We start from the raw sequence: 484,503 nt of genomic DNA, 5'->3' as shown, positions 1-484,503 counted from the left end.
TGAGAAGCCCTGGTCTGTGCCTTTCTCCTCCCCACCCTACCTTCCAGCTATACCCAATTACACCTTGATGGCCCATCCCCGGAAGCAGCTTCTGGTGCCTCCTGAACTATTTACCGAAAGGCTTACCTTCCCATGCTCCTTCCCGCCAGATTTCATTCTGTTTATAAATATGGAAGCTGAAATGTAAACCACGTTGAAATCCTTCTCCCAAAGGCCTGCCGTCCCGGTAAGACTTTTTTACATTTGCCGCTATCTCTTGACCTATCTTAGGCAAACAGTTTTAAATGTTTTCTCTCGTGTCTTGGGTTTAGTTTTTCCTTTCATCTTGCCTGGTAAGCAGATCGAGGCTAGCGTGTGTTTTTAAAGCATGAAGCTTTCGCCGTGTTTCTTAAACGCGGGTTGAAGTCGCATACCGCCCCCGCCACGGAATTCGGACGGGATCCCGGCGGCCTCGTCGCAAAGCCTGGGCTGTTAACCTCTGCAGCAGGGGTGTCCACAGAGTGTGCTTTACCAAAGTGCTCTTTGTCCAGGCTTTTCTCTGGTCGTTCCTTCTTTTGAAAGGCACGTGAGGATGTTGGAGCCTTTTGGCCCTTCAGAAGAGAACGTGAAATGAATACACAAGTAACCCCACAAGGGTGAGCCCTGTAAAAGGTGTAACACGTGCTTTGAGTGCATTGGAGACTTTGGGAAGGAGGCAGAGGTCCTTGAAGAGCAGAACACCCAGGAAGTCTGGGTCCGAGGGCCGTCCCTGAACCCTTCCGTCCGACTTTGTTCAGCATCTTGGCTGTGTTCCACACCGTCACTGAACTTCTGTCTTTTAGGATATAGTAAGAGCCCAGGGATCATACAGGACCTCGGGTCAAAGAGTGTTCACCTCCACTCAACATTTTCCTAAGCATTTGCTAAACGCAGCACAGGGCCCGAGGAGGGAAAGCACCATAGGAAATTAACATCACAATACCACTCTTGGGCTTACCTTCTAATGGGAGATAAAAGAGGTAAATAACGTCTAAAGTGCTTGATGGCTTGGGGGTACAGAAAAGACTACTGTGACGTGTATCTTGGTTTTAGAAATTAACAATTCATCTGGGTAGCCTGCGTGGCCCAGTTGGTTAAGCATCCAACTTTTGATTTCTGCTCAGGTCATGATTTCACGGTTCTTGAGTTCAAGCCCCGAATCAGGGTCTGCCCTGACAGCATGGAATCTGCTTGGGATTCTCTCTCTCTCTCTCTCTCTCTCTCTCTCTCTCTGCCCCCACCCCCCCGCTCATACATGTGCACGCTCTCTCTCTTTCTCTCTCAAAAATAAATTAAATGAACATTAAAAAAAGGGAAATTAACAATTTAAAAAAATTGTTAAAAAAGCAAGGGTTTAAGCTCAGCTTATACATTTACTTTTAAGCCTGAAACACGTGAGCCATCATTTCTAAAGGCCATTTGGAAAACGCCTGATTGCATTTGCAAACTTAATTAAGCTGCATTTATAAATTTTGTGTATTCAGTTTCATTTTTTTAGTAGCTCATTTGTGTTATTGACAAATCTTCCTAGGTGCTTAAGTAATTTTTATAAAGCTATTAAATTAAGCTAATAAATATAGTGATCCTTAAAGCATCTTAATGTTCTGACGTTATATGTAAACTTCATAAGATTTCAAATTAAAATCCCAAGTCAGGATCCATTATTACTCAATTACATATTTTAAATGGTTGCTACTAGGCTGATCTGTTCATTCTAATAGATCAAATTACTGTAAACAAAATAAGCACATAAAGGGCGCCTGGGTTGCCCAGTCGGTTAAGGTCCGACTTCGGCTCAGGTCATGATACCGCGGTTCCTGAGTTCAAGCTCTGCGTCAGGCTCTGTGCTGACAGCTCAGAGCCTGGAGCCTGCTTCAGATTCTGTGTCTCCTTCTCTCTCTTCCCCTCCCTTGCTCATGCTCTGTCTCTCTCTATCTCAAAAATAAATCATTAAAAAAAAATTTTTTTAAAGCATATAAAATTTACATTTTGATATTGAAATATTTAAAATACAGGGGCGCCTGGGTGGCTCAGTCGGTTGAGCGTCCGACTTCGGCTCAGGTCATGATCTCACGGTTTGTGGGTTTGAGCCCCGCATCGGGCTCTGTGCTGACAGCTCAGAGCCTGGAGCCTGCTTCAGATTCTGTGTCTCCCTCTCTCTCCACCCCTCCCCCATTCACACTCTGTCTCTGTCTCTATCTCAAGAATAAATTAACATAAAAAAAAGAATTTAAAAATAAAATAAAATATTAATCTATGGATTTAATTATCTTAAACCATTTTATAATTAATTGTACTTTTCCTAAGGGTAGTAATATGCTTAACCTTTAAGGAACAATGATGTCAACCCCTCCAGGTTGGGGGGGGGGGTGCCTTCCAGGTTCATTGAGTATCATGAGGATATTGCTAGGTAATTGAAGTGTCATGTGATACCTCAACCCCTTTTTAAGCACTGTCTAAAGAAGAAAGTGGTGGCTTCACTCCTCTTAGAGTCCCATGTAATTCATGACTCTTCACCCAGATGGCCACATTGTTGGTGTTATATTTCATTTACTTTACAGATAAGTACATCTATTCCTAGATCTAAAAGGCTTGTGAACCTGACCAGAATATTTTTTTTTTCTTCTCCCTTCATAGTCCTAAGGCCACACAACATTTACAGCTTTCTAATTATGTTGTGAATATCTCTCAGAGGGATGTGGAATTCTTTTGGAAGTTTATTTATTTTGAGAGAAAGAGAGCACGAGCAAGCAGGGGAGGGGCAGAGAGAGGGAGAGAGAAAGAATCCCAGCAAGCTCTGTATTGTCAACACAGTGCCTGATGCGGGGCTCGAACCCACAAACCACGAGATCATGACCTGAGCTGAAGTCGGAGGCTGAACCAACTGAGCCACCCAGGAGCCCTGAAGGGTGAGGAATTTTTAAGCACAGTGTCCAAGGTCATTCTTTTGACATGGAGTGCACTCTGAAGGGAAGAAAAGTAAGGCAGGGGTTAGAAAAAGGAGAGTTAGAAAGTAAGGACTGAGTGCTGTTTTATAGGGTGGTTTGAGATGGTCTCTGGGAGGAGGTGACACAGGATCAGAGACTGAATGATGGAAGGGACAAGGCCACGAAGGTATCTGGCAGGGTAGTGTTTCAGGTAGAGAAAAGAGTAGAGGCAAAGGCCCTGAGGTAGGCGTGTGCTTGGCATTTTAAAAGAACAGCAGTGGAGCCCTTGGGTTAGCTCCAGCGGTTAAGCAGGCGACTCTTGATTTCGGCTCAGGTCATGATCTCTCAGTTCCTGAGTTCAAGCCCCATATTGGGCTCCACACTGACAGTGCAGACCTGCTTGGGATTCTCTCTCTCTCTCTCTCTCTCTCTCTCTCTCTCATTCTCTCTCTCAATGAATAAACTTTAAAAATATTAAATAAATAAACAAATAAATAAATGAGCAGCAGGGAATCCAGGTTTGGGCTATATACTTGGGGCAGGAGGAGTGGGACGAGATGAAATCGGAGAAGGGCCAGGATGATAGGGGGACAGTCTATACATTATCCACAGAGTAAGGCTCCTCAATTCTGTTTCCAGTCAGCGAGGAAGTCATTTGACCTAGCTTAAGGTCTCCAAAACTTTCTCTGGCTGCTACCAGTTGGAAAACACAATGTAGTCCGACAGGGATTAAAGCAAATAAACCAGTTAGGAAGAAGCTCTTAAAACCGTCCCGCCCAGGGCTGGCTTCAGCCACACTGACTACTGAAATCTGGTGCCCTACGAAGATGAGCGCGACCCCCGCGCGGGGGAGACACGCAAAATAGTCCCATCCAGAAAGCATGGCGGCCTGTAGTACCAATGGACATTGGGCCAAGTGACTGGATTCCATTTTCGAGGCAGGGCCCACACGATTGGCCGAGGGCTGGGAGAGCAGCGGAGGAACGGGAAGAATGAAGTGGCTGGTTTCAGAGACGGGCCAAGTAGCAGGCGGAGTGACAGCGGTCAGCTCAGCGGAGGGCAAGTCAAGGCCCAACTGGGCGCATGAACCCGGAGCGCAAGGCGGCGGCTGGTTTCCTCCCGGCTGTCACCTCTGATCTCCGCCCCCAACCTCCAGACTGAATGTCCCCCTGCTCTTTGGTTCCTCCCGGGATGTCTAAGGGGCATCTCTGCCTCTCAGCAAAAAATGGTTATTGTCTGTAAGCACTGGCTGTCCTGGGTGTCTGGCCGATGGAGGGAAGAGGAGATACATGGTGTATATTCTCCTAGGAAAAGGAAGTAATCTGGGTGCCTTTTCAGAATTTCTTGTCCCGTTTGCAGTGCAACTTCAGAGGCTAATGTTCTCCCGCCAAAATTCCAGCTCCGGGCTGATCCAACCTGGGTAAAATGTTTGGATGTATGTAGAGTTAGACGCCAAAACACGGGTCACTGTCCCTTGACTACGTCTTCCAGGGCTTCCTGATGCCTCCCGCACGCAGGCCTGTTAGTTCCCTAGAGTTTCCGTGACAGATGGCCACACACTGGGTGGCTTAAAATAGCAGAAATCCAGGGGCTCCTGGGTGGCTTGGTCAGTTAAGTCTTGGTTCAGGTCCTGATCTTGCAGTTGGTGAGTTCGAGCCCCGCGTCGGGCCCTGTGCTGTCAGCAAAAGAGCCTGCTTCAGATCCTCTGTCCCCCTCTCTCTCTGTCCCTTTCCTGCTCATGCTTTCTCTCTCTCAAAAATAAGTAAATATTAAAACACACACACAAACACACACACACACACACACACACACACACACACACACACACCAGAAATCTATTCTCTCATGGTTCTGCAGGCCAGAAGTCGGAAATCCAGCTGAGAGCAGGGCCATGCTCCCTCTGGATACTCTAGGGGACAACTATTCCTTTTTAATTCTAGCTTCCGGTAGCTGCTGGCCTTCCTTTGGCTCTTACCAGCCCAGTCTCTGTGCCTGTGTCTTCACATGACCTCCTCTGTTTCTGTGACTTCTTTTCTGTGCCTCATATGGACCCTTGTTACTGGATTTAGGTATGCTACGGACTGAGGGCTCATGTCCCCCCCGAAACTCCTGTTGGAACCTAATCCCCAACATGACAGTATTAGGAGGTGGGGCCCTTGAGGGGTGATGAGGCCACGAGAGCGCATGGGATGAGTGCCTTTATAAAAGGGACCACAGACAGATCCCTTATCCCCTCCACCATGTGAGGACAGACACAGTGATGAGATGGCTGTCTGTGAATCAGGAAGCAGGCTCTCACCAGACATCAAATCTGCTGCACCTTGATCTGGGACTTCCCAGACCCCAGAACTGACAGAAGCAAATATTTGTTGTTTATAAGTCACCCAATTTTTGGTGTTTTGTGATTTTTTTAAAGGTTTTATTTTTAAGTAATCTCTATACCCAATGCCGGGCTCGAACCCACAATGTCTATGATCGAGTCACATGTTCTACAGACTGAGCCAGCCGGGTGCCCTTTATGCTGTTTTTGCTGTAGTAACTCGAATAGATTAAAACAGGGTTCCATCCAGATAATCCAGGAAGATCTCATCTGGGCGTCCTGAAATTAGTTCCATCTGCCAAGACCCTTTTTCCAAATAAGTTCCTGGGGATGGGGATGCGGACATAACTTTGGTCAGGGTATCAGTCAATCCACTAGATTCCTCTAGTATTGCGGATAAAGGAAAAGATGTAACCTCTTCACACACTCAAACACCGATTAATAAATTCAACAAATATTTACTGAGCAGATTATAAGACAAGACCCTGTGCATATCGTAAGACCAGTCTTTGCAGACACGGAGGTCAAGATAATAGGCCAAGACCTTACAGAGACCTCACGGCCTTGTAGGAGACCCAGGATACAAAAAATAAACGAAAAGAAAACAGCAAAAAAAAAACAAAAAACTCAGCTCCACTAAGACAATTCATGGTATGCTCACGTACATTATATCATTTCATCCAACCGATTCTGGGAAATAACTATTAGTGTTTCCATTTGCATTTCCATTACACTGGGTTTCCTTAAGGTCTGGTCATCTCGGAACCCTCAGACCTGTTAAAGAGCACGAGAATGACAAAATACATCTGAGCCTCGGCAACCCAGGCTCTGTGTCCGGATAGAGAGTGATAACCCTCCACACGTGGGCATCTGAAAAACAACAGTCCCAGTAATTGATTATAATTAAATGCAATACAGAGTTAGGGAGTGGTACTCTGAACGTAGTAAGCAATGTGGCTTTCCTTTATACTTACTACTTGGTGAGACAGGGGGAATTCTTTTCTTTTTCTACTGTGGCTTATGGAGGCAGTCGTGTGGCCGACAGGAGACGGGGGTACCCTCTCGCCACGCGACCCCTGAGCCGAGTGATCCCGGGCACGTTGCTTCTAACCACTTGCTTCTAAGCCCCCGGTGAGAATGTTTGTACTGAGGTGATCTTTGGGGTTTGTTCTGCCTCTGAAAGGTTGTAACGGCAAGGCTAAATATTTAGTGCTAATTATACTTGTTAGGATACGTGTTCTGTATGGCCAGGCTTAGTTTACATCTTTTATGAGACAGATGAATGAGGTTAATAAGAATAGATAATTAAAAAAAAAAAATACTGGATTCCCAGAAGGCATTTTACTGTGAATTTAATTATGGAAAGTGCTAATTGTATCACTCCAAGACTTGAAAGTTGTCCAACTGCTTCATGCACAAAGTAAGGGACAGCTTTTCCTAAGTCAGCCTCACTTCCAAACGCGTACCAGAGATATAGAATAGCTTACTTTCTAGCCATGGAAGGAAAGAGAGTTCCGGTCATTTCGCAGAGTTGGTCTCTTTCTTGGCCTTTGGCAAATTAATGCCTGTGCAACAGACAAGAAATACGCATTTTTATATACAGCTCCACTATTATCTACCTACAGTATGCTCTCACTGTAGGGCTGTCACTGTGCATGGCATCTTCATTACAAATTAGCCAAAGGCACCCTCTTTCAGAGAGCACATTTCCACCGACAGCCTGGTGACCAGGTAGCTCTGCATCAGGGTATGGTTGGGCAACTGCAGCTTGGGACGAACTGCAGTCTCTACTCATGGCCTTGGCTATTGTGCAGTGCACACACTGCCCCACTGAACAAGGCAGTCCTTCTTGGCTCAATCACTTAAACTCTTTCCACTCCTCTGAAAAAGTGGCCTATCTTTGTTTTTAAAAAGCCCATGATCACTGCTTTGGAGATACTTCCGTTTGGGACTGCCGGCAGAGGGCCTAGAATATTTGAGGGCCTTGGATTAGGAGAGAGAATGACATTTTTGAGGAACAGAGAGAAAAACCGTTGCAGCTGACATTAGCAAACAAGGGAGACAAAATTGGGAGACCAGATTCTAGAGATAGATACGGGTCATTCTTTAATTTCTAGGCCATTGGCGAGGGGCTTATTCCCCCCTCACCTGTTTTCAGCATTGAATGATTTAAACAGATCCAGCTGCTCTGTAGAGACTACATTGTAGGAAGCCTTAATCAGGGTCAAGGGATGCTGGTGGCTTGGGCAAGGCTGGTGTTGGAGAAAGAGGAATGGATTTTAGAGATATTTATTTATTTCTTTATTAAAAAAATTTTTTTTAATGTTTATTTATTTTTGAAGGAGGGAGAGACAGAGCATGAGTGGGGAAGGGCAGAGAGAGAGGGAGACACAGAATCCGAAGCAGGCTCCAGGCTCTGAACTGTCAGCACAGAGCCCGACGCGGGGCTCGAACTCACCCCTCGTGAGATCATGACCTGAGCCGAAGTCGGAAGTGTAACCGACTGAGCCACGCAGGCGCCCCAGATTTTAGAGATATTTATAAAGTAAAATTGCCCAGAAATGGTAATGGATTGGGTTGAGGAAGGCGGGGTAATTTCAAAGGTAAGAATCATAGCTGACATAACACTTTGATATGTTGATTTAATCTGTGGAGGAGGCACTATTCTTTGTCTCCTTTTAGAGAAGAGGAACTTGAAGTGTGGAAAGATTAAATAACTTGCCCCACGTCCCACAGCAGAGTTGGGATTTCAAGCCTGAGAGTCTGAGTTTTCTGTCCTTGCTATAAGCCAGTGGTCCTTACCTGGGGATGATTTTGCCCCAGGGGCCGTTTGGCAATATCTGGGGGCATTTATGGCTGTCGCCACCAGGGTAGGGGGATGCTATTGTCATCTAAAGAACAGAAGGAAGCCACGGTTGCCGCTAATGGATTGCTGCTACCCCCAGGACAGCAGCCAGGGTCAGAAGCTCCAGCCCTGACCACTGTGTTCCTCCACCTCTTGTGGGTACTGCCTGGGTTACACCTTAGACAACTCATTTACCAAGACCAGGAGAAGACCAGTTTGAGGGGAACTGTGGGTTGCTTTCTGGATGCATCCAGTTGAAGTCCCTACAGACGCCCAAAATGGGACCCTGTGAGGTACACAGCAGGAGGATGACTGTGTATGAACCAGAAGGAAGGCTTTCGCTACATAGTAAATCTGCTGGCACCTTGAACTTGAACTTCTCAGCCCCCAGAACGGTGAGAAATAAGTGTTTCTTGTTAAAAAAACAAAAAACAGGGGCGCCTGGGTGGCGCAGTCGGTTAAGCGCCTGACTTCAGCCAGGTCACGATCTCGCGGTCCGGGAGTTCGAGCCCCGCGTCGGGCTCTGGGCTGATGGCTCAGAGCCTGGAGCCTGTTTCCGATTCTGTGTCTCCCTCTCTCTCTGCCCCGCCCCCGTTCATGCTCTGTCTCTCTCTGTCCCAAAAATAAATAAACGTTAAACAAACAAACAAACAAACAAAAAACAACAAAACACCCAGGAGCAGATGACGAATAAATGACTGGCTGCCTGCTGGCATCTGGCATTGGTTGAAGGAAGTTTCTCTTCCTGGCAACTGGACATACCTAGATACCTGATACATTGTATCTTGTGTGTTTCTACCCCACCCTCTTCCAGAATGGATGTAAAGCTTCTTAAGAGGATAAAGAATGAACAATAAGGCCACACAAGTGAAAAGTGGGACCGAGAAGGCTTGAACACCAGGGTGGAGACGGAGGGTGGAGCCAGAAACAAAGTCTGAGAGGCACCGAGCCGTCCTTCTGGCCACTGCAGGGTCATGGTCGGGATTTGACCAGACTGGTGCATCCTGTCTCTGCTGACCTCCCTGGCTGAATATTGCCTCTCTCCAGCGGAGAGACCCTTCGTCTCATCTCTTGGCCTCTCTGTGGTTCAGAAGAAAACTGGATATTCTTACCGTCTTTTGAGTTCCTGGTACATAGTGGGAAAGCAAAAATAGTTGCTCAGAGCATCTCTGGGGATCCAGTTGTGAACGAGATACAGACCTTCCCCTCAGGAGGCTGCCTTTCTAAGGGAGACATAATACATGCCGACTGTACTTTCCTCCTTTCTCCCCTCCCGATCCCCAAGTTCACCAGTGTGGGCAGAAGGAAGAGACCAGGAATGCCCCAGCCCAACCCTATGCCCCCAGCACCTGTTGAAGATTTTACCTGGCCTTCCACAGAAGGAAAAAGTCCCCTCACACAAGGGACAGGAGAGGAAGAGGCAACTCTTTAGGTATTTACCTCGGAAGGGCCCTTCAGGGTCATCGAATCCCCACTTTACAGAAGGAGAAACTGATGCCCAGAAAGGGCAGAGACTTGCCCATGGCCACATAGTGTGTCAGTAGGACAGGATTCTTAAAAAGTAGAAGCTGGAAGAGGGTGTAAAAACCATGTAGCCCTCCCCCCTCATTTAAAGAAGGGGAAACCAAGGCCCAGAGAGGGGAGGTAGTGACAGCTGGGACGAGAACGCAGGACAGAGTCGCCGCTGTACCTGGCCTTAGGACTTAATGCTCTGCTCCCGTGTCTGAAATTCTCGTTTTATCCGAAATCTGTGTTTGTTAAGTGTTGTCTGCGGGTCAGCAGAGCAAGCACTGGGGGCCGGGAGCCTGGGTTTGTGTGAAGTCCTGCCTCTCTCTCTCTCTCTCTCTCTGCCTCCCCAGGGGGGTTCTCAGCCCCCCAGTGGCCCATGCCTGGCTCCCTCGGCCCCTCCCTACTCTCCCAGCCCCATCCCTACCTCGGCCACCCTCAGGGGCCTGCGGATGAGGAGGGCTGGCCCACACGCCCTACAGCGTCTCAGGGAAGGGCATAACCGCAGCGATTTCTGCCTGAGGTTGGCAGGTGCCTTCGGTGGGCAGCCCAGCAGGGCTGAGCCTCTCCCCTCGCCCTGATTCGGGAAGCCAGCGCATCCTGAGATGGAGGATGCAAGTTTTGGGGTCACCTGTGCATTGTGGGTTGGGGTAAAGGGCCCATGGGAAAGGAGGACGCCTCGTGCTACTTCCCTGTCACCCCATGCGCTTGGTGGTTGTCGAGGGAGTCTGCAAAAGAACCAAAGGCTTCTATTTTAGCACCGTTAACAACACGTCTTTCCCACTTTCTGAACAAGGGCTCCGCGTTTCGCTTTGCTCTGGAACCTGACATGAGGTGACAGGTCCTGGCTCGGGACCCCTGCTCCCGTCTGCCTCCAGCTCTGACTGGGCAGCGCCAGCTTTTTAATAGTCAAGATACTATGCTGCAGGCCCCGTGCTCAGCGCTTTTTGTGTATTATCTGTCTGACGGCTTGCGAGAACCCAGTGAGGAATGTCCTCTTAGCACACGTCGGACCCGATAATACACGGTAGGCTCATTTTAAAGGTGGGGAAGGGGAGGTGCGAATAGGAAATGTAAGCTTAGTTCCTAAATCCGGCAGGTGAGGCGAGCTCTCCCCGCCCCCCCCCCCCCCCCCCCCCCCCCAGGCAGCTCGTCCACCTGTCCTGCCCTGGCCTGCAGGTGGTGGGGCGGGAGGAGGAAGGCCCAGTGGCTAGGAGCTGGCTTAGCTGCCTCTGCCCCCCTCCTGTGCAGGGACACGTGTTCCTCCCCTCCTCGGTTCACCCTGGGCCCTCTGAGGGGAGGAGACCACGTGGTCCAGATCACCACGTAACTAGGCAACCGTTCCAAGATGCTCCTTTTCCTCCACGCTCTTTCTGCCTTGTTCAATACCTGCCAGGCAGGCATGGCTCCTGGGAGCATCCAGAAAGTCATCCTTAAGAAATAAGGCTGACTGGGGAGGCCTGCGGGGATATTTCGTATTCATCTCTTCGAACCCCGTACTCCAAAGTCTTGAACTTGCCTGTCGAGGATTCTGAGAGAATGGTGGGAATCCAGATTCCCTGGGATTGGTTGTTGATGGACAGGGCATGGGGTATGGGGAAGACAGGGCAGGGCAACACTTGGTGTAACGTTACACTCGACCCCCAGCTGCTCTGCAGAACGCCCTGTTTCCCCCCCACTGGATGGAAATTCAAATACTGTGCTCTCGGAAGCAGCTCAACGCTTAGAAGTCTGCCTCCTGTTCACACAGTTCCTGCCCTCTGCAGTCAGGTGCGAGATGAAGGGGATGGCCAGGATTTATTGAGCTCCTATTATATTCCCTGTGCCACACACCAGGGAAAGAAAAATTCGCAAGTCAGACCCCATTCCGATGTCACAGATGGGAAAACAAAGTCTCAGACTGGCGGGAAGAGCCCGTACCTAGCCGTGACAGCCTCTGTGCCTGCCCCTAGCACTGGTGCTGTTACTGGAACAAGGAAATTTAGGAATCCTCTAGGCCAGGGGAAACTGACAAACAGGGAGGCAAAACGCCTTCCCCCAGGACACATAGCTCGCTTGGCCTCAAGGCCCTCAGGAGCTACTTGAGCTCAGTTTTGACTGGTTCTTGGATCTGGTAACTGTTGAGAACTCAAAACCTTCTGTTCTCGGGAGGCTGCTGCCTGGTGCTGGTGCTTATGTCCGTGTGTTTCCAGAACAGTAATGCAGCAGTAGCAAGAGCATAACGGAGTAACGACTCATTCCTGCCTCTTAAGAGGAGGGGATTGGGGATAATGGTTTCATCTCTTTGGGTCTCAGTTTCTTCCTCTTTAAAATGGGGATAATAATACTGACCTTATAGGATTATTACGTCTTTATAGATATAATCTGTATTTAATCTTTACAGATTCAATGAGACCCTTTGTGTCATGTGTCGAATACAATGTTGAATACTATTTGTGTCCAACTTTATAAAAAGTTTGTTTAATTATTTTGAGACAGGGAGAGAGAGAGTGCAAGCAGGGGAGAGGCAGGAAGAGACGGGGAAAGAGAGAGAATCCCAGGCGGACTCCACACTGTCAGCAGAGCCTGATGCGGGGCTCAAACTCACAAACCGTGAGGTCATAACCTGAGTGGAAATCAAGAGTCGGACGCTCAACCGACTGAGCCCCCCAGGAGCCCGTGTCCAACTTTTGTGACAGACGTTATCAAATCCTCAACCAGATGAAGAATAGGGTTTATATCATATTCTTTATTTTTTTATTGGTATCCCCAAAGCTTAGGACTGTGTTTGCAAAATGGTAGATACTCAATAAATGCTTTTTCCATTAGTAAAATTTTGAAAAATGTTGAAATGAAGTCAAGGTAGACACGAAAATGGACAAAGTTGTAGTCCTCTCTTAGGTAAGATTGAATGTAAGTGTTTGGGCATCCAGCCTCACCTTCCTTCCCTTCTCTCTCCCCAAACCTCCAGCCTTCTCTCACGGGAACACTGGAGACCTACCATTTCCTCTGTGATGTGAATTTAATATCAAGGTGGCCCTCTTCCCAGGGGTGGTCGTATTCACAGTCTGCGATTATGGAAACTCTCTCGTCAGAAAGAGGAGGCGGGCCTGGGCAGAGAGCTCCTCACAGAGCTCAGGGAATGAGGGAGAGACCGGCTGGCTAGTCCCTAACCTCCACATCTAGGCTCTATTTCCCAGCTTCCCTTGCAGCCGAGCGTGACCACTTATGACTGAGTTCTGGCCAGTGCTGTGCCCCACTTCCAGCCCTGGCCCATCAGACTTCGCATGTACTGTCCTCTTCCCCAGTCATGAGGGGAGCCCCCATGGGCACCCCCTCATCAAGAGCATTGATTTTGGACTTTACCGAAGAGATGAATTTCTATTATGTTCAGCCATGGAGTTTGGGGAGGGAGGTGGTTCTCTGTTACAGCATCTAGTATTACCTTAAGTAATACGGTCACGAGGCAGATGGTCACAAAAGGAAGTTGATCAGCTGCCCCCCCCCTTATTGTGTATGCAGGAAGTGGGGCAGGGTTCAGATTCTGCCTTTCCCACATCCTACCTATGCTTTTCTTCCAAAAGCTCTGAGCAAGCTACAAAAAATAAAAAACAAAAACAAAAAAAACAAAAACAAAACTTTCAAGTTGAGATCTCCATCATTGCTTGATCATTCTCTTCTAAAGAGATTCTAGGAGAAACAGAGAGCTGGAAAGTAGGGCAAGGGTTCTTTGATTTCAGCTCAGTTTTTTATTTTTGCCTTGGCTGGGAGTTTGGAGTTAAAAATTCCCAGAGGGAAGAGTTCTTCAAGCTCTCCCTTTGCTGCCTGCCCCTCCTTCCCTCCCTCCCTCTCTCTGTCTCCTGTAGGGGGACTGTGGAAGGAGGCAGCCTGGGATCCCAGCTGGCTCCACCCTTTAGCCCTAGGACCTCAGCCCAGTTTCTCTAACCTCCCCGGGGGTTTTCCATCTCCACATCTGTAAATTGAAGATAATACCACCACCTTGCTGGGTCCTTGGGTGGATTAGCGATAACAATGTTAAAAGACCAGCCTCAGGGGGGAAAATGGCTCCTGCTTGTATTATGACTACTACTTCTAAACCTTACATTCTCTAAATCTGTGTTTCTCTTCAATCCTTGACTCAGTGACCATTTATGGAGCACCTGCTATGTAACAGGTAGTGAACAAAATGACCGAGTCTGCTCACATACATTGCATCCTGGCAGAGAGGTAGATCTAATAGAAGTGAGCAGACACATGGGATAATTGCAAATTGTAACAAGAGCTGTAAAGGACATGAACAGGTCGCTGAGAAAGACAATAAGAAGGAAGGAAGAAGGCGGTGGGGGGGGGGGGGGCGCTTGGATGGCTCGGTCGGTTGAGCGTCCGACCTCGGCTCAGGTCATGATCTCCTGGTTCATGGGTTCGAGTGCCATGTTGGGCTCTGTGCTGACAGCTCAGAGCCTGGAGCCCGCTTCGGATTCTGTGTCTCCCTCGCTGTCTGCCCCTCTCCCGCTCACGTGCCTGTGCTCTTTCTTTCTCTCTCTCTCTCAAAAATAAATCAACATTTAAAAAAATTAATAAAAGAAAAAAGGAAGGAAAAGGTGAGGTCCATGTTGAATGGGGCAGTGAGGGAAGGCTACTGTGAGAAGGTGGCATTTCTATTAACCTCAAAGACTAAGAGGCAACCAGATAAGATGAAATAAAGGAGGAACCCTCTGGGCAGAGAGAACAGCTGGTATAAAGGTCTGTAAGTGTTCAAGAGGCGGACAGGAGGCCAGTGTGAGCAGATGGGGTGGGGGTCCCTGAGAGCGGAGGGCCACATCCTGCCTGGCAGGCCATGGTATGGAAGGGGAATTTTGAAACATGTATGTAAGTGTAATGAGAAGCCATTTGAATAAGGAGCTTGTGCTCCAAGTTATATTTTTACAGTACTGGTTCTCTAAGTGTGGTCCCCAGGCCAGCAGTCTCTGCATCACCTTGGAACTTGGGAGAAATGGAAATTCTCAGGGCCCCCCCAGACCTATCGGACAGAAACTCCAGGGTGGGGCCCAACAGTCTGTGTTCCAACAAACCCTCCAGGTGATGCCGATACTTCCTGTCTGGACTGGACACTCAGTGGTTCTCAGTCCTGGCTTCACAAAAGAATCATCCAGGAGCTGGGGCCCCCAGGTGGCTCAATGGGTTATGTGTCCGACTGTTGACTTCGGCTAAGGTCGTGATCTCACAGCTCGTGAGTTCGAGCCCCGCATCTGGCTCTGTGCTGACAGCCAGGAGTCTGCTTGGGATTCTGTGTCTCCTCTCCCTCTTCCTCTCCCCCACTCATGCTCTCTATCAAAAAATAAATAACTTAAAAAAAATGATCATCATCATCCAGGAGCTTTAATGACCTATGAATGTTGAGAGACCCCCAGCTCCAAGATTTTGACTTATTAGTCTGGGGTTGGCTCCTATGCAGGGGTAGTTCATTAAAGCCCCCAGGATATGCCGGTAAGAGAGAAGGAGGAGGATTTTAATATTTGTAAGAGACAAAGCCAAAAAGACTTTCAGACAGGTAGGATGCGGAGACAGAGGGTGGGAATTAATTCAGCATCAGAGTCCAGGTGACACCAGTATGATAGTGAAAACCCTGTGCTGGTAGGTGGCCTGCAGCTAGAAGAGCCTGGGAACACGGGCTGGACATTGAGAACAGGCACCTGAAGAGGGACACCTTCTCTATCTGCTTGGCAGTTAAGGCGGCAAAGATCACAGCCAAGTTAGCAAGCCCTGAGTTTCTCCCGAATGATAGATAAGAGGAGCTGCAACGTGTGCACTGTGAAAGAACCTTCGCCTTTTTTCCTGAATGTTCTGGTGGGACGTTTCTGTTTTATAACCAAGTTGCTGCAGAACACGTGAATGGGCAGCTGCAGGGAACGCCCGGCTGAGTGACGTAGTCAGGAGTGACCAGCAGGGGGCGCGCCAGACTCGGAAATGTGCTTTGCGGGGTGTGAGCTGAAATCTCGGTTTCCAACTTAACTGGGAGAAAGGGATCCACTCTGGAAATAACAATCATATCTACATTTCTAAACAGCTAGTATGCACCCAATACTGTGCAAATGCTTTACGTGTACGGTCTCACTTATTCCTTGTAGCTCTGCAAGATGGATGCTGTAAACATCCCCACTTTATGTACATTCAGTGAATATGTGACTTGGCCGGTCTCACACAGCTAGACGATGGCGAACCTGGGCTTCGTCTTCTAGCCTGTCTGACCCCAAAGACACATCAACACTTCTCTGTCAGAAGGGCCAGAATCCCCAGCAGCTTTCTTAGTTCTGGTGGTGCTTTTACCGAGAGTCTTGGGGAAATGCTCTTGGAAGAAGGTGACATCACCTGAATGAGCAAAGCCTTTGAAATCAGACTTCCATGGTTCTGAAACTCACTTGCTATGTGATGGTGGGAAACTTACTCAGCCTCTCGGTGCTGGACCTTCTTCATCTTTAAAATAGGGTGAGGTGATGTTATCTAGCAGACTCAGACCTTGATGCCCAGAGGAGATGGTCAGTTAATGACAGCTCTGGAAGGTCCGAGAGCTGCGCTGTCCAGCAATATTTTCTGTTACGATGGAAACACTCTCTGCACTGTGCAGTATAGGGTAGTCTCTAGCCACGTGTGCTCCTGAGCGATTAATAGGGCTGCCTACTTAAAATTCAAGAACTGACTTTTAAATGTTACTTAATTATAGGGGCGCCTGGGTGGCGCAGTCGGTTGAGCGTCCGACTTCAGCCAGGTCACGATCTCGCGGTCCTTGGGTTCGAGCCCCGCGTCAGGCTCTGGGCTGATGGCTTGGAGCCTGGAGCCTGTTTCCGATTCTGTGTCTCCCTCTCTCTCTGCCCCTCCCCCGTTCATGCTCTGTCTCTCTCTGTCCCCAAAATAAATAAACGTTGAAAAAAATAAAAATAAAAAAAATAAATGTTACTTAATTATAATACATCTGAACAAACGCTTGTGGTTGGTGGCCACTGTATTCGGTAGTGCGGGTCTAACACATATCTAAGTTCAAGGTCTGTGTATCCCCTTGGGCGTTAGGTAAAATAAGCCACGTTCGACATTTAGAACCTGGCAAAGAGCAAGTGCTCCATGAATTTGAGTTTGTCAGAATGAAAGAAGAGGGAAAGGGACATCAGCAAGCAAAGCCGTGTTCTGCATTGAACAAATTTTGTTCAACTGGGGGACTGAACTCTCAGACTTCCTCAGGGAAAATCTCCCAGTCAAGCCAGAACTCTTGAAACATTTCTTCGAGACGTATTTAGTGGGGATAAAGGAAAACACCTAGGTTCTGGTTAATACTGTGTACATTCAAAACAAACTGCCTTCTTTCGTTCCCTGACGAAAGAAAAATACTTTTTCCTTTTCTGGGCCCCTCTCTTCAATTTTCCTTTGCAATATTACAAACCAGACCACTTCTTAGAAAGTTTTTTTTTTTTAAGCATGAAATGTAACTAAAATACCTGGTCCTCGGGAAACTGTACTGTGTCACGCATTTCTCAGCTCTGAAATTTCATCTGTGTGGTCTGTGCCTTTAAGCAGCAGTTAATTGGCAAATGCCAAGATTCAGTCGTGGTGACTCGCAGCCCATCCAGGCTAGTTCCTTCCAGCGATAGGTCCCGTCGGTGGACACTGTCCTTTATTTCCGCCCAAGGGTGACTTCTACTCTGACAGTATTAGGACCAATCTGCATCGTAGCCAGTCAACCAGAGTTCATGGGCACCCTGTTGTCAGCTTGTTTCTGAGATACGTAGTGTTTCCGCGTGGACCGGCGCTCTGGGCTGCTGGCTGTGACCTCATAGAATATGAAGCCCCTGTCATCCAGGGTACCCTATCTGCTCCCAGGGCTGGTCTTGCCGTACTCGGCTGCCTGGCAGGTCCTGTCCTCCTTTCTTAGCATCCTGACAGGTACTCTCTGGGCGCTCTAACTTGATAACCCAGCCCCTAGAGAACCTGTGGTTCTAGCAGCAAGTGGCCCGTGTGAAGAGGTTTCTTTCCTACCATTTCCTTTCGCAACACATCAAAGCTCCCAAGGGACAGAGAGGATTCTTTGCCAACATGACATATTCCTCCTTTTTTAAACTTTTAAAAAAATTGAGTGACATATACATATAACATATTCGTTTAAGGTGTACAAATAAAATGATTTGATATTTGTATACACTGCGAAATGATCACTATGATAAGTGTCCCAATTACAATGGTTTCTTTCCTTGTATCTATTTTCTTCTGTCTTTACTTTTTATTTCTGAATATAGCTTGTTCCGGCTCCGTCACCAAAGCCCCTTGGTCCCCTGGGAATGCGGTCTAGAATGAATAAAGAGGCAGGGCATCTGGGTGGCTCAGTTGGTTAAGCATCTGACTCTTGGTCAGATCACGGCTCAGGTCATGACCTCGCGGTCTGTGAGCTCATGCCCTGTGTGGGGCTCTGTGCTGACAGCCTGGAGCCTGCTTGGGATTCTTTCTCTCTCTCCCTCTCTCCCTCTCTGCCCCTCCCCTATACACTCTCTTTCTCTCACTCTCCCTCTCTCTCAAAAGTAAAGAAACATTAAAAAAGAGAGAGAGACTTCCTCCTTGATTGTGCCTTTGAGTGAAGGGAGGTGGGGTCTGTGGGTGTGCCTCCTTACCCACCACTTATCACCTCTGTGTGTCCTTGTAGGTCCCCAAATGGCTGGGTGTCCTTTACTGAAATAGCTATCTTCAACATTCCAGCAACCCAAGTGACTATTCACAAACCCAAAGTGAGATGTGGTGCTAGATTATATCAATTAGGTTAAACATCCGCAGGGCTCAAACAACCTACAGCAGCCACGAAGGGCTTCACCGAGGTCTTACCCAATCCCCTGTGGGGATGGCAGTTCTTAGCAGCGGCCAAGTGTGGGTTTTCATGCTCCATTAATGCTCCTTCACCCCAGAGCCAATCTGCAACCTTGGCTCTCTCCTACCCCTCCTTCAGCCCTTAGCTGCTCACTTCTCTGCACCTGTCTCTAGGTAAAAGTGCTGCGTCCATCTTCTGGGCTTGGCATCTGGGTTCCCCGTTAGACCCACTTCTCTGTGCCTGGTGGCTGACCATCTGTCACACAGTGTCTTTGCCTTTTGGCATTCAGTGGGGGTCTGCCAATGCAGAGCCCTGCAGGACATTGGAGAGAGGGGGGAAGAGAAAGAGGGAGAGGGATTTCCCGGGTCCTTCCTTTCAAGGTCACCTCAGCCAGGCTGTGTCCCTTCCCTCATCCCTTCCGATCTAGGGATGTGACCCTTAGCTTCTCCTGGCTCTAGGTTATTGCACTAGTCCTTCCGTTCCTCTGCACCTGCCCCGGTCGAAATGGCCCTTCTTCTACTTGTCCTTACTTGAGTGTGTTGAGTCCCTGTTGGCATACCGTCCTTTGGCCTGTGTAGGCATTCTGGCTTTGCCGTATTTATATTTCTGGTTGCTCCATGAAACTCACTACTGATATTTACCACCTCCTCCAAACATTGCTTGGGTTCAAGACGTTTGCTAATTGTTCCCAAACCACAATTTCTCAATTCTAGTCTCTTTGAGACTGACCATCCGTCTGTTCTCCTTCTATTTCTTCCTTCCTTCCTTCCTTCCTTCCTTCCTTCCTTCCTTCCTTCCTTCCTTCCTTCCCTCCTTTCTGTGATTGTAAACACTAGAAGTCAAACTGCCTTGATTAAAATCACACCTCCTGTACTTACCAATTATGTGACTTTACCTTTCTAACCCTCCCTTTTCTCCTCTGTATAATGAGGATAATGGTTGAGTTGTCATAGAATTAAGCAAGATCTTAAGAACAAGATCTGTGCAGTCTGAGTCTCCTCTGTATCTACTGACCGTGACTATCATAATGCCCAGGCCCCCCTATAACCTCCAGTTTCTCAGGTTTCTAAAGACCCTCTTCCTTGCCCTTCCAGATGGCAGATAAGTCAGTCCCCGCTCCCCCATCACTACCCATGATCCTGAGGTGACCTTTTGATTCCTGGTCTTTATAGAAATCCTTCCTTTCCACAGGCCCAGTTTGGTCTGAGAACAGATTGTTACCTAATTCTTATCTATAGTTTGCTTCTTCCCCACGGTTACTGGCAAAGAATAGCAAAAAGGTGCCTGAAATTGTATTATTATTTTTAGTAGCTTCTGTGAAGTCTTGGATATTCAGAGTGCCTCAGAGGGAGGCAGAGAGGCCGGGAATCTTTTCTCACAGAGGAGATGGGCCCAGCAGGAGGGAGAATTTGATACAAGTTCTAAGAGGCTGGCAGAACAGAAAAGGACAAAGCGCTTTACAGGGAAGGCTCTGTAAGTATCTGTGGTTTTGCAGTGGATTTGATCAGGGTTGTAGAGAAAGCAGCGGAGACCAGCGGTTAGCTCCGAGACTTAGGCTATACATTCTCCATGACATTTCTGATCCATTGACAATTTTTAAGTGTTGATTATGTGATTTTTCACCTCTACTCTCCTGAGAATTGGAGGCAAGAGATTAGCTAAGAGGGGTGTGTGTGTGTGTGTGTGTGTGTGTGTGTGTGTAATTCACAGAGAAAGAGTCGAGGATGCAGTTATGGCACCTCCACTGCCGAACGCATTTTCTTGATGCTCTGTTTATTTCATACTTTTATTTTCTCAAGAGTCCCCCAGAATAGCAGTTATGCACATGTGTCTTCCCGTCGAATTTTGCTTTAACAATACTGGGGAAAACACAACCAGAAGCTTTCTTTTAAAAAAAAAAAAAAAGAAAGAAAGAAAGAAAGAAAAGAAATCTACATATTGACATCAATGTCAAAATCAGTAGTCAGTCTCCAGAAAATTACCTTTTCAGTTCAGTTACTAATTAAATTGACCCAGCCACCTCTTAAATTCTGGGATCACGGGGTGGGGATAGGGGCAAAGTGGCCGGTAGCGCTGAACCCTGACCTGGTCCCAGGGAAATCAGCCTGCAAACCTGTTCTTTCTTGCAGTTCCCTGGAGAAACAGGCTCTAAGGCAGGTTCCCTATTTAAACAATTAAACTTTAATTACCTAAATCAGATATGAATAGAATCTCCTTTAAAAAACTTCCCGTGTCACAGACAAAGCTACGGTTCCCTTGGACCATTACTCCTCATCGTGATCCTGACCCTCCTTACTGGAGGTTACAAGTTTGGGGTGTATCTGTCTAGAACTTTCCCTTTTGTGTTTTTCTGCGTACGTAGGTACACATGAAAAAGAGGTAGCATTGTTGAGTGTTTTTCTCCTTGGTTCCTCGCAGTTCTGTTTTTCCGGGCCCCCTGCTCTTGATGACAAAGACTAACTGAATAGCTCAATGGACATAGTTCATCTTTCATTCCTACTGGGGAGTAGGAAATTAACTGATGTCCTTATAGGATAAATGATTGAAAATTACTTCTCAATATAGTAGAGGCTAATTTATTTCATTTCAACTTACGGACTGTAAGTTCTCATTGTAATTTGTTGATCTTGAGAAAATTAAGGGAAAACAATTTCCCTAGGATGCTATGTTCATAGAATTCATGCTAGAAAGATCTTAGATTGCATCCATTTTATACATCCAAGCTCAAGAGGGGACATGAGGCCTAGGGAAAGGACTGGACCCCTGTCTTCTGCGTGCTGGTCAATACGCTCTTCCCTACCCCACGCTCACATAGTCCTAGAACTTGGTTGGTGGGGAGCATGTCACAAATACCCAAGGAAAAAGCTCCTCGAAGGAATAATGCAGTGTATTGAATATTCAGTGAACACAAGACTCACCTTTTGTCTTTTAAAGTAAGCAGCAGAAGATAAAAGGTATCTGACCCTACCCTGTATTCACCTGCAGATAATACTGACAAATGATTTCCCATGCTCATTCCCTGTCTCTATACTGCCCTGCTCTTGTCGGGCACCCGTCTAAGTTGCGCTCTCTTTCCTGATTCCATCTCGGTACTCAGTAACTTTCCGCCATGAATTTCTTAATAGCAAAGCTAATTGCCAATGTTGATTATGCTTATTCAAGGGATCGAATGGAGAGCTTACCATATGTTTTCTAATTTTTCCTCTCCGAACACTATACGAAGTTGGTACTGTTATTGCTCCATTTTACAGATGAGAAAAACTAAGGCTCAGAGAGCATAGGAACCCCAGCCCAAGTCTCTCAGCAGTAAGTGCCAGGACTAGGATCCAACTTTACTTGCTCCTTAACTCTGAAGCTCACACTCTCAATCCAACCCTAGACATGTTCAGTTACTTTTTGAAACAAGCAAGAAGAAACATTTAGGGTAGAATGGGCAGAACATGTAGGTGGCTCTTGACAAGTTCTAGCAAACTGCCTCGTAAGTGGTAGGAGCTCAATGTTTGAAGCTCAAATGAAATGGTCTGAAGACGATTCATATGTGGAAGGACCTAGAAGTTTATCTGGAACCTACCAAGTTCAAGATGAGTATTAGATGTTATTGTTAATTTCTGGGGCTGTGTCTGTGTTCATGCCTCTGCGGATGCCTCAAAGGCCAGGCATCTCTTGTCTGGAGCCCAGTGTCGTGGGGGCCGATGATGCTACGGAGACGATCTAAAGCAACTGCCCTGAGGGGCACCTGGGTGGCTCAGTTGCTTAAGTGTCCAATCTCGCGGTTCATGAGTTTGAGCCCCGCGTCAGGCTCTGTGCGGGCGGCTCAGAGCCTGGAACCTGCTTCGGATTCTGTGTCTCCCTCTCTCTCTGCCTCTCCCCTGCTCTCACTCACACACACACACACACACTCTCTCTCTCAAAATTAAATAAACATTAAATAACAAAATTGAAGCAAATTCTCTGAAATACCACCTCCAAGAAGCTGGAGGGCTTGGGCTTGCTAACAAAACCATCTGGGACATTCTGGCAGTGGGAACAAGCAGAGCCTTGGCTCTTTGAAGAGAAGGTTTGGAATCCTTTAGTATTACTAAGGTTTAGAGTTCGGGACCTTCCCCCCTATTTTGTTTCCTTTTCTACAGAGCACAGCCACCATTATTACTTTCTTCCTGGACTTCTATGCCTTCTGCTGCTTGTCCTTTGCTCTGTTACCCTTTTGTGTATGTGGATCCCTTTAACCTGGATTTGAAAGGTCAGTCATTGCCACACCTTCTTGGGCAACCTGCATGTAACCCAAGTAGGCATCAAATCATGTGATCTATCCTTTACCTTCCCCAGACATGATGAATCAGTTAGGATAGGATAGGTCATCATGTCACGTTGAGACTGGCCACCAGCTTGGGTCACGTGCAAGATAAGGAAGCAGATGAAAAAGCCTAAGTGGGACAGTGTGGTGGCCTCTGTTCCTGTGTCTCCAGTTCTGTGCCCATGACACCTCACTAAACTCTGTCTCCCATTCTTCATTCCACAACCTATTTTCCTTTTGTTTCTTTTCTTTTCTTTTCTTTTCTTTTCTTTTCTTTTCTTTTCTTTTCTTTTCTTTTCTTTTCTTTCTTCCTTCCTTCTTTCTTTTCTTTTCTTTCTTTCTTTCTTTCTTTCTTTCTTTCTTTCTTTCTTTCTTTCTTTTTCTTACTTGAGTTAAATTGAGTGAGGTTTTTGTTATGCAGGTCGAGACGAGCTTTTACTAGGATACTTCCTAATCGGGTAATTAAGCTCTTTGAGGCCATTGTCCCTATGTCCCTCTCCAAGTGTGAGATGCCGTCTAGTATTGTAAGTACTCAACAAGTATTTGTTTCGTGATCATGGAGATTTCATGGAGTGGAAATTTTCTCGATTGGCGGATTTGGATGGTACTTCGTTTTCTTGAGGGAGAGAGGCCACATGGCAATAATGGACATCATGCGTTTGTTCATCCAAAGACATTTGTTCTATGTAACAGAAATGGAAAGGTGAAATAAGGTTCAGGTTCTGACATTAGAAGCCTCTCTGTCGAGCTGGGGAGATGCCATGGCCAGCAGATGAATTGCTGTTTGATTGGTTAGTGAAAACTAACTGAAATGTTCTCTGTAACTGCTGTGGTCTTTGGTCACTCGTGCAAACTCAGATGTGAACCCCGGCTCTCCCGCTAGCCACGGCCTACCCAAGGACCTGTGACTGAGTGTGCAATCTCAGGGTGATGGATAAGTGTCCCTTACCCCCTCTAATTCTAACGTAGAATTCCTTCCATTCTGCATCTTCATTGTTCATTCCAGCCTGCTAGTCACGCCTAAAATCAAGACTGGTTCCTACAGCCTCTCTTAGCATGTGGAGGACCACCTGTCCCAGGTTTCACAACGAGTTGGAATATTCTCAAAGTCAAAGGGTGTGTCCTTCGTCTCAGTGTCCCCTCATCTGGTGGACTAGGTTTGCATCATGGCTGTGATCCCTTTATGCCCCCCCATTTGAAACTCATAGTATTTCCCATGGCAAAGGTCCAAGCCTCTGTCACTAATTCATAAAGGTATTCAATTGAGTATTATGAATTATTGAATGATCAATTCTTTTTTTTTTTTGCTCAATCATTTAATTTCATTTAAGTATATGAAATTTATTGTCAAATTGGTTTCCATACGAGTGATCAATTCTTAATTTAACATGTATTTTTCATTACCAGCCACTTGCCCTCCCTCAGGCTAGGTCTTGGGAATAGTGGAACTAAAGTAGATCCAGTCAGTACCTGTTACCTTGATCTTGGAATCCAATGGGGAAGACAGTGTTCAACAGAGAGTTACACAGATGACAGGACAAGTGACATTGCCATATGTGGTGTGAAAGAAAAGTGCCAAGTCATCTGAGGTCACACAATAGAACGGGTGATGGATTTGGGTGTCTAAAAGATGTCACAAGGTCACACTGAGGCTGAGAGCTCTGTAGGAGTAAATCAGGTAGGGAAGGAGGTGAGAGCGTTTGGATTCAGGAAAGAACGCATCCCGAAGCTCCAGGCAGGGAGGAATAGACTGAATAAGTTGGTGGCATCAATTTGTCACCTTTCAGAGAACAAATGCTCTGTTTTAACCAAAATAACTGGCTGATGGGTGGAGAAACCATGATCTATACAAATGCCTCGGTTGAATTAGAAACTGTTTTACTGACGTCAAGATGTTTAAAAATACGAGCAGCAATTCTGGGACTGTCACACCCTGCGTCCCTCCCCTCCTCTCCCTCTCTGGAGAGCAGAACTTTGTACAACCTGGGACCCCAGAGGAGTTTTTCAACACAGAGGAGCCACTGAGGCCTGAAGATTCCTGGTTTACTTTTGTGAACCATTGGCCTCCCTGAGTTGGCGGAGACAAAAGCAGCCAAGACCCCAACGTATAAGATTTAGGGGGAAATAAGCAGAAATGTCAGTCAAGCCTGAAAACTGCTGCTCTTTCTATTCCCTTTGATTTGTGACTGTTTCTTCACCATTCCCATGACCACCATCATTATCATCATCACTATCCTCATCATCACTACCACCACCTTCTTCATCACCACCACCATCACCATCTTAATCCCACCACCATCAGCACCACCATCACCATCTTCATCACCACCACCACCATCAGCACTATCACCATCTTCGTCACCACCACCCTCAGCATCACCACCATCTCATCACCACCTCCATCAGCACCACCATCACCATCTTCATCATGAGCACCACCATCTTCCTCACCACCACTATCATCACCACCACCACCACCATCTTCATCACCACCTCCATAAGCACCACCATCACCATCTCCATCAGCACCACCATCACCATCTTCATCACGACCACCACCATCTTCCTCACCACCACCATCAGCAACATCACCATCACTGTCTTAATCACCACCACCACCATCATCACCACCACCACCACCATCTTCATTACCACCTCCATTAGCACCACCATCACCATCTCCATCAACACCACCATCACCACCTTCATCACCACCACCACCACCATCATCACCACCATCTTCATCACCACTTCCAACAGCACCACCATCACCATCTTCATCACTACCACCACTATCATCTCCATCAACCATCTCCATCACCACCACCATCACCATCTTCACCACCACCATCATCACCACCATCTTCATCACCACTTCCAACAGCACCACCATCACCATCTTCATCACCACCACCATCACCATCTTCATCACCACCATCATCACCTTCATCACCACCACCCTCAGCACCACCATCACCATCTTCATCACCACCACCACCATCAGCATCACCACCATCTTCATCACCACTTCCAACAGCACCACCATCACCATCTTCATCACTTCCACCACCATCATAGTAGTAGCAGCAGTTGACAGCCATTATCTTGGTGCCAGGCATTATGATAAGGTGTGCACGTGCATCACCTCAATTAATCCTAACCATACCCCATAAGGTGGGAACTGTTAGTTTGAACAATGTGAAATTGTTAATATTCAACCATTTGTTGACCTATAAAAGTGGTCATTTCATACGGTTGAATCAGTGGGTTTACAAAAATTGTGTGTGTTTTTATAACTGGGGAATGGCTAAGCTGAGATTCCCACCCAGAATGTATAGTTCCAAAGTGGCTGTGCTCTTTCGCTGAGGAGGGAGGAAGGAAATAAATAGCATAAAACTTGCTTTTCTCTTCCCCTGTCCTAGTTATCTCCTCTGGGTGGCTTGCGTGTTAAGAGAGGAGAGAAAAGTCAGAAGATGCTTAAGTCTGAAGATACTCCAACAATTCTTATCCTCCTCACTCTGCCTGCCCCATCCCCCCTTCTGACTCCATCTAAACCTGATTTTTCCCATGAAAGGTAATCATTGGCACACACTACTGAAAAGTCCGGGGAAGGGGTAACTACAGGCACAGCCAGACTCGGGTTCTCAAACAATGCTTATAAAAACCTGTCTATGGACCACTCAGATCAGATATGGGCCCATATCCCACAGCCTAACACCCCCACCAGAGAGAGAAGAAAGGATTAAGTGAAGAGAGAGAGAAAAGAGGAAGGTACTGCTTTTTTTAGTACTTCCAACAAAATCCTAGGAAAGATGCCCATTGGTTCGCATATGTCACACACCCAAGCCTTGGTTGGTGATGGTCACGGCTGAATCGGTGTTCTTTATATGCATTGCTTTAACTCTTTCTCATCACAGCCTTTTAGAGTTGGGGCTATTGTTATCATTCCATTTTATAGAAGGGAAGACTGAGGCACAGAAATGATAAGGTAAGTGGCTTAAGGTCAAACCCTAGTAGTCTCTGGCCCCACCACCCTAAGTGGCTCTCTGACTAAGGTCACGGACTATAGGGATTGGCAACCAAGACTCTCGAGTGGGAAGAAAGCATGCAGGGCCAGTTCCACCTCAGCTGCCTGGAATGAGGGCATCTCATTCCCCAAAGGAAGCTGATTCCTCAAAGGAACCCTGGGTGCTCTTACCCAGGAGAAGGGAGATTGGGTGCCAGTCAGGGGAAACAACTGACCTCGACAACGAGACTGTAGAAAAGTTTTTACAGAGAGGATATTTTTCTCTCCAATCTGATGTTGGGCCCCAATTTCAAAGAACAGGAGGCTATAAAAAGGGGAAAGGAAGGAAGTACTAATTAAAAGGTCCTTGTGGGCTCCGGGGTCAGAAAGAACAAAGAATTCTAGTTAGGGAGGCTCGCAGCTGTTGTTAACCACCAGGGCTCTGGGGCAGGGCAGATGTTCAGCCCAAGGACCCTAGATGGGGGATGGAAACTCTCTAACGTCTTTCTCATTTGTAAAATGGTGATAAAATACTGACCTCCCAGGTTTCCTGATAAGATTACATGTTCTAACATACGGTGATTCCCTACCCTGGTGCTTGGCGTGTGGTTCGTTCTCAATAAATGGTAATGGCTATAGTTAATGTTGTTGCTAAGGCTCTTCAAATATTAGCGTCCTTGGGACCCTCTCAGGCCAAAATTCTCCTTTCCCCCTGTGAGATCTTTGGTTTCTTTTTTAGGATCACAAGATCAAGGACTTTTTATACTACCTAAGATCCCAGAAGCCCTGTGGCACTTTTCCAGAACTTACATTGTTCTAACATCGGAGGGGGCCATTGTGGCTAACATCAGCATGGCCCGCTCTGGTATCCTTTGTCTGTTTCTGTCAGTACTGGAGAAACAAGAGCCCTTATATTTCTTTGGTCCAGAGTAGTGCAATGGCAGTGTCCTTCAATACTCCCTTTATACTGATTGGCTTTTTAAGGGCACCTTGAAAAAGGCTCCATAACTCAGGTGCGATGGCCTCTGGCAGCCAATCGAGGCTCAGCCTCCAGAACTCACTCACTCTATCGTGTTTGCTCTTTGAATCTTGCCACTTCTCATTTAGACTTGACTCTGTAGACTTTGCGAGTTTCCTGACTGATACCGTAGGTCAGGAGTCTTTGTTGCAAAGGACAGAAACCCAATTGAAACAGCCTTAAACAATTATATAATTGAAAAGTCAGGACACAGCAGGATTCAGGGGCTTCCACAATGTTATCATGTGTCAGTCTTCCTCTCTTGCCTTTGCTCTCCTTTTTGTTGGCTTTAATCGGGAAGACTTGTCCCATCAGGTGGCAAAGGCGGCTTGTACCACGTGATTGACTACATGAATGTCTCCATTTCTTTACCTCTCTTATATGCATGCGTGCATACTCGTTTCCAGTAATGGGGTAGTTTTTCCCACCAGAGGGGGAATACGTTTGCCACCCCATTGATGTCGGGCATGGCCGTGAGGCCTATTTTGGCCAGAGGAATGTGTTTGGAAATGACAGTATGTCCGTTCTAAGCCTAGCCCTTCGGATTTACCTGTTTCATTTGCCTTTCTGTAGTGCTTCGGGAATCTCCATGAGAATACGCTACAGGTAGTCTGCCGGTCCCAGAGAAGCAAAAGACTTTTAGAACAGAACTGCCCACTGAACACAGATGCTAACATGCAGACCCATCGGTATGATCAATGCTTACTATTGTGCGCCACTGAGGTGAAGGGCGGATCCGCTGTGTAGACTTATTGTGGCCATAATTGAGTGATACACAAACCATTTCCCCAATAACCTGCACAAAGAGAGAGCTTTTCCTTCCTTACCATTGCAACAAAAATTTTAAGACTGGTTTCAAGTGGCCAGGCTTAGGTCTACTCCCAGTACTGGGATGCAGGGGAAAGGGGGGGCATCTGGAACCAAGGTGTTAGGTGCTGAAAAACAGGTCATTCTCTACAGGAAGATCGTGGTGCTTTTACCAGAAGAAAGTGGAAGGGATGCCAACCATGCAGAATGAATGATTCCCATTACATCTGTGTCCCATGGCTCCATAAGAGTCAGGAACCAACCTTGCTCATGTCTGCACCTGACAGTGTAGGTAGGGTGGAACTCAGTGGGAGCTAAGACCAGTCACCAGGGAGGCCCAGTGCACAGTGTTTTCCACACTCCTGACACTGAGAAGCCCTAGCCCCTAGCCTCTCTCTTTCTAGGCCACAATGGGTGAGGTGGCTTCAGCCAACTGGCAACTTGCCCTCCCTTACCCCCACAGTGCCAGCTCAACACGGAAGTAAAAACGAGTGACTGGAATTATTGCTGGGTCCCCACCTGCCCCTGATTTATAATAGTCCTTTCTCACCAGCTCCCATCCTCAATTGTGCTCATGGGGCTTTAATCCCCAGTGGGGTTCGTGCCCCGCTGCCTCTCTGTCTTCGAGACAGAGTTGACCTGAACTGGAAGCGTGGTATGTAATACGTGTAACACCTCTGCCCTGTTTCATGGGGTCATTAAACTTCCTGCTGAACGCAATTTAAAATTAAGTTGAATTAGAGGCTGTGATGGCTGTATTTTGCTTTCTTCTGCCAAATCCAACCTTTCTACCTTGACCTTTTCCATGCTCTGTTTAGCAGCTGCAATCTTTCAGGAATGCCATTTGGCTCCGAGATATCGACGGAACGGTTTCGATGGACAGTGCCCTGGAAAAGGGCACATTTCTCTCTCAGTTTGACAGTATCGTGTCCCGACACCGCATGGCAACCTGTGCTTTCTCCAGGGCTCCTATTTTCTAGAAGCATTTAGAGATGTAAAGAGCAGGCTGTATTTCCTCTATTCCAGGGGCGACCCCTCCCTCTTGCCACACTCCACCCCCAACCCTCTTTTATACGCCAGCCCTCCTTACGGAACTGGGAGAAAAGGTAGGAGAAGGCCCAGGTCAGGAAAGCAAATACCATTCAATGTATTCGCTCTGATTACACCGTTACGGGCGAGACAATAGCTACTGTGAACACAAGCAGGCAAGGTTCAATGCAGCTTTCTTCCCTTCCTCAATGCAGCTTTGATCCAGCCAGGGCTACCCAGGAGGAATTTCAGTCTAACTGGGGCAGCCCAATCTGGGAACCATGCCTCCCTCTGTGGGGGTGGCTCCTTTGATGATTTGGGAAGGCTATCAGGACCCAGCTTAGAACATTCCATGAATGTGGATCACTAGCACCCCACCAGCGCCTCCACACACCAGCATAATTAAATACTTACATTTTCAGCACATATCCCTGGTATAGGCATGACTGCAGGTGCCGTGTATTAAGCTGTTGTCTTTCAGCCTCCCGAAGCCGCCCCTATTTTGTGATGCTGCGACTGGGACTGCCATTTCTCCCAGCCAGCCGGTGCCATGTTAGGTTCTGCCACTAGGAGGCACCAGAGGGAAGTTGCAAAGCTGGAGGACAGAGAAGGGACTTTTTCTTTCCAGCTTCTTCCAGCATCTTTCTGGCATAGCAGTGTGTTTAAGTCTCTAGCTTTTTTTCAACAATTTTAGGGCTGGCCTCTTAATCATTTCTGTGTTGCATGATTTACAAGATTCTCCTGCCTAAAAAACAACCACTTCTGGGTTTCTAAAACAATCCCAGCACTCTGCACAGTTTCTGCTCACGAGGAAGGACAGAAGCATGAACAGCTGGTACCATAGGGAGAGGGGTCTCTGCCTGCATAAAGATCCAATTTCTTCCCGGGTGGTGGATAAAGCTAAGAAGATAAAAAATGACCTTTAACCTTTGGGAACAGTAATGTAAGATTAATTTGAGGCTTTGAAACTAATGAGTTGGCTCACCCTGGTGCGGCACCCCTTGAATAACATGGTATTTGCAGTCAGCCATCTTTCCTCCTCAGATGGGGCTGGGGGGAGGGATGAGGGAGGAGAAAGAAACTCACTTTTTAAAATAATCCTCAGAGGAGAGAAATCTGCTAGGTCTCCATAAAGCTGGTTTTAGAGGAAAGAAAAAAAAAGAGAGAGAATTATGTGCCTTTAATCTGCTTAGCTTTTCACTGTCGAATAGCTGAAGGGCTCAGACAGGCAAGAGTATTGTGAGGTGGTTAAATCCATGAACTTGGAGTTAGACCCCTTGGGGTCTAGCCTGATCTGTGACTTTCTCGCTGTGTGATCTTGGGCGTGTTTTTTAACTTGTGCTTCAGGGAGGTTTGGATTAGATAGTGCCTGGAAAACACTTCTGTTCAGGCTGAGAATCTGGTTATTTTTGCATTTTTGATGATGATTGAGGGGGTGGGCAACTTGAGGGTGATTTATCCACAGAAGGGGAAGTCTGAGACTTCTGCTCTGACAAGAGGAAACGTCTCGCAGCAGAAGACAAAAGTAGAACCAGACTGATGTGAATCAGGGAAACTGGTTTCAGCACCAACCAAGAAAGAGCTGTCGTGGGGGGTGACTGACCGACAGTGGGCATGGCTGCCTGGAGAGGCAGTGAGTGCCCCATTCCTGGGAGAGAGCAAGCAGAAGCGCTTTCCATTCTATGAAAGGATAGGTTAGATTATTTCTAGCCATCTTTCTCCCTCTATGTATCTGGCTCTTCCATTTGCTAAGTGGGTTGCCTCAGCTCACTCTACCTCTGTCGGAGCCTGGGTTGCCTCATCCATCAGGCATTGGTGTTCATGGCTTCCCTCATGGGGTCTCTCTCCCTTTCCCCTCTACTCCTTCTCGCCAAAAAAGTGACGCTCACGAGGGGCCAGGCACTGTGCTAGGCTCTGGGGACACCTCAAGGAAGGAGATGGATGTAGATGCTGCCTTGGAAAAGACTCAGACATGTAGCGAGGGAGACAGATGAACAGAACATTATAAAGCAATTCCACAGATGCACTGAGAGCACCCTGGGAGCCTCGAGGAGGTGATGCATCAATCGGATGGTGGGAATATATGCTGTGGGAGCAGGGTAAGCGGTACAATCAAAGACCCAGGGCAAGAAACAGCACGTGTGCAGGGAACCCCACCAGGGGCGGTGCTGCGGGTGGGGGTGCAGAATGTGAGGGGGCAGTGAGGGGGATGAGACGGAGAAGGCAGAGGCCAGGTGATGGAGATCCTCGTCTTCCGGGCTAAGGAACGTGAACGTGCGTCCTGTGAATCAGGAAATGCGGTGGCTGATGTAAACATTTGCCTGGCACGCTCAGGTCTCGATGTGAAAGCGAACTCTCTGGAGCCTGTGTGGAGGATGAATTAGGAAGAGGCAAAGCTGGACCACCACCATCTGGAAGACTGTGGAAGTCAGGAATTCATGCGGGCCAGAAGCAATGGGTGATACCACAGACCAGGCCTCTTGGGAAGTTGTACTGAGGGGGCGCCTGGGTGGCTCAGTCGGTTAAGCGTCTGACTTCAGCTCAGGTCACGATCTCGCTGTCTGAGAGTTCGAGCCCCGCGTCGGGCTCTGGGCTGATGGCTCAGAGCCTGGAGCCTGCTTCTGATTCTGTGTCTCCCTCTCTCTCTGCCCCTCCCCCGTTCATGCTCTGTCTCTCTCTGTCTCAAAAATAAATAAAAGGTTAAAAAAAAAAAAAAAAGGAAGTTGTACTGAGAATCCGATGGTGAGATGCTCAGGGCAGGTCCTAGTAAAACAGGAACTGCTCCCGAAATGTGATGGGTCATGATAATTATGATCACTCTATAAAACTCTGGTTTGGGGGACCATCGTATAAATTGGGTTTCCTCATCGCTTACCCAGGCGGTGGCAATAAAATTTGTGCATGTGGTCCAAACCAGTATAAATGGTACTTGTGCTTAACGAGAGCGTTTAAAGAGGTAATGATGCTACCGGCCTGAGAAATAATTTTGCAGATGCTTCTGGGATATAGAGTTTTCCATTCAAAGACTGGATTTTGGTGCTGCTGGGAAGGCTTGGGAAGGAGAAGCACAAGATTAGATTTCGTGCCGGCAAACTAAGAGGACAGATGATGCTCTTTGAATACAACTTCTAATGGATTTGGCACAAGAGGGCACTGGAGATGGGCCCAAATGTCTCACATTTGCTCAACTGTTTTGCAGACAGCTGGGAATTTACACCAGCATTATCTTTTTTTTTTTTTTTTTTCTTAACCAGGTTATTTTAGACCTTGTAGATGTGCCCTGAAATGCCTCATCTCAGGGAGGGTGAGAAGAGCCTCTCTTGAGCAAGTGTGGTGTCTGCTTCTAGTGCTGTTTATGGCAGAACTGGAAACTGTCTTCGAAATTAACAATAGATGTGCATAAATCTTCTTCAGTTACCTAGCAACTAATACAAGACAACGCAGAGGTTCACAGGCTGGGTGGAGGTAAGCCTGTTTTAGGAATACCTGGGATCATTTCCACGATACCTGGGGGATTGTGGGGCGGCAAAGAAAGAAAATTAATGGCACTAATGAAATGTGAGTTTCTTTCTTTCTTTGTGTTTCCTGATAAAAATTGAATCAGAACCTAAAAACCTTTCCTCAATCTCGGAGGTTCCCGGCAACAGTGAGGACTTAGAAAGACTCGATAATTTCGAGGGCCCCTTCCGAAGCTATATTTTTGGCTGTAAACCAGCTGCTTGACCACATGTGTAAAATAAGGGGTTAGATTAGGGGAATTGTGAAGTTTCATCCACATTGCTAGGATGTATGTGGTGATAGGCTTTTTAGAGTCCTGTTTTATTCAATCAAAGGTGCGCTTCAGAGTCAAAGCAGATTTTTAAAAAGAAAAAGATGTTGCAATAATGACGCCAAGAGGCATGTGACTTAAGGGACACCCACACATATACATACATATACATATATATGTGTATTTCTGTATGTGTATATATATAAGTGTGTGTGTAATTTTTTACATTTTATTTTAGAGAGAGACAGAGCACAGAAGCTAGGGACAGGGGAAGAGGGAGAGGAAGGGAGAGACTCTTAAGCAGGCTCCAGGCTCAGCACCGACCCCGACGTGGGGCCCGACCCCATGACCCCGGGATCACGACCTGAGCCAAAATCAGGAGTCCGATGGTCAAGTGACTGAGTCACCCAAGCACCCCTGTGTGTGCATTTCTCGTTTATAAAAATTAGTTATGCATTGAGGCTTGGGTTACAAATTCAATGCTACAGGGCCTGGCAGGCAACATGGATGAGTTCTGTGCCCAGAAGCCATGTGAGCCAGAAGGCTGGGCAGCTGCTGGGCGGATCCAGCTGAGTACAGCTATAGGAGTGTGGGGTCTAGTGATGCCAGATCTTCTGGTTTTTCAAAAAGCCAGAAACTCAGCATCTGTGTGCAGAATCTCCTATTTTTAAAATATTGACGGCTAATTCCAAGTTTTAGAAGATATTGTGTGGGCTACACAAAAGCAAGTCTGCCTTAAGGCAGAAGTTCTGAACATGTGGTCGTCTTTTTAAAAACGACATGGCTTCTCACAAGTCACTTTATCTGAAGGGAGGTCGATGAGCTTGGACAGGCCAGCAGCTAAAAGGGTTCATCCAGTGCTTCCTCCATACTGTGCTGGGGGCTCCTCCCATCTGCTGTGCCTCAGAATCCTCCCAAGGGGTGAGACTTATTTGTCACAGGAATCACGATCCCTGTTTCAAAGACGAGGCTACTGACGTTCACACGCATCAAAGTCTGAGCCCTAGAGCCCGAGTTCCAGTCCCGTCTCTCTGATACTAAACCTTGCTCCGAGGGGCTGGACTCCCCTGGAATAAAAGGGGAAAGGGCTTTTTTTTAATTTTGGGGTATCTTTTTTGTTTTTGTTTTTTGTTTAGGAAAAAATAGCTGTCTTCGAACAGAATTCCTCTGTAGAAGTGTTAGGAAGCTGTATTTCTTTGCTAGAACTGCCCTAAGAAAGTACCCCTAACTGGGTGGCTTCAAAGACCAGAAATTTATTCTCTCCTGATTCTGGAAGCTAGAAGTCCAAAATCAGAGCGTCAGCAGGCTCAGTTTGTTCTGAAGTCTTTCTTCCTGGCTTGTAGATGACCGTCTTCTCCCCCCATCTTCATATGGTCTTCGTGTGCGTCCTATATAACTGTGTCCTCGTAAGAAAAGGAGATGAGGACACAGACACATTGGATTAGCGTGCCCCCCCCCCCAACGACCTCATTTTACCTTCCTCGCTTCTTTAAAGATTCTGTCTCCAAATACAGCCACATTCTGAAGTACTGGGGGTTAGAGCTTTAATATATGGATTTGGGGCAGATACAATTCAGCCCATCACAGAAGCCATCCATTATATTTTCTTCTGCCTCTTTAGTATTATTAATATTGGAGGGACAAAGAGGTTTCCTGAGCCTAGGAACCAGAGCACAGGGTAGGGCACTGGGACACCTGAGGGGATACGCTTCACTTACAACCTGAGACACCTGACACAGCGGTTCATCAGCCGCCGTCCAGACGTGGGAGGAATAGCTTCGTACACTTGAACCAGTTAACCCATTCCCAAGACACGTCTTCAGTGTCTGAGAATAAATAAAACATGAGGTGTTTACCAATGTCACTGTTTTCCCTGACATTGCTGCTTGTATCTTCGTGTCTTGATTTAAAATAATATTGATTTGGACAAATAGCATCACTCATCATCACATCAAAGACTGGAAACAACCTCAGTGGCCAACAGTAAAGTTCTAGTAGGATCCTTTGCAGCCTTTGGAAAGTATTTCGTGCAAAAATGTTTGCAATGTAGAAGGTTCTCATGATAGATGAAGTGAAAAAAAAATGGTTACCAGGACTATGCACAGTTCGATTCCAATTTTTTGGAAACAGATTATTGTATGTACATATATGTTCATATGTGTATATATGAGAGTGTGTGTGTGTGTGCGTGCGTGTGTGTGTTCATCTGGAAAGGTATGCTCCAAAATACTTAAAATAGCTCTCTCTCAGTGATAGAATTATACATATTTAAATTTTTTCTTCTGTTTTTCTAAATGTTTCATGTCTTCTGCGATAATAAATATTATTTTTGCAAGCAAGGGAAAACTTTATATAATCCCTTTAAAAATATACACACTCAGTTTACAGAAAAACCATCCTAACTTAGCCTTTTTCCTAAGGATCTCCCGTACAGCTTTTCACATGGGATTGTGTTTATAAAAAAAGTACTTTATTTGCTATTTTCCAGATATATCTTTCAGCCACAATTATCTGGATTCTAGAAGAATTTTTGTGACAGGGCTGAGAACCTCTTCTCTCTTTTTTGTCTGACTCTGTTTTCCTGTGAAAAATATTTTTGGGGGGTGCCTGGGTGGTTCAATCAGTTGAGCATCTGACTTCGGCTCAGGTCATGATCTTGTGGTTCGTGAGTTTGAGCCCCGCACTGGGCTCTGGGCTGACAGCTCAGATCCTGGAGCCTGCTTCAGATTCTGTGTCTCTCTCTCTGCCCTTCCCCCACTAGTGCACACTCTCTCTCTCTCTCTTAAAAATAAATAAATATTGGGAATTCAAGCTGGTGCAGCTATGGAAAACAGTACGGAGGTTCCTCAAAAAACTAAAAATAGAACTACCCTACAACCCAGCAATTGTACTACTAGGCATTTATCCAGAGGATACAGGTGTGCTGTTTCGAAGGGACACATGCACCCCCATGTTTATAGCAGCGCTATCAACAAAAGCCAAAGTATGGAAAGAGCCCAAATGTCCGTCGATGGATGAATCAATAAAGAAAATGTGGTATATATATACAATGGAGTATTACTCGGCAATCAAAAAGAATGAAATCTTGCCATTTGCAACTACGTGGATGGAACTGAAGGGTATGATGCTAAGTGAAATTAGTCAGAGAAAGACAAAAATCGTATGACTTGACTTGTATGAGGACTTCAAGAGACAAAACAGATGAACATAAGGGAAAGGAAACAAAAATAATATAAAAACAGGGAGGGGGACAAAACAGAAGAGATTCATAAATATGGAGAACAAACTGAGGGTTACTGGAGGGGTTGTGGGAAGGGGATGGGCTACATGGGTAAGAGGCATTAAGGAAGCTCCTCCTGAAATCATTGTTTCACTATATGCTAACTAATTTGGATAGAAATTTTAAAAAATGAAAAATAAAATTAAAAAAATAAGTAAAAAACTAAAAACAAATATTTTTAAAAATTAAAAAAAATCCTTTTGTCATAAATTCAGAGAAAGGGTGGTTCCCCATAGGCACTAAAAAGGATAAAAGGCACTAAAATAAGTAAGTGGGCTAGCTTAATGTGTCTGAAGTATCATCTGAGCAGACCCAAAAAGAAGCAGGATATAACTTCATGGTGACTTTGTTCATTCTATTTCTCTTTATTTATTTGAGAGATGCTTTGGACACTTCCTTTTCAATAGAGTGTGCTCTCATTGGCTAAGTATCCCTAAGGGTGTTCTTTTATGAAAGAGAGGTCTGTGGGGATATTGCTCTCATGTCATACTTAGAAGTCAGTTATTGGTCACCATGCTCAATTCTTGACATTATTGGTTCCCAGACCTTTCAATCCCCTGGAGAGATTTTGTAAAGGGTCAGGTCCCCACACCATTACAGGAATGGAAGTAGTGTGGGACTTTGGATTGGGCGAGCTCCATGTTGGAGATGTTCAGCCAAGTTAGAGAACCCTTTCTCTACATGGCTCATCAGTTTCTTCCTGCAACATCACTATAAATGGCTACAGGAACACTTCCAGAGTAGAATTTTCTATCTTGTGAGCTATGCCTACTATAATTCTCTTCTGCATAGAACTTGGATTCCTCTGACCAGTTCAGAGGTTAAAAATGGAGTCACTTTGCTCATGTAACCCAATAAAAATCCCAAGGTCCCATGTGGCCCAATCTTTGTGTAGAGTCTTATCTTCAAAAGCAGGAATAATTATAGTGGTAACAAGGCTTTCACTACTCACTCAAAGAATATTCTAAGGGGTCCAGTTTATAACTCATGGTAGCATTTCTCAAAACCCTAGCATTTTGGGGCACCTGGGTAGCTCAGTTGGTTAAGCGTCTGACTTCCGCTCAGGTCATGATCTTGCAGTGTGTGAGTTCCAGCCCCACTTCGGGCTCTGTGCTGACAGCTCAGAGCCTGGAGCCTGCTATGGATTCTGCGTCTCCCTCTCTCTCTGCCCCTCCCCTGCTCAGGCTCTGTCTCTGTCTCTTAAAAATAAACATTAAACAATTTTTAGGGGTGCCTGGGCGGCTCCGTCACTTGAGCGTCCAGCTTCAGCTCAGGTCATGATCTCACAGTTCATAGGTTTGAGCCCCGCGTTGGGCTCTGTGCTGACAGCTCAGATCCTGGATTCTGCTTCGGATTCTGTCTCTCTCTCTCTCTCTCTCTCTCTCTCTCTCTGCTCCTCACCTGCTCACACTCTGTCTCTTTCTCTCTCAAAAATAAAAAAATAAACATAAAATTAAAAAAAAAATTAAAGCCCTAGTATTTCCCTTTCCTTATTAAAAAAATATTTAAGTTTTTTTTAAATTTATTTATTTTGAGACAGAGAACACAAATGGGGGAGAAGCAAAGCGGGGGAGGGGCGGGTAGAGAAGATACCAAGTAGGCTTTATGCCATCAGCAAAGAGCTCCAGGCAGGGTTCGAACCCACGAACCACGAGATCATGACCTAAGCCAAAATCCACAGTCAAACGCTTAACCAGCTGAGCTATCTAGGTGTCTCCCCATCCCTTCTTACCTCTTAAACCTCTCTGTTATATCAGAGCTTCTCATTCGCCACCCCAAACCCAAGTCTCTGTGCGAGCAGACCACATGCGCTTTCGGGGAGCTTTTCTACCTCTGTTCTTTCTAAGCAATATACTGTATAGTTTACCTCTCTGGCTGTTTTCCTCTCTAGCTGCCCTTTCTCTATTTTGTTCACTACCCAGCCTTCCCACAACAAAGGAGAGCACAGGAAATGCCTAACAAAAATCTATCTCCCTTTTTTTTTTTTCCACCTGGGTCTGTTTCTGTATTTCTCAATGTCCTGATTTTGCATTAAAAAAAAAAAAAAAAAAAAAGCTAGGAACTGGAAAAAGGAGAAGCTGATAACAAAGACAAAAATCCCTGTTTCCGATATGGTGGGGGAGGGCTAAAACTGGGCACATTAATAAGCCTTTGCTCATCACAATAGTGATTTCCCCATCTGCCACCGCAAGACTATAGACCCCTACATAGTTTATACAGTTCTTTCTTACCCCACTGCCCCCTTCCTCCAGATGTTCGCAAACAAACCCCGTCAACTACCAGTTGGTGTCTGTAAGTTCTTTTTCCACCTCCTGTTCTAATTCCCTCTGTCTGGCGACGCCTATGGATAAATACTTCCCTGATTACCACCTTGGAGGATATTAAACAGTATGTGCTGAGCCCCAGTGATTGGGAGTGAAGCATACACCATGCACTTAGAGTCTCAGCCTCTGCATCGGCCAAAACGGGCTTTGATCCCAGCTCCGCCCTTTGCCTGTCCTGTGCCTCTGTGGCACGGAGCATGTCACCTAACCTCCCTGGACCTCAGCTTCCCCATCTGCAAAATGGGGGCGATCGTAAAAATCTAACTTAAAGGGTTGTAAGAATGAAATGAAATGTAATTAACGCCAGTGAAATGCTTCACGCGGAACGTTGGTTGTATGGATGCAACGGTGTTTTCATTTTTCTTTTCAGCAACCCTTTTTTGGAGGATATAGGCAGAAGAAAAGGGTGATTTTGCTGGAAAATGAAGAGTACCTGGTGCAAGACCAGAGATCAGCGAACGAAGCCCACAGGCCAAATTTGACCACGCCGTTTTGTAAACAGTTTTGCCAACACGGAGTCACTCATTTCTCTATGACCCTTGTTGCACTCCTGTTGGCAAAGTTGAGTCATTGTGATAAAGACTGCATGACCCTCACAACCTGTAATACTTATCATTTGGCTCTTCACAGAAAAAGTCCACCAACCTTGGTTTAGAGCATTAAAACACAGTAACTTTTCCACATGGCCTGCCACGGGGGAGATCAATGTCATAAGGCTTTCTTTACGAAGTGGTTAACTGTAGTCAAAGATTTTTTGTGCCTAAGAGTCAACCCTCATCAACACCTTAATTACCGTTCTGTTTTGTTCTCACCAAGAATTTACATCTGCCACAATCAAGAGGAAGGCAGTCTTTCTTAGAAGCTTGGCTCATCCTTCTAGAATTACAAGGAATAGAATACTGCACATCTGATAAGGCCTTTGGGACAAGGCTGCCGAGGGCTCACCCATATCTGTGCTTGTTTCTAGGCATAAGGCTAGAAGGCATGTCCCAGTTTCCTTGCAGTAAGAGGGGGCCAAATCTTGAGTTTTTGCTGACGGATTTAAGGGAAAATATGTCAGCATCCCCACACCCTAGTTAATCACTCCTCATTAGCCCTGCGTGCACTCTCCTCTTCCTTGCCTGGAGGATACAAACAACCCAGTGGGGGGCTCTGAAGTTTAGAGCAAGCTGTCCAAAAGAACTTTCTGGAACATTGGGAAACTTCTATTGGCTCTGTTCAGTAGAGTAGCATCTAGCCACATGTGGCAATTATGCACTGGAAATGTGGCTAGCGCAACTGAGGAGGTGAGTTTTTACTTTTGATGAGTTTAAATGGTGGGTAAAACTAGTTAGTGCCCCCATTGGACACTGCAGTTCTGCAAGATCGGACCGAAGCCTGAGGTCTGGGTGGAGCAGAGCACCTTCTTCCTTCCCCTTTCTCCACCCCTTCCCCTTCCATCTCCTGTTCCACTTGCATTGGATTGGGATGTGAGCAAGAAATCACAGCTCTTTGGATAGAGAATTGCTTTTTGGCAGCCCTGACTAATACAGACACACGTCCTGGAAACCACTTTTATGAAGAGAGGACGATTCAGCCCGCTACTCATCCGTTTTACAAGCTCAAGGAAGGCCTCTACCGCGATCGAGTTTTTAACCTCGTCTGTGGTGTTAATTATCCTGTTCAAAAGATGAAAAAAGTGGCTTCGTGGGCCAGAGAGCAAGTGGCTTCCTTAGTGGTTTGGCCATACCGATCCCAGCGATAAGCTAGGTAGGAAAGTTCGGTTCTGTTCGACACTCAGTGACAATTTCTTTTTCTTTTTCTTTTTTTTTTTTTTTACACAATGATTTTTAAAGTGGGCATGTCCTTTCCATGACAGAGAAAGAGCCATCTGGTTTGGTGATTTTTGGCTTCGAAGAGGAGAACATAAACGAAAAGTGTAAGTTTTAATACTCAGGAGATCGGATTCTGTGCTAAAGAGGAAATGACTCCACGCCCACGAGGATTCGGCCAAGAAAGGGGCCAGACTGTGCTGTGGGGGGAGAGGCGGGGAGGTAGTTCTCAACGGGGCTGTGCACGTCACTCACCGTTCCTTTCATTCATTGCTAATAATGGACTGGAGCAGGACAACTGGTCTCTCTTTCTTTGGTATCATCAGGGAGAGGGTTTTGCCAATGTCAGTCCAAAGCTGGAAGGGCTAGGATGACACACACTGTCTCACCTCCTTTGTGTTGCCCACTAGTTTCCAGGCAAAGCATCATCACGACACCTCTTTCATTGTAAAGAGGACCCACCTGGTAATCAAACAGACCTCTACCCAAAATTTCAAGTCTATCACGAACTTGGACAGGTCACTTCACTTCTCCGAGCCTTGTTTTCTTTGTCTTTAGGGATAATAACACATCCACCGCACAGAGCTATTATAGCAAGAATAAAATGAGCTTTGCCTACGAAAGCAGTTAGGACAGGGCTTCATACAGAGTCATACCTGTGGGGACACTGAGGGTTTGGAACATGTAATTCCAAGCCTGGCCCCTCAAGGAGGGGCATCAAGGCGGTCCTGCCGTGAACATGTCGGTGTATCTGCTTATCACTACAGTGCTTCTCAAACTCCAATATGCATTCAGATTGGCTGCGGATTGTATTTAAATGCAGATTCTGAGTGAGTAGGAGCATGTAATTTAAATGAGTTTCCAGGTAATTTCAAAGCTGCTGGTCACTGGTACCACCTTTGAAGAACGGGAAGGTCGAGTCTTGTCCCGCTCTGTGTTTCCCACTCCTGGCACCTCCATAGGTGAGCTGATCTGCCTACTTTGAGTAGGTGGGGGAAGTCATAAAATGAAGGTAGTGAAGAGTTAGAGGCCGGAAGGAGAACCTAGGCAGATGAGTACAGACATGGCGGAAAAAGAGATGGGTTAGAGGTTTCCAACCCTGACTAGACTTTAAGCTCACCTGGAGAGCTTTAAAAACTCTCCGTTGTCAAGTCTCACCCCAGGAATACAGATTTAATTGATTGAGATGGGGCCAGACGTGACATATTAAAGGAAATAACTCCCCAGGTTATTCTCATACGCAGTCAGGGTTGAGAACTGCTGGGCTAGACAAAAGAGGCCACTTTCCCAGCTGGAAAGAATCTGGAAGGGGTCTTATCAAGATATTAAATCAGGGTTGATTTTGAGGGGCTGCTAGTTGGAAAAAAACATCATGGAAATTTAAGTAAGAGAAGCCATTTGATTGAAGCCTTGAAAAATCAGATCCATTTGATGAAGCTGTTAATGAAAACACTAAATCTGCCTTGCCTAAAATGGTATCTTTGCTCTGGGCCTCTGAAGCAATTTGTCTGTTGAGAAGCCAAGGGTAAATGGGAAACGTGAAATCCATGCCATTTTTTGGAATCCGAGGCTCTTTTTCTTTCATTAACGTTGTGGATTTGATTGTCCTCTGTGCTCACAGAGGCTATTGAAGGATTCTTACTGGAGCACAGAAGCCAGCTTTGGCTGGTAGCATTAACTAGGTCTTGGTCTAGTAGGCCTCTATGGGTGGGCAGGGGGTAAGGGACGGGAGAAATGAGCCTAGCACAGATAGTCCAACAAATTCAGACCGATGAGCATAGTTTTGCTGTGATCGAGTTTATACTTCTGAAGCCCAGGTGTAGACTGCCTCTTTGTCACCAGAAGCCAGCTCAGAATTGGCCCCTTGCCAGCTCTGACACAAAGCTCAGCCCCATTCCAGAATCCAGGCGTGCCAAGCATCTGCAAATATTGTGGTTTCACCTAAGATTCCTGTGTCTTGGGTTGGGGGCACATCAGCCACTGAACAACATCTTGGGCAATCCCCGTTAGACATCCTCTCCCCCAGAATGCCTGTGCAGGCAGCCAATCAGGAGATTCTCCCCCATGACCATGCCCCATACCCTTTGTTAAGTCCTTTGGAGCAGAGTTTGGCTCTGTCCTAGCTGCTCCACACGAGGCTGCCCGTACTCAGGCATAGATAGCAAACACAAGTCTTTCTAGAAGCCTTCCCCCCCTCCTTAGGTAAACACGTTTCCCCTGCTATCTCAGAGTGGAGTCTTCCCGTGAAACCTTTCGTAAGCCAAGAGGGTGTGAAGCAAGGAAGCAATCACCGTTTCATAAATGCAAACCTCATCTTCAGATTTCTTGCGCTTAGTGCAAACGGGTACTAGTGCAGGTCTTTTGTAATAGTAAAGGGACATAAAGGGAGTTTTTTGGAAAGCGGGGAGCCCTGTATGTTCGAAACTGTTACCTGGATGCTGAAGAATGTATTCTGATGAATGCAGAGAGGGGTACAGCTTCTGGAAGGAAGACAAAGGTACGGCCAATGCAAACACCATAGCTGAAGCAGCTGGCCCTACGAAGCCCTCGCCTAAAGAGCCACACAGGCCATAGCTCTGCTTTGTGACTGAACATTGGAATCACACAGGGATTTCTTAGAATGCTCATATCTGGGTCATGCCCCTGGAGATTCTGATTTAATTGGCCTAGGGTGTGGCCTGGGCATTAGGATTCTTAAAAGTTCTCACAGGTCATTGTTAATGTCCAGCCAAGTCCGAGCTGTTTTTTTTCTACAGTGCTTAGTGCTAAAGAGCAAGATGAAAGGCTTCTTGTAAGCCAGGCTTCCCACATTGCAGTTGGTATTCCTGTGTCCTTCTTGCTGACCCATCTAGTCTTGTCTTGAGTGTTTAAATCCCACCAAGTGAGCCTTCTCAGATTCTAACATCATAAAGTACAAGCAGAGAAAGAAAGGTTGAGAACCGCTGGATAATTCTGTGTCTTTGTGAGAAAAAGAGGCCATTAAATAGCAGAGAGATTGAGAAGGTCAGGGGAGAGAACTATTTTTGAGTTAGGATTGAGGAGAAGTATCCGCTCCCTGTGTCAGATCTTGTTGGCACAGTGTTTCTCAGGCATAGACTAGGTCAAGTGGGGGAAATCGGTGCCAGGAGGCTCTCTTTTCTTTTCATAGTTTCTATTTATTTCACAGAAGGCCCTGCAAGAAAATGAAACAACACCAAGTTGAGAGCTGAAGGGAAGGGGCATCCTTGAAGGGCAAGCTGGGGGGAAGAGAGGCTGGGAAATCTGGGGAAACAAAGGCAGTCAAGGGAGAAGGATGTTCACTCACCTTCCCAAACACGCTGTTCCCTCAGACCCATGGTGGTCCTTCAAACATACTTTCAGGTAAATTAAAAGGTGCCCCTTGGATGCAACCAGCTCCCACCCCAGGGTACATGAAGAATCCGAACACTTGTGTGTGTGTGTGTGTGTGTGTGTGTGTGTGTGTGAAAGGCGGGGGAGGGAGGGAGAGGGGGGAGAGAAAGAGAAAGCATTGAATAGAAAGCTATCCACCAAAGGCAATAAACGATCATGAAAACCTGGCACAAGGAAGCTGGGCTTCATTTCTTCTGGAACCACCTCTCAACAACAGCACAAGGTACCAGGCAATCACATCACCTCAGTGAATATTTGTTTCTTCCTCTGACCTTCCTGTGAGTCTCAGGGTTCCAGCATGTTACTTAAGAATGTATTTTGGAAACAGTAGGCTGCAACATTAGTATAAGGAATTATTAAAAAGTCAATTTTCCATCTTTGTGTTTTTATAGCCGTACTGGGACGACCAGGAGCACAGTATTATAAAGCCCTCAAGTGCATGGTTGAAGGCAGTAACAGAAGAGAAAACATATTTTTCTGTTACAACAGACATATATGTCATAGGGGAAAACAGCATAGAAAATTGGAAAGAAATAAAACCTGAAATTTCTCCTTCCAAAAGAATAGTAGTATTTGTCATATATGACAACTATTTATGCCTATTTAAAGCCCATTATGTTTTCAAGTTTGGAAGCATTTCTTTTTTTTTTTTTTTTTTATTTAAAAATTTTTTTTTTCAACGTTTATTTATTTTTGGGACAGAGAGAGACAGAGCATGAACGGGGGAGGGGCAGAGAGAGAGGGAGACACAGAATTGGAAACAGGCTCCAGGCTCCGAGCCATCAGCCCAGAGCCCGACGCGGGGCTCGAACTCACGGAGCGCGAGATCGTGACCTGGCTGAAGTCGGTCGCTTAACCGACTGCGCCACCCAGGCGCCCCTGGAAGCATTTCTTAATGCAAAACAATACATGCTTCTTGCAGAAATGGAGAAAAGATAGGTAACAAAAATCATCTATTTCTACCACTTAGGACTACCTACCGTTCCAGAACTTTAAAAAGTCAAATAATTATTTATATATTTTATATATGTTTACCTTTTTTACACAACAAATCTGTTTATTTTATAAAAATTAGATGAGCAAAAGCTAAACTATTAAACCACTTGAAATCCAACCCCCCAAATAATTGATTACAGTCTGTAATATTTTTTGTTGTAGCCTCTGGACTTTTTTTTTTTTTTTTAAGTTTATTTATTTTGAGAGAGACAGAGAGTGAGTGCACACACAAATAGGGGAGGGGCAGAGAGGGATGGGGACAGAGAATCCCAAGCAGGCTCTGCACCCTCCAACAGGGATCCTGATGCGGGGTTTGAACTCACAAACCGTGAGATTATGACCTGAGCCAAAGTCAAGAGTCAGATGCATAACTGACTGAGCCACCCAGGCGGCCCATCTCTAGACTTTGCAGTTTTCAAAGGTGAGTGTAGTTTTGAACGCATAAGAGGTACCAAAAATCTTTTGCAACTACGAACGCATATTGCTGTTTTGTAGCCAGCTTTCCAAATGGAACAATATTCATACAAATTGCCCTATATTCTACATCACTTTTTAATGTCTGAATAAAATTCTATTAGAAGATGCACCATTGATTATTTAACAGACCCTTTAATGTTAAGTATTTAGATCATTTGTGACTTTTCATTTTCCTCTTAGAAAGACCACTGTCACGACTATCCTTTAATGTCATGTTCGTGGTTTCTTTGCAATTTAACTTTTGGGATGAGTTGGACCAATGGCTCTGCAGAATTCTAAGGATTTTCAAAGAGAACGATGTATGGTTCTTAGCGTAGTACATTTTATCATTTCAAATATTTTTTTGCTTTACATATATTAGAATCTATTTATAAATTTAGGATGACTTAATGCCCTATGAAATACTTAGCCCACCAACACTCTTTATTCCAGTTCTGTCCTGAAAGATTTAATTTTTTTCTGCTTATGTATGTCGGCATCATGCTCATACAAGAAAATTTGTAGACTATAGAAGAGTTGGTTGGGAGGAAAGAGAAAACCCTTTACAATCCCCCTGCTGAGAGAGACTCATCTCTCTGGTCACCCCTGCCAACTCCCTCACCACCCATGGCTTTGTACACTTTTTCAAAATACTCTCTGTAGACTTCAGAGTAGGGGGATGCTATCATGGAGACTCTAAGTGGTGGCTGATCTTCCAGGAGATTTTTACCCCTTTGCAACACTCGGCATGATTTCCAGTAGCTAACAGACAGAACTGTGCACCTGGGCGAGGCTCTGCTGAGATACTGTGTTCTTATTCCCTATTTTAAAAAGCACTGTGCAGACACATCCGTAAGGTTTCCTGCAGGTGTGTGGGAACAGGGAGTCAGAGGCTTAACAGTCACAGATTTCATATAAGAAAAAACAGAAAAGCCGAAATATAGACGACAGGCATGTTTATACCAAGAGACAAACAGCTTCTTGCCACGCCTGCTCCAGATTTGATGTTAGAAGACCTCAGGCAACAATTTTCCATTCAGATAAATAATTTTTACATTTCTGGTTATCAAATGAACACATGTTCATTATAGGAAATACATTTAAAAGGCAAAAAGAAAGACGTATTGTGTGTGTTTCTTTCCAGTTTCTTGATGCATATTTAAAAACAGATTAAAGCCAAACAGCCTATACTGGTTTTGTGTTCCCACTTCGTATAATAGGAAGGGTGTCTTCCCATGTCAATGATCATGTATGAAGATTCTTCCAAGTTCCATCAGTACCTGCACTGCCTTGAGAGATGACGAAAGAACACACATCAAAGAGGTCTATGAAGAGTAAATGCAGCAATATAAAGTAAAATAAAATTGTCTACTGTTCACCTACAGCTGACAGTGAGAATGAGTTTTCCTTCCCGGGTTACTAAGCTTTATCTTCCTAACCAAGATAAAGTGGTTGTTGACTAGAGCTGTAAAATACTGCTTCCCAAACAGGAGCCTTAGGTGTAAAAAAGCCCATGGAAAACAAGCTCCTGTTCTGAGATGATAAACAGGGGGACTCATTCCAGGAGGGGGGTGATTTGGGGGGGGTGTCTGGGTGGCTCAGTCGGTCAAAGCATCTGACTCTTGGTTTCGGTTCAGGTCATGATCTCATGGCTCGTGGGTTCGAGCCCTGCATCAGGCTCTGCACTGGCAGCACAGAGCCTGCTTGGGGATTCTCTCTCTCCCCTCTCTCTGCCCCTCCCCCACTTGAACTGTCTCTGTCTCTATCAAAATAAATAAATATAAAAAAATGTTTTTAGTTTTACTGCCTTTCTTAAATTGAAGTATAATTAACATGCAATGTTACATTAGTTTCAGGGGTGTTTTTTATGGCAGGTGTTGGGGCAACACTCGTTGCTCTATTTGGGACGTGGAAGGGGGCCTCATGCACGTGGCTTGATCGGACATTACGTGGAGACCACTTACGTCTTCTTGGCATCTCTTCTTTAAACGAGAAACAAAAGCTAAATGCCCAGATCACTCCAACGATTTTCCCCAAGAGCATTATTATTGTCACATCCTTCACCAGCCGCGTCTATCCAGAAGTAAGACACGGGGCAGGACTATCGCCCCTTGCCCCTCGTACTGCCTTCCAGGGAATTTGAAGATGGTGCTGCTTCCTCAGGATACATTTCTTCCATCTGTGAGACACGTGTAATGCACTGGTTTCGTTTCTGACCTTTGCTAGAAATTTTCATAATTAAAATATAAGTAGGCACTCTCCACAGTGAGAACATGGTCCTCCCCACCCACATGTGCCAATTATAAGGCCATGTGCAGTGCGGGGCAGGGCAGGGTCTGCAGTAGCCCTGCTGAGAAGGCCAGCTGAGCCTTCTGCACCGGTTTGATTATAACCTGCCACCACCCCTGCCCCCCACCTCTACCAAAGCGACTGCCTTCTATCTAGTCATGTAACAAACATTTGTCAAGCATCTGAAATGAGCCGGAGCCTATGCTAGGCCTGAGCAAATAAAGAGAGGAATGAGCCATGGCATTTACTCTCTGCAAGTATACCAGCTACTGGTGTTGGAGGGTGTTGGGTAAATAGATGAAAGCAATATAAAAGAGTCTACCTTTTCGGTCGCTAAACATTGGAGCATTTTTCTCAGAGCTAGGATTATGGTGAGGTGAGTGAGGCAGGGACGTATGAGGGCGGGGTAGGATCTGGTCTTTATTTATAATGTTGACGTTCTGTTCATCATGGACTTTTTTTTTTTTTTTTTTTGGCATCAATTCGGATTCTTTAAAATATTGCCTAGGGGCGCCTGGGTGGCTCAGTCGGTTCAGTGTCCGACTTCAGCTCAGGTCATGATCTCATGGTTCGTGGGTTCAAGCCCGGCATCAGGCTCTGTGCTGACAGCTCAGAGCCTGGAGCAAGCTTTGGATTTTGTCTCCCTCTCTGCCCCTCCCTCTCCCTCAAAAATAAACATTAAAACAAAAATTAAGAAGTAAAATATTGCCTAAAAATATTGTCCATCTCAATTGCTGAGTTTGTTACCCCACCCCACCCCCCGTGAATTTCGGTCCTCATGGCCCTCACCTCACCCTTGTTCTTGCCTGGAATTCAACTCAAGCCTTACTCTCTGGGCTTTGAGGATCATTAGCCAACACTGATGCGCAGCGAGTATCCAAGCTGGGTCACCCTATTCTTTTGAGTTTGGGGGATGAGTACTGAGGTGAACAAGTGTGGGTCCCAGCAAATAAATAAACAAGACCCTTTCGGCCTATGCTACACGTGGTATGAGGGAGTGCGTGCCAGAGGTTACAATAGGGGTGGCGGAAGTTCCCTCAAGGGAGGCCGTATTTATGCTGAAACATCAGTGGTAAGCGGACACCATGGCCTGTACCTCTCAGACTTGCAACCTTTTTTTTTTTTTGACAGCTAATCTTTAATGAGCCCATAGTTGGTGCAGTTATAATGTATGTAACAACGGCATCTGCCCCCGCCCCTCATCTCCCTCAACAACACCGTGAGACTAGGACTCCTGTTACATCTATTTGTTTCTTTTTATTGATGAGAGAGACAGAATCCCAGTCAATTTGGGAAGATCACCAGCTAAGTTGGTGGGAAAAGAATGGGCACGTGGTGGGGCGAGGGGGAGGAGCGTCAAAGCTCGCCTGCCATGATTCAACAGTTACTTAATAAGCATCTGGTATACTCCAGGCGCTGTGCAATTAGTTAGGGGCATATGTCCTCCTCCCCCTCCTCCTCCTCCACCTACCCAGCACTTAGCGTCTAGATTCCATGCATGTCACAAACTTTTAAAATAGTCCATTTGCGAGGATGATGGGACTGCTCTATGACTCGATTGTGCTGGCCGTTACAGGTCCGTGTGGATTTGTCAACACTGAAAAGGGCGAATTACACCTTCATTTAAAAAACCTACCCCCCCCCCCAACTCCACCCGCTATCCCCAGCCAAAGCAACAGGGGCGGGGGAGGGGGGGGGGCTTCAGGTGGTCCCTGCCCTAACTAAGGCTTGGGCGACGGAAGAGCTTTTGTGGGCGGGCCCAGGTGCGGGACCAGAGTTAGCCACCGCGGGCAGGCGGGGAAGCAGGGGAAGGGAGAAAGTAGGCGCAGCCGGTGCGGGGGAGGGATGGGAAGAGCCCGTGGACCGCGGGGCGAACCCGGGGAGGCGGGGGGATGCCGGGAGAGAGGGAGGGACCTGCGGGCGGGTGCGCGAGAGGCACAGGCGAGGGAGGAGGGGGAGGCGTGCGCTCCGGAGCGAGCCGGGGGCTGCGAGGCGGAGACAGCCAGGCCACGGGCCGCGGAGCGTGCCCGCCCAGGCGACCCGCCCTCCCGGCCGCGGTGCGGACGGACCGACGGACGGCGCTGCGTGCAGGAGGCGCCCGGCCATGTTCAGCCGGAGCTCCCGGAAAAGACTCTCCAGCCGCTCGGTGAGTGTCCCCCACCTGAGCGGGGCCGATCTCCGGGTCCCCCCGGGCCTCCGCCAGCGCCCCTGCCCAGCCTCCCTCCGCCCGGCGGCCGCGCACCTGTGGCCCCAGGTAAGCCGGCCCCAAGCGCGGGGGCGCGTCCGGGGCGCGCGGGAGCGCTCGAAGGCGCGGAAAGGGTTAAGTCCGGACCCCCAGTCTGGGCGAGCGCGAGACCGGGAGCCGTGGCCCTGTGTGTCACAGTGTAGGGGTGCCCCGGAAAGCCCCCTCCCTCGCCTCTTAAGGCAGATCGGAATCCCAGTTGCAGAGCTCCACCGTCTAGCCTCTTGGAGCTGTAGCCACGGACTTGACTTTGGGCTGTCTTTTGGGGTGTCCTGTGCTGCCCCCTTCCCAGGACCAGCAGCCTCGCCCTAGGCGAAAGCGCGATGGTAGCTTCTCCGGGACTCTGGGGAACAGAAAGGTCTTGCTTTTGTTTCTTAGAAACCCATGACCATGGTGTCTGGGGGAGACAAAGCTCCAGCCATGGCCATTTCTCGGTGGCTTGGTGGCCACACAAGAGGTAGCCCGCCTGGGTCCTCACACCCTTCCCCACACGAGAGACCACCCTTGGGGCACCGGCAGCGCCCCGCCCCAAGTCCCCCACAACGGAGAGGGACTTTGGAGTCAAATCTGATAAGGTGGGGTGGGAGGGGCAGGTCATTCTGCCTGGGTTGCCAGTGGGGCTTTGGAGAGAGCCCCCGTGGTGGAAATATGGTTGTGTTGTCTTTTTGTTTTGAAGTTGACTGGACTGGGGCGGATAGAGAGAGGCCAGCCATGTAACGCCTGTGGTGACCAGTGCCCCGGGTTCGCCTTGCATAAATGGAGGTAGGATGCCTTTTATCCGATTCCTAAAGACTTAACACTTCGGGGGAGGAAACATGCATATATGCGTATGTACATACATACATATATTTATCTCCTTTTGTAAATCTCACTTGTAAGTCACATGGAAAGAATGCAAAGCCTGTTCCTTTAAGAGTGGGGCTACATCTGCTCCAAATATCCAAGGTGGAAGTGGTGGCCAGACACTGGGGGATGCGGGAGAGCTGGGCTCAGGCTGCATTTCCCTGATGGGAGAGTTTTCTGTCCCTCCTACCCATACTCTGTGTATCTAAGTGGCTGAGCCCCAAACAGTGCAACTTGGCAATGTCTCCAAGGGCCACAGTGCATCGTGTCGAGGACAGCTGGTGTTTGCCAGTTGTGTTTTTAATTCGGCCCCTGTAACTCTGGGTCCCACCCACAAATCCACTACTGCCCGCCTGCGCTGTGTCAACCCTCTTCGGTGGCCAGATGTTTCTTATTAATGTACCGTGAATGTTGACTTCCAGGCAGCCCCAGCCTGGATTGGAATGATTATGTTTGGGAGATGCGGGATCTGGGTGCCCTCCCAGTGCATCTGGCTGCTCGGGCTCTGGTTGGGAAAAGTTGGGGTGCAGGCTTGCAGGCTCCCAGTTTGATGATGTCAAGAGAAGAGGTGGATCCTTCTTGGCAACTTCATGAGAAAGGAAAACGCGTGACAGGAGACTATTCTCTGACATCCTCACACGTTCTCCCTTTGATGAGTACATCTTTCCCCTTTCTCCACCACTCATAGGGCCCTCTGATGAAGGCCGTCTCTGGACACAGGGGAGGAAAGGTCTGCTTTGATTTTATGTTACCCCTCTGTGCAGGCTTCTCTACTGTCTCCCAAACGGTAACGCGTGCTGGGCACCCAGTTAGGAGGAAACTCCCAGCCGGCTCCTTCAGAAATTAAATGCTTTTGTTCCTGCCTCAGATGGGTCTGGCAGCCTCTTTGCCTTTGTTTCAGGGCACTGAGCGCAGCCCTTATGGCTCCCAAGCATTTAATAACTTCTGTGTCAGAGGCACGGCTAGGCGACCTTATAAATATGTAATGGGCAGCCCTAGGCATCCATCAGTGCCAGTGCTGTGGCCCAAATAGTTGGCCCCTTGTGTGTCCCAAATGTGAATATGGGTGATATGTGGAATAGGTGTAGGAACCTTCTTTGGTAAACCATATCCATTATGGCAGGACTAAGGGCCTCTTCCTGTCTGATCTATCTTGTGCTCTAACTGGTGGTGGGTGGGGGGCGAGGCAGAGTGGTGAACAGGAGAGTGCTTCCCAGCTCCTCCCCTACTCTGGAGCCTTTGGGTCACCTGACCAGGGGCCTGTTGGGTAGTAGGTCAGTGTGGGGGTGTGGCCTAGCGTGCCTCCTTTCTGTATGACCTCTGACCTCCAGTAAGCCTCTCACCCTCCTTAGGTCTTGGTTTCCCTAACCATCAGCTGGGAATCAATGTACTTAACTCACGGCGTTTTTGTAGGGATGAAGTGAGATACTGAAAATACATTGCCCGGTATCAGGCACACAGTAACTGTTAGCTATGTTTGTTAATTATTTTGAACTTCCTCAGGGAAGGAAGCGTAGCTTGCCCATTTGAGTCTGCTGGGTGTCCGGGTCACTTTAGACTCTGACGACCACAGCTTCTTGGAGAACCTTCAGCCCTTTGAATCCAGCTGATTTTGTGACGGGGGAACAAGGTATTTTCAGCCCATTGTGGAGCCTTTCTTTTGGAAAGAGACCCTTTCATTAGGCTGAGATGGATTTTCATGAGTGAAGAAGTCGTTCCCCGCCCCCCTCGGCAGCAGAAAGGCTTCACTTTGGCTCCATGAATGGGGTTTTTTATGGTATTTCCAACCATTGCTGGAAAGGAAGCAGCTCCTTGCTTTCGCCCCCTCCTTTTCCCCCATGGGCATACTTTCGGGTGACCTTTTGGAGAAGAGGGACAGCCATTTCTGGGTTACAGCACAGTGTTCTTTTTTGGCAGTTGGGAACCCACAGCGTGCTCACTTTCTGCTCCTCTGACCGGGGGGGGGGGGGGGGGGGGGGGGGGGGAGGCTGTGAGGCGCTGGGAGAGAGAGTTGTGCCTGGGAAGGAGCCGAAGGCTGGCCTGACAGAGGCCGAAAGGCTCCCTGTGGTCTAACCCCAGGAGAGAGGATTTCCTTTACCCCAGAGGACCAAGGCACCCTGAGTATTACTACTCGGCCTCTTTGCTGGCATCTCTGCTTCTACACAGGTCCCCTCCAATCCACTGTCCCCCAGCAGGCATTCCCCCAGAAGTGGAACAGAATCGCGTCGCTGCCTCCAGCACAAAGGCACAAACGTTCTAGGGAGGAAGCCTGTTGTCAACAAGGTTTGCTTCCTCCTCTGGTGTGGTGGAGGGCGCTAAGGCTTTGAAGTCCAGACGGAGCTGGCCTGCTGTCCTGCTCTGGCTCGGACCAGCTGTGTGACCTTGGGCAAATGACTTGGGCTCCCTGAGTTTCATTTCCGTCCACTGTCAACATGGGCTCTCTCTGCTGAGCCAATATTTGAGTTCCTGCTTTGTGTCCCGCACTCTGGTCATGCTGGGGATACAGCAGAGAACACAGCAGACTGGATTCCTGCCCTCATTCAGCAAATAATTACATTTTAGAGAAGGTGGTGGGGAAGGCACTTTGTGAGGTGACATTTGAGCAGAGACCTAAATGAAACAAGGGAAGGAGGACGACGACGACGACCCTGTTGATTCAGACCTGGGGCAGGAGCCAGCTGTATCTCCATCTCCTGGGAGCTTGTTAGAAATGCAAAATCCCAGGCCCTGTCCTAGACTTAGCTAATCTCAGTGGGAACTTCAATAGGATCCCCAGCTGATTCATGTGCAGGTTAAGGATAGAGAAATGCTGAGTTAAAACCCTTAGCCCTGGGGGAGTGCTTAGGTGGCTCAGTTGGTTAAGTGTCCCACCTAGCCTCAGGTTATGATCTTTTGAACCCCGGGTGGGGCTTTGTGCTGACAGCCTGGAACCTGTTTTGGATTTTGTGTCTCTCTCTCTTCCCCTTCCCCACTCGTTCTCTGTCTCTCTGTCTCTCTCTCTCTCTCAAAAATAAACATTAAAAAATAGAATAAAATAAAATATAAAAAAAAACACTTAGTGCTGCGTATGCCACATCTCTGTACTTCAGGGCTCTCTCTGTGTGAATAAAGATGCCTAAGGTCCTCTGGAAGTCTCTTCTAGTTCATGGAGATTTTCCTGAGTTACTATACTCTCTCCCCATTTGTATCATCACCCATACCTGCAGGGGGCGACTGTGGGGATTTGTAGAATTTCTCAAGAAGAAAACCCTAAGGCTCACAATTGGCAAGCAGAGTGCTCTCCTCCACCTGATCTGGGGCAGCTGGGGAGAGGTAGGCACCCTTCCCTGCAGGTGACCTTGCCACAAAGAAGCAGCACGTCAAGGCAGTCGAGGGCAAGCCCCACGGCGGCTGGGGTCAGAGGAAATTTTCATTAAGAGGAAGATTAAGGCATCTTCATGGACTGTGAGCAGAACAAAATCATTAATAACTAAGCTCTTCGTGCACTATGAGACAGCGTTCTCAGTGGGGGTTAATTGGGCTTGCTTGTTTGCAACCACTTTGAGCAGGGAGAGAAAAATAGCCGTTTTTACAGTGAAGATTTGCCCTGTGAATGCCCAGGCACTGATGAATAAAAATAGTAATGATAATGCCAGAGCCGTCAGCAATAACAAGGATGTCCAGACCTCCACGTACCACATCCGTTTCTGGTTCGTCCTCACCAGACCCTGCGAGGTAGATTGAGAAACTGAGGCTCAGAGTTGTTACATAATCCGTCCCAGGTCTCCTGGCTATGGAGAATGAGTTGGGATTTAGCTTGAAAACCCAGATTCATTTTCTTGTGACTCACCGCCTCTTGTCACCTCTCTTTTGAAAGGCAGAGGGCTCTCCGGTCACATCCAGCCTGCAGGTGGATTTTCTTTGGTTTGCACAGTGTGTTAAGAGGCCTTTTTATAACATTAGAATCCAGGTTTCCAGCTTCTCTTTGAAAATGCAAAGATGTGATAGCAAGGAGCCTACTTTGCTCCCTGGTAGCATATGAGTGCTCTCTCTTTAGATGGACGTGACCTTGGCTTGCCGTGATCTCTGACGTTCTTGTTGCCGTCAAGGATCTCTTCAAGTATTTAGGTGACCTGTCAGGTACTGGAAGTGATTGGAGTTTGTAAATCCTGAATGAGCATTCTCGTCTCTCAAAACAAAAAAGGTTATTTAAAAAAACCAGTAAGCGTCTATAATAGTAGCTATGGTTTTAAAAGCATGGACAGCGCCAGGCCAGTGTTTTTACATCCTTCTTGTCTCGGACTTATAGCAATCCTAGGAGACGGTGCAAATATTTATACCTGTTTTAATCGATAAGGAAACTTGAGTTTCAGGGTTAAACAGTTTGCCCGAGGTCCTACAGCCAGCAAGTCGATGGTATTCCAACCTTGTTTGACTGCAGAATTCTATGTCGTGACCAGGACTTTTTAGACTTGGCTTGCATGTGAATTCCCAAGGCATCTTATTCAAATGCAGATTCTGATTGAACAGGCTGGAGGCCCGGGCCTAAGGTTCTGCATTTCTCACAAGCTCCCAGGTGATGCTGACACTGTTGGTCCAAGGACCACACTTTGAAGAGCAGTGGTCTCGACCAGGGGTTGGAAAGTAAGTCCTGCCGGCCGATCTGACCCTTCACCTGTTTTGTATGGCTCGTAAGACATACGTGGTTTTAACATTTTTTAATGGTTGGAAAAAAAATGAAGGCTATTTCATGACATAGGAAAAATGATACGCAAGTCAGACTTGAGTGCCCATAAATAAAGAGCTCTCTGAACAAACTTACACACATCTATCTGTTCACGGACTGTCTATGGCTGTTTTCTTGATACAGTGGTAGAGTTCAATATTTGTAACAGATCGTATGGCCTTCAAAGCCAAAAAGCATTAACTGTCTGGCCCTTGATGGAAAATGTTTGCCAATCACTGGCCTCTACCCCTGTCTAGGGCAATATGCAAGTAGCTTCTCTGGGTTTTAGAAGAAAGGCATCTGAGAACCTTTCCGAATCAGGGCTAGAGGAAACTTCCCCTCCACCCCGGATGAGATTGGTGCAGAAATCAAAGACAACCAAAGAACCAGGGAATAGACCAAAGCCATTTCTAAAGGGCACGTGGAGATGAGGCTTGCAAGACCAGATCAATGAACCGCCAGTGGATTCTAAGCTCCTTGTAATCCCTTTAACGTTTCAGCTTTGCTGATAAATGTAGATTCGACCTGAGCATTAAAAGGCGGGCTTTCGGAACAAGCCTCCTGGAGCTGCACTTTCATGAGCAGCTGATGTGGAAAGCCCAGAGCCTTGGTAGCGTTGTGAGGTGGTTTTAATTATGCAGAGCAGTTTGTCTCTGGACAACCGGCGGCCTCTCCGCCAAAGGATACTTTGGCCCCATGCAGCCGCCCCAGAGGCAGTGCTCACTGGGTCAGCCAAGACTGCCTTGAAAAGCATCTTAGTTACCCTGGCAATTGTGTTGATTGATGATTAGGGTGGTGATCTGGGGAGACGCCGGCCTGGTTTCCTTTAGTGGATTGTAATTTGGCTAAGAAATGGGTTCCCACTGATTATTTTGCTTGGGGAGGAAAAATATGCTGTCTCGGTCAGTTGACGTGCCAAGAAAAGGGGGGAAAAAAGGCGATCGTGTGTGTGTTTGTATGTGTGTTTGCACCCAAGACTTTTGCCTGGAGTCTTCAAAGCAGGGAAGGATACTTAGCCCAGAACCTTGCTGTTTGGCTCACCTTATGTTATTGGCATTTGATGGCATGCTTGTTGGAAACTGAAACACCTTAGTAGGATTTTTCTCTTGAGGAAACCTATTAGTTTATCCCGAGATATTATTATTGTCTCTCATTTCAAAATAAGGCATGGCTGTTATAAAGTATTTTTTTTGTTTAAATCACACGCTCGCACACATGTACACATATAAAACTTACATAGCACAGAGAAGAAGACCTTTAATTGACTTTTGAGATCAGGGGTCAGCGAACTACAGCCAGTGGGACAAAATCAGGCTGCTGCCTGTTTTTTTGTATAGCCTGCTCTCTAAGAATAGTTTTCATAGTTTCAAGTGGTTGGGGGAAAAAAAGAATAACATTTTGTGGCACATAAAAATTATATGAAATTACAATTTTACGTCCATAAATAGAGTTTCAGTGGAACACAGCCATGCCCATTCGTTTAGTATCCTCTCTGGTGGCCTTTGCAATAGCAGAATTGAGTAGTTGAGATGGTCCTCGTGGTCCAGGAAACCGAAAGTGTTTGCTACCTGGCCCTGTTCAGAAAGTTTGCTGACCCCACAGCTAGACATCTATTGCTTATGGCTTGCTTTTTATTTTCTCAGATTCGTTCAAATTATTATGTGTTAATAAGATTTTACAGAGAATATACATTCTCTATGGCCTTTTATAGCATACCTTTTGTTCATAAGAAATATTTTTGGGGACATCTTTGCGTGTCATTATATAAAGAGCGCAAAGATCGAATACATTTCTTTTTTTTATTTTATTTTTTATTTTTTTTTTTAAAGATGTTTTTTTTTCAACGTTTATTTATTTTTGGGACAGAGAGAGGCAGAGCATGAACGGGGGAGGGGCAGAGAGAGAGGGAGACACAGAATCAGAAACAGGCTCCAGGCTCTGAGCCATCAGCCCAGAGCCTGACGCGGGGCTCGAACTCACGGACCGCGAGATCGTGACCTGGCTGAAGTCAGGCGCTTAACCGACTGCGCCACCCAGGCGCCCCGATCGAATACATTTCTTAGCTCTTAGAGTCCAGGGTATGGGTTATCACTGAATTAAAACTTTTCTGTTCAAGGCTGCTTTGGTTGTTTTTCCATCGTTCCTGATTATATACTATATGATAATAGCTTTTCTTCTGCTTCAACATAGTTATGTGGAGCTCTTATCAAACTGTCCTCCAAATGGCTGGTGCCAAGTTCCACCCCTGCCGTTGAAAAAACTTGCGTATATTTATGTGTTCTTTGGGCTGAAACTTTGAAACATCTCAGCTTGCACAGAAACCTGGTAATTAATCCTTGTTTAATCACCCTGAGTGACAGTTTGTACCCGATGGATAGTGAGGAAACACAGAGCGTTGGTGTCAGTCATTTGGTTTTTCAAAATAAATCTCATTTGTCTTTAATCCTGAAGGTGGTACTCATGTTCTGTTGAAAGGTTGTCATTCATCCTGAAGCTTGTGTTGGTTAAGGTCAGTGGGATGAAGGGGAGGGAGGTGGGGACCTCATAAATGTGTTATTTTGTGGTCTGTCGGTTCAAAAACCTGGAAGGTTATTCTTTATCTCTGCCATTAATGACTACCCCAGAGGGAGTTCCCTATGGACAGAGAGAGCATTCCCTCAAGGGAATGAGTCCCACATCATTGAGCATTTTGAGATCAAAGGGATTCTACCCGCCTTGTGTATGGGAGGGCCGTAGGGGGTGATCTCTGGGGAGAAACGTGTACTCTGAGATAGTGTCATAAAAACTTCTGCGAAGCTTATAAGGGCTTTGGGAGCACTATAGCTGAGTGGTTAAAGGGATAGGCTTTGATGACATTTGGCTGGAATTATAATCTTGGTTCCGCCTTTTACTAGCTAAGAATCCTTGAAAATGTGACTTAACCTTTCTGGAGCCTTTCTTGGTTTTCTCGTCTGAAAGATGGGATAATATCACGTACTCTTACAAGGTTGTCTTAATGAAATTGTCATGAGGATTGCATGGGGTAAAGCACGTAGCGTGCCTCATTGTGTGTGGTATTTAACATGAGCTCCACATGTTTGTGGTTGAAAGAAAGAGGAGCAGAAACAGGATTGGATAAGGAGCAAGAAGGTGTGGATTCATGGCCCTGGAAATTGGAGATTCGGTGACCGAGAATAAGTCACTTCCCCCACCATGAACCGCGTGCTTCGTTTGTTAAATGTGACGCGTGATCATTAAATATCATGCGTGATGATTCCCGTTTTAAGAACTTCTGTCACAAGAGGTGGAGTCCCCTTCACACACACAGACACACACACCCCACCGCCACCGACCGCGTGGGAGTTCAGGTTCAAAAGGAATGAGAATTCCGGAAGGAATAGCAGATTCACATTGCTCATCGCACACTTAGCTGGAGACATACACACTTCAGATGAAATGGAGTTGAGTAAAATGGGGTCCTATACCCTCACCATCTATTTGCTTAAATGAGGTGTTCATAGGATGTTTGTTAAAACAACTTGCAAACCGTCACACGAAGATAACATTTAAATTTTGCTCCCGGGGTCAGTATGTAGAGAGGGGCCTTTTTTGTGCCTCGTGCCCACCAACTGCACCATGAAAATTCATGTCCAAGATGAAAACCATTCATCGTCAAGGAAATGCTTAATCCTTGTAACTCAAGCCTGCTTAAGAAGTGTCCGTTTTTGTGGCCTCTGGTGTGCCACAGGAGACACTTTGACCTGTATGATCATTATGCAGAAGCTCCCTTTTGTAAGGCATGAGAAACAAGGATATTTATACAATGTTTGAACCCAGGATCCTACCCTGGAAACTCCTGAGATACGATCTGGCCTGTACCTGTATTTTGTTGACATGGTGCCAGCTTTAAAATTTGCGAGAGTTGCCAACTTTTGACATTTTGTGTCAGAAATCAGATTTGGGTTTTTCGCTGGAACAGTGAGAATTTCTGACAATTCTGGGCTCATATTCCTCCCTTCCTTTCTCATAGGAACACGTGTGTTTCACTTTTCTGCAGTCCCCACCAGTCTCTCTTGTGTTACACCTGGCCTGCCTCACTCATTGACATCGCTGGCTGGTTGCTTTAGATCTCTCATTTTGTGCTACTAATTTCGAGAAGCAAGTGGGCCGTTATGCACGACTGGAAGGCTGGTAAGAATGGCAGAATGGAATAAAGTCGCCCCTTGGCAGGGGTAAATGCGCTGAGCAGGTTGCCTAAGTAGCGAAATTTTCTCTGTCTGGGAGATGCTCTTTGGAAGGAGCCCACACTGTTGAGGGTCTGCTCTGTGCTTGGCTTCTTTCGTGCAGTGGCCCATGGCCCCCTTAGAACAATTTTCTGAGGCACGTATTTTATCTGCCACTTGGTAAATAGGTGAGACCGAAGGAGGTTAGGTAACATGCCCCAGGCCACCTGGGCAGTAAGTAGTGGGGTCAAGATCGCAAGGTCTACAACTGAGAGAGGGTGTTCAGCTCGGGCATTTTGACTCTTGTCTAAATATCAAACTATACCCTGGGGAAAGCACTCCTATTCTCAGTGGTCTGGGGAGGAGGTCAGACTGTTGTCTACCCTGAACAAAATGTCTGAAGAGCGCTGGGCTCGTTGGTTTATTTGTGGATCCAGTCTTAAAGGTGAAACTCTTATAAAATCAAGGGGTGTGCTCTTGAACTTACTCGGGTGTCTGAAGGGTGAGAGATTGGCTTCTTGGAGTTTCCCCATCAGATCTGCATACACTGAAGGGGGCTCCACTCAGCTTGTTGGCAGCTTTGCTGTTCAGTTGGGCGGTCTGGGGCGCTTGTGAAAGGCAGGGGTCTGCAGAATGTCATTTGCATGTTTCCCAGAGGAGACCTCCACAGGAGAGGTGGAGAGAGAGATTACAGAGCATCCCCTCTGCAGCCAGCTTGAAGTCCACAAGCTAAAAATAAACACAATCTCCAGAGTTTGGACCTGTGCTTTGGAGCTTACCGTCCCCAGCGTTTTACAGATCATGACACCACGATGCAAAACAGATAGCAAGCACATTTGACGGCTGGGAGGCATTTAATGAGAGCCTTATTTGATTTTATGTTTGGTAAATTACTTGGGGATGCAGAAATTGCTTTCACAATTCTTAAAAACTGGCTCATTATGAATACGGGTAACATCCAGACCGGGTCCTCCAAGTTGAGTGCTGAGGAATTAGGCCTCCCGGGGGCTTATTATAAGAATGCAGGTGCTTTCTTTCTTCAACGACACTATGAAATTACTCTGGTAATATAATTTCTCAAAGTCTTTCCTTCCACAGTCAGGCACCCAGGAGCACGCTCCTGTCATTTGCATCCTCGATAACTTCAGAGCTTCTCCAGTGACTTACTGAGTTGCTTGCAAGTTACAGTGGCAGTTTCCTTTCATCTTTGTGAAGCCCCAGATTTGGAGGCAATAGAGGACAGGAATGTCTCCGTCCTCTTGGGTCTGGGATTATCCGAATTCAAAGGGAAGGACACGTAAATGGGTTTCCCTGGGTTCTGGGAGGTGGGACGGCTTACTAGATGTATCCACCTGCGAGGGAGTTTGGAAAATTTTTTCTTTAACTTTCAAAATCCAGGTGACATCAGCATTTTAAGGCAGGTTTATTTCCTATTTTTCAAGTAATTCCGATCAAACCGTTGGATGATACGGGTAGCATTAGGGTGTGATTTCCTTGTAGTGGGTTTTTTATGTAGAGTTTCACATAATGGTATTAGTTTGCTCCAGCTGCCAAAACAAATTAATACAAACTAGGTGGCTTCAAGGAACAGAACATATTCTTTTACAGTTCTGAAGGCTAGAAGTTCAAGAACAAGATGTCAGGACTGTTGCTTCTCTCTGAAGGGAAAATCCACTCCATGCATCTGTCTTAGCTTCCTGTGGCTCTTGGCAGTCCGTGGCATTTTTGGCTTAGAGATGTCCCTGCCATCTCTGCTTCTATCATCAGGTGGCGTTTCCGTTTATGTCTGTGTCCCTTTCCCTTCTTATAAGGCCTTGTCATTGGATTTGGGACCACCCTCATCCCGGATGATCGCATCTCAGGGTCCTTAACATAGTTACATCTGCAAAGACCCCTTTCCAAAATAAAATCAAATTTAGAGATGTTAAGTGGATGTATCTATTGGGGAACCACTGTTCAACCCATTATGATAATAATAATCATGGTAGTAAAGCAGATACTATTTTGTATTCTTCAGCAGTGCACCCGGCTAGGGCTTTCTAAGTGTGTTATCTGGAAAAGTACAGCAGTGCTGGAGGGCTGGGTGTTGACTTTGGGGCACCTTTGTAGGGAATACCCCTTTTGAGTACCCCTTTTGTCTTTTCCGGGCGCGGTTAAATGCTTGCAACAGGCAGGGATTGTACAAACAGCTATCAGTGAATGGAATTTGCTGCCCATATTGATTAATTTAGCAGTCTGAATCAGTTGACCCCCAGGTCACCCTATGAAGTTCATCCATCTTGTTGTAGCTTTTGTTGGGCTTTGCCAGGGAGATGTACAAGAAATGAACTGATCGTGTGTGGATGGGTTATTTGTGGGAAGAACTCTTGGCCCCGGGGCTTTCAATTAATGTCTAGGTTATTTAATTGATTCTCTTTCAAAGGGGGAAAAGATGGGCTCCCTTAGCAAAGAAAAATCTTTATAATCCCGGAAATAGATCCCATCTCCACAAAGTCCTGCCAGGAGTAAGTTACTCCACTCCCCAGCTCCTCCCACTCCTCTGTAAACACAACCAGAAAAAGTAGAACATTAATTGCATGTCCCCACTCCCTTATTTCTCTTCTGTTAAATTCGGCGTGAATGGATCTAGGCTTTTCAGAATAAATGAGCTGAAATAAAATGAAAGCAAATTCTGATTTTTCCAATTATCAGTATCACATGAGCCATCAATTGACCATTTACACAGTGCGATGGATATCCTGTTCTAAGCACGTCTTGTATCCTTACATATAATTCTTTAAACCCTTTATGAGATAGACACCGTGATCCACAGTAGTTTCGTGAGAAGACCCGGGTGCTGCGTGTTGAAGTTACTTCCCCGAGGTCCCACAGCTAGTTAGTATTGAAACCAAGGTTAGATCTTATGACTCTGACTGTGGAATGGGCTTTGAGCACCATATTCTTTGCCTGGCTCCAGAGTGATCTTAGAGATTCTAAGCAGTGGTGGGGGTGTCCCGTTCCCGCCCAGAGTTTCCCATTGATTAGCTCTCCGTCGGTGCTTAGAACTTACATCTAGTAAATTAGGTGCTACTTACTACTGCTGCTGGTCCAGAGAACATAGTTGGCGAACCACTACAGCCCAGCCCTCCAGGACTTACTATCGCATTGGGGAAGAACAGGTAAACATAATTTAAATAACTTGTCCACATTAGCAGTCTCTGAGCTTTCTTCACACGAAGTAGTTTAGATTACTGCTAAGTGATGGGTGTTGATGTTGAGGGTCAGGAGTTTAGATTGGAAAAAGAGTCCCTACCCCCCACTTAAGCGATAATATATTCTTGGCCTCCTCCTCCTCCTCCCTGTCACGTAGAGGCCATGGAATGTAATAAAGTACTTTTCAAGCTCTTTCATCAGCTGCAAAGTAGAACCGGCCAAGGTCTGTGTCTGTGAAGATGACTAAAGATGAATGAGGTTCTAGCCCTGTGAGGTGGTGAAATAGATTGTAAGGCTACAGAAATGAAATAGTGTGTTGCTGGAATAGGGAATGGGTCCTTGAGGCCAGCCAGGACACCTCCAAAACCAGACCCAAGCCTTTGTGCACCGTGGTGTGCAATAGAGGTGACCTGTAAAAGTAGTGGGGGAAAGATTTAATAAACTGTGCTAGGACAGGCAGCTTTCCATCTAGAATTAAAAGAGATCCAAAACCTAAATGGAAAACAAAATTGAATTTTCTTGTGGATGAAAGCTTTTACAGATTTGGAAAGTAAAAGGCATACCTGAATTCAAATAATTCCTCTTTTTCTGTCCCCCACTCCATACCCTGTCGCCACACTGGCCACCTTTCTGGTCCCCTAACACAGTAGGCATATCTCCACCCCAAGACGTTTGCCCATGCTGGGACCTCCCCCAGATGTCCACACGATTTGTTTCTTGGCTTCCCTCTGGGCCACTCTTCCAGCATTTCCTTGGAGCAGCGTTCCCTGGCCATCCCGAATATTGTGTCATCCCTTCCCTTTTCCAGGCTGCTCTTAGGTTTTCACAGAGCACTTGCCACTACCTGCCATTGTGTTACGTTTTCATTGGATTGTCTGGATTTTGATCTGCTCTAGAATTAATTATTATAGTCTACACAAGATTTCAACGCCACGAGGATCTTTTTTCCCATGTCTTTCCATTCCCCAGCACCCAGAAGAATACCTGGTTATGTGTGGCAAAAATCCCGTTAGAATTTATTGACTAAATGAATGGGTGACAGGGAACCCAGAAGTCATAAAGGAAGATGACTTTCACATGAATAACTTAAAAATCATCAAAAGACGAATTGAGAAAATTATTTGTAGTGCGTGATATACAGAGATCTAACTTTTCAAAATACAAAACCACTCTAAGTAGAAAAACATGACATGACTCCATAGAAAGTTGGACAGAGGATGTCATTAGGCAGACGTGTGAGAAAGTATTTTGTTTCTTAATGGCGTTAGCGTTTCTCATGTCTCTGTTTATTTGTGAGTCCAGTATAAATAGGTGTTAGAAAATAGATTTGTGTAGAATGGCGAAGTTTGTGTTCCATGAACTACAGCATCTGTTTTCCTAGGAATTATTAAAATAGTATGCATACGCCTGTGTTTTGAGCTAAGCTTTGTTCACGTCTGTCGAGAAGATAAAAAGACCTCTTAAGATTCCTTAGGATTTGGCATTGTCCATGGGTGTAAGCAAGATCCGTAGCTGTGATCGTGGGCTCCAAGAGATGCCAGGAAAACAATGACTATAAAACTACAGCAAAAATTCACATCTACGTCTAGGAAATGTGGACATCTGGCCACCCAGGGCTGCCTTTCTGTTTTCTTGTCGCAGTACCTTGGAACGGCTGCCACTGGCACTTAGTGGTTTGGACACGGGGATGTTCAACATTGTGCAGCCTGAGAGACTGGGCCGTCGCAGTGAGGGTCTCCCTGCCCCAAAGCCAGTGGCATTCTCACCCAGTGAGAAGTAATGCAAAGTGTTGCAAGCAGCAGGTGCCTTGGGGAAGTGCCACGTATACCTCTGATACTTGGAAACTCGCTGACATTCTCTGGATCTCAGTTTCCCTCACGTTGAGATTGAGGCACATAGATGATAGAATCAGGAAGGGCCCCGCCACCATTAACCCACGGTGACAGCGTTACTAGGCTTTCCTGCTGAAATGGCCAACTGAGGAGATTTTGGCAAGAAGAAATTGAAGAGGAGTTCTTCGCTCAGTCCCCTTGCTGGATAAACCAAACCAAACTCTGATCCCTGTAGATATGGTGTAGAGTTGTATATTACCAGGAGTGAATGTGTTTGTTCTTAAATCTATTCATGTGTGTTACACTTGGGACTGTAGATACATATGCTAACTTCATAAGTCTATGAAATATGGATGTAAACAGAAGTGAGTTGTTATTTCTATGAAAATGAAGCTGAATGCTTGGAAATGACCCAATGATGAATACTAAAAACAACCCAGTTGAATTAAGTTTTGGGAAAAATGATTCTGAAAGACGGAATGAGGCAGAAATGGTAAAAGGACATGGATTTTTTTTTTTGGACATCTATAAGTTGTGCCATGGCTCTAAAAATAACCAAACGGGAATTTGAAGAAGATGCATTATAGGTTTGTTTGATATGTAACTCTGGTAAACCCATATTCAAAATCTCCTTTCTCCCTATAAATTGAATGTATGGCTATGTATTTCAAGAAAAAAAATTAAGATATGTATATATCATTATTTTGCGATTTCTCAACGTGATAGATGCTGCTGGTTGTCCCTACATCCATCACCTTCTTCCTTAGAGATATAAACTTTTAAAAAATTTTTCTTTACGTGTGTTTATTTTTGAGAAAGAGTGCGTGAGCAGGGGAGGAGCAGAGAGAGAGGGAGATACACGATCCAAAGCAGGCTCCAGGCTCTAAGCTCTGTCAGCACAGAGCCCAATGGGGGGCTTGAACTCATGAACCGTGAGATCGTGACCCAAGCTGAAGTCACATGCTTAACCGACTGAGCCACTCAGGTGACCCCTGGAGATGAAACCTTTAAGATATTGTCTGACATAGAGCCTGAGTGTTAAGACAGTATTTCCCAGCCCTCCTCCCTCCTAGGGGTTGCCATTTGACTAAGTTCTATTCAAAGGCTTAGAAGTTAAATAGTAAGTGCAACTTGTGGGAGGTATACCTTTCGAGGGAAGGCATGTATCCCTGCTTCCTGCCCGCTGGAATGTGGATGTGACCGTTAGAGCTCAAGCAGTTAAATTGGACCATGACGTGGAAGCCCGTGTTGAGGGAAACAGAACAAGACAGGCATTACCTGGGTTCCTGGTGCCCATAGAGGCACCATCATAGCCTTGGATCACATAACTCCATGCCGTATTTACGTGCCAGAGAAATTAGTTTTTATCTTGTTTAGGCCATTACTGTTGTCGATTTCAGTCAACCACAGCCTAATTTCATGCCACCTGGTTGGACTACAGATGTTGGTCATGTTGGATAAAAGGTTCTAATATCTTAGCTACTTCCCAAGGGTCAAAAATTAGTTTAGACTACTTTTGAAGGATTTAGAGCTGTCATTTCTAGCAATAGGATATGCACTGTGTTCTCAATGATGGAGGATCCAAAATCGTGGTTTTAATTTTGGGAGTGCTTGCTAAGGGCAGGTGTGCTATTCCAGAATACATTGTTCTGAGGTAGAGATGACTTCATCTGAAACCTTCAGGTTTCATAAGTTACTAGAGTAAATTCAATTACACATGGTTATAATAAGTACTAAAGCGAGAGTATTTCCTTCCCCTATAGTTCACCTTCTCTGTGAATCTGCGCCACTATCTATCGAGGAATAGCCTGGAACATTTCAGGAATGTCCTCATATAGCACTGATTTCACCCTCTGAAAAAGTGCATATTCCATCTTGGTATGCATTTAGAACTGCTTATTTTAGGATTAAAGGGTATAGAATGAAGGGATACCATTAATCCCTTTGATAGCCCCTATCATTTTACCAGCAGACTAGGCAGAGAGCCTGGGTTCACATTACATACGTGGAGAAGTATGCCACAGTGCTACTGTGAAACCTTACCGCCTTTGTGTGAACAGAAAACGGCATGTGCCTTTTTAACCTCTTAATTCAATAATCACCATTCAAAAACTTTGCTTGCTGGAAAGTCTGCCTTGTTGCCTATATTGCAGGATCGTTTCGTGTGAAAGGCTTTAAGCTGGAATTGCCTTTTTGATGGACATTCCTGACCAGCTTCTCCAAATTATCTGGGAAGAGTGTTAAATTGGTAATAAAAACATGAGAAAAAAATGGGATGACATTTTGGGGTCAAGTTTGATTTATAAAACACATTGGGAAGTAAAAGCATACAGGGAATTTACTCACTCTAGAAAATTGGTTTGGGTGCCTGGGTGGCTCAGTTGGTTAAGCCTCGGACTTTTGATTTAGGCTCAGGTCATGATCTTGCGGTTCGTGGGACTGAGCCCCGTGTTGGGCTCTGTGTTGACAGTGTAGAACCTTATGTGGAATTCTCTCCCTCCCTCTCTCTCTGCCCTTCCCCTACTTGTGTGCGCATGTATGCTCTCTCTCTCTCGCTCTCTCTCTCTCTCTCTCAAAATAACTTAAAAAAAAAAGAATTTATTATGTGCCTACTGTGGCCTCACATGCCATGAAATACAGTAATAATTGTATCAAAATTATATATTTTGAATTAGTTGGATGTCCTTCCTTGATGCATATATATATATATGTATGCATATATTTTATGGATATGTCCTTATGAATATACATGTGTGTATGTGTACATAACTTTTGCTTTTTAACACAGATGGTGGCATACCATAACTACTTCCTCTTTGTCATTCAACAATAGATCTTGGAGAGCTTTTAGTATCAGTATACATAAATAATGTTTAAAAAGAAAAAAAGACTTAAAAAGCCCCGTTGTATAGATGTACCATGATTTATTTTTATCAGTTCTCCACTGATGATCATTAAGGGTGTTTAAAAATGTCTGGTTATTGTGAACGTTCCTTTAGCAGACATTCTTATCTGTGGATCATCGTTGCCTTTAGACATGAAAATACCTATTGGATACATTTATAGAAGTGGAATCACTGAATCAAAGGGTATACACATTTCATTTAGATACATATTGCCAGAAGGGAAAAAAGTTGGCTTTTGAAGATGTGTCTATCTGTGTGTGTGAGGGTAAAAGACTGATTTCCAATGGCTAAGCATTTAAGTTCAACAAACTTTTTGGAATGCCAATTAAAAACTTCTTTTTTATGGTGCTAAAGCATACTCAACTGGAATGCCATTTGTATTCATTACTTTGATTTGCCAACCTCAAGGTTTTGCAAAACCACTACACGGGATTTAACGTCACTGGACTGAGATAGGAGCTACTGAGTATTTTCCTCCTCTTAGAGTCTCTGCAGTAAGACAAGGGCGGATATACTGGCAGCAGTCAGCCACTGATCATGCCCACCGGACAGTACTGAATGTTCGGTTCATCGTAATGGAAGTTCACACTCTGCCCCAAGGTTGGGTGGGAGGAGGCAGTGGGCTGGGAAATCATGATTTCGCCGCTTCTCTGTTCTGCCTCTAATTTTACTTCATCTCATCTCTGGGTCTCGGTTGACACATTTGTAAACATCAAGGGATTGAGCAAATACGCGAAGGAAGCCCCTTTGGCTCCTGCTCCCCATCACACCCTCCAGAAATGTTTTATAAATTCAACCTTGAACCCAGTTTGAAAATCGCAGGTTAAATGTACCTGGAAGCCTTGTCTTCTGTCTCCGCCGTATCCCCACTCCCCTGCCGACCACTGTTCTTGTCTCAGCGGCTGCCCTTGCCCCCAGCAGCTCTCCCCCACATCCACCTTTTCACCCCACTAATCGATTTTCCACACAGCACTCAGATACGAAGCAGTAGTTCTTATGAAATATTGAGCAGATACAAACATACTGATAAAATATGTATAAGGCTTAAACAATAGCAGCCCAGCGGGTGCCCGTGAATGTGCCACCTGGCTTTAGGAAAAAGAACCTTGTCACTATCTTTTCTGATTCCATCCTCTCCCCTCACCCCTTCCACCGAGAGACAACCGTTCTTCTGAATTAGGAGTTTATCATCTCTTTGCTTTGCTTAGGAGTTTTGCCCCACGTCTGTCTCCCTGATACTATTTTGCCTCCATCTGCAGTTGTTCTTTGGGATAAATGTGCAAGAGCTTCCCCTGAAGCAGGTACCCAGGAGTGGCCTTGCCGGGTCACGGGTGTGCTCCCCGGGGGACTTTGGTAGATAAGGACGATGTTGTTTTCCTGAAGATGTTTCTTTCAGTTGACGCTCCCATTGGTGGGTAAGGCGCTCGTTTTCCTCCTCGCCCACACTTGACTTTGTCCGGTCTCTTCTTAGTCCTTGTTTGCTCTGCCTGGATTGTTCCTTCTCGTCTCTCCTGGCACTGGGTGCTCCTCCTCTCGACTCTAGCTCTCAGTTTAAATGTCACCTTTTCCAAACACTCCTCCCACCACACGCCCCTTTGTCCCAAGTCTGTAAGCTCTAGGAGGGTGGGACCCACATTGGCCGGTTTGTCACTGTGTTCTCCCAGGGCCCAGCACAGTGCCGGGCACATCGTGGGTGCTCAGTACATAGTCGGAATGATGAATAAGTGGCTGAGTGAGTCAGGTCCTTTCCTGGCCCCTTGGTCCAGTGACAGGAAATAAGGATACGAGAAAGTTAAAGGGAACCTACTTTATGTTTGCATCTGCTTTAAGGCAGTTTTGTGATGGAGATGATATCTGAAGACCTTCTTGGCAGGCGTGTAGACGGTATGTGACTCTGGTAGAGCAGAACATTTCTAACACCGGCTAGCGAAAATGATGTCTAAAATAATTGGGTACACAGAGCATAAGTAAGTGGGAGTTTTATGCTTGCCTTCAAAGGAAGAGAGGTGAGTGGAGGTGCTCTTGGTGTGCGGAATTAACCTATATTGCAGCTAGCGTTATGTGCACCCGAAAAAGAGTAAGTGATCCCAGATGACAGGCCTGGGCATGTTTTACTCAAGCGCCCAGATTCCCATTGCGGACATCCAAATGTACTGGTGGGCGTTTATTTTCTTTCTTTATCTTTAAATTGTTTTCTTGTTAACATTTATTTATTTTTGAGAGAGAGAGAGAGAGAGAGAGAGAGACAGACAGACAGACAGACAGACAGACAGTGAGAGCGGGGGAGGAGCAGAGAGAGAGGGAGACACAGAATCCCAAGCAGGCTCCGGGCTCTGAGCCGTCAGCGCAGAGCCCGACATGGGGCTCGTACCTGTGAGCTCTGGCATCATGACCTGAGCCGAAGTTGGACGCTTCACTGACAGAGCCACCCAGGCGACCCGGCATTTGCTTTTCTGCCTTCACTCATGGAACTGGATTCTTTCAGTTCTTCGTAGTAGCACAAGGCCTCTGAAATGAGCGTGTTGGAAGCTGGGCGGTGTAGCTGCAGTCCTAGGCACGCTGCGGAGGGGGTGGCGGCCTGCCATTGTTGAAAATTAAGGTAAGGAAGTGCCCAGAGTGATGACCATAAAGAATGAAATCCATGACACGGAGTTACTCGGCTGGCAAAGCCCTTTCTCACGCAGAGTCTTATCAAGTTGAAATGGGAGGAAGGAAACATGTGCCCAGCATTCCTGAGAAATCCCAGCAACAGGGATGCTGCACAGGGGTGTTGATAATAGGCTCCAGCGGGAATCTCAGTTGGCTCTTTGACCGGCTCTGTAAACTTGGGCATGTGACCTAGCTTCTCTATGCCTCAGTTTTCTCATCTGTAACATGGGAATAGCAATACTCTGTCTCATAACAGGTTTCCTTCCAGTACAGAATAAGTGATATAAGGAAGGTAAACCATTTGGCTTAGTGACTAACACATAGGAAGTTTTTGATTTTTTTTTTCTTTTAAAGAATTATCTTTCTTTTATACATAAGCGGGCAGGGGCTGTATAAGAGAGGTTGACTTACTGGAGTATGTATTTGGAAGGGGCTCAGAACCCAGATCTGGGAGTGTTGACCACTGTTCTCTGGACTCCCTACTCTCGAGATTAGCTAAGATACCTTAAGCCTTTCTTAATTAAACTGTTGGTGGGAAGGGACTACTCTTCTTCTTTTTTTTTTTTTTTTTTTTTAATTTTTTTTTTCAACGTTTATTTATTTTTGGGACAGAGAGAGACAGAGCATGAACGGGGGAGGGGCAGAGAGAGAGGGAGACACAGAATCGGAAACAGGCTCCAGGCTCTGAGCCATCAGCCCAGAGCCCGACGCGGGGCTCGAACTCACGGACCGCGAGATCGTGACCTGAGCTGAAGTCGGACGCTCAACCGACTGCGCCACCCAGGCGCCCCCTACTCTTCTTTTTAAGAAGATTTTCTAAGTCCTTTTTTGCTTTAATACATTTTTTTTTTTTTTGCTTCAATATATTTCTTAATCAGTTACGACTTAAACCGCGAGGATTAAAACTAAGGAATTGGCAGTAGGCTACAGGTACAAATGACTTTGAAGATTTGTTAAAAATGGAGTAAGAAGAAAAGAGAGGCTAAGGAGAACTGTCAGCATCGGCCGCCAGACCACCTCCTTGTCGGGGAAGGAGGCTTTGAGGGCTTCTCTGTGGCCCTGGCTTGCTCGCTGACTGGGGAGGCCCTCTCTACCTCTGTGGCCAAGAGGATGTGCCTTTTTTTTGGGGAAAAGTCAGCTCAGTGTGAAAAGGACAGGCAGGCTGACTTGTGATAATCAGTGACCCAGTGAGGTAGAAAAATCTTCCTCTAAAGCTGCTTACTTCCCATCAGCTCTTGGATCCCCCTGCTTCAGCCCTGGCCTGTGGCTGACATCCTTCTAGAACAGCGTTTCTTAACCTGGCCACCCCTGGATAAAATTCAGAGTGCCTCTGAACTTGGGTAGAGATAATTTTGCATCTTTTTTTTTTCTAGTAACCCTTAGTTGAACGTCAGCATTTCCCTCAATTATGAAGATAACAAACCCCTGTAATTGCAATACCCGTGACTCTGGCCCCAATACAAATTCCAGATGTCTTCATGTCACATGGTAATCGTGGAAGTCATCTTGAAATATCATTGACTTAGAAATGAGGCTGCTGAGAAATTAAGGTAGTTATCAGACTTGCCGTTAGATTTTCACGTATCATATGTTAATAAGTATGTTATCACCATTTTTACCAAACTTACATAGCATAGATAACTTATATACTCTATGACGTATACTGTATCCTCAGTTTTATAGTATATAGACCGTATATACTAACATACAAGGATATAAAGTGTGGCCTCAAGTTTAAAAGCTTTAATAACTAGATACTTTAATGTAAGCTAGTTTCCCTTACTGTCTGTTATATTTTATTTTACATTATTCATGGGCTTTACCAGATGCCCCAGAGGATAGTAAGGCACAGAGAGATGACGAATTCTGACACTTGTCTGGAGAGAGGAGATGGGGTCCGGGGACACTGCCTCACATACTTCGTTGTTTCTCTTTAGGAGTCTGTGAACACGGTAGAACTACCGGTTTGGGGAGAAAGTTTGGCTTTTTGTAACCATACCCTGTTTTTATTTATTTATTGTATGTTTGTATATTTTGAGACAGAGCACAAGTGCGTGAGCGGGGGAGGGGCAGAGAGAGAGGGGAGGGAGAGAAGCCCAAGCAGGCTCCGTGCTGTCAGCACGGAGCCCAGTGCGGGGCTCGAGCCCACGAACCGTGAGATCACTCCTGAGCCAAAACCAGGAGCCGGATGCTCAACCGACTGAGCCACCCAGGCGCCCCAGAGTAGTGTTTATTTTTAAATCAGACATTGCTTTTCACAATTGAGAGGCGTGTTACTCTTCTGAGACTTGTCCCCTCCCTTAAGTGTCCTGTGAAGCGTCTTTTTGTCTGATTGGCTCAGGACCGGCTCAAAAGCAGAACCTCCAGAGGTGAATAAGAGCTTCGGTGTTTCTGCCTTTCCTCCTGCTCACTGAAGATCCCACTGCACGCACACGGTGTGCCCTTTGGCCCTTGTCTCCAGCCCTCATCCTGATCAGAATTTGAAGAGGTGAGAAGGCAAAACCAGGGCATCCCCACGCGTCACCAAAAACAGCTCCGGCAACCGCCACGTGCTGCGATCCATTGGCTTGCAAGAGGCCAGGCCTGGCGGTTCTCTGTTTTTCACCCGGGAAGCACCGCTTCAGACATAGCTTCCCAAAGCCAGCCCCTCCCGGGCCCCCTCCGTGCCTTCAGCCCAATCTGTCGCCCTTGCTTGGCGTCAGCTCTAGGTGGAGGTTCCGTTGAGGAAGCCTGGCTCTGGTCTCAGACTGCCCCAGTTCCCATTCTGGCGTCTGTCCTGGGCAGCTGTGTGTCTTTGGGCAAGTTAGGTAGCCTCTCTAGGCTAGTGAAGCCCGCATCTGTGACCTTTCTGGGCTTCACTTTCCGTTCCCGCATCTATGAACTCAGGATGGGAATAGTACTTCCCTTGTAGGGTTGTGAGAAAAATGAACTAAGTTAACGAGCAGTGTGTGCCTCGTGAGAAGTCCTTGGTTATGAGTTGGCTGTCGAAATTAGTGATTGTTGACTTATACCTTTGTTATCATTGGCTTATAAAAGTCTGAATATAATGGAGATAGGGAATTAGTATGGGGCAGCTGGGTGGCTCAGTGGGTTAAGCTTCCGACTCTGGATTTTGGCTCAGGTCATGATCTAGCCCCACGCTGGGTACTGTGCTGACCGTGCATCGTCTGCTTGGGGTTCTCTCTCTGTCTCAAAATAAGTAAACAAACATTGAAAACAAAAAAAGGGGGGGGGATTGGTAAATACCAGGGAGGGGGAAAAGACAAGTGTCAAAATAGGACGATGGTCTCGGAAAGAGCTGAACTAGTGATTCCCATGGCAGATGGAGGTTGAGAGCTGGCAGGACCACCGTGTCCGACTGTCCATGGGATCCACATCTAAGGCTGGGGAAGGTGAAGCTGCGTGAGGAACACGAGAGGGGAGGCCGACAAGGTGGACGACACAGGGTCTGGGGGTGCTGGGCTGAGAGGTGGTGGGAGGAGCTAAGCTGTCACAGGGAGAAGCAACAGGTGACCTGAGGAGGAGCCTGAAGGAGGATGGACGCCGAGGCTGGAGGAGGCACAGGGGCTGGGGCTGAGGAGAAGGTCGGGGTTCTCGGTTGAAGGCACGGAACGTGGACTGGGATATGGCTACCCAAAGGGATGTAATGATTTCCCCAAGGGCTGTGCTTGCATGAAAATGGGTGTTTGGTAACTTTTTATTGAGGTACTACATGTATAGATAAAAGTGCACAAATCACACCTACGACTTGAACAGTTTCCCCAAACGGAACACTCAAGACCTAGATCAAGCAACAGCATCCCCCGCCTTTCCACCCTCAGGCTCCCGCAGTGGCGTGTCCGCCATGCATCGGGAGACATGTAGAAGAATAGGTAGGGAAGGGTTGATCGCCCCAGTGGGGACTTCCTCTCTTCACGCTGGAGTCCTGATGTGGGCACACATTCTGGCAGCAAGGAGGGTTTCATGGATTTGTGCCTCCCCCTCACTTATGGTTGGCAACAGGTGAGAACACGACCAGTTACATGCCCAACATTTCCCCATGCGGCAAAGATACAAATGCAAGTAAGCAACCAAGTAGAAAGGGCAAGAAGCCGTGGGGCTCTTGTGAGCCGGGGCTCTGTTTTGTGGCAGCTGCACTGTTCCTTCAGTCCTCCCAACAGCCTCACAAGGTAGGCGTCCATTTTACAGAGGGTATACCTGAGCCTCAGAGGTCAGCATTTGGCCGATCTCGTGCTGCTGGTCAATGTCAGAACTGGCATTCCAGTCCAGGTCTGTCCAAGCTCAAAAGCCAGTCCACATTGCTTAACTTGGCTCATCTCTACTGCTTCGCCTGTATGAGAGAACAAGAATATTTATTATTAAAAAAAAAAAAAAAAGATATTGTTAAGGGATTTAACCCAGAAGAATTCTTGGAGGCTAATGTAGTTTTGTGAGGATCAATGATAATATCCCGATAAGCTTAGCAAAGTGCTTGGCACATATTGTCCCATAAATGCTAATTACCACACCTGACAAAGAGGTATTTAATAAATGTTACCTCTTGTTGTTGTTGTTAAGCCCCTAGGCTGCGAACCATTTGTTCAGACTTTGTTATTGAGAGTGTGTTTTTAATGTTATCTGGTAATGGCTACTCCTTGAAGGTAAAACATCTAATTGCACAGGCAAAGCTTTTTGACGATGATGCTTAATAAAAATACAACCTCTTTTTTATCCACTGACTCATTGCGCAGTTAATTCACTTGATTTTTGTTTTCTGCCTCTGTAAGATAGTCTGTGAATAGAGACCTGCATATTTTGTGCCTTAAAGATTGTGAATTTTTTTTTTTTCTTGGTCTGGTATTCACACTTGTCCTTGCTACTTAAAATTAAAAGGTGGGGGGGGGGGAGTGATATTTGAGAAAGTCATTTTAACATCATCCACTTAAAAAGAAAAGGCAAAACTCGCTGTAAGACATCTAATTTAGAATATTATGAAAGATTATCTCTGGAAAATGGTATGTGTTCATCCAAAAAAATTTAAAGCCTTATTACTTTCACTTGAACTGAAATATCAGTAGTGATTTTTAATTAGATTTTTTTTTTTTAACTTGCGAAGTTCCCAGGCTAGAATGAAAAAGGTCAGGATAGCTTCTGAAGAAAAAAAGATCTTTTTTATTCTTTGCATTGTATAATCATACTCTTTTTTCCTCCCCTTCTCAATAGCTGCCATTCTAAAAATAATCTTGTGTTGGTTTGTAAGCTTCCTCAGTTTGGCCTAGGATGATGGTTTTTTTTTTTTTTTTTTTTTTTTTTTTTTGAGATGTTATCACCGCATTAGGTTTCCAGTGATAGTCTACATGAACTTGGGAGAATTCTCCTAGCAAAATCTCGTGAGGTCAGCCAGGGTAGATGTTTAACATTTCGGCAACTTATCTCCCTGTTTGTTTAGCATTTCTTAGCCTTTGAAGCTTCCCATAAATAGTCATGAAGTTATCACAGAGGAAATCCGCTAAGATGAATTGATGTTATTCCCAAACGCAGATCGAGTGCCAGATCCTGGCTGGTATTTCAGAAAGGTGGCGATGGGAACATCGTTGTCTGCCTTGTGGAAAGACCCCTTCGCGGCATAATAAACTGCCCCATTAGCGGTTTTCCTCTGGCTAACCCTGTTGGACCTTCGATAAGCCTTTTGAATTTTGATGTCATCCTGTCACAGGGGAGTATGAATTAAGCAACAAACAAACAAAACTGTATCTCCAAACTATAGAGTTAACTTACCAGTGGCACGAATGCTTCTGCAAGGATGGGGGGAGGAAGTACCTCCAAAATAGGGCCACTAACACATGCACACACCTCACTGCCACCATCAGGTACCTAAGGAATTCAGAACAAATACCTCAGACTCAGTGGACTGGATACGTGTCCTAATCACCTGCTTTGCTTTGACCGTAGAGGCTGCATGTTGGGTTGGTCTTCACTGAAACTCCTCTGACGCCACCACATCAGCTCTAGGAAATGATGATACTGGAGCTCTTGGTGGATGAAAAAGCACTAAAAAGGCCTTGGTGAGGGTCTGCCCTTTTCCTCTGATCCCTTGCCCCCTCTTGTAGCAGGGCTGAGGACAGTGTGGGCCTGCGTCTGTGAGCCACTTCAGAATTAGAATCCCCGACTCAGTGACAGACTTGAAGTTGAGGGGTTGAAAGGAAAGAAAGGTTTCTGCATTCTGGGCGGTGTGGACTATCCCAAACAGGGAAGGCAGCATTCCCCAAACTGGGAAGAGGAGAACACATCTGGGCAGAAAAGGAAGAGGTTCAGGTTGGATTAGGATGGGGTTGAGTGGCCTGTAGGACATTCTTATGGAGAAGTTCTAGAGGCTTTATCTTAGACAGAGTCTTGTGAATAAATATGCTTAGGGCTTGAGATAAAGATACTAGTCACGAGTATTTAGGTACTTGATGGTGGTTAGTTGAAGCCATGGGAACAGCTTGACCAGGGGAAGGTATAGACACCGTACTGTAAGATAAAAAGAGCGTAACTATTGGTGAAGTAAACTTGAAGAGTATAATTATTGTGTGTGGCTGCCATAACCCAGACCCCCCCTTCCTCCCCAAGACAAAAGTTGGCTTAAATGAATTAGGAGTTTTATTTTTATTATGTAATGAGGAATAGTGACTTTGGGTCTTCGGGGTGGTAGGGCATCTTGGATGCTGTCATCTGAGACCCATGCTTCTCTCTCTCTGCTCATCCATTGTTAGCGTGTACTCTTGTCCTCAAGAGAACAAGATGGCTTTTCTTGCTCGCCTCCCCATTCCGTCACCCTGTACAATCACTATGTTTGAGGTAGGAAGAAAGGGGAAAGGAGAGGAAAAGGCCCTGTTTCAACTGAATCACTGAATCATCTTTTTTCTCAGAAGATTCATCCATGACTCCAAAGCACATCTCATATGGTCACAGGGCCATCCCTACCTGCATGGGAAGGTAGGAAATGTAGTTACTAAGTTTGTTTTATTGCCATCTTGAGTATAACATTACAGTGCTATTGGCAAGGTACTATGGCCAAAGGGATGAATAAACAAATGAAGTAAACATTTGGCAGATATTTACTGAATGCCGACTGTGTGCAGAATACGTAAGCATTCTTCCTCAAGTGGCTTTCCTGTCTTTATTTTAGAGTCTTCTTCGAACTGGATCATGGCCTCCCCTGAGTAAACTGTGGAGTACTTACTGTGGGTCAAGGACTGGTCTAAGAACTTGACTTCCATTTTTGCATTGGTCTTCACCTACAGCCCTCTGGGACTGGCACTGTTACGTCCATTTTGTAGGCAGAAAAATTGAGGCATAGAGAGGTGAAGTCACTTATGTGGTGTCACATAGCGGGTGATACTGTTTTCAGTATTTTGGGCCCTATATATACAATCCAAAGTCCTACCTTCTGCAAAGTCCCTTACTTTTTGGTGTGCATTTCTTTTATACCAGTTCATTTCCTGAGGTAACATAGATTGCTGCTTGAAGGCAAAGTGCTACTTATCTTTAAAAAAATTTTTTTTAATCTTTATTTTTATTTTTGAGAGAGAGAGAGAGAGAGAGAGAGAGAGAGAGAGAGAGAACGAGTGCGAGCAGGGGAGGGGCAGAGAGAGGGAAACACGGGATCCAAATCAGGCTCCAGGCTCTGAGCCGTCAGCACAGAGCCTGACGTGGGGCTCAAACTCAGGAACCGTGAGATCATGACCTGAGCTGAAGTCAGACGCTTAACCGACTGAGCCACCCAGGTACCCCAGAGTGCTACTTATCTTTTTAAAATCTCACCTAGGATTTACATTTTCTAAGACAGTTTACATTTTAAGCGGCCCATTTTGTATGACAAATGGTGGATTCAAAGGAATATATCCACCAAGAGTGGAATTTTCACCTGCACCAAAGTGGGAAGCACTTACGGAGACGTGGGCGGAGGGATTCCAGTGGAGAGAAGCCTGACCCTATTGGCGAGATGGCGGCAGGTGAGTTCCTCCTGGACCAACTAGTCCTTGTGAAAAAGAGTGAGAGAGATGGAAATACTTGAGATAAGTGTAGACATTTTACCTTCCGTTCTACTCATGTTGCTTAGGTCCAGTGTGAACAGGAGCGGGAGGACACAAGTCTCTTGTTGCTTGTAGGTTTCAGCTTCTGAATCCCTCTGGTAGTGTGGGCTACTTGCCAGGCTGGGTGAGATGCTAGTGTTTAAAGATAAATCTATTTTTTAACGCGTTGGTGCAAGCTGGTGACTTTGTCTAGTGTTCACCTAGAAGCAGCAGTGTCTGTTTGAACACTGGCAGAAAACTGCCTAGAGTAGAACAGGAGAGGTGGAGATCATTCTCCAAGACGGCACCTTTCTCAAACGTGTTGTGAAGAGTGATTTCCCTCTACCTCAAGGTTTGTCATCATTGACAGTATTGACATTTGGACTGGATAATTCTCCATTGTGTGTGTGTGTGTGGGGGGGGTCTTGTTTATTGTAGGATGTTTAGCAGCATCCCTGTTCTGTATCCACTAGATGCCAGTTGTGGCGATCAAAAATGGCTTTGGCGATCACCACATGTTCCCTGAGGGGGTAAATCATCCCTAGTCCAGAACTCCTGCTCTCCTTGAGTTGACCTTGTGTGCTAACTTCAAAACCTAAGCTTATCTATGATGTAACTCCACTCCATTTTTTTTTCTAGTTTTGGTGAGATAAATTTGGTATGGGACCTTTCCAGCCCGTATTTGTACGACTCCTGTAATGCCGCCATGGATGAGGTGTTTGGGGCTTAGAGAAATACCATGCCATGACATTGGACTGAGACAAAAATCTAGCCGTAACACACCATGGAATTATCTATCCATTACATATTTATTGAGAGCCAGTCATGTGCAAGTCACTGAGCTATAACACCCGTGCACAGCAGGATGAAGCATAGATGTCGTTCCTGCCCTCCCTAGAGCTTCTGTTCTACCTCTTTGTGCTCATGAAGCACGAAATATCAAATTAGAGATTTAGTGAAACTGGAGCATGTGCTCTACAGGGAAGGATAGGATGGCCTGAACCAGAAGTGATGTTTAATCATTTAATCTGAAAGATTAACAGGTGATAATGCCAGTATGGGAGAAAGAGGCTCTTAGGCACAGGAAACGGTATGTGTAAAGGCCCTGAGGCAGGGAGGAGTATAACATATTTGATGTACTGAAAGCCAGGGTGGTTGATAAGCAGAAAATAAGGCAGAGAGTGAGAAAGATGAGGTGGAAGAGTGCCTGGGCAATACCCTCTTGGGGATTTAAGATTTTATCTTAAAAACAGGAGGAGGCCATTAATTTTACACAGGCGAGTGATACGTTTCCATTGGTACTTTAAAAGATAAATCCGCTGCTATCCAGAAGGCACAGGTTTCCCTCCAGACCTTGAGGGATTGATCTTGTCCCATGCCGCTAGACCCTGATGGAGTCTTTTGAGGTCATCGTTGCCATCCGTGCCTGCGCCCATCCTCCGATCACCCCAGTTTGTGGAACCTTTTAAAACTTTAAATAAAAGAAGCAATTTCTGTCCATGTTCTCCCTTTGTTCTCCTTCTTTAAACAGTGATTGAAGCTGGGCTCAGCTCTCTGAAAACCCCAGAGAGGAAAATGATTTCCATAGCAGCCGTAACCATGGGAAACCTTCAAAATAGCTCCCATGCCTATTTTCCGCTCTGCTCTGTTGGTTGGCTAGAAAGGAGGGCTTCCATTTTGGTGTTCTTTTTGTCACAATCCATGTAGATGAGAGTCATCTTTTCCTTTCCACATCTGTCTATCACAGGATGGCATATTTGGGGTGAGGGAGCCACTGGGATACCTTCATTTGTTCATGAGCTAGAGAAACGCGAGTGGAATGTTGATTTAAAAGATGGGACCTCAGTTTGCTTTTCCTCCCGCTTGTTTCCTCCCAGGTTGCGTGGTGGGACCAAGTACATTTTCTTTGAGAGGAATCAGGAGAAAACTTTTTTTTTTTTTTTTTTCTTTTGGAGAAAGTGGTTTTCATCAGTTTCCCTACCGTTTTGCTCTTACGGTCTCTTGGTAATGAGCCCTCTCTTGGTCACTCCAGAGGTGCTCGCAATTCTTCCAGAAACACGTGATTCCCCTTTGGAGAGTTTCTGGCATAAAAATCAGGACACTTTTGGTGGGGGGATTGAATCTCTGAGGGTCCGATGCCCCTCTCTGGGGTGGGTGCAGGGCAAAGACGAGCTGGTCAGTGTTTCCCTTGATGAACGGATGGTAATGAAGCGAAGGTCTGATCGTGAATCAGAAGTTACTGCTGCAGAAGTTAATGAGACTAGAACATATGAGTATAGTGTGTGCTTTTGGAATTTAGCCAGGCCCCTGGGAGAGGCTCAGGAGGAGAGCTGAGAAAGGAAATAAAAGTTCAGGCGAGTCCGTTATGTGCGTTCTCCTTTCCAAAATGTTTGAAAACCATGTCGAGAAATGCATTGCATAAGTTAAACCAGCTGCCGGCAGCTTTAATGTTCATAGCTTTCTTGGGTCACCAGATAACAGGGTAACTTCTCCAAGATCTCTGTGTGTACAATAGAAAACTGGGGGGGATTTCCTTTATGCAACATCCTTATCCTAGCAGGGCGGCATCCTTTTACCTCCGGAACTCACTGTATAAAAAGAAATGACGACTGTTCTCGAGTTGGGCTAACTCCCTGTTGTTGTACTTTGAGGTCTATATTCTCAAACAAGGCACCGAGGACTGGGCGGGTAGTCATCAGGATCATGGTTCAGGAATGTGAGAGATTTACCCTGGTTCAAGAGTTTGGCCTGGCCTTCCAGAGTTTTCCCATTGACATTCATGTGCCCGATTAGAGAGTATGCTTGTAAAAATTAAATAAGATGACCTACGCAGCCTGCCTAGCATATGCTCTATAAATGTCAGTTACCGTCTCTTGTTAAACTTTTACAAGGGCGCTCTTAAGAGATGACAATCGAGTGTGTCTGACTGAACCATGTTGGGGTGGGCGTGTTGAGATTTCTTCGACAGCTTCAGTTTTCTGTGAGACGTGTGGCGTAAAATCCAATCACGAGGTCTGGAGTGGTAATAACAGTTACGTGAGTCTGTCTCTTGCTTGCACTGGAGACTGGCTAGTCTGAGAGCAGTCCTTTCAGTATCCAGAAGAAGGCACCGAACAGCATGTCTTGCTGGCACCTGGTGGCCTCAAAGAGATTGGCTGGTCACCACCTAAGATGCTGGTTCCATGCTGAAAAAACTCGCTTGCCCACAATCTGCCTATTAACATGTTATTCCTGTTAAGTCATTAATTCTTTTTAATATGTATTTTGAAAGACAGCAAGCAGGTGAGGAGAAGAGAGAGAGGGGGAGAGAGAATCCCAAGCAGGCTCCGCATTGTCAGTGCCTGGAGCCTGATGTGGGGCTTGAACTCACCGACCGTGAGATGATGACCTCGTGAGATCATGACCTGAGCCAAAATCAGGAGTCGGTTGCTTAACCAACTGAGCCACCCAGGCCCCCCTAAGTCATTAGTTGTTAAGTAACAAACATCTCTATGTCCTGTAGAGTGTGATTTGTCTCCCTGAGAATTTTTTCAGTATGCGTTTGTCTTTGAGGGGTACCTTGGGAAATTTCTAGATAGAGGTTTCCTTTGTTCACCAACTCTGTTGTTCAATTCCTGATGAGAAAATTTTGCTTATGTAATCTCAGAGTAAACTACCTTTCTTTTCTATGTCTTGCAGAATTTCAGACCTGGGAAGGCTCTCAGAGAGTTCCTGGTCTATCCAGTTGAGAAAACAGATTTAAAGGGCCAGAAGTAACTTGGCTTGTGAGAACATACTGGGTGGCATAACCCAGGACACAATCTGGGTGTATGGGGTGATTTACAAACTAAGATCTATAAATTCTGTATGCATTTTTTAGAATGTTTTTTGAATACTTAACAAAATTATTGCACTAGTTATAAATGTGAAATTCATCTCTCACAACAAATCCTTTATTACCGATACCCATTTTAATTGCCTGAGATTTTGGTGGCTGAAATTCTCCTCCAACTAAATCCTAATCCATGGAGATGGACAGATGGGGGCGGATATGAGAGATGGTGGGGAGGGGACTGTGTGAGACCTTCCTCCTTTTAAATCTTTCCTTGAACAAAGATGCATTTTGCATTGAAGACAACCTGATTTTAGGAGATTGGAAGATTGAGGTTTCCTGTCCCTTCGTGGATGTTATGTGGGGAAGGTTTTGAATTTAGACATGCCTAGATGCAATCCCAGCATTCCTGACACCTAAGCTTGTGGCGAGTGGCTGAAACTCGCTAAGTTCCTGTTCCCCCCTCCGCACGATCAAGACCCCAATACTGCTATGATGACGTTATTGTAAAGCCTTTAGCTCAGTGCTTGGGGACAGCGACAAACTATTATTAGCTCCAAGATCAGCAACTGATTTCCACTCTGAAACTTGAGTCCATGCTAACTAACAAAGAAGGCCCCCTCAACATCCCTTGTAATGTGAACAAGTTATTGAACACGCTCGCTTAATTTTTTTTTTTTCCTAATCTCTTAGCCTGACTGAATCAGACATTCTTACCCATAGGAAAAGATGTTTGTTCGTTGCCTAACCCGTTTTTCCCTAAAGTCTTCTGTGTCCATATTCAGATGAATCCTCAGATTTTTAGGCTCTTTATTACCAGGGTCCTGATAGAACCACCCTATCTCCATATTTTGTTTCCAGTCCTCTCAGTTATCCGTGGGAATCTGAGTCCCCCAGCAGGGATACAAAAGTTGTGTGTAAGAGTACGTGACGAGGAAAAGAACAAGAACTCTTACAGGAACAATGCAGAGATGTAGACAAGCTGCCCTTTCTCACACATGGAATTGATTGAACCTCTCATCCTGGGGCCCAGTTTCTGCACAAGGATCCCAGCCCCTGTCCGGTAAAGATGCTGTGGAATCACACTTCTGTCGGTACCCAGTTGGAGAGGCTGTGCCCTCGGCTTGGAGCTCTGCGATAATAACAAAGTCGAACATGTTTGGGGAAGGACGACCCATATGTTCAATATATTTCAGTATGTGAACCAAAGTCAGATTTCATTATAAGCCACATAAAAGTGGCTGGGTGACTCAGTCGGTTGAGCGTCTGACTTCAGCGCAGGTCGTGGTCTCATGGTTCATGAGTTCGAGCCCCACATCAGGCTTTGCCCCGATCACATGGAGCCTGCTTGGGAATTCTGTCTCCCTTCTCTCTCCGCCCTTCCCCCACTCATGCACGCTCTCCTTCTCTCAAAAATAAAACATTAGAAAAAAACGAAAAAAAAATAGGCCACATAAAAGCTTCACTTAAGTGGTAGTTCTCTTTTTTTCGAAACGTGGATTTACCGATTTCGATTCTTTGCACCTCCTCTCTCTGCCACTGTTCACCCATTCTGTGATCCTATGAAAGGAGGAAACTCTGAATCCCACATTCATGCGTTTAAGGTTCTGAGATAGGGTTTCATGAGCTTCACCTTCTCTGATCACAGGGAACATAAATCCTAACACTGGAGCTAACAGAACTCCTTGTGGTTTTCTACCCTCTTTGAAAGCCCCTTAAATTACATTTCCATTTTAGATTGGCTGGTTCTCAGTAAATGGGTCTTATTTAAGTTCCTATGGTTTTTCCCAAGCCGACTTCAATAGTATTAAGTATTCATTGCAAAGTACCACCAGTTCTGCTTCTTAAGTACCATTAAAACAGGAGTGCTCCCTGAAGGTGTCGCTGTGCTTCTGTCCAAGAATAACTTCTCTTTGCGTGGCTCTCTTCAGTTGTCGAAACTCTTTTGCATAGATTATCTCGTGATACCAGCTTGCTGGCATATTCTTTTGCTTTTGTTTTTTTTATGATCACCATTTTCCAGATGCTGAAGCCAGGGTCTCAGAAGAAGTAGGTTGTTAAACACGGGTGGGATGTGACAAAACCAGGACAGGAACCCAGTTCTGACTCTAAAACCTGAGTGCTTGCGTCTGACCCGGGTGGCCTCTCCATACTGCACTCCAGCTAAAGTTCATACTGACTGAGGGGTCAGCAGAGGGGTCGGAGAACCACAAATTTTTTGAGCACCTTCCATAGCCAAGTAGCTTATACATCATTTAGTTAAACCTCTCTACAGCTCTCTGAAGTAAGTTAGGAGTCCCATTTTACACAGACGAGAAAACAGGTTCAGAGAGGTCATTTTGTAGCGTTTAGATTTATTTCTACAGCCTATGCTTCATCCTGCCTCCCTCCATGGTAGTTAAAGCCGTAGGCTGTATGCTCTGCTTGCTAAGGTGGGCAAGTCTATAAAAGATTTGGAACAGTTACAAGTGCATTTGCTAAAGTTGGGGCTTTTAAAAAGCTAATCTGCCAATATTTGAAAAATGCATACGCCCGTTAAAGTTAAGCGGCCCAAATAGCACAATATGGTGACCCGTATTCTTGGTGCCAGCCCATTTATTTTCCTTCGCTTGAGCAGAAGAAGACTTAACTTTCTGTGAGAGCCAGGGATTGGGAAAGCGGTCAAGGACTTTTATAGAAGGTTGGTAGGAGCGAGATTAAGAAGCTGCACTCTGTCTCTTACTACTCAGCCCTAATGGCACCAGGTGATTATCCTTCACTCTAGGAAAATTCCACAGTCGAGATCCTGTATTAGCTATCGCCACAGTAATGATGTAACAAATGACCTCAGAGTCTCAGGGGGGTGCAACACTAAGCATTTTTTTTCTGAGTCATGAGTTTGTGGGTTGACTGAATTGGCTCTGCTTCTCATGTGTTTCATCCTGTTCTTGGGATCAGTGGCTAACCTGGGTACCCTCTGCTCAAGGCAGGGGCAGACGTACAAAAGAACAAGCTGGAAAATATGTGCTCATAAGGCTTCAGTTTGGAGCTGTCGCGTTGTTTCCGCTCATTTGCTGTTGGCCAAAGCAAGTCATGTGGTCAAGTCCACGGTGAGAGGTGGGGAAAGAAACTCCAAGATGAGCACAAGTGTGGATGCAGGAAGAGGTGAAAATTGGGGCTGATATTTGACCTGCTTGCTATACATTCCAGTAGGACCTATTTTGGAAGTGTCAAAAGTGTCAAGTCGTCTGACTCTTGATTTCGCCTCAGGTCACGATCCCATGACCTGGGATTGTGGGATTGAGCTCCGTGTGGGGCTCCATGCTGAGTGTGGTACCTGCTTGGGATCTTTAGATTTGTTTTTATGATTCTTTCTTTGAAGAAACCATGGTGATATTAACTAGTTTTTGTAAATGTCCTTAAGCCCCCAAATAATTTGGGGGACAAAATTATTGTGGACATCGTTGTGGGTCTGTGAAATCTCAAACCCTGAGGATTAATGATTTAGACCAACTGCCCATCTGAATCTAAAATCTTGAGGTTTCTCCTCATCCCTAAGGCATCATCCAGACTCTGTTGGATTGCCTCCAGAGATGGACAGTTGCCAGGCATCCCTGGTCGCCTGTGACCGCTGGATCCTACTCCCTGATGTAGTGCGTGGTCTTCCCCCCTTGATGGTACCTGAGGAGACGGCTGATGAGCGCCGTTGACCTCTCAGAGTTTGCCCAGCATTTTAACTGTGGAAGAGGAGTCGAGTTACCTTTCGCCTGCCTGTTGCTTTTGTTTCCTTCAGCTCATCACTTGGGAATTTTGTTGTCCATCTGAAACTTGGGGATGCTTCAGAAATAAAGCTAGCCTTTATTCTGCCTGTGGGCCCTTCCCTGCAGGTAAGGTTGACCAGGCAGGGATGCGAGTGTATCATTTCGTGGCCACACACCCCTGCCCCTGTCCCAGCCTCTCCTCTAGAATTCATTTGGGTGAGAACCCTGGAGGGTTGTTCTTTCCATTTTTGGAGGACAAAACTCAAAGAAGTCCGTGTCCTCCAGTCCCACAGGCCCTTCAGAATCCCTGGACTTTGGTCCCCTGCCTGGCCCTGCAGCTTGCATACCAGCCCTTAAGTGCACTAATGAAAACCCACAGCAGAGGGCGGTCTCTCATGCTTAGCGAGGCTTCCTTTGCATGATGGCTATTTAATTGAACAGCCCCTAAAAAAGTTTCTTTAATTAGGTTGGCTTCCTAAAGGGGAAAAAGTCCCTATCTCTCCAAGAGGCCATGTTTTCTCTGTAGGAAGGGCCCTTTCATTCTTTGGGGAGCAATTTCCCACTTCTTCTGACCCCATCCCCCTCACATCGTTGGAGTTATTTGTGAAGTTCAAAGAGAGAAGGGGGGTAATTTTAGAGAACCCTTTTCGGTTTTGTGTTTGTTTTGTTACTGTTTTTATTTTACCAAATACACAAAGTGATAGGGGCACTGAACACATGGCGGCCAGCCTTGCTGATTTATCAGGCTGTCTTAACAGCCCCTGTCTCAAAGGATTAGCCTTGAGAAGATTATTGACGCCAAACATCCTTTTTTCTTTTTTTTCCCCTTGTGCCAGGCACTTTGCTGAGTCTGTTTTACACAGTATTTCAGTTAATAGTTAAAAAATCTCGTAAGGCAGATCTGCTTGTTAACTGCCGTTTGACAGACAGGGCGGTGGAGTGCTGAGATTAAGGAATGTGCAGTGTGGCCTTGAGCAAGTCACTGGGATTCTCTGGGCTTTGCCTGCTTGCTGTTTTGTACAACACAGGTGTTAGATTTCATAGCTTCCAGAATCCCCATTTCCTCTAGGTTCCAGACAAGATCAAAATAAAAGCGCTGAAGCCAAAGTTCCTGTGGAAATGAGAAATCCTCATTGTGTGAGGGATGGGGGTGTTAGTGTCAATGAGGAGGAACCCTGCCCGTGCTTGTGTCATCGGTTTAAAATTCCCTGAGATGAACCGATGGCAAGTCAGGAACCCAGCAGCCCAAGCATGAAGGAGTAACACCCACAAATGATAAAATGCCAAGGCTGGTCCCGTCTTAGCAATAACCTGCCTCAGTTCCCAGGTAATGTTAAAATGGGAACCACATTAGTGTTTCTGAAAGCTTGGCCTCCTTCGCGTACTCGGCTGCTCTCCCAGGAAATGCAGAGCACGCTGTGAGCACGCTGAATTATACAGAAGAGATGACTCTCATTTTGTTTTTCCCGATAAACATTTAGCAGAAAGCCTGACTTGCCCCTCTTGCTGAAAAATAAAAGCCTCAGAAGAGAAACCAAGAGAGCTTTTGGTGGCCAGTCTTCTCAGACAGAAGTGTGATTCTCGGAAGTATCAACCAAGACTTCCCGTGAGCCTGTTCTCACGGTTTTAGATCTTTCCTATTCCTCTAAGCAGGCCCTGGCTGCTGGGCGTTCCTTAGCAGGCATGAGGCAGAGGCACGAGAGAAAAAGCCCCACTAAGTGGTTCTGAAGTAACAGTGGCTTTATTTTGGTCTGTCTGAAATAGGCCAGGCACGTTATAAGACACAGGGGTCATTATTTAATGGTTTGGGGGGGGGGTGGTTACAAATTGGATGGATGATGAGAAGGAATCATTTTAGAGACAGAACTAAGGTATGAGTGAGAGGCTTCTTACCACCGGTGGATATATTAAGCTGTACCGCATGAAATCGCCGTCTGGTGGGGCAGGTCTGGGCTGGGAAGAATAAATTCTGAAGTCACCAGCATGTTGATGCTATTTAAATCTGTGACTGAGATGATGTCCGGAGAGAATGGATATAGGGCGGAGGGCCCGTGCAAGCCCGGAGGCCTTGCAATGTTCAGAGGATTCAGAGAGGAGGAGGAGGAATGCGCAAAGGATTTAAAGAAAGGGGAAAACAATGTGTCCTTGGATAAATTTTCTACCAGCTAAGTTTAACACTCACATACACATGCGACGCGCACGCGCACATAAGCAGCGTTAGACGTCCTGGTTCCAGCCTCGCCGCTTACAAGTGAATTCTCCCCTCCCGGATAACCTTCCCAGGCGAACGTGCTATTTTGTCAGAGGAAGCAGCAGGAGCTGCTAAGCTGAGATGATGATTCATTATCTGTTAATGGTTTCCCCCTGTGGTTTTTCTGTATTCCTCGCAACCCCCCACCCTCTTTTAGTGGAGATTTCCATGTGCTAGAAAAATCCATCTGTGTAAAATCTCCAGAATTCCCTAGGCTTCTGGACTTTTCATGACACATGGAACCTGGGAAGGTCGATGCCGAGCCAGTGTTCATGGCTGTCAAACTGTGCCTGAAATGTGGTTAACTTCTCTAGGTACCTGCCCGTGATGGTTGATTTTATGTCAAGCGGGCCAGGCACCGGGGTACCAGGAGAGTGGTCAGACATTATTCTGGGTGTTTTGTGAGGGTGTTTTGGGGTGAGATTTGTATTTAAGTGGGTGGAATTGGGGCATCTGGGTGGCTCATTCAGTTGAGCGACCTACTCTTGGTTTCGGCTCAGGTCATGGTCTCACAGTTTGTGGGTTCAAGCCCCGTGTCAGGCTCTGCAATGACAATGCGGAGTCCACTTAGGATTCTCTCTCTTTCCCTTTCTCTCTGCCCTTCCCCACTGTGCATGTGTGCACGCTCTCAAAATAAATACATAAACATTAAAAAGTAAATAAATGGGTGGACTTGAGTAAAGCGGGTCACCTTCCGTTACGTGGTTGGGCCTTGTGCAATTGGTTGAAGGCCTGGGTAGAAAAAAAGAAAACCTACTTTCCCCTGAGTAAGAGAGAATTCTCCAGCTGCCTACCTTTGGATTTCATCTACACTATTAGCTCTTACTGCCCCCTGATCTTCAAACTGGAACATTGGTTCTTCCTGGGTCTCCCACACCACTGGCTCACTCTGCACATTGTAGATTTCTCATCCTCCCATCGTTGTGGGAGCCAATTCCTTATGATGAACAACCCCTCACCTCTCTCTAGAGAGTGAGGATGTCCACGATTGCTTCTGGTTTCATGCTTTTTACCACTATTCTATACCATCGGCCTGTTTATTCACCTGCGCTTCAAAGGCCTGGTTGTGTACCCTCTGACTCTTGTACAGTGGAGATCTCCATTTGTTCTGGGACAGCATCAACAAGGGCGGAGGCCTTAGTATTGCATAAACTTCCAGTGTGGATTTATTACCGAGCCCCATGCTAGGAGTGCTGCCATTATTACATGGTTATGAGCTGCATGTTGGCCAGGAAGGACTGTTTTTACCCCATTCTGCTAACTCTCTGAACTCTGCCCAGCACAGCAGTGTGCTGACAGACAGCCCTCTTGGTTTCTTTCACGTGCCTTGCAGATTGCTTCCTGGAATTAGTGAACAGAAAGCAACAGAAGAATGAAGGAGTAACACTGGATTTCCTTTGCTTGATCAAGTATACATTCGGGATCTGAAAAGGTGCCCCAAAACATTTCCTAGGCAGTATTTACTATTTGTTTTGGAAGACATCTCCTGCATTAGCTCATTGAAACATCACAGGAATCCACAGCGGGCGCAAAAACAAGTATTTCTCAGGACTGAAATTTAGTCAACGGGTACCAGAATAGCCGCACTGTGGTTACACTGTTGATTGGCATTGCTACCAAGCCAGCATGGAGGAGACCTGGGCTGGCTCCAGGGCTGGGGCACCTGGGTCCCGGGGCAGCCAATGGACCAAGGCAGGCCTTTGCAGCACCTGCCCCTGCGCTGGCTGGGACCTCAGAGAAGGAAGCTGGGGTGGGTGGTGGTGTGTGGTCAAGAGGCCAACTTCAAGGGCTCTAGGTCCAGATTACGTAGAAGGACTGACACGCATTCGCTGGCCACGATGCACCGGCAGCATCTGGCCTCCCTCTGGCTACAAGATGCTGGGGTTTGGGGTCTTAGCGACTACTATAATGTCATAGGAACGTCCTTGAAAGACCTTAATGTCGTTCTCTGTGTCAACCGTGATTGAGACGGCAGCATCCTTCACTAGCGATGAATGCATCGAACAAAAAAGAGTGTGCCAACGAGCATCACGATCAACAAATGACTTGGAAAATTTTAGAACTGGCTGAAACTCAGTATATGGTACAGCTTCTATCACTTGGCAATTTCTGACAAGCAGTTCACTTTTATGCACACGTATATGTTATATAGAGAATAAAAGGGAATCCGTTTTAAAATGTCAGCGTGTATTTTTGCATCAACTTATATTAAGTATAGTATCTTGAATATAATCACTGAATAGTCTGAATTTGCCGAAAAGGAACTGAGGATATCTGAAGCCAACGGATGTTTTTTTTTTCCCTTCCACTCTGCTCCTTGGATCTTTATTGATTTCCTCCCTGCATGGTTTTTACTCAGAGACGGGCAGTAGCCAGTCAGACCTTGCATCTTGAGGCTTATCCTGTATTCTCCCTAGAAACTGCCTTAGTTAATATACAAATGGAAGAAACACTAAATTAGACTAGCCAGGCATTGAGTAAAATGTAGGCGTTTTTAGACAGAATAGTCTTTCTGTCAGGAACAGAAGATTCAGAAGCTCTCAGTATTTATAAATAAAGAGAGCAGTATGACAAGGCCATTGAGACTTGTGTGAATGAAGACAGGGATGGTACAGGGTAGTGGTAAGAAACATCTGTAGGACCACATGGACCTGGGTTCAAGTTCTGGCTCTTCCTTTAACCATTGTGGGTTCTTGACCACTTGTTCAGTTCCTCGCCTCAGTTTCCACATCTGCAAAACTGGCATCTTCATCATAGTGTCTACTGCACTTGTTTGTCATAAAACTTCAGAGGAACCACTCCTAGAAAGTGCTTAGCACAAAGCCCAAACATCGTAAGTGCCGAGTACATTTTTCCAGTTGTTGCAATTATTGTTATGCGGTTCTAGGCAGTAAATGAGAGTCTATTCCAGCGTTGCCAGAAATGTTCAACCACTCTTCGGAGGTGCTTTGATACCCCTATTTGTTGGTGACTGGTTTTCAGAATAGCGTATAATTATTCTTCCAGATGATCCGTGTATTACTCGGAATTCACCATCACAGTATCTCAGAAATGACCACCTCTTGCCATATAGAGCACTCTTGCCAGGATGTGTTTCTCTCTTGGGAGGGCATAAAAATCCTCCTCAAGCCGGATTTTGGGTTCGGAAAAAATCACTACTGGCTCTAGAGTGACCGGGGCCAGTGTAGTCGCTGCTGACATCAGTGGCCCTAAGTCTTCCCTTTTCTTGATGTTATTCATAGTGCCCTCCTGCTCCGACAGGGCTCTCAGCCACGGGGCTGCTGTGAATAGTGGGATGGTGGCAAACCTGATGTAAGCAGAGGCTGGAAAAAAGTGCAGATGTGTTTTTGCTTCTGTTCCTCCAGTCTGCCGCCATCCTGAGAATGATGTGCCTGCTTAGTCTGTGGTCCAGGAAAAAGAACGAGGGACACGTCAAGTACAGCAGAGTAGACCCGCTGAACTCCATCTAAATCAGCCAACCCCCAGCTGCATGAGGGAGCCCCACCTGGATTGGCCCCTTAGACACCTGGGAAAGAAATGCCACTTAGGGTCTTATGTTCAGCATTGTCGATGCAGCAGAAAACTGATAAAACCAGGCAGGGAGGAAACTCTGCTTTCTGGCAGTTCATTTTCCTATGAAGAAAACGCTAGAATCTTTGTCTTTTTAAATTTTTATGTTCAATAAAAAAAAATTTTTTTTTGATGCCTTAAAGGGAATGAAGCTGCGAGCTGATATGTCCTCAGGAGTGCCAACCAGATTTCCAGCTCGTGGCAGGATGTCATTATTGAAAGTCTTTTGGGAAATAAAACACGTGTACTCATTTGAAGCTGCTTGTAAGTGCCATAAACAGTCATCTGTAAGAAGGAGGAAGGGGCTGGGTAGGGGGCTTTGACTGCCTGCCACACGCTGCTGATAAGTACTCAGAGCAGTGAAAACCCAGGTCCTCAGATGAGTTCCGTGTAAGACCTCTGGGGTAATCATGGCTGGTAGGAACTTATGTAGCTCAGGAGGCAGGATGGTACCCAGGGGCAAGCAAGCAAGTCACACTCACTGGAGAACTCCAATCCCGGTGTCTTTGACAGGGACAGACAGTTTTGATCACCTGGGCCCATCTCCTTTTGGCTGCCTGTTTTTCGGACCTGTTTAGGAACATGAGCATTCACCACCATTGTGCTTCCTGCAATGCATCCCGTGGGCCTATTTGAGAGGGAAAGGGGCATCTCCTCCTAGCCTATGACTTTTCTGAGGGCAAAAGTGGGGCCTAGTTCTTTTTTGCTTATGAACTGTCCAGCATGTAGTTGGATTCCGAGAGTGGCTGGACGGCTGGACGGACGGCTGGACGAACGAACCAACCAATGAATGAATGAATGCATGTTATAACATTAAGTGTTGACATAGTGCTGAATTTTTTCCTGTTGGCATATACAGTTTGGAAACTCCAGAAAGAGAAAGAAGGCATGCAGGATACCAGAGAAGTTATGTCATCTTTTGAAGCCTCAGTCTGTACATGGGGGAAGGGCTGTAATTAAAAAGAAACTCCATTGGGGCGCCTGGGTGGCTCGGTCGGTTAAGCGTCCGACTTCGGCTCAGGTCATGATCTCACGGTCCGTGAGTTCCAGCCCCGCGTCGGGCTCTGTGCTGACAGCTCAGAGCCTGGAGCCTGTTTCAGATTCTGTGTCTGCCTCTCTCTCTGCCCCTCCCCTGTTCATGCTGTGTCTCTCTCTGTCTCAAAAATAAATAAACGTTTAAAAAACAAAAAAACTCTACATCATGGAGTTGGGGTGAGAATTATGTGATCAGGCCTCAAGGACTTGACGTTGCCCTTTGCGTACTCTAGGTGGCTAACAGTACTTTAGTGGTGGAACTGGTGCTGATGGTGGAATTTATATTTTAAAAGTCTAAGTTATGCTTGCAGACTTAAGACCCCCCACAAGAATCCCTATGCAAGTGCTAGAATGGAGACAGTATGACTCGGGCCCAGTAACAGTGGGAGTCCCAGCAAGGACACAGCTACCTGAGGGTCCTGCTACAGTTGGGAATGGCTGTGAGGGCCACTGTGGGGCACCGAGTGGTCAGAGGAGAGGCTCTGAAGAGTGGGTGACATTTGAAGGATGGCTGAGATTTTGACAGTGGGACTTGATATGACGCAGACTTTAGGTCTTCATGGAATTCTGAGGAGGTACATGTCTGTCTCGGTTTGTGAATTTGGGAGACCTTGGTGAGGAAATGGGACCTTCCATCAGGCTTTGCAGGAAAAAATAGAAGGACCGAATTAATTGAGGAGAAAGCTTTACTTTATTTCTTGGACCCCTTTAAATTTTACTCCTATATTCCGGATAGATAGAATACATTACAGAGTACATCCTGTTTTTTTTCTCCTTCCTATTTCTTTCTGTTTCTTCCATTTCTTTTCACTCTTCATAAAAGTTCACGGGCTGTGGGTTTGAACAGACCTAGGTTCTAATTTCAAATACCACTGCTTCTTTCTAGTGTGGCTTCAGGAGAGAGATTTTGCTTTCTGGGTCTTGATTCTCTCATCTGTAAAATGGGAGAATAATTCCTACTTTGGAAGGTTCACGGGAGGGTCAGTTCGAGGGCTTTTAGTAAATGATGGTCACCACCATCATTCCATTTTTATTCCTCCTGCTATCCAAGTACAAGGCACCCTTTTCAATTTGCCTCAGGCCCTGGAAATGAACCATTGTGGAGTCAAAGGTTGTTGAGTGATTCCGCATTATCATTTGGCCCAGCCACGTCACTCAGGCTGTGTGGTCTTCCTGTGGGACAGTAAGTAGCTTACTGTCACATACCACATGAAAATCTCAGCGGTATCTCCTTCGAGTAGATTTCCCTGGCAGGTAGCTTCACAGTTCATGTCGAGAGCTGATAGCCAGCACTCGAGAAAGACTTAGTCCCTTAATTTACACCCATCCCCAGTCATTGCTGGTGACTAAGTATTTTCATTATCACTCCTGGCTGCCACCTTTCCAGGCATTGATTTGCAGGACAAATGATTAGGAGGTGACTTATCAATGCCTGTCTTGAAGACTGTAATTTAGAGGGTGGCAAGATCTGGACTATGACCGCACAGCTCACATGTGCAGATACAGGTAACAGAGATGTAGGGAATTGGGGATGATTTCCATCAAAAAACTGACTTTCTAGAAAAATTAAGTTCCTCAGTGGTTCTGGGTTTCTCAATACAGGAGATAAAGGCTTTGGGGTTGGGTCAGTTCTTCATGATAAAAGGACTAAATCCTGTATACTTCCTTGTCCTTCGTGCATTAAATGCACAGTGCCAAAAACTGCCCCTGACCATTTCCAGATGTTTCTGGTCAGAGGTTGGTGGTGGAGAGGTGTAGTAATAAGGCCTTTGGTGGAGAACCACTGTGTGGTCAGTCAAACCGAAATAGTGAACCATGTTTTACGAATACTTTGCAGAGCAAAATTCAAAGTAGAAAAACCCACATAAAAAAAAAAAAAAGAGGTAGATTTAACCTGCTGTTTAATTTAATTCTTGACTTGAAGACTGACAGATAGTAGCCCGGAACTGTTTCATTTAATTTACACGTAGCAATTACACTGTACTGGGGCCTAGACTAGGTATTGGAAGCACAGGAATAAGATGTAGTTGTTGCCCTTCCGGAACTAACATTTGTCAGCCTGCCAGGGTATATAGAAACATGTCTGACTTCAACTCGCTGGACAGCAGAAGCCTGGGCAGGGAATGTCCATTCCTCCTTCCCATTCTAGAAGGAATACAGGCACACCTCTGAGATGCTGCGGGGTTTAATTCCAGACGCCACAATAAAGCACATATCACAATAAAGCAATTCAAATGAATTTTTGGTTTCCTAGTGCATTTAAAGGTTAAGTTTGGGGGCGCCTGGGTGGCTCAGTCGGTTAAGCGGCCGACTTCGGCTCAGGTCACGATCTCGCGGTCCGTGGGTTCGAGCCCCGCGTCAGGCTCTGGGCTGACAGCTCAGAGCCTGGAGCCTGTTTCAGATTCTGTGTCTCCCTCTCTCTGACCCTCCCCCGTTCATGCTCTGTCTTTCTCTGTCTCAAAAATAAATAAACATTAAAAAAATTAAAAAAAAAAAAAAAGGTTAAGTTTGGTAGCTTCTTTCCAGATAGGTCTCCTGAGGCAGGGAAGCAAAATTCAGAAATAAACTATTGAGGCCTCGTCAAAACAAAAGCCTTCTTGCACAGTGAAGGAAACAGTCAACAAAACTAAAAGTTGTTGTCTGGAATGGGTGAAGATATGTGCACATGACATAACCTATAAAAGGTTAGCATCCAAAATATATAAAGAACTTAAAAATTCAACACCCCCAAAAATGAACGATCCAATTAAAAATGGGCAGAAGACATGAATAGACACTTGTCCAAAGAAGACATCCAGATGGCCGACAGACACATGAAAAGATGCTCAACATCACTGATGAGGGAAATACAAATCAAAACTACAATGAGACATCACCTCACACCTGTCAGAATGGCTGAAATCAACAACACAAACAGCAGGTTTTGCTGAGAATGTGGAGAAGAGGGAACCCTCTTGCACTGTTGGTGGGAATGCAAACTGCCACGACCACCCTGGAAAACAGTGTGGAGGTTCCTCAAAGAATTAAAAGTAGAACTACCCTGCAGTCCAGCAGGTAGGTATTTACCCAAAGAATCTAAAAATGCTAATCAAAGGGATGCACGCCCCCCCCCCAATATTTATAGCAGCAGCATCTACAGTAGCCAAATTATGGTAACAGCCCAAGTGTCCATCAGCAGATGAACGCAAAAAGAATATGTGGGGTGTGTGTGTGTGTGTGTGTGTTGAAATATTCCTCAGCCATAAAAAGAATAGTCTTGCTGTTTGCACCAACATGGTTGGAGCTAGAGTATTTTGCGAAGTGAAGTAAGTCAGAGAAAGACCAATGTCACATGATTGATTTCACTCATGTGTGGAATTTAAGAAACAAAACAAATGAGGAAGGGAAAAAAAAAAAAGAGAAGCAAACCGAGAAACAGACTCTTAACTCTAGAGAACAACCTGCTGGTTACCAGAGGGGAGGTGGGTTGGGGGATGGATGGGTGATATAGGTGATGGGGATTAAGGAGTATTCTCATCATGATGAGCACTGGGTGGTGTATGGAAGGGTTTAATCATTATAATGTACCCCCGAAACTGATGTTACATTGTATGTTAACTAACTGGAATTCAAATAACAACTTTTTTTAAAAGTTATGTTTGCACCACTTGGTAGTCCATTCAGTGTGCAATTACATTATATCTAAAATAGCAATGATTAAAAATCAAAATGTTTAATTAAAAATATTTGCTAAAAGAAAATGCTAACACTTAGCGTTGTCTGAGCTTTCACTGAGTCGTGATCTTTTGGCTTGTGGAGGGTCTTGTCTTGACGTTCATGGCCGCTGACCGATCAGGGTGGTGGCTGTGGCAGTTTCTTGAAATAGGACAACAGTGAAGTTTGCCACCTTGATGACTCTTGGTTTCAGGAACGATTTCTTTGCAGCATGCCGCTCTTGGACAGCATCTTGCCCACAGTAGAACTTCTTTCAGAAGAGGAGTCTGTCCTCTCAAACCCTGCCGCCGCTTTACCAACTAGGTTGATGTCGTAATCTAAGTCCTTTGTCACGTCAGCAATCTTCACCAGAAGTAGGTGCCATCTTCAGAAACCACACGCGTCGCTCATCCATAAGAAACAACAACTTATCCATTAAAGTTTTATCGTGCGATTCGAGCAATTCAGTCCCATCTTGAGGCTCCACTTTTTTTTTTTTTTTCTTTTCTATGTAGGTTCCATCCCCAGCGTGGAGCCCAACACCGGGCTTGAACTCACACCCCTGAGATTAAGACCTGTGCTGAGATCAAGAGTCGGACACTTAGCTGACCGAGCCACCCAGGTGCTCCCAGGCTCGCTTCTAATTCTAAGTTCTCTTGCTCTTTCCACCTCATCTGCAGTCAGGCCGCACACGTTTACTGACTAAATTTCTCATTTTCTCTGGGCACAGTTCGTGGCGTCCCCGAACAGTTACAGTAGTAACATCAGAGATCACTGATCACAGATCGCTGTGGCAAGTGTGATGAAGAAGTCTGAAATAGGAGACCTGCCAGGATGTGACACACAGATGCAACAAGTGGGCCAGTGCTGTCGGGAAAATGGTGCCAACGGACCTGCAGGGTCCACTTGTGGCAGGATTACCACAGACCTTCAATTCGTGAAAGGTGCGGTATCCACAGAGTGCCGTGAAAGTGAGGCGTGCCTCTAGACCTTTATCTCATTTACCTGGGATCTTGTAAAGCGGTGTTTACCCCTGTAGGTTCCTAGTTGATGGGTTCACGCTTTTTTCACCCGTGGCGTAAGATTGGAAAATGTCATGTAAACAGAAATGATATGAAAAATGTTTAGTAAATGCCACGGCACAGATGCCTGGAATTCATAACCCGTACTGGCCCTCACCCTGGAAAGGGGCCTTTGGAGGCTCCCTTCTGGGCTCCAAGTTAACCCTTCGGTGCTGGTGGGGCTGCCTCAGCGAGAAGCGGTTCTTGCAGGTATGTCAGTGCTCTCACGAGAGGTGTGGCTGTCCGTGTTTCCCTCCCCGAAGTCAGCCTTGTGTGTCAATGCTCGGGACCCTCCTTTTCCAGGCCTGAGGTTTCTCGGGTCGCCACATTCTCAGCCCTGTGGCAGATCCCCCCCCCCCCCCCATCCCCGGGGAGGTTGTTGCCATTTTCACCGTGTCAGCTGGGTGTCCTCGTTAAGCACTGTTAGTGGCACACAGGTTGCCCTTCTGCTCTTGGAAAAAGTCCAGCTGTTGACTGCGAGACAAACATTGTAAACACACTTCACGAGGATGTACTGAGTTTTTATTTTTTTTTTTTATTTTTTTTTTCAACATTTATTTATTTTTGGGACAGAGAGAGACAGAGCATGAACGGGGGAGGGGCAGAGAGAGGGAGACACAGAATCGGAAGCAGGCTCCAGGCTCTGAGCCATCAGCCCAGAGCCCGACGCGGGGCTCAAACTCACGGACCGTGAGATCGTGACCTGGCTGAAGTCGGACGCTTAACCGACTGTGCCACCCAGGCGCCCCTGTACTGAGTTTTTAAACCAAAACAAAGGGGTTTCTCCCCCATCAAGTGCCACTTTTGCGCTTTCTCTTTCTACAGAAGCTCACATGGTATCGTTTTTTTTTTTTTAATTTTTTTTAATGTTTATTTATTTTTGAGGCAGAGAGAAACAGAGCATGAGTGGAGTAGGGGTAGAGAGAGGGAGGGAAACACAGAATCTGAAGCAGGCTCCAGGCTCCGAGCTGTCAGCACAGAACCTGACGCGGGGCTCGATCTCACGAGCTGTGAGATCATGACCTGAGCCGAAGTCGGACGCCCAACCGACTGAGCCACCCAGGTGCCCCTGGTATCGTTTTAAACGTAGTTTGACCCTCCTTGGGACCCGCGTGTGTACACCCAGCTCGTTCTCTGGCAATCTGTTCCCGGCCCCGGTGCTTAGTGTTTTTGCTTCCGTGGTTTCAAGACAAACCTCTAGCATTTGTCCAAAGTAGCATTTTGTGGTCACATACATGTGAGCACAGAGCTTTTTGAAGTTGATTGGCATTCTTGTTGTACAAATTGCTACCTTTTGAGATTTTCTTCTGGTTTCTTTTGGCAAAATAACTTTTCAGTCTTGAGATTCTGGTAGCATCGAATGTCTGCTGGCTTTTGTATAGTGTTTAATACTATAATTGCTTTCATATCTGTTCTTACCTCTAACTGGGTTAGAATATTTTTTCACAGTGCTCTGCGTTTGCTCAAAAGAGACCATAACTCTATGAAAGTGTTTGATTTCTGTTCATTGGTTTATTTTAAAAGTAAAATAAATGGCCTTTGAGTGCAGCCTTTGAATCCATTTAATAATCATCGACAACCCAAAAAGAACATTAACCCCTAAATTCATATTCGCGTTTGAAAGAAAAATGTACCTGAGAGGATAGAATTACAAAATGGACTGTTTAGCAAACAATTTGTTGTGTGGTTAAGTCATTAAATCATCTTTATTCATGGCTTTAGGTGAAAGAAACCTAATTTGTCAACCGCCTTACAGAGAAGAAATTGGTGCCTTATAAGACTTGGTAATTTTAATCAAATCAGATCTTTATTGGCTTGTATGGTTGAAACTGCCTGGGAATAATTTTTGAACAGATAATTACTTAGTCACAAATCAAAGCCTCAGCAAAAGGGAAGTGTCCTGGAGTGAAATGGAGAACACTCCCTGAAATACGTAATACGGGTCAGTTTGCCCTCCTTATAATGTTTGTTTGTTTATTTTGACAGAGAGAGTATACACAGGGGAGGGGCACATAGAGAATCCCAAGCAGGCTCCACAAGGTCAGCCCAGAGCCCAATATGGAGCCCAAAATCATGAACCTGTGAGATCATGACCTGATCCGAAATCAAGAGTCAGACACTTAACCAAGTGAGCCACCCAGGCACCCCTGGCCTCCTTTTGAAACTAAGAGAGAGTCTTCTGGGTTCTTTCCTTCTGTTTTTTTGTGTGATTCTTAGACTTTTCTCACCTTCTCTTCCCAGTGGCCCTGTTGAAGCCTTTTGCGGGTCAGAGGAAAAGTAGGGGTCGGTGGGCGATTTATACAAGGGACGTGGTGTTGGATGGCAAAGAAGATGTGATTCAGGATGGAGGGAAGGGTGTAAAGTGAGAGGTAAGGGAAGGTAGGAAGCAGAGGAACAGGGGCCAGTCTTGTGCTGAGCTCAATTTCTGGGGCCAACTCCAAGCTGCATGTAGAGCCAGCTTGGCAGATAACTTTTTTCGGTTATGATAAACCAGGGCAGAAGTTCATACTAGTGGCAGTAGTCATAGCAAAAGCAGCTTTTACTGAGGACCCACTATCTGCCTTTCAATATGCCAGGTGTTGGATTGGATTATCCCCTTTAATCCTTATAGCAACCTTGGGAAGATGAAATGTATCATCCTCATTTTCTCCTGTTGAAGAAACTGGGGCATAGAGTTAGAAGCTGCGGGTGAAAAGAAGTAATCGTTAAGCTGAAAAAGAGGGTTTGTTGCTTCAACTTTTCATGTGAAGTATCTGTAGGAGACTGTTTGAGACCATCTCCATGGTGAAATTCCAATCTGAACACGACCAAGAAGGCACAAATGGAAAAATGGAAAACACTCGGAGGTAGGCTTCCACTGTTTGGGAAATAGGGCATTACACCAAGTTAAAGAGGTTGGAATTTATCAATTTGTTTGTCTTATTTTTATTGGAAGACAGGACTTCTAATATATTAACATGTGCCACAGATTTTCTGGAAGGAGATTTAGTATATTTTTCCTTAACTTTCTTGGCCATGGAAGTGCCCTTTCTTTCTTTCTTTCTTTCTTTCTTTCTTTCTTTCTTTCTTTCTTTCTTTTTTCCTTTCCTTTCCTTTCCTTTCCTTTCCTTTCCTTTCCTTTCCTTTCCTTTCCTTTCCTTTCCTTTCCTTTTTTATTCTTTCTTTGATTTCTTTTCTTTCAGGAGTATCTGTTAACTACTTCTCCAAACATATAATGAAGCACCTTTTGAGAAACACAGATGAAAGTGTAGAATATCTAACGGAAAGGAAAATGATCTAGGTGACTCTCCGTAATTCAGGGTGAAATTTTACTTCTCTCTGCCAAAGCTTTGCCTCTACAGCTTGGAATGCCTCTGATACTATGTTACAGAATTGTGTTACTGTGAGTAAAGTGAAGAATAAAACATATTTCATTATGGACACTAAAGTGACATGAATGCAGTTTGTTAAGAAAAATGTTGTAAGAACATGTTGTCATTCTTTAGGAGTGTTCACGAAAAGAGGCAGTTTGAATTTTCTTTCGGTACCTAAAAATTTAATAATCTCAACTATTAGAGCTCATTGTTTTTCTTCACGCTTGGGATGTTGGAAGGAACATTTTGAAAAGCTGATTGAAAAGGTTGGGTTCTGACCCATGCGAACTTGCATAGACTCCAATGCAAGTCTCAGGCAGAAGTTGGTAACCCTACTTGGATTACGAGGCCCCACGTTCAGAGCTGGAGTCCTCCAAAACTGTCGTCTTGTTCTTGGGATGGAGAGCTCCTAGTGACTGTTAAACCCTTGTGGGAAACAACGTGAGTCCAGCAACTAGACAGGAACAGTTTGTACAGTCAAAAAAGAAAAGATCACACCTCCCAGAATCCCACGGGCCAGAAGAGCCTGGACCAAATTAGACATCACACGGAGTGAGGCAGCCATATTGCAGAAACACATCCTTGGATGTTCTGTGGGTTTTTTTCTTTTTCCTTCTTTTCCTTTGAGGTATCAGATGTACAGCCAGTAGAGAGAAGACTTTTCCCTAACGCCAAACAGGAAAATGGAGTTGAGCCTCCTGAAGTGAACTGTAAAAGGCACAGATCTGTGGAAAGAGGAATACATTTTCTCCTCAGTGAGGTTATGTGTTTAGCAGCTTTCTGACTGCACTTGACCTCTGAAGCATGACTGTGTCCAACTTCAGTTGCTGAAAGTTAAAACGGCATCGAGGGCCACGGAGGCAAGGCCACTGCCTCACTGACGGTCAGAGATTCAGCCCCAGTTAGCAGGAATGTAAAATATCCTTCCATCCCAACAACACCAGGCTGGTGGTGGGTTTTTGTTTTTGCTTTTCCACCCTTCCTTCTTTTACAGTTCATTGACAATTCTGCTCATGCTTTAAAATAATCTAGGCTTGAAGTGAGGCTTGCATCGCGCTGATTTTCATTACTCCCACATACTGTATTTATTTGCCATTTAAAGCATCTTTGTCTGGAGGAGATTCAGTTTCCGCAGCGACTGGTCTCTGCCTTGGTGAACCAAGGAAAGGGGAAGGGGAGGCAGGTCCCTTCGGGAGAGCCGATTGTGTGAGGAGGCCACCGGGGAAGAAAGGGAGAAGATGACACTGAGAGTGACCAGGGGGGCTGGCCTGCTCACTCAGACCTCACATTCTTTCTGGGGCTTGAAGGTTGTGCCTTCAGGACTGTCCTTATTGTAGCAAATACACAGCGCCCGTTGTTTCCCTCACAGAAGTTGGGGGTCACCCCCCACCCCCGGGGCCCATGAAGAAAACGTCAACCTTCTGGATAAACTAACTTCATATAAAGACAGCGCTTTAGCAGTGTCGTGCAGAGCCATGTTGGAGCCCGTGGCGGAAGGGGGCAGAATCAGTAATACTGATGTCGTTTTTGCTTAAAAACTTTGGTGGTCTGTTCAGTGTCCGCCGTTTCGCGTTAAATTTGATTTTTGAAAATACTGCATCGCAACAGCATTTTCTTGATTGCTGAGTTTTGTGGTGCCCTCTTCGATGCTGCGTCCAAGGGGAACGCCTCACTGGGTCCCAGCCCTGGTAACGAATTCCATGTGAGTGCTTTTTTTTTTATTATTATTAAAAAGTGATTATATAACGATGTCGATAATGTCATTTATCCTCCATTAAGCACTTATTCTCTGCCTCATGGCACACGGACCTCTTTGCACCATGGGAAACGTTCGTAAGTATTAACTGATGAAATCGGCCTGTAGGTAGGTAGTGCGATTATTCCCATCCTAGAAGGGAAGAAATGGAGGCATCACGAAATTAGGTCATGTGCCCGAAGCCATCACCCTGCCGAGAAAGGCGGAAGGAGGATTTTAGCTCTGGTGTTTCTAGCTCCACTTCTCTGTCTTAGTCTCTTATCACCGAGGGACTGAATTTTTTTCACCCTACTCCTTGTAGGTTGATTTTGTTTTCCCTGGCCAGCAGCTCCACAGTTTCCGCGGCCGAAATCCGTCGGGTCGGTTTCTGCCCAGGAGACAGTGCGTCAAACTGACAGTGAAGCCTGAAAGAGGACATCGTGGAAAGCCTGTGGAAGTTAAAGGAGTAGATGGGTGTCGCTCGAGTTTCTTAACCTTTGTCATGGAGGTGGCTTTTAAAATAAGGGCTCTAATAGCTTTTTTTTTTTTTAATTTTTTTTTCAACGTTTTTATTTATTTTTGGGACAGAGAGAGACAGAGCATGAACGGGGGAGGGGCAGAGAGAGAGGGAGACACAGAGTCGGAATCAGGCTCCAGGCTCCGAGCCATCAGCCCAGAGCCCGACGCGGGGCTCGAACTCACGGGCCGCGAGATCGTGACCTGGCTGAAGTCGGACGCTTAACCGACTGCGCCACCCAGGCGCCCCTCTAATAGCTTTTTAAAAAATGTAATGTTGAGGGGCGCCTGGGTGGCGCAGTTGGTTAAGCGGCCGACTTTGGCTCAGGTCATGATCTCGCGGTCCGTGAGTTCGAGCCCCGCGTCGGGCTCTGTGCTGACAGCTCAGAGCCTGGAGCCTGTTTCAGATTCTGTGTCTCCCCCTCTCTGACCCTTCCCCGTTCATGCTCTGTCTCTCCCCGTCTCAAAAATAAATAAACGTTAAAAAAAAAAAATTAAAAAAATGTAATGTTGAAAATACCTGTGTGCCTATTGGTTGGTTTGTCAGTAATGTTTTAGCGTAGTTGTCATTGCCTTTATTTCCTTTTTCCTCAAATACGTTCATTTTGGAATTCTTGTTGGGAAATCTGGGTCTTGGCTGGAAGTTTCGCCACCCCCTCTGTAGACCTATGCCGTGTGGTATGGTAGCCACCCACCACGTATGGTTATTGAATACTTGAAATGTGGCTCATCCTGACTGAGATGTGTTTTAAGAGAGAAATCACACTGGAGTGGGAAGTCTTGTAAAGACACTGGAAGCTACTCATTAATAATTTTTTATTGATTACCTTTGGCAATGATACTGTGAGTCTACTTGTCTAAATGTAATAGGCCGGCAAAATTAATTTTGAGGGTTTTCACTTTTAAATCCGACTCGTGGAAAACTTAAAGTCACATAGATGAATCGCACTTATTTCTGATGGATAGTGCTGCTGCGAACTGTTGCCTTTTAACTGCTCCATTTGTAAGGCAGGAGGTTGGTGCGCTTTGTTTTGTTTATAGCGAGTGCAGGAGGGAGTGAGATTTGCCAAAAAACAAAGAGAAAAAGTCTGAAGCTTAGGACTTGGGGTCAACAGATAGTTGTTGCTTCGCTAAGGCAACTTCACCTCTGCCGCTCCTGGAGACATGGGAATTCCTTAGGTTCCAGCGTTCATTTACGTTCCAAGAGGCTTGTAAACAGCCCGGCCTGTCTTTCAGAGCAGCTGCCTTTAAATGTATTCATGAGACTCTAAAACTCATGGTGCTTCTGTAGGCGTTGGATATCGAACGAGTTGACTTGCCTGTGTTTGCCAAGTTCAGAGCTCTGCTGCGTCCTCCTCAGTTATGTTGCAGAATGGTTCTCTGAGCCCCATGATCTCCATCTTGGCCTTCAGTCTTTTGTTTGCAGGAGACCCTGGTGACCCAGCAAAGTCGCACATTCCTGCAGGCTGCTCCCTGGAATGTCTGGGCTGGCTTCTTTGGACCAAGCACATCAGCTGTATTATTTCTAACAAAGCCCTCCACCGTACCTCTTGGATATTTGGTCTCTGTCTTCACTCTGTTTGGGGAATATCTTTCCTCTTTCCAGAAAGCATTCATCAGTAATCCATTCAGTTTCCCTTTCTCCTTCCTTTCCATATGCTCTAGGTTCTAATTTACTTCCAAATATGCATCAGCCACCCTTAGCTATCCAAAAATACCCTTCTGGTACATGAGGGCAGGAGGTGGGGAGAGGGGAGTCTTTGTTTTCTCCTCTTAATTGTCTTAGGGATCAGTGAAGTTTAACTTGAAAGATACCTGAATTCCCTTTTGAAGTAAATGAGATAATTTTTTCAGCAAATGTTACTTCAGTGCTTGATAGAAGATGCTCCATAAATATTTATTGAATGAATGAATTTCTCTCCTGTTTATCTTCCTTGGAAGCTGCGTGAACTCCCTGTCACCAAGGATCTGAATCTGTGGTGCCCTGAGACACTAATTAGGTAACCACTCTACCCGGAGGAGTTGAATGAGGGCTTTAGTGCCACATTATAGAATGTGCCTTGAGGCAGTAAATAAAAATACCCTCAGGAGTAAATGAACACGACTTCCCCTCCGAATTTACTCCTCGTGGACTACCACATGTGCCCATTTGCCGTTCCCCACCTCTTCCTTATAATAGAATTGTCTTTGGACTCTAGGTTGCAAATATTGGAGGCCAATTTTAAAGGGGTTTATGCACAAAACTGAGAATTAATTGGTTGAGATTACCAAAATTCTGCCAAGGCTGCATGCAAAGGCTTGGGCGACATCATTAGGATACGGGTCTGTTACTTGGCTCTATCGTCATACTATCTGTATCCTTGTGAGATAGATGGTAGGCCAATGTTAAACTTCTTCTCATCGCTGCCCCCCCCCCGCCAACACCTTGGCATTCCGGGTGGCTCCAGGGAAAATTTGGGGGATTGGCCCTAACCGGATTGTGTGAACTGTAGCCAAACAGATGAGATGCTTAGATTTGCTAGATCTGGGTCACATACCTTCCCTGATCAGGATCCCAGGCTAGCCTCTTTCAGACTGCTTGAGCGGAGAGGGGGGAAGAGCATGGTACCCCAGAGCTAGTTCAAGGTCAGTTCATCACTGAGAGGAAGGGAAGGTGCTAAGGAGGCAAAACATATCAAAGCACGGCTATAAAGGCCTGCAAAGGAATCAGTTTTCTGTTTCTGTAGGGGAAATGACACTTTGCCACAGAAACCGTAGCCCTCCCCCACTTCCACAGTCATTATTGGGGGGAGTTCCTCAGGCATCAGCTGGCTGGGGAGCCCCTGATCTTTGAACATGCTCCACTACATTACGCAAAGCAGGTTTTTAATGATGGTAACAGTCAGCATAATAGTGCACTTACTGTGTGCCCTGCACTGTTCGATCACTGAGCATCTGCTGTTGTAAAAATCGTTCAAATGGCCCTTTTCAGCACAGCTTGCTGATGAAGAGCATGAGCCTTGAGATGACGCAAGGGTGGCTCGGAATCTGACCCTGCCATTGACTAGCGCTATGGATCTGAGTGAGTCACCAGCCCCTCTAGGCCTCATGTTCTGCGTTTATAAAATGAATCTAATACAGCGCCTTCTAGATTGGGTGCGATGATCAAATGAGATGATACATGTAAAGTGCTTTGCATAGCAGCTGGCTTATAGTGAAGGTGGATGCGTAGTCATTAGTACAATAATTAATACTCCTATTTATATGTCAACAAGTGTTGGGTGTCTGTTAACATCCATGCATTTGGTGTCAAAGTTTTGCTCTATGCTGGGTCTTTTACTAGACTCGAGATAAAGGTGAATGAGGAACAATTGTGGCTCTTAAGGAATTTGTGGTCTCTCGGTAGAGGCAATCATGTAAAGTAGATGATCAAAGGTAATGCTTATAATTCCATGGTCCATGTGGTTCAGGCCCCCGAGCTGTGTACAACCAAAAGCAGTTTATTCAGATATCTCGAATATCACGAAGGGAAGCCTTTGCCCCACTGGTATGTATCATCCCCTGGTCTCCTCTCTCGTTGACTGCTCTCAACGAGAGCCTACTGAGACTTGGAAGTCCCTTCGTTTCACGGACCTTGCCATTCCCGGCAGCAAAGACTCTCTGATGGCACCATTCCGCTCCTTACCGTAGATTCTCCATTCGGTCATCGTCTCAGCCAAAGAGGCTCTCTCTATCCCTATGTAGCTTGAGCAGTATCTACTACTCTTTTAAGGTTTAACTCAAGTGCCACCTTGTATTTTAGGCCCTCATGGCCTCTCGGCCCCTAGCAAGCAGTATGCACCACTGTTAGGATACTGGCCCTCTGAGGATATGATGACTAACTTTTGAACTATTGTGTGTGGACTACAGGCAGGTCCTCCTGAGAGAAAAATCATGATTTCCTGTATTTCCTCTGGCATCCTGGCGCCATATGGGATGGAGGGAGAGAGGGAAAGTGGTCACTCGCAGTGACAAGCCAGAGGGTCCTCCAAGGTCGAAAGTCCTCTGTGGGGGTATTTCAAGCAGGGACTCTACCTGGTAAGTGATGTTTTCTGGCGTAGTTTACAAAGTGATGGTAAAGACAGAGTAGTGTTGTGTGACCAGCACAAAGCATGGTCTTTGTCATTAGCTAGAATTGGGATGGGCTTTTAGCTCATATTGGCAGTGGGAAAGTTACTTGACCCTTAAGCCTCCTTATCGTGAAAATGGATGGACTAACAGAAGCCAGCTCCGAGGGTTGCTAGGAGCATTTTATGATAAGGTGCAGGGAAAGCCCTTGGCCCAGTCTCTGGCACCCAGTAAAGCCCTCAGTAATAGTGGATGGTGTTATTACGAATGTGAAGATGTATTTTAGTAAGCTCCAGCGATTTTTCAAGATGAACCACCACCAGCAGTGTTCTTCAAGGAGGTGCCTTAATGGTTTCGTATGATAATTAGGAAGAAGGAAACAAACGGCACGTTCATTGCAGAGAGGGAACATGATTTTGTTTTGGTTGTTGTTTGCTTTTGTTTTTCACACCTGTTTCCTCAGGGCATTGGGACTTAGCGTCTCGCCAAAACTTGACAACAAGTAAAATACGTAGTTTAAAGCCCTCTGCAGTCACAGCAAATGTGAAATCAAATCTCTCATTTGCTTTGGAGCGTCCGGACGGCAAGGACAGCTGGAGTGTTGCTATTTTTTATTTCAAATAAAAGAGTCAGCTCCTTGTTACCATAGAAACCACCAACCTAATTATAAGGAGTTTTGTTCACTGGATAAAAGTCATCATTTCTCTTTCCTCCCCACGCTCATACAGGTCCCCAAAATATTGGCATGGATTTGATCCTAGATGAAGGGATTTGCTCTCTTTAGCAAAATGATTGCAGTGCACTGACCACCCCACACAGGAAAGAAAGCACTTGGGGCTGGCCAGAGGCTTGGAGAAGTCGTGTCTAAAGCTCATTTTCTACTTTGAAAGCAAGTCACGAGCATTTAGCAAGAACAAATTAGTGTTTTTAAAGTAACGTTTAAAGAAAGATGGTCCTGATCTGTCCTACCTCTAGCTAGCCATGCCCTTTCTTTTCTGGAAGTAGGAAGGTAGACTGTAGCTCTGGGATCCTCCTGTTCTAGGATTTTATACTGGGATTCTGGCATCAGTCATATTATATAACATTGCAGTATTTGGAGGAGAAATGCTAGACTATGGATTTCCAAGAGCTGAGAGGCTGTTTAATATACGCTGGAGGCTTACTAGGATGGTAAATAGTTGTATGTCCCCATGAAGGCTCACCAGAGAATGTGAGCCTTCTTGTGAATGCTGCTCTCTTCTTGAACTTGCTCTTCCATCTGTTTCCTGACCTTTATGCTGATAAGTACCTAAGTGGAGATTCTTTTTCCTTGACCCTAAAGAGGTGCTCCCTCACTAGACAGCTGTTAGGAAGCTAAGTGACACTAAGGAGTAAGAATCTTAAAGGTATTTCAGGCATAAGGTTACTTAGGGGTTGGAGATTTGCAAGTGCAATTCATATATATATATATATATATATATATATATATATATAATTTTTTTTGGAAATTCCATTTATAGAATGTGCCAGCTGTAGGTCAGTGCTGGCACTGAGCACGTTGCTTGCATTGTGTAGACACTGTAATGCTCACTGACATGAACGTTCCGTATACACATCAGGAATTTGGGAAGATACATTCAGGCTATTAGGGGTAGAGAGGAGGACAAGCATGCTCCACAGAAGGACTGGACTAGGATGGGGCCAGGTGAAAGCCTGACAGTGAAGACAGGAGTCCTTGAAGAGACCATTACCGTGAAAAGAAGCTTACCTCAATATGTGGTGGGGGACAGGGTTGGAGAGAGAGGTGCTAGGAATGCCTTAGGCCTTGTAACTGAGGCAGTAACCTGGGACAGGTCATTGTGTCCTTAGTGCTTGTCCACAACCAGTCCCTCGATTGGGATGCAGGTGTCTTTGACTTGGACTTGCTCCTTGAGTGGCTTCCTCTGCTCTTTGTGCCATGTCCCCCCTGCTCTTGGTCCCCCCTGCTCCCCCCTGCTCTTGCTCTTGGTGCCATGTCCCCCCTGATGCAGTGGTGACAGTGGGGGTGATGGCAACGTTGGTGGCTCTTGTAATGAGCACGGTGGTGGGGATGATAGACATTGTGATAATCATGGTGGTGATAATGACATTGGTGATATTGATGGCGCTTCGTGTTTTGAGCGCTTTCTCAGTGCTGCCCCCTGTTCTAAGCACTTTCATCTGATGTCTGTTCCCTTGTTGAGGCCAGAAACCTAGGGTTCTTCCCTGATTGTGCCTTTTGCTCGTACATGCCATGAAACTATCAGCAATTTCATCAGCTCTACCTTTAGAATGTATCTGTGTTTGTCCTCTCTGGCCATCTCCTTTGCTACCGTGGGGGTCAAACTGCCTCCCTCTTTTATCTGTCTTACTGCCAGACCTTCTCCCTGGGCTCCCTGATTCCGTTTTTGCCTCTTAGGATCCATTCACACAGCAGGCAGAGTGGCCTTGTAATATCATGCATACTACCACTCCAGAACCTTCTTTGTGGTTTCCCTTCACACTCACAATGAAATTCAAGACCTTAGACCCAGTTAGATCCCAAATGCCCATGGAAGATGGCCTCATCTCCCGCCCTTTGCCGGTTGCTTATTCTCCATTCATACCAACCTTCTTCCTGCTCCTTGAATACGCCCCATCCTGCAGCCTAGCTCCTCCCCGTAGGGTTTAGCATGGCTGTTCCCTTATCTCCTTTAGGGCTCTCCTCCAACTCCGCTTCCTCAGAGAGGACTTCCCTGGACATCCTTGATTGAATAGCAGTCTGCCTTTCCCTGTCCCTCATCTTCCGTGTATCCTATTAATCTGATTTGTTTTCTTCATAATGCATAATACTCTGTCATCATTTTATAAAGTTTTATCATTTATTCCGTCCCTGGGGGAGTTTTCCGCTCTTGAACATCAGCTTCATAAGGACAAAGACTTCCTCTGAGTTACTAACCTGTGTGCACTCTGGGTCTAGGGCAGTACCTGGCTCCTAGCAGACACACCATCGATACTGGCTGCAGGAAATGAATAAATGATAAGCTTGTGTAATTAAAAAAAAATCCGGGGCGCCTGGATAGCTCAGTCACTTAAGCATCCGACACCAACTCAGGTCATGATCTCTCGGTTTTTGGGTTTGAGCCCCACGTTGGGCTCTGTGCTGACAGCTCAGAGCCTCGAGTCTGCTTCAGATTCTCTGCCTCCTTCTCTGTCTGCCCCTCCCCTGCTTGTGCTCTGTTTCTCTCTCTGTCTCTCTCTCTCAAAAATAAATAAACATCAAAAAAAATTTTTTTTAATCCTGACATTTCTATTTTCCTTTTGGGGAAACTGAGGCAAAGGTAAATTATGCCCTGGATTTTGCAGAGACAAGCTAAAGACTTCACTTGTAACTCATTTGAATCTCTCAAAGTTCCAACTCTGGCAGACCTAATACGGTGTTCACCCAACTATGTGATCCTTAGCGTTGGTGATGTGCAAGATGTTTGAGATGGTTTGTAGACAAGAAATGGCTTTTATTTTTTTTTCAAGTAATCTCTCTGCCCAACGTGGGGCTTCAACTTACAACCCTGAGATCAAGTGTTGCATGTTTTACTGACTGAGCCTGCCAGGCACCCCAACAAGATGCTACTATTGAATCACAGTGTGAATTTGCTTTTTTCTAGCAATGGAATTAAAAAAAAATTCTTTAAGAGCGATTTAATTTACATGGCATACAGTTCAATAATTTAAGTTGTGTGATTCATTGTTTTCTCAGTGTATTCACAGAAGTGTGCACGCATCACTGTAATCAATTTCAGAACCTTTTCATTGCTCTGAAAGGAAACTTCATGCCGATTAGCAGTCATCTGCCCCCTCCCCAGCCTCAGACAACCACTGCTGTATTTTCTGTCTGTTATAGATTTGCCTTTTCCGGTTATTTCATGTCAATGGACTCCAGCAGTTTTCTTCTAGATACACAATTCTGTGTCTGGCTTCTTTTACTTGAGCATAATATTTACAGGGTTCTTCAGTGTTTTAGTGTGAATCATCCTTCCATTCCTCTTTGTGGTTGACTAATACTCCTTTGTATGGATACATCACATTTTGTTTATTCATCATCTGATAGACAAATAGTGTGGTGGTTTTCACTTTCACTTTCACTGTCAAGAGTAACACTGCTGCAAGCATTTGTGTTTTACGAGTTTCCTAACTGAGACATATGCTTTCAGTTCTCTTGGGCACACACCTAGGAGCGGAATTGCTGGTTCACATGTAACTCTGTGTCTCACGTGTTGAGGAACTAATCAAAGTGTTTTCCAAAGGGCTTGCTCCATTTTACGTTCCCAGCAGCCATGTAGAAGAGTTCCAATTTCTATGCATCCTTCCCACCACTTGTTATTGACTACTGTTTTTCTTATAACCCTCTTAGGGGGTGTGAGGGTGAATTCCCTTTTGTGTTGCCCTTAAAGAAGTTGGGGGGGGGGGTCTGGGTGATTCCGTCGGTGAAGCATCCAACTCGTGGTTTCAGCTCAGGTCGTGGTCTCACAATTGTGAGATCGAGTCCTGACGTCAGGCTCTGTGCTGACAGCATGGAGCCCGCTTGGGATTCTCTCTCCCCTCTCTCTCTGCTCCTCCCCCACTCCTGCTCACTCTCTCTCAAAATAAATATTTTTAAAAAATCTTTTAAAAAGAAAGAAGTTAGGCCCGCAAGCTGTCAGCAGGGAGACTGCAGGGTCTCAGTGGAATTTCATAACATTATTTGAGGTTTATTGTTTTTTGTAATGACAAATCACTTTCATTTTATTTCCCCTTTATTTTAAAGTGAGAACATTATATAGATTAAAAAAAACCCAGCTTTATGAAGATATCATTTATGTCCCACACAGTTCACTCAGTTAAAGTGTGTAATTCAGTGGCTTTTAGTATATTCACGAAGTTGGGCATCCTTCACCACAATCAATTTTCAAATATTTGTATTACCTTAGAAGAAACCCCCACACTCCTTAGCCATTGTTCCCCCAAATTCCCCCCTACTCCAGCCTCTGGCAACCAATAATCTAGTTTCTATTTCTCTAGATTTGCCTCTTCTAGAGAGTTCATGTATTTAAAAAAAATGGTTAGCTTCCATTTATAGCAAGGTGTATTGGTTTTCCTATTGAACTACAAAGTGTCCTGTTAAACATAATAAAATAAAATTTAAAAAAACTAAGATGAACAGTATAAAAGAAAATAAGTGGCATGTGCATAAACGGTAAAAATGACTGTGGTGGTCAGTGGTGGGCTGGAGGTAGGGCACGTATCCTCCTCGCCGGATGCCTCTGGCCAGTGTTTGAGAAATGGTGGACGATCAGTGTCCTTGGTCTTGATTGGTCAAGAGAAACCCTTCATCTTTGGTCTAGAGCACAGGGAGACTGAGTCCCTTCTAAGCCCACACAGCCTCATCATCCAAGAGTGCTGTCCACTCGGGAGCCATGTGACCTTGTACTTCAATGCCTCAGTTTGCCAATCTAGCCCAAAGGAGAGAAGATCCACCTCCTAGAGTTGCAGTAAGGACTAAATGCATGATACGTGAAAAACATTTAGAACGTTGCCTGACACAAACTGCGTGCTCATTGGGTGCTGCTGTCCAATTTCAGTTACAGTCAAGGGGAAGCCCTGACTGCTCCCCACCCTGATAACTTGTTTGTTGCCTTGTGTCTGTTTTGCCTTCCTGAGCAGAGAGCTTTGCTAGAAAAATACCCCCTCGAAGAGCCAGGCAAAGCCTTCTGTAGTCGAGGGTTTTTGAGTAGCTGTGTTAGAAATATCCTAGCCAGCTTTCAAGTCAGAAACATATTGCCCTTAACCAAGTTTACAAAACCACAGGTTACCTCTTTATGTTTTTGCAAATTGCAACAAATCAAACCCTGAAAGCCAAATTCCATGGGGGCCGAGTGCCTTTGTTATCAGTTCAGCAAGTAACCCTTGGACATGGACGTGTTTCCATACCTCAACATTTGGAATACATCAGCAGACCAGGAGCCCGATAAATGATTTTTGAAAAACCATTATATGAGTAAATTGGGACTTTAAAAATGCATTTTTCACATGTTTTTCTTCAGTTGGATCAACCATATGTTAAAGTAAGCTTCACCTATGGCAACAGTTTTCATCTGAGGCTTATTATAGCTTAATAAAAGAGTGTGTGGGTGGTGAGTAGAGCCTCCTGCTGAGCTGCTAGAAAATCAGAACTAAATGGCTTTTGTCTTTTTGCCTTGTTGATCGAAAATGGTTTGAGTTTTGCCTAGATCACGGACGGGTGAGACCAAGTCACCAATCCTCCAGGACTTAAGCTAGATTCTGTAGGTTTCCAAGGAGATGACTTCATTCAGGGCCGAGCCCAGGAGGTGGGAGAAGGACCCAGGACTCAGACTGCCTGGGTTCTAATCTCAGCTATCCCACCAATTATTAGCTGTGTGAAAATTATAGTTTATTAATCCTTCAAGTCGAGGTTGCTTTTTCTTCCGAAAAATAGGGATGACAACACTTACTGTTGCACGATTGTCGTGGGTCAGATGAAATAATCACGTGTGAAGTTCTTAGCGTGACTTTTTGGGATGGAGCTAATTTGCCTGACGTTATTGATGTATATGTGCCATTTCTGGAGAAATCGACTCCTTTGGGCACATCTGGAATGCCCTCTGATGTCTCATTGCATTTAATTTCCATAGTGGCCGCCTCTCTGCTTCTCGGACATACCAGTTTTGTTCCTGCTTCAGAGCTTTGCGATTGCTGCCCATCTACCCTGCCTGCCCTTTGCCCAGCCTTTGACGTGGCAGCTCCTTACTAACCTTCAGGCCTCTCCTTAACATCTGTAGCTCCACGCAGGTGTTCTGTCATCTCATCGTGTTTCTTTCCTTCATTGCACTTGCCCCACCTGAAACTATCCTGTTCATTTATTTGTCTGCTGTCTGTCTCCCCCTACTAGCATGTAGGCTCCAAGGTGGCACTGTCCCCATCTGTCTGGTCTGAGGTATAGTGGCGTCCTCCTGGTTCAATGTCTCGCATGTAATAATCACTCCTTAAATATCTGGTAAGTTTCAGTGCACAATTTGGAGTTCATATGCAGCGTTTCATAAGTAGTGGGACATGAAGCTTTGAAATAAGTCTAATGGTAAAAAGGCTACCATGTTTCACAAACGTGTTCTGAATTTCAGTTTTCCCTCTCACCAGGCTGTTCTTGATGTGAGTTGATGTCATCAGGAGGAAGGTGTACAGGATGATAACAATAATTGATACAGGCAAATAGGACTGGTTAAAGGCTATCAGAGGAGTTCGTTTTCATGCCAGTATATAGGCAGCCATATTTAACCTTGGATAAAATGGCAGGCAGATGGATGGACTGAGTTACCACCTTTCTAGCCAGTTAGTAGATGTGTCACAAAAACAATTGGAATGATCATAATGAAAATTTTACAGTGCCTGAATGACATATCATTTAGGGAGGAAGAACATTCTTTTGGGGCATCCATGTCAGTAGATCCTTGCTAGTCTCTCTCTAGTATCCTTAGATCACTGGAGATAGTCTTAAAGAGGTTATAAAGATGTTATTAATTGCTTACTATAGTAAGTGTCATGGAGGAAAAATACAGTTTCTAATAAGAAAAACAATTGTTGCAGCAGACCTACTTGAGATTGGATGATCAAAATATATGAATGGATCCCTTAGAAAAGGTGAATATCATTTCTTATAATTTGACTTGAAAAATCGACACTCTGATACCCTTAGACCAGATTCCTTTTCCCTCCATTGCTGACACAAGGCAGAAGGAACATCACTGATTCTTTTTTTTTTTTAAGTTTATTTATTTACTTTGAGAGCGAGAGAGAGCGTGAGTGGAGGAGGAGCAGAGATAGTGGGGAGAGAGTCCCAAGCAGGCTCCATGCTATCATTGCAGAGCCTGATGCCGGACTCTACCTCGTGAACACTGAGAACATGACCTGAGCCAAAATCAACAGTCAGACACTTGACCGACTGAGCCACCCAGGTGCCCCAGAACATCAGTGATTCTTTAAGCACCAAGTTGATACCTCTCTTTTTCAGGCAGGTAGTGTGTGCTTAGCTCTCTACTTGCTCCATCGTCCTTCCCCTCCCTGTTTCCCTCCCCTGCTGATAGAAATGAGCATCATGTGGTCCAAAGCTGTACAAGGACTTTGGACTTGCCACCTGCTATGGCACATGAATAAAAAACAAAATCCTCTCGGAAGGGAGTGAGGACAGTGGAGACTTGTGGGTCACAAGAGCACAAGCTTGCCTGCAGTGTTCCAGAAGCCTGTGGAACAGATCCTTAGTGCTCTTTGGAGTTACACAGGAAGGTAAATGTTTGGGTAAGTGGTCCCCTCTCCACCTATTTGCCAACCCAACCAGGGCCATCTTACATTTCAGATGTGGGAGAGCAACACCTTGAACACACATTTTGGCGATGTCTTCCCAAAGACACAGTGTGTATATTTGCTTATTGATGTTTATCTGTTTAAATCTTTCCTTGTTTCAAAGGTATCAGTTTAACTGAGGGCTGTGTGACACCATCTGAGTTAAACACTTCACATGGATCTAACCACTGTGCTAAGAGAGCGGCACAATTTGGGGGGCACAATTCCTTTTTCAGATGGGGATATTGACACTGCCAGACATTCTGTTTACTCCTGGTCACATGGGTAGGAGTTGCACAGCCCTTTCTCTTAACCCCTGTGCCTTCTTTCTCCTTGCAAATGTCACATGTTCATTGTAAATACTTAGGTAATAGGGATAAGAGAAACTAAATTTAAAACTACACCTGTAAGTCATTCATAGTTCTGCTTTCCCCCTTGTAAGTTTATTAACCACTATTGAATTTTTATTTTATAAACTCCGTGTGGGTGTATTTGTGTGTGTGTGTGTGTGTGTGTGTGTGTGTGTGTGTGTTGTTTATATAAAATAATCCAATGCAGTTACCTTTATATAAATATGTGATTATAGGGGCGCCTGGGTGGCTCAGTCGGTTAGGTGTCTGACTCTTAATTTTGGCTCAGGTCATGATCCCAGAGCCGTGAGATTGAGCCCCTAGTTGGATTCCACACACAGCGTGGTGGAGACTGCTTGAGATTCTGTCTCCCTCTGCTGCTCCCCCACATTCGCGCTCTCAAAAAAATGGTAACTTCCCACATCAATATATATCTACACGTGACTTAAAAACAGTACAATATTCTATACATTATCTGTACCGTGATTTGTTTTATCAAATCCCTCTTCCTGGGCTCTCCTTGCTCCTTCCCTCCCAGATGACAAGAATAAGCATCCTCTGGTCCAGTCTTCCATTATTCCAAACTACTGCTGTGGATGTTTCTATACATAAGGGTTTTTGAATTTGTAATTTCTATAGGATAATTCCTATGGTAGTATCCAAGCCCTGCCACAAAGGATAATTCCAGATAATAATTACAGGCAATCAGGCCTTCGAAGAGTATAGTTGCTGTGATTGAATATTTAGCCTGGCTCTCTGCTCCCTGATTTAGTAGGTGCTGGTTGACTGGTTGCCTGAAGCCTGCAGGGAGCAATCCAATAGGGAACAGAGAGGGTGAAGTCTGTGTTATAATATGACGTGATAATAATAGACACATGCTCAGTGTAGAGGACAGAGGAGAGCTGCCCCACCCAACTCCACCTGGGCGCTGGCTGGATGGAGAGGCAAAGGATGCATGGTTTAGGCTTACAACATGGGGTGTGCTAGGCAGGGTAGCCAGTGATGGAGCCAGAAAAATAGCCAGGAGCTATTATCAGAGAAGGCTTGACACATATTATTGAGAATATTTGGACCACCCTCTGGATTTGATTCTGGGTCTCCTCTGGAAGGAGACCTTGGAAAGGCTCTAAAGATAGCTGATTGCCATTGTATTAGATTCGTGCTGTCCAGGGGCTGGTGGATGGCTGTGTGGGAGACACGGTAGGAGAAAGAGCGATGTGATGGAAGGAACGTGTAGTTTTTCAGGTGAGAGGGTCATGGGGGTCTAGATGCACGCAGAGGTCAAGGAAGGAGGGTGGAAGGGCTGAGCCAGAGACTATTTGGATTAGTGGCCTCCTCTTGGATATGGAGCTAAGTTGACAGGAGTATCTGACCCAGGAGTATCTGGAATTCTACCCAGAATTGTGGATAAATGGAAGATACTACTAAGAGTATTGACAGTGGGAAAACTTGAACGCAGGGCATAAACAACCTGTGCGTGTTGTATCTGTTTGTTGTGGCTAGAGTTATCACATTTCTCAGAAGACCCCCACGTGTGAGTGATCTTACTGGGGTGATGAAAGTCTTCAAAAACTGGATTATAGTGATGGTGCCATAAGTTGATGAACTTATTAAAAATCATCAATTTGTATACTTGAAAATAGATGAATTTTGTGATATTGTAAACTATACCTCAGTGAAATTTATGAAGGGGAGAGATCCTCATAGTCCAAAGAAGATAAGAAGTCACTGAATTCTATGTGTTGAATTAAGATGTGTTGGTTAATTTAATGTATCATCCTGACTAGGCTTTGGTGCCCAGTTGTTTGGTCAAAGACTCGTTGTTGCCATGAAGGTATTTTTTTTTTTTTTGTATGTGGTTGATATTTACAATCAGTTGACTTGAAATAAAACCGATTTCCCTCTGTAATGTGGGTGGGCTTTGTCCAGTCGTTTGAGGGACTTCAGAGAAAAGACCAGTATGCCCCAGGAAGGAAGGGATTCTGCCTCCAGACTGCGACATAGAAACCTTGCATTTGCATGCATATCCAAACTGCTGGCTGTTCTGTAGGTTTCAGACTCAAGACGGCACTATTGACTCACCTGAATTTCTGGCCTGCTGGGCTGCCCTGTGCATTTCAGATTTGCCAGCACTTATGATCGCGTGAGCCACTTCCTTAATATACGTCTCTCTTTCCTTCTCGGTCTCTCTCCGTGTATACCTATGCATATACACATACACGCACACATACGTACACAATATATCCTCCTGGTCCTACTTCAGCCCTGACTGATACAAAAGGAAAATCGAAATATTTTGGTTGCTTAAATTTTTTTCAGTCCTCGTCATTCTGAAAAGCATATTCTGGCCTTTCTTCGTATTCTGGCCTGTGTACCATGGGCCGGCATATTTTGGGGCAAGATAGGCGGAAGCCCTGAGGATCCTGCGTCTGCTCCGTGCAAAGTCAGATGTCACCACCACTGCACTATGGGTCGTTGGGCAGGCTGGGCAGCGTGGCTTGTGCTGATGGTCTGAGAAGGGTGGGAGGTAGGCCAGCCTACTGGCTGTTTCCAGGGAAGGTGGCCCCTGTGTGGCTGTGGCTCTCAGGAACCCAGCTACTCTCTGTTGGCCTTCAGTCTGAGTGTGTGTTTCGAAGAGGCATACCAACGTGATCGGCTGCAGCTCGGACTTTTATTAGTGGATGGCCAGAAACTGCATGAAAATGACAGCCAGTCCCAGCGCTGGGTTCTCATCCTCTGTGTGTCATGACTCAGTTTGGGTCCCTTTTGCAGCTTTGTGCTAGGGATGCTAACGGCTCCTTTTTCCTCTTTCGGTTTTTTCTGTGACATGCAGGGATGGCAGGGGGGAAATCTAGGCAGACGTTTCTGGGAAAAACTTGGAAGAGTGGAGACTTCTGATATAGAATACTCTGGAACTTAGGTCCACATTGGATGTCAGTGGTTCAGATTTTATTGATACCTCCTATGTGCCAGGAATTATGTTCGGTTTTGGGGCTACTGTTGGCCTGTGCTGTTAAGTTGGTTGCATTCTTGCTACTTGAAGGAACAAAGGAAAAGAACATGTGTCATGGGAAAACTAAAACTACATTCTACTCTAAAAGGAGAAAGACTGTTGAGCCCTTACTTGGTAGCCTCTAAAAGATTGCCCAGGTATGGTGCCTGACAAAGTCTTGGATAGAGACCAGCCGTGGTTCATATGTATTTAGTGCTCTTTGGGTTCCAGAATATTTATTGAAGGTTACAGAGTACTTTCCTGGGAAGTTGGTGTAGAATCATATGTAGTCTCTGCTCTTTACTGGCTCTTTGATGTTTTGTAAATCCTTATTGTCTTCAAGGGAATGTTCCTTGTTCCCTCATCTATAAAATTCTTCTCCTCACAGAATTGTGGCAAGGAATGGATGAAATAATGGCCATAAAAAGAATTTCTATGGAGTTCCTCTGTGCTGAGCGCTAAGAGTCATGTCATGTTTTAACAGTCCAAAAAGTGCTCCCTGGTCTTAGTGAAATTACATTCTAAGGAGGGCAATAGATCTAAATAAAGCTGGGTGTGTACCATTGTGAGTGTGTGTGTATGTGTCTGTCTCCAGAGACAAGTTTGTTAAAGACGTTGTCATCAAAAACATGTCATTTACCTTTTTTGAAGGGAATTTTAAAAAATTCATTCTTTTCTCACACATCAGAAAGGGATACTTGAAAACATTCCTTTTAAAAAACTGATTTTCCCCGTCCAGTTTTCTCACACGTTGCTGGTTCCTCTCCATTTTTGTCATCCAGACTTACCCAGAAATTCCTCAAAAACCACTCTCCCCAACCCTCTTCCTTGTATCTCTTCACCTTCTCCACACCCACTTTCTCTCACTTCAGCTTCACAAAGACCTAATCTAGTGCCCTCGTGAATGCAAACCCTTCTCGGCCCTCAGACCACAGATGGGATGCAGGGTGAGTGTAAGTGGCGAGAAAGAAACCGGGTTGGCGAAGCCAGAACTTGCGTCGGTGGGGGGAGGGGAAGCTTGGAAACATCCGCGCATCAATATTTATCTTGTCGCATGGTCACCTCAGCCTGATGGCCTTGGCCTTTCTCTGGGGAACCCATAATAAGGGCCACCAGCTCTGCCTGGAGAAGTGATAGGAAACCTTGCACAGGAGGTCTCTGAGTCGGGCCCAGGAGGAGGAGTACAAGGGCATTGGGGTGGAATCATGAAGCAGTGCTCTGTGACTTAGGGAAGAGGAAGACGGTTCCGTGCCCCTGGAATGTCAGAGACACAGGAGGAAGAGAGAGGAGATAGGTGTGTGGTATGAGCTAGTTCTACACAGATGATCTCCATCCCCTTGGTGAAGATGCATCCTGACACCTGCCATTTGGTTTGCAAATGGTCCCTCCCTTGACCACAAGGCAGGTGGGGGGAGGGGAGGTCATTGTGGCCCATCTTGGGCCACTACCTCTGGCCCTTGAAAATCTGCAGGTTGGCAGCATCTTCTTTGTTCACAAAGGACACTGTCGAGTGTTTATTTCCCTGGTGTCTCCATCAGATCACCTGGGTTTGCAAGTGACAGAAGCCTAACTTAAAGAGGCTGACGCAAAAATACCGAAACAGGTAACTGAACGGTCAGTGGAGGCGGTGATAGCACTGGCTTAAGGCTTGGACACGGGTAGTGTGATGATTTCACTTGGATTGTGTCTGTCTCCTTGTGGTCTCTTTGTCCAGACAAACGCTCTTCTTATGGCGGCAGAAGGGCCCAGCTACCCTAGGCTTATATCCTATTAGCATAATGCGCCAGGGAAAGGGAACTTTCTCTTCCACTCACTCCTGCAGAAATTGCCCCATTGGCTGTCTTTGTACGTGCCCGTCCCTGAACTCTGGCTGGAAGGATAGACTCTGCTGATTGGCCAATCCTGGCTCATGTGTCCTGGGGTGGGAGCTATGAACCCAGACCTGTGAACGGAGAACAAGGAAGCATGCCTCCCCGGAGGACGGTGGAGGTGCCATGAACCAGAAGTAGGAATGGATCTCGTGGAGACTGAGACAGCAGATGGCTACAACATACACTTTCCTTTCCATCTCATAGTGTAAGTGCGGAGAAAAATGACCTACACCGGAGGTAATGAACATAGCCATTGTTAGGGCTTTTTATGGAGGGGAGGGGTGGAATGACTTCAGGGAATATGTGTGCAGCAGGAAAAAAGATTTGAAACGAAGCCCAGCTTCTTATGGGTTTTTTAGTATCTTGTTTGCTGAGGCGAATTAAGCAAGAAGAGAATTTGATTGCATCTGATTGCTTGTAAAAGCATTCACAAGACATTTTATCACACTGTTTAGACGGGTAAACAGCTAGGAGGTGAGTGCCACCCTCCAAAGTAATAAACAGAATGTGACGGCCTTCCTTCCTATTGCATTTATTTATGCTTTTGCAAGTGCAGCCTGTGTTCATTGCTTGAACCTAGGAGTTGCGTTAACTCAGGACAGATGGCGCTTAATACTGACCACACATGAAGACAGGTGGCCCCAGGCTCCAAGTTCAGGCAGAAGGCAAGACAGATTTGCTTCCATATGGGATGAGTATCATTAGATGCTAGGACTCTGCGGTTTAGGAATGGAGCTGCGGAATTATCTTGAGTAGGTACCTATTATTGTTAATCTCGCTCATTTCCAATAATCATTTTTTTGGTATTAAGGCAGGGCTTGACCGTTTACTAACGCTTTCAACCACATCTCTTGTCTTTATTCTCATAATAATCATGTGCAATGAAGTTTGCTCTTCTCCATTTTTACAGATAACTAGTGTCTGACTCCTTATCACAAAACTGTGTTGTATTGCCAACAGCTGAGCATTTGTATCTATACCTTTGACTGAAAATCCAGGGCTGTTTCCATTGTTTCATAATTACTTGCCCAGCGGCCCTCCTCAGTTAATTCAGTGCTGCCTTTCTTTATGTGCCCCTCAGTACCGGCATCAGAATTAAACTGTCCATGGGGCGCCTGGGTGGCTCAGTCGGTTACACATCCAACTCTTGATTTCAGCTCAGGTCATGATCTCACGGCTCATGAGGTTAAACCCCATGTTGAGCTCTGTGCCGACAGCACGGATCCTGCTTGGGATTCTTTCTCTCCATCTCTCCATCTCTCCATTCCCTCCCCTGCTCATGCTCGCATGCACGTGCGTGCACTCTCTCTCTCAAAATAAGCTAATCAAAAAAAGTACAGAAAGTTGCAAAAATAAGGCAGAGAATTCCTGTGCGCCTTCCTTCCACGTTCCCCTAAGGTTAATATCTTATAAAATCATTGCACAGTTATCAGAACTAAGAAATTAACATGCACACAATGCTATCAACTGAACTGCAGACCTTGTTTAAAATTCAGGAGCTTTCCTATTGATGTCCCCTTATCGTGGTCCTAGATCCTTTCTAGGACCTCATATTGCATTTAGTTATTGTATGTCCTTACAGTTTTCTGTTCTAGCTTCTGACAGTTGTTCCATCTTTGTCTTCATGACTTTGACACCTTGGAATAGAACTGGTCATTTGTTTTGTGCAGTGTTGTCCTATTTGGATTTGTCTGATGTTTCTGCATGAGTAGATTGGAGTATGCCTTTTTGACAGGAAGACCACAGAAGCGATATTGTGCTTTTTCTCAGAGCACTGTATCAGGAGCTACATGATCTCAGTGTGTCTGGGTTACAGAAATGCCAGTCTTGACGCCTTGTTGAAGGTACTCTGCCAGATTTCTCCTGTATCAAGTTACTATTTTTCCTTTTTTTATTGTTTTTTTTTTTTCATTGTTTATTTTTGAGAGAGCATGCACAAGGTGGGAGGGACAGAGAGAAAGGTGGGGGAGGGACAGATGATCCAAGTGGGCTCTGTGCTGAGAGCAGACAGCCCCATGTGGGGCTCACACGCAACTGTGAGATCGTGACCTGAGCCGAAGTTGGACACTTAACCGGCTGAGCCACCCAGGCGCCCCACTATTTTTCCCTTTGTAATCAATATCTCACGGGGAGATGCTTTTGAGATTTACAGATACTCTGTTTCTCAGCATAGTTACGCCCACCATGTTTAGCCTCCATTGATGATTTTTGTTAGCAACATTTATTACCGTGGCGGTCGCCTAATGAACTTGACTAAAACTTAATATATAAATGCTCCTTCGTGCTCTTACTCTGATGTCACATTATATGGTGACATTCCATAGCAATACCATATATTTTTATATTTTCTTTTCCTCCATCTCTTCACATGCATGCCTATTTTTACCCACTTAAAGTAATAGTTCATGGGAAAATTTTTAAATACTTTTCAGAAAAAGAAAGACAAAAGATGCTTTTGGAAGTGTATCGTTGGCTTATAGAATTGAGAGGAGGCTGGAAAATTGAGCTTGGAACTCCAAGGTATGGAGGAGGACCCTTGGAAAAGACAACGTTCTGCTTTTTCTTGCCCACTGGAGTCAAAATCCAACCTTGTCCATTTCACTTTTTGCTATGTCATAAGCATTTCTGCACGTCTGCAGTGTTTTCAGTTGCCATTCTTTAATACATGCATAATATCCTGCATGCTACCGTTGGGTGTTGGGGTTGTTCCAAGTTTCATAGGGCATGCATTCATAAATAACTTTGGTGCTCGGTGTTTCTGAAGCTCGGCCGCAAACTGGAATATCCTCGGGAGTTTTAAGAAACGTTGATGCCTGGGTTCCACCTCTGGGGGTTCTGGTATGACAGGTGTGGCTGTGGACTGGGCATGGGGATTTTTTGAAGTTCTCTAAAGATCCTAGTGTGTGGCAAAGGTTGAGAACCATTGGTAGAGAAGCTTCTTTGCCTGTAATGTGTATATTTTCTTGTATGTGAATAATTCATGCATTCACTAGTTCCTCTTGACCGTAGAAACTTCTGCTATTTTCAATTCAGTAGGCGTAAACAACAGAAGCATTCTCACTCAGAGGCATTCAGACATGAGGGTAGCCTAAGATTGCTTTGTGGTATTACTATTTCCTGTTTATATGAATAGGGTAAGTTGTATGATTTCCTGTACCTTTGTTTTTTCTCCTATGAAATGGAGAAACATCGTGTCTCCCCTTCCTAGGGTCGTGGGAATGATTTAAAAATTGAAGTTCAGGAGTGTGTGGGTGGCTCGGTCGGTTGTGTCTGACCCTTGATTTTGGCTCAGGTCATGATCTCATGGTTGGTGAGTTTGAGCCCTGCAGCGCAGAGCCTGTTTGGGATTCTCTCTCCCTGTCTCTCTGCCCCTTCCCTGCTCATGCTCTCTCCCTCTCTCTCTCAAAATAAATAAATAAACTTACCAAAAAAAAAAAGTAAGTATTGAAGGTCAGACTCTTTATGCACAGCTGTTGAGTATCACCATTTTAGAGAACGATTTGGCAATATCTGATCAGAAGGAAGATCTGTCGGGTGCCTGGGTGGCTCAGTTACTTGAGTGTCTGACTTCGGCTCAGGTCATGATCTCGCAGTTTGTGAGTCTGAGCCCCGCGTTGGGCTCTGTGCTGACAGCTCAGAGCCTGGAGCCTGCTTCGGATTCTGTGTCTCCCCCTCTCTCTGCCCCTCCCCCTCTCATGCTCTGTGTCTCTCTGTCTCTTGATAATAAATAAACATTAAAAAAATTTTTTTTAAAAAAAGGAAGATTTGCATGCCCTGCTTTGAAAACAGCTTCAGACCTATGGCAGTGATTAAGTTCTTAGGTGAAGAGATGGCCATGATGATGTTTTTCTAGGACTGGGCTTAAGTTATCGAACCATGGTAATGGTTCTCCAACACAGGGTTTTAATTTTTTTTAACCTTTTTTTTTTTTAAGTTCATTTATTTTGAGAGAGAGAGATCACAAGCTGGGGAGGGTCAGAGAGGAGAGACAGAATCCCAGGCAGGCTTCACAGCATCAGTGCAGAGCCTGACATGGGGCTTGAACTCAGGAACCATGAGATCATGATGTGAGCCGAGATCAAGAGTCAGACTCTTAACTGACTGTGCCACCCAGGTGCCTAATGTTTTTTAGTGTTTGTTTATTTTTTGGGAGAGAGAGAGAGAGACAGACCAAGCACGAGTTGGGGAGGGGCAGGGAAAGAGAGGGAGACACAGAACCCAAAGCAGGCTCCAGGCTCCAAGCTGTCAGCACAGGCCCAATGCGGGGCTTGAACTCACAAACTGTGAGATCATGACCTGAGCCGAAGTCGGACGCTCAACCAGCCACCCAGGTGCCCCCAAGTCAGGGTGTTTTACAAAGCATGGAAGGGCGTCAACCCCCTCTTCTCTTTGGGGGTTGTCCACTTTTGCTGTAGCCATCTCAGTGATTGGTAAGTTTCCTTATCAGTTTTTTGGATTTCTTCCCACATATTTTAATTAAAATCTGTTTTTGATTTCATTTTACACAACCGATAACACAGTATAAAATTACCTGCATAACATCCTAAGCTTTTGCTCATCTATGCCAGATTCCCAAGTGAAAATGGGAATGAATTTACAGAGTGAGCGTTGGTAAATTCAGGACCAGAACTCAGACGTTCTGACAATGTATACGGTTCTTTTTAAATTCTAAAGCTCTTCATTAATTAAAAAGATGAGCTGTCATTATTGAGCACTCACTCTTAGCCAGGTGCAATGATGAACATTTCACAGGTTTTATTTATTCCTTCAAATGGAGCCTTCAAGGGACAGCTTGGATTTGAAAAAAGGGTTCCTGTTCAGGTCACAGAAATGTAATAACAATAATTTATTCAGTTCTTACTATGTTCCAGGCACTGTTGAGAGTGTCTTACTTGCCCCCAGCCAGGAGAGTAACTTGCCCATGGTCATACTACCAAGTGGAGAGCTAGGAATTGAATCCAGTTCTGTCTGCCTGATGGGAGGCCACTTGGCTTGATCACTGTGCTTGCTTCACCCCCATCCCCCCACAGGCTGATGTTGGGTCAGCTATGTATTCAGGTGCGGAAGACACAGGAAGGTTTTGTTGCATTTCGGTCCCAGCCAAGCACTTGACCTCAGTGCCAGGTGAAGTAGTAGCAGCGTTGTGACTGGCTGCCTCCATCGAATACTGACCTCTCTCTCTTTTTTTAAATATATACATATTTTTTTTTTAACGTTTATTCACTTTTTGAGAGACAGAGACAGAGTGCGGGCAGGGGAGGGGCAGAGAGAGAGGGAGACACAGAGTCTGAAGCAGGCTCCAGTCTCTGAGCTGTCAGCACAGAGCCCGACACGGGGCTCGAACCCACGAACCGTGAGATCATGACCTGAGCCAAAGTCAGACGCTTACCCGACTGAGCCGCCCAGGCGCCTCTGACCTGTCTCTTTATGACATGCCTGCGAGGTGGGGTGAGTGCAATCAGTGTTTTGTGAAGTCAGGTTTATGAATTAAATCAAATAGAAAAGGCTTTTGTGAATATAAACACCAAGGTGAAGGAAGGTCCCCATTGATCTGCACTCCAGAGAGGAGTGGACGCTTCAGGCAAACTAGATCTGATTCTATTGTCCCAGAGCTTCTGCAGTTAATCCTGGGCATGCCAGGAAAAACAATTCCATTCTTTTTTGTTTAACATCCACAGTGAGGTGTTTATTTTGAGGAGTGCTGCTACGTGGATGTTAGAAGTGCTATTCCAGGTCTCTCATTTAATGTTGTGTGTTTAACCTTGGATTCTTCATTCTGTTGCCCCTGTGACTTTGCAGAGCCCAAACACTCTGTGCCTCGTTAATTTCCCCCGGAGCAGAAATAGTGCCAAAGAATTCACACCCAGCTCTGTGACAGGGTGGTCCTTTCCTCCTCGGGCCCCCAGGCTCCGGTGTGCTGAGTCTCTGTCCATTTTGTGGGAAGCCCCCTGAGAGGCCATGTGGCTCAGAGGGCACGTCAGTATGGTGCGTGCCAGTCTCCACGCCTGCTGGGAAGCAGATGAGGGGAACTGACCGATGCCGAAATCAGTTTTGACAGATCTTTAATCTTCTTTCTAATTGAAAGCCGGTGTTGGAGGTGGGTCTTGGTGGTGCCTCCTGTAGAATTTGCTTCCATCCCCCTCTGAGCTCTTTCTCCTGCCACTGGTGTCCATGGGCCCTGACTCCTACGTGATGACAGAGGCAGCTCACGGCGTGGCCAGTCCAGCTATTCCCAACCGGGGAGCAAGAGGCAGCCCTCTCTCCTCTAGGTGGGAACGGATTCTTCTGCCATGAACGTTCACTTCTGAGTGCTGGAGCATCAGTAAGAAGATGAAGTAAAGAGGGGAAAATCCCAGATTAAAGGGCATGGGCAGAACCTCTTCTCTTTTTCACACACGACGACTGCTTGCTTGCACGGTGCCTTCCAGATGGGCAAAGGAAATGAACCAAGCGCAGAGAAGCTGAATCCACATAGCAAATGGGGATTTTAAAAGTTCGGCTCGGCAGCAAGGAAGGCAGCGCAAATTAACACAAAACTGGGATACCATTTTACGTATTAATTGAACAAAGGTTTGTTGCTGTTTGAGTTGCCAGTGATAAAAGAGTGTTGAAGGAGGCACTTTGAGACAGTGCTGTTGGGAGTGCACTTTGGTTCAGAATTTCTGGCAGGATACCATCAAAAGCCCGAAAAATATTCATCCCTTTTCACTCAATCATGTCATTTCCAGGATTCCTTGCTAAGGAAATCATCCTGAAAAAAAAAAAAAAGGAAGAAGAAGAAAGAAAAACCTGTAACACTTAGGTATTTCTAACAATGTTATTTTTTTATATTTACAAATTGGAAATAACATGAATAGGTAGCAACAAGGTTATGAAACATTCTAGCAATAAGGCTGGAATATTACTATGTTTAATGTAGCCATGAAAAGTGAAGTTGACTAAGATTTTTATAAGATGGGGCATGCTTATGATATATTCATAAGGCAGAATTGTGCGTTTAGTTGCTTATCAATTTTTAAGATAATGTAAACACATAGAAAAAAAAAAGAAAGGAAATAAGCCAAAATGGTAATGATGGTTGTGTGTGGGTGGTGGAATTTTCTTTCCCTTTAAAAAACTTTTTGTGTGTGTGTATACTTAACTTAATTCTCCTCCATTCAGCATTAACTAATTAATATTGATAAAGTGCCGATTACATATCAGCACTGATTTGTTTTAGAAGTATTTTTATTTTTACATAGACCTAAGCTGATTACAGCATTGAAAGTTGCTTTCTCCGGGCTGTCAGGAAAATAGGAGTTTCGGCTGATGAGGACTAACAAACCCCCCTGTACTCTGTACTTGCCACAGTGTGACAAAGGGAGAAATCATCATACTCCGTCTGTCATTATTTCACGGTCTCATGAACACTATAGAGTCCATGATACTTGGAAAAGAGCCTCTGTGAAATGGTGCTGGCAGTCTCATCAAAGTGCCAAGGAAATCTATCAACAATGGACATTAAAAATGCAAGAGCCACACAGTGACTTTTACATTTGGAGGGAGGGGTACTTATTTTTAAAATAAGGAAGGTCAGGCGCTGGGGAAGAGAGGAAGAAGAGGGAGATGAGGAGATTCCCCAGTAAACTCTTGGTGTCACACTGAGGCTTCACGTGGGTGTCTTAGACCTGGACAAGGGTGATTTTGAAACTGAGAGGTGGGTCCCTGATTCCATACCTTATTGTAGATTGTAGACGTCACCCAAGTGGTCCCTGGTAGTACAGAGGGGAAATTGCTGTATCTTATCAAAAGGACTTGCTGTGAATGTCCACCTAGGCTCTGGGTCTTGCTCTAACCTTGGATGACTGTAACCACTTGTGCCTCAGTTTCCTCATCCACAAGTGAGAGATTTGTAAGATGATCTTTGAGGTCCCTGAATTTCCAGTGACTTTGTTGCTCATATGAGTTATCTGCAGATCTGAACTTGGCCAGAGCAGGAACTAAGCCTTACTGTGCTCGTATCCCTGGGGGTCGGCCTGCTTCTCCTCTGTAGGTTGAAGTGTGGTTGGGCGCTTGAACAAGCAGAGTCACCTCATGAGGATCTTTCTTGAGATGTACGAAGGGGCTTTGATAGCTTTGCACATGGTAAGAGGTAAAAGTATGTATTGACAAAATTGGGTATCATTTATTAAATACCATGCTGTGTCACACTTAATCCTCAGAGCTCCCCTGAGAGTTTAGGTATCTTGTTACACCCATTTTACAGAGATCCAGAGAGGCTAAGAGCTCATAGAAAGTCACTTAGCTGGTAGGTGTTGGAGTCTAGATGTAGGCGACTCCAAGTTCTGTACCCTTACTCTCCATCTATGTGCCTTCTCTGTCTTTTGTTTTTTTACTACCATCACCGTTGAAATTCACAAAACAGCCCAAGGCTCAAGTAATTCAAAACAATGGTACAAAATGGTGGCCATAGGCTGTGGTATATACCTGCAGTGTTGTTTGGCCTGTGTAGGTTTTCTTAAAGAACGGGATCAGTAGCTAATGTTTATGAATTGGTAATTTCACATTGGGCTCACAGCATTGCCAGGCTGGTTGGAACTCAGTGACTGGGGCCCCTTTCAGGCGGGGCATGTGCTATGCAGTTTCCTGCCTGCCCATCTGACCTGCCTCCCTTATTTACATTAGTTCTCAGGTCGAAAGAAAAATTCAACCTCTTGAATGATGCAAAACTGGGACAGCCAGTTCCCGAATGATTAGAATCCAGCCACAGCTACAATAGCATGAAAAGCACGACAGGTGTAAATACCGCCCCCTTTGAAAATAACCGAACACCGTGTCTGAAAATGAAAATGTGCAAAACAGTGAGTTACCAGGTACACACTGTGCAAAATGAGGCTCTTAGGCCTATGGAAGGCTTCTCCAGAATACTGTCATTTAAATTACGATTTTGTTTTTAAAGAAAGAATTTTGAATTTAGTGCTGTTTCCTAGAAATGCCCCTGATACACAGAGTGAAGTTCCCCTATATTGAAATAGCTTTCGTCTTCTCAAGGCACTACAGGTGCTATGGGCAGTGTTGGGGACACAGTGGTTGCAGCGTATATAGGAGCTGGCATTGCTAAATGACTTCAGAGCCTGAGAAACTTGGGTTCAAGCCCTCGCTCTTACTTGAACATGCTCTGCATATTTGGGACACCTGTTCAATCTCTCTGAGCCTCATTATCTTTTTTTTTTTTTGTACAATGGATGGTTGGAGGATGAAAGAACGTATATGTGCACATATGTATGTATTTCTATATTATCGTTGATATCATTTCAGCGTGGTGCCTGACACTTTGAAATAATGAATCTCATTAGAGTTATTATTGTTTTCCTTTTTAATCTTGGAGTGATTTCATTTGTATTCCTCTTGATCCTGACCCAGTCCCTTCCTAATATCCCTTGACAAGCTTTGCCACGTCAGAGGCACCAGTGCCCTGAGGTAGGTGACTTTCCTTCTGGTGAAAGCAAGAGCAGGAATAATTAGCTAGATTCAGAAAGAAGAACGAAGAATCGTTTGTGGGTTGGGTCTGGAAACGTCAGCCATCGATGAGGTTACTTGAGGGTGAGCTCCTGTGCAGGGCCGGGGAGAGCCCGGGGTGAGCTCAGCTTCTAGGCTTGGACTGCTCTGAGGGTGATCCCTCCTGAGATGGGCTTGCTCCCTTCCAGGTCGTTCTCCCATTAATTGTCCACACACCCCTCCTGGGCGAGAAGGAGATGGCAGGTGTCGTTACTTGGAGGTGGGAGGATAAATGGTCGGACCTCATTCTGCCCTTGTCCTCTGTCTTTCACACCCTGCACTATGCAGTCGTCTCATTGTCTCCTGCCACTCTTGCTTTTTCCCTCCTTCTTTCTTACTGCTCTGTGCAGCTGGAGGGAAACGGCTCTCAACAGGATAAAGCAGCAGGGCTAATCCTCTTCTTGTGTCTCGTGCTGAGGACTTGAGTGCCCCATTCCTTACTACCTTGTGGCAGAGACTGCCTGTCTTCTCCCAACATCCATTCTCCCACATCCAGTCTACTTGTATGCTGAAATTGATGCACTTCTTAGCCTCCCTTGCAACCAGATGGAGCCAGGTCCCTTGGTTAGGACCAATGGATGAGGGAACCTGCTGGGTCACACTCTCAGAAGGAGGAAGCAAAACCTCCTCTTCCTCTTGGTCTCTTTCTTCCCAGTCTCAGGGATGTGACCGTGGTGGCAGTGAGGGATCATTGATCTGTGATGACACAGCTATGTAAAGCTGGGGGCATTACAGAGAGGGAGGCTGGGTCCCTGAAACCATGGGATCTCCAGTCAGCCCTGCTTAGCATATCCTCAGAGTGTTAGCCAAGAGGGAAATAAACTGTGTCTTCTTTAAGTCACTGTTGGTTTGGTCTGTGTGATGACCGGCAAACTGGGATCCTGACAGATGAGTGCTCACATGAAGTGCCTTTCCGTCGTGACTGGACATTTTGTGGATGATGACCCTCGTGGCCAGAAGCTGTTGTGGGTGCCTCCTGAGAGCTTTCGGCCGTATGTAGATTGACTGACCTCCAAGGCACTGTGGAAGATTAGGGGGAATTAGAGAAATCTGGATTTGAATCCTGACTTTGTAATTTATTAGCTGTGTGACCTTGAGCAAATTAAGCCTCAGTTTCCTCGCTTGTGAAGTGAGATGACAGTGCCTTCCTAGTGGAGTTGTATTTTTGGAAAGCCCTTTGCCAGTTGTCTAGAACATGTAAATGGGTAGATATAGACATATCATGGGGATATCCTTTGCAAACAACACAGAGATGGTTTCTATATGACCAGGAAATCATTAGGTGTCTCTAGGGCATGGGTGTTGATCCTGATAATGAGTCACCCCATCATTCATTATTAGCTTTAATGGTTGTACTAAGACCCACACAATTGGGTCTCTCAATGTTCTTCTTCTTCCTTTGGTCCAATAGTTGCTTCATGCTGAGTTCCCTGAAATGCTATTCCATTTAACTGTGAATTGGTTATGTGTTTCTTGCGTCTTACCATATTCGTTAATTATATAAGAAGGTAGGGCATTCTCCTTTTAAAGCAAAATATCTCCGAAAACAATTGAGTTCTATCTCACTGATGTTTTGTTACATGATGGTATTCTAAGTCTTATCTGTTTGGGTCAGTTGAGTATTTCTCCCTCTAGGAAGGAGCCCATCTCTCCAGTATATTCCTCAGTGTTTTGTAGGCATAGCTTAGATAACATTTCTCACGATGTGTGACCTATTGGGATCATAGTCCCATCATTTTGTTCAACTGGATAGTGATAAATACTTACTGGTGGGTGACCTTCAGGCTGATACACATGTCCAATGTTTGCAGCAAGTTGAAAGAGTCTAGGGATTGGAGTATGAATTTTGAAGTTTGATCACCTGGGGGAGGGGGGTCACATACCAGCTCTGTGCTTATTAGCTGTAAGATGTCAGCCAGCTTAATTCTCGTCCTCAGTTTCTACATCTGTAAAATGGGGAAAATAATTTGTGTCTCAAGGGATTGTTAGGATAAAGTAAGTATCACAAGTATCTTCCTCTTCTACTCCCCCAGAAGACTTTTGGTATCAGTCCTGTTACTCTCAGTCATGATCATTTAATGTGCTTTGCCTAATTAATTATACGTGGAGAGATCTATGTGACTTTGCAGTGCAGTTTGCCATGTTTTCCTGTCCTTCCCCTGGTAGTGATCGTAAGAGAGGCTGCTCCATCAGTCTGGTCTCAGGAGTGGAGACCATGGGGCAGTGGGCGTGTAGCCGGAGGGAGAAGTAGCCTCTGTGATTGTAAACATTGAGCTGCTGGCATCGCTTGTTATGGCGTCGTGGCCTCCCCTATCCTCACTAAGATGTGTAAAGCCCTTAGCTTGGTGCCTGGCATGTATTAAGTGTTCAACCAACATGATCTGTCTGTTCGCCTAGTGTTTCTCCTTTCCTGGCCCCGCTGTCTAATATTTTAAAACCTTCTGCAGTCTTTTGCTCACATTACATTAAGGCATGGAAATGTCACTGGCATTGGGTAGTCTGTTCCTGAAGTTCAAGACCAGAACAACCAAAACATAAGGAAAGAAACGGTTTTCACTGTTCTTAGTCAGGGCTTGGTAACTGATGGTTTGAGGGCCACATAGGGCACACTGCCCGTGTTTGCAAAATCTCTAAGCTAAGAATGGTTTTTACATTTATAAATGGTAGGGAAAAATAAAAACAAGGAAAATACTTTGGGATGTATGAAAATTCTATGAAATTCAAATTTGACTACCTGTAAAGTTTTGTTTAAGCAGACCCGCGTCCTTTTGTTTATGTGTTGTTTGCTGAGCCAGGTAACCTTACTTACTACTTGGTCTCAGTGTCCTAATCTGTACATGTCACAAGATTAAGGAGCTCAATAAACTATATATATGACATTGTATTAAAAAAAAAAAAACATGATACCCTCTTAAGTGCGGAAAACCTGTATAACACAGAGTGTTACTTGAAATCATTTTTTAAAAATATTTATTTATTTATTTATTTATTTTGAGAGAGAGAACATAGGCGTGCACGAGAAGGGGAGGGGTAGAGAGAGCAAGAGAAGGAGAATCGCAAGCAGGCTCCACGCTGTCAGCACAGAGCCTGACAAGGAGCTCAAACTCACGCACTGTGACATCACAACTTGAGCACAAGTCATGAGTTGGATGCTTCGCCCACTAAGCCGCCCAGGCATCCCTGAAATCATGTTTCTGTTGGTGGTTTAACACGTTCCTGGAAAAGTTAATACACACACACCCTAAAACCTTCAGTGATTCTGGGTGGTGGGGTTACCGATGATTTTTTTGTTCTATAAATCTGTGCCTTTGAGTGTTTTCTATTTGAGTTAGGTGCATGGAGGATATAATTTAGAAGAGTTATTTTTATTTTATTTATTTTTTTTTTTTTTAAATTTTTTTTTTCCCCACGTTTATTTATTTTTGGGACAGAGAGAGACAGAGCATGAACGGGGGAGGGGCAGAGAGAGAGGGAGACACAGAATCAGAAACAGGCTCCAGGCTCTGAGCCATCAGCCCAGAGCCCGACGCGGGGCTCGAACTCACGGACCGCGAGATCGTGACCTGGCTGAAGTCGGACGCTTAACCGACTGCGCCACCCAGGCGCCCCAGAAGAGTTATTTTTAAAACAGAGTAAGAACATAAGGTAAGATAGAAGGAGCCGTGAGTGGGGGCATGGGTGAAATAGGTGATGGGGTTTAAGGAGGCCCTTGGCAGTGATGAGCGCCGGGCGAGGTAGGAAAGCATAGAAGGACCATGTTATACACCTGAAACTAATATAACACTGGTGTTAAGTAGAATTAAAATAAAAACTTCCAAGAAAAGAATTCAGACCACCCACCCCCCAACACACACACACACACACACACACACACACACACACACACACACAAGGTAGAAGGAGCAGAAATGGCTCCTTTTACCCCATTTAACAGTGTGTTGGGTCTCTTGGGCCCTGGTCTTGTGTTGTGCTAAAAACAAAGGTTCTGGGCCAGCGAGTGTCTCCTTCAAACCCCTTCCGGTTATTTTATGTGCCACTTGGAAGCAGAACCATCCTATTCTTTCCATGCATGTGTAGTGTTGGCTCCAGAGCCTGGCATCACCTATGTGCTTAGAACTGGGGACTTCCTAGAACCTCCCCTGGGACTCTCGGATGCTGCCTGACCTGTGGACTCAGCCATGGCTGGCGGACATGCCTGGTCCAACTTGTCAAACTCTTCGGGCTGGTTCTGCTCTTTGAGAGCATCCTTCCAGGACTCGGTGGCAGGACTCCCAAGTCCCTGCAATCTTTGGCTTTGAACATGAGGTGTTTTCCATAGAGGTATTGCATGGAGAGCTGAAAAGGGGTGATGGTGTGGACTTTTTTGAGGAAGCAGACTTCCCTGCTGGTGGGCAAGACTGCAGTTTGGGAGAAGGAGTGCCGGTTATCAGAGCCATCTGGCCCAGCCCTGGACTTAACGCTCTCGCACAGGCACCCTCCCCATTCTCGTAGGAGCCACCCTTTTTATAAGTGGCATAATTCTGGAGGCTCCAAGATGAATGTGGCTTGCACAATTCCTCCTTTGTTCTCCAGAGCCTGGGCAGACCAAATGCTCTCCAGAAGGCATCTCAGCAGGTGTCCTTAGATATGTGTGCTTTATTTGGGCCTCCTAAATCTATAGCACTTAGTGGACAGCCTAGAGAGAAAATGTGGCAGACAAAAACCAAAAAACAAAACAAAAGCAAAAACCAAGAACGCTGCGTGTTGCTCAAGTCCATTCCAGGAAAAGTGATTCATCGTTGTGCATGCTACAACGGTCATGCTGTGCTTTTGTTCCCAGGGTAAAAGGCAGGTGGAGGCACTACCACTCAGTGGTCAGAGTCCCGTGCACCTGGATTCTGGTCTTGGTGCTTGTCTTGAACTGGCTAAGTGCCCTTGGGCATGGTTCTTAACCTCAGTAGATTTTCCTTTCCTTACTGGTAAGAGGAAGTCTTGGAAGAGCGCCTACTTCATGGTATTAGAAACAACAACTGAGGTGTGATGTGATGTATAGTGTCATGTGTGAGACACGCTAAGTACATGGGCATTTAAATTGTCCACCTGTTTACACATCCATTGGCTCATATAGCCCTTAGAGCAGGTGCAAAGGGCCTGTTTGTATGTGGCCTCCATCGGAGCACTGTGTGTTTTTTAAGAAACCGTGATGCCCAGAGTTGAGTTTGGGAGCACTTGACATGTCTTAAATTTTTTTTTAATTAATTAAAAATTTTTTTGAGAGAGAGAGTGTGCAGGGGAGAGGGACAGAGGTGAGGGAGGAGGGAGGGAGAGAGAGAGAGAGAGAAAAAAAAAGAAAGAGAGAGGGAGGGAGGGAAGGAGGGAGGGAGACTCTTGAGCAGGCTCCAAACCCAGTGCGGAGCCCAACGCGGGCCTCAACCCCACAACCCTGGGATTATGACCTGAGCCAAAATCAAGAGTCAGATGCCCAACTGGATGTGTCTTAAATTTCTATTTATTCCTAAACTCTTTTTCAAATCTAGAACTTCCTGCTGTTCTTGTATTTCACTCAGGGAATAAGAATTAGCAATCATAATACTAACAGCAGCAAATATTCAGAGTCAGGCATTGTACTAAGCATTTTACTCCATTAAGCCTCATGGTAACCACATGAGGTTCAAGTTTTTATTACCCTCCTTTGGCAGGTTCGCAAAATGAGACACACAGAGTTTAAGTGACTTGCCCAAGGTTTTGCAACGAATCAATGGAGAAGCTGGCATTCAATGGTAGGCCAGCTGCTTCTGGACCCAGGGCTCTCAACCACCATGTGAAGGACTTCCCAGGGAGCAGCTGCTTGACGCTTTCACCGTTGACTCTGGCCTGCTCCTTTCAGAAGAACCAGGCAGTAATAGTTGAGCACATTCAAAGCAAGCCTTCACCCTGGCCTTGGAAAGAAATGAATCATGCTTATTCCTTGAGTGCTTTTAAAAAATATCTCTTGTTAGATCTATGAAATCCCAAACAAAATGAATCAGATTTTTTTCTTTCTGTAGGAAGGCAACCTCGCTCCAGGTAGCTCGAGATAATAATTCAATGAGGTATTAAGTTGAGAAGTATAAACATCTTTCCTCCTAAATCTTTGTGCTTGCATTTTTCAATCTGTCAGGAGTGAAGGATTTCACTGGAGAATTTTGTGAGGCAAAGTTTCTCGGCCTTGGCCACTATTGACATCTTGAGTCACTAGTTCTTGGCTTTGGGGCCTATCTGGTGCGTTACAGAATGCCCAGAAGCATCCCTGGCTTCTAGATGACCCTCTAGATGCCAGAAACACCTTCCCCTCCCAGTTGGACAACCAAAAATGTCTTCAGAGATTCCTGAAGGTATCCCTTCAGGTCTGCTTCAGGCCGGTCTGCTTCCCTGGGGGGCGGGGGGGGGGGGAGGGTGGGATGGAATTGGCATTAACTGCTGCTTTTCGGTCCCCAGCAGATGCATCTTGGAATTCGACTTCTGTCCCTTGCACAAGTGGGCAGCATGGCCACGGACAGGCCTCATGAACCCTCTCAGCTCTGGTTTCTCACAGGCATTCGGAAGGGCATGCTTCCTGTTGGTGACCGGGAGGCTGACATGAAAAAAACCTAATTAAATTATAGTGAATGGTTAATAAATACGTACGTATTTTTTTAACTGTCCTTTCCTTCCCACTTCAAAATTCAACAATTCTAATCGTAATTATAGTTTGTAGTTTGACTCCAGATGCTAACATATGTATGTGATAAATCATTTTATATTTTTCTGGAAGACCATTCCTGGGAATGAAAGTTGAGAGTAATTTTTCTCCATTTTCTTTTTTTGCTGAGTTTATGTGCTCCTTTTTCCCCCTTCAAACACAGAAGAGTCTTTTATATTATTACACATGAAGGATTGCTCCAGGGAAGATCAAGGCCAACCCTTTTGAATATCTCCTAGCAGTTAAGGAGGAAATGAGTTTAAATAACAGCTCCTGGGATTTAAGTTAGAATATGTGAGGGAACTTTCAGACAAAGGTATCCAACAGTGGGAGTTCATTACCAGAGCAGGTGATCAAATTGTCTTTCGTGGAGACTGGTAAAGCCTAGAAAGCCATTGATCTGGAACAGTAGGGAGAAAGACTTCCAAAGTTGGAAAGCAATCTAGACCTTTCACGTCTACCCTCGAATAGTCTGCAAGCTCTACTCCTGATCTGAGCTTCTAAGAAAGATTCTGGAACAGTTTGGCAAGTATGTTTCATTCTCCTTCCCTGGTAGTTCATCCCCGTTTCTCCCTCCCCCCTACTCCCGGCCCCCCGCCACCACTTGCCAAAAAGTGAACCCCAGAAACAGTTGGCTGAATTGTAGCACTTGAGACCCCGATGAAGGCAAAAACAAAACCAAGGAATAATTATTCACCACTTTGTTAGCAATTACTTGTACTTTGAGCATAACTTTTTATTATTGGAGGCGTGGCCAAACAGAGTGCCATACTTCTTCAACAGCCTGAGCATTGCCTGAATTACCTGTGTGCTGAGTCATCCGTGCAGCTTCTGAAAAATATGGGTGCTTGGGCCCCACCTCTGGCGTTCTAATTCAGGAAGCTTGGGAGGTACCAGACGGCTGTGTTAAGCACACATACACGATGATCGTCGGGGTCTTAAACTTTGGGCCATTCTGACCTCCTTCCCTTCATGATTTCCTTCCTAATTATCCAAACTACTTGCCAGATCCTGATGACTCCACATCCTCTCATTTCATTTGTAACCTACCCCTTCCCCCTCCGACCTTTTTTCTATTTTTGTTCTTCTAGTTCATGTCTGGCCCAGACAACAAACAGCCTCTTTACTGATCTTCCTGCCTCCCGTCTGCCTTCCTGTCTGCTCCCCAACGTGTAGCCAGAGTGATCTTTCAAATGTATGTTGGGTATCACACCCTAGCTTAAACCCTTCATTGCATTTAGGACAAAACCAAATTCTTTCTGAGATTCTGCGTGGCCTGTGTGATCTGATTTGCTACTGATCACCTCATGCCACTTTCTGCCCTGTCTACTGCAGTTAAGCCGCGGTGAGCTCTGGTTGCATTTGGCTGTTCCATCACGCTAAGTTTGTTTCTGCCTCAGGACCTTTGCACGGTGCTTTCCTGTAGCTCCCTGGTTCTACACACAGCTCCCTCATGCTTCAGGTCTCAGCCATTCTCGCCTCTTTAGATCGGCCTACCCAAGCCACACCCATTCACAGTCCATATTTTATTTCCCCATATTTGCGTCCCAGCCTCCTGGCTATTCCCTTCATAGCATGAGGCACTTGGTAATTATTTTATTGGTAGGTTTGTGTTTTGTCATGCTCCTTCACTGGGAAGTGACTGTGTTTGTTTTATTCACCCATCTGCCCCCAGCACTTAGTTCAGTGCCCGCCACATAGTTTATGCTCAGGAAGTACGCATGAGGTAAGGGAATGAATGATAAATGAATGGGCGAATCAGTTTATTTGCTTATGTATTCATTCCCACATCCACACACATCGAATGGCTCCTGCAGACAAGTCGTGAGCTGGGTGCCTGAAGGGAAGGGAGAGAGTGATGTTATCTAGGGCGCATGGGAGTGTTTTAACTCATTTTACTTTCTGGACACAGCGAGTTGTGTAATTATGTCATTTTTCCCTTTTCCACATCGGCTGCTACAAAATCAGAGCCAAATTTGTGGCCCGTACATCTTCTCGGTATGCAGTTGAACCTCCTTCCTGGATCCATTTCATGTCCCCGTCCTCATTTTTCTTTTCCTTTTGTTCCTCTTTTAAATTTATGCCATCTTGTATTTTATGTCTTTTCATAAGCTGCCTCAAGCTCTCCCTGAAACAAGACAAAGTGTATATCAATCAATATATAAAAACGTGAAGAGTTTTATGAGAAGTATAAATAAAGTGCTTCTTGGATTGGAGAGGTAGAGCTTTCGCAGATGGCTTCTGGGAGCGCCGGGAGGCGGAGAGGAGCGGTGAGAGCCTCCTCGGGGGGCGGCCTGAGCACTTAGTAGGCGCAGGAAATAGGACTTCAAGGGAAATGAGTACGGAGGGATTTAATTCAGGGAACTGGTTATTTTGACTGCACACCGGAGCTGTAGAACTCCCGCTGTTTTTTCCCCATTATCTTCTTTCTCGAGAAGCACCATATAATTTTCAAAATACACAGGAGTCACCCACTCTGCTGTCTCTGAAAGCTTCATGCGAGCTTTCATGGGACTCTCTTCGTGCGTCGTGAGCTGACGGAGACTTGCGTTTGGAGAGAGAGGGGTGACTGCTTCTCCGCTTCTGTCTGGGGTCGGCTTTTGTTATCAGGGCTTCTGATTCCGCACTGGCCGGAGAGGGGAATCAAAACCCTTTCCTGGGTCAGGGTGGCTTTGTACATAAAGCGCCTCTAAGAGTGGTGACTCGCCCCTCGCATGCCTCTAAGTGCTCCAGATGCCCCCAGTGCGAAGCTGTGCATCTCTAGTTCCGACCTCTCCCTGGGCTCGGTGGCTGTCTCGGCATCTCTCGCTTCTTGGATGACTGGCAGACGGAGGGAGCTTAACATGCCCAAGGCTGGATTCCTCCTCTTCTCCCCACTGCACCTGGGGCTTTGCCGTGTCACCTCGTCACAGTTTCGTTCGTCCCATTTCTCAGGCCGAAATCTTTGAGGTCATCTTGGACTCTTCTCTTCCTCTTCCTTCTCTTCCATTTTCCACTCAGGCCACCAGGAAGAGTTAGTGGCTCTGCCTTTAGACCATGCAGACTCTGACCTTGTCCCACATACCCCTGTTCCAGTCACCACCGTCTCTTGCCCGGGTTCCAACAATAGCCTCCAGACGGATGTTTAGAAAATGTAAGTCAGTGGGGCGCCTGGGTGGCGCAGTCGGTTAAGCGTCCGACTTCAGCCAGGTCACGATCTCGCGGTCCGTGAGTTCGGGCCCCGCGTCAGGCTCTGGGCTGATGGCTCAGAGCCTGGAGCCTGTTTCCGATTCTGTGTCTCCCTCTCTCTCTGCCCCTCCCCCGTTCATGCTCTGTCTCTCTCTGTCCCAAAAATAAATAAACGTTGAAAAAAAAAATTTAAAAAAAAAAAAAAAAAAAAAAAAAAAGAAAATGTAAGTCAGGTCTTGAATCCTTGAATCCGACGCAACCCTGTCTCCCGTAGTCTAAAAGCCAAAGCCCCTCAGTGACCTTGGAGCTACCCTGTGCTCAGTATCCCCTTTCCCCACCCCTAGTACCTCCCCACACACTCAGACTCGCTGCTCCAGTGACACAGGACTGTTGGCAGCTCCTTGAACACGACTTGCCTGCGCTGGCCTCAGGGCTTTTGCATCAGATGTCACTTTTGCCTGGAACACCTTTACTTCCTTACAGTCTTTGGTCCACCTGGACGGTCTATTTCTTTTTTTTTTTTTATTTTTTTTTCAACGTTTATTTATTTTTGGGACAGAGAGAGACAGAGCATGAACGGGGGAGGGGCAGAGAGAGAGGGAGACACAGAATCGGAAGCAGGCTCCAGGCTCCGAGCCATCAGCCCAGAGCCTGACGCATGGACGGTCTATTTCTAATGATCGCATTCCTCCTTGGGATTCCCAGTCTTTCTAATAAACTTTTTTTTCTTTCATGCAGAACTCTTAACCGTCTTCTAATACAATATTTAGCTTACTTATTTATTAGGTCTATTTTTTTTTTTTTTGGTCTGTTTACCCTTCTCCCACTCTGCAGTCAACATAAGGGCAGGAATCTTGTTTGATCCACTAATATGCCAACGGCCTAGAGTAGTGCCTGACACATAGTAGAATCTGAGTAATCCTTGTTGTTAATAAATGAAGCATTATCTTTTCTCAAGTGAGCATGCTTTTCCTCCCTGACCATCAATTAACCTGGTACACTGTCCCACTTTAGGGAACATTCTATGAAGTCTTAATTACATTGATAAAGCTGGGGAAAATTCCTCCAAAATAAACTGTGGCTTCACAGCACCCTCCATGTGAACCTTGCATGGTTCTTTAGCAACCTCTCTTTTGGAGCCTCCTGGATCCATCTGGAAACCATTCCAACAAACATCCCCTCCTCTATCATAGATCACGATTTTCCTTTTTAATACGATTCTGGCTCCCCAGAGCCTACAGTCAGCGTCGAGATGGATTTCTTATCTCTGTTGCTTCATTAAGAGTGTACATGTTTGGTTGCCAATGCTACAGTCCTCCACAGTGCAATTTGTTGCAACAAAAGAAAGTGTTTGCCAAATGATTTGTCAGCATATGTTGTAAAGCCACACAGGCGCTCCTTATGTAACTGGAAAATACCGATCCCTATTAGTGACAGATTGAAGACAAGGAAGGAAAAATGGTGTTGCTTTCTTCAAAGGACCTTCGGGGTTTGGTGCAAAGGTGTAGGGGTGGGGTGAGGAGAAATTGGGGACAGAGGCAGGGAGGAGAAAAGGAGCGGACCGTGGGTGACGGGAGAAAACTCTGGAACGAAGGAAACAAAGACTTAGCATCATAGGGCCTAGCTACTTATCTTCCAGACACCCAGCTTTCTTCAAGGTAATAACCTTTCCAGGTTGACAGCTGGTCCTAGGAGTCAAGTCGAGGGAAGACAAACATTCCTAGGCTTTCTGAAATGGCAGGGACCAGAGCTGACCTCTCAAGGAGCGCAGTCCTGCCCTCGTGCTGTGCGGAGCCCCCACGCGGGTTGGCGGGCGGGATGCCTGAAGCTTTAGGGAAGGAGGTCCTAACCGCTGGGGTTGGCAGCCATTTGTAAATTCAGCAGCTTGTGATTCTGGCCGCTTTTGGAAGTGACTCACCTACCCATCGGGAGAGCGCATTAGGCAAGCCTGGCCTCTTCTCCGCGAATAAATATTTGACCTCTTGATGTTCTCCAGGCTTCTTCCTAATTAGGAAACTCAGACGGCTCTCTAAGAGCAAAACCAAACATGGCTTCCCGGCACAGGGCAGAGCTCCTCTCTCCTGTGTTAAGCGCCCAGGCCCATAGCACCCAGTTGTTGTTGTCTCGGAGCCCTCTCTTAGACTCGCCTCCAGGGAAAAAATGTAATTGTGGCCTCCTGGTTTGTTTCCATTTAGAAGAAATGAGCTTCCCTTATCAAAACCAAATGTTTATCTAGTAAAAGGCTCGCTTCATCTCGCATTCTTTTGGTGATGTCAGCAAGTGTAAATGCTTGGAAGACAGGCAAGTATGTCTTTTCGGGAGGCGAGGTGGCTGGTGACCTGAATCAAAGTTGTTCCTTGAAGGATGCAGTGTTTTCGACATTCTGCATGGCTGGCGGGGGGCCGGGGCGGGGGGACCATGGAAATACCCGCTTGTTTACTCTGAAGCTGTTTTGTGGTAATGTTCCTCGGAATGTTTTTAAATTGACCGAATTCAAGAATTTACAATTACTCGATCATGGCAGTGTTTGAAACTTTTATGGCGCAGCAGTGAGGCTCACAGACTAAGCCAACACCCAGTGTGCTCCTCCCATGGCACATGGTGTTGGGGTCCAGACTCCCCTCGTGCAAGTTCACGTTCTTTAGCCGTTTTTGTCTGGATGAAAAACAGCCTCCCTTCGGCCCCTCCCCTCGCCCAACTCGCATCAGCAGGAAGATATTTTACATTAAGAAGAAATTCCTTGGGAAATGTAAGCAAATTGGGAGCTAGGCTGCAAAATTCCAAGTGGTTTTTCAATCAAGTGATTTTTGTCTCTGATTGTCGAGGTGAGTGCACCCACACTGCACTGACAAACTTATCCAAGTTTAGGATTCAATAGGTCGTCTGCAGCCACACGGCAGAAAGGCTGCCTTGAATGTTGTTTAATTATTAGCCCAGATGTATCTTCTGTGTGTTGGATGGGACAAGTATAGCAGAGAACGGATGAGAAACAGGCTCTTCTGTGGTTAATAATGTCCTGTCTATCTTTGGGTAGCATCTGATTACAGCCATGTATATTATTTAAAAGGTTCTTTAAAAAAACATGACCACAGGGGAAAAGAGTGGCTTTCTCTTCCCGCTGTCTGCAGATTGCGTTTTAATCATGCTCATGTAAAGATGTGGTGTTTCCTCATGAAATTTGTCAAACCTAACAAGGCCCTTTTCCATCCTATGGCAGCCCTACTTAAGCAACTTGTATAGCCACTCCAGACAACCCTGGCCCGCTCTGGGATCAAGGCTGTGTTCCTCTTTTTCTGTATCCCCTTCAAAACCTGCTTGAGATGAACCAGTACAAGTCTGTGTTTCAAATCCTATGAGTGTGTGTGGAGCTGCATTTTCCAGAGAAATTGATAGAGAAGGGAGTTTTAAATGCCAGCAGCCCAGGGGACATGATGTTTGAGGGTCTGGGGTCCAGAGATGGACGAGAGAGGTAAGCCGGCCTCCTTGGACCTGCCTCTGTACTAGGCACCCAGAGTAGTGCACCGTGAAGACACTCAGGCCGGACTGAGGGGACTTACAGGGCGGCGGTCATGAACGCCTGCCACACTTTAGTCCGTGGCATAGCAGGCTGTGGTCCTGTACGTTCCCAGGGTGCGTTTTGGCCCACAGTGACTTAACAAAACTCGAAAGCAAGGGTCTGTACACTAGATCCTACATGTGGCCCACCTCCTGTTTTTATAAATAAAGTTTTATTAGAATGCAGCCATGCAGCTTGTTTGAGTTACCATCTGTGGTGGCTTTCCCTCTACAATGGCAGAGTTACGTAGCTGTGACAGAGACCACGTGACCATTGAAGCTGAAAATACTTACCATCTGGCTCTTTGCAGAAAGAGTTTGCCAGCCCTTGATGGATTTTTAACTTAGGCACTACGGTTTTTCAAGGGTATCCATTGATGGCCCTCCGTGGAACAAATCCCCTGAAATAACACGCAAAATATTTTATGTGTGTGCACGCCCACACATTTTTAGGATTTTTCTAGAGACAGAGTGCATGGGTTATACTACCTTTTCTAAGGTGTCAGTGGTCCTAAGATGAAGATCTTTGACCTGAAAGGGTATATGAATTTTACCCTGTCTTCTCTTAACCTTGAGTTCTGCTTACCCCTAACCTTTTCTTTTTTCTTTTTTTTTTTTTTTTTTGAGTCCTAAAACCTTTAGAATTCTCCAGAATGAGAAACTGTATCTGAAGTATTAATGGCTAGCAGGAAAATGTTTTGCTCCATGGAATAGTTTTATTTTAACGAGGGCCTTTCACGCCAGAACCTAAAGGTGTATCACAAATCAGGCCAAGAGTAGGGGTGGGGTGGGGGGCCAAGGTGACCAGGAGGCCGTTGCCTGGAGGCGAGTGCAAATTTCTGGGCCTCTTTAAAGAGACAACAGGGCGGTTATCTTTCTGGTCAAATAAAGCCAGAAAACCATAACAGTAGCTGCTCTATAACATTGTGTGAGGCAGTATGCTAAGCACATTACGGGAAATACCTAACTTCTCACTCACACCTCCCCAGTGAACCAACAGCAACCAGCGCAAAGTGCACACAATAAAATTATTAGCAATTATAGTTACTGCCCTTGGCCTCACCATCCCCGTTTATTACCTGAGGAAATGGAGGCTCAGGCTTGTTGAAGGTTTCCCGGCTCCTAAGTCAACCTCACAGGTAGAACTAGAAGCCAAGTCCATTCACTTCCACAGTTGTCATGGAAAAAAAAAACCAAAAAAACAAAAAACAGAAAAACCCCCTGTCTTTCTGACCAACTCCATGTACACCAAAATGCGGGTGGTTGCCCTCTCAAAGGCCCCCAGATAGACTCCTGTGGTGTCGCTGTCAGGAAGCACGTGTTTTCCCATATTTCCTTCTCGTCTCAGTTCTTTGAAAGCCTTACTTTAGTGTCTCGGTTCTAGAGCAGTGGTTCCCAAATCCAGCAGTCCGTCTACACTTCCAAGGAAGCATAAAAAAAAAAAAAAAAAATACAGGACTTACTGAATCTGCTTTTTGGCGGGGCGTGGGTGGGCCTTGGAAGTCGTTGTGGTTTATAAACCTGTAGAAGTAATGCTCTGGCCAGCTCAGCCCTGGTCCATCAACTGCTGCTCGGATACCCCTGTTGTAGATACAACGGGGGTGTAATGTGGCTCCGATCTGACTGCTTGAACCAAGGTGACTCAGCCCCCTCCCTTTTGGAAACAGGCAAGATGTTCCCTGTTTGCAGTTGGGTCCTCCTGTCCAAACAGAGCCAGGAGTCTGTGGGTGGTCCTAGGCATGCAGGAGGGCTCCCTTCTGGCAGAGCCAAGAAGGAACAGGCTGAGATCCAATTGGTTCTTAGGAAGGGAATAGGGAAGGGTGGGGGTGGTTGGCCCAGAAACAGCAGAATTAGGAAGTTGATTCGGAACTCCAAAGTGGAGTTGGGGGAGGAAGAATATTCCTCTTCTTCCTTTGGGCCTCATTTTAAGGTCTTTACAACATCTTCAGTTAACTCTTAAGAGCTAGCTGTGCAAGTTGAGAGCTCTCCTGAAAAAAAAAAAAGAGAAGAAAAGCACATTGTATGACAAATTATGGCACTTCATTTCATAATTTATGGGCGATGTCCCTGGTGTTCACATGGGTGACCCCTTCCAGAACCCTGGGCAGTTTACAAATTGGCCTCTGAACTTTTGATGCACGTAGGTCTGAATTACGTACTGACTGAAAGCATGAGGGGGGAGGCTCCAGGTTTGGGAACGACTACAGGACCCAGCAGGCGAGCTTTGCCAGATTCTTGATGAAAAGATCCAAGCCCCTCAAAAAAATGAGCGCCCGATGCTCTGTGCATGCATGTTTGTGTGTGTACATATTTGCTAGTCTGCCCTGGTCTTTTAGGGGGTCGGAGCAATTAACTTCTCTTCCCTTGTAACTAGAAGTCTGCAAAGAGCTTGCAGCCTTGAAAGTTTGGAAAATAGGCAGGGAACAGGCGTATTTATGTTAAACTCGATACTTGAGAATTCTTTTCTACAAAGCAACATGAGTAACTAACTACCAGTGGGAATTGAGCACTTTGAGTCATGCATCTAGATTTCTGTCTGGCTTCTCCTGGTGAGTTGATGTCCCTGGAATCTCGGGGACATACGGAAATGTCATTTCTAGTGTTCTTTCTAAAGTGCTGCTCTCCTGGGCTAACTCATGCAGGGGGCAATGTCATGCTTGAAATGTAGATTGCCCACAGTATCTCACCTAATTGAGTTATTAATTATACAAATAAGCCTTTTTCAGATTCTGACTGGTGTAAATTCTTTGCTGTTCAAACCTGGCTGGAAAGAAAGTTTGGACTGGGATGCAATCTCATGTTCTGCTGGTATAAGGATTTAAGAAGGGATAGCAGATGGAGTCAGCCTAATTAAAATGGAAATCTAATTAGTTGAGGGGAAGGAGAGAAATTCAGTGTCACACTTGTACCGCATTAACAATGGCACCTCCCCCAACCATCTTCCCTAGGCCTTATTACTTTTCTTTAGAGACCAAAACTTGAACTCTGTTCGCTAGCTAGTTTCCGTGGCTCCTCTGAGAAGGGGCCCAGGCTAGAAGCTAGGTTCCTTCATGGAGAGTGTTGAAAACTGCCAAGTGGGACTGGCTTGTGAGTTGCCAACTATGTTAATTATAACCCTGGGTCTGGAAGGACCTCACCGCCCAGCTATCTAGCATCACATTCATTATTCCTTCAGAATAAAGATACTCTTCTTTTTTAACAACAGATGGCTACAGAAGTGGAACTGGGCCAGGCTTAAGGGAACACCTGAGCTCTAGCCTCTGGCCAGAATCATCAGAGCTGTCCTTAAGGTGGGGAAATCATGGGAATAACGCTAGGCCCCCAGTTTTTTTCAACAGCTTTGTTGAATTCTAATTCGTACACCATGCAACTCACTATATAAAGTGTACGATTCAGTGGTCATTAGTGTACTCAGAGTTGTGCGTCTGTCACCACTCATTCCAGAACATTCTCATCACCCTAAAGAAAAAACCCATACCTATTAGTAGTCTCTCCCCATTCGCCCTGTAGCTACCCGGCCCCCACCCTCCCCTCCCCCCGCCTAGCACTAGGTAACCTCTATCTGTTTTCTTTTTCTATGGAGTTACTTTGAATTTTTCATACAAGGAGAATCATACAGTATACAGTATTTTGTCACTGGCATCTTTCATTTAACTTGTTTTCATGACTCGTCTGTGTTGTAGCAATTATCAGCACTTCACCCCTTTTAATTGGTGAATAATCGTTCGCTTTTTGGATATACCACATTTTGTTTATTCAGATGCTGTTGGGCATTTGAGTTGTTTCCACTTTTTAGCGAATATGCGTGGACGTACGTTTTCTTTTGTCTTGGGTATATGTACCTAGGAATAGACTTGCTGGGTCAGGTAGTAACTTCGTCTCTAACATGTCGAGAAACAGACTCTTCTAAAGTGGGTGTCTCCTTTTGCATTCACACGAGCATCGGATGCAGGTTACCATTTCTCCACATCCTCACCCATGGTTGCCATTTTCTGTTTTTTGATGATAGCCGTCCTGGTGGATGTGAAATGCATCTTGTGCTCGTGACTGCATTTCTGTGCTGGCGGAAGATGTTGAGCACCTTTTCATGTGCATTTGGCCATTGTGTACCTTCGTCAGGGAAATGTCTTTTGCCCACTGTAATTGAGTTATCTTTTTATTGTTAAATGTTAAGGATTCTTTGGGTTTGTTTTTCTTTAAATGTTTATTTTGAGAGAGAGCGAGTGAGCAGGGGAGGGGCAGAGAGAGAGAGGGGGGGGGAGACAAAGAATCCCAGGCAGGCTCCGCAGCTATCAGCTCAGAGCCAGACGTGGGGCTCAAACCCACACACTGTGAGATCGTGACCTGAGCTGAAACCAAGAGCCGGACACTTAACCAACTGAGCCACCCAGGCGCCCCAAGGATTCTTTGTGTATTCCAGATACAAGTCCCCTACCAAAATGTATGCCTTATAAATATTTTCTCCCATTCTGTGGATTATCTTCTCACCCCCATGGTGGTTTCCTTTGAGGCGTAAAATTGTTTGCTTATGATGTGGTCCGTGTTAGCTGTAGTTTTCTTCTGTGTCTTGTGATTTAGGGTCATATCTAAGACACCATTGCCTATCCCCAGGTTATGAAGATTTACTCATATGTTTTCTTCTAGGAATTTTATGATTTTAGCTCTTACATGTAGGTCTGCGATCCATTTTGAGTTAATTTTTGTTTGTAGCATGAGGAATGGGTTCAACTTCTTTTGCATGTGGATATCCAGTTGTCCTAGAGCCATGTGTTAAAAAGACTATCATTTTCCTCATTGAATTCTTTTGGCTCCCTTTTCATAGATCAGTTGACAATAGACACATGACTTTATTTCTGGGCTCCTAATTCTCTTCCATTTATCTGTATGTCTGCCTGTATGTCAGTAACACACTGTCTTGATTTTTGCAACTTTATAGTACGTTTTGAAATAGGGAAATGTGAGTCTTCCAACTTGGCTCTTTCTATTTCAAGATTGTTTTGGCTCTCCTTGGTGCCCTGAATTTCCATATGAAGATGGTCAGTGTCTGCAAAACAGCCAGTTGGGATTTTGACCCACGCCCCACCTTTGAGGTGGTCCGCAATTTGTTGGCTGTGGGCAGCAACCCAGTAAAGTAGTCTAGAGAGAGCCTAAAGAAAAAGGGAGCCGGTGGTTCAAGCTAAGCAGCTGACTTTTCCTGCTAAAACTAAAGCATTCTCACACGCACCCCCTCTGAGGTTCATGTACACAGGCAGCTCCATATTGTCAATCTACCACCACCATCACTTAGGTTCTGTGCAACTCTGCAACTTTGATGCATGTTGTAGTGATATCATTATTCCCATTTTGCAGATCATCTGAGTGTTCTGTGAGATGAAATCAGTGGTTTATCCCACTGCCTGGCATAGAGCGTGTGCTTCTTAAATGTGTGCTCTTGCTACTGTTACTGTTTTTGGTGAGTCTGCCTGGAAAACTAGTAAGTCCTTAAACAAAATGCAGGCCTCAGTACTATATAGATTTCAGTCCTTAGATACATGACCTAGAGTATCCCTCTGTCTTCCTGGTCCTTGCATCGCCTCAGAGGCTCAGACATGAGGTCTAGAGTTGTGCTTTTCAAATTTATCACTTGAGGATCTTATTAAAATGAAGATTCTCATTCAGCAGGTCTAGGGGTAGGGCCTCAGACCTGCATTTCCAACAGGCTCTGGGAGGACCACCCTCTGAGAAACAAGATGATAGCGGTCCCAGAGGGCATGCCCAGATAGGAGGTGTTCAAGATGGCCTCTGCACCTGGGGGCAGGCTGGAGGCTGGGAGGAAAGGCTTGCATCAAGGGGAAGTTGAGAAAGCTACACCACTATACCTGGATTATCTAGTTCCTTGTGAATGTGGTCATTTCCCTGTTGTCCTCCTGTGTTCTCCAGTAAACCTGGTCCGAGTCAGTGGTCTCTAGACTCTTTTATTTATTTATTAAAAACAATTTTTTTTAATGTTTATTTATTTTTGAGAGAGAGAGAGAGGGTGAGAGGCAGAGAGAGAGGGAGACACAGAATCCAAAGCAGGCTCCAGACTCTGAGCTGTCAGCGTGGAGCCCGACACGGGGCTTAAACTCACAGACCGCGAGATCATGACCTGGGCCAAAGTCAGACGCTCAACCAACTTAGCCAGCCAGGCACCCCGGTCTCTTTTTATTTTTTCAAATTTTTGTTTAATGTGTATTTATTTTTTCTTTTTATTTTCTCAAATTTTTGCTTAATGTGTATTTATTTTTTTTATATATATTTTTTTCAACGTTTATTTATTTTTGGGACAGAGAGAGACAGAGCATGAACGGGGGAGGGGCAGAGAGAGAGGGAGACACAGAATCGGAAACAGGCTCCAGGCTCTGAGCCATCAGCCCAGAGCCTGACGCGGGGCTCGAACTCACGGACCGCGAGATCGTGACCTGGCTGAAGTCGGACGCTTAACCGACTGCGCCACCCAGGCGCCCCAATGTGTATTTATTTTTGAGAGAGACAGAGACAGAACATGAGCAGCGGTGAAACAGAGAGAGAGGAAGACACAGAATCTCAAGCAGGCTCCAGGCTCTGAGCTGTCAGCACAGAGCCCGACGCGGGGCTCGAACTCACGAACTGTGAGATCATGACCTGAGCTGAGGTTGGAGGCTTTACTGACTGAGCCACCCAGGTGCCCCTCTAGACTGTTTTAACTGCATACTCCCTCAGTAGAAAATGTTTGAACACAGACTGCCAAACCATGCACGTTTACTTATCAATAAATTATACACATATCCTCCTGTGATTAGCTAACACAGGCGGTACTGGCTTTGCATGGCATTGTGGGACTATAAAAATTACCATGCGAGCTGAAACTTTGCAAAGTGATCTTAATAAGCAGTGGGAAAAATTACAATTGTATCAGGGCCCTTAACATTTTTTTTTTAAACATAGTAAAAACTCTCTTACATGTTGGTTATAAATGCACAGGGAAATAAGAAAAATAATAAAACTAATATTTAGTACACTGCAGTTTGAAGCATGAGAAGCATCGAGAATGAAATTTTTTTTTTTTTTTGGGTCACAATCTTATCAAGAGTAGTTCGAACAGTGCTTATCTTCCTTTCCTTGTCTTACAACTAGGATACAGAGCAAGCATCTTTTTTATCAGTTGGCAAATTGTCACAGTCCTTGCTAATCTGGATTCAATTGCCATTTTATGCTTTGTGATTTCATGAAATATCTCCAAGAGCTCCTTTAAAAAAAAGAACCTTTTTTGTTGTATGTCACTTCCTCTGGGACATAAATCTTCATCCTTTTTGTCACAACTATTTTCTTTATTGATAAGTTCACCTTCATGAAATCCCTTCGGTGACATGTCTATAATCAACTCCATGGTCGGCTGTTTCTTGTATAATTCCATTTATATTCTATTTGTGTATCACTTCCAGCATGATCACTTTATGTTTCTTTGCTACCCTGTGAATGTTGGTGGCCAGTTCACTCATTTGTGTATGGGGTCCCATGGCTGTGTCGCTGGGGGACACGCAGGCAGCACAGCTACGTGCTTTGCTGTCTGTGCATGAACTAAATGTGCAGGCAATGAGTGACCAGTCGCTGGCAGATTTTGAAAGAAGTGACATGATTGGTTACTGATCATAAGGTGCGTTTGTTATTTACATAGTGATTTGAGGAAGCAGAGGAGTTTGTACTTTATGCAAATTACTCACAGTTAAATACCATGCAAATTACTCACAGTTAAAATACCATGGAAATTGAAATTTGAACCATGGTGGGAGATTGACATTATTTGACTAAACTGGGGTAACTGAAAGTTGTGCATGAAGAACCATACAGAGTGAATAGGGTCTCTATTCCACAGCATGACGAGTATGTAAATCAAGGTTTGTGGTTTTAGTAGTAGTGTGCAAAATCCAGACTTTAAAGAACTGTCTTGATCTCTTCATTTTAACCAATTTATGGTTAGTGTTTCTTGTTACTACTTTTTTTTTTTTAAGTTTTTTTAATGTTTTATTTATTTTTGAGACAGAGACAGAGCATGAGCAGGGGAGGGGCAGAAAGAGAGGGAGACACAGAATCCGAAGCAGGCTCCAGGCTCCGAGCTGTCAGCACAGAGCCCGACGCGGGGCTTGAACCCACAGACCGTGAGATCATGACCTGAGCCAAAGTCGGACGCTTAACTGAGCCACCCAGGCGCCTCTGAATATAAACTTTAAGTATTCTCAATCCACCGTGGAGACCGTTAGCCTAAAGGTTCTGGTTGTACGTGAGTTTTGCTGCGGGAAAGGTACTGTGTGGGAAGGGGTCAGTTCTTCCCTAATGCCAGCAGGGTGGTTGGGACTTGAAGGTCCTCAAAGCCAGTGTGCTCAGTTCTGTTTGCACAGTGCATTTGCCTGGGGAACTTTGAAAAGTACCCACCCTGGAGGTTCCGCCCCAGACCCTTGAGATAGATAAAAACCTCTGGGTGGGCGTAGACTAATGTGTATATTTTCTTAACAGCCCACAGTTGGTTCTCATGCACAGGTGGGAGTGGGAACTATAGCCCCAAAGAAGAAAAAGTGCGTCTTGAGCCGGGTCTTCCCTGCCACTTTTGAAGGACCCTAGCTGATAAATATATTTGCGCGCGCGCGCGTGTGTGTGTGTGTGTGTGTGTGTGTGTGTGTGTGTGTGTGTGTGTTTAAGGTTGAGGAGGCCCCCCTCTGGCACAGCCTCTGTGCGGCCTCCTTAGTGACACGCATTTGCCAAGGACGGTGCCTTCCTGCAGTCATTTGAACCCTGGTAGAAGAAAGTGAGCCAAGTGCGCTATCACTGCTGGTGGCCCTGCCCTCCGAGGATCATTCGCTGGCTGCAGTGGCATCCTGCAAATGCCAGAAGAGGCCTAGACTTCCTCACACTCTTCTTACCCCTTCATTTGGAGCTTGTTCTGCGGTGAAAACAAAATCGCGGCACAGCGACCATCCCCAAAAACATCATGCTGCCCAGGTGTTAGTTCTGAAGCACGCGAGGCCCAGTCAGTCCCCAAGAGATGGGGGCCAGAGATAATCCAAGAAAGAGTTGCTTTCCATACACAAAAATCCAAAGAGATTACTTGAGTTGTTGAAGGCCCTACAACAGACGTGACCTTAGAGCTAGGCTCTTGGTTCCGGATTCCCCACCTGCTTCTCCTTGACCTGTTTAAACACAGCGTGGTCTGAGGCCACCGGCCCTGGGAATAACTAGGGAGTTTATTAAAACTCAGATTCCTCGGGCGCCTGGGTGGCTCAGGCGGTTAAGCGTCTGACTCTTGTTTCCAGCTCAGGTCATGATCTCACGGTTTGTGGGTTCAAGCCCTGTGTCAAGCACTGTCCTGATGGCGTAGAGCCTGCTTGGGATTCTCTGTCTCCTTCTCTGCCCCTCCCCTGCTCATGCGTATGCACATGCTCTTTCTCTCACAAAAATAAACTTTTAAAACAGTTTCCTGGGCTCTGCCTTAGGAGGTTGAATGATGATTGGATAATGATAAGGGAGTCTGGGAATCTGCATTTAAAATGTTTTTTGACAATTATTTATTATTGAGAGAGAGAGACAGAGCATGAGCATGGGGGGAGTGGGCAGAGAGAGAAGGGGACACAGAGTCCGAAGCAGGCTCCAGGCTCTGAGCTGTCAGCACAGAGCGCACTAGGGGCACAAACTCATGAACCGTGAGATCATGACCTGAGCTGAAGTCACATGCTTAACGGACTGAGCCACCCAGGTGCCCCTGTAATCTGTATTTTTGAGCAGCTTCCCTGGATACATGCTCATTGAGGCAAGCTCCTGTTGGAGAATCATTGTCCTGGCCTAAGCTGCCATTTTGCAATATTCTTCCACCCTGCACACCCGTTTTTAACAGTGTTCTAGAAATTGAAGAATAAATGGGAAGCGTCTTTAGTATCTTACATGGTTGAGATTTATATTCTGAATACACGCCCAAAAGAATGATCATCTCTTTGCGGTAAGAGGAATAGTTTCTTAAACATTTGTAGGGAGGGCCAAGTTATCCATAATATCCACAAGTAAGTTTAGGAGTTACTTAAACTGTAATGGGCGCTTTGATGGACAGTTAGGTCCGTTGGCCAGGCCAACGTAGAAATGCACGAGCAGTCTGACTCCAGAGCAGTCAGATCTGGAATCTAATCTCACCTCTGCTGCTTATTAGTTGTATGAAATTGGACAACTTATTTAAAGTCCGTGGGTCTCAGTTTTCAAATAAAAAACGGAGACTAGTTATATCAATCTCAAAGGGCTACGGGGAAGATTAAGTGAGAAAATAAATCCAAAGAACTCAGTTTCCATTTTAGAAATAGTTTTTCTATTTTGGGAGCAATCAGATCATATTTCGAATCTATTGGTAGAGTTACTGAAGAAAACCTTGGGTGAACCCTTTCATGGAGGGCCAAAGATTTTTGAAAACCAACAACTCCCAAAACGCCTGTGCTCTGCACTTGACATTATTACGTGGTAATAACATGGCAAAAGGTACAAAGAAATCTAAGATGACGTTCTTCTGTATACGCACATAGTTCACAAGCCCTTTTGAGGAGAAGAGGGTCATGATAATCCCCTTGCTTTTGTTTGGTTGTCCCTTTACGGTTTCCTGTATGGTTATGTTATCCTTGTGGGAGCCCCTGGGTAGATAGGGCAGCTGTGGTGAGCATCACATGACCTCTGTTCCCCACGTGAGGAAACTGAGACTCGGAGGGCTTCTGACGTGGTCACCGCAACTGACACCCAGACTGAATTCCGCCCATGCTGCGTTTCTGCCCACGAAACAGTCCGAGAACACAAAGCCGCCTGGCTCATGGCCAGGTGTATACCTTGGAGTTTTGATGGATGACTTCTCTTCTACCCAGTATCTTTGCATGCTCCATTTCCAGGGACGAAGTGTGAACCTGAACGGATTTCTGAAATGGGCCATGATGTGGAAGGGGGCGCTGGGGTGGACTCATGGGCGTCCTCTTGGTTAACTCTCTCCACCTTGGCATTGTCATCCCATTCGGCAAGTTTGCAAAGGCACATACCATGGGCGACCGCTCATCCCCTTAGCGCGAAATTGAAAAGAATTAAAGCACCTGTACAGTCAGCATATCTGTCTTCCAAGTGTTTAAAAAACACAAAAACAAAAACGGTGTCTTGTTGAAATTGAATTAACTGCTGGAATCAAGAATGCAGTAACTATTTTAAGGAATTCACTTAGACTTGTGTTTTTTTTTTTTTTTCTAAATCTGTTTTTTAATATGTAAAATAGGCCTAGGGCTGCTTACTTACCTCAAAGCAGAATCCTGTGGCTTTAATTAATGAAGATTTGGTAAATGCCGGCCATGGTCCACAGCATCCCCCTCCTTATCATTTTTATGATTATCATCACATACAGTTGCTTATGTAATAACTGTACTTCAAGGACACAGAAACATTTTTCTTTAATAAGCTCCCAAACTTTTTCTTCTCCTCCTCCCTCCCGACTACCTTTCCATTTCTGTTGCTCTGGGATTTGGCAACCCAGTTTAATTTATGATGAGAAGACACTCTAGAAAATTGAAACGAGATAACACGAGTTGATTGGGGGGAAAAAATAACTTCGTCTTAACTCTTGAAGCAGAAGACATCAGGTTTCCTAATTCCTTCCTTTCGTCCTTGAAAATAGAACATCAGCCACGGAGCACACCTGTGCCGAGTTCTAAAATGAATCCGTGGCAGCCGTTGCCACAGTAGCAATTAGACAATTAAAGCTAAATTCCACCTGCAGAGGCAGACTGCAAAATACCGGCGTTTTGACCTTCCACACTTTGGGATGAGGTAAATAATCCCTGGGAGATGGAATGAAGTCGCGGATTTGGCATTGGCAAGGAGGTCAGGCAGTGGTGTGGTTCCTGGCCGACCTCCACCGCCTGGGGGACGTTGGTCGCGGCACAGAATTCAGCCATTTGTTGTCCGCTTCTCATCTGCGATAGAGGCGTGTTAATAACACTTGCTGTTCTTTGCCATGGTGTTGTCAATAATCAAGGAAATCATCCAACCTATCACCCTGCTGGCTTTTTGTTTTTGTTTTCAGGGAGCTCACCGTAGCTGGAAAGATGGTTTTGATTTATTTAGCTAGCTTTTGTTTTCCTCCCCTCCCCGCCGTCACCCCAACTGTGACCTCTGCAAAGAGACCTTCTCATCTCCCTGGCTCCTCTCTCGACTCATTTCCCAAATGGGCCCCTGGTGTGTAACAAGTGCTCGATAAACATTTGTTGCGTAAATGTGTTAAAAATGCTTTTGACACGTAAAGCACAAATCACAAACCAACAGCCCAGAGGCCAGATTTGGCTTTGCTAGCATGTTTCTGGATTTTGTTGTTGCTGTTGTTGTTGGCTTGCATAATATTGTTCAAAATATTGAATTAGTGGCCAGCATTTAAATATGGTGAGCCTTCATACAGAAGACCACATTTCTGGCCTCTCTTAAAATTCAGTCAGAAGATCTGGAACACTGGACCAGCTCAGGAGCAGAAGAAGAGCTTCGATTGGTGGTTCTCAAAGTGTATCCTCAGATCAGCCTCTTGAGCAGCCATGCCCTGAGAACTTGTTAGAAATGCAGATTCTCAGTCCTTCCCCCTTTCCTGGCCTATGGAATCACCTGGCAGTTTTTATTTTAACAAGATCTCTGGGTGGTTCTGATGCACCCAAAAGCTCGAGAACCATTCATTGCCCTGAGAGCCTAAAGAGAGTGACTGACTTTGAAAACAGAATGCCTGGGTCTGGCTTTGCCGCTTCCTAAACTGTGTGGCATCAGACAGGTTCCTTAACCTGAGTGTGCCTCCGTTTGCTCATATAACGTGAGGGTGACAATACGACCTCCCTCTGAGGGTTAAGATTAAGTAAGTAAGGGTACTAACTTAATGAATGTTACTGATCGTTAACACGGCCGTGGTCAGCTGAGGCCAAACAAGCAGCTGTCTCTTTTAGATACCACCTTAGCTGGATGTTCACTTTATTTGGACACCACTGAACACGTTGACTTCCTTCGTGTGACTTGCTGGGCCCCTGTGGGCCTTCAGGTTGTCATCTTTGACGGGAAGCCGCACTGCCCGCGTCAGCAGTGACTCCGACCCTCTCCCATCACAGAGCAGCACCACGTACCCTTGTGTGCCTGCTGTGTACCCAGCACCAAGCTAGTGAGTTTTGTCCCTGCAAAGCTGATATCGTGGTGTTCCCTTGACACATGCAAAGCTGGCAATTCAGAGAAGTTAAGTAATTTGCCTAAAGCCACACAGCTGCTAAGTGGCAGAGCAGGAATCCCACCCAGGTATTGAACTCCGAAGGCTGTTCTGTTTTCTCTTCATCTGTGTTCCCCAAAACGGGTCTCGTGCCACGGCAGTTTAACAGTGCTTTTGTATGGCCTTGCGTTGTTTTTAGGTGGTAGTTCGGGAAGATGGTTTCAGCTGGTGCGCACATTCTGCATTAAATAAAAATAAGGTATGTAGGGGCGCCTGGGTGGCGCAGTCGGTTAAGCGTCCGACTTCAGCCAGGTCACGATCTCGCGGTCCGGGAGTTCGAGCCCCGCGTCGGGCTCTGGGCTGATGGCTCAGAGCCTGGAGCCTGTTTCTGATTCTGTGTCTCCCTCTCTCTCTGCCCCTCCCCCGTTCATGCTCTGTCTCTCTCTGTCCCAAAAATAAATAAACATTGAAAAAAAAATTAAAAAAAAATAATAAGGTATGTAATGAAAAAGTTAACGCATTTTTCATTCTTCCGCAAGTGACGGGAAAGTCTTAGCTGGGTGCTAGTAGGTCTTTTTTCTTTTCACTGAAATTCCAGTTTAATAGTCTTTGAGACTGTATGTTTTAGTCACGTGAATTGAAGATGTATTTTCCTGGATGTGGCATTGAAAAAATAAAAAAAAAGGAAAGGAAATTCTACACTGATATCGGCACTTGAAAATCGGAGCACCTGAAAATGTTTTTCTTCATATTGAAACATAATCGAAGTAAATGCCACATCTTTTTATTTAACCCTTTCCGATTAAATGGTTTTTGAAGGGTTACCAGCACCGGTTTTGACTCAAAATAGGTGTTCATTCAGGGTTCGCTGACCTGAAGTGCTTCATGTACCCCTGGGCCTTTGAAACACTGTATCATTTAGTCTGATTTTAATCATTCAAGGTTAAGCACCTCTCTATTCCTTTAATCTTGCTTTTTTGTAATTAATTTGTTTAGTGTTTATCTTTGAGAAAGAGAGTGCAAGTGGGGGAGGGGCAGAGAGACAGGGAGACCCAGAATCCGAAGCAGGCTTCAGGCTCCAAGCTGTCAGCACAGAGCCCGACTTGGGGCACAAACTCACGAACCATGAGATCATGACCTGAACCGAAGTCGATGCTTAACCCACTGAGCCACCCATGCGCCCTCCTGCTTTTTTTTTTTTTTTTCTCAAACAAAACGACAGTCACAGGCTCATGGCCTTTGATGGACAAGTATGTTTTGTAAAATTGCATACGTTTTTAAAATTTATTTTCTGCAGTGTTGTTCCTATTTATAGCAAGTAAGAATAATTTCCACATATAATAATTATATGAAACTCCATTTTCTTTTAGTGTTTTATTTATTTTTTGCAATAAAAAAAATATTTTTCCCCCATGAGCGGTGGAGGGGCCAAGAGCTAGGGAGACAGAGAATCTGACGCAGGCTCCAGGGTCTGAGCTGTGTGCAGATCAGCTGAACAGGGTGCAGATTCTGATGCAGGGCTCAAGGTCACAAACCGTGAGATCATGACCTACGCTGAAGTCAGATACTTTTAACTGACTGAGCCACCCAGGCATCCCTGAAACTCCTTTTTCAAACAGATTTATTTTAATGAATCAAGGAGCCAGGTAAAACTCTGCTGGGTAAGTAATATTAAAGATAGTCTGTGGCTATGACATTTGTCATGGAGGTGAGGTATAAATGACAGACGTTTAGAAACAGCTGCTCCTGCCATCATAGGGAGGCAGGACACCAATATCTGTCTTTCTCTCCAGACAGAGTCCTTAGGCCCCTGCTTGGATGTCCGAGGGGAACTGCCCCCAGTTCCTTCTCTCTCCATTCCGGTAGCTTAACGGTCCGCAGTGCCCTCAAGCTGCACCTGACAGCAAGGGATCTGGAAAAATCAAGCCATGGTCAAGGAAAGGTAGAGAGGGTGTGGGTTAACGCCTGTCAGCGGGCCTACGCAGTGGTTCAGGAATTGGAGCTGAATCCTCCTCTCCAAGGGCAGAGACCATGCGCCTGTGACTCAGTGACTCACTGTAGACCAGCACCACCCACGTGTGAATGTTTAAAATGACAAAGGGACCCTGATAGGAAAACAGTGTGAGAGGAAAGCGAGGCAGGGGCATGGATGGTGGGTGTGGTGGTGCTGCTGCCTAAAACTGCATTTGGGACCCCGGTGCCCCACATCTCTGAGAACAGAGTAGCCTTTGGAATTTTCTTCCAGCAATTGGGCAGCTGACCTAGTGGGCGAGGTCTTTGGGATGGATCTAGGGAGACCTGAGTTGGTTTCTTGGGTCTCCATTACCAGTGTTTTGACCTGGGACAAGTCTTGCAACTTTTCGTTATCTGTGACGTGGGAATGGTATATTGGATAATTAAGCTGACAGGAGCCAAGATGTCGCACAGACCCAGACATGCCGTGGGTATGAGTATTGTTGAGGATGGAGGTAGAGTTGGTAAGAGTGCTCACGTATGTTCTTCCCACCTCGAACGCGGAAACCCAACATGCTGCCCTGGGACCATCATTCGATGATGTATTAGGGTTCTCAAGAGAAACCTCGCTCTGCCTCTCTGTCTGTACCTACATCTATGTCTGTTTCTCTATCTATAGGTAGAGCTAGAGATTGATGCAGATTTATTTTAAGGATTTATTTTAGATAACATTTTAAGGTACCGACGCAGGCAACTGTGGATGCCCGCAAGTCCAGAATCTGCAGGGTAGGCTGGCAGGCTGGAGATCCAGGGAAGAGTTGGAGTTAAGAGTAGAAAGGCAGGGTGCCGACTGAATTCCCTCCTCCTCTAAGGAGGTCCGTCTTTTCTCTAAAGGCCTTCAACTTATTGCATGAGGCCCACCCACATTGTGGAGGGTAATTTGCTTTACCCAGAGTCTACCGATGTAAATGAAAATCTCATCTCAAAAGCACCTTGACAGAAACACATCATGTCATACCATAGAATATAATCCAGGTACCATAACCCAATCAAACTGACACATAAAGTTATCTATCCTAGACACTCCTCCCTGTCATTGGATGATGACTAGTAGAACTCTATTGATTTTCTTCAACGTTGAGCAGAATTCTTTATATTGCTAGGGATATAACACTAAAGCAACCTGGTTTAAGAAAAATAAAAAGGTGGGGGCAGTAGAGGTGGGAGGAATGGCTGACTCAGTAGCTCCAACTATCAGGGGTTTCTAGCTTCTAGATCAGGGTCCCATATGGTAGGAAGACCTCTCTCCATGCCCATACACGTATTCCCCTGGGCAGGCTAGATTGCTGCCAGCTACTCTTAGCTTAAAAATCTTCACAGAGTCTTCTTCTCAGAACTTCCTGCAGAAATCCTGGGCCTTAATCTCCTTGGCCCATTTGGGTTATGTGCCTGTCCCTGAACTGGGGCAAGGGGAGTGAATGTACCGATGGGCTTAGACCACCAGGTCGTGGGGCCTCCCCTGGGGGCTCAGCTTCAGCAACACCCAAACCAAGTGATCTGAAGCACCGAGAAAGAGCACTTTCTCCGGGGGAGGGGTGTGGTTGGGGGTGGGTGGGTGCGGGGATCAGATCGCAGGTTCCAGAAAGACGAAGACCTCTTGCCACAGGGGCTAAAACATCACAGAACTGCACCAGCCTCACACACACAGCTCTCTTCTCCTTGCTGCCTGTGCCGTTGCTCTCCTTTTTTGCTTCCCCTTGTCTCTCCTCATCAGTGCCTGAACCACTTTCTATCCCTTTAAACCCCTGCCTCTTTGTTTCCTAATTTCGAAACTCCCAAGTCATGTAAGATGGCAGATGCTTCAGAAGCAGGCTGCCTCAGAGAGCAGTGTTGAGCCTGATCCTGTCCACGTGATCGTTGCCCAGGGACAGTCTGGTCCCAGCTGATCCTTCAGTGCTTATGTTCCTGGTGTGGGAGGATGGAACCCCGAGTAACTGTGCCCTAACTCATGCTGCCAGAAGGCTGTTTCTGTTTCCCGTGTCTTCTCTTTGTCCACTTAGCCGGAGGACTGTGGTAGGGAGTTAAGAATGGACGCTTGGGACTTACCTGTGAATTGTAGCAGACAGGACGAAATTTCCTGCCAGAAACATCAAAGACTGGAGGAAAAACTACTGCGAACATATTTTTGAGGTCATAATTGTATGTGTGTATATATATATATATATATATATATATATATATATATATATATGTTTGAGTTTAAGTCTGCTTCATAAGGATAATTCACAGACCGTACAGTTTACTCATTTAAAGTATACAGTTCTTTATTTTTAGTATATTCCTACGGTTGTGAAATCATCACTGAAGTCTAACTTTGGACATTTTCTTCCCCCCCCCCCCAAAAAGGAATCTCTTAGCTATTAGCCCTCAGTGTCCCTTATCCTCCTCTAAGCCTCTGGTAGGTTACTCGTCCACCGTCTATCCCCAGGGATTTGCATACTCTGGACATTTCATATCAACGCAGTCATAACATCTGTACGTAGGCTTTTGTGATTGGCTTCTTGCATGTAGTGTGACGTTTTCAGTTTTGTTTTCTTTTTCATCCACGCCATTACATCTTTCAGTATGCCGTTGCTTATTGTTGCCAAATAATTTTCCGTGGCATGGATATGCCACAGCCAATGGGCGTTTGAACTGGGTGCCCTCTTTGGCTCTTATAAATAATGCTGCTGTGAACGTGTGTGCGTAAATTTTCGTATAGGTGGATGTTTTCATTTTTCTTGCATATATGCCTAGGAAAGGAGTGGAATTGTTGGGTCATAGGGTAACTCTGTGCTTAAATTTGGGGAATGGCCCGGCTGTTTTCCAAAGTAGCTGTGCCGCTGACGTTCCCACCAGCAGTGTATTAGGGTTCCGGTTTCTCCACATCCTCATGAACCCTTGTAAATGTCTGTCTGCGTGGTTACAGCCATTCTAGTGGATGGGAATTGGACCCTTATTGTACTTTTCGTTGGCGTTTCCCTGGTCGCTCATGGTATTGAGTGTTTTTTCATGTGCTCGTGGACCATTTGTGTATCTTCTCTGGAAAAATACCTTCTACATATTATTTCATCGGGTTGTCATGTTATTATTGAGTTGTAAATATTCTTGATAGATTCTGGTTGCAAATACATGTGACATTGATTCTTTGAGTCCTGTGAGGCCTTGACTTTTCAGAGCTTCTGGGTTAATGAGAATATCTTTTATTCAAGCCTGAGGGGAAACCAAGGGATAGACTAAGCTGTTAGTGATAACATTGCCAGTGGTTTGGGTGTGTCATTTAAAGACGTCTCTGAGGGCACCTGGGTGGCTCAGTCGATTGAAAGATTGAAAGTCCGATTGTGGATTTCATGTCAGGTCATGATCCCAGGGTCATGGGATCAAACCCCACGTCGGGCTTCACACTGAGCGTAGAGCCTGCTTAAGATTCTCCCTCTCTCTCTCTCTCTCTGTCTCTGCCCTTCCCCTGCTCACTCACTCTCTCTCTCTCTCCCCCTCTCAAAAAAGGTCTCTGAATCTGTTTATTTCCCTCCTTTTTTTTCCTCAAAAAAAAAAAATTACCAAAATGAAAGGGCAGCACAGAGAATATCTCTATACCTTCCCCTAGTTTCACTAATCATGAACATTTTGCTGCATTTGCTTTCTTGTTTTCTGTGTGTGTGTGTGCATGTGTGTGTGTGTGTATACACCTTTACACAGCTGAATCCTTAGGAAGTAATTTGCAGCCATAATGACTTTGAAGAACACGAGCATATATGGACTATAAACCAGGATATGCTCCTACATAACCACCATAACTTTCTCACATCTGTGAAATGTCATCTTAATTCAGTAATATCTAACATATAGTCCCTATTCAGATTTCTCCAGTATTCCCCCAAATGCCCTTTCTTCCTTAAAAAAATCCAGGATCCAGGGGTACCTGGGTGGCTCCTCCAGTTAGACTTTGGACTTCGGTTCAGGTTGGACTTCAGTTCAGGACTCATGGTTCGTGAGTTAAACCCCCTGTGGGCTCTCTGCTGTCAGCACAGAGCCTGCTTGGGGTCCCCTGTCCACCCCCGCCTTCTCTGTCCCTCCGCAGCTCACATACGGGCATCCATGCTCGCTCTCAAAAAGATAAATACACAGTTAAAAAAAAAAAATCCAGGATCCATTCAAGATTCCCCCGTTACCTTCGCTCTTGTAGTCTCTCACCCTCCTATAAGCTAGGAAGTTTTCTCCCCTTTCTGTCTTTTGTGACTGATATTTTTTGAAGCCTCCAAGTTAGTAACCTTGTAGAGTGATCCACATTCTGGGTTTATTGGATTGTTTCCCTGTGATTGGAATTAGGACAGACTTTTCTTGGTATGAATATTGCATGGAGGACGCTGCAATGCTTTCCTTGCTGGACGTACATAGCATTGGCAGTGCTTAGTTTGATCATTTGATCAAGGGGAGAGCTGCCAGATCTCTCCATTGTAGACATAACTTTGCCCCACTATAGTTAAAAGTAATCCATGTGTCTGTCTTCTTCACCGAAACCTTCCCCCCCAATTGTTGTAGCATGCACTAACGAGCCTTGTCTGAATCGGGTATATACGTTGGGGGTTGCAAAATGTTGATTTTCTTTTTTTTTCTTTAATTTTTTAACGTTTATTCATTTTTATTTTTTTGTTTTTTAATATTTATTCATTTTTTGAGAGAGAGAGAGAGAGAGACAGAGTGTGAACAGGGGAGGGGCAGAGAGAGAGAGAGAGAGAATCCGAAGCAGGCTTCAGGCTCTGAGTTGTCAGCACAGAGACTGATGTGGGGCTTGAATCCACCAGCTGTGAGATCATGACCTGAGCTGAAGTCGGACGCTTAACCGACTGAGCCACCCGGGCGCCCCACGTTTATTCATTTTTAAGAGACAGAGACAGAGTGTGAGTGAGGAAGGGGCAGAGAGAGAGAGAGGGAGACACAGAATCCGAAGCAGGCTCCAGGTTCTGAGGTGTCAGCACAGATCCCAACTTGGGGCTCGAACCCACTAACCTCCAGATCATGACCTGAGCCGAAGTCAGCCTCTCAACTGACAGAGCCACCCGGTGCCCCTGATTGTCTAATTCCACCATTCATCCTCCACCTTTACCTTTTACTTTCTCATATTTTAAAAATGACTCCTTGCTCGTTTCCCCCTTTTAATCTTTGTCTTTCGAATATCATGTCGAACTCCAGAACCACTTTAATCAGTGTTGTTTCCTAATTCCAAAAGTTAAGCTATTTATCCTCTCAACGGGTATTTCTGAGGGCCTACTCTGCAGGAGGCATTATTGTTTCAGAAAATTAAATCGGGTTACCTTTAAGGCCTCTTTCAGTGCGAAATTAATTTGTGGTTCTAGGACCAGTGAGTAAATCACTTCCTTGTACCTGTGTTTCTGTATTTATCTCTGCCTCTAAATTATGTATCTAACTTCATTTATTTGCTAATTTTACTTTAGTATTTTGTCAAAATGTCTGTTTGTAGAGTTGCATTTGTGTTTTATTAAAGAGGGCAAAACCCAGTAAAGAACTTGAGGATAGTCTCTATCTCTTAGTGTTCAAAGCCCAGGAGAAGGCCAACTCAGTGGGCTCAGTGAAGTTTCCAGTGCTGTCTAAATAGGCAGCAGCTTGTCTGATTGCAGCCAGTTCCCTTGGTAAAGTAAACCCCCTCCTAAGGTCCCAGGTGTTGTATTAGATTAACTTCTAACTTGCATTGACAACCTACTTGGCTATCAACACCCTTCCCAAGATAAAAATAACACTTAAAAGACTTCAGGTGATTCTGCCTGCCATTCTATTTGTAACATTTGTGCCCAGATTATGTGTGAGACAAGAGACGTGTCTGTCTTTTCTAGAACCCGGTTGCTGCTGCTGGTAGTGTGGGCTTCTCACACATGGAGATTTCATGTTTCAGAGTCTGTCTGTCTTACGTTGTTAAAAATATAAAATTATACTTCGCATATTACACAGTGTACATTTTAGTCAATGTCATACATTTATTATAGTATTTCCCTGCATGGGACCATCAGTTATATTGTACCTCGTTGGTGACTCAGGAGAGAAGTTAATTGTGACTCAGTTATTTCTGCCTTGTAGAGTGACTTCAGAACCTAACCCCTAAGATGTCTCTGTTATCCTGTTCTCACAAATCCATCTCTCGATGGTTTTGACGTCTCTTTTCCTTTCAAGCTTTGTTTTTTCTCTTATGTTGATAAAACCCACTGGCCTTGCTTAATTAATCCCACTAGAGTGCTAGTCTATCAGCTATGTCTGTGCCCTCCTGCCTCCCCCTCAACTCTGCTCTTTCCCAGTAACTGGCAGGAGAAATTAAAACTATTAAGCTAAGATACCCTAAGTGACAATTTTACAGCTGTCTTGAAAATAACTCCTTGGTTGCAATAAAAAAAAAAAAATCAGTGCACAGCTGCTAAATGCAAAACATATTAACTTACTGTTTTTGTGAACTGTTGCTATTTCCTTGGAAAGGCTAGATTTAGAGCTGCTATCATTTCAGTCCTCGATTGCAAGCAACAGAAACTGATTGCGCTAGCTTCGATAAAAAGGAGGGGTACAGAGTGCCTTCGAGATTCTAAGGCAAAGCAGAAAAAGCAGACTTCAGAAGAGCACGAACTGAGGACCAGGGGGAGCAGGAACCAATGCCCTGTGGTCCGCCTTATGTGATACTGTGCTTCTCTGCTGAAAATTTTAAATCTTGAGAGAGAGAAGCAGAAATGGGTTTGCCTGGAGTCATGTGCCTGGTAGGGGATGGGGGCATGGAATCCGATTGACATTCTCAACCAAAACCGGGGAGGGAGTGTGCTACCTAGGGAAACGTGAACGGGTCTTTCCGGAGAAGGCGGCAAAGGAGGTTGGGTAGACACAAACAGCACTGCTCTCATTCCCGCGCCACTGTGCATCTTTGTAAAGAATGGTCCCTGATGCCCGACACAGTGGCATTCTCCCACCAGTCCTACAACAGACTTTATCTCATGATCCATTGACCTGTCCCCTTTGAATGCCCCCCATCTGGGCTGTTCCTCTAAGAACACTGGTAGTCAATGTCAGTTCTAGAGGCAAAAAAAAAAAAAAAAAAAAAAAAGTGCAAGGGAAGAGAGCAACAAAGAAAGAAAGAAGGGTAATGGCTGAGAATGGGTTAAAATGATTAACTTTCTTCTGGAGACATCCAGCTGTCAAATATTTATTTCCCAACACCCAAACCTTTCTCATTAGAAATGCACTGGCTTGGTCATTGCCGCCTGAAGCTGTGGGTATGTAAATGTCAACTCTCTCACTGGCAAGTTGGTGAAATTTGCTGATGACACAAATCTGCGTAGGTTTGGGAGAAGGCAGGGTTGTGAGAAACTCCAGATGCATCACGGCAAACCGTGTGAGTCACTCAGACTGGTCAATGGAGAGTCTGCGGGTTGGGTGGCGTTGGGACTGAAAAGAGAAATTCGCATTTTTAGTACCAGAAAAGAAACCAAACTCAAACTTGAGGGTAGCAGTGTTATTAAATGGCCTTCTACAAAAATCATCTCAAGTTCTCTCTTGGAACCGTGTACTAAATTTGATTCTTCGTATGTCAGAGAAAAAGGAAAAAATAGAGCAGAGCCACCAGAGCAAGGCTGCGATGAAGTTTCTGGTTTCTCTACCCGGAAGCTATTTTTATTATTAGGAACGGCGATCATAATAACAGTTAACTATTTATTGATTACTTACTATAACCGGGCACTATTACTTGGCATTTTATATACATCTGTAGACTGCTAACTACATGAGGAAATGCAACTGGCAAAACTGAGGCTCAGTTTGATTGTCCAAGGTGCTCCAGCTCATGAGTGGCAAGGAAAGGATGCAGATGAAGACCTTAACACTTCTGCCGCGTAAATAGCAGGTGTCTCCACTGATGGTGCAGGGCCTGCTTGGGATTCTCTCTCGCTCCCTCTCTCTCTGCCCCTTTCCTGCTCCTTCTCTCCGCCCCTCACTCCCCCCCTCCCTCAAAAGAAATCAATAAACTTTTAAAAAATTATAAATAGGTGCTTCATTTCTTAACGCTTTAGGCACTGTTCTTGGGTGTCCTTCAAGTACACATGGAACATGGAGACCCCATACCAAAGCGCCACACTGGAGGTGTAAATATTTATTAACATTTTCATTTAACAGGTATTTATTGAGCTATCCTTCTCTGCTAGATATGCACCTTTACTGTCAGAGGGGGAACCCCACTAGAAAAATCAGCTCCTTAATTCCCGTTTTCATACCCGCGGGCCAGAAGCTCTTAGACGTCTCTCCTACTTGGGGGCTTTTCTGAGCCTGTCACATTCTTCTTTAACCCCTTGAGCAAAGGTATAGATTGTGACAGACATTGGCCCCTCCTCTCTGCATTTATAACTGACCTGAGCTGGGCTTTAATGCATTTACAGAAGAATGAGCTTGGAGAAAGAGGAAGTCATAATGGGACAGGGCAGAACCTGGCATTTAATAGTAAGCGATTACAAAAGAAAAGCTGACCATTTGGGAGCACCTGCTAGATTTCCAAACACTATTACCGTATTTAGTTCTCACAAAAACCTTGCCAGGTATCTCTGAACTGCCCATTTTATTTTACTGTTCCAACACACTGAGCGGGGAAAGTTTCGATGGTTTGCCCAAAGATGCACAGATTGCAAATGCTAACGTCAGAATTGTTCATTTTTGTCTGTCTTCTCTTTCTCTCATCCTGGGGGAACTCCACCTTCCAAATATAGTGAGTATCTGACCACTTCAGAAGAAACAACCCATCTGAGCCAGCCTCCTTTCTTGCCAGAATTACTCAACACGGTGAGCAAAGGAATGGCCTGCGGGGTCCTTAGAGGGCCTGCCTCATTCAGCACCACAGTGGCAACCTCGGGACTGCCTCCCCTCCTGTCCTTCTCCCTCCACCCCAGCCATCTGGCCTCCAGCTGGTCCTTGAACACCTAGAATGACTTCCTCTCCCCGAACTCTACACTTGGGAGTTCCCTCTGCCTGGAAAGCCCTTCCATGTTTTGTGTTTGCTCACATCCTTTGTGTCGTCTTCCCAGTGAGACAGACTCTGTCCAGACTCCTGAAAATTTTAGCTGTACCATAGGCTCGGGCTAAGGGTGGTGTGGTAGGCAGAAACTGTTCGATAGCCTCCGTGACCTCTTCCCTTGATGTCATTTCCACGGTTATGTTACATGGTATGGCCAAAGGCAAAGGGAAGGCCATTTGGGTCTAGAACCACAAGGAAATAAATTCTGTAACAACCGGATGAGCTTGCAGTGGACACATCTCTAGAGTCCCCAGATAAGAGGCCCACCCCGGTAACACGCCTGATTTCAGGTTTGGGACAGCCAAGCAGGGAACCCAGCAAAGCCCCCTGGACTTTGACGGACAGAACTGTGAGATAACGAATGAGTGTTGTTTTAGGCTGCTTAGTCCGTGGTGATTTGCTGGAGTCAAACTAACAGATACGGCAAATAGGATTCACCTCTCCTAGCAGATTGGATCCCTGAGCAGTGCCTGCCCGGATGCCTGTCCTGAGACTCCAAGATGGTTCCGAGTGTCTGAGAATAGCTGCATGCTGGTACATTCCTGGTCTGGGCTCGTTCCTCTGACTGGAATGGTGGGATTACTTGGACTTGATGAAGTTATTGGGCTGGAGTCAAAAACAGAAAACATGGATGGTGTCATTAAAGAAAACCGGCCAGCAGAATAAGAATCAAGCATGTAAGTCTCAAGGTGCCTGGGTGGCTCAGTCAGTTGAGCATCCAGCTCTTGGTTTTGGCTCAGGTCATGATCTCACAGTTGGTGGGATTGAGCCCCACATTGGGCTCTGCGCTGACAGTGCGGACCCTGCTTGGAATTCTCTCTCTCCTTCTCTTTCTGCCTCTGCTAGACTCATGCTTGCTCTTTCTCACCCTAAGTAAATGAGTAAACTTTAAAAAAAAATAGTAAAAAGAATTGTATAAGTCTCTCCTAGTCTCTTTGGGCTGCTAGGACAAAATACAGACTGGCTGGCTTATAAACAGCAGACGTTTATTTCCTTCTCACAGTTCTGGAGGCTGGATAGTCCAAGATCAAAGTGCTGGCAGATTCCATGTTTACTGAGAGCAGCCTTCCAGGTTCATAGACGGCTGTCTTTCTGCTCTGAGCTCTCTGGGGTCTCTTTTATAAGGGTACTAATCCCATTCGTGAGGGCCCCACCCTCATGACTGAATCACCTACCAAAGACCTCACCTCCTAATGCCATCACACTGAAGGTTAAGATTTCAGTAGGTGACTCGGGGAGCGGAGGGCACAAACGTCTGGTCTTCGGCAAAGACGTGGAGCGTAAATTCTGTTAGAGCTGGTTGTAATTCCTCTCCTATCCTTGGTGTCTAGAACAGTGCCTGGCATATAGTAGATACTCGGTAAAATGTTTTGACTTGATGATCTAGGTCACGAGGGACAAGAGTGAAAATTTGGCCCAGTTGTTAACTGGATGTGTTGGTGCTAGAGTGGCCTGAAGTCAAATTCCATTTCTACCACTGAGCAGTTTCTTCCCTTCAAAGAGGGGGAGACAAGAGGGTTCCTTTGCATTGTGGTCATGAGAATTAATTGAGATATGGTACAATATAAATTGCTGAACCCAGGGCCTGGCACCTGATCGGATTTGCTGCTTGGTAGCTATTTTAGAATTACCGTTATCAGTCAAGGTTGTTAGTTGTAAGTAGCAGCCCTGAGCTCAGGCTGATTTAATCAGGGAGGTCTCCATTCAAAGGTTATCAGGAAGCTTACTGAATCCCCAGGAAGGCTGGAGAGTCAGATTCTGAGTGCAGACAGATCAAAAGGAAGCACTCTTTTGAGTCAGACAACCAGAAGCACACCAGGGAAGAAAATGGGTCCGCATGGACATTGCTGCCCACGGTGCATATGCTGGAGGGTCCCTCGGTGTGCCTGACCTGGACCCCGCCTCCACCCTGCCACTCCAGAAGCCCATGTTGCAGCTGGTCAAAAGACTCACATGACCCCCACCCCCACCCCATCCTTGCTCGTTTGTGTCATTAGATCCGTATTCTCGTCTCTGGACAGCTACATGTGATTGGTCAGGCCTGGCTCATGCCTGTGAGCTTTTGACTTTCCACCCTCTCTAGTGCAAAATAGGCTCTGTCTTCCATTTATAAAGTAGGGATTCTCCAAATATTAAAAGACTTAGAGGGGCGCCTGGGCGGCTTGGTCAGTTGAGCTTTGACTTCAGCTCGGGTCGTGATCTCAGAGCTCGTGAATTCAAGCCCCACGTCGGGCTCTGTGCTGACAGCTCAGAGCCTAAAGCCTGCTTCAGGTTCTGTGTCTCCCTCTCTCTCTGCCCCTAATCCACTTGCATTCTCAAAAATTCTCTCTCAAAAATAAATAAACGTTAAAAAAAAAAAAAAAAGAACTTAGATGGCAGAGACATCCCTCCCCTCCCAAAGACAAAAACCCCTGTATTCATCATCAAGTTGCAGATTTGGGGTCACTCTGTTTCAAGAGGTCAGGGAAGGCTCTAGGACCTAGTCTCAGGATGATTCCAGGTAGGAGGGATGATTCATGGGGGCCTTAAATAGATGTAGAGGAAGGTGTCTTATTTTCCATTTAACACTGGCTTTTACCTTGACATCTTATGATTAATCCTGTACCAGGGTCATGCATAATTAAAGGGTCACTTATGTCTAACTTCGGAATGTGGTTGGAGCAGGAAGGCACCTGTAAGCATGAGCTGTATCTGAACCCAGTTCCAGGGCTCTTGGCCTTCATGCTTCGGGTAGGACCTGTGCAGTCCTGTGAAATGTCCAAGGGTGAAGCATTGTCTGGTTATAAAGTCAAGTGTTGACTGTCATTCTTTTCCTGTGGTTTTTATACCTGAGAATGCCTTCTAAAAAATAATCCTATGTTAATTGGTAACATTTATCTACTACTTGTCATTTTGTATCCTCTAGCTAAATGCTTTAAGTTGTACTTCTCATTTAATTCTTCGTTCTGTGAATTGCGGGGGTAATTAGCCCCATTTTATAGACCGTGAAACCAAGGCTTAGGGAACAGGTCAACCAGGTTGTAGGTGATGGAACTTGAACTTGAACCAGGGTGTGCCCCACACCAAAGTCTATGGTCTTCATCAAAGATTTATGTGAAACTGATAGAATGTGAGCACTAAAGCCCTTTGCACATCACCGAGCATTATAGAGGATGAGGCATGACGACTGTAGAAAATTTGCAGATGCTCTCTTACTGATTTATTGACTGAGAGAGCACGAGAGCTTCTATGTGTGGGGAAGAGGGAGAGGGAGAGAGCCAATCTCAAGCAGACTGCATGCCCAGCGTGGAGCCCGACATGGGGCTCCATCCATCTCACAACTGTGAGATCATGACCCCAGCTGAAATCAAGAGTCGGACGCTCAACTGACTGAGCCACCCAGGCAGGGGCTCTGCGGGTACCCTTTTAGTTTCAGGGTGGGATTCGGGAATTTTTAGATCTCCACCTGTTTCCTCAAGGTTTTGCCTATAGATGAACTTTCTGTCTTCTTCTTCTTCTTCTTCTTTTTTTTAATGTAGTAGCAGTATGAGAGAACTATAATTTTTTCTGTAATCAAGATAATGAACTGAGCTGCCTATATTTATTTCCATTAGCACAATGATTACATATAATTAAAACTGAGGCATCATCCGAAAAGGTCAGATAACAAAAAACACGGGATAGAAAGATGAATTATCTTTTCCCAGCAAAGATTTGTGCAGACCCACCTGGAACAAACGCCTGTATCCCTCCCACCTCCCCGCCAGCCCCCAGGGCTCCGGGCTGCCTTTTCCTTTTCCGCCCCATCTCACCTTTACAAATACTGAAGTTTCATTAACTGTATTTCTCTTCTCTCCTCCTCCTCTTAAATTGTAAGCTCCTTGAGAGCAGGAGTCTTTGTTTCATTCTGTGCCACATCTCAAATGTCAGCAGGAGTCTTGCCGCATGGTAGGCTCTCAGTAGATAGGTGTTGAACGAATGGGTGATTGTAAAACATAGTAGCAGAAGTAGAATTAGATGAGACAAGAGTCTTGAAAACGATGGCCTTCGTTGGCATGGCTGTTTCACTTGTCTCTTGCTGTGGAACAGACCCTTCCAGAAATGTAGCGGCTTAGAACAGCAACCAGTCCTCTGCCTGCCTGCGGTTCTGTGGTCAGGAATTGGGGCAGGGTTCAGCTGGCGTGACCTGCCTCCGTGCCACACGGTGCTGGCGGGGGGCAGTTCTGCTGGTTCTGGAGAATCCCAGTTGGCCTCACTCAGGTGGGTGCTGGGTGCTGACTCCTGGCTGGGGTGCCTTAGTCTTCCTCACGTGGCCTGCCTCTGCACATGGCCCTTCATCCTGCAAGGGCCTTTCTCTCCATGTGGTCTCTCTGCCCAGCCAGCTAGCCTGGACTTCTTTATGTGATGGCCCGGGTTCCCAGAGCCAAAGTGGAAGCTGCGGGGCCTCTCGAGGCCTCTCAGCGCCACATCCCAGAATGTCACATCTGCCACCTTTTTTGGGAAAAGCCAGTCAGCCCCAGAGCCAGCTCAGATTCCAGGGCTGGGGACCTGGACGCTGCCTCCTGGTGGGAGGACTGGCACCTGACGTTGAGTGTGGTTGGAGGAGAGAGGCCTCCTTTTGGGGTCTGTTTTGTTTTGCTTTGCTTTGTTTTTCATTTTGCTTTATTGTGGTAAATTATATATGCGATAGAACATTTACCGCTTTAGTCATTTTTTAACCATACAGTTGAGTGGCACCAGGTATGTTCCCATTGCTGTGGGACCGTCACCAGACCTGCTTTCCTCTCCCCAAGCTGAAACTTCCTTGTCACTGACCAGTAATCCGCCGTTCCACTCTTGCTTCCCAGCCCCTGGCAACCACCGTTCTGCTTGCTGTCTCTAGGTTTTTTGTTTTTGTTTTTTCTTTACTTTTGAGAGAGAGAGAGAGAGAGAGCGCGCGAGCCTGCGCACACAGGGGAGGGACAGAGAGAGAGAATCCCAAGCAGGCTCCATGCTGTCAGTCAGCACAGACCTACGTGGGGCTCGAACCCATGAACTGTGAGATCTGAGCCAAAACCAAGAGTTGGACGCTGAACCCCCTGAGCCACCCAGGCGCCCTGCTTTCTGTCTCCATTAATTTGACTCCTCTAGGTATAACCTATCTAGACACTTCTTTTGCGTGGAAAGATGTAGTATTTGTCTTTTCTGGAGGAGCTCATTTTGCTTGCCGTGACGTCTTCAGTGATCATCCGTGCTGTAGCACGTGTCAGAATGGTATTTCTTTTCAAGGCTTAATACATTCTTTTGGATGCAGGTACCCTGTTTTATCCATTCATCCTCCAGTGGGCACTTGAGTTGCCTCCACTCTTTGGCTATTGTGCATGATGCCACTATGAACGTGGGTGCACAGATACGTGTTTGAGTCCCTGCTTGCAGTTCTCCTGGGTGTATCCCCGCATGTGGAATTGATGCATCACGTGGTACTCCTCTCTTTCGTTTTTTGAGTAACCTCCATACTGTTTCCCACAGCAAGTGCACTGTTTTCACAGAGAGGGAACTTTTTCAAGGAATCTACGATGCCACAATAATATAATCTCATTCTCTTTATAACCTAGACTCACCACTTTTATGAAAAATTGTGTTTCAGCAGGAAAAAAAAAAGCTTAAAAGATGATAATACACATTTTTTTTTTTTTTTACTTTCTTTTTGTAATTTCTTCCTTTCTTTTCCCACATGTATTTATGGTCCTGGAGAACGTCAACGTGTCAGGTTTTCTACCGTTCCTAGGTAACTCCTCTTTTTAGCGCAGCAAAGATCTATGCCAAGTTCAGCTAAATGGCAAGGGTCACTTACCCCAAGGTTTCTGCTCTCTGCCTTGCTTCAACTCTGCACCTCACGCAGATTTCTGGGCAAGGGCAGCATCATTTCCCTGAAAAGCTTTGGAGAATTGCCCCAGAGAACGGCTCTGAAGTACCTTCAGCTTCCTAGCATTTTGCCAGCCCTCTGTGACTAATCTGAAAATGAACCTTTTGAGAAAAAGAAGAGAAAGAGAAAAGCACCCTCCCAAGACAAATAATGAGAAATTGCTAAAAATAATAGATGCTTTATTGTTTCTCTTTGTAAAGGCCATATTTTTGGCTGGCTTTAACTATTATTCATTCCCCTGGGGCACATTTCGTTTTTGCTGAAAGATTGTATAGTGAGGGGGAATAGCTTATAATTTAGGCTACAAATTGTGTGTGACGTTTCTGTATCTTGCTTGGTGGCTCTTATCTCTAAGGTTATCTAAGAAGAGCTTTTTCTTTCATGGGCATTGCTTGAAAGCAGGTGATGCTTCTCGCAAGCAGGCATACCCCTTATTTTTTTGAAGAATGGGATGAAGGATTTTGCCCCTCATATTTACAATATAATTCTGTACCCCTAAAGCCTTCAGTATCGGGAGGAGGCCTGTAAAGGTGAGTGTGCTGGGATTTCTCAAGGCCTTTTTGCAGTAAGTACATACCTCCATTTTCCTTTGAAGGTAAACTTTGGTTTAGTACTTTCTAGGTTTCAGCCACCCCCATAGGGATTCCACACGGAATAGAGTAAGGAAGGGCTTTGTAATCTGGCACATGTAGGTTTCATTCGATATATGCCTACTCACTAACTGTATGCTTTGGGGCAAATTATTACATCTTTGTCGATTTCAGTTACTGCCTCTATAAAATGCAGAAATCGATAGTACCTACCTCAGGAGTTTGACCTGAATAGTCACATTAGAGTGCTTGGTGCAAAATATGATGTGAATAATTGGAGGGGGGGGGTTGGCGCGTGGGTGCCTCAGTTGGCTAAGCCTCTGACTTTTTATTTCAGCTCAGGTCATCATCTCACAGTCCCTGAGACTCATCCCCGTTTTGAGCTCGGTGCTGACCACATAGAGGCGTCTGGAATTCTCTCTCTCCCTCTCTCTGCCCCTTCCCTACATGCACGTGCATGTGCATTCTCTCAAAATAAAAAAATAAACTTAATGAATGAATGAATTATTGGGGTGCCTGGGTGGCTCATTTGAGCCCCCAGGTCTAGAGTTCAGCTCAAGTCATGATCTCACAGTTCATGAGATCAAGCCTCACCCTGGGCTCTGTGCTGAGAGTACAGTGCCTGCTTGAGATTCTCTCTCTCTCCCTCTGTCTCTGCCCCTCCCCTACTCATGCTCTTTCTCAAAATAAATAAACTTAAAAAAAATTAAAAATAGGGGTGCCTGCGTGGCTCAGTTGGTTAAGCGTTGGACTTCGGCTCAGGTCATGATCTCATGGTTCATGGGTTCGAGCCCCGCATTGGGCTCTGTGCTGGCAGCTCAGAGCCTGGATCCTGCTTCGGATTCTGTGTCTCCCTCTCTCTCTGCCCTTCCCCCATTCATGCTCTGTCTTTCTCTGTCTCTCAAAAATTAATAAATGTCCAAAAAAGCTTTTTAAAATTAAAAATAACTTTTAATTATTTAAAATATGAAAATAAGGAATGTGTTACATGCTATCATAAATACCATATTTTGCAAAAAAAAAAACAAAGTAACTGTGCCTATTGGCATTGTTTTTCAATATTTTAACATTTAGCTTAATAGATAAGAGAGCTGGCTAATCATATCAGCTTCTGCCTTGAAATATTTATGATGTTACAAATGACTTCTGGAAGATTTCACTGAACATCCATTGAAGAATGAGGGTGGAAGGGTGCCTGGGTGGCTGAGTCCCTTGAACTTCCGACTCTGGATTTCAGGTCACGATCTCACGCTTGTGAGATGGAACCCCACGTCAGGCTCTGCGCTGACAGTACTGAGAACCTGCTTGACATTCTGTCTCTCTCTCCCTTTGAAAACAAACACGCTTCAAAAATAAAGGAATACAATGTTATTTCAAAAAAGAATGAGGGTGGAAATGACATCTTTGGTGGTATTATGAGAATAGCTTTACCTCATGGACCCCCCCGGAACGATTTTGGAGGTTTCTGGGAGTTTCCGGACGACACTTTGAGAACGAGTATCTACCTTTTCCTGCTATTCAGGTAAGAAGTATATGGTCTAGTTAGAACAGAGGAGGGGAGACATATTAATAGCTATTTCTAAACCACCAAATGAGGTACAGGAATGGCTGGCACACTGTTGGTAGACTAATTTCACCTACTGTTTCTAATTTAATTGACATGATTCGGCCGAAGGAGAAAGATGTTTTATATCCATCTTATGGTGAAGAACAATCATGCTGAAAGGTCATCTTGCTCAGAGACCCCCAGAAGAGGTGAGCCCAACGTAACCTGCCCATTGTGCTGTTCTCCCAGTAAGTAGTGGACATACTGCATTGTTATGTAGGCCACTATGAGTGAGGGGCCTTTATTAATCGGGACTTGGGGGTTTTTGGTGACAGAAGTCCACCTCAAACTTATTTCAGCCAAAAAAGGTAAATTGATTGCCAGCGGAAGCGAGCAGTAGATTAACGTCAAGCATGACTAGATTAAGAAGCTCATCTGTCCTGTAACAAAATCAGACCTCACGTTTTCTCTCTTCATCCCTTTGGCTTGGCTTCCCTTTTAAAAGTTGGCATAATTCTTAGGCGGGATTTGACCCTGACGCCTCTAGGCTTTTTCTAACCAGCTTGACAAATCCTGCAAAAAGGAAATGATTTTTCTCAAGAGTGTCAGCAGTAGTCTTGGGGATGGCTCTTCCTTGCAACAAAAGGCTACCCATAAGCCAATCCCTGGGCCAAGGAGGAAGCGGGCTGCGGTTGCCCAAGGTTAGAACTCTGTGCCTGGGGCACCTGGGTGGCTCGTTGGTTGAGCCTCTGACTTCGGCTCAGGTCACGATCTCACAGTTCGTGACTTTGAGCCCTGCGTCGGGCTCTGTGCTGACAGCTCGGAGCCTGGAGCCTGCTTTGGATTCTGTGTGTCCTTCTCTCTCTGCCCTTTCCCTGCTCACACTCTGTCTCTCTCTCTCAATCTGTCTCTCAAAAATAAATAAACATTAAAATAATAATAATAATAATAATAATAAAAGAACTCTGCCAGGAGCGAGGTTAACCCACCTACTCTTATGTTAGCCTCAGTCATCTCATCTTAGAGTGGTGGAGGGGCACTTCCCAAATGAAAACCAGAGTGTTTTTACCCCTAAACTGGGTAAAACCCATTTGGTAAAATCCCACAGATAGCCGCGGTGGGTCCCATTTGTCTCATGTATACCATTTTAAGTTCATACCCTAAATGGAATCCAGTGATTCCCGCCCTCCCTCCCCTTTTCTCTTTCTACCAGGTTGTTAAATGGGATGCTGTGGTCCTATCAAAATGTTCCTTGGCCCTCTGCTGTTAAGGAACTTACAGTGTTGTCCTGGAGATGCATCAGACACACACACAGGCACAAAATGCTCTGAAGATAGGTGCCAAGCAACAAGTCAGTGCACAAATTAGTTCATTAAAAATGCATCAACAGTCCAGCTTAACTGTCTGTGAGCCGAGAGATTGTGTAGAGAGTCACAATAGACGCAAATTTGGGGCACGGCATGTTTGATGTATAAATTACAGAGGAACAGGCACCCTGTGGCCTTTGTTCTGCAAGAGTGTCCTGAAGAAGTCAGCATCTCTCTTCCTGGGAGATAAGGAAGGGGTTGAAGTTGAAAGAGTAGGAGTTAGAAGTCAGAGACTCAAGTCGTTCCCTCCCTCCATCCCTCATGAATCGCTGCTGGTATTTGCATCCCGTTCAGAGTTGCAATGTCCACGTAGAACTTGAGAAGCATGCTATCCCCTTTCTTTGCATTTTGCTGCCCCACATAACGAATGTGTACATTTTCCCACAACTGGTGTCCAGGTGACTATTCAGTCCTGCACCCTGACAAGCAATTTGTTGGGATGGTTGTTGCTTCCCCCGGGAAAAGGTGTAATTCAGCGGAGCAAATGACTTGTTGTTGGGATCAGACATTTCAACAATACTGGTACTGATAAACCGCCATGGCTTCAATTTTGTGATTGTATACGGGTAAATTGCGACGTAGTATTAAAACTCTGATTTAAACAAGATGTTATTTAGCAACTTAGGGTTTCTGTTTGAAGGGTAATTAAAAAAATCTTTCAAGCACTTCATATGTTATGACTGAGCATTATTATTAACTGCTGTGATGCATTTGTTTCAGAAGAGAAGGAAAAATGGAGCTTGTGTTTCGTGAAGATTGTTTAGCTGTTAACTGAGCTTTAGGAATTCCGGTATTGTTCCGTTTATTTCACGCGTCAAGAACAGCCACTCTGAATTAGTCTTTACTTGAAGACGTTGCTTTGTAATGTTCAGGGATTGTTTTCTCCAAAGCTCCCTTTTCCAACCCAAACATGCACAGATCGAAATTTCTCGCTCAGACATTGTAATGCTCACTCACTCCAGTGCAAAAAAAGAAAAAAAACCAAAAAAAAAAACAAAAAAAAAACCCAGGAAGAAATTGGCATTTCTACAACCAGTTGGAAGCTTTTATCTCCAGGTTTTTTTGTTGATACTTAAAACTGTGCTACGTGCATCGGCTTAAGTCCTGCTTTCACTCTGAGTCCTAAATGGTCATCGGTAAGGACTAACTAGCTTGGACTTTCCGTTCGCAACTTGCTTTTTGATGGCACATTGTGGGGGCATTTTTTTTCCTAGTTTCCACTGCTTACCCCACCCCCCCGTTTTGGTAGAGAAAAGTCTCCATACTGTAGTTAGTAGAACTCCACCTGATGAAATGGAGACCCATCCCTCTTCATTAGAAGAGAAGCTCTTTTGGGGGCACCTGGGTGGCTCAGTCGGTTGAGCGGCCCACTCTTCATTTCAGCTCAGGTCAGGATCCCAGGGTTGTGGGTTCGAGCCCCACGTTGGGCTCTTGGCTGAGCATGGAGCCTGCTTAGGACTATCTCTCTCTCTTTCTGCCCCTCTCCCCAGCTCATGCTGTCTCCCTCTCTCCCCCGCCCCTCCAATAAATAATATAATCAAATTTAAAAAGGAAGAGAAGCACTTTCAATATCGTTGCATGAATCAGCTTGGACTGCCGTAACAAAGTCCCACAGACCGGGTGAGTTTAAGTAGCATAGATTTATTCCCTTGCAGTACTAGAGGCTAGAAGTTAAAGATCAAGGTGTCAGTAGGATTTGTTTCTGGTGAGACCTCTTGGCTTGCAGATGACCACCTTTTTGCTATGTCTCCGCCTGCCCTTCCCTCTGTGTGTGTGTGGATAGAGAGGAGACAGATATCTCTGGCCCTCCTCCCTCTTCTTATAAGGCCACCAGTCCTATGGGATTAGTGCCCCGTCTTTATGAACTCCTTAGAGGCCCCACCTTCCAAATACAATCACAGTGCAGGGTTAGGGCTGCAGTATACGAATTTGGGGAGGACATTGGAATTATTTTGTTTTTTTCTTCCTCGAAGGGTAACGTGAAAGTCTTTTCTGTGCTTCGAATTCACATGGCATTCTTGTCGACCACAGTCTCTGCTGGGAGAGCTCAGCAAGCATGCTGTGGGTGGAAAAGGGACATCGTAAACTATTTCAGCTGGTGAGAGTGCATGCCAGATTAAAAGCACAGAAAATTTAATCTCATCTCTTCTTGTTCTCCTTTCCTGTAAATGCAGCCTGTCCTATTTGTAACTGTCTGTTTATTTCTCCGGCCTCTTCTGATGGATGCCTGTTAGTAAAGTGGATAGGGCCCTGAAGTGGTACTAACAGAGGCAGTTCCCGGGGAGAGGAGGTTTGCTGAGTGTGGAGATGAGCCCTGTGTTCAGCAATCTCGTCTTTGTCGAGAGACTGGGCATCTTCCCACGTTCTGGGCTTTGGCCTCTGATTCTCTGCCTGTATGTGCCCACTTGTTTATGTGTTCCTAATAGGACAGTGTTTGAGAATTGATGCAAGTTATCCCCTGTTGTTCCAGAATTTGGGCCAAGACCCAGATTTGGACAGAGTGCAAATACCCTATATTCTAAACCCTAACGTTGGGGCCGTCCAGCCCTTGCCGAAGGGCTCCATTTCAGTAGGGTGGGCCTTGGCCTCACCCACAAACTGAGCTGATAAAAGAGAAAAACTGGAAAGAGAGAAAGGTTGTCTTTTTAGGGAGAAGAGTGTTTCCCAGAAGGTGTTCTCTCTCTTCCCTTCCTGTAAGGGAAGTAGGGGGTTGTCCCCTCACTGTGAGCTGACCACAGCCAATTTGATCCCTCTAGATTTTTTTAGAAGCCACCAAAGAAGCTAGAGTTGGTGAGTATTAGCTGCTCTTCTGTAACCTTGCTCCAATGTAATGAAGGCAGGCCTTGGACCAAATTCTCCCACGCATACAGACATTTACTAAATGAATATTCATTAGCAGAGCAGGCTCAAAACAGCTCATCAGCCCCTTCTGCAAGCCCGGTGCCGTCCCAGCACGCTGTACTGCTCTTCAGTGGTGGTGGCTACACGCGGGGACCGTCAGGGGAGCTTTAATAAGGTCCTCATACTGGTCCTCCCTCACAAGATCCCGGCATCATTTCTCTGGGTGAGGCCCGCTATCCGGATTCGAAAGGCTCCCCATGCCCTGCTCGTGTTCTGCCAGGGCTGAGAACGAGTGTTCTAGAAACTCCCATCGTACCGTGTATAAAAGGTTCATTTAAGGCCAGCCCATCACCACGACAGAGGCAGGATTCTGACTCCCCTAGTTAGGACTCTTCAGGTAGAAAATCTCCTAAACCAGCTTCTGCACCCAGGGTTGGGGACGACATCAGCGGAGATGTCATGAGGAGTACAGGGTAGAGGCCCAAGTGGACTTTCATTTCCAGTCCATGCAGAGGTGGAAGGTATATCCAGACTATTTTTGTCACTCAAAGCTTTCTAAATACCTTGGATTTCACGAACTAGACCTTATTTCTAACATCCATCATGCTAATTAACAAGTCATTAGTTTCACCAATAAGAACCTGTTTTGGCATCCCTGATGCTAATTAACAACGGCCGGTTGTTGATTAAACTCAGCTAAGGAAAGCGCGCATATGGTAGCTGTCCTTGGATTATGGCCCTTTCCAGTGCGGGGCTAAGTGGCCTCCCCGAGTCTGTGTATCCTTGGTGGCATGTTAACTTACAACCCCTAAATTTAAGGCTAAGCTAACTGGCACACGCATGATATCACCCTAATTATGCAAATGTATTTTAAACAAAATTATAGTCGTATCGTGCTGCATTTCTTCAAGGCCGCAGGAGGGATGTTCCAAGAGAGTTGTTTATAAAGTCTGGACATGTCCCAGCTGCCAATCATCCCCTCTCTGCCCTCCAGTCAAGTCCAGGCCTGGTGATCTTCTCTGGTCTGCATTTTGCAGAGTTACTGCAGGGACTTACTACCTCATGGAACCTTAGCAAAAGACTAAACCAAAAAAAACAGGAGCAGAGTGACCCGTGGGATGGCCAGGCACACATTGGGCCGGGGTACCTTCTAGTTCTGCAGAGGTGTGGACCTCCCCTTGTCATTCCTGAGGGTGCTGGATTTGGAGGACAGACGGAGGAGGAGGCCCTGGCTTGTGGAGAAATGCTGCATTAAAGGAAAGTGGCCCTAGACCACCCGCTGGGAGTCAGCCACATGCAGCTAAATTCTCTCCAGAGGACCTCCAGCCACTAGGGCAGCTCGGTGCCCCTCGTCCACACCAAATGCGCGTAAGGAAACCATACTAGCTCTCCACGTTCTCTGTGTGATCCCACGGTATCGTTGGCTTCTCCTGCAAGAATACTGCGTGGCAATCCACCCCTAATCCAAGTGGCCTGTCTGTAACCGTGATCATTTCTTTTGGCTCGTGTCAGCTTTTCCAGGATGGGTTGGTGTCATACTTCTAGCAGCGAGTTGAGCTCTGCTTCTTCACTCTGGGTGAGCCTCTGATCTGCTCCCATGTGTTTAATTTGGTACCCAGGCCAAAGCGGGGGCCGTCTCCCCCACCCCTGGGGAATTTTTACTCATGGCAACGAATGAAGTGCAAGAGACCAAGCGGTCCTGCTCATGCACGCACGAAGATTTGCTGGCGTCATGACCACTAACATGCTCTTGGTCAGAGCGGTCACATGACCGATCCCAACATCAGGGAGGCGGAGGAAGATACTCTTTCCGAGGAGGTATATTGGAGAGATGAGTGTTTTTGAACCATCTCTCTTCTACCACAGGAGCCGAGAAAGAGGCACATCTCATTTTTCCTCTCATCTTCTGTGTCCCAAACACCAGGGCGGAAGGTTCAGGAGAGAGAGAGTACCCCCGAGGATAGACCGCTCACCTTGTGCCTTAAGGGTTCAGCCACCTGCCCTGGTGGTCTGGGGAAAGGAATGTTGATCCAAATACAAAATAGGAGTTTTCCAAAGAACAGGGCTTAGCCTTAGAAAACCAGAGTGAGACGCTTGAAATAATTGGAAGTTAATGAAAAATTAGAGAGTCGGATTAAGATGTTTATTGGGGGAGCTTTCCACCTGATAGGTAAGTTTGACACAGCAGCGTTGAACACTGAGATTGGTAAAATCATGCCACCTTGTGTTTATTCCTCCGTATACCCAGATGCCGCGGTAATCTGTTACATATGCCTGCTTTCATGTCATTGAGGAAATACCTACGCAGATTCCTAGTCTGGTGGTACCATTTGCACGAGCCTAGGGAAATTCACTCAGTTTGCAGGACAAAAGGTAACAGAATTGGATGTCTCTGTGGAGTCTTTTCCTTACCAAGCCCTAATAAGTTGCTTCTCCTCTTTGGGATTCTAGTTGCCCGTTTGTTTGCCGTGGATAATGCCGCCTTTTCATCGAGTAATATGTCTGAAAGTATGCTTCACAGACCCCACTTTTGAGTTGTGTAATAACAGTTTCTCTAGAAAGGATTCTATGATCCAATAAATTGGGGAAACTTCAGGTTAAATAAATATAATACTTTTCCTCACTGCGGGACTTTTCAGTGCCTTAAGTATGCTACTATTCATTGTAAATATCTAAAAAGAGGAATATTTCATAATGACTTTTAAAAATCATTTTGACTAGAGAATGCTTTTTGCCCAGGGAATACTAGGTCTGTACATGGTGATAGCATATGCTGCCTGGGGGAAATTATACAATAAATTATGTTATGTACCTTTGGGCTTTGGAGAAAAGTACGGGCTAAATTCATGGATTGTTTGTTATTATTATTATTATTATTATTATTATGTATTTTTCTTCACTGTACTATTTCAAACATCCCACCTCCACTAAGATTCACAGGACCTATGAGGCTGAGTAGTAAAATCCGTTTCCAGCGAGAGAATGTGACAGGCATAAGGTCTTAGAGAAAAAGAAGTACAGGAGAAAATGTTGAAAGAAATAAAAATCTCTGCGACAGTGGACACGTCGTCATTGACTTGACTCATTTCTGGGTTAAAGAATCCTAGTTCCTTTTTTCCTGCTGGATAGCTAAGCTCTGCTTCGGAAGAACCGTCTCTTGAGAAATTTCATGGCATTGTTTCGTTCTTGGCTCCGTAGGCAAAACATCCTTCCTCTGTTCTTGACTGAGGCTCCGTTGCCAATCCCTCAGTGACATTTGTGAGCAGTCTCTTTTTCCCTCGCTCCATTTTTCTTTGCCCACAGCCCCAGCCCATCACCAGCCCTGGAAAATCCTGTCACCCTCTTTCCTGTTGTTGATTCTGGGTCGCCATGTTTTTGTCAGAAAGGACTCTCACAGCCCTGTGAGTGTGGTTTTGTGCTTCAGCTGGCCACTCACCTACTTGTCAACTCTGCCAAGGCGACTTCTTTCCCAGCCCCCCACAGCCCTTCTCTCAGCACAAAAAAAACTAAAGGCACTCATGGACTCTATCGTCAACTTCATTTGCCTCCAGTTCTAGACAAACCTGCTCCATCATCTCTCTCTTTTCTTCCTCAGAAGGTCAGGGAAAGCCTGAACCTCCCCCCTACCAAAATAAGAGCAATAGCCCATTCAGTGAATCCACTACAACTCCTTTAAGTAGGTGCCGTCTTATGCCCTTTTTACAGATGAAGACGGGAAAGTACACAGAGGTTAAATAATTTGCAGGAGTCCCACAGTTATCAAATGTTCTCACTTAGATTTAACCCAGTAGTCTGGCTCCAGAATCCTGGCAATCTGTTGGGGTTTTTTTTTTGTTTTTTTTTTTTGTTTTTTTGTTCATTCCTATCAGCTTAAAAAAAAAAGTTTATAGAGGTATGATTCACGCATCATAAAATTCTCCCCTTCAAAATGAACACTTGAGTACGTTCTAGTGTAATTACAGAATTGTGCAACCAACACCAATGTCCAATTCCAAAATATTTTCATCACCCCAAAAGAAATCTTGTACTCATTAGCATTCATTCCCACATTGCCTTCTGTCCCTAGTCTCTGAGTCTACTTCCAGCCTCTGGGTTTGCCTGTTCTGGACATTTCTTGTAAATGGCATCATGTAATGTGTGGTTGTTTATGACTGGCTTCTCTTTCACTTAGCATAAGATTTTCAGGGTTCATTTATGTTGCAGCATGTATCAGTATTCGCTTCCCCTTTTTATTGTTGAGTAATATTTCATTGTATGAATTTACCACATTTTGTGTTTCCATCTGTCAGTTGATGGACATTTAGATTGCTTCTAATGTTTGGCTGTTGTGACGGTGCGGCTGTGAACATTCGTGTACAAGTTTGTGTGTGTGCATACCTTTGCATTTCTCCTAGATACATGCTTAGGAATCGAATAGCATTTTGAAGAAGTGCCAAACTGTTTTCCAAAGCAGCTGCACCGTTTTATAATCCCAACAAGAATGCATGAGGGTTCCATTGTTTGTACATCCATAACAACACTTGTCTTTTTTATCATCGATGTCCTAATATATGTGAAGTAGTGTCTCATTATGGTTTTGGTTTGTATTTTCCTGATGACTAGTTATGCTGAGCATCTTTTCCTATGCTTATTAGCCATTTGTATATCATCTTGGAAGATCTATCAATCAAAATCCTTGGCCATTTTTAAATTGGTTTATTTTTCTTTTTATTGTTGAGTTGTAAGAGTTCTTTATATATTCTGGATACAGATTCCTTATTGGATACGTGATTTACAAATTTTTTTTCTCATTCTAGGAGTTATCTTTTTGCTTTCTTTTTTTTTTAATTTTTTTTAACGTTTATTTATTTTTGAGACAGGGAGAGACAGACCATGAACAGGGGAGGGGCAGAGAGAGAGGGAGACACAGAATCTGAAACAGGCTCCAGGCTCTGAGCTGTCAGCACAGAGCCCGACGCGGGGCTCGAACTCACGGACTGCGAGATCATGACCTGAGCCGAACTCAGACGCTTAACCGACTGAGCCACCCAGGTGCCCCTCTTTTTGCTTTCTTGATAGAATCCTTGAAATCTAATTTATCTATTTTCTTCTTTTGTGGCTTGTGCTTTTGGTTTTATGTCTATGAAACTGTTACCTAATCCAAGATCATGAAGATTTGTTCCTCTGTTTTCTTCTAAGATTTTTATAGTTTTAGCTCTTATGTTTAGGTCTCTGATTAATTTTGAGTTAATGTTTATGTATATTATAAGGAAAGGGTCCAGCCTCATTCTTTTGCATGTGAATATCAGCCCGAAGGAGTACTTTTAGTATTTATTACATCACAGATCTGCTAATGACAAATTCTCTCAATATTTGTTTATCTGGAAGTATCTGAAGGTCTACTTTGGTTTTGAAGGATAGTTTTAATGGGTTTATGGTTGACAGTCTCCCCCCACCCCCCCCCCTGCCCCGCCCATGCCCAGTGCTTCGAATACGCCATCCAACTGCTTTCTGGCTCTGTGGATTTTGATGAGAAATCTGCTCTAATTGTTACTGAGAACCCCTTGTACTTGAGATGTTACTTTTGTCTTCTTGCCTTTGGCTTTTTACAATTTACGTTGTGCCTAGGAGTAGATACTTTTGAATTTATCCTATTTGATGTTTGTTCAGCTTCTTGGGTATGTAGATTCATGTTTGTCAAATCTAGGTACTTCACGTATTCTTTCTGTGCCTTTCTTTTTCACCTCTCCCTCTGGGATTTCTATTTATGTATATGTTGGTACACTTGATGGTGTCTTACAGGTCTCTGAGGCTTTATTCATTTTCCTACATTCTTTTTCCTTTGTATGCCTCAGGCCAGATAATGTTAGTCTATTTTCCAGCTTGCCAATTGTTTTTTCTGCCAGGACAGAAAACTCTAGTGAAATGAAATTTTTATTTCAGTTGTTACGCTTTTCAACTCAAGGATTTCAATTTGGGTGTTTTCTTTTTTGTTTTTACATTGGTCATCTTTCCGCTCCTATCTTGTACTTGGTAGACATTGTACACATACTTTCCCTTAGTACGTTAGGTATGTTTTCCTTTAACTCTGTCGATGATAATAATTTAATAATTTAAATCTTTGTTCAGTAAATCTAACATTTGGGCTTTTTCAGGATCAGTTTATACCAAATGTTTTTTTTTTTTATGTATGGGCCATAGTTTTTCTGGTCTCATAATTTGAAATGATATCTGAACATTTGAAACAGTATTCTTAAAACTCTGGAAATCATACCTGCCCAATGCCCCCCCCCCGCCCCCACCCCGCCCCACCAAAGGATTTGTGGTTGTACTCATATTGTCTGGTCGGTGACTTTCTTGGATGAATTCTATAGTGTCTGTATTCTGTGTCATGTGTGTTCACTAAGGTCTTCATATAGAGTTATCTTAGTAGCCACCTAGTAATTAGATAGAGATATTCTTAAACACCTAAGACAGAAGTCCCCCCCTCCACCAGCAGGCTTGGTGTGTGTGTGGATGTGTACCTTCAACACTCAGGTGGCTTACACCTCTCATTAGCTTTCACTTCCCACTTACGCAGAACATCAAGGTCACCTAGAGGTAGGCGAGCCGTCTTAAGTCTTTCTTGGGCGTGTGTACAGCCCTTTGCATGCCTGTGACATTGTAGAGCCCCAAGAATATGTTGGAGCTTTCCCAAGCCCTCCTTATTCATTTCATTCTCTGAATTTTCCTTTCAAGATTTTAGGCCACGCTCTTGTTTCCCCCACACGGAATTACTCCGTCAGGTACCTGCAGTGTTAAACAATTGCTGCTAAATATTTTCAGCAAACATCTGGGGGGCTAGGGCTTTTACCCCTGAGCCAACTCTGATTGAGGTCAACTGAAAACAAGCCCTCTTAATGGCGCTTTTTCTGGAAACTCCCATACTGGTCAAATAGTGACAGGTCTCTGGGGATGGGCCTCTGGGCGAGGAGGGGGCTCGTGGGGGGGGTTGCCCAAGCCCTTTCTGCCATCCCTCTAGTGACTGCCAGGTTACTGTTTTTTATAGTTACCATTATTTTAAGACTGCTGGTTTTAAGACCTACTGCAGACAGGAGAAGAGGATGGGGATTGTACCAGCTAAAATGCTATAGGTTTTGTTGTTCTCGTCAAGATTATGCTTTCTCAAATGAATGCTCGTTTAGTTGTTACAAGCCTTTAATTTCCAGAGCCCTGAAAAAGTTGACAGTTTCTGCTAGTATTCTTATTGCTTTTATGGAGGGATGGATTTTTGGAGGCCTTTCCTCTGTCCTTCTGGAATTTCTTCTCCACGTAATCCGGTTTTAATTTATGAACACAAATTAAAAATTCTTAATAAGTACTCTGAAGACCTAGTTATGAATGAAAGTGGAAGTCTGTAGGATTTTAATTCATTTTTGCAGAAGAACTCAAGAAGTGATATAAGTTTTTTCCTTCTAGTTCCAGACTCTCAAGACATTTGTAGTTAGTGTATGCTACAAATCATTTAAGAACTCACTTTTTCTGTGAATTAAATTTTCATGACTGGATAGTGTTACTTTTGTATGGCTGTGTACTAACATTTTACTCATGAAACTTGAGGTTTTTTTCTCCAAGCTTTCACTGCTATAAATAGTGGTATAGGGCATATTATTGGGCACATATCTTTGTGTGTATAAGTCATTTGGTCAGATAACCCATTGAACTGGATGTGTGAGCTCAAAAGGTAGGTGTATTTAAATCCTGATAGGAGGCTAACAAATTCATTTTTGTATCTTTAAAGTTTATATTTTCTTTTTCATGCCAGTGTTAGGAGTATTTTTCTTTATGGGTCATTTTTTTGTCCTGTATGTATGTATGTATGCATGTATTCATTTATTTTTATTTTAGAGAGACAGAGAGTGCACAAGCGAGGGAGAGGGGAAGAGGGAGAAAGAGAGTCTTAAGCAGTCTCCATGCCCCACCCCAAGCCCAACACAGGGCTCGATCCCACAACCCTGGGATCATGACCTGAGCTGAAATCAAGAGTCAGATGCTCAACCAACTGAGCCACCCAGGGGTCCCTGTCCTTTATTTTATTTATTTAAAATGTTTTTGTTATTTATTTTGAGGGAGACACAGACGGAGCACAAGCAGGGGAGGGTCAAAGAGAGAGGGAGACACAGAATCGGAAGCAGGCTCCAGGCTCCCAGCTGTCAGTACAGAGCCCGATGCAGGGCTCGACCCGATGAACTGTGAGTTCATGACCAGAGCCAAAGTCAGACGCTTAACTGACTGAGCCACCCAGGTGCCCCCCCCCGCCGCCCCATCCTTTATTTGAAATGGCCCTAAGTATGTACAGAATGTCTGAAATAGAAGTAAGATCAAGTAATTTTAAATGCCCTGTTAATTATATTTTCAGATATATTTTTCTGTATCCTCCTGTCATCTTTTTAGATGAAGTACATCTGAATACAAGGTACGGGGGGAAAAGTTGTTAATGTGAAAGGTAGATAGTACACTATTTCTCATAAAGTACCCAAATTTCTGAACTTCCTGTAGATTGCCAAGTAGATATTTTACTTTACCTTGACTCATAACATTTGTACCTGGCACCAACCTGAAGGGCTAAGACCCTTCTTGGTATCTGAAAGCCTAATTTTTCATTTGCTCCTTTTCATTATTTTTCCCTCTCAAGTGAGTTGTAGTGGGATGAGTCACCTTTCTGGATTTGTTACCCAAAGGACTCAGCGTCTTAAATTATAACGTAGATGCTCCTCTAGCTGGGTGAGACTAGAGCATGATTGAAAGTAACAGTACAAGGAGAACCTGGCTGTTGCTAATGCTTGTTTGTAAAGGTGCCTTGAGTTGTGATCTACCCTTTTTCGTGACATAAAGGGAGACTAAAAATAATCTCTTACCGACAGCCTTGCTCCCCTTTACCTTAATGTTTATCTGGCTGCCTTTTGATAGTTTGCCACTCACCCTACCTACCTTCTGATGAGCAAAGCAGTAAAATGTGTTTTAGGCAGCCCATGTTGGGGGTATTCATTGTCTCGTTAGGAGCAACCTGGTTCTTGTGCCAGTACCCTCAGGCACTAGTATTCAGGAAATAAAAGTGGCCCTTTGCTAATTCTCAGTTAAAGTTATAGGCCAAATCCCATTACGAGAAATCCCAACACAACAGAATCTTTATACGACAGACAACAGATTTCCAAACCGCAGCCAAACAATGGCCGACTGGTTGCAGGCAACAAAATCCTGGGCCTACATATGCATTAGGAGTGTTTTCATAATGGTATTTCACCTGCGGTTATGTTTGGAATTAGAATTATGCTTTGGGAGTAGTGATTCTGCACACGAATGCAAGGCCTCATTTGCCTTTTCCTGAAATATGCTATCAGTGAACCGGAGCAACCCTATAATAACGTGGCGAATTCTCCTGAGCACACAGGAGATTAGCAAAAGCCTCTCATCACAAAGCAATCCACAGCTCAGGCTCCTGTAACAAGTGACGGCTGCCAATCTCTGCCCCACAACACAGTCCCTGGCACTTACGTTGCATTCCGGAAATACCTGTTGAATGAAGAAGAGACCAGGAACAACTTTGACTTGTGTCTCCAGAGCCTCCCTCTGGGTGAAAAAGGTCCACAGGGAGCATCGGGCTTTCCAAAGAGGCTGGATTTTAATTGCGCTGCAAACAAGTCCAGTCTTTTGTTAGTCTACTGGCCAAGGTGCTGATAGCACCTCAGGGCCCGCCAGCCGGTTCCCGAAGAACGGAGCTGCTGAAGGAGCAGCGCTGTTACTATGAGCTCAGGAGTTGGTTCTCTGGAACCTGATCCGGGAACCCTTGGCAAAGCTGCTTTCAGCCCATCTACAGAGGACCGTGGGGAGGGTGTGGAGGTCTGTAGAATGAGGAGGCGAATCTCTCTCTTCCTCCGGAAACAGAAGAACTCTGCTATGGCTGCTGGGGTCACCCGTGCTGAGATCAGAAAATGTCTCCCTGTCTCTGCAGCCTGTACAGAAATAAAAATACCGCTACTGATACAAGTATTAATAATAGTGAAAACAACCTTTTATATTTTATATACTCTATATACTCATAGGCTTTATTAGGATACTGTGACTATAGGTACTCTCTTCCCCCACTTTACGAGGAAAGTGAGATACAGAGAGGTTGTTTTGTCCAAGGTCTCACAGCTGTTAGGTGACATGGCTGGAATTTGAACCCAGGCAATTTAACTCCTTAATTTGTGCACGTAAGCACTTTCCTTCTGTGCATCTCATCCACGAAACCTCTTTATTTTCAAACAGTGTCTCTCTGTTAAGTTACTGATTGTGCAAGTGTATTCAACAAACATTCATTCAGCGCCCATCGTGGGCCAGGTGCTGGGATTATAGAGGTGAACAAAAGTAGACAATTTGCTCTCTCTTGTGGTCAGTGGTCATGCGGATAAATGGTAGGAAAGAACGAAACTTGGTTCCACGGTGACCTTTGAGGAAGATACCTGCTCCAGGCCAGGAAGAAGCAACACTTGAGGCTGAAGTCTACAGGGAAGACAGGCAAAGGGAGATGGAAATGGTGTTCTATGCGTGGAACAGCATATGCAAAAGCCGGGGGGCAGGTGGGATCGTGGGCTTTTCCAGGAACTGCAGCTCAGGTAGTAAGAGGAGGAGGCTGCGAGGTCGGCCAAGGCAGACCTCTGAGGGCTCCATAAAACATGTTAAGGGGACTTACCTGACAAGTAATGGAAAGCCACTGAAGAGCTTTCAGCAGGAGAGTGGAATGAATGAATTTGGGTTTTGAAAACATGTCTCCAGTGTCTCAGGCAGAACAGATGGGAGGGTCACCAGAGAGGGTACTGGCATGGCAGTAAGGAGTTTCATCTTGGAGTCTACGCAGAAGAGGAGGCAGGATGTTTGGGCTACGATGCTGGCAGTGAAGATGGGGAGGGTAGATAGAGAAATAGCTGGGAGATAAAATCACTTTATCATGGATGAAATGTGGAGGGGGCAAAGATGACTCCAGAAGTCATGGCAACCAAACTTCTGAACAAAAGGGCACAACGAAGAATTAGACGCAGATTTCGTTCTGGGCCCTCTAAAGTCATCTGACCAACACTAACACTGTGCTTAGCTATCTCACCGGAGAAAGACATTATACAGTGATTTCAGGATTCATGAAGCACCTACTGTGTGCTAGGCCCTGCGTCCGGCAGTAGGTAGACAATGAGGTGGACAGAAATCCCGTGCTCAAAAGGTTTGATAATGGTAGTTGTCAGCCACAAGCTATTTGACCCCACTTGGTGGGGTTGGCTATTGGCATCTAGTGGGTAGAGGCCATGGGGGTTACTAAACATGCTACGACTTGCAGGCCTGGCCCCACAGTGAAGAACTCTACGGCCTTAAGTGTCCCCACATGGCAGAGGTTGAGAACCTGGGTTTATATTTCAGCTGGGAAGACAGAGGACCAAGCAGTACAGTTAATAGTACGGTGTGAAGAGGTCAAGAGCAGGGCATTATGGCGGTACGGGGTGCAAAACCCAAGTTGGTTGTGGGAGGAAGAGAGTGCAGACGTGTCTGCTTTTAGCAAAGTTTGCAGAGGGCATTGTCAAAGTCCCGGAATAGCCCTTGAGTTCCGTTTAATTCAGATTAAGTTCAAGTACAGTGTCCACAGGTTCAAACCCCACAGTCTTCTTCTGGCAGCCTGACTTTGACCTCACCGTGCCTTGGTGTTTTCATCTCCATATTTGTTTGTCCCTTCATAACCTGCGAGAGATCATGGGAGACAGTCGTTGTGAAGGCTTGTGCACAGTATCTTATAAGTGGGAATCAGTAAATGCCTGTAATAAACATTTTTTTCTCTCTGTCGCCTTGTTTATGTCATTTTTAGTGTCTCTACATTTTCTTTTCTTTTTTTTGAATGTTTACTTATTTTTGAGAGAGACAGAGACAGAATGTGAGTGGGTAGGGGCAGAGAGAGAGGGAGACACAGAGTCCGAATCAGGCTTCAGGCTCTGAGCTGTCAGCACGGAGCCCGACGTGGGGCTCGAACTCAGGAGCTGTGAGACCATGACCCGAGCCGAAGTCGGACGCTCAACCGACTGAGCCACCCAGGCGCCCCATGTCTCTACATTTTCTTCAACAAGCACGGGACATAAAATTGCTTGACCCAAGTGCCTTCACCAAACCAACTCTGAAACTCCTTTCCTGAGTTTTCCCGCTGAGCGTGAGTAGGCTCTTTCTGCTTGTGACAGGAAACATGACAGAAAAGAAAACAATGCAGTAAGTGTTCATTTTCACTGTAGTATTGAGATTTTTGTGGGAACATCAGATGGAAAAGTTGAGCCCTTGAAATGGGGCGTTCAGCCCTTACTCACCGTTGAGCAATCACTGTGGTGCTCCCGAATGCAAGACTGAGCACGTCTATAGAGCATAATTGTCAGCCGTGGACCTGCTGTCCAACATACTTAATCACCAAGTAGTAATTGGCTCAGAAGTTCTTCAGAATTTGAGGCATCCTAGTATGTTAATGTGCTAAATAAAGCCAGCTGCATTCACATAGTTGTGTTTTTTGAAAAGTAAAATCATTTGTTGTTGTTTTAGGGTTTTTGAGTTTTCGGGGTTTTTTCTTGTTTTTGTTTTGAGGGCATGAGTGAGAGCAGGGGAAAGGGACAGAGGGAGGGGAGAGAGAGACAGAATCTCAAGCGGTCTCCACGCTCAGCACTGAGCACACAGGGCTTGATCCCGCGACCCTGGGATTATGACCTGAGCCAAAATCAAGAGTCAGATGCTTCACTGCCTCAGCCACCCAGGGACCCCAGGGTCAATTGTTTTTTAACTCCCCAAGGAACTGAACAACGCACCTAAACCTTTTAGATTTGATGTCTTGTACCAAAGGGGAAAAACCTATGGGGAAATTTCTCACTGGCCTTGTGAACACTGAGCCCACTGTAAAATGATGCTGAAATTGAGATATAGTCATCTGACCTCAAGAAAAAGGAAGCATTTGACAAGGTTAGAAGATGGTATTACTGGGAATTTGCTGCTTGGTACTGATGGGTGCGGTCAGGTTGGGTGAGGATCCCCCACCTTCCAAGATGGACAGTGTGTTCACTTGTCTTCCAGCAGGTCAGACAATGGACCTGTCCAAACGGTATAGCCACTGTACCCTGGACTGTGGGGTCGGCAAGATGTGGCCCTTGGGCCAAATCTGGCCCATGACCTTCTTTTGGTAAATAAAGAATTTTGGAACACTGCCGTGCTTAGTTATGTGTATATTGCCTGTGGCTGCTTTCATGGCAAAGTTGAGTGATTGCAACAGAGAACATATGACACAGAAAGCCCAAATTACTTTCTGTCTGGCTTTTACAGAGAGACTTTGCCAATTCCTGTTCTAGAAGAGAGTGCAAGCTCTTTTATTTTAGAGAGCAAGAGAGAGTGTGAGCAGGGGCGAGGGGCAGAGGGAGAGAGAGAAACTTAAACAGGCTCCATGCTTAGTGGCATAACCCAATGTGGGGCTCTATCCCACAACCCTGGGATCATGACCTGAGATGAAATCGAGAGCCATTTGCCTGGGGCGCCCGGGTGGCTCAGTCAGTTAAGGGTCCGACTCTTGATTTCGGCTCACGTCACGATCCCACAGTTGGTGAATTTGAGCCCCACATCAGACTCTGCACTCGTGGCGTGGAGTCTACTTGGGATTCTGGCTCTCTGTCTCTGGGCCCCTCCCCCACTTGTGTTCTCTCTCTCTCTCTCTCTCCCTCTCTCTGTCTCTCAAATAAATGGACTTAGGAAAAAAAAAAAAAAAGAGCCACCCAGGTGCCCCTCACCTGCTGAGTCTGATTCAGGAGGCCTGAGAAGCTCCATTTCTCACAGGCTCTCCAGTGTTGTCACTTCAGATGATCCGTACTGAGTAGCAAGGTTCTAGAAACTCAGTGGCTTCATGGGATGTTGTTCTTACAGGAGGCAAGATGCTTGGTGGTTAAGAGCATGGGGTTCAAGTCCTGTTTTTAACATTTATTGCCTTATCATCTTGGTAAGAGAGACATTGTCCCTAAGCTTTGGATTGCTGTTCTATAAAACCGAGCCATACTCTACAAAGTGCTTAGCCAGGGCCTGGCCTCCAGTGTGAATTCGGTGCTTGTGAGCAGCTGATATATGGGCTTTCGGTGCTTGTGAGCAGCTGATATATGGGCTTACCTTGAGACCTGTTACATTACCATGTGGGGGGGGGGGGTGAGGCACAGTCCCTATTGCGGCCTCCCACCCTGGTGACAAGGGTCTCTGTGAGTTTTTTTGGAGCTACTGGAGGGCAGTTGTTTTTTTAAAGGGAAGATTATTTCGAGATTGCTTTGGTTTTAAAATTTAATATTCAAGTAATTAAAAAACCTAATTCTTCTTTACGTTCAGCATTCAGTTCTTAGTATTCTGTAATAGTCCCCATTTATGAATTTAAATAATTAAATTTTTTGCATTTTAAGGTGCGTTCATAAATGTAAAATATCTGGCTTCTTTTTCTTTCTTCTGACTTGGCCCCCTCCTTTCCTTAGAAAACACCCTTCCCGTTCACTTTTGGTAATTCTTGCAATTCTCTTAAACTTGCAATTCTCTTGCAATTCTCTTAAAGAACTATGGTGAACATAAAGTTGACTGAAGTCTTCTAAAACTGTATGTAAATTTTTTAAGATTTGAGTTTAAAATCATAAGTCTGTACCAATTAATTAAATGTTTTACATTGGAATTACAAACGCAAGCTGTTTACGTAAATAGGGCAAATCCTCTTAAATGTTAAAATGATTAGAGTACCGAATACGTGCAGATTCCATCATGCAAACTCTATAAAGATTATAGGTTTGGTTCTTTTAAATGTTTCTTTATGTCCAGATAAATCTTAGCAGGGTTGAAAGATGCTTACCCACCAAGGAAACATTTGTCATCCTAAGCAGTTTTGGGAGATACCTTGTCAGCTACCTTGAGATTGCATGATGATGGGAAATTTCAGGTGGGATATAGATCATTTTCTTGTCCTTAATACTTTTGGTAGACCCCGAGCCCTGTTAATAATCCCCACATCATTGACTTCATAAATTAATAAACTGAATGGTCAGGTAGTCTGTGACCCTTACATGCAAGTTAGAGGTTAAAGAAGCATAGAAAACTCTTCGAAGCTGCTCTAAGCTTACTATCTAGATGTTGCATTTCTTTGTCTCCTAGGGAGTGTAAATATCTTCCCAGCTGTTTGAACTTTGGAACTTCGTTGAACTTGTTGGAAAATGAAATCTTTTAAAAAGCAGCTTATCTCTTAGGGCCACAAGTTTTCTGGATACCAGAATAAGGACCCGTTTAATTTTGGATATCTTGACGGATATGTGGTGACAACTTCGAAGGTCATTCAATTTTCAATTACTGGTGGGCGTGGCCCAGATCAGTAAACTCCTTGGGTATTGGAAATAATCAGAATAATTAAATATTATTTGTATGGTGTCTTTCGGTAGCCCAATTAGAGGGGAAATGTATTATAGTTACAAGTGGTTAAGACTGTCTAGGTTGTGTAGCCCCCACCTTTTTATTTATAAGGAAGAGAAAAGACAGATGAACCAGGGAAGGTTCAAGTTCAGACTGAGCCAGGGAAGGCCTAAGGTATGCCTAGCTGTATACCAGGTAGATTAGATGGTTGAGTCTTGTTTGGGAGACCAGTGCTACCCATAGCCACCTTTTTTTTTTTTTTTTTATAATTGAACTTTTCATAGAAGCTTCTCATAATTGGTATGAGAGCAGTGACTCCAGGTGATTAATTTCTGCCTGCATTTCATTATTCGAAAATATGAGTAGGTCTTGGATCATATTACCATAATTCATGCCATTCTCAGCCACCTAAAGGTAAGCAGAGTTTTGTGTGGAATTCACACCTGGCCATCTCAAGCCTTCTTTACTCTCTATGGGTTCATTTTGTTCTTGAGGGTAAAAAGAAGATTTTTGGCCATTTATACTTGGGGGCCCCAGAAGTTACACCCGTCAGTGGTGTTAGAGGTATTAAATATGATCCTATTCCCTCAAAAGAAATTAAGAAATTAAACCATTTCCTTCCTGCCCGTGGTTAGGATTAAAACTGCTGTAGTTAGGCCGAACGTTTAGCCACATTGGACAATTTTGAGCAATGGAAGACTCTTCCAAATGATACATGCACAGTTGATATTTATCCCATTTATCACGCACGTTGTAATTTTCCTAGCACACCAACGCACTTGACTTTCCTCCTTTCTGTCAGGAATCCATCCCCCTTGCATTAGAATTGCTTTTAAATTACTCCCTTCCGGAACTCTTTTCTTGGGCCATGTTGTCGCTGCTGTTACTGTTATGGAAGCGCATGAGAGTCAAATCGACCTTTAAGCTTTTCATTAAAGTTCCCAATGCAGTCCTCGCTGCCCAGAATACCTGAATGCGCTGTAGTTGTGGGAATTTTGAGAACCTATTGAGATCTGGTTGACTAAGGAAGAGAGGTGATTTTTAGTGAATCTTGAAAAATGTCAACCTTGACTTGAGCTCAAAATTCGAGTTCCCAAGTTCTCATTGGGTTCTTGAAAAAACGCAGTGCTCAGAATTAAGATCTGATACAAGTTCTTATGTGCCAGACTAGGAAAGTTTTCCTAGTCAGCTCGTGTCTCTGAAAATCCTACCTGATCTGCTTGCCTGTAGCTCTCTTCTCAGTGCTAAGTGGGAGGATGTTGCTCCAGTGTGTCCATACCCTCCTTAAATATAGTAATAGGAAATCTGTAGTCCTCTGAGTGAGTTTCCATTTTGAGTTCAACTTCCTTAAAGGCAGTAACAGTTTCCTAGCTTAGTTTTATCCACTTGTTTAATCTCTCTTCATTCAATGAATCAGTAAATATTTGTGTGCCTACCAGGCATTGCATACGTCCTCGATTACAGACGTAGATAAACCTGGGCCCCACGAGCTGGTGCTTTTATGTTCTAGAATGGGGACACCTGGGTGGCTCCGTTGGTTAAACATCTGACTCTTGACTTCGACTCAGGTCATAATCTCACCGTTCATGGGTCTGAGCCCCACGTTGGGCTCTGCATTAACAGTGCAGAGCCTGCTTGGGATTCTCTCTCTCTCTCTCTCTCTCTCTCTCTCTCTCTCTCTCTCTCTCTCTCTCTCTCTCCCCCTCCCCCCTGCTCACTTGCTTATGTATAAATACATAAACTTAAAAAAAGAAAGGGGAATATCAACACGGAACAGATAATCACATGATCAGTTAGTCACAGTTGGTGATGAGTGAATACCACTGTGTATTACGTGTAATACACTGACATTCACTCATTGGCTATATGACTACAAAGTGTTGATTATAATTGGAGAGGAACTTTCGGGGTCCACTTAGTTGGTCTTAGTTAGGTTGCCTTGCATTATTGGGCAATATGTTTTTTAGAGCAGCTTCTTCTATGTTTGTTATTTGTGCCAAAGACCACTATCTAGAAAGCTTGAAAAATAGGTATTTCATTACTATAAGCAAACAGGCAGCAAAACTAGGTTATGTTAATATTCCCTAATCATGTGTATGTCCATAGGATACGGGTTCTCTCTGTTCCTTTTTATTATTGTCACACAATTAATATACGTGTGGCATGAGCCCATGTATTCATCTATATGCGTGTGCTGTAAGCTTCGTTTTCCCTCCCTTGGGTTGCTATAAGCATTTATTCCTTGTCAGTGATTTTTCTAAAAACAAAACAAAACCAAACAAACCCCAAACCCCTTACCCCATATCTTATCATGGGTTCTATGAACCTGAGACATTTGGGTCAAACAATTCAGGGACAGGCAAAGATACGTTCAAATCCAAGAAAGGCGTATCAAAATGACCCTAGTAAAGAAAAGTAATGACAAGCAAGACGCATGGTGGCAGTCACAAACAGAAGGGACTTACCCAATTTTATTTTTTACAAGCCTAATTCCAGTCCAATGCAGTAAGAATAGATCTTTCCCATCATAGGAAATGACAGACACATCAGGCGTCAGAAGCGCCAGAGACTAAGTGATTTCTGGTATACTTTTCGTCAATTGATACTAAAATTTTATCATTCCGTTTCACTCTGTCTGTTAATACACAGACGGCAGGGATGTCTCGTGAGGGCTTTTGGCAATTGTGGAAGCCTGAGCCATGGAGCAGAACGTTTCTCTCTCATCCAAATGCAGAGACATCGTTCACATGTAAAAATAGCCAAGTGCCAGTGTGCAGATTAGTATTCCACGACGACAAGACGTGTGGTCTGTCGGTTTGTACCCACTCCTGCATTGGCCGCCACACATATTCTCTCCAGGTGGAGTCCCTCCCCCACTTCTGGCCAACACTTGAGTCCGAGAAGTGTTTCCAGATGCGTTCGGGGCCGACCTCTTAAAGGATGAGAGTGGGTTCTTTGGATCCTCAGCCAGTTGAGAGTTTCCTGGGCTGCACCCGCGACTGGCATCTGATGCCTGAGGCCGTGCAGTCTTACTGTCCATGCCTGTCCTTCTATAAATGCCCTGTTATCTCCATAATGGAGCACACTGAAATGCCACCTTGGAGCAGTTCAGATACTTGCCAAGTCAGACGAATTTGGCAGCAGAAGCCTGTGCTGTTTCCATAAAAGGCTGTTGGTCCTTTCTTATTATAAATTAATGGTGCCAGTTCCTGCCAGGTGTGCAGGCAGCTCCTGGAAGAATGTTGGGTGGTTGGGTGGGTTGTTAACACTTTCAAGCTGCTAGATACCTAAGGGGAGGGAAGGCGTGTGGAACGAAGTCAGCACAGGCAAGGGCTCCTGCGGGAGCAAGGCCCCTGTGGAGAACCAAAGATCACAGGCGTCCACCTGCCTCCAGTTGACTACTGCCTTAAGGAAATTTAGAGCCCTCTTTGTCTGATGTAAAGTTCTTAAAAGAGGCTGGAAATCCTGCTCTTCATATAAAATCTCCTCATTTTTGTAAGTTGCCAACTAGTGGAGACTTTTTGGAACGCTACCCGAGCCAAACACAACACATCTGTTGGCCAGGGGCCCTTTCATGCTAGGGCCCGGCTACTCCAAGTGTGGTCCCCAGACCAGCCGCCTCAGCATCTTCCGGTCGCTGGTTAGAACTACAAAATCTCGGCTCTACCCTGGACCTACTGAGTCAGAATCTGCATTTGAATAAGATCCCAGGTAATTTGGATACGCATGGAAGTTGGAGAATATTGTGCTGGTGACCTGATGCAGGCCATCACTCCCTCGATGCAAGACACAGCTTTCAAATCATTGGCTAGAAATGAAATATTTTAAACAGAAGTCTGTTTAGAAACCCCAAAGAGAACCTCATCCTTGGGGTTTTAACTTGGGTATAACTTGTCCGGGGAGGCCTCCTCCCTGAAACTAGGTTAGGTGTCCTTGCTATGTGACTTCGTCCTACCTTTCTTCATCCTACCTACCTGTTCTTCTATTTTCCTTTTGACATGAGGGCCCCATGAGGGAGGGCAGGGGCCATGTTTTGCTCCCTTTATGTTTCTAGCGCTTGTCACACTGCCTGGCACCAATGAATGAATGCATTGAAATCTCATGATCTCAAATCACTTTTTTTAAAAAAAATGTTTATTTATTGAGAGAGAGAGAGAGAGAGAGAGAGAGAGAGGCAGAAAGACAGGGAGAGAGGGAATCCCAAGCAGACTCCATACGGTCAGCGCAGATCTCGACAAGGAGCTCAGTCTCACAAACCTTGAGATCATCACCTGAGTCAAAATCAAGAGTCAGAGGCTTCACCGACCAAGACACCCAGGTGCCCCTCCGCTCAGTTACTGAACATTGCATGGTAACTTCTTTACTCTTTGAAGGTCTAATTAGATTCGTTCAAGGAGGAAACTGCAGTGGCACAAGGTTTTTTGTACCTGCAGTCTTCTGGACGACTCCTTTGGGATATATCTTCTATCTCACTGTCCATCTTATTTGCTTCTACATTCCTGAGACCTGTCCCATGACATGCTGTATAGTAGATATTCCATAAGGATGTCTTGAATGGGTGAACTGGTAAAAGCAAAGGGTTCAGTACTGGTTCCTGTGTTAAGTTAATGCTCCTCTCACTATCATCCCCTTAACTACCCATTCCCACTATAGACTCATTGCTACGTTATGGACGTAAAGAAAAAACCGGAGCTATATTGTTCGCTGTTGTGAATTAAATGGGGTTTTAGTGCCCTTAAAGATGTAGAGTGCATTCAATTATGGAAACAATGGAACAGTACCTTCGTGTTCATCTTGTCCAGATAGAGGGGGCGGGAGCATTTCCCTTTCCCTGTCTCAGTAGGTTGCCCTTACGAAATCTGAAGTGGATCTTAACTATCCTGATCTCCTATTCTTTATCGACACGTTGTCTAGAATAGCACATTGTGAAGAGAAGGGAAACAGACCAGAGCAGATACAAAGGTAATGTTTCTTTCCTGTGTTAGTGTTCACTTTTTATGTGCTCTCTACAAAATTGATTTTATCATCAGGGCAAAAACCTTTTGATCCAGACAAAAATATTTTAGTGTGGGTTCCCACAAAATCAAGTTCAGACACTTTTGAGTGTTATGGAGAATGAATTGCTTTGCCGTGATTCTCTCGCTGGATGGAAATTCACTTCCCAGGGATCTTGTCTACTTGCAGTACATAATGGCACTCTTAGCTTCAAAGGAATTCATTCCTTTCAGTGACACACTCTCATTCTGGACTGGGATGGCCTCTCATTTTTGTATTTGTGCATTTACTGGTTTTTGTTTGTTTGTTTGTTTGTTTGTTTGTTGGGCAGTGGTGTGTGGAGATGTGTGTCTGTGATTTTAATGGCTTGTTTTTAGAAGTCTTAGGCTGCCATCACGCATGGCCATCGTGAGAGTTTGACTTCAATTCTGAAAGGTGGAGTAGTGCCTTTCAGATAAAAATTCTATTTTAGACCAAAAAAAAAAATCCCCAAAATTGGCTTCTTGCATGTGTGTCAGAGAAGCCACCCATTCTGTTGATTGTGTGAAGTGAAGGCATAATTGTCACTTTGAGAATTAAAATACAGTTAATGTTGTAGATACTTGATATCATGCACCGAGGCATTTATAACATTCCTGTGAATGACAAGGCTGTTAAAATAGGCTCCTGAGCTGATAGTCAACTGATTTTTTTTTCTTGTTTTCAATTTGAAAGAAAAATAACCTGGTAATCCTTTAATAAGTATGTTTACATGATTAAAGAAAGTATAAATGGATACACATTAAATTATAACAGTTTGTCACATTAACAAGCTGAAGTTGAGGTGAGTGAGGGAGAGACTCACTTTTACTTTATGTTTAAAAAGTTTGTATTGATTTTGTGATTTACTTGAAATAAAATGTATGAAGAATTGCGGAAATTCATGACCTAAAAAATCAAATTGATAAATTCTGATGGAAACTTATTTACTTTCTATTTTCAAAATTCATTCTAAAAGCTAAATTGTATCAGTCAGCTTTTCTTTTCTTTCTTCTTTCTTTCTTTCTTTCTTTCTTTCTTTTCTTTTCTTTTCTTTTCTTTTCTTTTTTTTTGTATATTTGATAGGGGTTTTAAGTGTGCAGTCATAATGTATCCATCAGAATTTTTGAGTGGAATTTGATGCATGGAGGTCTGGGAATACATTTAATTAACTGCCTTAGGGATCCAAAATGTATTCCTTATGGAAAAATAGTATTTTGTGATCTTGATTGTTGACATAATTGTTTACCTTAAACATAACATTTTAAACATAACATTTAAAATATTTCTGTAGGAGAAAAATGAGGACATTTGGAAATTAGTACTGTGTAGTTTAGAAATAGGTACTCTGGAGCCAAGCTGCTGGTTTCAAAGTCTGGCTCTATCACCTTCTTGGGCTACTTACCAGGTCTATGTGCTTTAATTTCCTCATCTGTAAAATAAAGAATAGTACTGCCCCCAAAAGTTTTTGATAGCGGGTAAATGGGTTTATTTGTATAAAGCACTTTGAAGACTGCCTGATGCAGGGTAGCCATTGTATCGGTTAGCTCATGCCGCGTAACAAAACATCCCACAACTTAGTAGCTTAAAACAGCACTCATTTATTATCTCTCGTGATTCAGATTGGTGGGGCTGTCCTTCTGGTCTCGGTCACTTTGGCGGGGGCTGGAATGGGTTATGGAATTGCGTCTCTTTCTTGTTTAATGTGACGGCAGCTGGGACAGTAGCAGTTGGGCTTGCACACATGGTTGTGGTCACAGAGTTTTCAACAGCAGCAAAAGGGAAAAGGCCAAACGCACAATTTCTTTTCAAGTCTTTCCTTCTATCACATTTGCTAATATTGCATTGGTCAAAGCAAGTCACATAGCCAAGCCCAGAGCCAGAAGGGGAGAGGACTCCTCAAGAGCAGGTAAGGAAATTATTCAGACCAGAACATTTTTGCAGACAATCTGCTTCAAACACTCTATAAGCATTAGCTTCTGCTTATTATGATCATTACTATTACTATTAGTATTAGTATTATTAATATTAATATTAGCTCTCCAAACATCAAGCCACTAAAAGTAAAGACATACTCCAGGAAAGCTCTTGAGTATGTCTTAAGTTAGTCATTAGCATTTGCCATTTCCAGATATTGTGGGAGCCTCAAAAATTAATACTTGCAACAAGAGAGTTTTTAAGAGGAGCTTATTCTGCAGGGCTGAAATTATTATTTTTGTTACAAACTGTAGCTGTCCCTACTGGTCTCCCTGGGAGCATTTTGCAGGTTATAAAATACAGCTATTACTATGGTAATCATATTGCAAGTATAAAATGGCTTTGACCTACTTGTTAAAATGCAGTGTGTATTGAAATAAAGACTGTGAGCTTAAAGCTAAATGAACTCAGAATAACAACAGAATAGCAAGTCCAAAGTGCCAGAGAGATCTTCAAAGGAAAGAAGGGCATTTGATAAAGAGGATGCATTTTTCCTCATTCTTTTCATTTTCCCCTCGTTGTGGTGACCTCCGGGAAATGACACTCATGTCTGACAGCATTTCTGTCCTCTGTCTGACTTGCAGGCAAAAATTTTTTTAAACAATAAGAGCTACCATTTGCACAGCTCCTTATTTCCTTCCAGCCCTGGGCTGAGTCTTTCAATATGCCATTTAACTTTCTCATCACAACACCTCCCCAAAGTGGGAACCATTATTCCCTTTTTATAAATGAGGAAACTGAGGCTCACAGAAGAAATGACTTAGCCCAAGCGTGGGGATTCCTGCCCTCGGAGGCTTAGATCCCTGAGAGCACGTGAATCAGGATACCTAAAACCTGTAGACGTTGGTTATAATTGTATAAATCCGCTTACACATTGACCTGTTCATTTATTCGGGGAATACTGATTGTGTACCACACAGCATGCTGATTGCTGTTAGTCAACATATGGGTCACTAGGGAGGGTCTCCTGAGGTTCAGGGAGGCTTCCTGGAGGTCCAAAATAAATCCTGGAGGATGTGTAGGCATTGCTCAGGAGAAAGGACTGAACTTTTTCAGGTAGCAGGAATAGCAAAAGCAAGAAACCAGAGGACGTGCACACAGGTCAGTTTGGCTATAGTTGGGAGACAATTTTGGTAAAGTTGCATTGTCAGTAAGAGTCACATCCTAGAGGTCTTTTTGAGTCCAGGTCCTTTACCAGAGGGCAATGGGGAGCTATAGGAGTGTTCTGAGCAGGGAAGGTCCTGATCAAATGGTTTGTTGAAAAAGATCATTCCAGGGGCACCTGGGTGGCTCAGTCGGTTAGGCGTCCGACTTCAGCTCAGGTCACGATCTTGCGGTCCGTGAGTTCGAGCCCCGCGTCGGGCTCTGGGCTGATGGCTCAGAGCCTGGAGCCTGCTTCCGATTCTGTGTCTCCCTCTCTCTCTGACCCTCCCCCATTCATGCTCTGTCTCTCTCTGTCTCAAGAATAAATAAACGTTAAAAAAATTAAAAAAAAAAAAAAAAAGAAAAAGATCATTCCAGCCACGGTTAATAAGATGGAGTTGAGCTGGGCTAGGAAGAGAAGCAGGAGTTTGGGCAGCGAGTCAGACTGGCACAGCAGCCCAGGAAGGAGACACCAGTGTCGGGACCAGAGCACCACAGCGGAAATAAAGAGAGTAGCTTGGAAGGACATTTAGAGGCTGTTTGGTTGTAGATGGTGGGCGGGGGGGTGGAGAGTTAGAGGATCCCATCTGCTGTCTTACTTAGGGGTCTGGATAGATGGCTGCACTGAGGAAGAAGGCCTAGAAGAGGCTGAAATATCTGTGGTAGAGTTGGTGATCTTGTACCTGTGGGCCTTTCTGGTGGAGGTGCCCCGAAGGTGGTGAGGACTCACGTGTCTAATCCTTAGGAGACCTCTCATGGCTGGAAAGAAGACTGGAGGGCTGGGCCCCCTCTCAGCTTGCATCTTCTTATCTCTCTTTCTCCTCCTTTGACCCTTTAGTACTTCTCATCTTATTTACTTCCTGTCTTTCTCCACCACAATGGGCTATAAGCTCCCTGAGGGCAGGAAATGTATCTCTTTCGTTCCCTGGCACACACCCCCTACCCCCACCCTTAGAACAGTGTCAGGCAGTAAATGAATCAGCCAGACCACAGAGGGTGACAGGTGCCCCTAGAGAGAAGGGGAGTTCATCAGCTTACCTTCAGCGAATGTAGAAAACAGCCTAGGACAGAACCTTGAACAGGACTCCAGTAAGAGGAAGGACCAAGCAAAAGGAGCCTTCAAAGAAAACAGAAGGTGCTTCCTCTCTTTGCTCTGAAGTTTGAATGGCAAAACATTGAGAACTTTCAAGTATCCAACAAGAGTGGCTCTTGGGAACCTGATGGTTTCTGGAAACACAGCAGGATGGAACTGAGTAGGTGATGTCTTCAGGGTTTTTTTGTTTGTTTGTTTTCTTTTTCCTTCCCCCCATTAAAAAGAAAAAGATCAGCCAAATGTAGGCACGGCTGTCTGTAAGGAGTTGGGAACTCTCAGTACATTTAATTCAACAGGGGCAGATTGATTTTATCTTGCAGGCCAGTGGGATCATTTGGTAGGCGCTTTCTTCCCAAGAGAGTTGTGCTGAGAACGATTCTGAGTCTGGCTCCAGGCCCAGGTGGAAAGAGTGCTGTGGGCCCTTCGTGGTATTTGCTGTGGAAACTGCCCTTGGGTGGCACCAGAGGTAACAAACGTTCACCACCCTCCTCTGGAGAACCTGTTACTATGAGTAATAATTTTCCCGAAATACTTGCATCCCATCCGTACAGGATGCATTTCCCCAAACAGGAGTCCTGCTCTCCTCAGTCCCTGGTACTCTGCCTGTTAACTTGTGGGCCACTGGTTTAGGGAGTTGAATGAAGCCAGATTGAAGCCCTGAGTTCTTCTAGCCTGATAGTTTTTGTGCCACCCTGGTAAGCTGTGACTCCACAGCTTATAAGTTCAGGTGCTGAGTTTTGTCCATAACTCTTTGTTCTTTAGCACAGATAACGTTGAGACCTAAAGCGTCCCAGTTTAACTCATTTTGGCTAATAGTTTCTGTTAATTATGCCTCTCCACTCCTGCTAACCACTGCCCCAGAGGAAGGTGAATTCTTGGAATTCTCTTGTCGCCTCTCCAGAGGAGGGTAGCATACTCGATAGACAGTGCTAACGGACGCCTCCCAAGTTGGGTCTCTTAACGAGGAGACTACACCGCAAAGCCAGTAACTAGAAACCTCAAGCTCTCACGTCTCGACGGAGAAGCGAGAAGACTGTCTGAAATGCAGCAAAGCGCTGAGACGTTTTTGGCTGGCAGCTCACTGTAACTGATCAATCACGTGAGCCTGAGAAGTTAAGTGACCCATGAGAGGTCACCATAACTTGAGAGTCACGATCACCCCTGGGAGTGATCTCATGTAATTATTGAGATATAAATGGTTCTTCGGAAGGCTAGCGTGTCGCTCCAAGTCAGTTCAATCCTAATGTGAATTTTGGCAATACCGTGCAATACCTCTTCTCCCCTCCTATGGGGGTGGCGGGGGGGGAGGAACCCATGGCCGTCAATCAGAAATGATTTACTAAGTGTCTACAGTGGGCTTACCTCTGTTACGAGCCTTATGGAGAAATTCAAGAGGACCTTGAAGAAGCGGCCAGTGTCTTCCAGATGCTGACTTTTGCAGAGGGGAGTAGAGGAGAAGAGCAAACAACTGGAAAAGCAAGAAGCCGTTCAAGACCTATTCATTGGTAGGGTGGTAGATTATCAACATGAGATGCCCCAGAAAGTATTTAGGGACAGCAGGATCAGCATGAGAGGGTGGGTGGCAATTCGGGAAAGCTCGAAATGGCCCCGCCTGCCCCCTGCATGGTGGGGAGAGGCTTCACGGAGGAGGAAGGATTTTAGGTGGACCTTGCAGGACTGGGGGGATCTGAGTTGTATTTGTTTTCTGTTGCTGCGTAAAAAGTTAGCACTAACTTAGCAGCTTCAAACGACGTCTATTTCTTGTCTCACGGTTGCATGGGTTAGAAGTTCAGGCACAGGATGCCTGGCTTCTCTGCTCACATTCTCAAAAAGCTAAAATCAAGGTGTTGACATCCGCGTCCTCCTCTGCTCCTCTTCCGAGCTCGTTCGTGTCATTGGCAGAATTCGGTTCCTTACGCCGGTTAAAGGGCCGAGGTACCCGTTTCCCTGCTAGTTGTCACCAAAGGGCCACTCTCTGCTCTTACCAGGAAGTGTTGGTACCTGCCACGTGGCCCTCCATCTGCCAGAGCCGGTGACTGACAACCTCCCTCCCATCTGGTGTCCCCGACTTTTTGAATTTGTGTCTCCAGAAAGATCCTAGTCTTTTTTAAGGGCTCGTAAGCTTAGATCAGGCTCACTGAGGATAATCTCCTTATCTTCAGGTCAACTGGTTTGGGACCTCAATTACAGCTGTCCCTTTTCGGGACAGCTCCTACGTTTGTGTTTGATTGGGAAACCAGAAGAACGTGTGTGTACCCCCCTTCCAGGAGCCTTGGGGCCCCATCTCAGAATTCTGCCTGCCACGTGATTAGGTAGAAGGCACAAAATGTCCAAGCTGGTAACCGGATTATCAAAATAATGGCTCCAAATGAGGATCCCATGCACAGTCTGGAATTGGGAAGAGGCCCATTTCGAGGAGATGAGCTTCAGAGTGGCCAGATGGGGACTTAGAATTTGAGGGGCCTGACTATCTTATTTCACCATCTAGGACCGAACTACCTTGCTGTGTTCTTTTAGTCTAGTAGTAAGCTCTTGCTTCTCTCTCTTCTGTCATGTGGCATCCAAGCTTTCCCATTTGTCCACGTTCTCAGTGGGATGAGCTGCTCAGAAACACTCGGCAATGTCTGGAGATGATTTGTTTGGGTCAACACACCTAGAGAGGATGCTACTGGCCTGTGGTGGGTGGAGGCCAGGGATGCTACTAACCATCCTGCATGCCCAGAACAGCCCCACAACAAAGAATTATCCGGCCCCCAGTGCCAAGGTTGATTTGCTCTATGGAATGTTCTCTTACCTGCCCCTCCAGCGTCTCTCGCTAGCCTCCTTAATTTTGATCATACTGTTGTGTCTGCCTGGCTATACTTCTCGCCTTTTCCACCTCAAGGATTCCTACTCGTTCTTCAAGATTTGCTGCTAACCACCCCCTCCTTGTGCTGGTTGCTTGGAGTTACGTTCTTTTTTTTTTTTTTTTTTTTTTTAATGTTTATTTTTATTTTTGAGGCAGAGAGAGACAGAGCATGAGTGGGGGAGGGGGAGAGAGAAAGAGGGAGACACAGAATCCGAAGCAGGCTCCAGGCTCCGAGCTCCGAGCTGTCAGCACAGAGCCTGACGCGGGGCTCGAACCCACAGACCGTGACATCATGACCCGAGCCGAAGCCGGACGCCCAACCGACTGAGCCACCCAGGCGCCTTCTCCGAGTTACGTTCTGTAGCGTGTCTTCATATCTATGCTCCTCCGTTACTCAGGACTTTGTTCGATATATGCATATGTAACAGATCTGCCTCTCCCTCAGAAGACTGTAAGCTCTTTTGAGGGCAAGCAGTGTCTTTTTTGTATCTTTGTCCCCAGAGTTTATTACTGCAATGCCTGTATATAATCGATACTGAGTAAGTGAAAGGTGGACAGGTGCGTGTGTAAGTGTAGGAGTGCACGAAAAGTTCAAAGAAGTAAACTACGGTTCTCAATTTCCTCCCTGCCTCTCTTCTGAATATCCCTGGTGACTAATTGGCCCCGGTGATCAGTACCTGCCAGGAGGTGCATCTCGGGGATCTGGAAGCAGAACCGCCTGGGTTTCCATCCCATCCATGCCACCAACAAGCTGTGTTACTAGAGGCACTTTACTAAACTTTTCTGTGCCTCAGTTTCCTCCTCTGAAAAATGGGGGTCGTCATAATCCCTGCTTCAAAGGGCTGTTGTAAGGATTTAAAGAGCAAGTTCATTTCATCGAAGGGCAGGGTCTGAGGAAGTAGGGAGGGGTGGCCATTTGCATAACCCTTCCTTGTTTCCCAAATGCCAGAGTAATGGGCTTCCCCCCCCCCCAAAAAAAAAAATCTGGAGGCAGGTCAGTATGGCTGAAAGTGGCATAGACCTCTAAAAGAATATTCCGGAAAAGACAGGGGCAAATTTTCCCCCACAGTCACTCTGTTTTGTGTGGCTGGGGTGTCAGCGAGTTCGAAACCATGCCTCATGAGACACAGTTGATAGAAGTAAGTTGACGGAAGACAAGGTTTGGGTTTTTGAAGGATGTTGAGTGGGAGAGTCGGCTGGACTGGCTCTGTGTGATCCATATTGGTAGAGTGTTGGCTGCGAGTTTACTGGAAGGAAGAACTTACTCCAGGAGCCAGCTGTCCAGAGATGAACTGAGCTGTCTCAGGAGCTTTCCTTCCTGGAGGGCTGGAGCGGGGGCCACATTAAAAAGATTCATTTCCTTTATTTTACGAATACGGATTGAGCAGTTGCTATATTAGCCCTGAGGATACTATGGAAAAACAACACGGACACAATCCTTGGGGTTTCCAGTCTACACCAGCGTTTCCCGAAACGTGAGGTGGTTTTGGGTGGCACAGAGTCCGTTAGTTCATGAGCCAACACTGAGTCCCACCTAATTAAAAATTCTCTTTTCAATATTCTAAACCTTGTAGGTACACCAAGAAGGAGATGTCATTGGGAGGGTAGTGTTGCCACTTCTCTAAAACTTGATCGTCTTCCTTTTTGGCAAAGAAAGAACAACGTGAGGGTCACAGCCTCGGACAGCCATAGTTCCTAAGTAACTCTTTTTTTTGAGCATTTTGTTAAACACCTTTACACAAACAAGACAACAGAAAAACGTTTAACACAGGAGCAATTAAAACCAAAGTGGTCCTAGGGATGATTTTTTTGACTTTCAGTCTTTTGCCCGTCTTTCATTTTTTTGTTTTTTTGTTTTTCCCACATTTTACCTTTGCACGTGGTAAAATGTGCCCTTGGGTTCATGGTTTCATGAGTTTTTGCGAATGCGTGCTCATGTAAGCACGCCTCCAGCCAGGATACAGAGCAGTTCTCTTCACCTTCCAAGGTTCACCCCGGCCCCTCTGTCCTACCTGCCATCTCCAACTTTTGACAACTAGGGATGTACTCGGTGTTCCTCTAGTTTTGCCTTTCCTGGGATGTCTGGTGATGGAATCCTCTGGGCTGTGGCCTTCTCAGTCTGGCTTTTTCATAGCATGATGCATTTTGAGATGCATCCATCTTGCTGCACATACGCAATGCTTTTAATTGCCGAGTAGTATTCCATTATATGGATATACCACAATATATTCATTCTAAATAATAACAGAATTCATATTCAATATAACAAATTATGAACTGGTACTTAGTGAAAGCAGACTTGGCAGAAATCCTATAGCTGGTAGGCCAGTGGAGTGAGTCTTACAGGGGAGGGAGGAACCAGTATAATTTATGCATTAAGGAGTTGGTGGTGGTGGGCATTCTTTTCATTTCTTATCCAAACCTTCAACAACATGTTAGACCAGGGCGCCTGGGTGGCTCGGTCGGTTGGGCGTCCGACTTCGGCTGAGGTCATGATCTCACAGTCCGTGAGTTCAGGCCCCATGTGAGGCTCTGGGCTGACAGCTCGGAGCCTGGAGCCTGCTTCGGATTCTGTCTCCCTCTCTGTCTCTGCCCCTCCCCCGCTCACACTCTGTCTCTCTCTCTCAAAAATAAATTAAAACATAAACAATATGTTTGACTGAAATATAATTAGTTTTCCAGTCTTCTTGAGTCAGAAAATACTTTCCAAGGCCTTAAGGTAAACCTAGTGGTCTTCAGAGCATCCTGTTCATATTCTTTTACTCACTCATCCCCTCCCTCCTTGCCTCCTTCCTTACCCTCCTTGTCATCGTCGTTGTCGTCGTCGTCCTCCTCCTCCTCCTCATATTCTCTTTCTCTTTCTCCCCTCATGCTCTCCCCCTAATATTTCACTGGAGTTTATGTAACTGAATCAATTAGACCTATTCCTCAAAGAGTTGGTTTTCCGTAAAATTCACTTTGCAGTCGGCATGACAGAAGAGCCGGTATATTAATCAAATGCTACAATTCGTTCTTTGTATCTGAATCAGGCCGGGGTTGGGCTTCCTGCTTATCTGTTGTCTGTTTATACCATTTTGTCCTTTGCAGCAAATGGGCCTGGATTCTTTGTGATTGGGCCTGGTGATGGCTGTGAGTGTTGATAGATTGGGTGTGGAAATGCTTAACAGGGACAGACCCTATCTCTTTAGTTAGTGTTACAGAGTCCCCAGGATATAAGGTGTCTGTATGAAAATAAATAAGGGCTTTTCTTTTCCTTTCTTTGGCTGATGGTATCGATACCATTTAATAGAATAAAATGATAAAAATCTTCGTCCTTTCTTAAATAACGTGTTAATTGCTGTTCTAGGTATTTATTCATTTTGTGTTTCTGAAATATACTTATTTTATAGACCTCTCCGTACCCCAGTGCATTTACAATCCTCAAGCATACTCAAATGATATATATTTAATTTCATCTTGTGTGTGTCTAGGGGTGGGGGAACGCACTTTGTAGCTAACCAGATCAAAGTTGGTAGCGTTCTCCATTTAGTCCGTTGGCTGCAGAACACAAAGGCTGCTAAAGGATTCCAGTGCTTATCTTAAAAGCTCATCAGAAATATTCCAAGCCGTAGATGTTTTTTTTTTTTTTTCCCCCTCTCTCAGCAGCATTTCTGATTCGGAGGTTCTCCTTGGTTGCCCCTGCTAGAGTTGCTGAATTTATAATGCCAGAGGAAGAAAGAAAGATCTGTTCTGTTTTCTCATCTGTGGAACGAGAGGATTGAACTGGATGGGAGAGGTCACATTTACAGCATCAGTGCTGTCACTCCTTTTCCATCCACATGACAGACATCACTAATCAATCACAGCATGCTTCCCTGCCAAATGTAGTCTCAGACTTCTTGTCAAGTCAGCACTCCAGGAAGCCACGGCTGATCAATCAGTGTTAGCCCAGGACATGAAATCTGTTTGCCATTCTGAAACATGATGATGTTTAATCTGTAGAGGTTAGGTCACCATTTCATGGTTGAAGGGAGAATGCTGGTGGTCATGGGTAGTTTCAAATGAAGAGGGTTTCACATCACTCTGGTTTATGCTCCTTGAAGGCAGGCATTGTGTTTTATTCCTCTTTTTCCATGTTTATCTAGCCTATAAGCCAAACCCTTTCTCACAGTAGACATTACACAAATGTTTGTCAAGTAATGCATGAAGGAATGAGTGGAAAGCATGTCCTTGGCCAATTCTTCCCTCCCTAGGACTGCACGCTTCAGTGCTTCTTCCGAAGGGCAGGCACAACCATTACCGTGACTGAATTTCATCTGCTTTCATTCTGGCCATTCCTGTAGACTGGCTAGATCGATGTGTGCTTTTATCCACCACGCACTGGCAGAGCCCAGCATCTTGGCATCATTAGCTGCACTTGATGAGTTTCTCCTCCATCTATTGTCCCCAGTCATTCATAAACCTATTGAGTAATACAGAGGGGAGTCCACTTAATCCTTCCCCTGCTGGACTCTGAATTCTTACAACTTGGGGCTGGGAATCTGAAGTTTTAATGATTTAGATAGGAATCCTGTCAGTTTCAGGTTTTAACACTGCAGGGAATCATGTATTTGACACAACAAATGCAGCCTGTAGTTATTTTTGGAGAAGTAGATTTTTTTTTTCAACGTTTATTTATTTTTGGGACAGAGAGAGACAGAGCATGAACGGGGGAGGGGCAGAGAGAGAGGGAGACACAGAATCAGAAACAGGCTCCAGGCTCTGAGCCATCAGCCCAGAGCCCGACGCGGGGCTCGAACTCACGGACCGCGAGATTGTGACCTGGCTGAAGTCGGACGCTTAACCGACTGCGCCACCGAGGCGCCCCGAGAAGTAGATTTTAGGTTTCTTATGGAAAGGACAAGATCTGATAAGTTTTTTTTTTTTTACTTTGATAGCATGATAATATGCCTTTTGCAGGGTAGATACTCAGTGAATATTTAATAGTCTTGAAGGTATTCAAGTTTGATAAAACCTCTGTGAACCTCGGTCTTCTTTAACTTTTAGAAGAAAGTCATCTTTTAAAAACAGAAGGCATTTTTTTTCCCCAGCCAGGCACTGGATTTCATCTAACAGGAATACTGGCTGCCCCTTTAATGAGAAATCACTTACAGGCAGGGCATTCTGCTAAATGCTTTATAGACATTATCCCTAAACCTCAAAACAACCCCAAGACCAGTGCTACGAATTCCATTTCATATACGAGATAACTGAGGATTGGGAAAGTTACATACCTTCGTCAAAGTCACAAGATAATAAGTGGCAGCTCTGGGATTTAAAGCCAGACCTAACTCTAGCATCTTTTCCCCTGAACATAACCACTCTCTCAATGCAGATGTTCCTTACTCTGGGAAGCTTTCCCTGAGGTAATCGCTATCCCTGCAAGGCTGGTTGAGATGTTCTTCCTCTGCGTTTCCATGGCAGTTTATCCTCCCTTGTTATGATACTCTCCATCCTCACATAGCCTGTTCGTCTGCTGCCATCCCACCCCCCCCACTTCTGTCTGCTGGCTGAATGAGTACCTTTTGCCAGGAGACCTCCGCTACTTTGCCTTCCTACCTGGGCACCATGTACAATGTACGGCTGTGCCTTCAAGAATCTATTTTGTAGTTTGGGGGCGCCTGGGTGGCTCAGCCGGTTGAGCGTCCGACTTCAGCTTAGGTCGTGATCTCGCGGTTTGTGAGTTCAAGCCCCTCATCGGGCTCTGTGCGGACAGCTCCGAGCCTGGAGACTGCTTCGGATTTTGTGTCTCCTTCTCTCTCTACCCCTTTCCCACTCACTTTCAAAAATAAATAAACATTAAAAAAAAGAGCAATCTATTGGAGTTCAGAATTCATTATACTTGGGAAGGACGGATTTAGGGAAATGTAATCCAGCTCTAAAGGTGGAAGGCAGCGCTGCCTGTCTTGTGTACCAAGTGCCTTCTGCTTCCCTCTGTCACTGCAGTAGTAAACTGTTCCATATTTTAACACTTCACTGTTGTGTTGACTGTACATTTATGAATAATTAATACAGGCAGATGTTCTGATGTTTATTTATCCTGCTTCAGATACCTTGTGTTTCTTGAATCTGAGGACTCATGAGTTTTATAAATTTCTAGAAATTTCTCAGCTATATTGCCTCTCCTCAAATTCTCTATTCTGTCCCTTTGGGGCTCCTATTTGACATATGTTGGGCCTTCTCATTCTCTTCTCCATATCTCTTAACGTCTTTTTTTTTTTTTATCTTTTTCAATCCTATCCCTTTGTGCTTCATTCTGTAGTACGTCCTAAGATCTGTATTTCTCTCTTCAGTAGTGTCTGACCCCCTACTTAACCAGTCCATCGGGTTTTTAATTTTAATGACTCAGTGGGGAGAGAGAAATCACTTCTTGTTCTCTTTTAGGCTTTCAGTTCTAGCTGTCATGTTTTTAATCATTGTAGACTTTATTGCATGTTGTTTCTCAGAAAGTTATTTCATGACCCTGAACTCTTGAACCGCTCAGCCTCATTTTTGCTGACACGAGGCTTACCAGTTTCCTGGGTGTCCTGTAACTTACTATTGGGAGCTCACGTGTTGCAGGGCTGGTTGTAGCCTGGGTTGTGGAACTGGCTTTCCAGGGCAACTTTTCATCAGCTTCTGTGATGTATTCCAGGCCTATCCTGAACACGAACAATTTTTATATTAATTTTTCAGTTAGGGGTTCCTGATTCTGACCTTCGTTATTTGTTCTCTGTTCTCCAGAAGGACACAGACTTAGTGTTTCTAATTCTTAGCTTAAACTCTTCCCTCCTGCTGAGAACACAGGTAAACACAGACCTGTTTCACTGGGCTGGTTGACAGTTTTTCTAATCTGTTCTTTGAGGGTGCCACCCTCACTAAATGTTGCTGGTTTTCTGCAGGGGTCACATCACAACTTGCTGCTTCTCCTTATCCCAAGGCCTTGTCTTCTGTCCTGCATGGGCATTAAAACCCTAGCCCCTCGGGAATCAAGACAAGCTTTTCCCCTGCTGCAACCACAGTGCCCTCTATTCCATAGTCACAGCATGGGTTTGCATACTTAGGATTCTTTTCTTCTGATACCTCTTAATTTCTACCACCTGGGTGTTTTCCTTTCTATATTGTGGGTCAGTGAAGCTCTTAAAGTATTTGTTAAACATTTTATCTAGTATATCTAGGTGTTTGAAGGGTTGGAATTTTCATGCTGGCATCATTTGCCATCTTTCCCTGAACTAGGGACTTGCTACAAGTTCGTGACAAAAAAAAAAAAAAAAATCAGATAATACACAAGGACATATTAGGAAATACTCCTATGCTTCACATCTCCGACCTGCTCAAATCACCTTGCTAGATATGATAACCTTTATCATTCCCCGAGGTATCATTCTAGAAGCATTTTATGTGTATACAGGGTACATGTGTCGATACATTACATGAAGATTTATTTATGCTGGTGAGAATATATTTTATCATCTACACTGTACTTAGTATATTTTATAGTATTTAAAAAATTTTTAATATGTGTTTATTTTTGAGAGAGAGAGACAGCACAGGGAGGGGCAGAGAGAGAGAGGGAGACACTGATCTGAATCAGGCGCCAGGCTTCAGGCTCCAAGCTGTTAGCACAGAGCCTGACATGGGGCTCGAACTCATGAACCACAAGATCATGACCTGAGCTGAATTCCAACCCTCAACCAACAGAGCCACCCAGGTGCCCCTTAGAGTTTATCACATATTATTGTACTCAGCTCTGCCTCTTTTCTTGTCATCACTGCATGGTATTCCATTAAATGGATGTACTATAACTTATTTAGCAATGTCCCCCCTTGGATAATTTTTTCAGTCATTTTGGTATTATAAACTAGCCTACGATAAACATTTTCCTGTACACGTCTTTGCTTGCATATCATCTAACATAGTTTTCTTTCTTGACCTGTTTCTCTCTTTTTCTCTCTTCTCCCCCACCCTTTGATGGTTAATTTTATGTGTCAGCTTGAGTGGGCTAAGGTTTGCCCAGATGACCGGTAAAACATTATTTTGGCATGTGTCCGTGTGTTTCCAGAAGAGATTAACATTTGAATCAGTAGACTTTGCAGAGACTGGAACAGAAACGTGAAGGAGGGGTTACTGTTCTCTTGCTCTACTTGAGTTGAGACATCCCTATTCTCTTGCCCTTGGACATCATTGTTCCTGGTTCTCAGGCTTTCACACTGGAACTTAAACCATTGGTTCCAGATTCCCACACCTTCATTCATGGACTGAATTACACCATCAGTTCTCCCGGTTGCCGGCTGTGTATTGTGGGATTTCTCAGCCAATTCTTTTAATAAATCTCCAATTTATGTATATCCTACTGGTTCTGTTTCTCTGCAAATCCCTGGCGAATACACACCCCCAGCCCCACTATGAGTTCCTTGTGGGCAAGAACATGATCATTCGTTGGTGACTGTGGCAGCCTGCACGGGGCCTGGTGCTGAACCAGCAGTCGGACCAGGCTCAACCTCAAACCCTTTTATTTTGATTTTAGTAATAACAACAGCCATTGACTGTTCAGTCATCTGAAGCTCTTGACTGAGCACCTCCTCTACTCCAGACATGAGGTAATGCCATCTTTACAACAACTCTGTGAGATGGGAGAGGGTCATCCTGCTTTGCAGACCAGGACACTGAGGTACAGGTTGTTTACATAACTAGTAAGAAGCAGAGGCCACATTTGAATACAGTTGTGTCTGAAATCAGTGCCTGGCCTCTTGAATACTACCTCTTAATTTACATTTGTATTGTCACAAATAATGCAGAACATCTCCCTTCCTCCCTCCTTTTCCTCCCTCCCTCCCTCCCTCCCTCCCTTCCCCCTTCCTTCCTTCCTCCCTTCCCCCTTCCTCCCTTCCTTCCTTCCTTCCTCCCTCCCTCCCTCCCTCCCTCCCTCCCCCCCTCCCACAGATATTTACTGAGAGCTCACAGTGTTCCAGGCAGGGGGTGATACAGTGTGATTATTGGTGAAAACATTCCTGCTCTGGTGGAACATGCCTTGTAAAGGCACAGACAGATTCAGGAAAAAAAAAAAAAAAACACAAAATGTGATGAGTGTCTGGAAGGGGAGATAATGCGGAGGCTTTAGGAGCACATGGCTTGGAGGCTTTGCCGAGGAATAGAGGGTGTCCAGCATCTGTGATAAATTGGATGACCCTTGAATGATGAGTGAACTGGGGGGGGGGGGGGGAGGAGGATGGAGCAGAGGGGTGAAGGATGAGGGTCCAGCATGTCCCCTGTCTTCCTGCAGTTCTCCTTCCAGTATCATCTTGCTCTTACATCCACTGCCAGTTCCCAGGACCTCTGCATGCAATAGCCAGAGAGCCTGGGTCCTTCTGCTTCTGAAAGGTGGCCGACCCCCCCCCCTTCCCCCACCAGCCATCAGCCCTTTCTAATTTTAAAGCAGTAGCTCCCTTGATTGAAATCTCAATTTGGGAACAGGCCTAGGATTGGCCTGTGGCTTGGAATTTTCACCAATAAGCAGAGTGGGAGGTGGAGAGGCGTCCCTTTAAGCAGCAGGGAGGCAGCCTGGAGAGCTTGAAGCTTCTCTCCCCAGGACCTGAGTGATTATCCTGGACCCGGAGCTGCGCACGGAGCAGCTGCCACAGCCCCGGGAATGTCACCCCCCTTGCGCAGAGCCCCCTCAGGGCCCCCTCTGGCTCCGGGCAGTTGGCGGCCGACGCCCCGCTGGGCTTCTTAGCCGCGGCCAGCCGCACCCCCTGTCCCCAGGTCTGCGGCCCCCTCCCCCTTCCCCCCACATCCCCGCCAGCAGAGGCGCCGCAGCGGCGAGCAATGCGAGGCTGAGCCTGGTAAGTGGCCCCCCTATGGCCCGGGAGCACCGAGGGGGCGCTGGGGCGCCGTGGCTTCTGGTTTTCACGACCCTCCCAGGCACGGGGGCCTTGAGCTGCTGGGACGCTAACCCCTGGTAGTGATGCGCCTTGCAACACAGAGACACTGAGGAGGTCATGAGCTCTGGGGAGGGGACCTAGAGATCGTTTTGATATGTCTACCGGCTATTGCGCAGCACCATCATGAACCGGTAATAGTGACAATGATACCTTGGGGTGGGGGGGGGGGGGCGATGGCTGCGCCTGTGTTAGGACGACTTTGGGGGAAACATTTCAACTTCTCTGAACTTGCCTTTGAAACACTCATCATGATCTTAGAATTCACTTTCCTCAAATACGTAAAACGTATTTATTGCTAGTGACCTACTTCTTTCTTTCCCTTACGCTATCAAAAAATATTTTCAGTGTCTTCCCGAAGGTCATCCAAAAATGAAGTCCTTCTCCCCATGCTCCTCGTTGCTTGTCTTCCTAGAACTTTTAATACTCATTTCTTTTCTCCTTGGTAGATGTGCATAATTAAGCAGGTCTGGAAACGTTCATGTATTCTCTATGAATTGGGGTGGGGGCGGGCGCCTGGAAGTGGGGAAGAGACTCCCGTCTCCTGGCCTCTAAGTTCAGTTAGGGGAGCCTATAGGATGGAGAAAGCTTTTGTCTGTATGTGGGGATTGGGGGATAGTTATTGGAATCCTACTGTTGCAAGTTTCCAAAGGCACCCTCCACTTCTGGGAGTCAGGACCTGATGAGGACAGGAAGCATGCAAATCTAGAATGCCCGGGGAAGCTGTTATCCTAGGACATTTTAAAACCAAAATAATCCATGGGGTTGGGGGGAGGAGGGGAGGAGGGAAGGTTTATTGAAAAGAAAGACACAGTTTTAGCTTCCCTCCTCTCCCTCCCCAGTCTGTTCACTTGTGTATAACTGAAGCAAGAAGCTGGAAGCCTAATGCAAAGGGTCAGAGATTTTTTTTTTTTTTTAAATTGAAGCAGCTGGAAGAAATGCCTTCCAAAATTGGAGCAAAGTCTGATGCTTGGATTGCCAAACTCCATTTCTGCCCATATGAAAATATTTTGACTTTTAGCAGACCTCATTTTGCTGGACTGGCCTTCCTTTCCAGTTGTTTAGGTAGTGTGTATCATTTGCATGCTTTGGGTTCCCTGCTTTCTGCAAACAGATGTTTTTATCTGTGCCACTGGTTGAATATTGAGAAAGATGGCTATGGCCCCGTGTATGTACAGAGCAAACAAATAGCGCTTGGGGAGGACGGGGGCATTTCCTTTTCAAATTGTCAGTTGCCAAATCTTCCCAGCCGTTGGGCAATTCAGATAAAGGTGTCAAGTGAGCTGAGCAATGAAGAATTTATATGTGCAGCTAATTCTGCTCGTCCTACAATAAAACATCTTCCCATGGGGCCAAAAAGTCGGGGGAAGGGAGGCTTATAAAAATGATCCTATGTTCTTAGTCACTGACTACCCAGCTCCCCCTGGATTTCTGAGAACCTGCCAGGAGAAACTGTTGACTGAATGGAAGTTTCAAGAAATGCAGAACAGAAATCAGTACAAGCCCTCCTCGAGTGACTTTTATTTCTGTTTGGAGGAAAGGAACACTTTGTTAGAATAACAAATCGTGGCTGCTTTTCAAGAGCAGAAAATGGTTCTTGTTCTGAAGGCAGATTCGTTTTAAGAGTGTGAATCATTTGGTTTAGGGTTTGTTGTTTTTTTTTTTTTCCCCCTTTTGCGGTGGAGGCTTGGAGATGATTAAACGTCCTGTCTGCAGGAAATTACCAGGAGATTTGAGTATTTTCCTGAATCAGCCTCAGATGGTACACAGCTTTGGGTGTAATACAAGAAAGCTGTGTTACCAGGCAATCTTTCTGCATTGATAACCTCAACTCCCAGTCTTTCAAGCTTCTCCATCAACAAGCCTTTTATTTTTTATTTTGGGGGTTGTGCTTTCATTTAAGACTGAAATAACTCTCTCATTCCCTTCATGAGCTTTTTAAGATGGAACTTATTTTTGAGACAGTTTTATCGAGCGCACTTCCCCATTGGCCTCCTCCCACCAGCCTCAGCAGGAAAAGCTCTTGGCTGCTTTTCCCAAGATTTCCTTTAAGCCGGGATTGTTATCCTTAGGGACACAGATGTCTCGAGGAAGGAGATGCGCCAGGGTTGGATCTAGTGCTCACCAATTTGGTGGTGACATTTATGGTCTGTGTAGAGCTGTGTGCAGAGAAGACAGAGGGGGTCTGTGTCGAGTTTACCACAAAGTGCATCGTGCATCAACGGTGTGGAGGGTGGGCAATTAAAAGCCTGGAAGGGACAACTAGGGGACACAACGCACCATTTTGTCAAGTTGTGCTTAGAGATCTATGGTTTTTAGTAAATGGGAAAACCAAAGCTTAGAGATGCTGTGCTCCCCAGGCTATTTTTCTTAATCTTCCCTGACCCCCTCCCATTAAGCACTTCCTGGCCACATCATCAAATAGGAGAGCTCTGGGTGAAAATAAACTCCATGCACTCTTCCAATGTCAATGAGAGGAAGCAGAGGGAGTCATGTTTTTAGCTGCCAGAGCACAGAATGGTAACCCTTGTTGAATAAAATGAAACTTTATGAAAATGGTAGTGCGAGTTTAAATGCAACGTTCAAAAAACGTTTCTCTGCTATTTTTTATTTTCTCAAAATCTAAATGGCAAGGGATTCTTTTTCAGGACACTGAGCGTTTGATTACCATGCAGTTGTTTTGGTGACGTTCTTTTTTTCATATCCTGCTGCTCTGCGTGACAAGCAGGGGAAGACTTGTTTTTTGCAGAGATTGTATCTGGACATTTTCCAGAACAACGGAAGGTGTCGGGGTGGCGGAGGGGACAGACAGATGCAAGTACTGTGGGACTCAGTGTCTGGGAAGACTCATGAATGATTTCCCTGCAAATTTAGCCCATGGGCCTTTGAGAATTGCTTCACGTTTGACTTTTACCAGTCGTCCTCTGTGTAGAAATCATGGTACCCATCACGGGGGTCTCTCTCCTCACAAAGCACCTTCCAAGAAGATGCTAATCCATGTATGCACGTGACGTTGCTTATCACGTCTTTGAAAATTTTCCTTCATGCCACGTTTTCTTCAAAAACCGTACACTTAGGAAGACTTGATTGGTTGGAAACATTTGCAAAAGGTTGCTAGCTTACTTGGCTTTCACCTGGGCTGCTGTAATTACTCATTTTAGTGTTTTCACTGATCAAGGTTCTCTTCAGGCTTCTCAGGATGAGCAAGTTATCTGTTGAGTTGGATTCCAGACGGTTCCATTTTTGAGCACTTGGCTGTTAAGGCTGGAGTAAAGGTCTCCTATTTGCGCGTTGTAAATGATAATAAACAGCATGGTAGCTGTTCATTTACTGACGTTTTGCCAAGCACAGACTAAACGTCTCACCAACCTTTCTTAGACTGCACCGCACATAAGAATATCCTTCAGAGAGTCTGTTTCAGTAGATCTGTGGTGTCACCTGGGAATTTGCATTTTAAGAAGCATCCCAGGCCGGACCTTGGGCTCTGTCTTGAAACAGCTTTTGCTTTTTTGTTCATTATCATTGAAAATCCTCCCAGTAACCCAAATAGGTGCTGTTATCATGCCCATTTCACAGTTAAGGAAGGGTAGGCTCAGAGAGGTTCGGTGACTCCCTGGGGTCACACAGCTACTGTGTGGCCATGCGAGGGACCTGAACCAGTAACTGTCCAGTTCCATGGTCCATGTGCTCAAGCTTATGCTCGTGGTGGTTGGGAGGTCTTCTCCTACAAGTTGGGCTGAGTGACCCTCCCCCCATCTCTCTCTGCTGAAGGCCCCTTTTCTAAGATGCTGGCATTTAGAAGACACTAGTCAACAGGGACCCCTTTTATACAGTCTGCTGAGGCAGAATTGAGGAAGACTGAGTAGGAGTGTAGGCATTCATGTTAATACTTGAGGAGTGTCCAGCTAATTTGCCCTGAGTTCTCTAACTGCTGAACCAAGACAAGTCAAGATCAGACTGATTGATTTGTGAGGTGCTTTCCAGTCCCCCAGCTTTTGAAATCTTTAAGGCAGCTCTGTTCCCTTCCCTGGGCCCTTTCCCAATGCCTGTGCCACTACCTGTCATCTGTCCATCCACTTCCACAGGGTCCCCCCACGTGACCCCTCATGGTTCACGTGCCCAAGAAGGTAGAAGCCTTTTCCTGTTGCCCATGGCATAAGCTCGCCTCAAGTCCCTCATTTCCCTTCGTATTCTGTATAAATCTGGGCAGATTTCCTGCAGAAAACAAACGCGAAGGAAATACTGTGATTAGGAAAGGCAGAGAGGAGGAGTCTCATTTAGACCTCTTGCCTGATTCCCCCTTGGCCTGACCTGATTTCCCTTGCCTCTGGGCACATGGACTAGTGCTGATTTATCTTGCTTAATTGCTGCAAGATTGTGATATAGGACAAACCACTTAACCTCATGCGCTTTGCCTCCATTATCTGTAAAATGGAATGTTCATGTCAACCCTTTCTCCTTTGGGTACAAGTGACGTAACGACCAAGGAGGCGCTTTGGGCTTTGTTCACACACATTCTGAAGATGCTCTTATGTTGCCTTCCAGCAAGCAGCGGTTCCCGGTCCATGTTCTAGGGAGCACCTGTTGGCAGCTTGCACTTCCAAACAAGAAAACAAAAAATGAGTTCCTTGTGTGTGTGCAAAACGGGACATCCCACATCCTTTTTTGAGGAGTCACAATTCATAGGAGTATATTCAAGGCTCTGAGCCCTGGAGTAAAGAAACCTATTTCGCTGTACGTGTTTCCTGTTGATGTGACCCCCGAACCCCTTTGCAGGGTCACCTGTTACTGTGCTGCATGATACAGTTGGAGGAACTGTTGTGTTTCCCAATGTTAGCTCTACTTATTGGTAGTGTGCCTTTAGACGGGTCACTTACATCTCTGAACCTCCGTTTCCTTCTCTCTGAAATGGGAGTAATGATGGCACCTACCCCACAGAGCTTTAAATCAAGTTAAATAAGTTAAGAGATTGCCTTCCACCTGTCGGAAACATTCCTCTGAGACCTCTGGGAGCATCATTGCCTCCTGCTGGTTTTCTTCTCTCCCCCTCTGAGCTTCTGTGTGTCCCACTCACCCTATCTTCCTTTGCTTATTCTCCTCCACTTGTTCTTTCAAAGCTGGACGGCTCTTGTCCCCTTTCTTCGTGCTCTTTTATCGCTCCTTTTGCTTGCTCTCTTGTGTGACATCAACCCTTGGCTGCATGTTGTCACTTCCTGATGACTCCCCAGTTGACACGTTCAGCCTGTTCCTCTCTCCTGAGCTCCACGCTTAGGTACATCCCTCTCTTCTTAGTGTCTTTATTAGGTGTTAAACAGGCTTCTCAAACTTCATGTGTCCAAGCACAACCCTAGACTTATCCCCCTGCCCGAGCCTTTACCACATCAGCACATGGACACCCCAGCCACCCAGCTGCTGAGCTCTACATACTTTGGCCATCTTTCGTCTTTCTCTTTTCCACATGCTCCTTTGTCCAATCCGGTGGGAATAAGTCCTTGTGACTGTACCTCAAAAATATATTCCATATGGAACATGGGGAAGGGAAAAGGGAGAAGTGCTTGGAGAAGGGCTTCAGGTAACTTTCCGGGGTTCCGAAGATGCTTCTATCTCGATTAGAGTGCAGGTATCGTGGGTATAGGCAGTTGTCAAAATCGATCAGACTCTCCATGTAAAATACACATTTTGCTGGATGTAAATTACACCTCAGTTAAAAAAATATGCTAGAAAAGATAAATATCCCAAACGGGACCACTGCTCACCATCTGCACACATAACTTTAGACTGCCACTATCATGCCTCCCCTCGATTACTCAGTAACCTTCCCAGATACCTAGAGTTTCTAAAGCTTACATCAGATATCTCGCTCCCTTATTAGCACCTTCTAGCAGCTTCCCATTACGGTAAAGACAAACTCTAAGCAATTTACCATGAGCTATGAGAGCCCCGCTCCCACCCCAGCCTTGTGGGCCCAAACCTGTCTCTGTACAGACATGTCCCCCCACCCCGACCACTAGTATCTGTGCTCCAGTCATACTAGCCTTTTAACACCCCAAGCCCCTGCCTGCCTCTGGGCCTTTGTACTTGCTATTGGTTCTGCTCAGAATGTTCTGGAACTGTTCCTGGCTGGCAGCTTCTCATCATGGACCTTCTTAGCTTAAATGTCATTCTACCAAGAGGGCTCCCTGCCTGGCTTTGCTTCACCACCCCCAATACACACACACTGTATTTTTCTCTGCCATGTTAACCTTATTAACTTTTGTCCCAAGCACTTCTCAAGATAGAAGTATTTGTTTTTCAGTGTGCTGTCTGCCTCCCCCTTCTGAAGGGCAGGGATTGTGATTCAGTTCCCATCTTCCATGCACAGTAGGAGCTCACTAAGTTGAATGACAGTCACCGAGCTCAGTGTCTGATGGGCCCAACTGCAAGAAAATTGTTAATCGACAGTTTTAAAGTTCTGTTTTTATTACTCTTCTCCTTTTCTTGTCTCCGTTTTCCTTCTTGGGGATGGGAAGAGTTATGTGCTTTGTGACCCCACTAAATCCACATATTTAATGTTTCTGACCCTTTGTTTTGTTTTGCTTAATTACAAAACAAGGTCAGTGACAGCTGCCCTTTGTAGAGGTCTATAAACTCTTTGGAGGAAGGTGTTATCTCAGTAGGAGTGAGGCATTAGTGTTTTATCACCTTTTAAAAATTGTCCCCACAGCTAATGGTTTTCTTTGAAGACCCTAGCTCTCCTGCTGAGGAAACCTTACTAGATCTGCTGCTGCTCTGGGAACATTACTTGAGATGCAGAGATTTTTAAGATTTACTGAAACTCCCACAAAGTGGCTTTGGAACTCAGAGGGCAGTAAACATGCGTGTATTTTAATCTGTCAGAGAAAATCTTGCCCAGAGAACGAAGGTTGCCCTGGATGTATAGTGCCCCAAGCTTCCTCCCCTCCCTGTTCGCAAAGACTCTCACCCAACGCCATTACTGGAATACTCATTTAATAATCAAAGCAAAGGATTGTAAAGAGTAAAAATCAACAAGTATTGGTGGGGATGAGGATGTCTTTCCCTGGGTGGGAAGACAGTTGATACAGGCATTTCTGGAAACGCAATGACCACGGTTTATTTGTATTGTTGATCCAGTCACTAGAACAGGAACAGTGCAGGGGGCTTATTTGCTCGGAGCTCTGGTTGGAAGCCATTAAAGGGCCCTTACAGAGCTCAGGGGGCGGTGCTGTGATTGATGAGTAATGTCTGCCGTGTGTGGACAAGAATCATCTTTGGTCCTGTCTGTAAGGAATGAGATGGTTAGATTTGGAAGGGCCCAAGGAGATTATCCAGTCCAACTCTCTTGACCTGGTAACTACTGAGCTGTGTTTTGAGGGCTTTAGAAAAATAATCATGAGCTTAGCAAAGTAGTAGCCCTTAACTTTTTAGGCCTTTGTTTCCCTCGTGGGTCTCATCAGTGCTTTCTGCATGGTACAGTACAGCGCTTCCTAGGAATATTTGGTGGGATCCTCCAGTTAAGTTTGGGAAATTCTGCATTACCCTATCCCTTCTGAAACATACGTGCAGCACAGGAAACACAGGAGAGGTCCTGAGAAGTTCACCTATAAAGAAATCGATCTAACCTTGTTTCCCAAATCTGCGTGATCCCGGGGACACCTGTCACCACCTGATAGAACACCGTCTTGAGATGATGCCAAATGATATTTAGGGGGTGGGGAGTGTATTAGTTTCCTAGGCCTGCTGTATCCAAGTGTCATTCATTTGGTACCTTTTAGCAAAGGAGATGTATTGTTTCACCGTTTTGGGTGCTAGAGCTTTGAAAATCAAGGTGTCGGCAGAGCCATACTCCTTCTGGAAGCTCTGGGAGATACCGGTGCCTGCAAGCAGTCCTTGTTGTTTCTTGGTTTGTGGGCATATCACTCCCAGTACCTGCCTCTGTCTTCACAGGGCCTTCTGTGTGTGTGTGTATGTGTGTGTGTGTGTGTGTGTGTGTGTGTGTGTTAAATCTCCCTCTGCCTTTCTCTTATCAGTATATTTACAATGACATTTAGGCTCACCCAGATAATCCAGAAGAATCTTCTCATTTCAAAATCCATAATTTGGTCCACGGGGACCCTTTTCTCAAATAAGATAACATTTACAGGTTCCAGGATTTAGGATATGGACCTATCTTTGCGGGGTCATTTTTCACCCTTGCACAAGGACATTTGAGTCAGGAGTCAGGAGAGCTGGATCAAGTCCTTGCTCTGCCAAGAGCTTCACCCCCCACAACTACATGGGGAAGCAAGTAGAATGCTTAAATCAGGAGACAGGGACCATTTCTTTACCCCTCAAAACCTCAGTCCCCTCCACTATTACATGGGATGTGATTGTGCATACTTCATAGGGTTATGATAAAGGTGAAATGAGGTGGGATGCCTAAATGGCTCAGTCAGTTAAGTGTCAGACTTTGGCTCAAGTCATGGTCCTGCAGTTCACGAGTTCAGGCCCTGCATTGGGCTCTGTCCTGAGAGCAGAGAGCCTGCTTCGGATCCTGTGTCCCCGCCTTGCTCTCTGCCCTTCCCCCCTCTCGTGCGATGCGTTCTTACTCTCTCTCAAAAATAAACCAACATTTAAAAAAACAAAAAACAGGGGTGCCTGGGTGGCTCAGTTCAGGTCATGACCTCACAGTTTGTGGTTTTGACACCCCCCCCCCCCCCCGCCCCGTGTCGAGCTCTGCGCTGACAGCACAGAGCCTGGAGCCCGCTTCTGATTCTGTCTCTCCCTCTCTCTTTGCCCTTCCCCCACTTATAGTCTGCGTCTCTCTCTCTCTCTCTCTCTCTCTCTCTCTCTCTCTCTCTCTCTAATAAACATGGGGCACCTGGGTGGCTCAGTCAGTTAAGCGGCCGACTTCAGCTCAGGTCATGATCTCGCGATCCCTGAGTTCGAGCCCCATGTCGGGCTCTGTGCTGACAGCTCAGAGCCTGGAGCCTGTTTCAGATTCTGTGTCTCCCTCTCTCTGACCCTCCCCCATTCATACTCTGTCTTTCTCTGTCTCAAAAATAAACGTTAGAAAAATTTTTTTAATAAAAAATAAATAAATAAACATTAAAATTTTTTTTTAACAAAAAAAATTAAATGAGGTCATTCTTACAGCGTGCTTGGCACAGGTAAGTGCTATTAGCTTATTACTGTAATTACATGTTTTTCCTATCACTGTTATTCCTACCACTCTTACCTTGTTCCTTCTCTTTGAACTTTATTGTCACGTGAGGTAATAGAGACTGCTTCCTCACACCAAATGTCCACGTTCCTTTTAGAACTAGTGGACGGTTCTGGATCTCTCAAAGGCCTCATTATATTTTTTAAGTCTTCTGAGTGAAGTATAATATACATACAGGAAAGTGAACATAGGCGTTTAGCTCAGGGAGATTGGGTAAACTGACCACACCCATGTCACTAGCACACAGGTCAAGAATCAGACGTCACCAGTGCCCCAGAGCCCCTTCTGTGCCCCTCTTCAGGCTTTTAACACTAACCAGTATCCTTACTTCTGGCATCCTTACTTCTAACAGAGTCTTCCTGTTTTTATGTCTTCTAGAAACAGAAGCCTACAACTGGCACTCTTTTGTATCTGGATTCTTTGACTCAGTGTTTGGTTTGTGAGATTCCATCATTTTGTTGTATGTAGTTGCAGATCATTAGCTGTACTTGTTTAGTATTCTGTTCTTAACTAGACCACATTGTGCCCATGTAATTGTTGAGGGGTGTTTGGTTAGTTTCTAATCAGAGGCTATTACAAGAGTACTACAGTGGTCATTTGAGTATGTATCCTTTTGGGGAATATATAATGCTAGAACACAATCCTTAGTACTTTTAGTCCAGAACTCTTCCCTCCGCCCCCCTCTGCCAAGAGCCTGTTTCAGATGCTTTTGCAACATGGAGAGTGTCTCATAACCAAGGGTCATGGCTGCTTTGAAGGAACCATTCTCCTTCCCTCCTACCCACCACCCCCTAAACTATTGGCCAATCCTACGTGTCCATGATGGTTGAAATCTCTTGAACGACCACACTTCCCAGAATATTCTTCCCTTGGCCTGCTTTCCAGTGGGCTGGAACGAAATGTGGTAATTTCAAAGTAGTCGGTTAACACCCAGCCAGGGACACAACTCCACCTCCTGGCATCCCACTCAGTGCCACCCCATTCATTTACCCACGCTCCCACTGCCAGTGCGAAGTGCACCCATTCTTTGTTGACAGGCTTAAGGAGAGACGAGACGGGTCACAAACACCTGAGGCCTCCACTGAAGCAGTCGTACGTGCCCATTTCATAATCCCAAGTCTGGCATTTGGAACAACCCAGACTGTCTTAGAGATTAGAGCGTGTGTCCATCTGAAGGTTGGGGGCGGAAGAGTGGAGGGAAGAGTTGGCACAGCCTGGTAGGTGATGCGGGCATGAGCCAGAAACTTGGCATCATTGCCGACAAAGGTTGGGAGCTGCTGGTTTGACTCAGCCATATAATTTTCCTTTTGTTGGGGAAGGTGGGAACGTACACTTCAACTGTTCCTGGTGTTACATGCCTGAGAGATTCTTCCTAGATCCCTGAATTGAGTTTAATTATGGATGAAGCATTACTACCATACGGTGAACGGTAGAATCCTATTTGTGGCTTTGCCTGGTGTTGTGTTAATTTATGCAAGGTTACCCATGTCAAATCTGGAATTAGCTGGGGGCCTAGAGGATGGATATCAGGCTTGGGGACGTTCCAGAGAGGTCTAAGTGAAATTGGGCTTATTGTGTCACTTTGTCTTATCCATTTTGTCCCTTTCTGTGATAGGTGGCCTTAAACTTGGCCTATGACAGGTGGAGTGGGAAGGGAGGCCTGGGAAACAATACATTGTCAATGTCTTTGTAATGCTCTTGGGTTTATTTTCTATTGCCTGATGTCCAAGAAGTGGGAAGCAAGTGGGGCTGCTTGGGAAGGGTGAGGTTGACTCTGGAAGATTTCTTATCTCTTAAAATCAACAAAAAATTAAGCCATACTTTTCTATAGGATTATCATCTCTCACAAAAATGAACAAATGTTTGAGGAACTTCTCTGCCAACCTCCTTTGGAGATATAATTATAATGATAGCTGCCCTTTATTAAGCCTTTTAAAAATATGACCAGCAGGGTCATGGGTCTCTGTTGGGAGTCAACAGACGTTTCTTTGGTAAAGGGCCAGACAGTAAATATTTTAGGTTTTGCAAGTAAAAAAAAAAAGGGGGGGGGTACAGAATGTAGGTACTTCCATAACGTCAGATCAGATTTCCACGAAATTTTTATTGACAAAATCCACAGTGTAGTGATAATAACTGAGAGCAATGTTTTCCATCATATAGGCCTACTAATGAGAAGAAAGGAATTCTTTTTTTGAGGAGGTGGGATGGGCATTATTATTCCCTCTGGTGAAATTGATGGCAAATGCTGATCTCAGAAAATCACTTTTGTCCAGTGGGCCCTATAAAAGCAGGTGCTGGGCTGGATTGGGCCTGCAGGCCATAGTCTTATTTACATTTTTGCTGAGCTTTACGTATCAGTAAGGATTAAGTTGGGCTGCATAGGACAGAGAAAAACTCCATAATGGTGTAAATGTGTTAAGCATGTATTTCTCTCTCTGTAAAAAGAAGTTTAGAGGTGACTATGAGGGCTGATCTGGCAGCTTCTCTGTGTCATAGTAACCTAGGTTTAGTTTAACTGCCCTGCCAACCTCAGCATATGGCTTCTGTCCTCAAAATCACCCCCTGGTGCCAGCCACTGCCAGCACATTTGCATTTCAGTAAGCAAGAAGAAAGGAGGGAAGAAGTGCCCATCTCCTCTTTTTTTAAGGCAACCTCTCCAAGTGCCACCCACTCCTACCCCGGTCTCGTTGGCAGGACGTGGTCACGTGATCACACATCTCTGCAGAAGAGGTTGTCTTGTCCAGATGTCAGTGTGCTGAGAGAACAGTTGGAATCCTAACTACGCAGGGGGCAGGAGATAAGTTGGGATCCGTAACTGGAGATCTCTGCCATATGTAACAAGGACAGAAGGTGAACCTTGGGGAGATTGCCATCTTCCCCAAGGCCATGAGGTAGCAGACTGGGAGTTGAACCAGCTCTGCCTAACTTCGGAGTCTTCTTTCCCTCTCCCCGAGTCTACCCTTAAGCCTTGTGGGGAGGTCTACGTGCGTAACATTAGGAATGAGGTGGTGAGTGATCTGTATATATCCTTGCTCCTTACAAAGACGTTCCCACGGTACCTTAAGGAGGGGTGACACCCATCATCCTTCAGTGGAGGGCCCTTTAAAGGCAGGACGAGGGCACGTGGCTGTGGCCGAAGCCTAAAGGAGGCCTCCTTACTTCCCCCTGAACACTAATGCAAATCTTGAGATCCTACCGAACCTTTTCCGCAGTCACACAGAACGGGAAGCAAATACAGTGACCAAGAAGCTGAGGCACGCAGAGAGAAAGCTAGCGGGCCTTGTCATGAGCCCACTTACCTACCAAGGTAGATTGGAAGCAGACATAGGAGCAAGGAAACAGTGCCTGGGCCTGTGGCCTCTTAACCTGATCGTCCTCACAACTCTGGCTTGGCATTTAGCCAGCTCGGCCCACAACTTCTTATCCTGCCTGGGAAGCGGGGGAACGGTGGATACAAGGTCTCAGTCGCCTTCTGCTTACTACACATCTGAGATACTTGTACATATTCCATGCATGTGGGCAGAATCTGAAAGCTCGTACCTATATATAGGTCTGTGTGTGTGTATATATATATATGAATAATATAGGTATAGGTACAGATGTCCAGCTATCAGAACATCTGAGTGCTTGCTAAGTACCAAACAATTTAACTCCGGTAACCTCCCTGCAGTCCTTGGGGGTACCACTGTCACCTCCATGTTAAGGACAAGTCAGGACAGTGTTGAGAGGGTCAGTCCCTTGTTCAGGACCACAGGACTGTACATGGCAACCCCAGGCACGCAGACTTGAGTCTTCACTTGCGACTCTCCTGCTTTTGACTAGAATACTTCAGTCACCCTGTAAGAGAAAAGCTGTGATCGCGTTTTCAACAAAACATACGGGATTATGACGGAAGGAATGATTTAATTTTGACTTGGGGGGAGAAATAGGCCAAGTTCCCAAGTAGTGGTGACATTTGGGCTGGACTCAGTGCATAGGGTCATGGCGGGGGGGGGGGGGGGGGTAGAAGGAAATCCATTGACACAGATTATTATTGGTTAAATGTGTTCTATAGTCTGCTGTAATAATAAGTAACCAGTCCTGGCCAGTGAGGAGGTGAGAAATGGATTCAGGGGCCCATCTTTTTGTTCACCTTCCTCTGAAGATTCCCATCACCATAAACATAGCCGGTCCATATTCCCGTAGCGGCTTCGTGTCCAGATCAGTCTCGTGTGTCAGGTTGGGAGCCAGGAGCAAAGCTTCTTGCCAGGAGATGAGTTACACTGAGTTCTAATGGTCTCGTATTGAATTGTTTGTTCCTCTTTTTGCTGTATTCAGGACTTTGGTTTGTCTAAACTGGGCTGTGTGATAATACAAAGGAATCAAGCTCATAAATAAAAGAGGAGGTGAAAGTAGGTTTTAGTAATGAGGCTTCTGCTTAATCGCATCAGCAAGCGAAGGGAAGAGCCATTAAATATTTATTCAGTTGTTGCATTAACATTTTCACTGCGCCTGCTGTGGACACTAAAACTCTCTGGAGGGTTCAGTTGTCTGCCACCAAACAGGGAAGGGAGCCGTGGCTGAACCAAACCCTCCACCTCTATTATTACAGACTTCCATCTCTCGGAGGGGCCCTAGGAGCCCGCATTAATAATCGCCAGTTGTTCATGGAGACTTGGTTGAAGTTGAACACAGTGAGACAGTGCACAGGCATTGATGGAGCATCAGCAGACTCCCCACCTTGAAACGCCTCTCGTGTGATCAGCCAGCAGGTCCCGTGCACATTCCAAGCTGCCCTTTGATTTTTTTCCAAGGCCACTGTTTCTTGAGGGTTCTGTTTATGATTCGTTTCATTATGACAAACCATGGCAAGATGCAGAGCCAGATGCAGACCCTTGGTTCTCCCCCCCCCCCCCCCCCCCCCCCCCCCCCCCCCCCCCCCGCTTCTTAGTTTAAAAAATTCTTTAAATGGGGCTGTGTTCGCCTGGGGTGAGAGAGTGCAGGCCGCGTCAGCAGACCCGGGGCCTGTCTTGTGGTCACCTTCCAAATAAGGCTTGCTGTAGGTATTCTAGCCGCTGTAAAGTCTTGAGCTGGTCAAGGAGTCAATTATTATGCATTAAAAGGCAATTCATCGTCTAAGGTAGTGAACTCTTGTGTTATTTTTAGGCCAGCTCTTAACTTATGTGGTATGCAAGAACTTGTAGAGGGTTCATGGATTATCCAGGGTAGGAGGTAGAGAGACCAGCGGGGGTCGGTCTCCGAACAACTTCGTGATGATCCCGTGGTTGATGAGTTTTTAACAAGGACTTTGGAGTCAGACAGCAGTTCACATCCCAGCTCCGCCATTTCCCACTTTTATGATGTTAGGCGGGTCACTTACGCCGCATAAGCATTTGTGTCTTTGCCCGTGAAATGGATTAATTGTGGTATGTGCCTCGAAGAATTGCTCTGAGGAAAAAATGAGATAATGCACATAAAGCCATCGGGAGAATACCTGGTACCCAGTAACCACTTGTTAGGGGGTAGCTGCTGTTATTATTTCTTAAAGGTTTAATTCTATCTAACCTAGAACTTTCTAGCCCCTGAGACTTCCTGTAAGGCCAGGTAGGAGGTGAATCTCGAGTCATTAAATCATGGACGTTCAGAACCGGAAGGTACCAAGAAAAGATCGTCGAATCTGGAGTCGGCAAAGTATGGCACTCCCGCTGCATCCAGCCTGCAGTGTTTATGCTTTTTTTAATTTTTGTTTTCTTCAGGAATGAGATTTAGCGATTCATCACTTATGTGTAACACCCAGGGCTCTTCCCACCAAGTGCCCTCCTTGAGGTACCTCACCCATTTAGCCCTCCCCCCCTCCCCCCCCCCCCGCCCAACACCCTTCCAGCAATCCTCATTTCTCTGTATTTAGGAGTCTCTTATGGTTTGCCCCCCGCCCCCTGTTTTTATCTTATTTTTGCTTCCCTTTCCCTTGTGTTCATCTGTTTTGTTTCTTAAATTCCACATATGAGTGAAATCATATGATCTCTGTCTTTTCTCTGACTGACTTATTTCGCTTAGCATAATCCCCTCTAGTTCCATCCACGTTGTTGCAAATGGCAAGATTTCCTCCCTTTTGATCGCTGAGTAATGTTCCATGTTATATACACACCACCTCTTCTTTATCCATTCATCAGTCGATCAGCCTGCAGTCTTTTTTGGTGCACAGTTTTATCAGAACACGTTCATGCCCATTCACTTATGTTTTGTCTATTTCTCTATGGCTGTTCTCATACTGCAAGGGCAGAATTGAATAGTTGTGCCAGAGATGGTAAGAACTACATGGCCCTCAAAGCCTAAAAGATTTACTCTCTGATCTCAGCAGAACAGGTTTATTGACCCCTGATCTCATCCACTGAGGGTTTTCCCCTGAGAAAACCCAGGCCCCCGACGGCGACCAAGGCTCGAAGGGCTACACAGCCAAGTCTTGATCACAAGCTCCCTGGCTGCTCCCGTGCCATTGTGCATCCTGGCTCCTGGTTTGGCAGGAAAGGGATGTGTGAAGCAGTGGGCAAGGCTCATGCCACTGGTGTCTTTCAAACCGTAGCCGAAGTGCTCTTGCCTGGCAAATAGACCAATTCACCATGGAGAAAACACCCTCTTCGAGGTAAAGGATCAACCCTGGGATGATGCAGGATCATGCCCACCACTCTGTTCCTCATGCCAGCTCAGCTGAAGGAGTTACAGTCCCACACTCCATTCTCTCCAACCAGTCAACCAGTTGAAGGGGAGGGGATCTTTCCATAGGACCCCCCCACACACACACATGTGGTAGACCTGGCTGGGCACAGTCAGTGGTGACCAAGTATGGCATTTCCTGAAAGAGGCAGCCCGTGGGGGAAGTAATTTTCACAGGTTTTTGGTGGCAGAGGCTCTCCCTATGCTGATGGCCGCCTCTTTTATCATTTTAAGCTTCCTATTTGAATCACTTCATTTAATTCTTCCAGCAGCCTTAGAAGATAGGAAACTGTTGTGACCCTCACTTTGCAGAGGAGGAAGGGGAAGCTCCGAGTGGTTCAGTAACTTGTTCAAGATCATAAGATCACTGGTGGAACCAATGGCCTGAATGAGGTCTGTCAGGTTCCAAAGAAGAGAAAAGAAGGCCTGTATTAGAGGTGAGGAAAGACCAGTGGCATAGGCGTCGGCTATGCTTATTACCTTTCTTTTTTTTTTTAAGACCATCGTGGGTTGATTCATACACGTTCTTAATCTGTTTGCTATAATGTCTTCAGTGTATTCCATTAAAATGTGAATTCACCCATGGAACGTCTGACCAGAAAAGCAATAAATCATGGCTGCGTCCAAAGTGGCAAGAGATCCCTGTCCTTGGATGGTTCATCAGAGGAGGAGGATATGTCTTTGTGTGCACTGATGTGTCCCCAGAGCCTAGAACAGGGCCTGGCATGTATTAGGAGCTTAGTAAATATTTGTGGTGTATTGGACAAAGTAGAAATCAAGATGTGAAATGTTATCAGCTTAAGTCACCAAATGCAACGGGGCTGCTCCCCTCAAAAGGCAAACCCAATATGGGCAAAGGGGCCCAGACGCAGACTTGGAAATTGAAAGCTTCAGGCCTGCAGATCAGAATGAGCAGCAGTGAGCAACAGACACCCAGATGTGAGCAAGTCCGTCACCTCTGACCCCTCCTTGTAGTTCTCAGCCTTGTGTGCAAAACGGACCGTCTGCCCCTTAACAGAAATGTTAAGGAGTATCTTGTGACTGCTGCTCTCCCTCCAGAGGAAGTGTGCTGAATGTCAACTTGGAGGATATAAGGCACGCTGATACTGGGGATGTGTCCCAGGCGGAGGGACCAGCACACGCAGAGCATGCCCCGGGGTGTCGAGGAACAGTGAGGAGGAGGACCTTGGGGCTAGAGCGGGAGTGGGTGAGCAGGGAAGAGGGGAGATAGATGCCAGAGCACAGAAGACCTTGCTGGCCTGGAAAAGGACTTGGGTTTTCGCTCCAAGCTGGAAGGGAAGCCCATGGAGGCCTTCACACCGTGCGGTAAATGAGACCGCCCTCGGTTGCCGAGTGCAGAACTGCAAGTCAGAGCAGTACAAGCCAAGAAGGAAGGAATGTATTGGCTCTTGGGAATGCTGAGGGGTGGATCTTACTTCAGGGTCCGTTGAGTGTGTATGTATTCTTGCATCATGTCCCAAGGGACTCTTCTCTCGCATCTGCTCTGCTGTGCGTTGGCTTCCTTTCCAGGCAGGCTTTCTCCACTCTTCACCAAAGGTGACCGTTGGCAGCTTCACACCCGAGGGTGCCGTGACATGAGGGGCACGGCTTTCACAGTCTTCCGGTGTCCTTACCAGTGCCCTTCCCATGAAAAAAATACTGACTGGCCCCGTCTTGCTGACACACACACATGGACTGATCAAGGGCAGGGGAGAGTAGTGTGGGATGCTCTGGTTAGTTGATTTGGGTCCTGTGCCCACCTACAGGCAAGGTAAACTTGGTCTCTCTACAGTCCTTTGGTTCCCAGTGTGGTCCACTCCTTCCCCTCTCATGGGGATATTTGCCCATGTCAGAAAATACCAATAGGAGAGGAACCCAGAATAGCCCCATGAGACTATAGCTCCCCAAGGAGAACTCGTAACGTAGGCCCAAGAATGGCCTGGCTCTCCTAGCCTTCTGTAAAACCCGCTGATGGGTAACACCATGGTTGAGAGCTAAAATCAGCGTTTCCTTTGGTGGTCAAGGGGAAGGAAGCAGTAGTAGCATTTGAAATCCTGAGTTCCCTCCTGCTTGTCTCCTTAAGAATTTTCAGGCTTTGAGCTAGTCATTAAGCTTCTGTTTTCTCTTCAGGAAAATAGGTAGAAAAAGACTGGATCTTACCACGTGTCTGGAAGGGGTTGAACTGAGGCTCCATGTGAGAGCAATTTATAAATGATAATCTACACAAGTAATGCGTGCTAGAGACACCCTATTGTGTGCAGGAGGCTTTGCTCCCCGTTATGTGTTCCACAAGAGAGTATCCTCCAGAAGCATCCATCATAGTGTGGGTGATAGGAACATACTTACAGTACAAGACAGCAAGTAGAAAAGTACCCCCCCCCTAAAAGTGGGAGGGATTCAGACTTGGACCACAGAATATTCTTGGGGTGCTGTGAGCTATAGCAATGAGCTATAAGGCTCAAGAAAAAGAGTGGTGTGGCCTTCAAAGGCATTTACTGTGTAGCTTCTCTCCTTTCAGGGCCTTGCAGTAACAAACGGTTGGGTGTGTGGTTTATTGGTAAGTAATAATGTTTCACACTGAGCCTCCATTTGACAAGACTATGACCGGTACTACACTTAATGCAGCTGCTTTTATTTTCTCAGATCGTTAATGTATGTATTTTCCTTTATGGAAGGGGGAAAGATTGTCAGAGTTTTAAAGGTAGTTCATCATATTGAGGAAATGTTTGGTACATTTGTACATCACAGGAGTTCACTTTAAATCACAGTTTTAAATGACAGCTTTGATTTGCAGAATCTCCTTTTAAGAGTTAAATTCTCAACATATCTTTCAGCTTCCCTTAAGTTCTGTTACTAGCCAAAGTATTGTGTGATCATGGTTTCTTTTCTTTCTTTCTTTCTTTCTTTCTTTCTTTCTTTCTTTCTTTCTTTCTTTCTTTCTTTCTTTCTTTTTTTATTTCAAGCATATAAAAGTATAATGAACTTGCATGTACCCATAATGCAGCCTTAATAGTTATCAACTCATGGCCAGTCTGGTCATGGTTTCTTTTCTTAACAGTCCATCGGGATAAAAGATTTGCCACATTTTGCAACAGGGAGTCATGTGGGGGGGGTGTCCTTTTAAAAGGGGTGATACATTATCAAATGGAGGGACACAGTTTTCCAGCTGGATTTGTCTCATTGGCTTTACGTCTCACTCCCTTGATGTGAACGGTGATTGATCTGTGGTCTAAGTCACCACCTGCCTGATAGCCAGAGAGGCCGACCTTTTGCTGTTCATGTGGCAGACTTTAATTATTAGCCTGCAACTTACATTCACATGCTGTTGCACATTCATTAACTCTCCCTGGTCCTTTCTGATTGGGAAGCCATTGGGGAAGAGAGGCAATTTCCCTTTGGAGTTGACTGGAAGGTTCCCCCCCCCCCCCCAATTATTTGCCATTTGCCCATTATTAAATGCTTTCCTTGAAATGAATAAGGAAGACTGAAGAGGAGTTACGTGAAGCAGGTTCCTGCCAAGACAGATCATTAGCAAGAAGTTAGTGGGAATGACTCATGAAAATTAACTGATGTTAAGTGAATTATTTCTAATGTGCATCATGTGCATTTTAATTTTTATCTGGCGAGAGGGTGGGCTGCCTTTTTAAAAAAAGAAGTACTAAGTGCTCAGCTTTCTATTGCAAAAATGTTCACAGAGTAAAGTTTGAGTTATATAAGTTTTATAGAGGATGGGCTTTCAAGTTTTATGGTTGGGGTGTGCAGACCGGGGGAGTTTTGTCTCTTTTCCTGACCCATCTAAAGAAGGAACAGCTGATTTCTCAGTCGGTGACAAGCTGGTGAGAACCAGTCCAGATCCGAAGTCACTTTGATCTCAAAATTATTTTCTGTAGCCACTTGTGTTTCAGGCACATTAGAAAATGAAATTCCATGCTGTAATGCCTAATTAAATTAATTTTCTTCATTAAGAATCAATTTGAGTTGTCAGCTCAGTGGTATCCCACACCCGAAGGCCTCTCTCCTGTGAAAGTCTGTGTCTCATCACATTGCTAAAGACACTTTAGGAGGAAAACAGTTAATTCTAGCCTATGTCATGGTGGTGGCCCGAGTCCCTTTAATTACGACCTACAATACTTCGGTCCCTTTGAAATGGTGTTGTGATAAGTGAGGGAAAAAACTTTGTGCCTTGCTCCTAAGTGCTGCAGAATTTTGCACAGCTAAACAATGGAATCAAAAGAATCCACCTACAATTCAGGAGGTGATATATGGTGCAAGACAAAAGGATTGCAAAATAAAATGTCTTTATCCCTTGAGAATAATAGTCATTTTCGAGTGTTACTCTTTTAAAATCAGAATGCTTAAAGGTAACCGGTAGCCTATAAATACATGGCAAGGTAATATAAATAGGATGGTGTTGGTTCAAAAAGAACTTCGTTTGTGTCTTCCTTGCACATTAAAATGCTTGCATAGTAATAGCAGCAATTATTAAACTGTATTTTAGGAGCTTTCTGTTCAAATGAGGAAAGAACTATTATATAGATCACTAAAATGTATCATCTGATCAGGGAACCTGGCCTTCTGGAGAATTCTCTACTGGAAACTGACTGATCAAGACTCCTGGATTCTAGGTGTGACCCTGCCGGCTACAGCTAGCTGGCATTGTGGCTTCGGACATGTCACATGACCTGCTTTGGTTTCAGGATTTTCATCTGCAAAATGAGATGTTGAAATATGTGATCTCATATATATGAGTTTTGAAAAACTTCACATTGACCCGTGAAGACCTGCCTGTGACAAAGTATTAGTAAACCTTGGAATGAACCCTCTGCATAGATCCTGTCCCCTCCTTCTCTGGGATTCGTCCTTGTTTTCATGGGCAGGACAGTCCAGGGAAACCTGAGAACTTTGGGAAGCACTTTATACCAGGGACCTTATTGAAACAAAGGCAGGGGTGTCACCTGGGCAAGTAAGACCGGGCTTACCCACAATTTGTCTGTGAACCAGATCCGACTTTGTGTCTCGTGTTTGAGCGTCTAATTTAGTGGTCCTCAGTGTGTGATCCCCAGATTCACAGCATTAGCCTTGCCATCACATGGGGACTTGTTAGAAATGCGAATTCTTAGGCTCCACCCACCCCAGACCCACTGACAAGTGGAAACTCTGAGGTTGGGGCCCCATAGTCTCTCTTTAACAAGCCCTCCATAAACAAGCTCTCCATTTAACAAGCCCAACATTTCTGTTGCACATTAAAACTTCAAAACCACAAAATAACTGAACCCAGACCATAGGCCTTATCACATCAAGACACTAGAAGATCAAGAAAAGAGAAAAGAGAATTTTAGAACATTATTCTGATGTTCAAAGGTGGAAGTGGGGCTGGGAGTTGGGTTAGGGCTGTCTGAGATGATCCAGAGCTCTGGGTTTTTCTTTTCTTTTTCTTTTTTGTTTTGTTAATTGTATTTATTTATTTTGAGAGAGAGAGAGAGAGAGCGAACACCCTCGAGCCGGGGAGGGGCAGAGAGAGAGGGAGAGAGAGAATCCCAAGCAGGTTCCAAGCTGCCAGCGCAGAGCCCAATGCGGGGCCCCATCTGATGAACCACGGTGTCATGACATGAGCGACAGTCAAGAATTGGATTAACTGACTGAGCCACTCAGGTGCCCCAGAGCTCTGTTTTTTTTGTTTGTTTGTTTGTTTAATGTTTTTTTGTTTTTTTGTTTTTTTTTTTTTTGAGACAGAGAGAGACAGAGCATGAACGGGGGAGGGTCAGAGAGAGAGGGAGACACAGAATCCGAAACAGGTTCCAGGCTCCGAGCTTGTCAGCACAGAGCCCGACGCAGGGCTCGAACTCACTGACCACGAGATCATGACCTGAGCTGAAGTCGGCCGCTTAACCGACTGAGCCACCCAGGCGCCCCAGAGCTCTGTTGTTTTTTTTTTTTTTTAATGTTTTTTTATTTTTGAGACAGAGAGAGACAGAGCATGAACGGGGGAGGGTCAGAGAGAGAGGGAGACACAGAATCCGAAACAGGCTCCAGGCTCCGAGCTTGTCAGCACAGAGCCCGACGCAGGGCTCGAACTCACGGACCGCGAGATCATGACCTGAGCCGAAGTCGGCCGCTTAACCGACTGAGCCACCCAGGCGCCCCAGAGCTCTGTTGTTTTTTTTTTTTTAATGTTTTTTTTATTTTTGAGACAGAGAGAGACAGAGCATGAACGGGGGAGGGTCAGAGAGAGAGGGAGACACAGAATCCGAAACAGGCTCCAGGCTCCGAGCTTGTCAGCACAGAGCCCGACGCGGGGCTCGAACTCACGGACCGCGAGATCATGACCTGAGCCGAAGTCGGCCGCTTAACCGACTGAGCCACCCAGGCGCCCCAGAGCTCTGTTTTTAATAGCATCACCAAGATCCCTGGGATAAAATTTTTAAATGGCAACTACGGCAGTGAGGTTTTCTAAGGAAAAGGAGGGTACACAGGAGGGATTTTGTTTTTAATCATATTTAGGAGAGACCAGACTGACAGGAAAATTCTGAGTGAATAGTCTTTAAAAAGAAAGTCATGTTTGCGGAAGCACCTGAGCTATTGGCCAAATGGCGAGCACACAGTGATGCACATACGCGGTCCTTTCACCCCCGCTTTCTACCATATGAAACGTCTGAGACCAAATTTGGATTTCAAGCCACAGAACCTTCAGCTAGAGAATGCTTAGCTGCCAGTTACATTGGCTTGGAAACCTTCTCAGAAGTCATCCATTGGTCCATAAGAAGACTCTCTCCCGTGCCTCCCTCCCTAGATTTCGGTGATTGGTTTGGTTGAGGGACTAGTTTTAGCAGTGAGTCAAAACGGCAGAATTGCTCAATGCATCCTCCTGACGTCTGCTTGAACACAGCTCTTCAGAGTTCTCGTTTTTCTTTAAGATCTTCTGTTGGTATGAGCTTGGAGTCTGATTCCAAACAGGAGCTGCACTCGACATGTACAGCATGGATTTTTGAGAATCCTGATTGCTCTAAAAGTAGGAGGATGGTGGTAGGAGATGAGGGCCACTAGCTTTTATATATCCTTCATGACAAAGAATTCGAATCCATCTTTCCCCAGTTTCTTCCAGATTGAGAAACCCAGTATAAACCCCCAGCAGGTCTCCGTCCTTCCTCCTCTACCCATCCCGCCCTTTTTGTGGTGGAACTGTTAGCAAGACCGGAATTTTTGGCAGGACATTTTAAGGGAACATGCCCCTTAGCTGTTATTACTAATAAGTTACCCCATTGACACCAGGTGGCTAAATAACCTGATTCTACATCCTTTAGGCAGGTATCAGGTGGACATCTTTGGCTGCGAAACCAACTTCTGCACATTAATCAACACCTGATGGCCCACTTTTGAGGCAGGCAGGGTACGCTGTTGTATGCCACGACACTTCGGTTGAGAACCATTGGTCTAGCGACAGCCTCCGTGTGATCATGTGTGTGTATTATGTATGCAAGTATATCCTTCTGTTTTGAGCTATGATGTGCTTAAGTCAAGGGCTGTGCCTTATTCTTCATGTCTCCTCATGACCAAATGAAGCGTAAATCACGCTAAGACGTGGCGTGTTAAAGGAATATAGGAATTTACCGGTACTCGTTCTCTCTCTCTCTCTCGCACACGCACGCACACGCACACACACGCCAGCCATGTGCTTTTTTCCGTCTAGGCTTATCACTACTTTTCCTTTACTTTTCATCACCCAGTGGCTGACATCAGAAGGTCCAGCACGTGCTCACGAAATCCAGGGTAATTGAATGTCAACTCCAGCCAAAGAGCGCTCCTTTCTAAATATGACTTGATAATTATCCCGGACATTTTCAAGCGAGAGACTAATTACCGCATTAGTTACTACACGACTCCCTCCACCAGCTAGCGCATCTCATAACTTCCCTTAAAATGACAAGGCACAAACGAGTTACAAATTGGAGGATATCGAGGTGGCGTTTTCCCACTTGAACTGAGATCCCAGGCTGTGGTTACCAAGCGGTGGCCAAACGTTTTCACTGAGCACACTCAAACAACGTGGGGTATTCCACAACCAGGGTTGATTTCAGCAGACTATCGAGGCCAAGATACTGTCCCTCCACAAATGCTGGAAGGGTCTCTGTGAGCCACGGCTGTGATTTCATGCAAGTTTTGTATGCTTCTTTTTCTCCTGTGTTCTCTTGCCTTTGATTCACTGCTCCATCAAATGGATGGTAGGTCCTTGCCTAAAAGACTCAGCTTGTCCCGTTTCATAATGTGACTACCACAGATTGGCACGCCAGCAATTATGAGCTGAACGAACATGGGGGGGGGGGGGGTTCAGAAATCACACACTAGGAGGCTCCAGGACCCAATTTTATGGGGCATAAGTGATCATGGGCATTGGAGAACTGGCCAAAAATGTGTGTTCTTGGGGAAGTAGAACAAATCCTAATTAAAAATAATACCTCTTGTTTCTGAGCCTCAGTTTATTTATCTATGAGATGATGTGATTAGATACCTTCTAACATCTGTTTTTCTTAATCATGATAACAGCCGCTGACATCATTGCATTGTTACTATGTCAGGCGCTCTGCTAAAGCCTTCATATGCATTTTCTCCTCTAATCCTCAAAATACTATACTCTCTGTCCCATTTTATTTTTTTTAAATTTTTTTTTTCAAAGTTTATTCTTTTTTGGGACAGAGAGAGACAGAGCATGAATGGGGGAGGGGCAGAGAGAGAGGGAGACACAGAATCGGAAACAGGCTCCAGGCTCTGAGCCATCAGCCCAGAACCTGACGCGGGGCTCGAACTCACGGACCGCGAGATCGTGACCTGGCTGAAGTCGGACGCTTAACCGACTGCGCCACCCAGGCGCCCCTCTCTGTCCCATTTTAAATCGAAAAGCTCAAAGAGATGAAATAATTCATCCACTGAACTAGTAAGGGGCAGGCCTGAGGATTCTGACTCAGGTGTGTTTGATGCTAAAATTTGTGCCCTTCACCTCCACATTATATGATCCCCAAAGAGGCCCTTAGCAACCTTCTGCAAGGCAGGCCCTACTTCTAGACCAGTGGTTCCCAGCAGGGGCATTTTTGTCCCTGAGGGGACGTTTGGCTGTGTCTTTAGGACACTGTCCTGACACGTGTCTTCAGCATTTCTAGTTCTCACACCTAAGAACAGCAGTGCTACCTGCCTCCCTGGTGGATAGAAGCCAGAGAGACTAACAAACACTACCGTGTGTGGCCCAGACCCCCACAGTAAAGAATTACCTGGCACAGATTGTCCTTACCATCAAGGTCAAGAAACCCTCGTCTAGGCCCAGCATAGAAACACCCTCTTCACCGCTGTCCACAGAAGTTAAACAGCAAGTGCCCATACTCCAGGGACGACAGCCCTATTTTTAGAGTCGTGTACACATGCACATCACAGTCGAACCCTCTTTCTTAGTCCATCACCGCATTCATAAGCCACCGACCTCGGCACAAGACAGACCCATGTTCAAATTTCTGTCCCATGTCTTTGTGTTTGTCCTCAGGGCCATCACTTTTGCTCTTAAGCCTCATGTTTCTCACCTCTCAAATGGAGATGATCATCGTCCATCGTGGGATGACGGGGTCAGGGCAAGAGCTCAGCATCCGTATCGGTTTCTCTCGTCCTTGTCTCTCCTGCCTTTTATAAACCTCTCAGTGTGCCTATGCTCTTATGGATGGCCAGGTATGTTCTTGGCTCCACCATTCATGCTGGCAGGAGCCACTGACTGCCATTCGTAGACTGGTGCTCGGTGACATAAACACACAGGAGATGGAGCAGTTGAAATGCACTCAGAGAGAAGCAGCTGGGAAGTATTGGTGGCCCAGGCCAGTGCAGGAGTCTGGGTGGGAAAAGCAAAAGAATCCAGGAATCTTGGCCCTTGGCCAAGGCGTTGGCTGAAATGGACTCCCAGGGTTGGCTAGTTTTATTGTAGAATAAATTGTTGCTCCGTAATGTAAATGGAAAATTAACTGTGTAACTAATCAAAGAATCTTTGTGACTCTTTGTGAAACATACCACCCAGATAAGTTAGAGATTTATGTATTTTCTGGAGTAGACCCCTTAGGAGAAGGGTCTGCGGGAAGAAAGATGGAGGTGGTTAGGTGGAGGAATTTCCTTCATGGAAAGGACCCCCCCCCACCCCCCGCCAAAAAAAAAAGGCATGGTTCACAATGTTGTGTTTGCTTCACGTAACTCAAAATGCAGGATTCCTTAGCTAGACTGCTAAGAAGGTCATGTTAAATATTCCCTTTTCTTTCTTTAAAAAAAAAAAGGATCATTATCATGATGTGCACATTATTTATTTATTTGGGTCAGTGTGAAATGAGAAGAGGAGGAAAGAAAACTGGATGAGGGTGGCGGCTCCCAGTAAGACCTCTGATCCGTTAAGTTGCTTACGGCAAAGAGAAATGGGGATCAGAAGTCACACCTGGCATCCTGAGCTTTCCAAAGAACCCTCCGGCTGATCCGAGCAAGGTAATACACAGGCAGGGATTTCTTCCCAGACCCTTGGGCACAGAGGTGGATCAGGACAGGACCAGTGGAATAGCACCCGCTTTGATTCCAGAAATTGTTTAGATACCTGATGTAGGAGGGAAAAAACCAAAACCAAACCCTTTCCTCTGCTTGGCTGATCCTAAAGGCATAATGTGCATGGCCGTCCAGGAGTATAAGGCTGGCTTGTTCTCGCAGCGACCCCGGGAGGGATGGCTTCCCACATTTGGACACAAGAGAAAGCTGTGCCTCTGAGAGAGTCAGACTCTTGTTCAGGTTACAGCCTCATGGACAGCTCGAGGGCTGGGGCCCTTATCCTTGGATTCTAAACCAGGCTTCATACTGCTGTGGTCTTAAAGCCCATTAGAGATCACTGAGATAGCTCCATAGTGCAAAAGTACTGAAAGCCGGTGAGCACAAAAATATACATGCACATGTACACAAATACACACATATACACAAATTTATGAACACCTGCACGTTGAGGTCTGTGTAAGTAGATAAGTGAGACAGTGAGCAGTGAGCAGGACAATAATGGGAACGGACTCTGCCCTGGTATCTGGGAGAGAACAGGTAGGAACTATGACCAAAGTGTCCCCGGCTAAAGGAAGGCTGCCCCATTCAGCTCGTCTAGCTAATCAGTGTGCCTTGGGACCTTGAGCTCAGAATGGCCAGATCTTCTGAGGGTTTTTTTTCCTTTTCTTTTTTGGTGAAGAGAAGCTGTTGTACGGATGGGGGTTTGGCAAACCATACCCTGCAGCCCAGTTTCGACCGGCACCTGTTTAAAGTTTTAGAGGAATAAGCCCCGCCCCCTGCTTGCTCACAGATGGTCTGTGACGGCTTTCCTGCTCAGGTAGCAGCACTGAGGAGTTGTGACAGAGACTGTATGGCCTTCAGAGCCTAACATCCGTACTGCTGGGCTCTTTACAGTTTCCCTGCCCGCGACGTAGGTCCAACAAAACACAAGTGGGCCGAATTCGGCCTCCATCAGAATTCACCAGAGACACCTCATTGGTCATCCAGTTTCACACTTTCTTCCTCTTGTTGGCCTCAACAGCCGGTGCTGGAGATTAGTTAGACCATCGTTTTTCACAGTTAAATCTGCGTGCAGTTCCTCTGGACCGCCAGGCTCCACTCTTGATTCAGTGGGTCCGGGTAGGTCCCAAGAACCTGCACATTCAGCAGGCTCCCTGGTGAAGCCGATGCTGCCTGCCTAAGATGCTACCTTGGGAAGCAGGGACTTAGAAACACCATGCTTTGGGGCGCCTGGGTGGCACAGTCGGTTAAGCGTCCGACTTCAGCCAGGTCACGATCTCGCGGTCCGTGAGTTCGAGCCCCGCGTCAGGCTCTGGGCTGATGGCTCAGAGCCTGGAGCCTGTTTCCGATTCTGTGTCTCCCTCTCTCTCTGCCCCTCCCCCGTTCATGCTCTGTCTCTCTCTGTCCCCAAAATAAATAAACCTTGGAGAAAAAAATTTAGAAACACCATGCTTTTGGGAGGGTCCCAAAGCTCCAGCCCTATCGAGTGGGTGACTAAGTTGGCAAGTGCAGAGCAATGAATTCCATAGAACCCCTAGGTCAGACTCACTGAGGCCTTGCACAGCCCACACAGGAATCTTGGGAGTTTTGTGAATCTTTCTAGCCCTCCAGAACTGTTACATTTCCCCAAAAGATGGGATCCGTCCTGGACCAACTCCACAGCCTGCAAAGGGCTTCTAGCTGTGTGCAAAGCATTCAGTATTTCCGACGTCAGCGTTGCCGTCCAGAGGGGCGATAGCCGGCTCACCCTGCATTCATGACAAGCACAGGGATCTTGCCTGCTAGTTCTGGAGTAAGATCTCTCACACCAAGATCAACCCGAACCTCGGGTGGAATGGGAAGAATGGGCTCAGCAAGCTAAGTGAGAAAATTTCAGAAGAGCGATGAATAGAAGAAGAAGGAAATAGATTCCGAAACGGAGGAATAGCTGTTTTGATTTCTCCAAGCCTCCGTTTCCTTATCTAGAACTCCTTTTCCTTATACTGTTGGTTATAACCTTGAAGCTTGTCCTGAGGATTCTATCAGAGGTTGTGTATGTAGTAAACGTCACCCGTAAATTCGGCTCGTAAATGTCTCCAGCTCTGTCCCTAGGGCTACACACTCCTGATTGCAGCTTAGAGATCCCCAAAGACTGGGTGTTTGGAAGGTCTGTGCTAGCACCTGGCGGCTCTGATTTGGCTGTGCCCAAGGATCTCTCCAAGACACATTCCTTTTCCTGTGTGTGTGTTTTCTGAGCAGCTGACTCCAGCCACGGGCTGACTCTAAGCTTCTTCTATTCTTGGTGTTTCTGGTTGCCAGTAATGTGGCTCACTCTCATCCCAGCTAGCCGAACCCCCTCTGTGTATCTTATTGTTGGCCGGGCTCCTAACAGCCGTTCCTTGCACAGCCTCTCCAGCTGTGCTGAGCTGAACAGTGAAGAGCGCCAGCGTCAGCCCCCAGCAGGGCTCTGTGTGTGCCATTTAAGGGACGAGGAATGTGGCTCCTGGCGGGTGAGCCCGGCTGCTGCCTCCAAGAAGGGGTGCTAAATAATTCACCGCGGCAGCCTGCTCTGACATCCACCCGGGCCTGGCCCCTGGCGACCCTGAGGATGCCCCAGCAGGGCTCCCGCTTGCTGCGCAGTGGCATCTAGAGGAGCAGGAAGAATAAACAAGTCAGCATGTAAATCGCCTGGTTGTCCGGATCTCAGTGGCCGGGAAGCGTCCGCCTGGGCAGACCGATAGTGTGTGTGCTGATGGTCCCTCAAACCGGAGGGCTCCAGACACCCTCGCTATGCAGAGGCCGACTGCTGGTATGTTTACATTCAGATTCCATAAGCATTTTTTTTTGTTTTGTTTTGAGAACTTGCTGTGTGCCTGGCGGTTTTACCTGTATTATCTCCTATAATCCATAAAGTCCATGAGGCAGAGACTGTTAGAAGAGGCTCAGAGAAGGAAAGGGACTTGTCAGAGTTCATACAGCTAACGAGGGGGCAGAGTCCGGTTTTGCCCTTGAACACATCCTGCCTGACAGACCCCCTGTTATCCAGAGGTCCCTGGCTACCTGGGAACTTTTCTCTCTCCTCCAGATCCTGGCTGTCTCGGCGGGTTGGACTCCCCCACGTTAGGTCGAACGCTACCAGCTTCTCTGTAGGGAGGCGCGTGACGGTGCACAACAGAACGTCTCCCATTGCTCCTTTGGCCTGGACTCTCAGGTTGTGATTCCTGGTTTTGGTAGTCGGCACCTTGTCTTGTCCTGGATCTCAGCTGAGCAAGATGGTAGCTGGGAGGCAGTGTTGAAAATGGTGGCCTCATCCCAGGAACTTCCTGCCTGGGGCAAGTGAGGGTCTCGAGGCAGGATTCCCAGGTTCTGCTGCAGGGCCTCATTTAGTCTGAAGGTTGACAAGTGGCAACACAGGCTTGCAGGAGTAGCAAGGTGGACTGGAACAGGAACAAACATTAGCAGGGCTTTTTCTCAGCCCAGGAAGACTTGCTTCTGCAGTTCTGATAGGCCATTTTGCACAAGGCATCGCATGATGCCATTGGATGGACCGATCATCCCCATACCCTAAGTAGCAGGCCTGTGATGACTGTTTTACAGATAATAATAATAGCTTCTAAAGCTTACTGAGTGTTCCTGCTGCACACAGTGCTTGGTGAAGATGATTTGAACTCCTACAACAAGAGGTGTTACAGTTATAACCATTGCTCACATCTTTCAGAGAAGGGTTCTCAAGAACAGAGAGGTTAAGCAACTTGCCCAGTGTCACACAGACGGCAAGAGCCAGAGCCCAGAATCAAACGCAGATTTCCTGATTGCAAGTTCAGGGCTAGTTTCATTGTAGCAGGGCTCTCTTTTAAACTCGATGTCCTTTATAGCTATTTATAGATGCTAAGCAGATTTAAGATGAAAAGGAACACAGGCAGAATCCAGTACAGTGGGTTGAGCGATACGTAGACCATATCTGCACTTCTCATTCTTTTTTTTCCTCCATCAGTCATCTGCCTGATGACATTCACAGGTGTGACAGTTTCCCAGGGCTGTGATCTGCTTCTGAGAAAATTGCAAAAAAATCTGTTACGTGGACATAAAGGACTGCAGTTACTCATAATTGTCACAACCGTAAATGGATCATCAGCCCTGGCAGTTTATGATCGACCGTGGCATACATAGAATAGGCTGTGGGTCATGGGCACTTCATTCAACCATATTTTCAGAGGGCCTACTGTGTGCTAGGCACTGTTCCAGGTTTTGAGGATAGAGTGCTCAAAGAAACCGCAAAAATCCTGCCTGCCGTCCCCTAGAGCTTACTTTCTAGGTCGCCATAGGGAGACAGAGCATATAGCAACATAAACAAATAAAATACATAGTGATTTAAGAGTACTAAGTCCTGGGCATCAACTTCCAAAATGACGGTTTGAGGAACACAGCAGACACTTTAACCAGGGAAATAATCCTTTGGTTGTGAAAATTATTTAAAAAAAAAAAAAAAACCAACTATTTAAGGTTTCTGAGAATTGTCCTGAGGGTATGTAGCAAATGCGGAAATACCTATTCAAGAAAATCTACTAAGTCTTGGTAAGAAGAGTGAATCTGTGGCTTGTGAGCCGTGACCCCCTCACCTCCTCCTGCCACTTACCCCCATCAAAAATCATCGAGATGCATACTGTGCTCTGGCAGTATGCAGCCAAGAAGATGGGGCGCTCTCTCTACCGACCTGTCAGTCCAGGGCTACGATTTCACCCTGGGAAGGGCACCTCAGAGACCGACAACACCCTACACCCTACCAAGAAGCCCTACCTTAGATCAAACAGTGGAGCATTGTGTGCCCCAGGGTGTTGTCAAAAATAATAGAACAGTCAGGTAACAATTAGTGGAGGCTAACAGCTGGGTGTGATGCCAATAGGGACCAGCCAGGCGCTCCGGGAGACTATAGTCATGCCCTCTGAGTAGCAACGTCAAAGGCTGCACGCTGCGGGGGAGATAGACTTCACTCACCTTGTCTAGTCCGTCACTAAACAAATAAACATCAATAACAGCAGGCTCCAGAAAAGGGAGGAGAGAATCAGTATCCAGAATTGCTATATTATGTGAAATGTTCAGTTTTCAACAAAATACCATGAGTCATACAAAGAAATAGAAAAGTCTGGCACATAGGGAAAAAGCAAGGAAAAGAAACAGCCTGTGAAGGTGTCTAAATGTCAGATTTAGCAGGCAAAGACTCTAAAGCAGCAATTTTAAATATGTCCAAAGGACTACAGGGAACGATGTCTAAAGAGTGAAAGGAAAACATGATGGCGTTGCCTCATCAAATAGAGAATATCAATAATGCAAAACTGTTTTTAAAAATAATATTGAAAAATGGAAATTTTCGGGCCGTGTTGGTGGCTCAGTCAAGCATCTGACTCTTGGTTCCAGCTTAGGTCATGATCTCACGGTTTGTGGGTTTGAACCCAACATCAGTCTCTGCACTGATGGTGTGGATCCTGCTTGGGATTCTCTCTCTCTCTCTCTCTCTCTCTCTCTCTCTCTCTCTCTCTCTTTCTCTCTTTCATCCCTCCCCTGCTCACTTTCTCTGTCCCTCTCAAAATAAACTTTTATTTAAAAAAAATTTTTAGTGCTTATTTTTGAGAGCGAGAGAGACAGATCATGAATGGGGAAGGGCAGAGAGAGAGGGAGACACAGAATCTAAAGCAGGCTTCAGGCTCTGAGCTGTCAGCACAGAGCCTGATGCGGGGCTTGAACTCATGAACGTGAGATCATAACTTCAGCCGAAGTCGGACACTAAACCGACCGAGGCCACCCAGGTGCCCCAATAAATAAATTTTAAAAAAAATTTAAAAATGGAAATTTTGGAGTTGAAAAGTATAATAATTGAAATGAAAATTTTACATGAGTGGCTCATTGGTAGATTTTAGCCCAGAGGAAGAAAGAAACTGAAAACTTGAAGGTAGATCAATAAAGATTATACAATCTGAAGAGTAGGGAGAAAAAAGAAAAATGAAAAGAGCTTTTTAAAAAATAACTTCTCCAGTTTTATTGGGAAACAATTGGCATCCGTCATTGCATAAGGTTTAAGGTATGCAGTGTGATGGTTTGATTACCTGAATGGAATGTTTTAGAAATCTGGGATCAGCTAAAGAGAGAAAAAGGAGCAGAAAAAACAATACTTGAAGAAATAATAGTGGCAGACTTCCAAATCTGATGAAAATTATTAGTCTACACATCTAAGAAGCTAATGCAGTCCAAGTAGGTAAATTTAAAATGATCTACGCTGAGATAGCATCGTAGTCAGAATACTGAAAGACTAAGAGAAAATCTTTTTTATTTATTTATCTTGAGAGAGAACACACGCGTGTGCAAGTGGGGGAGGGGCAGAGAGAGAGAAAGAGAATACCAAATACCAAGCAGACTCAGCACTGTCTGCACGGAGCCCCATGCGGCACTTGAACTCAGGACCCTGCCGTCATGACCTGAGCCAAAATCGAGAGTCCAACGCTTAACTGACTGAGCCACCCGGGTGCCCCCCGAAGAGAAAATCTTGAGAGCAGCGGGAGAAAACTTTTCAGAAACAAGTGAACCCTCACAGAATTAACAAGATTCTTAAGTCTTGGCAGAGATATGGGTGCTCCCTTTAAATGTTAAACAGAATTACCATATGTCCCAGCAACTCCATTCTTTGATACATCCCCAAGAAAAGTGGAACATGCATCCTCAAAAAAACTTGTACACAAATGCTCATGGCAGCCTTATTGGTAATAATCAAGAAGTGGAAACTGCCCACGTTTCCATCAGCTGATGAGTTGGTGAATAAAACGTACATCTGTACAATGGCATATTGCTCATCAGTACAAGTGGATGAAACTCTGGGACAAGCTACTGCATGGATGAACCTTGAAAATACTACTCTAAGTGCAAGAAAAAAAGTTACCGACGGCCACTTACTGTATGCTTCCATTTATGTGAAATGCCCAGAATAGGCAAATCTGTAGCCACAAAGAATGTCCCAGTGTCTGTTCGGGGCTGGAATAGTGGGACGAATGGGGAGGGAGTACTCCCGGCTGAGGCATGAAGGGCTGGTGAAAGTGTGTTACAGTTAGATTGTGATCGTGGTGGCATGAGTCTATGAATATACTGAAATCTATCGGATGTATACTTGAAATGGGTGAACGGTGCGATGTGTAAATTACATTTCAGTAAAACTTGTCTAAGGGGTGCCAAGGGCTAAGGGAAACATAAAGTAGGGTAAAGGTTTGGTAGCATTAGGAAGGTGGGGGGAAGGACGTCATGAGATAGGATAGTAAGGCTTCACTGCAGTGACGCTTTTAAGGCGTGAAAAGGTAGGAGAGGGAGCCATGCTGCTGTCTGCGGGGGGAACCTTTCAGACAGAGGGTAGAGCCATTGCAAAGACCGGGAAACAGGCATGTGCCTGGTGTGTCTGAGGACCCCTGTCCATGTGCCAGCAAGGCAGAGAGTAGCAAGAGTAGTATCAGAGAAGCCGCGGGGGATCCGTCCCAAGGCGCATACGCTGAGAAGAGCAGCGTCGGTGAAGTTTAAGCAGACGTGTGACGCGCTCCGTTCGTTTTCAGAGAATCACTATGGTCGCAGCTTTGCGAATAGACCACGAAGGGTCCAGGTGGAGGGAAGAGCTGATGGTGGCTTGCGTCTCCATCCGGGAGGGAGATAGCCTGGCTTGGAGCGGGGGCTGGATATTGGCGGTAGTGGGAAAGTGTTCGGTTCTGCATTTGAGGGTAGAGCCCACAGGACTAGTCAAGGGTCGAGAAATACTCCGTGAAAGGGGTCAGAGAGTAAATATGTTAGGCTTTTGGGGCCACACAGTCCCTTTTGGAACTACTCCACACGGCTGTCGAAACCTGGATGTGGCCGTAGACATGCATAAATAAATAAGCATGCTTGTGTTCCAGTAAAACTGCGTTTACAAAAACACGAAGCAGCGCAGGTCTGGCCAATGGGATGTAGCGTGCCAATTCCTGGATTCGATGTCAGGGGGGAGAGGAGGAACAGGTGAAGAACGACTTGAAGGTGTTTGTTCTCATCCATTGGAAAAATGGAGCTGCCATTAACCATGATAGTGAATCTGGCAGGCAGAACAGGTCTGTAGAGGGTATGAAGAACTGATCTCTTGTTAAATTTGAGAAGTCTTTAGACATCCACGTGTGAATGCAGGGGGATTCGTAAGCCCTGAGTTCGAGAAGAGGCTGGTCTCGAGTGGAATCGAAGACCCTAGAGCAGATCAAGGAAGTGCACGTAGATAGAGGACAGCAAGAGTCCGAGGGCTGAGCCCAGGGATATGCCAGTGTTTCGGTGTCAGGAAGAAGAGGAGGAACCAGCCAAAGAGACTCCGGAAGTACAGCCACAAGGTAGAAGGGAGGCCAGGAGAATGTGACATCATGGAAGCTAAGCTAAGAAAGTGCTTCAGAGAGGGTAAATCTGTCCTTTTCTTTCCCACTCACAGAATCATGTGGGTATGCAAATGAGCAGAGAAATGTTCTTACAGAAGAAATCCTGAATTCCCTCTGATTTCCAGATAGAATTATCATCAGACTTTTTATTCATTCAGCAAATATTTAGAAGCTGTCAGGTCGCCAGGCACGGTGCTAGATGCTTGGAACAGAACAACATGCCAAAAAAAAAAAAAAAAGGCACAATCCCTGCCCTCAGAGAGCGTGCAGTCTGGTCAGAGAGAGATGTTAATCAAGTAATCATGAACATTAACCAAGGATGGATCATAGTCGCTCGTGATGGATGCAGATCTCTGAAACAGGACAAGAGTTGTAAAGCAAAGGACTTACCTAAGAAAGCAATACTATGAGTTTTTTACAAAAGAATTGAACTAATCTGGAGGTCCAGGAACCTTCTGTATTTCTCTTTGTTTTTAATAATAAGTGATTCCCAACACACCACATCCTGATTGGGACACACCTGTTTGTTTGTTTTTTTAATGTTTGTTTACTTTTGGGGGGGCAGGGGCAGAGAGAGAGGGGAGGACAGAGGATCTGAAGTGGGCTGCAGGCTCTGAGCTGTCCGTGCAGAGCCCAATGTGGGGCTTGAACTCACGAACCGTGAGATCATGGCCTGAGCCGAGATCAAGAATTGGATGTTTTTTTTTTTTTTAATTTTTTTTTCAACGTTTATTTATTTTTGGGACAGAGAGAGACAGATCATGAACAGGGGAGGGGCAGAGAGAGAGGGAGACACAGAATCAGAAACAGGCTCCAGGCTCTGAGCCATCAGCCCAGAGCCTGACGCGGGGCTCGAACCCACGGACCGTGAGATCGTGACCTGGCTGAAGTCGGACGCTTAACCGACTACGCCACCCAGGCGCCCCAAGAATTGGATGTGTAACTGACCGCGCCACCCGGGTGCTTCAAGTTTGCTATTTTCTGAGGTAGAGAGTTTTTCAGTTTTTTTTTCTGGGGTATCTTCCATTTTGCCAGCTCTCTCTCCCAAGAGAAGCCTGTAGAAGCTCTCGTGCTTACATTTAGGAAGTGCTGGAAAAACGAAGCATCCCTGTGTGGCTCTTGCTCGTTCTTCTGGCCCTTTCCAAGAGAAAATTCAGGTTGCTACTCAGCTGTTTAATGAAAATGAGTACTTCCAAAAAGCTGCTGTAATAAGTACAGCTTTCTTTTTCCGAAACAAAAGCAATGTTTGCCACCACATCGTGTCAGTTTCACAATATTTTCATGGAAATGTGCAGTGCAAAGCATGTTTAAATCATCGATGCAGCTTTTAATCTTTCTGGGAGGAGGGAGCAAGATCTTTAGCAGTCTTTCATTTTGATTTGTCCATGCTCGCCTGTCCACACTTCTCCTTTCAATTAATGTAATTAAAAAAGGATAAGAGGCCGTGGTAGAATTTGGTGCATTAGGTTAGCGGGATCAAGAATAATGAAAATGTCTGAGATGAGGCAGTTTCCTAAAATGGCGTAAAAGAGGAAAGGAAGGCCTTTCTTTTGGTTTTAGGGTGCGCCAGATTATTTTTCATGAGATTCAGAAATGCGTCCATGGCCTGAGAAACATTTATGATTGGGAATCTTAGATGGGCAATAAATAAGGGGTGCTGGGGTGGGTCGTTCCTTAAGTTTGTCACAAACGATTGTATAGTTTATCTCTCATTCTTGCCCCCTTGTCTGAAAACCAGGTGGGGAGTAACATTAATACTAACCGGATGCTAGATACTCCTCAGAGTCCTTTATATACTTTAACTCATCTCATTTATCCAAACCCTTGGTAGATAGATGTCTCCATTTTGCAGATGGAACACCTGAGGCTTAGAAAAGATGAGTGGCTGTTGTTACCGCGTCGTGCAGGGAGGAGGTTATAGAGGCACATTGGAATTTAGGTCTTTCTGTTGCAAGAGGCAGATTTTTTATTGTAAGTCCTAATTGGAAAAGTGGTTAGGAACTATCGAGGAGAATCTCTTTGGAGCATTTCTTTCTTAGGCAGGCAGCTCCACCTTTGTGGGTGCCTTGTGGATCTTTACCTGCCCTTGGTGGGCACTGCGTGTATCTTTACCTACATTATAAACGCCTCCCAAGTTTATTATCTGTGTGGTTTTGTGGGCTGGCTGCTATTGCTTGAGAGTTCATACAAATCCTGACTGTGGTTTTTGTTGTTTCTTTTTGGAGCAAAACTGATGCATCTTTGATCTCTAGTATTCATTTAGAACTATCATCTTTTTTTTGGTATTAAATATCCCTTTATTTTAAGACATTATGGCTTTAGTATAGCGTGCTAATGGATTTACGTGGCGAAAATAAAAATGGACAGCTGTGGTACATGGTAACAGGGTTCCCCGTGATCTCTTCTTGCCTCTTCTTCCCGGGGCCTGTACTTCACAGCCCCTCTGCAGTCGGTTGAGGTCATGTGACAAGTTCATCAATAGAAGTGGCATCATTTGCCTCCAGGCTAAAGCACCTACACGCACCCCGGCTCTCTCTTCTCCTGTCGCTGTAACCTGGATATTAAAGGTGTTGAAGGGGCGCCTGGGTGGCTCGGTCGGTTGGGCGTCCGACTTCGGCTCAGGTCATGATCTCACAGTCCGTGAGTTCGAGCCCCGCATCGGGCTCTGTGCTGACCGCTCGGAGCCTGGAGCCTGTTTCGGATTCTGTGTCTCCCTCTCTCTCTCTGCCCCTCCCCTGCTCATGCTCTGTCTCTCTCTGTCTCAAAAAAATAAATAAACATTAAAAAAAAATAAAATGAAAATAAAGGTGTTGAAGCCACAGAAACACAAGGAGAAAGCAGACTAGATCCCTGAGTCACTGCTTGGAATGGAGGTACCTGGAGATTGCCTGCACCTCCAGCTGACTTTGCATGAATGAGGACTCATTCTTTAATTTGACACCACTGAGATTACAACTGTGTGTGTACTGCATCCCAGTCCAGCCCCTGCTGATAAAAGACTTGTCAGCCTCCCCTCCCCCTCTCTAGAAAATTTACTAGATTTTGAAATTTGGGGATTTTTTTGAAACTATATAAAAACTATACATATGTATATATATTTATCCCTCCCCATATATATATATATATATATATATATATATATGGTTTTCAAGAATGTGCTTTATATAATATATTATATATATATAATATAATATAATATAATATATAATATATATAATATATAATAAATATAAATATATATAATATAAAGTGTGTGTGTAGGCTATATTAGATATTATCCACGTAATTATAAAATGAATTATGTATAGTTTATATTTTATAATTACGTGGATAATATCTAATATATTCTACACACATACTTTTTTTTTTAATAAAATAAACTAAACTGAACACATGACCTTTGTTAGATGCGTGGTTTGAAACACGGGTGATCTCCCTTACGGTAATGAGGATTTCACAGTAGCAGGGCCAGGAGGTGCTTAATCTAAACCAGAGGGGACTGGTGCTCTTTCTTTTTTGAAAGTGCTTCTGAGACCAAGAAGCTTCCATTGCTCTGGGTGACCCATGCCAGTTCTTACCATGTCAGTGGTCAAACATCTTCCTTGAGTCCAGATGAAATTTGTTTTTAGTTCATTTAAAGTTCCCATTCTAGGGGGCGCCTGGGTGGCTCAGTCTATTAAGCCTCTGACTTCGGCTCAGGTCATGGTCTCATGGTTCCTGGGTTCCAGCCTCGCATCAGGCTCTGTGCTGATAGCTCGGAGCCTGGAGCCTGGAGCCTGCTTCGAATTCTGTGTCTCCCTCTCTGTCTGCTCCTGCCCCGCTTGTGTTCAGTCTCTCTCTCCTTTCTCTCAAAAATGCACATTAAAAAAAATTTTTTTAAGTCCCCATTCCATCTTATTTTACCCCTCTAGCAGTGGAGACAGACGGTTGTCACCATGACTATCATCCACAGAGCCTTTCATCTAGGGGGCCATAGTCCTCACTGCCTCACAGTCCTCATGTACCCTTCTCTTCTAGAAGCTGCCCAGCAGTGATTCGCTCACCCTTCCCTGCAATCCTCTAGCAAGATGTTGACAGTTGCTGGCCGGAATGCAAAGCCCATCTGATTTCCCTTAATGTGGGGAGCGCCCTCTTGGTCAGCCCTCGCCAGCATACCTTTGGTGCTTTTCCCCTGTCTTGTGTCCTTGCAGACAAATCTTGAATTCTGCGTTGATGCTAACACTGGTCTCTCATGTTTGTGTTCCACCTGCCTGCAATACCCTTTCCAGCAGCTCAAATTTGACCTTGGCAATTAGAGTAGACTTTTCCTTTATGGCTTCTGGATTTTGTGTCATGCTGTGTAAGGCCTCCCCACCCCCCACCCGCCCCCAATATAAAAATGTTTTCCTGTTCCAAAAGAAAAAAAAAAAGATTTTTTTTGACCTTCAACCTAACTCAAATCCTACTTTCCCTGACTTCTGATCATGTCAGCCGCAATTAATCTAGTCTTCTGTGCCTCTCTTCCTATATGCAGTATGCAGTTTTAGCCACTTTATGTAAATAGCTTGGTTTCTATCCAAACAGAAAGTTCTGAAGGTCAGCACTTGTGTCCTTGTCTCCACAAGAGTGTCCTAAATTTCACAGATCCCAATAGATACTCTACTGAGTGTCTCATATGTATCGCCTGTTTTCCCTGCCACCCCCTACCAAGAGGTTTGCTGTTGTGAATGTGAAATTTCACTAGGTTTTTGTAAAAACCACTGTGAGTTTTGTCCCAGTTTGCCAGGTCTTTGACATTTCCAAGAAGTTGTGGTCTCACTTTGTCTAGTACCTAACAGTGTATTTTCTTTTATTTTTCATTTTTTTAGTTTATTTATTTTGGGAGAGAGGGGCAGAGCAAGAGCAAGGACAAGCCCAGGGAGGGTCAGAGAGAGAGAGAGAGAGAGAGAGAGAGAGAGAGAACCCCAAAGAGGCTCTGAGCTGTCACAACACAGAGCCTGATGTGGGGGCTTGAGCTAAGCAACTCTGAGATCATGACCTGAGCCAAAACCAAGAGTCTGATGCCTAACTGACTACGCGACCCAGGCACCCTACTAATAGTATATTTTCTAAAAATTCTGAGTAGCGGGGTGCCTGGGTGGCTCAGTCGGTTAAGCGGCCGACTTCGGCTCAGGTCATGATCTCGCGGTCTGTGAGTTCGAGCCCCGTGTCGGGCTCTGTGCTGACAGCTCGGAGCCTGGAGCCTGCTTCAGATTCTGTGTCTCCCTTTCTCTGCCCCTCCCCTGCTCATGCTCTTTTTTTTTTTTTTAACGTTTATTTTATTTTTGAGACAGAGAGAGACAGAGCATGAACGGGGGAGGGTCAGAGAGAGAGGGAGACACAGAATCTGAAGCAGGCTCCAGGCTCCGAGCTGTCAGCACAGAGCCCGACACGGGGCTCGAACTCACAGACCGCGAGATCATGACCTGAGCCGAAGTCGGCCGCTTAACCGACTGAGCCACCCAGGCGCCCCTCTCTGTCTTTAAAAAATAAATAAATGTTAAGAGAAAATTAAAAAAAAATAAAAATAAAAATTCTGAGTAGAATGGTGGCCAGGATGAATATCATGGTCATGAAGAATTACTGATCTGTAGGCTTTATCATTTCAGCAATCTGTACAGGATGATGCATAGCTGTCCAGATTCCCCATCACTAAGCTGTGCTCACAGAGCACATGCTGTCACAAGGACTTCAGCATGCTTTTGCACCATCCCCCTCCTGACTGCCTTTAGACCTTTGAGAACCCAGCACGTGCCCTCCCCTGACATGCATCACCCTTGCTCTAATTGCTTGCTTAATTGTCTTCCCCTCTCATTCCTAAGCTTTTTTTAAGGCAGGGTTCACGTCTGTCTTGGTCACCGTGATGTCCCTGAGGCCTCACACGGTGACTAATAGTAGGAGCTCATTTAATGAGTGAATGGGTACCTGAATGATGGATGAAGTGTCTTTGCTTGCCAGAAATATAGCTGTCTGGCCGTGTTGTGCAGCTTCAGAGGAGGAGGCCCCCAGTGCCTCTTGGTCATTTTTGCTGCTTTCTTCCCTAGTTTCGTAGCGCTTGCAAATATTTGCGTTGTTTCACGTGGGAAGAGCATGTCAGCAGCTCACCCACGTTGGGTGGAACTTTGAGTTCTACCCTAGGAGTAGGGAGGATGTTGCATTTCTCCATCAAGCCAGTTGCTCCCATATTTTGAACCTTGCCTAGTCAGGTAACTAATTAATGCCAAAGTTAACAGCAAAAACATCATTACGTCCCCTACCAAGAGCTCACGTTTACGGAATGTTGGCTGTGTGCTAGGCTCAGTGCTAAATGCTTCCTACTGAGGATTATTTGATTCTCTAAACAGCTCTGCACAGGTAGGCACTATTACTCTCCCTCCTCTGTACCTGAAAACGTATGGCCCCTCATCCTGCAGTCAGCTAATATCAGAGCCGGGGCCCGTCCCCAGGCCATAGCTTCCCTCCCCCATGTTATTTTGTGAACTCTTGTAAAGTTGGTAGTCACGTGCCAGCCTGCCTCTTCATTGCTTTCCTGCCAGTCACTTGTGAACTGCTTCTCAGCATTCTCATGATAGTAAGTACATCAAAGAGTAGTGGGCTCGCCTTAGGATGAAGAAACTGGGACACGGGCATAGAAAGTTGAAGTGACTTCTCCATGGCCACACCAGGGTAGGATGCCTCGTTGCCATTGGTGGCCCCCAGTTGTTGTATTTGCTGATCCTGAAGTATCCTGAAGGATACTGAGGTCTAGGGGAACCTTCCGCTTCCCCACATGCCCTGAGCTCTGCACGATGGAGACCGGACGCAGAGTGTTGCTCATTGGTTTGTACTCTGTTTCTCTTAGTGAAAAGTTACGCCAGTCCCGTGATTTTCACCATGAAAGGTCTTCTCTGAACCAGAGAGAGGCATTCTGAAAGAGGTTATTAAGCATTATTAATACAATTACATATAACAAAAGACATAATTTAAACTTCCCCACATCTGACAAAGAAATTCATTTGAAGCTTCAGGAACTCCAGCTGGAAGGGCAGAGCTCATCAGAGTGGGTTCTTCAGTCCGGGGAGTATGGGCAAGGAACCGTGCTGGCTGCTTTGTCCTCGGGGGCGCTTCTGTGCATGATGGACTACACCTGTCTCCTAGCTTCCCCAGTCCCCCCTATCCCCCTCACGCACCACCTAAGGAACCCGCAGCACTCTCTTGATCTCAGGCACAGGGTCGGCATATTGGCTTGCACTTGGCTCTCCCCTGGCCCAGCATACTGCCTAGGCAGCATTGAAAGAACAATTGATTTTAAACAGTAAAAGATGACCATGGAAATACTCCAAGGATAGAAACAATGACCATCCTAGTGGAAAGAAGGCCTTGGTGATTTTTTTTTTTTTTTTACTTCATCCAAAATGTCGGAAAGAACTGTTATTTAGTGAGTGTGATATCGTGTCAATCCTCACTATGGTTGCGTTCAATATTTTTACTTTATTGCCTCAGACTCTGAGCTAGGAGAGAGCAAATACTGTGTCTGTGCTTAGTCCTCAGAACAGTGCATGGCACAGAGGAGGTGTTCAGAACATACTAAATGAAGGGTTGGTACACGTGAAGAAACTGAACACCCCCAAGAGTTAAGCTACTAGTCCAGGGTCCCATCACTTGCATAAATTAAAGCTGGGATTCGGACCCAGGACTTCCCAGCCCTGTTGAGTTCTTTCTTCATGATTGCTTGGATGGGCCCCTGTTGGTGCAGCAGATGGGGAGTTAGAGATCTAATTAGAGACCCAAAGGTCTGGTCAGAGATCCGGAAAATGTGAGTTCTAGCCTGTCCTTGCTGAAGTCCCATTGTGACTATGGGAAAAAAACCCTTTTCTACTCGAAGCCTCAGTTTCAGAATCTGTAAAATGGAAGAATGGAAGCAGTGCTCTCTAAGGGTCTCAGGGTCCTCAAATGCCCCTGGGCTGATTTATGCTTTCTTGTCTCTTCTACTCAGGAGGAGCTAGGGTCAGGGGTTAAGGGAGGGAATGACTCATTCATCACCCAGGCACCTGAGGAAGGTAGTCTTGTGTTTTATTTCAGATGTGCACAAAAATTCGAGGAGGACCTAGTCTCCAGGCAGCAAACACCCGGAAATGAAAGTTAAAAAGAGAGAAGTAGAGGCATTTGAAGACTCGACACAGTTTTGGGGGAGGAAAAGACCAGCTAGGATTCCACTCCTGGGTTGGTGCATAATATAATCTGAAACAGGCGCTCAGGTTGATAACTGCCCAGATTTGATCCCCAGCACATAAGAGCACAGCCTTTAAAAAAGAAAAAAAAAAAAAAAAAAAAAAAAAGGCATGTATCTTTAAAGCCTCTCTTCTTACCGGTGTTATTTTTGTATTCCTTCAGAGGTTACAGAGCCAGGGCCTTTGCATCCCGAGAAGGCTTTCTTCCCTTCTCCCTGGCTCGGGGATTATTGATTTGGAAGGCGAGGCTAATTTACATGTAAATAAATCTCGGTGCTGGGCAGCGGGACGGGACGTCCAGATGCCGTGACTGACTTGCTGACGTCACGGCTTCATTAGCATGCGGAGGATGTGGGCACTGCAACAGCGACTTCTCCGGCACCACCAGCCTCTCCAGCGACAGTTATTATTATTAGTATTTTTTTTTTTTTTTTTTTGGCCGAGCTGCACATTTCCTGGTTCAGTGTCTTGGGCTCTGCAACCAGCTGACTGGTCGCCCTGAGTCTGGCTCGGGATCAGTTGGTGACGCTGAAGCTGGGGTCTGTGACTTCCTGCAGATTGAGAAGCTGGGTTCTCTGGAAGGCAGTCGGATCCAGAGGAAGGGTAGAAGTCACACTTTTTTTCTCCCCTCCCCTGGTGGGTGCCCAGCAGGGTCTCCATCCAGCAGTGCTGTTTTCCATGAGCAGCTCGGGCTGGAGCCTGCTTCTGCTGTCGGGAAGGGTCTAGATTTTGAGGAGGGTTTCCAGAAGAAGATGCTTTGGCTGCCTGCGGTCCTGCTTGCGTTCTTAGAAGCCAGACCCGGGGAGAAAGTGAACTGTGGCAATTGACAAGCTCAGAGGGTCTGGTTGAAGCTTCTCCCAAGACTGAGCATTTTATCCTCCCTGGAGATAGGTAAGAAATCTGTTCTGATTCACATATTAGACAACTGTGTATTTTCTAGGGAGGATGAGAAGGCTGGATGTAAATGGTTTGCATTAGGAGAGGTTATCACAGCTCCATTATCTTGGTCAAGTGACATTTTTAGTGGTCCTCTGGCACCTTTTACCTTTTCTATGCTGATTAGAAAGCTCAATTGCAAAGTGACGCGTCACAGCTGTAGGGAGTCTTGAAGAAACGCTTCAGTCTTAGTGCTTTAGAAGCAGCCGTTCTGTAAAGGAAGTGCAGTTATCTTTGCAAAATAATAATAAAAGGGGAGAGGGTTTAAAAACCAAACACCTGGTAGTGTTCATCCCCAGCAGTCATTTCTGCTCAGGGTGTCAGAAACCATTCGAGCGTCTGGGGAACGAGGAGTTAGCTGAGACTTCCAGGTGAAGAAATGGTGCTTGGTTAATTCGGGTTTAATTTTAGCCAGTGCTTTCATATTAGAGATGGTGACAGAGCTCCCAAATACGACTGCACAGCCGGGCTGAAACACATGACTCACTGTGTTCTCTACGTTGCGTTTTTAGAGGAGTGCTCATACTTAGTGCTCCCCACTCTTGGTTTCCCAAAAACCAATCATAGCATTACTAATCTGCCGTGGAGGTCTTGCGATGAAATCCAGATCTTTAATCCCATTACTCATTGTTGTGTGGTCCTAGAATATGCTGGGGTCTAACGGGACTTTTATGAACCATAAATAATCTGGGCTGGGCCAAATCACACCAGGGTAAGTGATCTGTACCAGATGCGATGCCATCCGCCGGTCCAAGCGTGGCTCTTGTATAATTTAGGCACATATATTATTTCCCCGGCAAGAGAGTTCTGCTTCCAGGCGGTGCATCCATGACCACAGTCAGGGGAGGGCCCCAGTGTGCCGTGAAAATGTCGGCACGGACTGCCGTGGACCAAAGTCTCAGCTTGCAAGGCTGCAATTTGCTTTGCTTGAGCATCTCTTCCCGGAGAGTGTTGTAAACCATCTCAGTGAGACTTAAACTAAATGAAGCAGCCTGGCCTCCTTGCTGGAGGCCGAATTGGCAACTCTGATCCTGCTCCCCAGAAGGTTTATTGGCTGCTGATGGCTTTCACAGATGGGTCAGGATGAGTGTCCTCATGGGCTCCAGAGTAAGTCACAACTTTGACAGAATTGCCATGTTTTGGAAATTTGGACTTAATGGCTCCTCGTGTGCTTGTAAAGGTTTTGCCTTTCCATCACATGCTCCTTCCCCTCAGAAATTCTTTTTTTTTTTTTTTTTTTTAAATTAAAACATGTAGGCTCCCTTGGGCATTTTGGCCTATAAATAGTCATGGGGCCGCCAACATTAATAAAATAGCATTGTTTGGAATGGCAGGTTTGTGAAGGTTCACCATACAGTGGAGGGGAATAAATAGAAATGGAGGAAGGAAGATACATTGATGGAAGCCTAAAGAACGAGAAAGGAGCTTAGGGGTTAGGCAGGACGGCATACTGTTGACCGAGGACTCAGACTCTAGATTCAGACAGCACCCAAGATACCTAGCGCTCTCTCTCTCTGAGGAGTGATTCCTGGCTGTATAATGGGGAGAGCGCTAGAACCTATAGGTGGTGTGGCAGGTATACGGATTTACTAAGATGACAGAAAAAGCACCCAGCACGGTGCTCGCCACGAGGCAAATGTTCAGCAAATGTTAGCCATTACTGCCTCCACTGTTGCCTTTTTATCCTTATTATTATAAGCATCGTTGCTAAAAACAAAACGGTCCACTGGAAAGGCGATATGTTTCCATCCATTTGTCTGCAAAGGGGTGTTGCTAGCAGAAGAGGTGTCCTCTCGAGTTCCTGTAATGTCCACCTCCGTTCCCACTCAAGGAAACTTTGCACCCTACTGATGGGATTGACAGAATAAGGGGTGCCATCCAGGGCTGCCGGATTTTGCGGAACTCAAAGTGGCCGGATGGTACAATGAAAATCATTTAGCACTAGCTGGTGCTCAGGCATGCTTAAAGAAGGTCTCCTGTTTGGGCAGCTGACAAGTCACATGCAGAAAGCTGTGGGATCCAAATTGGAATTGACGTATTTCTGGATTTCTGTGCGCGTTTCTCTTCAGTTCCAACTTTGCCTGTGAGAGGCGGTCCTCTTCTTTCTTCTTTTCAGTGCAGACACTTCGCATTTTTTTTCTCCATCTTGAGAGGCCTTTGGCTATGGGCTTCAGCTGCTGGTTGGGTCCTCAGAAGTTCCAGGGCTGAATATATATCACCATATGGGTGTCTCCAGTGTGGAGGTGTGCCGTGAGGGGAAAGGAATAGGCCATCCTGCCCTTGTCTGGTCTCCGCTGACACAATAGGTCTCTTCCAGACTTGTGAGTGTAGTCGCACAGTTTGACAGCTGTTTCTAGCCTCTCTTCTGAACATCTTTTAAATTTATGTTAAATGGAGCTCCAGTGTGGGGGTTTGAAAGACAAATGGAGAATGATTAAAGGAGCCAGAGGAATCTCAGCAGACTCAGAATTGGAAGCTGGTCACTCTTGGTTTCTTTTGTTTTTTTAGTCAAGTTGCGTTTGCAGAGAGAATTCTATCTGTATCTTGATAACAGCCCATTTCCCTTACATCTCCTGATGGTGTGTGTGGTGTTGAGAGCATTGCCTGACCACTCTGAGCTTTGGTTTCCTCGTGTAAAAATAGGAAATCAATTCTCCTGAGCTCACTGGCTGTGAAATGGTGGCTGTGGTGTCCTTGCCCAATTCTTGGTACCTACTAGGTGTTGGGACTTTATTTCTTGCTGGTACCAGTAACGTTCATATTTCCCACTAAATCCAAACCTGTGAGCAGCAAGAGGTAGTAGCTTACGTGCTCATTTGATGGAGGAAACTGAAGACCACAGAGGGAAAACACCTTACCTTAAATGACACAGCGGTGACAAATGTTGGTGCCTAGTATAATGCTGCTTCTACACACATCAGTTCCGAAGGGTCTGAGTTGGAGTGGAGCTTTTCAGCACCCCACTGCACTGCCAGGTGCGGATTAGCAGAAATGGCTGTCTTCAGAAGCCTGAAGACATGGTCTTCTCTCCCCTCGGTTGTTTTCGAACACACGCCAGTGACAATGTTCTGTTCCTCAGACAGAATTGTGGCTTTCGTTTGGCCGAGGACTCTTCTTTTGTGTCTGAAGGCCCTTCAAAAATCATTCCCTCTTCCCTCTCTCCCTGATGGTTTTACTTAAAAATCAGCCAGGTCCTGGTGACTGTGAACTGTCACAAACTAAGAAGCTTTGGGGCTAGGCCCTGGGAAAGTGTTTGCCTCATTCATGTTCATGACTGGTACTTGCCTCTTTGCTCTTGTCCCAACCTGTAAAGATTTTTAATGAAATGTTCATGTTTTTATAATTTGTGTGTGTGTGTGTGTGTGTGTGTGTGTGTGTGTGTGTGTGTGTTTGAATGATGCAGGAGAGAAAATGTTGGATAAGATCACACTGAGTTTCCAACAAGGTAAGCCCTCCAAAATCTCGCTGCGGACTTGGTCAGTTGAGTTTGGAGACTTGGTTTTCTTTTTTCTTGGGCCTGTTGTTTGAGCAGCTCTTTGTTCCGAGTCTGAAGCCTGGGGCTTGCTCATTTTGTTATTTCCCTGGGGACAAGGCAGAGGGAGAAAGAAGCAAGGAAAGGGGGGGGGGGTGGCTAGATGGAAGGGTTAGGAGGAGGGGAGGAGGGAAGCAGCCAGAATGCAGAAGCAGCTGAGAGAATATCAGAGCGGTCTCCAATCCACCATAAAAGTGTAAAGCTGAAGGTTCCCCGTGGGTGAAGTTGCAACTCAAAGGCAGGAGCCTCTCTTCTCCTTCAGCTAGAAATTCCTCTCCCCATCTGTCCTATAGAATTCATAGTGCAGCCATTTTAAATACTCAAGCCCTACTGGTGGCTAAACACAGCATGTGTTTCCCACCAAAGCACCACAGGCCATTTTGAAAAATGCATTATTTAAAAAGAGCACGTTTTCAGGTACAACATGAACCTGCCTCTCCATGGTGGGTCTAGATGGTAAACTTCCAGCACATGTGTGGCTATAAAGTCCGTCAAAATCAAGTTGGTTGAGACTTGATTGATTGAGACTTTTATGAGGAGATATGACCCTGGAGGGGGCACAGAATCCGGAAACATCACTAGTTGGCAGTGGGGGCCTCAAGGAAGTCAGGGCTGGCCTCGTGTGGGAAAGTGTTACCAGAGTCGTGCTCACTCAGAACAGCAGAGTGAACCCGTAGGAGGAAAGAAAAATAGCGATTTCTGGTATCCCCCTTCTTGCTGGTCCTAGATTTGAGTTCCTGTATGTAAAGCATCCCGAGGCACCGGAGGGATCACAGGCTTCATTTACTCCTTGGAATATGGCACAGGGTTGGAGCCCAGCTTGGTACCTTTGACAGTATGGCACTCTCTGTGCCTCATGATGGATGTCTGACTTGAGTAGCCTCCGTATCGCTCACCCCGGGAGCGTCCCTGGCCCCAGAGTGCCCACCCCTTCTGGGCTTCGTAAAATCAAACCTTACAAATGTGATCCGGCCCCATCCAGGGTTAAAAGTAACTAGGACAGGAATTCTTAGCATTTCATTTCAACTGGGCAGGATGCCATTTTTCCAACTCTTTTCTTGGCATCCATTCATCACTTGCGAGTCCTCAGAGATGCTTGTTCAGGAAAGTTCCAGAACTCAGCTGAGAAACAACCATACTTTCTGTGGTCACAGGGTCAGATAGGTTTTCAGAGTAGCCATTAGTGTACGTGTAAGAATGTTTTGGGTGTCTGTGTATCTGTCTCTAGTCTGTGTGTTAGCATTTATGTGAATATGTAGAAAAAGCAATAACTGTCATAGATAGAGCACCTACTGTGGACTAGCTGACATATAAGATGCTTTACACACCTTGCCTTATTAATTCTTGCAGCAATTATGCAGCTAGATATTATTAGCTCTGTTGCCTAGAAAAGAAACCAAGACTCCTAGAAGTTAAGTAACTTGCCCAAGGTTACACGGACAAAAAGAGTAAAATTGGGATTCAAACCCAGGATAATCATCGTCCAGAGCCTAAGTAACGTCCATTATTTTGGGACCTGCTTACACTTCCTGTCATAAGATACGCTGCACGGGTTTTTTCTTTGTCTTCTAGATGGCTTCTGTGGATCCCTCATTTGAGGAACATGTCATTATTTAGCTCTCAAATTAAAATCCTTTCAGCTAATCTTGTGATAAGATGAGAAGCAACCATGAAGAGACTAAAACAGAACACCGTTTTGAATGTGGCTTTTAGAATAGAAGGGAGGTTGGTTGGAAAGTCAGTTAAGACACACTGAGATGAGGAGTAAAAGCTAAAGGCCAGTGGAAGCAGCCCTTTGTTGGACCAGAGGCAGCGTGGGAAATTCTGCTGTGCTGAAATTGTAGGCAAACATGGGCAAACCCAGTTGGAGTGTAGACAGGGGCCAACCTTGTTAGCTTTTGATCCCCAGTTGCAGGCACATCAGGTTCTAACTAGAATATATGTGTTTCCCTTTCTGAGCTTCCGTTCTTTCATCCCCAAAAGGGAGGTCCTGAATCAAATAATCTGTAAGTTCTCTTCCAGCACTGACCTTGATGAGTGTGAACTTTCCCAACGAAACTCCACCTCGTCGGTGGAGGCATGTGATTTGCACCGTCGGTTGCTCTGGCACAGAGAACTTGAAGGTCAGGTTTTATATCAGGACCTGACCCTCTGGGCTGTGGATATGTGCTGCAAGATGAGAAGCGGCGGCCCTCCAGAGAGTGACCTGGAGCTTCCTGGAGGCACATCTGACCTTTGGAGGCCTCACGCTAGTGAAGCGGGTCTGCATGATCCTGTCCTGTGTTGGGGCTGCTCATGCACTCCTAGAAGTCCTCCAGGGCTGTCACCTATGCAAGCATCCTGCAGAGTGCCAGACAGTGAGGTTGCTCCAGCTGAATGTGTGTGCATCTTGGGGCGTTGCTAAAATTCAGACTCAGCATTGTTTTCCCTAAAGGATTTTCTTTTCATTTTAAATTTTTTTATTTAATCAATTACCTACTTAATTACTTAATTAAACCTGCATGCGAGCAGGTAGAATCCCCAGCAGGCTCTGTGTTGTCAGCGCAGAGCCTGGCGCGGGGCTCGATCTCACAAACTGTGAGATCATGACCTGAGCTGAAATCGAGAGTCAGATGTTTAACCGGCTGAGCCACCCAGGCGCTCCCAGAGTCAGGATTTTTAAATTGTTATTTTTTAATGTTCTTTGATTTTTGAGAGACAAAGACAGCATGAGCAGGGGTGGGGCAGAGAGAGAGAGAAAGAGAGAGGGAGACACAGAATCCAAAGCAGGCTCCAGGCTCTGAGCTGTCAGCTCAGAGCCCGATGCGAGGCTCGAACTCACAAGCCTCGAGATCATGACCTGAGCTGAAGTCAGACACTCAACCTACTGGCACCCCCCAGAGTCAGGATTTTTAACACGGTTCCTGGTGATGCCAATGCTGCGCCTTCTTAGCCATTTTTATAACAGAGTGTTCCACAGGAAAGAAAGTTGAATTCAGAAATCCTGGGTTCTTTCTAAATTTGTTTTTAATGTTTGTTTTTGAGAGAGAGAAAGAGACCATGAGTGGGGGAGGGGCACAGAGAGAGGGAGACGCAAGAATCTGAAGCAGGCTCCAGGCGTTGAGCTGTCAGCACAGAGCCCGACGCGGGGCTTGAACTCACAGACCATGAGATCATGACCTGAGCCGAAGTCAGACACTTGACCAACCGAGCCACCCAGGCACCCCCAGAAATCCCAGGTTCTAATCCTAATTATATCATTCCTTATTCGAGTACACCTCAAAGAAATCACTTAGCTCCTACAAAGATTCTCCTACAGAGTCACAAAAATAATTAATAACATTTCATGACTGCTTATTGTGTGCCAAGCCTTGTGCTCACAATTGTATGTGCTGTATCTTATTTAATACTCATGATAATACTCTGTTATCATCTGTATTCTGCAGAAGCTAAGCACAGAGAGGTCACACAAGTTGTCCAAGGTCCACGGCTAGTAGATGGTCAAGCTGGGATTTGCATTAATACCATCTGACTCTGGAACTTTGGCAACTTGTAGGGATGATAGATGTGAAAGATATTGGAACTTACTTGTGTGTGTGCGTGTGTGTGTGTGTGTTCACAAACATACCATAGAAACAAATACACTTAATTATTAAATATATTAAATGTGTTTATTAAATTTATTAGATGTATTTATTTCTCTGGTATGCCCATTTAAATAGTCAGGGCACCTGAAATTATAAGAAGTCAGTGAGGTGTTTTCCAGATGAGGTTGTATTTGTCTTAAGTAAAAAAATGTTCCAGTTTGTATGAATTAAAGTCAAATGCTTTGTGAAGTTTTGAAAAGCATATGTGTTTACACTGTTGTCTTGGGTAGTTCAACTAGCCCCCTCTTATTACCTAAGAGGGATATTCAGAGAAAGCAAGGTTCTGGTTTCCTGAAGTTTTGGTTTTTTGGAATTAAATCCAAGTTGGCGTTCAGTCTTATTTTTGGACAATATACCCCATCGCCTTTCTGCCTTAATAGGAAGAGCAGGGTTACCCATTTGAGGGTTCCTTGTGATTTAAGACATGGCAGGCGTGCAAACTATGATCCTGAACATGAATTCCAGGGAATTTGTTCTTCCAGTGGAAGTCATAAGAGATTGATTGTGAGCTTTCTCTGGCTATGATATCTGTCACCTCACTGGACACCAGGCTTTGATCTGGCAGGATAAGCAGACGTCTGCTTTCTTCCCTCACTCCTCCTTGTTATTCCCCCCAGAAGCTTCTATTTGATGGATAGAGGAAATCTTCTTCAGTGGGGAAAGTTATTTGAATGTGTTTTCATGTTTGAACTCCATTCTCAGAAGCATCCCGACCGTAGAATTCGTGTGGCAAATCCCTGGTACCTGTATCGCCAGGCCCGGCTCCCTGTGCATTGCAGACCCCACTGATGAAATACTACGCTCTCCTTGTCACCCCCCAGCAAAACCTCAGAGTCTTTCTCAACACAGCTCACCAGGCAGCCTGGGCCCATCCCTTGGAGTTGGCCCAAGAGATTTAACCTACCCTCAACGTCTACCCTATTGGAAGTTTGTATTAGTTGAATTGTCCATGAATTGAAGCTTTAACAGGGCTTTTTTCTTGTTTCCCTGGGATACATGCATCCTGTTGTTCTGATTAATTTGGTGAGGCTTCTTCAGGTTCCTGTCACTTCCCATCGCCCGTGGTGTGCGGTCTTTATCCAGCTTTCCTGCTCTTATGCTCCCGGGGGAAGACCCACTTAACAATGAACTGTTTTCCATAGACGTCCACTGGACAGTTGAGCCACTGGTTAGGTGGTCAGTGCATCTGGAATGGCTGCTTTTGGCTCAGCCACTGCCCAGCCCTGCGTTCCAGCTCTTCCCTGATAGCTTATCCGTCACGGTTCAGGAGTTCAATTACGGTTGAAGTCTACTACTTGCATTTGAGTTTATCGTCTCAGAAGTAGCCTGGAAAGCCTGTCTGGCCTTGATGCTTGCCACCAACTGGAACAGTGAGCCCCCACCCACCCCTCATGCTTCCTGTGGAGCTTGGGCCCCTCTGAAACACCTGCCTCATTAGGAAGTGGTGTGAAAATGCAAAGCATTCACATATTCCTCTCCTGGTGAAGGAGCTCAGGTTCCTGCTCGAATGGCTTCTGAAAGGAGAATAGGTGGAAAGCAGCCTACGTGCTGGGCTTGACTGATCAGACTAGCTTCAACCTGCCTTCCCTGCACTTTGTCGTCTCATTTCAGGGGCCTGACCTGCTGCCTAAACACCACCACAGTCTGCCCTTGGCAGGCTTAAACGTTGTTTTAAATTCTGCACCATTGACTTGCTAAGGTTCAGCTTCCTGAGTGGTAACTATGATATCATTTGCTCTTTTTTTTTTTTTTTTTTTTTTAAAGAGAGTGAGAAGTAGAACATCTGCAAGATACAAGGCACTGTCTCTGGCCCTATGGGGAATACCAGAGAAGTTCTTTTACGCTTGACCAGGTGTTTTTAACTTGGAATCCATGAGCACCAAAGGACCAGCAAAGATTAATGAACTTTTTGAAATTAAATGCAGAAATTTCTGTGAACACGTCTATGTTTTTTTTTTTAAGGGACAGGATCTCTCCACTTTCATCAGATTCCTAATGACAAAGTAACCCCAAAGATTAACTGGATGGTAGGTGGTAGATGGTTGTAACCTCATCCAGGAAGATCTCTAAAGGTTACTATGGGACTGAAAAAAACTATATCCTCCCACTCTGTGTGAAAGCACAACGCTTCTCTGCGTGACTGCCCAGGAGCTAATGTTAAACTCTGTGCAGCCAGGAGAATTACCTGGTTCTCTTTCCTTCTGCAGATGGGTGAATTGAGGTCTGCTGTCGTAGGTCCCAAGGCCAAGGCGGTATTTGTTTCTTAGGTGTCTCAGAGACCTTTTTGTGTTCGTTTGACAGTCGAACAATTTTTTGAATATTTGCTTTGGGTTCAGTCAGAGGTTTTCAGCCTTTCAGTATATCCAAGGTGTCCTTCCAAACACTAGACATTCTGCAATGCACTTCACAGAATTACATTACACTCTAGCTATGGTACGGTTCTCATTCATTCTTGACAATAAATATACTCTTCTCCACCTTTGCCTTCCTCTTTGAATACTTTCATTTAATCCAGGAAAAAGGCAGTCTGTCTTTGGTATGGTTTTGATGATCTCCTACCGATCATGAGTGTAGTAGACTCACAGTCTACATTTATGGCATCCTTGTAACAATATACATTTTCAGTTATTGCAGAAAAATAAGTGTAAAGAAAAGAAAACTTTACACAGCGATCACATCTGGTTTGCATGCCCGTGAAGGGTTCAGAGCCTTCTGGTTGAGAGCTGCCAAGCTAGATTCTGGGCTGGGCATTAGGGATTCAAAATTTTAAAGAACTATACCTATCGACTGCTTACTGTTCTTGACACAGGATAAGCTCCTTGACTTTGCGGAAGTTACATTAGAGTAGGAAAAGTATCATGAACACATGGACACGTAAGACAGTTTCTGATAGTGACAAATGTTAAAAAAAAAATTGAAGGATAATAGAACAGTCAGTGAATGAGAAGGGGAAGAGGGCTTTTCTCTGTAGGGTCCTTGTCAGAGGTGACTTTGAGTGACGTGACTGGTAAAGAGTAGGCCAGCTCATAAAGAGCTGAGGGAACGATGTTCCAGGCAGAGGAATGGCCACCGCAAAGATCCTAAGAGGAGGATGGTCTTGGCAAGTTCAGAAGACACATTAAAGGTCAGCGTGGGGGCGCCTGGGTGGCTCAGTCAGTTGAGCGGCCGACTTCGGCTCAGGTCATGATCTCACGGTCCGTGAGTTCGAGCCCTGCGTCGGGCTCTGTGCTGACAGCTCGGAGCCTGGAGCCTGTTCCGCATTCTGTGTCTCCCTCTCTCTGACCCTCCCCCGTTCATGCTCTGTCTCTCTCTGTCTCAAAAATAAATAAATGTTAAAAAAATTAAAAAAAAAAAAGGTCAGCGTGGCTGAAACACAGTAGACAATATGGAGAGTAGGACAAAATGAAGTTGGAGAGAGAGGAAGGGGGCAGATTATACTGGACCTTATGGGCCAGGATTCTCATTGCATTGGGAAGCCAGCAGTTGAAGCAAGAGAGCTGAGTGTTATCTCCCTCCTTTTAAAAACAAACAGCTTGGGGCGCCTGGGTGGCTCAGTTGGTTAAGCGTCCGACTTCAGCTCAGGTCACGATCTCACGGTCGTGAGTTCGAGCCCCGCGTCGGGCTCTGGGCTGATGGCTCAGAGCCTGGAGCCTGCTTCCAATTCTGTGTCTCCCTCTCTCTCTGCCCCTCCCCCTTTCATGCTCTGTCTCTCTCTGTCTCAAAAATAAATAAACGTTAAAAAAAAATAATTAAAAAAAAATAAAAAAATAAAAACAAACAGCTGGTAGAAAATAGATTCTAGAAGGTAGGGCTGGAAGCAGGGAATTAGAAGTAGGCTGTTACAATAGCCCAGGAAGGAGGTCCTGGTGAATTGGCAGGAGAGTAAAGGCTAGAATAGTGAGAAGAGCTAGTGAAGAGATGACTGAGACTCATCCCATCCACCAAGGAAGTCCACAGTCTGGACCGTTGTTCATGGTAACAGCTAGGCCAAAAGTGTGTGGGCGTGGCTATTTCCCGTAGACTTTGGGGCTTGGGGGTACGTCGAGGGGGCATACATCCTTCACCCATCACCTTGTTAAAATCTGAATACAACCAATTCTTAAGTATTTTCCAACCCTTACTCCTGTAGACCATGTGAATTCAATTCATCAAGGGCTTCTTTCCAATAAAATATGAAACTAGGAAATGTTATTTTCTTTCTGTGGACTTCCCTCAGTCCTCTTGCTGCTGCAGAATGAGGAAACTAGTTGTGGCTCCGAACAAAACCACAAAAACCATTCCATAGATCCAGCTTCCATAGAAGGAAAGTCAGCATCTTGCCATTTTTGCCTCGCCCCCCTGTGGGAAACCCTGAGAAATTAGTTTTGTTTTGTTTTTTCCCCTGGACTTGACTGAAGCCAGGTCTCTCCTGAAAATAAAGTCTTTCCCTATTGTGTCTAACTCAATCTGAATCGCGGGGCTTTACTTCCAGCATCGGTATTTGGTAAACACCCAATTTCTTGATGTTCTTGTTTCCCAAATCTGCTGGGGTTGTCTTGAGCCTTTGGCCCCATTCACTGAGGAACATGGATTTCTGGGAAGTTTCTGCCTCAAGCCCTTCAGCACGGATATTAAAGGGCCCCTGTCAAGTTTTGAAGGGTGTGACCATTGCCAGAATCCCCACAAGCCAAGCCCCTGAGGGATGCTGTTGCCAGCTGGCCCATAGCCATACCAGAAATGGCTGGATTTCAGTGGTTCTCTGTGTATGCAGCTGGCTGAGTTCCCCTGGATGAAAGGCAGCCTAATATAAACTGAAAATGTTATTAATAAGCAGCCACTTAAGAATTTCCTATGACTTGCCAGTGATTTGGGGGCCTCTATGTGAACAGGGAGAAAAGCACAACTTGTTTTACATGGATTAGGGGACCAGTGCAGTCAGTCTGAAAGGGCATCAAAAAGGCATTCAGGTGTTTGGTGAAGGGCTCTGGAGTCCAACGGATCTACGTTTGCATTTCCATTTTCATCATCTCCGGGCTGTGGAAGCGTGAGTAAGTTCCAGATACTCTCTGAGCCTTGGTTTTCCCATCTGTAAAATGAGGATAATAATAACTTCCATCTCATACTGTGCTTTGAGGATTGAATGAGGAATATATGGAAGGTGCTTCGCATAGAGCCCAGCATACAATCAGAAAGTACTTTCTTAAATAGAAAAGTTGGGGAAATCATACCCTAGAAATGGAACCAAATGGACTCTTGTTCCCCTGGCTCAGGAAAAAAATGATTTGGGGTTCTAGACACCCCAACACTGAGCAGTAACACCCATAGTACATGGCTTCTCTGAGCTTCTCTTTTTTTATAAAAGGGCAATACTAGCCCATGCTATTCTGGCTAACGTTGTAGAGGTTCAGAAAGGTAATTTAAAGAGTCACCTAAATTGAAAATGCATGGTAAGCTCTAAAGTGCTTGATTAGTCCCTGGGGTCAGTAATTTCACCTATAACCTGTTCTACCTCAATGTATCCTGGTAAGAAAAGAAAGTCACTTGCATGACCTTGAAATATTAAAAGCATGCTAAAGATAAGTAATCCTTTGGTGAGGACAGTAATCAAGTTACCTTGCTCAGTCCAGCACAGCTTTAAGTATATAGTAGGTGTTTAATAAAGACTTGTAGAGTTGACTTGTTTGCTCCCCGTCTGGTTTCCATTGATCTGTCTTCTGTCCTCACTGGAATACATGAGTAGGGTCTAGATCGACTTCCAGGGAACAGGGACCATGACTACTTTCTTTTATTTTAAATCCCTCTGCATAGCATAGGGTGTGATATACTGGCACATACATCGTCAGGCTTCACGACACAAAGTGTGCTGTATGTATTCATTTTTTAATCCCACCGGCAAGTTTGAACCCAAGTCATTGTGCCTCCAGATTCTAAGATCTTAAGCCATTGCACCATGCATGGACTTTAAGTACTTCGGCAATATTTCATTCTCAGATCTTGTCTTCCTGAGATCAGCCAACTTCTTCTACAGGGGAGGTAGAAACTAAACAAGTACTTCAGCAGACAGCATGGAAGGGGAAGACACACAAAGAGATATTTTCTGGAGCCTTCCAGTCCTTGCCATGAAGTCTGAAGGTGCGTGTGAGACTTCATTTGCAGTGATTTCATCACAAACTGTTCTCCTGAAGGACTCACTGGGAAAGGAAATTCTCATGGAACTTGCTATCCTAAATGACCAGTGAAGCAAAACATACGTGTCATAAAACCACAGTTAGCATGTGGACAAAGTGAAGCCGAAGAATTTTTTCCAGAAAGAGTAACTGTTCCATCTACCTTGGTTTATTCTTTGCAGGGTAGCGAGTCTGACAGGCAGATAAGGAAATCAGAGCTGCTCGAGATACCCATAGCCTTTCCTGGGGACGCAGTGATGTGCAGGTAGCACTGTTGCCATGGAGACACCATCCATGGCCAAGCTTTCTCCTCTGAGGGCTCACTGTGTGTACTCATTATGATGTTGAATTAGCTAGCTGTGTGTTTGCTGGGCAGATTCCTCACTGGCCAGGGAACATTTTTACAATGAAGTTAAAACGCCTTCCCAAGGATTGTGTGCCTAATTCTCTAGCCGCCCTGTTGCGGCCACCTCTGAGTCCTCTCCATACCTCGATGACACCTTGTTCTCTCCCACCTCCATGCCTTTTATTCACCTGTCGGGAATATTCCTTCCTTCTCTCTTTGCTTAGCAACCTCCTACTCGGCAACCTTTAAATCCAGCTTCTTCAAGGAAGCCCTCCCTGACCTCTCGGTAACTAGGAGCTTTCTGTCGCACGCTGCCTGGCACATGGTAGGTTTTCTGTTAATAACTGACCTACATCAAAGTCACAGACAGTGACTTTCTAGCTGGTTTGTTTTGAAACTTACTATTTTGAAAAACTGCCGTGTTGTGTAGTTGTTAAAAGATAGTACGGTGAACTTCCATACATTCTTCTAGATGTCTCTGTTAACGTTTTGCCACATTTGCTACTTTTTCTCTCTTTCCCCAACATGTGCATATGTATAGTATGAATATTTTTGCTTAACCATGTGAAAATAAATTACAAATGTCATCCTTTACCTCATCATATTTCAGCATGGACCTCCTGGAAACAAGGACATTCTCCTCACTATCCCCGCAAAGAACTCTGCACTTTGATGCATACGGTTCAGCTCTTTGTGAGCATATCTTTGGGTCCCAGTCAAAGGGACTCTTGTGGGTGTTTTTTGTTTTCCTTTGTTGGCTTGCTTTAATCCCTCACAACACCTATCGGGATGTATAGTATGCAGATGTTCAGGGAATTATTGTTTAATAAATGAAGCTGCCTGCAGCAGACACTTTTGGTGTCTCCTTGTCCCCCCTTGGCACTCACCAGCCCAGTTTACTGTGACCCATGGTTCCTGCTGTAGCAAGAGCTGCAGCCTTCCTGTCTGGCCTGTGGGTAAGCCAAAGGGCCCCCAGGAGGGGTCCTTACCCAAAGACTGCTGGTAATTGGTGGATAAGCACCTCTGCCTCTTGGACTCTCCCGTGGAACATTTCCAAGGAAGGCTTTAAACCATCTTCCCTCGCTCCTCGACCGAAACGAGTCGCACTTGTCCAAAGCCGCAGCTGCTTGTGACCTCACCTTACTTTGGCATGTTTCCCTTCGCCAATTCCCTTTCCCATTTTCCTGTTAGGACTTACCTGGGGATCGTCCCCCCATAATTGTTTATGCTCAGATACCTCCTGAGAATCTGATTCTGGGGAAAGCCGATCTCAGACGTTGTCCCTCAGTTACTGAGACATCATACCCCTAAACCAAAGTATGGTAAGACATGTTCACAATAAGTTTTTCTACGGCCATCCAGAGGGCTTATTTTTAAAAGGGAATGGCTCAGGGGCACCTAGGTGGCTCAGTCGGTGAAGCATCTGACTTCAGCTCAGGTCATGAAGTCACAGTTCGTGGGTTCAAGCCCCGCGTCGGGCTCTGTGGTGACAGCGCAGATCCTGGGACCTGCCTCGGATTCTGTGTCTCCCTCGCTGTCTGCCCCTCCCCCCATCCCGTCTTGCACTCTCAAAAAATAAATAAAACATTACAAATTTAAAAAATAAATAAATAAAAGGGAATGTGTCAGAAATTACAAGATAAATTCAGAGGAGAGTGCTCCGTATATTTGCTCGTGGAAATGTGAATTGACATATTACAAGAGGAAGTCGCTGCGGCTGAAAATTGCCCTCTACCAAGTCCGGCAGTGCCTGGCAGAGAGCAGCTCCTCTTGGTGCAGATGGCCAGAGCCGCTGGAGCCCGGGCGGAGGGCAGGGCGTTGGAGGGAGCCAGGCAGCATGGCCTTGGCTCTGAGCACATACCAGCCTCGTACCCAGCTGGCCCTGTCACAGTCTCGCCCTGTAGCTTCCGTGTTTATTAGGAAACCATTCTTCCTTTCTCACAGAGCTAGAAATCTTGCTTCCAGGCACGGCGAGTGTCAGGGTTCGTGCCTGGGTCCTTCGTTCAGCCTGAGTGTTCGCCAAAACAGGGGGAAAGGAAAGCATCGTGGCTCCGGGGACAGAGTTAAGGAGCCAGTCAGGACACGCCGGTGTCTGGCTCTGGAGGCAGGAAGACACAGGAATTTCCAGGGGAAGGGAATGAGGGCGAACGGAGGGACTTGACTGCACCCACTTAGGTGGTGCCATCCTCTGAATTTCACATCTGTGCCTCAGCTCTGGGACCGGCAGCCGCTCATCCGGTTCGGTCTCGGTCACGGTCACGGCTGCAGACAGCGATGGGGGAAGGAGGGCTTCTTGAGCACCCTCACCCTCATCACGGCCTTCGTGCTTGCTTTTCTCCGCCTGCAGAACTCTCCCCCTGGGTTCTCTCGGAGTTGCCTCACATTCTGTCTTCTGAGCCCCGCTCAGACGTCACTTGAGTGGGGAAGGCCCATCCTGACCCATCCTCAACCCCTCTCTTCCTCACGCCCCTGTTTGTTTCCATCATGACACTTAACCGCAATCTACATGTGGCGGGTTTACCTCTTTGTTCACCTGCCTGTTGTCTGTCTACCTCCCTGGACCCTAAGCTCCGTGAGGTTAAAGCTATTATATGTCTTCAAAGCTGCTCTGTGCCCAGTATCTTCGTACTGTGCCCTGCGTACTGCGGACCTCATTCCCTGTGGTCTGCTTGCCTGGTGGGAAGGTTGGATGGACGGACTGATACGGATGTATGAACGGACAGATGGCGGGCAGGATGTGTGGGAAAAAAAGAAGGAAGATTTGGCCATGCTGCCTACAACGAGGTGCTAGAAAGATCACTCTTCTTGGAGTCAGATGACTTAGGTTCTAATCTGTCCAACTTCAGTGAAGTCATGGGTGAGTTTACAGCCTTGATTTTTGGTTCTGGTCAGTGGATTAAAAGGCTAACTCGACAAGACTGCTGAGAATGAGCAAATGAGATAAACAATACAAAAATGATACGAGACGTGCCTCGGTGGCTCTGTCGGTTGAGTGACCAACTTCAGCTCCGATCGTGATCTCACGGTTCCTGGGTTTGAGCCCCACGTCAGGCTCTGTGCTGACAGCACAGACCTGCTTGGGATTCTCTCTCTCTCTCTCTCTCTCTCTGCCCCTCCCTGCCCTCATGCACGCATGTACACTTTGTCCCTCTCAAAAATAAATAAACATTAAAAATTTTCTTTAAAGGGGCGCCTGGGTGGCGCAGTCGGTTAAGCGTCCGACTTCAGCCAGGTCACGATCTCGCGGTCCGTGAGTTCGAGCCCCGCGTCAGGCTCTGGGCTGATGGCTCAGAGCCTGGACCCTGTTTCCGATTCTGTGTCTCCCTCTCTCTCTGCCCCTCCCCCATTCATGCTCCGTCTCTCTCTGTCCCAAAAATAAATAAACGTTGAAAAAAAAATTTTTTTTTAAATAAAAAAAAAATTTTCTTTAAATAATATGAACATTTTACATCCTCTGTAAATGTGAGCAATGATGCTAGTGGTGGAAATGATGCTAGTGGTGCAGCCACTGTGTTCACCCTTTCCTGGCATCCTCCAGTCGCAAAGCACATGTCAGAGTGGAGAGGCAGGAGCCCAGCCCCTGGCGGTCAGAACTCTCCTTTGGGGGTAGTTTACCTCCTGGAGTATCCTCACTTCATCAGGCCATCCACTACATATGGATCTCTTGCCTGCCTTCATTTCTGCCATTCTGACCCTCCACGTGTGTTTCCTGAAGGATGGAGAAGGTGGGAACAGAAACCCCACGTGCGGGTTATATCATTGTGTGGTCGCTGCGGGGCAATAGCTGGCGTTCTGTGTCACAGCTCAGCTTTGACAGTCTGCTTTACTCGCAACACGATTAGCTCAACCGTACCTTCGGGCAGGCAGACCCCACCTGCGGTTCTTACTGACTTACTTGAAGCACAGCATGGCAGCGCCTTTTCTGCTGATACCCACTGTCTCTTTACTGGTCGACTTCGGGAGAGTAAAAACTCTCTTCTCCCAACATGCTTACTTACCTCCCAGCAACACCCAAGAGAGGCGTCCCCACGGGACAGTGAGCTCAGAACAACGTTCGCCTCATTTTAGGCTCGTGCTTTGCATGCGTGTGAGAAGCTGATGCTGTCATGGGAAACTTGAAGAAATTGGGCAACCGAGCAGACTGAGAAAGTCGAGCTCCTGCCCAGCTCCTCCTGAGTCCGTCCTGCCCAGGGTGGGTCCCCCAGGTGGTTTTGAAGCGATGGAAGTTGCCGCAGCATTGAGAGTATGTGACTGATGTACAAAGACTCAATTCAGAGCCAAGGCTTAGTGGTTTTAAATTACCCATGCCCCATCTCTCCCCACTTGCACAGAAAATTGAAAGTCGATAGCTGTTGAAATCTGGTTTTCAGATGTTTTTTATCTGACGGACCTAACTTAACTCTGTGATGCCCATAAATACATATGCAGTTCCCACGTTGCTGGCATCTTCCATGCTACGTAAATAAGTTCTCTAATCCTGTTACAGGGCACCGCTCAGAACAAACCCACTTATCTGGATTGAATAATGCTCTTCTGTTTGCTGAGAGGATTGTGTGTACGTGTGTGGGTGTTCTGGCTCATGCCTTGTCATTCCAGGCCAGTCTTGTCTCTTGGTACTTGCTGATGGCGGACACAGAGAATAAAATCTGGTCTCCAGTTTCTTAACACGAAAGAAAAAGACGACCAACAGCTGTTTCTGTTTAACAGTGATTATCCCTGGGATTGTGAGTGTTTTGAAATATTTTTCTTCTTGCTTATCTGCAATTCCTGATTCTTTTCTACATCAACTGTGTGTTACTTTTTTTTTTTAAGGATAAGGAAGCAGTGACTTTATAATAAGGAGAAAAAGGGTTCCCCTTTTCCTCTTATTAAGAATAAAAAGAGTTTTGTTTTTGTTTTTTTTGTCTACGATGAGCTGGAGTCATGGGAGAATAGACACAGCGAGGACACGTTCGTTCTGTAGCAAAAAGCTATGGAAGACTTTGGGTTATTTTATCCCTTTTGTCTTTAACAAAAGTGTATTCTCCCACACCTGATCTCGGCTGCCTGAGGCATTGCCACATTACCACATATCCAGTGTTCGTGTTCCTCATCAGTCATTTACCGTGTGTTGGGGCTTTGTTGCCCTTTAAGCAGTCTGCCCTTGGATCCTTTGCATGAAAATGACCTGGACCTGATCTGGCCACGAACTTGGGACCCATATGGGACAGATGGTGGGGCTGAAGTGAGACACCCCTCTGGTGGCTCATGTGGTGGTGCCTGTCCAGCACCCTTTTACACGCAAGCCCCCCCCCCCCCGGGTGCCCAGCCGAGTGCCAGGTGGGCTCAGTGATGTCAGAGTCTAAGACATGGCAGTCGGGAGGGATCAGCATAGGTTCCCTGGAGCAGTTTTAAAAATGGACGTTGCCCAGGGCTCCTGAGACCTGTTTTACCAGGATGTTGGTAAAACACACACCCTGACCCTGGTGTTCCCTTCTAACTGGAGGCCAGTGACAGAGAGTGTCCTCCAAGCGTGCATCTGGGACGCTGGTCTCTCATGGGCTCTGGTCTCAGATCTCTCAGATCTGGGTCTCTGGGTGACCCCACTCCTCTGTAAGCATCTCCCTGTCATGTCTTGGCAGCCAGATTTACAGTTTCCCATGAGTAGAACAATTATTGATAGACAGAGTTTCACAATTAGGAATTGTTTGTCTTGAAAGCCGTGAGGAGCTTGTTTTTTTTGTTTTTGTTTTTGTTTTTGTTTTTTTGTCTTTCCATCATCTATTAAAATATTGAGCAGCTCCTTCACGTCTTGCTAAGTGCTGGGAATGACCTTGAGCCATCAAGGGATGTATGCTGGTTTCCAAACTTGTGTCTTTGGACCCTTGGGACCTTAGGACCAAAATGCCTGGAGTGTGGAAAGCAAGTTGAGCTTGAGAGAGGTCTGCCTCCTTCCCTCACATCACCTTGGGCAACTCTGTTTTCACATAGGAGTTCTTCCGTGAAAATTATTTTCCTCTCATTAAAAAAAAGGGAGGGGGAGGGGCAAGGAGAGAAAGATTTTTTTTTTTTTTTAAAGGTCTTAATGATGTTTACAGTGACATCGGAATCTAGAATCCTGCCGTTTAGGACGTGAACTTGTCAGAATCACATTCTAAAGGAGGATCCCTTTTTACCTTCATCTTATCACCTCTCACACAAAGCAAGACATTGTGGTTCCAGGGTTCAGTGTTGTAAATAACCTGTCAACATTTCCAAGATGAGACATCCACCCCCCCCCCCAACACGCACACACACCCAGGCCATTTATAATGAATCGTTCCACGGCACCACCGCATGGTATGTAAGTTAATTAGCATAAATTAGTTACTCTTTAAATGCTGTGGTCATGGGCGCAGACGACAAGAATACTTTGAGATAGTTAAAAAGAGAGCCTCCACCTGGCCACCAGTATTGTGTGCAAAAGCAGATCGTGGCTCCTGAATGTGGAGGCAAATGCATTAATAGCTGCAACTTTTGGGTAGGGGGTTGCAGGGGATTTTGCTGGGCAGAGGGAGGGAAGGAAGGGGAATGCGGGATCACTGCTCCCGGGATCCTGCCTTCTTCCTTGGAAACCTGTCATTCACAAACCCAATTATGTGCAGGTAGAGTGTCAGCTCTGACAGAATGAAACCAATGTGTGCTTTATATGGTTGGTTTTTTTATTTTTTTTTTTTTAATGAAATCCTGCTATACTAGCAGGTTCTATTTTCATAGATGTCTTTTTTTTTTTTAAGCCAAATCATTTATTTCCCCCACACACTCCTGAAAAGCTTTAATCAGTGTGTCGAAAGAGAGAGCTGTTGGGTGTTGCTGTGTACATTTTGCCAAGAGGGGGAGAGAGACCTGCGGATCAAGAGAAATCCTCGTGGCCTATCTCTGACCCTCCGCTCCTGTCTGAGCATCTGAGCCTTGGATTCCCTATTTGTAAACAGGGGTTATTCAATTAGTCTTTCCAAAGGCTGTCATGGCATCCCTCAAAGACGGAAAATTCTTTGCAAATAAAAATGCCTTGCCACAGGAGTGCCTGTTAATTATAAATGAGAAGTAGAAGGGAGGCAGCTAGCAGGGAAAATACATGAGATCCTCATGGTTTCTGTTTACCATTTTTGTTTTCCTTCCTCTTTGATTTTGATTTTTCTGAATGTGTTTGTTATTCGAGGGCACAAAGGTACTTGTGGTTGGGATCAGGCATGGTTTCTATCGTTAATTGTTTGGGTTCAAGGGTCACATAGATCCTACTCTGAGTCTCTGTTCTGCTCACCATTTAGAGTTTACTTTGAACATACTGCTTGATCTCTCTGGGCCTTTGTTTTCTTCTCTAGAAAGTGGGGATGATAATTTCTTTGTTGGAGGAATGGCGTGTTAATCTGGATTTCTGGGTGTAAGGTGTAAGTTAGGCAAATGCTGTGCATTCTGCACATGTATGCACCTTCCCTAATTCTGATCACCTTCATGCTGCTTCACCTTTCTTGTATTCCCATAGCGCTTAGCATCGCACATGATAGGGGCTCGGATAGTTGTTGACTAAATAGACCTTTTGCCCTCTGCCCTCACTCTGTTCTGTCGATCGTTCTACTCCGTGAGATTCATTCTGGATCTGGTTCTGTAATTCCGTGTTTTGTTTCCTTCTTGTCTTTTTTCTTTTCCTGGGGCTTGCGTTCACTGGGTTATGTCCATCAGACATTAAACATTGTGCTCTTCCTTGCACCGCTGGATACATGACTTGCTCTGATAAATATTCTGGAGACTGAATTTGGTAGAAATTCCTCTACATCTTGTTTTTAAAGTATGGCCTTCTAGTATAAACTGTTAGTCACCAAAGCGCTTCCTAAATTTGCTTAAGCCCACTGATTTTTTTTTTCTTTAAGTCATTAACTGGCATAAAAATATTTGGAGGGAAAAATCCCTGACCACTTCCTGACACCCTTGACTTCTTTACAGTAGCCGGTTAATTAAAGAGTTACTTAAAATGGGCTCTGACTATTTTTAAAAGTAGCAGCCAGGGTTTGGAAGGAACCTCTTTGAGTTTCGAGATGCAAACCAGATCCAAGTGTACATTCTGTCTGTGTATATTTTCAGTCGGATGAAGAGCAGGAGGTGGGAGAATCTGACAAGCCTGACTTGGCTGAACTAAACTGATTTTGTTTCTTGAGTACATTTTGGTGTCAAAATTCAGGCAAAAGACGTTAATAGAGTAAGGACAAAAACCAACCGATCATCTTAATAGATGGAAAAAAGCAGTTGACAAAACCCAACCCCCTTTTGTGATTAAAAAAAAAAAAAGCACCCAAAAAACTGGTGTAGAACGAGTCTTCTTCAACTTGAGAAGCAGCATCTGCAAAAAACCCACAGCTCAATACTACTTGATGGTGAAAGATGGGATGCTTTTCCTTTAGATCAAGACAAAGATGTCCGCCCTTACCACTTCTGTGGACCAGTGTACTGGAGGTTCTAGCCACAGCAGTAAGGCAAGACAACGATGTAAAAGGTATCAGATTGGAAAAGAAAAAATGAAACTATCTCTCTTTGCAGATGACATGATCTCATATGTAGGAAATCCTAAGAAAATACACACACGTACACACACACCATACTCTTCAAACTACAAAAAATGAGGGGTGCCTGGGTGGCTCAGTCGGTCAAGTGTCCGACTTCCGCTCAGGTCGTGATCTTGCGGTCTGTGAGTTTGAGCCCCGCGTCGGGCTCTGTGCTGACAGCTCAGAGCCCGGAGCCTGTTTCCGATTCTGTGTCTCCCTCTCTCTCTGACCCTCCCCCGTTCAAGCTCTGTCTCTCTCTGTCTCAAAAGTAAATAAACGTTAAAAAAAATGTTAAAAAAAATGAGTTCAACAAGATTGTACGGTGCAAGATGAATTGACAAGTACCATTGGTGTTTCTCTCTACTAACAATCTGAAAATGAAAGTAAGCAAACCGTTCCATTTACAATAGCACCAAACAGAATAAAATACTTAAGGATAAGCTTTACAAAAAATGTGCAGGACTTGTAACTAAAAAGCAAAAAATAGCATTGAAAAAAATTAAAATAGGCTGGAATAAATAGAAAGACATATTTTGTTCATGGGTTAGATCTCATATTGTCAAGATAGCAGTATTCTCCAAGTTGATCTCTAGACTCATTGCAATCTCTATTGAAATCCCAGCTGGATTTGTTTTTGCACAAAATGGCGGGATAATCCTAAAATTCATATTTCATGATGCAAACGTCAGGGACCCAGGAGAGCCAACACAGTTTTTTAAAAGAAGGACAAAGTTGGCAGATTATATTCACAATTTCAAAACCTACTGCAGAACTACAGCAATCGAGGCAGAGCAATGCTGACATAAAGTACATAGGTCAGTGGAATAGAATTGAAAGTCCAGAAATAAACCCTTATATTTATGATCAGTTGCTTTTTGACCAGACAATCCAATGGAGAAAGAATGGACTTTTTAACAAATGGTGCTGGGACAGTTGAATAGCCACACAACTATGAAGTTGGACTCCTACCTCACGCCATGCATGAAAATTAACTCATAATGGCTCATAGACCCAAAACAAGAGCCAAAGCCATAAAACTCCTCTATGAAAATATAGGAGTAAATCCTTTTAACTTTGAGTCACTCAGTGGTTTCTTAGGTATGATACCAAAAGCACAAGCAACAGCAGAAAAAGAAATAAATGGGAGTTCCTCGTAATAAGAAATGTGTGCATCAGTGGGCATCGTCACGAAAGTGAGGGCCACCCACAGCGTGCGAGAATATTTCTCCAAATCCTATTTCTGATAAAGGACTTGTATTCAGAAACATATCTAAAGAATGCTTATAATTCAGCAATAAACAGAAAATAACAGTTTTTAAAATGGGCTAAAAGTTTGAACGTTCTCCAAAGTAGATTTATAATAAGCGCGTAAAAAGATGCTCAATATCATTAGCTATTAAGAAAATACAAACCAAAACCACAATAAGATGCCACTCCACACCCACTGGGATGGCACCAACAGAAAGATAATAGCGTGTGTGGCAAGGATGTGGAGAAAATAAAGCGCTCATTCGTTCTTGGTGGGAATGGACGATGGCACTGATATTTTTAAAGAACAGTTTGACAGTTCCTCAAAATGTTACACGTAAAGTTACCATATCACCTAGTAATTCTGCTGGATATATACCCAAGAGAATTGAAAACATATGTTCACCCAAAAATACTTGTGTATAAACATTTAGAGCAGTGTTATTCACGAAAGTAAAAAAGTGGAAACAGGGGCGCCTGGGTGGCGCAGTTGGTTAAGCGTCCGACTTCAGCCAGGTCACGATCTCGCGGTCCGTGAGTTCAAGCCCCGCATCAGGCTCTGGGCTGATGGCTCAGAGCCTGGAGCCTGTTTCCGATTCTGTGTCTCCCTCTCTCTCTGCCCCTCCCCCGTTCATGCTCTGTCTCTCTCTGTCCCAAAAATAAATAAACGTTGAAAAAAAAATTTTAAAAAAAAAAGTGGAAACAGCCAAAATGTCCAACTGATGAATGAATAAACAGAGCGTAACATATCCACACTATGGAATATTATAATACAATAAAAGGGAAGGAAAGACTGGTACATGCTACAACGTGGATTCACCTTGAACATCTCATGCTGTGTGAAAGAAGCCAGTTTCAAAAGACTACGTATTGCATGATTCCATTTGTGTGGGATCTCCAGGATAGGCAAAGCCCTGGAGATAGAAAATAGATTAGTGGTTGTCAGGGACAGGAGGGAAGGGAATGTGGAAAGTCACTACTCATGTGCCCTGGGTTTCTTTGGGGATAATGAAAATGATCTAACATTAAATCGTGGTGATGGCTTCACAAAGCTATGAATATACTAAAAGCCAGTGATTTGTACACTTTAAAATGGTGAACTTCATGGTAGGGGAATTAGATCTGAAGAAAGCTATTGTCAAAAAAATTAGGCGCATGTGGGGATTAGGATTCTGGGCTCTCTCATTGCCTGGATATGATGTTACCGAAACTAATCATAAAGATCTGAGTACCACATAGAACGACTTATTTTCTTAAAATTTTATTCCTCCCATTTTTTCCCCTCTTTTTTTATCATTGGAAGCTAGAAATGCTTTTGTGTTGCCGATATCAACCTTTTTACTGCTTCATCATTTTTGTAAGCATGGAAAAGAACAGGGGGTAACCTTAAAAGAGAAATCTTCAACTTTGGGGCCAGATTTTTATCTTCGGCTGCTACCTTTTCACATAATGCACATGCGTGATCCTCTTATACTGCATATTAAAAAAAACCATAGAGATTTGGGTTTCTGATGAGAATTTCAAACCCATGGGGATATTTAGTACAAGTGACAATGTCTTTCCCATGAGATCTTGGGGCCAGATTTATTTCGTGGGAAAAACGTATTTTCGCTCTTTTTCTTCAAGAAAAATCTCACCTGCAGTTCTTTCTATAACCACTTCCATTTTCCAAGCTTCTAGGAAGCTTTTATAAAAATGGTGTGTTGTCAATATTTGTTACATCCACAGGTAATATTTCTGGTCAGCATATGTATTATGTCTACTTAATTACTACTACAGGCAAGCAAATTTGCAGCCGTCCATGTCCAGTGCTCTGTCTAGTAAAAGATACTTTGGCATGGCTTTTGGGATATTGATTTAGAAGAAAGGTTGAAGTCCAAGTTTGAACATTGTCATCCTGCTTACCTGGCGGCCTCTGACCTTCCATGACGTTTCCACATGTGTACCGCCACACCTTTTCCAAAGACAGGCGTGCTGTGGATCGCTGCTTTAGAGGCTCTTGCCAAGAGCCAGTTGCCAAGGAATGTGTTTATGGTTTGGGATCCAAGGGCTGGTGACTAGCAGCCAGTTGAAAATGGTTTCTTTTGCCTTCCTTCTCACCTACCGCCTTTGCTGCTTACAGGAAGATCTGCTTGCACTGCAAGTGCCCTCAGGAGGAGCACATGGTGACAGTGATGCCCCTAGAGATGGAGAAGACTGTCAGCAAACTCATGTTTGACTTCCAGAGGAACTCGACCTCAGACGACGACTCAGGCTGCGCCTTGGAGGAGTACGCCTGGATCCCACCAGGGCTGAAGCCTGAACAGGTACCATTCTTGATTGGGCGGTGGGGGGGGAGGGGTGGGGGGGGTAGGGCGGGGGCAGTTGTGGTTTGGGCCGCCCGTCCTTCCTCGTTCCAGTTCAGAGGGAAGAGTTAACTTTGCTGATTCAGAGAAGTGGTTGGGGCTCCATGGGTTGAACGGCTTCGGGGGCCCCAGTGGGAACTGAGTCCTGCGTGGGCCACTGTTAATTCATTCTGGATTGCCATTATTAACTGTCAACAGAAGACTGACTAGAAACTTGTCAGGAACAGTGGCTTTAAAACATGAGAGAAGGAAACTTGATTTTTGAAGGGTGGAAGGGATTTCTACATCGGCCATGAATCTCTAAGATTCTTTGTTAAAGGAGAGGGAGGAAATAGGGATTTGCCTTATTCTTCCCAGTGATATATGCTGTGTTTAAATACTAAGTTTGGCCTTGCTCTGCAAAGAAAGACATTGGCATTTCCTGAAATATTTGGCACTTCCTCCAGGCTGTAAATATTATTGGCTTGATTAGATGAACTCTGTTTCACTGTGTTTTTCTCAGGGATGTACAGCCTCTGCTTTGTATTTCTATAGTTGGCGTTTTCTCTTCCACAGACTCATGTTGGCTTAGAAGTCCCCTCTTTTTAGCTGGATACTTTGATGAGCTCTGAGCGGTGCACCCCTCTTTTTCCCTCTGACACAGAAAATTCTTCCTCTAGTGATCTTCTCTATGTCTGACAGAATGTTTTCAAGCTTAAAATACCCCTAAAATGTGAAGTCAGGAAATCTCTGCGCGATAATGCTTCTGGAAAAAGTTCTTTATGATTAAGAAAGACCCAAGAATTCCCAAGTGACTCCCGAGTTAGACACGGATAACATCTCTTTGATGAGCCATTTCTCATTGTCTTCTAATATATGAGGTCACAAATTGGCACCCGAAGTCAAGCACACTGGCAGGATTGGCTCAGCTAGCAAAGTTTTCTTTAAAATTTTGCATTAGTGACTAATCCTTAAAAATGAGGAGTTTTAATGTAAAAGTTCATAGTTGTATTTTAAAGAATTGAGGATCTGGCATCTCATCCCTGCAAGGATTGGGTGCCGGCCACTGAGCTGGATGCTGGCCCTTCTTTTTAGACAGTTGGATCTCTCCGGATCGCCCAGTCCATTTCAGCCTTTGATGTTACCTTCCCAAGCCCTACAGGCACTTCGTTTTTGTGATCTCTGTCCTAATTCTTACTAGGAAGAAAATGTTTTAGAACAGCAACATTCACAGAAAATGATCTCCATGAGAATTTAAGGGAGTTCTGTGCTGAGATATTAGCAGGAAGAAATAAAACCATTGTCTCTCAGCTTACAGGCTAAGGTTCTATCTTTATTTTCTTCTGCTTCAGTGAAGATTGTGTTATTAAAGAGTAGGCTTCAGAAAAATGAGAGTATTTGATTGAGTTTGTCTGAAAAAGTCAAATGAGGTGGTGGGTGACTGAGAATCTTTGACATCATCGCCCTGCTGCCAGTGTTTGAGCAGTGAATTTTCACACCTAGATACATCTGCGAGCTTGTTTCATTTTCTTGCTAACCTCATTTCCAGCAACTTCTAAGAGACCCATCTCTCTTTTGTTCACGTTGCTTTCTGCGACATTGGGCCCTGAAATTCTGAAGTTAAGCTATTTTGGGTTCCCTGCTTAGGTAGACTCTTCTCTAAGACCGTGAAACATCATTCTATGATTTTCAGATGTGGAGAAAATTTTCTGTAGGACCAAGAAAACAGGCGGTTGTGGAAACTGGAGTCTTGGTTCAATTCGCCAATTCTGAAGTGAGCGCTTACAGTATTTTTGGAGGCCGCTTGTCTCATCCAAAAGGAACGTTATAGGGAAACAAAGAACCACTTTCTTTGATTTGTTTTGCAAGAAAATAATTAATGCTCTTCAACAAATGGGTTGAATTATGTCCAGTGACAGGATATTCCCATCTCTTATATAACTCTCCTGTTCCTTGGATGGTCTCCTCTATTCCCTGAACTTAGTCAAACCTATGTGACACAGAGAGTTAGAAAGGGCATTTGTTCTCCAGAGAGTGAGAGATTATCTCTTCAGACTCTTTGATCGACTGTATATTTGCCTAATAAAATACGAGTCTATATTTAAAGGTGTTTGAAGGGATCATGTTGGACGAAAGAAATGGAATCAAATTTTAAAATTATGATATCGTTCAGGCGTGTGGGGGCTCAGTTGGTTAAGCACATGACTCTTGAGTTCGGCTCACATCGTGATCTCATGATTGTAGGATCAAGCCCCATGTCAGGCTCTATGCTGACAGCATGGAGCCCACTTGGGATTCTCTCTCCTTCTCCATCTGCCTCCCTCCCCCCCAAAAAAAAATAAAAATAAAAATGAAGATAAAATTATGAGATATTTTAATATCTATTATGGAACTTTTTATACATTTAAAGGTTTTTTTTTTAAAAAGCTCTAATGTTCTAAGAATGTTCTAAGATTAAAAAAATTGGGGACCCTGAATGCCTTTCACTGAAAATGCTGATGTTTAATATCATGTTAGTCATCTCTGATTTGAGAAAACTCCTTTTTTTTACCAAGAGAAATTACAGTGAACATTAAATACTCTGTGCTGCAGGCAAAATACTAAAGACTAGTTAGGGTTAAGAGTAATGTGCTTTCATTTCTGTGAGAACCTTTCATTTTACTCCCTGATCACGGGGTTGGTAGTATACCTTCAGGTGATACTCTTTATTATTCTATTGCTTCTGAGAAATGCCTTCAATTATATATAATGCACATGGAAGTCTCCTCCCATTTAGAGAGGTGTTTTTGAATATGGGCATTTAATTTCATAAAAATCTCCTTGCTGAGGAGCGCCTGGGTGGCTCAGTCAGCTTGAGTGTATAACTCTTGATTTCAGCTCAGGTCGCGATCCCAGGATTGTGGGGTCAAGCCCCACATCGGGCTCTGCGCCGTGTGTGGAGCCTGCTTCAGATTCTCTCTCTCCCTCCCCCTCTACCCCTCCCCCCCCGCCCGCTCTCTCACTCTGTCTCTCAAAAATAAATAACACATTTTTTTTAAATCTTAAAAAAAATCTCCTAGCTTCAAAACCCAACCTTCTTAAAGTAGTGTGAGAAATGGTACATATGACCGATGATGCCAGAAAGGAAGGGCGTTCGTGTTGTGACTTTTAAGGATTTTTAGTCACTGGGGCCGCTCACACCCCTCTCCCGCCGTTCGCTTCAAACAAGGTATGTCCTGTCATCCAGAGAGCCCTCCACGACCTAACCTGCCCTGATTGACCATCTGTGCTCGTTTCCAGTTTGTCTTCACGCTCGCTAGCATGTGCCCCGTCTCCTAGAGCTGTCGGGGTGATAAATTTATAGTGGGTGATACTTCAGGAAGAATTTGGAAAAATATTTAGGACGCCGTAAGAACTGTAGAAGGTGAGCAGGGGTTCTCTGCTGGAGCCCTATTGGAATTTGGGGCTGGGTAACTTTTTGCTGTTGGGACTGCCCCTTTCAGTGTAGGATTACTCGCAGCTTCCTTGGCCTCTCCCCATTAGATCCCAGTAGCATAAGCCACCCACTCCCCAAGACCTTGGGATGACCAAAGCTGCCTCCAGACAGTGCCCAGTGACCCTGGGGGTTCACTCAAGTGGGGTTGAGAGACACTGGATGAAAGTGACGTTAAAACCTAAAGGGTCAGTCGGCAAAATTTTGGCTCAGTCGAGGCATAAAAGGCTGACCCCAGATCAGCAGTTCCTTGAGTGCCTACCATGTTCTAGTGGCATAGCTGCTCCCTCCCAACAGGGTCAGGTATTTGGCAGAGTGAAAAAGGGGGGAACCCTTGCTGCTTGAGCAGAGGCCGTGCTTTCCAAACAAACAGACCCTGCTATCCTCAGTGAGTCAAAACAAGGATTGGAGGGGCGCCTGGGTGGCGCAGTCGGTTAAGCGTCCGACTTCAGCCAGGTCACGATTTCACAGTCCGTGAGTTCGAGCCCCGCGTCAGGCTCTGGGCTGATGGCTCGGAGCCTGGAGCCTGTTTCTGATTCTGTGTCTCCCTCTCTCTCTGCCCCTCCCCCGTTCATGCTCTGTCTCTCTCTGTCCCAAAAATAAATAAACGTTGAAAAAAAAAATTTAAAAAAAAAAAAAAAAAAACAAGGATTGGAGTGGGGTGAGGACCAGGGAGCGGCACATGGGCCACCTTTTATTCTCCAAAACAGAAATCGAGTTCTCCTTTGATATAGGGAAAACTGGCTCGTTGAAAAAAAGAAAGAAAGAAAGAAAAGAAAATATGAGATACCTAAGGAAGTGGGTCAAAATCACCCGTAATTCCACCAGTAAGGAGTATTGTTTTGCAACCTTTATAATAGGCGTGCAGCAAGTATCTTTGTAAAAGGAGTACTTTGTCTTTTGTTTCGGACAAAAAAAAAAATGTGATGATGCCGTCCATTTACCCTGGCTTTCGTTTCACTTCATCTCCTGTGAACATTTTTCGGGATCTGTACATTTAGATCCAGGTTATCCTTTGGAAGAGTTGTTTGGTCCTCCCTGGGAGTTTCCAGCGTGGAAACCTAGTGGTACCACCCACCACTAGGGGGAGCATTTGGAAATGGATGTTTAGAAGGGGGTACTTAACGGTCAAAATAATTCCACTAGCGTTAAAATGGGTAGCAGCTTGGGACGCTTGAGCGTCCGGAAAATCGCCAGATGTTTCTACAAAGACAAAGCAAGTCGGAGTGCCAAGAGTGCCACTGTTGAGCACCCTGAGCTGACGGTTTCTTTTTGAAGGGTGCCTTGTTGGCAGCTCTCCGCTTCATTAAATAAGGTGGGGGCAGCCGTCGACCCTGTGCACTTGCCTTTTCCTCTCCTGAAGAACAATTCTGAGAGGTGGAGTGGTCACACGTAAGCCTTTTTAAGGCTTTTGACTTGTTGTGGGAAACTGCCCTCCAGAAAGGTTATAACTGGTAAGTCCTCTGGGTACACAGTCTTCGCCGGGCACGTGTGGATGTGTTTTTTTCTGTTCGTTCTGCTCAGTGCTCCATGCAAGCCTGAAGACGCCCTCAGGTTGCTTCTCCTGAGTGAATTCCTCTTTATCGATGTTTTGGATACTCCAGCATCTGTAGACGGTAGACAGTTCTCAAATATGAACGTCCCCAATCCTTGGCTTCCAAACGTTAGTAATATTCCCTTGGCCTTAAACTGTGTCTTTGTGCCTAAAGAGCAGTGATTGGGTCATTCGTCCAGAAGTCTCAACTCGCGCATCACATGACCACAGGAAGGCGGCAGATACCAGGAGTCAGCGTCCAGCGTTCGGCTTTCATAATTCTGCCCCATGTGGCAAGTCAGATCATCCAGTGCTGCCTACAGGAGGGGGTGAACTAGTTGGTTTCGAGCCCCGTGAAAGTGTGGAGTATCTCTCTTGGAGGTACATAAAAGTCTTTGTTTGGCTTTTCATTTAGTGACCGTTGCTCATCCATCAGGTATCAGATTAAATGCGTTTCCTGAAGGCGCGTCTCTGACCACCGCCTACACCCACTGTGAGATTGGGTCCCCAGTTACATGCTGGGTAGCTGTCCCTGCAACTTCCCTTATTAGCACGTTTTCAAATGTAATTAAATACCTGTGTGATTATCTGCTTGGTGTTGGCCTCCTTCACTCTGCTCTAAGACCCGAGAGGGCAGGGGTCTTGTCTGGTTCGTTCTTCACGAATCCCCCAGCACCTAGCACAGTGCCTGACCCGTAGCAGCCAGCCAGCAGATACTTGTTAAGAGACAGGCAGATGACCCAGATGCTCGGCAGAAGCAGAAACGTTCAGGATTGCATCACACGGAAAAGACAGAAGTCATCAAAATGTTTTGTTTTTTTTCTAACATGAAGGATTATTCCGTATCAGGTTTTCCTGCTCCTTGTGTTTCTCTTAAAGGTATGTGTTCTAAGCAGATTCCCCTAACCATTTCAGTGGCTTCAGGGTTTTCTCAGCTTACGGGGAACGGGAGACTGGGGTGCTTTAGCCCACACGTGCGTGAAAGCTGCTGACTCTAAGACCCGGGCCTGGAGCATGGTGGCAGGAGCCTAGGGTCTGGCAGGGAATCATCTGCGTCTCAGTCCAAATGTGGGGAGCCCTTTGGGAGCCACAGGGCGAGGAGGAAGAAGCAGCATGGTCCAGCGGGAAGAACCTCACCTCTGCAGTCGGGCACATCTGGCCCCTCCTCCGTACCTTTCTGACCGAGAAAGGTACTCACTTTCCAAGAGTGTTGGTTTTCTCATGATGATGATGATGACAGTGGAGAAAATCCTCAGCGCTTGTTACGTGCCCACCACCGTTTTTAACTTTGCTTGCGTTACCCTATTTAATTCTCGAATCAGCCTTACCGGGTCCTTGTCGCTCCTGTCTCTGTGTCAGAGGTGAACAAAGCAGGGCTCAGATTTAACAACGTGCCCCCGGCCACACAACCGAGCAGCTGAGACCAATTCAGTCTCCACCAACCCACCTGGGAGTTGGTGTTCCTAGACGGATAGGCCCCAGGACCCCAAATGAAGGAGGGTGGGCACACAGAAGGTGCTCGCTGAAATGGTTGTCACCTTACTGACCTTCCTGTGCAGCTATCGTGTCACCGATAACTGTTGCCCCGAACTGAGCAGGCAGCAAGAGGGGGAAAGGAACAATTGCTTGTCCGGGACAGAGGAAGGTTGGGTGAGGATGGAGGACGGTTAACAGGAGTCCCATGTTCCTCCTCAGCCTTCTCCAAAGCTTTCAGTCAAATCATTTCGAATTCTGCCGAGACAGAGGCCTTTCTTTTCCCAACGTCATCTGCTGTGTGAGTGTTGTAAAGGTGCAACATCTTTCCTTCTTTCAACATTTTTTCATTGAGGCAGAGCGTGAGGTGGGGAGGGGCAGAGACAGAGGGAGACACAGAATCTGAAGCGGGCTCCAGGCTCCGAGCTGTCAGCACAGAGCCTGATGCGGGGCTCGAACACACAAACCTGTGAGACCAGGACCTGAGCCGAAGTCGGATGCTCAACCGACTGAGCCACCCAGGCGCCCCAAGGTGCAACATCTTTCTAATGAAGTTCTGGCTCCACTGAGTCAGAGCTACTTGGACAGGGGCTTAGATGGGGCCACCTGACTGAGTTCTCCCGTGTCCCAAGCAGGTTTCAGAGCTGTCTGCTGAAGAGATGAGCTCCCCCACCCACCTTCCTTGGTGCCTAAAATCTGCAACATCACCGTCACTAGGCCTAGGAGGAGTGAGTCCATAGGCCGCTCATAGGCCTTTTGTGCTGCCCCTCAGGGGATCAGCAAGTCAGCGAGAGGCATCACTTCTGGCTCTGGCCTCTCTTTATTTGCCGCTTAGAGCTTCTTTCGCACCCATCTCTGATGGGTGGGCTTCTTGGCGGTGCTCCCCTGGACTGTGTTCTCCCTGAGGGGGTGAGGAGAGAATCAGAGACTATGCTGGAGAGTTTTTCATGCATCCATTCACTTATTCAGCAGATACTCGTGTGTACCTACTATGCTTCAGGCACTGTCTGAGGCACTGAGGATAAAACTATAAACACGCTAATTAAGGTTTCTGCTAGATTGTAGTTGTAAGGGGGTGGGTGTTGGAGACCTAAATTAGAAAGCAAATAGATGTTCCAGATATGTGCAAAAAGAACAATCATTTTAATAACAGTGCTGTAAGCGTTTAGTGGACTCATGTTTACATGTGTCGGCTGTTGTGCTAGGTGCTTTACTCGTTGTGTCTCATGTAATCCATACCATGAAGACAATACAGCAGCTTCTGTGATAATGGACGTGGACTGGCATGTTGGGCGGACCGGCTAATCTAGATTGATTGGTCAGGGGCAGCCTCTCGGACCGGCGGTGTTTGAACTGCTGCGGAATGACCTGAAGAAGCCAGCCATGCAAAGATCTGGCTTGTTGATGTTAAAGTATCCATTTTGTGAAGCTCAGAAGGGAAATGAAGTCAGTACCAACTTTGTATTTGCATCAAGAATTGGGCGGGGGGTGGGGGGCGCCTGGGTGGCTCGGTCGGTTGAGGATCTGACTCTTCATTTCGGCTCATGATGTCACGGTCACCGTCCCTAAGAGCGAGCCCTGAGTCAGGCTCAGTGCTGACAGCACTGAACCTGCTTGGGATTCTCTCTCTCTTCCTCTCTCCCTCTCCCCACCCTGCCGCACTGCCCCCCACCCCGTGCTTGTGTGTGTGTACACATGCACGTGCTCTCTCTCTCTCTCTCTCTCAATAAATAAACTGAAAAATACATACATTTTTTAAAAAGGGGAGCACCTGGGTGCCCCAGTTGACTGATTCGGCGTCTGACTCTTGATTTCAGCTCAAGTCATGATCTCAACGGTGAGATTGAGCCCCACGTCTGGCTCTGCACTGACAGTGTGGAGCCTGTTTGAGATTCTCTCTCTTTCCTTCTCTTTCTGCCCCCCTCCTGCTCTTATGCACCTGTGCTCTCTTGCGCGCACGCTCTCTCTCTCAAATAAATAAACTTTTAAGAAACTTTAAAAAATTTTGGGCAGGGTGTCGTGGATGGTTTGGGGGGAAATGAATGGAGCCCATGTAGTGTCCAGCTCTTGCCAAGGCATCCAGGGATGCGAAGCCTGGAAAACCCCACAGCCTTGGTGGCCTCTGGGACATCGAAGGAGCCCTCACACCCATCGCCTTGATGTCCCTGCCTGCAAGTGGGGGTAAGGCAACAGAGAGCCCCCGTACAGATACTCTCAATAGGTTGATGTCTACCCCTTTTATCACGTGCCCTCCCTTTTCACACGTGAGCCTGTTGGAGGAAATCATACATTGTCTCTTTCACCCCAGGTACTCGGTGCCTAAAATAATGCCTGATGCCGATTACTCGTTCTGTGAAACAGATGTCACCTGAATAGACCATCACATTGGTCTTGTACCGATCCTTGTACAAAGCCCCTCCCTTCTCCAGGGAATACCTCGCCACTCAGAGAGGATCAGAAACTCCACTCACTTGCCACAGGTAGTAAGGGGCAGAGCCAGGATTCACACCAGCTGTCTCTGCAACCCCAGTGCTTGTTTGGGCTCTTCCTCCTCCACCCCTCTTTCTTCTCCGGTGACCCACCCAGGGTATCAGATCCAAGGAAGCCGACTTGGCATATGTTGGAAGTACACGCCACATGCATCACACAAGGCCCTTTCATTCTTAGGGGAGGGAAGTTTCTCCTAATCTCAGGTTGACTCTGGTGACTAAGGGATTTCTCTTTTCTCCACCTCCAGTTTCCCCATCCCTGCAGGAAGCAGGAAACTTCAAAGGCTAACTTTGCCCTGTCAACAGTCTCTGTTTATCTCTGGCTCTTCTCACTCTTCGATCCTGGCCGACAGCCCACGTGGCGAGAACCACATTTCCTCTACTCCCTCCAGTGGCCCCTGTGTTCCTGTGCAGTATTACATACCTGGACACTCGCCGGTGATATTCATTCAGCGGGTATTTACGGAGTGCCAGCTATATGCCAGGCCTTTTCCGGGCGCTGAGGGACAGCCACGAGCAGACCAGTATCCTTCCCCTTACGAAGCCGACATTGTAGCAGAGGATGCTGTTCACAGTAGCGTGAATGCAGACGACTTGCATTCACGCTACTGTGAAAGTGATGTGTGCTAGAGAAGCAATAAAAAAAGGGTGATATGGTTTAGATCCAGAGAGGACAAATGTTTTCTGCGAAGAGCCGCACAGTAATTATTTTAGGCTTTGCAGGACATATGTAACCTCTATCACAAATACTCTGATGCTGTAGTGGAAAAGCAGTCAGAGACAACCTATGGGTGAATGGGCATATGACAATAAAACTTGGTGTAAAAGAAGTAGTCAGTGGGCCTGATTTCACTCAAAGGCTATCGCTTCCTGGTCCCTCATTTAGAGAAGCTGCTTTAGATGGGGGGGCCAAGGAAAGCATCGTTGAGGAGATGACATTTGAGCCGAGTTGTTGCTCCAATTATTACTTGTAATGTTCTCTAGTTATTTGGAGAGAGAGAAAGAGAGAGCAAGTCAGGGAGGGGCAGAGGAAAAAAGAATCCCAAGCAGGCTCCCTCCATGCTCAGCAAGGAGGAGCCCAACACAGAGCTCGATCTCACGAACCTTAAGATCGTGACCTCGGCCGAAATCAGGAGTCAGATGCTTGACCAACTGAACCACACAGGCGCCCCTCAGGCTGAGCTGTTACTTAGATGACCCACGTTTTGTCAGCCTCGTCCAGTGGTTTTTCAAAGTTAAGGGTCCCGTACCGCTTGGGAACTTTCCTAAAAATGCAGACTCCAAGGCTCTGTCCCAGACCTACTGAACCGGAACTCTGAAGGTGGGCCCACCATTCTTTTTGGACTCTAGGTGTTTCTGATATGTGCCAAAGCTTGAGAACGGCTGCTCGAGGGTCGTGGGAAAAACCGGTGTTCGGAACACATGGAGCCACATCTTGGCTCTGCCCGTTTTTAGCTCTGTGACCTTGAGTGGACTGAACTTCGCTTGTTTTGTCTTGTAAAATGAAGACACTCTTGCCTAAGTCTGAAGTAGCGATGAAGACCACCTAAGTTTCTCTTTAAAGAGCCTAGGGGATGCTGACCCCTAGCAGGTCCTCATCGAATGGTACCTACTGTCGTCACCATGACCGTTATTTGGGTCTTTAAGACACTGCAGCAGAGTTGCCTGGGGGCAGTAATGGGATGAACCCCCAAAACTACCCCCTTCCGTCTCTGGCATCTTGCCCCTGACTGACGTCTCTTGGACACAGCCTGAAGACAGGTTGTTAATGTTAAAGGGGGAATTCACGATGCTTTTAAAATCCTTTTACCGGCCCTGCTCCTCAGCCCCTCGCTTGGCCTGTTGACCCAGAAAATGCTCCGGTCCCTGCTGTTGCAAAGCCATGCATTTTACAGCTGTGACTCACCCCTGGGCTGGGTCCCCAGTGTCAGCACCCAGCTTCGCAATTCACTACAGGCTATTGACAGTTTAGTCTTTTTTTAACGTGCGAAGCTATTTATACCAAGAGGGACAGAGGCTGGTAGATCTGGGGGAAGGGAGAGACGAATGACAAAGTGGTTCATCTCTCTGGGCCCGCTGGGTGGTTCTGGTTCATAAGACGGGAATGCATCGTCTAATAGCCCCTTTAAAAACCCCACAAACACCATCATTAGACTCACCAGCCGTTTGCACTATCATCTTCATTTCATTATTCCATCAGCACATGCTGAGCTCAAAATGGAATTTCATGGCCGCAGTAAGGCACACCGCTCTCCAAGTGGATTGGATTACATTGCTTCCAAGCGGCCTCTCCTGCGTTCACCTTCGCCGTCACTCATCCCAGTGCTTTCGGTGCAGCGTGAGACGTGAGTGGGGAAGGGAGGCAGAAGGAGGCCCAAAAGCAATCTCCCGCACAGTTCTCAGGAAACCAGTCACGTCGACGATGCCGTGTTGATCTTGGCTCCGTAAATGCAGTGACATCATCACATGGCAATGGGAAATATGCCCGTGCACGGTATTCAGTAAAACTGCCTGTTAATGAACTTGTTTTCAACAGAACTGTCAGAGATGGGCCTGGAAGCTGGGTTCAGGCTTCAGGGCCTTTGCCGGATCAAATCAGCAGCATTGCGGCCAAGTTCTACCAGCAGGGCCTTGTCAAGACTTGTGTCCAGAGTGTGATGCCTGGGGAAACCAAGGCTCGTTTGCAAACACAGGAAAGGTTAGCTGCCATTGGATTTTCCAGCTTTCAAGACGGATGGCCTTTATACTAAATGCATTCTGGGATCCTCAAGATTGCGAGTGGGCCTCAGGACTTGGACTTGCTGCCTGTGTTCACTGCTGCCCACCCTTTTTGCAGACTGTGTAGCCTACCCTGTGAGCTGGTGTGACAATTGATTTACTATCAAGATGATCTCTGCCTTATGACTCGTGAGATATTTTGAGTAGTTTCATGGGATGGTTGGATGAATCTACCATCAAGCCCACTGATAACTAACTTTCTCCACCTGTCCATCCGTTCAGCTATCGGCTCATACCCTCACCCATTTATTCATTTGACAGTTATCTTTTAAGTAATCATTACCTGTAAGCCCTCGGTCCAGGTGTGATCCCGGTGTGGCTGTTTTCCAGGAGCTTCCCAGCTCCTGTCTTGAGATTTTGCATGGTATGATGTGGACTCCTTCGCAGGCAGATGGAGACAGTCCTCTTTGTGGAAGATCCACAGAGACTTCAGGCTTTGTGTTGGTCTCCTGTGGCTTCCATTTTTTTCACTTCCATTTCGTTCTTCTTGGCTCGTGGTATTCCCGAGTTTGAGCACTGACATTCACTAACTCTGTGTTCAAATCCCAGCTATGTGGCTCCCAAACATTGACCAAGGTAATCCGCCTTCCTGAACCTTCCTTTCATCATCTGAAAACCAAGGATATCATTATGTAACTATAGCATGGTTGTAAGGATTGAATGAGACAATACTTTAAGCATGGAGCTTTAAAAACGGCTGCTTTTTGCTTTCTTTTGAATAGGCAAAAATTGGAAACAAACCACATGTCCATTAATGGACCAATGGATAAATTGTGTTGTATTCGTACAGTAGAATACTATTCTGCAATAAAAAGGAATGGACTTTTGATACATGCAACAACATGAATGAATCTAAAAATCTTTATTCTCAGTGAAAGAAATCAGACCAAAAAGTTACACACTCGAGGATTCCATTTATATGAAACTCTCGAAAATTCAATCACTAGCAGATCAATGGTTATTTAGGGATAGGAGAGGTGGGGAGAGTGGGAAGGAGGAAAGGCAAAAGGGAAGAGGAACCTTTCAAGGATAATAGGGTTTTTTTTTTCTCTCTTGTGATCATGCTGATGATGGCTTTGTTGCTATATATGTGTATATGTATATCAAATTTTATCAAGCTATGTTCTGTGAATATGTGCAGCTTATTATATTTCAAATACCTCAGTCAAATGAACTAATGAATGAATGAACAAACGGACTTGCTCTTTAGCAGATAGGAAGGCAAGCATCTTCTCATTCCAATGCTGAGGTCTTCCTAGAGTTCCACGGTTGCCTCAGAAATTAAGTGAGCCTTTTGGCCAAGTACTGTCAGAAAGAATTTGCTTAGTATTAATTATACACAATAAAAAGGAGATTTGGGACAGAAACTCGTCAACATCCAGATGGATGGCGCTGAAAACTCAGTTCCACAAACTGGCTCATTTCATCATCTCTGTAAATTGTCTATGACAGTGCTTAACATGTAGTTGGTACTCAGTAAATACCAGTGGTTGTCGTTACTGCTATGGCGCCTAGAAAGACTGATTGAAACTCAGTGATCAGCTCTTGTTAAGAGAAGCTAATTACTCAGGAAATTGCTAAACCTGCATTTCCTGAAATGCATGCATAAATTCATAAGCTCTCGCTTGAGAGAAGATCAGGGCTGCCACATAGAGTTGTACAGTTTGTGCACTGCACAAAGGTGCCCGGCCTAGGGGGTGATTGGAGGCTGATATTCACCTAGGCTCTGATGACTCCCGAAAGGAGGAGCACATCTTGTTTAGCATAAGACACCTTGCAGCTCACCTTGCCGTAAGGCAGGACTCTATCTCGAGAGATTGGGGGCTTTTTCTAATTCGTAGTTGAGAGGGTATCTGTAATTTCCCTAAAGGTACTGAAAAGTCTAGCACCAACCTATAAAGGACTGTGAGCATTAGCTAGCTCAGCTCATTGATTACTTTATTTCTTATTTCCCTGCAATCCTGGGGTTCTGGGAAACCTCTTGTTTGACTCTTGCCAAAGAATGTTAGAAGAGGTGGTGTTTCCATTGAGTAAGTGGTAAGGGAAAGGAGGGAAGGTTTTTTCCCCAGTTCTCATGGTCAAGATTGTGAACACCCAATGCCCTTTTCTAGTTTCTCCTTCCTCTTTCACATTTAACAAATCATGGCAAGCATCAGAGCCTTGGACAGAGAGGCGGGAAGGGATAAGAGCTGAAATACCAACCAACTAATTTTGCGAACCACTTGGCAACTCTCTTCCTGTTTGAGGGAGAGGTTCAAATCAATATAGATAAATTTGACCTTGAGTTTGTTCATGGTTATGAAGCATCCATCTTCTCCTGAACTCCATTGCTGTGTGGATCATCAAGAATTCATCTGGATGATGAATATTTCATAAGAAACAATTCTGGTGAAATAAGATCAGTGGGTGGTCTTTCCCAAGCATAGGGATTGAAAGCCATCTCTATGGTATCAGACACACTTGGGACCTGATGCACATCTGCCACTCCCTGGCTGTATTTGTCATTGGAGCAGGTGTTTTGTTTTTTTGTTTTTTGATTTTTGTTTTTTTTGCCTTGGTGAAGTCATTTTTCTTCATTTATAAAATGAAATTGTAATGGTTCCTGCCTTAAAGGGCAACTAACACCTGGCATCTCAAGAAGCTTTAAATAGAATTACCGATTGGAAGTCCAACTGGTGTGAATACCCTTTACCTGGAAAAAACCATCTGAGATAACAAAACTGGGATCTCCGTCTGATAGGGGAGTGAAATGGTAGTCTAGAGAATGGGGGAGAGGGTGAACAGACACAAGAACTATAGAAATAAGACCACAGATATTATTGAACCTCAGGGTGCCTGGGTGGCTCAGTCGGTTAAGCATCTGACTTCAGCTCAGGTCATTATCTCATGGTTTGTGGGTTTGAGCTCAATGTCAGACGCTGCACTGATAGCTCAGAGCCTGAAGCCTGCTTCCGATTCTGTCTCCTTCGCTCTTTGCCTCTCCCCTGCTCACGCTCACTCTCTTTGTCAAAAATAAATAAACGTTACAAAAATTAAAAAAAAAAAAAAAAGAAGTGATTGAACCTGAACCTTGTGTTTGATGTTTAAGAACGCAATCTGAGAGAAAGTGTACAACTTTGCACATTGTCACATGGAGCCGGAATTTAAGGAGTAGAGTTTATTTCCTTTACCAGTCTTCCCCCTACAACATCAGGGAAAATACTTAAGGACTGTAGAGCAGGCAGATAGAAACAGGGGCATTCAAGTCCAGAAAGAACTATGAATCAGCAAATTTCAGTTTCAGACAGTGGTCTCTAAGTGACCTTGACCAAGTTCCTTAACACCTTATAGCTTCTGTTTCTCATTTAGAAAATAAGGATGTTGAGTATTTTCTTCCCAGTATAAAGTAAGAATAAGGAAGGTAATGTTTCTAAATTGTTAGGAAAAAATGTGATAGTGAGCAATAATCACTATTGATGTGATATCCTCTGTCACCTTCCTAATTTTTTTGCCTTTTTGATCTTCTGTTGCCTGAGAGAGGTATCTTAAAATCCCTTATTGTATTTATGGGTTTGTTTATTCTTGAATTTCTGTTTTTGCTTTATATGTTTTGTGGCTGTATTTTGGGTGCCTGCAAGTTTATTTTTCTAGATTTTTTCTTTGTTTTTGAAACATCTCTTTTTAGTGTTTTTTGCATTTGATTTACTTTAACATAAAAATCATTTGTATGGTTTTTAAAAAGCTTATGAATGCTGCATGAATAATATTGTCCTAGAATATAAATAGTGGACCAGTGGCTATTACAAAGTGATCAACAAATGTATCACTAATGATGTTGAAGTGACCAAGGATCAGTTTTAATCACACGTAAAATTTCTTTTTTCACTACTAATTATATTCACTTAAATTCTGGTTTGTACAGTATTAACATTGCACACTAGCCTCCTTTGGGTGAATAATAGCAAGCAAGAGTATGCTTTTTCATTCCTTTATTTCAACCTTTTCTCATGGGTGTGTTTTCAGTAAGCAGCACATGATGGATATTGTGTTTTACTTCTAAACTGATAATCTTTTCATCCGTGGATATAATATATTTACATTTGTTGTGATCACTTAATCATTACTACCACTTTTTTGTTGGTTTGTGTTTGCCATCTTTTTTCCTCTCCCTTTTTCTATTTTCTTCTACTTTTGAGTAGAAGCCTCCTTCATGTTCCTTCACTTTGGGAAAACTATAGACTATGTTCCTATTTCTCTAGTGATGGCTAACTACTTCCTCACATCCAACCACACTGGACCCCTTGCCGCTGTTCAAGTACCATGAGCTTCTTTCAGCCTCACGGTATTTACACGTCATTCATTTTTAACAAGTATCGGTGTTTCCATCCTTCTGATTATGACAGGGAACTTAGGTGATGTACTTTCAGTAGCATTTCTTAGCTTTTTTTTTCTCCCATCTTGAATAGCCTGCGTCTCAGTATGCTATTTCAGCCTCCTCACTTGAGTTCGTATTTGCTCAAGTCTCAGTAAAACAGTTTAAAAACAAAATCATATGAATATTAATAATTTTGAGATCATTTCCTCTTTAGTTTATATCCTTATTTCCTTTTCTTAACATAGATAAGAACAGACGTGGAAACTCCCCATTTTGATAGGTTTGCTTTCTAAAATATCTATGAGGGGCCTCTGGATGGCTCAGTCAGTTGAGCGTCCGACTTGCACTCAGGTCATGATCTCACGATCTGAGTTCGAGCTCCTCGTCAGGCTCTGTGCTGACAGCTCAGAGCCTGGAGCCAGCTTTGGATTCTGTCTCTCTCTCTGCCCCTCCCCAGCTCGCACCCTATCTCTCTCTCTCTCTCTCTCTCTCTCTCTCAAAAATAAATCAACATTAAAAAATACTTTTTAAATATATGAGTAAAATTAAGGCTTTTCTTTCCCTTTTAATCCATTTTCTGCTGATTCCCAAAAAAGGTTTAGAGGAGTGTTCAGTAAACTAAAACAAGAGTAAAGAATGGTATAGGCAACAAGGGAAAATACCGTAGTCATCACAGAAGACCAAGGCTACGTGATACTACCACAACACACTGGACGCTGTTGTTGGCTAACACATAACAACATCCACTGTTGTTTGCATGAGACTGTGATCACATGCAGATGAGCATTGTTTTACACCAGATGGTCAGGAATGTCAGGATGTTGAAGAGTTCCCTCCAGAACTGACTCTCTGGGTCTGAGCCTCGTTGACATTGGGTTCTCTTTTCTTGCAGTTATTGGCTAACGCTTTTGAATGCTTTCCGTACCTCTTCTAGAATGATCAGGAAACTGCCTTGAGTAAGGAAGAGGTGCTATATCATGGAAATTCTATGGTCTGTGAAATGTTAAGTTATGCCCCAAGGCTCAAAAGTCAGGAGAAATAACTTGCCCGATTATCAGTGGCGATTTATCTTATGGGTCTTCTCTGTGAACAACTGAGTTCCCACATGCTCGTTTGTTATAGATGCTGATGGCTGGGGCCAGTGTCTCCTTTGGAATCTTTAATTGTCTTATTCAAAACAGAAGAACAGTTATAAAAATACTTAAGTGTAAGTATAGATATACTGTCTGACTCATTTTTTTTCCCACTGATTTTCACCATAATTTCAGAGAAGTGTTACTGCTGAAAAACATTTGGTCCCAACATGTAATAAAAATTACCCTCAAGTAGTCAAGTTCACAGAGACGGAAAAGAGAATGATGACTGTGTGGTGGGAGCAGGAATTGGGGAGTTAATATTTAATAGGTATGGAATTTTAGTTCAGAAAGATGAAAAAGTTCTGGAGATAGATGGTGGTGATGGTTTACCAACATGGTATTTAATGCCATTTAAAAATGGTTAGAGCGGTAAGTTTTATATTATATGTATTTTACCACAAAATAAATACATAAAATGATAATAAACTAATAAAATTTAAGAATATACTCTCAGGAATTGGAGCAGTTGCTTCAAGGACCACGCGATCTTTGTTGAGGATAAGCCTGAACACATTAACTTCTGTTGCATAGACCTCAAAGAAATAAAACTTTGTCAAGCTGAATCAGTTCATGCAATCCTTACCATGGAACATTTTCAAAGCATGCACATTACCAAGTAACCTGGTTGATTTCCACCTTCTTTAGATTCCATTGGATCCATGTCATTTTCGTGATTAAGCAGCCATTCTAGCCTGTTCAATGTTTAAGGCTTTAGCAGGAATCTGCAGCTTGAAGAGTGAACTGTGACCACCTTGGCCATTGATTCATCAAATACTCAGGGCAGAGTGTAATCCTGTGACTAATTGGTGAAGGCGGTGGGGAGAAGTGGAAAGAGAATGAGCTTGGAAATGAGACCTAAACTTGAATCCTGGCGAAAGCTCCTTACTCCTGAACAGGTCAAATAGATTATAATCTCGTTGGATCCTCATTATTCACAGAGTATTTGCAAATTTGCCTACTCATCATCAGAATCTGTTATCCCCAAAATCAATACCCACAGCACTTCTGCGGTTACCCTGAGACACGTGTAGAGGGACGAAAGATTGGAATCGCCCAGCATGTACGTTTGCCAGTTGAGGTTGAGCAAGGCAGTACTCTCCCTTCTGTTTTACCTCTCATAAAATGAAGAAGTATGCCTTTTGTCGTGTATTTAGTGCAAATTGTTTTGCGTTTGTGCTTTTTCGTGGTGATGTTGCTGTATCAGATGCCCCTCAAGCTTAGTGCTAGAGTGCCGTCTCATGTTTCTGAGGGCAAAACACCTGTGAGATGTCTCATGGAGAATATATGTGCCGTAGATAACAATAGATCCCAACTCAGCGTGAGTTGAAGTGCTGTCGACCGTGGATTCACTGTTAGTGAATCAACTATATATACGTAGTTAAAACCATTAAGACAAGGTCATAGATTGATCCACTGATAAAAATGTGGTGACCAGAAGCTGGCAGGAATCTAGTCCTGTATTTCCCCTAGAAACAGTGGTTTACTATTCACTACTTCAGAGTGTGTTGTTGCTTTATAGAATTTAACTACCGTGAATACCAAGAATTGACCATGATTTCCTTTCCAAAAGCTCATACTTTGTTCACACATGATTCCATTCTTTCTCTGCTGTGTCGGGTGGTAGGGTTGTTAACAAATGATTTACTCCTGTTTCTTCCAGGCACATGCAAATTATGCCCGTGCAAATTAAGCACAACCATGTGACTTGCCTTAACCAATGAAATGTACACAGAAGTCACATAGTTCACATCCAGATAAAAGCATTTAACATTTTTTTTTAGCATTCATTTTTGAGATACAGAGACAGAGCATGAGCAGGGGAGGGAGACACAGAATCTGAAGGAGGCTCCAGGCTCTGAGCTGTCAGCACAGAGCCCAACACAGGGCTCGAACTCAACGGACTGGGAGATCATGACGTGAGCTAAAGTCGGACGCTGAACCGACTGAGCTACCCAGGTGCCCCATTAAAAGCATTTAATTGCCGGTGTTCAGCTCCAGGCTTTTGTTTTCTCTGCTGCCATCATTGTGGGGCACATATTAATACAGAGCCTCAGTTACCTGGGACTCTGCCTACTCATGTCAGAGAATTAGTGTGAGTGAGAAATTAAACTGCGGTATGGATAAGGGTTTCATATACAGAGTGTATAAAGAACTCCTATAACTCAGAAACAAAAACGATTTAAAAAATAGGCAAAGAACCAGAATATAGAGACTTTTCCAAAAGAGATAAAGACATGGCCAATAAGCACTTGAAAAGATGCTCAACATCATTAGTCATTAGGGAAATGCAAATCAAAACCATAGGGAGATACCATTTCCTACCTACTAGAATGGCTATATTTTTTTTTTAGGCTTATTTATTTATTCTGAGCGTGGGGGAAGGGCAGAGAGAGAGGGAGAGAGAGAATCCCAACCAGGCTCTACGCTGTCAGTGCACAACCCAGCTTGGAGCTCAATCTCATGAGCCCATGAGATCATGACCTGAGTTAAAATCAAGAGTTGAATACTCAACCACCTGAGCCATGTGGGTACCCTGGATGGCTATAATTCTTGAAAATGGAAAATAACAAGTGTTGGTGAGGATGTAAAGAAGTGGGAGCCCTCGTACGTGTACATTGCTGGCGGAAATGGAAGACACTACAGCCAGGGTGGAAAACAGTTTGACAAGTCCTCACGAAAATGAAATATATGATCTAGCAACTCCCCTCCTAGGTATATACCCAAAGAACTGGAGGCAGAGATTCAAACAAATACTTTACATTGAAGCGTGATTCACAATAGTCGAAGGGTGAAAACAACCCGAGTTTTATCACTCGTTGAATCAATTAACAAAATGCGGTCTATTCATGCAGTGGAATAGTATTCAGCCGTAAAAAGTAATGGTGTCCAATAGATCTACAACATGAGTGGAACCTTGGAAAAATTATGCTGAGTGAAATAAACCAGAAAAGAAAAATATTGCATGATTGCCCTTAGATGAATTATCCATACTGGGTATATTCATAGAGGCAGAAAGTAGTTGAGAGGTTATAAGAGGCTGGAAGAAGGGAGAAAAAAGGAATGATTGCTTCATGTAAGGTAGAGAGTTTCTGCTGAGTATGATGAAAACATTGAGGTAGTAGATTACTGTGGTGGCTGTACAACATTGCGATTGCTTTTAATGCCACTGAATTACACACTTTAAGATAATTAAAATGGCAAATCTTAAATGTGCTTTACCACAATAAGAGCATTAAGAAAAAAAATTTTTTAGGTTTATTGATTTATCTTGAGAGAGAAAGTCCAAGTGGGGGAGGAGCAGAGAGAGAGGGAGAGAGAGCGAGAGAATCCCAAGCAGGCTCTGCGTTATCAGCGCAGAGCCTCATGTGGGGCCTGAACTCAGAAACCATGAGATCATGACCTGAGCTGAAGTCAGACGCTTAACTGACTGAGCCATTCAGGGGCCCCAAGAAAAATGTTTTTCTAATTACAAAATGACTGTGGTGCAGAGCCAGTAATATTTTGTGGTTTGTTACAGTGGCATATTCTAGCTCATCCTAACCAAACCTTTTTTTTCCCCATCTTTTTTCTAAACTAGCATAGTATTGACCATGAGTTTTATGACCATATCTAACCTTGAACCTGCAGGCCAACCTTCACTGATCTTTTGGCCTCTCAGAACGGGGAAGACTAAATACTTGCAATTCTGTCCATAACACATTTGAAACTTAATGGAGTGGGCAGTGTAACTCGGGCTGAGGGTAGCCATGGCGGTCAGAAATACTTGTTTCGTAATATATATGAAGCCCCTTAGTTTTCCTACTTTTTTGTGGGCTCACAACCATCATTTAATGTGCAGAAATAAAACTGCCTTAAATGAACTGATTCCAAATAAAGATCACCAACCTGTATTTTTAAATGGGTTCCCGGGGCACCTGGGTGGCTCACTCAGTTCGGCATGCAACTACGGCTCAGGTCATGATCTCGCGGCTTGTGAGTTCGAGCCCCGCGTCGGGCTCTGTGCTGACAGCTCGGAGCCCAGAGCCTGCTTATGATTCTGTCTCCCTATCTCTCAGCTCCTCTGCTATTCACACTCTGCCTCTCCCTCTCTCAAAAATAAATAAACATTTAAAAAAAAAAAAAGCTTTTTTAAAGGAAACAAGAAGGGAGCAAAAGAAAAGATATACAAAGGGAGGGCAAAAATGTTGGTACATGCATGGAAGGAATGTGGAAAGGACTAAGAGAGTGAGAACTGTAAATGTTTCGAAGTATGTATCAGCTAAGGTAGATGACTTGGCCCAATGTGCTATTTGCCAGAACCATCAAAGAGCTAGCATGGTGTTTACAGGCCTTCTACTGTGTTTACCTTTTTAAAGAGAGTTTGCCAAAGAAACTGACAACGTAAGTTTCTGACAGTGGTATGACGGAAGTGGCTGACCTCACGAGATCTAGTTGGTCAGTTCTCAGGAATTCTATAAGCCGATTGTTAAATCCAGCCATTTTTTTAAAATATCTTTTTTGGGGCGCCTGGGTGGCTCAGTCGGTTAAGCACCTGACTTCAGCTCAGGTCACGATCTCACCGTCCGTGAGTTCGAGCCCCGCGTGGGGCTCCGGGCTGATGGCTCAGAGCCTGGAGCCTGCTTCCGGTTCTGTGTCTCCCTCTCTCTGCCCCTCCCCCATTCGTGCTCTGTCTCTCTCTGTCTCAAAAATAAATAAACATTAAAAAAAAATTAAAAAATAAAATCTCTTTTTTAATTGTATTTTTCTATTTTTTTTTTAGGTTTACTTATATATTTTGAGAAAGAGGGAGAGCAGGGGAAAGGGAGAGACAGAATCCCAAGCAGGCTCTGTGTTGTCAGTGCAGAGCCTAATGTAGGGCTCGATCTCACAAACTGAGAGATCATGACCTAAGCTGAAATCAAGAGTCAGACACTTAACCAACCGAGCCACACATGTGCCCCCAATTGAGCCATTTTTAAAACTTAATTGTATAAACTTATATTAAAAACAAAGCTAATAGATACTGAGAACTTATCACTTCATAATTACTTTCCTGTGTTTCACCATTATCTATGCTTTTGGGTTTATTTTATCTGTTATACTGCTGTGCATCTCTTCCCAGCCCTACAGGTAGCTCAAAATCATCCACCCCAGCATTGTTTCCACCGTGGAAATTGGCAGGGGTACACATTTATGGATTTGATTTCTTGTTCTTTGACACTTAGTAGTGTTTTCGTCTGCCTCTGATGGCTCTGGCATTATTTTGACTTTGCTTTATGGTTACTTACATACTTTTCTTGTAACTCGTATATAACTTCATTCATCCAGGGGGAGTTTCTTATTTGTATACGTGTCCTTTCCGCAAAAGCTCTGAACAGTTCCTTGCATATAGTAGACTGTCTTGTCTACTCTGCTGGGGCTTCCATAATAGAATACCACGGACTGGGTGGCTTAAACAGCAGACATTATTCCTGGACAGTCTTGGAGGCAGGAAATCCAAGATCAGGGTCCTGGCAGGGTTGGTTTCTGGTGAGACCTCTCTTCTTGGCCTCCAGATGATTGCCTTCTGGGTATGTCTTCGCATGGCCTTTTCTCTGTGCGTGTACACTCTGGATGTCTCCTCCTCTTCTTATAAGGGCATCGGTTCTTTCTGATGACAGCCCCACACTCTGACCTCAATTAATTGGAATCATCTCTTTAAAGTCTCTGCCTCCAAATACAATCACGTTGGCGGTTAAGGGGTTTACCATATGAGTGGTGTGGGGGTGGGAGGGGGAGACACGATTCAGTCCGCAACATAACACAGACATCTATCACTTACGCATTCAATTGCTTCAAAGCTAAGAAATAGAGCCTTCCCTGCGCCTTGCCTCTGTACTAGTCGCATTATATCATTTGAGCCTCATTGCAATACATTAAGGTAAATATTATCGTCCCATTTTACAGATGGGCATATTGACTTTATAAGAGATAAAGTAACTTGCCCAACTCTGTACCGATGGGGAGTGTTCAATCCGGTATTTAGACCCAAACAGTGTGACTGCAGGACCCAAACAAGCACTATAGGAAACTACCGTCCTGCTTTTTCCTTACATATGTATGGGTATATTTTGTCTAAAGGCAATATTGAAACTGTTACCAAAAAAATAAGTAAGCAACTGTTGGGGGATCTTTAGCCTGTATGCAAATGTGTAGACAGTCTTCAAAGAATGTTTTGGTAAAACTGGGGTAGGGGAGTCTTTCTGTAGTTGCAGTTTAAAGGGGACGTGTTTGGGGCGCCTGGGTGGCGCAGTCGGTTAAGCGTCCGACTTCAGCCAGGTCACGATCTCGCGGTACGTGAGTTCGAGCCCCGCGTCGGGCTCTGGGCTGATGGCTCAGAGCCTGGAGCCTGTTTCCGATTCTGTGTCTCCCTCTCTCTCTGCCCCTCCCCCATTCATGCTCTGTCTCTCTCTGTCCCAAAAATAAAAATAAACGTTGAAAAAAAAATTTAAAAAAAAAAAAAAAAAAAAAAATAAAGGGGACGTGTTTAAACCCCAGGGTCTTTCCTTTCTGGGGCCTCTTCTTTAAGACAGGATAAAGTAACTGTCAGGTAATGCTCCAAACTAAATGAAAAGTATTTTCTAACTAAACAGTGAAGTTTAATACTGTAAGTAAAAGATTTTAAGAGCTTAAAGGTTTGGGAAGAGAGCGGGTGTGTGGAGCTAGCAGGCCTAGAAGCAGAACAAGTCATGTGACTTAGGATTATAGGAGCTGCTGGAGGACGTAATGTGATTATTTTCTTTAATTTGAACAAAGTCGATTCAGCTTGAAAGAAAATCTCTGACTTCACATGCAAATGGGTGTTGGTTTGGCCCCTTCCTCTTAAAGAAACAGTCCCTTGGCAGTTATTCCATTCTTCCTTTGAGCCTCTTCCCCATCCCCCCCACCCCAGGAATCATCAGGGACTAAGGAAGTGCTTTGATGGGGCGAAAGGGAAGCTCTAAGAGTTTTACTCGGGGCCCCTCCGGAAACCTCACCTGTGTGTTCTCTTGCTCCATGTCTCTCCCAGTCCTTCGATAAACCGGAAAGGCAGGAGGATGTACAGCGTGCATTCCCTCAGCAAACAGGTGCTGAGTACCTGCTAGGTACAAGATACTCCTCTGGGGGTGTATCGTGAGCCAAATCCCGGGTATTCGCGTTCTAGAGGGAAGAGAGAGAAAATGAACTAGTAAAGTATGCATCAGCAAATGGTAAGTTCTCTGAAGAAAAGCAAGTTAAGGGTTTACCACTTTCAGCACTACTGACATTTCAATCCAGATTTTTCTTCGCCGTGGAGGCCCTCTTTTGTACTGTAGGAGTTTTAGCAGCATCCCCGCCCTCCAGCCGTTTGCCACTAGCCTGCCACGTTTGCACACGCACACACACTCCAGCTGGGACAGCCATAAATGTCTCCAGACATTGCTAAATAACCCCTGGGGGTCAACATTAGCCCCAGTCGAGAAGCACTAGTCTCAAGACTAAGAGGTGGGGGTGCTGATTTATTAGGGTAGTCCTCTCTGATCGGGAAGACCTCTCTGATGAGGTGACCTTTGAGCAAAGACTGGAGGAAGTGCGGATGGGCGTCACATAAATATCTAGGGGGAGGAATGTTCCTGGCAAAGGGAATAGCTAGTGCAAAGGCCCTGAGGTGAGAGGAATATCAAGGAGGCCATGGGAGTGGAACTGGACCCCAGGAATATAGTAAGCAATATGATCAGCCAGTGTTAAGGAGGCATGATCATAATCTTTATAGTGAAGACTGGCTTTGAATCAGAGAGGAATGGGAAGTCATGAAACGTTTTGAAAAGAACACTGACATGACCTGGTTAATGCTCAGATAGGGTTATTCTTGCTGCTGAATAGAGAATCATCTGCAGAGGAGCAAAGGTGAAAGCCAGAGTCCAGAAGCAGCCATGGCAGCAATTCGAGTGAGCACTTAGTTGTGGCTGGACGGTCCTATAGGGGTGGGGGAAAGCGACTGGCTTCTGGATATGTTTGAACCTACATCAGACATGATTTTATGTTTCGTCTCATTGGGAGAAGAAAAAAAGGGGGGCAGCCTTTGAAATACCCTTCTTTGAAAATGCCTCAAATGAGCTTTAATTCCTGATTTTTGATCCTAATCCTATGGGACTTGAAGCATGATGGAGGTACTGTGTAGGCATTCGATATTAGACTGTTATTTCCTACATTACTTCCTGAGTAAACCAATTAAAATTATAATGTGGGTCTCTAAGAGAAAAGGAGAGGAGCCAAACTTGGTACAATTTTACCTCTTAGATGCCACTCAACACCACTTTTCTCCTCTTGCTTGGGTAATGAAATTCTGGCAAGTGGGGGCACAGTGAACAAATGGCCCTTAAAAGCAGCCCATCACCACTTGCTTATAGCTGTGATGTTCCCCAGTTGTTCTCCAGGTCTCCATTTCAGAACTCGGGTGCACTTTTCATAAAAATCTCACGTGCCGCAGATTCAAGCAACATCTTTCCCTTCTCCGTGGCACCTGCCTTCTGAGACCTCGGGCATTTTCTAGATATTGCCTCCCTGAATTGAGGTAGATTAACTGAGGTTCCAAGCTTCTCAAACTGCAGGAAAGGGAAAATATGAAATAAGGTCCAATCTTCCAGTTAGTCTCTGGGTTAAGATGGGCTTTTATAAAGCCTTTCAAGTATGTCAGCCCACATCAGAGATTACACGTCAGGAGATTTTGCCTTCACCTTGTGGAGTCACATCTGCCTTCCTCTTAAGCTGGTGTATCTCCTGATGTGGTGTCAGGTGTTTATTAAGAATTCTGGGCTTTTTTTTTCAGAAGAATAAAAATGGGGATAATGTTGAATGAGGGCTTCCCGTGATTCTGCAGTATGCTAACTCTGAGAACCAGTCCTGTATCATTTAGAAATTGCCGTCCATTCCTAACTGAGACTGCAAATAAAGAAGTAATTTATTTCTCTCATTGATAAAGTAAGTTCAGAGAGAGGCAATCCAGAGCTGTTATGGTGTTCCGTGGTATAATAAAGAACTTCATGGTACAAAATGGCTGCCGGAGCTGTAGCCATTGTTGTTACATTCCAGACAGGAAACGATAAAGAAGGGGGAAAAGGCCAAAAAGGGTTTTGCCAACTGCTTGGCCTCCTTTGAAAGAACTCTCCTAGGAGTCACATGCTATGTGTCATTGGCCAGAATTTATTTGCATGCCCATTCATAGTTACTAGGGAGTTGCAAAAATATTATTCTAAGTTGGGCATATTGATGCTTTAAGTAAAATTTTGGCATTCTTATTAAGGAAGAAAAGGAAAAAGGATATGGGTAGACGGCCATCTCTGCCATACTCCCTTATACCATCATTCCATGGGGTTGTGGAAAGACAGTTTAATTTGGGGTATATCATTTTTTAACTACTGCCTGTTCATTTTGGACCATATTTTGGTTATCTTATGAAGAACACGAAAGGAAAATGTGTTCATCATATATGTGGTCAGTCATACATACTGGGAATCTACTATATCTAGGTTTTTTCTGTTCCTTTGCATCCATCTGCCACTGTCTTTTTTCCTTGATAAAGAAGGCCAAGAATCCACAAAAAAAAAAAAAAAGGGAGAGGATGAGGAAGCCAAGTCCAAAAATGACTTTTCCACTTTTTAGCTGTGTGATGCTCGGTCTAGTGAATACAATGTACCAACCTCCAGGGTGTGGGGAGGGTCCATGAGATATTGTATGCAACAACACTTTGCCCATCAGAGCCACTAAATACATAAATATATTCACTGATCCTTTCCTTCATTGGGATGGTAAAGGACAGTTGAATCTGAGATCAACCAAGAATATCTCACTTCTTTGTTGGGTTCCCATTCTTAAAAAAAAAAAAAACATGGATGCTTTTGATATGGAAAATGACCTGCCCCAAAAAAGGAGCGCTTTGCCCTTAGAATTTCTCATCCTTGCCAGAGCTGGTGGTATCCCCCTTCTTAAGCATATATGTATGTGGGTATAGCAAGAGACGCCTGCAAAATTAGGTGATACTGAACAAGTTCCTTCCCGTCTTCTGAGCCTCCTGGATGTCCTGGAGAGCAGAGGAATATTAACATTTACCTGGCAGCCTCGTGGGGTTGGCCGTTGAGGGAGAACAGTTGCATGACTCTAAAACTCTCAAAATATTCTCCCAGGCCCACCAGCAGGGGCATCCCATAAGGAGGGGTTATATACAAATGGAAACCATCGGGCCCCACCCCAGTCCTGCCGAATTAGAAATGTGTGTTTTAATAAGCCTTCCAGGTGGTTCTGATGCCAGCTAAAATTTGAGAACCACTGCTCTAAATTAAGCACTTTGCATGCTTTGTCTTTCTTTAATTAGCACACTTTTCTTTCCAACGGGGAGTCATTTGACTCCCTGCCTTCCGTCTCTGCCCAGGCAGAAATGCTGTGAAATGTGCAGTTGCTTCTAACAAACCCAGTCTTTCAAACTGGGTGAGGCCTTGCTTTGTAGATTTTATTTGCACACTGACTAAAGCTCTTACAATCCATCTTGACAGACACTGAAATTATTGCCAAACCTCACTGCTGGGAGTGACACCTTAAACAAAGGCCTTCAGCAGTTTCTTTGTCACGGGCCAGCTGATTGTGTTCAAAATGCTTTTATTTGGGGGAAGTGTACCTCATACACCTCAACCCAGGGCAGTAGCACAGGGCACCCCTACTTGAGCGATGAGTAAATGGAACAAAGTTTCTAGCACATCCCATAGTCCTGCTTTCGGAGAGTGATGCTCCAGATACACAGGAGGAAAACGTTATCACCATACCAGGTAATAGCTTGGAAATGGTCATCCTTGACAAAATTCTATTGGACTTGATTACTTGTGAAAATTAGGGAAACATGGTTGGATGAAAATGAGCAGTCTGCAGTATTTTCAGGGGTGGTACCAAATTTAATTTTTGTACTGCCAGAAAGTATACTAAATATTTCCCCCTTACCATTGGTTTGCTTAGTGTTTGTTTTGGGCTACACAGTAGTTTTATTTTGGAGGATGCCAGGGGAAACTCCAATGCAGCAGTTCTGTGTTCAGCCAGAGACAGAGTGGGAATTGAAGAGAGGAGTTTCTCCATCATTCCCGTCCCTTTGCTCGAGGAAGAGCTTGCAAAGGCCAGCCCTTGAACACCAGGAGGGGACAACCAGCCAAGCAGCGGCAGGACCACTGGAAGGGGTTGAAGGACCAACTCATTCCCCTTCCTCAGAGCAAGCCAAAGTGCCTACCGTGTGACATGGGGATGCTTTGGAAGGTTGTTAATTTACCAATGAACTCATTAGCTGACTTGGTTTTCATAATGGTGCATTTCACGAGGTAAGTTTTTAAGTCGTCCACCAAATGGTTGACTGCCTTCTGAGAAACTATTGTTCATGCATCCTGTATTCATGGAGTTACTGAATGCTGGTGGAAAGGACACGTTTTCGGCAATGGTGATCAGTGGGCTTGAAACCTAAACGACAACACAAGATGCCCAGCCAGGGAAGATGGAGCTATGTTCTTAAGAGTAGTCACTGCCTCTGTTGACTTTGGAATTCTAAGTCTTTAGGATGGCCGTCAGCACGTCAAGGTATTTATTTAGCTAACTGTCTCTGGAGTTCTCCAGTCATGGCCGCCTCTGCTTCTGCCCAGCCCTGTCGTGTTGGGACTCCTTTATCTCCAGTCTTAAAACAGGGTGGAACTTCTCCATTCCAGTCTGCAGGTGTAGACCTGGCACAAGATGGGGTAAGCAGGGTCCTTCTCTGGCGATTTCGAAATTGAGCAAAGTGAGTCATTCTGGGACAGATCTGAAGTGAGGTTGTGTAAATTCGGGTGCTATGGGAAACCTTAAACTTCGAGAAGCCAACAGGCAGAAGGGAAGGAAACTAGGGCAGAGATCAGAGGACACTGGGCATAGAGAGATGAGAATCCCTCACCAGACACCTTCCAGGTACAGGTTCCATTTCCTCATGAGGCCCTCCTACACCACTGGGTTTCTCGAGACAACAGCACATCATTACAGTAATTTGCACTTTTTTTTTCCCTCTGAAATCAGACCAGCTTAAATATCATCTTTCTCCCTTGTAGCCTTCTTTCTTAGACTAAGATGGGTGGGGGCCTCGGGGTGTGGTCTCACTCTGCAAGTTGACAGTGTTGCTGTATCTCTCAAAATGGAAAAGAGAGGCCAGGAAAATCCGGATTGTTCCCTTTGGAGCACGAGGGCTGGATAATAGACTCACCACTGTGCATTCATGTTTATTGTTTTGAGGGCCAGGTACCCAGCCTTCGCCTCATTTAATTGCCGTGGTCCTATGATGAGGATTCTTAGAGGTTATGGAGCTCACTCAGGAGCACGGAGATGGAAAGTGACAGAGCCATGCATGGGGGTTCTGGTCTACCTGGCCAAGCTGCAGAAGAGGCAGAGAAGGTCCCAACTGGGGTCAGCCCTGGACAGTATCAGCAAAGACTTGGCTCAAGGTGTCGCAGTCACAGGGGCTCTCAGGGATACCTGTGCTCTGGGCAGTGAAGAGACGTATCTGAGAAAGGAGAGGCTCCATCAAGCTCAAATTGGACTGTTATCAAGCATCTGCAGTGATTCCTTTCTTATTAGCATCTGTCCTAAGGTTCTGTCCCTAGGGTAGGAGTTGTGAAAATGTCGGAGGGATACTGAGGCAAGGCTTTGCTCCAAGCAGTCTCTCGGCGTGGGACATAGGCCCATTCCCTAAGACACAGTGCTCTGTTTTCTGCCTGCACTTAACTTGCTATAGTGTATGGTGCCCGGATTCCTCTGAGCGCAAAATGGCGTGCCAGTCTCTGACGGGCCCGTGGCCAGCTTCTAATCCCAAACTAACTCGTGATCTGGGCTTTCATTTCTTCTCCAAGAGAATGTTGATAACCTGTGGGCTGCTTTCAAAACCCAGAGCCCTTCCTTCTCATCCAGGACGTGGCTTCCCGCCAAGTCCCTCTGGCGAGGCGTTGCAGGGCCCTGTCTTGAGAAACCACCTAGTCTGTGACGAGCAGTCTATATGGTTGACTTTGAGGTTTGCTGAAGACTGTGGTAGCCACACATGATGGTGAATGGTTACAACCATTTTTTATGAAAATAAGGGTGGCTTTCGCATTTTGGTGAGACCTTGTCCCTGCAAAGCCTTATTTCCACCCACCCCCACCCCTCACGCTTTAACAGTTATGGTTTAGTTTCTGGAGATCAAAGTAGACAGAGATTTTTAACTCTTTGCCCCAGCATTCCCAAAACAAATGTTCACGTCCAGGGCTCCCTGAACTCAAAGGAATTAGACCAAGTTTGTGAAGTGCAACAAATACGATGAATTCAGAGCCACAAGTCTTCTGTCTTCTCTGTCTTGTTGAATGAATACCTTGTTTTGCAAGAGCTGGTCGTGATGCTAAGAGATAGTTGAAAAGAATTTTCCATGATGTCATCTGAGCTTGTGAGTTTTTTGTTTTGTTTTGTTTTTGGCTTCTCCTATATAATAACATACCTTCCGTTTTGGCCGATTTTTTCTTACCCTAGCTTTGCATACAGCTGGATGGTAGAATGTCTGTTTTGTTTTCCCCAGGCAAATCTAGGTGCTTTCTCAAGTCTTTGTTAGAGTTGAATGAGTCTCAAAAAGTACAAGAATATGTCCTAACAGTTTTAAAGAGGAGCATTCTAGGATGTGCAAAAATACTCATGTTAATGACAATTTTTAATTACATACTCAGTATCCCAGATTTAGTGACTCTGTTTTCCGACAGATGTGAGCTGCTACCTGCCCTTACAAAGAGCTCAAAACCTAGAGGGCTTTTCATGTAGGTGGAGGCTGAGGGACCCAGCAGCTCACCCAGTGCCAGAGTCTGGCTCTGGCTCCAGTGTGAGGCAGGCACTGACACATCCCTTTGGCTAGGGAGGCACGGAGCATGCCGGAGACTCACAGGGAAAATGGTAAAGTTTCTCTCTCTCTCTCTCTCTCTCTCTCTCTCTCTCTCTCTCTCTCTCTGTCTCGGGGGGGAGCCTGACGACAAAGCCCTACCAGCCTATCTGCCGACTTCTCTTCTTCTAGAAGGCGTGATGGCTTTGTTCTCCCCCCTGCAAGAGAGGGAAAACCCCAGGAGGGGTGATTTGCCCCACTGCCTCTTCAAGGATGAGTCCGTCTGCTTGCAGTGAGAAACGCATATGCCGTTGAGTCTCGGAAGGGTGGAGAGAAGGGGGAGTGGAAGAGTAGACGGTGTCCCGCTGCAGGAATGACCCTCCCGGGGAGTGGGAATGGGCAGGTGGTTTGAGTAATGGGCATGTCAAGTGATCCCTGTGCTCTCCATCCCTCAGGTTCACCAGTACTACAGCTGTCTCCCAGAAGAGAAGGTTCCTTATGTCAACAGTCCTGGAGAGAAACTTCGGATCAAGCAGCTATTACACCAGCTGCCGCCACATGACAATGAGGTAAGGGGCTAGCGGGGCCTTAGGAAGACTGTGCGCGGAAGCTTCTGTGCACTGTCACCTTCTTCATAATCAGAATGCTGTGATCCGTGAGCTCTCCAAAGAAAAACTCCCGTGCATTCGTTTTAGGCTTTAGCTTCCTTAATTAGGGCCAAGAGAAACTGCCCGACACTTTCTGGAGAGAATTCTCGAAAGGCAGATCTCATTATGGACTGGACTTGCCTCTCTGCCTGGTGCTGCTAGCTAGTTTGGGGTAACCAGGGAGCCTTAAAAGTTAAAAGCTCAAGTCCAGGTTTTCACTGAAGAAGAATGAGCTAGTTGCCAGAGTCCCTTAGCTGATTGCAGTTCCCTGGGCCAGTTCAAGCCCTGCAAAAACCCTGTGATTCTCTGGAATCTTCAGCATCGTTTCATGTTAAACGAGTGTGCAAGTTTTCCACATTATGCTGCCTTAGAAGTCACATGTCCAGATCTGCAGCTCTCGAACGTCTGTGTTTTTGTCGTTTAAAGGCCATCTTGCCGGGTCACCGTGTATACACGTGGAAGAATGGTTTGCAGGCCGTTGGTTTTTTTTTTTTTTCTGGACCTAGACAGTAGGCACTGTAAGCAGGCATTTCTTATCTCCGAAGTCAGATGGCCCATAAAGGGAAATACGTGAATGCGTCTTTAAAAGATCATCCTGCTTGAGGGGTTTAGGTTTATAAACTAGAAATTAATTTTTAAGTATCTGGTTTTTAAAAACAGTCCTCCTCTAGAATGGACTTATCCACCTAACTCTGATTGCATGCGAAACAAAAACATAAATTTAAATTGAAAGGAGAAATAACCCCTTAAGAGAGCTGGGTGGACCCCAGCTTTCTACCGACGGCTCCCACCCACAAGCCGGATCTCCAGGGAAAGGAGTAGGTACTATTTTATGATTTATATTGCCATATTCAGATCAAATGGGATAATTCAGATGCCAGAAAAATAAATTTGAGTAAGTGAAGCAAAAGCTTAAAAAATTGAAGCACGTCCCTAGAAAGAGAGCCATTTTCCTGCTGCTCGTTTGGACTTCATAAAACAAATACAAACAGTGTTTCCTCTTTTAAAGCTGAGAGCGAGCACTGTAACCCGATGCCCAGCTAACTAATTTGGAAGTGAAAATGCGGGTTTTTACAAGCAGGAGAGGGTGTGCCTTTCTTTAAAAGCACATCCATAAAATGTCAGCTGTGTCACCATATATTCTGGGCTGTTCGGGTCACGGCAGTGTCCTCAGGGACATCCACATGAGGACTTTTTTTTTTTTTTTAAACTCTTTTTTACTTGATAGAGCAAGGTTCTCTGTTCTCTGCTGTTAATGATTTATTCCATTTACAGTTAACTGTGGTTTCATGAAAAGAGGCCATTCAAATTCCTTCTTCCTGTTGGTGAGATTTCCTTACTCATGAGCCCGTGGGCAGATTTCGCCCATTTGACATGGCCCTTTGGAGGACAAAGAGTGATTCTCAAATCAATGTTTGATCATTCTGTCATATGCCCCGATGAAACAGTTGAGATACATACAGAGGCACTGGTTTTCCAATTGGGATGCGACTGTCCTGGTTCAGAAGTTTCCCTCTAACCCCTGTGTCACATATCATCTGAGCATCTCACCTACCTTTCTTGATGTTCACATTTCTCAAAAGTCAGACAGGGAGGCGGGATTAGATCCATGTTGCCCAAAGTGTGGCAGACACACAACTTTAGGTGACACACAGACATGGCAGTGAACGAAAAGTGAACCATGTAAGGAGAGAATCCCTCCCACTTAAAGTGTGCTCCACTCCTCGTGATCGAGCGGTTGCATAAGCACCGGGGAATTTCATTCTGGACTATCCGTTTCCTCACACCTCTCCAACTCGTGCCAGTCCTTACTTGTGAGTAACCAAGTAACCACTTGTAACGTGGTTACACGTTACGAATCTCTGCTTTAGGGTCTCCCACAAGCAGAAGTGGCTAGAATCCCACAACACGGTTTCATTCTTACACTGTTTAGTTTTATGGTTACCATCTGATTTGGGTAGGTGATAGGGACTTGCGACTTATAGTCGTAATATACTGTAATTTTTTAAATGTATTCAAGTTTTTAAAAAGTGAGTCCGTTTTAAAACCAGCGTTAAGTAAATAATAGTTCAGGACCATGGCAGAATTCCCATTGTGTGAGTTCGTAAGGGGAGAGCCTGGGGAGTGCTGGATTTGAGTGTCTCCGAGTGTCCCTTGCTTACTTCTCCGAGGTTGTGTATTTAATGAGAAGGAAAATATCTTATGCAAGTTGATGTGTTAGCCATAGCCCAGTGGACAGCCCTTTTCCCTCCTATACACGGATAAACATGCAGGGACTTCCATGAAGCAGCAACCATAGCTCTGGTCCAACTCCTTAGCCTCAAGGCTTTGGTTGTCCGTTTTGGCAAAATAAGATGGGAGAACAGAAGTTGAGAGCTGCTCTGGCTTGCTAGCATGGAGCCGTCCATTGGTGTCAAGGATCACTCACGTGGGCACGTGGAGGTGAACATATCTGGACCCTGCCATCCATTTGAAGAGCCACCTCATTTTTAAAGAAGGAAAACGTCCCCGATTTTGACCAGCACCAGAGCTATCCCGCATGATGTGAACCTTAGTGTGGCTTAGAGCAGGGCGGTAGGGATGAGGAACAGTTCCAGAACCTTTAGCCTGCTTATGACGTGGGCTCCGGAGTTTGGCGCCTCTCGTAAGCTGTGCTGGCTGTCCGCCATCTTAGGTAGAGACTCCCTTTAAACAGCCCCGAGCCTGCTGGTGGGACCGTGCAGACCAGAGCAGTACAACGGAATGGGAGCGTGTTTACCGAAGAAAACTCCGGGGCATGGGCTTCAGAAATCCCATGGAGCAAGGGCGACATCCACTCTGCCGCTCTCTGTGTCTGTTCAGGTTCGATATTGCAACTCCCTGGATGAGGAAGAGAAGAGGGAGCTAAAGCTCTTCAGCAACCAGAGGAAACGGGAAAACTTGGGCCGAGGGAATGTCAGACCCTTCCCAGTCACGATGACAGGAGCTATTTGTGAGCAGGTGAGCCTGGATTCCAGGGAGGGAGGAGGGATTGCTCTGACCTTCTTGCACGTGTTTGTTTGTTCACCAGTTCTTTTATTGAGTGCCTACTGTGCGTCATGCGCAGGTCTAGCTCTCAGGGATACAGCAGCAAACAAAAGACTTGAGAGCTTGATTTTGCCCTTGTGTGGGGTTCGGTTCTAGGGGAAGAAGTCAAACAATAAAATAAAGAAGAAAAAACACAGCGGGAAAGGAGGCTCCAAACACTGCGAGTCTGAGGAGGTTGCGATTTTCAGAAAAGTGGCTGCTCAAGGCGCCTCTTAGAAGGCGGTTTCTGAGCAGAGGTTCCCAGGAACTGCGGGAGGGGGTACTGCAGATCTCAGTGGGTGGAGGGAACAGGCATCTCACAGGCTTTGAGGCATTTCTTTTTTTTCTTTAATTTTTTTTTAACGTTTATTTATTTTTGAGACAGAGAGAGACAGAGCATGAACAGGGGAGGGGCAGAGAGAGAGGGAGACACAGAATTAGAAGCAGGCTCCAGGCTCTGAGCGAGCCATCAGCCCAGAGCCCGACGCGGGGCTCGAACTCACGGACCGCGAGATCGTGACCTGAGCTGAAGTCGGACGTTTAACCGACTGAGCTATCCAGGCGCCCCTCTTTTTTTTTTTTTTAATGTTTATGTATTTTGAGAGAGAGAGACAGCACGAGTGGGGGAGGGGCAGAGAGAATGAGGGAGACCAAGAACCCAGGCAGGCTTCATGCCATCAGCACAGAGCCCAACACAGGGCTTAAGCTCACGAAACTGCGAGATCATGACCTGAGCCGAAACCAAGAGTCGCCAAACGCTCAAACAACTGAGCCACCCAGGTGCCCCTTGGCAGGAGCATTTCTGTTCTGCTCAAGGAACAGCAGAGTTGGCCATTGTGGCATGGCAGAGGGAGCAAAGGGAGAGAAGTAGCAGGCGAAGTGAGTTCATGGAGGGCCAGTGGTATAAGCCATTGGAAGGAGATGGGGAGTCATTTGAAGGATTTAAGCAAAGGAAAGACATGATGGATTTCTATTTTATTTTTTTAATTTATTTTTAATGTTTATTTTATTTTTGAGAGAGAGAGTGTGTGAGCAGGGGAGAGCAGAGAGAAAGGGAGACACAGAATCTGAAGCAGGCTCCAGGCTCTGAGCTGTCAGCCCAGAGCCCGACACAGGGCTCGAACTCATGAACCGTGAGATCATGACCTGAGCTGAAGTCGGACACTTAACTGACTGAGCCACCCAGACACCCCATGGATTTCTATTTTAAAATGAGCCCTTTAGAAAAAGGAATTTGGACCATGGATTCATCCCAGGGCCGTTTAAAGGGGGTGGTGAATGGTCATCTCCTTGGGTTTGAGGGTTCTTCAGCAACATGCATGCAGTCCCCCTGAATGCTCCCTGGGACCTCACTGAGTTGAAGAGTCTGGGTTCGTATGTTCTCTTCATCTCCTGTAGCATGCTCAGGGCATGGTGGTGGAGGGTTTTAAAGAAAGAAAGGTGGACGTGCAGTCCACCTGTGTTCTCCCTGCCCCTCCTCTTGGCCATAGAGCCTTCTGGTGCTGATCATCACTTTCGGCACTGCTCTTTGGCTCTGGTGCTCTTTGAAAAGCCTCCTCTACCTCCTCAAGCTCTTAAGGAAACCTTTCAGGTGCTGAAGATACATGAGCTGGATCAGTGAAGGGAAAGCAAGATACTGCCTGAGGGGAGTGGGTGCCGTTTGACTGCCCGTTTTAGAAATTTCGGAGGGGTGGTGTGAGAAGGTTCACGTGGGTGAAATACAGGAGCTCCATAATAGGGGAGCCACAGGACCAGAGACTTGGCAATGGAGTCTTCCCCCTTGATATGGGGGTGGTCGGTCACTGGTTAAGATGTGAGATTCAGGGGCACCTGAGTGGCTGAGTCAGTTAAGAGTCCAACTTTGGCTTAGGTCATGTGCCCATGGCTTGTGAATTCAAGCCCTGCTTTGGGCTCTCTCTGCTGTCAGCACAGAGTCTGTTTTAGATCCTCTCTCCCCCTTTCTCTCTGCCCGTCCCCACCTCACTCTCTCTCTCTCTCAAAATAAATAAATAAAACTTAAAAAAAAAATAATAAGATGTGCGATTCATTGTCCTCAGATCCAGAATTTTGCTGCTCTGAGATCACCCTGCTGGAACCAGCCCAGCTGGGCTCTTTTAAGGAGAAAGAAAGGTTGGGCATTTCATGGGCAGGTGTCAAAAGTAGTATAAGATAGTGACAAGGGCATGGAGGCAGAAGGACAAGATTGACTCATGTTCCTTCCAGATGACCCTGACCATGTTGTTTTTCCTCCATTTGTCATCTGCAAACTGTAGATGACAAATGCCTACGTGGTGGAATTAAGGTGATGATTACGTGAGATTCCGTATTGTTAAAGCAATTAAAGAAAGCCATTACACTGAGGTGTCTCTAATACCTTTGTAGCCTACCTAAGCAAACCGAAGCCTAAGCCAAAGACATTGCCTTAGTATTGAGAAGATGACCCTTAAAACCAACCAATCATCAATAGGTAACTAGGCTTTCTCAAATACAGCAACCCTTAAGCTACAGCCAATCAGATAATTTCCTTGCTTTGCATCCCTGTCTTCTCTGGAGAACCTCCCTCCTAGTCCCAGGTAGGCGGAGCCCTCTTAGCCACTTTAAGTTTGATAAAGGCACCCAATTTCAATCATATGTGCTCAAATACACTCTTAAAAATTTTAATGTGCTTCCATTTATCTTTTATCACTATGCTTATCCCAGGTCTACCAATGTTAGAAAAGCACAGACAGTACCTTTTGTAACAAAACGTCTTCCTTTGGTCTAGTCACTTCTACCAATGAGCTCCCAGAAACTGTTCCACGAGACCTTTACTTCATTTTCTGTGAAACGTTTCAACCTGTATGATGGCCAGGGCCACGGTGTGGGAAAGGTTTAGAGGCAGCTTTTCTATTCTTTAGACATGGTGACTAGAGCTCAGCCACTCATGTGGGGCCATCCAACTAGACCCTCAGGTGTGAACCTCATGGCCATCGCCATCGTCCGCAGAGAACCTCTCCTTGGACCTACCTCCTCACACTTGACTCCCGTTTCAAAGCCCCGACCTCAGCCATCACGTGTGGGTTGTCAGGGTTGTTGCCTCGTTCCTTTCCGCGTAAGGGAAGGAACTTTGGAACATGAGTAAGAAGATAGGGGAAGGGGAAACAATAAGCCCTTTCCATAGTCTGGCCTTAGAAGTGGTGCCTTGTCGGGGCGCCTGGGTGGCTCAGTCGGTTAAGCGTCCAACTTCGGCTCAAGTCATGATCTCACAGTCTTTGAGTTCGAGGCCCGCGTCAGGCTCTGTGCGGATAGCTCAGAGCCTGGAGCCCGCTTCAGATTCTGTGTCTCCCTCTTTCTCTGCCCCTCCCCTGCTCATGCTCTGTCTCTCTCTGTCTCAAAAATAAATAAAAACATTAAAAAGAATTTTTTTTAAATAATAAAAAAAAAAAGTGGTGCCTTGTCAGTCAAGACTAAGTCAAAAAGAAGTTAGAGAAAACTGGCTAAAAGCCTGCCTCAAAGGCCTTTGGAGAAATAGTTAAAGGAGGGCGTGCTTTTATGAATCCACCCCCTCTCCCATGTTACAGCCCCCCTCTTCAGCCCCCACCCCCTGCCGCCTGTTCCTGCTGGTGTTAAACTCCCCTGTGCCTCCACATAGAGTTTGGAGCATCTCAAAGATAAGGACACCTTCACCACATGTCACTTGGCCTCCTGCTTGTAGAGCTCCTGCGTGGTCGTTATGCTAAAAGAGTTCGTCCTCCTTTCCCACCTTGTGACTCCTTATTTTCTCAGTCACTTCATCTTCGCCTTCCTTGCAGGGAAGGAGAGCAGGGAGTGGAGGGGAGGGAGAGCAAAGACCGCCCTGCCACCTATGTGACACAAGGAGCACAGTCACCGGGTTGAAAATCAGTGCACGGTGACCCGCTCTAGGTGGTGGTGGTGGTCTCTTACCGTCCTGTGCAGCCCTGAGAGACGGGGCTGCTGTTTGTGCTGACGTGTCTGATTGCCTCACAGTGCGGAGGCCAGATTAACGGCGGGGACATCGCCGTGTTTGCATCGCGCGCCGGCCACGGGGTTTGCTGGCACCCGCCGTGCTTCATATGCACCGTCTGCAACGAGCTGCTGGTGGATTTGATCTACTTTTACCAGGATGGGAAGATCTACTGTGGCAGGCACCACGCCGAGTGCCTGAAGCCGCGCTGCGCAGCCTGCGATGAGGTCAGAGCACGCCGCATGGGGGCTCAAGCCCTGCCTGTCGCCCCTGAGTTGTGCCTTAGGCAACATCCCACCCCCAACGCCCCGCCCTGCACGGGAGAAAACCCTAGACCCCTCCACCTTCTTCTATTAACCTTGCAAGAAGCAAGCCCCACCCCCATCCCTGGTTGCTAGCATGCCTGAAAGTGGCCATCCCCTGGGCATCCAGGTAGGAAAGCAGCTTCTGTAGCTGAGGGGAGTCACTGCTACTGGGTCAGTTCTGAACTGTTAAAGAAAGGCATTGTGCAGCGTTAGATTTCAGTAATGGTGTGGCCCTGACGTTCTGATTCCTAAAGCTTCAGTGGGACAAACTGGTTTGAGAAGGGAGACATTTGGTGGCACTATTTCGCTTTCCCGTGATTGAGCAGAGCTCCGATGAGGATTCAGGAGGCGGAGGCATATTTCCTGTGGAGAGCTCTGCCCCACGCTCTGGGAGGTACTTGAATGTGCTACCCCAGGTCACAAAGCACCCTGGAGTACAAAGCCCGTGCCTGGTGTTTTCTCCCACCGGGAGCACATGGCAGTATGATCTGTAAGCTGCAAGAATAGGAGATGTGCTTTGGCTTCAGAAGTTTGGAGCTTCTATTGCCTATATTCCTATAAAAAGTTTTTCTTTCTCTTTCGTTCTTTTTTTTAAGTTTGGAGGAGAAAGGAGAATGTTCTAAACCTGACCGCTTTTATGGAATAATTTGGGGAACGTTCTGGCATGGAGGTTTCCTCCTACACAGAATGGCTTTTTGGTTCTGACCTTGCAGACAGCAATGTGGGCCTCTGGAAGCAGCCCTGCCCTTGTTCAGCCCTAGTCCACTACGTGCCTAGGGAGGTTCCCTTCTCCAGGAGGAAGTTGACCAGCCTTAAGTAATTTGTATTCTAATGCTAATAATGGTGACGTTCTAAAGAGGCCCTCTAGGGAGGTATTTGGGAAACCCAGTTCAGTTCCACCTCTGTAATTCCAGGCTGCCGCTTTGCCTCAGTTTCTTCTCCTGCTGGAGATTTGTGCTCCTAACACTTGCTGTTATCTAATGGCCAAGGAATACGATGATTTAAGTGTTTTGCAATTTTTGTTTATTGAGATGTCATTCACACATCATAGGGTTCATTCACCCTTTATAGGTGTCCAATTTGGTGGGTTTTAGTATATTCACAGAGTTGTACACCTGTCACTGCTGTCTAATCCTAGGTCATTTTCATCACCCAAAAAGAAACTTTGTATCTATTAGCGGTCACGCCCGCCCTTCCCCCAGCCCTGGCATCCGCTGGTCTATTCTCTGTCTCTGTGCATTTATATATTCTGGACATTCCACATAAGTGGATCTTTTGTGTCTGGCTTCTTGCGTTTAGAGCCATGTTTTCAGGGCTAATCCACGTTGTAGCATGTAATGGTGCTTTATTCCTTCCCAGGGCTGAATCATACTCAGTCTAGTGTATACGTCCCATTTTGTTGAGCCCTTTGTCCATTGATGGGCATTTAAGTTCTTTCCACTTTTTGACTATTATGATCAGTAGTGTATGAACATGCATATGCAGGTGTTTGTGTGCACGCATCTTTTCAGTTTTCTTGAACATATACCCAGGAGCGGAATTGCTGGGTCATACCGTAATTCTGTGTTTAACTTTTTGAGGCAGTCCAGACTCTCGTCCAGAGAAGCTATGCTGTTTTACATTCAGTGAATGGTGTTGCACTTTCCCTACATCTTCCTCGACCCTTACTTTTTCATTGTTTTCATTTTAGCGTGTACGAAGTAATACCACGTTGTGATTTGGTTATGTATATCCCTAACGGGTGATAACGTTGAGCATCTTTTCATATGTTTATCCATTGTTTTTGTATCTTCTTTTTTTGAAATGTCTATTCAGATCCTCTGCCTGTTTTTTAATTGGGTGGCTTTTCTTTGTATTGTGGAGCTGTTTGTATATGCTGGATACTAGTTCCTTACTAGATACATGATTGGCAACTATTTTCTCCCATTCTCTGGTTATATTTTCACTTTTTTGAGGATGTCCTTTGAAGCACAGAAGTTGTTAATTCTGATGAAGTCCAATATATCTGTTTTTTGTTGCTTACACTTTCAGTGTCACAGCTAAGAAACCTGGGTCCAAGGTCATGAATATTTACACTTGTGTTTTCTTTTAAGCATTTTATCGTATTTGGCTCATTAAGTCTCTGATCCCTTTTGAATTAATTTTTGTATACAGCTCAGATTCATTCCTTTGCATGTGGCTATCCAACTGGCCCAGCCACATTTGAAAAGACTATTCTTTCCCCGTTGAATGTCCTTGGCGTCTTTGTTGATAATCACTTGGCCATAAATGTTTGGCTTTATTTCTGGACTTTTATTTCTCTTCTATTGATCTGTATGTCTATTTTTATACCAGCACCACACTGTCTTGATTACTGTGGTTTGTAGTAAGCTTTGAAATCTGTGCTTTGAAATTTCAAAAATTCCATATTGGAGGTCAAAACACAAGTGCTTCTGAGGACAAGGCAGGTGTTGTCCGTGAAGGTGACACATTTTAAGACAACAGTGAGTGGTGAAAAATAGGACTGAGCTGGAGAACTCACCACTCACCTGGAAATAGCAATCCCTCTTCTTAAATGCTGTGTTTTCAACAGAGAAACCAGGATTTCAGGCATTAATGTGACATTTCCTGTCTTTAAAAAAGATTGTGTATCCGCCAAATAAAACATATATGTGTTATCTGGAGTGCCCATGAGCTATCAGTTTCTGGTCTTGCTTCATATTCTTCAGGGTAGAACATGATTTCTCATATTAAATGTGGTTAAGTTCATACCTGGCCAGACCAGAAACTGTGTTTCATGGTGCTGTAGGCTCATCCCAACTGATAAAGATCTAGAATATGCATATACGTCCAGGTTTTTTATTGAGCGATTTGTGGGAAGGACCTGCTTTCCCATGCTTCTCGTTTGGGGCCCCCACAGCTGTTGTCCTTTAAAGTGCCTTCTCGTAGCTGGGTCTTAACCACTGATCATTTGGCTTCCCCATCTCTAGATCATCTTTGCAGACGAATGCACAGAAGCCGAGGGGCGGCACTGGCACATGAAACACTTTTGCTGCTTCGAGTGCGAGACAGTGCTCGGCGGCCAGCGCTACATCATGAAGGAGGGAAGGCCCTACTGTTGCCACTGCTTCGAGTCCCTGTACGCGGAATATTGCGACACCTGTGCTCAACACATAGGTGAGGCGGCCCCGGGTGCTCAGCTTGGTCCTCCTGCCCCTGGATCTCCTCGGTGTCTGGTGTAGTTACAGTCCCTGTGGCCGACCCACCCTGGCTTCACTGAAAAGGGGAATCTCTTGGCTCCGTTACTAGAGAAGCCAAAGAGCGCGCTCGCTTCAGATAGGGGTGGCTCAGGGCTCAGACAAAGTCTGGGGTTTTGGGTGTCTCAGCTCAGCTCGCCTTCTCTTGGCGGCGGTGAAAAAGCAAGCTGTCTTCGCATGCTGCCCAAGAGGACTCCCCACTTCTACATGGTCTCGGCACTTGCATTCTCAGAACGACTGGGGCCGTGTATGTTTTCGCATCTGAATCAGTTCCTCCAGATAGGAACCTTACCATCCCCGGTTGGGTCATGTGTTCCACCCTGGAAACAAGAGCACAGGTGTTTCAGTTGGTCTGCCTGAGTCATAGGCCCAGCCCCGAGATGGGGTTATGTGAGGTACAGCCCCACTACCGAGGGGAGGGGGCGTGGTCCCGGAAGGAAAACAAGAGGGAAAAGATAAAACAGATGTCTTCCACAGCCTCCTTGGAAAAACTTGAGGATCCATGGAGGGAGGACCCAAAATAGTCCTCTTGTAGAAAGGGACAGTCAAGAAAACCAAATGGCTTCTGGCAAGCACATCTTTAAAAAAAAAAAAAAAAAAAAAAAAAATCAGCAAGAGCTGACCCAGCCAAATACAAAGAAAGCAAGAGAACCTGAAAGAGCTGATAAGCTCTAAACTCTCCCAACGAAGCAGCAGATCTGAGATGGTGGAAATCATTTTCTCTTCGCAAATAACCAGTTTGTTCAACTCTTGAGCACTCTTCCAGATCACGCCGCATCTGTGGCTTGTTCGTTCAACTTGCCTGTTCTGGCACCTTGAGAATGAGCCACCCTTTAAAAAGAAAAATGAAAGAGCTGGCAGTGGGTGAGTGTCTGTAAGACTAGCAGCCTGCTCTTCCTGTGGCTTGTGCAGTTCCCAGAAATCTGCTCAGAACCTGCCAGCTCCTTACCTATAGTGAGCAGACGTGGAGATAATCGGTCTGGGCGCCCCTTTTGCCCCACTTAGAAGATTATATCAGAAACGGAAAGAGTTTGATTTTGTCTCCGTGCTTCATCTCAAGTGGCATTTTTAAATGAAAAATTAGCTACTAGTTGGGAGAGCTCTGTGAGCTGATAAAAATCACAGCTTTGTGGACAAGGCACCTACTGTGTGCTCAGCGGTCCTTTGTTGTTGGGCAATCCGTCCCACGGACTCAGGCCTGCCTCCATGAGGCCTTTCTGAGCTGGAGTCCCCACCGGGCTCAGGGTTCAACCTTGCTATGCAGCCATATCATCCGGCACTCTTCCCTTCCCGGGCCTGGTGACGTGCAAACCCACCTTCCCCCAACCCCTCGAGGCCTCACCGCCTCAAGGCCTGGTGCTTCAACCAAGAACCCAGTAACCGTCACTTCTCGCGAGATCAAAACAGGGAAACGGACTTGCCTTTATGCTGAGAGTTAGGAAATGGGGAGTTTGATTTGGACAGGTGGCTGGCCATGTGAGGACGGACAGGGTGGGGTGCGTCCGAGGAAAATGGTGCAGCTTTTGAACCCAGCATTTGTCGCTGTGGATTCTGGGTCTGCCAGTCGGCACTTGCTCAGAGGAGAGGTGCTGAGTGTACAGATAAACAGCTTACCTGCAGCCATGATACCTCCCCCCCACTAGTGTTGCTGTGTCTTCTGTCCCTTTCCTTTGAAGTTCAAAAGCTTCTCCAGAAACTGCCCCTTAGGATTTTTGCTCAGCAACCTGGAAGAGAGAAAATCTGTCTGTAGCCCGCGCAGAAGGGCCCTCTGTCCTCTTCTCTTTCTCTCTCCTAGCTATCTGAGACGTTGATTGGCATTCCCTTCTCCTTCCGTCTTAAATGCGTAAAAAGGCATCAGTGTTTTACCAGAAAAGGGGACCTCTGAGGCCCATAGTATTCTCACTGCTGCAGTTAAAATGCTGTCCCTGATTTTTTTTTTTTTTTTTGAAATCTACTTTTCTGTGAAACCTAATTTTCTTGCAACAGCAGAGGGGTGTGCTCTGTATATCATGCAGACCACCGTCTCCTGGTGCTTTGCTCTGACCATATTACACAAATATTCCATATTTATACAGCCGCTCCGAGTGGACCCTGCATCAGGCAGCCGTTGCTAGGGCAACAGTACTTTTGCCTGCGCACAGCAGAGTAAACAGTCCTACAAACAGACCGAGGCTGTAGCAGGCAGTAGACACACACACCCTCCGAGAAGGGCTTATGGGGGCTTAGAGGGGGGAATTAAAGAGGAGCGCTTAGATGTGGAAGAGCAGAGCCCTCTTCCAGATGTTTAGAGTTCAGGACCAGTTCAGAGGACCCTCTGACATCAGGGACGTTTATCAGGGACCACGTTGTGCTGCCTGCTGGGCCGCTTTGTGACCCGCCTCCCCTCTGCTCCCCCCACCCCAGCCCAGCCTTTCTGCAAGGCCCCGTCCCCAGAAGGGGCCCCTGCTGCCCACATCTGAGCACGCTTGCTTGCAGAAGCACGGAGAGGCAGCTGGTGGAGGACAGATCCGGGAACTGGGCTTCCTGTGTGCCTGCGACAGGGAGTGGGCAAGGCTGCGGCCGCTTGGGATGCAGGGCGGCTGGGATGCCAGCACAGCCTCCGGAGGGGAGGGCAAGGCAGACTGAGCCAGCCGTGGCGTTCTTTCGTGGACTGCGTCTGGGCAGCGGCCCCCAGAGCGGGGAGGGCGAAGGGCAGTAAGACCACATAAAAAGAGGAGAAGAGCGAGAGGAGCTAGCAGACGCGGGTGTGAGCGCTCTCTGCATATTAACTCATAGCAGCCGGGCGAGGTCAGAGGTTTTAACTGCAGCGGGGACTGAGGCCACTCGCTCAGGGTCACACAGCTCAGAGCCAGCCGGGAACTCAGCAGATGGGCTTCGGCATCTTTCCAGCCAGCTGGAATGGGATGCGAACCTTCCTTCCTCTGACTCCTGAAGCCTCCCTCTGAACTGCTCCAGAGTTCTGCCTCCCTGTACTGCCCGGCCCGCTTCCTCCCAGGAGCCTGGGGAGAAAATGTGACTGAGCCCAGCAGCTCTGGGTCCTGTCTCGAGCCCCGCCCACCACTTCTCCTGCCTGGGAAGGCCAGGTTGATTCCCACAGTGGCCCTTTGGCCTTAGAGCCGACTTTGTGGCTGCTCCTGTCCCTCTAAAACTCCCTTCTTAGTCTCTAGGGCCAGACTCCCAAATAAACAGAGACCCCTTAGTTTGGGGCGGAGCTCATAGGAGAGGAATTGCCTTGTGCCTCTCTCTCTCTCCCTGGGCTCCAGGGATATAAAGGTAGGTGGGAGAGAGCATGAGAGGCTGGGACAGCTGCTTTGCCTTTTGCCCTTTGTTCTTGCCTTTCTCTTCTTCTGGGTAGAGTTTGTTCTCTGGTTTCTTGTTTATCACCTCTCTAGACAAGTCTCCCAAAGTTATTCCTGGGAAGTCCAGGTTCAGGACTATCAGCCGAATTAGTACTACTATGTTTCTGAGAAGATTTTTATAATCAGAAAGCAGGAGGCTTGCAAAGGCCCCTTCCATCCCACGGTAACTGCATACTCCACAGGCTCACCCCCCATGAGGGGGGACCCCAACGTGTCCAGACTTCCATTCTGCCAGCTTAGCAGCTGCTGTCAAAAGAGAGCCTCCATACATCACTGTCTTAGCAACAGTCCCAGGTGACTCTTGCATTGCACTAGTGCAAGTCATGTGCCCACCTCTGCCGCAGTCTCTGGGGTAGGAGATGCAGTTCTTTACTGGCCATTGCTAGGTCCAGGAGTGGCTTTAGGCCTGCCCAAAGCTCATGGCCCAAGGGGGGTGAGAAGATGGTGTCCCACAGGGGGATGAAGCCCTAGAACCAGCAAGGGGCAGAAGAGATGCTGAGAAGGAAGAACTCTTGGGGCTCTGGGAGGTTCCTGTAGGGCAGGTGTAACAGGATTATGCAAACCAGGGACGGCCCTGGCATGGGGAGGAAATGTGTTTCTTCCTTCCCTGATGATATTAAGGAAAGGGTGTGCATGCTTATGGAGGCTATCTTTGACGAACCACACCCAAGCGTTTCCTTGCCAAGTGTTGAAATCTACTTTTTCTTTTCCACTGAACTGTTACAGCGATCTCTTCATCTGAATGGCCTCTGCTGGTATGGGGTTCAGTTCATCCATTCAATGTATAAAGAGCCCTTCTGGTACATCAGGCTGCGTTCCTGGACATGCCACAGAAAATTAATGAACCTCTTCTCCTAGAACTTCGTTTGGGAGGGGTGGGGAGAGAATTAACAAACAGATGTACATGTGGAGTGCTTCAATGTCTAGCACAGTTCATGCTGTGAAGAAAAATCCAGCAGGTCCGGGTAAAGAACGGTGGAGAGGATGCTCTCAGGTGTACAGGAGGACGTCTCCAAGGAGTTGGCGTTTGAGCAGACCCCCAAGTAGAGTGAAAGAGAAAGTATCAGTGTCATGGTTAGGAGCAAGGCTTGTGGATGCAGATCTCACCTGTGATTCCTAGTTGTATTAAGTTAGGCAAGTTATTTACCCTTCCCGTATCTCTGCGTCCTCGTCTGAAAAATGGAAATGATACTAGAAACCTACCTCATTACAGTGGAGGGGTCAAAGGAGTTTACATACACGCAAAGCATTGAAAGCGTGTGTTAGTGTCATTAGTGCTATTTTGTCTGGGAGAATGTATCCCAGGCGGAAGGATTCATGCGCACGTCTCTTGGATCTAGTTTTTCTCTGCTCGGAGCAGATGAGTTCAGAGGCAGCTGATTGGTGGAACCAGGGGCTCTCCTATTAGGACATGAATACCGTTCGTGTGAGGTCCTGATTATGGATCTGCTGATAGTTTATTCTGTTGTGTTTGGAACCCTGAGCCAAACCAGGATGCTGTGTGTTTCACACGGTGATACAGGGCTCTGAGCAGCTTGTCAGCCTCTCTCCCATGTCTTCTCTATCCCCAGGGATCGACCAAGGTCAGATGACCTACGATGGCCAACACTGGCATGCCACCGAGACCTGTTTCTGCTGTGCTCACTGCAAGAAATCCCTCCTGGGGCGGCCGTTCCTCCCAAAGCAGGGCCAGATATTCTGCTCACGGGCCTGCAGCGCCGGGGAGGACCCCAATGGCTCTGACTCATCCGATTCAGCCTTCCAGAACGCCAGGGCCAAGGAGTCCCGGCGCAGTGCCAAAATCGGCAAGAACAAGGGCAAGACGGAGGAGCCCATGCTGAACCAGCACAGCCAGCTGCAGGTGGGCTCCAACCGGCTGTCGGCCGACGTGGACCCCCTGTCGCTGCAGATGGAACTGCTCAGCCTGTCCAGCCAGACGCCCAGCCTCAGCCGGGACCCCATTTGGAGGAGCCGGGATGAGCCCTACCATTACGGGAACAAGATGGAGCAGAACCAGTCCCAGAGTCCTCTGCAGCTTCTCAGCCAGTGCAACCTCAGAACTTCCTACAGTCCGGGAGGGCAGGGGGCTGGGGCCCAGCCCGACATGTGGGGCAAGCACTTCAGCAACCCCAAGAGGAGCTCATCACTGGCCATGAAGGGGCACGGCGGCAGCTTCATGAAGGAATGCCGTGAGGACTATTACCCGGGAAGGCTGAGATCCCAGGAGAGCTACAGCGATATGTCCAGTCAGAGCTTTAGTGAAACCCGAGGCAGCATCCCAGTCCCCAAATACGAAGAGGAGGAGGAGGAAGAAGAAGGGGGCATATCTACTCAGCAGTGTCGGACCCGCCATCCAATCAGTTCCCTGAAATACACCGAGGACATGACGCCCACAGAGCAGACCCCTCCTGGCTCCATGGAATCACTGGCCCTGTCGAATGCAACAGGTAGGTCCTCTTCACCTGGCAAACAGAGCAGAGGTAGTCTCTGGGTGACCTGATGCTGGTCTTCAGGACTTTCATGTTGTTCCTGCCACGTGCCCTCCTCCAACAGGTTGTCGAGGAAGGGGGACCCCAGTTTCAGATGGCTTCTGTCTTTGAACGCATTCCCTATAAGCAGAACCTGAGACAGGGGTGCAGATGCCTGTGGCATGTTCAGGGCATGCTCCCAGGGAAGGGGAGGCACAGTGAGGGCCCAGGGCTGGAGGAGGGGCCAGGCGAAGACTCCAGCTCTGGGCTGGAATCTGACTTCACCCTGATCCCACGGGGGCTCTGGAGGCTGAGTTGCATCATACGTTTGCTTCCCTCTTGCGACAAAGTGGCTGTCATCCCACGCCACCATGTCCTTCGGTCACTGGCTTTGGGCTGCTGGAGGACAGCCTGGGGATGAGGTTGTGGAGGATGTGGGCATGGGACACGGCAGGTGCTATTGGCCAAAGACAACATTCGGAAGCAGAGGCAGCTGTGAGCTGGGGGTGGTACTCACAAAGCTGGGTAATGCTTGAGACACCGAAGCATCCACAACAGCTTCCAAGGCTTTTCTGAACCCCAGTATCTCATTAGGGAGCTCATTTTAATGTGTGGATAAAGGCAAAAGAAATATGGATAGACAGCAGAGGGCAGGCAGGCTGAAAAGGACAGAAGAGGGGGAGAGCGTGAGAGAGATTAAATTCGAGGCCTGCTTTCTCCAGCCAAATTGTCCCGCTAGTTTGCGTGCATGTGAAGACTGATGGAGATGTTCTCTAAGATGGCACTACTCAAAGCGTAGTCTGAGGAAGGAAGCTAGCCACAGTCCGCCGTGAGATACGTACTGAAAATGACAACGTTTAGAAACTCTTAGAACAATTGGACATTGCCACAACATCCACATGCATGCTCAGTGGGCTTGTCTTATCGGTGCAGGTACAGACCAGTCGGTGTTGTGGAAGCCATGAGTGAGTTGTACGTCGCATGTGCTGTGTGTTAGTCTTGCTCAGAAGGACCACATGTCTGTCTGCAATGGACTGAAAATAAAAAACAGGTCCTTCACCATGGATCACTGAGAAGTCCTTTTCTGAGACGCACTAAGTGTGTCTGCCCCTCATGGGCAGAACACCCAAGGAGGGAGACACATGTCTACCCTTCCATCAGGGACCCCATCGTCAAATGGTTCTTGGTGGAGCTTGTGATAAACATGTGCACGTCAACCCTATCTGGCGATGACAGCCAGCGCTCAGCTCCAGCTGTGGTGACCATGTGCAAAGATATTTATTTCTTCAACTAGTGGTTCTATAGCTCTTACCATGTGCCAGACTTTGTTCTGAGCACTTTATATTAGCTTACTTAATTCAACCCTCACAGCCTTCTGAGGTGGATATACTATTAAGATTATCATTTCAGGGGTGCCTGGGTGGCTCAGTCGGTTGGGCCACCGACTTCGGCTCAGGTCATGATCTCACCGTTCGTGAGTTCGAGCCCCGCGTCGGGCTGTGTGCTGACAGCTCAGAGCCTGGAGCCTGCTTCAGATTCTGTGTCTCCCCCTCCCTCTACCCTTCCCCTGCTCACGCTCTGTGTCTCTCTGTCTCTCAATGATAAATAAATGTTTAAAAAAAATTTTTTTTAAACAAAAAGATTATCATTTCAGAGTTGAAACTGAAGCACAGAGAAGTTGAACCGTTTGCCCAAAGTCACCCAGCTTTTAAAAAGTCAAGTGGGGGCTTGAACCTGTGCCTATGACCCCAGAGCAATGTTCCTAATCGTACCAAATTGCCAACCATTCCACTTTCTCCAGACAAGTTAAAAATGTGGGTTTTTTAAATGTGGAACCTATTTAAACTCTGCAAGACAAGCAAAACATCTCTCTAACTCATAGGATGTCTATGCAGTGTGTTTTTAAGCCCTTATCCCTCTCAAATGCTCTCACATTTGTGCCTTCATTTGTCCTAGAGGACAAATAGCAGGTATTTTGTTTCAGATGAAACAAAAATGAGGCCTTAGTGACTAAGCACCTTGCCCGATGTCATAGAAGTGAGCAGTTAGTGCAGAGTGATGACTGCCTGGCTTCCAGCCCAGTTTGTGCTATTCTCGAAAACTTCCTATGCTATAATTATTTAAGAGGCCAGGAGATAAATATGCAATTCAGCCTCTGAAGCTAGACCACTTGCATTGAAATCTACACTGGCTGCTTGTTTCAGATATGGAACCCAAGGCCTCCCCCCCAGGCCCACTGGAGGCGGGAGCCAGGAACCTGCTTTTCAACCAGCAGCCCCTCCCCCCACCCCGCCCCCACTGAAGCTGAAGCTGATGATGCAACCAGTGTCTGAGAACAGTTGTTCTTGGGTTTGTCTCTTGTGACTTTATTGTCCTCATGCTGTGACTTAGGAGAAAGTCAGGAGATCTGGGTGTTGGGGATATTGGAAAGGCCACGTGATTGTGTTTGAAGAACATACTGTGTCTGATCCTAGAGAAGAGACACGGAATTTATCCCCATGATTTTCTCTGGGCCCTTGGGCAGAGCCCCTCATGCCCCACTGTTTGTGAGATTTTGGTGAAGCATCCCTGACCCATGTCTGATACAGCAAAAACAATTCCACCGATCAGCACTGTCCAATGGAGGCCATAGTCACATGAGACTGTTGAAATTTCAAGTAATGAAAATTAAATGAAACTGAAATTTCAGGCCATCGGCTGCACTAGCCACATTTTAAGTGTTCAGCAACAGTTTAAGCAGCAGAATTTGAAATTGCATTTGATTTCGGTAGCCACACGGAGCTCACGGCCACTCTGTTGGACAGCACAGATGGCAGACGTGAGCTTGTAGGATGGGCACACTTTTAAGCCCATCGTTTGTCTCTTTGGAAATTCTCACATGAGCCCCAGTGTTCAGACTGACAGCTGACGTTTTGGGGTTACAAATTCACATCCAGCGTTGGTCACGTGGGAGCTGTGTGAACAAATTGCTTACATTGTCTAAGGCTCCTTACCTCATCCAGGGAATTTGGTAAATAACAATACTTCCTTCATTGTGTTTTTGGGTGAATTACGTGATCGTTTGTTTAAACTTGTTAATGTAGTCTGTGACACATAAGACCTTCTGTAATGGCTACCTGATACTTTTTGTTACTATTTCCTTCTTCTCCCAAACATACTGGTGCACAGTTTTGGCCTCTAAGAGTGTTTTGGTTACTGACATCTCCCAGCTCCCACCAGCTGTGCGGGTTTGCATTTTCAGGTTTGAGAACGTTCCTGTGGGATCCTCTTTTTTTAAACCAGCATGTGGAGAGCCTGGGAAGTAGGGAACTGAAGAAATGCATTTTGTGCCCCTGTGTTTCCATAGATCTGTCAGACACAGCAGCGTGGAAGAAAGATTGCAGCTAATATTCGAAACACTGCTTCCTCCTTGGTCACTGGGGCAAAGCTTAAATAGCCTTCCAGATCCAGTGTTGCACACACGTACACACACATTCACACACACACACCCCAAAGCCGTGATATTTACTAGACTTGGAAAAGTCGGTCATTTTGTTGCCAATGCCCACTGTTGCGTTTAAATTTTGCTAGAAGATTCTCAAAAGAAGGCAGTGCTCAGAACCGTGTGTCTTTAAATCCTGGAACCCCAGTCCGTGAGTAACAGGTATGTGCCATAGAAGGCTTTGTCAAAAAGCCTTGATCCTTAGGTGAAAGCTAGCTTTCAGGATGACGGATTTTTTTTTTTTTCCTCCATGGTCAATAAATCATGTTATTGAAAAAGTCTGTAGTGTTTAATCTGGCACGAAGCATGATCTTTTCGTAGACAGCATTTTTCCTTTGAACCGATCTGGAAAAACAGCCACAGTGGCTTGCCAGCCTTCAATCTGGCTTTGACACCTACTGATTTGTTTACAACCAGGAGCATACTGTCCCTTCTCCTTGGAAAACGCAGTCCATCCCTTACGCTCACACAGAGTGAGTCAGGCGAGCACGGTCGCCATTTATAATAGCGTTGTGTGGAACTGGAAGTAGGTTGTAGGTTGCAGAAGCTCTCGAACTCTGCCGTTGCCTAAACGTCCCTCCCAAGCAGCTTACAGCCTTGGGTGATCACAGTTTCGCAGATAGCCGTAACGGCGTCACCGGCAACTGCCATTATTGGGTGTTGGTCCTGTACTAGGTACAGTTCTAAGGGCTTATGTGAACTTCTAGTATTGTTATGCCCAGAATTCGTGATCCCCAAAGACCACCAGGGAGCCGAGTCCGATGCAAAAGCAAAAGAGCCTTTATTCGAGCTAGCTCGAGCTCAATCCCCTACCTGCACCGTTGCAGCGGTGAGATACCGGAGAGAGAGCGAGTTTCAAAAGCACAAAGGTTTTATAGGGGTCTAGGGGCAGCCGATTGGCTGGGGGAAGGGGCGTGGCCTCGACCGATTGGCTGGGGAAGGGTCAGAGTCCTGTTACACAGGTCGCTGGGCGTGTTTGGATCAGGAAGTTTGAATGGGTGAGAGGGAGGTTACTCAAGGGGAGGAGGCGTGGTCTAGGTGAAGGACACAGAACAAGATGGAGTCGGCTGGCGTAGGCCCGCCCTTTCAGTATCCCACTGTTGATATGCCCATTTCATAGATGACATAAGTGAGACACGGAGAGCCTATGTATAGCTCAGGACCACAGAGCTGGGAAGCGAAGGAGCACGATTCAAACTTGGGCATTGTAGCTGCAGGCCTGGGTCCTTAATCGGCATACCATGGCACATGTGGATGGTGGTGATAAGAGTGGCCGAGGCCAACCATGAGACCACAGAGTGTGGTCTGACATGATGATGATCTCACATATAGCACCTCTTTAAATCTTCATAATAGCCCTATGAGATAAGTCTAACGATTTACCCCATTTTACAGTTAAGTACTCTCAAGTGCACAGAAGTCGTGACCTCCCCGTGGTCACCACTGACAACGGAACCCGAACTGGGGTGTGATGGTCTGCAAAGCCCTTGCTCTTAACCTCTCTGTTACAGTCCTCACAGGTAGGGTCATGGTCACGGTCAGGATTTGCGCAGTGACGGTATCTGGAAAGATCGGGGTTTCTCTTCCTGCCATAGCCAGGTTGTTGATGTCTGTCTGGCCCTGGCAGGGCAGGAGCCAAGCTGGCAGTCCAAGGTGACCTGCTTGGGTCAGAGGCACTTAAAGACCACGGAGACAAGTGTAGATTGTCCAGGGGTTGGCTCCTGGCAGGAGGCGCCCACAGAATGGAGAGAGAGGCTGGAGTGCGAGTCAGGGCCACGGTTCAGGTCACGCCGGGGCCAGGTGCAGAGCAGAGTTCCCATGGGGACTGGTTGCCTCAGGCAGAGGCCCCACCCAAGGACAACTGCAGACGGTCAGCTGGTCCCCCGCCAAGGGCCCTGCTGTGTAGCAACCAACGTGGCTGGGAATGCAGCTCTGCCTTGAGGACCAGCCACATGCCACAGGAGTGGCTGGGTCAGGCAGAGCTGGGGCCCAAAGGAAGCAAATGCAGATGTGGATGGAGGAAAGAAAGGAAGGTCTGTGCGCATTCGTTCGTTCGTTCATTCTGCCTGCCAGTGTGGTACAAGCACCTCCCCCGTGAGGTACAGCAGCGTGAATGAGGGCACAGACAGTAGACCAGTCTGCCAGAGGTGGAGATTGGACTTCGTGCTTTAATACCTACGTGACCTTGGGCAGCTGGCGTATCTTTTCTGTGACTCAGTGTCCCCATCTTTGAAATGAAGTGACAGCAGCGCCTTAGAGGGTTGTTGTGGGAATTCTTGAGTTAATTCCTGCAAAGAACTTAGGACGGTACCTGATATCCCCTAAGTGCTCAATGCCGTTAGCTGATAATATGATTAAGTCGGTGCCATGGCCTGTGCAAGGTGCTAGGGATGCACTGCTGAGGTAAAGTAGACAAGGGGCTTACCTTCCTGCCCCTCTCAGTCCCGTGGCGTTTAGCAGATAGTAAGCATCTAATTATACGATATGAAATTGTGGCAAATGTGCGCTGAGAGGGGTATAGGTGAATCAGGGAGGTCAGACAGGGTATCCTGAAAAAGTGATGCTTGAGGGATAAGGGAAGGATTCCAGGCACCAAGAGCAGCATGTGCAAAGGCCCTGTGGTAGGAATGTGTGGCAAGAATAAAGGCCTGCAAGAAGGTCCACAGTGTAAACAACAGTGGAGACTGAATGAAAGAAGAGGATGGATGTGATGACGACCTAGGAGAGGAAATTGGCATTTTACAGTGCCCCTGGGGGAAGGGGTCCTGAGGGACAGAAGAAGATCGAATCGAAAACCTAGAAATGTGTATAAGTTTGCCTACTCTGTGATTTTTGACCCAAAAATCACAGCATCAGCCGAAAGCACATGCATTGTTGGCCTGGGTAAGTAGAGACACAGCAGAGATAGTCCAAAAGGGCTTCCTGCTGTCCTTGATCGGTGTTGCACTGTTGTGGCACCTCCACACATCTGTTACCGACACAGCTTGACAAGGGACGCTTCTTTGTGCAACACCGAGACCTATTGATTGCTAGGGGTCCTGGGGTGACTTTTCAGCATTGCAGGCAAACTGGAAGAGAATGAGACACGACAGTGTGGGGCTCTGAAGCAACAACTGGAACAGCTCCCTTTACCAAGAATGTCTGAAATGTTTTTTAATCCTTGTAATGCAAAACATTTCTATATTTAATGCTGGGCAGGAACATTTCTCCTTTTCTTCTGCATAGCTTGGATACGCATCCTCTACCCCAATTTCTTTATTTAAATTGTCGGGTGAAACCTCCCAACCAGCTGGCGCCCGAACTTGAGTGGCCACACCTCAGTCGTGCTCTTAAATTGCACGGCCCAGATCCTTTGTTTGTTCCCTCCATTGAGAAGGACGGGTGGCTCAGTCTGGAATTACAGATTAGCAAACCGAGAGTCCTGCCCGTCGGCCTCAGGGCCAGCTTGGCAGCTCCTTGGAAAATCCATTGGAATTGTCTTTCTTCTCGGGAATTACAGAACTCTTGTTTCCAAGTGTCAGAATCCCACCTTGACTGGTGTAAACAAATAAGTTTCTTGTTTTTTTTTTTTTTTTTTTTTTAATCAAGTGACTACAATTGTCGCAGAATTTTGGTTCTTGGAACAGCTGGATCCAGGTGCCTAAATGATGTCCTTTTCTTCTCTTGGTTCTTGTTTTCTCTCCGCCGTCTGGCTTCATTCTCAGGCCGGCTCTTCCCAGGGTGGTAGAGATGACTATCGGCAGCTCTAGGCTGACTGACTAACATCCATTAGCACCAGTTGAAGGGGAATGGGAGCTCATCTGAGTCTCATTTGCCCAACTTGGGTCACCTAACAATTCTTTTAACCTCTGTGGTGGGAGGAGCCAAGGAATGATGGCTCTGATTGGTCCGTTCGTTCGGAGTCGTGCACCCATCCCCGGGGCCTGAGGCAGTGGGGTCAAGCCCTTTCGTACTGCAGGAACTGAGAATAGAGATGGGCTTTTCAAAGAGAAATCAAGGTAGTAGCTTCAAAGGAAATGTGCTTCAAAAGCACACCTTCCCTGTGCTGTAAGGAAGTAAACAGCCCCTTGTCATAGGCATCCCATCCTTCTGGGACTCACCCTACATCTGGTTCCTTCCTCCAGAAGGAACTTCTGTCCCTGTCATGTGAACTTGACGTCAGATGTCCGTCAGGCATATTAGCCATGGCTTTCTGGAGACAAAGGGGCACGTCCCTGTGGTGACTTTAAGGTAGGCGATTCGGGCCAACAAGGAGATGTTTTCAAGGCGCCGGCTGGACAGAGCCCAAACCCTCTGCTCAGCGTTGAGAATGTGATTCAGGTTTCTGACTTGATCCCGCAGGGTGAATTTCTCCGTGTTCCTTAGGGAAGCTGCCTCCTCTTGCTGGTACTTCATGGCTCTGAACCAGACTCACAGACCAGGGGCCAGATGAAAACCAGCAGAATGAACATTGTAGCAGAATCTGTTCATCTCACGTTTCTCTTTTGGGGTCAGTTTTGTGGTATGTGTGGAAGCACAGGATATTCTCAGAGCCAGGTGAGCGAGACAGAGAGCAGTGGACAGACCAGTCAGGACGGAGCACCCCCGGAATGACTGATGCATGCCTGCTCTAGGTCATAGTCTCGCTGATGTTTTCTGGTTTCGGAGAAATTTTTCCAGTGTCCTGGTTTCTAATAACCATTCAGGAGGCTTATTTATAACCTCCTTGGGCGTGAGCAGTCATCTATACCCAGAGTAAGTAACCGTGGTTGCTGACAGGAGAGGAAAGATTGCTGATTTTACTCATTTCATACTGAAAAGGCAACACTGGAAAATGGGTCCAGGGTGGAGGCAGGGGGCTGATGGGCTCTTCAGATAAGTTCAACATTTTCTAGAGTAGATTTTTAAAGAACCTGTACATTTCTCTTGGAACTTTTGCATTTGAGAATCTCACAAAGGGAAATGATATAGCTCCCATCCCCACTTGAAAATGGCTTTGAAACTCAGGTTTTTATGGTTTATTGTTTAACATATGAGCAGCTAGGAAAATGTACAAGGGAAAAATTAAGATAAAAATAGGGAAAATACACCAGCTTTACCACTTGGCCAGCGCTAATATTTCGGTGAATTTTCGGGTTTTTTCCCTATATACTGGTGCATTAATTTTTCTGAATTGTAAACATATTGAATATTCTGAGTCCTGAATTCCTTCATTTGCATTCTGTCACTAGCTCATTTTCATAGCATTTGTACATAGCATTTGTAACCATCACATTTAATGACTGCATTAATACTCAGCCAAATGGATGTTACCACATCTCTGGAATTGGACATTTAGGTCATTCCCAAACCGATTTGTATTTAAGTCTTGATTTCCTTTGACTTACATCAACAAAATGTACTTTTTTTGACTCTCTCTTTCCTTATAAACATAATCAAACCTTCTAAATAGTTTGGCTCAGTTTCTAGCCAGATGCTTGACCTTCTCACTGGAGCATCTCCTTCCCAGAGTGTTCTGGTAGGACTAGGGGGCCCATCAGTGATTATGTGCCAGCTATCCCTGGCCTAGCCACTCCTTTGCCCATATGTGAAGTGCCTCCCAGAGCACTGGAAAGGAGTGTGATTAAAACCCCATTCCTGGGGCGCCTGGGTGGCTCAGTTAGTTGAGTGTCTGACTCCTGGTTTGGGCTCAGGTTGTGGTCTCAGGGTCATGGGATCAACTCCCGCATAGGACTCTGCACTGAATGTGAAGCCTGCATGGAATTCTCTCTCTCCCTCTCCCATCTGCCCCTGTCCCCACCCCACCCCCATCTCTCTGTCTCTCTCTCTGTCTCTCTCTCTCAAAGACAAATAAAACCCACTTCCTAGTACAAGCCACCTGGGGCAGTTTTGGGGAATCTGTTTGTCCATGTAAACAGTCACCATCTCTTCCATCAGAGTAACTGGAGGACCACCTACATTATATTCATCTGGGATGCTTGTCAACAGTGCACATTCCTGGGCCCATCCCAGACCCATAAACAGAATCTCTCAGGGCCCAGACCTGAGAATCAACATTTCTAACAAATGCCCCCACAGAACTCTTAGGCCTGCTAAGTTTAAGGAGCACTAAGCTAGAGAAACCCAGACTCCTCCCCTCGTGCCTGAGTGATCAGTCCTCTTGCCAACTTGTGTGTGGTTGGAACTTTTTTCTCTCTCATCATGTTCCTTTGCATCTTCTCTTAGCCGTGAGTCTAGTCTCCTGCTCAGACAAAATAAAAATTAGATTATTCTGCTTTTGAAAAGCCCTGACGATGTCCCTGACAGCAAATAGCAAATAGCATCTTAGTAAGTTCAGGGCACATTATCCAAAACACGGATGGTTTGTTTCTTAATTACACTGTATGGACTAAACATGAAAGAGAGTACCATGTGCCAGAGGCATTTGGTGATCTTGGCATTGTCATTGAATGCCGCAGAAAAAGTGGACCATAAAAGCTTGTACTCTCCAAATGAGGCCTGTTTCAGCTGTAAATTAACATGAAAATGAAAAGGCCATGAGACCAAAGCTGCCTATGAATTTGAGGTGGGTTGCTTGGTGGTTAAACCGAATATAATTTTCATGAGCATCACCTCGAACACCCAGGTAGCTGTCTGCGTGTGTGTTTTTCCTCCCTCCTGCCCTTCCCAAATCAGAACCAGACCACGACATGTGTCTGGGAGGCAGCCGTCACCGATCGGGCTGAGTAAACAGGCGGGGCACCTTCTAGAAGATAAAGTCTGTGCCTTCCAACACAAAATTACCAAGACAAAGCCTGGCGTTTTCCTTGGTCCAAAAACTTTGAACAGCTTAAAAATGTCATGCCAAATTCCCCATCCACTTAGCTAAAACGGGCATACTTCCCCCATTCTTTTCCTCGGTTCCAGACAAGAGCCTTTCTCAACTCTTGGCCGCCCAAGGGTTTGGTGTCCCAGTTTGCAGATTACCCAGCTCCTGTCTTCTTTTTTCTCCTTTATTCTTCCCGTGTAGAAGGAGTGGGGGCAAAAACCTGTTCGTTTTGCTCTTTGCAGGAAGCAGTAGAAAATGTCCTTTGGTGTATTTCTGTTCTCTGGGCCTTTCGTTGGAACAGATCCTTGACTGTCCCCTGTGCAGAGTCTAAGGGATTCTTGCTTCTTGGAGTCAGCCATCCTGCCCAGACCCATCTACCCCCCCTGAGGGTGTTATCAGTCCAAGGCCACCTGTGAGGACTTACTCTGATTCTGACGGCACGCTCTCCGTGAGAGTGTTCCTGGCAGTGATTCTGTGCTGCCTAGCAGTGAGCAGTCCAGACCTTGCCAGGGTGTTTCATCCTGGCAGGAGCAGACTATCTGATAGCTGCCTTTTAAGTCAGAGGTGCTGATTTTCAAAGGCAGAAAAGTCCAGTTCAGGCTTCGGTTGTGTCTTTTCCTTGGGAGCAGATTGAGCTGAGAGCTGGGAGAGGATAGAAGAAGAGTACAGCCTAGAATAACTCATTTTTTAAATTTCTCCCTTTATATCTGGATACTGGGTCCTAGGTCAGAAGACCAGGGGAGGGGCACCTGGGTGGCTCAGTTAAGCGCCCGACTCTTGATTCCTGCTTATGTCATGATCTCATGGTTTTTAGGATCAAACCCCATGTAGGGCTCTGCACTGACAGTGCAGACCTTGTTTGGGATTCTCTCCCTCCCGTCCCAACTCATGCATCCATGTGTGCACTCTCTCTCTCTCTCTCTCACTCTCTTTCTCTCAAAATAAATAAACATTAAAAAAAAAAAAAAGACCAAGGGAGAAGTTCCCTTTACCTGGGATGCACATCTGTACACAAATGCCCTCCCAGTGTGACTGGGGTGGCCCAGGTCGGTGGCTCTCAGTAGGGGTGAGTGGGGAGGGGTGGGGATTGTGTCACCTAGGGGGAACATTTGGCAATGTTTGGAGACATTTTTGATGGTCCCAACTGGGGGTGCAGGGTGCTAGGGCCTTCCATCGGGTAGAGGTCAAGGATGCTGCCAACCATACCTCAGTGCACAGAACAGCACCTTCCCTGGCAGCCAAGAACCATCTGGTCCCATGAGTCAGTAGGGCCAAGGCTGAGAAAGCCTGGTCTAGACACAGGCTGTCGTCCTGGAAGTGATCACTTCCCAAGGAAGGTGCTCAGAACCACGTCTGAGGGGAGCCTGCTGTCATGTCAAGGAGCCACCCCCAGCCAGGCGTTTCAGAAACCCCCTCCGCAGCAGAAAGAGCCTTTCTGCTTTCTGTCCGGACCCCAGCTGCAGCACACATTGAGGTTTTCACACCTACCTGGTTGGAATCCCACTGAGGTTCTACCTGCGTGATCTGTCTGGTGGCTTCAACCTCGCACCCCCTCAGCGTCCTGGAGCACATCGATGTCTGCCACCTGGGGCTGTTGTGAATCGTGAAATCATCTGCAGGAAGCACTTAATTGCGTGCCAGGCACGTGACAACCTCAATATTTGAGAATTATTATTGTTACTCCTTCTATCAGGTGCCCCAGAGTGCCAGCCTCTTGCCACCTTCCTTTTAACTGCTCACTTAGCAAGAGAGGGAAGATGGAATGGAACTCAGAAATCGTTCACATACGGGGTTGGAAGGAGAGGGCAGGAAGGGAAGGACGGGCATATGGCGCTTGGCGGGTCCGTAGGTGTTAGTGATCCAGACCCACGCCGGCGCCCACAACTGGAGAGCTCTGATGCTTGGATCTTGGGTAATGATTGCAGCCAGAAAGATGAACCCTCTCTCCCTGGATCTCAATCTCCAGCCTTATCCGAGCCTGAAGAGGCTGCCACAATCTGTGGCCTAATTATGCCTCTGTAACACCTATTAGTGCTAATGGAGCCCGCCCTCCCCATGTGACAAAGGGGACTGCCAGCTCCCAGTCCTCAGCCTTTTCCCTGCTGATTTCACACCCCCCCCCCTCCCCCAGCATCAATTAACTTCTCAGAGAAGAAACAGACCCTGCTTTGGGCCCTGAGCTAGGAAGCCATGAGGGGAGACAACAATGGAAGTTTCCCGCTGAGATCGTTATCAGCCCCAGGAACCGGCCCAGCCAGGCCCTCGTCTGCAGATGTGTTTCATGCCCAGGCCCCTGTGCAGGGAGAGGGATTCCAGCCTGGCCCCGAGGTTCCCCTAGCATTCTCCTTCAACAACCCAAATCTCCCTTGAGATCCTTGAGTGAACCCAAATCATCCTTGAGTGAACCGTGACCCGTCAGCGGCTGGGCTTTCTGTCACCTGAGCACTGTCCTTTGTGGCTTCCTCTCTGCTTGGGATTAGGGCTGCCCGAGAAGCAGATGGCTTCCTCTGTCACTTTCTGGCTTCTGAATCTGTTTATGGTGGGGGCCTTTGTCGTTGGGGCACATGGGTGACACAACTTTATCTTGCACTGTTAGATGGAGCATGTGAGATCAGAGGACGTTTTTCACTCCAGCTTTCCGCTGAGCCCCAAGACTAAGGCAAAAACAAAACAAAACACTCTTCGTTGGTTCTCAGAAGTGCCGTTTCCTGCCCACCCCCCTCAGCCCCCGCTGTCTTCCACCAGCTGAACCCAGGGTCCTCCTGGGAGCACTGAGATGTAAATATTCACTCTCCATCCAGCCCCTAATACCTTGTGCCACAGTTGTATGCACAGGATAAGATGCCACATCCTCCTTCATGGCATTCCCTCCAAATTCACCTGTAATACGCTGGGTTGCTGGCCTTGCCCTTTGAAAGGGGACCATGCTTGTGTGGTTCCACCCACCACCCAGAATCCCAACAACCCTGTTCTATCCGTTTCCTATACCAGAGCTTGATGCAAGATTGTTTTTGGAAACAGAATAGGGAAGAGAAAGGCATTTTTGTCTGTTTTACTTGTATTTAAATCCCAGTTAGCAGATCGTGTAATAATGGTTTCAGGAGTAGAATTTAGTGATCTGTCACTTAGGTAGAACACCCAGTGCTCGTCCCAATGAGCGCCCTCCTTATTTTTTAAGAAAAATCTTGATTCTTAGTTGTTTTAGATTCACTTACTCAACAAATAGTTATTGAGCACCTGCCATGTTTCAGTTATACATTGGTGAATAAATCAGACCCAGCCCCTATGAGGGTCAGGGCCCTGGGTAGAAATACGTGACACCAAGAGGAATTAAAGCCAAATGAAGGAGGGCCATTGAGTAGGAGCGAAGGCCTTACCTGTGGCCTGGCAGAAGGAGCCAGGGCAACATCTTGACCTCTCTCACGCTCTGCCCTCTGACCCCCTTCCACGAGTCAAGCCCCACTAGAAGCCAGAGGATAAGAGAGCCAGCCATTGGTGCAACTTTCAGGGGGAGAACAGGATAGAGATGGTTTATCATCTAGCAGGTGATATACAAACATGCACATAGGGGCGCCTGAGTGGCGCAGTCGGTTAAGCGTCCGACTTCAGCCAGGTCACGATCTCGCGGTCCGTGAGTTCGAGCCCCGCGTCAGGCTCTGGGCTGATGGCTCGGAGCCTGGAGCCTGTTTCCGATTCTGTGTCTCCCTCTCTCTCTGCCCCTCCCCCATTCATGCTCTGTCTCTCTCTGTCCCAAAAATAAATAAAAAACGTTGAAACATGCACATAAAGACAGATTGCCATAAGTGCCATGAAGGAAATAAGCAAGGTCAAGAATAGAGGTTAGGAAGCTCTCTGAAGTGATGTTCAAGCAAAGAATTGAATTGGGTAAGAAGGACTTGGCGTTACACAGGAAGAAAAGGGGAGGGGAAAGAGGCCATTGGCCCTCGGAATAGCATATGCAAAGGCCCTGAGGCAAGAATTTGTGCAGTTCCAGCAACTGAAAGCAGGCCACCATAGTTGTCAAGGGGGAGAGAGCTATATTTAGAACTCTGAAGCACTCACATTTTATTGCTGGCTCCAGTTCAACCCCCTGGAATCCCTCTGAGAACCCTGTCCTCCTCCCCTTGCTCAGTGGGGTGTCTTAAAGTAGAAAAAGTCAGGTGACTTTGCAGAGTGAGCTGAGAAAGCAAATGCAGGTGTACCAAGAAGCATCAAAAGAAGGTCAAAAATATCCTGCGTTACGGAGATTAGGGGAAGAGCATGCCCCTTTAAAAAGTTTTGTTAAAAACGTGTGTGTGAACACTTTCTATTGATCTTTCTATTGCTCTTACTTTTTCTTTCAGTGCTGATTTCTGGCTCAGCCATATCCTGGGTTTCACATGTGCAGTACGTTTGACTTTTACCCCAGGTAACCTGGCTTAGCCCAGCAATTAATACAGAAATCTGATTAATGCAAAAGCCTTTCCTTAAGTAAACAGTAATCCTTGAAAACATATGCTATGCGAAAGTATGATTCCCAAACCCCTTCTTTTTTTATCTCACAAATTAGCTAGTATTAGCCCTGGCAAATAGACTCCAGGGCTCTTGGGATATGTTTGTTGGTCCTTAAGAAGAAAGATTGATGAGCGCCTGGCTGGCTCAGTCAGTCGAGCGTCCGACTTCGGCTCAGGTCATGATCTCTCAGTTCCTGAGTTCAAGCCCCGCACTGGGCTTGGTGCTGATGGCTCAGAGCCTGGAGCCTACTTTACATTCTGTGTCCCTCTCTCTACACCCCATGCCTGCTTGTGCTCTGTCTCTCTGTGTCTTTCAAAAAAAACAATGAATAACCATTAAAAATTTAAAAAAAAAAAAACAAAAAGAAAGAAAGATTGTGCAGCTGTTATTCTTCCTGGGTATATATTGCTGAAATTACAGAAGGCTTTCACTTAACCTTCAAAGCTCTGGACCCTCCCCACCTTTCCTCAGAATCCCTTTCCTAAGGCCAACATCCAGAAGTTCAGCAGGAGGATTTTGTATTGTTGGGGGGAAAGCTACCATGTAACATCGCTCTTGCTTATAGAATCTCATCACTGTGGTAAGACAGGAGATGAGACCTTCACTAATTCACAGTTAGGTCAGATTCATTGAATGGTGACCAAGGCTCATCATTTGTTTGAGGCCCTTGGCTGCTGTTAACATGGAAAAAGGAGACAATATCTCATGGGATTTCCCACCTCAAACTCAGAGGGTTTAAAGTGAATATTTAGGGGCGCCTGGGTGGCTCAGTCGGTTAAGCGTCCGACTTCGGCTCAGGTCGTGATCTAGCAGTCCGTGAGTTCGTGCCCCACATCGGGCTCTGTGCTGACAGCCTGGAGCCTGTTTCAGATTCTGTGTCTCCCTCTCTCTGACCCTCCCCCATTCATGCTCTGTCTCTCTCTGTCTCAAAAATAAACATTTAAAAAAATTAAAAAAAAATAAAGTGAATATTTAAATACTTATTCTAAAGAAAATGGCTACCAGGTCTTCTCAGGCTCTTTGAAGGGAAAATGTGATCGGACACCTATTGGCTAGATGTAAGGTAGATGCTAAAATACTCAGACAACAGTTGTCAGTGTTGGTCACACGTGGAACCCTCTGAGGAGTGTAAAGAATACACCTGCCTGGGCCCCATCCCTGAGAGTCCTATTTAACTGGTCTGGCATTTGGTGTGGGCAAAGGAATATTTTAATGCTCCCCAGTAGTTCTATCAAGCAGACAAGATTGAGAAGCAAGGTATTAAGGCAAACGCAAAGTCTTCATCAGGTGCATTTTTTTCTGGCTTCTGGGTGGAGGTGCGAGGTGGTTCCACTTTTTTTTTTTTAATTTTTTTTTAACGTTTTATTTATTTTTGTTTTTTTTTTAATTTTTTTTTTCAACGTTTATTTATTTTTGGGACAGAGAGAGACAGAGCATGAACGGGGGAGGGGCAGAGAGAGAGGGAGACACAGAATCAGAAACAGGCTCCAGGCTCTGAGCCATCAGCCCAGAGCCTGACGCAGGGCTCGAGCTCACGGACCGCGAGATCGTGACCTGGCTGAAGTCGGACGCTTAACCGACTGCGCCACCCAGGCGCCCCGTTTTATTTATTTTTGGGACAGAGAGAGACAGAGCATGAATGGGGGAGGGGCAGAGAGAGAGGGAGACACAGAATCGGAAGCAGGCTCCAGGCTCTGAGCCATCAGCCCAGAGCCCGACACGGGGCTCCAACCCACGGACCAAGAGATGGTGACCTGAGCCGAAGTAGGACGCTCAACCGACTGAGCCACCCAGGCGCCCCGTGGTTCCACTTTTATTGCCCTAGATTGGCCCTTTCTCTCCGTGTGAAATAGCATGTCTTAAAGGAGAGAGTGCTCTTTTATGAACATACAACAATGCTCTCTAGCAACATCTTCGCTCTATCAAATCCTACCCGTAGGGCCTAGAAATTGCCATTAAGGTGACAGTCTCAGGGTGCCTGAGTGGCTCAGTTGGTTAAGCTTCTGGCTTTCTGAGTTTGGCTCGGGTCATGATCTCACAGTTCGTAAGTTTGAACCCCGCATCGAGCTTTGCACTGATATTGCAGAGCCTGCTTGGGATTCTCTCTCTCTCCCTGCCCCTCCCTCATTCATGCATGCACATGCTCACTCTCTCAAAATTAGTAAACGTTTAAAAAAAAAAAAAAAAGATCATAGTCTCAAGCGTCAGATAGGGCCCCTGTTCAACTCTCAGCCCTGTGACCTTGAGCAAATGACCTGAACTTCTTGAACCTGAATTTCCTCACATATATTAACCCTTATAGAATTAAATGAGAAAACACTTAATACAATGCACAGATCACAGTAAACACTAAAAAATGTTTGTTGTTTCCACATCAACAGAGACGTGGAATATTCTCAGGACCCATGTATTTTGATGCTGTTGTAGCTAAGGACCAAAATGGAAACGCCAAGCGGGCAACGATAAATAACAATTACAGCTATTCTCCCTTCTTGGAGACCAGAGAAGTAAGAGCCAAAGAGTTTAGGGTCGCATAGCTAGGGTCACATAGCCAGGGTCACGTAGCCAGTCTCTATGGCTCCATATTTCCCTCTATTCACCACTATTCCATATTTCCTTCCATCAATTAAAAGCTCTTGAAGAAGGAGGGAGCTCTTGGTGACATTGCCCCTTCATCGTGGCTGAGAAAAGGGAGTTTACACACAGCTTAGGTCTTCCTCAGTTAGGAAGGGTTCTCCAGAGAGACATCAGCATGGGAAGCCAAAATGGACAGGGTCCACCGACTGCCACAGGCCCCTCGAAAACTCGTCTTCCACACCTTGTATCATTTGCTTCCCTTCCTCACAGCCACCCAGCCCATACGGGGCCCACAGCAGCCAACCTGGGCTCAGCCAACACAGTCTCACTGGCTGCGATTGCAAGATGAGGGCACCCAGCTGGGGCAGGAGAGCCCCACCTCCTCCTGCTTGCTTTCCCTTGTTCTAATAGAAACTAGATCCTCTGCAACTCTGCCTCCCACAGCACTGATTCAGATCAGTGTCTCCCAAGTTTTGGTGGTGGTGGTGGTGTTTAAATAAGCCATGCCCTCTTTTAAATAAACTAAACATAAGAATCTCTCACTCCCACCCTGCCAGAGTTTCTGAATCTTTGCATTCCCACCCTCTTGTTCAGAGACCATCCCCTGTCCGTCCCGAAGGCGACAAAGATCTACGGTCATCAACAGAGCTGGCCGCACAGCCGTGGGACTCTGTTAACTAGTGCAGACTTTCCTTAATCTTGCTAATAACGCCTTGAAACATACGTATCCCATCATCTCCATTTCACACGTAAGGAATCCAGGGCTTGGAGATACTGAATGACGTATTCAGGATCCCAACGCAGCCTATAGTGTGAGCCAGGGTCCCAGCGCTTGGGTCCTATGCTTCCAGCCATAACCCCGTGCTTCTCTGTGAGGGTGCTCTTACCCCCCATGGGACGTTTGATAGTGTCTGCGAACATGCTAATTTGTCATGACAGAGTGTGGGATGTTACTGCGTCTAGTGGGTAGAGGCTGGGGAGGCTGCGAAACCATCCTCAAGGGCGCAGCCCCACCCCACCACAGAGAACTGTCTGCCCCTAATGTTGGTGAGGTTGCGAATGCCTGCCCTACACGCCCCTGGTTTTAGTTGTACTCGGGAAAGGGTAGTCAACACCATAGTAGACTTGAATATGCCTTTTAAAGTGCCCAAACCCCTCCTGCACTCTACACCTCTCCCCTGCTCAGGGAAGCATAGCCACACCACTCCCCACCCTGATGAGCCCTGGTTTGACTTCGCCAAAGTCCCCACACCCCCTCAGCAACAGAAGCTGAATCTGTCTCCAGAAGTGTTTTCCTGCCCATAGAGAAGTTCCATGTAAGTGCTGTACCAGGCGCAGGGACTCCGTTTTTCCGGGCGTGGAGAAAGCAGGGGGCACCTCTTGTCCCACCGATCGACCGTGGGCACCGTCAGCCTAGGCCAGCCCTTCCCGCTGCCTTTCTCCTCTTCCTCTCGTCTGTGAGGCTAGAAGCGCTTTCCCTCGGGGCAGCCCGAGATGCCGTGATCTGCAGTGAAAAGGAACAGCTTTTTGAATCATATAAACTGAGGCAGTCGTCTGGAGCCGTGGCCTCAGCTGTTCAATTAATCCGCTCCCACTCCGCCCCTAATCCCTCCATGAGGGCCCCTGTTGAATCAGCGTCGGCTGACCACTTCCCAAGTCCGTTTGATTGGGAGACCCCGAATCCCACAACGGGACTGAGAGAGAAAGCAGGTCAGGACTCCACATCTGCCTTAGTTGGCGGTCCTCGGCATCACGGCGTGCTGCGACTCACCAGGCACCCCTCACCAGTGGCGCCCTAGGGCACACGGGCATCGCTGCCAGGGCCTCAGGAGGGGCATTGCCTGCTCTGAGCTGGGCGGGTGGGACCCCACTTTCTGGCCCGGGAGGCAGAAGAGCTCTGAATTCAGTCAGGCTCACTAGGATTTGGATGCTCCCTGTGTCATCTGGGAGGGACCCCCCCCCTCCCGCCCACAACCCTTCTGAGCCTCAGATTCCTTTGCGTAAAAACAGCAAGAGGAACCAAACCTGCCCGGAGGGGGTTCCTGAAAATCAAATGAAGTCGGATACCGAAAATTGTTGATCGGCATGCCTTGTCCACGAGGAAGGTTCAAAAGGGTGCCTCCTGTGAAATGCCAGTGAGGAAAAACTTAAAAGGACAGGTCGTGGCTGTGGAGGAAGGGGGGGTGGGTTGGGTCAGGGGGCTAATAGTGTAATAATGCTAGTAATGGCATCAGTGACTGAGAACTTGCTGTGGGACGGGGCGATGTCTAGAACATCGTGTGCATTAGCTCACTTGGTAAGAGTGAGGTCTGTCCTTATTCCCTGATCCAGCCCCCCACAAAATGTTTCCCTCCCTTTTCCCGGCCACGTCATCTTCTATAGCATTTAGCACTGTTTGCCGCTTAATACTTACTTTGTGTATCGTCCCCCCTCACCCCCTGGAAGGAACACTGCTTGAGGGCAGAGGCTTGGAGCTGGTTTGCTCTTGCTGCTGTTGCCCCAGCAGCTGGGGCATTATCTGACACGTCGCACGTATTTGGTAAATCTCACACATGGTCTGCGTTCATGGAATATTTGGTACATGAGTGAGCCTCCATTTTACAGATGGGAGAACAGAGGCTGGGAGAAGTTAAGGGATTTGCCCAGGATCACACGGCCAATGAGAGAGGCAGCCCGAGTCCAGAGCCTTCAGCCACCAGGGCCAAGTTCCTTGTGCAGTGCTGTTTGGCCAGGAGTGATGACCACTGGTAAATGTGCTGTGGCTCATACTTAAAACCAGCTCTGAGAGGCACCTGGGTGGCTCCGTCGGTTAAGCCTCTGACTTAGGCTCAGGTCATGATCTCATGATTCGTGGGTTCGATCCCCGTGTCAGGCTCTGTGCTGACAGCTCAGAGCCTGGAGCCTGCCTCAGATCCTGTGTCTCCCTCTCTCTCTGCCCTTCCCCTGCTCACGCCCTGTCTCTCTCTGTCTTTCAAAAATAAATAAATGTTTAAAAAAAAATTTTTTTTAAACCAGTTCTGGAGACGGCAGGTCCTTTGACTGGGCTCAGAGCTTTGGGTAGAGGTGGGGGTGGAGATGGCATGGTGTGAGATCTGGAACCACCAGCCCTGATTTCTTGCGCCTCTCTGTGAACCCCAGATATTTTCCATGTCAAACGGCTCCGAATAACTTAGCACAAGATTTGAGGTGGGATTTGTTATCTTTGCTCTGCCTCACAGCACTCTGAAAAGAGTAGATTTTTTGACTCACATCCTTGTCCTGTGCTCTGTTTCAGCCCCAGGAAAAGTATTTTGCCTCTAGCTTTCCTGAGAGGTAGGCCAGGGTGAAAAGGCATGGGTTCCCAACTTTTTTGCATGCGATTTTATTGTCTCCTCTAAATTACACACAAAAGTAGGTCTTTAAATATTATAGAACTACAGAAATAGATAGAAGTGACCCTTGAAGAACTCGGGGTTGGGGGTACCAAACCCCTGTACAATCAAAAGTCTACATATAATATTTGAGTCCTCCAAAACTTAACTACTAGTAACCTCCTGTTGACCGGAAGCCTTCCCAATGAATACATTTTTTTATACTGACTGTATCGTATACTGTGTTCATACAATAAAGTAAGCTAGAGAAAAGAAAATGTGAAGACATTCATATGGGAGAGAAAATACATTTACAGCACTGAACTGTATCCAAAAAAATGTATAGTTTTTCAAACTATGTTATTCAAGGGTCAAGGTGCTATATCAATTTCATTTGTCCCATAATTTCCATCCCCCTCCCCCCCACCATTAGGTGACTCTTCCTTTAGCATTTGTCTCTGGGCACACACTGACAGATATATAATTATGAACAAAAAAGCTCTCGTACCATTTTGCAATTTGTTTTTTTAGTTAACAGTATACCTCGTTCCTTCCCTGTTGATGTGTACAGGTCTTCCTTACCTATATGAAGGTACATATTGTCTCATTATATGATCGTACCATCATTTTTTTTAACATATCCCCTGTTTCTGGATGCTTGAATTTTTTCCAGTTTTTCATGGTTACATTAGGGAACATTGTTTCACATATATCTGTGTGCTTGTTCATGTTTTTCCATAGCATAAATCCCTAGAAATGGGACTTGTACATCAAGGGACACGCACACTGCAAGTTTCTGTAGATACTGCCTTTTTCTAGGTAATACAGATTTGTACTTTCATCGAAAGTCTAGGTCCTCTGAGCTGGGCACTTGATAGAACCAAATCCTGCTTGAAGACAGGGACTACAGAACATACCCAGTGTGGTCACCCATGTGCTCTGGTATTTGGGGGTTTTATGTGCTCATAGAGCAGAGAACAGCTCCGATGGCCCAAGAGTTGGAGCCAGACCAAGTAAAATCCCTCCCTTTCTGCATTCTCCAGCAGCCTGATGGGTTTCTCGGGAGCTAGCCATCTGAACAGTTTCCAGGGGAGCTGTGTTGCCATCCACCCTGGCTGGGTTGGCACAGGGACCACACAGTGACAGGGGCCGGGGAATTAAGTCATCAGTCTCCACCAGCCAAGATCTGGTGGGAAAGGTAACTCAAACTGTCCTGGAGATCCTGCGACTGAAAGCAGCTCACAGCTTGGCAGGTCACAGAATATCCTCACACCTTGTTTGGCGCTAGAGAGGCAGTTATATAACAGGCAGCTTTGTAGATTCCGAATTCCGAGGTTGCCGGCAAGTGAGAGGGGGCTCACTTGTTTATTTATTCACACTCATTTGACTTCAAAGCAGCGGGTTTTTTCATTTGAAATAGGCTTCAAAATCAACTGACGAACTTGTTGAAAATGCCAATTCCTGAGCTCCACTGCTATAAATTCTGATGCACTGGATCTGGGACAGGAACCAGGAGACTGCATTTTCAAACCAGCTGCCCACGTGATTCTGAAACAGGTGGTACCAGGACCACATTTTATTTTATTTTATTTTATTTTATTTTATTTTATTTTATTTTATTTTATTATTTATTTTTCTTTCCACTATTTTTTTGAATTTTTTTAAAATTTATATTCAAGGGGCGCCTGGGTGGCGCAGTCAGTTAAGCGTCCGACTTCAGCCAGGTCACGATCTTGCGGTCCGTGAGTTCGAGCCCCGCGTCGGGCTCTGGGCTGATGGCTCAGAGCCTGGAGCCTGTTTCCGATTCTGTGTCTCCCTCTCTCTCTGCCCCTCCCCCGTTCATGCTCTGTCTCTCTCTGTCCCAAAAATAAATAAACATTGAAAAAAAAAAATTTAAATTTATATTCAAGTTAGCATATAGTGCAACAGTGATTTCAGGAGTAGATTCCTTAATGCCCCTTACCCATTTAGCCCATCCCCCCTCCCACAACCCCTCCAGCAACCCCCTGTCTGTTCTCCATGTTTAAGAGTCTCTTCTGTTTTATCCCCCTCCCTGTTTTTATATTATTTTTCCTTCCCTTCCCTTCTGTTCATCTGTTCTGTGTCTTAAAGTCCTTATATGAGTGAAGTTATATGATACTTGTCTATCTGTGACTAATTTCGCTTAGCATCATACCCTCTAGTTCCATCCACGTAGTTGCACATGGCAAGATTTCATTCTTTTTGATTGCCAAATAATACTCTATTGTATATATATACCACATCTTCTTTATCGATTCATCCGTTGATGGACACTTGGGCTCTTTCCATACTTTGGCTATTGTCGATAGTGCTGCTATAAACAATGGGGTGCATGTGCCCCCTTCAAAACAGCATACCTGTTGTATCCCTTGGATAAACACCTAGTAGTGCAGTTGCTGGGTCATAGGGTAGTTCTATTTTTGATTTGGTGAAGAACCTCCATACTGTTTTCCAGAGTGGCTGCCCCAGTTTGCATTCCCACCAGCAGTCAGAAGACATCTCTCTCCGCATCCTCGCCAACATCTCTTGTTGCCTGAGTTGTTAATGTTAGCCATTCTGAGAGGTGTGAGGTAGGATCTCATTGCGGTTTTGATTTGTATTTCCCTGATGATAAATGATGTTGAGCATTTTTTCATGTGTCAGTTGGCCATCTGGATGTAGGACCACACCTTATTTTAAAGTGAGCCTTGACCATTCCCTTCTGACTTGCTGGGGACAAAGCACAGGCCAGAGATAACTACCCATTCGACGTGAGACCTCGCAATAGGTTTGCTGTGATAAATGGTGACAAAACAGACCAATCTTGGGTGTAGTTTTTTTTTGTTTTTTTTTTTGTTTTTTTTTTTTTTTTGCTCCCTTTTTCTTTCTGTCAACAGATTACATCCTTAAGTGTTCCCTGTCTGGGACCCTTCCAAGTGTTTTCATTTCAGACAACCCTCCAATACTTCTCTCTCTCTCTCTCGTTTACTCCCTCAGTCAGACACCATTCTTTTGAGGGGCAGTCTGCTCTGGTACCCATATGCTGATCCATACCGATCTGATCGCGGGAGGTGTCTGTCTGCCTTGGATCGTAGAATCAAAATCAGACTCTCACAGAAATGAGGGAAGAGGGTCAAAAGGTACAAACGTCCAGTTATAAAAAAGTCCTGGGGATGTCATGTACAACATGGGGACTACAGTTAATAATACTGTACTGTATATTTGAAAATTGCTAAGAAAGAAGATCTTAAAAGTTCTCGTCATAAGAAGAACAGTTGTAACTTTGTGTGGTAATGACTATTAACTAGACTTATTGTGGTGATCGTTTTGCAATATATACATATATCTAGTCATCGTGTTGTACAATGTTATGTGTCCATTACATGTCAGTAGAAACAAAAAAGCATTTTGAACCATCTCAAAAGAAGGGGGGCGTCTGGGTGGTTCAGTCGGTTCAGTGTCCAACTTCGGCTCAGGTCACGATCTCAGTTTGTGGGTTCCAGCCCCACATTGGGCTCCATGCTGTGCAGAGCCTGCTTGAGATTCTGTCTCCTCCCCCACAGCCCTTCCCCCCGCAAAAAACAAATAATTAAAAAATAAATTTTTTTTAATCACAGACTCTTAGCTGAGAGAAGGTCGGAGAACCCCTAGTTCAGGTTCAGAAGGGAAGAAAGGCTGAGTTCAGAGAGGAGAAGCAATTTATTCAAAGTCTTCCTGGAGTTTGCAGCGACAGAGCTGTGAGCAGACTCCAGGGCCTTTCGTATCCGGGCCAATTACTTTTTCCACTACCCTAGTAAACACAGTTTATAGGAAATACAAGAGGAAGTACAATCCCTGGAATTTTACAAAGGAACTTGAAGATTTGAATAAGGTAAAAAGGTCCTGGGCCAGGACCAGGGTGCGACAAATGAGGCACCCTCCGTGGGCACATAATTGAAAGGGGTACCAAAAACTCAGTAATCAAGATAAGCAGTATTTCACGGCTGCGTTTTAAGAATCAAAATTCATGTAAAAATCCATGATTAAGAAAATTTAAAAATTGTTAAATAAAGTCAGGACCCGTTTCTTTTGGCCTTAGGCGTCAATTTCCACTGCACACGGCGCTGTTACAGTGATGGAGTTAGAAACTGTAAGCAGAGATGTTTGGATTTCAAAGAGGAAGTTAGCGCTAAGCCACCATTTCCCAGAATGTGTCCTTTTGAGTGGGGGTGGGGATGTAGCCAGGTGGGGAAGGGGTTCTGTTGTCATAGTATCGTCCTTATGATAATTTCCACTGCATTGAAGCTAAATGTTTGCAGAAGTTCTTCAGAAGTTGCCAGACTTCCTTGCTTACAGAATCCTTTTTTTGTATAATCCAGAGAGGATCCTTTGGAAAAGCTTCCTTAATTCCCAGGCTGGGATATGTGTGCGATTGGTTGGCAGGGTAGGGGGAGAGGGATTTGAGGGCTTTGGAGGACTCTGGATTCCCATCTCCTCCTGGGCTAGCAGCTGCTTATTCCATCTGCGTGAAGGATGAGTCTAGCCAAGCCCAAGTTGCCTCGGGAAGCCAGGTGAAGGGCACAGATCGAGAGCAGGAAGGGAAGTTTGCATGGCCAGGTTCAGTGTCTTTATGCTTTCCAAGAACGCCGTCCTGGCTCTGCTCTTGTCAGAAGCAGGGAAATAGATTCGTGGCAGCCTCGTGTATGTCATTGAGTGGAGAAGAAGGGAACAGGGTAGAGCACGACCTTACTTGCCCTCAGAGTTCTTTGGTTCCCTGGCCAGAGATTTGGGGGTATCACATGCTCACGTACAGCCCTCTGGTTGGTGTGTGAGCCACACCTTCCTGAATGTGTTGTGAGAAACCGGGGAAACCAAGCTTCCCTTGCAAATTCACGATGAAGGAGAAAGCACCCAGACCTTTGCTGTGTCATGTGTGGTCTGCAGACCAACAACATCAGCCTCTCCTAGGGGGTTGTTAGAAATTCAGAGTCTTGGGTCTAACCCCAAATGTAGTGGACCCAAATCATCATTTTAAGAAGATAACTAGGTAACGTGCATGCCTGCTCAAATTTGAGAAGAAGCTGCCTCTTGGAAGTCTGGAGAACTAATTCAGTCCCTGCCTTTGTCACCCATCCCCATCATTCTTGACCTTGGGCAAGTTGCTCATCTTTTTTTTTTTTTTCTTTTCTATTTTCAGTTCTTCACCTACAGGTACCCCACTGGCTTCCCCTCCAGACACAGAGGGAGGCACCAATGAAGAGTATCTTAAGTGTAAATGAATAATAGAAGTGATAATGATGACTTGAAAACTTAATTCTTACCCAAGAACTGTATTCTGTAGCTTGATTTTATAAGTCTTGATGAAAGCCCCAAATCATGTCTCTTTCTGTACATGCACCATTTTGCACGCACTCTTTAATATAACCATTTTTCCATTCCTTTCCTATCCTTTCATCAATTCTTCATGCTACCCACCCATCCTTTTAAAAGACACCCCAGGGGCGCCTGGGTGGCTCAGTCCGTTAGGCGTCCGACGTCAGCTCAGGTCATGATCTCGTGGTTTGTGAGTTCGAGCTCCGCGTCGGGCTCTGTGCTGACAGCTCGGAGCCTGGAGCCTGCTTTGGGTTCTGTGTCTCCCTCTCTCTCTGCCCCTCCCCTGCTCATGCTCTCTCTCTCTCTCTCTGTCTCAAAAATAAATAAAAACATTAAAAAAAAAAAAGACACTCCATCTACCACGGAGTAGATGTTTATGTTTTTGCCCGTCTGTCAGTCTGGTAATTGGCTCTGTCATACGTGATATCATAAACTTTTTTGCCAAGAATAGCGTTTTGTCAACCCTCAGCTGTGTGTAAGTAGGCTCTTGAGAAGCAAGGATTCCCCAAGCTTAGAAGAGCACATTGTGTACTGGCCTTACATCCATAAACCGCTTTCATCCAACCTTCTACCCCTCTTATCAAGTTGGCTGACGCTGCTGGGAGAGGTAAGAGAGGCTTGTGGACAGGCAGGTATGACAAATGTGTAAATGTGCCCAGGGCTAAGACCACAGACGGCGAAGGCCCCTGTGCACTCCAACTTGAAAAGGAAAGAAAGAAACTTAACCCTTCAGACCGAACACGGCCTAACATATTAGCTGCTGGTTTGGGGCCCGTGTCCCAGCCCTACCAGTCCAGTGTCCCAGGAGGGGGATGCTTTATGCACATTCACCTTGCAAACTGTCGTGAGTACATTCTTGCCCCTCTTGGTGGTCGTTTTTAATAAACATTTTGTGGATGTGTAACCAGCAGAAAAGTGCAGGAATCATGAGTTGCAGCTCCGTGAATTATTATGCTCCTGCCAGCACTGCCCAGGTCAAGAAGTAGACCACCACCAGGACCCCAGAAACTCCCTCCTGCCCCTTCCACTCTCTCCTCCTCCTTCGTCTCCAAAGCAAGCACTGTCCTAACTTCAAACAGTTCGCTTGCAGTGGTTTGTAACTTGATATAAATGGAATCCTACTGTTTGTATTCTTTTGTGGCTGGCATCTTTCACTTTATGAGATTCATCCCTGCTGTTGCAGGTAGCAGTAATTCTTATTAATACAATAGGAAACGATCCATTAATGAAAAGGATTTTTTGAATTGTGGCCACTGGTTCAGAGCTCAAATGTGTGGATGGATCTTTACTTCTCTCTTTGCCTCTTGTCACTCAAGTCAATAACAGCCTTGTGGCCATATTCCTCGTACTCTTTCTACTGACAAAAATAAAAGGTAGGAAGTAATAGTTCTCAAGTGGCCGCTGTGTGACCTTGAGCACATCCTTCCAACTCTCTGTTACACACTTGAAAAACTTGCGTATCCATGCCTAGCTGTTTCATGTAGGACAACATTCCTAAGAATACTTTGTAAGTGACAGGTAAGTGGTGAAAGACCATGAGAACATTCCATCTGATCTCCCTACACCAGCACTAAGTACCCACTTATTATTCACTGTCATCCTAATGAGCTAGAGTCTACTTACTCCCATTTTACAGGTGAGGGAATTGAGGCACAGAGCAGGCCAGGGTCTTGCCTGAGGAGGCATAGCTCTAGGAGACAGAGCGGGAAGGTGAAGTTCAAAGCCAGTGCTCCTCTCCACTCCCCTGTGCTGCCACGCAGGTGCTTTATTAAAGCTGCCTACAGGCACGGGAAGGATACTTTCAAAGCCAAGGGGGCCTGGAAGAACCTCTCTCGGGCTCCCACACTGCCCTTTTGTCACTTCGTAGAGTACTAGGAACTTTTCCTGGTACGAAGTGTTCCATCTGCCCTGGAGCGCTTTCCCCACTATTGGTGAGGCTGTCTCCTTCAGACCTTTAACATTTTTTTTTTTAACGTCCGTTCGTTTTTGAGAGAGACAGAGATAGAGCATGAGCGGGGGAGGGACAGAAAGAGAGGGAGACACAGAATCCGAAGCAGGCTCCAGGCTCCACACTGTCGGCACAGAGCCCGACGTGGTGCTCGAACCCACGGACCGTGAGATCATGACCTGAGCCAAAGCCAGAGTCTTAACTGACTGAGCCACCCAGGTGCCCGTAGGTCCTTTAGGTGTTAGGATAGCTGTCACCACCATCACAGGGGTCTTTCTCAGCACTCTGTTTGGATAGAGCTAATCTTTTGGCCCTGTCAGAGCATTGTGTTTCCTCCCTCCTGTGATTACTCTCTATAATGGCTGTACTGACCTCCTGATTGAGTTATCTCTCTTCCCTCTATAGTGTAATATCCCTTTGAGGTGTCACCAGAAATGGCCTTGCTCACAGAGCCTGGCAGTGTTAGGACTTCATCTAGAATCTTTGAAGAAACCAGATGGGTCTCCAAGTCCCCGGCTGTCTGCTCCCTACCGCTGGGGAGCCACTGAGCTTCTGGGCCGTGTAGTCAAGTGTTTCCTGAGCACAGACTCCCGTGTGGTCTGCCCGTTGACTGGGGTAAATGGGTTCTGGAAAGCAGCATGGGGTCAGCGTGAGCCCAGAGCAAACCCTGGCAAACAGTCTTCACCTGGTTTGAATTTTTTACGCATCCTTTCAATTAGCGATGGGCTTTGTGGCTACACAACCACAATCCCCCACGGGGCTGAAAAGGAGTTAAAATTGACCCCACATGTTTCTAAAAATGTCACTTCCTGGTCTCTCCCTTCACTACCTTTTACACGTTGGGTCTTTATTGGGAAGTTAAGGAGCAGTTCCGCAGATAGAAGGTAAGGGACCTCCAGTCGAATCAGAGTTTTGATCTCGACCAGGCTCTTCCTTTCAACTCTCCTGGGTCTGCAAGAAAAGCGACTTTTTAGTCCTATTGTGACACTTGTCACTTCTCAGCCACTCTGGCTCAAAGGCAAGTCTCTAGAATGAATGCTGCTCAAAACCACCGACTCTGTTGTTGGGGAAACCCGAATGGGTCATGGCCGCCCTTGTAACCAGCTGGTTGTCAAGCAGCTGTGCTTTATTTGGGGCCAGTCTCCCCGAGTGGTCAGGGATGGGGAAATGGCCCTTCCCTCGAGGGGGATCCAGGCGGGCACGGGGGAGGCGTGAAGTCAGAAGCGGGCGTCTCTCCCCACCAGCCCGTCTCCGCCTCCCTCGCGGCAGCAGCTGCCTGAAGGAAATTGTGTCTTTCGTCTGCCAGCACTTTTCCTGGAACCACAGGAGCAGATGGCAGACACGTGAGTGTAAGCACTCATGACCACCTCCTCACTTGGGACCCACTAGACAGGCTGGTGACCAGAGTAAGGAAGTAAGAGAGCTGCATCAAGGGCTCGAGATGCCAAAGGCTTCAAATGGGGGAGGGAAAAGAAGACCCCCAAGGCCTTAACCACAGGGAACTCTTCACGCCCACCGCGGGAGAGACAGACTGTCAGGAGTGGGTTTGTGGAGGGGAGTTTAGAGAGCAAACAACTTCGTAGTTCCCCGATTTGGGAGATACACCACCCCCAACCTCATGGAACGCACTGATCTTTCTCTGGAAAGAGAACGTGTCCACCGTGTCTGGTGCTCAGGCTCATGTTTGCAGGGTGGGGTAGAGCAGGATTAACCCAGTTTCGCTGGAAGATCAGGAACAGAGTGCTTCTTAGCCTGTGGTCAGCAGCAGCTCCAGGATCAGATCTGTTTGTGCAGTGCTCCTCAGCTGGGCCAGTTTTAGCCCCGCGGGACATTGGGCAACGTCTGGAGATGTGAGTTGTCACAACTGGAGGGGGGTGTTGCTGGCATCTAGTGAGTAGGAGCAGGGTTGGTGCTAAGCATCACACAACACACAACAGCCCCCAGGCAGAAAAAGAAAAAAATAAATTCTCCTGCCCAGGATGCAAATAGCACCAAAGTTGAGAAACTCTGAATCAGTGTCTCTGAGGGTGTGGGGTTTCCTAGGGTAGAAGCACCTTTCGTTGCAGAGAAGGTTGTCCTTGAAACTCGGCCACAGCTCTGGCACAGTGGGGCCCTAACTCTCAGGGGCGTGTGAATCACCAGGGTGGCTCTGGTGCAAATGCAGGTTGGGATTCTGCCAGTCTGGATAGGGTGCCATGGCCACTGGTCCCAGGTCCCGCTGTTAGCAGCCAGGGATTTTGAGTGTGCTCATAATCTCTCCCTGCCTTTCCTTTTCCTTCTCCCTCTCTTTCCGTTCCCGCCCCACCGCTTTCCCCAGCCTACTCTGTTCGAACATTCCGTGCCCTGTCACTAAGGAACATTTGGTGGTGGTTAAACTCCACTGCCCGGATGACAGCTTCTCTCCAGATGTTGCCAATTTGAGATTCTGAGTGTTGATGAAATCAATTGACTGAGTTGGAAAAAGGACCCCAAGGGACCTGATCAAACTTACCCCCACACACTTGAATCAACTTGTACCTCAAAGACATTTTTTGCATGCTCTGATAGACCATGTAGAGCACATGACTTTGGGGGTGCTTAGGCCTGCTACAGCTTCACAGCACATTTGCCTTTTAAACCAGAGGCGACAAACTTGTTTCTAGAAAGGGCCGGGTAATAAATATTTTAGGCTTTGTAGGTCATACAGTCTGTCACGATTACCCACTCCTGCCATTGTAGTGAGAAAGCAACCCTAGACAATACGCAAATGAATAGGTGTAGCTGTGTTGCAGTTAAACTTTATTTACAAAAACACGCAGTGAGCTGGCTTTGGCCCATGGGCTCTAGGTTGCAAACCCCTATTCTAAACCATTCCGATTCATGTCTCTGCTTCAGAAAGAAAAAAAAAAAGTCATATAGGGAAAACCTTACTGAACGTGCGAGTCATAAATGTCTATAGGGCTAAGGTGAGTAGTTACTCTTTCGTTTATTGCACAGAACTGTAAAATGAAATGCGTTATTTAAGTTGGCAGAAACAGCGATGTCTTTGTATGCCAATTTCTTTGAGGGAGGTAGGAATAGGACTAGAAAGGGCAATAAATAAGGAACAGAAAGATGTACCAAAGGGCTAATCTTACCTTGCAGTCCACGTGGTCTTTTCTCTGGTCTTGAGCACTCTTCTGCTCTCGGAATAAATGGAGAGAGCGAACATCGCAAAGATTGCCTTTCTCTTCCGTCAGACCCAGGGCATTCTTTGGAGGTATTGATTTTTCTTGCTGTCACTGACTTCTGTGAGGCCTTATGTTTGCAGTGAGGGGATATTGTTCAGCCTGAAATGCTGGCATTGCTTAGAGCATCCTGGCCGTAGCTTTGCGTTGATGGTTTAAACCATAGAGAATCGCAGGCTAAATTCAACACGGACCTCTCCTTGTTGGGGCCAGGGCCATGCATGCCGACAGAAAACTGCAGTCCCTGGGTGTTTGCGTGGCTCCCGGCCACACAGATCACTGGGACCAGGCTGAATTGAGGCCATGTAGCACTCCTCACAAATCCTGCATTATTTGGAGAGGAGAATGCCTTAACATCCATGCCTCGTGCTGGCAGATAGGCTTCTTCAGCCAGGGTCTCCAGAATGTGTTGGGCCTCTGTGATCACCTCTGTGATCATCAAATGTGGGGTCAGACTCCAAGGGCTCCCTGGGGAATTTAGTTAGCAGTCTCTGCCTCCCACACCACACCTTGCTTGCAGGCATTCATTCACATGCACACATCGGGGCTCAGGCAGCAAGAAAAGTAAGGTGGGTCTCTGGCAGCAGGAGAGAGTAGCATTGTAGACCTCCATTGGGGTGGATTCTATCTATACGCAGTGATCTGACACAGGGTCTCCTGCCGCACAAACGGAAGAAAGAGTTGTATTTCATCTGTGTGGAGAAGCAGTCTCCAACTGCAGTCGGGAGCCACAGATTCTTTGAACAGTGGCCCATCTTCAGTGAACACTGCCGTGTGGCCTGTGTGGGTCATCATTCTAGGACTCATTCAGTCATACGATCACACCTTCAAGTATTTGTCTCCCTTGGCAGGTGGCTGAGTATAAAATTCATGGGGCCTGCTTCCTTTCACTGGGGAGTTTGAGGTCTTTCTTAGTACTCTCTTCCAGCATATAAAGTACCAGAATATGAGGTGGTGAGATGAGGGTTGACAAACAGGAGTCTGTTCCTGCCATCTTGGAGGTGATAGACTAGCCAAGAAGTTGAAGATCAAAGAAACATGGCACACACCTACTACCGTTGTGATGAGTCTTAACGAGGAAAAGTACTGTTCTCCTCATCTTATGTCACTGCAACTCCCAAACTCAGATACTGTTGTCATACCCATTTTGGAGATGTGTCTCTAGAGGCTCAAAGGTTGCCCCCCTGCTGCCAGCCAGGAAGTGGCTCTCCAGTTCAGCTCGCAGAGAGAGGAAAGGTCGGTTTCTCAAGTTGAAGTATGATCTGTGATAGTCTTGGAGACATGGAAGCTGGTGATTTAAACGCATCTCCAGAGCTGGGATTAATAAGCCCAAAACATTTTGTGCAGATCGAGGAGCTAATTATAAACCACACGTTCTTCAACTTTAAAATTGGAGAAACCCCACAGATGGTAGGTTGCAAAATGAAGCATCGCAGACAATGAGATTGACAGGTGTGACCGTGTGTTTCTGGTCCTGATGGTTGGCATCCCACCCGTCTGAATTAGAGTTGGTTGTTAAGTCCTGGCCCACTCCAGGTCAGAGGGTAGCTACCTTTTCCTGGCGGGCAGCATGAGGATTCGTTGACCTTAATTCCACAAATATTGATTGAGCACCAAGGAGGCTCACTCCTAGTTCTAGGGGAGTCCAGTGAATAGGAGGACGTGATGCCTGCTCCCAGGAGGCACCCATTCAACTTGCAAACATATGAAAGAACTTAAGAAAACAAGTCAGGGTGGGAACCTTGAAAGTCAAGGCTGCGGAGTGACTGGTTGTTGGGGGGACAACCTGCTCCTTTAGAAAGAGCAATCAGGGCGGCTCCCTCTGAAGAGGTGACATTTATGTGAGGGCCTTTATGGTCAGCGGAAGTCAGCAGTGCAGAGGGGAGTGTTTTCCAAAAGAGGCTGAGATGAGCTTTCTGGTACGTGTGTAAGGACAGCTGACGCCAAGGAAGCTGGGACGAGGGTTTAGTGGGTGATCTTTGTGAGACCAGAGGGCCTTGAGGGCTGCCTGAGGACTCTGGATTTTGCCAAGAATGAAATGAACCACAGAGCCACCCTGTTCAGAGGCAGGTACATGATGGTTGCTCATCTGTGGACAACATTGGCCATTCTGTTCATGTCCTGCATGCAGGAAGACCGTGGAGCAAACTCTGAGTTAGTCAATAAGAAGCTTTATTAATAAATAAGTAAATGTATTGATAATGTCCACAGTGAGCGTCTAGCATTTCCAGTCCCATTCACACGTCCCCGAGAGAATAGTTTATGTTTGGGATAAGTGACATTAGGCTCTGGGTTGAACAGTGGGAGCCTCCTGTACTTGACAGAGCGTTCTTTTTTTCTGAGGAGGGTCAAGGTGGTCAAGGTTATCCTGAGATTGCCCAGGACACAGAAGTACAACACGACAGGGCCAGATCACCTCCCAGTGGTGCTGAAACTGCCCTCCTTCACGTTACACCCTCCTCATGGAAATAAGAATCTGTTCACACGCAGGATGTCCTCAGAAATGCTTGACTTGGAGACTTACAGAAGTCAGGGTCAGGAAAACAGCTTGTTTGGGGATTTGTGGTACTTTGCTAGCTTGTTGATAACAACCCTGATTCTATAACAGGGCTTGAGGAGGAAGCCCAGCAAAGATCATTATGCCCACATGTGTGTAGCTTTTGTTTCTCCCAGTGATTCTTGAAGAATTTTTTTCCTTCCCTACTGCATGGAGTTCATCTGCTCCGACGACTCATTCATCATCCTTGGTTGCTGTCCTGTCCTCTCCGCCTTCAGGTTGGGGCAGTTCTGGAAGTGATTAGGCTGTTGTAAATCAGCTTTTATGATGTGTGTGTCAGAGATAAGCAGCGGGGAAAGCGGGAGTTAAAGAACTCATCCCCTCTTGCCCTGACAGTTACCCCAGTGATGGAATTAAAAAATATATATGACTGGAAAGTATGGTGGTTGGCAGAATATTTTCTCCACAGGCATATCCAGCATTTAAATTTGGCTCTTTAATGCGAGCTCTGCTTTGTTTTTATGCCATTTTATTGGGGCGTGGCTTACCTAAGATAGAGCAAACCAAATATTAAATCCACACCTCAAGGAACTTTTCTGTGTGTATCCTTTTAACCACCACCCAGATGTAGATACAGAACATCTCCAGCACCCTCCATGTTTCCTTTATGTCCCTTCCCTCTGTCCTGATCTCAGCCACCATAGACAGCCTCGGGCTGTTCTTGAACTTCATATAAACGGAATCACATGGCACGTACTCTTTTTTGTCTGCCAGCATTCTCTATGTGACATTCATCCCTGTGGCTGGGTGTAGTCGTTCATTCTCGCTGTTGTGGGGGATGCCATCTATCGTGGTTTCTCAGCTGTGCCATTACTGACATCGGGAGCTGGATCATTTTTGTTGTGGGGACTGTCCTGTGTGTGCATCGTAGGATGTTTAGCAACATCTCTCCGGCCTCTGCCCACTAGACGCCAATAGCATATACCACCCACCCCCTGCCCCCCAGCCCCAGTAACTTCCCCAGGCATTGAAAACTATTGCATCATATGCCACAGATTTCAGGAGATTTTTTTCAACGTTTATTTATTTTCAGGAGAGAAAGAGCACAAGCGGGGGAGGGGCAGAGAGAGAGGGAGACACAGATTCGAAGCAGACTCCAGGCTCTGAGCTGTCAGCACAGAGCCTGACGCGGGGCTTGAACTCACAAACAGCGAGATCGTGACCTGAGCCGAAGTCAGACGCTTAACCAACTCAACCACCCAGGCGCCCCAGGAGATTTTTTATTTAGCAATAATTTCACACTTACTGAAAAGTTGCAGAAATGAGACAAACGATAACCAGAATGTACTCTTTACTTAGATTCACATATGACTAACAATTTACCCTATTTGTTTTATCATGGCTTCTCTCTTGTTCACACATACACACACGCAATTTGTTTCTGACCCATTCAGGAGGCAGTTGCATCCACCTCGGCCATTTACTACCATATACTTCCATGTGTATTTCCCAAGAGGAAGGATCTTCTCCAACATTACCATAATTATCACTGTTATCAAAATTAACACAGAAAATTTAGCATATTTATTAATTGCCTGTGTCCCAATTTTCGTCAGTTTCTCCACAGTTATCCTTCATGACATTCTCACTACAGAATAGGTTCTGGTCCAGGATCGTGTATTCTATACCATTGCCCTGGTTCCTTAGTGTTCTTTAGTGTCGAATATTCCTTCACACTTTTATGATACTGAAAAAAAAAATGATTCAAGCATATAGTCCCATTTTTTCTTAATAGAATTTTCCTCCTTTGGGAGTTTCCCCAATGTTTCCTTCTGATTACGTTCAGGATCTGTCTCCCTGGCTGGAACACTGCATGAGTGATAACGTGGACCTCTTAGGACATACACTGGGTGGCACACAGTATCCAGCTGCCGCTCATCGGCGAGGTCAAGTTTGATCTCCTGGTCAAAGTGCTGTGTGATTTCTCCATTGTGTAGCTACTAAATTTTCCCTTACAGTTAGTAAGTGCGTGGAAAAACACTTAACACCATGCAAATATCCTGCCTCCCCATTAAATTTCACCCCCAAACTTGCGCATGCCTTGACTCTCGCACGAAATCCGTCATTACCTACAATGGTTACGGAATGATGATCTTCCAAATGCAGCACCCCTTCTGTGTGCACTCCTTCTGCTCTGCTCAGCATTCTACTGCAGGCAAGAACCTGTTCTCTCCTCCCCCGTCTATTTACTGATGGGTTTATCTCTTACCGGTATGGACTCATGATTTCCTCTTTTTTCAGTGGTTTATGAATCCCTACTGTTTTCAATGATTTGAGGCTCAAATTGCTTGGCTTTGGCTAGTGGGGGCCCCTTGAGGTTGTGCCTGGTGTCCTTCTGGCAAACCTCCATCAGTTTTCAGGGTACCTGGGTGACTCATTCGGTTACACATCTGACTGTTGGTTTGGGCTCAGGTCACGATCTCACGGTTTTGTGAGTTCAAGACCCACGTCAGGCTCTGTGCTGATAGCCCTGAGCCTGCTTGGGATCCTCTCTGTCCCATTCTCTCTGCCCCGTATCTCTGCCTCTCTCAAATAAATTAAAAAAATTTTTTTTCGTGATTTTCAAAAAATCCTTTTTCATTTGTAACACTTCCTTTCTGGCATAACAAGATGTCCCAGGCTCATACCTTCCCTTCTCCTGTCCTAGAATCAGCCATCCCTCCAGAGTTCTGATTCCTTTTAAGGGAGAATGGTAGAAACTAGCACGATTTATTTATCCCTTTTCCTATTAGTTGACATGTGAGTTGTTTCTAGTTCTAGGCTATTGTAAAATATTCTCTGAATACACTCTTTTACGTTTTCTTGGACCTGTGCACTGATTCCTGTTAGGTCTATAACGAGGAGAAGCAATGGAGAGTCATATAATCTCCACTCTGTATACTCAACAGAAATAACATGAAGTCCACACACACAAAAACGGACACAGATATTCAAAGCAGCTTTGTTGATAATCCGTGTGTGTGTGTGTGTGTGTGTGTGTGTGTGTGTGTGTGTATTTAGCTTCAACAGATACTGCTAAGTAGTTTTTCAAAGTGTTCATACCGTTAGTTTTGTCGGGGACATGGAAGTTGTTGGTCCCGGCAGGTAGGGAAGAATAATCAGTGGCAGGCGTCATAATGAGCCGTTGTAATCCAGAGACGTGTTTTCTAACAATGGCAGAACTGCTCATCTGCCAACAGATAATGAGTGGAAAATGCTGAGATTTTACCACCTGGTCTACTCTTAAGCATCTCTTTAGAGACTGCTGCTTTAGGATGGGCAAGATGGAAGTTACTCAATGCAAGAATCTCCCGCTATCTGCAAAACAGTTCTTATTTCAGTGGTGCCAGTGACGGCACTTAGGAACTGCAGGGCCATTGCTGGGGGTGCCCGCTGTTTTCTCAAACATTAAGGTCACGGTGTTGTTTTAAAAGTGCCTCCCCAGGGGAAGAAGGGGTGTCCCAAGGCCCCACTCACATCTTCTGGCCGTTAGGGGCCCATTTAAAACCCTGGGAACAGTCATTCCCGCAGCAGCCTGAGAGAGTAAATATCCCTCTGTGTACACCCAGGGAGTCACTTAGTGTTCCAGACATTTGAGATATGGGGCTTAGGGACAGCGGGCGCGGGAGAAAGCTGCTGGAGGCCAACAGGAAAGTGAGTCAGTCTGGTATCATGGGACTAGATACGAGGCTCCGTGTCGGTAGGAACTGCTTGGGCATGGCCCAGCCTCTGCAGCTGAAACCTTCTACGTCCAGAATATCTGTCCTCCGTACTCACAGCACAGCGTTAGATCAAAGAGTTATCTGAAGCCCTTTGTAGAAATTCTAAACACAGGAAGCATCACGCGTAAGAGGCACAGTGGACTCTTAGTAACTCCGATGAGCCTTTGTAGGAATTAGCAACTAGTAAAATGCATCTCTATGGATGCCTTTTAACCAGGTGCCCTCTCTGGGTGGACACGTTCCCCCCCCCCACCCCCCCGTGGAATGGTGAAAGCCCTCCCACGCGCTTTCCAAGAGAGCTCTTGTGCCGTGTACAGCTGCAGAGCCGCGTGCAGCGATCCTGGGTAGATTCTGGTGGTTCAGATGAACCCGACTGCAACTCGTATTAACCTCCACGGTCCTCTCTTCTCTCTCCCCGTCCCGCCAGGCCTGTCCGCAGATGGTGGCGCCAAGCGCCAGGAGCACCTGTCCCGGTTTTCCATGCCTGACCTCAGCAAAGACTCTGGAATGAATGTCTCTGAGAAGCTGAGCAACATGGGCACTCTAAACTCGTCCATGCAGTTCCGGAGCGCAGAGTCCGTCCGCAGCCTGCTCTCCGCCCAGCAGTACCAGGAGATGGAGGGAAACCTCCACCAGCTCGGCAACCCCATCGGGTACAGAGACCTGCAGTCCCACGGAAGGATGCACCAGAGCTTTGACTTCGATGGAGGGATGGCAGGCAGCAAGCTGCCAGGGCAGGACGGCATGAGGATCCAGCCCATGAGCGAACGCACGCGGAGGAGAAGTACCTCCCGTGATGACAGTCGCCGCTTCCGACCTCACCGGTCCAGGCGTTCCCGGCGCTCTCGCTCCGACAACGCCCTGCACCTGGCCAGCGAGCGCGAGGCCATCTCCCGGTTAAAAGAAAGGCCCCCCCTCAGAGCCAGGGAGGACTATGACCAGTTCATGCGCCAGCGGAGCTTCCAGGAGAGCCTGGGCCAAGGCTCCCGCCGGGACCTGTACGGCCAGTGCCCGAGAACGGTGTCGGACCTGGCTCTGCAGAATGCCTTTGGGGAGCGATGGGGACCCTACTTCACCGAGTATGATTGGTGTTCCACCTGCTCTTCCTCTTCGGAGTCTGACAACGAGGGCTATTTCCTAGGAGAACCAATCCCCCAGCCCGCCCGCCTGCGCTACGTCACGAGCGACGAGCTGTTGCACAAATACAGCTCTTACGGCCTCCCCAAGTCTTCCACGTTAGGGGGCAGGGGACAGGTGCACAGCAGGAAAAGACAAAAGAGCAAAAACTGTATCATTTCCTAATACGATTGGGGTCAGGGAATGGGGGAAGATGGGAGCTAAGAATGTAAAGTCAGAAACTTGCACTGTTTTAAAATGTAAAGCGCTTTTGGGGGGGTGGTTGCTGGAGGAGAAGAGGGAAACGCTGGCAGTTGATGGAGGCAAGGTCATAGACTGACTCAATAGGTAGTCGCAGTTCTCGGCATGTTGAATATTATTTGCACATTTCACTTTGGAAACGCTATAGACTCTGTGGAGGCCAGAGTTGGTCACCTCCTTCCCGTCAGTCTGTGTTGAGTCGCCTTTCGCAAGATGGCAAGTTGTTTCCCGCTCGCTTATATCCTCTCTGGCTCTCTCTTACTTTTAGGACCCTTTCTCCAGTAAGTAATTTGTTTATTAGCCAGGACCCCAGACTAAGTTATTTACATGTCCACTGTAAATGCAATGTAAATGAGAGTTCTGATAAAATATTTTTGTATTTTGTAATATCAAAGGAATTTCTATATCGTAGGACTCAGTGAAGCCTTGCATGCATACCCAGCGTCGTCTTTGAGTAGTATTCAGAGGTGGTCCAGGACCACCGTTTTTTTTTTTTTTTTTCTTTTTTCTATACAAATTTGTTACATGTCAGTGAGACCTTTTTCAAAGGAGTTTATTCAATTTGGCTTTTTGTGGCTGAAAAAAAAAATTATTACACCCAAAGCATTCTATGCTCCATTCCATCTTCAGGAGAGACATCCTTAGGTCTGCTCCCACCCTCGGTAGAATTTATTCTCTACAAAGTGATAGTAATTTTTATTAAAATTGCAAACGTAACTTTTGCCAATTAGAGAAACCAACCAGTGTCAGTCAAGTCCCGTGAGAAACGCCATCCCTGCTGGGAACACTGAAGTTGCTCACTGTTGACCTGTCCCTTGGGGATAGTGAAAGTGCCCGTGAGTGGTGCCGTTGTGTGATGTCCGCATGACGTTGTTTTGAATGTGGCATTATTTTCTGGTGCTCATGTTTCCTGGATTATATTATCTGCTTTCCTTTACCAAGGCAGACGGAACAGCTGCCTTAGCCTGACAACCGGTTGTCCTCAGTGCAAACTTAGGCATTAGACATTGAGGGGCAGAAGGGTTCTGAGGGGCTCTGGGAGTGACGGGGGGTCACATGCAGATTGTATGCCATGCATGGAGAAGGAACAAGGCAGTTTCAAAGCAGAAAGCAGGTCAAGGGTAGAGACTGAAGGGGAATATGAAGGAAGGTCAGAGCAAAGAACTTCTGGAAAGGAAGTAGACTAGCGGTGACCATTACCTTGAATAACCCCACAGTGCTTGTGGAAGGAGTCCAGTTTAACCCACCCCGTAACCAGAGTGTCTGGGTTACCCAGGAGAGGGAGCTGCTCAGGAGATTTCAGGGTAATGGCCTTGCAAACCAACCATTGTTGAGAAGGGGATTTCCATTTTGAACTTTGGGGACTGTTGGTCAGACAGAAAATGGGCTCAAAAGTGAGTTTGCTTAAAGAAGACATTTAGCGGTTGTGTTGTTTATAGTAAAAAAAAAAAAAACAAAAAAACTTCCTACGTTGCTTCGGTTCAAAATGAAGCGCTTGCTTTCTGTTCCATTCTCCTCCTCCTTTTAATGGATTGTGGCGGTTGAAATAATCCATTGGAGGACCCACCTTTAGTGAGATGTACTGTGGATGTAGTACACGGCGTATCTCAGTGGCCATCTGCCATGGTGAGGTGAGTGTGGTCTCTTTTCAGTATAGTAGTTAATATTTTCTAGTATTTTCTTATGGAGAGAATGTGAAAAGTGGCTTTTCAGACACCATCCCAAATGGGTCTGGGGAATAGAAGGCTATAAAGGATGTGGAAATGGCACTCCATTCAGGATGTATACAAATAATTTGCTTTTCAGGTATTAATATGACATTTGTCATTGTCACTGATTTTTTAAAAAAGCAATGCAAATGTTGGTTGTGGCTGTTTTCCGCATGCTATCTTCATTATCTAAATGCTTCATTAATTATCCAAGCCTCCGGAGAATTAACTCTATTACGTTTGTATAGTAAGTTTGTAAACTGCTTGGCAAAACTGATTAAGAAATACTGTGCAGCACCATGCTACTGAAGTGGCCGGTTTCTGGTAGAAATCGGGTGAGTCCAATGTGGAGTTTTGAGTTCCTTGGTTGAGAATAAAAAGGCATTTTGGAAAAAGAAAAGAGAGACAAAAGTAGATCGCTTAACGTAGCCAACAGCTGAAAAATAACGTCTGTCCTCTCTAGCCTGGAATCCAATGAAAGAAATTCTCCTGGTAAAAAAAAAAAAAAAAAAAAAGCTGCTTTCTAACTCCATCCTTTTCAGAGTACCTCTTACTTTCCCCAGATGAGGCTTTAGCCACCATCCACAGAAAGAAGATGGTAGCCAGAAATCAACACGGAACCATATCCCGACAAGGGATGGGAGGAATAAGGGATTTCGGATCTAGCGGTGCAGGGAGCGTCCGGCAGCCGAACTGGTCCGAGCTTGAGATGTAGTGAGAGGCAGGCCTCAGGGCCACACTGTGTGTAAACAAGGTCACCTCCATGTTTTCTATCCCTGCTCCCCACCCCACATGCAGCCAAGCACCTTACAGAGAATGCCCACGAGGACGGTTAAATCATCACAAAGATGACGGGACCTCCAAGTGAGTGCCCTGGGGGAAAGCAGGATGTCACTGTGTTAGGAATTACACCTCTTCGTGATACCTTAAACGTAACATCGCAGAATCCTGTTCCCAAACACTCAATGCATTCTTTTCTGAGGCAAGAACTTTGGGTCCTTACCGGATTCCTCCCGCATAACCATGAGCTCTTCTCGGTCGAGTTTTGCCTGCGAGGGGGGGCTTGCAGTCACCTCTTCGTAGATCATCATATTATCCTCAGTAGACTGTTCTAGAAAAGTAATCTCTCTTTTCCTAGTTTCCTCTCTTCTCTAATGCCTTAGGTTTGTTTGGTTTTTCTACCTCTCTTCATAGTGATCTTCTTGCCTTTTGGTTAAAACCACAACTTTGGAGTTAAGTTCATTTCGTATCGCTGCTCAATTCATTGGCAACAGACCTGGCTGTTTCCCAGGAAGAAGTAGCCATTGACAGTTTCCTGAATGGCCCTGCCAATACATACAACCCTTGATACTGTGAACAGGTTTCTTGGCAGGCTGGTGGCATTGAGTGTGACATTCAGGTACCCCCCCCCCTTCCTTCTGTCATATACTTCTGGGATCTCTACCAAGCGTGAAGGTGAACGAGGTGAGGGAGATCAGAACCATGTTTCCTGGTCATGCGCAGGTTCAAGGCAGGTAGAATTCCTAGCGTTGGTTGGTCGATGCCTGCTTTCTACATTTACCTTCTCATCTCTAGTCGTTCTTTTCTGCTCTCAGCCAGCCCCGTGAACATTTCCAGTAGGGGGCCAGAAGGCAGCTCCTTCTCATCTTTTTTTCACATCCTGTAGGATTTTCTTGCACTGCAACAAATTATATTTCCTTCCCCTCCTGCAGTGGCTTTCTGCTTCTGGGGTACCACTTGCCATTGCCGAGCTCTGGTGCAGCCGGTGATGACATCTAGGTGGCACAGGCTCTGTAGTCCCTGCAGCCTGGGCAGGTATCATCGAAGTGTCCCTGTGTGCTTTCCCAGAGAGCATGGTTACAGCCTCAGAAATCTTTGTGACCCTCCAACCAGCCAGGATCGGTCGACTAGAACTGAGGTTATTTGATAACACAGCTGATCTGTGAACCAGTTTTTATGTATCTTTCCATCTTTTGCCATTGGCCCCCAAACGGTACACCAGCCATTTAGGAAGCATCGTTCATAAGTCACGGTGGATGCTAAAAGTGGAGGCTGACTTCTTAAAGCAAAACAAAGACCAGTCTCCGTGGCCTCCTTTTCCGTTCTCGTGTTCTTGGCCGATTATTACAGGCAGCCTTCTGTTCATCCTCTTGCAGAGGTCAGATAAGAGAGGCCATCTCATTCTTTGTCTAATCCCACCTTCTAACAAGAAATAACACAAGCATTTCAATTCCAAGGAGAAGTGCTCTTTGCATATCTCTGTCTAACAGAAACCAGATGCTAACGCCTGAGAAGGAGGATCTATCTGTGACAAAGGAAAAGTGGAAAATGAAACCAGTTATCTGACCGTTTCATGCCAGAAGAGTTGCTGTTAGCGACTGTTTCGCACCTTCAGGGCTTTGAAATGGGCCCTGTGGACAGCCTTCCGGCTGCAGGGCTCAGCTAAGCCTCCTCTCCTGATTTGGAAGGCAGTTTCAGATTGCCACCTTTTGAGGTACGTCTCTGGAAGTACCGGGGAAGTAGAAATGAGAGCTTTGCCTTGCCTCCAGTGCTTGGTCCCTTGGGGGCCTCAGCAGACACCCGAACTGGTTTGTCTGACCACTTGGAAGCAGTTGTCAAGGTTAGGACCAAGAAACGATTGGATTCCTTTTTCATTTTCTCATAATAGTAGCCCAGTCAACACAAGACTGCCATAAGCCATGACTCACTATTGGGAGCTATAGTCTTTTATAAGCTTACTTCCTGCTGACAAAACTAGCTTTCCCCAAGGGAAATTAAAAAAAGGAGGGAGGGAAGTCATGTAGCGTAGGAAAACATTTCTGGTGATTTAGGGTAGAAAAAATTGCTCTATCCTGAGACTTTTCAGAGACATCCCTTCACCCTACTGGGCACTTGGCCATTCATGTTCAATAGGTCACACTGACCAGCCTTTTGAGAATTTTTTGGAGAGAGTTACCCACTAGCAAGGTCTGTTCTCCAGCCTCTCTAGTTGATACTCATGTGTTTCCGCAATGCATTTTCGTTCTATCGTGGACCCTGACCTAACGCTCTAAGGTCTACAAGTCCTTCATATTCCTTAGCAAATTAGGACTTTGGCATTTTTCCTTCTCCCAAACACATTCTTTCCTGTACAGAATTGCGTTGCCCATCTCCTGCTTTAACTCCAAGTGCATAAACAAAACCTCAGAGGGTCTGAGAAGGTGAGGCAGGCCAGACTCCGTGTTGTGTGTCGAATGTCAAGGCATTTGTTAAGAAGGTCTGCAACAGGCCTTTGGTGTGGGCTCTGCCAGAGACTGTTGTGAACACTTTGCTTGAGATCCGTGCCCTGTAAAATGGATATGTTTTACTGATGTCTGTAATACATTTGTAAACTTCCAATAAAATTTGAATAAAAGAAATGTTGCCATTCTTCTCGGCCCTCCTTCCCTTTCCGGGTTTTTTGAAATCTCTGCCTTTGAGTGGCTCAACAAAGAAGACAGAGGCTGCACATGTCTGGAGGTAAGATTTCCTATGGAGGATGAACCTGACAGTGCGGATCGGATTTTTCAACTTCAGCACTATCGACGGTTAGAAGCAGTTCGTTCTTTGTGGCGGAGGACTGACCTGTGCCTTGTAGGAAGGTTGGCAACATCGCTGACCTTTCTACGCTCTAGATGCTAGTGGTAGGTGCCCTCTGTTCCGAGTTGTGACAACCAAAAATCTCTCTGTGCATCACGCCCATACAATGGCTGCTGTCAAAAAAATAAAAGATAAAAACAGGTGTGGGTGAGGACGCGAAGAAATTGGAACCCTTGTATACCGTGGGTGAGACTGTGGAGATGGTGCATCCTCTGTGGAAAATACTACAGCAGTTTCTCACTAATTTAAACGTCGAACTACCGTACTTGCGGGCAGATACCGAAGAGAATGAAAAGCACGGCCTCAGAAGGATAGGAGCGCCCCTGCGCTCGTAGTGGCATTATCCACAATAGCTAAAAGGTGGAAGCGACCCACATGTCCATCAGTGGACGAACGGATGAACGAGATGTGGTGTAGACATATAGCGTGCCGTGTCATTCAGTCTTAGAAGAAAATCCCGTCCCATGCTACAACATAGATGAACCTAGAGGACCTCCTGTGCAGTGAAATGAACCAGTCACAAAAAGGCCAATAATTCCTAACTCCACTGACCTGAGACACCAAGGGTAGATTCGTAGAGATGAAAAATAGAATGGGGGTTTCCAAAGGGCTGAGAGAAGAGGAGAACTGGAAGTTATGTAATGGGTATAAAGTTCCAGTTTTTCAAGAGGAAAAGTCTAGCCATTGTTGGCACAACATACTACCAAACTCTGCACTTAGAAATGGTGAATTGTATCTTTATTTTACCACAATTAAAAAATATCTCGACACATTGCTGAACGTCCCTTGGGGACAAAATCACTCCTGGTTGAGAATCACCAGTTTTTGTTTTTGTTTTTTTAATGTTTGTTTATTTTGACGCAAAGCCCAACACAGGGCTCGATCACACAAACCGTGAAATCGCGATCTGAGCCCAAATCAAGAGACACTCAACCGAGTCACCCAAGAACCATCGGTTTAAATGTTTTGCTTTCTTAGCATCTCTGTTCCTTGAGGATTCTAGAAACCGACTCCTACCCAGGCCACATGGTTAGTTTTCAGTTATTAGCAGGAGTTGAAAACAAGTGACTCCAAAATATCCGTATTAGCTTTTAAGGAAATGTGTCATCTAGGGAATTCTGTCCACGAATATGTTATGGTTAGGGTGGCATTCATAGTGTCTAGGAGCCAGGACCAAAGCAGTATGTAAATCAGATTTTCCCGTGTCTGATCCATGACATCTGGGAGTTGCTGTGATAACGTTCTTTCAACAAATATTTATTGAGAACCTGCTGAATGCTGGACACTATGCTAGGTGCTTGGGATACAGCAACATACAAACAAAACTTTACCGTAAAGGAGCTTACAAACTCGACTTGCCACCATGAATGAAATCTGAAATAACAAATATTGTCACCCACCCTAACCACGGGGACTTGGCATTCCAGACAAGACTTACTTCTTTCTAAGGCCTTCTGAGAGCCTTTGCATGAAGACTCGAGTTGTGTTGGAAATGACAATTACCGTGCTTGTTCTGTTCACAGACCTTCCTGGGGCCCCATGGCCCTCAGGCAGCCATGGTTTCACTATATGACCCCCCTCTTCCTCCTCTACAGCCAAAATGATTGAAGTCGAGAGTGGCACCTAGCCAGCAATCTATAAGTGATGTAACACAAACCAGTAAAATGGACCAGGTTCCCTCTCTCCAAAATGTAAACTAAGGAATCCTGAGAGACTGAGGCTGTTGGCAATGCAGGCTGAAGCCGGGAGGATGTATAGGGAGGGCATCCAGGACCCACAAGCATCAGGTTAGGATGAAGGATGGAGGAGCAGAAGCTCAGGCAGAGAGCAGGACCAAGAATACAGATGCATGTGACCCCAGGGAGATCACATGTGACCCACAGGAGCTGGTCCCTGGGACTTCCTCACCTCTGAACACATTCCACTTCCTGCCCTAGAGGTACTCTTCTAGGATCAGCACGCGATTTAGGTCCTTCACACACCCTGTGCTTGTGTATCATTACATCATGCACTTTCATCAACTTTTTTTTTTAATGTTTATTTTTGAGAGAGACACACAGTGTGGGTGGAGGAGGGGCAGAGAGAGAGGAAGACACAGAATCCCTCCCCCCGATGCGGGGCTCGAACCCACGAACCGTGAGATCATGACCTGAGCTGAAGTCGGACGCCTAACCGACTGAGCCACCCGTGCTTTTATCAGCTCTTACTTGCACTCAAGTGTTCCTTGCAACCCTAATTAACACATTGAAGGATGGGGGCGCCTAGGTTAACTGTCCAACTTCAGCTCAGGTTATGATCTCCTGGTTCGTGAGTTCAAGCTCTGTGTCGGGGTCTGTGCTAACAGCACAGAGCCTACTTGGGATTCTCTCTCTCTCCCTCTCTCTCTCCCCCTTCAGCACTCACGCCTTTTCTCTCTCTCTCCCAAAAAAAGATAAAACTTGAAAAAATATATACATGAAGGATGAATTCTGAATGGCAGCTCCCACACCTCTTATTTGGCTCCCCTTGAGCAGTTTAATCCCATTTCGGCCACTTGTGTCATCTCAGAAAATGTGCCGGTCCTCTTTGAGCCTCAGTTTTTAGCTCACTAATGGGAGAGTAATGGAGTTGTGTGGGTTTACAGGAATAATGCAGGTCAACCTCCTAGTTCTGTGTCTGCCACCGTAAGAGCTCGAAACGTTATCTGTCGCTGCTGTTACTATCCATCACCATCATCAACAACTCAAAGAGTAGCAGAAAGTAGATGCCATTGGTATCCCGGCCTCATTTATTTTATCTTAATGAAGGATTTTTTTTATTTTTTTTAAATATTTATTTTTGAGACAGAGAGAGACAGAGCATGAATGGGGGTGGGTCAGAGAGAGAGGGAGACACAGAATCCGAAGCAGGCTCCAGGCTCTGAGCCATCAGCACAGAGCTCAACGCGGGGCTCGAACTCATGGAGTGCAAGATCATGACCTGAGCCAAAGTCAGATGCTCGACCGACTGAGCCACCCAGGCACCCCTTAATGAAGCATTAAACAGGAGTTAGCGACATCCCAGGAAGGCCTGCATCTTTACCACGTGTAAGAAATTCCCGCAATTTACTAAACGAAGCCAGTCTCCTAGTCCTACTCACGTTCTGACTGGTTCAGTGGCTCTGGGGTCAAGCCCAGAATATGCTTTTTTAGTAAGGTCTTTCAAGTCATTCCGGTCCAGCAGGGTTAAGGACCACACATGACGAATCTCTGCCTTAACCTATGTTTGTGTGTTTGTCTTCTGCCAAAGCAAACAAAAAACATGGCTGCCAGTCCCACCCGCTTCAGGACAATCTGATATCGATCCCAGTGGTCAGGATGGAAAGATCTGAGCCTGGGGCTTATAATACAATTTTGGAGGATCTGAGATATGTTCAGTTTTTCCCAGGAGTGACACTCTTCACAAAAGAAGTGTAGTTTAACTGACTTTAATTTTTCAGAATACAGTCTAACAATTATATTTGGATCTGAGAATTGCGACTCTCGGCTCAGAGCCAATGGGTTCCATGCATCAAAATTATCTAGGTAGTAATTATGTAATTCCAGAGGTCCTCGCTCCATCCCTAGAAAGTCTGATTCAGCAGGTTTGTAGCAGCAAACTGCATTTTTCATAAACCTTCAGGGATCTGAGGCCACCCTTGGGAGAAAGGGCTCTGAGCCTCTCTCACCATGGGAAACCCGTCCCCTGAGAGCCCTTTGTGTTGCATGCGGTCCAGCTTGTGTTACAAAGCTTCACGCTGGAAGAGGCTTCTCAAATGTTTATCTACCATAGGTGTGGACACTGGTTTACTTTTGGCCCCCAGTGAGAAACTGCAGCCCCATTGGAAAACCGATGCCAGGGTAACTTCTAAATACAACTAACTTTGTCTGAGAGAGATGTCAAGACTAGAGCCCCAGAACGAAAGCTTCTGGGAGGATGCCATAGATAAATAATCAAAAACAAACACAGGCTGAAGTTTAGGGGGAGGTGGTTAAACCATTAAATGACACAATCATACCCGGCGGGAGAGGAGATGATTTAAGAGCTTTCTCAGCAAAATACGAGCAGGTACTCGTTCCCCTGCTCGGTTGGTGATTCTAGAGAGAAAACAGGTCATCAAGGCTGATGGGCAACTTTGTGCCATTAACACGCAACAAGTTAGCCAACAGATGAGACCAGAAGTATCCGAAAGTAAACACGATAACCTGAGGAATTGGGGCCATAAAAGGCAGGTGTCTTAGGCCACCTTCTTTGGATTTCAAGTGGTCAAAAGTTACTTCAAGGTAACTTGAGCAATAAGGAAACAGAATTTCTTTGCCGGGTATTACGTGTCTTATAAGAACCTAAGGGCAGCCTCTTCATGAGAGCCTGGAACCAGGAAGAGGAAAGCCAGCAAGAGGTCAGAAGTGTTCTATCCCAATTTTTGAAACTGTTTTCCTCCAGTTGTCTCCTTAGTCTTCTGCCTTTGCTTGTGCGCGTTTGAGGAGCTCATGGACATCTGTGGCCCCCCACAGCTCCTGAGTGGCCATCCCCCGCATTGAACCCCTTGTTCTCCGGAAAAAACCCTCTGGTTAGCCCAACTTGGACCAGGCACTCCTTCCTGTTGGAGGAAAGGAGGTGACTCCTAGTGCTAGCCTGCTGGCAGCATGCTAGTGTTTGCAGGTGAGGAAACAGTTTTCAGACAGAGTCCTGGGGTGAGCGGACACCCCAAAATGTATCTCCTATAAGAACTATCCTATAACATCCCCAGGGAAGAACCCGGACTGTTATCTGTTGGATGTATTTCTAAACAGTCGTTCGTTCTCTATTTATCAAATTGGAGGCACCTCTCAAGGGAAAGTTTCTCCAGCCCCCGAACCCCCCGACTCCCGCCGGCCCAGTCTCAGCCAAATATTGCATTCAAAGAAACAGAATCCAGGAACCAAAAATATTATAAATCTATACTTAGTCTATCAAATCTGTACTGTCTCTCAAGGAAAGACCAAAGGAGGGCCGCCTGGGTGGCGCAGTCGGTTAAGCGTCTGACTTCAGCCAGGTCACGATCTCGAGGTCCATGAGTTCGAGCCCTGCGTCAGGCTCTGGGCTGATGGCTCAGAGCCTGGAGCCTGTTTCCAATTCTGTGTCTCCCTCTCTCTCTGCCCCTCCCCCGTTCATGCTCTGTCTCTCTCTGTCCCAAAAATAAATAAACGTTGAAAAAAAAATTTTTTTAATAAAAAATAAAAAAAAAAAGGAAAGACCAAAGGAAAAGGTGAATTCTGATTGTTGTTGTTGTTTTGGGTTTATTTATTTATTTTGAGAGAGAGAGTGAGCAGGGGAGGGGCAGAGAGAGAGGGAGAGAGAGAATCCCAAGTAGGTTCCACACCATCAGCGCAGAGCCCAAGGCGGGGCTCAAACTCACACGCTGTGAGATCATGACCTGATTTGAAGTCAAGAGTCAGACGCTTAACTGACTGAGCCACCCAGGCATCCCGGAAAAGGTGCATTCTTAAGGCCTGGCATATATCTTCAGATTCTCTCTATCCATAGTGGCACCCCCACTATCCTGCACATGGTTTTCATGGGGCCTAACGTACAATAGACGCTCAAAAAATATTTTGAAGGGTTGTCAAAAGGAAGATTCCTAAAAATGTTGGGTCAGTAAATTAAAAGGGCCAAGAGAGATCACAGACTGAGTCTTACACACCCCTGAGTGTTCAAGTTCCCTATGACACTCCAGCTTTCCTTCTGAGGTGAAGGCTTTTTTCCTCTGGATGATGAGTTGCTACAAGGCAAAATTTCACTCCAAGCCCCCTATCAGTGGCTGTGATCAGGTTTGCATTGCTGAATTTACCCCAAATTGGTTTTTTTTAACTCCAGCTAAGCATACTATTTTCCAATTTCAAGGAGTAATAGTGCCCTTAGACTCCATAATGAAGTCACCAACATTTCAAGTACTATCAACTATAAATGCAAAATCTAAAGTGAAGGGCTTATGCCACTGAATTATAACCAGATGATTTATGATATAATGAAAGATCCATCACTAGGAAGTGAGGGTTTAAGAAAATCAAATCCGTATTGATCTGGAAAAATGCTACCCAGGAATAAACTTATATCAGCAAATGGAATAAATTACCATATTTCAACATACTTCTTTCATGGGTCTAGTGCTAATTACACCACCGTTGTTTATTGGAAAATGTGCCTGAGCAAGCCAGGACAGAATCAAAGCACACTTAGTGGATAATAGAAATCTACAGCTGAATTAGAAATAAATGGTACAACACTTAATAAAAGCCCCAATGGCAGAAGAAACACAAAAAAAGAAGTTGATGCTTTCTACCTAGTAATGAAAAGTGAGCCTAGCCAAAACAAATGTTTTTCTAACATTTCAGATAAAATCAACTCTATTTATAGTAAACAGGAGCCCCACAGACAAAGGTTTGCAACGGTGTGCATTCAAAAGGTAGATGATGTTGGGGCACCTGGGTGGCTCACTGAGTTGAGCGTCCAACTTCAGGTCAGGTCATGATCTCATGGTTGGTGAGTTTGAGCCCCGCCGTGATCATTCTGCTGTCAGCACAGAACCCGCTTAAGATCCTCGGTCTCCCACTCTCTCAGCCTCTCCCCGGCTTTCTCTCTCTCTCTTTAAAATAAACAAACTTAAAATTAAAAAAAGGTAGATAAGCTTCTCAAGTTCCACGTATGAGTGAAAACATTTGATATCTTTCTCTGACTTATTTCACTTAGCATAATACCCTCCAGTTCCATCCACGTTGCTGCAAATGGCAAGATTTCATACTTTCTCACTGCCAGGTTAGTATTCCGTTGTATGTATAAACCACATCTTCTTTATCCATTCACCAGTTGATGGAGATTTAGGCTCTTAGACCATGAGGAAAGGGAAGGTGGAGAAAAAAAATAGTTACAAACAGAGAGGGAGGGAGGCAAACCATAAGAGACTCTTAAATACAGAGAACAAACTGCGGGTTGATCGGAGGGCGGGGGAGAGGGGAAAGTGGGTGATGGGCATCGAGGAGGGCACTTGTTGGGGTGAGCCCTGGGTGTTGTATGTAAGCGATGAACCATGGGAATCTACCCCCAAAACCAAGAGCACACTTTACACACTGTATGTTAGCCAATTTGACAGTAAGTTATTTTTAAAAATAATTTTAAAATAAATTATTTTATTAAAAATAAATTTAAAATTTTTTAATTTTAAAAAATTTAAAAAGGTAGATAATGCTCTTGCCACAATATTTTTAGAGATATTGAAACCAGTTTACTTGTTCTACAATCTAGAGTTTTCTTTCATTTCTTTTTGCCACATTGGAAAAACAGACCTTGTCAGTGTTTTCTTACACAACAGTGTAAGATGACATTTTCCTTACACAACAGTGTAAGATGACATTTTCCTAGCCAATAAGAGAGATCCAAGAACTATGGACCCACACCAAAGTCAATAGTGAATTCTTCTGATCTAGAAAGAGAGGCAAGAACTATATTCCTTTCATTTCAAAATTATTCCCAAAGAACCCAGGAAAGGGGTGGCTGAGCCTCGGTGGCTCAGTTGGTTAAGCGTCCCGATTTTGGCTCAGGTCATGATCTCACAGTTCGTGGGTTCCAGCTCCACATTGGGCTCTATGCTGACAGCTCAGGGCCTAGAGCCCACTGGGTATTCTGTGTCTCCCTCTATCTCTCTGCTTCTCTCCTGCTCATGCTCTCTCTCTCTCTCTGTCTCAGAAACAAATACACCTTTAAAAAAAATTTTTTTTAAAGGAACCAGGAAAGAAATTGGCTCATTTATTTGCAAAATCTGTCCCCTAAATATCATGTCAACTGTGTCAAAGTTGTTTCTCAATTCTGCACAATAATTCACAAGAAGTTTTGTATAAAGAATGGGCATGTCTGCAACATTTAATGCGCATTGAATGAGCCTGTGTTCCCTTCCACTCCCAGCCCCCTTGCGGCTGGGTGGAGTCATGTGACTAGTGCTGGCCAAAGAACTGAGAGGAAGTGAGGTGTCACCTCCAGACTAATGCGGTGAATCACCCCTATGCATTTCATTTGCCTACCATTTCTCCTCCCAAGCCACATGATCTGGATGCCTCAGGTTAAGATGCTGAGTCATTGGACAGAAGCAGATCTCCCTGCGTCACTCTATGGAAGAAGCCATCCACAACAAGTCTTGTGTAAACAAGAAATACACCTTTGTTGTATTAAATGGTAGAGATTTCAGGGTTAATTTGTTGCTACAGCATAACCCAGCCTATTGTGAGTAATACGTGGGAACAAATCTAAAATGACCTCTCAAGGTTCTTTCTAGTCTGGATGATCTGGTCATGTTGAGTCAGTTGATGGCCACGAGAAGTTCTGAAGGCTTAAAGGGCCAAGGCTTTGGATTTAGCTCCTTTGTTCACTGGCTTGGTTGATTTGGTTTGTTGGTTGCTTGTTTTGGTTAAATTACTGGGTTATTACTCTGGAAAACAGTGTGGAGGTTCCTCAGAAAATTAAAAATAGACCTACCCTATGACCCAGCAATAGCACTGCTAGGAATTTACCCAAGGGATACAGGAGTACTGATGCATAGGGGCACTTGTACCCCAATGTTTATAGCAGCACTCTCAGCAATAGCCAAATTATGGAAAGAGCCTAAATGTCCATCAACTAATGAATGGATAAAGAAATTGTGGTTTATATACACAGTGGAGTACTACAGGGCAATGAGAAAGAATGAAATATGGCCCTTTGTAGCAACGTGGATGGAACTGGAGAGTGTGATGCTAAGCAAAATAAGCCATACAGAGAAAGACAGATACCATATGTTTTCACTCTTATGTGGATCCTGAGAAACTTAACAGAAACCCATGGGGGAGGGGAAGGAAAAAAAAAAAAGAGGTTAGAGTGGAAGAGAGCCAAAGCATAAGAGACTCTTAAAAACTGAGAACTGAAGGTCGATGGGGGGTGGGAGGGAGGGGAGGGTGGGTGATGGGTATTGAGGAGGGCACCTTTTGGGATGAGCACTGGGTGTTGTATGGAAACCATTTTGACAATAAATTTCATATAATGAAAAAAATAATAAAAAAATAATAAAAAAATAAATTACTGGATTATTTAAGCCTCCAACCTTGATAATGGGCTTAGAGAACTACATTCTACAAGATTGTCTACTCCAAGCAGGTGTATAGGTACACCATTGCATTTACACATGCTAAGCTTACTCAGTGCATATAGAGAGCAGGTTTTCAATAAATATTTGTTGAACAAAAAGAATAAAAGAAGTAATTAAATAATTGAAATGACCCATGGCATGAGTATCTAGATCTCATGGAGGCCTCCTCCAACCCAAGTGCTGCCCTAGAAAGACAGGGAAAGACTTTCTCTTCTGCACAAAAGCAGAGCTGTGGAGGGAAACCACTAAGCTTAATTCATTGAAGAACATATTCATTCTTCAGGTATCTATTGAGCACCTAATGTGTGCATTATTCTAGGGTTGGGGATAAAACAGTAAATAAGGTAGACAAATTTCCTGTTTTCTTGGAGCTCTTTGCTTTTCTTGCTTGTCCTTTTTTAAAGCCAAAGTTTGGCCTGCAGAAAGAAAAAATTGCAATTATCTAGTTATCTGAGTTATCCAGTATAAAAAAGAATGCATGGCAAAAGGTCCAAGTATCCCCCGATAGATTAACTCTGTAAACCCCACTTCCCTGGAGCCCCCGATTAATTGCTTCACCATTCACCTCTGCTGCTTCGCCTTGGAGATTCCCACCTCCCTGTTTCTTACAAACTGAGCCGATGACCCCTACCCTCCTCCCTGTCCGTCTTCATTCTTAGGAAAAGCTATTTCCTTCCATGGGCTTCTCCTAATCTACTCATGAGTCAGTTTCCTGGAGTTTTGTTCGTTTCTTTGTTTTCTTTCAGTGGTTTTGGAGATGGCTTGCTAGCCAACCGTGTATTAAACATCCCCAGCCAGGGGCTAACTGCATCTGCAGAGAGATGCTCCCCAGCAGTCCTAACTGAAGTCTGCCCTGGACTGGCCCAGAGACTCCGGACAAAAGCTTGCTTCTTCCATCTGATCCCCAGAGTATTGGCCAAGACCACACAGGGTAGTATCCAAACAGTGCTGGGTGCTCAGAGGGGCAGTGGTACAGGTGCACAGCTTTAGATTACCCCTCTCCCACCAGCACCCTCCTCCCCTAACCACCCCACAGCAGCGGCACCCAGCAGCTGTAAATACAGAGCCGACCCCCCTCAGGGAGCTGGGGTGCGGAGAACTTCTCCATCATCCAGTCCTGCCTTTGTGCCTCTGGCAGTCCCTCCACTGCTTGGCCAGGTTTGAGGGGACCCAAGCTCACCCATGAGATAACAGAAGCATATTTTCCCCTGAAAGGAGTCCTCCTGATATCATCAGGGTGGTTCTCTCCCCCCAACCCCCGCCACCACCACCACCAAAGACTGAGGCCAAGAGCTCCGCACAATTCCCAGGCACACCAACCAGGACACAAACAAGGTTTCAACCTTGTGTGCTGACAGCTGAAAATAAAACCTTTAGTGTGGGCAGTGACATGCGCTGTAAAGAACCAGCTATAGAAGAAGCCTGGGAAGAAACAGGTCCCCAGAGAGAGGGAACATTGGAGGCGTCCAAGTCTTCATTTGCTCCCTTGGCGGGTCTCCTGCTTCTGTTTTCCACTCCCTGCCCTGAAGACGGGCCAGTGACCCATGAGGGATAGCAAAGACTTGTTTCTGTTAGCTGGGCCATCCAGATAAATAACAGGTATAATGACAAATAACACAACCGCCTCCGAAACGTCACAGAAGCACTGCAGAAGGGGCCTTCATGCTTCCTTCACCTAGGCAAGAGTGTGCCTCCCCTGCGGAACCTAGATTTCAGCTGAGAATGTGAGTCACCTGGACCAACAGGGAAGGGGGAAAGGCAGGGAGGGCACAGCCACCTCCAGACCCCAGCACTCAGGGCTCCACAAGTTTGAAATCTGGACAGGATATGTCTCCCTGCATCTTCTGAATGGGTCTTTGTCAAGATGATGATAGTATCCAGGGGAAAACTTAGCACCGGATTGAGCCAAGTACCCTCTCTCTTCTCAGATGATTGCACTCACGAGCAGGCTTCTAAGCAGTAGACGTTAATTTTTGTTTGAGCCCCATTCCCTGGAATGAAATTAAGGGAGCTGTCATAGTTTGTGCATGTTTACCAGTTCTATTTTTTTTTATTTCAGTTGGATGCATGATTTTTCTCTTCTCACTCCCTTCTCTGAGACCTCGCCTGATGAGAAAGAAAGTTGGGCTGTAAGCACACCTTCTCTCCTTCGCATCCATCATCTTCCATCACAAAGGACAGAAGTGTAGTGGTTAAGTGGTCAGGGATAACAGCTGCGTGAGAAATGTTCTGCTTTCAGTAGCGTGGTCTCCTGGACCCAGGGCCTGCCCCACTATACCCCGGAAGAATATTAATAACATGCCCACATGGATGCGCATGTGTAAGGATCTATGTTTTTAGGAATTGCATGTATAGTAAGGCAAAAAGATGGGTTGCATTAGAATAAACCCACCAAAGATCTCTATTTAAGGGCTTGTTGTATATACAAAAGGTTTATAAAAACACCGCTTTTCAGCATAACATAAAGAGAAGGTGATCACTATGTTGTACACCTGAAATAAATGGAACACTGGGTATCGACTATACTCAAATAAAAACCGTGCTTTAAATAGTGCTTTTTTACTTTTTAGAAATAAATTTTTTTGCTAAAATGAGACACATACAGGAATGTGTATGTACTGTCAACCCCTGTGACAAATCTTAAGTGTTGCAATTAAACTTCAAAGAAGTAAGGCTGCTGTAATAGGAAAGAGCACATTTACCATTCAGATCCAAAGAGCATCCTAAGAATTTTCATTATTAAATGTTTCTATATTTAGGGCCCACTTAGCAGAGGGTCTGATCTATAGTAAATGCTCAATAAAACATTCTTTCCCCAAATTTCGTTAAGAACTTCCCAGGTACAGCCAAGGTACTCAGTACAGAACATACTTAAAAGGATACCTATCACTTCTGACCTTGAGGAATTCACGGTCAGAGGTCTAACAAGAGGAATACACATAAAGGGTTCTCAGAGGAACTATTTGGGTTCGATTTTAAAGGATGTGCAGTTTGGCAGGTGAAGATGATATGGAAAGGCAGAGGAACTCACAGAGGTTTCACAAAGCTCCCCAGTATGAAACAGTGTGATTTGTGTGGGGAATACTGTGCCGTTAGTGTGGGTAGGAGCCTTGTCGCCAGGAGACAGCATTGGAGAGACACATGGGGTGGGCACTGAAAGGTTTTGGGTGCCAGGCAAAAGAGTGAGCTTCATCCTCTGGGCAGTGAGGAGCCTTTAAGGTTCTTAAGAAAGGACGTGAAGGAATTCCGTTTGTTCTGTAGAAAGCTTACTCTGCCAGCAGAATGCAGGATACTTTGGTAGTGGAAGGAAAATTGAGAGCCGGAGCAGAGACTGTTGCATCCATCCATCAATCTAAGCAAGGGAAGCTGAGGTCCTGAACTGTCCAGTGTGACCGGAACAGTGGGCATCGGAAGGGAAGAATTGGGAAGAAAAGGTGGAAAGTCTGGTGAGAAGAGCGTGTGTGGTAGAGCCATTTGAAGATGGGCAATAGGAACCAGCCAGAAGGTAGAGTGCTTTACTGGTGTGGGGATGTTTCTTTTGGTAGCTGTGGCCTTCTGCGGCCCCAGGATCCTTTAAATGGGAATAGATTCAGGCAGTTCACATCTTATCTCTTGGCTCTGTCCAAATGTGCCACTGGGCACATTTGTTGCTTTCTCTATGCCCCAGAAAGAAAAAAGACACAAAACGTGAGAGGCAAAGAGAGATTCTCATTTACTAAGAGGACAGTGGGTACAAAGGAAGCCCAAGTAGGCTGAGCTGAGGAAAGAAATGCTCATTGGGTCAGCTGGTTGGTTCCGGTTACTTCTTCCTGTCCTTCCTCCTATCAAGCTTCTTTACTGTCAGGTGAAATTCATCACCCAGCTTCCCAGTCTGGGGACTGGCTCTGCTGGAGGAAGGATGGGAGCTGTAGAGGGAGAAGAGAAGGTCTCTTTGGACATGCTGGTGAAACTGCAGATGGTATAGGCCTGTTTATTTTCCCAGTGAAACACCACGCTGTTTCCTTTCACTCTCTTCCAACCAGGATAATCTGGGGAAGAATGGGAACCAAGTAATCAAGCCTTTGGATCTGATCCATACAGCATCTGTCTCTGTGAGCCTCAGGGAGATTCAAAGTTGGCCAGTGCTTGTTGATGGGGATGCAAACTGGTGCAGCCACGCTGGAAAACAGTATGGAGGTTCTTCAAAAAAAAAAAAAAAAAAAAAAAGAACTACCCCACAATCCAGCAATGGCACCACTAGGTACTTACCCAAAGAATACAAACAGACTAATCCAAAGGGATATATGCACCCCAATGTTTATAGCAGCATTATCTACCCTAGACAAATTATGGAAACCACCCAAGCGTCCTTTGACAGATGAATGGATAAACAAGAGGTGGTGTAAGGGTGTCTGGGTGGCTCGGTTGGTTGAGTGTTCAATTTTGGCTCAGGTCATGATCCGAGCACACTTATTACATTGCTCACCTCCTGGTTGTGAGATCAAGGCCCAACATTGGGCTCCACGCTGAGCTTGAAGCCTGCTTAGGATTCTCTCTCTTTCCCTCCACCCCTCTCCCCACTCACATGCTCTCTCTCTCTCTCTCTCAAATAATAAAAAAAAAAAGAAAGAAAAGGGGGTGTGTATATACAGTGGAGTATAACTCAGCCATCAAAAAGAACGATATCTTGCCATTTGCAAGGACATGGATGGAGTTAGAGAGTATTATGCTAAGAGAAATCAGGCAGAGAAGGACAAATACTATATGATTTCAGTCATATGTGGAATTTAAAAAAACAAAACAAACAAGGAAAAGGAAAAAATAAAAGAGAGAGAGAGGCAAACTGAGAAACAGACTCTTTAGAGAACAAACTGATAGTTGCCAGAAGGGAAGTCTGATGGGGACAGGTGAAATAGGTGATAGTGATTAAGGAGTGCGCTTGTTGTGACGAGCCCTGGGTGTTGTAGGGAAGTGTGGAATCACTATATTGTATGCATGAAGCTAATATTACCCTGTATGTTAACTAACTGGAATTTAAATAAAAACTTTAAAAGCCCCCACAAAGTTGGCCATTGCTGGCGGCCAGTGCGTATTTATGCCATTTCCAGATGGCACCTTTTGAATTTTTTTTTTTCAACGTTTATTTATTTTTGGGACAGAGAGAGACAGAGCATGAATGGGGGAGGGGCAGAGAGAGAGGGAGACACAGAATCGGAAACAGGCTCCAGGCTCTGAGCCATCAGCCCAGAGCCCGACGCGGGGCTCGAACTCACGGACCGCGAGATCGTGACCTGGCTGAAGTCGGACGCTTAACCGACTGCGCCACCCAGGGGCCCCAAGATGGCACCTTTTGGTTGACATTTGGCAATACATGAGAAAGTTTACTTTCCTTGCTTAACAACTCTTGGTTTCCAACACCGTGGTGTCAAATGCCTACAAATGTCTTTCACTCGTTATACTTGTAACAAGGATGGCATGGATACGTTGAACTTGTGTTTAATTTGGGACCTGTTGGGACGTCACAGCTTTTGGAATTTGTCGTCCTGTGCCATGGGGTTAGACCACATTCTCAAGAATGAGGCTGGGATGGCACTTCCCAAGAAGGCAGTGGAATTGCCCATTGCCAGTTGACCTGGGCATATGTGATTTCTGGGGGAAGGAAGGACTTCTTCTATAGTCAGGATGGCTATAGTCAAGATTCTGAGGTATGGAGAGATCCCAAGTGTGGATGCACTCTCTGGCCATGTCAGGGGTCGGCAGTCATGGCCCACGAGGGCACAATTCTCAGGGGATAGAGCATGAGTGGTGTCCTGGACTTATATAGGACGTTGGCCCTGCACCACTCAATGAAGAACAGACTCCTTTGGAGAACCTGGACAGGTTTGGACTTGTGCATAAGTTGAGAGAGCATGTTTCCACCTTTGGGGTAATGTGGCAGAGAGGAAGCCATATTTCCCCCACTGCTATATCGGAGAACAGGGCATTGCAATCAGGAGCCACAGAGGCCCCTGGGACACAAGGTTGGCACATAGCAGGTGCTCGCTTTGGAGCACAGGGGGCAGATTTCCAGGGCGGTGAGCATTTGAAGTAGTAACTGGGTCCTTCAGCTTCACGGGGCAAGCATCCCCTGTGAGCCACCAGGCATTTGGATGTGATTAATTAACATGCTTCTTGGACATCTGGGGTGAAGGAGGGAGAAGGGCGCATTTGAGCAGCCGGGGGCACTGAGTCATTGTATTTTGGAGCATCAGTGTGGGTGACAACGTTTGTTCTCCACGCTAGATGATTAACAACCCAATTACCTGTGATTCTGTCAGCCTGTAGCCCAAGGAGGGGAAAACAATGACTAAATGTGGATTTTAGGTTTCCTTATCTGTGGAAAATACACCAACAAAACTGGGAGTTCTATGAAGATTTGGATTCTGGTATGCTGGACACTGTAGTTGGTTGAATTTTAACCTCCCAAAAGATAAGTCCAAGCCTTAGCCCCAGTACCTGTGAATGTGACCTCTATTAGAGGGTCCTTGCAATGTAATTAAGTTAAGGATTTCCAGATGAGATCTCGCGAGATTTAGGGCAGGCCCTGCAGCCGGTGACTGGTGTTCTCCTAAGAGAAAGGAGCCAGAAGGGTGCACAGGGAGACTCACAGACAAGACCCTGTGAAGGTCACGTGGAGACTATGATAAGGTGGCCCCTAAGCTGGGGGACACCGAGAGCCACCAGAAGCTGGAAGGACTCTCCTTGAGAGTCTTTGGAGAGAGTGTGGCCCTCCCAACACCTTCCTTTTGGACATCTGGTCTCCAGAACAGTGAGAGAAAAAATTTCTATTGTTGTAAGCCACGGGGTTTGTGATAATTTGGTTTGGGTGTTCGTTTTGATTCTGAGGGGTTTCTTTGTTTTTTAAATTTTTATGCCAGTATAGTTAACATCCAGTGTTATATTGGTTTCAGGTGTCCAATGTAGAGATTCGGCAATTCTATATGTTATCCAGTGCTCATAGGTGTGTGGTAATTTTTGACAGGAGCCCTAAAAAAACAAATGCAGGCATCCTCAGTGTTTGCTGATATTTAAGTAAAAACTGAGTCAGGGTTTCATGCCTCTTTCTCTACTAGAAGATTCTAAAGACCTGGTTGAGAGCATGTGATGGATTCATTAAGTGTTTTCAGGCAGCGTGCATCAGAATCACCTGGATATCTCCTCGGAGCACTGGGCCCTACCCCCCAGAGGGCCTGATCCCGGAAGTCTGGGGTAGACCAGCCTAAGAATCTGCATTTCTGACAAGTTTCCAGGTGATGATGATGAGCCTAATTTGGGCCACACTTTGAGAACCACTGAGTTGCAGATTGCAACTCCCCACCACACACACATACACACAGGGAAATAGGTGCTCCTAATTTTAGAAACTAGGGGGGATTGGGGGAAAAGAACCCTACTTGGGATAAATGAATCATGGAGAGAATAATTTTTTTTTTCATTTGTTTTGGTTCACGGGGGTTCCAACTTAAAAATCGAATGCATGAAAACTATGAGCAGTATTACCTCTTCTCCCAGGCAACGCTCTCCCATATTCCTCTGAGTGTAGACAAGTCTGTGTATTGATAATCGTGTTCGTAGGCAGCCCTTTTGAGGTCCTTTTGAGATGGTGGATCTGTGCGAGAATTGCAAACTTGGTTGGCGCTGCAGGGTCATTTTGTAACCCCCGAACCCCTCCTGTACACAGCTTCACACCCTCCCTGCCTCTTTCTCCTTTTTTTTTCTTTTTTTTTTAATTTTTTTTTTTCAACGTTTATTTTTTTTGGGACAGAGAGAGACAGAGCATGAACGGGGGAGGGGCAGAGAGAGAGGGAGACACAGAATCGGAAACAGGCTCCAGGCTCTGAGCCATCAGCCCAGAGCCTGACGCGGGGCTCGAACTCACGGACCGCGAGATCGTGACCTGGCTGAAGTCGGACGCTCAACCGACTGCGCCACCCAGGCGCCCCATACCCTCCCTGCCTCTTACTGCACCTGCTGCTTTTCCAATGAGGCCACCCAGGGAATCCAAGACCTCCAGCCTGCTGCTGCCTGATGATGCCTCTCTTTGGGTCTTGGCCGTGGGCCACTTGCCTCTTGCTTCCTGCCCTGACTCTTCTCTGACTCTTCACACTCTCAAACCCAAATGTGTAACGTGAGAAGTTACTGCCCTTTTGACATTAAGGAACTGAGCAGGAGTGTAAATATTTTCTCTTCTCAGTCCATAGGTGGATAGTTCTGGCTACTGGATCGTACAGCTTCTCAAAATGTCCTGCGGGACTTTTTATCGTCCATCGAGGTGTCCAACTAAATAACGCTTCTTAGAACAGACTCGCACTGCTTCCTTGTTTATCCCTCCATCGCTCACTCCTCCCTGGGATCGTTTCCCAAAGAAACCTACCCGCACCCCAGCCTTTGTCTCAGGCTTTGCTATTGAGGGAACCCACTCGTAGACCCATACTGTAGTCCCCTTCCTCCTTTCCCAACCCTTTCGGAGATGGTTGCAAGCCCAGAGTTACAAGGTGGGGAGTCTGTTGGCTTCTGTTGGGTAGCTTCGACGCTGAGAAATGAAGTTCCCCGTAAGTGATTTGTAGAAGTGGGCAACAGAAGCTGAAATACCTCCAATCTGCCACCCTCCCTGGAGAAAGACCTGACAACTCACCGCTTTCATCAGAGCGAGGCCTTTTGGCTCAGGCAGATACCAAAACAGACTTGGAGGCCCTGTGGTTTGTTTTAACTTAACGCCACGCAACCACTTTGGCTTTTTTAAGCCTCCGAAACCTTAAGAGCTGTATGGTAAACTAGTCCAGTGGTTCTCCACAACTGCTCCGTGGACAGCCTCGAAATCAGCTGGGGAGTTTGTTTGTTTTTTCAACGGTCGTAAAATATACATAACATAAAATTTCCCCCTTTGTCCGTTTCTGAGTGTATAATTCAGTGGCCTGAAATACAGTCACACTGCTGTGTGACCATTACCACTCTCTTTCTAAACCTTTTCCTTTACTCCAAACAGCAACTCGATAACGGTGAAGCAGTAATTCCCCACCCCCCTTCCCCTCAGCCCCTGGTAAGCTCTGGTCCTCCTTCCGTTGCCTGTTCCAGGTGCTTCGTGTAAGTGGAATCCTGAGATACCTGTACTTTGCTGTCTGGCTTATTTTACTTAGCCTCATGTCTTCAAGGTTCATTCATGGTGTAGCGGGGATCAGAACTGCATTCCTTTTGTGGTAGAACAACCTTTCCTTATATGCCTATACCATATTTGGCTTATCCGTTCATCTGTTGATGGACATTTGGGTTGTTTCTACCTCTTGGCTACTGCGAACAACACTGCTGTCAGCATAGGGGTACAAATCAGGTGACTGATTTCAATTCCTTTGGGCATATACCTAAAAGTAGAATTGCTGGGTCGTATGGTAATTCTGTGTTTAACTGTCAAAGAGCCATCCCACAGTGTCCCACATCAGCTGTGCTATTTTCCCTACCAGCCATACACAAGGGATCCAAAATGTTTATATTCTTGCCATTTTTTGTTTTCCATAAGCGCATGCGTGCACACACACACACACACACATACACACCATCCCAATGGCTTCATATACCTAATGAGTGTGGAATGGTTTTCCTACCTTGGTTTTGATTTGCTTAATGACGGCCAATGGAGCTTTTCCACAACAACCCATTCCTGAATTCTACCTTTGGATATTTGTGTTGGGTCTGTGGCTGGGGCCATAGACCCAGTACAATATCCCACCTATTATAGAAATCTCTTTTAAAATTTTTATTCAATTTAAACCAAACACACACACACACACACACACACAAAACCCCATTTTACCCATCTTTCCCCATCCCCTGCCTCAAGCATCCACCAATCTGTTCTGTGTATCTATAAGCTTGGGATTTGTTTTGCTGAAGATTCCTCATATAAAAAATAGAATAAGGCATTTGTCTTCGCCTGGCTTATTTCACTTAGCTTAATGCCCTTAAGGTCGATTCATGTTGTCACAGATGGCGAGATTTCATTCTTTTATATGATTGAATAATTTTGCGTTATCCTATGGTAGATTTCTTCTTAATTTTTTGAGGAGCCCCCACACTGGTTTCCAGAGCGGCTGCACCAGTTTGCATTCCCACCAACAGTGCAAGAGGGTTCTCTTTTCTTCACATCCTTGCCAACACTTACTGTCTTTTTGATAATAGTCCCGACTGCTGTGAGGTGATGTCTCCTTGTGGTTTTGATTTGCATTTCCTTGACTACTGATGTTGAGCACCTTTTCATGTACCTCTGAGCCATCTGTACGTCTTCTTCAGAAAAATGTCTCTTCAGATCGTCTGCCTACGCTTTAATCGGTTTGGATTTTTGCTGTTGAGTTGTATGAATCATTTGTATGTCTTGGGTATCGGCCCCTTTCCCGGTAAGATTCGCAATTACCTTCGCCCGTTCGGTAGGTTGCCTTTTCACTTGGTGATGGTGTCCTTTGCTGTGCAGAAGCTTTTCGGTTTGACGTCTTCCCACTTACTTACTTTCACTTTTCTTTTGCTTCGGTGAGAAATCTATTTTTATAATTCCGCCCAAAGTAATCCAGCCTTTGCGCCCTTCTCGTAAATGGAATTTGCTGCTTTCTGGGGAAGCTCACTCCATTTTGGCACATCTTTAGCTCCTTCTCTCCTAGTTGAAATCTGTGTCATTTATAGCCACTGACAGAGTGCACGGCATCCACGTTTCCTCTGCCTAAAGTACACCCTTCCCTCCCCTCTACTTACCTGGGTCCTGTACCCTCTGCCTCTTCCTCCTAGAGGCTAGCTAAGGCCATCCCAATCCCCAGGCTGAATCCCGCGAACCCCCTCTCTGCTCCCATAGCATGTTAATCTTACTCCGTTTGCACATGTGTTGTAATTTCCTGTTTACTTATCTGTCTCTGGTCCTACACTGCATTTTTTAAAAGCTCACAGCTGTCTACGACACCGTTCACTGCTGTCCCTCTGCTGCCCACTGCTCTGTGCGTTACGTAGGCCCACGACAAACGGAAGGTGAAGCATTTGTTGAAAACCCAGTTCTGCCCCAGATGCACAAGAAACCATTCTGGGGGGTTCTTCCATATGAAATGAGTATGTGTGGTACCATTAAGAGCTCCTCGATCAGCAAGAAAGAAAGACCCTAGATTAAAACTTGCACACTCTTCACATCAGGTGATGGAATCCTCAAGCAGTGAGAAATCCCATCCGTAAGTTCAGGGAGCTGAGGAGGCTGCCTAATTTCTTTCTCCACTCTTTTCTCTCAGACTTCTTGCAAGCACATGCATTTGCTCAAACTGGACTTTTCTCTGTGCTAAAGAAAAATAAAGCACCTTAGGGTGTATTTAAACAACCACAGTTATATTTTTACTTGTGCATTTTACCTACAGCATTGGAAAAAGTAATTTTGTCCCAATTAGGATCGGTCTTTTCAACTGCTGACACATGTTTATAGAGCATCTGGATATAATCTGATTAGCATCTGGTGTAGGGCTGTGAGATGCTATCTCCTGAGGTCTCCCATGGAGAGGGAAAGGCATAAACTTGCATTCATTTGGACCGTCCTAGTGTTGACATCTGCTGTTGGGTCAAGGCATCTGGGCCTCCCATCCTCCACCACTTTGCCAGAGTTCATGTGGACAGAGCGTCGCCCTAAACTCTCAAGGTCCCACATTAATTGGAGCAGAAAACCAATGTCAGCACTCTGGTTTGTACAAGAATTTTAACATTCTTTTCTCCTCTGAGTACATTAGGCCCAGGATGGAATGGATCACACACATCTAGAGAAGGAGAACTATCCATAACTGATCGGCCTCTCCCTGCCCCAGCTGCAGACATTGTGTTCCCCCATCATGTTCAGTTTGCATCCTCAGATAAGGCTGCATGATAACATCCCTTGGGAATTCTCTGCCTGGGTTTTGTTTTGTTTTATTCTCATTTTCGAGACAGAGGCTTAAAGAAAAATCGTTTCATGAACTTGTGTTTGTTTTGTTTTTTTGTGCTAGTTTTTGTTTTAGGTTGGAGCAAACAGAATTGATTTCCCAAGCTGTAAAGAAAAAGAGAGAGAGAGAGAGAGAGAGAGAGAGAGAGACTCTCCTTGCAAATGCTTAATTATTGAGGTTTGATTAATACATATAACTGAACTTGGGATGTGATAGCAGCCACTTGGTATTCATAACCCAGCCTAGAACAGCTGACCTGGGGTGGTTGAGAGAGGTTATTCCACACAAGGAGGAAGGGGAAGGTACTTGTTAGTTGTTGACCAGTGGCTACTTGGGCAGGATCTGATAGAATCTAGATGCACAACTTTTTTTGATGGATTTGGAGAGTGGGGGTGGCTTGTAAGTGTTTGACTGACTCTCAGGTATCCTTTGGCTCTTTACGTCCAGTAGGGCTAAATAAACACACAAACTTATGACAGAGATTCAGGCAATGGGTTCTTACTGAATGCCTCTAACGTATCAGGCACAGGAACGTGTGCAGAAGGGACCAGATCTGACATGTTCCTTTGTCCTTACTACAGAGTCTAGTGGGGAAGACTGGTCATCACTGATGGTCACACACATCAACACAGTGTCCCCAGCTGTGGAGACGTCATGAGAGAGAAAATAGCCCAAGAAGAAGGGAGATAAGGAGGTGCTCTGCCTGAGGTAGTGAGGGTGGCCTCCCTGTGGGTTTGGTTCTCCACTTGACCCTTGGAGGCATCAGCCAATTGGGAAAGGAGAACTGAGGATGGGGAACAGCCTGCACAAAGACGGGGAAGTGCCAGACCCATTCAAGGAACTGAAATAATGCCATTGCAGGTGGAACAGAGAACAAGGAGGTAGAAGAAGAGACTGGGACGGAGGGGCGCAAGGAGGAAAGCCGTGATGCCAAGTCACCCAGGCATTTTAGCTTTGGATGCTTATGGTCTTGTCCAAAGGACAATGGAGGCCATTCAAGGTGTTTAAATTGGAGAGGACGTATAATCCAACTTAGAAACCATGGTTGTTGGCAGAATGAATTATATGAACAATAGTACAAACTGGAAAACAAGTCCATAAGTATGGAAGAGTGCTAACGACCCATGTAATAACCATTTTTCCCTTCTACATTAGAACTCTGATTTTATTCTACTTGGTGATAAGATTGTATCTCCCTAAACCCTTGGAGCTGTGAGTGAACAATGAGATGTAACTAAGCAAGTGAAGTTTTTAGTTAAGGCTTCTGAAAACTCTGAGAGAAACTGACTTAGCTAGGAGGAGGCCTTTTTGCATTTCACCTCCTTCCCCCATCCTGATGCCTGGAATGCAGATACGATGGCTGGATTTTCAGCAGCCATTGTGGGTCATGGGCTGATCAGATATGATAATGACTTGGACCAGGGAAGTGGCAGAGGGGATGAAATGGTGGGGGAGTGGGAAGAGGAGGGCATGTCTAGTCAAGTTTCCCCTGAGAGGGAATGCTTGCATAGCATTTTGAAAGACAAGAATGATTTGATTAAGAAACATTGGGGTAGCTATTAACATTTGTTGCTGTTTTTTAGAAGTTTGGCTTTGTGTTGATTTCAACATACACGAAGGAGAAGACTAGGAGTTGAAATGGTAGCTTATGGGGGCACCTTCATGGCTCAGTCAGTTAAGTGTCGACTCTTGATTTCCACTCATGTCATGATCTCACAGTTTGTGAGTTTGAGCCCCGCCTCGAGCTCTGCACTGACAGAACAGAGCTTGCTTGGGATTCTGTCTCTCTCACTCTGCCTTCCTGGCTCACTCTCTCTCACATGCATGTTCTCTCTCTCTCTCTCTCTCTCTCTCTCTCTCTCTCTCTCTCAAAATAAATAAACATTAAAAGAAAAGAAAATGGTAGCTCATGATCTTGTCCAACTCTATGATATATTTTATTTGGACAACACTGGGTTTAAAAAATTCTTAATACCTTGCCAAGACTTAAAAATGAGCGTTGGTGGGGCGCCTGGGTGGCTCAGTCGGTTAAGCGTCCGACTTCAGCTCAGGTCACGATCTCGCGGTCCGTGAGTTCGAGCCCCGCGTCAGGCTCTGGGCTGATGGCTAAGAGCCTGGAGCCTGCTTCTGATTCTGTGTCTCCCTCTCTCTCTGCCCCTCCCCAGTTCATGCTCTGTCTCTCTCTGTCCCAAAAATAAATAAACGTTAAAAAAATTGTTTTAAATAAAAAATAAAAATGAGCGTTGGTAGAAGAATCTGGCTTGGAGGGAACTCTCTGGAAGATCTCCCGCATTGCGACCCTACCGGTACAAGGCAAGAGGGTGAGCTAAGTAGTGACTGCCTCACTTGTTCATCTGCATTTTCCCTTGGCTCACTCCCTGCTGACATTCCCTGCCCGGCCCCGGCCCCGTGCGCACTTGGGTTTTCAACCCCAAACGAAGGTACCCTGCCATCGTGAGTGGTGGGAAACTCCCTATGCTGGCACTCTCCAAAGGCAAGGAGGTGGGAACAAAGAGTTAACTGCGTTTCAAGAATGCAGTACAGATGGAATAGGACTGTCACCCTGTTGTGCACAGTCTTAGAGTGGTTGCAGACGAGGCCAGAAGGATGCACAGAAGCCAGACTGGGGAAGCTGTGTGGGCTCGGGTGTGGGGTTTGAACATTTTCTGGAAAATGGTGGGGAACCATGCAGGATTGAGCCATGTGAGCGCCTTAATCACGTAAGTTTTCCCCTTTTCCTGTTGAAAGCTGAAAAATGTATTGGATGAGACTGTGTCATTGCTGTAAGTAATCACCATTTTGTGTATAGTTTACTAGTTTGTACATTTTTTTAAGTTTATTTATTTATTCTGAGAGCGGGATCGAGAATGGGGACGATGAGGGGCAGAGAGAGAAGGAGAGAGAGAACCCCAAGCAGGCTCCATGCTGTTGGCACAGAGCCCGACAAGAGGCTCGAATCATGAACTGTGAGATGGTGACATGAGCCAAAATAAAGAGTCAGACACTTAACCGACTGAGCTACCCAGGAACCCCTGGTTTGTGCCTTTTTATTTGATTTTCATTTGACTTCAAGAGTCAGGTATTGTATATATTTATTTTAAATACCAGAAAACTGACGTTCAGTGAGGAAACCAAAACTGCCCAAAGTCATATACTACATGACAGAACCAGGACTTCTAAGACCAAAGCCCAGGTGATTTTTGTCCCAGGACCTAGTTTGTAAGATAAAAGATGAAAATCTGATGGATTTCAGTAATGAATTAGTAATCAATCAAAAAGAAATATTTTAAAAATTGAGACGATGAAATAGACCTATTTCATTATCCTGAAGCCTACTTTTCTTCATTTCCATACTACTAAATCACAGTGTCACCGTAATAGACTTGGTGGCCTTTCATTTGTCCTTCGTCCATGTAGTTCGCTTTTTTTTTTTTTAAGAGAATAAGAGAGACAGAGAGTGAGCAGGGGAGGGGCAGAGAGAGAGAGAATCCCAGGCAGGCTCCACGCTGTCAGCGCAGATCCTGACACGGGGCTTGCCCTCAGGAACCGTGAGATCATGACCTGAGCTGAAATCAAGAGTCTGACACTTAACTGACTGAGCCACCCAGGTGCCCCCTTGTGTGTCGCTCTCCAAAGACCCTCCCACCCACTTCAGTTCCCTTTGCCTCTGACTCTCTCTGTGTTTCTCTTTCATTCTCTGTAGGCCTGTTCTTCCAGTGAGCTCTGTGCATACTCAAATATGTAAGTTTCTCCAGCATCCCTCATTTGCCCATTGTAGCTACCAACCCGCCATAACTGTACGTTACTGGCCCTGTGCCTCGCCTCTCATGCTGACCGTTAGGGTCCACCCGTATCTAGGACTCCTCAAGCTGGGAGACGTACCTTGAGAGGTCACTCCAATTGTCTGGGCTGGCTGAGTTAAGCAGGAGAGTCAGAACCACCCAGGTGGCCCTGACCTCCAGGAAAGGGCATTCCACAGCTGCCTGGGGCGTCCTGTTCAGGGATCTGTCCACACTGGCACTCAGGAAGCTTTCTCAATCATTCACCTAAGTCATACCATGCATATTTGGCAAGGACAGTGGCCATTCATGCCGGCCTCTCCCTGTCTTCACTTCTTTTCCAGAAATAAAAGCTTGGCCTTCCCCAGCCATACACACCCTCTACTCTGCTCCTCCAGGGAATGAGAAATTTGGCTCAGGAATCTACTCAGGGCTCCCAGCTTGAGCTGGCCATCTGGCATGACTGCTGCTTCCAAATTATGTTCACATCCATGGATAACCAAGTGGATTATCTCCAAGAATCATCTTCTCAGTGAGAAGAGAGGAGGCGGGGAAAATATCACGTTCATTTGCTTGCTCTGAAAAGACCGTGGACATCAGTTATTTGCCATGGCTGGCAATAACACTCGGTTGCTGGTCTGCAATGCAAAGCCTAAATCAGGCTTATTAGTGTGGAACTAAAAGGCCCTGGAGGGCAGCCAGCATTTCCAGAACTGGCATTCATTGCAGTCTGGCCCAGCCATGGAACTGACAGGCCCCAGCTTGGGAAAGGTCAGTAAGGGCTTAGGGCACCCCGAATGCTCGCTGACCCATTAACCACCGCAGGTGTAATTAAGATACATGTCCTTCCATTTCTGGATGGCATCTGCTGTTGACAAGTGGTTCAGAGAATGAAAGGTAATGTTTAATAATTAGCCCAAGCAAAACATCATCAGGGAGGCAAATCTGGGAGGATGTCTAGCCGGTCTCCCTTCCCCAAGGAAGAGAACAATGTCAAGGCCTATCCCACCCAAGAGTCTCTGCTCATAAACTCCAAACTAACAGCCTTTCCTTAGTTTCCCTTCAATCGCAATCAGGTGCCATCCACCCCACCTCCAGCGACCATTTGGCAACGTCTGACATTTGGTCACCAAAACTGGGGGCAGGCAAGGGGTGCTACTGGTATTTATTGGGTAGCCAACAATGTTGCTAAACATCTACAGTGCACAGGACGGACCTCACAGCAAAAAAAAAAAAAAAAAAAAAAGAAAAAAGAAAAAAAATCACCCCCCAGCTCAAAATATCAATGGAGCTGGTGTCAAGAAACCTTGCCATAAATCAACATGATTTCTACTCCAAGCCTTCCTTTCTGCTGGCAAGATGATTAATGTCACTTCTGACTGGGGTTTTAACCCAGGGCTGTGCCATAGTTCTGGGGGCTCGGGCTGAGCCTGGGGTGGGTAGGGGGTGCTATGCCTGGAAGGGGGAATCTTTGGGGAGGCAGCCAAGGCCTGACATTCAGCCCCTGTTCCCTTCTCCGCCAGATAGTTAAATGGCTCCAGAATCTGCAGGCTTTTCTCTTCTGCTGCCAGTAGCTTAGGCACAGCCCTTGACCTAGCCCCTTCCCCGTGCTTGTTTTGCCACCACCTTCACTTAGAAATCTTGCTTCCTCCTGGCACTGCGGAAATTTCCTAAATTCCGTCCAACACAAGAAACCGCCCAGACCACTTCGAGTGTCTTTATTGGCACCTAGCTCGTTTCAGCTCCTTGCTTGAACAAAGGGAAGGCAAGGAATAGGACAGAACGGGAGGGGGAAAGAATTAACCTCTCAAAATATTACCAGTAGTCACAAAGGTAACGGTGAAGTCACATGAAGCAACTTGCACCATCCCTGACCCGAGTCTCTCAGAGATAGCCAAGGCTCCTTGCCCTCTTCCCAGGGTACCGCTCGCCGTGTCTGTGGGTAACGGGAAGTCATCCCATGTGCCGGCCTCAGTTACCCCTTCACACTTAAGGTCTCAGCCCTGGAGAAAGTTTCTTGTAAACACTTCCACGTTGGCCTAAGAGGAAAATGTTTAAATTTTGTGCTCTCACTGATGAGGGCTGACCTGGCTGTGCGAGAGTCACCCTAAGAGTTTGTTTTCAGCACCAAAAATTCATCTCAGGAGTGATCTGACAGCATCTGTTGAAATTACAACTAAGCATACCCTTGGACCCAGTAATCTCCTGGGATTCTATCCTGTGGAAATAAAAAGATTTTGATACATGAGCATGTTTGTAGAGGCAAGATGAATATAGGAGAAAAAAAAAAACAACTCTGTAAGTCCATCACTAGCGGAATGAATTGGGCAGTAAGTGAAGTGAGTTACACCCATACCATGTGTGATGGTTAATTCTATGTGCCTGCTTGTCTTGGCCACAGTGCCTAGATGTTTGGTCAAACATCTTCTGGATGTTTCTGCAAAGGTATTTTTGGATGAGATTTGCATTCAAATAGGTGGGCTTTGAGTAAAGCAGATTACTCTCCGTAATGTGAGTGACCGTCTTCCTTAATGCTCCAGAGACTAACTGCCCATAGCAAGAGAGAATTCGGCCGGCAGACTACCTTTGGGTTTGGACCCCAGCTCGTCCCTGGGTCTCCAGCCTCCCAGCCTACTCTGCAGATTTTGGACTAAGCTTACTTAGTCCTATGAGCCAATTGCTTAAAATCTGTCCTTCCCCTCCATTCTCCCCCATCCCGTTGGTTTTGTTTCTCCAGAGAACCCTAATTAATACACCACGAAACGTTATGCATCTTTGAGTTATGTCATCACCTAGGGACCTGGGGAATTGCCATGATGTATTAGGCCGAAATAAAGCAATATACAGAGATTTATGTAAAAGAACCAGTAGCCAAGAATGTGTGTGTATAGTAGCCTGTATGTATAAGCACAGAGATGTGTGCAAGAAAATGTGACATGTTGTAGCAGTGGTAACCTGGAAGGGGAGTAAGGAGGTAAACTAAAAAACTAGGGTGAACTAGAAAAACGCTCAATGAAAAGCGTAGAATATAAGAATAGAATCAGATTCTCTATGATAATATGAAAAATACAAAAATACTAAATATACATATGGCCACAGGCAGCGGTTACAAGTAGACTTGAAAAAAACGAAACAATTCTGGGGCGCCTGGATGACTCAGTCGGATCAGCGTCCGATTCTTAATTTCGGCTCAGGTCATGACCTCACCGTTGGTGAGATCGAGCCCTGCCTCAGGCTCTGCGCTGACAGTGTGGAGCCTCCTTGGGATTCTCTCACTCTCTCTCTCTCTCTGTTCCTCCCCTGCTTGTACTCTCTCTCTCAAATTAAATAAACTTTTAAAAACATTTAATAAATTAAAAACAAAATTTGTGTGTTCTTAGCTTGGGAGGTAGAGCTACTCTTTTACTCAAATTGCTCATTCTTTAATATCATAGGGGCATCTAAGTGGCTCATTCGGTTGGGCATCTGACTTCGGTTCAGGTCATGATCTCACAGTTGGTTCATGAGTTTGAGCCCCGCGTCGGGCTCTGTGCAGACAGCTCAGAGCCTGGAGCCTGCTTCGGATTCTGGGTCTCCCTCTCTCTCTGCCCCTCCCCTGCTCATGCTCTGTCTCTCTCAAATAAATAAACATTAAAAATAATTTAATAGGGGCGCCTGGTGGCGCAGTCGGTTAAGTGTCCGACTTCAGCCAGGTCACGATCTCGTGGTCCGTGAGTTCGAGCCCCGCATCAGGCTCTGGGCTGATGGCTCGGAGCCTGGAGCCTGTTTCCGATTCTGTGTCTCTCTCTCTCTCTGCCCCTCCCCCATTCATGCTCTGTCTCTCTCTGTCCCAAAAATAAATAAACGTTGAAAAAAAAACTTAAAAAAAATAAATAAAAATAATTTAATATAACAATTAAAAAAAACCACCAGGCTCTCGGATCCAAGACCCAGTTACTTCATTTTGGCAAGGCAACAAGAAGACGGGGACACCAGAGGATCTGTAGTTTTAATATAAAGGTCCCAGCATGATTCTTGGTGCACAGCCAGGCCTGGGGACTGCTCGTGTGCATGGGGGTACACGTCTAGGAGATCCCATTAGGCAGGGAGGGTTTTCACAGATCATCTCCTGAGGACCCCATGCTTCTGTTTTGGGATCTTCCTTCTGGCAACAGCCTCATAGAGAGCCCTGAATCTACAGTGAACTTCACTCTTATCCCATACCTAAGCCCAGTGCCGAAAGCTTAGCCCCAGTATCACTCTCTGAGTAGATCACAAGAATCGATGTCGTATGGACATTTTAGGACTGGAAAGATCCTTAAACTTCAGCTTAAGACCTCAAACCCACAAAATCATTTCCTGGCCCACAAAGCCCGGGCGTCCTCCTCAGGATTGGCCTTGGCTCATGGAGAAGACACGTATAAGGTATATATGTCCATGCATTTATGTTCCTACGCCTCTTGAGTTGATGGCTCAGCCATGGCCATGGAGACCCAGGAATCCTAAGTATGTGACACAAGTAAGGTGTAGAGGAGGGAAGTGATACTCCGTCTCTTTGCCAAGTCAGAACGCACACTTGCTGTTGCTAGAGTATCTCCTCTTTTTCTATTTTCTCTGTGCTTTTTCCTTCTCTACTTTCTCCTGAAGCCCCATAATAATTGGAACAGAGTATCCAGGCACGGTTACGACAAAACTATTTCAGATTACTGCTTTCACCCCTCTCTCTTTGAGAGAATCTCAAAGCCATTTACCTCCCCTAGCCAACAGTCCAACTGCCCTTAACCCCGTCCATTGCTAATTCAATGAACAGTTTCAAGTGCAAACACCTGGAGTTTTCCATAGAAACCATGAAGGAGAGCTCTCATCCTGAGCCAGAGGGAAATTCTAGGGCCTTGGCTAGCTCCACAGCCGAGTGGCATGCCCCCCAAAGTCTCCCCTGCACCCTAGTGGAAAAGTGTGATAACCTGGCCCCCCAGAACTAGAATGAGGGACATGGGTGGCAGACTGAAGGGGCTCTCACATGCCACAGTCCCATCCGCTGACTCCCTACCTCTGTTCTTTCATATGACCTCTTTTTAGAAATACCAATATTCATATAGCACCGTGCAGTAACTTCGTGTCCAATATCTCATTTGCTTCCCGCTAGATCCCAACAAGGTGGATGGAGAGCCATCATTTCTATTATCCTCATCTACGTCTGGTGGAAATGAAGCTGAGAAACTAGTCAGGTGACCTCCTGAGACCCAGCTAAGTCATAGAATATATGGTACTTGACCCCAAGTATGACTCCAAATCTCTTTTTCCCCAAACCCACCACACCGCTTCCTCACCTTGCTGAAATTATTAAGTGACCCCCTCTTTCCCACACCTTAAATATCCAGCCTTTAATCTTTGACGATGAGCTGCGAAAAACAATCTTATGTGATTGACATGGCACCTGACGGATGCTGTTTTATTTTTGTGTTTGCTCTTACTGTTAACTGCTTTGCCTCTGCCTCATTTGTCACTTCATGTGGGGGCTTTTACTTGATACTCTGTGCATCACAGATTATTCAGGGCAAAGAGTTTTACAAATGTATTTGGGAAAATGTGAACTGAATTGGCAAGACGTATTTTCCCCCCGTAAGTGGAAATTATTGTTCGGTTGATGGGCTGGTTTGTCTTCTTCATTCCGAGGACACTTCGGCAATGAGTTTGGAAGTTGCTCCTGAGCCAACAGAACAAATAGCGCACCTGAGAATTAAAGCAGAGAAATGTCTTGCATTTTGTGATAAGCGTATGGTTCTCCAGTTAAGGAAAACTTTCCTGTTCTAAAAAAAATTTAGCATGGACTAAAGCCAGGCCCACGAGCAGCAGGAGAATATCATTACTGCTCGCAGAATTCTCTGGAGCCTGGATTTTTGTTCCTGACAAAATGGGAAGGGCTGCTCTTTGCTCACAGAAAACATCTCCCCAGGGGCGCCTAGGTGGCTCAGTTGATTGAGCATCGCACTCTTGATTTCAGTTCGGGTCATGATCTCAGCAGTTTATGGGTTTGAGCCTTGATTCAGGGTCTGCAGTGGGAGCAAAGAGGCTGCTTGGGATTCTCTGTCTGCCTCTCTCTCTCTCAAAAATAAAATAAACATTTTTTTTAATTAAAAAGGAAAAGAAAACATTTTCCCAGTTGAGGAAGCCTCGGTATATTTTTAGAGAGTTTTGCAGGTGTCAGCAACTGGTAAGAAATAAAAAATACTCATTAGCAATAAGAATGGAGGGAAGAAAAGGGAGGAGAGCTTCAAGTTAGCAAGTTAGGTTATTTGCTTGGGCAATTTTGCTGATTTGCAGTATTTGATTAAAATCCAGTGAGTTACGAGGATGCCTTGGTGGCTCAGTTGGTTAGGCATCTGACTCTTGGTTTCTACTTAGGTCATGATCTCACGGTCATGTGATACAGCTCCATGTCGGGCTCCTTGCTAAGAGGCTGGAGATTGCTTGAAATTCTCTCTCTGCCCCTCCCCCGCTCGTACATGCACGCTCTCTTTTTCTTTTTCTTTTTTTTTCAATATATGAAATTTATTGTCAGATTGGTTTCCATACAACACCCAGTGCTCATCCCAAAAGGTGCCCTCCTCAATACCCATCACCCACCCTCCCCTCCCTCCCACCCCCCATCAACCCTCAGTTTGTTCTCAGTTTTTAAGTCTCTTATGCTTTGGCTCTCTCCCACTCTAACCTCTTTTTTTTTTTTTTCCTTCCCCTCCCCTATGGGTTTCTGTTAAGTTTCTCAGGATCCACATAAGAGTGAAACCATATGGTATCTGTCTTTCTCTGTATGGCTTATTTCACTTAGCATCACACTCTCCAGTTCCATCCACGTTGCTACAAAGGGCCATATTTCGTTCTTTCTCATTGCCATGTAGTACTCCATGGTGTATATAAACCACAATTTCTTTATCCATTCATCAGTTGATGGACATTTAGGCTCTTTCCATAATTTGGCTATTGTTGAGAGTGCTGCTATGAACATTGGGGTACAAGTGCCCCTATGCATCAGTACTCCTGTATCCCTTGGGTAAATTCCTAGCAGTGCTTTTGCTGGGTCATAGGGTAGGTCTATTTTTAATTTTCTGAGGAACATCCACACTGTTTTCCACAGCGGCTGCACCAATTGCATTCCCACCAACAGTGCAAGAGGGTTCCTGTTTCTCCACATCCTCTCCAGTATCTATAGTCTCCTGATTTGTTCATTTTGGCCACTCTGACTGGCATGAGGTGATATCTGAGTGTGGTTTTGATTTGCATTTTCCTGATAAGGAGCGACGTTGAGTATCTTTTCATGTGCCTGTTGGCCATCCGGATGTCTATTCATGTTTTCTGCCCATTTCTTCACTGGGTTATTTGTTTTTCGGGTGTGGAGTTTGGTGAGCTCTTTATAGATTTTGGATACTAGCCCTTTGTCTGATATGTCATTTGCAAATATCTTTTCCCATTCCGTTGGTTGCCTTTTAGTTTTGTTGGTTGTTTCCTTTGCTGTGCAGAAGCTTTTTATCTTCATAAGGTCCCAGTAATTCATTTTTGCTTTTAATTCCCTTGCCTTTGGGGATGTGTCGAGTAAGAGATTGCTACGGCTGAAGCCAGAGAGGTCTTTTCCTGCTTTCTCCTCTAGGGTTTGGATGGTTTCCTGTCTCACATTCAGGTCCTTTATCCATTTTGAGTTTATTTTTGTGAATGGTGTGAGAAAGTGGTCTAGTGTCAACCTTCTGCATGTTGCTGTCCAGTTCTCCCAGCACCATTTGTTAAAGAGACTGTCTTTTTTCCATTGGATATTCTTTCCTGCTTTGTCAAAGATTAGTTGGCCATACGTTTGTGGGTCTAGTTCTGGGGTTTCTATTCTATTCCATTGGTCTATGTGTCTGTTTTTGTGCCAATACCATGCTGTCTTGATGATGACAGCTTTGTAGTAGAGGCTAAAGTCTGGGATTGTGATGCCTCCTGCTTTGGTCTTCTTCAAAATTCCTTTGGCTATTCGGGGCCTTTTGTGGTTCCATATGAATTTTAGGATTGCTTGTTCTAGTTTCGAGAAGAATGCTGGTGCAATTTTGATTGGGATTGCATTGAATGTGTAGATAGCTTTGGGTAGTATGGACATTTTGACAATATTTATTCTTCCAATCCATGAGCAGGGAATGTCTTTCCATTTCTTTATATCTTCTTCAATTACCTTCATAAGCTTTCTATAGTTTTCAGCATACAGATCTGTTACATCTTTGGTTAGGTTTATTCCTAGGTATTTTATGCTTCTTGGTGCAATTGTGAATGGGATCAGTTTCTTTATTTGTCTTTCTATTGCTTCATTATTAGTGTATAAGAATGCAACTGACTTCTGTACATTGATTTTGTATCCTGCAACTTTGCTGAATTCATGTATCAGTTCTAGCAGACTTTTGGTGGAGTCTATCTGATTTTCCATGTATACTATCATGTCATCTGAAAAAAGTGAAAGCTTGACTTATCTTTGCCAATGTTGATGCCTTTGATTTCCTTTTGTTGTCTGATTGCTGATGCTAGAACTTCCAACACTATGTTAAACAACAGCGGTGAGAGTGGGCATCCCTGTCATTTTCCTGATCTCAAGGAAAAAGCTCTCAGTTTTTCCCCATTGAGGATGATGTTAGCTGTGGGCTTTTCATAAATGGATTTTGTGATCTTTAAGTATGTTCCTTCTATCCCGACTTTCTCAAGGGTTTTTATTAAGAAAGGGTGCTGAATTTTGTCAAAGGCCTTTGACAGGATCATATGGTTCTTATCTTTTCTTTTATTAATGTGATGTATCACATTGATTGATTTGTGAATGTTGAACCAGCCCTGCATCCCAGGAATGAATCCCACTTGATCATGGTGAATAATTCTTTTTATATGCTGTTGAATTCGATTTGCTAGTATCTTATTGAGAATTTTTGCATCCATATTCATCAGGGATATTGGCCTGTAGTTCTCTTTTTTTACTGGGTCTCTGTCTGGTTTAGGAATCAAAGTAATACTGGCTTCATAGAATGAGTCTGGAAGTTTTCCTTCCCTTTCTATTTCTTGGAATAGCTTGAGAAGGATAGGTATTATCTCTGCTTTAAATGTCTGGTAGAACTCCCCTGGGAAGCCATCTGGTCCTGGACTCTTACTCGTTGGGAGATTTTTGATAACCGATTCAATTTCTTCGCTGGTTATGGGTCTGTTCAAGCTTTCTATTTCCTCTTGATTGAGTTTTGGAAGAGTGTGGGTGTTTAGGAATTTGTCCATTTGTTCCAGGTTGTCCAATTTGTTGGCATATAATTTTTCATAGTATTCCCTGATAATTGTTTGTATCTCTGAGGGATTGGTTGTAATAATTCCATTTTCATTCATGATTTTATCTATTTGGGTCATCTCCCTTTTCTTTTTGAGAAGCCTGGCTAGAGGTTTGTCAATTTTGTTTATTTTTTCAAAAAACCAACTCTTGGTTTCGTTGATCTGCTCTACAGTTTTTTTAGATTCTATATTGTTTATTTCTGCTCTGATCTTTATTATTTCTCTTCTTTTGCTGGGTTTAGGCTGCCTTTGCTGTTCCGCTTCTATTTCCTTTAGGTGTACTGTTAGATTTTGTATTTGGGATTTTTCTTGTTTCTTGAGATAGGCCTGGATGGCAATGTATTTTCCTCTCAGGACTGCCTTCGCTGCATCCCAAAGCGTTTGGATTGTTGTATTTTCATTTTCATTTGTTTCCATATATTTTTTAATTTCTTCTCTAATTGCCTGGTTGACCCACTCATTCTTTAGTAGGGTGTTCTTTAACCTCCATGCTTTTGGAGGTTTTCCAGACTTTTTCCTGTGGTTGATTTCAAGCTTCATAGCATTGTGGTCTGAAAGTATGCATGGTATGATTTAAATTCTTGTATACTTATGAAGGGCTGTTTTGTGACCCAGTATATGATCTATCTTGGAGAATGTTCCATGTGCACTCGAGAAGAAAGTATATTCTGTTGCTTTGGGATGCAGAGTTCTAAATATATCTGTCAAGTCCATCTTATCCAATGTATCATTCAGGGCCCTTGTTTCTTTATTGACCGTGTGTCTAGATGATCTATCCATTTCTGTAAGTGGAGTGTTAAAGTCCCCTGCAATTACCACATTCTTATCAATAATAATAATAATAATTCTCTCTCTCTGCCCCTCCCCCGCTCGTACATGCACGCTCTCTTTTTCAAAATTTAAAAAAAAAAAAACATTTTTTTTTATTTAAATTTTTTTTTCAACGTTTTTTATTTATTTTGGGGACAGAGAGAAACAGAGCATGAACGGGGGAGGGGCAGAGAGAGAGGGAGACACAGCATTGGAAACAGGCTCCAGGCTCTGAGCCATCAGCCCAGAGCCCGACGCGGGGCTCGAACTCACGGACCGCGAGATCGTGACCTGGCTGAAGTCGGACGCTTAACGGACTGCGCCACCCAGGCGCCCCAACAAACATTTTTTTAAAAGACCCAGTGAGTGATTATATGATAAGATTGATTTCCAAGGATAGAATCAAAAAAGTTGAAAATTTCCTTAATGGACTGCAAAGACAACTAACCTCATGACCAACAGTCTATCTGATGACTAAATTCCTTCTGCTCATCTCCAAGTACACTAACCTGACCTTTAGTTTGGCCTACAGTTGAGGTCCCTAGAGGGTGTCTGTGGACACTGTGCTTCTGCAGTATTGCATTACGTTTGTCTCAGTGACAGTAACTATCCCTTCTGGTGACACTGGAGCCACACTGGTACCTGGTGGGATATGAAGCACGTCTCCTTAATAACTTGGGACACTGAAGCCACCCTGATTCCTTTCTTCCCTCCTAAAGTTCAAAGGCCCTAGTTTTGTTTCCTGGTCTTATTATTGTTGTTATTACTCTGTTAGTAATCTGTATGCCCAACGTGGGGCTCGAACTTATGACCCTGAGATCAAGAGTCACAAACTTCACCCACTGAGCCAGCCAGGTGCTCCTATCTTGGTCTTTTTTTCAATGCCAAATTCAATATAAAGTCTGAGGAAACATTGGCGGGTGTCATGGGCAAATGAGCCCTTGACCTGGAAATAAGGGTGTAGGCCATTCTGAAGGCAAAGTCAAATCTATCTTGGAATAGCCTGGTCTTTTTTTTTTTTTTTTTCTTTAAAGAAAAGCTGGTGGGGCGCCTGGGTGGCGCAGTCGGTTAAGCGTCCGACTTCAGCCAGGTCACGATCTCGCGGTCCGTAAGTTCGAGCCCCGCGTCGGGCTCTGGGCTGATGGCTCAGAGCCTGGAGCCTGCTTCCGATTCTGTGTCTCCCTCTCTCTCTGCCCCTCCCCCGTTCATGCTCTGTCTCTCTCTGTCTCAAAAATAAATAAAAAAAAAAAACGTTAATAAAAAAAAAAAAGAAAAGCTGGAAATCCCAGCTTTTTGAAGGATTTTTTTTTTAAGTTTTATTTATTTATTTATTTTGAGAGAGAGACAGTGCGAGTGGAAGAGGGGTAGAGAGGAAGGGAGACAGAGAATTCCAAGCAGGCTCTGCGCTGTAAGTGTGGAGCCCGATGCGAGGCTCACACCCGTGAAACCACGAGATCATGACCTGAGCTGAAACCAAGAGTCGGAAGCTTAACCAACTGAGCCACCCAGGCACCCCAGCCTGGTCTTAATAAGAAGCTTGATGCCTCGGTCAGTATTGCATGAGAGAGCACAGATAGGGCCCTTATTAATCTGACCTACGGATGACTTTTCCTTCAGGCTCTTATCTTCCCCCCCCCCTCACTGGCATTAACCATTTATTAAGTAATCTAGGTCCTTTGCCAGCCCACCTCTCTGAAGGGTACTGAAAAAAGACCCCAGCTTCGTTTCAGTCTTATCTCCATAAGGCAGACAAGAAAATAGCCTTTTGCTGTTTCCTCTTGATTAATAAAGAAGAGCCTTCTAAACCCCATGCTTTCTGCCTACGTGAGCAACAGACCATCCTAAAAAATAGAACAAAGGTCTTTGAGGTTCTGTCAATGTGGAGCTGACTAAACGTGAAATACTAAGGCAATCAGTTTTGGTATAGACCAAGTTGTCATGACTTTTTCATCACGGAATCGCCCAGAGCTTCGGCGGTCAACATTACCATGTGGCATCTAAAGAGTTACAATGTGCCTGCTTAAATATCAGCCCTCCCCTTTCCCTGCCTTACGCCGCACGCACGCACGCACGCACGGGGCTACGTAGAAGGCAGTGCCAGGTTTTGCTTTACAGTTTGTGAGACACCTTGATGTATATTAACTCCCTGGGCTTCACGGAAATGCCATGGCGGGAGGGGGAGGGGGTCTTCTTTTGCCCATTTTGCAGATGAAGTGAATCAGTCTTGCAAGAGCTTCATACGTTTATTTGCTTCTAGTTCCTCTGATAGAAGGTGAGGCCCTGGCCCCTGCATGTTTTTCTCGCCTCGGACTGGTCGGTCCCATTACTGTTCATCTGACTGAGGGAAAGCTATCACTGTTGTTTAGAAAAAACGAGATGCTGCCGTGGGCCAGGAGCCCAAGGATGTCCCACAGTGCGGCGCAGAACATGTGAAAACACCAGCGTGTGTATTGATGCACCTGTGATGACTAGAAAGCGTGCTGGAAGCACGTTCACACAACTGGGAACAGCGGTCCCTTCTGGAAAGGTGGAGGTGATGACGGATGGGACCAGCTTTGCCATTTGTTTCACATACTTATGTATTCTTTCACTTTGTAATGATAAAGGTTCGTTACATCTGTAATCAGGTTTTCTTGTTTTTCTTTTCTTTTTTTATTAAGTTTTTAGGTTTAACTCCAGTATTGTGACCATGCAGGCATACAAGATTAGTGATTTAACAGTTCTGTACATTCCTCTCTGCTCATCACAATGAGTGTGCTCTTAATCCCTTTCATGCCTTTCACCCACCCCCCCCCCCCCCCAGTTCAAATTTTCTTTTACTGAATATAAATAGCTAAAACATCTTCCCTCTTCCCTACCTTAAATCCCTTTTTCCCTTCTGCCTCCAATTCTGTAGACCGGCGATGAGCGAAAAAGACCATAATTGTTCTCCATGTTAAAACTAACCCGCGGTGACACAGGTGCACATGACCCCATGGCACATCACACCTGCTCTTGTGCGAGGCAGTCCGTGAATGTAAAACAAGGAATGAACAAACATTAATACCCTTGTGTGTGAAAGGCTCTTTGCATGGTCAGCCGCTGTGAGCCATAGGTACATGCGGAGAAGGCATCAGCAGCCGTGGCTCTACTGAGATAAATCCAGAACACCGGACGAGCAAGCGACTTTCCCATGGTCACAGAAAACGCGTGGGAGAGTTGCAATGATGCCTCTTCTGCACCGCCACGCCTCCTGGAAACTATCGTAATACAACTGTATTTCGGTGAAACGTGAAATCCAGATTAATCAGCATTTGGTTTCTATTTCTGCTCTTGTGAGACCTTTGCGTTGAATTCCTCCTGGCGATAATCTGTGTGATCCTCGCTTGGAGAAATAGGGAGGGTCCCCTGGGAGAAAAACAGGAGCCGTTGGTCAGTGTAATTTTGCTGTTGTTCAATATAAATTTTATTAGTTAAATAGAATTTTTGGTAGCAGAGGCATCGAGTGAGAATTAGTAACAGCAGCCCTCATCGCACTTCAAGCTGCCTCTTAGCCTCGCATGTTCATTCCTGCATTGTCTCTTCTGTTCCACTGTCCTGTCCTTGGCCCAGCCCTTCTCTCAAAGCGGGGACACAAAGGATCCCACCTGGGAGGAGCAGACGGGTTGCAACTCTAGAGACATCTTTGTTCCCAGATAATACTTCACATCCCCGTCAAGAAAGCCACTCCACCGCACTTAAACTACTTGACTTTTCCAGGGGGGTTGCACTCACACCTTGGGTAAATTGTACTTGAACCCTTAAGGAATGACCCCACTCTCTTATGTGAATCTACAGGTTTGTTAAGGACCAGAAAAAAATAAAATCCTGGAAGGCCACCACAATATTAACGGTGATGATGCAAGGCAAGAAAATTCCTAGTGATTTTCACTTCTTTGTGTTTCTCTAGTGGTTTTCAGATCTTCTGCAGGGAACATGTATCCACTTTTTAGTCAGGATAAAGTGTAAATTTTTTTTAATTGTAAAAAGCAGGAGGCAAAGGCTTACTTGTAGTATTGTCCTTGCTGTATAACAAGGTGCTTTAAAAAAGAACTGGGGAGAAATAAGGCAAAATGTTTATAATGTCTGTTCCTAGGTAAAGTCCTTATGGTTGTTTTTGGTTTTCTTCCTATATTTCTGTATTTGTCATATTCTCTCTCAAGAGCCTCTGCAGGGTTGTTATCCTTAAATAATAAACGTTTTTACAGGGTCGAAATTTGGTGAGGAATGTGTGCGGTGGGGTGGGGTAGGGGTAACTCTATGAAATTCCCAAATGTTGTTATTTTTCCTGCAGGAATGACGTCTACGCCTAATTCCTGGAATAGCTGAGGTTTCTCCAAGGTACCTAACTTATGCTTGGGGAGTAGTACATTTATCTTTTGGGACCTAGCCCAAATACCCTCTTAATTCCCCCCAAACTGATCTAAGTTATGTTGCCCACAAAATACATAATGAGTCTCCCCTTCACACCAGATATGATGATGGTGCTATTTGAAGGACACTATCATCTTTGGGTGGTCTTCGTTCATTGGAGTGCCCCGTTACCCTCGTTCCCCCTCTAGACTTCTATCTCAGGGGCTACAGTCGTCAGAGGGGTCCAGACAGCTACCACAAGTCCTTCCATGCTCTTCCATTCTTTCCTTCCTTCTCTTGCTCCACATCTGGAGCTAGGTTGATAGCTTCAGTCCCTATTAACATAAATGAGATTTCACATATGAAACAACACGCAGACCCTTCGGCTTAGCAAGTGACCTACTTCATTTTAAAAATGGTATTAAATGCAGTAGTTGGAAGTGAGAGCAGAAACCTGACGCAATTCCCGTAAGAAAGGTCAGCATTACCTTCCTAAGTCTGAGTCCTCTGTCTCTTGGTTCATCCTTGAAATCATGACTGAATCTGATCTAGCCATCAGTGCTCTGGAAAAAAAATTCCTTTGGCCAGCCGCATCTAACTGGAGACCTTATTTCATGAAATACTTAAGGTCTTTGGCAAACATCTATGAATTAACCTATTAGGCTAGATCCTTTTTTTTTTTTTTTTAAACATATAGAGTTCTGATTTTAGGTCTTTGTTGAAAACTAGAATTCTTTGCTTTAAATGAATACGTGAAACAAATCAAGGGAGGAATATTTTTTTTCTAGGAGGAGGAAACAGTGACTGTAAACTACAGATGTAAATCAGAGCAGCTTACCAGCCTCAAAAAAAGAAGTCTGTTTTTGGAACTAAACATTCCTTCTTTGACTCAATACAGTAAATGCAATATGGTAACACAAACCATTTAAGTAAATACCAGCTCTAATAATAGCTGTGTATCCATTGGAAAGTATTTTTATCATGTGTGTACTAGCTCCCCAGCCATAGCCTTTATCAAGCAGAGCAAAACGTGTGATCACTCTGGCCCCGTTTCAGAGAAAGAAATGATTGATTGTTTGATCCCTGGAAGCATCAATACTGCTTAATGGGTCCTTAGCGTGAAGAATAATGGAGGAAAAAACACTGTGTGTCAGTTGATAGCCTCCATGGCTAAGGAGAAGGGTTTGGGGGGCGGGGGGAAGAGTAGAACAAGAAAAGAGATTTAATTCCCCAATTAATCTCACTCTGCTCTGACATAATTCTGGATGGCATAGAATAGTAAAAATCAGCGTGCCCCATATTCACATTCTTCTCCTCCATCCTGTCTCCTATCCATCTCTGTCAGATTTTTCCCTATAGAACGAGGACAGGATTCCTCAAGGACTCGTGAGAGAGAGAGAAAAGAAGGAGTCCTCCCTAAATTTTGTAGTATATGATTCAGTTTTCACCTGAAGTGATCTCTAGGTGGTCCTATGAGGTTAAAGGTATCCTTCTCACCGTGCTTTTAAATATGCCCATACTCTCTAAATTCACTTTAAAAAATGGAGCCTAATTCCCACTCCCTTGAGTGTGGGTTGGATTAGGTGACTTGATTCTAACTAATGAAATATGGCATGAGACTTTTGAAACTAAATCAGGAAAGTTATAGTTCCCCTACCCCCTCTTGTCACTCAGTCTCAGGGAAGTCAATAGCCATACCAAGAGAACACTTAAGTGGTCCTGTGAAGGAGTCTGTGTGGTGAGGGACTTCTACCAAGAACCTGCAAGGGACTGAGTCCTATGGCCAGTAGCCACATGAAGGAGCCATCTTGGAAGCAGGCCCTCCCACCACAGCCAAGCCTTCAGGTGACTTCCGTCTAACATCCTCAGGAGAGACTGAGGTCGAACCGGTGAGCTCAGCCACTCCCTCTTCCAAAGAAACTTCATGACATCATAAAAATTTGTTGATCTAACTGCTGAGATCACTTCATTGGTAACTTTTCTCTTGAGGGCTAGATAAGAGCACATTCCTCTTGAGTGGGTTGTCTACGAATTTAAACCTTGGGCTTGTTTCTGATTTACTGTGAAGAATTGTGTACCGTCATGATTCTATATTTGAGGGAGATGTGGGCTCCCCAGCTGCTTTTGTACAGACACAGTCACTTTCACATCATTCAGCTGTGTCCTTGTCACCTGTGATGGGGTAGACACCAGCTATCCTCTCTATCAGCTTGTTTTATTTTGTTTTTATTTTTTAGAGAGAAAAAGAGAGAGACCATGAGTGGATGAGAGGGGCAGAAGGAAAGAGAGAGAGAGAGAATCTTAGGTAAGCTCCCTGCTCAGCACAGAGCCCAACATGAGGCTTGATCCGACAACCCTGGGATCATGACCTGAGCCAAAATCAAGAGTCAGATGCTCACTGAGTCAGCCAGCCGCCCCTCAGTCACCTCATCTTATAGATGTGTCAAAAGTGGCCTAGTTGTGTCCCAAATGACAGTTAGTAGCAGAAATATCAGTGTTTGATTAGGATGGGTAACTTCAATCATTTAGATGTGGTAAGTTTTAATAAATGGAGTAGTATCAGGGACCAGAGTTCCTCTTAGAAAGAGAACTGTCTCTGTTTGAAAAAAAATACCTTGATGAGTTTCCAAAGGAAAAGATAAGCCTGGGGCACCTGGGTGGCTCAGCTGGGTGAGCATTTGACTGTTGATTTTGGCTCAGGTGGTGTTCTCATAGTTTGTGAGTTCCAAACCCCACGTTGGGCTCTGTGCTGACAGCATGGAGCCTGCTTGGTAGTCTCTCTCTCCCTCTCTCTTTCTCTCTGCCCCTCCCCCGCTCATGCTCTCTCTCCCACTCTCTTTCTCAAAATAAATAAACTTAAAAAAAAAAAAGAATAAGATTTTCTAGTGTTAGGTTTTTAGCGGTTTGAATTTCAGCGATAGAAATCTTCTATTACGTCTATCTCTGTACACATCTTCTTCAAGACTTTCAGTAAGTGCCCTGGTTGTGTAAGAGATTCATTCAAAGGAAATTAAGAAAACACCGAGAAGGCATGGGAACTGAGGTGGCAGAAGATTGATCCAGACCTGGGAATTCGGGGCCATGGTGATTCACAAACACCTAAGTCCCCGAGGAACTGAGAGAAGTCTCGGGGACAGCAGTGGACTTCTCGGAATCTGTGAGAAGCACATGTGGTTCAAACAAGGGAGCCCAGGTGACCCCTATATTTTGTGCATAGCTCATCTGAGCCTTTCAAATGATTATGAATCCAAACAACGGAATTTTGCTCATGGTCACATGTTTTCCTTTGCTTCTATGTTTGGAGATCTCTCACTCCAGATGGTGATGTAACTTGGGCTTTATTTTTTCATGACTTTCTCTGCAACGTACGCATAGTGATTATCATCTCATACCATGAGCCCATCCTTTGTGTATCCAGTGTGTGTGTCTCTTAACTTGCTCTCACGTTTTACACACATTAATCTACATGTCAGCTCTAAGAGGTAGACTCCATTACTATCATCATTTTAGAGAGAAAGAAACTGAGACTTGGTGACGTTGCCTAAACGTCCCAAGACACACAGCTAATAGGGATATTGGGATTCAAATTTGGCCTTGTTCAGCTAAACAGCCTCCCCTGTTGAGTGAGGTGCTGAGCTGTCTTCCCACCGAAAAGGGGTGAAATTCTGCAAAGGGCCCCAAGGAGGAAAAGGCCTGTCAGGAAAAGGCCTGGCAACAAAGCAGTGGGTTGGAGGCCAAATAGAAAATAACAGGCAGCCAAAATGGATTAAACAAAATGTGTTAAGTCAATACCTGAACAGGAGAGATCGTTGACGTCAGGAATCCTCTAGAAAGGCTTCTTGGAGGAGGTGGGATTGGAGATGGGTGCTGAAGAATAGAACCGAGGGAGGCAGGAAATATTCTAAGCAGGGACACATCAGGGCGATTACAGCCAGACAGGTGGGAATGTTCTGGCATATTTGCAGGACAACCTGGCCCACCTAGGGTGGAGTACAGTTGCTGGTGTATCGGAAGAGAAAGCTGGATGAACGTGGAGAGAAGATGGGGCATTAGGAGAGATCGTGGCTGCCGAGGGAAGAACAGGGAGGAGCCTAAGACTCTGGAGCTGGGCCACGCTGGCTCAGAGCAGTTTGCATTTGGGGCTCCCTTTGCTCTTGAGATGCTGTAATATCCTGCTGAATCCTGTTTCCTTCTAGGAGCAGGTTCATTTCTTACTCTTCCCGACATCTGCCCCCATTCGTAGCATGGTACCCGATGCAAGAGGCACTCATTGAATACGTGAATGGTCAAAATATGAAGAAAAAACGTAGAGTAATGGTAGAGTCAGATACACCTGACTGCCCACTTCCTTTTCACGTATTGTCTTGGTACCTTTGGACATGTTTCTTCCCAAACCTCAGTGTCCTTGTCCAGAAAACATGATGAATAGCAGCTACAACCTCATTGGGTTGTTGTGAGTGTTAGATGAAAAAAATATGTGTAAAATATTTACTGTGGTGCCTCCCACAAAATAAGCTCTCAGTATGATGTGTTAATGTCATGAATCAGCTATAAGGAATCCAGACCAGGAGAATAGAAGCCCTAGAAATTTGGAAAAATCTTAGGGAGAATTGTAAACCTTCCTCAGAAACCAGGATAGGGCCTCAAGCTAAATTTTGGCTAAGTCTCAAAGTGGAATGTTGACCTCAGCTGGCCTCTCCATTATAATTGGAGAAACGCCCCGGACTGTGATGGTGGAGGGCCTCGAATGTTCCGCCAAGGATGTTGTAGAGTAAAGTAGTGACAAGACTGTATCTCTTTCAGAACAATATATCTAGTGGCCATGTGAGTGACGGCTTAGGGAATAGCAGGAGTACAGAAGTTCATGGAGAGGCCACTGCAATAGTCCTAGTAGAGGTGATGAAGATTTGCAGTAATGCTCTGATTATGAGAATGTAGAGAAGTTTGAATTAAGAGGCTATGACAAGAAACTACCCTGGACTCAGAGACTAAATGTATATTGAAGCTAGATAAGGGGAGAAGGCAAGAATAACCGGGGTTTATTTGAGCATCTGGCTGGCTGGTAATACTGGGGACGGGAGCAAGGACAAAGGCAAAATACATGAGGATTTTAGTTAGGCAACTGGATGATTCCATTAACCAAAAGAGAAATTAAGAGTGGATGGGTCTCATCCACCTCTTTATAATATTTCCTTTTAGGAACACTTGCCCAGACATTGAAGGATGTCTCTGACTTGCTCAACTTCCAATGGACTTTACCCCAACTAAAAAAAAAAAAAGGGAAAAAGAAAATGCCTTAAGATGGTCCTCTTATTTCACCTGGCACCTCTCTCCACCCTGTATTTCACCTCTAGTCTTGGAAGAGAGAACTTTGCCTCGGGGAGGCCTATAGTTACAATGACAATTTCTGTGTCATAGAAAATCTTCCTCCCTCCAACTCATGACCGACTCACAAGAAGAAAGATTCAAATTAGGTCAACAATAGAGTGAAATTTCTACCAGCAAAAGAATCTGTGATTGGACTTGGCTTGTATGTGCATGTGTGCACGCGTGCGCATCACCCCGGATCCACACACATAGAGAAAAACACAGATACAGAACACAGAGCACTTCAGAAAACTCCCTTTGAATCAGTCTTGGCATCACCATGGTAACATGAACAAAAGCCGTCCTCCTAATCATGGAGGGGAAACCTGCGGTTTTGCGATAGGCACCCCTCAGGAGGATTTCAGCCACCCTGGGACCATTTCAGCCTATGACCCTCCAATAACCTCACGGGCTGTGTTTATCTCAGACTCTCTCTAATCTTCGTCCTATCCGTTCTTTCGATCAGCCTTCTCCTAGGACCACGGCACTCCAGCTCTCGTGCTTGGCCGTGGTTCTCATTTCCGGGGGGAAAATGGTTCTCTCTAAGGTTCTTTTGACCACTGCAAGTGGGGCCTTTCCTCACTCAGGGGATTGTGGCACAGAAATAAAATAATTCTGCTGGACTTTAAAGTTATTTGAAATTATATGTCATTTTAGAACTAATCTTTAAAAAGAGGCTTCAAAATGCCAGCAACATCCATTTCTCGGGTTACTTATGCATGCACTCATGAAAATGACGTGTCTGTGACCTACAGACTCGAAATACCAAGTCAAAGGTCTGCTACCTGTGTGTGAGGTTGAAGAAAGCCTACTCGGTCCCTGCAAAAGAAAATCAATCTGGCCTTTATTATTTTTCTTGGAAGAATCAGAAATAGCATTCATTAGAGAAACCCACTTTGCTCCAACTCCAAAGGGATTTCAAATTCTCCAAGTGTACTTAAATATTGTATCTCTGGTAATAGTTGTCCTAAGGGAGAGGTCCCTTCTTCCAAATAACATTTAAAAAATCTTCAAAGGCTTCTATCTGCTAAAACTGATACGAAAATTGCATTTTACTTAAGAAATCATCTTTAAGTGCCAAACCGTTTTTTTTTTTTTTTCCTTTGTCTTGGATATACAGCATTACCTACAAATGTCATTCTAACCCTTTAAAAATCAATGATTTTCATTTGAGGAGCAGTTGAAACAGAACTTGTTCTAATGAAAAATTTAACAGTGTATTAATTTCAGGGTTTTACAGTGAAGGTAGGCATCTGTGTATTCATACAAACGTATGCACATATATGCTTATAGGTACAGGTGCATACGTACACATAATTGTGTGTAAGGATACATGGGTATTATACGGTACAGAGGTAAAGAGGATGGGGTCTGCAATTAAACTGTCATGGTGTGATTTCTGCCTCCCGTGTGACTTCGTGTAAGTTACTTCTCTGCCTCTCAGTTCCATCTGTAAAATGGGAATAAGGATAGCAACCGCGTCATAGACCTGCGTGGTAATTAACGAGTTAATAAACACTTCATGCTTAGAGCCTGCCACATAGTAAGCGCTCAGTAGGTATTAGCCAGTTTTATTAGAAGTAATCTAAATGACCGATATTTTAAAAAATTGACTTCCCTGCAAAGAAAAAACATTTCACTTACTGGTGTGCTTTGTATAGTGTACCAATTAGTAATGGTAATAGGTAGCCTCTTGCTGTCATTTGCTGAGACAGGAGAGCGAGAATAAATGGTGTCCTTCTACTGTGGTATTCTCTGCTTTCACCCCTCTGAGAGTTGAATCTGGTTCCAAGGTTTTCTTTTTCTCTTTAGTATTTATTTATTTTTGAGAAAGGGACAGAACACAAGCAGGGAAGGAGAGAGAGGGAGACACAGAATCCGGAGCAGGCTCCAGGCTCCGAGCTGTCAGCACAGAGCCCAACACAGGGCTCAAACCCGTGAACTTGGGGATCATGACCTGAGCTGAAGCACACGCTTAACCAGCTGAGCCACCCAGGCGCCCCTGGTTCAATATTTTCTTTTGCACAGTTAGCCGCTCAGGGGGACATTCCACCCTTAAAGGCTTCAGCTTCTGAAGGAGCAAGTGAAATCAACACAGAGAAACCTGGTGCAGGGCGGTGACTCTTTGGAATTGTTGGCAGTGGTCCGGATGGTGGTGTTTGACCCTGTTTTGAAAATTCTTTTCGTTGTTGGTGTCACCAGAAAGAATGTGGAGCTTCTAGAATGGATACGTATGATTCAAGCAGGGTTGGAATTTCAGAAAAGGCTCTCTCCAAGGAAGATGATTTGTAGGGGTGCTTGTTTTGAACTTCAGAGTAAGTGGTGGTTGATGATGACAGGGGTTGCGGTGGTGAGCCTTTCTTCAGTTTATTAGTATCTCGGAAGTTACACACATACCTCTAATCTTAACAAAATCTGGACTCGGGAAAAGGTAATGGAATGAAATAAAGTTAAGAAAGAGGGAGTGGCTCCTGTACCTTGAGCTCTCCCTCTGGGTCGAGGACTGGCTTCAGCACGTCCCTTCCCTACAGAACCACCCAGGGAGGGCCCAAGGAGGCCTCTGGTAGCCTGAGGTTCAGTCCACATTTCTACTTTTGGGTTTTTAGACAGCTTTGAAATAACACTGTTCTCTAGCCATGTAGAGAGTGCTCTTCCACTCATTTTTAATAGACTTTATATTTAGAAAGCTTTTTTTTTTAACAGACAAATGGAACAGATAGAATAGAGGGTTCTGATATACCAGGTGCCAAGTCTCCCATTTGCTAATATTTTAATTAGTATGGTGCATTTGTTACAGCTAATGAATCAATATTGATGTATTGTAATTAACTAAAGTCCGTACTCTATTCCTATTGTCTTAGTTTTTACTAATGTCTCGCTCTGTCTTTTTTTAAAAGTTAATTTCTTTCTCTTAGAGAGGGGGAGGGTGCAGAGAGAGAGAGAGAGAGGGAGAAAGAATCCCAAGCAGGCTCTGCACTGTCAGTATCACGAACCGTGAGGTCGTGACCTGAGCCAAAATCAAGAGTCGGATGCTTAACGGAGCCACCCAGGCACCCCTGTCTTTTTTTCTTTTCTTAACCTAATGTCTTTACTTTATTCAGATTGTCTTCGTTTTACCTAAAGCTCCAGGACAGCAGATGACATTTAGTTACATATCTCTTTAGGTTCCTCTTGGCCCCACTTTTCCATATAGCGCTTTTCAGAGGGAACCCCCTGTATACAGCCCACATTTAAGGAGTGGGGAGCCCTGCTCTCCCTCCTTGAGGGCAGAATGTCTACATAAATTATTTGGAGTCCTTCTTCATGGGAGAATTGTAAAGTCATTTTTCAAATGAGACTGTACGAGAAAATTGGCCAAAGAGAAAATTATGCTCAACAGATGTGTAGAGACGAAGAGGAAGTATTGAAAAAAACAAAGAAAAAAGAAGTCTGAGGAACATTTTTCATCTATTTATAAAATCTACCGAATGATCAGGCAAGGGCTTAGAAATATGTCCAAAAATGTTAATTGCTTATAATACCTAAAAACAGAAAGCAAGTAAAATATCCAAAAAATCATGGTATAATCATATAGCTGTAAGTCAAAACCATTTTTATATGTGTGTATATAAAATTTATTGGCATAGAAACAATCTGCTGGTAAATGAATTATATATAATATGAGTACCCTCATGTAAGTACACACACCTAAATGCTTAAATGAGTATACACGTGTATAAAAATATACTTATGATCTAAGTATATTATATACGTGTGTGTGTGTGTGTGTGTGTGTGTGTGTGTAAACATCTGCAAGGCTAGCTTATACCAAAAAAAAAAAATCATTATCTCCAGCTGGTAGGCTTATATGTCATTTAGAATATTCCTTTTTTTTTTTTTTAGAGTTCATTTACTTACTTACTTATTTGAAAGAGAGAGAAAAGAGAGAGAATCCCAAGCAGGCTCCATGCTGTCTGCATGGAGCCCAAACCAGGGTTCAATCCACGAACCATGAGATCATGACCTAAGCTGAAACCAAGAGTTGGACGCTCAACCAAGTGAGCCACTGAGGCACCCCTAGAATTTTCCTTTTTTTAAAATTTTTTTAAATTAAAAAAAAATTTTTTTAACGTTTATTTATTTTTGAGACAGAGAGAGACAGAGCATGAATGGGGGAGGGTCAGAGAGAGGGAGACACAGAATCTGAAACAGGCTCCAGGCTCTGAGCTGTCAGCACAGAGCCCGATGCAGGGCTCGAATTCACAGACCACGAGATCATGACCCGAGTCGAAGTCGGCCACTTAACCCACTGAGCCACCCAGGCGCCCCTAGAGTATTCCTTTTTAATACCTGTACATACTATCTATTTTCTTCAATATTTTTTATTCTCCCAGTAAAACCTGAAAATTAACAGTAAAATTGCTTAAAACCAAAGTTATACTGACAAATAGAACACTAGCACATAGTGTTAGTAATCCAAATCATTAAAAACTCACTACATAACAGCAGTTTCTGAAACCCCTACTAGGACTTGGAGTAAAGACGGAGGGCAAGAACTTCACCAGTGCTTTTATGCTATTTCTCTAACACCGTTAATCCTGACCAGAGAGCCCTCCATCCATCCTGGGACACTAGACTCCGAGACCCCATGGAATAACGTGCTCAATGTCCCCAGCCTTCTCCCATCTCCTCTGTTGCCCCATGTGCCTTCCTTCGGCTCCTCACAAAGCCTGGAATTCCCCCACCCCCTCGTCTTCCTGTTGTCTATTACCTGGTTCTTACCGGAGGCTCCCTTGGACTGTTGTATTTTCATGATGTTCCCCAAGAGCTGGCAGGGCTTATTTTTCTTCTAGTCGGGTACTCCTGGTGCCTGGGGTCATGCAATGTATGCATTTGGTCCTCGGCAAATATTTGTTGACGCCCATGACTACCTGGCAGTCAAGATGTAAAGGTGTAGCAGGTGGGATTGAGGGAACAGCCAATATAATACAAACATAACATTAAAAACCCCGCCACTGGAGCCAGACTGCCTCTGAGCTCCGTTGCCCACGAGCTGAATCATCTTGAACTCCTTCCTCACCCTCTCTGAGTCAGTTTGCTCCTGTGTAAAAAGGGAGTGATGATGGTACTTACCGCGTAGAGCGGGTTGAGGGCGAAATGAGCTGAGTCATGTGAAGCACTCATTGTTTGCAGGTCATCAGACAAGGTTGGCTGTTATCACAATTAGCTGGTTTGTACACTTTGCCTTCAAAATCACATAGGGTGGGAGCACAAAGTCTGTCTCATAGACCACTGTGGTGCCAGCACGGTTTAGATGCACACACGCTATTGAGGATCCAGGATGATGTTTTGTAGCTATTTGAGATATACCCTCATTTTGTTTTCATCGGGGATGATACAATGACAGACACAGAGATAACCGCCTTGGAAAGAAGAATTTATTACTCACTTTTCTCAAGAGAAGGGGCCATACCACCCCATGCAGGGCCACCTGGGGAAGCCCCGGGATTGATTGGGAAGCAGAAGGAGTGAGAGAAATGCATGGGTGAAGGCCTTTCTTACTACAACGGTGGGCAGTTGGCAGGTGGGCAGGTTCCCTACAGGAAGTTGGGGTGTGTGGTTGGATGCTTTGTAACATGAATCCCATGAGCTGGTGGAAACCCAGGGATAATACAGTTGTCAACACTTTTGGCCGCCGGCTTGGCCCCTGACTTCATTGTGCCAAACCATCAATTCCAGAAGGTCCGGAACACTTAGGACAGCAGCTCGAGCCTCTTCCTCACTGTGGTTGCTCTTCCTTTGGTTTTCAGTGACGCCGATCCTTTTCACCCATGTTTATATCTCTTGCCATCTTCTTGAGGTGGCCTTGCTGGACCCTGGGTTTTATTTAGATCTCCTCTTCTTTGGCCCATGTTGCTTCCTCTCCCTCTCCTACTCTCATTCTGCTTCCCTTATAGCTGAAGAAAGATTGTCTCCGTTTTTCACCCCTTCTTGTGCATACGAGAGCTGCTCCTTTTCACAGATTAGCGCAGAAACTTGGAAAACAGAGAGAAGCTAAGGCTGTGTTGCCATGTCAACCCAAAGCAGAGCCGACTTGTGAGCGCTGCACACTAATCGTTCTGGTTTATGGACTGGCAAGGTCCTAGAAGACCGTTTTTGCCCACTGGGAAGTTGCGGGCAGTAATGGAGGAGCTCTGAGGCTGGCCCATCCGGGCCCTGGGTGAGCTGCTCGTGAGATCTGGTGAAATTATCTCACTGGCAAGACAGGACCCAACTACGGCCCAGCACCCTTCTCCCTTTCTTTCTTTTCAGAGGAGAAGCCCCACTTAATATCCACACCAGCCTGTGACTGGATAATTACAGGAAATCCTGGCTCCACTCCGCTGAAAAGAAAGAACTCTTAAGGAAGAATTTCAGGCTCTTTTACTGTTTCCCATTGCCTTGTAGTCTGGCTCTGGGCCCTCATTTTGCTTCCTTTTCTCAGTCTTAGGGCTGTGTCCCTGACCCCTGCCCCTCACCCCTGCCACCCTCCGTTTGGATGAACGCAAGACCTCTAATATGCAGCGAGACCTCTAATATGCAGCCTTCCACTCTGAATTGGCTGAAATTCTTTCCCTTTGGGGGACAAAAAAATGAATATATTAATACTCTTAATATAATACTCTATAATATATATGTATATTACTATATAGCCTTTGCTTTACTATTTTATCCCCCCCCCCACCTTTTTCTGAGGTGGAAAAATTTATCAGTAGGTGTCAATCTCTCTAGTTTTGGTTTCTGCTCCCTTTTCTGGGGAAGGAGAGGTTCTCACCTGATTAAACCTTTTTAAAAAAAAATTTTTTAGGTTTATTTGTTTATTTTGAGAGAGAGCAAGCGGGGAAGGGGCAGAGAGAGAGAATCCCAAGCAGGCCCCACGCTGGCATTAGCAGAGGCCGATGCGGGGCTCGAACTCACAAATTCCAAGATTATGACCTGAGCCGAAATTGAGAATCAGACCTGAACCCACTCAGCCACCCAGGCACCCCTATCACCTGATTATACCCTTTAATGATAGTAGCAGAAGAAATGAGGAGACTCATTGAGAGTTCTAGAGGGACCTCTTGATTTAGGTACACAGTGTATTTTTGAGCATAAAGACAGATGCACCAGGAGCCCTGGAATTTTCCTCACAATAATTGTCTTTCTTTGACAATTGTACTTTCCACAATTAGGCATCCTGTGACCTGCACGTCCCTTTTGCTTGAAGTGTCACGCTGCAGGTCTCAGCAGAAGGGACCGAGCAGAGCCGTGTTCGGTGCTTGCGGAGGGGAGCACACAAGTGACCGACCAACCCCATCCTGGTTCCAGTGACAGAATTGATTCCAGCATAGGCTCCAGATGGAGACACAGCTGTATCTTGCTCTATTTGACTGAGGCAAATACAGTCAGTTTTCATTTTCTCTGACATTTATTATTTGGGGGAAGGGCTGTCAGGGGAAGGGGCATTAGCCACAAATATGACAAGGTTAAAGGACAATGAGTCTGGTCTGAAGCATTGTATTCAGACGGTTGACATCCTAAGTTCATCAATCAATATTATTGACTTGGCCAAGCTTCAGGTTGGAGTAATCTCTATAATGCGATTTAGCCTGTGCCACAGAATGGTGTGTTGGGGATAAAATGTCGGAAGCCAGTCAGTCGTCTGTGAGATACATTTTGGGAAACATTCTTTATCTTAAAAATAGAACTTGAAGTGTTTGCAGCCAGGAAGATGCTTAATTAGATTCATATAGGAGCCACCAGCTGTTCATAAGACAAACAGAAATATCTGAAGTCTCTTCCGGTTCTGTGGAGACAGTCAAAATGGCTCCCCCTTTTCGAGTCAAATCTGAGAGACCCTTCAGTGAAAAGCTCTTCAGGCCTGAGTGGCCAAGCTTGGCACACAGAGGTCACGTTTTCCTCTTCCTCTGTCCTCTTGCTTTGCTCTCAAAACCTGAGGAGCTTTTAGTCACAACGGTACAATGTCCACAAAGAGATACTGCCGTGGAAAGGGCCACACTCCTGCATGCATGGCCGGCTGTTTCCCCCAGCCCCCGGCCCACCTTCTCCCCCTCACAGTCTCAGAGTCCTATGCCGTCCTCACCGGATGGATTTCCGGATCTTGGTGATGCGGTTAAAGAAGGGTGTTGGGGAGACAGGGAGAGGATATACATGAAAGAAGCTGAGAGGCAGGAAGCGAGGTGGAAAGGCTTTTCCAGAAACTCTAAGTTGACCTGTGTGACCAAGATTTGGGAGCGAACAAGAGAGTATGGGGGGAAAGTCATGCAACTAGGACTGATTTGGTAGGTCTGGCTCTTGAATTGGGGAAGAGAAAAAGGAGTCTGTGAGAAGTATGGTTAGGAGTTAGGAGTCTATCAGGAAGATTTGGGATGAGTTACCAGCCTCACAGAGTGCCAGGAGAAAGGGGCATTTGAAGCGATGGAGATTAGCCTCCCATTCGATGTGGGAAACTCTATTAGGGCACGCCTGCAGAAGGGCCACCCAACCCTTACTTGGAAACTTCTGGTGATGGGAACTGTGGTCTTGCATTGGCAGTGTAGAAAAGTGGCTGAGAGCACAGATGTTAGAGCCAGACGGCCCAGGTCCAAACCCAGGGGCCACCACCTCCCGGTTGGGGCGCCTTACGTACGATACCTGACATTCTGTGCCTCAGGTTTTGTAGCCATAAATCGAGGCTGGTGATAGCAGAGGGTAGTTATGGGAATTAATTTTACATATGTCTGTAATTATTCATAAAGGATATTTATCACTTAGAACACTACCTGGTATATAATATATATCATATAAGTATTTGCTATTATTATCACTGCTGTAAGGTTGTTGCATGTATAAGAAAATTCTGTTTCAGATTGAGTGAATTTGGCTTCTCTGATTCCTGCTTATCCCATTTCTCAGCTCTGAAATAAGTCAAACCAAGGCTATTCTGCTTTCCACATGGGTACCCACCAAACATCTGAAGATAATTATCCTGTCCCTCTTTGTTCTTCTTAGATTATAGAAGAGAGCTTTTTGCAAATGCCCTTCCTTCTCTCTAGGACACCTTTTCCTCCCATGTTCTTTGTGTTCTAACTCCGATTCCTTCTTTAGGAAGCTTCTCCACATCTGAGTAATTTATACCGTATTTTAACCCTGTCCTCCGTGTATAAAGGTGAACATAGTACAGATTCTACTAGCTGTTTGTGTATGTTACCATCGTAGCATGTGCCTTATGCATCTCGGTAACCCAGCACATGGCACACGATGCTTATTGGACGCATCAGGTGGAATATGAAGGGTGAACGCGTGTGAAGCAAAATATGGCATTTCCCTGGAAGAACAGAGTCTTGGGAGCAAGGAGGCGGGAGAAAAGAATGTTGGCTTTGTCAAACAATTACAGGAGGCAGGCGTGCCCAGAATGCCATTTTGTCCGTACTAATCCCGTCAGAATGGAAAGGTTTTCTTGGATTCTTCATTGGCTGGTCACAGGTTTTCGGACTCTACAGTGTTGTGCAGAATCCTATCCGTGGGAGAGTTGAAAACCAAGAAATAATAAAGCAAGAGAGGATAAGTGGGTCCAGATAATGAAGAAATAAGGCAGGGAGTGAGGATAGGGACAGCAGAGGTAGAAGAACCCACTGGGTCTGGATGTGGGCAGAAGGTTCTTCGCAAGAGGAGAGAGAGAAGACAGCGTTGGGTAGACGTCACCGGCAGGAGTGTCGTCTCAAGAGGCTTTTTATTTTTTATGTTTTTTATTTATTTTTTAAGTTTTTTTAACGTTCTTATTTATTTTTGAGACGGAGAGAGACAGAGCATGAGCAGGGGAGGGGCAGAGAGAGAGGGAGACACAGAATCTGAAACAGGCTCCAGGCTCTGAGCTGTCAGCACAGGGCTCGACGCGGGGCTCGAACCCATGGACCGCGAGATCATGACCTGAGCTGAAGTTGGCCGCTTAACCGACTGAGCCACCCAGGCGCCCCTCAAGAGGCTTTTTTTAAAAATTTTTTTTTAACATTTATTTATTTTTAAGACGGAGAGAGACAGAGTATGAACGGGGGGAGGGTCAGAGAGAGGGAGACACAGAATCTGAAACAGGCTCCAGGCTCTGAGCTGTCAGCACAGAGCCCGACGCGGGGCTCGAACTCAGAGACCGGGAGATCATGACCTGAGCCCAAGTTGGCCACTTAACCGACTGAGCCACCCAGGCGCCACCCAGGCGCCCCTCCAGAGGCTTTTTAAGGGAAACGTGCTATTCAGTGTTTTCTCGTGAGCCTGAGCAAGATTTATTGGCTTTTGATGTGCATTTTCTGGTAGACTGCTGTTTCTTTGACATGGCCCAGAGCCCCAGCTGTGTGGGATCCCACTTATGCTCGTGTTATGTGCTGCTGAAGCTGGTCAGTTGGGTTCACACTCAAATTCTTGGGTGCTCTTGTTCTGTGGGATGCTGAGAGTTGCTTCACTGGAGCGCCTGGTAAGAGAGTAGCTATTACGTAGAGGCAGCAATGTTGGTGTCTATAAACGTGTGACATAATCAGGCACGGGCACAGTTCAGAGAGCCCACAGGCCCCTTCAATTTCCTCTTTGTAGTAACGGGGGCTGTGTCTCCTAGCTTCCCAAATGGAGCCAGTCCTGAGTCACAATCTTGACCTAGACACTGACCCAGGGGCACATTATTTGGGGGTTAAGTCCAGGGCAACAATATTCGTCGTGTTTATTCTTTTTCCCCATAAACTAATGGTGGCATTGTGAACTAAGATAGAAAACATAGGTAAAATGCCAGCATTCTTTTCCCGACTGGGCTACTGAATTCCATCAAAAGATATTGGTGAACGGTCTCTGGTCCGCAAACCTCTCCTAACACCTCTGGTTTTATTTGCAAAAGCCCCCATCGTAGGAGGCACGTATGCACCCCGGCTGCACAAAATGGAAAAAGGCTAGCTCTCTTCCTATCACATTATAGCCAAGGGTTCAGCTTTGCAAGATGCTGCCTTAATTGCACCAAGAAAGGAAAGCTGACATTCTCCAGTTGTTCAAAGGAAAGGTGATGTGTCCACCCTTCCCAAGGTGGGCATTATATTTACTCTTAAGGAAAGCATCCACCAAAAATATGAAAGAAAATGCATTCTGATAATCGTTGAAGAAGGATCTTTTAAAACACTTCCCTAAGGGACCATTTCTTAGAGAACATCAGCTTCTGCTTCTGTTATACAAATCTAGTCGTCTTGCCTGTTTCTTGGCTTGCTCTTTTGAGGTTAAGCTTTCCCACCTTCATTACAGAACACTTAGCATAAACGCCGTAATTAGCCGCTTGGAACTGTGTATTTAGGTAATCCTCCCAGACAGCTCCATCAGAACGGGCCTCAGCTTTTCAGAAATCGGTTTGCGTTAATTTATTAATAGTAATAATAATATTATCATCGGAACGCTTGCTGGAACGGTGCCAATCTGCTACCAAATCTGGACTTCATTTTACCATTCAATTTGACTTTAAAAATTTGCAGAAACTTTTTTTTTTTTTAATTTTTTTTTTCAACGTTTATTTTTTGGGGGACAGAGAGAGACAGAGCATGAACGGGGGAGGGGCAGAGAGAGAGAGGGAGACACAGAATCGGAAACAGGCTCCAGGCTCCGAGCCATCAGCCCAGAGCCCGACGCGGGGCTGGAACTGACGGACCGCGAGATCGTGACCTGGCTGAAGTCGGACGCTTAACCGACTGCGCCACCCAGGCGCCCCAAAAATTTGCAGAAACTTTTTACCAAACTCTCTCTGTTTATAAGAGATTATATTGCCCTACAACAACATGGTGAAAGTGATTATCTCTGCAAGGTAGAACTACAGACAATTTTAATCTCCTTCTCTCGGATAATGGCAAGAAGTCTAATGAAAAAAGTAAATGTTTTTTAAAACATTTTTTATTTTTTAAATATATTGTGGGAACCATTATAAAAAGAGTCTATTTCCCTTGTGTTCCCAAGCATTCAGAGGAGGCAGAGTGCCTATGTCTCGGGCATCGCTCACATGTGTTCTAGATTGTTTATAAAAGGATCAGAAAAGAAAATTCAGCAAAAAGAGGGAAGAGAGGGGTAAAAAAAAAATTATGCAGGGCGACACGCAAAAACTAGTTATATTATAACTGTCTGCAAAGTTTGAACGTGATTTAAGCTGGGTCTATGCAATTACTCGACCAATTTAGGTCAAAAGCCACACTTAAAAAAAAAAAAAAACACTGGCAATTCAAAGCAAAAGTTTTTTCCATTTTTTTTTTTTGAAGTGTAGTTGACATGCAATGTTATATTAATTTCAGGTGTACCACATAGTGATTTGACAAATACATTATGCAGTGCTTATCACGGTAAGTGTACTTACCTTATGTCACCGAAGTTTGACTATAGTCCCAAGGTTGTGCTTTTCATCCCTGGGACTTCCTTATTTTTAACGGGAAGTTTGTAATCTTAATCCCCTCACCAAGCAAAAGTATTCTATTTGCATTAATTTCTACTCCATATAAATGTAAAACTGGCCCAAACAGTTGGGAAGAAAGAAAGAAAGAAAGAAAGAAAGAAAGAAAGAAAGAAAGAAAGAAAGAAAGAAAGGAAGGAAGGAAGGAAGGAAGGAAGGAAGGAAGAAAGAAAGAAAAACGTTCTCATTCTCTCCGTCTCTTGCTCCGAATGTGAGCACATCATAGATGAAAATAAAACAGAATATGGTTCGAGTTTCACTAGGCGTCATCCTGGGAAATCACGGCAAGGCAGAGAGTGGGCGGTGGGTGAAGAGACATTAAGAATAAAATATTGGGGCGCCTGGGTGTCTTAGTCGGTTAAGCGTCTGACTTCGGCTCAGGTCATGATCTCGCAGTTCGGGCGTTCGAGCCCCATGTCGGGCTCCATGCTGACAGTTCAGAGCCTGGAAGCCTGCTTCAGATTCTGTGTTTTCCTCTCTCTCTGTCCCTCCCCTGTTCGCTCGCTCTCTCGCTCTCTCTCAAAAATAATAAGCGTTAAAAAAATTTTGTAAAAAAGAATAAAATCTCCTCTTCTTGGTTGCTGCCTTGCCCGTGGAAGCGTGCCCACCCTCTGCTCTGCTTTGGCGGGGAAGCTGTGCTCTCACGTGGCTCTGTGACATTCCATGACATGTGCCTCGAGGCTCTGAGATATGGCAGGGAAAATGTCACAGTGTAAGGGCAGTGCGACACGGCCTTCCAAGGTGCCGCCTGGGGACCGAGGGAGTCTCAGAACACAAACACCCCGCACTATTGATCTAAGGGCACGAGCCCTGAGATCAGGGAGGAGCTGAGCAAGTGCAGGAAACTTCCCGGCACCCACGGTTAGAGCAGGAAAACCAAAGATAGAAGTCTGTGCGCCGGCGACAGAAGTGATGACAAGTGTGTTGGCAGTCCTATTTTGCGAACAACTGGCAGTTGTTAACAAAGGGCCCTCTCTGGAGCTGCCAGGACAAGTGCATACCTAAATGGGGTCAACTAATCACCGTATTCGTAGGTTTTTTTGAGCTAAAAGGCAAATTGCTTCAGAGCGGAGGCAAAAATGCTCTATTGAAGATTCATAATTGGAAGGCACTTTATCAACCTAGTCATCAGGAGGATGCTGGTCATTAGGGATGCCTACATTAAAGGCGCTAATACATTTGCATTCGGTTCAGAGTTAGAATGAAAGGAAAGGAATAGGGATTCTCTTAGGCTGCGGATCTTAAGGTCTTTGTGACCTTGGTGTCGAGGGCTCTCCTGGAGTTCAGCTTCACATAAGGTGAGAAAAGACCCCTCACCCCAGATGTGAGCGTGGACGCTGCATCATTGCACAGAGAGCTCCTTGGTTTCCGCAGTAGGAGACCGTCCCATCTGAGCCCTGTGTCACCGGCAAAGCCAGCGTGCCCAGAAGACACCCGGTGCCGCCACAATGTAGAGAGTTGACACCGTGGGCGGAAAAGCCACCAGATTCACATTTCCTCCTGCTCAGGAGAGCATAGGAAGAGAAGAAGAAAGCGAGATACAGAAACAGAAAACCAAATCTTGTTCTATTCACAGTGAGGAATGAAGGTCTGTTCCACACCACACACCTTCCTCTCTCTGTTTTCCCTCGTTCTTTATACAGTTGAAGTGACACTGATATTTGGAGTCTGACTCACTGAAGCAACGACCTTACTTGCTCTAATTCACTCCAAATACATATACTTAGTCTTATTTTCTAAAATAACTTCAGGGGCGCCTGGATGGCTCAGTCGGTTGAGCATCTGACTTCGGCTCAGGTCATGATCTTGCGGTTCGTGAGTTCGAGCCCCGCGTCGGGCTCTGTGCTGACAGCTCGGAGCCTGGAGCCTGCTTCAGATTCTGCCTCTCTCTCTCTCTCTCTCGCTCCCTCAGCAATAAACAAACGTTAGAATTTTTTTTTTTAATAGTAAAATAAAATGGTGACTTTGTGCCCATGTTAAGGGGCGCCTTTTTAAAAATTGAACAGAGCGATGAGCCCATGTTTAACACATGACAGGTACCGGACAAGTAGGAGTGTGTGCCCTGCACCTCGATTGTATCGTCCTCAGACGGAGAGACTGGAGGCAGGGAGGCCAGATGAAATGTCTTGTGCACTTGTCCAGCAAACAATAATAAAGTAGTAGCCGCAGAGCATGGGGAACCATGTGTTAATATCCCAGGACTTCAGCCCTCCTTTTGTCCGGCACCAGAGCCTCCAGACCCATTTAAGAGGGAATTCTTAGGACTTGGTGATGGAGCAGATTTAGGAGAAAAGAGAGACGGAGGAGCTGAGGACCGTGCTGATTTTTCTGGCTCGGGCAGCCCAGTGGATGCAGAGACCATTACCACAGCAAGGAACTCAGGTCCCTGGGTCATCCTTGAGAACATCAATCACCGTGCTGTGCTCCGAAGCCCTTGGGGGTTATTGAGCCGTGCTGGACTCTTTGGTCTGCTTTTTAATTTTCTTGCTTCTACCCCAGCTGACAAACCGTCAGCTGTCACTTCTTGCTACTGTCAGTGTGCCTGCTTCTAAGCATTTCCCTGCTTTACTTTCTAATTGGCTACTTCTGAAACACCCGAGCGGCAAGGTTGCTAGAAATGTGTGTAAAGCAAGAGTCTATAGGGGCAAAGTGTTGGTCCTGGACCGTTGTGTGTTATAAAGTACCAGCCTTGTGCCTGCTGTCGGGGCCGCTCCAAGGATTCTAGTTTTTTTTTTCTTTTTAATTTTTTTTAATTGTTTTTATTTATTTTTGAGACAGAGAGAGACAGAGCATGAGCAGGCGAGAGGCAGAGAAAGAGAGGGAGACACAGAATCCAAAGCAGGCTCCAGGCTCCGAGCCGTCAGCACAGAGCCTGACGCGGGGCTCGAACTCACGGAGTGCGGGATCATGACCTGAGCCGAAGTCGGACGCTCGACCGACTGAGCCACCCAGGCGCCCCTCCAAGGACTCTAATTTTAAATGGGTTGGGTCCTCACAGATCTGGGGTTCAGCTAGCTAAAGAGATATTCATTTCTTTCTGTATAGCAACTTTGAGGATAAAACCGTTCCCCACATCATCCACTGATGAATTTTTAAGGTAGGATTTCACAGTTGTTTGGCCGCCCCAGAACTTACAATAGCTGACGTTTGCTGGGTGCTTAGTAGGTACCAGGCCCCGTTCTAAGCCTTTTTCATCCGACATCACTAGGGGTCAGCGCGGTGGCACTAGGGTCGGGCAGGGCTTTTGTTGCCCATTTTATAGATAGGAAGTCAGGAGCATAAAGAGGTAATTTTTCCAAGGCTACGCAGTCCATCAGCGCCAGAGCCAGGATTCAGATGCAAGCCATCTGAGCTCAGGCCCTGTGTCCGTAACAGTTTGCTCCCCAAAACGGGCCATGGGTGGAGGCCAGCCAACCCGAGTGCCCTAGAGTCTCTCTGGTTAAATCAATGAATGGGGCTTTGGACAGACTTGCAAATCGTTTCTGTGAGGCTTTCGGGCATAACGACTCTGGTGCATTGGGAGGGCAACCCAGTCTCAACCCCCCTGCCACACCCTCTTCTAAATTCACAGCCCACAGGCATCAGCCACATCACACACGCGTGCAGGCCCCCTGACTTGGCTGATAACGCAGAAAAGCAGCACCAGGATGAAGCAGAGGTCGGGGGGCCAAGTGACCGTTGCCTTTCTAACAGCGTGTCCCCAGCTGACTCCTGGAGGCATATGCGTTTGCGCATTGCCCTCGCTGTGTTTCTTCCATCCCTGCACCAAGGTTCTCGCCGTGTGTTTCCATTGAATTAGTCCCCCGAGAATTCATATGGTCAAGTCGTCACCCCCTACATGACTTCAGAATGTAACTATATTTGATGATAGGCCTTTCAAGAGGTTATTAAGGTAAAAGAAGGTCATGTGACCCCCCCAATGAAAACCTGTGTCCCTATGAGTTTAGGACACAGACACAGAGAGGAGAGACCATGAGGAGAGTGAAGAGAGCCCTCCACAAGCCAAGTAGAAGGACTCAGAAGTCATTAGCCCTGCCGACACGTCCGCCTCAAACTTGCAGGCTCCAGAACGCAGACAGAGCGCATCTCTGTTATTTGAGCCACCTTGTCTGCCGTAGTTTGTTATGACAGCCCTAGAAAACCAAGCCAGGGATCAAAGAGGTCTGTGTTCAGAGTCTTAAGTAGCAAGTCCCTGAAAACAGCCTCCTCTCTGTTAGTTTTTCTTCCCCCAAAGCTTAAGCTTATTTAGAAATTACCTTAGGAGAAAGGAAGGAAGTTGAATTTCTTGACAGGAATGGAGGGGTGGAGGGCAGAAGTGAGGAAACCTGAGGGGAAAAGATTCCCCCAGACCAGCAGGGCACCTGGCTCCAGGAGGAGAAGGCCTCCGCCTAGATACTGGGGCCCCAGTCTTTTCACCACCCCGTACTCCTGTGCCCAATATGGCTTAGTTGAAATCCTGCCATATCCGTCAGAGAGTGCCTCCTTCCGAGGCGGGCATTATTTATAATCTGGCTGTTACTATGAGTTCACAACGTAATGAGGCAATTTTCACACCCAAGCTTGTTGAGTAGAACATGAGTGAAGTCATACCCCACACACACGGACTGATCACCTTGAAAAGGCCCCAAACAGGGAGCTGATGGCAATGACTACCACCGCCCTCCCCTGTCCAGCACTGTCCCCTTCTTCCACTAGTGACGCACCTTGCTACCTTTTTGAAGAATGACTTTCCCCAAAAGGGCGTGGTCCTGGGGGCGCCTGGGTGGCGCAGTCGGTTAAGCGTCTGACTTCAGCCAGGTCACGATCTCGCGGTCCGTGGGTTCGAGCCCCGCGTCGGGCTCTGGGCTGATGGCTCAGAGCCTGGAGCCTGTTTCCGATTCTGTGTCTCCCTCTCTCTCTGCTCCTCCCCCGTTCATGCTCTGTCTCTCTCTGTCCCAAAAATAAATAAACGTTGAAAAAAAAATTTAAAAAAAAAAAAAAAAGGGCGTGGTCCTGGAGGAGCCAGGATGATAGTTTGCCGGGGACAAGATTGGGACCAGTGGGACCCGTTTGGATTCTCCCCCTTTTGAATCTTGAGAGAAGTAATCTGGGGAAGAGCAGACGATGCAATTAATTCATCCCAACTTTTACTCTCTGCAGTAACTGGCCAGAGCTCCAGTAATGAAACCAGAAACCAGTTCCGCAGGCTTCTCTGGCCTCCCTCGGGGGTCCACACCTCCTTCAGACGAGTTTCCTCTTTTGCTTAAGTCCCCCAGAGTCTGTTTCTGTGCCTTACAACCACAAAGCCTGAGTTAGTACAGTGACTGTGGAGACGGACCCTGGAGGTTAAGACCAAAACAGTAGATCGTGATCACCAAATTTTGGGGGACGTCATAGCCTGTTGTTTATTGAAAATTTCGGGCGCCTGTTGCCTTCATCGGTGGGTCAGTATGCTGAATTTAAATACAAGAACTTTGAGATTCCAGGGGCGCCTGGGTGGCTCAGTCGGTTAAGTGTCCAACTTCCACTCAGGCTGTGATCTCAGGGTTTGTGGGTCCGAGCCCCAGGTCGGGCTCTATGCTGACAGCTCAGAGCCTGGAGCCTGCTTCGGATTCTGTGTCTCCCTCTCTCTCTGCCCCTGCCCTGTTCACACTCTGTCTCTGCCTCTCAAAAAGTGAATAAATGTTAAAAAAAAATTTGTTAAATAAATTTAAAAAAAAAAAGAATTTTGAGATTCCAGTTGGCCATTGACCCTAGAGCTGAAACCACGATTGTCCCTTGCAACCAAAAGTGGGCTTTATTTCAGAGGCGTTTGCCAGAAGGAGTGCTTCTAATTCATTTCCTTATTCTTTCAATAAATATCTATTGAATACCTATTAGGTTTCAGAACTTGGATAACCTGGTTATCAGCAGCTGATAAGCCACTGAAAAATCCCTGCACTTGTGGAGTTGAATTCCAGCATAATTTGCATAATTTCAAATAAACAAGCTGAGACCTCGGGATTATACGATGTTGTCCCTTTGTACCTGTTAAGACAATAGAGGGCAACGTTTATTTGTGTATCAGTTTAATTGAGATACAGTTTCTATACATTTCACTCATTCAAAGTGCAATGCATTCATTTCTAGTAAAGTCCTAGGGCTGGGTGACCATCACCACGGTCAATCTTAATACCTTTTTATCACCCCAAAACAATACCTCAGAGTCTATCTACCCACCTCCAACTCCCTATCCCCCGCTGCCCACCCCCAGCCCGAAGCATCACTAATCCATTTGTTGTCTCTACATATGGACATGTTCTGGACATTTCATTTAACTGGAATCACATAATATGTGGTCTTTTGTGAGTGACTTCTCTCACTTGGCATGATTATTTGGAAATTCATCCATGTTGTTTGTATACCTTCCTTTTTACTGAGGAGCCATATTCCATTGTATGGACGCACTAAAGTTTGTTTATCCATTCATCTCTTGATGTACATTTGGGCCATTTCCAGTTTGGGGCTATTACAAATAAAGCTTACAGGAATAGCTGTATACACATTTCAGAACGGATGTTTATTTCCTGTCCCCTTGAGTGAATAACTAGAAGTAGAATTGATGGATCATATGTTTACCTTTCAAGAATGTGCCATACTATTTGCCAAGGTGTCCTAACATCTGCGTTCCTACCAGCAGTGGGTTAGGGTCCCAGTTCCTTCACATTCTTGCCACCCTGCGGCATGTGCGGACTTTCTAACAGTGGCTGTCTCTTGAGGTCTTAATCCCCCTTCCCCCAATGACTAATGGTGGTGAGCATTTCTTCATGAGCTCATTGGCCTTCTGTATCTATCTTCCTCGGTGTTGTGTCTGTTCACGTCTTTTGCTCATTTTTATTGGGTTGTTTGCTTTCTTGTTGAGCTTTGAGATTTCTTTATATAATCCGGACACAAGTCTTTGATCAGATACGCACTTTCCAGAGAGTTTCTCCCTGTGGCTTTTCTTTTTATTCTCTCATCAGTGTCTTTCGAGGAACAGAGATTGTACATTTTCACAAAACCCAATGTATACATTTGTTCTTTAATGGATTTGGGTGTTATAGCTAATGAACCTTTGTTTAATCAACGATTTTCTCCTGTTTTCTTCTGGGAGTTGTATAGACTTAGGTTGTAATGTGCTGAAAGGTAGAGATCCGAGTTCACTTTTTTACATATGTATATCCAGTTCTAGCTTCATTTGCAGACAAGTGACCATTCTTTGTATTGCCTTTGTCTCTTTGTCCAAAATCAGTTGTCCATGGTGGGGGGGGGGGGGGGGGGCGGTAAATAGGGACCGTCTGATCTGTTCCTTCACTTGCTTTGTCTGTCTTTATACCAGTGCCATGCCATTTTGATTACTGTAGTCGTATAATGATATTGCTGTAGGCGTGTGTGTGTATGTAGATTGCATATATCCTAACAATTCATCCCTAAATACTTCAGCACAAAAGTCTTCAGAACAAGGGTGTTGTCATACTTGTGACAGCAAAGAAAATTAGTGGTAATACCATTGAATATATAGTCCATATTCAAATATCTCTAATGTCTCCCAAACATGTCTAGTTTTTTTAAACATGTGATAGACCTTTTATCAATGTCTCCAGCTACTCTTCGATAATTCAAAAGTTTAAACTTTCTTCCTTGGTCAATTTCTGTAATTGATCATAGCGCTAGGAATTCATCCTTCCAAGTTTTATTTATTTATTTATTTATTTTTTTTAGCGTTTATTTATTTTTGAGACAGAGAGAGACAGAGCATGAATGGGGCAGGGTCAGAGAGAGGGAGACACAGAATCTGAAACAGGCTTCAGGCTCTGAGCTGTCAGCACAGAGCCCGACGCGGGGCTTGAACTCACGGACTGCGAGATCATGACCTGAGCCGAAGTCGGCCGCCCAACCGACTGAGCCACCCAGGCACCCCAATCCTTCCAAGTTTTTAAAACTGTTACTGTAAAAATGATTATTCAATCTCTGAATTCATTTTAGTTGCTTCTGTCTCTGTGGTTATTTCTTTCTCCTTTTTTTAAAAAAAATGTTTAAAAATTTCTTCTCTTTTCTCCTTTCTAATCTGACCTATTTCTGCTTATCTTCTCTCTTTACCTCTCTTGAGGTTTCTTAATCAGGATTTTAAAGTGTTTTTAATTTCGCTAGTCTTTGCCAAGAAGTAGCTTTCGGATTTATTTATCCTTTCCGCCATCTAATTATTACCTCTATTACCTTATCAGGTCAGGGTTTTACCTTTATTTTATCTCTCTTTCTAGTTTCTTTGGATTTATTTTGCTGTGCTTCTTAGGAAATTGTAAGTTTTTTTTTTTCCAACGTTTATTTATTTTTGGGACAGAGAGAGACAGAGCATGAACGGGGGAGGGGCAGAGAGAGAGGGAGACACAGAATCGGAAACAGGCTCCAGGCTCTGAGCCATCAGCCCAGAGCCCGACGCGGGGCTCGAACTCACGGACCGCGAGATCGTGACCTGGCTGAAGTCGGACGCTTAACTGACTGCGCCACCCAGACGCCCCGTGTCATAAAGGTTTTGTAAGCTCCGTACTGCTCTCTGTCGCTTTCTAGATAGCGAATAACTTTTCTTTTTGATTTCTTTTTTAATCCAACGTTAGCAGCAGCCCCCTTTTAGTTTCCAAACGGGAAATATTTTCAGTCATTTTTAAGTTACTTATGTCTGATTTTATTGGATTGTCACTCGGGAAAGTGTGTCTTATAAGATCTCAGTGGGGGCACTTGGGTGGCTCAGCCAGTTAAGCGTCCAACTCTTGGTTCAGGTTCAGGTCATGATCTCCCGATTCATGAGATCATTGGACTCTGCTCTGGTAGTGTGGGGCCTGTGGGATTCTCAATCTCTCTCTCTCTCTCTCTCTCTCTCTCTGCCCCTCCCCCACTTTGTGTGCACATGCACACACATGCTCTCTCTCTCAAAATAAATGAATAAACTTTGAAAAAATCTCATTGCTTTTGAATTTTTAAAGTTTTAACTGTGGACTTATATCACTTCTCTTTCTCTATGATAGGATATCATCTCTAATATCTCTAGGATATTCCTGTCCCTTTGAAAACAATGTGCATTCCCTCCTCAATGGATGCAAGTTTCTCTAAGTCCCAGTTACCTCTGGTTTATTGATTGTATTTTTTTTTTAATTCCTCTATGTTCTTAAATTTCATGTTGGATATGCTTTCTAAGGGGGCATCCTACAAGTCTCTGATTATAATAGTGATTTTGTTAAGTTCCTCTTGAATTTGTAATCATTTTTGGTTTATGCTTTTAGCTTCTAGAGTTTGGTACATACGTGCTGTGTCTGTTACATACGTTTAACAAATGTCAGCTTTGTGGTTACAAAATGGCGCTGACATCCTATTGAATGGTTGTGACCTTTCCATTCATCTTTTCCCATCTGGAGATCTCTCTTCTGGTTCATCTGTGGTTGACGTTGAGTCTCAGTTAAAGCCTTGGAAAGGGGTGTTTGGGTATCAGAGTTGCTGGCCCTTTGCTTATCTCCAGAGATCGTTCTTTCAACCTGCCCAATGGGAGATGGCTGGGTACAGGAATCTTAGGCTGCAGTTCTGCTCTTTGAGATGTCACCCCACCACGTCAGTGTCACAGGTGAGAAGTCATAGGCCCTCCTGATGAGTTTTTCTCCATGTGCATGTTGGGGAAGGAGGTGCAATCTGAGAGGAGGAGGAGGAAAGAGTATCAACCAGTGATGCCACCATTCAGAATTCCAGGAGGCACCAGCCCTGTCCACTGTCCTCACAAGAAACACAGGTCTGTGAGTCAAACTCTTCCCAGCACCTGCCCCTCTCTTGTACTCACCCAGTGCATGGGGGGAAATACTTCCACAGGTTTCTCCACCAGACAGTCCTCAGAGCTGAAGGCTTCACACGAACCCCACTGCCCTTAGACTTCGGCAGGAGGACCCCGTGCGAGGCAGAGAGATGGAGTGAGCGTGAACACACAAGGAGTTGCTGTCTTCCATGTTCCCAGAATCCTCCTCATCCCTCTCAGCACAGGGCTCTTGGAGCGAGGCTCGCTCAAGATGTGTACTCTCCATATTTAGAGATCTCTCAGTAATGACAAAGCTGTTACACAGTAGCCGGAGCATCCTTTTAAACAGATCAGGTGCTAAATGTTTCCCTAAAATAAAGCTGAATGCGTGGAATCAGCGTTCTCCTTAAAAAATATATATATGGGGCGCCTGGGTGGCTCAGTCGGTTAAGTGTTTAAGTGTCCAACTTTGGCTCAGGTCATCCTCTTACAGCTCAGCGTCAGGGTCTGTGCTGACAGCTCAGAGCCTGGAGCCTGCTTCAGATTCTGTGTCTCCCTCTCTCTCTGCCCCTCCTTTGCTTGTGCTCTTTCTCTCTCTCTCTCTCTCTCAAAAATAAATTAAATAAATAAATAAATAAATAAATAAATAAATAAAAGAATGGGAGGCACTTGGGTGGCTCAGTTTGTTGGGCGCCTGACTCTTGATTTCGGCTCAGGTCACAATCTCACAGGTCACTTGTGAGGTCAAGCCCTACGTCAGGCTGGGCTGACAGCATGGAACCTGCTCGGGATTCTCTCTTTCCCTGTCTCTCTGCTCCTCCCACCCCCCTCCTCTCTCTCTCAAAATAAATAAACTTAAAAAAAGAAGAGCGCTAAAAATTTCAGCCATTTGGCTTGTATGTGGTCCAGGAAATCTACCAGCCAGATTGCTTTTGAAAAGGGAAGGCCCCACAGTGCATGGGGTGACAGTCCAGACCATTGGTGACCTCCTTGGAGAAAATATCCCACAAGAGACCATCTGATTGGAAAGCAGAATCCATGAAATAAACTTGTTTGGCTATTTCTGCATCCTTTTGTAAGGCCTGTGCTCCCTAAGAAGAAAGAAAAGACTGTTAGCCACTGGTGACAGAAAAGCAATAAACGCCATTTAGAGACCTTCTGAAAGTTGTATTCTAATATATAGCTGATCAGAGGTAGGAAAGGGGGAAGGAGGAAACCTTGCAAGATTCAAGAAATAGTTGACTAACTCAGAGAAAGGTATCATATGTTTTCACTCATATGTGGATCTTGAGAAACGTAACAGAAGACCATGGGGGGAGGGAAAGGGAAAAGAAATACAAACAGAGAAGGAGGCAAACCCATAAGAGACTCTTAAATACAGAGAACAAACTGAGGGTTGATCGGAGGGTGGAGGAGAGGGGAAAGTGGGTGATGGGCATCGAGGAGAGCACTTGTTGGGGTGAGCCCTAGGCGTTGTATGTAAGTGATGAACCACGGGAATCTACCCCCAAAACCAAGAGCACACTTTACACACTGTATGTTAACCAATTTGACAACTTATATTAAAAAAAGACAGAGACAGACAGAAATAGTTGACTATATGGAGACACAACTGTTTTGTGTCTTGTATAAAGCTAAGAAATAACGGGGGAGGGGGGTGGGGTTCAAAGAAGAAGAAGCAATTGGTCTCTTGGACTAGAATAAAGCATATTTTTGAATTTTTTAAATTGTAAAATATATATAACAGAAAATTGGCCACGTTAACCATTTTTAAGTGTTTCATTCAGTGGCATGAATTACATTCACAGTGTTGTGCAACCTTCACACTATGTCCAAAATGTTTTCATCTCCCAAAACAGTAACCTTGCGATGATGAAGCACTAACCACCCCCCCCCCTCCCTTTGGTCCCCAAGAACCTCTGTTCAACTTGCTGTCTTTATGAATTTGCCTATAGAATGAAATATTCTTTGGACTGGGGAGTAGTAAAAAGTTGGAGCCTGGGTGAAAAGACTAATCCTTAATGGATTCAGTACTTAATTGTGCAGACAAGGGAAGCCATGTAAGAGTGCAGGGCAAGAAATATGGCCTGATCAGAATGTTGCTTTCAGAAGCTTCATCTGGCAGAAGTTTGGGAGACAAATGGGGGTCTGGAGACCAGTTGAGAGGCTGTTATAAAGGCCCAGGCTGGGGGTGGCGGGGGGGGGGGGGAGAATTTGTACTGCTACTGAAATGGAAAAGAAGATTTAAGAGGCGTTTGGGGGAACATATAAGGGAAGCCATTGCACGGCCTGGCAAAAATGCCTTGGGGATACGGGAAGGGAAGAGGGCAGCTGTTTTGAGTCTGGATATAACTCAGGTGATTCATTTTTTTTTTTATTAACTAATTTTTAAACTATACATTTGAAATTGGGCTGCTACTTAAAAGACACAGAAACAGTCATTTAAATGATCCACACAGAGTAGGAGCCCAAGTTCAGAATTAGTAAAACCCACATCAGACGACAAGAGAATTCTCTTCTCTTCTATGTCAAGGTTCACGTGAACACGGCACTTTGCAGAAGGGCAAGAGGTACACAAGCCTGGGGTCATCAATCAGTGTAGGGAGACTGAAGGTCAGAATTCAGGGGAAGGAGAGGGAGGCAATTCCATATGGAGGTTCCATGCTGGTGGGGGAGTATGGTGGTGTTAATCTTCGACACCAGGCAGTGTGATATCATGGCTGGGAGCACGCGGTCTGATCCAGACTTCCTAAGTTCGAATCCTACAGTGTCATGGACTAGCTGTGTGGCCTTGGTCAAGGTACTTAAACTCTCTGAACCTCTGTAATATGGGTAAATGATAGTATTTATCTCATTATACTTGTTGACTTAATATTTGCCCAGTGTTTAATGAAGTACCCAGCACATGGTAAATGCTGAATGAGTTTGGTGCCGTTATTAGTATTTTTAAGGCAATTTAAAATATAAAGCAAAATAAAGGTTTCCCTGTAAGTTTGAACAATTTAATTTACCAAGAAAATCAGAAATGAAGAAATCACACAGTCTTAGAAAGCAGCCACGGTGAAAGGGTCCACTCTCCGTGGTTTGAGTTGACCCTTCAAGGACACTAGCCTCCAGGTCAATGCTAATTACTCTCCTTTGGGTTAAACGTTATCTTAAAAATACACAATTGGGATCATCATAAGTCACTTTAAAAAATTCTTTGGTTTGGAATTTGTTTAAATTTCTTTCTTTCTTGAGAGAGAGAGAGAGAGAGAAAGAGATCTGGGGAAGGGCAGAGAGAGAGAGAGGGAAAGAGAGAATCCCAAGCAGGCTTGCGCTGTCAGCAGAGCCCGCTGCGGGGCTGGAACCCACAAACCATGAGATCATGACCTGAGTCAAAATCAAGAGTCCCACCCTTAACAGCCTGAGCCATCCAGGGGCCCCAAGTATTTTTTTCTTAATGGAGCTTTGGTTTGTCCCCACCGCCCGGGTCTACCTCTTCGGGTTATTTTGTTCTGCTTTTCTACCACATGCAATGATGAGTTGAGCCCATAGTAGGGGCTGAAGCAGTACATGATTGACTACATGAAGAATATACTAAGTTATTCACGTGTTCCGTTGTATCCGTTGCTTCCGTTGTAACTAAAATCAGGGGCAGGGTTTCAAAGGTCACATCCAACTTTTAAATAAGTGGATTTTCCTATGATTTTTCTCCTGTGAAATTAGGAAGAAGCCCACATTCGCTCTTCTTAATATCAAGTGCCTGCACCCATTACCCCCTGGCCCTGGGCGGCCCGCCTGACCCACCTTGCCCGGCGGGCCTGGAGCAGCCGGGGAGCGAGGACTCCACACTTGGGGCTCTGCGCGACTCAGTGGGCACTGCTGCCCTCTGCTGGGAGTCTCGAGAAACAGCGCACTCCCTACCCTCCACCCGGCTGATTTTCAGAAGAAAGGATCTGAATACCTCTGAAACCCTCCAACTCCCCGCCTACCCCGTGCGCCCTGCCAGGAAAAGCTCCAAAGAAAGCAGTACTAAGTAGTATAAATGAGAAATAAGAAGTCCAATACGGTTGTGATTTATGCCATGATTAGACCACAGATCTTGTTTAAAAGTTCATTATTTAATTCCTTCCCAAAGTTTACTTTCTCCTGCCTTTGGGTTGCTGACTCTGCTGGTGGTGGAAACAGTGCCATTTCGAGGGGTCCCGCGTAGGTTTTTCAAGTTTATCTTGAGAAATAGGGGGGCGCCTGGGTGGCGCAGTCGGTTAAGCGTCCGACTTCAGCCAGGTCACGATCTCGCGGTCCGTGAGTTCGAGCCCTGCGTTGGGCTCTGAGCTGATGGCTCAGAGCCTGGAGCCTGTTTCTGATTCTGTGTCTCCCTCTCTCTCTGCCCCTCCCCCGTTCATGTTCTGTCTCTCTCTGTCCCCCCAAAAATAAATAAACGTTGAGAAATAGGAATTCGCATGGGGCATGTCCCACTAGACTGGTGGCAGCACCCTGTGACAGTCATGCTCTGTGGTTGTGTCCTAGACTCTTCTGATGACCACAATCGGACACTCACTCTTTTTCTTTTTCTCTTTGGCATTTTGTGTCCTAGCAGTTACCTCTGAATTTATACCTTTTTTTTTTTAATTTATACCTTTTCAAAAAACGTATATTTATTTTTGAGAGAGAGCACTGGTGGGGGAGGGGCAGAGAGAGAGGGAGACAGAGGATCCAAGGCAGGCTCTGTGCTGACAGTGGCGAGGCTTATGCGGGGCTTGAACCCCCCAACCATGAGATTATGACCTAAGCCAACGTCGGATGCTCAACCCACCAAGTCACCCAGGCGCCCAGCTTTATACCTTTTGTATTGCCTTTCCGCCTTTGTTCCCTTTATCATTTTCATTATTAAATGATAACATTTGGTTTCTGGAAATCACTGCATCAGAGCCCATAAAGATCTTCTTTATTATTTTTTCACTGCTGTGCAGTATTTCATAGTGCGTTATAGGCTATAGTTTGTTCAGCCCATTTCCTATATTTGGGCATTGCAATTGTTTCCGATATCGTACAATTTCAAATAGTGCTGTCATCTATAACATGTGTAGAACCATGTGCATACGTGTTTTTGTGTTCCTGGAGGTTTGTCTTCAGGGCAGGCTGCTAGAAGTGATTGCTAGACGAAACGGTGAGGGTGTTCACAGTTTTGTTCACTTTTACCCAGTGGCTCTTCCTGGGGGCAGAGATACACTCTGAGACTGTTAGTGACTAGCATTTATTGTAAGGATACTTGTGATGAGGAAGGAAGGAAAGAAGGAAGGAAGGAAGGAAGGAAGGGAGGAAGGAAGGAAGGGAGGGAGACTGGAATACTAGCCATGTGGTCCTGTCTCCTGAGTCCTCCAGAAAAGAGGCTGGTTGGTGCGGTAGGGCAAGGCTTGCGCCTAGAACTCCTTGGAAGGTCAGAAGCAGTAACACAGCTTGCCCTCATAGGTTTGCTGCTGGTTCTGGACCTAAAGCACCCTGGGTCCCTTCTCAACACGGGGCTGATGAATATTCATTCAACAGCCAGCAGGGCTGGTATAGGGAGCAGGTGACGGTCCGCTCCGAATGAAAGAATCCAGGGCCATGAAACAGAACATCGTTTTCAGAGCCAAATGCTCTCACATAAAGGCGTGAAGCCACTCCCTGCTGTCCCGGTGCTCTTCCCAAGGTCACCACCTGACGTCCTTGCTCTACAGACACAAACCCCTTTCTCCTGCTCCTTCCTCCTTGCTCATGATTTCAGCTTGCTCTGAACTTAGGGCTACTCTGTCCCCACATCCTCTCTCTTCCATGACACCGGTTTCTCTGCCCACTCACCCGTTTCGAATTCCAGGTCTGAAAAGCACAAGTCTGAATGTCCCGTATCTTTCCTTCAGCTCAGAACTTCTCATGCCAGGACCTCTCCTCGGCCAGAGGTAGACGTCCACCTGCAATTCACAGTACGGCACCCAGGGTCCTGCATCTACAAGATCAGCCCCTCCCAGGGGGGCTATGGGTGGGACTGGAGCTATGACAGGTAACATGACTGACAGGTGCAAGGTAGCAATTTACCAGGAATGGAACAGTGGCCACTCTTCATTTCAGACTTCACCTGGTATGTTCCCAATGGCTGCACAAGGCCGTTGCAAGTCCCTGCTCTTTCCCGTCGCTGTCTTGTTTTTGAACAGTGAAGGGAGGAAAAGCTATAAAACCTTTTCATTACTACTTATTCTGTGTATGAAGGGAGGTAATTACTCACGGAATCAAGAAACTTGATATTAGGTAACTTCCTTTAAGGGGGATCCCAAACCAAGCCCATCCTTTTTGTCTTGCCCTAACTGTCACCTCCAAAGAGCCTTTCCTTGGCATCTCTGTTCCACTAACGTGTTCATGTCATCACGGTTCTCGCCACTGTCTGAATCGTGTACTTAGTGGCTCCCTCTTTGTGTGTCTTTCCCTATCTCTCCCCCACCAGAATGTGAGCCCCGTGAACCTGGTGCCCACTGGCCTGTTCTGTACCCCGGAACCCAGACTGCATTAGTACAGCCCCACCTGGCACACGATTTGGCACGAGCCACAGTTGGGCACACAGCGGCAGCCCAACAGAGACTTGTTGAGAACATCAGTATACTAACCGTGGCGTTGCGTGCTTGTGTCGTGCTGTGCCCACACGTTTGCCACTTCCTGCTCTGTGCAAGTGTCTTCTTGTAATCCAAAAAAAAAAAAAAAAAACCAAAAAACCTAACTGATATTGATGACATCAATTACTCAAGGTTGTTAACTGGATCCAGGAAGGAGAGCACTTTCTAAGCCCTCTTCAGGCTCCAAAATGCTCCTCTGGAAAGGTGTCATTAGTGAGGAAGAAATGAGCACGCTGGACTGGCTGACCGTTATGCTGCAATCACACTGACATCCTGTGTGCTCCAAGCAGATGCTTTCTGTAAAGAACACACCCCATAAGGCGTCATTAATAACTGGCCAGCAGGAAAGACGCTGGCAGGAGCAAAGATCATCGTGCACGCAAACCCATCCTGGACGTAGGCAGGGGAGTTGTGACCAGGGCCTCTCACATCAAGTCTTTGAAATTCAGTGAAAAACCCCAAAGTGCATGTAATCAAAAGTGAGTACCAACACAGTCGAGCAGATAAAGTTAATTATACAGTACGAGGAACTTTTTTTTTTTTTTTTTTTTTTTTTTTTTTTTGCAGTGGGTATGGCACTCATCACAAGAACAGCCAGCAGGGCTGGTACAGGGAGCAGGTGATGGTCTGCTCAGAATGAAAGAATCCAGTGCCCTGAAACACAACATCCTTTTCAGAGCCAAATGCTCTCACATAAAGGCGCAGTACAAAGGCTGTGAAGGAGGAGGAGGGCTTGCTTCCTAGGCTCTCTAAATAAAACCAGGCCCGACTAGAAAAGCGCTTGTGATCCTGATAATAAATGAAGAAAGTATGATTTAAAAATAAGCCCCAGAAGCAGTGCAAATAAAGAAGGCATACGTGCCCTCGGCTCACCGTAGCCTGTTTCGATTAAACATTCTAATTTCTGCGGAGCAGGATTCTAAAAGAAGATGCCTATTTATTTTCCCTCTGTGAGAGTACAAAGATTCCCAAACTTCAAGCTTAGAGAAGGCTCTCTGTAAAACGAGTTAATGCCGTCAAATCGAGCTAATGGCTGCAGAGAGATTCACGGAATGGGTGATTTAGTGTCCAATAATGAGTTGTCGATAAGGGGCAAAGAGCTGCCGTGGTCAACGAACTCATAGCAACAGTTCAGGGTTCGATTGATTTCTTAGCAATTAGTGGTAACGGTGCTAAAAAGCAAGGAAAAAGACAGATTTGACTGGAAATTTGTCTCCTGTGCGCTGAGTGGAGAGCAGGACTATGCGTGTGGTTCGGAGGGCCTTGGCACCTGGCATGGCATGAGTCACAGAATCCCCTGTAATTCCGACCCTCTGGCCATTTCAGTGTGGTTAAGAATCTGTACTAAGGGGGCGCCTGGGTGGCTCAGTTGGTTAAGCTTCCGACCTCGGCTCAGGGCATGATCCCGTGGTTCAGGAGTTCAAGCCCCGCCTCAGGCTCTGTGCTGACAGCTTGGAGACTGGAGCCTGCTTTGGATTCTATGTCTCCTCTCTCTCTGCTCGTGCTCTATTTCTCTCTCTCAAACATAAATAAGCATTAAAAAAAAAAAAAGAATCTGTTGTAGGAAGTATTGGAACCCAAATATATTAGTCATATCTCACTGAAACTGCCTTCTCTGTATTAATGACGATATACGCAGGTTTTCCCCTTTAACTCAGTAACGAATTTTTGATCATATATCCGGCTCTTATCACAAATCTGAATCTCTGATGACTTTTTTTCTTAATTCTTCGCTGATGAACTTGAGTTAATCCATTCCTCTCTTTGGAAACAGCTCTTGTTTTTGCTCTAAGTTTTATAACATTAGGCAATATTTGCATTGGGTTTTGTTTAAAACTGGGGTTCACCTGAGATCATCAAATTACAGAAATGAATATTTTCACACAAATTACCCAAGAGATATATCTTCACAGGAAAGTATGAAAACGGAGGTGAGAGGTACAATAAATGAGCCCTAAAAGCGTGCCAAGTATAAATGCCAAAATGTCATCTGCATTCGCTGTAATCTGCGCATTATTTTCATTCAGGAATGCTGATTGCAGGGGCGCCTGGGTGGCTCAGGTAGTTAAGTATCAGACTTCGGCTTGGGTCATGATGTCATGGTTCGTGAGTTCGAGCCCCAAGTGGGACTCTTTGCTGACAGCTTGGAACCTGCTTGGGATCCTCTCTCTTTCTCTCTCTCGGCCCCTCCCCCCTCAAAATAAATAATCTTCGAGAAAAAAAAAGTGCTCATTGCTATTGGAATCCACCTCTCTGACCGCGGGGTTGAAGTCATTCCTGCAATGGAGAGCCTCCACCAGAAACACAGGTTTCTAGAAGTGTCCACAGTCAATAACGCATTTACAAAAACACCCTCGTAATATAACTGTGAAGAAACATAAGAGTTGCAGATATAAAGTCTTCACAATTCTGAGTTCAAAAGAGGGCAGTAAAACAAAAAAGCAGAGCCTCGTCTTCTTGTCTCAAATATTTAAATATGTTCTTCAAATTATTCAAGTCCTATATGGCTTGTAAAGATTGATCTTGAAAAACCAAACAAAACCACAGGGCTGGATGACAGCTTCTCCCTAATAGAATCCTGCCATCTGGAGAGCATCACTTCTCACCTTGTGTTTTGGGGGGTTGGCCCCCATATTTCTAAGCAATTTGCTTTTGCTACATCCTCTTTTTTTCCAGTTGTAAGTAGTAACTTTTAAGTCCCCGCTAGGGAAGATAGAGCCCCGCCCAGATGTACATGTTCTCAGACTCTCTGAGGGTAGGTTCGGTCCTGGGCTTGTTACCAGGCACAGGGGTGCTGGAGCATGTGGCCCCAGGGGCCCGAATAGACCTGCTTCCTCCATTCACCAGTGATAAAAGCCAAAGGTAGAGTGACAAGTGGTGGGGAAACAAGAAAGGAATTTATTTCAGTGAGGCCAACACCGGGAAGACAGTAGACTCGTGCCTCAAAGACTGTCTCCAAAAGAGCTGAAAATAATTTTCGGTTTATATAAGGAGACTGCGGGGCCACGGCCGGTAGGTACGTGCAGGTGGGCAGGAAAGGTCAGGCGGGTCACTGTCCTGGGGTCAATCACGCAGGGTCCTCCTGGCGCCTGGGTGGTCCCTCGTGTTGGAGGGGTCATATCTGTCCCCAGCCCTGGATGCTTGGCCCTCCTGGGTCTTTTGCCTGAGTTAAGAGATAAGCTGAAAAGACAAACTTAATCAATTAGAAAGTACTGACTGAGGTCAGAATGGAAGTCGTTGAAGTCCTTTCTCAGGTGGGAGCAAAAAAAGTTAGGACGAAAACACAAGGGGATCTGTGCGGATGAAGAGAACAGCAGTCTGCCCCGTTCTCAATGGCTAGCCTCACCTTCACCAGTCCCACCAACCACCCCCCCCTCCACCAGTCTGTTCCTACCATCGTTTCCCTTCCATTCTTGCCCGGTGCCTACCTTGTTGTAACTATATAAATGTCACTCATGATGGAGTATTTTAGAATTACATTTCATTTTTCTTGTACAACTTTGGTACAATTGGAATTAATAATTGTCGTGTGTGTGTGTGTGTGTGTGTGTGTGTGTATCTGCATGTGTTTTGGCATGGTTTTCCAAACTCCTATGACTACCTCACCCCTGAAATTTTAGGCAAGAGTATAAACGTGTTCTCACTATTTTCAAGCTCCTCATGGGGGCGCCTGGGTGGCTCAGTTGGTTAAGCGTCCGACTTCAGCTCAGGTCATGATCTCACAGTTCATTAGGTTGAGTCCCCCATCGGGTTCTGTGTTGACAGCTCAGAGCCTGGAGCCTGCTTCGAATTCTGTGTCTCCCTCTCTCTCTCTGGCCCTCCCCCACTCGTGCTCTGCCTCTCTCTCTCTCAAAAAAAAAAATAAACATTAAAAAAAATTTTTTAAAAACCTCATTATATATTTGATCTGTTCCTTCTTCTTGGAAACTCCTTTCTGGAGCTCCACCCCCATTTATTCACTCCTTCATTCGGGAAATATCCGTGGGTGCTTGCTAGGCACCAGGCCCTGTTGTAGGCATTGGGCATAGCAGTACACATGACAGAAATCTTGCCCTTGTGGAGTTTATACTGGTGTTGGGGGAGACATGAATAAGGAATAAGTATACTAAAAAGTATTATTTTAGAAGATAGTCTATTTCATGGGAAAAAGAATGAGCTTGGTAAAATGGATTGGGAAGGCAGGCAGCGAGACATAATGAAATTCTAAAGAGACAGGTGGGTCCCTATCAAAATAACGCCAGCATTCTTCGCGGAGCGAGAATAATCAATCCTAAAATTTGTAGGGAACCAGAAAAGACCCCAAATACCCAAAGGAACATTGAAAAACAAAACCAAAGCTGGAGGCATCACAATCCCGGACTTCGAGCTGTATGACGAAGCTATGATCATCAAGACAGTATGATATTGGCACAAAAACAGACACTCAGATCAATGGAACAGAACAGAGAACCCAAAAATGGGCCCACAAACGTATGGCCAGCTAATCTTTGACAAAGCAGGAAAGAATATCCACTGGAATAAAGACAGTCTCTTCAGCAAATGGTGTTGGGGAAACTGGATAGCGACATGCAAAAGAATGACCCTGGACCACTTTCTAACACCATACACAAAAATAAGCTCAAAATGGATGAAAGACCTAAATGTCAGACAGAAAGCCATCAAAATCCTAGAGGAGAAATCAGGCAAAAACCTCTTTGACCTTGGCCACAGCAACTTCTTACTCGTCTCCAGAGGCCAGGAAAACAAAAGCAAAAATGAACTACTGGGACCTCATCAAAATACAATCTTCTGCACAGTGAAGGAAACAATCAGCAAAACTAAAAGGCAACCGATGAAATGGGAGAAGATATTTGCAAATGACATATCAGATAAAGGGTTAGTACCCCAAATCTATAAAGAACTTATCAAACTTAACACCCCAAAAACAAATAATGCAGTGAAGAAATGGGCAAAAGACATGAATAGACTCTTCTCCAAAGAAGACTTCCAGAGGGTCAACCGACACATGAAAAAATGCTCAATATCACTCATCATCAGGGAAATACAAATCAAAACCACAATGAGATACCACCTCACACCTGTTAGAATGGCTAACATTAACAACTCAGGCAACAACAGATGTTGGTGAGGATGCGGAGAAAGAGGATCTCTTCTGCATTGTTGGTGGGAATGCAAACGGGTGCAGCCACTCTGGAAAACAGTCAGAAGGTTCCTCAAAAAGCTAAAAATAGAACTACCCTACGACCCAGCAATCACACTACTAGGTTATTTATCCAAGGGATACAGGTGTGCTGTTTCGAAGGGACACATGCACCCCCATGTTTATAGCAGCACTATCAACAAAAGCCAAAGTATGGAAAGAGCCCAAATGTCCACCAATAGATGAATGGATAAAGAAAATGTGGTGTATATATATACAATGGAGTGTTACTCGGCAATCAAAAAGAACAAAACCTTGCCATTTGCAACTATGTGGATGGAACTAGAGGGTATGATGCTCAGTGAAATTAGTCAGAGAAAGGCAAATATCATATGACTTGATTCATTTGAGGAGTTTAAGATACAAAACAGATGAACATAAGGGAAGGGAAGCAAAAATAATATAAAAGGGGGACAAAACATAAGGGAGCCTTAAATATGGAGAACAAACAGAGGGTTACTGGAGGGGTTGTGGGAGGGGGGATGGGCTAAATGGGTAAGGGGCATTAAGGAATCTACCCCTGAAATCATTGCTGCACTATATGCTAACTAGCTTGGATGTAAATTTAAAAAATAATTAATTAAGAAATTAAATAAAGAGGCAGGTAGGTATGGCCCCCCTGAGAGGTAACATTTGAGTAGCCTTGAGTAGAACGAGAGTGTCTTGGGGCAGCATATTCCAGGCAGAGGGAGTAGTCAGGGCAGAGGCCCTGCAAGGAGTAGATGCCAGGTATGTGCAGGCAAGGGCTAGGAGGCAGGGCCTGCAGCAGAGTGAGTGAAGGGAAACATGGAGAAGAAGAGCAGGGACTTTGGCAAATGCCATCTTGCAGGGCCTGCGGGCCACTGCGGGGGCTTGATTTCACAAGTAAAATGGGGAACTTAAATTTTGAAAGGATGATGCCTTGCTGGTTGCTTTGTCAAGAAGATCGCAAGGGGAGAAGCGGGGAGACCAGGTAGGAGACCACAGTGATCCAAGTAAGAGATCATGGTGGGCAGGACCAGGTGACAACAGTAGGGATGGTAGAAAGTGGTCAGAGTCTGGATAGATTTGGGACTTAGAGTAAGATTTCCTGGTGGACTGAGCATGTGTGTATGTGTGTGTGCCTGCGTGCGTGTGTGTGTGCATGTGTGTGTGTGTGTGTGTGTGTGTGTGTGTGTGTATGAGAGAGAGAGAGAGACTTGTCAAGGAAAACCTACCCTTACTCCAATTTTGATGAGCTGCTCTCTAGGTCACCTGCAAGGTTGTCATCCTGAGATGTACCTTGATACCCTCCCAGAGATACTTCTTCTCGTGGGTGGAATTTCCCATTTTCTGGGGGGAGTTCATCCTCTGTGACTTCCTTCCTAGGAATGGGTGCATGGGAGGTAAGTTTTTGAGATGTTGCCGGTCTTAAAATCCCTATATTCATCGTAGAATAAGAGTTGAGTCTGGAGTTCTAGGCTGGAAACCATTTTACTTCAATCTTGAGGGCCTTGTCCCATTGACTTCTGGTCACCAGTGTTGCATTTCAGAAGCTACCTATCATTCTGATTCTTATTCCTGTCCAGGTGACCTTATTTCTTCTCTTTGAAAACCTTCAGAATTTTCTCCTTGAACCCAGTGTTTTAAGTTTGCACAGTGAAGTATCCTTAAAAAAAAAATCCACACTGCTGGCTGTGCAATGGATTCTTTGAAACTTGAAATGCCGTCTCCTTCAGTTCTAGGACATCTGTCTTCTCAGGTTTCTCTATTCTTTCTAGAATTCTTACTCAGATATTGGCTTTTCTGGACTGCTTCTTTCTGTACACCACCAGGGAATTTCCTAGTTCAAATTCTCCTGAAGAGAACAGAATTCACCCAACCAGCTCATCTAGTTGAGATAAGCCAGATTAGTCATGAACTGCCAACCAGACAACGAATTGGTTTCCTTTGGCTTCACTTGGTCTAATCAGTTCTGGGTCATGTGACACAGCAGCCACTCCCAGGAGTTCCATCAGCAGGAGGGTAGACATTTGAGAACAGGCCTATTTTGTTAAGATAGAGCTAACTGCAAATATTCTTTGCTGTCAAGTCTTATGTCAAGTAATGAGTTCCGGATTAGAAAAATATGATCATAATATATGTATATTTTTTGCCTAGTAAATTATGAAAATATTTTATGTATTTTTAGACTTATGTTCCAGATGGATCAAAGACTAAAGCACTGAAAGAAAGAAAGAAAGAAAGAAAGAAAGAAAGAAAGAAAAATATATTTAAGGAAACGTGGGTTAATACTTTCCAAACCATGATGTTGGAAAGATCTTACTAAGACCTGACTGTGAGAACAGAGACATAAAGGAAAAGATTGATAAATTTAACTATATAAACATGGTAAACTTTTATGTTGAGAAGATTCCAGAAAAATGTAAAACAATAGGGAAATTTGCAACACTTGACAGTTAAGATCCTTAAGATATGAAGAGTGCTTACAAATTCATAAGAAAATTCCATAGAAGAATTGACAAAGCAAAAGAGGCATTTCATAAGAGGAAATACATAGGAAATACATATAGTAGTAGAAATGTGAAAAGAATTCAACCTTATGATAATAAAATAAATGTAAAGGAAAAGCAACATTGCTATTGTTGCCAAAGCTTAAAATGGTTGACAGAAGTGTACTGATAAAGAGGGAGATGGGTCCTCTGTTTAATACTGGTGGGACCGTAAATTGCTCTGTCATTTTTTTGAAAACTAATTTATATAATTCTTACACAGTATGTCGAAATATAAAATGCTTAGACTCTCTTATTCAGAAATTACACTTTTAGGGATTTGAATTAAGGAATAATTGTATAAATATGTAAATTTATACACGTACATGATCAGTAGTATGGTATTTATAAGACTGAGGAAATAAAAATTATCCAAATTGATAGCAATTAAGGATTGATGGAATAAAAGTTGGTACATGAAAACAATGAAATCTAAAACAAAAAAATTTTTTTAATGGGTACCTGGATGGCTCAGTCACTTGATCGTCTGACTCTTGATTTTGGCTCAGGTCATGATCCCACTGTCATGGGATCAACCCCTGAATTGGGAGCAGACTGAGTGTGGAGCCTGCTTGGGATTCCCTCTCCCTCTCTCTCTCTTTCTCCTTCTCTCTCTCTCTCTCTCTCTCTCTCTCTCTCTCTCTGTTCATAGCACCTGGTACTTTGCAACAATGCAATAATATTTGTTGAATGAGCGAATGACTGAAAGATGGTTTAGAAAGTTCTTCGCTGAAAGTTTAACATGATGGAGTGCTAGTAATTTTTTTCTGTGTTCTTTATATTTTCTCTATCATCTGAGGGGTCCTCAAAATGCTTATTTTTACCAAAACAAGTAAATAATTTAAAAATGTGTGGTATGATGCCTACTGCTGTCCCAAATTTTCACTGCCTATATAAACTGGCTCAACTCCTCTGGAAAACCATGTGACATTACATTTTTAAAACTCATAGAACGTTCTTTCCTTTTGTCTGTTAATCCTGCATGGGAATGCATGCTAAGGGAAATAACCGCAAAATATCAAATGATGTACACACCCAAGGATGTTCATCCCAGTTGTTTTTTTCATTATTTTTTTTAATATTTATTTTTGAGAGAGAGATAGCACCGTGCACACACACACACACACACACACACACACACACGAGTGGGGGAGGGGCAGAGAGAGAGGAAGACACAGAATCCAAAGCAGGCTCCCGACTCTGAGCTGTCAGTACAGAGCCTCATGTCGGGATCGAACTCATGGACCGTGAGATCATTACCTGAGCCAAAAGCTTAACCCACGGAGCCACCCAGGCGCCTCATCTCAGTTTTTATAGTAGGAAAACAATAACCATGGCCGACCTAAAGGTACCTCTCATGGAGGGAAGAGTAAAAGTAAATTATGGCAAATTCACCAGATGGAATTTCATGTAACTAGTACCGAGTCTGAAGACCCGATAGCAACATGAACAAAAAGAGGCTGAAAATGCGGGCGTGTAATGGTTTAAATGATGCATAAACAAAATGTTAATGTCGTTGTATTAAGGCTGGAATTCGGGGTGCCATTTCCTTAGACTGGAGGAAAGAACGTGGGTTTTGCCGCTGTGGACAGAGGTTTTTCCCCTGGCATTGCTGAATAGCTGATACACGGCCTTGCTCCGGCAGAGTACGGATGCCACAAATTTTGGTGTCTGTTTTTATTGTTGCTGTTATTGACGATGATGATGGTGGTGGTGGTGGTGATATTTTCAAAAACTTTGCCAGCTCCTGTCACTTAGGAACGGAATGAAAAGTACACTAGCTAAAAAGCGAGGGAGGGAGACTTTTGGAAAAATCAAACTTGGGAGTTGGGCCTCTAGCATACAGGGACTCTAGGGGGCCTAGAGCGAGGGAAAGCCGTTTGGGACCACACGGGGGCGCCGGCGCTCATGCCGGGCGAGGTGTTCCGTAGCGCGTCCAGCAGAGGACGCCGCTGGCGGAGGCTGACCCGAGACCGGAAGCCGGGCCGGAGGCTGCCGGGCGCGCTCGCCGACTCCTCCCGCTTCCGCTGCCGCAGCCGCCGCGGATCAGCGCCTAGTTACCGTCCGCCCTCAGCCCCTACCGCCGCCGCCGAGATGCCGCTGGAGAACCTCGAGGAGGAGGGTCTGCCCAAGAACCCCGACCTGCGCATCGCGCAGCTGCGTTTCCTGCTCAGCCTGCCCGAGCACCGCGGAGACGCGGCCGTGCGCGACGAGCTGATGGCGGCCGTCCGGGATAATAGTGAGGCCCGCGCGAGCGCCGAGTCAGCGGCCTAGGCCCGGGCTGGCCCCGCGTCCCGGAGCCCGCGGGCATTTTCCCCGCAGGGGCTCGGGGCGCCCCGTGACGGGCCCCCGGAGACCAGGCTCGCCTTCTCGGGCTCTCAGGACCTTCCCTCCCTTAGGGGTGCCCTCGGGGCCCTGGCGCCGTGCCGTCAGAGGGGTCTGCGTGTGTGGCGGCCCTTCCCCTCTGAAGGCAGCTTGGGCGGGAGTGCCGAGGTGCCGAGCTGCGTGCCCGGCACAGAAGAAGGGCTCGGGACCTGCGGTCCTTAGCGGCTAGGCCTGGGCGGGGGCGGTCCTGTAAGAGGGGCCAGCTGTCCGCACGGAGGGGAAGTCTGGGGTCGCGGAGTCGTGCGTCGCAGGCACTGGCCCTGGGCTCTGTATCCTTGAACAGGCCTGGCGGCGCGTGTGCACAAACTGGCCTCTTTCCGCTGCTTGAAGGCTTTTTTGGAACAGAAGCCGGCCGGAGGCAAACAGGATTGCCCTGTCCCCAGCCAGGACTGGCTTCGATGCCAACCTCCCAGCAGCAGGCGTTTACGTTTCGCCAGGCCCTTCGCCGGGCTCTGTCCCGTTCCTTCCCGGTGACGGGGAGGACAGCGGCTCGTGCGAGACGAAGAGGGGGGTGGGCACGGACCTGAGGGTACCAGGGGCGCCCGCTCGTAAGTCACGGCCCTCTCTTTGGCTCGCAGACATGGCTCCTTATTACGAAGCCCTGTGCAAATCCCTCGACTGGCAGATGGATACAGACCTGCTCAGTAAGATGAAGAAGGCGAATGAGGAAGAGTTGAAACGTTTGGACGAGGAGCTGGAAGATGCAGAGAAGAATCTGGGAGAGAGCGAAATCCGGGATGCCATGATGGCGAAGGCCGAGTACCTGTGCCGGATAGGTGACAAGGTGAGCCGAGGTGGTCCCCCCGCCCTCCCCCCCACCTTGTGTAGCCGCAGATAAGCACTTTTCTAGGGTAATAACGTCTCACTTAAAAAATTAACATCCTTCTTAAAATACAAAGGTAATGTGCTTACCTGGCCTCGTGAATGAGCACAAAAGTGAGTAAAGAGAAAGTTTTGTTGCTCCAGTCTGTCAGGAGTGCCATTAAACACGGAAGTGCAGGTGCAGACGTTTTTGTGTACCGCTTCGAAAACCATGGGGTCATTCCCAGTAGTGCACCTTTCTTTCTCACCTTGCTTGGAAAGCATCGGCTCTTTTGGAGGAGTTAAAAAATTACTCTTTATGTAAGTAAGAGTCGCCGTGTAAGAAACCGAACATTACACTTAATGCTGAAGTTCTATTTGATTTTTCTTTGTTCCCTGCCTCCTGAAAGGTAACCTTTTTACTTCTTTTATTACAGGCATGTAAATGTCCCTGTAGAAACTGGGTAGGATAGTGTTTCAAAAAAAAAAACAAAAAACTTTTTGGGGGCTTCTGGCTGGCTCCGTGGAGCATGTGACCCTTGGTCTCAGGGTCGTGAGTTTGAGCCCCCGTAGAGACTACTTAAAAAAATTGTTTTAAATAAGTGGGACGTTAGGGCACCCATGTTGTCTTGTTTACTTTTTCATTCAGCATCACGTCGTGATCTTTCCACGTTAACGTACATAACTCTCGCTCATTCTGGGTAATTCCTAGCTAGTAGTCCACTGTAGGGCTGTTTCCTTGGCCCTTCCGCCAATAGTGGACGTGTATGTTCTTTTCAGCTGTTTGTGCTGGTTGCTTCAATGGGCTTCCTTGTGTGTATATGCTCATGTTCTCTCGAGAGGATTCTGGGAAATGACATCGCTGGGACAGGGAAGGAGTTTTGTCTTCATATATATGGCCGGTTTTTTCCACATATCAGGCAACCTGATTTCTTTCCCGTCAGTGCATGAGAGGAAATACCTACAGGTGTTAGACCTTTTGAATTTTTAATTTAGCAGCTGTGTTAATAGTGGGTAAGAGGATGGGCTTTGAATGTCATTGATTTTAAGTTGTGCCTCCTGAAGTATTTAGATGACAGATGTCGTGGCATCAGTATAAAAAAGTGTCATAGTGTGGATTCTTGGATCAGATGGGCCGGGTTAGAGTTCTGGTTTCAGTAATTATGATTTACTGGACCCTCCATTTCCTCATCTGTAAAATGGGGATAACGACAGTTTGTACTTAGTGAGGGTTAAAGATGGGGGCAGAGAGCTTAGCTTCGTAGCCGGCAAAGAGTGCTTAAATGTTAATGACCAGAGTTACTGTTATTTTAGGCTTAAAACAAGTTTTTTCTTCTTGTAAACGTGATACGTGGTCACTAAAAATTTGGAAAAATCAGAAGAGTTTAAAAATAGCCGATAGTTTGTGTGGTTTTCCCAGTTGTGTGATGTGCTTTGGTTTTAAAGAGGGTACGTTATTACGTGTGAGTGAGCAACTTAAAGCTGTTGATTCTGGATTTGAGGAGTTTCAACAAGAACACGGTTGAGTCAACATCAGGGGTTATCCCTTGGTGATGTGCTCCTATCGTTTTCCATGCTTATTAAGTAACTTTTTGTTTTTTCCCTCCTGTTTACTCTGATTTTTAAAAAATGTGTTTTTGCTTATTTGGGGGGGGGGGGGGAGCATGAGCAGGGGAGGGGCAAAGAGAGAGGGAGAGAGAGAGAATCCTAAGCAGGCTTTGCACTGCCAGCATAGAGCCCGACTCGGGCCTTGAGCTCAGGAACCTTGAGGTCATGACCTGAGCCGAAATCATGAGTCGGTCACTTCACTGAGCCACCTAGGCGCCCCTACTCTCATTTTTAATATGTTATTTACTCTTACTTAATGGATTTTTATTATTCACTGTGTTACCATTGACTACAGTCCTTATTCTTCGTGGTGCTCATTTTGTTACAGATGGGTTAGTGGAAACTCCTTCAAGAAGGTTTTTTTTTTGTTTGACATCTCATTGGTCATCTTTATTTTCTCACATGAGAGGATGTTACAGGCTCACCTGTTATTTTTACTCTCCAAACCTGGAATCATCTGTTTCTCAGGGTGGGAAGGTAGTTGTACTTAGACACCAAGATCTGAGTGCTGGCTGTGTCCATTATTGTCTTGCTAGCCCTTATTATTAATTTAAGAGGTGTAATTTATAATTACATAAAACAAGGCCAGACACATACTAAGAAGTACCAAGTATAGGTGTGTCTGGGTGGCTCAGTGGGTTAAGCCCCTGTCTTCGGTTGAGGTCATGATCTCAGGGTTCATGAGTTTGAGCCCCACATCGGACTCTGCTGTCAGCGCAGAGCCTGATTGGGATCCCTCCCCGTCTTGTGCACATGCTCATGCTCTCTCTCTCTCAAAAATAAACACTAAAAAAAAAAAGAAGTACCAAGTATAGACAAATGATTGTATTTATGTTGGTATTTTTAAAGCAGTAGAAACATCTTAGGGGCACCTGCATGGATCAGTCAGTTAAGTCTCTGGCCCTAGATTTCAGTTCAGGTCATGATCGCACGGTGAGTGAATTTGAGCCTTGGGTTGGGTTTCCAGCGGGCAGTGGAGCCTGCTTGGGATATTCATTCATTCATTCTCTGTCTCCCCCTCTCCCCCCTCTCCCCCCCTTCTCTCCCCCTCTCTCCCCTTCTTCCTCCACTCCCCCATCCTTCCCCAGCTCATGCTCTCTTTCTCTCAAAGTACATAAACTTAAAAAAAAAATCTCATCCCACAGTGCTTTAACACAAAATTGTATAAACATTCCTTTGTATTTTCATAGTCAGTGATTTAGGGAAAGTTTCTATTAACCTTTTAAGTAGTGTGATCATTTACAATAAAGTAGTATAGTATAATCAAGGGGAAAAGTACTGAAAATGTGGAGCAAAGAATATTGAAATAATTGTGACTAAATTGTGACTATTTTTCTTACATTATTTTTTAGAATGTTGAGTATATGTTTAGGCATATTTGATGTATTTTTTATACAAGTGGATAGAAAAGTACAATGAACCTGCATGTAGTTATCACCCACTTTCGACAATTATCAGTTTATGCCTAAGTTATTTTATCCCTGCTCCTACCTGTTCCTTCTACCCATTGTTAAGAAAGTTTCAGACAGCTGATAGTTTTTGAAACTTTCAACTTTTCTCACCTGTTGCCTTGCTTTTCTTGACAGGAGGGTGCTCTGACAGCCTTTCGCAAGACATATGACAAAACCGTGGCCTTGGGTCACCGACTGGATATTGTGTTTTATCTTCTTAGGATTGGCTTATTTTATATGGATAATGATCTCATCACACGAAACACAGAGAAGGCCAAAAGGTACTCTTTAATGCTGGGGATATATTGTCTCTCAATTATGCTATAAATAAGAAACCGATGTAAGAAATTTGCCTCTTTTATTTACAACTAATAAATTGGTCAAATAATTCAAGCACTTATTTAGTAAAATATTTTCTTTTGATTCAAGTTGTTGTTTTCTCTTTGAAAATAACACAAAATTGATAAAAAGTGGCCTTGTCTATTTCCAGATTGTGACCTTACTATTTTTTATTTATAGCTTAATAGAGGAAGGAGGAGATTGGGACAGGAGAAACCGCCTAAAAGTATATCAAGGTCTTTACTGTGTGGCTATTCGTGATTTCAAACAGGCAGCTGAACTCTTCCTTGACACAGTTTCAACATTTACATCCTATGAACTTATGGATTATAAAACCTTTGTGACTTACACTGTCTATGTCAGCATGATTGCCTTAGAAAGACCTGATCTCCGGGAAAAGGTAACAACTACATCTTTAATACTCCTATTTAAAAACTACTCCCTGCTTTTCTAACTTAAGTACTCACGAAAGCACACATTTGTGTTTGTTTCTTTTTAATTTGTAGGTGATTAAAGGAGCAGAGATCCTGGAGGTGTTGCACAGCCTTCCGGCAGTTCGGCAGTATCTGTTTTCCCTCTATGAATGTCGTTACTCGGTTTTCTTCCAGTCGTTAGGTAAGGATAGAGTTCAGTTGCTCATGTCAGTTGTCTGTCTTCGTCTTAATCCTGATTCAGTGTGCAGATAACTAAGGTGACTTTTTATATATGTGAAAAACACTGCGCAGGTAGCTGCTGGTCTTCGATCGGTGTGGCTAATGTTTTGCCCCTTTTGTTTAGGGAGTGGGGTTAGCAGACTATGACTTGTTTTTGTATAGCCCAGTAGGCAAGATTGATGTTCACACCGTTAAAGGTTTGTTTGAAAAAAGTTTTTTTTAAGTTCATATATCTTGAGAGTGCGCATGTGCAAGCGGGAGGGGGAGAGAGAATACCAAGCAGCCTCGGTGTCAGTCCAGCACAGAGCCTGATGCGGGTCTCCATCTCTGTGAGATTATGACCCGAGCCAAAGTCGAATCACGTGCTTAATCAACTGAGCCACCCAGACACCCGTTTAAAATTTTTTTTAAAGAACTAAAAAAATAACAAAATGTTTTTTTTTTAAAGAACTGAGAAGAATATGTGACAGAGGGCTTTGTGCCTGTCAGTGGCTTCAAAATGTTTGGCGTCTGGCCCTCTGATGAAGAAGTTTGGTAGACTCCCTGATTTAGAGTCTTAAGGGAGTAGAAGTCAGAAGTGAGCACATAGTCGGTTACAAGTATTGAGTTTTATGGGGAAAGATGTGAGGGAATCCTTCATTTCCTGTTGGGTTAATGTTAATTGAGTCTTGAATTCAGCAGTGAGTCATTCTTTATGCAGTATGTAAATCTTTGGCTGATTTGCAAATCATTTTCAAGGGCTGTGAGTTGAGAAAATAATTTTGTGAAAGTACTTGTGGTATCCCTCCAAAAGTAGTTAAATGATCCTACCCAAATCTGCTTGATTTTCCTGTCGTCCCCATTCCTTTGTGGTCATTTGGTTTTCTGTTGTTGAGCACAAATACTAAGATGATAAAAAAATTGCCTTGCATCAAGTCAACCCAAAGGTCCTTCCTAAATGATCTTCCTGAAACTTGAAGAACGTGGCATTGATACATTTTCTTGCTTATGCAGCAAATTCCAGAAAGTATTTGCTTCAATAGATAGCCTTCACGAGAATTGTTAAGGGTGGGGATGGGACTCTAATGCTTGTTCGATTTTTGAAGTGGGTTTTGGCCTGATGTCTGTGGAGTGCTTTCTCTATGCATTAAAAGTTAGGCTGCTTTTTGGGGCGCCTGGGTGGCGCAGTCGGTTAAGCGTCCGACTTCAGCCAGGTCACGATCTCATGGTCCGTGAGTTCGAGCCCCGCGTCGGGCTCTGGGCTGATGGCTCAGAGCCTGGAGCCTGTTTCCGATTCTGTGTCTCCCTCCCTCTCTGCCCCTCCCCCGTTCATGCTCTGTCTCTCTCTGTCCCAAAAATAAATAAACGTTGAAAAAAAAAAATTAAAAAAAAAAAAAGTTAGGCTGCTTTTTGAGAATTGATGTTACTTACCTTATGTGACGTGGGAACAGGGTCGTTACCATGTGTTTCCTGCTTGGCTTCATCTTCTCATGCATACTCAGGTGTGTTTGCACACAGGATTGTATTGCAGAATTATCGTTCTTCCTTTTTCATGCTTGTGGGTCTCCTGGTCATTACTGTGCTCAAATGTGGGGCCTTTCCCCTCTTCAGAATGAATCCCTCCCCTGCATTCCTGAGGAGCTCTTATTTCATGCCCCTTCCTCTTTTTTTACTGAGAAATAAATTACATACCATAAAGTTCACCCGTTTCAAGTGTAAAATTTGGTGGCGTTATTGACAAAGTTGTGCAGTCGTCATGAATTCCTAAATATCTTCACCCTGAAAGGAAATCTGGAAGCATTGAGCTGTCACTTCCCATTCCTCCCCCACCTACCACTAATCTTTCTATCTCCATGGATTTGCATAGTCTTACTCTGACATTTCCTATAAATGGCGTCACATATATGTGGCACTTTGTGCCTGGTTTCTGTTGCCCATTTCATCGGTCATCTTGTTGTGATATCTACCAGTGCTGCATTTAGTTTTATGGCTGAATGATACTCCATTGTATGGATATACTACACTTTTAAAACCCCTTCATCAGTTGATGGACATTGGGTTGTCTCTCCTTTTTGGCTGTGATGGGCATTTGTGTGTGTTTCGTGCAGACCTTTGTTTACATTTCTCTTGTGTGTATACGTACTTAGTAGTGAAACTCCTGGATCATGTGGTAATTCTTTGATTAATATTTCAGGAACTGCTAAGCTGTTTTTCAAAGCAGCTGTATCATTTCAAGTCTCCACCAGCAGCGTGTGCGAGTTTGTTTCCTCACGTCCAGTACTTGTTACTGTGTCTTTGTGATTATAGACATCTTAGTGGGTGTGAAGTGCTATCTGGTGGTTTTGACATTTCTCTGACTCTGATCTGTCTGATGTTGAACCTCTTGTGTGCTTATTGGTCATATGCCCCATTTTTACAAGAGCACATTACTTTGTGGTTCTTTCTTAGTTTGTCTCTTCCAACTAGGATTGTTGGGAGTCTTTTTTTTTTTTTTTAAATCTTTGTAATGAACTTGACTACCAGTACATTGCCTGTATATTAGTAAGTGCTCTGTACAAATGTCTGTTGTGTTAATTAAATCAATAACTTAAGAGAAAAGTGAGGAAAAATACTATCGTTGTATAGGAAATTGATGGCTTTGGAAACTGGTTAAAGTATTAACCTCCTCCTACGCTCCCCATCCGTAATCAGTCTTTTATTTAAACATTGTGGATAACAGTTTTTATCTCTACCAAATTAATATGTTGCCCAGATACTTTAGATGCAGAAGAATGGTTAAATTTTCTTTGATGACAAAGTCATTATTTGTACCATTTCTTCTCTAGTATAGTGAGACATGTAGGGTTTATTGGGTTTTATGAGCCTTTTTTGCTTCTCCAGATGGTCATAGTGTGTGTGCTTTAAAATATTTCGTTTGAAAAAGGAAACTGCATCTTTTTCTAGGTAATATATGATTGTTTTTAAAATTAAAAATAGAGAAAATCCTATTCCCACATCCATACCTGTGTTCACTCATCAAATTCTTCCAGAGAGAACCATTTTATAGATCTTTCCAAATCTTTTATTCATTCAAACATACTTGAAGAAATGGAAAACAACATAACAAAAAACCGAAGGTTGTACGTACGCGTGGAGAAATTTCAAACAATGTTATTTAAAGAAGAAAATGGGTCTCCCTAACTGATGCTTGCCAGGGTCCTTTCTCTAGAGGTGTTTGCTGCTCTCAAGTTTCAAATGTGTCCTTCAGGGACATTTGTGTCCAGAGATACAAGCACGTAACACCATCGTTAAACATACGTGGGTGTGTTTTACATGCTGTTTTCTAAGTCGCTTTTTTTTCTCTTCTCAGTATAACGTGAATATCTTTTCATGTCTCTATAAAAATAGTTGGTCATTGAGTCAGTATTTGTAAGCAGCTGTCACGTATCAGACACTGCATATGTGGTGGCAAATCAAACACGTGGAGCTCCTTGGACGTTCTGGTTACCCTCCTAAAAGACCTTCTGTTTCAGCGTGTTGGATGTGCCATAATCCATCCTCTACTGATGAAAAATTACACTGTTTACAGTTTTCTCCTATTGTGAACAACTTTGTTTTGAACATTCTCTTATAATTCATTTTTTCTATTTCCACTTATTTCCTTAGGAAGAAACCCAAGAAAGTGAATTTTACAAAGTATAAACACAATACATCTTGATCACTGTTGCCCTCCAGAAATACTCTGCCAATTTATATTTACACTTTTTTATTGAAGTATAACTGAAATGCAATGTCAATTTCAGGTGGACAACACGGTGATTTGATGTTTATATACATTGTGAAATGATTACCATATAAATCTTACCATCTGTCACCATACAAAGTTAATACCTTATTGACTATATTCTGTGTCCCCATGGATTTATTTTATGTATAAACCATTTCTACTCTCAACTTAAATCATTTTAAGAGAGCCTGGCCCCTTGCCCCTGTACTGCTAACCAGTCTGAGAGGAGGAAAATAATTATGTTGATATTTTATTCATTTCTTGTTTCCAGGGATAGTTTATATTTAACTCTTCAGTCTTCTTTTAAATGGCACATAAATGACAGAAGATGTTTTATGTTCGGCTTATGGATATGACCCATCCTGACGAACAGTTAGCTTCCCTGTCTCTTCCCTGGGTTTTCTTGCTGTATTTTCCAGTTTTATGGAGATAGGACATGTTGTATAAGTTTAAGCTATACAACGTAATGACTTGATATTTATGCATTTATTTTATTCATGTGAATAAGCATTATCTTGTTATAGGGCCATTGATTTCCATGTTGCTGAACCACGCGTTGCTTCACTCATCCTTCTCTCCTTTGATGTTGACCAGCCTTTGCATCATGCCCGCATCTTTGTTCTCTTGAACGATAACACACCTTTGTTTTCCCCAGACCTACCACCTTATCCTTTGTCAGACCTCTTAGTGACTGCCTCAGACTTGGTCATTGCTCTTGTCCCCGTCTTCATTCTGTCAAGTACATCTGGATGGCAGTGATTTCCAAATTCATGTCTCCAGCCTCAAACTTTCCAGTGAGCGCCAGACCCATGCCTGAATGTCTCCTTGATATCTTCACTTGGATGTCTAAGAGGGGAATCCACATGAACACTGTGAATCTCCCTTTCCCTGCCTCCAAAAAACCTCCCAAACCAAGAAACAAAACAAAACAGTTCTCCTTCTCCAGGGATTTGCGTCTTGTTAAAGCCAGAAACATAAGTACATTTTTTTATTTTTTTTGGTCTTGCTTACCTTCCTTCTCCCCATATCTGTCTCTGTGTTGCTGTGTTTTGAATCTGTCCTCCTTTCTATTCTGGGCCGAACTGGGCTCTTCCTGCCTTGGGACTTCTGCATTATTTGCATTGCTCTGTGCCTCCTGCTGTTTGGCCACTTCCTCAGAGGGGTTCCCTGTCCACCCAAACCACAGGAAGGCCTCCTAGTCACTGTTACGTCGCTCTTCTGTTTTCTACACAGAATTTATTACTCTCTAAGAATGTCTTGTATATTCATTTCTCTCTCTTCTTTGAAAACTTAGTTTCTGTGGTAGCAGGGTCTTGGCTTTTTGGTTTACTGCCATGTCCTTACTCTTCAGAGCAGTGATGCAGTAACTATGTAGTAAAATAATTTGTGTGGATTGCTCGTTAATATCCCATATATATATTTTAACCACTTTTAGTGACTTCTAAGAGCTCCTTAGAATGAAAGCTATTAATTCTTATAAACATGGTCTCTGATTTCTCTCTTAACAATTTGTCATCTTATTTGTTGCAGCTGTTGTGGAACAGGAAATGAAAAAGGACTGGCTTTTTGCTCCTCATTATCGATACTATGTAAGAGAAATGAGAATTCATGCATACAGCCAGCTGCTGGAATCCTATAGGTCATTAACTCTTGGCTATATGGCAGAAGCCTTTGGTGTTGGTGTGGAATTCATTGATCAGTAAGTTTAACAATTATGTTAATATAGATCCCTTGAAGTTATGTGTCAACTTGTACATTTTCTCAATGGACATTGCTTCCCTCAATTGTAAAAAAAAAAGTGAGTTTTTCTCTAAATATTATCAAAACAGTCATCTGTTATTTCTGCCTTCATGATATGCCCCTTTTAGTAACAGATGGGGATATCAAGTTGTGGAGAGGTCAAGTGATTTTGCGAAAGGTTGTTAGGACCAGTTATTACTACACCAGTATTGTGTTCCTTCTCTGTGGACTACGTTGCTGCTATAGTAATGACTCTGATGCCTTTCTTAGACCTCACATTAAGATCCTACTTTCTCTGCTAATGCCTCAGGTTTTTTGGCTACTGCTGCTATTCCAGTCACATTAGTTGTTAAAAATGGGACTTTTAGCCCTTGAATCAGTGATTCATCAGATACTTGCTAAGCCTTTATGCTATGGTTGGCACTGTTCCAGGTCCTTGTCGTTATGGACTTTAATACTCTTTATATGGGGAGAGTTAGCTGGTAGGCAAATCAATACATAAGGTAAATTGAGATAGAAATGAATCTGTGGACATAATGGAACAGAAAGATGTGTTTGGCTGCAGTGTATTGGTAGTGTTGGCGGGGGGGTGGGGGAGCTGTGGGAGAGTCAGGCAGATACGTATTTGTGCAGGGCCTGGTAGGCCATGGTATGGAGCTTCGGTTTTAATCTAGGCCCTGTGGAAAGCCCCTGGAGGATGTTACGCATGAGAGTGATAGGTTTTCATGCTGTGTCTTAGACTGCAAGGGGACAGGGAGGCTAGTTGAGCTGGCCGTTGAGTACAGTAGCTCATGGAGGAAATAGGTGGTGGCCTGGACAAGGGTGTGGGAGGAGTACACATTCAGAATATGTGCTGTCCTTAGAGTATCTGGATCAGTGCTTCCCAAATACAGGTCTTATAAATGTTGGTGATAGTTTTCAGTGGCCCACAATGGACAAGATGGTAAAGTTAAATCATGCTATATTTCATTTAAAAAAGAACATTCTCATTTTAGGGGTTTGATTTTTCTGGTTTATTATGAAAAATTTCACATCTGTAGGAAGTGCTAAGGGGTTACAGTGTTGATTGTATCGTTAACATTTTGTTGTATCTGGTTTACTCTGTATCTGTATATCCTAGGTTTCAAACATTTCAAAGTAAATTTTAGCCACCCGTACATTCCATCCCTACTTGCTTCAGCATGCATATTTGCTTACAGGCTTGTTTGGAGGTAATGTTTACATCTGGGTGAGAGACACAGATCTTCAGTATGACCTGAGCTCCTCTATTGAGCTGTCACTATCAGAAATCCCCTTATACTCTTCCTTTGAAAGAAAAAAGGCAGTGATTGTTTTGTTTGCATTTTAAAAATTGTTACCAAAATAGAAGGCTGGTATGCCTAGGTTGGTTTTAGTTCTGAATTGAACTAGTCTGTGAAATTCCAATCTGGTAACTACTGCCCAGCAGAGTTGGTTCCTGGAATGGGGGGGTGTCCATTAAGAATGTGATTGTTCAGGACTCACTGAAGGGGTGGCTTACTGTGGTGAGTAGTGCATGCAAAACCAGGGCTGGCCTGGCTGCTTCTGGCTTTCTCACTGAATAGCTATGTGGCCTTGGTCTGATTCTGCCCCTTCCTCAGTTTCTTAACTGTGCCACGGAGGTGATCCAGCCTTGGCTACTTGGGGGCTATTTGAGGCTCAAAATGACATTGTGGATAAGGTGCAGAAAAGCAGCAGGAATGTGCCATTAGACATACTGCAGTGTTCAACTTATTACGGTGACCTGAGTTCTGGATGGTGTATTTCAGATGGTATGTGACTTTTTTCCTTCATGCTTGCAGGCCGGCTCTAAAGGCAAAAGTTAAATGTACACACAGAGCTCTAGGTGTTACCTAGAAATAAATTTCTGACACCCAATTCACATCTGGGTTTTTCCTAGATCTTTCTTTTTTTTTAAATGTTTATTTTTGAGAGAGAGAGGGAGGGAGAGACAGAGTACAAGCAGGGGAGGGGCAGAGAGAGGGAGACACAGAATCTGAAGCAGGCTTCGAGGTGTCAGCACAGAGCTGGAGGCGGGGCTTGAACCCGCGAGCCGCGAGATGACGACCTGAGCCGAAGTTGGAGGTTTGACGGACTGAGCCACCCAGGCACCCCTTCCTGGATCCTTTTTATTCCTCCCTTTAAGAAGGGTCTGAATTAGTAATTTTGAACATAATTCTCCATCACTCTTCCACTTCCTTAGATATTGTTGGAGAATGGGAAGGGGCCATTACTTGAGTAAACACTACTCTGTTGACAGGTTACCCGCGATCTGCATTACACCATTGTGTGTTGGTAGGTCTTCTGCTTGAAACCTGGGATGCAAATCTGGTTTTTAGGTTATTTGTTCAGTAAGTACTCCGTTCATCCTTACTGCGTACCTTCTGTGTGTGTGGCACCATGCTGCAGGCTTGGGGAAATACTCCCTGCTGGCAGGACGAGCAAACGTGGGATGTGTTCGGTTGGCACAGAGGAGAGGACAGGTGGTTTGGATCTAAAGCAGGGAAATGGGACCTGCATGCAAACTTGGGGACATACTAGTTATGTTGTTGTAAACAGCAGGGAAGCTGCGCCCAGATTATTCTTGGGGTGTAGAGTTCAGAGTGAGCATACCCGGGAGTCAGTATGTGTGATTCAAGTGCCTGAGAAACGGACACAGATGGCTCCTTGTGCGCCTTTAGACTTGAGGTCATTGCATTTTTAAGATTTCCCTAAGAAGGTAAGGAATAGGGGGCTTTCTCGGTGGAAGCAGTAGCACAAAAAACGTAGGAGGGTGTGGTGTGGCGTTATGTTCAGAAACAGACAAGCAGGGTTCTGAATGCCAGACTGAGGAGTCTGCCCCACCAGTCCAGGCACAGGTGAGGCTCTGAAATCTGGGGGTGCTGGGAGTGACAAGCACCTTGGGCATCCACGGTCAGGCTCTGGGGTTGAGCAGTCTGTCCTAACCTCAGCAGAGGGCATTCTGGAGTTTGTCTGTAGAGCTCGTGTGTAAGTCAGAGCTGCTTTCAGAGGTTCCTGGATAGATTTGGGTGCAACCATTAAGGCTGCCGGTGGTTACATTCGGTGTAATTTTCTGTGTGAACCTCAGCGCCGGAGTAGTAGTTGTAAATGGGTTAGCAGCTGTCTCTGGAAATGGAACTATTTCAGTCTTTGCAAAACGAACACAAGTGAGTTTAGAAAACCCAAAAAAGTTGAAAAAGACCAGTGGTTGGATCAGATAGATTTTTGAGGGAGAGTAAGTGTGCCACCTGTGTATCTGTCTGTACCTATCTCCCAATAGCATAGCTTTTTCAGCTTTGAAGCTCTTTGAAGCTCATAACCAGATTTTCCAAAATTATACATTTCCTTATTAAAAATGCTAATTCTTTCTACCAAGATTCAATAACGTTTAGTTCCTTTGCATCTTATTATATCATTCACTCTTCTGTAAGTGGGAGACATCCCTCAGCATTGCATTATACTTTCTTCTCCCCAGTATGATGGCATTACAGCTTTGATTTGCATTTTTTTTTTAATTTTTCAACGTTTTTTTATTTATTTTTTTTGGGACAGAGAGAGACAGAGCATGAACGGGGGAGGGGCAGAGAGAGAGAGGGAGATACAGAATCGGAAACAGGCTCCAGGCTCTGAGCCATCAGCCCAGAGCCCGACGCGGGGCTCAAACTCACGGACCGCGAGATCGTGACCTGGCTGAAGTCGGATGCTTAACCGACTGTGCCACCCAGGCGCCCCTGATTTGCATTTTTAATGAGTAAAATGGATCTCCCTTGTGTATATAACTTTGCCCACATTTTAATGAGCCATTTGATCTGTGGGTTGTTTTTTTGGTTGTTTTTTTTTGTAATTTACACTGCCAACATCTTCTGTCCATGTTGTCATTTAGTTTGTGACTTGGTTTTGGTGATGGTGTCCTATGTAGAAATTCTCTTTACATAACCAGGTTTATCAGGGGGTCTTTAAATATAGTTTCTGGGATTTGTCACAGTTAGTTGCCTTAATACCATTCTCAGCACTTTTGTCAGAGATTTGTTAAGATTCAGTCTCTTTTTTGTTGTTCATATGCTAGGATCAGGATGTTTTAGCATCTGGGAAAGTAATCTGTCATATAATTCGTATTTAAATTGACCTATTCTATTACAAGTAGATTATTTTAAAGAAGTCATCTTTCCATTTATTCTCTTGGGTAGCATTGCAAAGTCTTCAGCTTTTGTACATCTGTAAGCATTTACTTTTCCCTCTGTGCTGGTACACGATCTCTGACCGTGCTTCATTGCTAATGCTAGTCCCATCTGACCATGTTCTAGATAGGTTCAGTTTGAGGTTTGGGGTTATGACTGTATAGGTATTCCGAAAGACCTTTTTCACAACAGACTACTATCATCTGTTCATTCCTGATCCTAATTTAGCCTGGCATCTTCTTAGGTCTTAAAAATAATTTGCCAGCTTTTTTTTTCACCTCCATGCTCAGAAGGGATTTTGAAAATCCAGAGCATGATCTGCTCTTGTTGTATCACGTGCCCCTGCCCCCATTTGTTTCTCTCCCTCCAGGCTTTTCTTTGGAGCTTTAAAGATGTGCTTACGAATAATTTCATTCACTAAATAGGAAATTTCATACTCCTCGTAGCAGAGGAGCCTGCAGTATGCCAAGATCTTCTCGGCTACTGCGTATTCAATAGCTCAGCCTGGAAGCAAACTAAATGTCCCCTTGAGAGAGAGTGGAAACACGTATTTAGGGCAGTTTATGTTTTTTAAGAATTCTGTATGAGGCTAACACTAATGCCTTTTTCCCCCCCTCTTGATTATAGGGAACTCTCCAGATTTATTGCTGCAGGGAGACTACACTGCAAAATAGATAAAGTAAATGAAATAGTGGAAACCAACAGGTACTGTTAAGTTTGTGTACCACTGTGTATCAGAATAAGGGGCATTCTTTTAAAAGCAGGCCGACTACGGTTATGGAGTACTGTGACTGGTAAATAATGCCATCTTTTTCTTGAATTTATTTATAGACCTGATAGCAAGAACTGGCAGTACCAAGAAACTATCAAGAAAGGAGATCTGCTACTAAACAGAGTTCAGAAACTTTCCAGAGTAATTAATATGTAAAACCATGTAAACCAAGGATTTCCTTTAGAGATAACTATTTGGAATTTTTATAGCTTACTTTACTATGTGCCCAGTTCAACTGTATAAAATAAACACTGCATTGTTGTTTCTTTCGATTTACTTTTTTCTTATTAATACCTACTTTTAAAGAACGGAGGCTGGTGATACTAAAATAATGCCACTTTGATAATCAGAGACAATAGAGCCGGAGTTCAAATCTGAGGTTTATACAAAAGTCTCCTGAATTTTAGAAAGAAGAAGAGTACATACTTGGGATGCCTCGGTGGCTTGGTTGGTTAACCAACCGACTCTTGGTTTCGGCTCAGGTCATGATCTTGCGGTTTGTGAAGTCGAGCCCCAGCACGGGCTGCTTGGGAGTCTCTCTATCAAAATAAATAAGAATACGTGCCATATAGTAGTCCATAACTAAACACCGCGTGTCCCATGTAGTACACCAGACAGTAGATAAATGCATCTCAAGCTTTCCCTCACAAATGAATAACCACAGAAGACATGGTAGTCTCCTCCAAAGGAGTAACTTCCTAACCCTCGAGTCCAGAACATACCACTCTCATCGAACACTGATCAGAAAAACCCAACAACCTATGTCGATATTGGCATTGGGATCTGTTTTTCCCCCAATAAACCACCACAGTAAGGAAAACAAAGATGTTCTATTTTTTTTTTTCTTAATTAGAATATAAACCCTGTGAGTCAGATGGGGAGAAGTGCTAGGAAAAACGAAATCTAAAACCCAATGAAAACGAAATCTAAAACCAGATAAATGAGACAGTGAATGAGGGCGTGAAGAGCTCTTCTAGGGGGTGTCACAGAAGGCCTCTAAGGTGACATTTAAAGAAAGAGGAAGAACCTGCAAATATCTAGGAGGAGAAAGATGGAAAGTCACTGGAGGTTTTAAGCAGCGAATGACCCGATTTGACTTAAGCTGTCAAGTGTCACGGTCCATAGCAGGAGCCGAATTTGCTGAAAGATGAGAATGTGGGGAGAGAGTGAGTCCGGGTTGATCTGAAGCTTTTTTAAATTCTGAGTTTGACAACAGCCATCTGAGTTGAAGTAGCATTTTACTATAAACGGGGAGAGAAGTATGTGGTGTTTTGTGATCAGAATGATTCAGTGACAGAGGAGAAAACATCTCAATCGATGGTAACTGACACAATTCAACATTCATTCATGATAAACGTGTAAGCAAACTACAGATAATAAAGGGGGCCAGTGACGTGACCAGAGCTGTGCTCCGACAGAAGTCTACTTCCTGCGGGCACTGTATGGTGGGTGGCAGGCTAGTAAATTGCTGGACACGCCTCATGCGTTTGAGAATATCCACTTAACGGATTCCCAAAAACGCTTACTTACAAAACCTTAATGATTACTATAATTTCTTGAAGAAAACGTGAATAGAAGTACTGTACTCTTAACCCAGGATCCTGAAAATCCGGGGAATTTGTGAAAGCCAACATCTTGTAGTCCACTGAGAACTTACTGTGTTCCTTGTGTCCATTTAAAGAGTAGAATTCTGTTCATAGCAAACTGACTCATTGCAGTGCATGCTAAAGGAAAAAAAAAAAAAGGATTGAAATGTCAGTTTCTTAAAATAGCCCTTTTCCTCCGCTCCCACCTCTAAGATCGCCATGCCTGACGTGATCACAGAGCGGTTCTGGCTTTTCATTCAAGGCTTGGACTTACCCCTGGTCTAGAGAGGGAGTTCCCAAAACACTTTTCTTTTTCCCCACTTGCTTTCAATGTACTTGATTTTATTTTTTTTCACTGTTTTAGCCCAACTGCATAAAATGAGGTGAGGATGACTTAGACGCTAAGCTAAAAGAAACAAGCCATCTAGTTCAGGATAGGGAGAGTCACAACTCTAGTAGCTGATAACTGTCTAGAATAACTTACCTTACAGATGAAGGAAACAATACAGTTTTGAGGTGAAGAGTCCATTTTTTCCTTTTTCTAAAAGGTAATATATGCTCATTGCAAAAAAAATTCAAGATACCAAGGCGGGGGGGGCACCTTCCTGGGTGGCTCGGTTGTGTCCACCGACTCTTGATTTCAGCTCAGGTCATGATCTTGCAGTTGGTGGGTTCCAACCCCGACCTGGGCTCTGAGCTGATAGCACAAAGTCTGCTTGGAATCCTCGCTCCCTCTCTGCTTCTCCCCCACTCATGCACACGTGCTCTCTCTCAAAATAAACTTCAGAAAAAAAAAAACAAAAGGAGATAATAAAGCGGATTGCCTTGTCATTCCACACCCTAGAGAGGCAGCTCCGGTCACCATTTTGATGCTCTCCATTTCTAATCCCCTGTACGTGTAGTTTTTAATAGAAAATTGGACCCTTTGTTACATAATGTTCACGAGTTATTCTATGTAATTACAAATCCCAGTGGACTACTATGATACCTCAAAGTAATCTGGAGGTGAAAATAAAGTTGGCATCCAACCCGTCTCTTTCTAAGAGGCCATATGCTGTGGGAGAAACAGGACTGACACTAAAGCTAGAAATCGGCAATTCTGGTCCCAGCTGCCCTCACACTGGCCACCTGATGTTGGGAGAAATAACCTCCTTCATCTCTCCCAGCCTATTCCCCCTCATTTGTAAAGTGCAGGAGAAATCAGGCTTATGTGGCTCATCTACGTGAAAACACCACTACAGCACTGAACACAACAGCAATTTACTAAAATGCATTTCTCAGTACAGTAATTTGAGTGTTTAGTAGAAAGTTATCATGTAAGATAAATAAATTGAGGTACCTCAGCCAACTTTTGTAGGATAAACAATTGTCGAGATTTTTGTATTTGATCTCACCAAACTGATGTTTTTTTAACGTTTATTCACTTTTGAGAAAGACAGTGTGAGCAGGGGAGGGGCAGAGAGAAAGAAGGAGACACAGAAGCCAAAGCAGGCTCCAGGCTCTAAGCTGTCAGCACAGAGCCCGAAGTGGGGCTCGAACTCTTGAACCGTGAGATCATGACCCGAGCTGAAGTCAGACGCTGAACAGAGACTGAGCCACCCAGGCGCCCCGAAACTTATGTTTTTAACACACTTCCGTCTGTTACCAAATAGGACTGTGGATTGCTAGTGTCTGCTTTATGGACAGAGTATTTTCAATCTGATAAAAGGCTTGCCGAGGAAATTTTAGGTCCAAGTTCATGTTTCCCACAGGTGGGGATCAAAAAGTTCAAAAACACCAAAGCCAATCAGGATGGCAAAAGATGCCTCCTGATGATACAAACTTGCATACTGGTCACCTACAAACTGCGATGCTACCGCTGTCCCCCCCCACCCCCCCCAAAGTTTTCAAGAAAAAATAATAATTTATGGTCACCATCTAAAAATTGAAAACATAATTCAGAAATCACCTATCTAGCTTCTCTGGAAGAACGGACACATTAGGCTAACTCCAGTCTCATATTGCCAGTCAAGCTAAATGGTTATTAGCACATACTCTCCATCATGGCCTGGTTCACTTGGCCTTCCCTGTTGCCTTCTACTGCTTGCCGGCCCTGGTGGCATGTGAGTTTGTTTTTCCTGCATTACCCTCCCCCCCACCATATTGTACACACTTTATGATTGAATGCATTTAGTCTTTAATAACCTGACCAAGCATTAACGGATCAGGTTAATGATCATTAGCAAACTGTATAATTTTCAATTAATCCTTGGTGCTGTTTTTAACCTAGCTCTTAAATTTTTTTTTTAATGTTTGAGAGAGAGAGAGAGACAGAGCGTGAGTGGGGGAGAGACAGAGATAGGGAGACACAGAATCCGAAGCGGGCTCCAGGCTGAGCTGCCAGCACTGAGCTCAACGTGGGGCTCGAACTCACGAACCATGAGATCATGACCTGAGCCGAAGTCGGACGCTTAACCGACTGAGCCACAACTGAGCGACCCAGGTGACACCAACTTATCTTTTAAAGAGGATTAATGGCTGATGCTTGAAATATTAGCTTCCTCCATGATGGGGGTCAGGGGGAGAGGGGGATAAGGTAATCTCTCACCTTCCTCATGCAGTACAAACTACAAGTTGTAGGAGACCCACCACCTCCACAATGGCCATGGGGGAATGAAGTTAAATCCCTATTTGGAAAACATGAAAAGCTTAGATAACCACTAGGTTCCAAAGGCACAGACAGAACACGGGTTTGCATTACTGTGTTTCTGAAGACCTACAAAGGATACCAAGAATTGTAGAAGTTTGGTCCAGCTCACTCTAACCTGGAAGTACACGGTCAAGGGGGAGGATTACCTCCTGTCACTCAGAAAGCTCTGCCATAAACCTCCCAGTACACACTGCATGTGAAAAGTTAAGGGCAGGCAATGGGCCACTCCGTGATCAGTCTCGGTCCAGCAGTTCTAAGTCCTGAGACCGCCTCAGGGAAGTGACCACGTCGTCAGGACTGCCACTATGTGGCATCCTGGCAACTTTGCCAACCCCCTTAAGAGTTCGCCAGAGGCCCGCTTTTCCAGGGTCTCCGCAATTAGTGTAACATCGAGGCTGATAAAACTCTTCGTTTGGTTTCTGAGGACTCTGCTTTTCTTGAAGTCCTCTGTTAAGGGCTGTTCCCTCATATATACCGCAGAACTTGGGGCCAACACGCAGTCCACTGTTTGCTAGACCATTGCTCTCTCCTGGCCCTAGGATTTCCACCCTCATTCAAAATGGCTTCTCTATGAAGCTGTTCACCACCTACAATGCCACCGACTCACTTGTGCTCACTGCCTTTAGACCTCCAAGCTCTCCATCCTATTTACGCCTGACCGAGCAGCTGGCTCGGTCTTCCTCTCAACCCTGACGACTTTGAAACTGGCAACCTATGCAGTAAGAGCCTCGCCTCACGGTTCCTTAGGCTGAACTCCAGGGCTCTCTCCCCTGCCACTTCTGTCCCCTGCCGTAGTCTCTCTCTCCCAGGACGCAGGAATCACAAGCACCTCTGAACAGCTCTGTTGTTAAAACCGAAACCTGCTATTCGACTCTGACCCCACCATCTGACCCCTCTGTTCCCTGACCTGTCCTTAAAGTGCTGTGCCACCCTCCTAACTCTTTAATCCGGATCCGCTTTGGTTAGCCCCTCTTCCGTTAACGGCCACACTAAATTAAACGTGGACTTGGCTTTGTGACTTTGAACAAATCACTTAACTTGTCTCATCACAGACAAGTTACTTGGAAGGGGGATCAGGAGACTTTACCGGGAGGGTGATTACAAATACGGTTCCGGTTCTATCCCTTGAATACCCAATCAAGCCCATCATCATGGACTGAGCCAGACCCTCACTCACAGGCCTTAATTCCTTGCTCCCTGCTTGAGCGCCCTGCTCAAGTTCTACCTTTTCCACTCAGCCAATACCTGTTGTTCCAATTATCCTGGAGAAAGAGGGAGGAGGAAATGCAAACCTTACCTGAGCGGGTTGATGACTGGGTTCTTAATGACAGCGGGGTTAATGACAACGGG

General features: G+C 45.5%; 2 protein-coding genes and 1 long non-coding RNA gene across 4 annotated transcripts; 2 read left to right on the top strand and 1 right to left on the bottom strand.

Moving 5' to 3' along the window:
* Positions 1-49,884: 49,884 nt before the first annotated feature.
* On the top strand, positions 49,885-379,680 carry PRICKLE2 (prickle planar cell polarity protein 2). Of its 2 annotated transcripts, XM_043587864.1 has the most exons (9): positions 49,885-50,052; positions 50,825-50,910; positions 287,418-287,601; positions 319,175-319,288; positions 322,208-322,345; positions 326,399-326,602; positions 329,650-329,836; positions 334,847-335,722; positions 373,624-379,680. In XM_043587864.1, exons 1-9 carry the CDS (start codon positions 50,011-50,013, stop codon positions 374,496-374,498), a joined length of 2,706 nt encoding a protein of 901 aa, XP_043443799.1. In that variant the 5' UTR covers positions 49,885-50,010; the 3' UTR covers positions 374,499-379,680. The 2 variants fall into 2 exon arrangements, with proteins under 2 accessions (XP_043443799.1, XP_043443801.1); XM_043587866.1 differs by lacking the exons at positions 49,885-50,052; positions 50,825-50,910 and adding an exon at positions 261,644-261,794.
* An 83,507-nt stretch (positions 379,681-463,187) lies between these two features.
* Positions 463,188-479,150, top strand: PSMD6 (proteasome 26S subunit, non-ATPase 6). Its single transcript, XM_043587863.1, has 8 exons — positions 463,188-463,427; positions 464,152-464,357; positions 467,569-467,714; positions 467,953-468,172; positions 468,279-468,387; positions 473,701-473,869; positions 478,734-478,811; positions 478,938-479,150. The coding sequence occupies exons 1-8, from the start codon at positions 463,283-463,285 to the stop codon at positions 479,032-479,034; spliced, it is 1,170 nt and encodes a 389-aa protein (XP_043443798.1). The 5' UTR covers positions 463,188-463,282; the 3' UTR covers positions 479,035-479,150.
* A 95-nt stretch (positions 479,151-479,245) lies between these two features.
* On the bottom strand, positions 479,246-481,103 carry LOC122487398. Its single transcript, XR_006298366.1, has 3 exons — positions 480,949-481,103; positions 480,536-480,602; positions 479,246-479,417 (listed from the first exon to the last, which is right to left on the bottom strand). It is a non-coding gene; the product is annotated as an uncharacterized LOC122487398 (long non-coding RNA).
* Between the last annotated feature and the right edge of the window lie 3,400 nt (positions 481,104-484,503).

Source organism: Prionailurus bengalensis, chromosome A2 (assembly GCF_016509475.1).
Source record: "Prionailurus bengalensis isolate Pbe53 chromosome A2, Fcat_Pben_1.1_paternal_pri, whole genome shotgun sequence".
Classification (NCBI taxonomy): Eukaryota; Metazoa; Chordata; class Mammalia; order Carnivora; family Felidae; genus Prionailurus; species Prionailurus bengalensis.
This window is presented reverse-complemented; position numbering and strand designations above follow the sequence as displayed.

What these genes read in the sequence shown, in the direction of transcription:
- PRICKLE2 (XM_043587864.1), top strand. Translation starts at nt 50,011, where the DNA reads ATGTTCAGCCGGAGCTCCCGGAAAAGACTCTCCAGCCGCTCG. An exon ending in CAGGAGCTATTTGTGAGCAG is followed by an intron (nt 322,346 to 326,398) that starts GTGAGCCTGGAT and finishes ATTGCCTCACAG; the next exon opens with TGCGGAGGCCAGATTAACGG. An exon ending in GGCCCTGTCGAATGCAACAG is followed by an intron (nt 335,723 to 373,623) that starts GTAGGTCCTCTT and finishes CCGTCCCGCCAG; the next exon opens with GCCTGTCCGCAGATGGTGGC.
- PSMD6 (XM_043587863.1), top strand. Translation starts at nt 463,283, where the DNA reads ATGCCGCTGGAGAACCTCGAGGAGGAGGGTCTGCCCAAGAACCCCGAC. An exon ending in GGTTTTCTTCCAGTCGTTAG is followed by an intron (nt 468,388 to 473,700) that starts GTAAGGATAGAG and finishes TATTTGTTGCAG; the next exon opens with CTGTTGTGGAACAGGAAATG. An exon ending in GGTGTGGAATTCATTGATCA is followed by an intron (nt 473,870 to 478,733) that starts GTAAGTTTAACA and finishes TCTTGATTATAG; the next exon opens with GGAACTCTCCAGATTTATTG.